Source organism: Puma concolor, chromosome D3 (assembly GCF_028749965.1).
Source record: "Puma concolor isolate L17-30 chromosome D3, mPumCon1.1.hap2, whole genome shotgun sequence".
Lineage (NCBI taxonomy): Eukaryota > Metazoa > Chordata > Mammalia > Carnivora > Felidae > Puma > Puma concolor.
Window position 1 is genome coordinate 32130556 of NC_141678.1, and position 472326 is coordinate 32602881.

The window sequence follows — 472326 nt, forward strand, 5'->3', positions numbered from 1 at the left end:
GAAAAAGTACTCAGAGGAACCTGTACAGAATTTGGTCAAGGTGTGAGTCTTTGTCATTTCATTTAATTTTAATTAAAATTTAAACTTCAATATTAGACAGCATAGCTAAAATTTTTCTAACCCTTCACATTTTTTATGATGATATAACAAGATACTATAAGCATTTAGAATTTACCAACAATGAATTACCTTAACCTGAAAAGAGATGATTTCCATAACCAGCATGTTTGGGCTGTAATAGATGACTTGTCCTTTTTATAGGTAACATTAATTTTTAATAGTGTCACGTTTACTTAACCACCTGTATTCTTCCTAACTCCGGGAGAGGCTGCCTCTCCTTTTGCTATAGTGGCTTATTTGGCACAAACCCCTCAGGTATACAAGAGCTGGCATCAGGGCTGGTTTATACTCTCTTGTGAGAGCTGAGAAATTTGTTTCAAAATTGGACACAGGCTGCTAAACTGACCTAGATGACGTTTAAAATAAAATGACAATCTCGCATTAAAAAAAAATTAGGAGTAAAGAGAAAAAGAGAAATGGGACAGCAATAAGGAGGTCTTCCCAAGGGATTTTGTTGGTCCGCTCCATTCCTGGGAAATTCGCGGTACTGCTTCACCTCCCCCGGGCCGGTGAGCACAAGTTCTGAGAGCGGGTCACCTTCCGCCCAACAGCCTCAGGGTGGTCCCCTTGGCCCCGCCCCCTCCACCTGGGCGCCCTATGGGCCACGCCTCCCCAGGGCGCCCCGCCCCGCCGCCGTCCGATTCCGGGAGGCGCGAGTCGGCGCGCTGACGTCCGACGCTCCAGGTACTTTCCCCGCGGCCGGCCGGGCCCGGCGTGGGGGCGGGGCGGTGTGCGGAGCGCGCATGCGCCGCAGCGCCAGCGTTCTCCCCGGATCGTGCGGGGCCTGAGCCTCTCCGCCGGCGCAGGCTCCGCTCGCGCCAGCTTGCTCCCGCCGCCATGTCTGCCACCGTCGAGCGGGAGTTTGAGGAGTTGGATGCTGAGAATCGCTGGCAGCAGCTGTACTTGGTGAGTCACGGGCTCGCGCAGCAGCCGCAGTCCTCCGCCGAGGACCCAGGCTCGCGCTCGCCGGCTCCCTCCCGCCTCCCCCGCCTTCTGCTCCGGGCGGAAGTGGCGGAGCGCGGGCCGCGTCAGGGGCGCGCGTGCGCCGACCGAGTCTCTGATCCCTTTGGAAAAAAAATGACTTTAGATTGTGGGGGGGGGGGGGTGTTCTTCGTGAGCGCAAGCGCAAAGTCGGTTCTCGAAGGCGGCTCCACAGCGGCACCTGGTGGCGGGCTAGGACGGGCTCCGCGGCCGGGGGAGGGGAGACCCCGGGAGGCTGGGGAGTACCGGTGAGACCCGTGGGCAATCCGAGAAGCTGCTGGGGGCCGTGAGGAGCCTGGCGAGGTTTGGGCGGGGGGCGCGGGCGGGCGGCGGGGAGCCGGCGGCAGCCTCGCGGTCGCTCGCACGCTCCGGTGCCAGGTTCTGCCCATGGACACCTTTTTCGCTGGCCAGGTGTTCTGTGGCCGCGCGGGCGGAGGCGGACCGCGGCACCCATTTCCAAAGGCGCGGCCGGCTCTTGCCCCGGTTGTTGTGGGTGACTCCGGGGCCTCTCGAAATGGCAGTGCCTAACCGTAGTGGTGGCGGAAGCTCCCGGCGAATCAGCAGTCATCGTGTTTTCAGAGAGCGCAGTGTCTTCAGCGCGTGGGTCGTCCTCCACAAACAGCTTCCAGACACGAGAATAGGGTTTGGTTGTGTTAGTTAAAAGAAAGAATAAGGATGTTCTCTTTTAAATTTTCTTTACTGAGGAATAGTTAACGTACAGTAAAATACACAGATTTTATACATGGGATTAAGCGAGTTTTCTAAATGTATATACCTGTGCAAGCCCCAAGTCAAAATAAAGAGCTTTTCCATTACCTCGAAGGTGCTGTCATGCCCTTCTTCCATCCCAGAGACCACTGTTCTGATTTCTTACCACCATACAGTAATCTTGCTTGTTGTTAAATTCATCTGAATGGAATCATGTAGTTGAATTCTTTTGTGACTCGCTAGATCAACTTGAGAACCCTTTAATTCAAATAGGATTTTATGCCTTTTGAAATGATTTAGATGCTTGTTCTGTACTGTTTAATTATTACCATATTATTCCCAAGATTGAATTGAGTGGTTGGTGAGTTAAATGCTGCTGCTCCTGCTACTCGGTTCACTCTTTTTACATTAAAAAAAAAAAAAGTTTTCCTGTAAATTTGGATGATCCTGGGTTTTTCCCCATTTCATTTAGTTAAATGACAGTAAAAAGTGTTTCCTTGGTCATTATGATTAGAATGTAACATTTTCTTGAACACATTATCAGGAAGTGTAATAAATACCCTGATTCACAGGAGTACAGAGTATGTTAGAATAGAGTACTAACTTTTAAGAATGTTGGTAAGGGCTTTACCATTTATAGAACATTTTAAATGCAAATTCTAGTAGGAATCTTTATGTGAGAGCCTGCCAGCTGTCTCTTCTCCAGTTACATTTGTTTAAATAGAAGCTTCTGTTTCCAAGTTGCTAGCAGTATATCAAAATACAGCTTTGAGAAGAGAAAGGTGAATGCTGCAGCTTAATTCAGCTTAACATTTTGGTTAGACAGTTTGATTTTTGGGGGGGGATGGGGGTATCATTAATATCTTTGAAAATTTAATGAAAACTGTAATGCCTCTCACCAGAAAAATGTACTTTCTTACATCCACTGAAAATTCACATTTAGTTTCAAGGAGTTCAGGAAACCCTTCCATGGACTCATGCCAAGGAATCCTTTAGTGGGTTGTTCATTGCTCTTATTATTTTTTCCTAATGGAAGAGAAGAGCACTCGTTTGGTCAGTAGAAATCATGCAATAAATATACCCTCTCTCTCTGACCCTCCCCCTGTTCATGCTCTGTCTGTCTCTGTCTCAAAAATAAATAAACATTAAAAAAATTAAAAAAAAAAAAAGGGGGGGCGCCTGGGTGGCTCAGTCGGTTAAGCGTCCGACTTCAGCCAGGTCACGATCTCGCGGTCCGTGAGTTCGAGCCCCGCGTCAGGCTCTGGGCTGATGGCTCGGAGCCTGGAGCCTGTTTCCGATTCTGTGTCTCCCTCTCTCTCTGACCCTCCCCCTGTTCATGCTCTGTCTGTCTCTATCTCCAAAATAAATAAACATTTTAAAAAATTAAAAAAAAAAAAGAAATCATGCAATATACATGCTATTACAGTAAACGTAGATCACGAACCAAGAAAGTTAGTAATGGAAAGCAAGTATAGGAAGAGATTTTCCTTTGACTCTAGAATATCCATTCAGCCACACTACAAATGTATTGAGCATCAGTGGTGTGCCAGTCCCTAGCTTTGGGCCTTGGAGATTCAACAGAGAATGCAACGGAGTTCCTTCTCTTGAGTTCACATTCTAGGACTTGTTCTTTTGAGGGTCTCATTGCAATTCCCCATTTTCACTCATTTACTTGTAACACATCTATTATGTGTCAGCATTAGACTGCGTCCCAGCCTCAAGGATCCACCCTGCCATAGAGTAGTAAATAGGTAAGAAGATGAAAACATAAAGTAAGAAATGCAAAAGCTAGTGTTAAGCACAGGGTGCTGCCTAGTCACCCAGAGGGGTGCACCTGGGAATTCTGGTGATGCTTCCTGGAGAAGGGATGACCTTACCAAAGTCTTGAAGGACAAGTTGGCCAGGTGTAGAGAATAAAGGAGGGGAAAAGAATTAGTACTCCAGAGAAGGAAGGAATGTGTACAAAGGCACAGATCATAAAATCCCATGAGGACTACCAACAAATTAGTAAGATCATTCTACTAGTGTGATGGATGGGGCTAACTGTAGGCAAGTAGCACAGAGAAGTAGTCTCTTGAAATAAACCTGAGGAGAAATGTTGACCTCCTGAACTAAGGCAGTGGCAGGAGGAATGAAGGAAGGGGGGATACACATTTGAAGTGGGAGGGGGATAGATGTATTTGGTCTTGAAATTGTTCAATTCAGTTTGAGATACCTGTGAGACATCAAAATGGAAGGAAATAGTTTAATATATCAATTTGGAGTTCAGGAGAGGCCTGAGCTGTAAATAGCATTTTGGAAATCATGAGCACATAGGTGGTCTTTGAGGTCCTAGATGTGGATGAGATCCTCCAGGGAAAATAGGGAGAGTTTGGAAATGCTGAAGGCCAACAACAGAAATCTTGACCACCAACAACAATTAAGGGCATAGGTAAAGAAAGAGGAGCTTGCTAAAAAGAGTGGAGAGGAATAGCCATGGAAGTGGGGAGACAACCAATGGTGGGTGTGAAGGGAGTTGATGGTCAGGAGGGCCACATGCAGCAGATGGCACAAAGTCAAAACTGAAAGGGCCTTTTGACTTAAGGACTGATGATCAATAGATACCTTTTTTTTTTTTAATTAAAAAAGTTTAATGTTTATTCATTTTTGAGAGAGAGACAGAGTGTGAGCAGGGGATGGACAGAGAGAGAGGGAGACACAGAATCTGAAGCAGGCTCCAGTCTCTGAGCTGTCAGCACAGAGCCCGGCCCAAGGCTTGAACCCATGAACCGTGAGATCATGATCTGAGCCAAAGTGGGACGCTTAACTGACTGAGCCACCCAGGAGCCCCAACATATCTTTAAAGAGAGCAATTTCAGTGGAGTACAAAGTCAGATGCTGAGCATTGAGAAGAGAAGGTGGGAAGAAGTACAACCAAGCAAGTGTAGACTGTTTTTTTAAATAAGCTCAGCTTGACCAATGGAGTGGGGAAGGTAGCTAAAATGAAGCACATTTATGTCCCTTCACTACTGAAAACCTTCAGTGGTTTCCCATTGCTCATAATGTAAAATTCAGATCCTTCTGTGGCTTGCAAGACCACATGGCCTGCCTGCCCATATGACTTTCTTCCCTCTTTTCCCCTGGGTTCTGTTCCTTGAAAAGTGCATGACCATTCTCCCCTGAGGGCCTTCATAATTGTAGCTGTCTTTGCCTTAGCACAACTTCTCCCCTTTTTCCCGCACTTTTGCTTAACTGCCTCCTACTCATCCCTGAAGTCTCACTTCCTTAGGGGGTGCTTTCCTGACCCTCCCATGCAGGATATAATCCCCTGTTACATGCTCCATAGCATCACATGACTTCCCCTTTCATAGCAGTGTGTTGGATGCAATGCAGCAGTGATTATTTAGGGAACACAAATTTGCATTAAGCAAACCACTGTTAACTTGAGTAGGGAAAAGTGTTTAAGTGGGCTCTCTGCTTTGATGATCACAAGACAGGGTGGTATTTGTGTTAGGTTTTTTGTTGTTTTTGTGTGTGTGGTGGTTTTTGTTTTTTGTTTCGGCAGTGCTAACTGGATTAGGAAAAGAAAAGCTTTGTGTTTTTTTTTTTGTTTTTAACTTTTTAAATGTTTATTTGTTTTGAGAGAGATGGAGAGCACAAGCAGGGGAGAGGCAGAGAGAAGGAGAAAAAGAATCCCAAGCAGGCTCTGCACCATCAGCACAGAGCCTGGTGTGGAGCTTGAACTCATGAACTACAAGATCATGAACTGAGCTGAGATCAAGTCAGCTGCTTAACCAACCGAGCCATGCAGGTGCCCCAAGAAAAGCTTTTGCCAAGAGCAAAAAGTAGATGTAACTAGAAATTGGACTTGCTTAGTGGTATGAGAATTTTTACTTTACACCTTCTTGAAAGTCTTGCAGGAACAGTGAATTTATTATTTGAGTCTGAAACTCTTCGGGCCCCTTACTTTTTTTCACCCAGTTTGAAAAGTTGGTTTTATAACACAGCTTTTGATAATAGGAGATTTTGTGTCAGAGCCAAACAGACTATGAATTTATCTTTTTCACTACCTCATCAGAGCTTCATGCAGGCAGTGCCAGTGCCTTGCACAGCATCAGGCACCTAGTAGGTACATGGTAAATATTGTTGAATAATGACTTCTTGCCAGAAAAGGGTGACTTGATATGTTTACATGTTGGGGTGGGGGTGGGGGGAAGGATAAGCCTAAAGAGAGAGGTTGGAGGTTGAAAAATAGAAGGAATTACTGTTGGAGCCAGAAACCTTGGAAAGCAGGTGCTGATGGGAGTAAGAGCACACAGGTTGAAGAACTGGCCTTGAAAGGGCACAACTAGCAGTAGTGAGATTGCTAGAAAAATCTAATTTGGTCTGACTGACTAACTAATGACATTAATGTAGTCTGAGGTTAACTCTCGCTTTTTGAGAAATGTTCATGATTGCTTTTTTGCCTTTAGTCACTGCTGATTGCTGTCTGAATCAGGCTGGGGCATGAGAGGGGCAGAGAAAGAATGGAGTTTTGTGAGCTTTCAGGGAAGGGAGTACAACTGTAGGGAAATAGCAAAAAAACAAAAAATGTAAGCCATGGAATAATGTTTCTAGTAAATGGTGGCTCAGAAAGAATTTGGTTGACTAATCAGAGTTTAGGAACCATGGAACTCTTAACTGGTCATTTTTCTTTATTAGAAGTTTGTAGTTCAGGATGCCTGGGTGGCTCAGTTAAGCGTCCAACTTCAGTTCAGGTCATGATCTGACGGTTGGTGAGTTCGAGGCCTGCATCTGGCTTTCAGCTGTTGAGCGCACAACCAGCTTTGGATCCTCTGTCTCCCTCTCTTTCTGCCTCTTCCCCGCTTGCGTGTGTGCACATACTCTCCCCCCAACCTTACTCCCCCCCTGCCCTAATAAATAAACATTAAAAAAAAGAAATTTGTAGTTCAAATATTGTCAGTAAGAGCAGGTTGTGGGTTTTTTTTGTTTTTGTTTTTAATGTATTTATTGTTTGAGAGAGCGAGAGCATGCACGCTAGCAAGTGGGGAAGGGGCGGAGAGAGGGTCAACAGAAGATCCAAAGCAGGCTCTGCGCTGACAGCGGCTAGCTCTATGCGGAGCTCAAACCCCATGAGTTACGAGATCATGACCTGAGCCTGATGCTGAGTCTACTGAGCCACCCAGGCGCCCCAAGAGCAGTTTTTTACTACTTGGGCGTCAACTACGTTTTGGAAGTAAGGTATCAAGGGAAGTCTTCTAGTATTTATAGTAGGTAGTCATAGGGTAAAAAGCAAAGCCTGCTTACTCTAAAACACTTCCCTTTGCATTGTGTACTACACATTGCCCTGCAGTTGTTTAATCTTAGGGTTTGGGGTTTCACATCGTTGCATGTGCTCTTGCTGTATCAGATTCCTTGAATTTCCTTGAAAATAGCCTGTTTTCTCACACCTTGGAGTCTGCACATGTTGGATATGTTCTGTGCCTACCTTATCTATCTAGGAAACCTCTTTAAGACTAGACTGTGGTCTCTTTAGGCAAAGCTATATGTTCCTTCTCTGATTCCTGAACCCTCTGTGTTCTTTTATTGGAGTATAAATCACATCGTTTTAGAATTGTCTGTTAGCTCCTTAAGGAATGCTTTGTTTTTGTTTCCCCACCATTAGCCTGTAGTTCTGAGATGTTAGATGCCCAGTAGTCACTAAACAAAATAATACTGTTTCCTTTTAAAATGTCAGCACCTTGGGGCACTTGGCTGGCTCAGTCAGTGGAGCATATGACTCTTGATCTCAGGGCTGTGAGTTGGAGCCCCACATTGTGTGTAGAGATTACTTAAAAATAAAATCTTAAAAAAAAAAATGTCAGCACCTTGGTTTATTCCAGCCCCCTCATTCACAGCTGAGGAGACACCCGTCCAACATGAGGTTATGATTTATGTAAGGTTACCATATCCAATGGTGGTACAGATGGGATCCAAATCCTGTCCTTATTTTTTTTTTTATTTAAAAAAATTTCTTTTTTTACATTTATTTATTTTTGATAGAAAGAGACAGAGCATAAGTGGGGGAAGGGCACAGAGAGAAGGAGACACAGAATCCAAAGCAGGCTTCAGGCTCCGAGCTGTCAGCACAGAGACTGACGCGGGGCTCGAACCCACAAACCGTGAGATCATGACCTGAGCCGAAGTCAGATGCTCAACTGACTGAGCCACCCAGGCGACCCTGAATCCTGTCCTTATAATTCTCATTTCTGTGTTACCCCAATTTGTCAGTGTGACTGTTTACATTGCTTTCTCCTTAAGATCTACTTGAGATTAATGGAACAGAGGGAGTCATTTAAATTTTTCATAGCAAGGAGGGAGTGGAATGTGTTATAATAGGTGGGGTCATTTTGGGGATTGGAGGCCTCTAACACAGTATCTAGGATCCATCGATTAGACTGGAAAGTGATTTCCAAGTCCCCTGAAACTGTATGTGTGAGTGTACCTGAGTATTTCATTTCTAGGTGATTCCATAGCTTTTGTCACATTCTCACATGGATCTCTATGACAATAGGTAAGGACCACTGCTTTAAGAGAGAGCAGCCTTGGGAATGGTGCCCCAATAGAGAATATATAACTGGAAGTTATAAGTAGGTTTGCCTCTGATATATGTTCTGTAGTACTGATGCCTGTCTGCAATTGTGGAAATTCAGACAGTCACAGTTGTCCCCTAGCCTTTTTAGCTTGCCTCTTTTTCAATTTTTTGATTTTAATGTTTATTTGTTTTTGAGAGACAGAGACAGAGCACAAGCAGGGGAGGGGCAGAGAGAGAGGGAGACAGAATCCACGAAGCAGGCTCCGGGCTCCGAGCTGTCAACACAGAACCCAACGTGGGGCCCAACGTGGGGCTTGAAACCATGAACCATGAGATCATGATCTGAGCCAAAGTTAGACTCTTAACCCACCAACTGAGACACCCAGGCGCCCCTAAAAATTTTTTTTTAATGTTTATTTATTTTTGAGAGAGTGTGAGCAGAGGGGCAGAAAGAGAAGGAGACACAGGATCTGAAGCAGGCTCCAGGCTCTGAGCTGTCAGCACAGAGCCCAATGCAGGGCTTGAACTCACAAGCTGTGAGACAGATCATGAGTTGAGCTGAATGAAGTTGGATGCTTAACTGACTGAGCCACCCAGGTGCCCCACTTTTCTTTCTTTCTTTCTTTCTTTCTTTCTTTCTTTCTTTCTTTCTTTCTTTCTTCCTTCCTTCCTTCCTTCCTTCCTTCCTTCCTTCCTTCCTTTCTTTCTTTCTTTCTTCTTTCTTTTTAAGCCACTTGTATTTCCTTTCTTTTTTTGATATGTTGGAGATCTTTACACATTGAAGAAGTTAAGCTTTTGTCATATATTGCAAATACTTTTCAACCTATCAATTACCTTTGACTTTGTTTATGGTATTTTTTCATGTAGAAAACTTACGTGTTTGCAAAATCAGATTTATGAGCCTTTCTAGGTTTTTGTGCCATGACTTAGAAAGACCTTGTCTATCTAAGGTAGCCATCCAATTAAATTTTTTTTGTGTGGGAAAATATATAATAAAATGTGCCATTTTAGCCATTTTTAAGTGTACAATTCAATGTCATCGATTCCATTTATATTGTTGTGCAACCATCACCGCTGTTTCCAAAACCCTTTCAGCACCCCAAATAGAAACTCTGTACCCATTAAGCAATAACTCCCTATTTCCCCCTCCTCCTGTTAACTTCTGCTCTACTTTCTATCTGTGAATTTGCCTAGAGACCTCATGCAAGTGAAATCACACAATGTTTTTCCTTTGTGTCTGGCATTTCACTTAGCATAATATTGTCAAGGTGGAACTATGCTATAGCCTGTTATCAACTTCATTCCTTTTTATGGCTGACTAATATTTTTTTGTATGTATATACCACATTTTGTTTCTCCATTCATCTGTTAATGGACATTTAGGGTGTTTCCACCTTTTGACTATGAATAATGCTGCTGTTAACATGGCTGTGCAGATATCCATTGGAGTCCTTATTTTTAATTGTTTTGGATTTGGACCTAGAAGTGGAGTTGCTGGATAATATGGTAATTCTGTGCTTAGCTTTTTGAGTAACTGTGAACTGTTTTCCTTAGTGGCTGCAACATTTTACATTCCCTCTAGCAGTGTTTGAGGATTCTGATTTCTTCATATCCTCACAAACACTTGTTATTTTCCATTTTTAAAATTATAGTCATGCTAGTAGGTATGAAATGGTTTAGATTGCATTTCTGTAATGACTAAGCATGTTGACTGTCTTTTAAATGTGTTTATTGACTGATTGTAAAACTTTGGAAAAATGTCTATTCAAGTCCTTCACTTTTTTTTCCCCCAAGACTTCATTTTTTAAGAGCAATTCTAGGTTCACAGGAAAATTGAGGGGAAGATACAGAAATGTCTCACATACTTCCTGCTCCCACACATGTATATCCTTCCCTTTATCAAAATCCCTCGCCAAAGTGGTATGTTTATTATAATTGATGAGCCTACATTGATATATCATAATCATCCAAAGTCCATAGTTTACCTTGGGGTTCAGTTTTGATGGTGTACATTCTGTGGGCTTAAACAAATGTATTTGAATCCAGCATTATGGCATCATACATAAAAACCCTGTGCTCTCCCTATTCATTCCTACCTCCCTTTCCCAACCCCAGCAACCACATTGATTTCTTTTACTGTCTGCATAGTTTTGCCTTTTCCAAAATGTCATATGGTTGGAATCCTGTAGTAAGTAGCTTTTTCAGATTGGCTTCTTTCACTTAGTAATATGCGTTTAAGGTTCCTATGTGTCTTCATGGCTTGATAGTTCATTTCTTTTTTTTTTTAATTTTTAAAAAATGTTTATTTATTTTTGAGAGAGAAAGCATAAGCAGGGGAGGCACAGAGAGAGAGGGAGACACAGAATCTAAAACAGGCTCCAGGCTCTGAGCTGTCAGCACAGAGCCTGATGCAGGGCTCGAACTCACAAACTGTGAGATGATGACCTGAGCCGAAGTTGGACGCTTAACCAGTTGAGCCACTCAGGCGCGCCCTGATAGTTCATTTCTTTTGAACACTGAATAATATTCATTTGTCTGGATGTACCATAGTTTGTTTATCCCTCACCTGCTGAGGGGCATCTTGGTTGCTTCCAGGTTTTGGCAGTTATGAATAAAGCTGCTATAAACATCAGGTTTTTGTGTATATGTAAATTTTTTACTTCTTTGGGTAAATACCAAGGAGTGCAGTTGCTGGATCATATGGTAAGAGTCTGTTTAGTTTTGTAGGCCAAAACAGCCAAACTTTTTTAGAACTATACCCTATTGGTGGGAATGCAAACTGGTGTAGCCACTCTGGAAAACAGTGTGGAGGTTCCTCAAAAAGTTAAAAACAGAACTAGCCTATGGCCCAGCAATTGCACTACTAGGTATTAATTCAAAGTATAAAAAAAATACTGATTTTAAGGGGCACATGTACCCCAGTGTTTATAGCAGCACTATCAACAATAGCCAAATTATGGAAAGAGCCCAAATGTCCATTGACTCATGAATGGATAAAGAAGGTGTGTGTGTGTGTGTGTGTGTGTGTGTGTACACATATACACAATGGAATATTACTCAGCCATCAAAAGAATGAAATTTTGCCATTTGCAATGACATGGTTGGAACTAGAGTGTATTATGCTAAGTGAAATAAGTCTGAGAAAAATACCATATGATTTCACTCATAATGTGGTATTTAAGAGACAAAACATGAACATAGGGGAAAGGAAGGAAAAGTAAGATAAAAACAGAGGGAAATAAATCATAAGAGACTCTTAACTATAGAGAACAAACTGAGGGTCACTGGAGGGGAGGTAGATGGGGGTGGAAGGATGAGTTAGATGGGTGATGGGTGTTAAAGAGGGTGCTTGTTGTGATGAGCACTGGGTGTTATATGTAAGTGATGTATCAATGAATTCTATCCCTGAAGCCAATACTGCACTATATGTTAACTAACTTGAATTTAAATGAAATCTTGGAAGAAGAAAAAAAAAAAAAAATGGCTGTACCATTTTGTATTATCACCAACAATGAATGAGTTACTGTGTTTTATGTCCTTGTCAGCATTTGGTGGTGTCAGTGTTCCAGATTTTGGCGATTCCAATAAGCATCTGCCTATTTTTATGTTGTTTGTCCTCTTGTTCAATGGTAGGAGTTCTTTGTATATTGTGGTTATTAATCCCTTATCAGATATATGATATGCAAATATTTTCTCCCAATATGTGTTTCCTTTTAAGTGTATATTGTTACTTGATGTTCAAAAGCCTTTAATTTTGATGAAGTCCTATGTATTTTTTTGTCACCGTGTGCTTTTGGTATCATGATTTAAGAAACTATTACCATATCCATGATTATGAAGATTTTCAATCCCTGTGTTTTCTTCTAAGAGTTTTGTAGAGTTAGCTCTTACATTAGGTCTTTGATCTGTTTTAGTTAACTTTTGCATATGGTAATGGTCCAGTTTCATTGTTTTGCTTGTGGATATCCATTTTTCCCAGAACCATTTATTGAGAGATTTTCCTTTCCACACTGAATGATTTTGGCCTGCTTGTTGAAAATCAAGATCTGAGGGTTTATTTCTGAATTCTATATCCTGTTCCATTGATCTCTGTGACTGACTTTATGTTATACCACATTGATTTGATTACTATAGCTTTGCAGTAAGTTTTGTAATTGGGAAGTGTGTGTCCTCCAACTTTGTTACTCTTTTTCAAGATTGTTTCAACTCTTCAGGGTCTTGTGAAATTCCATATGAATATTGGGATGACTTTTTTCATTTGTGCAAAAATTGTTGCTGGTATTTTGATAGCGATTACATTAAATTAGTGTATCACTTTGGGTCATTTTGTCATCTTAGTATTTAAATCTTCCAATCCATGAATCTAAGATGTTTTTGTATTTATTTAGGTTGCCTTTAATTTCAGCTGTGTTTTGTATTTTTTAGTATACAAGTCTTTCATCTTTCTGGTTACGTTTATTGCTAAGTATTTTGATTTTATTGTAAATGGGATTATTTTAATTTCCTCTTTGAATTCATTGCTACTGTATAGAAATACAACTGATTTTTGTGTGTTGATTTTGTGTTTTGCAGCTTTGCTGAATTTGTTTATTAGCTCTAACAGGCTTTTTTGTGTGGGCTCTTTAGGATTTTCTACATAAAACATCATGTCATTTGTGAATAAAGATAGTTTAACAGCTTTCTTTCCAATTTGGATGCCTATTTATTTTATTATTGCCCAGTTGCTCTGGCTAGAACTTCAGTACTGTGTTGAATAGAAGTGGTGAAAATGGGGGGTGGGGGTGGGAGAGCACCTGGCTGGCTCAGTTGATAGAGTATGCAACTCTTGATCTGGGGGTTTATTAGTTTGAGCCCCGTGTTGGGTGTCAAAGATTACTTAAAAATAAAATATTTGAAAAATAAATTAAAAAAAAAAAAAAAAAGTAATGAAAGCGGGAATCCGTGTCTTGTCTCTGACCATTTTTCCTCCTAAATAACTGCCTGCTTTTATGATACTGTTTGTTGAGTATCCTATACCTCTCTCCTTCCTCTTCCCCCCATTTGCCATCTTTGTAATTTGCGAAATTCCTATATGTGTGTATTGGGTGAATGAAGCATGAGCAAATGCCTGTATAATCTGATCTCTCTGCACTTGTTCATCCCCATTTCTTGTATTTTCCTCTCTTAAGCACCACAGGTTTTGTGTTGCTTATACTTCTTGTAAGATACCAGTTATTCATGCTTTCATTTATGTTTTATGTACCTTCACATCTTTGTGACTTTGCACAAGCTGTTTTTTCTACTTAGACATGTCATTCCCTACTTGTTTACGTGGCATACTCCTGGTCATTGTTCAGGTTTATTCATGCACTGTGATCTTCACTCCCCCAGGTGAAAATAAATCCACTTTCTGTGTTTATTTTATTTATTTGTGTATTCTTTTTTTAGTTTATTTTTGAGAGAGACAGAATGCAAGTGGGGGAGGGGCAGAGAGAGAGGGAGATACAGAATCTGACACGGGGCTTGAACTCATGAACCAGGAGATCATGACCTGAGCCGAAGTTGGATGCTTAATCGACTGAGCCACCCACACAACCCTCTGTTTATTTTATTTTATTATTTTTTTTTTAATTTTTTTTTTTCAACATTTATTTATTTTTGGGACAGAGAGAGACAGAGCATGAACGGGGGAGGGGCAGAGAGAGAGGGAGACACAGAATCGGAAACAGGCTCCAGGCTCCGAGCCATCAGCCCAGAGCCCGACGCGGGGCTCGAACTCACGGACCGCGAGATCGTGACCTGGCTGAAGTCGGACGCTCAACCGCCTGCGCCACCCAGGCGCCCCAACCCTCTGTTTATTTTAAATGTGGGCATACTTTTCTTATGGTACTTATTAGACTGGCTCCTTGATAGTCTCATGAAAATTCTCAAGTTTGATTATAAAAAAAAGAGAAAGTCATTAGATACAGTTGTACAAATAGCAGTAAACATTGACAGCAAGAATAGTGATAGATAATGGTAAGTGGACATAATTTTCCAGGTTCTTCATCTCATTCAGTAGAGGCTTTTTGTTGTTGTTGTTCTTATTTATCATTGAAATGACCAAAATACAGTGATAAGAAAAAAATCTACATTATTATTTGACATGAGAAGGGCCCTACCCATTTATTTGAGACTTAGAGGATTTTTTTTTCATTTTTATTGAGAAATCACTATACATTTAAGGTGTACAGCATGATGGTTTGATTTCCATGTATTGGAAAATGATTACAGTAGGTTCAACTAACATCCATCTTCTTGTATAAATCCAATCAAAAGAAAAGAAAGGAAGGAGAAAATTTTCTTGTGATGAGAACTTTTAGGATTTACTGTCAACATTTCTCTGTATCACACAGCAGTGTTAGCAATAGTTACCATGTTGTATTACCTCCCTGGTACTTATTTATCTTGTTAACTGGAAGTTTGTATCTTTTGACCACCTTCCTCCAATTCCGAAACTGAGGGGATTTTGATAGTAAACAGTGTAAGCATCCACAAAAACTTGGGTAAGAGCTGATGCCTACGTTTTCTGTGAAGATGAACAAATGTTAGGCATGTGAAAAATTCAGCTCCTCAGAGACTCAACGGGGTGCCTGTGTGGCCCTGATTGGTTCCTCGACTCTTGGTCAGAGGTCATGATCTCAGTTTGTGAGATTGAGCCCTGTGTCAGGCTCTGCACTGAGAAGCCTGCTTGGGATTCTCTCTCCATCTCTCTCTCTCTCTCTCTCTCTCTCTCTTTCTGTCTCTCTCTCTGCCCCTCCCCTGCTTATGTGCACGAGCTCTCTTTCTCAAAATAAATTAATAGACTTAAAAAATTTAAGACTCACTAGCAAAATAGTGCAAAATACCAAGTTAGCTTGACAAAAATCTCTGCATTTGGGAAAAAGATTTTTAAACTGAATATTCTGAGAAAGCATTTAAAACACATAAAGGTCTCAAATCTTTGTGATAGGCAGTTCTGAAAGAAAAGACCCTGAGGCGATACAATGACCAAAGAAATAATGTAAGAATACCTCTGAGCTGAAGAAAGCCTTGAATTTCAAGATCAAAGGGGACCGGAAAGTCTTCACCAGGAATATATTTAAAAAGCAGGAAAACCTGCATGAATTTCTGCATGCATCCTGATGACTTTTCTGAGTATTCAGGATAAAGAAAAAGCCCCTGCAAGGTAGAAAAACAAGTAATCTTTAGAGAAGAACCAATGACATTTGCATCAGACAAATGCACTCTGACATTGGATGCCAGAAGATAATGGAGAAATGTCACCCAAGAGCTGAGAGAAATGGAATAGGTGTAGAAAGTAGGTTTGGGCAGTGAAGCCAAATACAATCTAGAGTTAACGCTAAATAGTTATAATTATACTTGTAAACCTTACTTAAATGATAAATATTTTTGAAATAATTGCACATGTTAAAAAATATGGATGCAAAGTTCTAGCTTATTTCAAGAAGATTTGGGGGATTGAGCTGTAGGAAGAGAGAAGTGAAACCTATAGTAATTGTACTATATATTTACCAGTAGGGATTTATTAATAGATATTTTCACATTAATAGAAATATATAAGTCCAAACATGCTTTTGCAAAATTTTAAGACTAATTCCTGGTAAAATAGGAATGGTGCTTTTACTTCTAAATTACTGGAAGTAAAGAGGAACAAAGAAAATGTGATTAATACAGAAAAAAACGGGGAAAAGGAAATAAGGAAGCATAACATAGAAAACAGCTAATCGTTTCTGGGTGAAAGAATAAATCAAGATTGCCATTAAAGACTAGAAAATAATGAGATGACACTATTCTAAACTTAGAGGATTTGAAGTTTAGAAGTTTGGACAGTCTTTAAAGTAAGAAAAACAAAAAAGAATATTAATGAGCTAAGTATTGTATTCAAGCTAGAAGAATGATAAAATGAAACAAAGCTTTAGAAGGGCAGATTGAATACACAGGAAAGGTAGAAATGAATGAGTAAGCATTTCCTCTCCCCTTCCAAATAGGTAGTTCAATTTTACCTATGATTATAGCCCTAAAACTAATGTGTCATCGACAGATATTATCTAGAGATAAAGTATAAAACACCATTCCCAAATTTATTCTGGGAATATAAAGACTTAGTAACACTATATATAGTGTTGTATAGTGTTACATAGTTATATAGTGTTACCATAGTAACACTATATAGTAACACTATAGAATTCATCCTCATTGATTAAAGGACAAAAAAAAAAGTGTAGTCATATTGAGATCAGTTAAAATTAAGCAACAAAAATTTTTTGAATACTTAAGAATATACTTAGGAAATGTGTGGGTTTTACAGTTGCACCAAAAACCTTAAAATACCTAGGAATAAACCTAACCAAAGAGGTGAAGGTCTATACACTGAAAACTATAGAAAGCTTATAAAAGAAATTGAAGAAGACACACACACAAAAAAGAAAAGTATTCCATGCTCTTGGATTGGAGGAACATACACTGTTAAAATGTCAATACTACCTGAAGCAATCTACGTATTCAGTGCAATCCCTATCAAAATAACACCAGCATTCTTCACAGAGCTAGAACAAACAATCCTAAAATTTGTATGGAACCAGAAAAGACCCCTAATAGCCAAAGCAATCCTGAAAAAGAAAACCAAAGCTGGAGGCATCACAATCCCAGACTTCAAGATGTATTACAAAACTGTAATCATCAAGATAATATGGTACTGGCACAAAAACAGACACTCAGATCAATGGGACAGAATAGAGAACCCAGAAATGGGCCCACAAACGTATGGCCAACTAATCTTTGACAAAGCAGGAAAGAATATCCAATGGAATAAAGACAGTCACTTCAGCAAGTGGTGCTGGGAACACTGGACAGCGACATGCAGAAGAATGAACCTGGACCACTTTCTTACACCATACACAAAAATAAACTCAAAATGGATGAAAGACCTAAACATAAGACAGGAAGCCATCAAAATCCATGAGGAGAAAGCAGGCAGAAACCTCTTTGATCTTGGCCACAGCAACTTCTTACTCAACACATCTCTGGAGGCAAGGGAAACAAAAGCAAAAATGAACTATGAAAAGCTGCACAGCGAAGGAAACAGCGAAACTAAAAGGCAACCGATGGAATGGGAGAAGATATTTGCAAATGACATATCAGATAAAGGGTTAGTATCCAAAATCTGTAAAGAACTTATCAAACTCAACACCCAAAAAACAAATAATCCAGTGAAGAAATGGGCAAAAGACATGAATAGATACTTCTCCAAAGAAGACATCCAGATGGCCAACCAACACATGAAAAAATGCTCAACATCATTCATCACCAGGGAAATACAAATCAAAACCACAATGAGACACCACCTTACACGTGTGAGAATGGCTTACATTAACAACTCAGGCAACAACAAATGTTGGCAGGATGTGGAGAAAGGATCTCTTTTGCACTGATGGTGGGAATGCAAACTGGTGCAGCCACTCTGGAAAACATTATGGAGGTTCTTCAAAAGATTAAAAATAGAACTACTCTATGAACCAGCAATTGTACTCCTAGGTATTTATCCAAGGGATACAGGTGTGCTGTTTCGAAGGGACATATGCACCCTGTTTATAGTAGCACTGTCAACAATAGCCAAAGTATGGAAAGAGCCTAAATGTCCATCGATGGATGAATGGATGAAGAAGATGTGGGATATATATACAATGAAGTATTACTCAGAATCTGAAAGAATGAAATCTTGACATTTGCAACTGCGTGGATGGAACTGGCGGGTATTATGCTAAGCGAAATAAGTCGGTCAGAGAAAGACAAATATCATATGACTTCACACATATGAGGACTTTAAGACAGAGAACAGATCAACATAAGGGAAGGGAAACAAAAACAGGGAGGGGGACAAAACATAAGAGACTCTTAAATATGGAGAACAGAGGGTTACTAGAGGGGTTGTGGGTGGGGGGATGGGCTAAATGGGTAAGGGGCATTAAGGAATCTACTCCTGAAATCATTGTTGTACTATATGCTAACTAATTTGGATGTAAATTTAAAAAAAGTAAAATTTAAAAAATTGTATTAAAGAAAAAAAAATGGATTCTACCAGAGCAGTAGGTAGTGTTCGCATTTAAGCTGCTGAACAGTTATTTAGTGCTATAAATAGTCCCAAATACTATGCTAAAGATTTTTCTCTTAAAAGAATAAAGTTATTATAAGAATTGAAAAAAAAAAAAAAAAAGAATGTGCTTTTTACCTTGTTGGCACAGGATATCTCCTGCCCATTTCCACCCCTGACCCCTAGTGGCAAAACCAGTACCCAGGGCAGGCAGACGTGAGAAGGACACAGGTCAGCAGAGCCCTTTTTATCTGCAACCCAGCCCAGCGATTTCTGCTTGTTCTCTGGCTGGAACTGTGTCGCATGACTATTCTTACCTGTATTGGAGACTGGGAAATACAGGTTTTTAGTTGGGCTAACTGTAAGTTGGAAAGTAAAATTAGGAACTTTGAGTAAAGAAGAATGGGTATTGGGATAGGCGACTAGTATGTACCTCTGGAGCTGCTTTTTTAAGTATTGGATAGGTTCTGTGTTGAGTCGACTCTAGCATGGTGAAGAAAAAGAAGTATTAGGGGTTCTAGTCTTCCTAAATGCACTGAAATTAAAGAAAGGTAAAGAAGAACAAATAATAACTTTGGAAATGAGAGAATGGACCCTGTAAGAGTTATGTGGTTTTTTATTTTAATTAACTGAGAAAATAGAATGTATTTGTTATGAATATATTTCTTAACCCAAGAACTTGGCTGTTTTATGGTGTTTTGTAAATTAAAATTTCTTCCCTACCTCTATACTTGGGGCTCCATCTATTTAATTTTTTTTTTTTTTTTTTTTTTTTGGTAACATCAGTAATGATTTGTCACAGTGTACACAAATAAGTGTGTTTCTTTAGGCTAAAAATTGGAATCAAACTGACAGATAAACTTAACTGTGGCAAATAGGTTTAAATTTTTTTTAAGGTTTTATTTTTGAGAGAGCGCAAGTGGGAGCAAGTAGGGGAGGGGCAGAGAGAGCAAGACACAGAATCTGAAGCAGGCTCCAGGCTCTGAGCTGTCATCACAGAGCCCAGCATGGGACTTGAGCCCACGAACCTAAAGATCATGACCTGAGCGAGATCATAACTGACTGAGCCACCCAGGTGCCCCCGGAAAATAGGCTTATATGTATAACACAAGCATTGAAGAAGGGCTCATATAATGGAGGGACCCTCTGTGCCCAATAAAAAAATTTTTTTTCTTAATTGAAGAAGTTCTTGATATAATCCGGATAGCAATCCCTTACCAGATACATGATTTGCAATGATTTTTCTCCCATTCTGTGGATTGCAGCAACTTTTCAATCTGATTTTAAAATTATATAGCATTAGAACTGATATTATACTTGTATTTATTAGAATTTTAGTTTATTTTAAAGTAATATATGAACTCAAGAATATATAAATATATGGTTTAAAACCCAAATGGCACAAAAAGTGCCCAATAAAAAGGAGTTAAAAGGACAGGTTACTTTGGAAAGAAAGAGGGGCAGGGTAGGGGGAAAGCCTTTAGCTATATCTGATTTATGGGGTTTTCTTTTTTTAATTATGTAAGTTTCAGGTGTACAACTTTACTGTTTGACATCTGCGTACATGACAAAGTGATTACCACCACAAGACTAGTTACCATCCATCACCATGCAGTTGGCCTCATTCATCCATTTCACCCACCCTTAAACCCCCTTCCACATAGGTAACCTCTAGTTTGCTCTCTGTATCTGTGAGGTTTTTATTTTGTTTTGTTTTTTTATTTTTTAAAAAAAAAATTTTTTTTAACGTTTATTTATTTTTGAGACAGAGAGAGACAGAGCATGAAGGGGGGAGGGGCAGAGAGAGAAGGAGACACAGAATCGGAAGCAGGCTCCAGGCTCTGAGCCATCAGCCCAGAGCCTGACGTGGGGCTTGAACTCACGGACCGCGAGATGGTGACCTTAGCTGAAGTCGGACGCTTAACCGACTGCGCCACCCAGGCGCCCCTATTTTGTTTTGTTTTGTTTTTAGATTTTACATGTGAGTGACTCATACAGTATTTGTCTTTCTCCTGTGACTTATTTCATTTAGCATACCTCAAGGTCTATCTATGCTGTAACAAATGGCAAGGTTTCATTCTTGTTTATGGCTGAGTAGTAGTCCATTGTTTTATTTACATATATTTCACATCTTTATCCTTTCATCTATCAATGGACGTTTAAGTTCTTTCCACATCTTGGCTGTTGTAAATAATGCTGCAATGATGTGTTTTATTCCTTTTCTAAAAAGATTTGAGGGGCGCCTGGGTGGCGCAGTCGGTTGAGCGTCCAGCTTCAGCCAGGTCAGGATCTTGCGGTCCGTGAGTTCAAGCCCCGCGTCGGGCTCTGGGCTGATGGCTCAGAGCCTGGAGCCTGTTTCCGATTCTGTGTCTCCCTCTCTCTCTGCCCCTCCCCCGTTCATGCTCTGTCTCTCTCTGTCCCAAAAATAAATGTTGAAAAAAAAAAAAATTTAAAAAGATTTGAATGAGATACTCAAAGTGGCAATAAATGTTTAATTTCACTGATGGTAACATGAATGTGATATATATTTTTATTTGATAGCTTTCATTATTAAAACAACTCTTTAGTTACATAAATCTGTACCCTTCCCTAGATGTTCACTTTTCCTCCCTGGAAGTTACTAACTTCTCATCTTCTTCTAGAAGTATTCACTGTATTCTCAGGCATATATATGTTTGAGTGGAGTGCTGCCTCCCCCCATGAGAGCCTATTCTTTTGTACTTTTCTTTCACTACACAGTGTATCTTTGAAATCCTGTCATATCACTGTAGCACTTAGTGTCCTTTTTCCTGATTCCCATGTATTCTGCTGCGTTGGTGCATTGTGATTTATCTCCCCAGTTCACTCCTGAAGGACACTTAACATTCTTGCTAATTTTTCACTGTTATGTACAGTGCACATCCTTGTGTGTACATCTTCACACATACCTGTGTGGCTGTGTGATACAAAACCCTCCTAGAGCGTAAGGAGGGTGAATCAAATTTATGATCTTATTAAATCATTCTCAAACATTGTATCTGTGTACGTTCTGTCAGTCATGTATGAGAATGCTTCTTCACTCTTACCTGCATAGTGTTTCAGAATTTTTTATTCTCACCAATTTGTGTCTCTACGTTGATACAGAAGAGCTATTAACAGAAAACCGTATGTTTTAGTATTATTTCATATTAATATTTTTTATATGTTACTAACTTGCAATATGAAATTATTTGTACTTTGTAGTGTTTCAGCTCTATAAAGTGTTTCAGATTATGCAAATAAATATAAGCTGAGACCTGTTTAATTTTACATATAAAATTTATTACTTAATGTTTAAGAATGTTTATAATTAATGTGTAGAAATAGTTGACACTTTTTCATCTTTTCAGCTAATTACAATTATTTGTTAATGCGTTCATGGAAAAGTATTTGAAACTGAAAGGTAGTATTTCTTTTTATTTTTTTTGAAAGGTAGTATTTCTAGCCAACTTTTTTTTTTTTAATGTTTATTTTTTAGAGAGAGACAGAGTGCAAGTGGGGAGGGGTAGATAGAGAGGGAGACACAGAATCCTAAGCGGGCTCCAGGCTCCAAGCTGTCAGCACAGAGCCTGATGCAGGACCTGGACCCACAGACTGCAAGATCATGACCTGAGCTGAAGGCGGATGCTCAACCAGCTGAGCCACCCAGGCACCCCTCTATCCAACTTCTTATATGAGATTGTGTAACTTTGGTACTAAAACTGAATAAATAACATGCAAGTAGAAAATTAGAGGTCAGTTTAACTTAAAAACATAGGTGCTTACATTTTAAATTAAATAATGATGGTACATCCAGACAGTGGAATATTATTCTGCACTAAAGAGAAGTGAGCTATCAAGCCATGAAAAGACATAGAGGAAACTTGAGGTCATATTACTAAGTGAAAATCTGTTAATTGTAATTTAGCACATTACCAGAGTAAAGGAGAAAAGCTATATGATCACTTCCATAAATGTAGGGAACACATTGAATACAATTCAACACCCATTCATGATAAAAAAACGTTTAGTCAACTAGAAGTTGAAGAGAAACCATCTTAATTTGAAAAGGGTATATCGATCAGAAACCCAAAGCAAATGTTATGTTTAGTGGTTAAACCTTAGAGGCAGTTGTTTACAAATCAGGGGAAAAAGTATGTCTATTTGATATTGATTAGGCAGTCCCAGCCAATGAAATTAGATAAGTAAGGGAAATAAGAGGTGTGAATAAATAAGAAATATGAAATATAGGGAAGAGACAGAATGATCACTATTTGGTTATATTGAGAAATTCAGAGTCACTACAAAATAATAGAGAGCTCAGCTAGATTGCTGGATGAGAGAGAAGCATTAAAAATCCGTAGAAACAATTGTGTGTGTGTGTGTGTGTGTGTGTGTGTGTGTGTGTGTGTGGCAGATTGCATTTTCCAAAGTAGCCAAACCAACATACATTCTCTGCACACACAGTGTGACTGAGATTTCCTCCCACTGAGAGGTGGTCTGTGTTTCACTACTCTTTGCATCTTAGAAGGCTCAGTGGGTGAAAATACGAACTATAAAGTTACCTGTTCTGGGGCTGGTGGCATATAAGAGGGTGTGGAACCCACAGTAAGGTCATTTGCTAAGTGACTTCAATAATTTATTTATGCTTAATTTATAAAATTATCTGGTGCCTAACTTAAAATGCTTTTTCTCACATGTGATAGTGTGACCAAAGACCCAGTTAATTTTTGCTGTTAATGCACACTTTAAAACAATTTTTTAATGTTTATTTTTGAGAGAGAGAGAGAGAGAGAGAGAGAGTGTGAGTGGGAGAGGGACAGGGAGGGAGGCACAGAATCTGAGGCAGGATCCAGGCTCTGAGCTGTCAGCATACTTAACCGACTGAACCACCCAGCTGCCCCTCACTTTTTACCAGAATTCTCAGAAAAAACGTATTCTATTTGGGTGAAAAAACAAATTGGGTGATACACCAAATAGCTGAGTGCCTAGTGCAGCTGTATCCTCACAGAATTTCTTCCATTGTAGAACACAGAAAACTGTAAGGGTCCTAAAATGAGCTTCTGGCCTAGTGGTGGTTGCTAAGCACTTATGGCTCTAGAAATAAAATTTGAGGATATTTCTGGACTCAAAGTAACAGTAAAGTGGCATAAAGATGAAGAAATAGATTAAAGGTTTTTTTTTTTTTTTTTAATTTTTAATGTTTATTTATTTTTGAGAGAGAGAGTGTGAGCAGGGGAGGGGCAAGACAGAGGGAGACACAAAATCTGAAGCAGGGTCCAGCCTCTGAACTGTCAGCAGAGCCTGACACGGGGCTCAAACCCACAAACCATAAGATCATGACCTGAGCCAAAGTCAGCTGCTTAACTGAGCCACCCAGGTGCCCAAGATGAAGAAACAGATTAAAGTTTTAAGGTAGAAACTCCAAAATAGAGATGGGTATTATTGAGAGTTTAGTCAGAAATCTGAGTGTGATGTGTTTAGCCTAGATAACCTCCATTGCATTAGTTCTGTATTACATAACGTGTTTAAGGTTACTTGTAGGGGTTGAATATTGCATGGCAATATATAAATTCATCAAGAGCAGAGACTTTGGTGCCTGAACGACCTTTGTTGTCCTGCCACTTACTGGTTTTGTGACCTTTGACAGATTGTTTTATCTCTCAGAGTCTGTCATCCCTCACAGGGATAACTGTTCCTACCAGTGTTGTCAGAATTGAAATAGATAACGTAGGCAACGTGCTTTGTGTTGTACTTGGCATATCATAAATGTTCAATAAATGTTACTTTATACTGGCTGGGAAGGTATCTGTTTTGCTATATACAATTTAAGAGGAATATTAAAATATATTTTTGTTATTTTAAGGAAATTCGCAATGAGTCCCATGACTATCCTCATAGAGTGGCCAAGTTTCCAGAAAACAGAAATCGAAACAGATACAGAGATGTAAGCCCATGTAAGTATTTGTGGTTTTGTGTGCATGTGTATGTTGGTTTGTTTTAGGCAGGTTACGGTGAAAAAGTTTGGGATAGGGTTGATAAATACAGTGGTTTTTTTGCATATTAACATAATAAACGTTCTTTAAGGAAAAATTTCAAGGTCTAGAATAGAAGGAAGGAAAACTGCTCATAATTCATCCTTCAAACACAGCCACCGTTACTTTGGTGTACTTTCTACTAATCTGTTTTTCTTATGCATAATTTCCTTTCTTTAAAATAATTGTAGTCATATATGTGTGTATGTGTATTCATAAACATACTTCCTTTTCCTATTATTCCATAGGCTTTGTAAGTTTTACTTAAAATATTTATCAGTATAGTTTGCTTTTTTCCCCAAATTATAAAAGTTGTATGTACTCACTGCAGAAAACTTTTAAAACAGAAATATGTAAAGGAAAAAAACCTATACTTTAAAAACAAATAAAAACTTTTGGGTTTATATTCTTTTTGTATTTTTTCTGAACAAACATATATACACATTCTTTTAAATTTAAAATTAGAATCCTTCACATATTGATTATAGTTCTTTTCCCACATAGCAATACATTATAAACATTTTCCTATATTAAGTCTTTTAGTGGCTTTAATAGTGGCTTTGGATGTGCCATTCTTTTGTGTAACGGTTCCCTTGTGGTTGACCATTTGGATTCTGATGTATCCACTCATGTACATGCAATGATGGTTCGGTGTTAGTGTGCTGAGTCCTCCTGTATAGACTGAATAATCTCACTCTATTCAAGGTCGCAGATTATATACCCTTATGTATGTTGTATTCCTTGTTAGAAGGGTATGGACATTCCATTGAAAATCTAATTACTGGGGGGAAAGTCCATACTTTATTTCTTCCATGAACAATGTTTTTCCTTCTGTCAACCAAGTACATTTCCATGAAAAGTATGTTGGCTAATTTTGGATAAATCAGATGGACTAATCTGTTAAAATATTTCATGTCTGTTATCGATTACTTATTAAATACTAGGTTTCTCTTTCCATATGGTGTGGGTGTGTGTGCAGGGAATGGGGTTGTGGGCAGTGGTTGTAACATTTAGGTGCTCCTTCACCCTCTTCAAATTTCTGGTTGAATATCCTTGAGCTAGAGACACTAATCTCCAGTGTTTACCATGACTTTGAAGACCCTATGTTCCAGGTGTACATTTTGCTTTGTTGCCTTTAATTTAAAAAAAGAAAAAAACAAAAAACCAAACTTCTTGTTTTGATAATTGTAGATTTGCATGCAGTTGTGAGAAATAGCACAAGGGTATCTTGGCCTGGTTTTCCCCAGTGGTAACCTCTTACATAACTACAACCAGGAAATCCACGTGGATGCAACCCATTCAGATCTCCCCAGTTTTACCTGCACTTATTTGTGGCTGTGTTCAGTTCTTTGTGGCTCTGTTACACGGTAGAGTGTGGGATCACAGTCTGGGCACAGACCAGTGGACCAGCCCCACCACAAGATCCCTCCCTTTTGTGGCCCCAGCCACCTTGCTCCCTTCCTCCTATTCCAAGTCCCTAGTTGCCCTTGTTTTTTTACATAAATCTGTTGTAATTGCAATCACTGGATATGATAATTGATGTTTGAATTCCCTGATTAGTTTGATCAAATTGATCTAAATCGAGGAATTGGTAAAAATTGGAACGGAGATGCTTAAAAGTAAGACATTTGTAACTTAAATTCCTCTCAACTATACAAGTCAATGAAATGGTTGTGATTTGTCCCTTAAATGTTAGACTTATTTACCCAACTACCTGTTGGACAGGCTATGTTGAAGGCTGCAAGGAGAGCTTGGTTGTTACCAAGTGTACTTAGTAACCCTGCCTCCATCCTCACTGGCTTGGGCTCTTTTTTCTGTAAGTCTTCTCAGGAAGAGAGCCATTCGCCTTGTATGGGTACCTAGTATTAGGGACAGGCATTTCTTCCTCAGAGGAGGTGTGGCCCCATGCCCCCTGCTGTCTTTCTGGCCACTCTCTATACATGGTGGTCTCCAAAGCTGCACTCTGCTATGGGCATGCCACTCAGTGAACCCTGTCCCTGCATCTTCTCCTTGTAGAAGCCTGGCTCTCCCCTGAGTAAACTACCTTTCTGTCTTTCTCAGGTAGGGGCTACTTGTTCTTGCTTCCCCTGTAACCACAGAACTTCCTAGTCCAAGCCATTACTCTCCAACTTGCATATTAAAATGATCTCCTCTGAGACTCATGCCATCCAGACACATCACACTGCTGCCCTTGGATCTGTCCCGACTTCACAGTCCCCATGTCGCAGCCTCCTCTCACATATTTGCTAAAGGCTTGAATGCTGAGGACGCCGTTCACTGTCTTCCTCTTTGCCCTCTCCTCTCAGTACCTCTTTCTTTGTGCCTGGATGGCGTCGTGTCCCTGGGAAGGAACCATGTAATGCCGTAGACTTACAGTTCTGGACCTCTCCGTTCACAACCTGAAATCTTAAACGCCACTATCTTGACGGCTACTTTCTGTCTTCTTAGCCCTTGACTTCACCAGGATCTTTAGTTCCTTGATTTTTTCACCTATTGTAGTACATTACTTCCTTCCCCACCTTACTTATTACTTAATGACTTTCTTATTGTTCTAATATATTGGAAAAATAATCCCTGTGGGTCTGTAATTCTCCCTAACCCCATGAAACTTTGCCTCAAGTAGTTTGTTGTTCAGCTTCTGTAAGCTGTCGTTGGGTTCATGTGTGCACTTGGGTAAGCTTGGGCACTGATTGGACCTGGGGTGCCTCACTGTCTGTCCTCCTACACACCGTTGTCATTCCCACTGCTCCTCCGCTCTGGCTTGTCCCAGAGGAAGCCAGCTCTCAACCCACCTTCATGCCCACTACTCTCAATGTGATCTGCCTTCAGTCCTGCAGAGAAACATTTTAAAAATCAGGAAATAACTCTTCAGCTTCCACCACCTGGAAAGTTAATATCTCTCTGCACTCATCTTAAGTCCCAGGAGAAGAACCTCCCTGCTCTGATCCTAGGTTTGTATCCCAATGCCTCATTCCTCCTCAGGGACCTCATTCTCTGTCATTACCACTCTTAATCGTGTCTTCAACCTTTTTCTCACATCTCCTCTTCCTTATTCTATAAATGTGCTTCAGCCTCTTGTCATCTCAACCCTCTTCTCTCATCTCGGCCCCACTTGTCCTATTACCTGTGTGGACATAAGCACGTGCACACCTGTATGCACAGAGTCTCAAAAGAAGACATCATACTATTTGCCTCTCCATCCTCATCACCTATGCATTCTTCAGCCCATGGTTCTGCCCCAACCTCCCCACTGAAACCTTTATTCTAAAGTACCATTTTCAAGCTTTCTAGTTTTGAAATGCAGTAAGGGACTTTCCATTGGTTTCTTTTCTTATCCCTCTGTGACTTTTGATAATGTTGACTCTGCCTTCCTTCCCTAAAACCATATTTTTTCTAATTTTGCTGTTACTTCTCTGGCTAGTCACCCATTTCAGAGCTTACCTTCCTCAGTTGACTTTGTCTTCTTCAGGGTTCTGTCTCTGTCTCTCCTCCTTCTCACTCTTAACAATTGTATGTATGAGTGGTCTCATTCTGTGGGTTTGTTACCATCTTTCTGCTTATCACCCTAAATCTCATCTTCAGCCTAGGTCTCTCTTCTCAGCCATAAACCCATTTATGCAAGGCACTCATCTCTGTGTGGATGTCCTGTAGCTGCCTCAGACTCAATATGTCTAGATACTGAGCTAGCATTCCTCCCACACAGTCCATTGGTCCCAGCCCTGAGACCTGCTTTTTTCCCCATCCATAAATGGTGCCACTGTTGGCACATTTACTGCAGCTAGAAACTCAGACTCCTTTCCCATTCAGGTCGCATATCTACTTGATAACTAAGTAATTATAATTCCATTTTCACAATGTGTGGGGTTTTGTTTTGTTTTGTTTTGTTTTTAGATTTTTAAGTAATCTCTGTACCCATTGTGGAGCTTGAACTCACAACCCCAAGATCAGGCATCACATTCTCCACCAACTGAACCAGCCAGGCATCCCCCAGTGTGACCAGTTTCTGGTATCATTACTTTTTTGGAACATCCTCCTCTTTCTGACCCAGAACAGTCAAAATCTTCTTCTAATTATCTACAACCACTTCCCCCTGGATGTTATTCTCACACCGTGGAGGAGGTCATGAAGGTGGTGACTCTCACTAAATCTAGACAGCCCCAGGAATGTGTATTTTTTAAACACTCTCAAGATGATGTGGATGTACCTTACCTGATTGATAGTCACTTTATCATTTAAAAATATATTTCCATACATAATACTTGACAGTTGTTGATTTGGTTCAGAAAACATGTATTGAAAACCAGCTACTGACAATATGCTTGCGTTGAGAATACCGTGAATATGTGTACCATGCCCTCTGATAATTCATAGTCTAGTGGGAGATACAGACCTGTTGTGCTTTATGTATCATGAGCTAGTACTGTGTATTGGTGGAGCTGTGTCTGAGGAGTTAGGGGTGGCTTTTAAGAGAATACATGGGGGGCGCCTGGGTGGCGCAGTCGGTTAAGCGTCCGACTTCAGCCAGGTCACGATCTCGCGGTCCGTGAGTTTGAGCCCTGCGTCGGGCTCTGGGCTGATGGCTCAGAGCCTGGAGCCTGTTTCCGATTCTGTGTCTCCCTCTCTCTCTCTGCCCCTCCCCTGTTCATGCTCTGTCTCTCTCTGTCCCAAAAATAAATAAACGTTGAAAAAAAAAAAAATTAAAAAAAAAAAAAAAGAGAATACATGGTGGAGTGCCTGGGTGGTTTAGTCGGCTAAGTGTCTGACTTCAGCTCAGGTCAGTGATCTCATGGTTTGTGACTTTGAACCCCGCATCGGGCTTTGTGCTAACAGCTCAGAGCCTGGAGCCTGCTTCAGATTTTGTGTCTCCCTCTCTCTCTGCCCTTTCCCCACTTGCACTGTCTTTCTCTCTCTCTCTCTCAAAAATAAACATTAAAAAAAAAATACATAGTAACCAGCCAAATAAAGGGGAACTGAACATAAATTATTTTTTTATGAGTCCCAGATTTTTCTAGGTTTTGATTCAGTAGGTCTGGAAATCTGTGTTTTTAAACAGTCTCTTCCTTATGTGATTCTTATATACCCAGCTTGGCACCAGTCCTCAGACTGACATATAGAAACTACATTTGGAGGTGTGAATATGAAAACTGTATTCAAACAGGGATATTTTGAAATAGAATTTGAAGAAGTCCACAATCTTCCTATAATTGCCACAACCAAAAGATGCCTCTATTGTCTCCATTAACTGTGAGACAGTTGTGAAAGAGGCAAGAACTTGGTTGGTTTAGAAGAGAGTAAAAGATTGTAATAATCACTTGAAGAATTATATTTATACTTTTAGAGACTACTGCTAATTTTTCTTACTCTCTGCTTTACAGGTAGAAATTCTGTAAATCCTGTATTTGGTCTAACTCACCTGTTTTCACTGGCTCTGAAGCAGTTTTTTTTTTTTTTTAATTGTGGTAAAAAAACCATATAACATAAATTGACCCTCTTAACAATTTTTAGGTGTATGCTACAGTACTGTTAACCATATGCACATTGTACAACCCATCTTTTCATCTTGCATGACTGAAACTCTGTACCCGTTGAACAACATCAGTTTTCCCTCCCTTCAGCCCCTGGCAACCACCATTCTACTTTTTGTTTATAACCGTTTGATTACTTTAAATTCCTCATATAAATAGAATCATGCAATATTTGTCTTTTTGTGACCAGCTTATTTCACTTAGCATAATATCCTCAAGGTCCATCCATGTGAAACTGTCAGTTTTTAAAGGAAAGTAACACAAAGACTTATGATTCTGGTAGTGTGACAGGTTATATAGTCCATAGTCCTTTAGTGCTACAAAACAAGAAGATTCTCAATAAACTTTTAAAAAAGTTACTAGGTGGGGAGGAAGTAAGGAAAACTTGCAGAATTCCTGTGCCCCTCCACCTCCAAAAAAAAAAACAAAAAACAAAAAACTCACCAAATGGCATAGCTACTCTGAATGCAAATGCCAGTATTAGCTCTGAGATTTGTATTCACTTAATAAAATAACCTCAAGATCGATTAAGCAAAAAAGAATAGAATTATAGGAAGAAACTGACAAGTCCATATTCATGGGCTTCTTAATAAGATGAAATATAAGTAAAGAAAAAGAAGATTTAACCACACAATTAAGCTTAATTTAATAAGAAAAATATGTAAAACCTTATGTCCATTTTCTTTTAGGACTTTGGAATATTTATAAAAAATGGACCATTGACTAGGCTGTAAAGTAAATCTTAACAGTTTAAAAATTGCTGTCTTACAGGCCATGTTCTTTGACCAGAATGCAATTAAATTATAGATTATTAATAAAAGGATAAAAAATCACATAAATTTGAAGATTTAAAGATTTCCAAGTAATTCATGTGTCTTGGAAACTTTAAAATGCTTAAAAGTGAATAATATGTAAAATATGTAAATAAAAAGTGAACAATATATACAATGTTTATATAAAATAATATATAAAACCTAAAACTTTAATAAAGCAGCAAAATAGTAATACAAAGAAAATATGTTGTCTTAAATGTATTACAACAGGGGCGCCTGGGTGGCGCAGTCGGTTAAGCGTCCGACTTCAGCCAGGTCACGATCTCGCGGTCCGTGAGTTCGAGCCCCGCGTCAGGCTCTGGGCTGATGGCTCAGAGCCTGGAGCCTGTTTCCGATTCTGTGTCTCCCTCTCTCTCTGCCCCTCCCCCATTCATGCTCTGTCTCTCTCTGTCCCAAAAATAAATAAACGTTGAAAAAAAAATTAAAAAAAATTAAATGTATTACAACAGAAGGATAAAAATTAATGTGCAAAGAATGTGCCCCAGTTCTTTCTGTGAGCTCATTATAGAACTTTGATATCCAAACCAGAAAAGTTAGTAAGAAGACTAAAAGTTACAGGCATATCTCCCTCATGAATATAGATGTAAAGATTAGCAAACTGAATACAGCAGAGTCTGTAAGTTTATTTTAGGAAGATAGGGGTGGCTTAACATTAGAAAATCTTTAAAATGTTGGTTCACCACAGTAACTAGGTAAGGGAGAAAAAGTCATATGAACATTTCAGTAGGTGCAGAAAGATTTTTTAAAGTCAGTTCTTGCTCATGATTAAAAACAAAACACATAGCAAATTAGAACGGGAGGGGGAACTTCTGTAACTTAATATAACATAAGTCTAAATGATAACACATTAGAAACATTTTTTTAAAAATGAAGAAGAAGACAAGGATGCCCACTATTACCACTTATGCTTAACATTGTGCTTTAGTCCTAGTCACTACAGAAAGAAGAATAAGAAATGAAAGGCATACAGATTGGGGAAAAAAAAAATTAAGACAGAAACAAAGCTGTCATTTTATCTGGTGCCATAACAAACCACCCCAAAACAGTGGCTTAAAACAATAGCAATCAGTTATCATATATACAAATATATGGACTCAGGAGATTCTTGCTCAGGGTCTTTCATGCTGATGGTAGCTGGGGCTGGAGTCCCCTTGAGGCCTTCCTCGCTCAGTTGTGGGCTGTTAGCCGGCACACCTACAGGTGGCATGTCCATGTGACCTGGACTTCCTGGCAAACAGTAGCCAGGTTTCAGGAGTGAGTGTTCAGAGAGAGCCAGCTAGAAACTGCATTGCCTTGTGCCACCTAGACTTAGAAGTCACTCCAGTTCCATCACATTGTGTTCATTAGTGGCCATTCAGGTTCAAGGGGAGAGGACTGAAGCTCCGCCATTAGGTGGAAGAATTAACCAAAGAATTGTGGACATGTTTCAAAACCATCAAAATTATAGATGATACTGTTTTCTTGGTAATCCAAAAGCACAGATATATCAAAGAATTACAAGGAACCATTTTGATAGTCTCAGAATTATAAGACAGCAGATATTTGAGTTATTAAAATAGGTCTTTATACCTGACAGGGATATGCTTATCATCTTCCTTAGCAGATTTAAATAAAAGCTGTTGTATAATAGTAATCAGAGCGAGTATAGATATACTTAAGTTTTATAGTAACTCTTATGTAAATATTTGTCAGTATTCTTCCTTATCCCATCTGAAGTTCAAAAATAAAGACCTAATGCGCTTCGCATTCTCAAAATCCATTCTGTTGTCAGCTTCTGTTCATTCTTTTCTCATTCTTTGTTAGGACTTTGGCCTTTGGTTCTGTCTTTAATTTTGTTCTGTTGTTGTTGTTTTTAATCTTTGATCTTAATCAAGGCAAAATCAAAGCTATTTTGGACTTTTAATAATTTATTTCTACAGGTCACTGCACTGGAGGGGATCCAAGGTATAAGAATTAGAACTCTTGGTGAAGAAGCTAGAATTGATTAGGTGGGGAAAGAAAACTTGAACTGAACAACATGATAGCTGACTTCAGATACTTGAACTTCAAATGACAAAAGGAATTCATTATCCTGTATTAAGCTCAAACAATAGAACTGAGGTTCACAAGTGAATAGCACAGTTGGTGAATTTCAGGTCAGAATATGCAGGATCTTTCTTGCCCTGAAAAGCTACTATTTAAACATACAAATGAACCATATGAACTAGTGCACTCTCATTATTGTAGGTCTTTATTCAGAGTGTGGACTTCTCATTAGAGACATTCTAAAGAGCATTTGTGAATAAATTGTAGAGGGTTGGTTAGATAATTTTGAAATATCTCTTGTATGCTTCACTTCCTGCCCCATTCCTCATCCCTTCCTCACTTTCTTCCCCCATTTGCCATTCTCTCCTCTTACACTGTTGATTCCTTAACAGGTGCAGCCTGGTTTTTTTTTTGTTTTTTTGTTTTTTTAATTGGACTACCTATCCCCCAGTAAAGTTTTGTTCAGTCTTCAAGACATAGGTATCACTCCTCTGAGAGGTACCTACTGAAAGTTACTAGTTTGCTTCTATAGCACTTTATTTCTGTATTCTGGTTCTAATCTTACTGCCTTATAATTTTATTTATTGCGTTTACTCTGTAGAGCAGTGACATTTAACAAGGATGCTTGCCATCTCCTAGGAGACATTATGGAAATTTGTGGGGGCTTTTTTCTTCTGGTGTATTTCTATTCAACTATCTACATATGTTAACATATAAATTACTTTGCATTTATTTTTATTTCAATTAGGGCATTATTGATATTTAAAAAATTATAGTTTCTGTTATCTCTAATAGGGAAGCTACAAAAGGTATTAAAGACATCATTAAGCCTCCCCTCTGTCCTCTGAATAATTCAGTCTAAAAGCCCTTGGGGTTGGGGACCCACATGTGGAAGGCATGTAGGTAAGGGAGGGCATCTTGGGGGGGCATATTTGAAGAGTTGAGGGAAGGTGAAGTGAGCCCTATGATGTTAGATTAGAATTAGTGTTTCAGTGGCATGGCTCAGTCGGTTAAGCTCCTGATTCTTGATATTGGCTCAGGTCATGATCTCATGGTTTGGGAGATCGAGCCCTGTGATGAGGCTGTGCTTTTGGCACAGAGCCGGCTTGGGATTCTCTCTCTCCCTCTCTTTCTGCCTCTCCCCCACTTATGCTCGTACACTCTCTTGTTCTCTCAAAATAAATAAATAAACATTAAAAAAAAAAAGTATCCTGGAATGTCTTATAGTCCCAGAAGGTTAAGGATGCTGAAGAAATGATGAGGCTGTGTCAAACGGATATCGAAGCCAGCTTGAAGCCCATGGGCCAAACTTGGGTGTGATTTGAGCATTGAAATAAATAATGATTATAACCTACTGAATAAAGTAGGAATCCATGAGTTTGTACTTCTATCAGTAATATGAATAAATGGGGAGAAAGGAAAGATCTACCTTAGTGTAGGATGTCAAGTAATGTTGAAATAAATGCTAAACTTGGTGGGTAAAACTTTGATGAGGAACAAAATATTTACATAGTCTTAAAGTGTCCTTATACAAAATACTTATTAATACAGGAGGAGAATAGTAAGTGTGCGGTGGAGAAATCTGGCAGACACCAACCTTAAACAGGTGATCATGACCAATTATGGGACACATCACATTGAAATCCTGAACTTCCCCTATGGAATGCAGTGAGTACAGAACATTACTCTGTGCTGAACTTGCCAAATGTGTATTATCTAAACTCATCCATGGGGAAATACCAGACAACTCCAATGGATTGACACTCTGTAGTCTTCAAAGGGTTATAAAATAAAACCCTTCCCAGGGAAGACTGAGGAATGGTTCCAGTTTAGAGACTAAAGAAATATGACATCTAAATGTAACATGTGATCATGTATTGGATCCTTTTGTTTAAAAGGTATTATGGGGGAGTGGGAAACGGTGCCTGGGTGGCTCAGTCAGTTATGTGTCCGACTCTTGATTTTGGCTTAGGTCATGATCTCAAGGTTGTGGGATTGAGCCCTGCCTTGGGCTCTGTGCTGGGCATGGAGCCTGCTTAAGATTCTCGCCCCCTCCCTACCCTTCAGCCCCTTCCCTGCTTGCATGTGTGGGCGCATGCACGTGCTCTCTCTCTCTCAAAAAAAAATGTATATTCCCTTAAGTACCACATGATCATTGGAAGATTCCAATAAAGAAGTTTAAAAAAAGAAAAGATATTAGGACATTTGGTGAAACTTGAATGGGGTCTGAATTAGTAAAGTATCATTGTTAATTCTATGATTTTGATGGTTGTACTGTGGTTAAGTAGAATTGAGTCCTTCTTTGTAGAAAATACACACAGAAATGTTCAGGGATAATCAGGTATCATGCTTGCACTTGCTGTCATGATTTAGGGAAAAAATTCTTTGTATTTTTCTTGGCATTTTTCTGTAAGTTTTGAAGTCATTTCAACTGAAAAATTTTTTAAAGATTATTTAAAGGGGAGGATACTGAATCCAAGTCAACATGTGAAGGCAAGAAAAGGAAATAAAAGGCATACACATTTGAAAGAAAGAAATAAAACTGTCTCTATTTGCAGATAGTCTAGACATGATAGTCTACATAGAAAATCCCAAGAACCTCCTAGAACTAATAAGTGAGTTAAACCAGGTTGCTGTGTATAAGAGCAGCATATAAAATTATCTTTCTGAGGCACCCAGGTGGCTCAGTCAGTTAAGCGTCCGACTCGCATGATCTCGTGTCATGATCTTGTGGTTGTGTTGCGTCCACACGACTCCTGAAACAGAATGCTATGGGCACCAGTGACAGTCACAACAAAGTTTATTGCAACGAGAGGCAAGGCCGACCGATCGGCACCGACACTCTTCATCAACAGCCGGGGTACAGAGTTTTTATAGCCGACCACATCGTCTTATCATCACCCGGGAACAGAACAAAGAAAGAGTTCCCAGATGGGGGTGGAAACAGTTCAGACCTTCTGCCGTTAAGCCACAACCAGTTGACATCCTTGTCCCTGCCTCTGGCACCACCTTTTCAAAGTTCTCAACATGCCCTTGCCCCAGTCCAGTCAATCACCAATCCAGTTGATTTTCCTTGAACTTTTTGTTCCCTTGATTGATAGGACAAGGCTGTTATCTCTTAACCTACAGTGTCAAAACAAAGCTGTTACTTCTCAAGGCTACAGGTTAGCCCTACACTAACCCTTACAGTTGGTGGGTTCGAGCCCCGCATTGGGCTCTGTGCTGACAGCTCAGAGCCTGGAGCCTGCTTCAGATTCTGTGTCTCCCTGTCTCTCTGCCCCTCCCCCACTTGTGCTCTGTCTCTCTCTCAAAAATAAGTAAACATTAAATTTTTTTAAAATTAACTTTCTACATACTAACAGTGGACACAAGGAAAACAGGATTAAAAATATAAGGTCATTTGTAGTTGCTCTTAAAAAATGAAATATCTTGGAATAAATCTAACAAAACATGTATAGGGCCTGTCTGTTGAAAACAACAAAACACTGAAATCAAAGATGATCTGAATAGAGAAACATACCATGTTCACAGATTGGAACTCTCAATGTAGTAAAGATGTCAGTTCTCCCCAGATTTTTCTGTAGGTTTGACAAAATTCCTATCAAAGTCTCAGAAAGATTTCTTGTAGATACAAACAAGCTTACTCTTAATGTGTGTGAAAAGGCAAAGGAACTAAAATAACTAAAACAATTTCAGAAAGGGAGAAGAAGGTGAGGAAGAATCATTCTGCCTGATTTTAAGACTTACTGTAGGGGCGCCTGGGTGGCGCAGTCGGTTAGGCGTCCTGCTTCAGCCAGGTCACGATCTCGCAGTCCGGGAGTTCGAGCCCCGCGTCAGGCTCTGGGCTGATGGCTCAGAGCCTGGAGCCTGTTTCCGATTCTGTGTCTCCCTCTCTCTCTGCCCCTCCCCCGTTCATGCTCTGTCTCTCTCTGTCCCCAAAAAAACGTTGAAAAAAAAAATTAAAAAAAAAAAAAAAGACTTACTGTATTAACTGTGGTATCAAGATGATGTAATATTGGCAGAGGAATAGAAACATAGACTGGAAAACAGAACAGGGAACCTAGAAATGGACTCGTGCAAGTATAGTGAATTGATTTTTGACAGAGGTGCAAAGAAATTTAATGGAAGAAGGATGATCTTTTCTACAGTCAGGACTAGAGCAGTTGGACATCCACAGCAGCCCCCCCCCCCATCTCAACCTAATATTCCTTATACAAAAATTAAAGTGGATCATAGACTTCAGTGTAAAGTATAAAACTTTTAGAAGAAACAGGAGAGAATTCAGGACCTAAGGCTAGAGGAAGAGTTCTTAATGTGACACCAAAAGCACTGTCCATGAAAGAAAAAAATCAGGAAATTGGACTAAACCAGAATTAAAAGCTTTTGCTCTGCTAAAGACCCTGTTAGGGAATTGAGGATGAAAAGACAAGGACAGACTGGGAGAAAATACTTACAAGCCACAAAGAACTCAGACCTAGAAAATAAAAAGATCTCTCATAATTCAATAGTAAAAGACTAAAGCATAAAACAAAAAAAGTCCAATTAGGAAATGGGCAAAAGATTATGAACACAGATGTCAGGTAAGCATATAAGCATATTAAAAACATCATTAACCATTAGGGAAATGAAAATTAAAACAATGGTGGTGAGAGTGAGAGATCACCACACACCCACTGAACAGATAAAATAATGAAGCCACAATACTCTAAGAATGTAGAGAAACTGGATCTCATATAAAGCTAGTGAGAATGTAAAATGTGTAGCCACTTTGGAAAATAGGTTGGCAGTTTCTTTTTTTTTTTTTTTTTTTTTTTAATTTTTTTTTTTTTCAATGTTTATTTATTTTTTTGGGACAGAGAGAGACAGAGCATGAACGGGGGAGGGGCAGAGAGAGAGGGAGACACAGAATCGGAAACAGGCTCCAGGCTCCGAGCCATCAGCCCAGAGCCTGATGCGGGGCTCGAACTCACGGACCGCGAGATCGTGACCTGGCTGAAGTCGGACGCTTAACCGACTGCGCCACCCAGGCGCCCCTAGGTTGGCAGTTTCTTAAACTAAACATACCTTATACAACCCAGCCATTGCACTCCTGGACATTTATCCTAGAGAATTGCAACATTATGTCCATACAGAAATGTGTGTGTGAAGGTGCATAGCAGTTTTTTTTTTTTGTTTTTTTTTTTAAAGGCAAAGTTTCAAATTTTTTTTTTTTTCAACGTTTATTTTATTTTTGGGACAGAGAGAGACAGAGCATGAACGGGGGAGGGGCAGAGAGAGAGGGAGACACAGAATCGGAAACAGGCTCCAGGCTCTGAGCCATCAGCCCAGAGCCCGACGCGGGGCTCGAACTCCCGGACCGCGAGATCGTGACCTGGCTGAAGTCAGACGCTTAACCGACTGCGCCACCCAGGCGCCCCAAGGTGCATAGCAGTTTTATTTGTAATAGCTCCAAATTGGAAACAGCCAAAATGTCCTTCCAACAGGTGAGTGGTTAACAAACTAGTATATTCATACCATGGCATACTACTCAGCAATAAAAAGAAATGACCTATTGATAACATGCAACAAATTGGATAGATCTCAGAAGACTCATGCTGAGTCAAAAAATCCAATCTCAAAGGTTACATATTATTCCATTTTTACAGCATTCTTGAAATGATAAAATTATAAAGAACAGATTAATGCGTTAGGGATGGGGTTGGTGGGGAGTATGACTGTAAAGGGATTGCACAGAGGATCTTTGTGGTAATGGAACAGGACTGTCTGTATCTTGATTGTGGTAGTGGTTACACAATCTCCACGTGTGATAAAATAGCATAGAACTGTACACACCCACACAAATCTGTGCCCATAAAACGAGAAATTGGAGTACAGTCTGGATTATACCAGTATCTTTCCAGGTTTCTGAATTTGATGGCTTCTTGATTTGGGTACTGAGTAAGGGTACTGTGCTAGGCAGTGGGAATACGTAATGAACATGACAGGGTCCCTGGCTACACAGAGGTTAACCCTAACAGAAGGCCACAGATGGCTGGAGGTCTGGGCACTGCTGCTGCCCCAATTTCTGAGTGTATCAAAATCTTATCATAATGGTAGCCTTCTAAGAGAGGACCCCCACTGTAGCCATGGCTCATCACTTGGGCAGCTCACCTATAGAGTACTTACACTGGAAGAAGGAGCAAAAATGTACAGGGAGGGAACTTAATGTCCTGGGGAAATGTGGCACATCTTCTAGTACCATCGGTTATACTTGGAACGTGGGAAGGGAAGGTGTGATTGCTTATATATTAAAATACAGATGCATAATGAAGTAGAAATTTTAAGTTCCTATATATTTTTAAAATAGGACTTTCCAAGGAGTTTTGTAATGGATATTTGGAGTATAGTAGGGTCAGTCAGTAAAAATAATCAAGAAGGATTTGTCTAGTCCAGCCATTTCATCTTACAAGAAAACTGAGACTAGTGATGTGGCTGTTATCACAGGGTGTAGTAACTAAGTTGGATGCTGATAATGTTTCTGAAGTAGCAGGTTATTTTCACAACTGTGAAATCACAGCTGTGTCTGTGGTCATGTAGGTTGGTAGAGCCAGGACACACATCAGAATCTACATCTTTAGGCCCCGTAGATGGTCTTTCATCTGCGCCACAGAGTTCCAGATGCCTATGCTAGAAAGTTCTGGAGGTGTCTGAGCTCTAACCTTTTTACTGAATTAGGTTACTCTCCAAGTCAATTAACATAACCTCATCTCCCGCATAGGTTTCACAATGGTTTAATAGTGATTTGTCATTCTAACAAAATTCTATCGTAGTTTAACAATTTAAATATGAAAATTTTCTGGAATTCAGTGTATAAACAATGCTTGAACACTTGCCAACCTAAATTGTTATGGCTAAATTCTTAGACGCTAAGAAGATGGAAGTAGAAACTTTTTCTCTGAGTTGAATTTAGGAGGTGTGACTAATCAGTACAGATTTTCTTAACTTTCTGAACCTAACTTGCAGGCTGTTTCTCTACCCTTTGTTCATTGGGCTCAAGCTCCATTATTTGTGTCCCTCAGACATGTTGGGCACATACCCACCTTAAGGTATTAACTTTACTCTGTGCTTGGAACACTCTTAACCAAAATATCCATATGATTGACCTCCTCCACTCCTCCAGGTCTTTGCTAAAATGTCACTGTCTTAATGAGGCCAACCTTCCCCCCTATTTAGAATTGTAACCTATCCTGCTCCTCCTCCCCAGCATGATGTTCCCCTTCACTCTGCATTTTCCCCCCATAGCATTTGTGCTGTATAACATATCATTTACTTAGTTGTTTTGGCTGTTGTTTCCTTTTCTGAGAAGGTGAGCTCCACAAGAGTATGGATGGGTCCTGAGTGCCGAGAGCAGTGCCTGGAATGTGGAAGGATTTACTAAATATTTGGTCTGTATTGTTTCTATGATGTCCCATGGACTTTTGGATGTAAGGAAGGTACTTTCTGCCAACTCCCTCTACTCTCCATGCTCTCTCTCTTCTTGAAGAGGCAATTACGAGTTTCAAGGAGACGGTTGAGGTGTTGACTGATAATATTAAACTAAAGTTTTGTATGTCTTATTTTATATGCACTATTAAAGAGGAAGGATATCCGTGTTCCAGAGTATATTAATGTATTTTACACATTTTTAAAGGATACTTCTCAGGCGTTCTTTCCATTGCAGAGACGTTTAGGGGTAGATTAAAGACCTGTTTTTAGATTTGGAGATGTGTGGAAGTCAAATTTAATCAATGACCTTGCCCTATCAAGCGTAGAAACTTGAAATCTTGATAGTTTGAATGAGTTGGGAGTCTCAGACAGTTACCCTGTTGTTTCAAAAAGATGGGACCTACTGGAACAACATGTATTTATTTACTTGGTTAGCAAGTTGGTGGTGGTGTGCACTGGGATGTGTTTCATTGTAACTCTCTCTGCTCCTGCTGCTGTTTGGCTCTGTACTCATCATCTCTTGATTAAATTGTTAGTGCATCAGTGTATTAACTTGTCTTCTTGTTCCAGTCTATCCTCTAGAGTGCACGCGGTTATTTTCTTGAAATCAAATGTGCTTGTGTCAGTCCTTTAAAGAGCTTTATTAAGGTAACCTGTGCCTGGAGTGCAGCACACAAGACCCTTCAGAGTCTGGCCTTAACATGTTTTGGGATCTCTTTTGGCTACCCAGTTCTTGAGCCTTTTTGAATTTGCCAGTCCATGATAACACCATTCCTTTTTCCTTTTGTGTGTGTTGTGTGTGCTCCTTCTTCCTCTAGGTAGCGAAGCCTGCTCATCTCACTTGGCTTCCTTAGGGATCAGTTGGTCAGCTTTCTTCACACAACGCAGTGCAATTAAGATAGTGGTAGGGGGGCGCCTGGGTGGCGCAGTCGGTTAAGCGTCCGACTTCAGCCAGGTCACGATCTCGCGGTCCGTGAGTTCGAGCCCCGCGTCGGGCTCTGGGCTGATGGCTCAGAGCCTGGAGCCTGTTTCTGATTCTGTGTCTCCCTCTCTCTCTGCCCCTCCCCCGTTCATGCTCTGTCTCTCTCTGTCCCAAAAAAATAAATAAACGTTAAAAAAAAAAAAAAATTAAAAAAAAAAGATAGTGGTAGGAATTACTACTTAATAGAATTTTTTTCTTTTAAAAAGCTTTAAACAAATTATTGTTATCTTTATGTTGCTGTTGCCTGGCTCCTAAAATATATTTGTTGAATGAAAATTGCATAAAAGTTGTTGAGGGTATTAAATGTGAAGAACAGAACTTCATGGTGAGGGTTCCCTTAAACGGGCTATTTAGAGAAGGTCATTCATAGGCTGGATCTTCACGGAAGTGAGATTTGTGTGACAGAGATGAGACAGAAATCGTACCTGATGTGAAGAACAGTGAAAGGCGATGGAGGAAGAACTTAGGGTGTGTGAAAAGGGTGGTAAAGGAGCCACCTTGGACGTGTCAGAGATAATGTAGTGTGGGAATTGTGTAGTCCCTCAAGTTACAGACCTAGTTTGAATCTCCTCTTGTGCTCCTCTAGTGTGTGTATGGTTATGACTTGACTCCCTGAGTGTCAGTAAAATGAGCATGATAATGTCAACTTCATAGGGTTGTGAGGACTGAGAGAAGTAATGCGGTAAGATGTGTCATACAATAACTGACACATATAGGCACTAAATCCTATATAGCGGTCCTAGTTGGTTATGTTGTCAGTAAAGGAACTATTCATCAAATTGAGTTTTATTTTCAGAGGAAACAATTGAAATGTTAAACTCTTGTATGTGTTTCTTCATTAGTGCTTATGATGACTTGGATTTTAGTTCTAGCTTTTTTTGGCTCATTGCTTGATTCATGAGAGAAAATTATATTTTTGTCTCAAGTATTTAACTTACAGAGTTGAAGATGGTTGACATGTCTATAAAATGTTTATTAATTTTTGAGAGGGAGAGAGACAGAGTGCAAGCAGGGGAGGGACAGAGAGAGAGGGAGACAGAGAATCCAAAGAAGCTCAAGGCTCTGAGCTGTCAGCACAGAGCCCAGTTCAGCACTCGAACATACAAATGGTGAGATCATGACCTGAGCCAAAGTCAGACACTTAACGGCTCAGCTACCCAGGTGCCCTGAAGTGCTTTGCATTCTTGCAGGGAGGTAACATATGAATATAGACATCAGTATTTGAAAACTTAACAGTTTCCTCCTGGTTGAGAACAGGAGAATCAATGGGGAACATCTTTCAATGCTGTACTTACTAATGGAGACATGGTCTTCTTGCCCAGTTGATGATAGTGATTGTTTATCTCTACCTTGGTGTAACCTAGGGAGGATAGTTATGATAGATGTAAATCCATTTTCCTGTTTGACCTGGAAGACTTTCCAACTTTCCAAAAGAAGATCTTTTTACAATTATGATAAAAGGTGAACCAGTGAAGCGGTGTTAAAAAAAAAAGGCTTATTATGACATTAGTGAAAGAGGAAGCTAATCTGTATTGTCAGCTCAGGCCACAGCTAGAGTGTCATTTCTTGACAGATGAAACCATTTCTCGGAAAACATACTGTTTGAGGGTGGGAGGTGAAGGGAATCTTCATCAGATGTTTGCTTAATTTTTATCCAGTTTACAAGCTGCAATTCTATTGGATATTGCATTTCTTTATTCTCTTGGTGACAAGAATTAAGAGCAGATGATGCCCCCATTAAAAAAAAAAAAAAAAGCATATGTTCTTGCTAGTTCGGCTTTTGGTGTTATTAGATGTTGAGAAATAAGATTTCCTGTGAAGCATGGTTTGATTGCTTGTTGGTATCTCTTGCAATGTAATTTGAACTGTCTTCATTTTTCTCCCTTTGCTGAATTTTTTTAAAAAATAAAAAAGAGGGAGATAACCATATACTTACCTAGAATGATGATAATAATACTGTGGGCTTTAGGGCTTATTACTTAGAGCCCAGGTGTTAGAGGACTCTGTCTCTTTGATAATCGCATTTCAGAGGTTTCTGGGCAGAATAAACTCTAGGAGAGGAGAAAGCACTTAACTTTCTGTTGTTTTTGTTTTTGCATTTTTGTACTAATTCAGAAGTCCGAAGTTTGGTTTGGAATGAACACTTCACAGATTTGGGGCTGCCTGATAATAACAGGGCAGAGAAAGGGGACATTTGACTCCCAGGTTGTGAGGGGACCTGTGTCCACTCTCACAGATATTTTAAACCATACATGAAGTGATTCTGAGATGGGGAAGAGGCATTGCCTGTTATAATTGTTACAGAAATCATAAAGTCACAATTTCTCATAAAAAGGCTGTGATAGTTTCACTTCCTGAAATGTTCTGTATAGTTACTATCTTTGTAGATAGTTATAACATGATGTTTTATTTAACACTAGAAACTGTCTTGCTTTTGTTTCCTTTGAAATCAAAAAGTTAAATACACTTTAAAGTTTTATTAATCTCCTTAATAGAAAAGAAGAATTAAAATAAATTTCTATGGCACAAAAACAGACACATAGACCAATGGAATAGAATAGAAACCCCAGAACTAGACCCACAAACGTATGGCCAACTAACCTTTGACAAAGCAGGAAAGAACATCCAATGGAAAAAAGTCTCTTTAACAAATGGTGCTGGGAGAACTGGACAGCAACATGCAGAAGATTGAAACTAGACCACTTTCTCACACCATTCACAAAAATAAACTCAAAATGGATAAAGGACCTGAATGTGAGACAGGAAACCATCAAAACCCTAGAGGAGAAAGCAGGAAATACCTCTCTGACCTCAGCCGTAGCAATTTCTTACTTGACACATCCCCAAAGGCAAGGGAATTAAAAGCAAAAATGAACTACTGGGACCTTATGAAGATAAAAAGCTTCTGCACAGCAAAGGAAACAACCAACAAAACTAAAAGGCAACCAACGGAATGGGAAAAGATATTTGCAAATGACATATCAGACAAAGGGCTAGTATCCAAAATCTATAAAGAGCTCACCAAACTCCACACCTGAAAAACAAATAACCCAGTGAAGAAATGGGCAGAAAACATGAATAGACACTTCTCTAAAGAAGACATCCGGATGGCCAACAGGCACATGAAAAGATGCTCAACGTCGCTCCTCATCAGGGAAATACAAATCAAAACCACACTCAGATATCACCTCACGCCAGTCAGAGTGGCCAAAATGAACAAATCAGGAGACTATAGATGCTGGAGAGGATGTGGAGAAACGGGAACCCTCTTGCACTATTGGTGGGAATGCAAATTGGTGCAACCACTCTGGAAAACAGTGTGGAGATTCCTCAGAAAATTAAAAATAGACCTACCCTATGACCCAGCAATAGCACTGCTAGGAATTTACCCAAGGGATACAGCAGTGCTGATGCATAGGGGCACTTGTACCCCAATGTTTATAGCAGCACTCTCAGCAATAGCCAAATTATGGAAAGAGCCTAAATGTCCATCAGCTGATGAATGGATAAAGAAATTGTGGTTTATATACACAATGGAGTACTACGTGGCAATGAGAAAGAATGAAATATGGCCCTTTGTAGCAACGTGGATGGAACTGGAGAGTGTTATGCTAAGTGAAATAAGCCATACAGAGAAAGACAGATACCATATGTTTTCACTCTTAGGTGGATCCTGAGAAATTTAACAGAAACCCATGGGGGAGGAGAAGGAAAAAAAAAAAAAAAAAAAGAGGTTAGAGTGGAAGAGAGCCAAAGCATAAGAGACTCTTAAAAACTGAGAACAGGGGCGCCTGGGTGGCGCAGTCGGTTAAGCGTCCGACTTCAGCCAGGTCGCGATCTCGCGGTCCGTGAGTTCGAGCCCCGCATCGGGCTCTGGGCTGATGGCTCAGAGCCTGGAGCCTGTTTCTGATTCTGTGTCTCCCTCTCTCTCTGCCCCTCGCCCGTTCATGCTCTGTCTCTCTCTGTCCCCAAAATAAATAAACGTTGAAAAAAAAAAAAATTTAAAAAAAACTGAGAACAAACTGAGGGTTGATGGGGGGTGGGAGGGAGGGGAGGGTGGGTGATGGGTATTGAGGAGGGCACCTTTTGGGATGATCACTGGGTGTTGTATGGAAACCAATTTGACAGTAAACTTCATATACTGAAATAAATAAATAATAAATAAATAAATTTCTAATAATGTAGGTGAATTTGAGAGTTTTGTTTGTAATTAGTCCTGAGGAGAAAATATAGGTTCAGGGAACATTTGTAGCCACTTCTAAATAGCTATAGAGTTTTCCTTAAGGATTACCTTTCTTTTTTAGTCTTAATCTAGAAAAATTAAAAACTTTTTTTCCTGAGAAAATTCAGTGTTCTTTTGCTTTTGTTGATTATATAAATAAATGTTAGAGGAAGTAGGGCCACTGTTTGGGGCCAGATTGTGCAGGACACTGGGTGTCCTTCAGGTAACACCTATTGGCTAGACCTCAGGGCTCCAGGGAATGTATCTGTGTTTTTACCCTTGTGTGATTCAGTGTTTTCCATGTATTGGAATGACAGCTGGTATAGATTTTGAAGCTGAAGGGAAAATAACTGAATTCTAGTTCAAGGTTCTGAGGGGAGGATAGCAGAACTCTTAAAAACAATCTGCCAGAGGTCTTTCTCTGGGCTTATTTCCTCCATAACTGTGGAAGGGTCCCAGAAGGCAACCTGCAAGATAACTGAATTCCTGGAGGTTCCTGGGAAGGAATCTTCCCGGTTTTTATGGATTCTTGCTTCTGTTGGCCAAATTGCTTTTTTCACTTGTGCAATAGATATGATTAACCTTTGGGGTTTGTGTTTTCTGTGATTACAACATGAGGAAATACATTCCTTTTGTATAATATTTTAGTGGAATGTGAATTTTAGGGATTGTGTAGCATTCTAAAAGCATACATCTCCTGATACATGTTATACAGGAGATGTATGGTCTTTATTTTGCTAATTAGGTAGCTGACCTTTTTACCATCTCACATAATTTAACAGTTAAAGGGTGATTAAGCTGTTAAAAAAAAAAGTGTTTTAAAAAAAAAAAGTGCTTGCTGACATCATCTTTCCGAGAACACTAGTATAAGTGATTTACTATAACAAGATCTTAGTTTTTCCTGTTGGCAAATGACATGTAATATTTACAGAGGTCTTGGGTTCAGTCCAGGAGAAACAGTTCAGATAAATTGATGTGTGAAACTGTAGCTATTTAACATTTTCTTTCGTATGGAGATCATGTGAACAGTTTTTTTAGTTTAAAAGTGGGGAGAAAAAGGACATTTAGTATAGATTTCCTTCAGGGGAGCAGCTTAAATTGAATGTATTCTCCAGAGTTAAACATCAAACATCTGTTCAGTTTATAATTCAGTTATATTCTTCTAACAGTTGTATGTTTAGGATACTAAGCCAGTGTTAATTCTGTTGTATGTACATGCCTTCTGTCCCTGAGAAACCTTCTCCTCCGTTTCCATCAAAATGCTACAAGGTTGGGGTGCCTGGGTGACTCTGTCCATGAAGCGTCCAACGTTTAATGTTAAGCGTCCGACTTCATTGGCTCAGGTCATGATCTCACTGTTGGTGATTTCAAGCCCCGCTTTGGGCTCTCTGCTGTCAGCACAGAGCCCGCTTAGGATCTTTGTCTCCCTCTCTCTCTGCCCCATTCTGCCTCCTCTCAAAAATAAATAAACATTAAAGAAATGATACAAGGTAAAGTTTTGTAGTCCACATTTTTAAATCAGCATAATTTCTAAATCTGTGAGATTTTTACTCCCCCCCACCAAAGCATGATTTTTAAGGGCTCCATTAAAGTAGTGCATCTTTCATATATACTGTAATTTGCCTGTTATTAGGCATTTTGGAAATTTGTTATTTCCCCTTTTGTGTGTGTGTGTTACTGTTAGACTGTGCTTATCTCTGGGTATATCCATTGGTTTCATTCACAGAAACGGAAACCTTGGATTTGTAAGAGTTTATGCCTATAAACCAGACATCTGAAAGTTCTCTTATAGTCTCATCTAGTGCTAACTAAGGGGCTAGCCATGGCCTGGACAGCACTTCAAAAAGGTTTTGGAAAAATAAACTTTACAAAAATTTTTAATTAAAAAAGAAATTATCTCTTCAATTTAATTTTTATATTTTGATTAATAGTGAGATTAAATTTTTTTTTCATATTTATTAGTCTCTTGTGTATTGTCCTTGTTCATCTTTTAAAATGGGGTCTCTGTCATTTTCTTATTGATTTGTAAGTACTCTTCGTATCTTAATCCTTCTTTGGTTGTATATGTTGTAAATACATTTTCTTAATTTTGAGGCCTGCTTTTTCTTTTTTTAATTGAAGTATAGTGGACATACGATATTATACTAGCTTCAGGTGTACAATATAGTGATTCAGCATTTATATGTTTATATATAAATTTCATATGCATTGTAAAATGCTCACCACAATCAGTGTAATTACCATTTGTCACCAGAGAAAGTTTTTACAATATTATTGGCTGTATTCCCTATGCTGTACCTTTCATCCCTGTGACATTTACTTTATAACTGGAAGTTTGTAACTCTTAATCCCCGTCATCTGTTTCACTCATCTTCCCACCCTCCTTTCTCTGACAACCACCAGTTTGTTCTCAATATTTATTCATTTTATTTATTTTATTATTTTGAATTTTTGAATTTTGAATTTTTTTAATTTTTTTAATTAATTTTTTTAATTTTTTTTTTTTTTTTTTTTTTTTTTTTTTTTTTTTTAGAGAGGGAGGGAGAGAAGGGGGAGAGGGAAGGAGAAAATCTTAAGCAGGCTCCATACGCAGGGTGGAGCCCGACACAGGGCTTGATCCCATGACCTGAGCTGAAATCAAGAGTCAGATGATCAACCAACTGAGCCACCTGTGTGCCCCTGTTCTCTGTATTTATGAGTCTGTTTCTATTTTTTTTAATTTGTTAATTTTTTAGATTCCATGTATAAGTGACGTCATACAGTCTTCCTTTTTTTTTTTTTTTTTTTTTGCCTGACTTATTTCAATTAGTGTAATACCCTCTAGGTCATCCATATTGTTGTAGATGGTGAAATTTTTACTTTTAAAAGCTAGAAATATGTCTAAACTAGATATGTTTATCTATTGTGCTATAACACAGTCTAAGTAATGAGGCGTCTTTAGTTGTCTTGTAAAGAATTAGAATATTCTGGAGCGCCTGACTGGCTCAGTCAGTACAGCATGTGTCTCAATCTCAGGGTCATGAGTTTGAGCCCCATGTTGGGCATGGGGCCTACTGAAGAAAAATTAGAATATTCTCTCTGTATTTAAATATTTTTAGCACTTAATTTAAATATAGTTAAATACTAAAAATTATTTAAATATAGTTGAATGTTCGGGCTCTGGGCGGATGGCTCAGAGCCTGGAGCCTGTTTCCGATTCTGTGTCTCCCTCTCTCTCTCTGCCCCTCCCCCGTTCATACTCCGTCTCTCTCTGTCCCAAAAATAAATAAAAACGTTGAAAAAAAAAAAATTAAAAAAAAAAAAAAAAAGGGGGCGCCTGGGTGGCGCAGTCGGTTAAGCGTCCTACTTCAGCCAGGTCACGATCTCGCGGTCCGTGAGTTCGAGCCCCGCATCGGGCTCTGGGCGGATGGCTCAGAGCCTGGAGCCTGTTTCTGATTCTGTGTCTCCCTCTCTCTCTCTGCCCCTCCCCCGTTCATACTCCGTCTCTCTCTGTCCCAAAAATAAATAAAAACGTTGAAAAAAAAAATTAAAAAAAAATAAATATAGTTGAATGCAGATCTATTGAGGAATGAAACAAATGTAGTTACCATGGAAATCAAGTCTCCTCTATTTGAGGCCAGTTGTGGTTTTTTTGGTATTTTTGTTGTTTTTTTATTTTTGTTTTTTTTGTAGGTAGACCTATCAATTCTTAGACCCCAAGACTCTAAATGATCCTTTTACTTTTAGGAAGGTAGGTGCTTTATTCCTTTCACCATATTTTACTCTTTGGTCAGTTTTTCTAGTTACAGTAGCTAATCAAGTACAAACAAAAGCATTTCCAATACCACAGTAACAAACAAAAAGATTTCATTTTTATACTTCCAAAAAAAGGAATAATTTAGGACTTGATTCAACTCGTTTGTGGTGCTGTTATTTTTCTTTGCTTTGTTTCTTCTATCATTTTATTAATACCTAGAACATTAATATCAATAAAAATGAGAAGTTTGAAATGACAATTATGGTTTGTCATTCTCTATTTCAGATGATCACAGTCGTGTTAAACTGCAAAATGCTGAAAATGATTATATTAATGCCAGTTTAGTTGACATAGAAGAGGCGAAAAGGAGTTACATCTTAACACAGGCAAGTGATGTGGTGTCGAGCAGATGCCTGGCAATGCAGTTATTGTGGTTGGTATGCTTTGAAACATAGCTAAAAGTATGTCTTTACTTCTTTTGGAAATGAGATGCTGTTTGTTTTTTCTGTTGTTACATAGTAGAGTGTAGACATTTTAATGTTTTGCAGGTTTGTATGTGAACATGAAAGTAATTTTTAATGTTGCACATTCCAAGAAGGAAAATGTTTTAATGAAATGGTTTAGGCCAATTCTTTTCAGGCAAATTATCTTCCTTGCTTTATATTGATACAAAGCGTTTGTTAATGCTTTGTTAAGTTCTCTTTACATAACTTGTATCATAACCAGAGGCCCTTTGAAAGCCCTTCTTGACCCACTTCTCTGACATACAGTTTCAGAGAGTTTGAACATGCCTTTGATGGGTATCTGCCCTTTGTTTGGAGTGAGGGTGGTAAGACCAGGTGCCCAGAATACTGGCTAGGAAGCCAGAGACCGTAACAGTTCCCTTTGGCATTCTGCCTGATTGCTTCTTGGCACATTGGCCACACCCATATTCTAGCACTACTACTCTTCCATTCTTAGATAATAAAAATTATTTTGGTTTATCCACACCAGCTTCCCTTTATCAAATGACAGAGACTTAGTGAACAGTACTGCTATATCCCCCAGTTACTGATTTTTAAATTTTAAGTATAAGCTGTATGTTCATAATATTTGAGGTTTTTAAAAATGTAGATCAGAATAACCTATTATTGAAAGAGAAAATGGGTGGCTCGGTGGCTCATTCAGTTAAGTGTCTGACTCTTGATTTCGGCTTAGGTCATGATCTCATGGTTTATGAGAGCAAGCCCTGCATTGGGCTCTGTGCTGACAGTGCAGAGCCTGCTTGGGATTCTCTCGTCTTTTCTCTCTGTCACTCCTCTGCTTACCCCTCCTAAAAGTAAATAAACATTAAAAACAAAACAGAGAAAACAGTTTCATATAGTAAAAAGATTAGACTATTTCTAGTTGGCAGGAAATGAAAATAATTTTACTTAAAGTAAAATGCTCCTGTATGTCAAAAAAGAAAAAGAGAAACAATCTAAGTTAAAAAAAAAAAAAAACTGGCAAAGAACATAAATTCATAGTTCAAAGAAAAATATAAAGGTAGACAATATACATATGAAAAGATACTCAATTTTTCTAGTCATGAGGGAATATACATTTAATAACCACTTTTCACCAGTCAGAACAGCAGAGATTTAAAAGTTTATAATACTCAGTGGTTACATATGTATAGACATAAAGATACATGTGAGGGTGTTTATTGAAACTTAATTTTAATAGTACCGGACCAGAAAGAATAGGACAGAAATAATTTGTGAGGGACTGGCTAAATAAATTATACATATACCATTAATATGGTTATTTCTAAGAATTAGGAATACATAGAGTTTAATTTGTCATTTCCTGCCCTTTTGTAATATTTGGCATTTTTTATGAGCATTCGTGACATTTTTAATTAATTTTTTTTAACATTTATTATTGATAGACAGAGAGACACAGAGCGTGAGCAGGGGAGGGGCAGAGAGAGGGGGAGACACAGAATCTGAAGCAGGCTCCAGGCTCTGAGCTGTCAGCACAGAGCCCAACGTGGGGCTTGAACTCACAAACCACAAGATCATGACCGGAGCCGAAGTTGGATGCCCAACCGACTGAGCCACCCAGGCACACCCCGCATTCATGACATTTTTGATAAACTCATTTTTAGAATTTCAGTTTATATTCTATTTGAAAAAGCTATAATGTTCAAAAATAGAAAAGAATAATTACTCTAGATCCCTTATCACAACCCTCTCTTTCTCTTTCTCTTTCTCCCTTTCTCCCATTTTCCCAGTCTCATTTATTGGTTCTTCTTATTGTAGTCCAAATTCTGTAGGTGTTTCTCAGGATTCTGATTTAGGAGTTTTTTCCCCTTTTCAGTTTACACTCAAGGCTTTAGACTCTCTGGAACCATATGTTCAACCTTCGTATCTTAAGAGAATGTAGACTCTGGATTCATAGTATCTATGCCCAAATCCTGGTCCCACTGCTTCACTGGGTATTCATCCATCTAACAAAGATTTATTGAGTACCTACTGTGTGTTAGGCATTAAATAAAATAGACATTAAGTAAAAATGCCATTATGAACTTTACATTGTAGTGGGAGATAAGATTAATAAGAGCTAGGAATTTTGTAACATTGTTCTGTACTTTATGTTTTGTATGATTTAAGGCTCAGGCTAACTCTCTCTGGTAAATACTGTCATCACCCTGATTTTATGCATGAGGAATCATCTAAAGAGACCAGGAACATTAAACAACTTTACCAAGGTCATACGGGAAGTGAGCTGAAGCCAGAATTTGAAGCCCCATTGACACTATGGGTCAAGCTCTTAATCATTCAGCTCTACTAGCATAATAAAATTGCTGTGTGACCTTGGACAAGCTACCTAACTCTCCAAGCTTGTATATATATCTATATTATTGATATATAAATATATCTATATTATCTATGGAACGATGTTGAGCAAAATTCTTATGGTGCCTGGTACTATGGTAAGCCCTCCAGTGATTATTTGTTATGGCATTTGTTATTACTTTTTTATTTGTAGCAGTAACAATGATGATAATTATAAAATATTAGAATATAAATATATTTATTAAAATATTAGAATATAAACATTTATATAAATATAAAATATTATAAAGTCCATAACAATAAAGAAAATACCTGATTAACGCACTCCTAATTGTGTTTAAGCATCCTGTCCCTGTTGGACTGCTCTGCATGTCCTGACAGAATCAGAAGGCTGTTTTCAGTTTTTTATTCTTTTCTGAATTTCCACCCTATATTTTCTAGGTCTTTACTGGATATTTTTTTAAGTTTATTTATTTTTGAGAGAGAGAGAGACAGAGCATGAGTTGGGGAGGGGCAGAGAGAGAGGAAGACATAGAATCTGAAGCAGACTCCAGGCTCTGAGCTGTCAGCACAGAGCCTGATGTGGGACTCAAACTCAAAGACAGCAAGATCGTGATCTGAGTCGAAGTCGGATGCTCAGCTGACTGAGCCACCCAGATGCCCCTCTCTTTTTTAATCAAGCCATCTCCCTTCCTGTTTTTCTCACCTGGGCTAAAGCTGTCCTCATCATGTACTGAATCCTAATGCAATAGCTTTTTAACTTGTTTCCTTGCCACCAGTCCCTCCCATCCTAATCCATCTTTAACAATACCACCAGAATTATTTTTGTAACATACAAATCTGATCATACCACTTCTTAAAAACTTTGGTGACTGTTTCCTGTATTCACTCTGGTTTCGTACACACTTCCATACTTCCACTTCATCCTCATTGATTGCTTTGTCTCTCCCACATTTGCCCTGAACTTGCATGTGCCTTGCCTTCTGCTTGGAATGCACCCTTACTCCCCATCCTTCCATGACGCCTCCCTCTATCAGTGCCCTTGTCATTTTTAAGGCCCTGCTGTAGCATCCTTCCTACTCCTGAAGATCTGATGGTTCACCCCTTACTCATATGGCACTTGATATTTTTCAGTTAGTAGGACAAGGACTTCTTGCCTTTTTACTTAGTAAGCTCTTTGAAGGCTGGGAATATTTTAAAGAACAGAGAAAACTAGAGATGCTATATGTTTAATAAAACCTCAGCTGTTCTGATTGTCCTTTGTAGCTTATTAATATCATCTTTTTCCTCTGAGTTTTTGCAATTAAAAAAAAAAAAATATATATATATATATATATATATATATATATATATATATATATATATATATCAGTCCTTGGTTTAAATCTCCATTTTGCAGGAAAAAATTGATAGTATTGGGGCACCTGGGTGGCTCAGTTTCTTAAGTGTCTGACTCTTGGTTTTGGCTCAGGTCATGATCTCATGGTTTTGTGAGTTCAGGCCCTGCAGACGCTGTCTCTGTCTCTCAAATAAATAAACTTTAAAAAAAAAAAGGCTTTAAAAAAATTGATAGTATTGCTTGTAGATGGGAAAACTGAGCAATAAACCCACCCCCCTCCCTTTTGAGCCACCAGTGGAGTGTGTTTTGTTTTTTTGTGTGTGTATACACTAAGGAGTGACTTCTGGTGAATTGATAGATCCATTTATTTAGATGAAAGAAAGGGCATTAATTTTACTGGGGATTTTCTCATTGCTCTTTTTTATTTTTACACTTTGTTTTAGAAGTAGATCAAGTAATAGATAATGTACATTGAGGACAACAGTATCTTCAAATATTTGGTTGTAGTTTCTCAGTATTCTGAGATTTCCAACCTTTTTATAATTTAGAAGCTTAGAGTTTATTAATTCAAATATTTCAGAGCATCTGCTATATACTAGGAAATACAACTGCCTAAAAGATGCTTTCAGCCTTGAACCACTTGAATCGTCTTGTTTGACATGGGAAGCTGATGTTCCAGAACACCTGGCCTCCAGCCACTGATGCTGCCTGTCACTCTGCCCTGTGAAAGGGACGCATGCTGCCTTATTAGCTGCAGTAGAACCTCATTCACTTTCACCTTTAAAATTAGTTCCAATTTGGCCGTGGCCTTTTCATCTCTTATTTGCCCTTTCTTCTGCCCTATGCTACCATTAAGCAAAATGTGAAGATAATTGGAAGTGCATAATATGATTTGATTTTTTTCCCCCATGACAATATTGTAATATGAACCATTGCCCCTTTTAAGTCGGTTATTGAGGTTGTACATGCTGTGGTTTTTGTAGATTAGCAGCTTTGTAGTGGTTCAGGTACTTTGAGATTTCTGCTTTTTCTGGAAATCTTTTGCCAGTTAACTCGGGGTGGTTGGTTGGCTAGTGATGGCATAGATTTCTTCTTTTGTAAGACTGCCATGATCCATGACAGTCAGGGCCTCTTTTCCTAATATGAAAGCTGAAGGGGACAGAAATTTCCTTTGCAACTAGAACTGGACTAGTCAGATACTCCTGCCTGTGATCTTGACTTTGGTTTATTTATAGGTTATGCATAAATGCTACAGCCACCTTAGTATGGCGATGCCAGCAAAGCAAGGTGATAAGGAGTGCCAGTGTCAGGAGCACTGTACCAAGCTGACTGGTTTGAGCAGAGTCTTGCCTGGACGTTGGTTCCCACCAAAGCCTGGCTCTCCAGCCCTCAACACCGAAAGTCATCTGATAGCCTAAAAAATTCCTTTTCTGCCTAAGTAAATGAAAGTCAGTTTTGATCACTTATAAACAACTAGTACAGACCTATTTTTTAAATCAAGTAGATTTAAAGTTATGATTTACTTACTATGATCCAATAAACTGTTTCAAACCAGAAACATACTTGAAGGAATTTTCTTTGAGCCTTGTTCCATCTCCTTTCTCTTACCTACTTTTTCTTGCCTGTTCTTACAGGGTCCACTTCCTAATACAGGTTGCCATTTCTGGCTCATGGTTTGGCAGCAAAAGACCAAGGCAGTTGTCATGCTAAACCGAGTTGTGGAGAAGGAATCGGTAAGTAATACTTAATATTTACAACTTGGCGTACTCCCTGTTATCATTAGCTTATAAATGTTTTCATATTTGTTTTGGGATATTGATTCATTCATTAGTTTGGCTTTGAATTGCTGAAGCCTAGAGGTCAGTCTGTTTCTGACCAGAAGAACTCTAGTATAACCTTTTCCTTTCTTGCTGTAAGCGTTTAGGTAACGATTGCACACCACTACCCTCCAAGATGTAAATGTCATGAAACAAATATTGACCAGTAGTGATACATAGATCTTTGGAATCCCTAGGCTTTATTAGAATTTTTATAGTTTATTGGGGCTCCTGGGTAGCTCACTCATTCAGTTAAGTGTCTGACTCTTAATTTCAGCTCAGGTCATGATCTTACAGTTTGTGGGTTCAGGCCCCACAGCCTGCTTGGAATATTCTCTCTCTCTCTCTCTCTCTCTCTCTCTCTCTCTCTCCTTCTCTCTCTCCTTCTCTCTCTCCTTCTCTCTCTGCCCCTCACTCCCCTGTTCACACACTTTCTCAAAATAAGTAAATTTTTAAAAATTTATAATTTACTATTATCAAAATCGTGAAAATTTTATAAAAGATTAAAGTCACAGGGTTGGTTTTTTTTAATCTTGATAAATTTTAATTGGCTCTTAGGCCATGAGACGTGTAAATTTACATGTATCAGTATGGAAATGTATAAATTTATTAAAACTTTAGGTGCAGTCTAAACAAGTATTAATAATTATTTAAGTCTTTAACTTTTGTAGCTTTAGGTTCCTTTTCTGTCAAAGAAGCAAATTGGAAAGTATTGTCTGTAAGATCTCTTCCAGCCTTAAGATCTTGGACTGTTCTACTTCTTCAGATGCCTGATTCTTACTTTCTTCTAAATTCATAGTTGGTGGCTTTTAATGGTGATACAAATTATTCTACTCTCTTTCTAATCTGAAATGGCACTGACATACCAGAATGTCCAGCAATGTCAGCATAGTTTTTTATGGTGGCTTTTTCATGGTTTTCAGTGTGACTCAAAAATTAAGTGATGATGACATTGTTTGAACAGTTTGAGCAGCATTGCAAACTAGATGATTTATAAGTCTCATCTCTCTTTTTGGAGTATAATTACTAATTAATAAAAGAAGACTGCCCATGGAAATTAGAAATCATATTTATAGTGCTTGGATCTAGATACTTAATAAGATTCAAATTTAATTATTTTGGGGAAGATTATTTCATGGGTGGTATTACTTTGTGAAGAGTCCCATAATGTCTTTTTATGGTGTTAGTGGTCATTGCTGGTCAGGGCTTACTTAGTTCCTTAATTAATTAGGGGTTATGAAATAGTGGTATTTCAATTTTATCATTCCTTCTTGAATTTTTGTTGGAATACTTCTATAAAGAGAAACTTCCATTCTTGTTAGTTGACCACTTTTATATAGGAAAAGCAGTTTTCAAAATAGAGTTCATTTCCTAGTGTCCTCAACAGGTGACCAGGTAGGTTTTTTTTGGTGTGGGGCAGGCACTGGAGGGGATCAATTATTATGAACTCATAGATTCAAACATACTTGATTCATTTCACTCCATTGCAGTTATTGTTCTTATTAGTATTCTAATATTATTATCCTTAATATCCTTAATAATAATAAGGATAATAATAGTATTATCCTTATTAGTATTCTAATTAACCCTCCACTGGTTGGCAGAAATCTCTTCAAGTTGGGCTCTGAGTCAGAAACCTAAGAGTCAAAACCAAAGAGTCTTTAATAATTTTCTTAATATCTGGAATGACTACTTGTTGAAGCTTATGTTAACCTCTTCTTCATAGAGTCAACCATGTCTCTAAGGAGCCTTGGTTTCCTTTTAATGGGCAATGGTATTTCAAGATGGCAGTAAAAATAGGGATGTTTGATGTTGGACTGGTCATTGTTTTTAGAGCTTTTCAGTGAAGAGAGCTAAGAAAAAAATATGTTTGTGTGTTAGATAACATACTTCAAGGGTTCATACTGATCTTCTGATTCAAATTTAGAACTGTAGGGGTTGGCTTAACCCTTTCTACCTTGTATCTGTTATCTCCTTTTTCCATACTATGAATCCTGCTCCTCAAAGACACTACGGATAAAGAATATCTTATAATGACTCTTTACCTTTGTTCCATATTACACACCAAAAATACTCATAATTAGGGTATCAACTCCAATACCAAAGTAATTACTAAAAAAGTTTAAAATTTTTTCCATCTTCTTCTGTTTTTTAAGTTGTATTTTACCTACCTTTTCAGAGTATATAACATACTATAATCTCTTTCATATCCCTTTTAAGCTCTTAGTTCTACGTGTAAATATATATTTGATATTCATTGCCAGTGTTGTTGATGTCTCTCCAGTTGTCCTGTCGATAGCTTATTCTCTAGTGGATCCTAAGGAAGGACTCATGGGCATTAGAGTTCCTGATTTCTTACCTGTCAATGACAGTTTATCTGCTGTCTTAATGCTTAAAAGTCACTTTGGCAGGATATAAAATCTTGGCTCACATTTGCTTTTCTTTGAGCAACTTAAATACATTATTACTCCATTTCCTCCTGGAATAGCAAATTACTGCCAAAGTAAATTGAACATCGTATTTTATTTCCTTTATAAGTCACATGGTTTTTTTTTGTTTTTGTTATTTTTATCTAGGTTACTCAAAGTAATTTTTTTTTCTTCAAATTCCATTAATTTTACCAAAATATGTCTTTGGGTTGGTCATTCTGGTTCAGATTTTTCTAAGTGTGTAGTGTGGTCTTTCAGTATATGATTTTTAAAGAAAAATGTATTGATTATACTTGTAAGTATTTTCTGTTTGCTTGCTTTGATGTTCTTCTTTGGGTCCTCCAATTACGCATGTTAGGTTTTCTTTGCTTATTTTTATATTTGTCACTTTCTCTCAAATCCTATGTCTCTTTCTTCATTTCTTTTTTATTTCAGAAATGTCCTCCTTTCCTCATCTTTTTCTCCAGAGACAATATCTGCAGCATTTATTCACACCTCTTTGCCTTTCAATTTAGTCTTCATTTCAGAATTGATATGTTCTTTGATTCCTAATTTTTTTTTTATGTCTCCTGTCACATCATTTCTGAGTTGTTCTCATTCTCATTTACTCTCTTTTCACTTCTTGTATCATATTTAAAATGTCTTTTAGCACCTTTGGAAGTACCAGCTCATAGTATTCATTTGTTTGGAGGTATTGTTACTGTTTGTGATTTGTAGTCATTTCTGATTTGGACAGGGAGAAGTGGCCCTATTTTATAACGTTGTTTTTCTGGTGCATTCTTCCTGATGAAGTGGCTCTTTATCTCACCTTGCCTCAGTCTGGTGCCCTCATAATTTGGCTTTGGGGGAGATGCTTTTATTGTCACAAATAGGAATTCCTTATCAGTAGTTCTGCCACAATGTAACAACTCTAGGTAGAGGGAGCTTATCTTCTGATTTGCTTCTCTGACTTAATTTTAGTAAGTAAATATACAATGTTATTTTCAGAATAAGTAGTATTTAGTAGCAGATTCATGGATATTTTTAGAAAATACTTGTAAAATAAAGCCTTTTCAATACTGTTTAAAAAAAGATTCTTACAAGAGGTTGATACTTTTAGAAATGTGAAGTGAATACCAATATGATGTTAAACTGTAGGTTACCATGCTTTAGAAGTGACAGATTCATTTTTATTTTATGAACATACCTACCTGTTTATGGCTTTTTTAGTATAAGTTACAGGAACATTGTGCAAACCTGCTTTTATAAAAATGTCAATCTTCTTAAAATACATTAAGCATCAAACATAGTGTAATTGTTCATAGATTTGGGTACTTGAAAAAAATACAGCATGAATGTGTGTGGTTTGTCTTCCTTTCCCAGCTTTTTATGATTTCATCATGTCTATGAACTAATATATACATATTCTTAAATTTAGGTTAAATGTGCACAGTACTGGCCAACAAAAGATGACCGAGAGATGCTATTTAAAGAAACAGGATTCAGTGTGAAGTTCTTGTCAGAAGATGTGAAGTCATATTATACAGTACATCTACTGCAGTTAGAAAATATCAATGTAAGACTTTTCATCCCAAAAGATTGGACCTTATGTGTTGATTTTCTGAATTATTCTTTGTCATTAGATTTGAAGCTTGGGGCTGCACATACATTTCGATATTGTCTATAATACTATATAATCATAATCATTATGTTTCATATTTATGGTAGCTCTCTGAGGACTCCTGAGAAAACCTAGAAGTTAAGAATTTTAAAGTTCAGCTTGATATATGAGGATTGAAGATAATTTATTAAAATTTCTTGGGGATTGAGAGGGAGAGAGCTTTAGAATCAGGCCACCCTGGATTCAAATCCCAGCTCTGCTGTTGAGTTTAAATGTCCTTGGGACCTGTTTCTCAACTTCCCTCATCTGTAAAGTGGAGATTGTAATAGCTCCCTTTCAGGGCTGTTTTGGCAATCAAATGAAGCGGTGTATGCAAAGCACCTGATGCAGAATAGGTGCCCAGTAAACACCATGGCACTTGGTATTTACAAGAGTAGCAGGCTATTCAAGAAAATAACTTACTGGAATGTTGTTCATTCGAATGATTCACCACAGAGAAATTTGAGGGAAATGGTGAAATAAGTTTAGCATATGGTCTCAAGAACATTTATTTGGATCTTTTCCAGAAATATAAGAATTGTTCCTTATTTTTTGGTTGAGATATGTGTTCATGGTGGATTGTGAACCTGCTGCTGTTAAGCTGGGGATCAGGACGTTTCTCCCCCCTTTTACCATCTACCTGTCTTGTGTTGTAATTGGGATAACTGGAAAATATGAAATGAGAGTGATTCTGAGATGCTCTTAGGAGCTAGGGAAACTAGAAAATAGGAAAATGTTTGCCAAAAAATAATTTCAGGAATACATCTGTTTCAGTTAACCATTAACTGAATTAAGTGATTAATATGTGATCATTGTCCAAAAAAAGCTTTATAGAGAAGGGATATATAAAGTGTGCACGTGCATGCACACACACACGCACGCACACACATGCACACACACACCACAAATACACGCACTTTTAGTTATGTAGAAATACTTTGTATAGTTGATCTCTTGGAACCCCTCTGTTTTTTGCTGCCCACTCTAAGCACAGGTGCACATAGTGTGCTTAGGGCCCACTCCCAACTGCCCATGACATCCATAACTAAGCTTTTCATGTGATCTCTTAGGTTATCTAAGAAGTCTCAGGGTTGGGAATTACAAGGCTTAGATTTATTTATAAATTTTCCTTACTGTAGTTATTTTGCACCAGCTATTCCATTTACGTATGTCTTAAGTTGCCCTGAGATACATCAATAACTGTTTGTGCAGTGCTTATTCCCAGAAACAGAACTGCTTTTCCATAAACTTCTCATAGTTCTCTGAATCATCTTCTCTTGGTATTTATCCCAAGTACCTCATCTGCTTTGGCATTAAAATTAATTTGGGGCGCCTGGGTGGCGCAGTCGGTTAAGCGTCCGACTTCAGCCAGGTCACGATCTCGCAGTCCGTGAGTTCGAGCCCCGCGTCAGGCTCTGGGCTGATGGCTCAGAGCCTGGAGCCAGTTTCCGATTCTGTGTCTCCCTCTCTCTCTGCCCCTCCCCCATTCATGCTCTGTCTCTCTCTGTCCTAAAAATAAATAAACGTTGAAAAAAAAAATTTTTTTTTTTTTAATTAATTTGGATGGAGAGGGTCATAGATATTTTTCCCTGTTTCTGAAACCTATCCTAATTAAGAGTTGATTAACATGATAAAATAGAATGACTTTTGTATTTTATCATTTTGCAAAGCACTTTTACGTATATATCACTTGACCCATATTCTTCCTATGATTTGATAGAGTAAATATTCTTAATATCTCTGTATTTCATGTATTTTTTAAAAACCTAAAATCCATTAGGTTATAAGATTTTTTCCATAAATAGATTACTCAGCTAATAAGTGACAGGCTCTAGAACTCAAATCCAAATCTCCTGACTTGTAATGATATGGGGCTAAGTCTTTTGAAAAAAGTATGAATTGTCAAAGTAAAGGAAAACCCTTGGTTTTGAAGCATCTTTCTGGATTTGAGGCCCACATGTGAACTGGCCGGCCATCCATTGGCCAAAACTGTGTTTTAGTTGCTAGCAACTGTGAGATTTCTTATTGGCCTGGTTCAGAGTCCACCATAATTAATAGCAATATTATGTTTACATTCTACTTTACAATCTTTAGTAAGAGCTAGGAATGTTAGAAGAATAAAGTAGCATTTCAGTGTGAGAAGCAGAATTGCATTTAACTAGGTATTTCAGTTCTGGAACCAGATGGTCTGAGTTTAAATTCCAACTCTGCCAATCCTGGCTGTATGATTGGTCCCACTATTTACCCTCTATGCCTCAGTTTCTCATCTACAGAATGAGTATAAGGACACACGTACCTCAGAGGGTTGCTGTAAGGGTCAAGTGAATTAATGCTGTTAATAGGCCTAAGACTCCATGCAAGAGTTATAATTATTAGCTTTAGTTGTGTGTATCTGTTTCCTCTGTAATATTATTGAGTTGGGAAGGACTGCAGGAGCAAGGGCAGTTGACCAGAACAAGTTGAGGGAGAAAAATACCAAAAGAGAGAGAAAGGTGATAGTGCAGTAGGTGAGTGGTCACCCACCTCACCCTGAGCTGCAGAGAACCAGTTTGCTTCTAAAGGAGTCTGACTTGTATGTATTAACAGGTCTGAGGCCAGGGCTATTGTCTGTGCAGACCCTGCTTTTTTAGAGGCCTCTGGTCTAAGAGAGCAGTAAAGCTGCACACCAGTGACACTTCCCAGTGTCTTCATCAGAGCTAAGAGTCTGAACTTTTGCCCCTGAATGAAGAGATTCCATCTTTGCTTTTAAAGTGGCCCCGTGGCTTAAGCTACGAAGGAGCTTTTGCAGGGCTTTTAAAATATAAGGTCATCTAGAGTGCTTTTTTGTCTTTCAGGATTTTCTTTTCAGTAGCTCTTCATTATTTTCCATAATATTTTTGGCCAGCTTTATGTTTATCAAGTTCCAGGAATACTATTGTAATGCTGGCTGCCTTCTATTTCTCTGTCCCTGTAGAGTTGCCCAAAACAGGATGAGTGCCTAATTATTGTGATGCTCAGCTGGGATTTGATTCAGAATAGTTTAAACAGTTTATCCCACCTGGAATGTTATCTTCTCTTCTCTGCCTATTTATATCCTGCACATCCTTCAGTACCACCTTGTGGCCCATTCCTTACTTAGGTCTTTCTCAGCTTATCTCTGACACATTCATTCTTGACAGCTATGATCGTCTTACACTTCTCTCCATAATTTAAATTTTACCATCTTATAGGTATTTACTTTGACTCCATAACAAGGTTCTCAGCTCCCTGTGGATAGTCCTTACCTGTTAACTTTGTGCTCCCCTCTGCCATTGCACTGAGTATGTGGTATTCTAAAACACAGTCATGATCCTTCCACCTTGCTCTTAAAAAATCCTTCTGTTGCAGGGGCGTGTAGGTGGCTTAATCGGTTATGCGTCCAACTTCGTCTCAGGTCAGAATCTCCTAGTTCGTGGGTTCAAGCCCTGCATTGGGCTCTGTGCTGATAATTCAGAGCCTGGAGCCTGCTTCATATTCTGTGTCTCCCTCCCTCTCTCTGTCCCTCCCCTGTTCACACCCTGTCTCTCAGAAATGAATAAACGTTAAAAAAAAAAAAAAAATTTAAAAATCCTTCTGTGGACAAAGCAGAAGTCCAGGGCCCAGCACAGACTGGTCCTTCCTACTTGTCCACCTCCATCTCTTTCAGGCACTCAGGGTTTGTTCTCAAACAGGTTGTTGGTTGGGGGCCCGCACCTCTGTGTATTGCTTTTCTCTCTGCTTAGAATGCAAGCCCCATGCCTACCTGTTTCTGTCACTCTCCTCCTGATCTAGTGAGTTCTGTTCATCTTTCAAAATGAATTGCAGTAACTAAATCTTTAATACAGATTGTACAATGATCGTGGCAAAAATTGATGAGGGACTGAACTAAGGCACTTACAGTGAGATACAGATTTGATTTAAAAAAAAATCTGCATTTAGGAGATAAGGTTCCCAAACTTCGCTACTCCTTCATGTAGAGGAAGTATTAAGTACGTATTTCCAAAACATTGGAAATGTGGAGAGGCTTACAATTGATAGGAGCTTTTTAGGAGCTACAATGGAAGCAATTGGTATAATTATTTCAGAAAAGGTATCTGTTAAGCATTTACCATGTGCAGGCATAAGTTGGGTACTTTACATTTAATGTTTCATTTATTCCTCACAATAGCCTTATAAGGTAAGTACTGTTTGTAACCATTTACAGATGACAGTATTGGGCTAATGAAAGTCTTCTGGGAATATTATCTTGGTACTTCTGTAAATACCTGAAGTGTGAAAATAATTGGGCCTAGGACCAAAGAACTATATAGATTTCTTTATAATAGAAATATAAATAGAAAATTCATAATCTTATTTATCTGTATAAAATAATAGTTAAACTTGAATTTGAATCACTTTAGGTAGCATACACTTAAATTGCCATAGCTGACTCAATTCATAGATTATCTTCCTGGCTTCCATATATAATGAATTAGATATCCTTTAAGGATAGAATTCTCCTTCAACAACTGTAAATAAGATTTTGTCTTAAAAAGAGCAGTGAACCACTGACATTTTTGCAGTGTGGTATACATAACACAGCATTTTACAAAGAAGGTTTGGCAGGCATGTGCACATGGGGATGGAGACGGGGGCAGCCACCTAATTGCGGTTGCAACCAGGTGTGCATGGGGTGTGAGGTCAACAGTGGGAGGGAATGGAAGACGCCAACTGGGCAGCACAGGAGGACTGATGTGATTTGGTAACCCGGGAGAAGAAAAGGCTGCTTCCACTAGTTTTGAAATAAGGAGTTTGTCAAAAATTGTTAAGTCTACGTGTAGAGCTTGTTTGGAATAAAGATGAATTTTGTTTTAGCTCTCTAGTCTTTGGCTACCCTTTTTTCCCTCCTCTCATTTTTTTTCTAGCATGAAGAGGAGGGAAAAGAGATCTAATCAAGCATATAAACATTCCTTTTTTTATCTCAGTACTAAACATATGGATCTTATTGCTTCATGAAGTGGTCCGTTGGGAACTGTATGATTTTTGTGAGCTGTGATTTTGAATCTTGTTTCAGTAGGGGCACATTAATAAAACTAAACTTCTCAAGAAGTTCTTTAATTTGGTCCTGTTAGGGGAAAGAAAAAGACTGATTCTCAAAAATCTATTAGTGGGGAAGACTGCATCATACAAACAGTCGTGAACATTTCTGGAAACCGACTTTGAGTATCCCAGACAGCATGACCTGAATTTGAAAAAAATCAAGAGACTGCTAGTCTTGAGCCAAAATCATACAAGCAGAGAAAAAGGAAGCAGTTGCTCAGGATTGTGGGTTAACTATAGGTTTTGAGCCAGGAGGTGATGCAATAAGTGAGCATACAACCACTTGGGAACAGTGAGTCACACCCTGCAGAGCACGGCTCGCAGGAGAGTGGGGTTCTGGTGCCACCCCTCTGAGACCTGGGCGCTGCAGCAGGTCCATACAGGACCTGCTTGGAGCTCATGTGGATCAAGTCTGGCCCCGCTGTGTATTGTCAGCACTGCATAGTGGCAGATGACCACAGCAGGGCAGTTGTCAGGGGAGAAAAGGGGTTAAACACTCCCACTGAAGTCTTAGACCCCATTTAAAGTAAAATGTGACTGAGTTCTCTATGGCTCTGAGCCAGCCAGAGACCAGCCACTTTAGCCCATTCCTCTGTTGGTGTTGTGTTGTTACGTGTCCATTTATGGCTTTGTAAGAGGAAACTAAAGTTTAGCCTTCTTAATTTGGAATGTTTTAAATATCATTTTTAATAAAGTACTTTTAATTCCCTTTTTTTAAATATATAGTAAGATACAGTCTTTTCAGTGTACAGTTCTGAGTTTTGACAATGCATTCAATTGTATAACACCCCTCCCCCATCAAAGTACAGAGCAGCTCCATCACCTTCCCCCTGTGAGTCTTACAAATTTTCCCAGGTTGCCTGTGTACAGTCATCCTTACCCCACTCCCAGCTGCTGGCAACCACTGAGCTGGTTTCTATCCCTATAATTTTGCTTTTTCCATACTGTCATATCAATAGGATTATATAGTATATAGCCTTTAGAGTTTGGCTTCTTTCACTTACCATGCTTACTTTGGAATTTAAAAGGAAATGATTTGAAATCTAGTAATCCCAATGGTCACTTTAATTAATAATAGAGAAATCATCTAGTACCTTCAGTATATTGAGAACCTATGGATCAGAGTATCTTTGGAATTGTGAAAGCCAAATGTTAAGAAAAATCAATCACTAGAAGTATATAATTTGACATTAAAAAGTTTCTGCAGTGTATTTTATCAGTGTTATACCTCATATAACCAAATCTGGGATTTGGGAGTCTTAATCTCTACTTAAAAAAAAAAAAAAAAAAAAAAATTTATTTTCTAAAAAATGAAAGTTAACCTTAATTTTGAGAACTGGTACCAAAAGCACAATGCTCTAATAATAATCTTTAGCTCTTAACCATTAAAAATAACTTTTTAAAATGTTGCTTATATGGCTTCTCCCTCCAAAAACGTCCTATAATGAAACTGAGAAATTGTGCAGAGACATGCTTGAGGGTTACTGCTTCATTTACAGAAATGAAGACGAGAAGGCACCGAAGTGCTCCTTGGGGCAAAAGCAGCTGGCAGAAGCTTAGGAACATTTTCATAATGAGTTAGTCAGAAATAAAGCTCATCAGGAATATCCAGGAAGTGATAGTGAATGCCAGGCAGGCTTTAAGAGACAGGAAGCATTTAGCATATTGGTAAAACATTTTAGCACATCACAAAGTCATATAAACAGTTTTAGGATTGGAAATTATTGCCATGGGGAAAAGCAGCAATTAGAAGAGCAATTTCAATAAAAAATGTGAAGATTGTTTCTTTAAATTAATTCTTGAGTTGCTTCTCTGAGCCTGGGTAGCACAATCTACAAGATGACTCGTATAACGAGAAAAATTATATCTGAAAAATCTTGGGAGTGCTTAAAAAGGAAACCACGAAAGAATGTAAAATTATACTGGTAGAATTTTTTTTTAATGGAAGAAAAAAAACCCACGATATATGAATTAAAATCCTGGCAACATGTATGGTTCAGGTTAGTGGCTAAGAACCCAGACTACTGCTTCTGATTCTGGTCTGCTGTTTTCTAAATCTGTAACCTTGGGTAAATTGCTTAACCTTTGGCCTCGGTTTTCTCATCTAGAAAATGAATTTTAATAGGATTGTTGTATGAGTTGAATACATAAAAAGCTTAGAACATGCCTGCGAAATAATGTTTTAGAAATGTTAGCTATTATTAATAAATTCCAGATTCTCCTAAAGAACTCCAAACTTGTGTGAGTGATTATCAGAAACCAAATGAAAAATCATGGTACAAAAGTCCATAAGGATTAAAAGCATTAGACAAAATACATAATCTCTCTGAAATAATTTTTTTTTTTTTAAGAAATTAGAACTAACTTTTCCCCCCTTGATTTTCACTTTGTAGAGTGGTGAAACCAGAACAATATCTCACTTTCATTATACTACCTGGCCAGATTTTGGAGTCCCTGAATCACCAGCTTCATTTCTCAATTTCTTATTTAAAGTGAGAGAATCTGGTTCCCTGAATCCTGAACATGGGCCTGCAGTGATCCACTGTAGTGCAGGCATTGGGCGGTCAGGCACCTTTTCTCTAGTAGATACCTGTCTTGTTCTGGTAAGTGCTTCTTATGATCTAATTTTAGTCTTGTTTAATTTTTACTGTTTCCACTGGCAGAAGTAAGCTCTAATACCACTATCCCAGAACTGTGATTTTCAAACTTCTGCCTTCTTTCAGAAAAACCTAAACAAACCTCATTCATACCCTTTGAACTGCCTCTTATTTGTGAGAGTGCTGGTCCTGTGTCCAAGGTGATTCTAGAGATCTCCCAAAAGACTTTTTTTTTGTTTTTTCCTGGTAGCTTTATATTACAAAAACAATAAGCCTCCTCCCTCTTTGTTTCTCAAATATAAATTGATACGTAATATTGAATTCCTGCCTCCTCAGACAAGCACTTCATTTCTCTTGCCTGAGTTTCCTTATTTACAAATAAGGATAATGGCACTTTTCCTCACGGGGGTGTTGTGAGAATTAAATGAATTAATACATTTAGAGTAATCTGAAGAGTCTCTGGTATTTTGTGAGATACAAATAGATGTTAGTACTGTTAGTCCCCTGAGACTCCGATATGTGTCCCCAAGGGCTGTATTCTTTCTCACCACCCCATTCCCAGCCCCAGCCTGGATACAGGACATTTTTTAAATGTCCATTTTTCCTTACTTGGGTACAGAGCACCTCTAGAGTATAAGAATAGTTGAGTCTTAATACACCTACCGTATTACTTTACCACTCTGCCTATATGTAATATACCTCAATCAGAAACTGAATTGTTATATGGCAATTCATGTAACAATTGTTACATGTAGCCAATTGTTACTGGCTAGCTCAGTCAATAGAGCATGCAACTCTTAATCTTGAGGGTCATGAGTTCAAGCCCCATGTTGGGCATAGAGCATACTTGATTTAAAAATAAAATAGGGGCTCCTGGGTGGCGCAGTCGGTTAAGCGTCCGACTTCAGTCAGGTCACGATCTCGCGGTCCGTGAGTTCGAGCCCCGCGTCAGGCTCTGGGCTGATGGCTCAGAGTCTGGAGCCTGTTTCCGATTCTGTGTCTCCCTCTCTCTCTGCCCCTCCCCCATTCATGCTCTGTCTCTCTCTGTCCCAAAAATAAATAAACGTTGAAAAAAAAATTAAAAAAAAAATAAATAAAATAAAATAAAATTTTTTTAAAAAGATGTTTAAAAAAAAGCCAGAGTGTTACATTAAAGTGAACTTTGACATGTCTAAAAACTCTGGTGTCTATGCAGTTAATGGTGAATATTAAAAACTGGATTGTGTGTTTGTGCCTATTCCCTGCCAAACATAACTTCCACTTTTTGTTTTTCATTTGTGGTGAGGAGTACGGTGGTTATAATACCAGATCTATAGTCCAGGGCTGGTGGGGCGACTCAACAGTGTCATAGTGCATCTAGGCTCTTTCTGTCTTCTCCACCATCTCTAGGTGGCTACTGGACACAGACATGAAGGCAGAAGGGCACTGGGCAAAAAAAAATTATTTCTGCCAAGACCTTTAAGAAAAAAAGAAGAGCACTAATCTCAGTGGGTTTATCTTTACATCAAGCCAGAACTGGCCATAAATCCTTCCTTAGGCAAACACTGGCCAAACTGAATGAGATTACTGTGATTGGTTTGGAATCAGTTGTATATCAGCTAAAGGCTTCCACCTACTGCTTGAACAGTTGAGTTGTGGGGGTGATGGTGGATTGGGGTGCCTGTTTTGTACAGAAAGAGTTACAGCTGCAGTGGTAACTTCTTGTTCTTGGGGGAAACACACTGCTCATTGTAAAGCGCTTAGCAGCTATCCTGTATTGCTTCTTTTCCCTAGACCCTAACAACAGAAGGCTTGAATAATTTTTACCTTTCTTGCAGATGGAAAAAGGAGATGATATTAACATTAAACAACTGTTACTGAATATGAGAAAATATCGAATGGGACTTATTCAGACACCAGACCAACTCAGATTCTCATATATGACTATAATAGAAGGAGCAAAATTTATAAAGGGAGATTCAAATATACAGGTAAATTTTTTTAGGGGCAAAAATACCTGTGTATTATATATGATTAGCATCAAATAACTGCACTTCATTTAAGCACATATTTTCTCCCTTCCTTCCAAAAAGCATATTTACATTCACGTGGTAAATCCAGCTGGCTGTCTTAAAACTAAAGTTTAAGCTTATTGCCTCATACATACCTCAGCCTCATGTTAAATCCTTCCTGTTACTCAAAAGCCCCAGTGGGAATAAGATTTCATTAAAGAAAGCGAAATGTTTATGTAAGGAGGGTATAAGCATTTAAGTATTAAAATAAACCAGAAATTGTTTGTACTTTCAGCTCATTAAAAACCTGACCTGTGATTATAGAATAATTCATGTAATAAATACTTAATTTTATAACAGTGAGCAACTTGAGTACTTATGACAGACATAATGAAATTCCAGTACAAAGTTATGTTTCTCTGGGTTGCTGGCTGTACTCTCATGAAGATATTTTTATTCCACATTTGCAAAGACTACGTTCAAAGACTGATATCAGAAATCTGTGTAATGTACTAACATAAAATGTAAAATAGAAACAGAAATAACAACAGACCCACATTTCTTGTCTGATCTGATCACATAGTATTGAACATAAGTCGATAAAATCTCTTTATGTTTCTCTTATGAACACATATACTGACTCTTTCATATCTGTGATTACTAGCCAAGACAGGAATATTCTGAATAAACCGCCTTTTATAACTCAGATCAGACCATCTGTCATAATGGAATTAAATATAAGTTAGGTGTCGTGTAGATTTCAGAGACATTAAAATATTCTTAAGCAGTTCTGTTCCTCAGCTAACTCTTCTCATCATTAGTATAATTGTAACTATTCAAGACAAACTATTACCGGTGAGATTTTAAAGTTTTATTAAAATCATGGGGCGCCTGAGTGGCTCAGTCGGTTAAGCGTCCGACTTCGGCTCAGGTCATGATCTCACGGTTCATGAGTTCAAGCCCCACGTCGGGCTCTGTGCTGACAGCTCAGAGCCTGGAGCCTGTTTCAGATTCTGTGCCTCCCTCTCTCTCTGTGACCCTCCCCCGTTCATGCTGTGTCTCTCTCTGTCTCAAAAATAAATAAACGTTAAAAAAAAATTTAAAGTTTTATTAAAATCTTGCCATTGACAACATCATGAATGGAGCTAGAGAGTATAATACTAAGCGAAATCAGAGACAAAGATAATTACCATATGATTTCGTTCATATGTGGAATTTAAGAAACAAAACAAGCAAAGGGAAATAAAGTAAGAGAGAGGCAAACCAAGAGACTTAACTGTAGAAAACAAACTGATGGTTACCAGAAGGGAAGTGGGTGGGGAGGTGGGTTAAATAGGTGATGGGGATTAGGAAGTGCACTTGTGTTGATGAGCGCAGAGTGATGTATGAAATTGTTGAATTACTAAATGATATACGTGAAACTAATATAACAATGTATGTTAACTGGAATGAAAATAAAACCTTTAAAATGAAGAAAGAAAAAAATAAAGTTCATTTAAAATGTTTTTTTCAAATATTTATATAGCATTAAAGAATACTCTTTAGTAAAGAAAAATATTGCATCAGTCCACAAGGTAGTATGTAGCTTAGCTTAGCCCACAAAGCGTGAGACCCTTCTTCCATTAGGAAAATGTCTTTTTTATCCCAGTGAACTCTCCAGTTTAAATCTGGAGTTTAAAAAAGTTAAGTAGTTATACCAGACTTTTTTCACACACTTGTATGTTCCCTAGTTGTTTCACTGCTCATCTCCTGGATGTTCTTAACACACTAATTGTAGGGAAAGTGTGCCATCCTTTGGATAGTATCTCTCCCTCCACTTTAAAATTTTTTCAAGTTTCTTTAGTTTCAGAATATATACACACTTACTTTGAGAATCTTTTTCACTACAGAGATGAATTTTATGAACATACTTCTTGTGGTCTTTATTATTATGACAGTGTAGTTTGTGACTTGGGAGAGTTTTTTCTGTCTCAATTTATCTGGTACGGTGTAGCCATCAGAATCTCCTTTTGGCTTCATTAGCACTTCATACAAACCCAAGGCATTCTCTGCCCCTTCTTCAGGAAGACATTGGAAATGTCTCTGTATTTTTCAGGTATTAAGGATCAGAAAAGCCTATTACCCATTTGGAGGGGTCAGTTTCCACAGAAATGATCTTAAGGCTCCTATAATTTATATGTGCTGTAATTTTATTAATTATAATGGTAATTAATGAGTATCTGTATTTTAATGAGTAAATATATATGGGTTTATCTTACATAGATATTTTTCTCCTCCTGGAACTTTGCTATAATACTGTAGCCATTAACCACATGTGTTACTGAGTACTTGAATTATGGCTAGTTGGAATCAAGATCTGCTTAAAGTGTAAAATACATACCAGATTTTGAAGATTAAATACAGGGAGAAAAAGTATAAAATGTCTCAATAATTTAAAACATATTGATTATATATCTAGGGCACCTGGATGACTCAGTTGGTTGTCTGACTCTAGATTTTGGCTATGGTCATGAACTCACGGTTCATGAGTTTGAGCCCTGTATTGGGCTCTGCACTGACAGTGTGGAGCCTGATTGGGATTCTCTCTGTCTCCCTCTCTGTGTCCCTCCCTTCCTCTCTGTCTCTCAAAGTAAATTAAAAAAAAAACACTTTAAAATATTGATTGTATGTTCAAATGACAGTGTTTTTTATATTGGGTTAAATAAAACATAGCTAAAATTCATCTTTTTTTAACACAGCTGCTAGACATTTGAAAGTTGTAAATGTCACTATATTATATTTCACTGGACAGTGCTGTTCTAGAACCTTAGCTTAGAATAAAAATCTAAGAAAAGGAAAGTTCTCCGAGATCCTAAATTATAAGATCTAAAGTTAATGTAGAAACCCCAAACTGCATGAATATAACTGTAGCCCATGAAATTGTCTCTTTTGACATACAAGGATATGATAGCCAATTTATAAAAAGACTCTTCTTTCTCTCCATATGCCTACCTCCTCCTCTTTACCTCTGAATTTTAGGGAAAGTTAATATTTGTAAGAAGAAGGAAGCTTCTTTCTTTGTGAGCATGGTGGCCAGGGGTGTGGGAGGGTGATACTTCCTGAACCGGTGTCCCCCCAGAGAACTGTCTGTTCAGCAGCACCCAAACCATATTTCTTAGTCTCTGTTATTTGTTCCTAAAGGGGATATCTGTCTTCACCTTCAGTCTTAATTTAGATTTGTATTGTGTGAGTGGTATTTTCATTATTGGATACAGTTTTATGTTAGTCTTCCTATGAAGGTTTTTGACATATGTGGATAGAAAGTGATTTAGAATCTGTCAGGAGAAAGGAGAGCTGTTAATATACACATCAAAGGTGATTGTTTCTGAAATCAATAAATACATGCTACATAATTGTAATCATTGGGAATTTCCAATGACCTTGACCTACGTAGATAAATACAGGTAAGTTCTAGTTGTCTCTAAAAACATATCATTTACCGTACATCTTTCTTGGCACATGGCTGGGCATAAAAACACATTGTAGTTACTGGTATTACCACATATTAGCACACTCCCAGTATCCATGATGACAGCAAACTTCACAGAGTAAAATATCCAGATTGGCAATTCAGAATTAATCTTGTAAGATCTCTAGTTGGTAATTTGATACTACTACTAAAGCAAATGATTTATTTTTAACAAATTATAGTGGGTTTCAAGTTTAACTGCTCCTTCGAGTGACTTTCTTCAGTGAAAGATGGGTAGGGTGGGGTTGCAGGCACTGTGCAGGGTGATGTGCAGGCAGCACGTGATGTGTAGGGTTTCGTTCAGTGTGAGTGTAGAATTAGAAAGGGAGATGAGAAACTCTCAGTCCAGATAAGCTGTCCTCCAGGCCTTCAGATGAGAGCTTGAATGAAGTAGCTGAATGCAGTATTGATTCCTTGGCTTCACCAGTCAGCAGTGACAAGCCTAGGCAGATGATTCTGGAGTGCCTGCTTGCTTGTGGGTCACAGGGAAGGCAAAGTTGAGTGAGTTTGCTGCCCAGAGACATGGCAAAATGACATTTTCTTTAAAAAATGGGGCGCCTGGGTGGCGCAGTCGGTTAAGCGTCCGACTTCAGCCAGGTCACGATCTCCCGGTCCGTGAGTTCGAGCCCCGCGTCGGGCTCTGGGCTGATGGCTCGGAGCCTGGAGCCTGCTTCCTATTCTGTGTCTCCCTCTCTCTCTGCCCCTCCCCCGTTCATGCTCTGTCTCTCTCTGTCCAAAAATAAAATAAACGTTGAAAAAAAAAAAATTTAAAAATTCACTAGCATTAAATATCTCCTTTCCTCCACTCCCATCCCTCTTGCTGAATCCTTTTCATGTTGACAGATTCTGAAATTTGTTGCATATTCTGGGAAATGGTCCAGTAAGACTTGATTTTTGTCATTGTTTTGTTTATTGACATTGTTGAGTTTTGTCCAAGTATAAGGCCAAGTTGTTATAACTAGGACCCCAGTGAAGAATTGAAATTTAAAAAAAAATTTTTTTTGAACAGCCTAAATTCTGGAGACAATTTCACATTTTTATTGGGTACTTTCTTAAACTATGTGGTATCTGAAATTGATGAGCTTTTCACAGGTACAGTTAATCAGGGATTATAGCATTAAAATCTGGGCCTGCTGTTCATTAGCTGCATAACCTGGGCAAATTACTTCTGTTCTTTCAGCCCATCTCATCTGTAAAAGGGGATAATCATAGCAGAGGTAGCACCTCCCTCCTGAGGTTCTTCTGAGGATTAAGAGCTGGTGCAGTGTGGGTATAGTAAGTGCTTGAAAAGTTTCCCCACATGCATCTTCAATATACAAAATGCTGTCTGGACTGAGTAACAAAAATGTAAAACAGGGGAAGAAAGAAACCTGACATAGTCATCTGAAGTGAAAACATCTTACTCTTGGAGCACCTGGGTGGCTCAGCCAGTTAAGCATCCCACTCTTGGTTTTGGCTCAGGCCATGATCTCATGGCTTTGTGGGTTCGAGCCTCGCATTGGGCTCTACACTGGCAGTGCGGACGGAGCCTGCTTGGCATTCTCTCTCTCTCTCTCTCTCTCTCTCTCTCTCTCTCTCTCTCTCTCCCTCTCTCTCCCCCCTCCCCCTCTCTCCCCCTCCCTCCCTCCCTCCCCTACTCATGCTGTTTCTGTCTCTCTCAAAATAAATAAATAAATAAATAAACTTTAAAAAACACCTCTTACTCTTACGTTTCATTACAACTGTTTCTCAAATACTGGCAGAATGTTCTTTCTGGATGTGGTTTACATCACATCCTATGAGGTCCTTGCTTAGGAGAGGTTGGTTCCGTTCCATTATTTCTCACATAAGTTCAGAGACTTCTTTCATTGATGTCTTTCTTTCTGGCCTCATCTCTCAGGGCCAAGCTCCACATGTTCTTCATCTGCTTAGTCAGATTGTACCATACTGTATTACACCCTGTCCTCCAAATGTAGCAAATTACAAAATTTTACATTCTCTAAGTGTTTTGTAAATTACTTTTAAAAAGAGACACATTAATTATGCATCGCAATAAAATAGCTATATATGGGAAAGGTGGAATGTAGTAAAATGCCTTTTTCCTTTTTAAGTCCTCTGTTGTAGGGTAGTGAAACAAGTTCGAAACTAATTTATCAGTGTATCAGTGAATTTTCCGGGGATTTTTTTTTAATCTGAATATATAAGCATTGTTTTTAACCATGCAGTTTTTTAACCAAAGCAACTCCAGGGAAAGATTGTTTCACTACGTTCCAGACTAGTATAAATTACAGTGTTACATCTCTGTTCAAGAACATTAAAATCCTCAGGCAGTAAGTTACAGAGTCTCTTATTCATTAGATTCCAGACTCCATGCTTCTGTGATAGGATCTTCTAAGAGGGCCACCCCTGTCCATACCAGGTCATTTTGACCAGTTTCAGAGTCACAGATCATCCAAACCATTGGCTCTTGCTGCCACCTTTTCTAGTCTTGTCATTGTCAGAGAGATGGATTGTTGTGTTCCCAGCCCTTGAAGGACTTGAGGTGTTCCCATGCCGAGGTTACGCTTGTCTTCTCCCTCTCTGGCTGGCACTTTGTCACTGCCTTCATCTTCCAGGTGCCCAGGTACACTTTGTACCTCTTCCTCTCTTACAAGGGATGGTGACATTGAGGGCAAAGGAATCTAACATTTGCCAGACATGGTGCTAGGCATGTTATGTCTCAATCACAACAGGTGATGACAGCCTGTTTGACAGATGAAGGAAATGGAATTTCTCTTCATCTTGGTCTAAATCCTGCCTCCTCTATAAAGTCCAAGCATGCTAGCAGAGTTTTCTCTAGCCTAGTGATGGGCTTGCTACCTGAATCTGCTAGCATATGTGGTAGGAAAAAACCAAATTAAAGTCCTCTGGCATCAGAGAGACCTGCCTGGAGATCTCACTGTTGTTTCTCCACCAGACCAGACTGTGGCAAGGAACTAGGACATGCTAGATCACATTCAACTGCCATCTTGGTCACTGTTTCCAGTGATAACATACCTGTGGGTTAGGAGTCCAGCAGAATCCGGCTTTGGCTAAAATCTTCCTATGACTCATAGTTTGGTGAGGTCCTGGTATAGTTTATCTTAAATAGGTTAAAGTCCACTAAATTTCATTAAGATTCAACTATATAGTGATGTATATAAATATTAAATGCTATATTATTTTTTAATTTTGAACTTACCCATCTACAAGAGGTTTTGGTAAAATGCCTTTTTTTGTTGTTTGTTTGTCAGCATCACAGGGTTTTCTTAAGTTGAATCTAGAATTTCAATTCATATATCCTTCTTATTTAAAGAAAACCACAATTTTAGTATTTGCATTTGTTTTTCATTTCTCTTCCCTACCTAGAAACGGTGGAAAGAACTCTCTAAGGAAGACTTATGTCCTGCTTTTGATCATTCACCAACCAAAATAATGACTGAAAAATACAATGGGAATAGGATAGGCCTAGAAGAAGAAAAACTGACAGGTGACAGATACACAGGACTATCCTCTAAAATGCAGGATACCATGGAGGAGAACAGCGAGAGGTAAGCTGATGGCAATAGCATGCTTAAAAAGATGAGACTTTTTTATTTTAATAAATTCAGTGGATATGAACTAATATAGGACTTTTGTTTATTGAATTAATGTAGCTATTCACTTACTTATTACCTAAGGGTATTTGAGTAGTATATGATGACATTGTTGATCTCAAAAGCGCTTTGGCCCTATTATGAGTCCAGTACTGATAGAAACCAGTTGGAAAATGGCTTAACTCAATACTAACTTGAGTGCTATAAAGTTAATATAATTAGATGCTAAAACGTACAGTATATAGAAAATAAGTTGTACGAATACCTAACATTTGTACAAGTATTCGTGTTCATATTTATGGTTGTAATGGAATTGATAATATGCCTTTAATGAAATGATAAAATAGTTAAATGAATATTTAAGCATCGTTCCATTATTGGAAGGGGAAGAGTCTTTTTAAAAAAAAAAAAAATTACACAAAATGCCCTTTTATACTTTTTGAGTTTTGAAGCCATAGGAATCTGTAAACGATTTCAGTTTTTAAATTAAACATTTCCATTTCTAAGGCTCTGATTATCTCTCACCAGTTAGGAAGCTGGCATCCTCAGGTATGAGTGAAAGAGCTCATTCATTTCCTCTCTTCATCTGTCAGTGATGTTCTCTCTCTTCTTTTTGTCAAATAGCTTTTTGTGGAAAATTGCATGTTGTAGTCCTGTTTGTTAACATTGGGATGTTGGGGCACCATGAAAATTATTGAGTTCTCCTAAACATTACAGTAGCTTCACTTCTGTGTTTCACCAGTATAAAAATTACCTGAAATCCGGGGCGCCTGGGTGGCGCAGTCGGTTAAGCGTCCGACTTCAGCCAGGTCACGATCTCGCGGTCCGTGAGTTCAAGCCCTGCGTCGGGCTCTGGGCTGATGGCTCAGAGCCTGGAGCCTGTTTCCGATTCTGTGTCTCCCTCTCTCTCTGCCCCTCCCCCGTTCATGCTCTGTCTCTCTCTGTCCCAAAAGTAAATAAAAAACGTTGAAAAAAAAAAGAAAAAAAAATTACCTGAAATCCTATCACAGGTAACATGACAATAAATACATATGTGTTATTATGTATTGTACTGAAGAGTTTAGTGACTTAGCAGTGTTACTCCTTATTTATGGCTCTAGTGGTTTTAAACTAAAGTTAAAGCATGAAGTTGCTTATTTATTCCTTCTTTCACTTTAATTAGAATACTTTTAAACCAAGAGATCAAAATTGTTTTAAATTGTCTTTATCGGTAATAAGATTCTCAGGTTCCTAATGTTGTTGTTTTGGCTAGTACCATGTGCAGAATTAAATGGAACACAGGCTTGATGATTGAATTGGTATCCTTAGTATTTCAAAAGTGTTGATTTTTAATCTTTCCTAAAGAGGAAAACCACTCAGGAGTTACAGAATGATTGCGGAGGTGGTTTTATTGGGGGCAGGGGAAGTGGTGTGTGCATACATAGGTTGTTTGCTTCCCCCACCCCCAGGATAGAGCAGACCAGGTCGGGCTTGAAAGCAGAGGCAGGGCCCCAGTAGGAAAGTAAGGATTGTGAGCAGAGAAGACTGAGAGCAAAGTTGTAGAAAAGTGAAAGGGCATAAAAGAAAGATTGCCATGAAAAATTGTATTGTTCAATCCCAATAAATTTTAATACTGATCTTATAGCTTTGCATTAGGGAGGCTAATAAAATAAATCAAGATCTTATTGAAGGAATTTCAGTTTCAAGGGAATAGAACACAATACGTTTTCTTTCATTTTCATTATTAAATATCCTTCAAGTCAGTTTTTTCATAATGAAGGTCACATTCCTATAGTCATGAAATAACTTAGTGAGTTATAAAAAAGCATTTTTTAAATAATAGAATACAATAAAATAGAAATTAGAGTTTAAATTAGAGGATAAAATAGATCAGAGTATCACAGATAATAGCTAAGTACTTTAACATCTTTACATAATATAGTAATTCTATACATTGGCATATATATTGTGTACATGTATAAGTGTATTTATGTGTGAGGCTACTTTTGTGTGATGACCGTAAGATATTTCTTGCTGTTAAAGTTTAAAAGCCAGTGTTCTCAATTATAGTGTAACCCATAAACCCAGGTCACTGAGTGGAGAACAGTTTGGATAAATGAAAAGTCAGGTTACTTGGATCCTTCTCCTTTGTGTTTGCATAGCATGAAGTATGCCTGTCAGGACATGTATTGGTAGTAGCCTGCTGTTGGTGCCACTGTAAGGAATTCCATGTGGCCTTCCGAAGGCAAGGGCCCACAGGAATCGTTCCCTACCGATTTGTGGCTTTTGAATCATAGAATTGTTTAGACCTGGGAAGGTTATTACATGGGCATAATTTCCTTAGGCCCAACTAAGTAAATAAAGATTAACAAATAGAGAATAGTTCTTACTTCTCTCAAATTGCATTCTTAAATTAAGTAATGTCATCTCTTGGTACTTGTTTTCGTTCCATTCCTGAAAACATATAGTACATTTTTGGAAAGCAAGAGCCTCTATTCCATTATTCTACATGGGAAAGAATTCTGTTTTCAACCCAATCAAAACCACAACCAGTTTCTCTAAATATCATAAAAATCCTCTTTAAAAAATCCTCATGGGGTGCCTGGGTGGCTCAGTTGATTAAGCATCCGACTTCCAGCCCAGGTCATGATCTCATGGTTCGTGGGTTCGAGCCCTGTGTTGGGCTCTGACCCTATTGGGGTTCTCTCTCTCCCCCTCACTCTGCCCCTCCCCGACTTGCTATCTCCCTCCCTCTCTCTCTCTCAAAAAAAAAAAAAAAAAAAAGAAAACCTCTTAAACTCTTACATAATATTTAAAGCACTAATTACATAATCATGTAACAGTGAACTCATATTGGAGTTATATGGTAAATATCAACACTGGATAAAAATTATAATTATCTTCTATATTGCAATGAAATTTTTAAATGAAATAATCTATTAAAGATTCTATCTGAATTGCAACCTGGTTGTTTGGCCTCAGGCTTCTGTCAGGAGAAAGTACATGTAATCTTTTACATATTTTATATATGTTTCACCTGCACTTGGATACAACTTAATTTCTTTTCACTGGCAGGTACACACATATTTGTTAATAATGAATTTTAAATTCAGGTAATAATTTCTGCAAGTCATTACAGCAGAGTTCAGACTGCCAAAGATACCCAGGTGTATGAGAGGTAAAGTGAGGAAGACATTAAAATTCAAAGGGCACACAGAGATAAGCAAAATAGAGCCTCAAGTTGCCAACATATTTAGGGAGTAAAACAAGATCCCAAATTAGCAACATGACTTATTTACTGTAAATTAAATGCTGTAAGGTAAGAATAGAGGGATTCTAGGGGTCGAGTGGAGGGAGAAATGGAAGAACAGAATTGAAAAGACATTGTTAAAATAATCTAATATATAGCGTATATTCAAATTTCTCTAGTTGTCTAAAAGATCCACCTTATAGCTTTTTAAAAAAAAATAATTTTATTGAGCATAAGTTCAGTGGATTTAGTACATTTATAGAGTTGTGAAGCCATCACTATAATCTAATTTTGGAATATTTTCATGATCCCAGTCTCTGTAGCTATTTAAAGAAATAATTCAAGATTTAATCAGGGATCATGGATTGTATTTGATTGATGTTAGTCTTTAGTCTCCATTAATCTGGAACTTTTCACCACCACTTTTTTTCCCCTTGCCTGACCTTGACATCTTTGCAGCTGCTATACCAGTTGCCTTCTAGAACACCCCACAATCTTGATTCCTCTGATTGTTTCTCATTATTAGATTCAGGGTAAACATTTCAGCTGGGGGGGGGAAGTTGGCTCTTAATGTAGTAGACTGACAAGGCATTCAAAATTTGTAATCAAGCTACACAACTAGAGAGCTGGACTTAAGAACACTTACTGTGGCAATAATGTTTAATTCAGAGGCAAGGAAACTGGTTAGGTTTTTGCTGTATTATAGGAAATAAGTGAAAAGAGGAGATGGAGTTTGTGAAATTTTTTTAAAGGCAAGATATAGTAATGTACATGTTGCCATTAGCCATTCTTCTTTACAGTGCCCTAGGACTGTGTGTCTTGGGAGTCAGAGAGCTTCCATTGGAACAGACATTCTGTATTGAATAGGAAGATGGATGCTAGAAATAAGTGTGAAGTAAGTGAAATAAGCAACGTATTCTCACAAACAGATAGGTAGGCATCCCATGGTAGCATCTTCATGGAAGTATGAAGCAGATAGCTTTTATGAGTGGCCTTTGTGGAAAATCACGTAAAGACAAAAGAGGCTTAGATGCCAGGGACTCTTATCCCTCACCTCTTCCAGCTGCTTAGGAAGAAAACAAGCTGACAGCCTCCAGCTCACATTTCAACAAAAGAAAGCACCATACTTATTTTCAGGTCCTGCCAAAAGTATTTATTAATAGAAAATTTTACCAGAAATTGTTGAATTATTAGAGTACATCTCTGGACCACTTAGAATAATTGAAAATCCTCCCCTTTTTCATTCTAGTGTTTTAACGAGTTTAAAAATGTGGGGCTTGGGAGGTGGGTATTTGGGCTTAGGTCCTCTGCATTAGAGTAACTAAGTCTTACCATGCACTTCCTTTCATTTGTTTTTATGTATTCTAGCATTCTACGGAAACGTATTCGAGAGGACAGAAAAGCTAACACGGCTCAGAAGGTGCAGCAGATGAAACAGAGGCTAAATGAGACTGAACGAAAAAGGAAAAGGTGGTTATATTGGCAACCTATTCTCACTAAGATGGGGTTTGTGTCAGTCATTTTGGTGGGTGCTTTTGTTGGCTGGACACTGTTGTTTCAGCAGAATGTCCTATAAATAACAGTTCTGCCCCGCAAGCTCCCGCACTAATAGCTGACAGTGTTGCGTTAGTCACAAGGGTTTGTCTGTTAGCAAACTCCTCACACCCCAGAAATGGTGCGGTAGAATAGACACCAACCAGACAAGTGATATATTCAGTCCCCAGCCCAACATCTCAGGACACTGTCCCCAAACTGTAAACAGCTATCTGAAATAAAGACTTGAATGCTTGTTGAAAACTGGTACATTTTGCAACTGTATTCGTACATGTTCAGTGTAATATTTCACCTGACCAGATTGAGAAATCCTCAAAACAAAGATTTGTTTTTGGAGGCTATCTGGATTTTAACCTGCACTTGATAACAAGCAATAAATATTGTGGTTTTATCTACATTATTACTGGAAAGAAAATGACCTTTAAATAATGCGTGTAATGTATAATGTACTGTTGACATGGGCATCAACATTTTATATTCTTAATCATTTCAGGGTAAATATATTTTATAAGTATTTAATCTTACTTTTGTAGTTAAATGTACTTTTTAAAAGCTCAATATGCAAAATCTGTTACCATAAAAAAAATAAATTGTATGTTGATTCAATTGTACTGGATACATTTTCCTAAAGAGAAGTTTGATATGAGCAGTTAGAACTAACTTTAAATAAGCACTTTTTACTATATATTTGCATTTCTTTTATGTTTTACAGTTTTCCCAAATTTAAAAAGAAAAACAAACAAAGAAACAAAAATTTTCCCTAAAAATATCTTTGAAGGAAAATTCTCCTTACTGGCATAGTCAGGTAACATTTGGTCTCAAGACTCTGTAAAGAAATTGGTTTCTGTAAAGCCCATGATGGATACTGTTTATTTTTCATGAACATTTCAATGTAATTACCCTAATTTACAGTTGGGATAAACCATGCTTTAGGAAATAAAAATAAGGAGCAGCATTTTACTATCCACAGTTTCAGTTTACTATTACTGAAGTTTTGAAGTAAAATTTTTTCAAGTTCTTTCTACTTCAATAAATAGTATGATGATGTACAAACCTGACCTTGTCCCTTTAACTTCTTAATGGGTATTTTTAAAGCATATTGTCTGGTGAATTTAACTGCTCATTTGAGTGCTAGCCTTCTTCATATCCCAACATTCCATTCAGTGTTTAACTTGTTTAGCTTAAACTTTAAATAGTTGTTATAAATTTAATTACTGATATAATAAAATCACATTATTTCACTGGTTTTCGAACTACGCTTATTGGATTTTTGAAGGGTCGCCCCGAGGTGGTTGGAAGGACTCCAAGCTACCAGCCTTTACTTTCAACCAGAGCATCTCTGCTTTATCTATTTTATATACTACATAAGATCGCTGCATGAAGTTTAATTATTTTAAGGGGACAGTTAAAATCTTAAAAACAGTTTGAAAACCATTGGTATAGATAGGTATTTTGAATTGATTTGAGTAGCCTTCTTGAATGTGTTAAATTATGCTGAAAGTCTGAAAGCAGGATGTAGGTGGTACTACATATTAAATAAGATTTACGTAACTTGTGCCTGTGTCCTAATTCAGTATTACTGTGCCCTGTAACCTTTAAATGGAGAGGAGGTAAGAGGGACTTTTTTTTTTTTTATGTCTGTCTGCATTAAACCTGTGTTCAGGTACCGGGACCCGTCATTATTGGTTTAAAACCTTTCTAATTTGCCTTGGTTTATATTTGCTAAAATGCAGTATATTACTCTGCAAGTAAGATACGGGTAGATCATACTGAGTGTCCAATTGAAAGTAGCCTTGCCTTAAACAAAAAGGTAAAAACTTCTTACAAAAAACAAATGCTGATAATGATGCCCCTTTGCAGGGTAAATGTGTTTCCCTGGATTCTGGATTTTAGCTTTGCTTTTTGTCTGCTTTCTTTCCTTCTGAGTGGTGTTTTTTGTCATATATCTTAACAATCATGTTCAGTGTAGTAAACATTTGTTGATAAACTTCTGCAGGGGTTAGTCATCTTTCCTCTCAAGCAGATCCTGAAGGATAGTGTGTTAAGTTTTTACCAGTAATAATATTTTTGGTGGGTTCCATGTACTAATTATTAAAAATACATGTGCTGTGGTGCCCAGGGTCATCATCCTGGCCCCTTTATTGAAAGCGGTGTGCTAGTCAGAGGGAAGGACACAGACCGGGCTCCTGCCTTCTCGGGTAACAGCCAGACGACAAAGTTAGCAATCCGCGGTAGGTTTTACATTTTACAAAATTTGTGTGTCCTAATATTTTCTAATTATAACAGATTTTAAAAGTCAGTTGTGTAGTTTGACTTTAATGAGGTAGTATTATTTTTGGAATAGGTTAAGGACGAAAAAAAGGTTTTTTAAAAAGCCAGAGGCTTTATCATTTTTAAGAAAGGATATCTACATTAATATATAGTGCATTTGTGTTCATATCTGTCCCTGCTGATAAACTGACAGCTGTCTTTGATTTAATGCTGTCTTCTCTGGCTATACCAACTGGTCACGTATTTGTTTCCAAGTGTAGCTAAATATTTTATGCTGGCCTATTAGCAATTTTTATCTATGCTTGCTTATATATAACATGTAAAAACAGTTCTCCATTTTTAGTTTATCTGTATATAAAATAAAAATAATACCTTTTCCTGAATCCTTAGAGGATTAAAAAAAAAGTAACATGTGAAAGTGTATAGAGAACTTTAGATCAATATAAAGACCATTCTTCATGTTTAGGATATATTTTATATATGTGCTCTGTCCTTTTCCTCTTCTATCTTCAAATTAATACTGACTCTGCATTGATATATTTCTACCAAAAGGAATGAACAAAAAAGAGGAAGTAAAGCATTGATTTTTTTGTTGTTGTTGTTGTTGTTTTAATATCTCTGCTTAACAGGTATGTTACGAGAAGTAATTATAACTCTTAAGTTAATTTTATGTACATTTGTGCTTTTGTCCCTTTCATTTTAAATACACAAGAATTGATGGTATGAATCAAAAAATACATATTGGTTTAAAAAGTAGTTTATGGAATGGAGCAGCCTCCACTTTTTATATCAAGTCCTTTGTTTTCAGTGTCAGTTCAAAGTATTGGTACCATTTATTGATTGGTACCAATAAACTGCTACCATTTATTGATCATTTACTATGTACCAGGCACTGTGCTAATATGCACTTTTATAGATTATCCTATTAAATCCTTACAATACGCTTTTGAAGTAGGTGTTGTTATTAAGCCATAATCAACCTGAGACTTAACATTGCTAGGTTCTTTTATGCTGCAGTCATTGCAAAGGCTCTGTAGATTAGAATCGATCATTCTCAAAGAAAGACTTACCTCCTACAAGTCCTTTCCCTCTTAGAAAAATATCTGACTAGATTCTATGTAAATAGACACAGGCCAGAACCTGATTATATTAGAAATACTGTCATTAACCTTTGTATATTCTATTTCAGCAAGTACCTACATCCCCAGGGTGCCTGCCTGGTTATTGTACAGATTTTAAAATTTGGTCTGCCGTGGTTTTTACTTTCAGACACAAAACCTAACAGAGGTTTTTCTTAATATAGTCTCTTATAAGCCTAATGCCATTATGTATGTCATCCACTTCTTCCTATGTTCAGGCAGGAGTTGAGGAATCACACCTTCTGTAAACATCTATTTGGTTTTTTTTTTTTTTTTTTTTTTTGTCCATCAGTCCATGTGGGTTTGGCAGGGGAGTGGGGAATAAGGATTAAGGGCTTAGATGTCCGAAATCTGTTGCACCCCAATGGTGGGGGGGAGCTGAGGTCAGACCTTGGTGCAGTGATCTGGTCTGAAACTAAGTGCAGAAGTGTCTGTTCTGTGTTCTCCTTTCTACATCAATAGCTAATAATAAAGTCTCTCTTAAGAAACCTTTCATTTGACTTTGACTATTTAGAGGATAGGGGCACAAAATCTTACAAATAATGTTTTGAAGGTAATATTCTTCCACATAACCAAACTAAGTTCTACTGACTTAATATGTGGGTCTTGGTCATTCCTTGAATGATTTATCCTGGAGTTGACCTGTTTCTTTCATCTCTTTCCCTAGTTCATTTGTTTAGATTTGATTCCATTTTTTTAATACTTATCTTCAAAGCACTATTTCAGGATGACGTCATCCATAGCTCCTACAAGAGTGAATATGTTAGAACTTCAGCTCTCTCTTGTTCCATCAGGTCTGTGATGCATAAGTGCTGACTTGCTTCGGTGGGAAGAGACTCGGGTTGTGTGAGCTGCACAGTGCCTGCTCTGCCTGGGCCTCCCCAGTCCAGATACTGCATGCTTTCAGCTACTTCCATGTCCTCGCCATGAGATGGCCATTTCATTGTCCCTCCAGACCTGAGAATTTAAGCTTTTAATTTGGGAATTTTAAGCCACTCACTTCCATGGGTAGTGTTCTAAAGAACAAACTTCTAGGAAAATGGTTATGAGTTTAGCCATCTCATTTTTCCCTCATCAGCAAGCATTTTCTCAATATTTACCACATTCAGATTGCTCCAGCAACAGCAATTCTGCATAAGTGCTTTTCCTCAACATTCTTCAGAGAAATAGCCATTAAATTTTGGAAACTTCTTTGGGGAAAATGTTTTCCTCACTGTCATTTATTCCATCACAGGGCATTGCCAAGTGGAAGCAGTGACTCAGATGAGAAGCTTTTACTTGGTATGAAAGGCTTCGTCTTTATCAGTAACAACCTGACAGTGAAAAATTTTAAAGAGCTCTGACCATCTCTGGGTAGTCCACTGGGAGACTGCAAAGTTCAATCTTTTGAACTCCTTCTATTTTGGTTTCATAATGTAGAGCGGAATATAGGAATTACAGGATATAGTGGCGATATTACAGAGTCTACTTTAGTACTGTGGTTTTTCATTAGGTAGTATTAATATATGTGTGTGTATATGTATATATATATGTGTATATATACATATATATACATATATAGTACCTATTATATACATAGCGTATTATATATAGTATATATTATATACATAGTATTTATAGTATATAAGAATTGCATGGACGGTTTTTTTCTTTATAGAGACCATTTTTTAAAGAAAAGCTTCAATTCTTTATTGTTGCTCTAATTTGACATAGATTTTTGTAGATGTGATGGTGTCGGTATTTCAGATTACTACTATAAAAAAACGGAAGTTATTTTGAGTTTGGTGAATTCAGGAAAGGGAGACTAGATATGTTTGTTTTCTCTACAAGGCAATGCTTTCTTTGCTCACCTTTACAAAAGGTTTTGTGATTCTTTTCAGTAAAAAATAGTGTGAATATCTGGTGGCAAAAAATACTTCGGATGCAGCTTGACTTTCTATTACTTCAGGTATGGAGCCAGCTTGGGAAGATCATGCTCAGTCTGTAAATCTGGCCCTGTTCCAGAATGACAGTGGGCAGTGTGCACAGGCGCTTTCTCCACAGAAAGCTTGCAGTACGCATGGCTAATTCCACTTGATTTGTTTGAACCCATTTTACCTTTGACTTGTTAAATCAGCAAAAAGTGATTCAAGTGAACATGTTTTTTCCTAAAATAAAGCCTGTCTTCTCAGTCCTGCAAACAAATACATTCTTTTAAAATAGTTAACACTGCCAGTGATTCCATCTGACTTTTCTTATCCCCCAGAATAATATTTACAAAGAAAAAAATGAATTTTTAAAAATGCTGTCAAATTCTTTTAGTCGTTACAAGTAATAGTTTGCCATTGGTAAGTGAATCTTTAACACTGCTGGGGGAGACGGCAATGTGTTATTGGACACCTGCAGTTCTGCCAGTCAGCTTAACTGCATAATCTAAATTTAACCTGCCTAACACCTCTTCTACATACATTACCCTATTTTAAGATAACAAAAGTAAGTCAGAGGAGAATAAGTACCTTGCCCACAGTTGCACAGCTAGTACATGACAGCTGAAATTCAGACTCCTGTCTGTGAAATTCCAGTAGCTCCATACCTCACTCTGCTTCTATTATGACTTTGTTTTTTATGGAATATTCAAATACTTAAGTGGAAAAAATTAGACAACCACTTGTTAAAAACCAAAGTAACCCTCTTCTTGTTTTTTAAGTGAAACAAATCAAAGTTTTTTCCTCCAAAAATTTTTGTGAAAACAGGTTGAACTGCCACTGAACAACACCAGAATATTCTCTAAAGCAAACCATTATTTGATTCACTTTGATTGAGTGGATTAAATTGCTTTGTTTTGATGGGCAGATTTTCTCAATGCATGGGAAATAAATATGTTTTTTACAGCAATCAGAGTCAGTAAGAAGCACTTTTCCTTACTATGTCTGCTTTGGTTGAGGGCTCAGCAGAACCCAGCAGTAAGCATCCGTAGTAGGTTTTGTGACTCACAGACAACTAATGAGAATGTTTCTTGGTGACTTGACATTTCTCTGTGCTGGACAATCAAGAGAAATGGGGTATTCAGAAGACCAGGTGCTTGGTATTGTTATTCTTCAGTAGGAAGAGCCGGTCATTAGGAAAAAGCCCAGTTTGTAGTATTTGAAAGTTTTTGACTAAACGTTACGGGAGAATGTGTGGGTATGGTTTATATTCCTATTTATACATATGGAGACAATAATAAGTATTTATTTAGATTTGGGGGTTTTTTGTGTGTGTCATAGCGAAGGAAGTCAGGGGAAGAATGGAAATAACATTTACCTCCAGAGTTCAGTTACTTGCAAATATTGTGAAATACCATCAAAAACTGCCCTTAAAATAGTTATATCATCTGTCTGTTGCTTGTTTAAACTCTCATTAATCTTTACTTTTTGACATTAAAATACAATATGTCAATTATTTTATGTCTGTGTTTTCTTTTATATTGGTAGTAACCTAAATGATGTCACTTCGGTTCTGTATTGCTATAATCATTAGTGTTATCCTTCAGGACAAAAAAGCATGCTGCTAACAGTCCGTGACTTAAAGATATAAGCCAACTTTATGTTCAGACCTTACGTTCATAATATTTTTAGCAGTATGATACAGTGGAGGTCCAAATTGGATTAGACTTTTGCATTGAATTCCAAAGTATTGGTAAGTCTAGCACATACCATATAATCTTGCTAAACTGTTGTGGGTACATTTTTTTTAAACCCGTCTGTCTGTCAGTATTTCACATGGAGGTCATTTCTTGAGTAATGCAGGATGACCTGAGAAATTCATAGTTAGTAATTCTTGATAAAGCCGTATGAGTTACGGTGCTTTAACATGAGTCTCCCTCACACCACCAATTCTGTTTGAAAATCGAGCACATAAGCAGATTTACCAAGATAACAGTGAAGCACTTAGTGTGGTTGAATGTGATACGTTGGAATGTTTTTTAGTTGCTTTTTTAGTTCGTTGTTAGTCCTTTTATGTTTGTGTGTGTCTATGTATGTCTGTGTGTTTGGTAAATCTGAATTGAATAGATGACTTCTTATTTTATGTTTTAGGCCAAGATTGACAGACACCTAAATATTCATGACTTGAGAATATTCTGCAGCTATAAATTTTGAACCATTGATGTGCAAAGCAAGACCTGAAGCCCACTCCGGAAACTAAAGTGAGGCTTGATAAACCTGTAGATTGCCTCACATTTGTCTGTTTACAGAGTAAACTTTACATCCAGGGAAAGAAGAGCACCACCAGCAGAAGACTTTGCAGAACCCTCTAATTTGATGTATTGTTAAGTTTTTTTAATGTGTGTATGAAATGTAGAAAGATGTAAAAGAAATAAATTAGGAGAGACTACTTTGTATTGTACTGCCATTCCTACTGTATTTTTATACTTTTTGGCAGCATTAAATATTTTTATTAAATAGACTATGTTGGTTTGTGTGCCTTATCTTAGGACAGCACTGCTTTAGATAATGAATGTTTCCTTAAGAGTTTACTCTCACTTTTTTATAACTCATAATCGACGTTTAAATTGAAATCGGTTCAAAACGTTGGTCACTTACTTTTAAAAATTTTCTTTAGTTACCTCTCAAGTAGTCTTCCTGTCAGAATAGGTTAGATGAAAGCACAGAAGAAAAGTTATAATACTCCTTTTGTTACTTGGAAAAAATATTAATATGGATTATGGTATTAAATTATTTTTAAGTAAGTGTAGCAACTCAATGCAGTTTTTAAAATCATAGTGTTACTCTTGTGTTGGATGTTGTGTGTTCCTCAAACACTTCCTGTTATAAAAAGACCAAGGGTTCCCTCTTGAGTGAGAAGCTTTTGGCTTCTTTACCATCGAATTTCCCAACCAAGCGATATGTTTGGGCTGTGTATGCAGTCAGTTGTCAGGTTACTGGTGATCTTCTTCTTGTCTAGACACACAAAAGCCTGTGTGTCATGTGAGTATCACCTTAACAGTGTAACAAACTCATAATTGGTTTTGTTTTGCCAACTGTGAAATTTTTATAATACTGTTTATTGAATACATCTGTTTCATCTTTTAAAAATGTAATGACTCTCCTTATGTTCATTTTGCCTTGCTTTCCAGTGTTTCTGGTTTATTTTGGGAGTAAGCAAATTCTTGATCCCTAGTAAATCTTTCATAAAGAATGCATGAAAAATTCATTATACCATAAAGTAGTGCAGGAGGATAATCCTCCTTTTTAAAAAAATACTTATTTTGAGAGAGAGCACGCACGCCTGTGTGCGAGCTGGGGAGGGGATGAGAGGGAGAGAGAGAATCCCAAGCAGGCTCTGCACTGACATCGAGGAGTCAGATGCTTAGCCGGCTGAGCCACCCAGGATAATCCATCTTTTGTGTCAACAAAGTTCTTGAAGGTCATCCACACTCAACTAACTACTTCTATTTCCTCATTACCCATATACTCTTTACCCCAAGAGTGTCTGACTTTGTCTTGTATCACTACAGAAATGCCCCAGAAAAGTCATCTTAGCTCGTATTGTAGCCAAATATAGTTAACTCTTCAATTCTTACCTTATATGACTTCTTGACAGCAACATTAAGAACTCCTTCTTTGAAACTTTCTCCTTAGACTCAGTGAGACCTCTCTGCTTTCTTTACCTGTCTTTCTGCCTGACTCTTGTTTTATTGTGGTAAGAACACTTAACATGAGATCTACCCTCTTAACAAATTTCTAAGTGTAAATTATGTTGACTGTAGTTACAATGTTTGATAGATCTCTAGAGCTTTTTCATTTTGCTTAACTGAAGTTTTATGCTTGTTGAATATAATTCCCACTTCCTCCTGGTCCCCAACCCCCACCACTGGCAATCACCATTCCACTCTTTGATACTATGAATTAGACTATTTTAGGTACTTTATGTAGTGGAATCATGCAGTATTTGGTTTTCTGTGACTAGCTTGTTTTACTTAGCATAATGCTTTCAAGGTTTATCCATGTTTTTGCATAGTGCAGAATTTCCCTTTATAAGGCTGAATAGTATTCCATTGTATATATACAGTTCACCCTTGAACAACATGGATTAGGAGTGCTAATAACCCCCACAGGAAAATCTGTTTATAACTTTTGACTCCCCCAGAACCTAATTACTAAAAGCCTACTGTTGACTGGAAGGTTTACCAATAACATAAACAGTTAACACATATCTCGCACTTATATTATGTACTACTCATACAATAAAGTAAGCTAGAGAAAAGAAAATGTTAGAATCATAAGGAAAATACATTTCAAGTACTATACTATATTGTTACCCTAAGTTTATGTTCTGTGTGTGTAAGATGAAATTGTCTGTCAGAACCTGTATCAGTATTGTCTTACATGATTCAAAAAACTGTAGATGTGATACATATTACTAACACTAGATCAAAAATGAAAAGATAATGTGGAAAAGAAATTAATGTTTCTTTATAGGAATAATGATTTCATGCGTTGATAACAAGCAGCAATATGATTGCGTTATGGTAACCTAATGTGATCAGTACGGTTATTTCACAGTGGCTTGGTGTAATCAATATGATTGTTGCAAGATAGCCTAACATTACAGAAATGAATGAACTGTTATAAAATTTTTATGGCATATTGCATTAGAGTCATATTCATAATACAGTATTAGAAACATTAACATTTGATGTATCTCGGCAACACAGTTCATTTGTGAGTTTTTTCAAATTGTTGCAAATCTCCAAAAAATACTTGTAATATATTTTGAAGAATATCCACTAATATGTGGATCCACACAGTTCAAACCTGTGTTGTTCAAGAGTCAACTGTATATGCCACATTTTCTTTATCCATTCATCTGTTGATGGACTATTGGGTTGTTTCCACATCTTGACTGTCATGAATAGTGAGTGCTGCAGTGAACATAGGAGGGCTAATATTTCCTCAAAACCTTGATTTCAGTTCTTTTGGATAGATACCCAGGAGTGGGATTGCTGGATCACATGGTAGTTGGATTTTTAATTTTTTTTTTTTTTTTTTTACAAAGTTTATTTATTTTTGGGACAGAGAGAGACAGAGCATGAACGGGGGAGGGGCAGAGAGAGAGGGAGACACAGAATCGGAAACAGGCTCCAGGCTCTGAGCCATCAGCCCAGAGCCTGACGCGGGGCTCGAACTCACGGACCGCGAGATCGTGACCTGGTTGAAGTCGGACGCTTAACCGACTGCGCCACCCAGGCGCCCCTGGATTTTTAATTTTTGAAGGAACCTCCATTCTCCATAGCAGCTGCACCATTTTGCATTCTCACTGTCAGAGCACAGGGGTTCTAATTTCTCCACATTTTCAACACATTTTGTCTTGTTTTTGATAATACCATTCTGACAGGTATAAGGTGATATCGTGTGTGTGTGTGTGTGTGTGTGTGTGTGTGTGTGTGTGTGTGTGTGTGTTTGCATTTCCCTGATGATTAGTGGAGTTGAGCATTTTTTCTTACACCTGCGGGTCATGCATATGTCTTCTGTGGAGAAATGTCTATTCTTTGCCTTTCAACTGGTTTGTTAGTTTTTTCTGATATTGTAGGAGTTCCTTATATATTTTGGAGACTAACCTTTATCAGGTACATGGTTTGCAAATATTTTCTCTCATTTAGTAGGTTGTCTTTTCATTCTGTTTCTCTTCTGATTCTAGGACTCCATCTTTGGGCCTTGGATTTTAATTTTAACACACTTAACCTTGAATGATCTCATCTTTGCCCAAGTCTTTATCTGATTCTTCTGTGCTGATTATATGCAACTTCTTCCACTCCTGCTCCAATGTCAGCTCTGAGTTATAAGCTATGTACCCAATTCCATAAATGGTAATGGCATAAATTTCTTAAACTCCAATACTGAATGCTACCTTCCTCCTGTATTTTCTAGTTCATTTGGTGCCACCCACCAGAAACTGGAGATTCATTGTAAGTTCCTCTACTTAGGCTCTACATCCAGTCGGTCACAAAGTTCTGTTAATTTTTCTTTAAACTTTCATTACAGATGGGGAACACAGCAGTAGACTCTCGTGCCTCCTGTGGCATGCCTGTTTGTGCCAATCCAGTCTGCACAGCCTCCCCAAGTGACTTAAAGATCTGAGTGTCACCCTTCTTAAGATGATCTAATGGCACCTTAGAAAAATTTGCCTTCATTTTAAATCCCAAAGCCCCAGCATGCTGCGTACACCACTTCATCTTTTGGCTGTTTCCTGACTATCCTCCTTTTTTTGTTGTTTTTTGTTTTTCCCCAGTTTTACTGAAAAATAATTGACACGCATCACTCTGTAAGTGTAAGGTGTACCGCATGATGGTTTGATTTGCATATATTGTGAAATGATCCCTAAGTAGGTTTAGTTAATATCCACCTTCTCATATAGATACAATAAACAAATTTTCCTTGTGCTGAAAACTCAGGATCTACTCTCTCAACAACTTTCATACGTATCACACAACAGTGTTAAGTCTAGTCATCATGTTGCACATTACATCCCTAATACATGTGACTGGAAGTTTGTACCTTTTCTCACTTCTCCCTCCCCACACCATCCACCTCTAGTAGCCACAAGTTGGATCTCTTTTTCTCTGAGTTTGCTGTTTGGTTTACACATATAAGTGGACTCCACATACTAAGTGACATTATACAGTATTTGGGTTTTCTCTACTTCTTTCACTTAGCAAAATGCCTTCAAGGTCCATCCATGCCACGAACGGTAGAATTTCCTGTTACTGTTTTTTTGTTTTGTTTTTTTTATGAATGAATAATATTCCACACATATCACATCATTCTTATCCATTCTCCCATTGATGAACACTTAGGTTGTTTCCATGTTTTAGTTATTGTAAATAATGCTGCTATGAATATGGGAGTGCAGATGCCTTTTTGAGTTAGTGTTTATTTTTGGATATATCCCCCCAGCAGTGAAATTGCTAGATGACAAGTAGTTCTATTCTTAATTTTTTGAGGAGCCTCCATAATGTTTTCCATAGTGGCTGCACCAATTTACATTCCCACCAAGAGTGCACCAGGGTTCCCTTTCTCCACGTCCATCCTCTTGTCTTTTTGGTCATGGCCATTCTAACAAGCATGAGGTGATATCGCAGTGGTTTTAATTTGCATTTCCTTAGTGACTGGCGATGAGTATCTTTTCATGTACCTGTTGGTCATTTGTATATCTTCTTTGGAAAAATGTTCAGGTCCTTTGTCCATTTTTTAATTGGATTATTTGGATTCTTTTGCTGTTGAGGTGTGTGAGTGCTTTATACAGTTTGGATATTAACCCTTTATCAGATACATAGTTTGCAAATCTTTTTCCCACTTTGTAGATGGTCTTTTCAGTTGGCTGATGATTTCTTTTGCTGTGCAGAAGCTTTTTAGTTTGATGCAGTCCCACCTGTTAATTTTTGCTTTTGTTGCTTATGCTTTAGGCGTGCCTGCCTGTTCTTAATGGGCACCCTAAGCGGCTGCTATGCCAAACTATTTGGAATTAGTGGAATATTCCTTGCTCATTCATTTGTTGAATGAATATTTATTGAACGCTTATGTGGTAAGCACTGTACTAGGGCTTTCGTATTCAGTGATCAGGGGAGAACATGGTTGTGGTCGACTACAGTTTTGTGGGAGAGCTAAACAGTAAGCATGTAAATAAGCAAATATGCAATTAAAACTAGTGTTAAAGTGCCATGATGAACAGAGGTACCTACTTAGATGTGGAGAAGAGGGCTTTTCAGACTTGGGAAATCAGAAGCAGAGTTATTATTCAGGGATGCTGGCACATTCTGTTACTCTCCTTGAATAAGGATAGGGCCTCACAAGAAGTTTGGCTCAAGAACAGGAGAGACCAATTTGTGATGGCATTAGGTTAAAGAAAAGTGCTTAGATTGCTCCTGTCTGTTCTTTGGAATGGCAGTAGAAGCCCCCAGTTTGGAAAGAGCAGTGTCAAGGCAACAATCAAAGCTGTCAGACCTGGTGAGACACTGCCCTGTGGTCTTTGAGACTCACAGGCACATAACTCCTGAGGGTTCTGGCGTTTAAGGGAAGCTCCTCTAAAATAAACTATATCTGCCACGGCCCTGTGGTGATCACCTTACTTTTGATAACAGTTTATCTTAATTGAATCGGAAATTTAATGTAACCTGCTGGGTCTTTGGATGGATCTCTGCCCAGCAGTTCTTAACCCACTTGAAATGCTGCAGCTACTGTCAAAATGAGATTGATGTGAAAACCCCACCACCACGATTGTACTTTGGATGGCATTTTCAGAAACCCAAGAAGTGAGCAGTGACCTGACTTCCCAGGTGGAGACCTGATGGTATGTGGCATGAGACATCTGGGTGGTTGAGGGACTCATTAAGAGCAAACCATACAGCAAAATTCACCCACTGATCAGTACTTCAGATTGCCTGGCCCAGTGAACAGCTTAAGGAAACCGAGATAACAGCAAGGCAGCCCAGCGCACAGCACAATTCCAAGCTTCTCCTGATCGAGGCTGTAGGAATACTTAAGGTCCCCCCGCCAAAAGTTGATCAGTCAGTGGGATCAGAGAGGTCCCAGGAACACCCCCTCTGACTGCCATGCAGTGGCATTCCAAGCAGAAATTGAATAACTACCATTTTAGGTGTGGAGGAGAGAATGAAGCTGAGGAATGTGGTAACTTTTCATGTCTTGTGGGGAGAAATGTGCCGTGGGGTACAGAAGGAAATTGCAAGGAGGGGAAAAGAAATCAGATTCCTTTATATAGTAATTACATTGACCTGTGTGAATCAGTCTTGCTGTTGTTACAGGTAAGATTGGAAAGATCTGTGCTAAAGCTCTGTAAGTTGTGCATGTTAAAAGAGCGAGACAAAAAAAAAAAAAAAAAAAGTTGATATTAAAACAAGGAATAAAAACTAATATTATGCCTGAAAAATAACAGCTTCTAAGTAGAAAACTAAAAATTCTTTAAAAAATTTTTGTTTAATGTTTATTTTTGAAAGAGTGAGAGAGAGAGAGTGCACAAGCAAGGGAGGGGCAGAGAGAGAGGGGGGAACAGAGGATCCAAAGTGGCTGAGCTCTGACAACAGTGAGCTGGATCCGGGGCTTGAACTCATTAACCATGAGATTAGGACCTGAGCTGAAGTCAGACGCTTAACTGACTGAGCCATCCATGAGTCCCTGAAAATTAAATATTCTTAATTCAAATGACTGTAAGATGATTCCATTTAAGTGTTAAATCTGATTTCAGTCTAGTTCTATGTAGAACTTATGGCAGGGATGGGGACCTTTACTCCTTACCAAATACTCTGTTTACTCTTCGAATTTCCATTCCCCGGCCCCACCCCTGCAGCTGCATTGGGCATGTGACTAGTTCTGACTGTGAGATATGAAAAAGAAGTGATGTGGGGAAAGCCCACGCGCAATTCTCCCAGCCCTTCCCCTGCCCAGGCAACTGAGGCCAGGTGTTCTGATAGTTTAGTTAAAAGATGGCAGAGTCTGCAAGCCTGAGTCCCTAAAAGTGATAATATCAAACGGAATTCCTTGCCTTCAGGGGACGTGTAATGAGAGTGCGAAATGAACTGTAGTGTTAAGCCACTGATACTTTGAGATTGCTTTTTATCCATAACATAGACAACTTAGATAGAAAAGGATGGTAATAAACTAGAAGTGTTGGGGTTGGAAGGCAAGGTGCATATTTTGCGTTTTATGGAAACTTTGCTTGAGTCCAGGGCTTTTAATCTGAGGAAGAGATGAATAAAACATTGTTGTAATGCAGTCCAGAGATTCTACTTTATTTTAACTTAGATTTTAGTTAACATACTGTGCAACATTTGTTTCAGAAGTAGAATTCAGTGATTCATCACTACAACACCCAGTGCTCATCACAGCAAGTGCCCTCTTTAGTACCCATCACCCATCTACCCCATCACCCCCCCACCTTCCTCTGTCAACCCTCAGTTTGTTCTCTGTCATTAAGAGTCTCTTGTGGTTTGCTTCCCTCTCCCCTTTCCCCCCGCCCAATTCTACTACTTTCTACCAAACATTTATATTGATCTATTCAAACTGAGTGAATTCTACAATTAAGTTTTTATCTGTCACCTAGATTTAAAATGCAGAGCTGGACTTCTTTCTACAGAGAGATAGAAATTTTAAAAGATATATTACATGTGGCTATATACAGACTATTACAGATATGGAAGAATGTTATGGACCCTGTGGAGAAAAGAGGAAATCATTTGTCTTGGAGGAGGACAAATTATTGGTGTTCATTGGTAAGAATGTGTAAAGTTGGGGTAAAGGAAAAACGAGTACCTGGTGAAGGGAACAAACCAAAGCACTGGAGGAAATGGAACTAGAGGGGCCATGGCACCTCTTAGAGGTTAGGAGAGAGGAGCAGGTGCAGAGAGAGCCCTTGTGACCAGGGAGGCTCACTGAGCCTTGGGAGACCATCATCCCAGAGCACCCAGCCAAGCCATGCTGCCATTTCTAGCCTTGGAAGCAGCTTACAGTGCCTGTCTAGGCACTGACAGTGGGCTGAAAGAGCCATGACAGCAGGAAGTAAAATGAGATGCGGGGGGATAATGCAATCCCCTGCTGCCAAGTGAGGAGAAATGGAATCAGGTTTGGATGTGTTACTTCTCAGAATATTGAGCTTCCAGATGGAGTTGTCAGCTGCTCCCTGAGAGGAGATCAAATTCTCATAACCTTCTCACCCCTTCTCACCCCAAATGGCCAGTGGCCATTTGTGGAGGTGACAGTAGAATGGGTTTGGCCTGTCCCATTATCCATAACAGCCCCAATGCAGTTAGTTCACCTGGAACATGGAAATCCCTTAGGGCCACAAAGTATACCAGTTAAGAAATATTGTGGCTAGTATGCACAGATTGGATAAAAGAATGGCCTTTACAGGATAGAAATTCAGGCACATGTAGTTCAGGACTGGTTGGGCAACTCAGGGAGCCACATGCCATCTGTTTCTCTACTCCACCATGCATGAGTCTTATTGTCAATGTTATCTGAAGTCCAAGATAGCTGCTGGAACTCCAGTTATCACATTCACATTCCAGGAGAGCAATAGCCCCCCTGGCTCAGCTTGTGTTAAGCAGGCTCTCCTGAAGTTGGCATTCCACTCTCACCTCCTTTGCCAGAATTTGTCCACATGCACGCACTTAGTTGCAAGGAAGTCTAAATATTTCAGCTGGGTATATTGCTGCTCTGTATAAATGGAGTTCAGCCACCCACACACAACCTAGTATAGGCATTAAAAATAAATCCATTGCCCTTTTCTGCTGACATCCAAGCAGGAAGCTGAATGCCTGGTAAATGTGTTTGGTTTGGGGAACAATCACTCAGTGCATTTCTGGGTCCATGTAGCACAGGACACAGTGTCTTTACATTTCACCTGTGGTGCTCAAGTAATAATTCTAGAATGCAACATTGGAAGAATGGACATGACACAATTTTGTCCATGTAAGGCTTCATGTTTCTGTATTGAGTTTTCTATGACCTGTACTTTCTCTAATAGAAACTTCAAGGATACCACTACTCCAGCCAGGATTGGGTGCAGGGTATGGTATGTATGGAAGAATGGATGATAAACATAACAATGCAATATTATTATCAAAATGTGCCAGTGTCTTTTATGAATTGATACTTGTAGGACCCAGACATCATTTTTGTAAGCTATATGAGTCAAAAGAAATTATTCCCACTGAATAAAGTATCTTGAGCAATTCTTAATATTAATTTGCTTGTGTTTGGAATATTCACTTCCACACTCACAACTTTGTGGATGTTTCTGTCCTTGGCAACCTCCAAACTGGAGCTGTACAGAGAGGGAGATTCTAGGAAATGTTGTTCTTTGTCTGATGCAGTAGACCTGCCATATGGCCCCATTCCAATTGTCTGCATCCTTTCTAGTCAGTTAACTTGTGTTAACACAAGAGACCCTGGGAGGCAATTCAATCCATGTTGTAATTCAGCCATGCTTAGGTTAGACTTGGGGTGTGCTTTTCAGAAATCTTAGCCTTCCCTAGGGGACCTGGGTGGCTCATTTTGTTAAGTGTCTGACTCTCAATATCGGCTCAAGTCATGATCTTACAGTTCATGATATCGAGCACCACATCTGCTCTATCAGCGCAGAGCCTTCTTGGGATTCTCTCTCTCTCTCTCTCTCTCTCTCTCTCTCTCTCTCTCTCTCTCTCTGTCTCAAATAAGTAAGCATTAAAAAAGAAGAAGAAGAAAAGAAAAAGAAACCTTAGCCTTCCCTGTGATTAGGGTTTTGTTTTGAGCAGCCATAGAAATGTTCAGATTCCTTATGTGGACTTTGAGTTGGGAATTTAAAGCCTTAAGATTCTTATTCTCTTTCTTCCCAAGTTCTCCAGCACACTTAGAAACAAACCAATAGCTTTATTATAGTCTTTATTTTTACTAATGTCATCTGTGGCAGCAAGTGCTTGGTCATCTAGAGCCTTGCCTTTTCTAGGTATCTATCTGATTACATGTATCTACAAATGATAATTTGAGTAAACTGTTTTGCCAGAGCATGCCACAGACTGTCAGTGTCCCTGTTACACTGGATATAGAGTCATTAATATCCTTAAATCTAATTAGACCAGACAACCAAATTCAGAAAGCCTAGAATCAATTGAGAGAATTCAGCTTTAAGATTCCATTCTTTGGGGCACCTGGGTGACTCAGTCGGTTAAGCAACTGACTGGCTCAGGTCATGATCTCAGTTTGTGAGTCGAGCCCAGCATCGGGGCTCTGTGCTGACAGCTCGGAGCCTGGAGCCTGCTTCAGATTCTGTGTCTCCCTTTCTCTCTGTCCCTCCCCTGCTCACACTCTGTCTCTCTCTCTCAAAAGTAAATAAACATTTAAAAAATTTTTAAAAACAAGATTCTGTTCCTCTGGAAGCACCCCACTTCCAGTACCAGATTCTGTTATCAGTCAGGGATCAATTCAAGAAGCAGAACCACTGGGAGGTATGGGTGTATGTAGGCATAAATGAAACTATCAAGGGATTTGGCCTCTTGTACTTTGGGGAAGCCAGTTAAACAGGCTCTTTAAAGCTGTTGTCTCAGCACCTGCAGCTAAAACCTGAGGTTCACGGGTGGGCCATGGTTATAAAATGTTATAAAGTGGGGAAAGCAAGGACAAGTGGGAACTCAGAAGCATAAGCTGGACCCGTGAGGGTGGGCTGGAAGCTGTAACAGCTCTGTCAGCCTCTAGTGGTATGGGTGTCCTGCAGGAGAAGCTGGTGCCATTTGTCACAAAGCTGACGTCCAACCATGACCCAGAGCTTGGTTCAGGGAAGGTGAACAGTGCAGCCCACTGCTTTCCCATACCTGCAAGTTGAGCCCACTGGTAGGTGGCAATGTGTACAAGCCACATAATGTCTACTGCTTCAAGTCTACCCTCCAAATCTCCCGTAAGTCTCTTATGGCCACCTTAACTGGAAATGTACAGGGAGGTGAATTCTGGGAAATGTAGTTCAGCCTAACAAAATTGGACATATTCCAAAGCCACCACATCGCTAATATTTGTATACTAGGATTAGATATCACAAAGGATTTCTGGAACCAGATCAGCAAAACTGCTGAAATAGACCACTCTCTAGAGAGAATGGAAAGAACTTATCCTGAATCCTTCCTTGCAATGGTATTTACCATCAAGTGCTTCCCCAAACTGCTAACACTGGCATTATGAATTTGCAAGTCGTGCTGCCTTCAATTAAAGCTAATCCAATTCTTGGGGGAAGGAATAGTATTCTGGTGTGTGGTACAGTTTCTTAGTGACTCTCCTGTTAAATAGTCCTTGCCCTAATGGTCCTGGAATCTGCAGGGAAAGAAGATATTCAGCTTTTAATGGTCTAGTAACCGGCCCCTATCTTGGGTTTCCCAGAAACCAAATCTAAAAGACTTGTAAACTAGAAAAACGGCAGATAGGTAGGTCAGGGATATATAAAGGTGTATGCACACACACACACACACACACACACACACACACACACACACACACAAGCATGCACATATACATGCATAAACCACATCCACATAATTGGTTTTGTTGTTAGGACACATTTCACAGGTCACAGCTTAGGTTTAGAGAACTGTTAATATTTTCCTATAACTGAACCTAATTTTTCCTTGAGTGTTCGATCTGCTTAATAAGCAGAAGAGCAAAGTACTCTCTTTCAGGTAAATGTGGTCAGTGGAGGCAGGTGAAGGTGCAAACCCGAGGTTCTATCCCTCCTTCTCTCTGCAGAGGCATCCAAGTTCTCACCTGCATCTTGGCACAGAGGGTGGGGAAGGGTGGGACTGTGGTCCTGGCACATCTCCTGCATGGGCTTCGGTTTGTGCAGCCTGGGGCGCATTGGCTGGAACCACAGTCCTCAGGCCCCTGCAGCCCTCTTTCAGCCTTTCAGGAAGCTTGAGGATGGGGAGGGAGGCTCAGGGGGCCACCTCCTACTGCTGCCTGTTACATCTGCTCTGCTGCCATGTCCTGTGATACCAGGGACATCTGGGGGGCTGGCAGTCCCCCAGGATGTACCCTGAAAAGAGGGCCCAGGCCTCTTATCTCTCAGACTCTCTCTGGGGTTTCTATTGTCCCTTGCCCATAGTATTGCAAAACAAGCCACAGATGGTTGGCAGAAAAGCCAACAGACATTTATTTTCTCACAGTTCTGGAGGATAGAAGGTCGTCATCAAGGTGGCCACAAATTCACTTTCTGGCTAGAGCTCTCTTGGTGACTTGGAGACTTCTGCCTTCTATCTGTGTCCTCACATGACCTTTTCTTGGGCGCCCGTGCATAGACAGAGCAAGCTGTCCGGAATCTCCCTCTTTTTGCAAAGACACCAGCCCTGTTGGATTAGAGCCCCACTCTAATGACCTCCTCTAACCTTAAGTACCTCCTTAAAGGCCCTGTATCCAAAAACAGTCACATTGGAGTTAGGGCTTCAACATGTGAATTTGGGGAGGGGGGCACAATTCAGTCCTCAACACCCCATTCTTGGCTCTAATGGGATGCAGGTGTCTCCTGGGAGACAAATGTTTTCTCCTAGAACATTTTATCTCTTTTTGAAGACATTTGAATGTATAAACTCTGCTTTAATCCCTTTGGGTTCTTAGCATTTTGGCACTCAAACCTCTATTCCTTTCTCAAAAGCCTGACTCCTTTCTAGATGTCTGGGAATGTTTCCTATCTTAACTTTGGAGAAGGTTACACAGAAGTTGACATATTTAAAACTTAACCAAACTGTAAAGTTCAGATTTGTGTACTTCACTATCGGTAGGTTACTACTCAAATTTATTTTTAATTTTTTTAAAGAAGCCCAACTCTTATTAGCAAAACATTTGCTTTCATGTTGACTCTGTGGGTTTCAGGAGCCTACATAACCTAGATTTTAAGTCCAACATTAAGCACAGGCCCTCTCTTGTTGTATTCCTCTCAGGACAATCCTTCCTGAGACTGAAGTTGGGTTTGGATATGTCTGACTGAAAGGGGAGAAGGTCACCTTGTGACTTGCAGAAGGATGGGAAGGGCGGGAGGGGGGGTGTCAGTTCATATCTACATAGCAGTAGCAGTGTCTTTGGTTGGATCCACCAAGAAGAAAAACTCAAATAGCACGACGGGAGAACTAGCAGTCTGAGAAGGTAGGGGTGAAATACAGCTTTTGGTACTGTTACATATATATGTTTATGTTTTAAGCATATTAATATTTATATTTTAAATATATACTTATATTTCTATTTTACCATGGCCATGTATTACATAAAAAGTAACATCTGCACCATTAAATAATACTTCAAAAGATCTGCTAAAAATGATATGGAAGATGTCCATGACATATTGTGAATTCAAAAGAGAAAATTCAATAACAGTGGGTGTAGTAAGAGTATCACGTTGCTTGCTCGCACACACACAGCTGGAAAGAATCACTCCAAAATGTAAGCCTGGGGACTAAGATAGAACTGGGCTTTATCCCTTTTGTTTCTACACATCTTTTCTGTTTGAAATTTTTGCAGCTAGCCTGTGTTACTTTTATAATGACGACTTCTTCCTGACCAAAATATTTTGCTGGTGGGAGTAATTCTGGGTTTGACCTTTTCCTATTAAATATGTGAAATTTCATGAAGAATTTTAAGCTACATTTTAGTGGCTGATTCAGACCCTTTACACTGAGGGGAACTCCAGTTGGGAAGTAATGCATGGGAGGTGATACCAAAAAGCTAAAGCATGCATTCACAGAGAACATGCCTTGTAGTCACTGAGGTTGCAACTGGAGCCAAACTGGGAATTCAGTTCAGATTTCCCTTCTTTAAGGAAGTCTGTAGGGTCCTTCCCCCTGACCCCACCCATTTTCAAGAAATTTGAAGCAGTAGAAGTTTTAGACCAGATTATTTTAAAGACTTGGCTAGGGTGTAAAGATAATGAGAGGAAAGGGACAGCAGTGGTAACTCTGATAAAATACCATTTCACAGAAATATTTTTATACCAGATATAGGCTGTGGTGGCAGACACACGCATTTTAAAGGAAAACTAATAAAATCTTTGTAGGATGTCAAGCAGATTTTCAAAGGAAAGATATTATCTATCCTGATGCCTTGCCTCAGAATTATTGACACTGAGGCTGTTTCTTAACATTTCATGGTGTTTTATTTTTTCATTATTCTTTCTCATTGCTATCAATCTATATTTGTGCATTTGGAGGCCTGGTCTTTCTATACTGCACTAATAGGTCTCTGACATCTTTTATTGTTTTGGTGATGTGACATTGGGATAGAGGTTTATATGCTGCAACCAAGGTGATGCTTCTTCCCATCTTCAGGGAGAGCACAGAGGACAGAGAAGGGCAGCCACATGCTATTACCAGCTGCATCTGCACAGGGTGGTTCTGGGGGGACACAAAAGGACAATGTGCAATTCGTTTTACCAACACACATTCTTGAGTACAGTGCTATCAGAAAGAAGAATGATCTGGTATCTTCTGTTCTTTTGTAATTTAATATAATTTTTGTAGCTTGTTAAAAAGACCAATAATAACATCTCTAGCTCCATCTAAATTTGAGGAGGAAATTAGCATACCCCCCCAAAAAAGAGTTATAAACTATTTTTTAGCTTAGATGAAGTTGCGAGACAGTTTTGCAGAGCTTCAAAGCACAGAAGAAAACGTTTTCCTTGATGGAAAGATGACAGTCCTAATCTTCTATGAATATCAACTGCGTATCATCTCCTGACTTCTCCTGACTTCAAATATCATTTTCATTAAAAAAATGTTTTTTAATGTTTATTTTTGAGAGAGAGAGAGCATGCAAGCAGTGGGGGAGAAGAGAGAGAGGAAGACATAGAATCTGAAGCAGGCTTCAGGCTCCGAGCTGTCTGCACAGAGCCTGACATGGGGCTTGAACCCACAAATCATAAGTGAGATCATGACCTGAACCAAAGTCTGACACTTAACCGACTGAGCCACCCAGAAGCCCCTCATTTCTTTTTCTTAACTAATTGCTCTGGCTAGAATGTCCACTACTTTATTAAATAGAAGTGGTGAAAGTTAATGTGCTTGCCTTGTGCCTGCTCTTAGAGAAAAAGGTTTTAGTCTTTTATTATTGAGTATGATGTTTGCTGTGGGTTTTTCATATATGGCTTTTATTAATTGAGGTATTTTCCTTCTATTCTTTGTTGAGTATTTTAGTCATGAGAGGGTGTTGAATTTTGTTAAATGCTTTTACTGTATCAATCGAGATGATCGTGTGGTTTTTGTTCTTTGTTCTGTTAATATGATGTATTACATCGATTGATTTTCTTATGTTGAACCATCCTTACATTCCAAGAAAGAAAATCCTATTTTTCATGGTATATAATCCTTTTAATATGTTGCTGAATTCTGTTTGCTATTTTGTATTTTGTTAAGGATTTTCATAACATTTTCATCAATGTTCATAAGGGATATTGGTCTTTAGGTTTTTTTGGAGTGTGTTTTCTGGCTTTAGTGCAGGATAATGCTTACTTCATAGAATGAATTAGGAAGTTGTTCCCTTCTGTTTAATTTTTTGTAAAAGTTAGAGAAAGACTGAAGTTAGTTCTTCTTTAATGTTTGGTAAAATTCACCAGTGAAGCCATTAAATCCAGGGTTTGTTTTTGTTTGTTTGTTTTCATGTGTTTTTTTCTAATTAAGAGATTCGTAATTACTGATTCTATCTCCTTACTAGTTACACATCTATTTCTATTAAGATTTTCTATCTCCTCGGATTTAGTCTGACAGGTTTTGTCATTTCACCTAGGTTAAACAATTTGACGGCATACAATTGTACATAGTACTCTCTTATAATCCTTTTTATTTTTTAGGATTGGCATTAATGTCCCCACTTTCTTTTCTTACTTCAGTGATTTGAGTCTTCTTTTCTTAGTCCATCTAGCTAAAGGTTTGTCAATTTTGTTGATTTTTTGGAAGAACCAATGTGCAGTTTCACTGATTTCTCAGTTGTTTTTATTCTCAACTTTATCTCTGCTCGAATCTTTATTATTTCCTTCTTTCTTCTGGTAGCTTTTGGTTTAATTTTCTTTGTCTATTACCTGAATACATTTGCTCATTTGAGATCTTTCTTCTTTTTTAATGCAAGCATTCAGAGCAATAAATTTCCCCCTTGGCACTGCTTTCATTGTGTCCCATTAGTTGTGACATATTATGTTATGTTTTCATTTATTTCTATTTACTTTCTAAATTCTCTTGTGATGTATTCTTTGATCTATTGGTTGTTTAAAATGTGTTGTTTAAATTCCACAATTTGTGAACTTTCCAATTTCCTTCCTGTAATTGATTTCTAACTTTATCCCACTGTGATCAGACAAGATACTATGTATATTATCTGTCTTTTTAAATCCATTGAGACTTAATTTGTGACACAACAAATGATCTATCCTGGAAAATGTCTGATGTGCCCTTGAGGTGAATATGTATTCTGTTGTTCTTGTTGGGTAGAGTGTTCTGCATCTGTCTGTTAGACCTAGTTGTGTTATTGTGTTAAGTCCTCTGTTTTTTAATTTCATGTCTGGTTGTTCTATCCATTGAGAATGGAATATTGAAGTCTACAACAATTATTTTAGAACTGTGTATTTTTGCCTTCAAATATTAATTTTTGTTTCACCTATTTTGATGGTCTGTCATTAAGTCTGTAATTGTTTATAACTGTTTTATCTTCTTGCTGTATTGAAGCTTTAATCAATGCATAATGTCCTTTGTCTCTTGTAAGCTTTTAAAATTTAAAGTCTATGCTGTCTGATATTAGTATAGCCACCCCTGCTATCTTTTAATTACTTACTTGGAATATCTTTTTCCATTCTTTCACCTACAACTTATTTGTGTTTTTGGATCTAAAGTATCTCTTGTAGGGGCACCTGGGTGGCTCAGTCGGTTAAGCATCTGACTTTGCCTCAGGTCATGATTTGATTGTGAGTTTGAGTCCCACATCAGGTGAGCTCAAGCTCTGCTTTGGGTGAGCACAAGCCCCACTTCGGGTAAACACGAGCCCTGCTTCAGGTGAACCCCACTTCTCTTGCTCTGTCTCTCTGTCTCTCTGTCTCTCTGTCTCTCTCTGACTCTTGTAGTATTCTCTCTCCTCTCTCTGCCCTTTGCTCACTTGCACCTTCTCTCTCTCACTCAAGAAAAAATTAAAATAAAGTATATCTTGTAGACAGCCTATATTTAGATCATTCTGCCAATCTGTGTCTTTTGATTGGAGCATTTAACCCATTTATATTTAAAATATTTTTTTAAGTTTATTTATTTATTGAGAGAGAGAGAGAGAGAGCAGGGGAGGGACAGAGAGAGAGGGAGAGAGAGAGTCCTAAACAGGCTCCATGCTCTCAGCACAGAGTCTGATGCAGGGTTCAATCTCATGACTGCAAGATCACAACCTGAGTTGAAATCAAGAGTCCAATGCTCAACTGACTAAGCCACCCAGGCACCCCTAAATTAATTCTTGTGAAGAAGGTACTTACTTCTGTCATTGTGTCATTTGTTTTCTATATGTCATATAGGTTTCATTGCTCATTTTCTGCATGACTGTCTTCTTTCATGTTTATTGATTTTTTAGTAGTAGAATGTTTTAATTTCCTTCTCTTGTGTGTGTGTGTGTGTGTGTGTGTGTGTGTGTGTGTGTGTGTTCTGTAGCTTTTTTTTTGTGGTCAACATTTCTTCCAAGGAATATCTGGTGGTAATGAATTCCCTCAGCTTGGTTTATCTAGGAATGTCTTCATTTCTCCCTCACTTTTGAAGGATAGTTTTACAAGACATAAGATTCTTTGTTGACTTTTTTTTTCTTTTTAGTGCCTTATATATATCAGTCCACTGCCTTCTGGCATCCAAAGTTTCTGATAAAAAAAATCTACTGAAAATCTTATTAAGGGCCCTTTGTATGTGACAATTTGCTTCTCTCTTGCCACTTTCAAATTTGTTTTTTGCCTTTCAGCGCTTTAATTATAATGTGTCTTGTGCGTCCCTTTGAGTTCATCTTACTTGGAGTTTGTTGAGCTTCATGGATGTTTATATTCATGTCTTTCATCCAATTTAGGAAATTTTTGACAATTATTTCTTCAAATATTCCCACTGCCCTTTTCTCTCTCTTCTTCTGAGACTCCTGTAATGTGTGTGCTGTCCCACTTGATGGCATCCCACAAGTCCTTTAGGCTCTATTCACTTTTCATCAATTTTTTTCTTTCTGTTACTCAGACCCAGTAATTTTAATTTTCCAATCTTCAAATTCACTGATTGTTTCTTCTGCCTGCTCAAATATGCCTTTGAATCCCTCTAGTGAATTCTTCATTTCAGTTACTGTGCTTTTCAGCTCCAGAATTTATTTTGTTTATTTTCTAGGCTTTCTATTTCTTCATTGATTATTTCCATTTTGTCCATATGTCATTTCCTTGATTTTCTCCACAACTTCCTGTAGTTCCTTGGCTTCTTTAGGATAATTTTTTTAAGTTTATTTTTCTAAGTAATCTCTACCCCAATGTGGAGCTTGAACCCACAACCCTGAGATCAAGAATTCCACACTTTTCTGACTGAACCAACCAGATGCTCCTAAGATAATTGTTTTAAAGTCTTTGTATAGTAGATCTGCCATCAGCTCTTTCTAAGGGACAGTTTTGTCTGTTTGTTTATTTGTTTGTTTGTTTGTTTGTTTGTTTTGGCCATACTTTCTATATGCCTTGTCATTTTTTGTTGAACACTTGGACATTTGAATCTAGTAATGATAATTCTGGATATCAGATTTTCCCCCTTTCCCCAGGGTTTTAATTTTTTTTCCATTATTTCCTTTCCTCTTCCCCCTCTTCCTCCTCTTTCTTTTTTTCTCTCACTTTCTCCTTCCTCTTCTTCCTCCTCCTCCCCTTCTTCTTCTTCTTCTTCTCCTTCTCCTTCTCCTCCTCCCCCCTTCCCCCCTCCTCCTCCTTCTCTTCCTCCTTCTTCTTCCTCTTTGTTTATTATTGTGAGCTCTCTATACATCAAGGACAAGACTGAAGTGTAAATTAGTGTCTTTTCAGGTCTTTTCTGAGCCTGCATTTTCTCTTGGCACATAGTGACTTTCCAACTCCCCCCATATATGAAATTGCTTCTGATTGTCCTAGTCTTTAATGTCTGGCTCCCAAAAGTGAGAAAAGAATAAAACTGAAGCAGGGAAAATCCACTGGCCTATTAAATCACCTGAGTTTCACTTACAACAATAATGTTGTTGAGTGTACATCAGAAAAAGCAATCATGGGGGCACCTGGGTGGCTCAGTCGGTTAAGCATCTGACTTTGGTTCAGGTCATGATTTCATCGTTTGTGAGTTCAAGCCCCTCATAGGACTCTCTGATCACTCATAAGTCAGAGCACAGATCATTGATATTTGGATTTTTTTCACCACCTTGGTTCCCACACACTCTGAAAGCTGCTCCTGGAACATGTGCAAGGCTGCCTGCTACATGTTGGGGCACGAGTAGCTGTTATTGTGCTAAGAGCTGAAATTGACTGAAATTAAACACAATTTACCATCCAAGTCTTCCAGTGGAAGTTTCAAGCCTTCAATACAATCTAGAGTTCCAGAACAGTTACATCAGACATATTTTACCAGTGCAATTGCTGTCTGCATAGGGAGAAAGATTCCTGGTGCTTCCTACTCCACCATCTTTCCAGAATCCTTTTCCCCTTCACTTAAAAAATGTTTATTTAGAGAGAGAGGGAGAAAGAGAGAGAGAGAGAGAGAGAGAGCAAAGGAGGGGCAGAGAGAGAGGGAGAGAATCCCAAGCAGGCTGCTTGCTATCAGTGCAGAGCCTGATGCAGGGCTCAATCTGATGAATTGTGAGATCATGACCCAAGCCAAAATCAAGAGTTGGACACTTAACCTACTGAGCCACCCAGGCACCCCTCCCCTTCACTTTTGAAGGATAATTTAACAGGTCACAGAATTCTAATAGGTAGATTTTTTTCTCTCAATACTTTAAATATTTCATTCCACCCTCTTCATGTTTGTGTGCTTTCTAAGGCAACATCATATGTAATTCTTATATTTGCTTCTTTATAAGTAAGGTGTTTTTCCTCCTCTGGGTTCTTTAAGGATTTTCTTTTTCTTTTTAAAGTTTATTTATTTATTTAGAGAGAGAGAGAGAGAGAAGAAGAGAGAGAGAAAGAGAGTGAGTAGGGGAGGGGCAGAGAGAGAGGGAGAGAGAGAATCCCAAGCAGGCTCTGCACGGACAGTGTGCAGACCGATGTGGGGCTTGATCCCACAAACTGTGAGATCATGACCTGAGCCGTAATCAAGAGTAGGACACTTAACTGACTGAGCCAACCGGGTGCCCCAGGGATCTTCTCTTTATCTTTGATTTTTTTCTAGTTTGAAAATGATATGCCTAGGTATAATGGGGGGGTTTGTTCTTTTGTTTATTTGTTTGGGCATTTGTCATACTTGGTGTTTTCTGAGCTTCCTGGATCTATATTTTGGTATCTAACATTAATTTGGGGGAGATTCTCATGTATTATTGCTTAAATTGTATTTTTCTGGTCCCTTCTCTATTTTTTTCCTTCTGGTATTCCCATTATGCCTATGTTACACCATTTCTAGTCATCCCACAGTTATTGGAAATTCTGTTCTGTTTTGTTGGGCTTTTTTTTTTTCCAGTCATTTTTTTTCTTTGCTTTTCAGTTTGGGAGGTTTCTATTGACATATTCATGAGCTTGGAGATTCTTCCCTCAGCAGTTTCTAGTCTACTAATGAGCTCATGAAAACCATTCTTCATTTTGCTTACAGTATTGTTGGTCTTTAGTTTCTTTTGGGGTTTTTCTTAGAATTTTCAACACTACTTATATTGCCCATCTGTTCTTGGATGCATTCTACTTTTTCCATTAGGGCCCTTATTATATTAATTAGAGTTGGGTTTTTTTATTACTATTTTAGAGAGTGTGGAAGAAGGGGCAGAGGGAGAGTGAGAGTGAGAGAATCTTAAGAATGGAGCCCAGCACAGGACTCCATCCTACGATTCTTCATGACCTGAGCCAAAATCAAGAGCCAGACGTTCAACCAACCGGGCTACTCAGGTACCCCTAGAGTTGTTTTAAATTCCTAGTCAGATAATTCAAATATACTTGCCATATCTGCTTCTAATGCTTTCTTTGTCTCTTCAAATTGTTTTTTTAAATAATTTATTAAAAAGTTAGCTAACATACAGTGTATACAATGTAGGCTTGGCTTTGGGAGTAGATTCCTGTGATTCATCACTTTACATACAACACCCAGTGCTCATCCCAACAAGTGCCCTCCTCAGTGCTTATTACACCTTTTCCCTGCCTCCCCACCCCCATCAACCCTCTTTGTTCTCTGCATTTAAGAGTCTCTTATGATTTGCCTCTCTCTGTTTGTAACTTATTTTTCCTTCCCTTCCTCTATGGTCTTCTGTTATGTTTCTCAAATTCCACATATGAGTGAAAACATATGATATCTGTATTTTTCTGACTGACTTATTTCATTTAGCCTAATACCCTCCAGTTCCATCCACATTGTTGCAAATGGCAACATTTCATCCTTTTTCATCACTGAGTAGTATTCCACATCTTCTTTATCCAGTCATCAGTCAATAGACCTTTAGGCTCTTTCCATAATTTGACTATTGTTGACAATGCTGCTATAAACTTCAAATTGTGTTTTTTGCCATCAATATGTCTTCTAATTTTTTCTTTATAGCAATATATGTGTACCAAGTAAAAAGAACTGCTACCAGTACGTCTTTAGTAATGTGGTGGTAAGGTGTGGGGAGAGGGAAAGCATTCTGTAGACTTATAATTGTTTCTCAGTCTTTTTTTTTTTTAACGTTTAGTTTTGAAGGAGAAAGAGAGCATGAGTGGGGAAGGGGCAGGGAGAGACGGAGACACAGAATCAGAAGCAGGCTCCAGGCTCTGAGCTGTTAGCACAGAGCCTGACGTGGGGCTCGAACTCACGAGATCACGCATGACCTGAGCCGACGTCTGATGCTTAACAGACTGAGCCACCCAGGCGCCCCTGTGTCTCAGTCTTTAAATGAACTTATGTCCCTGGATTGATCTTCCCAAGTACTTCTCATTCCCCCACCTCCACCTCTACCACTTTACCCAGAACTGGGTGGCTAGAGTGGACTGAAATTGGAGATTTCCTTTCTCCCAGGTAGTTTAAGCTCTGATAAAACCCCAGCAGCTTTGGCTCTGGCAAATAGTTTCTCCTGAGAACAGACTTTGTTAAGAAGAATAGAGTGCTCTGGTGAATTTAAAAATGATTACTTTTCCCTTCCCTCTGTTAGAAACAAGAGGATATTTTTCTCCACTATTCACTGTGAGCAACTGGTAGAACTTCTGGAGGTAAAGCTAACAAAAGGCCCCTCCCTATGACTCCCCCTGAAGTGTTTAACTCTCAGACTAGCCCACAGTGAGCCTCCAGCAGGTTTTCAGTTATAATTGAAGTTTTCCTACCTTGGCATTTGTTCCGCCAGGGGTTTCTGCACTTGGGATTCTGTTCTGGTAACTTGTGATTCTCTTTTTCTGCCTATTTTTGAGAGCAGAGGTTTGCAGTGTGACCCTACTTCTCTGACGTATCTAAGAAGAGTTACTTTCTCAGTTTGTTCAACTTTTTACTTGTTAGAACACAGTGACAACTTTCAAGCTCCTTACATGCTGGGCCAGAAATCATAAGTCCCTTTTGCTTTTTCCTCTTGAATGTTTTGTTAATTTTAGTGTCAATGATAAAATTGAGGAGGGAAAAACAAAGTTTTAAACGTTCCTTTAACTAAGTCCTTGACTGCTCCATGCCAATCTTATTTTTCCAGATTCCTTTAAAGAGATTGAACTACAGCTACTGCTAATGAAAAGTCATTGTCAGTTGAGAACTCTCGGCTAAAAGGAGGCTTTCAAAATTGGAGACAACTTAAGTGTGCATCAAAAGGGGCTTGGATTAAATAAACTGTTATATATGAATAATGGAATACTATATATTGACACGGGACAGTGTTCATGACATATTGCTTAGTTACGAAGAATAACAAATTGTCCCAAAATACATATGATATAATTCAATTTTTGTATAAACAAATAAGCACACACATTCACTCATACTGAGAAACATAGAAGTCATTTTATATATTCCTGTTAAAGGTTTTCAAGGACAGACCTCAAAATGTTAGCAATGGTTTCCTGTATCGAGAGGAACTCATCAGGAGGGTGAGGTGAGGAGAGGTGGGAACATTGCTAATAAATATATACACTTCTGATAGTGTATCCATGTTATTATTCAATTTTGTTTGACTTAAATGGAACCAGAGATAATCCTTTGCATTAAGTAGGATTCCTGGACCTTATAAATCTGATATAAAATAAATAACTGAGAAACTCAGTGACAAACACAAATTCCAGGGAAAGAATCTTCTAATTATAATGACCTAAGAATAGACTCATGCAGTCTTATTTCACGGAGTACATTTGTGTATTTGAGAACAAACCATTTCATATTTAGTTCACAACTGGACACATTTTCCCTCATCCTAAAACCAAATATCTGTGTAATTTGTACTCTACTCTCTCTTACCAGGTTCCGGAGGTGACACAATATTAACTTCTTTACAAGCAGTTAAGCAAATAAATTGTAAAACCAAAATACTTTGTATTTTAAAAGTTATAAAAATCTCTAAACTTTCTTGTTTTTTTAATGTTAATTCATTTTTGAGAGACAGAGGGAGAGAGCAAGAAAGCATGAATGGTGGAGGGGCAGAGAGAGAAGGACAGAGGATCCATAGCAGGCTCTGTGCTGACAGTAGAGAGCTTGATGTGGGGCTTCAAGTCATGAACCCTGAGATCATGACCCGAGCTGAAGTCAGACGTTTATGACTGAGCCACCCAGGCTCCCCAGAACTTTCTTGTTTTAAAACACTGATATGGTGATGTCTGGGTGGCTTAGTCAGTTAAGCGTGTGACTTGGGCTCAGGTCATGATCTCATGGCTCATGAGTTTGAGCCCCACATCAGGCTCTCTGGTGTCAGCACAGAGCCTGCTTTGGATCCTCTGAACCTGCCCCCCTACCCCGTGCCTCTCCCCCACTCATGCTTGCTCTTTTTTTCTCTCTCTCTCAAAAAAATAAACATTAAAAACATTGTTAAAAAATAAAACACCGAGAACCCAGAAATGGACCCACAAACGTATGGCCAACTAATCTTTGACAAAGTAAGAAAGATCCAATGGAATAAAGACAGTCTCTTCAGCAAGTGGTGTTGGGAAAACTGGACAGTGACATGCAGAAGAATGAACCTGGACCACTTTCTTACACCATACACAAAAATAAACTCAAAATGGATGAAAGACCTCAATGTAAGACAGGAAGCCATCAAAATCCTTGAGGAGAAAGCAGGCAAAAACCTCTTTGATCTTGGCCGCAGCAACTTTTTACTCAACACGTCTGCAGAGGCAAGGGAAACAAAAGCAAAAATGAACTACTGGGACCTCATCAAAATAGCCTCTGCACAGTGAAGGAAACAATCAACAAAACTAAAAGGCAACTGACAGAATGATATTTGCAAATGACATATCAGATAAAGGGTTAGTATCCAAAATCTATAAAGAACTTAAAACTCAACATCCAAAAAACAATCCAGTGAATAAATGGGCAAAAGACATGAATAGACACTTCTCCAAAGAAGATATCCAGATAGATGGCCAACTGACACATGAAAAAATGCTCAACATCGCTCATCATCAGGGAAATACAAATCAAAACCACAATGAGATACCACCTTACACCTGTCAGAATGGCTAACATTATAAACAACTCAGGCAACAACAGATGCTGGCGAGGATGCAGAGAAAAAGGATCTCTTTTGCATTGTTGGTGGGAATGCAAGCTGGTACAGCCACTTGCACCAGCATGGAGCTTCCTCAAAAAACTAAAAATAGAACTACCCTATAACCCAGTAATTGCACTACTAGGCATTTATCCACAGGATGCAGGTGTGCTGTTTCGAAGGGACACATGCACCCCCATGTTTATAGCAGCACTATCAACAATAGCCAAAGTATGGAAAGAGCCCGAATGTCCATCGATGGATGAACGGATAAAGAAGATGTGGTGTGTATGTATATATATTATATATATATATATACATACACACAATGGAGTATTACTCGGAATCAAAAAGAATGAAATCTTGCCATTTGCGATTACGTGGACGGAACCAGAGAGTATTATGCTAAGTGAAATTAGTCAGTCAGAGAAAGACAAAAATCATATGACTTCACTCATAGGAGGGCTTTAAGAGAAAAAACAGATGAACATAAGGGAAGGGAAACAAAAATAATATAAAAACAGGGAGGGGGACAAAACAGAAGAGACTCATAAATATGGAGAACAAACTGAGGGTTACGGGAGGGGTTGTGGGAGGGGGGATGGGCTAAATGGGCAAGGGGCACTAAGGAATCTACTCCTGAAATCATTGTTGCACTATATGCTAATTTGGATGTAAATTTAAAAAAAATAAAAAATAAAATTAAATAAATAAATAAAAACAAAGGAAAACCAAAAAAAAAAATTAAATACAAATAAGAATAAAATACTGACATGAAGAGGTAAAGAAGGGTATTCAGAGATTATCCTCATGGTACCCCTGATGCAAATAGGGAACCTATTATCTCTGGTCCTATATTAAGCCATCAGGTTACATCTTATTTCAATACTTCTGGGGAACAACTTTAAAGTTCCTTCAGGAATTTTAAATACATCCGGGAATAGCCTACTGGGATAACCTGGCCAAATATGTCCAGGTGGATTTGCAGAACCTCTGAGTAATGAGTACTGGGGGTTGAATAGTGTCCACCCAAAATCATGTTCTTGCCAGAACCTTAATTAGACGTAGGGTCACTGGGGATGTTATTAGTTGAGGTGAAGTCATACTGGAATAGGTGGGCCCTTAATCCAGTGTGACTGGTGTCCTTATAAAAAAGAGGAGAAAAGACACAGAGACACAGACACACAGGGTAAGGGCCATGTGATGACAGAGACAGAGATTGGAGTGATGACGCTATACACTGAGGAACACCAAGGACTGCAGGCCACCACCACAGACTGGAAAAGGCAGGGGAAGAGCCTCCTCTAGAGCCTTAAGAGAGAGCATGACCTCACTCTCACCTTGATTTTGAACTTCTGCCCCCAGAGCTATGAGGGAATACATTTCAGTTATTTTAAGTCATCTAGTTTGCGGTAATGTGTTTCAGCAGCTCTAGAAAACAAATGTGTAATGTCTGTTTTATAATTGTAAAAGTATTAATAGAACTATATAAGGCACCTTTTAATTTTAGCAGAATTTCATATAGAAATGATACAGTAGCATCTTATAAGGACATTATTTTTGAAAATAATTGTGTGCATTTTTTTAACTTATGAAAATTTTGAATACAGAGAAAATAGAGAGAATTATATAAATATATGCCCATCAACTAGATTTAAGAATAATGTTTCCTGGGGCAATCAACTGAGTGTCCTACTCTTGATTTTGGGTCAGGTCATGATCCCAGGGTCCCAGGGTCATGGGATTGAGTCCCTCACCAGACTCCATGCTGGGTGTGGAGCCTGCTTAAGATTCTCTTTTTCTCCCTCTGTCCTTTCCTCTACTTGCACGTGCTCTCTCTCTCCAAAAAAAAAAAAAAAAAATTAAATGTTTTAAAAATAAAAAAAGATATTTTCCCCATATTTGCTGTGTCTGTTGTTTGTAAAGTATTGTGAAATAAATTACATAAATCATTCATGTCCTTTTAAATGCTTTATTATACAATTCTGAAAAAATGCAGAAAACATCCTACATAACCACACACCATTATAATATCTAACAAGATTAAGAATTCCTTAATGCCATCTAACATCCCATCCATATTAACATTTCTTCAACTTTAGTGGAGGCACCTAGGTGGCTTAGTCTGTTAAGTGTCAGACTTCGGCTCAGGTCAGGTCATGATCTCAACATTTCGTGAGTTCAAGCTCTGCATTGGGCTCTCCACTGACAGTGCAGAGCCTGCTTGGGATTCTTGCTCTCTTGTCTCTCCCTGTCCCCTCCCCCACTCATGCTTTTAGTCTCTCCCTCAAATAAACAAACTTAAAAATTAAAAAAAAAAAATTAAAAATTTAAATTTCTTCAATTTTGTCCCCAAAGTATCTTTTATAACTGATTTGTTTAATCTAGGATCCAATCAAGGACCACACATTGCATTTGGCTGTCATATCTCTAGGTGTTTTTCCTAGGTAAGGCCCCCTTACCTTTTTTGTTAATGTTATTGACTTGTTGGAGAGCCTGAACAACGAATGTTGAATGGACTGAATTGTGTCTCCGCCAAAGTTATATGTTGAATCCCTAGTTATATCTGGAGGTAGGTAGGGGCTTTAGGGGCTAATTAAGGTAAAATGAAGTCATGAATGTGGGGCCCTGATTTGATAGGACTGGTGTTCTTATAAGAAGAGGAAGAAGCATGAAACCTCTCTCTTTCTCTCCCCACACACACACACACACACACACACAGGAAAGGCCATATGAGGACACAGCAAGAAGGTACCTGTCTTTGAGTCAGGAAGAGAGACCTCACCAGAAACCTACACTGCTGGCACTTTGACCTTGGACCTCCAGCCTCCAGAGCTGGGAGAAAATAAATGTCTGTTAAAGCCCTCAGTCTGTGGTATCTTGTTATGGCACCTGAACTAATACAACTATTGTCCTGTAAAATATCCCACCTTTTAGATTCATCTATTTCCTCATGGTGGTGTTTAACTTACTCCTCTATCCCCTATGTTTCCCATATATTAGATTCCATATTAGATCTAAAAGGTTACTTAAATTCAGGTTAAATACTTTTGACAAGTCTTCATGAGTAATGCTGTATACTTCATATTGCATTCTAATTACTACACACGATACCTGTTTTTTCCACAGTTGATGATGCTAAATTGTTCATTTCAGGTGGTATGAGCTGATCGCCCCATTGAAAAAATGTCCATATGGCTTTTGACTTTTAACATTTATGTATTTTTGAGAGAGAGAGAGCACAAGGGTGGGGTGGGGCAGAGAGAGAGGGAGACACAGAATCCAAAGCAGGCTCCAGGCTTAAGGCTATCAGCACAGGCCTGATGTGGGACTCGAACTCACGGATTGCTAGATCATGACCTGAGCCAAAGTCGTATGCTTAACCGACTGAGCCACCCAGGCGCCCCAATATGGCTTTTAACTTTTGATTGAATTATTTCAGATATTCATAAAGTTGTTTTCAGAGTCCCAGATTGCTCTAAATGTTTTCCGTTAATGAGCTGAGGTAAAGCAGGAGAATTTACAAAGTATACCAAAACAAACTGTCACGTAGGAGACACAGCTCAGTATTCAGGTTCAGAAAACTTGTGATATAACAAAGATATCACTTCTTAATTTCTTTTTCTTTTTCTTTTTTTATTAAGTTTATTTACTTATTTTGAGAGAGAGAGAAACAGAGCACATAAGCTGGGGAGGGGCAGAGAGAGAGGGAGAGAGAAAGAATCCCAAGCAGGCGCTGCACTTCCAGCGCAGTGCCCGGCATGGGGCTTGAACTCACAAATCGTGAGATCATGACCTGAGCCGAAGTCAAGAGCCAGACGTTTGGGTCAAAAGATATCGTTTTTTAAAAATCAATGTGCCTTTTGTCTTTCATCTTTTAGATTATAGATCTATCGGTTAGGATGTTTTTGACTGTGAGCAACAAACTTGACACAGACTTGCTTAAATAATAAGAGAACTATATCTCACAGAAGGGTCCAGAAATAGGGCAGGATCCAAGTTAATTATAACCGTGTCTTAATACATGGCGCCCTACTTGCCCCAGTGTTCTCTGTTGATGGGGGGGGGGGTTGGAGGGAGGGAAGGGTGGGTGATGGACATTGAGGAGGGCACCTGTTGGGATGAGCACTGGGTGTTGTATGGAAACCAATGTGACAATAAATTTCATATTAAAAAAAAAAAAAGGAATGAGAGAACCAGATTGCAGAGCCACAGATTAGAGGTTGGTTAATTCTAGATTTATGTTATATTTATTTTCAAAATCTAGGAAATACAAAAGGCAGTAGAATACATTTCTAGAAATTAAATAAGACAAAACTTAAGAGTGAAGACTGAACACATGCTATTGAATTTACCTGCTATGATCCATCATGAACTTTTACTTCCCAATTTTTAATGTATCTTCTGTGGCATCATGAGAAATCCTAGAAGACTAGTAAAGGCATCAAGAAACTAAGCAAAAAAAAAAAAAAAAAAAAAAAAGTTCCTGGGGCCCTAGATTGGTCCTGTGTCCCTGTCCGCAGCTTTGACTCACCCTGAGGCCAAGGCCCGCTGAAGTTACCAGGTGGCCAATGCTGCATGTGTCCTCATCCAGGAGAGGCAGAAATCCCAGGAACGGATCTAGAATGCCTGTTAGTGGGGCCCTGCTATCTTTGCCGATTCAGCATCTTACCACTTCTCTCTGGTATGACTCCTTTATCGTCCTTATGCACACTCAGTGCATGCATTTTGGTGGGGTTGATTGCCACCACTTCCTATCACTCAAGTGGACTTCCTGGCCTATCCCAGATGTGGTCACTGGTGCAGGATATGGCCTGAATTCCCAGGTTGAGCAGGCCCCTTGGAGAACAGAAGCATGTGCCCTGGTCCTAAGACTGGAGGGTGTAAGCCTGGAGTTGCTGGGACGTTCCCCGGAGAGGATCTGACCAAGAGTGAGTCCAACACAGCAGGGTTAAGAAATGGACAGGCACCAAGCCCAGGTGACAGTGTGTTTGAAGCAACAGACTCTGCTTCTCTCTACTATTACTAAGTTTTAAAAAATGCTCCTTTTATGCTCTTTACACCATTTTGAGGCTTTGTCATTCACAAGCAAAAAGTCACATTTATACTACACTCTACCTTATTGTACTATACCATGCTACACTACACACACACACACACACACACACACACACGTTCTAAAATGAAGATACAGGAAACTACATGCAATGTCGTTCTTGAATTTGGAGTCACCCATTCTTAACAAATCTCCTTGTTCTATGTATTCATTCCCAAGTTAAAGAATCCCTCTGTGTGGATTTGACATGTGGTCTCTATTTTCCTGTGGTTCTGGAACACAAGGTGGGTAAGCAAAACTAGGCAATTGTTCCTCTTACAGAGCCCCATCTTGGACTTGTTTTAGTCTGGGAATACCACATGTCCCTAGCAGTGGGCCAAATACATTTTTTTTAAGTGAAACTCAGGGCAGAATTATGGGGCTTCACCTTTTTAAAGTGTAAGCTATTACATGGTTGGCTAACCATTTTCAAATATTTGTCTTAATTCGCGATTGATGGTCAATTCCATTAGGCTCTTGTTCTTCCAAACACCTATACGTGAGTATGGGCTCTGATTCTCTGTTCTGTCAGACCCCACTGTGACTGGGAGCACCCCAGTGGAAGGAAGCATTTGGAAGAGTTCAGACAGTGAGAAGCATCTCTTATGGCTTGAGGCCCAAATCCAGTGCTCTGAGGGTAAAGGGGAAGAAAAACCCAAAGCCCAACCAGGGAAGCACTCGCTGACACAGTGCAGCTGTACAGTTCACCTTCCACACGTGAAGTGTGAGGCCATTCTCATGAGGCCTTTCCCTGAGCTCCCAAGGTCAAGGTTTCATGTTTTACCCCAAAGACCTGTCTCCAACTTCTCTTGCAAAAACCAATAACTCTATGTAAAACCATAGTCTATATCTTGCATTTTCCTGAGAGCTAGAAGGTGAAGAAGTTAAGAGGTTCCAGGAAAAAAGGGTGACAGATCAGACATGGAAATAGAGGCCTCCGAGGACAGCTCTGTCTCTTCATGATTTCACTGGACATGGCTTCGTTTGCAGATTTTATCCAAAGTCTCAAAGATTCCATGCATCATTTGCAACAGCCCTGAGTTTGTCTGTACTTAGAGTATTGAGCTGACCACTGTACTCCTCTTTGACATTTGACACCACTCTTTGTCCCAGGGGTTTCCAAATGATCGTTTTTAACAAATTTTTTAAAAGTTCATCAATTGGTGCTTTAATTATTTTCTGCCTGTGTGTTTAAATTCAGAGCAGTTTCTTTTTTTTTTTTAATTTTTTTTTCAACGTTTATTCATTTTTGGGACAGAGAGAGACAGAGCATGAACGGGGGAGGGGCAGAGAGAGAGGGAGACACAGAATCGGAAACAGGCTCCAGGCTCTGAGCCATCAGCCCAGAGCCTGACGCGGGGCTCGAACTCACGGACCGCGAGATCGTGACCTGGCTGATGTCGGACGCTTAACCGACCGCGCCACCCAGGCGCCCCGAAATTCAGAGCAGTTTCAAGAGGGTACTGTTAATAAAACCTATGGTGTGGCTGGGTTTTCCTCATGCAAACCCCACATCTCCCGGAGCAGGCTGCTGACTTTGCCAAGACACGGACCACCTTTTGTGGTCTCGCCTCTTCATCCTTTGCGTGCACAGTCACTGAAAAACAATTCCTGGAAGAAATGTCCTCAAAGATGTTGACATTTACTGCCTCTTGAAAAAAAGCTTCTCAAGTTCTGAATTGTAATGACAGCATTCAGAGTTTCTTTTTTTTTTTTTTTAATTTTGTTAATGTTTATTTATTATTCTTGAGAGAGAGAGACAGAGCATGTTCGGGAAGGGGCAGAGAGAGAGACACACACAGAATCCAAAGCAGAATCCAAATTTGGAATCCAAATTCCAAACTCTAAGCTGTCAACACAGAGCCCGACGGGGGGCTTGAACCCATGAACAGGGAGATCATGACCTTAGCAGAAGTCAAATGCTCAACCGACTGAGCCATCCCGGTGCCCCCAGAGTTTCTTATTATGGCACTGGGTATGGCTGTGCAAGGTGAACTGAATTCAGTGAGACTTGTTTGCAGCCAAGACAACTGAATTCAGTGAGACTTGTTTGCAGCCAAGACAAGGACTTGACTGAATGAGACTCTAATTACTTAACAACCAAGCAAGCCATACGTTAGCTGGAATTTTAGAAGCAAGCAACCAAAAATCCTTTACAGAATACTTTCAGAGAGTAATCCTAGAAAATATAAGTGGCTTGGAAATACCATGTCTTATGTCAAATCAGTTTTATAAGCAATTGCGCAAAGACTGAAAACTGGTGTTTGGCAGACAGAATGACAAAATCAGCAATTGTTTTTCCTTGTTTTCATCCTCGGGGAGTACGGAAGGAGGTCTGGTCCATCAACTCAGAAGTTGTATACAAATGTCTCCACTTACATGGTTTATCCTTCATTTATTCACCAACAGGAATTTTTCTGAGGACCTATTATATACATAGAAAGCAGTTGAGTTAAATCCGAAGGATGATTCCTGCCCCCCAGGAGTGGATAATCTACACAGGGAGATAATCTGTACACACGGTTCAGTAATCATTAAGTAGCAATTCAAGGAAGCACTTGTTTAGGGGCATGAATGTCAGGGACAGACAAGAAACACCAGGAAGTTCAAAGGTCAATGGGCTAAGCGTGTGTGCTCCAGCGGTTCCAAACACTTTAGGGAGTGGACCACCATTTTTTATAGACCACATCCATACACATTCCAAGACTCAAGAGACAATCCAAACAAATGCTTGGAGTTGGGAGGGCAGTGGGAGACAGTGAGGGCCCAAGCGTGAGTTTTTATAGATGGCCCAGGACCAAATGAGGTGGGAGAGTAGGCTGGGAACAGACAGAAAGGCTTGGGTGACACACTGAAGGAAGCATTAGATATTTCTGAGACAGGAACATAAAAAAGTGATCTGGCAATGGTGACTGTTTCCAGACGAATCTACTTTTTTTCATAGCACTTAACCACCTTTCAACATGTTACACAGGGTACATTTTTCCTATGCTTCTTACTTATGGCCAATCTAGAATGTTAGTTTCCCAAGGGGGCCTAGAAAAGTGCCTGGCACATGGTGGGTGCTCAATAAATATTTACTGAGTAATTACTATTATCAAATTTGTCTCAAGACCAAAAATGTTCAAAATGTCAAATACTGAAAAGTGAGATATTAAAAAGTAAGAATGAATTTCTATGAAACTCAACTGTCTGACTTAAAAAAAAAAAAAAAAGCCATGACAGAGAAAACAGTGGTTAGGTTGGGAAAATGCTGGTCACAGCAATGTTGGGAGGAATCATTTTACACTGGAAGGGAAGTGGGAAACCATGCTGTGGGTGGGAAGGAGTAGGAGTTGGAAGAGATCACAGTGTTGGCTTCTATTCAGAAGCCACTAATTATCTTCCTCCAAATAAATATTCAGTGAATTGTCACTCAGCATGTGGAATTTAGTTGGGAAAACTGATCATTCAGCACTGTATAAAAAAGCCTTAAAACATGCCTAAATGCTAGGGGCACTTGGGTGGCTCAGTTAATTAAGTGCCTAACTATTCATCTCAGCTCAGATCATGATCTCACGGTTGCTGCCCCACATCGGGCTCTGCACTGATAGCACAGACGGAACCTGCTTGGGATTTTCTCTCTCTCCTTCTCTCTCTGCCCCTCACCTGTGCTCTCTGTCTCTGTCTCTCTTAAAGAAATTTTTAAAAATGCTTAAATGCTAAATTCCAAGAAACATATGACCTACCAAAACTGAAGAAGAAGAAACAGAAAATTTGAACAGACCAATTGCCAACAATGAAATTTAATCAGTAATAAAAAAAAAACACAAAACTCCCAACATGGAGCACCTGGGTGGCTCAGATGGTTGAGTGTCTGACTCTTGGTTTCAGCTCAGGTCATGATTTCACACTTTGTGCAATTGAGCCCTGCAACCAACCCTGTGCTATCAGCACAGAGCCCACTTGGAATTCTCTCTCTCCCTTTCTCTCTGAAACCCGCCCCCACCCAATAAATAAATAAATAAATAAACATTAAAAAAAACCCAAAACTCCCAACAAACAAAAGTCCAGAACCATAGTCTTCCCCGGAAAATTCTGTCAAATATTTAAAGAAGAGTTAAGCTATTCCAAAAAATAGAAGAGGAAAGAAAACTTCAAATTAATTCTATGAGGCCACCATTACTCTGTACCGAAACCAGATAAAGACACCACAAAAAAGGAGAGCTACAGGCCAATATCTCTGATAAACACAGATGCAAAAATCCTTAACAAAACACTAACAAACAGAATCCAACAATATATTAAAAAATCATTCACCATGATCTAGTGGGATTTATCCCTGGGATGCAAGTGTAGTGTAATATTCACAAATCGGTCGACATGATACATCACATCAACAAGAAAAAAAAATTAAAACCACATGATCATTTCAATAGATGCAGAAAAAACATTTGACAAAGTACAACATCCATTCATGATAAAAAAAAATCCTCAACAAAGTAGGTTTAGAGGGGACATACCTCAACACAATAAAAGCCATATATGAAAAACCCACAGTGAACATCACACTCAGTGGGGAAAAACTGAGAGCTTTTCCCCTAAGGTCAAGAACAAGGCAAGGATGTCCACTCTCATTACTTTTATTCAACATAGTTCTGGAAGTCCCAGCCACAGCAGTCAGACAACAAAAAGAAATAAAACGCATCCAAATTGGTAAAGAAGAAAAACTTCCACTATATGCAGATGACAAGATATTATATAAAGAAAACCCTAAAAATTCCACCAAAAAAACTACTAGAATTGATACAAGAATTCAGTAAAGTGGCAGGATATAAAATCAACAGACAGAAATCTGTTGCATTTTTCTCTTTCTCTTTTAATGTTTATTTATCTTTGAGAGAGACACACAGAGTGTGAGCAGAGGAGGGGCAGAGAGGGAGGGAGACACAGAATGTGAAGCAGGCTCCAGGCTCTGAGCTGTCAGCAGAGCCCAACATGGAGCTCGAACTCGTGAACGGCTGAGATCATGACCTGAGCTGAAGTCATACGTTTAACTGACTGAGCCACCCAGGTGTCCCAAATCTGTTGCATTTCTATACACTAATAGTGGAGCAGCAGAAAAGGAATTAAGAAAACAATCCCATTCACAATTGCACAACAAATAATAAAATACCTAGGAATAAACCTAACCAAAGAGGTAAAAGACTGTACTCTGAACATTATAAAACACTGATGAAGGAAATTGAGGAAGACACAAATAAATGGAAAGACATTCCATGCTTATGGATTGGAAGAATAAATGTTATTAAAATGTCTATACTCCCCAAAGAAATCTACTGATTTAATACAGCCCTATCAAAATACCAACAGCATTTTTCACAGAATTGGAACAAACAATCCTAAAATGTGTATGGAATCCCAAAAGATCCCAAATAGTCAAAACAATCTTGGAAACAAACAAACAAACAAACAAAAAAACCTCAAAGTTGGAGTTCTCACAATTCCAGACTTCAAGTTATACTAGAAAGTTATTGTGATCAAACAGTATGGTACTGGCACAAAAATAGACACAAAGATCAATGAACCAGAATAGAAAACCCAGAAATAAACCCATGATTATATGGTCAATTAATCTTTGACAGGGTGCCTGAGTGACTCAGTTGGTTGAGCGTCCAGCTTTGGCTCAGGTCATAATCTCATGGTTTGTGAGCTTGAGCCATCAGGTTTGCTGGCTCACTGCTATCAGCACAGAGCCTGCTTTGGATCCTCTGTGCCCCTCTCTCTCTGCCTCTCCACTGCTCATGCTGTCTCCCCCCTCTTAAAAATAAATAAACATTTAAAAAGCTTTTTGACAAAGGAGGAAAGAATATACAATGGGAAAAAGACAATCTCTTCAACAAATGGTGTTGGAAAAATTGGTCAGCTACATGCAAAAGAATGAAACTGGACCATTTCTTTCACCATACACAAAAATAAATTCAAAATGGATTAAAGACCTAAATGTGAAACCTGAAGCCATAAAAATTCTAGAAGAGGCAGTACACAGGCAGTAATTTTTCTGACATCAGCTATAACAACATTTATATGTCTCCTGAGACAAGAGAAATAAAAACAAAACTAAACTATTGGGACTACATCAAAGTTAAAATTTTCTGTACAACAAAAGAAACAATCATAAAAACTAAAAAGCAACCTACCAAATGGGAGAAGAGATTTGCAAATGACGTATCCTTAATAAAGGGTGACTACCCAAAATATATAAAGAACTGATACAAGTCAACACCTCCAAAACAAATAATCCAACTTAAAAAATGAGAAGAAGACATGTTGAACAGACATTTCTCCAAAGAAGGCATCCAGATGGCTAACAGACACGTGGAAAGATGTTCAACACCATTCAGCATCAGGGAAATGCAAATGAAAACTACAATTAGATATCACTTCATACCTGTCAGAATGGCTAAAATCAAAACCACAAGAAACAACAGGTGTTAACAAGGATGTGGAGAAATAGGAATCCTTGTGCACTGTTGGTGGGAATGCAAACTGTGCAGCTACTGTGGAAAACAACATGGAGGTTTCTCAAAAAGTTAAAAACAGAACTACCCTCCCACCTAGTAATTGCACTACTGGGCATTTAACAAAAAATACAAAAATACTAATTCAAAGTGATATATGCATACTTATGTTTATAGCAGCATTATATACAATAGTCAAATTATGGAAGAAGTCCCAACTATCCATCAATAGATGAATGGATAAAGAAGATGTGGTATATATATATATATATATGATGGAATGTTATTCAGTCCTATAAGTCCTGAAATCTTGCCATTTGCAATGACATGGATGGAGCTAGAGAGTATTATGCTAAGCTAAATAAGTCAGAGAAAGAAAAATACCATATGATTTTAGTTTTATTTGGAATTTAAGAAACAAAACAAATGAGCAGAGGGAAAGAGAGAGAGAGAGAGAGAGAAACCAAGAAACAGACTCTTAGCTATAGAGAACAAACTGATGGTTACCAAAAGGAAGGTGGGGGGGGGGGTTGGGTGAAATAGGTGATGGGGATTAAGGACTGCATTTGTCATGATGAGCACTGGGTGATGTGTGGAAGTGTTGAATCATTATATTGTACACCTGAAACTAACATAACACTGTTTGTTAAAATACATAACTGAAATTAAAAACTTTAAAAAAAAGAAAAGAAAACATGCCTGAATACTAAACGTTAAGTGTATCATCTTAAGTGTGTGCACACACATGCTCACGTGAAAGCATACGTGACTTTATTTATTTATTTATTTATTTATTTATTTATTTATTTAGAGAGTGAGTAGGAGAGGAGCAGAGGAGAATCTTAAACAGGCTTCACGCTCAGCACAGAGCCCAATGTGAGGCTTGATCTCACAACAATCCTGGGATCAAGACATGGGCCAAAATCAAGAGTCAGATGCTCAACCAACTGAGCCACTCAGGTGCAAAGACATCACTTATTTTAACTTAAAAAAAATGTTTATTTATTTTTGAGAGAGAGAGAGAGAGAGAGAGGCAGTGTTGAGCGGGGAAGGAGCAGAGAGAGAGGGAGACACAGAATCTGAAGTAGCTCCAGGCTCTGAGCTGTCAGCACAGAGCCTGATGCAGGGCTCAAACTCTGGAACTGTGAGATCATGACCTGAGCTGAAGTTGGACACTCAACCAACTGAGCCACCCAGGTGCCTAGATATGACTTATTTTAAATAAGAACAATCTGCCTACACAGATGCAGTCTGCTCATTGCCATCCATGGGATGTACATTTGTTATTCCAGTCCTGGAAATGGAGGTCATGAATGTGAACCATGTTTCCTTCCTTGGCAGGTCCCTTTGCCACCCTGGTATGAATTTGTGAGAAAGCTGCCTCCACTCATTCCCTTATCATCACTGGGTACTGAGCCCACCTCTCTCCACCAACTTCTCTCCCCTTTCCCTGGTGCCACAGTATATTTAAATGCCTCAAATGTGACCAGTAATGTTACTAGCTACCCAACATAATTTTAAATGGAAAATTATGTTGTACCCCTCAAATGTATAGCACTGTTTAAGTTTTAGAAATAACTAATGTGATAAGAGATTGACCAACAATGATACTGTAGAGGTTCAGAATGTCATTTCAAAATATTGGCATATGGTATATGTAACTTTGGCATGTGGATTATTTTGAAATAAACAAACTTAAGAAACAGCTGGTGCACAAAGGATACTCTGATCCTCCTTTGCCCCCCTGAAAGCAGAAGATAAATCTTTTTTGTGAAAGATAATCTTCCTGTACCAGGAGGGTAGAAGCCCTCCTTATCACCAGAGACAGAGAGTTTAAGGCAAAAGAAGACTGTATACAGAAAACCTGTGACATCGTCATCATATTAATACTCCTAGCCCAAACTCTTTTGGGTTGTCAATTCTTCACAAATTTATTATTTCTTTGTCTTAAAGGTATACAAGGTGGTGCTCCTGTATGCACATATGTTCATACAGAATTTAAATTGTTTATTTTTGTCTTGTTAATCCATATTTTATTATTGGGAGGAGCATTCCTCAGCCAAGAACCTAGAAGGGTAGAGGGAAAATTGTTTTTCCTCTCCTACACTACTTTGTAAGTTGAAAATTCCACACGATGGGTCAAGTTATGCTCTTCAAGTATGAAGTCACCAGCCCCCTGTGTCTGTTAGTGCCTGGGGTCCTCTGTCCACCCTTCTCTGTCCTGTCTCCCTCCCGTAGGACCACTCTGACAGGACCACATCTGCAGGCTCCATTGCCCACTCCTTTCCAGGGGTTTAGCCTTTGGGGATCCCCAACAAGAGTTTGCAGGACAGACTGGTGAGGTGAGACAAAGACAATTCTTCTAGAGATGATGGTGGCTCTCAGCAGGTGATGGTGAAGATGGTGAAACATGGTCAGTTGTAGATATGGTGAAAGGGGAGCCTACAGGGATTGCTGACAGATTGTGCATTTGTGAAATGCAACAGACAGGAAGGGTGCCTGGGATTTTTGCCTGAGCAACTGAAGGAAGTGAAAAACCTTAGTGGGGGTAGGAAAGAATGATAAGGAATTGGCTTGACCAGGATGGCAGCAGTTTGGTTTTAAACATAGTGAAGTACAGATATCTCCTACATGCCCATGAATTTGGCATGCTAAGTAGGCAGTTAGATGTTTACATCTTGAGTTCAAGGGAGAAGCTGAGCTGGAAATATAAATTTAAGAACCAGCAGCATGATGGAATTTTAAGCCATGGTACTGAAGATATTAAATATTGAAGTTTAAAAAAATCTCTATCATTTCAAATATATATTGATAAACATCAGCTGTTCTAAACCCTATTCACAATGCAAATTATCTGACATGATTTATTCATAAGTAAAAACACGCACAAAGCATGTTCTAGTTACTGTACCCTCTGGCTTTATACTTTCTTCTTGGAGTCATTTTACCAAAGATAGTAAGTAAATTTATGATTACATCACAACCTGTTTCCTGGGCAACCTCTTTAACTCCAGATTTTTCTCCTAAATTATTATCACTTTAATTGGAATTGGCCTGTTTTGTTCCCATGAAATATCAATCCCTTTAGACTGAATTTGGAAAATGTTGCCTTCTTCTGAATATGAGGACACTATAGTCTGGCTCAAAAGGAAGTAAGGAAAGCACAAGTAACTCCTGCCATTTAGTGGCAATATTGAAACAACGAGAACATCAAGTTGATTTCAGCAACCTGTTACCTTTAAGAACCTGGTTCCTTTGTGGGTGGTGGTTGGACTTGTGTGTCTGCTGTTGAGGGCACCCCCTATGGCTCAGGCACTAAAGTTCTCCAAAGCAAAGTATTCTGGGATATAACATTTCTCCCCTTTACTTCAAAAAACAGTATGTTAACCCTAGAAAATTTAAGTTTTGTGGGTAAACAAATAGAAAAATATGAAACATCAGCCATAAATAACTGCTGCTAACATTTTGGTAAATAGCTACCCCAACTTTTTGCCATAGTGTACATATTTTTCCTCCCCCTAAATTGAGATTATATGATAGAGTGTTTTGTAATCCATTTGATTTAACCATATGGTTAAATGAACATTTTTTTCAAGTCATTATTCTTCCATAACATGTTTTTGTGGTTAAAGAAATGTATATGGATGCATCAAAATTCAAGGTAAATGAGGGGCACCTGGGTGGTGCAGTGGGTTAAGCGGCCGCCTTCGGCTCAGGTCATGATTTTGCAGTTGATGGATTTGAGCCCCGTATTGGGCTCTGTGCTGACAGCTCAGAGCCTGCTTCAGATTCTCTGTCTCCGTCTCTCTCTCTCTCTCTCTTTCTCTGCCTCTCCCTGCTTACACTTTGTCTCTCTGCCTCTCAAAAACTGAATAAAAATGTTAAACAAAATTTTAAAAATTCAAGATAAATGAGGGCCTGGGTAGCTCAGTCTGTTAAGTGTTTGACTTCAGCCCAGTTCATGATCTCATGGTTAGTGGGTTGGAGCCCCATGTTGGGTTCTGTGCTAACAGCTCAGAGCTTGGAGCCTGCTTTGGATTCTGTGTCTCCTTCTCTCTCTGCCCCTCCCTCACTCATGCTCTGTCTCTCTCTCTCAAAAATAAACATTAAATTTTTTTAATTTCAAGGTAAATGATAAAATAGACACTCATTTCATACATACATCATTTCCAACAGATTTCCATTGATTTCTACATGTTGGTCACTGTGAACTATTGTCTAAGACCATTTTTAAAGATGTTATAGATGTCCCAACTTTACGTTTAACAAATCTCCAATTTCATTTGTTTTTAAGTTTTCATTGTTCCAAAGACATCTTGTTTATAACACGTCTGTAGATAAATTACATATGGATTTCACAAAATGCTTCAGTCTTGGGCCACCTACTTCAGAAGGATGAATCAGTGTTTTAGAGAGGGTAGTGGCTGACACACAGCTCCAAACCAGGTCCCTCAGGCTTTCATTCTGAGCTCCACTGGCTGTTAATTCACTGTTACGTACTACAGTTTTAAGAAATAGGCTTGCCTATTTTATTTTTGTACACAGCAGATTAGATGTGCAAGGGTCAGGGAGGGGTGAAAGAATCATGGTGGGGGACACAGTATGAATGGCTGAGGCAGGGACTGTTAATTACACACAAAATGACAGTAGAAGGACACTCCTATCATTCTTTTTTTCTTTCCATCAAACATTTATTAAGCATATGGTATGTACCAGCACTAGGAAGATACGCCTAGCTGTCTAGGAGAGAAAAACAAATCAAGGTTCACAGAGACAACTGCACAGGGTTTAAAAATATAACATAGTCAACAATAACAACACTTAGGTTCACTATCCTTTATTTAGAAAGCTGGGTGAACCATAGAATACTCATTGGAAACGTTTCCTTCCAATGGTTAAACATTAAAAGTGTTGGCATTTGAAGGAGAGTCTGTTACTTGGAGAGTTCTTACAACTAGGACACCTCATTGCCTAACCACCATTTTCAGGGTAGTTTAGTTAAAATGCAAATCAACAAAGGCTATGAGAACAAAACCACCACAGCATCAGCACAATAGACCGAATATACTCACAGGTTTTATCTGGTTCTCTTGAGAACTGCTGTGGAATTAAAAATATGAATATTATTTACATAAAGTATTACTGAAATACATACACAGAATTTATCATTTTGGAATAAACCATTTTCAGAGTATCTAAATGAAGAGACTATTCAATTATTCTAATCTATTTAGGATTTTGAATGGAATTACTTACTGTCACATTAAGTTTCATCTTCACCTATTTTTTTTATTGTATCTGACTTATCTTCTTCTCAAAGGGGAAAAAAAAAGACAACTACATTTCTACCAACAGCAAGGATTTTTTTCCCTCATAAATTTACCCAGTAGAAGTATCCTCAAAAAACTACATAATTTCAAGGTCCAAGGAAGCAAAAACAAACCAACAAGATAGTTGAAGGGAGAAAATAAGATTTAAATTTTTTATTTAAGTTAGAAACTAGTCAGTAGAAATAACATTTTTAAATTGATGTACCATTCTGCATTGTGTAAATGACATCCAAGATGCTTAGGTTTTTGTAAATCAAAAGGAGGTATAATTTACATGTCAAAGGAGAAAACAGTCTAATGGTTCCCTCTACTGGATGTTTTAATAGAAAGCTAGACCTACTGAATTCCTGCATAATGGGAATACACAGGAAGTCTGAGAGGATACAGAACAAACCTGCATGGTGGTCTTTCTGGAGAGGAGGGGGCTTGACAGGAAGGTTGAACTGAGGAAGCATTTTCCTTCCATCTGTATTCTTTATATTTTTTATAGTGAGAGTGTATTCATCACTTATATAATTAGAGAATTGTTTTTAAAAGATACAAAATTCTGCATACAATACAATCTCAATTTAAAAACGTATTTTATTTTGAGAGAGGGAGAAAGAGCAGAGGGGGAGGGGGCAGAGAGAGGGAGAGAAAGAGAGAATCTCAAGCAGACTCCACGTCCAGTGCAGAACCCGACATGGGACTTGATCTCACACCCTGGGATCATGACCAGAGCCGAAATCAAGAGTCAGATGCTCATCACTTCTCGGCCTTTTGGCTAATATCAAGTGAAGAGTCAGATGCTCAATTGACTGAGCTACCCAGGCGCCCTCCCATTTTAGAATTTCATACATTTATGTATATACATATATGGGTAGAATTACACCAGAAGGTCAACAGCTTTTCATTTTGGCTATAAGGATTATAGATGATACCTATTTTCTTCTTTATGCTCTTTTGTATTTTCTAAATGTTTTGCAATAAGCATGCATTGATTTTATAATTAGGAAAATATTCTATTTATCAGTAAGAAGTTTTAAAAGCTGGTAAATATTAAGTACATAAAAATGTCTTCTTTCAATGAAAAAGATCTTGTTTCAACAATTTTTGTCTATTTATTCAATCTCTGCTTTTAGGTAAGAGTTTATTCCCTAAGAATAAATACATATTGCAAGAGATGGAAATTTAGTACTCAAAATCTACCAAGTTGTAAGACTGAAATAAGTCATGAAATCATATGCAGGTAGTTCCCAACTTGTTTGTGGATTGTGTGTTTCTACCATGTGGTTGTTTAGAACTCAAAAAAACACTTCACCATAGGAATAGTGCTGTAAATATAGTCTCAAGTTGAACCACAAAAGTCTATTTTACCCAAAGTATTGCTAACCTAGTGTGTTAAGTGAAATAAAAGTAGTAACCAATATTTGCAATAAAGCATAGTAACCAAGATGTCCTTAATAGTGGTATAACCCAAATGAGAGCTGGGGCCCTTGGTCCATAAGCTGATTTAAACTTCCTCCAACTCCGGTACTGTGGTGTGGGGAAGCCCAAGCCTCTAGATTTCTGTGAATTCAAAGAAACTTATTTTCTTATGATGTAAAGATTAAAAAAAATGTACTCATATTAATGCAATGTGGATATGACTCAAGATTCTGTAGGAGAGAGGAGGAGGGAGCTTATATTGCTCAATTTAAAGATCCATTTTCTTTCTTTCTTTCTTTCTTTCTTTCTTTCTTTCTTTCTTTCTTTCTTTCTTTTTACATTTATTCATTTTTGAGAGACAGAGAGAAACAGAGCACAAGCAGAGGAGAGGCAGAGACAGAGAGGGAGACACAGAATCCGAAGCAGGCTCCAGGCTCCGAGCTAGAGCCCGACGCAAGGCTTGAACTCACAAACCATGAGATCATGACCTGAGCCGAAGTCAGATGCTCAATCGAATGAGCCACCCAGGCACCCCTTAAAGATCCATTTTAGATTAAAAACTTTAGTGCATCAAAGGACTCTATCAAGAAAGTAAAGTCCATCAACTGATGAATGGATAAAGAAATTGTGGTTTATATACACAATGGAATACTACGTGGCAATGAGAAAGAATGAAATATGGCCTTTTGTAGCAACGTGGATGGAACTGGAGAGTGTGATGCTAAGTGAAATAAGGCATACAGAGAAAGACAGATACCATATGGTTTCACTCTTATGTGGATCCTGAGAAACTTAACAGAAACCCATGGGGGAGGGGAAGGAAAAAAAAAAAAAAAAGAGGTTAGAGTGGGAGAGAGCCAAAGCAGAAGAGACTGTTAAAAACTGAGAACAAACTGAGGATTGATGGGGGGTGGGAGGGGGAGGGTGGGTGATGGGTATTGAGGAGGGCACCTTTTGGGATGAGCACTGGGTGTTGTATGGAAACCAATTTGACAATAAATTTCATATATTGAAAAAAAATAAATAAAATAAAAGGGTTAATATAAAAAAAAAAGAAAGTAAAAAAGACAACCCATAGAATGGGAGCAAATACTTGCAAATCAAATATCTGATAAAGGTCTATTACCCAGAATTTTAAAGTTTACTAATATAAAGATAAATACCTGAATTAAAAAATGGGCATAGGATCTGAATAGACATTTCTCCAAAGATATACTAATGGCTAATAAGCACATGCATAGATGCTCAACATTATTGGTCATTAATGAAGTGCAAATGAACCACAATGAGGTACCAATTCACATCCACCAGGGTGGCCATGGAAAGGATGTGAAGAAAGTGGAACCCTCATACCTTGCTGGAGATCACGTAAAACAGTGCAGCCACTATGGAAAACAGTTTGACAGTTTTTCAAAAAAGTTAAAAGAGTTACCCTCCGACCCTGTGATGGAACAATCCCAATCCTAAAGTGTATATCTGTGATAGTTAATTTTATGTGTCAATTTCACTGGGCCACGAGGTGCCCAGATACTAGCTTCAGCAGCATTCTGGGTGTGTCTGCGAAGGAGTATCTGGGTGAAATTAATATTCAAATTGGTAGTCTGAGTAAAGCAAATCGCCCTTCCCAATGTGGATGGGCCTCCATCCAGTCAGTTGAAGGCCCAAATAGAAGAGAAAAACTTAGTAAGGGAGACTTCACTCTGCCAGACTGTCTTTGAGCTGGAACATCAATCTTCATCTATCTTCTCCTGCCTTCAGACCTGACTATCTTGGGCTTCTTAGAGACTCTCTATGTGAGTCAATTGCCAATTCCTTATAGTATATCAGATATACATATATACTTATGTATGTATCAGATTAATACATATATATTTACATATCAAACTAATACATATATATTTACATATGTATTCTGTTTTTCTAGAGAAATCAGACAAATACAGTATGTAAAACAAATGAAAGCATATGTCCATGTAAGATTTTGTACACAGATGTTCATAGCAGCATTATTTGTAATTGTCAAAAAGTAGAACAACTTGAATGTCCATCAACTAATGAATGGATAAAGAAATCATGGTATAATCCATAAATAGAATATTATTTGGCAGTAAAAAGGAATGATGTACTAATATGTGCTAAAACATGGATGAACCTTGAAGACATTATGCTAAGTGAAAGAAACCAGACACAAAAAGCCACATATTCTATGACTCCATTTATATGAAATGTTCAGAAGAGGCAAATCCATAGAAACAGAGAGTAGATTAGTTGTTGCCAGGGGTTGGGGAAGGGGAGAGATCTTTTCTAACTGCTAAAAAAAATTCATTAACATGAGTAAGGAGATTCTTTGGGGGATAAAAAAAAAAGGTCGTGAAATTGAGGGCTAAACAACTCTTTAAATATACTGAAAGAATGGCTAACATTAACCACTCAGGCAGCAACAGATGTTGGCGAGGATGCGGAGAAAGAGTATCACTTTTGCACTGCTGGTGGGAATGCAAACTGGTGCAGCCACTCTGGAAAACAGTATGGAGGTTCCTCAAAAAACTAAAAATAGAACTACCCTACAACCCAGCAATTGCACTACTAGGTATTTATCCAAGGGATACAGGTATGCTGTTTCGAAGGGGCACATGCACCCCAATGTTTATAGCAGCACTATCACAATAGCCAAAGTATGAAAAGAGCCCAAATGTCCATCGATGGATGAATGGATAAAGAAGATGTGATTTATATATACAATGGAATACTACATGGCAATGAGGAAGAATGAAATCATGCCATTTGCAGCAACATGGATGGAACTAGAGGGTATTATGTGAAGCGAAATTAGTGAGAGAAAGACAAATATCATATGACTTCACTCCTATGAGGACTTTAAGATACAAAAGAGTTGAACATAAGGGAAGGGAAGCAAAAATAATATAAAAACAGGAGGGGGACAAAACATAAAAGACTCTTAAATATGGAGAACAAACAGAGGGTTACTAGAGGGGTTGTGGGAGGGAGGATGGGCCAAATGGGTAAGGGGCATTAAGGAATCTACTCCTGAAATCATTGTTGCACTAAATGCTAACTAACTTGGATACAAATTTTAAAAATAAACTAAATTAAAAAAAATTATGCCAGGACAAAAAATAAATAAAAATTAAAAATGTTCTCTAATAAAAGAAATTTGAAAATTTGAAAAAAATAAGTCAGTAAATATACTGAAAAACACTGAATTATATATTTTAAATGGTAAATTTTATGACATGTAAATTATAAAATTAAAGAGACAGACTAGATAGTTTAGAGCCCCTGATGATCCCTTTCTCTTTCGGGGGTGGGGGGTGGGTAGAAGGAAATTGATGGAGGAATTGATGGTGCAATAAAAGGCCAAATAGATGATCTATTTGATGAATAAGCTATTTTGGTTAGTGTTTTTATTCCTAAGTCTTATTCCTGAGATTGCTCTGGTTTTTAAGAAATTTCTAAAACCTTTCTTGTGTAATTAAATAGAATATACTGAATGTAATGAGATTTTGTTAGTAAGAATGCAGTCCTCTCCTAGGAGAGAGAGCCATCTGTGCAATCTTCAGTTCTCTTCACAGGGAAACTGAGCAAATGTGGAAGGTCTGGACCTTGAGCCATTCCTATACAAACTCCAGGACAGATCCTGGGAGTTTTTGTTTAACTAAATCTCTGATAGCTGTTTCTTTTGTCTTTCTCCTAAAATTGAAGTGTAGATATTCTGGTTATTTGAAACCAGGTTTAGAAAACTGAAGTTTCATGTGATAGTGATATCTAAGAAACTGTGTCCTCTTTAACCTAATCCTTGTGTCTATCTATTGGACAGCTAGGTGCTTTTATTCTCTAGGTTATACACTCAGGACAACTGAAATTAGTGTATATTTTTATTTTTATTATTTTTTCAAGGTTTATTTTTGAGAGAGAGAGAGAGAGAGAGAGAGAGAGAGAGAGAGATGGAGTGTGAGAGGAGGAGGGGCAGAGAGAGAGGGAGACACAGAAACTGAAGCAGGCTCCAGGCTCTGAGCTGTCAGCACAGAGCCTGATGCAGGGCTTGAAGTCACAAACTATGAGATCATGAGCTGAACTGAAGTCGGACGCTTAACTGACTGAGCCACCCAGGAGCCCCAAAATGAATGTATTTTTAGTAAGCCTGGACCAAGGACGTAAATTTAGTTCTCCTTACTTTGCTTCTGTCACGTCTGTTTTGGTGTGTGCACAAGACTTCTCTCTCGAGGTGGAGAGGCTCAGAATGGATTTTTCCTCTGTTGTGTTTCCATTGTGTGCATCTGGCACCAGTGGCCTGGCACAGGTGGAATTTCATCATGGCCAGAAAGCATCGTCTGCTGAGCCTTCCAGTCAAGCAGGGCAAATCCCTCCTGCACTGGGGCTGTCGCTACATGACCAGCAGTGACCCCAGAGTAGAAGTGGGGTGGGGGGTATTGCTGGGGCCCCAATTCATTTCTAATAGCATCATCTCCACATATCTACTCTTTACTTTCAAAATCCTGCGAGCATCAGTAGCATCAGTACCAAATCTAGACGTTTCAGAATTATTTGGATTGTTTGACAACGAAAGGTCTGTGTCAAGTGAAGCTACAATTTGGAACTGGAAAACCAAAGACTACTGAAGTTTGTTAGCACAGCCACACAGTGGCCAGGGGAAAGAAGAGTTAATGAATGTACCTGTGTACAAGGTACTAAGCCTGGAAAAAAAGGTCTAATTCAGATATTTCTGTTCTACCCACTGTCTCAGCCTGATCTCCGCTGCAGTACCACAAAGCTTTTCATCTGTCCCTCCCAGAATCCTCTCCTCATCCTTCACCACCAGCTTCTTGTTTCTCCTCTAACATACAGAGCAATTTAGCTGCTTTGGTTTCTAATCCAATTACCGCAGTATTGAAAGAGCACACATGTGTGATGACAATGAGTCCCCAGTACACCCAGTACATTCTGCTTAGTGCGAATTTTCACTGAGCTCTCCCAGATAAAAAATCCTGCATATACAATTGTTTATTCACTCAACAAACATTGGCTGAGTGGCCACTAGGTGTTAGGCGCTGGCACACAAAGATAAAGCACAGAGTGGAGAGTAGGTGGTGAGAGACTCAGGCCACTGACACTACCCGCTGCCCGGATGTCTGTTTCCTGCCTCACTGCCTTTGTGCGAGCTCTTCTCTCTGCGGGTGTGGCCTCCCCTTCCCTCTGTCTGTAGGATTAACTTCCACTCAACTTGGACATCACTTCCTCAGTGCAGCCCAGCCAGGCTGTTTTCGGGTCATCTCCTCCCTGTTTCTATAATATATGCGTATTTTTACCTTTACACCTGCCACAGGGACCTGAAAATAACTCCCCAAAAAGGGGAGGAGGGGAGAAAGCTCAATGTCCACCACATTATTTTCAGTATAGTTTTGAGTTTCAAGGATTTTATTTCTCCTGATTTACTTTCTGAAAAGGAATAAAGATGAATTTTGGCATAAGCACAGAGAATTGCCCTAGGAGCTGAAGGCCCCATGGGCCTGCCAGTATCCTGCCTCCCTGGTCACCATTTGTACACTTGTCACTACACAGCTGATGGCTTGTGAGGTGGCACATAGGCCAAAGGCCTGGGAGAGGCTTCCAGGCTTGTGCCGGACTGGACAGGAGGGGCCTGGTCACCGTTGCTTCTCTTGGGGAGCCGGCATGTGGGTCACCGGAATTGGAGGAGTGTGAAGCAGAAACAGGGCCCGCAGCAAGGCAGGTAGTCAGCTGGAGGAGCGGAGGCCAGCGGGCTGAGCTCTGCCAGGCTGAGTTTGCATGCGGTGGGCTCTCCATGGTGAACAGCAGAGGGTTGCTTCAGGTTGTCACTGGGTCTAAGGGGACAGTGCAGATCTCAGCTTGCGGTCCCCATGAAGCCTGGTAGCACATCTTCTGAGCTTTCCTCTGCCTCTCAACTTCTTTAGACCGCATAAAAACTCATCACCAGAGATGTCATCTAAATATCTCTCTGATACAGGTGAGAAGAAAGATAAGAAAATTAATACACTAGAAGTGGAAAACCTTAGGTTAAAAAGAAGCATTTTGGGGGCGCCTGGGTGGCTCAGTCGGTTAACCGCCCGACTTCGGCTCAGGGCATGATCTCACAGTTTGTGAGTTCGAGCCCTGCATCGGGCTCTGTGCTGACAGCTCAGAGCCTGGAGCCTGCTTCTGATTCTGTGTCTCATTCTCTCTCTGCTCTTCCCCCACTTGTGCTCTGTCTCTCAAAAATAAAAAAAAAAAAAAATGTAAAAAAAAATCATTAAAAAAAAAGAAGCATTTTTAATTAGAGTTGCAAAGCTTCTGTGGCTCTCCACCTTTTTTGGGGGGGGATTAGTCTTAATATTTTATTTTAAAAAGTTGGCTGGGGTGCCTGGGTGGCGCAGTCGGTTAAGCGTCCGACTTCAGCCAGGTCACGATCTCGCGGTCCGTGAGTTCCAGCCCCGCATCGGGTTCTGGGCTGATGGCTCAGAGCCTGGAGCCTGTTTCCGATTCTGTGTCTCCCTCTCTCTCTGCCCCTCGCCCGTTCATGCTCTGTCTCTCTCTCTGTCCCAAAAATAAATAAACGTTGAAAAAAAAATTAAAAAAAAAAAAAAAAAGTTGGGTGTGTGGGGCGCCTGGGTGGCACAGTCGGTTAAGCGTCCAACTTCAGCCAGGTCACGATCTCGCGGTCCGTGAGTTCGAGCCCCGCGTTAGGCTCTGGGCTGATGGCTCAGAGCCTGGAGCCTGTTTCCGATTCTGTGTCTCCCTCTCTCTCTGCCCCTCCCCCGTTCATGCTCTGTCTCTCTCTGTCCCAAATATAAATAAACGTTGAAAATAAAATAAAATAAAAAGTTGGGTGTGTATGTACACTTGTTATACTCTATACCTTTTTTGGTAATTATTATTTTTAATTTTCCCTAAAAACTCTGTTCTTCTTCCTATAAACTTTATTGTGGCAAAAAACACATAACACAAATTTACCTTGTTAACGATATCTAAGTAGACAGTATAGGCTTGTTACCTATATGACCATTGTTGTACAGCAGATCTTTAAACTTTTTCATCTGGCAGGACTGCAACTCTACACTGAGTGGACAACTCCTTGATTTTCCCTTTCCCCAGGCCCTGGAAACCCCCATTCTGCTTTCTGTTTGTATGAGTTTGGTTACTTTAGATACCTCATATAAGTGGAATCATGCAGTATTTGTCTTCGTGTGATTGGCTTATTTCACTTAGCATCATGTGCTCAAGATTCATCCATGTTATAGCGTATGATGGAAGTCCCTTCTTTTTAAAGGTTGAGTAATATTCCATTGTATGTGTAGACCACATTTTCTTTATCCATTCTTCCATCCATGGACATTTAGGTTGCTTCCACATCTTGGATATTGTGAATAATGCTGCAGTGAACATGCGTAAGCAAATATCTCTTCGAGATCCTGTTTTCAACTTTTTTTTAGATATGTACCCAGAAGTGAAATTAATGAATCATATAGTAATTCTATTTTTAATATTTTTAGGAACTTCCATACTGTTTTCCATAGTGGCTGCACCATTTAGAATCCCACCAATAGTGCACACCCTCACCAAAACATGTTATTTTCTGGTGTGTAGGATTTTTTTTTTTTTTAATGTGGCCATCCTAATGGATGTGAGGTAATATCTCATTGTGGTTTTGATATGCATTTCCCTGATATTTAGAGACATTGAGTATCTTTTCATAAACTTGTTAGCTATTTGTATATCTTCTTTGGAAACATGCCTATTGAAGTCCTTTGGTCACAAACCTTGATCTCACAATGACCTGAGCTGAAATCAAGAGTCACTTAACTGAGCCACACAGGCACCTCTGTTGCACAGTAGTTTTTAAGCTTGATATAGTCACATTTGTCTATTTTTGCTTTTGCTGCTTGTGTTTTTGAGTCGTATCCAAGAAATCATTTCCCATTACAATGTCATAAACGTTTTCCCCAACGTTTTTTTTCTCTAAGAATGTTATAGTTTCAGGTCTTAGGTTTAGTTCTTTCATCCATTTTAAGTTAATTTTTGCATATGGTACTAGGTAAGGGTCCATCCTTGTCCTTATGCATGTGGATAGCCAGTTTTTCCAACACCGTTTGTTGGAGAGACTATTGTTTCCCCAGTATGTAGTCCTGGCACCCTCACTGACGATCATTTGGTCATAAATGTGTGTCTTTATTTCTGGGCTCTTTGTGACAGTACCATTCTGTTTTGATTATCATAGCTTTGCAAGATGGTTTGAAATCATGAAGTGTGAGATTGCCTACTTTGTTCTTCTTTCTCAAGATTGTTTTGGTTATTTGAGGTCCCTTGAGATCCAATATAAATTTTGGGATTTTTTCCCCCCCAAGAAATCCACTGGGATTTTTATACAGATTGCACTGAATCTGAAGATTGGTTTGGATATTATGGACATTTTGATAGTTGAGTGTCTGACTCTTGATCTCAGCTCAGGTATTGATCTCAAGGTTGTGAGTTCAAGACCTATGTTGGGCTGCAAACTGGGCATGGAACCTACTTTTAAAAAAGTTTATTAGGGGCACCTGGGTGGCTCAGTTGATTAAAGCCCAACTCAGTTCAGCTTGGGTCATCATCTCATGGTTTGTGAGTTTGAGCCCCACATTAGGCTCTGTGCTGACAGTGCAGAGCTTAATTGGGATTCTCTTCCTCCCCCATTCCCACACTCTCTGACAACAACAACAACAAAAGTTCATTAGTAAGTATTTTATTCTTTTTGATACTATTGTAAATAGGATTGTTTTCCTAATTTCCTTTTCAGATTGTTCATTGTTAGTGTATAGAAGTGCAGCTGATTTTTGACAGTTGGTTTTATAATCTGAAAATTTGCTGAATTCATTGCACAGTTCTAACAGTTTTTGTGTATAATCTTTTGGGTTTTCTACATGTAAAATCATGTCATCTGCTAACAAATATCTTTACTTCCCTCTTTACAATTGGATATCTTTTCCTTTCTTTCCCTTGGATTGATGCTCAACCCACTGAGCCACCCAGGCCCCCCTAATGTTACATTTATTTTGTTATGTTGAATTGTTCTTGCATTCCAGGGATAAATCTTACTTGTTCGTGTTGTATAGTCCTTTTAAAGTGCTGTTGATTTGTTTTACTAGCATTCTGTTGAAGAGTTTTGCATTGATATTCATCAGGAATATTGATCTGCATGTTGTTGGATCTTTGGTTTTGGTAGCCAAGTAAATGTTGGACTCATAAAATGTGTTAGAAAGTTTTCCCTCCTCTTCAATTTTTGGGTGGGGTTCGAGAAGGATTGGTGTCAATTCTTTAAATATTTGGTAAAATACTCTAATGAAGCCATCTGGTCCTGGACTTTTCTTTGTTGGGGGGGGAGGTGGTTTGAGTGAATTGGTAATTGATTATTGATTAGTAACTGATCATTAATTAAACCTTACTAGTTATAGGTCTGTTTGGATTTCTCTTTCATGATTGAGTCTTACTAGATTGTTTCTAGCAATTTATCCATTTCTTTTAGGTTATCCAATCTGTTGGCATATAATTGTTCATAGTAGTCTTTTATAACATATTTTCTGTGGCATCAGTTGTAATTTCTCTTTCATCTCTGATTTTGGTTGAGTCTTCTCTTTTTTCTTTGTCTAGCTAAAGGTCTGTAATTTTGTTGGTCTTTTCAAAAAACCCAATTCTTTAAGTAGCTAGCTGGCTGAGTAGGTAGAGCATGTGACTCTTTATCTCAGGGTCATGAGTTTGAACTCCATGTTGGGTGCAGAGTTTACTTTAAAAAAGTAACCAATTCAGGGCACCTGGGTGGTTCAGTCAGTTAAGTGTCTGACTTCAGCTCCGGTCACCATCTCATAGTTTGTGAGTTCGAGCCGAGTCAGGCTTTGTGCTGACAGCTCAGAGCCTAGAGCCTGCTTCGGATTCTGTGTCCCTTCTCTCTCTGCCTCTCCCCCATTCATGCTCTCTCTCTCAAAAATAAACAGTAAATAATTTTTAAAAAGTGACCAATTCTTAGTTTCACTGATTTTTTTCCTATTTTTTCTACTTTACTTATTTCTTCTCTAATATATATATATATATATATATATTTTTTTTTTTTTTTTTGCTAACTTTGGATTTAAATTGTTCTTCTTTTCCTAGTTCCTTAATGTATAAAGTTAGGTTGTTGATTTGAAAAGTTTCTTCTATTTTAATGTATTTACTGCTATAAACCTCTCTTAGTACTGCTTTTGCTGCATCCCATAAGTTTTCGGTATGTTGTGCTTTCATTTTCATTTGTCTTAAGATATTTTCTAGCTTCACTTGTGAGTTATTCTTTGACCCATTGGTTGTTCAAGAGTGTGTTAATTTCCACTTATTTATAAATTTTCTGGTTTTCCTACAGTTACTGATTTCTAGTTTCATTCCGTATTAGTCAGAAAAAATACTTAATATGATTTCAATATTCTTAAATTTGTTGACTTTTTGTGGCCTAACATGTGCTCTGTCCTGGAGAATGTTCTATGTTGGCTTGAGAAGAATGTGTATTCTGCTGCTGGTGGGTGGAGTGTTCAGTCTTTTCGGTCCAACTGGTCTATAGTGTGTTCCTGTTTCCTTATTTATCTTCTATCTGGTTGTCTGGTTGTTCTATTCATTATTGAAAGTGAAGGTTTGGGGGCGCCTGGGTGGCGCAGTGGGTTAAGCGTCCGACTTCAGCCAGGTCACGATCTCGCGGTCCGTGAGTTCCAGCCCCGCGTCAGGCTCTGGGCTGATGGCTCAGAGCCTGGAGCCTGTTTCCGATTCTGTGTCTCCCTCTCTCTCTGCCCCTCCCCTGTTCATGCTCTGTCTCTCTCTGTCCCAAAAATAAATAAATGTTGAAAAAAAAAAAAAAAGAAAGTGAAGGTTTGAAATCACCTATTGTTGGGGCCCCTTGGTGGCTCAGTCAGTTAAGCATCTGTTGGTTTTGGGTCAGGTCATGATCTCACAGTTCGTGAATTCGAGCCCTGTCTTCTTTGCTGCCAGCGCAGAGCCTGTTTGGGATTCTCTCTCTGCACCTCCCTGCTCATATGCTCTCCCAAAATAAATGAACATTAAAAAAAAAAAAAGAAATCGCCTATTGTTACTGTATCCTTATTTCTCCAATTCTGTCAATGCTTCATATATTTGGATGCTTTAACGTTAGGTGCATATATAATTGTATCTTCCTGGTGTATCAACCCTTTTATCTTAGAAAGTCTTTATCTCTAGTGACAGTTTTGACTTAAAGTCTATTTCGTCTGGTATTAGTATAGCCACGCTACTCTCTTTTGGTTACCCTTTGCACTGAACACCTTTTTCCATCTTCGTATTTTTAGCCTACATGTGTCTCTACATCTAAGGTGTCTTATAGACAGCACGTAAATGCATGTTGGGGCTTTTTGCTTTTTCCATTCAGCCAGTCTAGCTGAAAGGATAAACAAAACAAAAGCTGGGGACTTAAATCTGTTTAAAGTAACTACTAATAGGAGAGGACTTAGTTTAGGCTGCTATACAACACCATAAACTAAGTGGCTTGTAAACAATATTTACTTCTCATACATAGTTCTAGAAAGTGGGAACTCCAAGATCATGGCATTGGCAGCTTTGGTGTCTCGTGAGATTCAGCTTCCTCATTGTGCCTTCTCACTGTGTCTTCACATGGTGTAAGGGGCTAGCTAGTTCTCTGCGGTCTCTTTTATAAGGGCACTAATCCCATTCATGAGGGCTCTACTCTATCACCTAAGTACCTCCCAAAGGCCACCTATTTAATGACCCGCATTTGGGCATTAGAATTTCAACATATGAATTTTGGGGGACACAAACATTTGGAACATCCATAGCACTTACTATTGCCATTTTGGTTTTTCTTCTTGTCCCTCTTTTCCTCTTAACTTTGTGTTTCATTTATGTTTTTGTGTTGACATGCTTTGATTCCTCCTGCCCCTCCTTGTTTTCTTTTGTGTATCTTCTATGGGTGTTCTTGTAAGAGTAGTCCAGCCAGTCTTAAGGGTTAACTTGCTTCAAGTTAACACACTCCTTACTTGCTAGCCTAAGGCCCTTGATCTGTAACAGAACTAATTTACTTTGAGATTTACAGACCACTGGCCTTGGGGAGTGAAGAACAAGTATGTTTCCAAGCTGCAGAGGCCAGCAAGTCCATTTGAAGCCATCTCAGCTAATTAGCCTACCATTTTTTTTTTACCAAGATGTTTTTCTTTTAGGTCACACAAATGATTTTACTGACTTCCTTTGTGTATCTGTAGGCTTTGCCCTCCTTTGCAAAAAGAACAGAGCACTCTCACACATCACAAAACAACATCCCCTCGCACAACCCCCTTGCACTGAGATGTTGTAGTTGGCATTGAGTCTGCATACAATCAAGACATGTTGCAGGATGCTGAGGTCTCTGCTGATTACCCTAAACCCCTTTTAATCTCCCTGGGCCAGGCAGAAACTCCAGAGTTGGCTTTTGAATAAGAGTCCACCGGGGCGCCTGGGTGGCGCAGTCGGTTGAGCGTCCGACTTCAGCCAGGTCACGATCTCGCGGTCCGGGAGTTCGAGCCCCGCGTCAGGCCTTGGGCTGATGGCTCAGAGCCTGGAGCCTGTTTCCCATTCTGTGTCTCCCTCTCTCTCTGCCCCTCCCCCGTTCATGCTCTGTCTCTCTCTGTCCTAAAAATAAATAAACGTTGGAAAAAATTAAAAAAAAAAAAAGAGTCCACCTTCTCCCCAGGTTGCCAGCCTCCTGAATAAAGCTCAAATTCCTTTCTAATAAAAACTCCTCTGTTGGGTGATCTTTCAGGCAATGGGCAGATGAAATTGGGTTTGTAACATTTTCTTTGTGGTTACTGAAGGACTTACATAAGACATTTTACAGTTGTAACAATCCATTTTATGCGGGTAACCTAACTTTAATCATACACAAAAACTCTATTCTTTTACATCTTTCCACCCCCTTTTTGATTCACCAGTTATATCTTTATATATTTATCTATTAATATAGTTTTAGATATAGTAATTTTTTTTAATTTATTTTTTTAATGTTTATTTTTGAGAGAGACAGAGACAGAATGTGAGTGGGCTAGGGGCAGAGAGAGAGGGAGACACAGAATCCAAAGCAGGCTCCAGGCTCTAAGCTGTCAGCACAGAGCCCGACGTGGGGCTCAAACTCACAAACCATGGAGATTGTGACCTGAGCCAAAGTTGGACACTCAACCAACTGAGCCACCCAGGCACCCCTTTTTAAAATTTTTTTTAACATTTAGAGAGACAGAAAGAGACAGAGTGCAAGCAGGGGAGGGGCAGAGAAGAGAGAGGGAGACACAGAATCCAAAGCAAGCTCCAGGCTCCGAGCTGTCAACACAGAGCCCAACGCAGGGCTTGAACTCACAAACCATGGAGGTTGTGACCTGAGCCAAAGTTGGACACTCAGCTGAGCCACCCAGGTGCCCCTAGTTATAGTAATTTTTAATGCTTTTGTCTTCTAAAGTCTATACCAGAACTGAAAGTACTTTACAGACCACCATCACAGCAATATAGGATTCTGTATTTGGTCATTTACTTTTACCAGAGTTTTATATTTCTGTACGTTTTCACGTTGCTAACATCTCTCAGCCACTCCCTTCTGGTGTCTAAGTTTTCTGCGGAGATACCCACTCATTATCTTGTGGGGGCTCACTTACATGTGATGAGTCATTTTTCTCCTGCAACTTTCAAGATTCTTTTGTCTTTGACTTTTGACAGTTTTATTTTTCCCCATAAAGTGTCTTGGGAGTGGGGCTATTTAGGTTCATTCTATCTGGAGTTCTTTGAGCTTCTCAAATGTGGATGTCCATTTCCTTCCTCAGATTAGGGAAGTTTTCAGTCTTTACTTCTTCTAATTTTTGTCCCTTTCTCTTTTCTCCTTCTGGAACTCTCATAATGCATATATTTGTCCATTTTATGCTATTTTATAGGTCCCTTAGGCTTGCTCCACTTTTGTTTTTATTCTTCTGATCTGATAATTTCAATGGTCAGAATTGCTGATTCTTTTCTCTGCTTGATCAAATCTGCTGTTGAACTCCTGTGAAAAATTTTTTAGAACTCCATATGGTTGTTTTCAGTTTCTCTTCGATATTCTTTTTGTTCACGCATTGTTGTCTTGATTCATTTAGTTATCTGTGCTCTTTTGTAGATCATTGTGCTTCCTTAAGACAATTAATTTCAATTCTTTGTCATGTAATTAATAGATTCCCATTTTCTTGGTATTGGTTCCTGGAGATTTGATTTTAGCCCAGTGAGGACTAATTTTGGATTCCTCTGACTTCTAGAATTACCAGATAATAAATTGTATTGTTTTAAGCCACTAGGTTTGTGGTAATTTATTATAGCAGAAATGGGAAACTAATACAGAAGTCTGAGTTAATAAAAAACAAAAGAGGGGCCCTTAGGTGGCTCAGTTGGTTAAGTGTCCAGCTCCAGATTCTGGCTTAGGTCGAGATCTCATGGGTTCATAAGTTCAAGCCCCCACATCAGGTTCTGTGCTGGCAGGAGAGCCTGCTTGGGATTCTCTTTCTCCTTCTCTCTCTGCCCCTCCCCTATTTGTGCTTGCTTGCTTTCTCTCTCTCAAAATAAACTTAAAAAAAAAAAAAGGACACATTTCAAATAAAGTTACTTAGGAAATACTTTATTGTACAAAATTTACATTTGTTGTAAATACTGAAATGCATGGCAAAACAACTTTTTGTTAATCCATTTTTTTTGAGATTTTCTGTGAAAAGATTTATTTCCTAATACATTCTCAGATAATATTTGTTTAACAGTTGTGTTGGTAATAAGTACCTTGAGACATAAGTTATAAAACTGAAAACAGATCAAAAAAGCGCAGGAGGAAGACCACTGCCAAAGAGTAATCTCCATGAACTTGGCATTTTCCACTGCAAGGCAGATGCTGTGGGGTCATCACACTGTAACTGAAAAAAAAAAAAAAAAAAAAGTTTAATCCTTCAACTTTACCACCAAATCCCCTTTTCACATTTAAGTAGCATAAGACCCCTTCTCTAGTTTCTTTTGTTTCTGCTCTTTTTGACTTTGACACTTTTAGTTGTGTTTCACTGTAAGTAAAAACAAAGCAATAAATTTCCATGTCTCTATATTAACTGAAGATAGATTTCCTTAAGTTCCAAATCATAAAGATATGCCAGAAAGGCTATGGGTGAAGTCCATCCAGTAAAATCAAATTTGAAGGGAACTGAGGTAAAAAAATAAAAAAAAAATCAGTGCTGTGTGATTTTTATCAATTTGTTCCTAGCAAAAGCATGAATTAAAAAACAGTACCTATCATATAAAGCAGCCTTACGGTGCTTCTATTATGCCTAAAGGCTAACTGATTTTCCTGGGTGTAATGCTCTTGTAACAGAGAAAAGTATTTTAATTATAATATGTGTTTAATAGTTACAGTATTGCTTACATAAATATCTTTTGCTTTCCTGAAAAAAAAAATCCTGAATTTGAAAGAAATTTGTTTATTCTTTTTTTTTTAAAAAATTTTTTTTTTCAACGTTTATTTATTTTTGGGACAGAGAGAGACAGAGCATGAACGGGGGAGGGGCAGAGAGAGAGGGAGACACAGAATCGGAAACAGGCTCCAGGCTCTGAGCCATCAGCCCAGAGCCCGACGTGGGGCTCGAACTCACGGACCGCGAGATCGTGACCTGGCTGAAGTCGGACGCTTAACCGACTGCGCCACCCAGGCGCCCCAGAAATTTGTTTATTCTTGTAAAAATATGTCTGGTATGATTAATGCAATGTGACCAATTAATACCATGAAGTACTTGAAAGTTTTCCTTTTTTGGAAAATCAGCTTTAATGAAACAACTGTAGATAATTGGTTGGTTAAATGCTCTCTTATCTTTTCAAAAGCTGAGCTAAACTAAATTTTACATAAAGATGTATCAAATTTTCACTTATTTGGCCTACTTCTATAGAATATAAAATACAAGTTTACAAATACATAACTGGAGAAATCAGAGGCTTAAATGTAGTAAAACTTACACATGGTTTGATTATCTGAAGCCATTCATTAAGATATTCAACAAGACCTAGAGCATCTGGGATATTGTCTCCTTCTGACACAAATTTCAGCAGAACCACCATTGGAATTTCTTTAGAACAGCTATAATAAATACAGAGAAAAATTAAATATTCTTCTACTGATATAAGACCCGGATTCCAGTGTGTCTGTTTTTATAGCTAAGACGATCTGCCAGGTTTTAGGCAAGGAGAAGATGCCACCTAATAAGATCACTTATTTATCCCCCTTGCCCCAGATGTATGGTATTTGTGGGGATAGAACTAGAAGCCATGTAATTAATGCCCACCATGGGCATATGTAAATTTGCGTATCACACAGGGCTGCATGAAAAAACATCCCCACTGAAAAATGTTCTGATCTACTCTCCAGATCTGCTGTAGAGACAGTGATTTTCAGAAGCACCATAGCAAAGGGACTGAAAGAAAATAATACCCTTGTTATTAATAATCTAAAGCAGTGAAGGAAAAGTGTGGAATAGAATAAAGGGAAAAAAACTTATTGCTATTTCTTACAGATTCTATCTACTGAGTGATTTATTATGTGCTAAGGACTGTCTGCATATTTTATAATTCAATCCCTCAGCAATCCTTGAGGAAGTTGTAATTATCTCCATTTTATAAATGAATCAGTTTGGAATAATGGGAACACAGACAGAATGCCTGGATTCAAATTCTAGCTCTGCTACTTACCAGACATGTCAGGCAAGTTACTTAATCAGAGCTTCAGTGTGTCTCATATGTAAAAGAGGGAACACAACAGAACTTACCTCACAGGTTGTTGGGACATATAAAGGAGGCAGTAGAGGAAAATGGTTAACACAATGCTCAATACATAGTCAATACTATGAATGTGTTAGCCAGTATGATGAAGTAACTGAAGTTTAAAGGGCTTGAAGCATATTTAACATGCTCAAAGTTCTGTATCTGGGAAGTAGCAGAGGTGGGACTTGAACCTGAGTCTTTCTGACTCCAAAACAGTCTCCTATTTGCTATAAATGTCTCAAGCTAGTGATGAGATGGAGGTAAATCAATGCAAAAAGCTTCCTGTTTGCCAACAAAAGCAAAAATATTTTCTAATACACTAAAATCAAAAACTAGGAGAAAAATACGATGCTAAAACTTGAGAGCACATGACTGATAGAGAGGTTCAGAAATAAAGTGAGTTGGGTTCCTAAGCAGGGGATATCAGACGTGGAGAAGACTCTGATAGGGAGGTTCAGAAGTCTCAGATGTACTAGGAGAGGCTAACATAGCATCTCAGTCTCTAAATATTAGAAATTGGAAGTTGTTAGCAAATTACATCATCTCCGTATGTAGTAGAGGCTTCAAGCTTTGTATGGAAGCACTGTGAGCTGTGATGACTCAGAAGATTCCAGATCCTACACATTCCTTAGAAATGGATCCTGCCTAGAGGAGGCTAGCTAGCCTCCCTGGCTGTGCCTTCATTTTCAAAGCTCGACCTTAAAAAATGAAGAAGTATGGTCTTGAATTTACAGTGCCTCCACTACTAGTTTGTAACACAAGGAGTAGCATAATAGTTTTAATACCATCCTCTGGACCTCTCTAAAAATGAAAAGTGGAGAATGACTAATTTTATTACTTTGTGACATTAAAAACCTAGACACATCCATTATTAAATTATAAATGCACTTCTATTCCCATTAAATATATGGGATTTCAGGTCAGCCACACCACTGCCACCCCTTATTATTAGAGTAACTAATATTATTTTTTCCAGAGATCAGAATATATATTTGTTCTCATAATGGGAAGGCAAAATATATATGTTACAAAAAATTTAGCAAATATTCATGATGTGCACTGAGGAAGAAAAAAAAAAGGATTCAAAATTATATAAGCTCTATGATGAGTTTTTTTTCAATTTCAAAAATTCTTTATTGCAGTGAATGTATAATTACACTGAACATTGAACAAGGGTTTGATTATAAGAGAATAAAAGATGTGTGTTAGAAAATTAAAAGAAAATTGATTTTGTGAGAAACATTTTTAAACAGGATGAACTCTAAAGTTATAAAGGTAGACATGGTATATCTTGCAGATATGTACATTTAATTCAGATATATTTTTAAAGGAGTTGGGAAGAGAACAAGTGAAAAATTAGTAATGGTAGTTACTTCTGATACGTTATATATACACACACACACACATATATATACGTATATATATGTGTATATATATATATATATATATACATATATATGGGGGGGTGGGGAGAGACAGGGAGAGAAAGAGCATGTGCGCACGCAAGGGGAGAGGGGCGAGGGGGGGGTGCGGAGGGAGAGAGAGAGAGAGAGAGAGAGAAAGAGAGAAAGAGAGAGAAAGAAAATCTTAAGCAGGCTCCATGCCCAGCACGAAGCCTGATACAGGGTTCAATCTCATCACAACTGTGAGATTATGACCTGAGCCTGAAATCAAGAGCTGGACACTTAACCAACTGAGCCACCCAGGCACCCCAGAACTGAGTATTATAAATATAGTTTCTTTGGACTATTTTATATTTTCCAAATATTCTATGTTGACTATGTCTAACTTTTATAATATTTTGCTACCATTGCTAACTCTGTGGGCAAGTTTACAACTACCCAGAAGTTATTCTTTGGTCTCACAGAATTTTACCCTACACATGTGTGGCTTAGACTTCAAAGACTCAGAGAGACCCCTACAGCTCTTCTGAATAGTCCTTCTGTGGTTCTCTGCCTTGTACTTTCCGAGTGTCCTAGCATTCCCCAATGCTGATATCTGTCTCCTCAACTCAGCAAGACTGGTCTGCTCAGGTTCCCTCCCCCTCCCTGTTTTGTAGTCCAGAAAATATCTCCAAGCAGAAAGTTGGGGGCAATTGTAGGACTTTATTTGCCTTCTCTCAGGGATCACAACTATGTGCTGCCTGGTGTCCAAGTCTGAAAAACAGTTGTTTCCTTAATTTTGTCCAATTTCCAGTTGCTTATGGCAAGATGGCAAGTCTGAGATCATTACTCTAACACTGAGTGGAGCAAAAGGAGGAGGCTAATTTGTAAAGAACTAAGCAGTCAGGGTGAAGGTGCAGAGAGCTGTGGGAATACAAAGAGAGTAGTAACTTCCTTGTGCAGAAGGGAGAAGCATGTAAGGACACAGAGGAGTGCTGTACGAGGTGACTCTTAGAAACTGGGTTGGTTTTTGCAAGGGAGACAACAGGAGAAAGTACATGGGACAAGGCAAGGAAGAATGAGACAGCTTTTAGGAAACCGTGACTGCTAGTAGTTTAGCTGGAGTCCAGGGCACCAAGGAATGAGCCAGGCAAGGAGATCCTGCAGGGCCTTATATGACACATTAAGAAATATGAACCAGATTCTGCACAAAGCAAGTAAAACTGCTGATGGATTTAAAAAAAAAATTTTTTTTTGATGTTTATTTTTGAGACAGAGAAAGAGCATGAATGGGGGAGGGTCAGAGAGAGGGAGACACAGAATCTGAAGCAGGCTCCAGGCTCCGAACTGTCAGCACAGAGCCCAACACAAAGCCCGAACTCACAAACTGTGAGATTATGACCTGAGCTGAAGTCAGATGCTTAACCGACTAAACCACCCCGGCGCCCCACTGCTGATGGATTTTACTCTGGGAATGTTGTGATCAGTTCTGAATTTAATTTTATTTTTCAATTTTTTTTTAATGTTTATTTTTGAGAGAGAGACAGAGTGTGAGCCCGGGGGGGGGGGGGGTCAGAGAAAGTGGGAGACACAAAATCTGAAGCAGTCTCCAGGCTCTGAGCTGTCAGCACAGAGCCTGATGCAGGGCTCGAACTCACGAACTGTGTTATCATCACCTGAGCCAAAGCTGGACACTTAACTGACTGAACCACCCAGGTGCCCCAGTTCTGAATTTCAGAAGGTTGATTTTAGCAATACTGAAGATGGATTAAACGGAGTCATAATGAAGGAGGCAGGGGAATCAATCAAGAGATCTTGATGGCAGCAGCTACAGACTAAACTCACACCCCTCCAAAACTCATATGCTGAAGCCCTAACCCCCAATGCAATTCCATCTGGAGATGGGACCTGCACAGGTAACTGAGAATAAACCAAGTCATAAGGGTAGGGCCCTAATCTGACAGCACTGTGGCTCTGTAAGGAGAGAAGGAATCAGAGGTCTCTGCTATCTGAAGATACGGCCAGAAGGCAGCCATTTGCAAGCTAGGAAGAGGGCCTTCACCAGAACTCAACCATGCTGGCTCCCCAATCTCAGACTTCTAGCCTCTAGAACTGTGAGCAAATTAATTTTTGTGGTTTAAGCCACCCTGCTGATTTTATTTTGCTATGACACCCCAATCAGACTAACAGCAGTCTAGGCTACAAATGATGTGGCCTGAATGAAGCAAAAGAAGGACTGAAAGCTGGTGGTTTGCAGGGCAGGCCAGAGAATGATTACGTAGCCATGGCTTCCAGGCTGTGGTAAAAGAATAGCTGAAGTGATATTTTATATGATGAGCAATAAGCTAGACAGGAAAAGAAGTAAAAACACAAATGGGTGAGACTGGAAAAAAAGAAAAGTGAAAAGAAATGAGCAGGTTTTAAGGGAAAAAGAGAAAGCTGGAATGGTACACAAGTATGGCCAGAAATGGACAAAACAAGGTGTATTGAGAAAACAAGCTGAAATGCCTGTATCCTTTCTGACAGAAGTCTTAGATATTTCAGAAAGAAGCAGGGGCATATATAATTACAAATAACAAGGAATAGGTTCAACTTTTAGACAAAGAATAAAGCTCACTATGATCCTGGACCATGAGTGCTAGCTCTAGAGTGAAGTGGTTAAAAGTGCAGAATTTGGGGCTGGATGCCTACGTTTGAATCTTGGCTCTGCCACATGTTACTCATGTGGCTTTTAGCAGTTATTTAACCTTGCAGCCCTTCAATTTTTTTGCTTATAACATGTAGTTAATAGCACATATCTATAAGGTCAGTATGAGAATTAAATAATTTAATACATGTAAGGTGCACAGAAAGTACCAGGGCACATAATTTGCTAACACCATGACTACTACTTATGTTACTATTATGACTTCTTCAGGTCATATAGAAATCACAATGCAGATTTCAGAGCAAGCAAACCAGTCATTCTACTTTGCAAGGCTAGGATTATACTCTTGAAATTTATTATGTTAAGTAAGGAGGCAGATTTTTGGTGGACTTTCAGCAATGGTAACGGGGACATAATTTTTTTCTAAGGTTAGCTCTGCCCACTTCTCTAGAGCCACCACTGACAGCACAAGTGGTGCTCCTTATTCATGTCTCCTCATGGGAGAGCAGAGAGTAGACTAGCAGTAGAAGCCACCTTCTAAACACCGTTGGCTCTGTTTTCTATGATCCCACCAGGCAAATCAACTCCTAGCAAGGAGGAAAAGTCAGAGGGAGTTGAAGCATACAGCAAGGCCTACTGGTTAGCCCTAAATTTAGCCTCGGGTCATATGAAACAGGAAGCTAAGGGATAAGGCAGGCAAAAATGGGGATAGTGTAAGTGTCTACAAATCTGATGGCAGATTGGGCCATCATATAAGTCATAAAAGTCAATTTACAAAAAGGGGCTTAAAGAAAAAAATATCTCTTTCTAGTTTCCTCCTTTACTTTCACTTGCCTGCTGTTAGTGATTCTCAAAGATCAATCAAGAGCAACTGCAGAGAATTTAAAAGAAAAATGCACAAAAATAACTATAAATCTGTTATTGGGCATATAATATATAAAGATGTAATTTGTGACAATATCATAATGGGTTGGGGGGAGATAGTGTGACCAGTAGTAGTTTTTGTATGCAACTGAAGTTAGTATCAACTCAGACTGTTATAACTTAAGAATGTTACATGCACTCACCATGGAAACCATAAAGCAAGTATCTTTAGAATATACACAAAAGGAAATGTGAAGAGAATCAAAAGATGTCCCTATAAAAAATGTGGCAGTAAAGCAGTAAATGAAGAACAAAAAAGGTATAAGACATACAGAAAACAAATAGCAGAATAACAAGTCCTTCATTAGTAATTACTTTTAATGCAAACGGATTAAACTTTCTAATCAAACGACATAGACTAGCAGAATGGATTAAAAAAATGATCTATTTACTGTCTATAAGAGACTCACTTTGAATATAAGGACACACATAGTTTGAAAATGAAAAGATGGAAAAAGATATTCCACACAAATAGTAACCAAAAGAGAGCAGGGTGGCTGTAAAAATATCAGACAAAATATCAAAAACTGTTATAAGAGATGGAGAAAGCCATTATATATTGAATAAAAAGGCCAATTCACCAAGAAGATGTGATAAATACAAAGATATATTCACAAAACAAGAGCCCCAAAATATATAAGCAGACATAGAATTGAAGGGAGAATTAGACACAGGGCTACAATAACAGTTGGGAGACTTCAACACCCCACATTCAATAATGGAACAAACGGACTGATTCATAATGAAATAGAGGGACTTACACAACACCATACACCCATTAAACCTAACAGATGTATACAGAACATCCCACTCAACACAAGCAGAATACACATTTTTCTTGGGTGCACATGAAACATTCTCCAGGACAGACCTTTGGTAGGGCACAAAATAAGACTTGATAAATTAAAAAGATGAAAATCATACAAAGTGTCTTTTTCAATCATAGTAGAATGACACTAGGACTCAACAACAGAAGGAAAACCAGAAAATTCACAAATATATGGAAATTAATACAGTCAAGGAAGAAATAGGTCAAAGAAGAAATCACATGGGAAATCAGAAAAATACAGGAGAAAGAAAATGAAAACAACATGCTGAATTTAAGAGTTGCAGCTAAAGTAGAGTATGAGGAAAAGTTTCAGCTGTAAACGCATGTATTTAAAAAGAAGAAATTTCTCAGATTGATGACCTAAGTTTACATCTTAGGAACTATAATAAGAAAGGGAAACTAAACCTGGAGTTACCAGAAGAAAGGGAATAATGAAGATTAGAGTGGAGATAAATAGAAAACAGAAAAACAATAGAGAAAATCAATAAAACCAAAAGTAGTTATTTGAAAAGATCAACAAAATTTACTAAGAATAAAAGAAAACTCAAATTACTAAAATCAGAAATGAAAGTGAGGATATTAGTATGGGCTCTGCAGAAATAAGTAGGAGTTATTATTTAATGAGTACAGATTCTCTGTTTAGAACGATAACAAAGTTCTGAAAGTGGACAGATGGTGATGGATATACAACACCGTAAATGCATTAATGCCACTTAATTGTACACTTAAAAATGGTTAAATTTAATGTTACGTATATTTTACCACACTTAAATTATGTGATGTGTAAATATATAAACATATTCTCAAAGTTCTGATAAGTAATCCAACACACTCTCCCACTTATCTTACTTTCATTGTTTTTAAGTAGGCTCCACACCCAATGTGAGCCTTGAACTGGTGACCCCAGAGATCAAAGAGTCACACATTCTACGGCCTGAGCCAGCCCTTCCTACTTTCATTTTTAAATAAGGTGGGGGAACAAATGAACAAACAGACAAACTCACCCTTCATCATAGAGTGTTTTTGTGATACCTCCTCCAGGAATACGGATACAAAACTCAGAATCATCTATTTCAGGAATGCATGGGCTTTTTTCCATTTCTTCCCAGTTCAGGCTCTTTATTTTATTTTGAACAGTTTTTTGCAAGAAAGGTGTAAGCAGGTATCTGAAGGGAGTACTAGAAGCAATCATATAATTCAGTTTTTAAAAACATAATAAATTTGAACATTAAGGCAAGTATCAGTTCTTTTAGGAAATACTATTTGTTCTATGTGTATATTTTGTTGCAAAAGCAAAGCACAAGTTTCAGCAGTCTACGGAAGAATAGCATATAAAAATATTGCTCTGGCTTGCTATTTACACACTTAGGAGAGAGCATAAGGACCCAGGCCAACTTAAACTAAGGCAAGGTCAGCATGAAGATAATCAATTTCCCACAAGCTATGCTCCCTTCTGGCCAAGAGGACTTTTGTGAGATTCCTAGAATTGTATGTTTATTGTGAGATTCCTAGAAATTAGCTCCAGTTTTGAAAGGTTAGTCTTGGCTAATGCTTTTCATCATGATTTTATAGGTGCGGAAATGATAATGAAATAGTTTATATTTCTATCTCTTGGATACTTTGCCTTATATTTAGGAATTCAGTGTGACATACCTGATTTATACTTAGAGGCAACTGGATTTCTGCAATGACTGAATAAATAGAAATACGAATTCAATTTTCCAAAAATCATCCAATGAATCTCTCCTCTTTCTCTTTATCAGCTCAGCTCTGTAATGTCACCACACACCATACCAAACAACCGAAGCACAGTTCCAGAACAATCTATATCTTTACACCAAAGCCTTCCTTCTGCCTCAACCATAACACTACTAACCATACTCCCTCCTATCTCCTGACTTTATCATCTTTCTAAATTCCAGAGAGGGGAGGTAAAAATATACCTAACTTTTAAAACTTATTTTAGCTTTTTAATAGAGACACCATCATAATATTGCATAAATCAAAACAAAACTTTTCAAAGGCAAAAACATACCTGCGAAGCTGTAGGTCATTACGGTGATATGAATGACTGCTTGAAAGAACAATAACTTTGGCACAGTTACTACTTTTCACCCAGGAAAGCAGTTTTTCACAGAATGGCTTTGATTTATACTTCATATACCATTGAAAGAATAAAAAGAAAGTCTAAAAGTTAGATCTTAGCATATAATAAGAGTATTATATAAAATATTTTATTAGCTTTATGTGATAATTTATGTATTAAAATTGTAATTATTTTTACTTCCACTTTTCTGTCCTTAAACTGAAGGTGAGAGACGAAGAGCAATGAATTGTTTATTATAGCTTTACAATTAAGAAATAAATCACAAGAAATCTAGTTTCAAAAAAATTCTATGCTGATGGACAAAGGAAAATTTCCCAGTTCTCTACTTAATCTATCGTTACTTAAAAACTATCACATGGTCATCTATGAGATCTTCTTGCTAGAAATTTCTGACCTGAATCTGATCAGGAAATGATTAGGTGAATCTAGGATGCTGAACATCTGGCATGAATCCTCGAAGAGTGAATATACTATGAAGAACAGAAAAAGGAGGCCACTTCTACGTCAAAGGCTAACAACTAAAAAGATGTTACAGCCAAATGTAACATGTGAACCTTGATTGAAGGTTCCAAAACTGAAGAATATTTTGGGGACAATTGGGGAAATTTGAATATGTCTTATGATACTACTGAATAATTCATTAAGAGCTGATTTTCTTAGGTGTGATAATGCTGCTATGGTTGTGAAGGAGAATGTCATGAAGGAGAGATACATGCTGAACTATTTATGGGTAAAATATCATAACATCACCAGCCTACTTTTGGATTATTTGGCAGAAGGAAACTGCATGCACATGCAGAGAGAGAGAATCAAGCAGGTATGGCAAGATATTAACAGTTGGTTAATCTGGGAAGTGGGTTATACAATTTTGGGGGGAAAATTACTTTATGGAAATTCTTCTCACAGACCGCTATTAAATAATTATTCAATAAAATTTAAAATGCAGATAAGAAATAGCTAGTTCTTCAACTAGGGAGATGGTACAGCCTGATTAAATTAAAAAACTGTGTTTCAGTTTTCTGAAATCTCATTTTACAAATGAGGATAATGTTAATACCTGCTTTGTCACACTGTCGAGATGCTTATGTAGAGTAATATATATATATAAAGTACTCACAGCCATATTGGTGTGAAGAAATCAATGCTCAATAAATGTTAGCTATTTTGAAATCACTATTCCCATCTACCAAAAATTTCATTCAGACATGTTTGTCTTTCTTAATTCTTGAACTTACACTGGTATTAGGAAGAGAACAGAAAAAGCCACATAGCATAATGGAAAAATATTAGCAACTCTCACTGCAAAACTGTGGGTATGGTATTGTTAACTAAAGAAAGAGTGGATCTAATATGAATATTAAAATAATCATAGCACTATTCACAGTTGTCTCAAACTAGAAAAAAATCTAACATTCCATTAACAGTACAATGGATAAATTATGGCTTATTTATACAACAGAATCCCACATAGAGGTGAGAATGAACAAACTACCTCTCCTTCGAACTACATGGATGGACCTCACTAACAGAATGTTGAGTAAATGAAGCTAGACATAAAGTACATGCCATGAGATTCCATTTACATAATAATATAACTAAGATGGAGTATGCGGGAGAGGCAACAGAAAGCTGATAATTTTCTGACCTTCTTAACAGATGGTACCTTAATCGACTCAACCAACATTTACTAAGAGCTCCTCTACATGCTACATACTTTTCTAGAAGCTGGGGATATGAGAGTGAGTGATACACTGTCACTTCTCTCAGAATACTTACTTTATATTAGAGGTAGATAATAAACAAATATATGATACTCTAAGTAGTGATGAATTGTGAAGAAAACCACCCCAGGATAAGACAATAGGGTAGTCAGGGGAGGCCTTTCTGATGAGGCAGCATTTAGGCAAGGACTGAAGGAAGTAAACCATTTAGGTATCTAGAAGAAAAGTATTCCAGGCAGAGAAAATAATGTAAAGACTCTGAGATGGGAGTGAGCTTAATCTGTCTGAACAACACAGGGAGACCAGTGTGGCTAAAGCAGGGTTAATGAAAGAGGGAAACCAGTAATGAGCAAACAGGAATGGCTCTAAGTTCGATTAAGTAAAGCAGTTGTCCAAGAGAACTCTCTGTGATAATGGAAGTGCTCTTTATGGCAGCTGCTTGCCACACATGGCTATGGAGAACTTCAAATGTGGCTAGTGTGAAGGAGGAACTGAATTTTTAATTTTATTTTAGTTTATGAATCAAAATTTAAATAGCTACATGTGGATAGTGGCTACCACACCAGCACAGAGGTAGAGCCTAATAAGTCACAATAAGGGCTGGGAGTTCACTGGGATGAAAACAGGAAACCACCAGAGGGTCTAAAAGAGAAGTGATGGATTTGATTTAGGTTTAAAGGATAACTGGTGGTGCTATCTGCAGACAATTAGGTATTTATGGAAGTGGGCAGAGCAAGAATAGAATTAGGGGTAGGAGAGAAGGCAGTGATTTGGACAAGAGTGGTAGTGGTGGAAGAGGAAAGAAGTTAGATTCAGAATTTATTTTGACATGTACATAATTTATATGTAGATGTCACTGGTTGAAATGTAATACAAATGGACTAAATCCAAAATATTCATTTGTTTAAATGTTTTCACCCATGTTACCTAAATTGGGAATATATAAGATCCAAACAGTATGCCTCATTTCCTTTCAATATAATCAATCAGTAAATGATGGTAACACCTATTCTAAGATTGGTTCTCTAAAGAATCAGACTTTTCTTAACTGTACATACAGTAAAAAGAGCAGAACTGAGTTTTGAATCTTAATTCTTAATAATACTTAGTATTTTCTCATTATATTTCACTTCAATCAACTTAAAAAGACAAATATACTAACCTTAATAAAAATGGATCTTAACTGAAGAGCCACTAGCTTCTTTGAAGGCAATGAATATACTACAAAGACAAAAAGAAAATGAAATCATGAGAGTTAAAATGATGGAGTTATACAAGTGAAATTACTAACATAAAAACTAAAATTGAATTGTAAGAACTTTTATACCTAGTATTTTCAATAATTAAATATAAAACATATGAACTATATCATTCAGTTAAAATAGAACATTTTAGAAATACCTTAAAATGCACCTGTGGGCTTTATTCTATATAACAGATTCATTTCTGAAAGGTTAACTATTAAGAAAATATAAAATTATATTTCTTCTGACTGTGATTGTAGAATCAGGGAAGAATTCCCCGGAAACTTCTGGTGTTATGACACATGAAATCATTCTTAAGAATGTTTTTATTTAAGGGGTGCCTGGGTGGCTCAGTCAGTTGAGTGTCTTACTTTGGCTCAGGTCATGATCTCACAGTTTGTGAGTTCGAGCCCCACATTGGGCTCTCTGCTGTCAGCCTGTCAGCCCAGAGCCTGCTTCGGATCCTCTATCCTTCTCTCTCTCTCTGCCCGCCCCCCCCCCCCACCTGCACAATCTCTCAAAAAAATAAATAAAACATAAAAAAAAAAAGAATGTTCTTAGCTAAAAACAAACAAAAAACAAAAAGGGGCACTTGGGTGGCTTAGTTTGTTGAGTATCCAACTCTTGATTTTGGCTCTGGTCATGATCCCAGGGTTGTAAGATCGAACCCCATGTCAGGCTCTGTGCTGAGTGGGAGCCTGCTTAGGATTCTCTCTCTCCCTCTGCCCCTATCCCTCACACATGCTTTTTTTTTTTTTTTAATGTTTATTTATTTTTGAGAAAAAGAGAGAGAGAGAGAGACAGAGTAAGAACAGGGGAAAGGCAAAGAGAAAGGGAGACAAAGAATCTGAAGCAGGCTCCAGGCTCTCAGCTATCAGGAGAGCCTGACACAGGGCTCAAACTCACAGACCGTAAGACCACGACCTGAGCCTAAGTCGGACGCTTAACCGACTGAGCCACCCAGGCACCCCTGCTCTCTCTCTCTCTCTTTAAAAAAAAAAAGTTATTCTCCCCTCTTCTCTCTGGAGAAGAGCAACACTCATTGGGATTTAGAGAAGGAATAAAGTGCAAGAGAATGTTAGCCATATAATAAAATCCCTGGAATAGGTACATTTGTGTTCTTTAGAAGTTTTTGAAAGATAACATGCAAGATAATATGTAAAATTTTCTGAGTCAAGGTGTGTGCTCTTCTTCAAGGAAAAGGATCCACAACCTTCACTCACATTCTACAAGGGGGCCTGCTGTACTGACGCTTAACATGTCCCTGCCCAACCTCACCTCTGAGAATGAGAACCAAGGACAAAATATGGAGTTTCTTAGAGGCATGATTAGGCCACTGTGCTAAAGAGTAAAATTTTAGTTACTGTAAAATAATTTACAAATAACCCAGACTCCAGTAAATCCTTTGGCAGATCATGTCTCTCCAGCTATAGCTCTTTTGGGGAGTGTTGGACTGGGGTAGTGACTAGGGGCTATGCTGCAGCACCAAGCCTAATGACCTCCAGGTATTTTCAGGACAAAGGAGGTAAGAGCAGAAATTTAGGAATTAGGGAAAAGAGCATAAATTTAGGGGAAAGGGACTAAAACATGAGCCACTTAGGCCTGTAATCTATCTGTGATGTGCACATTTAGTGCACTTCAACAGACTTAATGGGAAGAGGATACATCTGTAGGGAGTGAGCAAAATGTAAGACATACCACCTCCTACAATATTAGCACTCATATTCATCATCAGTGTATCAGGAAAATCTTTTTTAAGATCCTGCTTCCCATTACTTTTCTCTTCTGAGGTGATACAATACAAAAGCAACATCACCTTTCATGTTTTCTGGTATAAAATATGTAGCTTTTATCTAATCAAGGCTTTAGATCTAAGAAGTTACAGAAAATACAGACACTAGGAGACCAAGATAAATGACACTACAAGGAAGTTATAAGACATATGCAGAAGATAGGACATTCAATAGGACAATGGATCTAGTTGTTTCCTCAATAAATTAGTTTCATGAAGGGATTAAAAAAAAAAAGAGACTGCTGCTCTACAGTAAAAAATTTCGGAGGCATAACAATCAGAAGTACTATGGTGGGTCTTAGTTTATTTTTTCATTATTATTTTTTAATGTTTATTTATTTTTGAAAGAGAGACAGTGTGTGAGAGGAGGGCAGTAGGGAGACACAGAATTCAAAACAGGCTCCAGGCTCTGTGCTTAACCAACAGAGCCACCCAGGTGCCCCTAGTGGGTCTTGGTTTAGACAAACTAACTTTGAAGGACATTTTGGGGTAAACTGGAACAGTCTGAATATGGATAGGGTATAGTTAAGATAGTAAGAAATTACTAATTTTGTTAAATGTGATAGTATTTTAGCTATAAAGAAAACGTTCTTTAAAACGACAAATACATATTTAGAGGTGGAATGTCATGATATCTATAATTTATTTCAAAATACCTCATCTTAAAAATAGATAAAGTAGATTAAAGGACATAGCCAATTGACTTGTTGTGAGTTTGTGTCAGAGAAAAGCCAGTGGGTCTTCCACTAGTGTGAAGGTCCATCAGGGTGGTGTGGTGCTGAAGAAACAGGTCTCAGGGGCCAGAGCCTTGATTAGAAACTCAGGTACACCAATTATTAGTCATGTGACCTTAACTTCTTTGTACAATGGTTTCCTCATCTATAAGACTACCTATAGAGTAGTTGTGAGGATTAAATGGATTAATACATGTAAAGAGTATTAATGCACACAGTGCTCAGCTCATATAAAATGATAGTTGTTATCATTAGTGGAAGTATATAAATTCTAGTTCTACTATTTCTAGTACTTTATCCTTTAAGGCAATAGCTGAATTCAGTCTTATGGTAGACAGAACACTGAGAAGCCAACAGAGCACCTTGTCATCAAACGAAGCAAGTGGGTGCTCCTGTGCTTCATGATCAATAGCTTTCCCCCACTCACTCAGAGCAGTTCTGTATTATAAACACAGTGGTCACGGCAATGTCAACTGTGTTCCCCAATTAAAACAAACATGACAGTGCAATGAGGAATTATGGAGATTTATGGCATGGTAAAAGCCTATGTCTACTAGTAGTATTAGGCAACTCAATTCTCTGAGCCTTATCAATATTATATTATTATGGATTCTATAATAACATGAGAGGATAACTATCAGGCCTACGTAAGGTAGCACATGTTAAACATACAGGACTGAGCTCGGTGGAATTCTCTTTACCCCTTTCTCTAGTATTAGTGGTGCTTATACTTGCCAGAAAGATCAGAAATTAAAACTGAGGATAAAAGAAGGACAAAAAACCTTTATGTTAAAAAAAAAAAAAAAAAAGGAAATCTCAAATTCTAGTAAAAAATATAAGTACAGTCATCTTAGGAGCTGCCATTTAGAAAAGACTAAGAACTAAAACCATGATGTACAATAGGACAATATGACCATGTCATAAATACTGCACAAAACTGGCACTAAATAAATATATGCTATAAAACAATATCCATTGAATCTATTTCTGATTTAAAACAACTCTTCCTTGTAAGAGAATAAAACATGCAAAACCTTACATACCTTCAGCATTTATACTGAGTTCTGTTGAATTTTCTTCTGCAGTTGCATATGGATTGTTTCCAACCATTGGCACAAGACAATCAGTATAGAAGTAACCAATTTTACACATATTCAGTGTAGAAATAATCAAATCTATTGCAAGCTGGCCAACATTTCCAACAGATACTGCTGGCTGAAATAAAAAATGTTCATTAAGTAATCAAAATTAGCAGCACTTTTAAAAGCTTAGACAGAAGACAATAATCACAGGACTACATCTGAATGGTTATGCTCAGGTGCATCAGAACTAAATATGGACTCTCTGCATTAGCTTCAACAAAGTGTCAGCAGGGGCTTCCTCTACTTTGGAGACTATTGGTTTAACACCTTATTGAAAACCGACTATGTGCCAATCATTGCTCTAAGCACTAGGAATGCAGGAAGACAAACGGATAAAAATTCCTGCCTTGTGGAACTCTCATTCTAGTAAGGGAGTAGTTAAATATAATAAAATAGTGAAATACAGGCGTACTTTATTTTATGGCACTTGAATGTCTGTGGCAACCCAGCCTCAAGCAGGTCTTTTGGCACCATTTTTCCAACAGCATTTGTTCACTTTGCGTTTGTCACATTTTGGTAATTCTCTCAATATTTCAAACTTTTTCATTATTATTATATTTGTTATCATTTGATTTATGGTGATTATGACTCACCAAAAGCTCAGATGATGGCCAGCATTGTTTAGCAATAACATATTTTAAAATTAAGGTATGTACATTGTCTTTTTAGACATAATGCAAACTTAATACATTATAATATAAACATAATTTTCACATCCACTGGGAAACCAAAAAATTCATCTGACTGGCTTTATTGTGATATTCACTTTATTGCTGTGATCTGAAACCAAACCCACAATATCTTTGAGATGCCTATATACAGAGGTAAGTGCTGTGGAGAAAAATTAAGTGAGAGTGTATATGTGTTTGGTTGCAATTTTAAACAGGGTGATCAAGGAAAGACTTTAGATGACCAGTCAACTATAGACCTGGGAGACTTAAGGAAGACAGCCATACGAAGACCAGGGAAAAAAACACTTCACGCAGTGGGAAAGCAAGTATAAAGGCTTCTTGGGTCATCTTTCCCTTTGCTTTGTTAGTGCATAAAGGTTAGAGTCAGCTTTTTACGTTGAACACACACACATATTTACCCCCATGACTTCAAACAGTCCAACTGCCAAACCTCTACCTATCGCCCAGAACATTTATCTCAACTCCAGAGACTAATGGATATCTCCCCATGATTCTCTCATAGGCAATGCACATTCAACATGTACAAAACTAAACTGTTGCCCAAACTTGTCCTCATGTTTTGTATTTCAAAAGTGAAACAATTACTCAATTACCTAAACTAAAAAACTTCTTCCTTTTCTCCTACCAACTACTTAGAATACATGGCTAATTTTTATTGATTCTACTTATCTCTTTAATATAGCCCTTCCTTTGCATTCTTCTAGCAATTGCTTCCCCCATCTCCATTTCCTCTTATTTTTCTGGGTCCCTCAGAGTGGTCTCCCACTTCTCATTGCTCTCATCTACTACTCTCCTGGTTATCTTCTGTAATTCCCTTACCCTTCCCAAGGATTCTGCTACTTAGTTTAGACTGTTTCTCTCTTTCCTACATCTACACTTTCCTCACTATTGTATTCTTCTCATCACTATGTGTATGTATGTATGTATGTATGTGTGTGTATATATATATATATATATATATATACACGCTATAATCTTTCCTTCTAAAATACCCTCCCTTGATCCTACATACTCCCCTAGCTACCACCTCACTTCTTGGTGTCTCTCCATAACCAAAATTCCCAACAGCTGTCCACTAAAGCACAAGCATTCAGGCACTTTATCTCTGAATTAATGAACAAATACATACATATATTCTCTATCTCTTCTTCCACTTATTCAGCCCACTCCAATATGGCTTCCCTCCCTTTGCTACTTTACTGATAACGGTCAAGGTTACCGCCAATAATCTCTTAGACATTACTTTCCCCACGAATCTTTTTTTTTTTCTTCTGCCAGATATCTCCTGGAAGGATGCTTTTCTCTTTTGTGATTAATAAATATTTTTCAGAGAGATACTATGAAATACTACAAAATTTCCTTCAACAGTACATCATCACAAATTTTAGCATTCACTGATATTTCTTGCATGCATTAAGGTGAGAATTGCCCAAAAGTGATTATCATCATTTAAAAAATTAAGATATAACTGACATATAACAGTGTATCAGTTTCAGGTATAAACATATATCAGCTGATATATATATATATACATATTGTGAAATGATTACCACAATGTTTACTTAACATCAATCAGATACAAATTTTTCTTGTAATGAGAACTTTTTAAAAGAATGTTTTAATGTTTTATTTATTTTTAAGACAGAGAGAGACACACACAGAATCCAAAGCAGGCTCCAGGCTCTGAGCTGTCAGCACAGAGCCAGATGTGGGGCTTGAACTCACAAACTGTGAGATCATGACCTAAGCCGAAGTCAGAGTTAACTGAGCTGCCCAGGCACCCCTTGTAATGAGAACTTTTAAGATCTACTCTCTTAGCAAATTTCAAATATACACTACAGTACTATTAATTACAGTCACCATGCTGTACATTACATCCCCAGGACTTATTTATAACTGTAGAGTTGTACCTTTTGACTACCTTCATCTATTTCATCCAAGCAGCTCTCATTCTCATCTGCCTCTAGCAACCACCAACCTGTTCTCTTTATCTATAAAGTTGGGTTTTTTTTCCCAGATTCCACATATGAAGCTTTTTTTTTTTTAAACGGGTCCCTGTGTCCCTCCCCCTCCCAACAAATCCTAGGGTTCTTCTGTGCCCTTTACAAAGTGCTATCCTAGCATTTATTGCCCTTATTGATTTACGTGTGTTTGCAACTAAACTGGACACTCCTTGAGAACAAGGACCTAGTCTTATTCTAATAGACTCTTTATTGAAACAGTGACTGAATATGGGCAATTTTAGGAGCAATAAAACCGTGTGTTAGGTACTGGCAAGGTTTCCTTTTCTGTAGTTATCTGGTTAATGACAAAGCCCTGCCAGCTTAAGAAAGCCTCTGCTACTAGCTGGAAAAAAAGATTTTCTAGGATACAACGAAAAGAAAATGGCCCGCACAACCTACGTACAACGTTACCAATAATAATCAAACACATTACGTTTTACAGTTAAGACTACAAACTCTAGTCTCAGAAACGTCTGGTGATAGCGCCAACAAAGATTCTTTCTGCAGCCCGGACTCTAGCGACAACCTCCCCGTTTTAAGCAAGCACCGACTTCTGTCCCAGGGCGAGTGAAAGACCTCGAGGCGCGGTGGCGGCCCCCCAGGCGCCTCCCGACAGACAGCACCCCAAGCCAAGCAGGCGGAGCTCGAGAAAGCGGGACTCACCATTAGGAAGGTGAAGCCAGCGAGGTCGGGGACAGAATCTCCGCAGGGAACAAACATGGTCGCACCGAAATGGAAGGACTGGGCGAGCACTGACCTAGAGGAAACGCAGGCGACGCGAGCGCGAAACCGCGAGCGCCTCGCTCCGTCCGCGCGCTGGAGTCCCCAGAGCCCCTAGCGACGGGGGCGGGGCGGGGCCGTGGAGTCGCGCGGCGTGGGGTCCTGAAGGGCCCGTCCAGCTACCTGCCGGTCCGCAGTGCGGAAGGGGCCCGCGAGTGGGGAAGAGATGGGGGTCGGCAGCGCCTGCGGAGACCCCGGCGACCCCGGCAGGGCAGGGCGATGGGGAGCGCTGAGGTTGCTGGGTGGCGACCCCGAGGGAGGGGAGCGGCAGGTGGAGGTGGTCAGGCAGGGCTGGGGGCAGCCCGAGGCTTGGTAGTCCGCGCCGTTTGAAAGCAACAGTTGAGAGCCGCAGCCGCAGCCGCCGCCGCAGCCGCCGCTTCGGCTCCCGCCCAGCCCGGCCTGACGCGGCGTCGCGCCCCCCGGGAGCTGCGCGAGGCCGACGGTCGCGCCGGCTCTGCTCTGCCGCGTCTGGCACTCCGGGGCTGGCCGGGGAGCGCCCGAGGCGGGGAGAAGCGCGGTGAGGCGCTGGCCCCAGCATGTCGCTGCCGCCGGAGAAAGCCTCGGAGCTGAAGCAGCTCATCCACCAGCAGCTGAGCAAGGTGAGGGCCGCGGGCGCCGGGCGAGACCGGGCCTCTCCGCCCGCCTTTGGTCCTGAGCGCCCGACCTGGCATCCCGAGGCCCGACCGACGGCGGCGCCTGTTTGCCGGGGACACGAGCGCAGGCTCTGGGGCGCAGAGCACGGCTGGGCCGTCTCCGGGTGTCCAGCCGGGGCCGCTCTCTAGCCTCGCTGAAAGACAACAATGCCGGCAAGTGCTAGTGAGAGTTTGAGGTGACGGAACGTGGGAGAGTGATAGCACAGCTGTGAGAACGAAGCATTCATCCCGCGGTTTTTGGAGATCAGATCGAGTACAAGTTGTGTTTGGAGCAGGTGTATATTCAGAGGTCTGAAATTGGAGTTACTTTAAGGGTGAAACTTGTGTCTTTCAAGTTGAACCAAATCAGCAATTCTTAAAGAAGTCATGAAAGGGAAGTTACTGAAGGACTTGCAACGAAAAGCGTTTGTGATGTTTCGAAGCTCAAGGAGAACATTGTTGAGGTGCTCAACTGAATGCAGTAATCGGAAATAATAAAAGCTACGGTTTATTGTACACTTGCCAGGCTTTCTGCTCAGTGTTCAGCATTTTTTGGCTAAGCCTCACAATATGGTCTTGGCAGGGCATTATTTTTTTTCCATAAAGGGTGAATAAGTTAACTCAGGGTCACATCTAATAAGCAGACTTTGAGGTTCTCCAGGTTTGTATTCTTTTGATTATACAACAATTCTCTTTCAAAAGGTCTGCTTTGGTTGAATGTTATTTGTGGGGAACTGATAACAAAGGTAGCAGATAACCAGCTGAAATTATTCCTAGAATTTGTACTAAAAAAAAAAAAAAAATCATCCTAAATTTTTTTTTGGTTTTCTTCCTTTTAAAAATCTTAACCTTTATTCTTATTGAATTCTGGTAACAATTTTACATTTACTATTATCTTGAGAAGCCTTCCTGAATTTTATCTATCTACTCTCCCATCATATTTTTTTTCCTTTGGGTGTTTTAGAAAGAAATTAGCTGATTGGCAATGTTTGATGGCTTTGTAATGTAAATGGTAATTCGAGTTTTCTACGTAGATGGATGTCCATGGCAGAATAAGAGAAATCCTTGCTGAGACAATACGGGAAGAATTGGCACCTGATCAACAACAGTTATCAACTGAAGATTTGATCAAAGCCCTTAGACGTCGGGGAATCATTGATGATGTGATGAAAGAACTTAATTTTGTTACTGTGAGTAATCTTTTAGGGGAAAGATTTTGAGAGTATGTTCTCATGCTTAATGCCACTTATAGGGTCCATATTTGGGGCCTCTTTTTAGGAAAACCACTTTAAAATGAGACAATTTGGGGTAGAGCATGCAACTCTTGTGGTTTGGAGGCTCACATTGGGTATAAAGATTTCTTAAAAAGTAAAATCTTTAAATAAACTTTAAAATATTAAATAAATGAAATAAAATGTTAAAAAAATGAATAAGATCATTTTACCTAATACTATCTTTACTTCAAATATAAGCTAACTCTACCCTTGAAAAATAGAAAGTAGGATTATGTATCAGTGAGATTGGAGTTACATACCATATTGCTCTCTCTACAGAATTTTCTGTTGTTATTCTCTGGTTCTGTAACTTTAAGTATACATATTTTAGTTAAATTAGGTCTTTTTCACTAGTTCTTTTTCACTAGTATTGTTCTATAACGTTTTTGATTAGGCCTATTTTTTTAATACATTCTTTTGGAACTCCATTGTCTGTGATTAACAAATTATCAATTTCTTTAAAAAAATGATTGCATAAGAACCTTCAAATCTCTTCATACAAATAGGTCAGTAATGGGATGATAGTCTCTCAGTGGACAAATTAGTAAGTAGGTCTTTTGAAAATGAGGCAATAATGAGAAACTGTGACCTCAATATCTGGGTATTATAATGTAAAAATTGGATGGACTGCATAATACATCAGGGAATAAGTTTTTTAATACAGCCTCTTTTTTTTGGTTTTTGAGGTTTATTAACCCATTTGTTTAAAAATTGACCCAGTAACAGCTTCTGCTATGGGAATGTCATTTCCTTGTTAAAATTAGTTCATGGTAGAATCATAAGGCAAATGTTAGGTTTAGAAAAAGTTTACCCTTAAGACATTAAGAATTTGTTTTTAGCATTCTGTGGACATTGGTTGAAGGCTGTTTAATTACTTATCAAACTTTAGGAGTGACCAGTAACACCACCTTTTTTGCAGACTTTTCATTATTTTAATTATGTAATTATTTAATTAGGCTGGGAAAAGTTTCCTTGAGGGGGGGCTTTATACTATTTACTTAGTTCCATTGTTGCCATTCCCTTGCTTAGTTATATTTTTTGTTTTCTAATTTGTTTTCTTTTTTTTCTGCCTTTCTAGGACAGTGTTGATCAAGAACTCCCTTCCTCTCCAAAACAAACTGTTTGTTTCACTGATAGACAATCAACCTTGTTAAAAAAAAGTATGTGTATTTCTTTTTAACATTGATTTCATTTTGGATAGTACTACATATTGATGTGCTATAGTGTTTGGTATTTGATAGAAAACATTTTTTCTTTCTGGAATGAGATACTAATATTTTTATGATTAATCATCCAAAAAAACTTAGATTCTGTTTTGCATGAAGTGTGTATTATGTCAGAAGATTTAACATGTAGCAGAGTGGAAGCAAAAACAGGATCACCTGTTGCTCATGTTTTAATAATGTATTTTATAAACACTGTACAGTCTTTTAATGGTAATTACTTAACAAGTATACTTGCTGAGCTGATATTTGTCTGAGTTTGTGGAGGTGAAGGAGTGTTGGATAAGCAACTAAAAAGTAGATTTCTTAAGCATTGGCTCTGACTCCTTTCTAGCTGGGAGAGAGTAGCCAGCATATAAACTCAGATAAAAATATTTTATTATGTATCTATTCTTCCCTGGTTGCAAATGGTCCTGGTATACAGTAAATGTGTTACTTTTTCTTTATTTAGTCTTTGATTTTATTTCTGTCAAGTTATTATTTCCTATTGTCTTGATCACATTCCTTAAGTTATTTGGCAGTTTCCTCATATATATTGCTACACTTTACAGCTAATATTGATCCAACACGGAGGTATCTTTACCTTCAGGTTTTGGGTGGAAAAGCTTTCTTGGAACATCTACAAGAACCTGAGCCTTTACCGGGACAAGTTTGTTCAACCTTTACTTTATGTTTACATTTTCGAAACCAACGTTTTCGTTCTAAACCTGTTCCATGTGCCTGTGAACCAGATTTTCATGATGGCTTTTTACTTGAAGTACACAGAGAAAGCTTGGGTAAGAAGCAATAATAAATTGTCATTTAATTGAGTAAATCTTTGTTAGGTTTTATTGCAGAACAACCATAAGACTTTTGCTGTAATGAGAGATTTAAAATGAGTAAATCTCCCTAGGTGTTTTTTTCTCCCCTCTTTTTTATAAAATCTACTTCCACCCACCTTCTTACTTTATTTTCTGCTACTTAGTTTTCCTTGAAGATTATTTTTTTACTGCTTTAATGGTTGCTTCTTTTGTAATAAACACTTAAATGCGTATTCGGTGCATTATACAATACTAGGCTAGTGCTGAGGATATATTGGAGGATGAGTCATGATTCTACTCATTTATAAAAGATGGCTAGATTTATGATGTTACATAACTTTCAAAAATAAAAAAAATTTAGATGGGAATCTATAATTCTCATAATTTTAAAGTTGTGATAGTTGATTCCTATATTTTACATAGCTTCTGTAAATGTATTTTATGTTTTGGTTAGCAAATTTAGCAAAGTTACAGAATTATGCCTTTAGAATTTTAGATTACCTAAGATGGTTAATACACTATGAAAAAAATTTTTTTCCCCTTGTGAAAAATGTTGCCTTAATTAGGCTGTTAATGGCTTCACATGCTGGCTCCAAGGTGCCAATCTTTCAGTTTTGTGTAGATAATACAGTGATTATTTCTGGAGGCTTAGGGATAAAGGTAGTTTAGGGGTTAATGTTGACATATTTGAAGGCTTTTTATTATGGTAGATTTTAGTTAAGTGCTTTTGTTTATTTTGTTTTAAGTTTATCTTATTTATTTTTGAGAGAGAGTGTGTGTGTGCATACAGGGGTGGGGCAGAGAGAAAGGGAGACAGAATCCCAAGCAGGCTCTGTGCTGTGAATGCAGAGCTTGATGTGGGCTGCAAATTCATGTACTGAAAGATCATGACCCAAACTGATATCAAGAATTGGATGCTCAACTAACTGAGCCACCCAGGCGTCCCTAGTTAAGTACTTTTAAAGAACAGACTTATCTCTTAGGGATGAAAAACCCTGATATGCATTGAGTAACTAGATGACTCATCACAATTATTCTAGTTTTCTCAAAAGTTAGTGACAAATTTGGGATAGTACTTTTTTAATAATTTGTTGCATACTTTCTGAGGCATTACTGAATTATTTCATTTGGTTTTATGTAAGTTTATTATTAGTATTCTTTGCAATAGAACTGTTCTATGTTGGCCATAATGGAATATGTAATGTGGTGCATTTGTTTGGTTTATGTTGCCAGGTGATGGAACTAGAATGGCTGATTCAACAACAATGTTATCAATAAGCGATCCAGTTCATATGGTGCTAATCAAAACAGACATATTTGGTGAGACTACTTTAGTAGCATCCTATTTTCTTGAATGGCGATCAGTTTTGGGCTCAGAAAATGGAGTGACCAGTCTTACTGTGGAACTTATGGGTGTAGGTATGATAACTAATCACTGTTACCTTTTTGTAACCAGTTTGTTTGTAAATACATTTTATGTTTTCCGAATGCCTTTATAACCCAAGAAGGAAACATGTAAAAATTTCATTAGAATTACAGTTGGACTCCAGTATTATAGTCTTAGGAAATGTCTTGAAGTGTGCTATGACTATAGAACTTCACAGTCAATCTGACCTTGTCTTAAGGAAAAAAAAATTTTATGGGAAATGAATAGAGAAATTTTGATAGCTTTTTTTCTCCTCTCCATATCGATCTGATAATATGTAAGGCTGTAAAGAAAATTAAGATTTTTCACACACATGCATGTATGCATATGCAAAAATCTTATAGTTTAGCACACTCCAATGTTCGGTGCATCCCCATTAGTACTAGTGTCTTCCTACAGCAGTAATTCAGATGTGGAGTTGATATTCTTCCATCCTGTTACATGTGGGAATGTGGGACTCAAAGAGGTGTTAACTTGCTCATTGACAGGATCAGTGAGTGAATAGTACTCTTTGAGGACAGAGGTGGTGCCTGTCTTACCATTGTCTCCTTGGACTCTTTCGTACTTCTTGATGTGTAATACATACTGTATTTGCTAATAACAGTGAAAAACAAAATGAAACCTGCCAGTATTTTATGCATAACCTGTAAGGGAATTAGTTTGGTATTGAAACTAAGTCACAGAATCAAACCTGGCTTGTGGACAGTATAGCTTTAGTACTTTAGATTTTGGTAAGTCAGACCCAGAATGTGTTTTTCCTTAAATAGAAAGTAGGGGAAAAAATTTATGTGGGATATTTATTTTCAAAAGAGATACCCATTATTTGTCTTCAAATATAGGCCTAACATGATTATCATAATAATGACCAAGAAACAAGTGATTCACCAGTGAAATAGTAAATAGTTCTGGTATAAAGTGTATTTGTTTTCTGATTCCTTAAATCCAAGCAAGGATTGAAAATTTGTACTCACAGGTGATGTGAAAAATGGGAAGAAATAAATGGGAATTACTTTGGATGACAAAGAGTATAAATATTTTCTGAGAGTGAGATTTTAACAGTTGTTTTGACTTTGTTTTTAATGTAAATGTGGTTGGCGTACATTTAATGAGATTAAAAATTAAGAATCCCAAATCAATTAGATCCCAAAAGTCCCTTAAAATGTGATTAGGAAGGTCAGAAAATAGGTAATCTTATAATTAGATAAAAGCCTTTGTACAAAATAAAAACTAATTTGATCTGGCTCAAATAATATGAATATTAAAGGTGATGTTGAATATTACCTATTTCATGTAAGTGGAAACACAAAATTCTTAAATTATTTTGGTTGGACTTTGGTTGACTAAGTATACATAGTTTTGAAACCTCTGAAGTTCTAAATATTTATATTTATAGGCACAGAATCAAAAGTCTCTGTGGGAATTTTAAATATAAAACTTGAGATGTACCCACCACTCAATCAAACATTATCTCAAGAAGTAGTGAACACACAGGTAAATAATTCTGAATTTCTTTTCTTTGTGTATTTGTTTTCGTAGTTGTATATTTACCTGTTGATCCTAGACAGTGTTTTCTTAGAAAATTATCATTTATTAGTTTTAAGCAAGAGAATGACAATATGATTATTAAATTTTTGTCTTGGGAGAATAAAGATCACTGACTAATATATGTAGACCAGATTGTAGAGAGGGTATGCAGAAACAGGGAAGTCAGGGGCTTCTGGGTGGCTCAGTTGAGTGCCAACTCTTGGTTTTGGCTCAGGTCATCTCACACTTGAGATGGAGCCCCGCGTCGGGCTCTGCACTGACAGCGTAGAGCCTACTTGGAATTCTCTCTCCTTCTCTCTCTACCCCCCCCAGCTGGTACACACACGTGTGTGTATGTGCACATGCACATGCTCTTTCTCAAAGAAAAATTAAACTGGGAAGTCAGGGGCTCTTACAAATGATGACGATGATGGTGGTTTAGATTAGGGTAGTGGTAGAGATGGGGAGCAGTATGTAGAATTGTTACGGTATTTAATTAAGGAGAAAAAATAGAAATTGAAAAAATATATTTTTTAAATTTGAAGCTTGCTTTGGAACGTCAGAAAACTGCAGAGAAAGAACGATTATTTCTTGTATATGCTAAGCAGTGGTGGAGAGAATATTTGCAGATTCGACCCTCACACAACTCCCGGCTGGTTAAGATTTTTGCACAGGTTTGTAAATTGCATTGGGAAAGGTTCATATCTGTATTTGAGATTTACTGTTGTATATGTAAATTTCATATATATGTAAATTTCATGTATGTAAATTTCATATATGTATAAAGTTGAATTTGTAAAATGTATTTATTCCAGACAAATGGAAGTTTATTTGTAAAAATAGAATGCTGATTTTGTGATACTCTCTTTTACTAAGTAGGTGAGTAACATAACATAATCTTTGTTTTAATTTGGTTTTCATTTTCAATTCCTTTTTAAAACCTTTTTTAATGTATTTGATTTAAAACAGATGAAAACCCATTTTGTTTAACTTGGAGTGTGTCCCTGACTGATACTTAGTACTAAATGATTAACTACTAGGATACTTTGTGGTATTAGTTTTCATGTGCAGAATTGGGGCTTTGGGCATATATGCTTAGACATATATGTTGTTAGGGTATTTTTTTAAAGACAGTGTTACATGTAATAATTCTGTTTAGCCAATACATCTGAGCCAGTGACTAGTCATATTTAACTGCATCATTTCAATTATATATCTCTGCCTCTGTTTTTTCTTGTATCCCATGCCCATTTTCTCTCATTAACAAATCAGCATAAAATATATGATCAGATCCTTAATTTGTGTAATTCTGAGGAACCATTCAAATATTTTATATGTATTCAGTGTTTTATAGATGCTTTTATATGAGTATAGTATGGTGTTATTTTGAGTAACATATCTCAAATCCTGTGCATTTGTCTAGCTTTACCCTGGGATGGGCTAAGAGTGGTTCAATTTCTAAATGAGGAGCTTAGGAATGGGAGAGCCTACTTGATGAGTGGTGGAAATGAGGGAAAAGGTTTCTCACTTTCTGATCGCATTGTCTGTACATTGTTTGGGCAGGTGAGGTGGCAGTGATGTCAGGATGGGGTGGAAAGAAACCAGTCAAAATATAACTGGCTCTTTACTGTCTATTTAGTCTGAGGTGAGATTCATTGCCATGTGGAATCTGGGACCAGAAGAAGACTGGGTGGGTGAGGAAGTGGATCAAAGAAATGACAAATGAAAGAGGAGGAGGAAGAGGTTGAGATATGCAGTTAAGCAAATCAGGGAATGGGGATTTTCATGCAGAAAATATTACTTAAACAAGTTCTCGTCTCTTAAAATTCATTGTAAGAATATTTGAACCACATAGGTCATTAGTTTCATGGTAACCATATGAGATTGTCAATTTGTCAGGCATTGACACTTTTGTAAAAATAAGCAGTATAAGGGATAAAGGAATGAAGAATCTTTCCTAAGATCAAACAGCAACTCAGTCTTGGAGACTTTATTAAGTTGCACTTTTGCCTAGTGCTTTTTTAGCTTGATGGGACCACCTCTCTCTATATAGAGAGAGTAAATAAACTGTTTATCTTACTGCTATTCCCCAGAAGTGTTTTTTGCTGCTGCTTTCTATATTTGATTCGATAGGAAATTAAGGAGCACCAGTTACTTAAGGCAGTCAATCCAATCACAAAAACTATAGTTTTAAACAAAAGAATATTATTATATAATATAATTAAATTATGTTTATATATAACATAATATATAATATTAAATTATACATGGTCTGAAAATGAATTTCCATTGCTTTCAGACACAAGAAATAGTTTACAACAGTACTATCCTTCTGGAGTGATGGAAATGTTCTCTGCTGTCCAGTATGGTAGCCATTGTGCTATTGAGCATGCAGAATATGGTCGATGCAATAAAGAACTGAATTTTAAATCTTACTGAATTTTAATTAAAATTTAAATAGCCACATAGGGTTGGTGGCATTCTTAGTGGAAATTCTTAATTCTTAGTGGACATTGCAGGTTTAGAAGCTGAAATATTGAAATTTTCAAGACATTTAGTTTATGGGGACATTTATAGGAAATATTGCTGTAATGAAACATAGGATATATTTGTATTCTAAGCTGCTACTACTGAGGATTGATTTAGGGCAAATGCATCCACCTTTTAGGTGCTCATGCCTTCCCTATTAGTGGAGTTGTAAGAATAGGACTAAATGGCTTACTCAGGAACTCAGTTAATTACCTTTATCCTAACCAAACATCTGTGGAATCCTCAGAGTCATTACATTTAATAATCATTGTACTTTTTCTCCCTCCCTTGCTTGTTTTGCTACAGTACAATAGTAATTCACTTAATCATAGCTTTTAAATTTTCTAGTGCAAGAAATTTTTAAAAAGTTATAGAAGTTGATCTTTGAGGCCATTAAATTTTAGGAAAATGTTATAAATCACTTGAGGATTGAGATTATCTTTTTAATGTTGAGATTGTGATTTCAGGACTTAATATTCTCATACTACACTAGATTAACAATAATACTGAGTTAATGAGTTAACGTAAAAGAAATCCAAGTAGTAGTTTTCTACTTGTCTCTAAAATTAGAATCATGATTTTCCGTTTTAAAAATGAGTACCTTGTGGGGTGCCTGGGTGGCTCATTTAGTTGAGAGTCAGACTCTTAGTTTTGGCTCAGGTCATGATCTCAGGGTTTGTGGGATTGAGTCCCATGTGGGGCTCTGTGCTGACAGTACAGAGCCTGCTTAGGATTCTCTGTCTCTCTGTCTCCACTCTCTGTGCCCCCCACCCCCACCCCCACGTGCACGCTTGTTCTCTCTCTCAAAATAAATAAATAAACATTAAAAAAAAAAAATGAGTACCTTGAAATACCCTATGCTTAAATCTCCTTCCTTTTCCTGTCTCTCTTCCTTATTTTCTTTATCTGTCTTTGGTTCTTCATTCTATTTGAGGTTTTGTTTTGTTTTGTTTCAACTGATCCCTTCATTCTGTCTCTTTCTGATTCCTAAGATAGCATGGGGGAGATGGAGACTTAGAGACTACCATGGATGTGTTTGAGCCAGGAGGTACAGTGGGGTGGGAGAGGACAGGGGAAAAAATCAGTGCCTTTTAGAGTTGAGGACCATACTTATGAGTGAAATCATAACATTTTGCTCTGCATCATATAAGAATTCATGGACTTTCTCATTATAATTAAATGAAAATGATAGGATTTTTTTTTTATTGCTAAAGTATGAGATTATATTGGAGAAGTGATGTTTTTGTGGTGTAGAAAAGACATCTATAGTTCCGATAATTCGAACAGATGATGTTTCTGTTGGCTGAGTTAGGTCTTATTTCTGAGGAGCCTTGCCATAATAGAGAGTGTTGTCTTTGAATTTTGAATAGAAAGTAGACCTTTGACTTTGTCATCTCAGTAATCAAGAAGTTAAGGGAAATGTGGGCTTTTATAATATTAACTCTAAAAGCATAGTGGTAGACAGTCATCAGAGACTTTTGTATGCACTGTAGCTCTTTAGCTCAACTCCTAGGATATATTCTGTATTTGAAATGTAAGATGTTTTTCTAAAATGATTTTCAAAACTCTGCTTTCAGTTGACTTGGTTAACAAATCGTTAACAACAAAATCGTTGTTTCCTGTGGATCTCCAAGTGTAACGGAAACAAACAAAATGAGCTATGATAATTTGTTGTTGTGTCAGTAAATCAGAAAAGCTATTGTTTGAATACATAGTGTTAAATTCTGTATGATAATATGAAAGAATAGTTTGGCTTAGAGCCCCTCTCCATCCCCTACCCACTTGCCTATTCTGTTTTCAGAGGAGTTCTTTTTTTTTTTTTTTTTTTCAGTTTTATTGAAGGATACTTGACGCATATAATTGTATATATTTAAAGTGCATGACATAATGACTTGATATACATATATGTTGTGGAATTACTACCAAAATTAAGATAATGAACACATCCATCACCTCACATAGTTAACTCTTCTTTTGTGCGGTGAGGATGCTCAAGGTCTATTCTCAGCAACGTTCAAGTTTATTAACTACTCATCATGCTGTACGTTAGATCGTCAGAACTTACTCTTCTTGTAACTAAAAATTTGTACCCTTTAGCCTACATCTCCCCTATTCCTCCCTCTTCCCAACCATTCTATTCTCTATTTCTTGAAATGAACCTTTGATTTGTTTTGTTTTGTTTTGTTTTGTTTTAAGGTTCTACATGTAAGTGACAACCACCATACAAGATTTGTCTTTCTCTGTTTGGCTTATTTCATTTGGCATAATACTCTTCAGATATGTCCATGTTGTCATAAATAGCAGGATCTCCTTTTTTATAGCTGAATGATACTCTGTTGTATATGTAATACCACATTTTCTTTACTGATTCATCCATTAAAGGAAATTTCAGTTGTTTCCATACCTTGGATATTGTGAGTGATGCTGCAATGAACATGGATATGCAGATATCTCTTTGACATACTGATTTCAGTTGCTTCAGATATATATCCAGTAGTGAGATTGCTGAATCACGAGAATTCAAGTTCTTATTGTCACAAGCTTTGGAGTCAGACAGCTCAGGGTTTAAATCCCAGCTCTATTCCATAACACCTGTAGCTTCAGTTTCTTCATTTATAAAATGAAAACAGTAAGAGATGTTAAGAGGACTAAAAGAAAAATTACATGCACAGCCCTCAGCTTCCTGGTGCTGGATGCAGGGTAAGCATTCAATAAGTGGTGGTGTCCAGAATTCTTTTATCCCACATTAATATGTTCTAAGAAAGTGTTAAAATTGGGGATGATTAATCTGTCATTACAGTGTTTTCCCCTCTTCCCCCAGGATGAAAATGGGATAAATAGACCAGTCTGTTCCTATATTAAACCACTTCGAGCTGGGAGGCTTTTGGATACTCCAAGGCAAGCAGCAAGATTTGTTAATGTCCTTGGTTATGAAAGAGCCCCGGTTATTGGAGGAGGAGGTAAACAGGAACAGTGGTGCACTCTGCTGGCCTTTCTCTGTAGAAACAAGGTATCCTACATATGTAATAGAATGGAAAACCAGTACATCTTCATTATTGTGAATTTATTGCATTTGAAAATAATTAACTTAGAAAAATGGATATATTGTCCGTTTGAACTAGTCAGAATCTTTTGTTTTCAATACATAAAGAAAAACCTTGGCATCTTTGTTTTCTTGTATAGCTTCTTATTTAGTGTAATATGATTTTTGTGAGGTAGAGACAAGTAGTATAGTGTCAGAAATTAAGATATAGAGGTAAATTAAACAGTGAATTAGAGATGGCGCTGGGACCAGAACAGCAGTCTTTCTAGTACTATTCATGTGTTAAAATCTACTTAGATGATACATTTTTTTAAAAGAGAAAATGGCAGTACAAAGTGAATATGGAAAAAAGTCTTGGATTGCATGGTATTGTGTTTAGTTTCAAATATAAGTATATATTTAAGAATTTGTGTAGGGGTTTCTGGGTGGCTTAGTCAGTTGAGTGTCTGAGTTGATCTCAGGTCATGATCTCGCAGTTCATGGGTTCAAATCTGACGTGGGGCTCTGTTCTGACAGCATGGAGCCTGGAGCTTGCTTCTGATTCTGTGTCTTCCTCTCTCTCTGCCCCTCCCCCACTCATGCTGTGTGTCTCTCTCTTTGTCTCTCTTTCTTTTTTAAAAAAAATTTTTTTTCAACGTTTTTTTATTTATTTTTGGGACAGAGAGAGACAGAGCATGAACGGGGGAGGGGCAGAGAGAGAGGGAGACACAGAATCGGAAACAGGCTCCAGGCTCCGAGCCATCAGCCCAGAGCCTGACGCGGGGCTCGAACTCACGGACCACAAGATCGTGACCTGAGCCGAAGTCGGACGCTTAACCTGCTGAGCCACCCAGGCAGGCACTCCTGAAAGCCCTCTCTTAAAGTTTACATGTTATGACTATCAGGTTTGTGAGCACTGACTGTGTAAAATAATTTAGGGTCTTCTAAAATTAGTGTATTTTGTCCCCCCACCATTGTTTCAGCTTAACACTAGACTTATGATTAAAAGTGAAAAAATTAATATTCCCTTTTATTATAATTTTGTATTTGAATATTTGATGAGGAAACAATGTGAAGGAATAAATACTTAAATTCATTTCATTTTCTAGGGTGACTGTGAAGATCATGCTAATCTTCTGTGCAGCCTTCTTCTTGGATATGGATTAGAAGCCTTTGTGTGTGTTGGGACTAAGGCAAAAGGAATACCTCATGCATGGGTTATGACCTGTGGAACTGATGGAACTGTCACTTTTTGGGAGAGTTTAACGGGACACAGGTTTGTCAATTCAGCTTACAAGGATATTAAAATGAAGATGCATATGTTTTAAATTATAAGTTCTTTGTTTATATTGGTACCCAAAGGCACATACCGATAATTTTTATTATTGGATCCTTTTTGATGACTATGTAAAAAATTACTATAGTTAAAAAGCTGTTAAATTTGAAGAAAATTCATATACCTAGAATATTCTTTACCAACATGATTTTGGTGGAAAAAAAAATTACATTTTACTTTTAATTGTGTAATTGGGATACTCTTTTTCTGATGTTTTTCCCCAAGCCTAAAAATAAGCTCAGGTTGTAAATCATGATTTCTTTTGAAAATTTGATGTCACCAACTCCACATTGGTAAATCCACTGTATACTTTTTTTTTAGTTTTTCTGTCATCATATTTTTTAGAGTTCAGTGCTCCCTCCTTGCTAGGATCATTTCTTTCCTTAACTTCTCCCATAGCACTTTCAGTTTTCATTATTCCTGTCTGGCTATTCTCAATTTTCCTTTATCTTGTCTTTAAATGTTGGAGTTCTTAAAGGCTCAGTCCTGGGCCATCTTCTTCTTTTTCTGAATTTTTCCCTGGTTGATAATCATTTTGGTTAGTTATGCCTAATAATATGTAGCTAAATTATTTTAATTGTATTATCTGAGATGAATGTTTTTGATCTTAATGATTATACATAGAATATATTCTCATGTTAAAGTAGAGTTGATTAAAAAAAATTTTTTTAATGTTTATTATTTATTTTTGAGAGAGAGAGACAGAGCAGGAGTGGGGAAGGGGCAGAGAGAGAGGGACACACAGAATCTGAAGCAAGCTCCAGGCTCTGAGCTGTCAGCACAGAGCCTGATGCGAGGCTGGAACCTACGAACCGTGAAATCATGACCTGAGCCGAAGTCGAATGCTTAGCCAACTGAGCCACCCAAGTGCCCCCCGAATAGAGTTGATTTTTATATCATACTATGTGCCATACAATTACTGTAGATAGAGTAATTGTAGAAATATAAGAAGGAAAAACAAATATTAAACTCTAGTTTTGGGAAGTAGTTATGGCCTTAAGTGTTCAAATAATTTTCTTTCTCAATAAGATGCTGCCTTCTTAATTTTTAAGTTCTTATATAAAATTATGATTTACTTCTTTTAGGTATATCCACAAACCTGTCAATCCTGATGAATCTCCAGTTGCTGAACAGCCCAAGCCATTGTACCCATATCGAACAATTGGTTGTGTTTTCAATCATCAGATGTTCCTGGGAAATTGTCAGCCCTCTGACTCAGTAGAAATATGTGTGTTTGATTTGAATGATGAATCCAAATGGAAACCCATGAGTGAAGAAGCAATCAAATCTGTGTGTGCCCCAGGAGCTACAACATCCCTTCCTCCCTTTCCCCCTCTATGTGCATCTACAATTGATGCTTCAGTAACAAGTAATGAAATAGAAATGCAGCTAAGGCTACTAGTGTCAGAACACAGAAAGGTAATTAATACTGAACTTAGTAGTTTCATGCATTTTTTGTCAGTTGTCTATGTATTTAACAATTTTGGGAGGGGTGCAGGTGGGATAGTACAGTCACTTTTATACCTGAACAAAGCAAATTTAACAAAGCAAAGGGCAGCAGAGTTCCTGCCCTTAAGAAGCTTATAGTTTTGAGAGTCAAGAGAGTTAAGTTCTGAGACTCAGAAATTTCCAAATATACCAATACTTGTACTGTTTTTTCTTTTTAAGTTTATTTTGAGAGAGATGGAATCCCAAGCAGGCTCCATGCTGTCAGTGCACAGCCCCGATGCTGGACTGTATCTCAGGAACCGTGAGACCGAAAGTTCTTGACCTGAGCTGAAATCAAGTCACTTAACCGACTGAGCCACCTAGCACCCCACCAATACTTTTAAAATTTATTACTTCCTTCTAGAAATAAAGAGTGGTGAACTAGTTCAGATTTTGTTAAATACTACTGTTTTTATTTCTTTTTTGTGAAGTACTTATTCGTATTATTCCCTATTGAAAATATTGGGTTATAATTTTTTATATCCATTTTTTCCAGGTTAGTTTTGTTTGTTTTTTTCTTCCTATTACACTAACTTAGGTAGATGTAAAATTACATCCTTCTAGCTTTAATTTGCATTTTCCTGATTACTTATGAAGTCAAACCTCTTTATTAGCCATTTTGATTTCTTTTGTAAAGTACATTAACGAAGACATAAAAAGCATTAATCATAAAAGATTAGTTTATTTTAAGAATTTTTGTTCATTAAAATAAACCAGTCAGAGGCTGAAAAGAGCAGTGCTGGAATGGGGAAAGTTATTTGCAACACATATAACCGATAAAGGACTAGAATCTCAGAAAATTTATTTCTAATTCACCTTTTGATGAATCCTGTTTTCTGTGTTTCTTGAGGCCATCAAAGGCAAACTGATAGATATGTTTTCTGGGCTCCAGTTACTATTAGCTTTGGCCTCTAAAATCTGCCATACTTACTTGCTAATTCATCAAAGCATCTAAAAGTATTTTGGAAAATATTTAGTCTGGCATTTGTAGTTCTCAGCAATAGGTTGCTCAAGGATCTAGTTCACTACACTGCTGGGAATGAAAGCCCCTCATTACTGCCCCTTTCCCTCCATCACTCATACTGCATTTTAATTTTCTTAGGTTTTGTTTATAAACAAAACCAGTATTTTATTACATTATAAGAATTTGAATAGAGAAAGAAAACAGGGGTGCCTGAGTGGCTTGGTTGGTTAAGCGTCTGACTCTTGATCTCAGCTCAGGTCACGACCTCACAGTTCACCACCCACCTCGGGCTCTGTACTGACAGTGCAGAGCCTGCTTGGGATTCTGTCTGTTCCCCTCTCAGTCCTTTCCCTGCTTGCATGGTCTCTGTCTCAAAATAAGTAAGCTTAAAAAAATTATTCTTTGTTATTATTTTCTTTAAGTTTATTTGATTTATTTTGAGAGAGAGCGCATGCATATGAGCAGGGGAGAGGCAGAGAGAGGGAGAGAGAGAATCCCAAGCAGTCTCTGCACAGACAGCCCTGACCCAGGGCTCGATCCCACAACTTTGGGATCACGACCTGAGCCGAAACCAAGAATCAGACACTTAACCAACTGAGCCATCCAGGCACCCCCTCCAAAAAAATTTAAAAAATTAAAAAACAAAACCAAAACTGAGCTAGATACCAGTGTTGATCACTAAGTTAGTAGTGCCTGTAAATCAGCAAGTGAGATTTGCTTTTGCTGCTGGAAATAGATGGATGATACTGGACCTTTGAGGTCACTTGGAACCAGTAAAAACCTTGAATGCAAAATCAAGAAATGCTAGAGATTTATTATATCAAAATATTTAGAATTTTGAGAAGTTTTTTATGTTTATAACTGTTTTTAAAATGTCATGTGTCTGAATATCTGTAGTTTCTCTGATGTATATAAATGAAATCATAATTGCCTTCAGCATTCCATAGAAACATGTTTTAAACTCCCTGAGGGCCTATAGCATGTCTTTTTCATCTTTTTATCTCTTTACAGTATAAAAGTTAGTGTTTTTTTAAGAGTTAATGCTCAATAAATACTTGAGTTTAATTATACGTGCAATTCATTTGTTGACTTTTCTCCCCTACTACAGTTAAATTTATGTTGGAGCTCTCAAATTAAGCAGATTCAATCGTATTATTTAAAGTCAAATAAAATGTGATCTCAAAATTCAGTGATACCATGTTTTTCATAGTAGGACTACTCCACATGGTCTTTTCTAGTGGATATTAAGGAAGTATAGGATTTTGGAGCCTTTACTAACATCATTGTATTGAAAATTTTTTGTTGGGGGTACCTGGGGAGCTCAGTCAGTTAAGCGTATCTGACTCTTGATTTCAGCTCAGGTCATGATCTCGTGGTTGTGAGATTGAGCCCCTTGTCAGGCTCTGCGCTGACAGCATGGATCCTGTTTGAGATTCTCTCTCTGCCCTGTCTCTCTCTCTCTCTCTCTCTCTCTCTCTCTCTCTCTCTCTCTCTCTCTCTCTCTCAAAATAAATAAATAAATAAACTTAAAAAAAAAGAAAAAACATTTTTTTCCTCTAAGAAGTAAAACCAGATACCTATAGTTCCTTTTATTTTTTATTTGCATGTGTCTTTATAATAGTTACTAGAAAGTTTAAAAAATTATGACAGGTTTTAAGAATTTTCTCTTGGCATATGTTAAAATAGTCAACACTTAACAATTGGTTTCTAAAATATTAGTGTATTTCACCTTTTCTTTTTTTCTTTTGTCTTTTGATTGCTATAGGATCTTGGTCTCACCACTGTTTGGGAAGACCAGCTTTCCTATCTCTTATCACCAGCTTTGGCTTCTTATGAATTTGAGCGTACAACAAGTATATCTGCAGGCAATGAAGAATTTCAAGATGCCATAAGGAGGGCTGTACCTGATGGTCACACATTTAAAGGGTTCCCAATACATTTTGTATATAGAAATGCAAGGCGTGCATTTGCCACATGTCTTCGGTGAATGACTTTTCGAATTCATAAATGTTATTATTGGCTTAACAGTTTTAGCAATCTGTTAGTCTGGTTTTTTAGGAATGATTTTAGAATCACATAATGAAATTTTATAATGATTTATTTTCCTTGCCACAGATTGTGAGTCTGAAATGTAGCTCTAGGTAGTTGGATAATTTTCCCATTGATTTTGGTGCAATATTAGTTGAAGATTTCTGATCTTTTCTAGTGTAATTTTTTAAATTTATACACTGTGAGGAAATGTTCTATATTTCGGATAGCTTAACCAAAATTACAGGGCTGTTGGTAGCAGAGACAGGATTTTTAAAAATTATTTTAAATGCTGACTTACTTGGAAAAAAGTAAAACCTATGTTCACTTCTTAATTGAATAAATCTTCTTTCTTCTGTAGGTCTCCTTTCTGTGAAGAAATAATCTGTTGCCGTGGAGACCAGGTGCGACTGGCAGTTCGTGTCCGAGTGTTTACTTACCCTGAATCTGCATGTGCTGTTTGGATCATGTTTGCTTGTAAATATCGCTCAGTATTATAGAACTAACATTTCTGTAAGAATATACCTGTGTTTTATTGGAATTTTACACATTGTACATTACTAGCTGTTTAGAGGTTCATTATTTTAAAAATCATATTCTGGCTTGGATGTCACATTTTACTATTGTATATACCTGACTGAAAATGTTTGAAAAAAATCATGTATGTATTTAAAAATTAAGAATGAAAAACTTGTATAAATCTGAGTGGAATTTAGTATAAATTAAGTGTTTATTTTATTTTAATAAATGCTACTTTGTTTACAGGTATTCAGTAGTTTAAATATGAATATAAAATTTACCCAGTTTTCTTTGCATTAACAGGCAATCAGCGAGATACTTATTTGTCTGAGGGTTTGAGCCATAGTAAAGTCAATATGGAACATTATTTTTCATAGCTTAAATGGGATTATTTTATATAAATAGAAATTAACCTCACAACAGATTTATTTATTAGGTAAAAATACATCTTGATGAATTATCACTTTAGTGGTTTACCCATGGCTATAGGGATATTTATGACTTTCCAGGGATTTATGGGAGGACTTCGATGCAAGAGCAGGAAAAACTAATACCCGAAAACATAAATATTAATAATAAAAAAAACTCACAGAAAAGTACATGAATAATTTATAAGTATTTGATTGAATTATCATAAAAATGAATTGAGTATTTTAGAAAAAATTTATCATACTCTTTTTTTATGATACTGATAAAGTGTTTTCTATAATTAATTTTTTTTAATTTATTTTTTTAAGAGAGACAGAGTGCAAGCAGGGGAGGGGCAGAGAGAGAGGGCAGAGAACAAGCAGGCTCCAGGCTCTGAGTTGTCAGCACAGAGCCCGACGCAGGGCTCAAACTCATGATCTCTGAGATCATGACCTGAGCCAAAGTTGGACACTTAACCAACTGAGCCACCCAGGTGCCCTTGTTTTCTATAATTAATATTTGCAGTCTGTTGCTGATTTTCTGTAGTCAAAGGATCCATTATTAGCCTCTTCATGGATTCCATCTTATGAACCCACATTTGTTTTTCTTTCTTCCCTTTTTTCATTGTGATAAAAACATCAGTGTATATGTAACTACTCTAAATGGGAGAATCATTATGTGAGGCCACTGAAAAATAAGCATATGTAAGGGACTTCCTTCTGATACTTGTTTTAAAATCGAGCAAGCCTTTTTTTTATATATAAATTTTTTTTAATGTTTATTTATTTTTGAGAGATAGAGACAGTGCAAGCAGGGGAGGGGCAGAGAGAGAGGGAGACACAGAATCCAAAGCAGGCTCTAGCCTCTGAGCTGTCAGCACAGAGCCCAACGTGGGGCTTGAACTCATCAACTGCAAGATCATGATCTGAACCGAAGTTAGATGCTTAACTGACTGAGCCACCCAGGTGCCCCTAAAATTGAGCAAGGTTTTAAGAGAGCAACAGTGAACATTAAAAAAGCTATAGCAGTTTCACTTTTTGTAACAAACTGCATGATGTGGTAGCTATGACTGTCCATTCAGCACCTCTGTGCACAGTTCTTGATTCAGTTGCTTTATCCATTGGTCTTCTTAAGAAAGCACCTGTGCAAGTTTTTCTTTTCATCACTTTACCTCACCATTGCAAATAAAATGATTTAATGTTTTTTAAAAAAATTAAAATCTAGAGGTAGCCTAAAATTTACCTTTTATTTTTATATATGGTATTTATGATTTAGCTTGCTTAAAAAGTCTGAAAATATCCCTCTTCTCAATTTTCTTTGAAAACAATAATCAGATATTTCTTGTGAGACTGACATGACTTTAGATAATTAGAAAAATAAGAATTAAGACTTTTTTATTCTGTTGTCAAAATTACTCATAAAGCTATCAATAGAGAAAATCGCTTGTAATTTTCACCTTTTGGAACAAACTATTTATGAGGCACATACTAAGAGGCAGACTATGTTAGGATGAAGGCTATATTATCATTGAGGCTGGGCTTCCTGCCTTACTGTACCAGAGTAACACATGTATCCATAATGCACCTTTGGTATAAATTCTGAAATAAATTTCCTTTTTATTCACTTTAATAGAGTCTGGCATTAATAATTTTCTGTAAAGGTGGTTTATTTCAAAAGATTATTTCAGTGCATTTATCACTAGAATTCTACTCTTATTACTAACAATTTTTCTTTTTAAAAATTAAATATATCTTGTCTATTTAGCTGTCATAAAGGTTGTTTTCCTATTAAAAATGTAAAATTTTTTATATAATGTCTTTAATATGTTCTTTTAGTCAATATGTATGCTAGTACAGTTCCCTATACATATATATGTGTGTGTGTGTATAATACATAGGTGTATTTATTTAGTAGAAGATTATCAGAACCCTAGAAAGTTCATTACTCTAGCATGAACCTGTTGAATAAAAGTTATTAAATTTAGTTCCAACCAAGTGAACACTCCAAGTGCTGTTAAATTTTTTTCTTGTATTGAGGTATACATTTTTTGATATCTGCAAAAACACATTGACAACCTGGCAGTTCTGGAAAGTACACGTATTTGAAACCCAGTTTTCTACTTTTTAACAAGGACAAGGTTTGAACCAAAAAAAGTAGCCTTTATATTTGAAAAGACTGTTGCTATTAAAGTACTATTCTATACCATATAGCTGACCATCAGAATACATTAGTTACAAACCATCGATTGTTTAACCCATTTATACTTCTGATTTCATGCTGTACTAAACAGGAACATAGTTAAGGTTAGACTACAGTTCAGATAATAATTTCATACTTTCTATTTAATGGAGATAAGTACAGGAATTAGATTATCTGTTTTTTTAACATGCTTTTTTTTTTTAATATTTATTTATTTTTTGAGGGACACAGAGTGTGAGTGGGGGAGGGGCAGAGAGAGAGAGAGGGAGCCACAGAATCTGAAGCAGGCTCCAGGCTCCGAGCTGTCAGCACAGAGCCTGATGCGGGGCTCGAACTCACAAGCAGTGAGATCATGGCCTGAGCTGAAGTCAGACGCTTAACTGACTGAGCCACCCAGGCGCCCCTTTTTTAACGTGCTCTTAACTTTTAAACCAATGAAAAAGTAGCATTGTTTTCAAGCTGTTGGCAGTTGAAAAATAATTTGGGATTAGCCAAAGCCTTTATAAAATATTAAAAACAAAATAGTCAAACATATAAACTGGAAGCCATCTAATTTTGAAGAACCTATTGTTTATTGTTTATAGCATATTCTATATTTTTATAGCATATTCTACATTTATTTATTTATTTATTTTATTTATTTTTTTTATTTATATATGAAATTTATTGTCAAATTGGTTTCCATACAACACCCAGTGCTCATCCCAAAAGGTGCCCTCCTCAATACCCATCACCAACCCTCTCCTCCCTCCCACCCCCCCATCAACCCTTAGTTTGTTCTCAGTTCTCAACAGTCTCTTATGCTTTGGCTCTCTCCCACTCTAACCTCTTTTTTTTTTTTCCTTCCCCTCCCCCATGGGTTCCTGTTAAGTTTCTCAGGATCCACATAAGAGTGAAACCATATGGTATCTGTCTTTCTCTGTATGGCTTATTTCACTTAGCATCACACTCTCCAGTTCCATCCACGTTGCTACAAAAGGCCATATTTCATTTTTTCTCATTGCCACGTAGTATTCCATTGTGTATATAAACCACAATTTCTTTATCCATTCATCAGTTGATGGACATTTAGGCTCTTTCCATAATTTGGCTATTGTTGAGAGTGCTGCTATGAACATTGGGGTACAAGTGCCCCTATGCATCAGTACTCCTGTGTCCCTTGGATAAATTCCTAGCAGTGCTATTGCTGGGTCATAGGGTTATTCTACATTTAAAACACAAGTTCACTTACAGTCATCAATGCATTTAAGTGTGGGTATTAAATGTTTACTATTTTCTTCTGAGATTTGGTTGGCATAGGCCTTGTAATTACATTGGACCTTTATTTGGTTTGTGAATTCACTACATGCACCAGTGTTGAAATAGTCATGGATACTAGAAGGGAAGGTAGGGGAGGTTATTAGCTGGTTGTTAGTTCACATATACTCTCAGGAAAGATTTCTTTCTCTGATTCTATGGAATTTAGACTTGTACTAATACTCCAAAAACAGATGTTTCCTAGTGTTTTTGAAGGTAGCTATTTTTTTTTTTTTTTTGGTTTTGCATCTATACAGTTTTAACTACCATTATACTTATGCTATTTTTACATGTGATTTAATATTTCACGGTTTTGAATTACAGGATTTTGGACTTGAACAGAATCTTAGGTCTTCTAGTCCACTTAATTTATATAGTAATGAAATGGAGATCTAGAGAAGTGAAGTTCCCTGTCTAAAGATAATATTTCTAATAGATCAGTTCTAGAGCCAAGTTCTGACTGAGTTTGCTTCTTTTTTGCTGTATCTCTGTACAATGTGAGTTTTTTTTTTCCTCTGGGGATGGCATTTCAGGATATGACCAAGTAACCCACATAGTATGGAAAATTTTCATTTTAGTGGTTCTACCCAAGACAGGGACATGGAAGGCACCAGTCTTTATGATACTTATCACATAACCTATAAAAAATTGCGGTGATATTTGGGGTATCAGGTCAATGACAGATGAGGCCAGAATTACCTTTCAGGGAGTCTGGCCTAGGGAAGCTGAAGCCCTTAGAGGGGTAGTGAGCTCCTTGAGATTCCTTGTGGTGTAGAATTCAACTATTTGTATACTTAAGAGATTCAGTAAACTGACATATAAGAGTAGTGCCCACTAACATGCATCTAGAAAATAGTTCAGTCCTATTCAGTCTGTTTTAATTCTGAAATCTACATTTATTTACAAATTAGTTGTTTAACTGGCTACTTGTTACTGAACTTTTACAAAATCTTTTCCTTGTACAAAGTGTCCAGTGAGGGAATGGGAGCAATGGTAGTACTAAACTGTAAGATGATTGTCAGAAGTTAAATCTATTTGATTTGAGCATAAGCAAACAGATTTTATCACTAATTTTTAACAGCTTTATTAATATAATTTGCCTACTATACAATTAACCATTTTAAAGTATATAATTCAAAAAAAGTATATAGTTCAGTGGTTTGCATACAGTCAGAGAGATGTGCAACCATCATCAATCAATTTTAGAACATTTTACCACCTCAAAAAGAAACACTGTACCCTTCAACTATTACTCTATCTCCCCTCTTTGCCTCCTAGCCCTAAGCAACCAGTAATCTACTTTCTATGTAGATTTCCCTATTCTGGATTTTCTTATGAATGGAATCATATATGGTCTTTTGTGACTGGCTTCTTTCACTTAGCATAATGTATAAGATTTATCCATGTTGTAGCATGTATCATTATGTCATTCCTTTTTTGGGCAAATTTTCCCTTGCATAGTTACATCGTATTTGTGTATCTATTTGTCAATCAATAGACATTTTGGTTGTTTCCATCTTTTGGCTAAATAATGCTGCTATAAACATTCACGTCCAAGGTTTTGTGTGGGCATGAGTCTTCATTTCTTTTGAGTATATACCTATGAGAGGAATTGCTGGGTTAATATAATAATTAACATTTTAGTGAAATGCCAAATAGATTTCCAAAGCAACTGCACCACTTTCCAATCCCACCAGCAGTGGATGAAGGTTCTGATTTCTTCACATTCTTGCCAACACCTTGTTATTACCTGACTTTCTGATTCTAGTCATCCTAGGGTGTGTGAAGTGGTATCTCCCTGTGGTTTTTATTTGCATTTCCCTGATCTCTAATGATGCTGAGCATTTTTTTTCACGTGTTTGTTGGCCATTTGTATATCTTCCTTGAAGAAATGTCTATTTAGATCCATTGCCCATTTTTAAGTTGGGTTGTCTTTTTATTACTGAGTTGTAAGAGTCTTTTATATATTTTAAATACAAGTCTCCTATCAGATAGTATGATTTGTCTATGTTTTCTTCCATTCTATGGGTTGTCTTCTTGATTGTGTCTTTGAAATACTAAAGTTATTAATTTGACAAAGGACAATTTATCTGTTTTGTTGTTGTTGCTCTTGCTTTTATTGTCATATCTAAGAATCCATTGCCAAATCTAAGATGATGAAGATTTACCCCTGTTTTCTTCTAAGAGTTTTATGGTGTTAGCTCTTAGGTCTTTGATCCCTTTTCAGTTAAGTTTTATGTATGTTGTCAGGTAACATTCTTCATTCTTTTGCATATAAATATTGAGGTATTTCATCACCATTTGTTGAAAAGACTATTTTATCCCCATTGAATGATCTTGACAACCTTGTTAGTTGAGAAAAGATGTAGGAATAGAGAGTCATGATTCTCTATTGTTATTGTGCCACTCTTTTTATTGTTCCTCTACCACATTTTGATCATCTATAATTGCTTTGTTGTATGTTTTGAAATTGGGAAGTATGAGGGGTGCCTGGCTGGCTCAGTTGGTGGAGCATGTGACTCTTGATCTTGGGGTTGTGACTTCAAGCCCCATGTTGGGTGTAGCGCTTAATTCAAAAGAAAATGAGTCGGTTAAGCGTCCGACTTTGGCTCAGGGCATGATCTGACGGTTCACGTGTTTGAGCCCTGTGTCGGGCTCTGTGCTGACAGCTCAGAGCCTGGATCCTACTTCAGATTCTGTGTCTCTCTCTCTCTCTCTCTTGCCCCTCTCCCACTCACACTCTGTCTCTCAAAAATAAAAACATAAAAAAAAATTTTTTTTTAAAGAAAATGAATTTGGAAAGTGTGAGAGTCCTCCACTTTGTTCTTTTTCAAGATTGTTTTGGCTATTCTGAGTCCTTTGCAATTCCATATGAATTTTGGAATCAGCTTGTCAGTTTCTATAAAACAACCAGAAGTTTGTTTGTTTCAGGAGTAGAATTCAGTGATTCATCCATCACTTACATACAACACCCAATGCTTATCACAAGTGCCCTCCTTAGTGCTCATCACTCATCTAGCCCATCTCCCTACCTCCCTCCCTCTGTCATCCCCTTAGTTTGTTCTCTGTCATTAAGTCTTTTGTGGTTTGTTTCCCTCTCTTCTCTTCCCACCCTCTTCCCATATGTTACTCTGTTTTGATTCTTAAATTCCACATATGAATGAAATCATGGTATTTGTCTTTCTCTGATTGACTTATTTCACTTAGCATAATATATTCTAGCTCCATCTACATCATTGAAAATGGCAAGATCAGACACCAGAATTATAAGAGGGATTGCCTTGAATTTGTGGATCGCTTTGGGCAGTATTGGCATTTTTTTCTCCCCTAAAAGCACCAACATGGGACTTTAACTCACAATCCTGAGATCAAGAGTTGGATGTTTTACGAAGTGAGCCAGCCAGGTGCCCCTTGAGGAGTATAGCCATCTTAACAATGTTAAGTCTTTTGATTTATGAGCATGGCTTGTTTTCCCATTTATTTTAAATCTTTAATTTTTCTCAACAATGTTTTGTAGTTTTCAGAGTATAAGTTTTGTACTTTTGTTAAATTTATTCCCATTTTATCTTTTTGATGGCTATTGTAAATGTTTTCTTAGTTTCATGTTTGATTGTTCATTGCAAGTGATTAAAAATATAATTGATTTTTGTAGATTCATCTTGTATCATGCAAGCTTGCTGACCTCATTTAATAATTCCAATAGTTTTTTTAGTGGATTCCCTAGGATTTTCTTTATACACGATTATGACACCTGCAAATAGAAGTAGTTTTACTTCTACATTTCCAACCTAGATGACATTTATTCATTCATTCGTTCATTCATTCATTTACCTAATTGCTCTGGCTAGTACCTCCAACACAGTGTTGAAGAGACGTGATGAGAGCAGATATTCTTGTCTTGTTCATGATGTTAGGGAGAAATAACTCACCATTAACTATGATGTTAACTTATCATAGATACCCTTCATCAGGTTGAGGAAGTTCCCATCTCACTCCTAGTTGTTTTTATTTTTATTATGAAAGGGTGTTGGATTTTTGTCAGATGCTCTTTCTACATCTAATGAGATGATCGTGTGATTTTTGTTTCTTATTTATTGATATAATGTAGTACATGACTTGATTTTCAAATGTTAAACCAACTTTGAAATTCTAGGATAAATTGTACTTGGTCATGGTGTATAATTCTTTTTAAATGCTGCTATGTGTTCAGTTTGCTAGTATTTTGATGAGGATTTTTTTGATCTGTATTCATAAGAGATACTGGTTTGTAATTTACTTTTCTTGTAATATCTTTTGTCTGATTTTGATATCAGGATAATCCTGGTCTCATAAAATGAATTGGGAAGTGTTCCTCACTTCTGTTTTTTGGAAGAGTTTGTGCAAAGTTGATTCAGTTTTCACTTTAATTGGTATAATTCAGAAACCATCTGGTCCTGGGCTTTGTGAGTAGTTTTTTGATTGCAAACTCAATTGCTTCACTTGTTATAGGTCTATCCAGATTGTCTGTTTCTTCTTGAGGCAGTTTTGATAGTTTGTGTCTTTATAGGAATTTATCCATTTCATCTAAGTTATCTAATTTTGGTGTACAGTTGTTCATGGTATTTCTTCATAATCCTTTTTATATTTATAAGGCCAGTGATGATGATTCTCTTTCATTTCTTTAAAAAAAAATTTTTTTTTAATGTTTATTTATTTTTGAGAGAGACAGAGACAGAGCTTGAGCGGGGGAGGGGCAGAGAGAGAGGGAGACACAGAATCCAAAGCAGGCTCCAGGCTCCGAGCTATCAGCACAGAGTCTGATGCGGGGCTTGAACCTATGGACGGTGAGATCATGACCTGAGCTGAAATCGGATGCCCAACCTACTGAGCCACCCAGGCGGCCCCCTCTTTCATTTCTGATCCTACTAATGGGAGTCTTCTCTCTCTCTTTTTTTTTTTTTTCCAATTTTGTTGATCATAACAAAGAACTAGGGTTTGGTGTCACTGATTTTTCTTTGTTGTTTTTCTATTCCTTTTTCATTCATTTCTACCCTGATCTTTATTATTTCTGTCCTTCTTGCTTTAGGTTTAGTTGTACTTCTTTTTCTGGTATCTTAATGTGGAAGGTTAGGTTATTGATTTGAGATCTTTCTTCTTAATATAGTCATTTACAGCTATAAATTTTCCTGTAAGCACTCCTTCATATGCATCTCATTAATTTTGGTATTTTTTTTTTCATTTTCATCCATATCAAAGTATTTTCTGATGTCTCTTTTGATTTCTTCTTTGACCCATTGGCTATTTAGGAGAGTGTTAATTTCCATATGTTTGTGAGTTAACCAATTTTTTCTCCTGCTATTGATTTCTAATTTCATTCTATTGTGGCCAGGGGACATACTTTGTATTATTTCTATCCTCTTACATTTATTGAGGTTTGTTTTGTGGCTTAACATATTTATCCTGGAGAATGTTCACATGTGCATTAAGAAAAAAAGTATATTCTGTTGCTGGGTGGAGTGTTCTATAGATGTCTGTTAGGTCTGGTTGTTTATAGTGTTCAAATATATCCTTGTTTATGTATCCATTAATGGTTTATTCTAGTTGTTCAGTCATTAATGAAAGAAGAGTATTGAAATCTTCCAACTATTTTTTTTTTTATCTATTTATTTTGAGAGAGAGGGAGAGAGAGAATCCCAAGCAGGCTCAGCATTAACAGTTTGATGTGGCGCTCGAACTCACAAACCATGAGATCATGACTTGTGGTGAAATTAAGAGTTGGATGCTTAACCAACTGAGCCACCCAAGTGTCCCTAAAGTCCTCCAACTATTGCTGCTGAGTTTTTATTTCTCCCTACATTCCTTTCGGGTTTTGTTTGATATATTTTGGCACTTTGATATATATGATTGTAATTGTCATGTGCATATGTCCTTTTTAAAATGTCCCTTTTTGTCTCTAATAATATTTTTGTTTTAAAGTCTACTTTTTCTGATATTAGTATAACTTTCTTGTGGTTGCTGTTTACATGATTATATCTTCTTCTATCCTTTAACTTTTAATCAATTCATATCTTTCAGTTTAAAGTGTATCCCTTGTATATGGTGTATAGTCAAATCTTATTTTTTTTTCCCCAATCTGACAGTCTCTGCCTTTTGTCTGGATTGTTAAATCCATTCACATTTAATGTTCTTATTGGTATAGCTGGGTTTAGGGGCGCCTGGGTGGCGCAGTCGGTTAAGCGTCCGACTTCAGCCAGGTCACAATCTCGCGGTCCGTGAGTTCGAGCCCCGCGTCGGGCTCTGGGCTGATGGCTCAGAGCCTGGAGCCTGTTTCCGATTCTGTGTCTCCCTCTCTCTCTGCCCCTCCCCCGTTCATGCTCTGTCTCTCTCTGTCCCAAAAATAAATAAACGTTGGTATAGCTGGGTTTAATGTCTGCCATTTAACTTTTTGTTTTGTGTTTCATGCCTTTTTTATTCCTTTATTTCCCCTTTACTGCTTGTTTTTGCATTAAGTGAATATTTTCTAATGTAGCATTTAAAGGTCTTTAACCGTTTTGTCATTGTATTTTTATTTATTTTTTGATAGTTGCTCTAGGGTTTCTCATATACATCTTAACTTATGAGAATCAATTTTAGTTTTATACTACCTTAATTCCAGTGATATATGGAATTTTTTAAACTAAAGTTATAAATAATGTTTTGAATGAAACTTGATTAATTTTTTCTGGCAATATATTACTAAAACTAGTGTCTTTGGATTAGTTCAAAGATGTTAGGTTGGAATCTTCAGTTCTTAATAAACCTGATAGTAAGAATCGGTTAAATAGCTTATACATTACCAGTAGCAGTTGTTTTAAATATAGTAGAAGAAATTAATTCAAAGGTTACTTCTTTGCAAATTTCCATGGCAATATTATGTTCTTTTTCAAAGACATTTTCAGAATTACCCGAAGTCTTTTTGAAATATGTCTTTATATAGTATATTTTTTCTTAAATATATGTAAAAGAGGCTCTTGTCATTTGGTCAATCACTGAAAAGTGCTACTTTTTGTGTCGTGAACTGCACAGGTAAACTTAATGGCAAGGTTACTTACAGCTTTGCATTAGATAATCTCTTGTGATCTTTTAATAGACTTCTATATGTTACTTCATAAACTCTTCTTAGTTATTTTACACATTTTTAGGTGCTTTGAAAGAGTTTTAAGTATTAATGTATTAATTTACTTTACAAGACAAATTCAAGGGGTTAACACTACACCATTGGGCTTTTAATGATGTCATGTTCATTTTCGCATAATGATAAGCTTTCCTCTGTGGGAGAGAAATAAGTGGAGGTATATAGCTAGGTGGCTGAGAATGTGAAATATCCCTGGATATGCTTGTAGGAATGTTGTATAAACAAATGTCCTCTATCTTATGTGTTAGGTCAGAATAAAAGTTGTGAACAGTTGGCCTAAATTATCTTGGTGCTTGCTCTAGTGCTCTGTTTTAGCTGAGGAAAGTTGGCCCAATATTTATAATCCTACAACATAAAAATTGCTTCTGCTACAAAGAAAAAAATGAATACTATATAATTTAGTTAAAACTGAAAATGTCAAATGGCATTATGACAGTATTGCACTTGAAAAATGATAATTACTTAGCAAAGTGTTAGGAAGTTTGTTTAAAATATTGTCATAGTTTTAGGTTGAGATCTAGGAGTCATGTCTTTATGAATTTTAATGTCAATGATGTTTTTCTAACATCTCTTAAAAAGGATTATGATTACTAGACAAAAAGGAGGAACCAGGTTTATACTTCCAATTCTCATGGGGAATGAACATGCATAGCAAATAAGAGAAAGAAAGACATTGTACTCCATTAATGGCTATTAAGAAAGGATCAAGAGGACACAAGAATTCAGGTTAAGAAAAGAGTTTGGGGAAAAACCTGAGGGAAAAGCACTGCTAAAATGTAAGGAGTCCTGCCCTACCTATACCTGTCCGCAAAAATTACCAAAGCAAGGCTTAATTCATTGCTTATTTAATTGAATTAAAGGTAAGCCATATTTTGTGCTAGTTACATATTAACCTTGGAAGAGAAATGAACCTTTCACAGAGTCATATAGAATATGCTAGGGCCAAGAGCAGCTCCAGACTTCTACCTGCACACTAGGGAAAAAAGACAATCTTTTGAACAATAAGAAAGGGACTTTTTTTTTTTTTTTTGTATAAAGTTCAGCAAAAATTAAATATAGAGGTTTGAAAAAATATTTTAGCTTTACCTCATCAGTATGACTTCATTATCACAATGAAAAAAACAACAACAGAGTATGACTTCAGTCTGAAAATGGATTATTTCTCTTTAACTTACACAACCTAAAACTCTGGTTTCTTAAAAGTTTTATTGAGAACTCTACAATTTTCAAGCAAGTGTTGTCGAACATCAAAATTTTGCTATCAAATAAAGATATTTTTGTGCCTTGTGTTCTTTTCAATTTTCCATTGGAATTGAGAAATAAGCTACTGCTTATCCTAACTTGAAATCTGATGAAAGGTAAGGTAATATGGGTAAAAAACAGGATCTAAAAACCTTATGTTAAAGGAAGTATATTTGAAGTATATTTACTTTTGGCAACTGTCAGTAATTTGCGGTAAGTCACTTAACCTCTGCAGACTCAAATTTTTATAAGTAAAATAATGGGTTGTGCTAAGATTTAGATCTATGAGGTCTTTTCCAAATCGAATCTTCTTTACTAATTGAAGCTAATGATTCCACTTAACTATCAGAATCAGAAGACCATCTTTCCTTGTTGGTTTAAAAGTAATTGTTTCAAAGGAGAATCACGTTAATAAGGTGAAACATGACTATTGTTTGACAGAGTATTTCCCCAAATCCTTCATGAACATACTGATATGCTACTGTTGAGATATTTTACCTCATTCCTCTACTTCTCCTCAGTTTTTATCAGTGGGTATGTAACTTGATCTCATCAAAGTAGGATAGGTAAATTTATGAATACATTAGATGCTATGGAATGAATATGTTGTGGCAAACAACTGGTTTAGAATACAACTTCGGAAAAGGGTATTCATGGGAATTTTCTAAATGTTTCTCAATGAACATTTATCTTCGGCATTGGGGAAAAAAGTTAATTCTTTTACAAGTACAGACCAGAAGAAACCAATTTTGTTGTATTCTTATCTGGTCTATATACTTTTGGTTCTCTGTATAAGGTAACATGCTAGTTTTCATGACTAATTTTAAAGATTTTGGGTTGATTCAGTTTAATTACCAAAATTACAAGACGCACATTTCAAACTGCACTTAGGATTGTTGATGGAATTAGCCTCCTTAGAGGAGTGATAATCTGCAATTCTCTGATGGGGATGGAGTCATTATAGATCACCTTGAAGATAATTACTATCAGGAGATGACCGCTATGGTGAAACTTAATGCCAGGACAAATGGAGGGAGATGGGGTATCACATTATTCTTTGAAAGTGTTTGAAATAGCAAAAGTTTAGTTGATCATAGTGGGATGTACAAATTCAAAACATCTGCTTTTTATTTACTACTCATGCTTGGTGGAGTGAGGAATGAAGTGTGAGGACTTTTTTCTTGCTCTGTGCCAATGTAGAGAGACAATGTAAGTAGCAGAAAGAGCTGAGCCGGTCAGGAGGCCTGGATTCCAGTCCCATCTCTTTCATTTACTAGTCCTATATTTTATCTTCTGTAAGATAGGGATAATAATATCTGACCTTCAAGTTGTGTAACTGAAGAAAGCACTTTGAAAGTATAAAATGTTCACTTTTAAAATTATAAAGTAGTATAATTGTGGGCAATGAAAATTTAGGTTATAAACACTGAAAAAAATATGCTGTTCTATTTTTTCCTTTTTGGTGCACTTTTCTAGGTGAATGTGCCTCTTAGGAGCAGTTGTCTGGGAGTGACTGGATTAAGCTTGGGCTGCACAGGCAGATTGTGCTCCCTGAAAGACTCATAGCAGCTCACCCAGCATGTCCAGAGTGTGAAGCATGAAGTACATTTATCCTGCAAAAATGATAAGTAAATATAAGATTAAAAATTTCAAGAATTCCATTTTTAGTAAATGCAGCAACAAAATCAATGAAAACTAAAATCATATTCAGAGTAATACTTGCCACTATTTTTCACAGATCTCACAGCACTTTGAAAGAGACATTTACATGTTGATTTGAATTGTTCAGACATTTTAACTACATAGAGCAATTTTTTTAAAGTGGTGAAGCCAAGAAAAAAAAAATAAAATCAGTGACAGAAATTGGAACAAAATATACTCTACAAGAAGGTATCTGAATCTTTGAATTTGAATTGAAAATGAGAAAATGGGAAGGTGCCAAATCATTCCACAGTACTGCCTCAGCCCTGAGAATATATGGACCTCTGATAGTCTTTGAGTTGTCAGCTGTCACCTTCTCAGAATGTTGTGATGATGGACGTGGGGCTTATCAAAATTTCAAAGGGTTCTGAAAATCATATAAAAAGTAGAAGTATACTGTCTTTGTATAAAAATGTGTCAAGTGTTCAGGTTATATAATGAAGAGATTTATAATAGAAGATAGCTAACATTTTGGAGATGTATCCTTTTTTCCTGCATACATCAAACAACATTCTACTTGTCATCTTGCCTCAACTTAATTCCATATAAACTCACAAAGGCCAGAAAGTTACTTGAAATACAGTATATCAGTCATGATTTTGTATCTGGAAAAAGAAAACACACACACAACACCTATTTTATGTAATCTTCCTGTGACCAAAATGTATTTGTATGCTTAAAAATTATCACTTAGGAAAGGACAAAAAATCCTGTTGTGGAGTCATTTTAAAGAACACATCTTTTAATATTAACATTTGAGGTAAAATTTTGATTTTTCTCTCACTTCCACTCCCTTCTTCCCTTCACTGTTAACCTTTACTTGGAGATTTATTTATTGCCCTATGCCAGGAGTAGCAAGTGACTGGCTCAAGGATTCATCAATTCATTAACTCACTTAAATTGTCTCTTGCGGGGGGAGTAAAGATAAGAACAAAAATGTAATTGATCTTGGTTGGCTGTAGCTATCAGAGTGAAACAAGACAGCAATATCTTATACAGCCAGGAGATGGTGGTGGTGTCCATAAAAGTAGACCATTTAGTTTTCTGCACTGTCGGGACTGTTTTAAAGCCCTCTATTTTCAAGATTCACACAGGATCTAAACGTTTTAAATGTCAAATTTTGGGAATGTTCTCCCATTTTTAAATCAAGGGGTTTTGTTTCCACATCTATATAAGGAATTAGACCTTTCTTCTCAGGGCATTGGCACACATAGCACATTTTTGCAAATGGAATTATGAACCTATGATTAAGTGATGTTACTTAAGGGGGGTTTTGTTATCTCTTGTAGTGAAATTATCATAAGGTGACTAGGGTGAAGCTTTTTTCTCCCCTCTCTTTTAATTCCTTACTCTTTTTTAAAATATCCTTTTGATTTTCTCTCTTCTCCCCACTACTACTCTATGTGGTATCTTAAGCATAAATAATAGACCTCTGTAATTTCTACTGCAAGATGCAGTTAAGAGTGTGAGATCTAATATCACAAACTGCCTTAAAAGTTTTATTGGTAGTTAGTATACATTTCTTACTTGGTTGATGCTTTCAACTCTGTCAAGTTCTGACACAGGACTAGCCTCAGAGTGGAATGTTACCAAGTAAACTCATTTACCAATGAGTGATTGTTTTATCTAAGAATTATGTTTTATTGCATAACTTAATGAATTCAGCAAGGCCCTCGGGAGTACAGTATTTCTTTAATTCTATGGCTAATTGCCCTCAGTTCAATTTTGCTACTGTGATATCAATTCCACATTGTCTGAATCTACTGGGTTAATTGCACTATATGGGTGTGATCATTGGAGACTTAGTGAGGAGTTTTAGAAATGTTACAAAATGAATCCGGAAGGATGCCGAAATTAATGTCTACAAATTATTTACAAAATGTTTACATCCCAGGCCCTGATCTACGCGCTTGGGGAAGTCAGTGAGCAAAACCCATAAAAGGCCTCCATCCTCATGGGACTTACAATGAACATGGGAGGACCTAGTCAATAAACAATACATCTAAATAAATTATACGGTATATTGATGGCGACAGCTACTCCAGAAAGAGCAAGGGCGGGTCCGGGACATGACGAAGGAGCGAGGCCGGGCTCAGTACGAAGTCGGCTGGTCAAGAGAAACCGCGTGCAGGCTTGAAGGAGGCGCGGGATCAGCGCCCTGCGGGAGGGGTCCTGCGGTGGATGGGGGCAGGCGGGGAGGCCTGGGAGCCGGTGCCGGAGCAGTTCAACAGACCTTTATTAGGAATTCGCTCCAGGCTGGGTTCGAGTTCCTAATGAGACTTCCGGCGAGCCAATTTCAGGGGGATCCAGCGCCAGCGGCCTCTCCGCTTGGCGGGGGATGGCTGCGGTCGGAATGATCAGCGCGGCGGCGGAGCGCACACCAGCGCTCCCAGCCGTGCGGACCCCTAGAGGGGCGGCTCCGCAGCCCGGGCACTGAGCGCGCGACGGGCGCGGGGCGGGGCCGGCGGACGCCATCGCGTCGCTACGGGCTGCCGGCGGCAGCGGCGGCCTGGTCAGGACGGCCGCGGCGTCCTCACCGCGCTCCGCTCGCCCACGGCCGCCGGGCCCTCGCCCCGTTCCCTGCCTGGTCCCCCGCGGCGGCGCGCGCGGCCAGGTTGGGCGGGGCGGTTCCGGGGATGAGGAGGCGGCGGCGCGCCGAGACGATGCTCCGGACCTGAAGAGACGCCGGCACAAGGCGCGGCGGCCGAGTGCAGCGCCGACCCGCGGGATGGCTCAGCCGGCGGGCCCGGCGGGCGGCGGGGAGCCCCGGGCGGAGCCGGCGGGTGGCGAGGGGCCGCCGGACCCCGAGGCGGCGGGCGGCCCGCCGGACGCGCTGAGCTTGGAGGAGATACTGAGGCTCTACAACCAGCCCATCAACGAGGAGCAGGCGTGGGCCGTGTGCTACCAGTGCTGCGGCTCCCTGCGTGCCGCGGACGCCGGCCGCCGCCAGCCCCGCCACCGCGTGCGCTCAGCCGCGCAGATCCGTGTCTGGAGGGACGGCGCCGTCACCCTGGCGCCCGGCGACGCGGGAGAGCCGCCCCCCGCTGCGGGTGAGGCAGCCGACCTGCGTCCCCGCGGAGAAACCCCGCCGCGACCCCCTTTCCCTCGCAGTCCCCGGCCCGGTCCTTCCGCCCCGCGACCCCCCTCCGCCCCCCCCACCCCACCCCCCGCCACGAGAGGACCCCCTCCTCGGCCCCTCTTTTCCCTCGCAGTCCCTGGGCCCTGCCCCCTCTCCGCGACCCTTACCTCCCACAGGAGGATCCCCGCTGTGCACCCCCCCCCCTTTTCCCTCGCAGTCCCTGGGCCTGGCTCTTCCGCCCCGCGACCCCCCACCTCCCAAGGGAGACCGGGAGGAGCCGGGCCTGGGGCCGGCGGGGGAGGGTGGTGCTGGCGCTGTGGTGGAGCGGCGCCCCACGTAGGTCAGAGCAGGGGGTGGGGGGCGGGTAGCGGCACAAAGAGGGGCTGTGAAGAGGGTGTCTGGGCGGGCCTGCGCCGCCCTCCTCACTCCGGCTGGGCCATCCGACCTGCCCAGGGCGCTGGTAATTGTACACACTGTCATAGGACAGCTGCCCGCGTCTTGTTTGGGAAATGGAATGGGTTGGGTCCTTTTAGTGATAAGCTATGTATACATACTTACATGCCAGGGCTATTTACTGGGGTTGCATTTATGATGTGATAGGTGCTATGAAAGGTTCACGTGAGATCTCACCAAGGATACTTAATTCTGGTGTCACGAAAATTACACCTTTCAGAATGAATAGTCCGCTAATAGTATTTTTTTTTTTTTTAATTTGGCAACAAATTCCTTTGGTTAGGAAATATAAAAAGCCCCGAGGAGAATTTTGTTATATTGGGAGAGATGGAAGGAGATTAAATAATGATTTCTATCTAGCTCTTGAAAATTATAAAACAACTGCTATTTACCTGCGTATTAGAATTTGTGGTGATGAAAAAACAGGTTTGTCGAGTCAAACGTTGACAGGATTTCAGATAAACAAAATGGATTTTGGTTAGGTCATTGTCTGGTGTAAATTCGTCAAGATTATCACCTACACGTTAATATGTAGCTAGGGCTTACTCAGATTTAGTGATGGTGATGAAGGGATTGATAATAGGTTTTTCATGTCAGTTTTAATGTAATTCAGTCTTTTGAGAGGCAAGTATGTTAAGAACATAGAGAAATAATCTGCCCTCACTTTTAGAAAGTTGATGAAAGTATCAAAATGCTAACGGTGAAAGATGTAATTCATAAGTAGTTAGTAAAATGACATTTAATACAAATCCTTATTTAAAATAAAAAACGTTCAAGGTTATAGATAACAATTCTTTCAATTCCACCAGAACATTAATTTGTGTGTGTGTGTGTGTGTGTGTGTGTGTGTGTGTGTGTGGTAAACACATTTTAGAACTTTTATTTATTTAAATTGAGTCTTTATAATTCTTTAGAAATTATTTTATTTCAAATAGTTTTTAGTTTATTTGATGTGTTTATTGTTTTTAAGTTTTGACTTAACATTAGTGGAAAATACTCGGGATTATAATTTACTTACAGTGTATTAATGTGATATTAAAAGATAAATTTATTATAAAATACAGCAAAGCCATGCCTTGGAATCTGGCATTTCTAAGGAAAATAATGTTGGGTGCAACCCCGTTTTATTTTATTATTATTTTTTTAATGTTTATTTATTTTTGAGAGAGAGCGCAAGCAGGGAAGGGGCAGAGAGAGAGGGAGACACAGAATCTGAAGCAGGCTCCAGGCTCTGAGCTGTCTGCACAGAGCCTGACAAGGGGCTCGAACCCATAAGCCACTAGATCATGACCTTTGAGCTGGAGTCAGACATCACACCCTTAACTGAGCCATCCAGGTGCCCTGCACCCCCCTTTTAGAAGTAGCATTTGGTACTGGTGACTTCTGGAAGGAACAAACAGCAGTCAAGATTAAGTGCTCAGTTGTACCTTCCGTAGCCATGCAACTACTCTTAAAGCCTAGGAGTAAATAAATTAATATAAACAACATTTTGGTATGAACTTCCTAAAGATTTTTAATCGGTCAACCCTAAAATGCTCAAGACTGTATCAACAACTTTGGTTGGGCTCTCTCCACAACTGGTAGCAGAAATCATGAGCAGAACTAAGGAAGAAGACATTATCTTTCTCTGAACTTGATCCCAGAAGAGTGTGGTTTATGTTATGTTTATGGACCTACAGTAGTTTACTTGTCAAAGACAAGGGTGTATTCTGGTGGTAGTTAAAATGAATTATCGTTATTATTTTGCATCATTCCTATGAGTGATAACATCTTGACCTCAATGTAATACTCTTTTCATGGAGAGAATAGTAGTTTCCCTGCAGTAGTGGCAATGGATTTATAAACAACATTTTCTGTTGTTCCTTAGTTCTTTTTTTTTTTTTTTTAATTTTTAAAGTTTATTTTGAGAGAGAGAGAGAGAGGGAATGGGGGGGAGGGACATGGGGAGAGAGAGAGAGAGAGAAAGAGAGAGAGAGAGAATCCTAAGCAGGCTCCAAGCCATCAGCGCAGAACCTGATGCAGGGCTTGAACCCACAAACAGCAAATCATGACTTGAACTGAGATCAGTCAATAGTCAGATGCTTAACTGCGCTACACAGGCACCCCATCTTCTTCCTTAGTTCTGCTCATGATTTCTGCTACCAGTTGTGGAGAGAGCCCAACCAAAGTTGTTGATACAGTCTTGAGCATTTTAGGGTTGACCGATTAAAAATCTTTAGGAAGTTCATACCAAAATGTTGTTTATATTAATTTATTTACTCCTAGGCTTTAAGAGTAGTTGCATGGCTACGGAAGGTACAACTGAGCACTTAATCTTGATTCTTAAAAATTAATGATAACTTCTGTGCACATGTATAAATTGTTTTTAAGGAAAAATGGTAATCATGACACTTCAATTCTAAGAAGTACTTTTTCATTGTAGGGCATTTACCATGTATGTTGTTGGCAACCAACAGCATTTATATTTTCATACATTTACGCATTGATTTATTTCCAAATGGAGGTTTAGGGAAATAAGGGACTTGCTTAAATTCATACTGGTAACTTTGAATAAAATCCAGGTCTTTCAACCTCTAGGCTTAGAAACAGATTTGGTTTGAATTTGGGTCATGATTCCTCCCCTTCCTAGCTGAGTAACCTTGAGTAACTTCCTTAACCTCCCTTAATTAATGAGTTAAAGACACTCAAGTTCTGCATAGACAGTCACCCTGAGTCCAGCCTTGTCATCTGTAAAATGAGAATAGATGACTTTTTCACGAGAGAGTGTTTAAGTGAGATGATGCGTGTAAAATGACAACAGCAAGGCTTAGTATGTAGCAGATACTCAGTAAGTTTTAGTTTCCTTTTTCCCCTAATTCTGTGTCCTTTCACACCACCATGGTGCCTCTGGTCCTGCAATTCTGCATTTTTACTCAGAATTGGGACAAATGTTTGGGTCAGGGTTTCTCAGTCTCAGCACCGTTGACAATTTTGGATGAGTAATTCGGTATGGGGCTTCCCTGTGCCTGTATAGGATGTACAGCAGCATCCGTGATCTCTACCCACTGGATGCCACTAACTACCCATCCCCTCCCCCAAGTCATAACAATGAAAAATGTCTCTGGACATGTCTAAATGTCCCCTGGGAGGGCAAAGTGATCTGTTGAGAACTATTGGTCTAGCAGATGATGAGTGGTACGCAGGGTTGTGTTCAGAGTGGAGAATCGGATCCTGGCGGTTATCCTCCAGTGAGTGAGTCTTTCAGCTGGCCACTGTTCCCTCTGCTGTTGAATGAATGAACAAGTGGTATTGGTTCCCTATCAGTAGTATTGCTCCTCTTAATCCCATAGATGCGTGGGATGCATGTTGCTCACATGCTTTCTGAACTTGTTTTGGGGTTGAATATATAGTAGTAATTGATTTTAGTTCTTGTTTACTTTTAACAGTGTTGATACATCCAGAATTTTCACAATCAGTTTGAATTAAATTAGAAATACTTTATAAAAGAAATCGGAAAATGATGAAAGATGTGGGAGACACGGAAATGAGACCAATACGGAAAAAAAAAAAGGAATAGGCAATTTTATTTAGCATTCAGATATAATCTAGTGCCATATACTAACATGGCTATGAAAGCAGTGTGATAAAGGACTGAAGGAGATAAATTAAAGAAGAAAATATTAGTTCTTTAAAGGATGTCTTAAGAGTAAAAATGATTAAATCATGAATTAGTATATTTTGTGAAGTTATTTCTGTGATGATAGAAGGAAACTTGCTTAGAATCAAGAGGGCTTATGATTCTTCTTAGCTGGATAACTTAACATTTTTATTTTACCCAATGTTTATGTACTTGTAGCCATAGTAAGACCTTATTGTCTGGTAACAGTTTGATGAAGTTTTTGCTTTCACACCTCTGTCAAATGAGTTAAAGACACTTAGGGTCTACATATAGAGCCTGCTCTTTGTCACCAGTGTACCTAACTGGCATTTGGAACACATTTTACTATACACATTATTTAGTAAGAGTCATTGATGGAATTTAGGTTATACAGATCTTTGAAAGATTAAAACTTTTTTTCCCCCCTGGGATGCCACAAAGAATTATTAATAACAGCAGTTTTAGAGCTTAGATCCATTGCATGGTCTCTCAGCAGCCTCTTAGTCCTTAAATACTCATCTGACCAAAAAAAAAACTTATTTCAGATTTTGGTTTCAAAATCTTTGATGTATCTATAATGGTAGATGTATAAAGAACATTTAAAATGACCACATCTTGATTTAAAATAATCTTAGATTGGTAATAGGTTTTCCTTTGAGGAACAATGAAAGCCTGCGTGCATACTAATAACGGCATCCCTTGGTATAGGAAACATTCAGGCTTTGTTTGGACTTTGAAAAGAGGACATGATCTGTCAACTTCTCAGCAAGTTTCATGCTAATTTGGTGGGAGAATTGGTCCTGGAATAGTATACTATTTGATTTTATTTTATTTTTTTTTTTAATTTTTTAACGTTTATTCATTTTTTTGGGACAGAGAGAGACAGAGCATGAACGGGGGAGGGGCAGAGAGAGAGGGAGACACAGAATCGGAAACAGGCTCCAGGCTCTGAGCCATCAGCCCAGAGCCCGACGCGGGGCTCGAACTCACGGACCGCGAGATCGTGACCTGGCTGAAGTCGGACGCTCAACCGACTGCGCCACCCAGGCGCCCCATACTATTTGATTTTAAAGAGAGACCGAATAGTTGTGGAGAAGGTTAAAATAGTGAAAACATATTTTAAAAGATTAATTCTTGTTCATTCTTGGTATAATTCTTGAGTGTTCACATCCTGATCATTAAATGGAAGGAACTTTTGAGATTTATGTGTATGTGTCCAGGGTAGAGTTTGGGGGTGAATGATGGTATTAGGGGTTGGTGAAATGTCTTATCAGGCACAGTAATAGGTAAGGATTATTCCATTTGAACAGTATGTCCAAATATGTTGGGTAATTAAATTTTAAAAACATGAATTGAGTTCCTGCTATTGTGTAAGCAGTGAGTGATATAAAAATAAATTGTTTTAGACATTGAAGAAGAGAAGATAAAACATAAACACAGTGGAAAGTTTACCACAAAGCTAGTGCAGCTTCAACCCTGAGCCTACTTATTTACACAAGCCTCTTCTAGGCCCCTGGGTGGGGCTTCAGTGATATGTTCAGGTAGTCATTTACAAAATTAAGATATTTTAGCCATAATCAGTAACATTGCTGTCACTTTTGACTCCAGTTTACCCTCCAACATACTTCTAGTTGTGTTGCATTATGTGAGAGTAGCCACAGACATTTTTGGCAGAAATTGTGCAATAGTGCGTTTGTGCTTTGTATCTGTGTTTCTGCCTTCTGCAGAGGAAAACAGTGGAAAGAGTTTGGTTATATACAGATATGGGTACTTAAGTAAGTTGGGGTTCTTTTGGAAAGCCATTAGCCTCACCAAGAATTATGACTCATCTTTAGAAGAAAACAACCATTGATCTACCAAGGACTAAATGTTGGTGAGAGATGACGAGTCACGCTCTGCCTGTTTTATTTCTAAGGTCAGAATCACTTTCCCGCATCACAAATTCTGTAAAATGGCAACATTTCCCATCCTGCTTTCATAATAGTGTCATCTGAGCCATATTATGTTTCCTGCTTGCTTCCTGTTGGCTAAGTAGAAAAAAGAGAAACAATCTTCTTCTAGATATTTGTTTAAAACTCTGAGGAAAACATTGCCTATTACCAAAAATAGTGGGTTTTTTATAAACATTTTTTTAAATGTTTATTTATTTTTGAGAGAGAGAGAGAGAGAGAGAGAGAGCGCAGGGGAGGGGCAGAGAGAGAAGGAGACACAGAATCTGAAGCAGGCTCTAGGCTCTGAGCTGTCAGCACTGAGCCTGATGTGGGGCTTGAACTTGTAAATTGCAAGATCATGACCCGAGCTGAAGTCGGAGGCTTAACTGACTGAGCCACCCAGGTGTCCCAATAAGCATTTTATTTTGAGATAATTTTAGATATACAGAAAAGTTTGAAAGATAGCACAGAGAATTCCTGTGTACTTCTTACCCAGTTCTCTTAATGTTACCATCTTCTACTGTGCTGTTTGTCAAAACTAAGAAGCCAGCGCTGGCACATTGCTATTAATTAAACTCCATACTTCGCTTGGATTTCCCTAGTTTTTCTGTTAATGGCCTTTTTCCTGTATAATATGGAATACTGTATTATTCCATAATACAGTATGGAATACTTCTGGTCTGTTGTGGTTTCTTAGACTTTCCTGGTTTCCCCTTAGTTGACAGTCTTGAGGAGTACTGGTCAGGGGTTTTGCAGGCTATCCTTCCATTTATGTTTGCCTAATGTTTTCCTGACTAGACTGGGATTATGTGTTTGGGCAGAGAATTATTACCACATAGGGAAAGGGGTTCCTCTCATCACGTAGGATGGAGGCATACGATATTGACACGACACCACTGGGGATATGCACTTATTTGCTGGGTTTCTCCAGTAAAGAGTTACCTTTTCTACAATCTGTTCTTTGGAAAGGAGTCACTAAGTCTAGCCTGCATTCGAGAAGGGGGCCTTTTCCTGGAGGGGTGAATTAATATTGTTATTACTACTTAATTTTATATTACTTAATTTTAATATAATTTTATATTTTGTTACTACTTAATATTATTTGGACTTCTTCTGTAAGGAAGATTTGTCCCTTCCCCCCCATTTATGTATTTATATCATTCTGGAATCATGTATATTTTATACTTCGTTATTCATGACCATGTTATTTTGTTGCTCAAATTGTTCCAGCTGTAGCCATTGGAAGCTCCTTCATGTTGGCTCCTGTGTCCCTTTGACATGCAGCCATCCTTTTGTGTTTTTGAGCACATCTTTACTTTCTGGTGCTACAACTTTAAGGTTTATGATGTGTATGTATTTTGTCCTGGCCCTACAATCAGACATACCTCTAAGGAGCCCAGCACGGGGTATGATTGTTGATGCTGGTGTTGTTTTGTTTTCAATATAGAAGAAGAATTCAAATAGCATAAGGCATAGTTCTTTTTGGTGTTCAAACTTTGTTAGATTTGGGAGGTATCTCTTTCTGGTATTTCGCTTTTACTGGCATGCCTACCACATCTTTTCCGCAGTTATGTAATGAATACCATAGAGCCAAGTTGAATACAGAGGTTGAGAGAGAGCAGTCTGTACATGCTGTTTACCCAAAGGGAGAGATACCTGGGGGCTAAAGCCAGGGGAGCCTGATTGGGATTCAACTTGGATATACTGGAGCTGAGGGGAGGTCAGTGAAATGTGGCCTGGGGTCCAGTATGGAGTGACTGGAGTATGTGGGTGGTCAAGAACTGGTTTGGGACAAATCTTGTCATCATTGGCCTTCCTGTTATAAGTAGTTATGGATACTCAGGGCTAGCTGTCCCTGAGGCTGCAGTAGAACCATGCAGAATGTTGGTGATTGATCACATTTGAAGTAGTTGTCCATTTTGTAAACATGCATTTGCATTACTGCTCTGGAGTATAGGGTGTGGATAAAATATATTCTTGTGATATGCTCATAAAATATCTTAACCAAACATGCATTATTGAATTTTTATTAAAATCTCATATAAACTACTTACTGTATTATTCTCCGGACAGTGCAGAGATCTTAGAACATCCTAACTTCGTTGATCTCCTTTTGTTGTTTTATGATTGTTGACATGTATTTTAGTTTATCATAGATTTAAAATATGACATCATTTTTGTACAATTTAATATTCATTTGGATTTTTTCACATATTTGCCATTCCCATGCTCTGTAGTTCTTCCTGCATTACTATACTTTCTTCTGGGATCATTTCCCTTCTGTTTGAAGAATTTCTTTAGTATTTACTTTAGTGCAAGTCTGTTACTATTAAAGTCACTCAGTTTTTGTTATTTGTAAATGTCTCTATCTTGTCTTTATTTTAAAAGCGAATTTTCATTAAGGTATAACTCACAGAAAAGTGCATAAATTATAAATGATGAATTTTCTTTTTTTTTTATTAAAAAATTTTTTTTTCAACGTTTATTTATTTTTGGGACAGAGAGGGACAGAGCATGAATGGGGGAGGGGCAGAGAGAGAGGGAGACACAGAATCGGAAACAGGCTCCAGGCTCTGAGCCATCAGCCCAGAGCCCGACGCGGGGCTCGAACTCACGGACCGCGAGATCGTGACCTGGCTGAAGTCGGACGCCTAACCGACTGCGCCACCCAGGCGCCCCAGTAAATGATGAATTTTCACAATGTGAATACACTGTGTAATCAGCCTACAGGTCAAGGAACAGGACGTTATTAACATCCCAGCAGACCTGTCTGTATACCCTTTCAGTCAGCAACCACCCCAAGAGTCACCACTGTCATGAATTATAACACCATTAGTTTTGCATATATTTGAACCTATGTGTACAGAATCAACTAGTATTATACAGCCTAATGCGTGAGTTTTTTCTCTGAGCTTTCTGAGATTGATCTATATTGTTGCATATAGTTGTAGTTCATTCACATTTTAGTATCATACCCCCTTGTATTAATATACTATAATTTATCCATGGTTGTTTGATTTTTTGGATCCTACATTTGGATATTGAGCTATTGGAAATTATGGAAAATGCTGTTGTGAACATTATTAAGCAGATCTTTGGGTGAACGAATATAGCATTTGTGTTGAGTATATACCTAAAGGTAGAATTGCTAGTTCATAGTAGTTGGGTATTTTCAGTGTTAATAAGTACTGCCAAAAGTTTTTTTCCAAAATGATTGCATCTCACAAACATTTTGTTTTTTAATTTTATTAAAAGATTGTTTTAATGTTCTTATTTATTTTTGAGAGAGAGAGAGAGAAAGAGCACAAGTGGGGTAGGGGCAGAGAGAGAGGGGGACAGAGGATCTGAAGCGGGCTCTGTGCTGACTTCAGAGAACCCGATGCGGGGCTTGAGCTCATGAATTGTGAGATCATGACCTGAGAGCCAAAGTTGGACACTTAATCGACCAAGCCGCTCACATGCACCTTTAATTTTAATTTTTTATTTAAAAAATGTTTAACGTTTACTTATTTTTGAGAAAGAGAGACAGAACACAAATGGGAGAGGGTCAGATAGAGGGAGACACAGAATCTGAAGCAGGCTTCAGGCTCTGAGCTGTCAGCACAGAGCCCAACACGGGGCTCGAACCCATGAACCATGAGATCATGACCTGAGCAACCAAAGTTGGATGCTTAACTGACTGAGCCACCCAGGCATCCCTAATTTTAATTTTTTAAAAAGTTCTTGTTTTAATTCCAGTTAGTTGACATACAGTGTTATATTAGTTTCAGGTGTACAATATAGTGATTCAGTAATTCCATATATTACCCAGTGCTCATCACAAGTGTACTCCTTAATTCCTATCACCTATTTAATGCATACCCCCAAGCACCTGCCCTCTGGAACCATCCATTTGTTCTCTGTAATTAAGTTTGTTTCTTTGTTTATGTGTCTCTGTTTCTCCCTCTTTTTCCCCCCTTTCCTCATTTGCTTTGTTTCTTAAGTTCCACACATGAGTAAAGTCATATGGTATTTGTCTTTCTCTGATTGACTTATTTCACTTAGCATAATATTCTCTCTCCATCCATGTCATTGCAGATGGCAAGATTTCATTCTTTTTTATGGCTGAATAATATTTCGTTGTGTGTTTGTAACACTTTTTCCTTATTCATCAATTTTTTTTTTTTATATATGAAATTTATTGTCAAATTGGTTTCCATACAACACCCAGTGCTCATCCCAAAAGGTGCCCCACTCAGTACCCATCACCCACCCTCTCCTCCCTCCCACCCCCCATCAACCCTTAGTTTGTTCTCAGTTCTCAACAGTCTCTTATGCTTTGGCTCTCTCCCACTCTAACCTCTTTTTTTTTTTTTTTTTTTGTTCCCCTCCCCCATGGGTTTCTCTTAAGTTTCTCAGGATCCACATAAGAGTGAAACCATATGGTATCTGTCTTTCTCTGTATGGCTTATTTCACTTAGCATCACACTCTCCAGTTCCATCCACGTTGCTACAAAAGGCCATATTTCATTTTTTCTCATTGCCACGTAGTACTCCATTGTGTATATAAACCACAATTTCTTTATCCATTCATCAGTTGATGGACATTTAGGCTCTTTCCATAATTTGGCTATTGTTGAGAGTGCTGCTATGAACATTGGGGTACAAGTGCCCCTATGCATCAGTACTCCTGTGTCCCTTGGATAAATTCCTAGCAGTGCTATTGCTGGGTCATAGGGTAGGTCTATTTTTAATTTTCTGAGGAACCTCCACACTGCTTTCCAGAGCGGCTGCACCAATTTGCATTCCCACCAACAGTGCAAGAGGGTTCCCGTTTCTCCACATCCTCTCCAGCATCTATAGTCTCCTGATTTGTTCATTTTGGCCACTCTGACTGGCGTGAGGTGATATCTGAGTGTGGTTTTGATTTGTATTTCCCTGATAAGGAGCGACGCTGAACATCTTTTCATGTGCCTGTTGGCCATCCGGATGTCTTCTTTAGAGAAGTGTCTATTCATGTTTTCTGCCCATTTCTTCACTGGGTTATTTGCTTTTCGGGTGTGGAGTTTGGTGAGCTCTTTATAGATTTTGGATACTAGCCCTTTGTCCGATATGTCATTTGCAAATATCTTTTCCCATTCCGTTGGTTGCCTTTTAGTTTTGTTGGTTGTTTCCTTTGCTGTGCAGAAGCTTTTTATCTTCATAAGGTCCCAGCAATTCACTTTTGCTTTTAATTCCCTTGCCTTTGGGGATGTGTCGAGTAAGAGATTGCTACGGCTGAGGTCAGAGAGGTCTTTTCCTGCTTTCTCCTCTAAGGTTTTGATGGTTTCCTGTCTCACATTCAGGTCCTTTATCCATTTTGAGTTTATTTTTGTGAATGGTGTGAGAAAGTGGTCTAGTTTCAACCTTCTGCATGTTGCTGTCCAGTTCTCCCAGCACCATTTGTTAAAGAGACTGTCTTTTTTCCATTGGATGTTCTTTCCTGCTTTGTCAAAGATGAGTTGGCCATACGTTTGTGGGTCTAGTTCTGGGGTTTCTATTCTATTCCATTGGTCTATGTGTCTGTTTTTGTGCCAATACCATGCTGTCTTGATGATGACAGCTTTGTAGTAGAGGCTAAAGTCTGGGATTGTGATGCCTCCTGCTTTGGTCTTCTTCTTCAAAATTACTTTGGCTATTCGGGGCCTTTTGTGGTTCCATATGAATTTTAGGATTGCTTGTTCTAGTTTCGAGAAGAATGCTGGTGCAATTTTGATTGGGATTGCATTGAATGTGTAGATAGCTTTGGGTAGTATTGACATTTTGATAATATTTATTCTTCCAATCCATGAGCAGGGAATGTCTTTCCATTTCTTTAAATCTTCTTCAATTACCTTCATAAGCTTTCTATAGTTTTCAGCATACAGATCCTTTACATCTTTGGTTAGATTTATTCCTAGGTATTTTATGCTTCTTGGTGCAATTGTGAATGGGATCAGTTTCTTTATTTGTCTTTCTGTTGCTTCATTGTTAGTGTATAAGAATGCAACTGATTTCTGTACATTGATTTTGTATCCTGCAACTTTGCTGAATTCATGTATCAGTTCTAGCAGACTTTTGGTGGAGTCTATCGGATTTTCCATGTATAATATCATGTCATCTGCAAAGAGCGAAAGCTTGACTTCATCTTTGCCAATTTTGACGCCTTTGATTTCCTTTTGTTGTCTGATTGCTGTTGCTAGAACTTCCAGCACTATGTTAAATAACAGCGGTGAGAGTGGGCATCCCTGTCGTGTTCCTGATCTCAGGGAAAAAGCTCTCAGTTTTTCCCCGTTGAGGATGATGTTAGCTGTGGGCTTTTCATAAATGGCTTTTATGATCTTTAAGTATGTTCCTTCTATCCTGACTTTCTCAAGGGTTTTTATTAAGAAAGGGTGCTGGATTTTGTCGAGGGCCTTTTCTGCATCGATTGACAGGATCATATGGTTTTTCTCCTTTTTTTTGTTAATGTGATGTATCACGTTGATTGATTTGCGAATGTTGAACCAGCCCTGCATCCCAGGAATGAATCCCACTTGATCATGGTGAATAATTCTTTTTATATGCCATTGAATTCGATTTGCTAGTATCTTATTGAGAATTTTTGCATCCATGTTCATCAGGGATATTGGCCTGTAGTTCTCTTTTTTTACTGGGTCTCTGTCTGGTTTAGGAATCAAAGTAATACTGGCTTCATAGAATGAGTCTGGAAGTTTTCCTTCCCTTTCTATTTCTTGGAATAGCTTGAGAAGGATAGGTATTATCTCTGCTTTAAACGTCTGGTAGAACTCCCCTGGGAAGCCATCTGGTCCTGGACTCTTATTTGTTGGGAGATTTTTGATAACCGATTCAATTTCTTCGCTGGTGATGGGTCTGTTCAAGCTTTCTATTTCCTCCTGATTGAGTTTTGGAAGAGTGTGGGTGTTCAGGAATTTGTCCATTTCTTCCAGGTTGTCCAATTTGTTGGCATATAATTTTTCATAGTATTCCCTGATAATTGTTTGTATCTCTGAGGGATTGGTTGTAATAATTCCATTTTCATTCATGATTTTATCTATTTGGGTCATCTCCCTTTTCTTTTTGAGAAGCCTGGCTAGAGGTTTGTCAATTTTGTTTATTTTTTCAAAAAACCAACTCTTGGTTTCGTTGATCTGCTCTACAGTTTTTTTAGATTCTATATTGTTTATTTCTGCTCTGATCTTTATTATTTCTCTTCTTCTGCTGGGTTTAGGCTGCCTTTGCTGTTCTGCTTCTATTTCCTTTAGGTGTGCTGTTAGATTTTGTATTTGGGATTTTTCTTGTTTCTTGAGATAGGCCTGGATTGCAATGTATTTTCCTCTCAGGACTGCCTTCGCTGCGTCCCAAAGCGTTTGGATTGTTGTATTTTCATTTTCGTTTGTTTCCATATATTTTTTAATTTCTTCTCTAATTGCCTGGTTGACCCACTCATTCGTTTGTAGGGTGTTCTTTAACCTCCATGCTTTTGGAGGTTTTCCAGACTTTTTTCTGTGGTTGATTTCAAGCTTCATAGCATTGTGGTCTGAAAGTATGCATGGTATGATTTCAATTCTTGTAAACTTATGAAGGGCTGTTTTGTGACCCAGTATATGATCTATCTTGGAGAATGTTCCATGTGCACTCGAGAAGAAAGTATATTCTGTTGCTTTGGGATGCAGAGTTCTAAATATATCTGTCAAGTCCATCTGATCCAATGTCTCATTCAGGGCCCTTGTTTCTTTATTGACCGTGTGTCTAGTTGATCTATCCATTTCTGTAAGTGGGGTGTTAAAGTCCCCTGCAATTACCACATTCTTATCAATAAGGTTGCTTATGTTTATGAGTAATTGTTTTATATATTTGGGCGCTCCGGTATTCGGTGCATAGACATTTATAATTGTTAGCTCTTCCTGATGGATAGACCCTGTCACTATTATATAATGTCCTTCTTCATCTCTTGTTACAGCCTTTAATTTAAAGTCTAGTTTGTCTGATATAAGGATGGCTACTCCAGCTTTCTTTTGGCTTCCAGTAGCATGATAAATAGATCTCCATCCCCTCACTCTCAATCTAAAGGTGTCCTCAGGTCTAAAATGAGTCTCTTGTAGACAGCAAATAGATGGGTCTTGTTTTTTTATCCATTCTGATACCCTAAGTCTTTTGGTTGGTGCATTTAATCCATTTACATTCAGTGTTATTATAGAAAGGTATGGGTTTAGAGTCATTGTGATGTCTGTATGTTTTATGCTTGTAGTGATGTCTCTGGTACTTTGTCTCACAGGGTCCCCCTTAGGATCTCTTGTAGGGCTGGCTTAGTGGTGACAAATTCCTTCAGTTTTTGTTTGTTTGGGAAGACCTTTATCTCTCCTTCTATTCTAAATGACAGACTTGCTGGATAAAGGATTCTCGGCTGCATATTTTTTCTGTCTAGCACACTGAAAATCTCGTGCCAATTCTTTCTGGCCTGCCAAGTTTCAAAAGAGAGATCAGTCACGAGTCTTATAGGTCTCCCTTTATATGTGAGGGCACGTTTACCCCTTGCTGCTTTCAGAATTTTCTCTTTATCCTTGTATTTTGCCAGTTTCACTATGACATGTCGTGCAGAAGATCGATTCAAGTTACGTCTGAAGGGAGTTCTCTGTGCCTCTTGGATTTCAATGCCTTTTTCCTTCCCCAGTTCAGGGAAGTTCTCAGCTATTATTTCTTCAAGTACCCCTTCAGCACCTTTCCCTCTCTCTTCCTCCTCTGGGATACCAATAATGCGTAGATTATTTCTTTTTAGTGTATCACTTAGTTCTCTAATTTTCCCCTCGTACTCCTGGATTTTTTTATCTCTCTTTTTCTCAGCTTCCTCTTTTTCCATAACTTTATCTTCTAGTTCACCTATTCTCTCCTCTGCCTCTTCAATCCGAGCTGTGGTGGTTTCCATTTTGTTATGCATTTCGTTTAAAGCGTTTTTCAGCTCCTCGTGACTGTTCCTTAGTCCCTTGATCTCTTTAGCAAGAGATTCTCTGCTGTCCGCTATACTGTTTTCAAGCCCAGCGATTAATTTTATGACTATTATTCTAAATTCACTTTCTGTTATATTATTTAAATCCTTTTTGATCAGCTCATTAGCTGTTGTTATTTCCTGGAGATTCTTCTGAGGGGAATTCTTCCGCTTGGTCATTTTGGATAGTCCCTGGTGTGGTGAGGACCTGCAGGGCACTTCCCCTGTGCTGTGGTGTATAACTGGAGTTCGTGGGCGGAGCCGCAGTCAGACCTGATGTCTGCCCCCAGCCCACCGCTGTGTCCACAGTCAGACTGGTGCGTGCCTTCTCTTCCCCTCTCCTAGGGGCGGGATTCACTGTGGGGTGGAGTGGCCTGTCTGGGCTACTTGCAGACTGCCAGGCTTGTGATGCTGGGGATCTGGCGTCTTAGCTGGGGTGGGTAGGCAAGGTGCACAGGGGCAGGAGGGGCAGGCTTAGCTTGCTTCTCCTTAGGTGATCCTCTTCAGGAGGGGCCCTGTGGCAGCAGGAGGGAGTCAGATCCGCTGCCGGAGGTTTGGCTCCGCAGAAGCGCAGAGTTGGGTGTTTGCGCGCGGAGCGAGCAAGTTCCCTGGCAGGAACTGGTTCTCTTTGGGATTTTGGCTGGGGGATGGGCGGGGGAGATGGCGCTGGCGAGCGCCTTTGTTCCCCACCAAACTGAGCTCTGTCGTCCGGGGGCTCAGCAGCTCTCCTTCCCTTTGTCCTCCAGCCTTCCCGCTTTCTGAGCAGAGCTGTTAACTTATGACCTCCCAGACGCTAAGTCGCGCTTGCTGTCGGAACACAGTCCGTCAGGCCCCTCCGCTTTTTGCAAGCCAGACTCGGGGGCTCTGCTTGGCCGGCGTGCCGCCCCTCCGCCCCGGCTCCCTCCCGCCAGTCCGTGGAGCGCGCACCGCCTCGCCTCCCTTCCTACCCTCTTCCGTGGGCCTCTCGTCTGCGCTTGGCTCCGGCGACTCCGTTCTGCTAATCCTCTGGCGGTTTTCTGGGTTATTTAGGCAGGTGTAGGTGGAATCTAAGTGATCAGCAGGACGCGCGGTGAGCCCAGCGTCCTCCTATGCCGCCATCTTCCCTCTCCTCCTTATTCATCAATTGATGGGACACTGGGCTGCTTCCATATCTTGTCTATCGTAAATAATGCTGCTATAAACATAGGGGGTACATGTATCCTTTTCAATTAGTGTTTTTGTAGTAGTAGGGTAGTTCTATATTTACCTTTTTGAGGTGTTTTCCATAGTGGCTGTACCAGTTTGCATCCCACCAACAGTGCACAATTGTCCCTTTTTCTCTACATCTTCACCAACACCTGCTGTTTCTTGTGTTGTTGATTTTAGCCATTTTCTATGAGGTGACACCTCCTTGTAGTTTTGATTTACATTTCCCTGATGCCACTCCCAAATTTTAAGAATTAAAACCAATCTGGGACATTAGTATGAATTTCATCAGGATTTGATTAGTGTCATGTATATGGAAAGGCTGTATCACTAATAATAGCAGGATTTGCTGGTCCATATGTAACTTCTGAAAACTGACTCTCAGATCTTTTTATGCTACTTGGGCTAATGTATTTTTAAAAATTTGGGTCTGTTGTCTTTTTTCCTCATATTTCCCATTCATGGCCCAGTCTAATTGGAAGCCAAATTTCTACCCAGTATACTTCTCTCATATCTTGTATTTTTCAGAGATAAAGATATATAGAGAGATAGGTGATGAATAGTGGTAGAATGCCACTGTCAGTCACCACAGGTTGTCTGGTTCTGGGCTTGGCCATATCTTCCTGGATTTTAGCGATAATATCATGTTAGAGGAATCGCCCATCCCACGATTTCATTTATTCATTTCACCAGTGTTTGAGTGCCTTCTAAGTGTACTGTACCAGGTTTAAAGATACAAAGAAGAATGAAGTGCACCCATACCTTCAAGAAGATCACAGGTACATAAACTAACACTTACAGTACAGTTACAGTAATTCTAAAGTGATAGAGACATGTACAGAAAACCGTGTGAGCCTAAGGGAGAGGGTGACTGTGCTGTTGTGATGTAAGGCAGACTTCATAGAGGAGACCAATTTTCTGGAGGCCTTGAAGGATGAGCAGTGGGATAAAGGGAGGACACTTAGGCAGAAGCAACAACAAGTACAAGGTTTAGAAATGTGGAAGAACTATTCAAAGAACAGTAGTACGTAAATTGTAGAATGGCATTTGTGCTGACACCCACTTCCCCATACCAAAAGCAGACACTGTTTCATCAGTCATTGCATTTTTGCTGCTAAATTTATAAGCAGCTTCAGAGTTCTCAGCTTTGCTTCAGGCAGCCACTACCACTTATTTGGAGTTGGCACGTGAAGTTGAACCTGTTTGTCTTCCTTGCAGTGGGCGTCCGCTGTGCCTGGAGCATGGGATGTGTGGGGGTGTGGTGGAGAATGAGACAGACTAGAAAGGTATGTTGGCTGGGATCAGGTTATGAAGGATGTTTTTGTGCTGCACTGTTGAGTTTGTATGTTAGCCTGTATAGGCAATAGAGAGCCATATAAGGATTTTAAGCAGGAAAATGATGTAAGCAGATTACTCTTTTTGGATAGGTAACGATGGGAGTTTTGTAGAAGATGGATTGAATTGGCTAAAAACAAGGGCAGAGACACCAGCAGACATTTCATACTATCATTAGATCTTAGTAACCTTTAAGTTGCCTAACCAGTTGGGAGTATTTATGGTATGATGGAGGTCTGAACAAGGGCAGACCTCGGGGAGAAAGAGTCCGATTGAGAGCAATCTAGGAAATAGTACAGGATGTTGCTCTTTAGTTTTTTTTTTTTTTTTTTTTGGTTTTTTTAAGTTTATTTATTTTTGAGAGAGCATACAAGCAGGGGAGGGCCAGAGAGAGAGGGAGACCAAGAATCCCAAGCAGATTCCATGCAGTCAACGCAGAGCCCCATGTGGGACTCACCAACTGAGAGATCATGACCTGAGCCCAAATCAAGAGTGGGAGGCTTAACCAACTGAGCTACCCAGGCACCCCGGCAGGCCCTTTAGTGTTTGATGTGGGGGTGAGAAAGAGGAAGGAATCTTGGAAGGCTCTCAGACTTCCCACCTGGGTACTTGGCTGTTGGGAAGGCAGGAGAGGCAGCATAGGGTGGGAAGATAATGACTTGTTAGAAACTAAATTGGCCTGGAAAAAATATTTTTCCTGTGGAGTCATATTTATTCCTACCAAGTTCCTTTGCAGATCAACTCTTTAATGTTGCATGGTAACACGGAAGATACAGGAGTAGGCAGTAGAAGGTGTGGTTTTAATTCTCAGCTCTGAAGCTTGTATCATAACATGTTTGGGTAAGTGAACATGGGTGGTAGTTATGGCAGTATAACTAAAGGAGCTTGCGTTTGCGAATAGAAGTACTTGAGATACCTCTTTGACAAGGTTTCTGTCATGTATGGTCTCATACATGATGCCAGGGTGGGAGAGGAGATTCTAAGCGGAATGCACTTATGAAATGCTTATGAAATGCATGAAAACCAGAATTATTCACTTGACAGGAAATACAGGAATGTTTGGAACTGGCACTTGGTAGCCCTTTTTTTATAATTTAGCTTGGGGAGGTTCCCCTCCAAGTCTTCTTTATTCTTGAATAAGGTGATAGTATGCTGTGATCTCAGTGGATTTCTTCTGAAGCCTCATGAAATTTAAGCAATTAATTTTTTTTTTAAAACATGCTTTATTTTTTTTTAAGTTTATTTTGAGAGAGAGAGAGAGAGGGCACGCACTTGAGTTGGGGATGGGCAGAGGGAAAGGGAGAGAGGAAGAGAATTCCAAGCAGGTTCCACCTTGTCAGTGAACCATGAGATCATGACCTGACCTGAGATCGAGAGTTGGACACTTTACCAACTGAGTGAGCCACTCAGGCACCCCTAATGCTTGAATTAATATCGGCAGGGAAAATTTTAATCCAAATCCACACTGTTTACAAAAAGAAACACAACTTCCATCATCCTGTCCTCTAACACAGGAGTGTCAGGAATGTGGCTTCTGTATTGTCACTCCTGTCTGTTCCCCTGGCAAACCTTGCTAATGGCAATGGACACCTTCCACCCTGTACTTGCCCTCACAACTCTTCTGAAGATGGTAAGACTGTCATTACCATCCAGTTTGAATTGGCACAAAAGATTAAACCTTTTTGCTATATAAATTTTGTATACGTAAAATACACAAAGATAATACTTGAGTTTTGGTGGAACATGCTGAAATTATTTTTTAGTGGAAAATACTTGACCTTTAATGATTTTTGTTCAATGAGATGATATAAAGTTTAGTTAATTAAGGTTGCTGAATAGAAAGAAAAATCACACTCTAATAATTAAAACATTTTTAAAACTTTCTTTTTAGAACAAGATCAATTTTGGTCACTCTAGAACAGGTTGGGAGGGTGTGGGGTCTGGACCAAACTTACTCCTAGATTGGAGGGTGGCCATGATGATGGTGAAGCCTGCCTTCATGGGTGGACGACAATCAGGGGTGTTCGTTCCACCAGCCAGGCCCCACGAAATCCATTTGCAGGACTTGCTCATCTCATGAGCAAGCAGAGCCAGAAAAGGTAGACAGTGATACAGATAAGAGCCAGTAAGTGGTCTATGCTGGGAAAGTCTGGTAGTTGGTTTTAGTCACTGATGTGAGGTCCAAGGGCTAGACTATAATCCCTAGGAAAGTGACTGGCAATAATAAGCCAAGGTTTTTTGTTTTTGTTTTTGTTTTTTTTTAAAGATAAGGGGTTTTATTATGGGATCTAGGATACAAAGTAAAGAGTGGGCCTCAAAAATAAAGCAGAAGCCCATATTTCAGAATTAAGATAAAGTTGAGATTTATGGCAAAGATAGCTGACATGAAAGGTCACAGAGCCTGGCTTAGGGCAGAGTCTACAGATAGGAGTTAGAAGTTCTCAAGAAAGGAGAGTCAGGTTCTGGAAGGGCCTGTCACATAGACACTGTCTATGAATGAAGAGATGGGTGACATTTTTTCCATAAGTGGTATTAAGATTAGAGGTTTTATTCCTGACCAGGATCAAAGTCAGTTACCTCTAAGAGCAACATCATGTTACAGAAGCAAACATGTGATGCCTTTATGCTTCTACACTTCTTTAAAATAGTAAGATTATGCTTTAAGTTCTACAAAGTGTGATTAAATGTATTGTTCATATTGATTAGTCAAGGGATTCTTTGTCCTATTAAGAGGGCATAAGGCTCACATTACCAGCATATTTTTTTCTCTGTCTGCATTTATTAGTCATGATCAGTGAACAAATAAACCAAAGTGATACTTAGAAATTTTGTTTTTAGTATTTCCCACTAGTGTGGACTCTGTGCTTCACCTTTAGGCATCCATTGCTTCCCAGCCTCTCCCTTACTGAGCCAGGGGAGACCGTAGGACGACTAGTGGGTCAGCAGCCTGGGTAACTGGTCACAGTTCCTTGACCTTCAATGAATCATTTATCTCTAGAGCTTGAGCCTCCTCAGCTGTAAAAATGAAGGTTTTACACTGGCATTTACAATGTGTTTCAACTACATAAAGCGAATGCTTTGGATTAATTTTAAGTATTAATGAGATATTTCATTAAAAATAATTTATTTTCTTGGAGTTTAAAAGAGCATTGCAGGGGTTGGTTTGAATGGCATGTATTTCTATTTTTTTTTTTTTTTTTTTTTTTTTTTTTAATTTTTTTTCAACGTTTATTTATTTTTGTGACAGAGAGAGACAGAGCATGAACGGGGGAGGGGCAGAGAGAGAGGGAGACACAGAATCGGAAACAGGCTCCAGGCTCTGAGCCATCAGCCCAGAGCCCGATGCGGGGCTCGAACTCACGGACCGCGAGATCGTGACCTGGCTGAAGTCGGACGCCCAACCGACTGCGCCACCCAGGCGCCCCATGGCATGTATTTCTAGAAACGTTCCGGGTAGTTTGGATGGATGCCTTTGGCTTTAGTGCATTTCTGGTAGAGGTGTTCAGAGTAGTTCCACTGGTCAAAGCATTTCCCTTGAGGTTGATGTCTTATAAAAGTAGAATATCTAAGTGAAGTTTTCAACCAGAGATGTTCAGTGTAGGGAGATGAAAAATTATAGTAACTAGAATCATTCATAGAGTGCTGCCAGTCTTGGAAGGAGCACTTGAGAGGCAAGATAAGACTGCCAAGGGCATGCACTGGCAGTAAAAGGCAACCGTGTACGCTACCCTGAGGAGACAGGGAGGAGAGAGTTGGTGAGAGGGCGAGGACTGAACTCCTTCCTGTGAGTCACATTTCAGAAAAGTTTAATACATTTATGAAAGCTCAGCTGCATTCTCTTTGGGCCAACACAGTGTGTAGACACACGGGAGACCCCTCGAACTTACAGGCCAAGGCACAGGAGAGGGCCCGTTAAATTATACCTAGGGATCTGAGGGACCCAGTGGTCTGTTGACTTACAGTTTTTTGGGTTTGGAAGACAAGAGTCTTTCAGCTTATTTCCTCCTTGGAGAGAAGGTCAAAGACTTAAATGGCTCATATTAAGCTCATATTAAGTGTTTACTATGAGACCTTCAGTCGGCTAAGCAGTTTAGTTGGATTATTACTTTTGATCTTGACAACAACTCCAGGAGATAGGTACTCTTCTTAGCCTCTGCCTTCTAAATGGGAGACTAAAGTATAGAGGCCTTAAACTTAGCCAGCAGCCCACCTGGGATTCAAGCCCCAAGAGTCTGGCCTGGAGCCCTTGCTCTTAACCACTGTACTCCATTACCTTGTGTTCAGTGGGCGAGTTCTGACTCTGGAACATTCTGCATGGGATTCTCCTGTACACAGGGTAGCCTGGGGTCGGGTTTGAGATGGTGAGAGCATGTAATATTGCTTTGACTTTTTCATGGTCTGTGTATTCATTTCCTGTAAGAAGTCATCGCTAATTTCGTAGCTTAAAACTACACAAAATTAGCTTACAGTTCTGGAGGTCAGAAGTCTGAAAATGGGTCTTGTGTGCTAAAATCAAGGTATTTTCAGGGCTATATTTCTTCTGGAGGCTGCAACGGAGAATCTGGTCCTTGCCTCTTCCAACTTCTAGAGACTTTCCATATTCCTTTTCCTGTGTCCCCCTTCCTGCATTCACATGGCTTCAGTCTTTGCTTCTGTCATCACAGCTCCTTCTTGGACTCTCCTGTCTCTCATAAAGCTCTTTGTTACATTGGTCCTGCCTGGATGGTCCAGCATAATCTCGCCATCTCTAGAGCCTTAACTTAATCACAGCTTCAGAATCACCTTGCCATGTAAAGTAGTAAGTTCTGGGGACTTTACAGTATTTTTATTTATGGGTTGATTATAGAGATTGCCATTTCAGGCAATCTTTATTTATTTTTGAGAGAGAGAGAGAGAGGGAGACAGAGCGTGACCGGGGGAGGGTCAGAGAGAGAGGGAGACACAGAATCTGAAGCAGGCTCCAGGCTCTGAGCTGTCAGCACAGAGCTTGACACGGGGCTTGAACCCACAGACCGTGAGATCATGACCTGAGCCGAAATCAGATGCTTAACCAACTGAGCCACCCAGGCGCCCCCAGTTTTGAGTAATACCTAATGACAATTCACTCCCCACCACCTCCTCCTGAGCCATTGCTGAGCTCCAGCTGTTGTTGGCCATTTGAGTGTCATCATCCTGGACACCACCACATAAGGAATTGGGGGGAAGCTATGTGTTAGGAACCTCTGCAGAGAGGTATGGAGTGAAAGGCAGTAGCTTTTAAAGATCTATACAAGAAGTATAAAAATGAGTTGAATTTTATAGTATTTTTTCCTTTTGATTTAGCTACTTTTTTATTTCAAAATCGATAACCTCTTTTACATGGTTGTAATCCTAGTAAGCATTTTGCTCTGTTTTTCTTAGGACTCTATTTTAATGTATTTACATTTCTCATCTCTCCACAGGGTTAATAGTGGTAAGCTTAGCTACCAGTTGCTGAGCTCCTGCAGTAGGCATTGTGCAGAGCCCCTCAAAACATTTTTTTTCCATTTAATTTTCATGTAAGCCCGTGAGGTAGATACTATTCCTTCTTTTTTTTTTTTTTTTTTAAATAGATGAGAAGGTGGAAAACCCTGGAAATATTTTACTTTAAAGTTACATCACAGGGGCACCTGGGTGGCTCAGTTGGTTAACCATCCAACTCTTGATTTTGGGTCAGGTCATGAACTCAAGGTTTATGGGTCCGAGCCCTGTGTCAGGCTCTACGTTGACAGTGTGAAGCCTGCTTGGGCTTCTTTTTGTCTCCCTCTCTCTCTGTCCTTCCTCCATGCATTCCCTCTCTGTCTTTCAATATTTCAATATTGTCTTTCACAAATATTTTAAAATTACATCACACTATTAATAAGTATGGAAGTGAGATTTGAACCTAGGACTGTCCAAGTCTAAAGGCTTGCTCTTGTTATTCTGCCACACTGCCTTCCCAAGGCAGCTAAGAGAAAGGGTAATTATCAACAGGTGTGAAGAAGAAAAGGCTATAGCACTGGGCTTTTGTGGTAGTGGAACATCAGATTTTATTTCATTCTTCCTGACAGCCAGGCCAAGAAGAGGAGCTTGATGAACACACAATCTTTGTTTGGTTAGCAAGTATACCAATTTTCCACCATATCTAAATTCTAAATTCCTGTTAATCTTTCAGTAGCTATACTAGTGAGATTGTATGGCATAGTGGATAATGATTTGATCATTTAACAAATAAAAGATCCTTTATATGACTGTTTCTTGTGTCAAGTGTATAGATCTTTTTTCACTATAAATGTTACTTGGCAAAAAATTTTTGTTGGGGGACATAGGTATAAGCTAACGATTGTACAGTTTCAGTGTCATAACTTTTGACACTGAAACATCTGGTCGTGGATTCTGAGCCTTTAATGGCCATGATGTTTAAGAAACTCAGGTGTGGTTAGGCTGTAGGGATTATTTTATTATTAAACTTTGGTCTAACTGTTCAAAGTTGTACTTTCTCTCTAGTTTTCATATAAAAATTGTCCCAAAAGTGTACCTAATATATTTGTCTCTTACAGAGTATGAGTTCTGGTTTTTTTTCTACGTTTATTTTTATTTATTGACGTAATTTCTACACCCAACATGGGGCTGAAACTCATGACTCCGGGATCAAAAGTTGCATGCTCTTCTGACTGAACCAGCTACGTGCCCTCAGGGTATTTGAGTCTTGAACTTAAGCTTGATGTTGATTGGTTTGAATCAAGTCTTTGAGAATGCTGTTCCTGAAAACATGGCTTGTCCAGGGTATCATTCTTCCCTTCTCACCCTGCTCCATTCCCAGTACAATCCATTAGCAAATCCTGTTAATTCTGCTTCTAAATTATATCTTAATTTTCTGCTTCCTGGTCACTGCCACCACCTGGGCTCATTGCTTTTCCCCAACTCCACCCCTGTTTGCCACCCCCCCTCCTTCATGCTTTCACCTTGACCCTCCACAGAGCAGGACCAACCGGGAAACCCACCTTGAATCAGCTCATGCCCTTGCTTAATCTCCTCCAGTAGCTTCCCATTGTCCTTAAAATCAAATCTAAACTCCTTACACTGTCCTGAAAGGCCTGTGTGATCTACCCCTGCCTGTCTTCCTGAATGCATTTTATGCTCCCCCCCCCCCAAACACTTCCAGGGATCTAGAACAGGTTTTTCTGTCAACCCTGTAGTTAGACGCTACCCAACATCATGATCTCTATTTAAATATCTTGTCTGACCACTGTAAATTGGATCATTTCTGTTATTTTCTCTCTCTCCCTTTTCTGTCCTTAATAGCATTTATTACCAGTTGTAGTTATTTTATTTGTTTCTTTGGGTCTGTGTTCACTGAACGTAAGCCCTATCCCTCCCTAATGCATTCCCTCTCTTTCAAAAAGGGAGCAAGGACTATGTGTGGCTTGGTTGCTGCTATATCATCAGTATTTTAGTACTTAGTAGGTGTTAGCAAATATTTATTCAATGAATGAGGGGGCAGAGGCAAGCTGACAGGAAGACAGGGTTTATCTATTGATACTGATGCTCAGTTTCAGCATGAAAAAAAGAACATACTTTCACAGATGGACCCAAACATTGCCCACATTTGGTCCTATGGGAAAATTTGGAGAATAATTCTGAGAGCTATTTATTTATCATAAAGATTATAGGGGCCCTGTGTCTTTTTGGTGGGCATTGTGTGCCGCCTTCTTATTCAGCTAATTTGAATCATATTCATAACGTGGCTGTGTGACAGACAATTCAGCTGCACACTGAGGTTTCTACTAGCTTACAAGTATTATTCATCTACATGAACATCTTGAATTTTTTCTGAAACTGTACCTTAATTTCCACCATGTAGTTGTGTGGTTCATCAAATTTTGTGATTCCACTGAGGTGAGGCCATTTCAGAGAGTGTGCTATGTTAGGCCTAAATCCGAACAGCCAAGACTATGAGTGGTCTTTTTTTTTTTCTAATATTTATTTATTTATTTTGATAGGGTATGCATGTGTGTGGGGGCGGGGGACAGGCAGAGAGAGAGGAAAAGAAAGAATCCCAAGCAGGCTCCAAGCTGTCAGCACAGGGCCCGATGCTGGGCTTGATCTCCCAAACCATGAAATAGTGACCTGAGCTGAAATTAAGAGTAGGATGCTTAACCAACTGAGCCACCCAGGCGTGGTCTTCTAAGACCAGAGTGGTCTTCTAAGGTTTGTTCACCAAAATGCTCTTTCTGGTAACATTGAGTAGACTTGTTGAATGGAAGTGTCTGATTACTAACATTTAGGATTTAAAATGTTTGCATTGTATTAGTTGAGGATTTCTTTATGACAGACATTTTACATTAGGGCTGGTTTGTTTCTTAAAGCCATTTTATGTCAGTTTATAGGAAGGTTGATTTTTCCATTTCCTAGGACATGAAGGAACTTGTCTAGTAAATCTTAAGAGCAGATCAGATATTTCAGAATCAGTTAAAAAGAAGGACCTAAAAAAATTCAGCCTTGATTCTTCCAGCATTATTAAAATGCTCATTCCTTTTGGGAAACAGTGAGCTGAAGTTTTGGCTTGCTATGCATATCATCCCTCTTCTTAGAGTATAAGTACAATGATAATGTTGGAAAATTTTGAAACCTAATGTTTAAGTATCATTTCAGATATTTCCTTTTATTTTACATCATCAGATAGTTAATCTAGCCTTTTAATTAACCTAATGATAATAAAATTGTTAGAACTTTAATTGTTGAAAGAAAGAATTCACTGCATTTAATAATCTGAAACCTTGGTTAGGCCTACCATCAGCTTAGTTTACTGTACTTGTAGAAAGTGAAGTTATATGATTCTAGGTTTTAGAGGGATTCCTTAGGTTTAGTTTTGGAAAACAGGTGGTTGACCTTTGACAGAGGACTCAAAAGTTGTCAAATGAAAATTTCTTAGTTGCTACTCTAGCAGTTTCCAACTGTTAAATTGAGGAATACGTTTTCCCATTTCCCCAGATACAGTATTATAATTGGTAGGTAGCTGGGATAGCACCTCTGCAATCCCCTATCCTAACCCCAGTGGCCACTGCAAGTGGGAATGGAGGACAGGTCATGACAAAGGTCAGGAGCCTTAGAGTCTACTCTAGCTCTGTCATTTTGTGCAAGTCATTTGACTCCTCAGGCTCAGATTACTCATTGGTAAAATGAATGGATTGGGCAAGATCGTTTCCAAGGTTCCTTTTAGCTCTGCTGTCATGTAATTAGGATTTTTCTGATTCCTGGGTCACTGTCTGGGCAGGGATTTGGATGGCAGAATAGTGTAGGTGGTCAAGCATTTCGTAGTTAACCACATTTCTGTAGTTGCATGATTTAGTCACTGGGTCATATTGAATAAACAGAAGTGGTTGTGCACTCTCACAAAAATAGGAAATAATTTTCAGTTTTATAATAGAGGTCATTGAAAAAAATCTTATTTCATAGGACTCACAAGTCCTTTTGACATCACTCTGTCATTCTTTGAGTACTTCATTACTTTCTGGTGGAAAAAGATGTTCCAGCTTATCTTGTAATTTCTCTGTCCCATCTGTGGAGTCAGCCAATCCCAAGTCCTGGTTCCTTTGAGGGAGAATGGGCTAGGTGTGCTCTTGCAAAATGGGGTACTATTGCTTCTCCCTCTTTTGGAAGAGAAGGTAAGGAGTATGTTTTTTTTGAAGTTAGATAATACCTCTAATTCCAGTTTACCACCACAGGCTCTTCCTCTCCTTCCCACATGTTAGGATTGTATGCTCCTTCTCCCTCAGTTCATAATTCCCAGCAATATCACTGTATTTATTTGCTCAGTGCTACAACACATACAAAATAGTTTCAAAAATTTTTACCAACTATACTACCAACAACAAACCTTCTACGTAAAATTGTAGATTTCTTTGCAATTCTCTTTACCTTAAGAATCTGTCATACTGAAGATGTACTTCCATGTACTTTCAAACAGTTTGTTCTCTGTTATAGTTGTCTTAACACTGTATTTCCCCCTCCTTCCTTCCCTCCCCTCCCCTCCCCTCCCCTTCCCTTCCCTAGACACTCTAAATGTTTGTTGAGAGGTAGTCTGTGCCTTTCTTTGAGCTGCTCCTGTTCACAATACTTTGCTAGGTTAAGTTAATCACCCTTTCTGTAGGAGTCAAGGATAATTAATCTACCAAAAGCACTGATGTTCTGAGCAGTCATATACACATACATAAAACTGTATAATATATATAAAATTCTATATTATACAGTTTCATGTAACAATATATGAATATATAAATAACAGTTATGTATTTATCAAACCATAGTATATAAAACCTTTATATATATATTTTTTCAATATATGAAGTTTGTTGTCAAATTGGTAAAACCTTTATATATTAAACCCATTTGATCTGTATGTTCATGTAATCTTTATTTATTGCTCGTAAATCATTTTTATTTATTTTTTTTTTAATTTTTTTTTCAACGTTTATTTATTTATTTTTGGGACAGAGAGAGACAGAGCATGAATGGGGGAGGGGCAGAGAGAGAGGGAGACACAGAATCGGAAACAGGGTCCAGGCTCCGAGCCATCAGCCCAGAGCCTGATGCGGGGCTCGAACTCACGGACCGCGAGATCGTGACCTGGCTGAAGTCGGACGCTTAACCGACTGCGCCACCCAGGCGCCCCTCGTAAATCATTTTTAATTCACAGAACCTGTGGTCACTTATCTTCTGGTCTCAATTTCAGCCAATATTTCACATTAGGATTATTAGGTCATCAGAAATTGTGGGTTTCAGTTTTTTCATTTTAAGAGTCAGGAGGCACATAAAAAACATTATGTTTTGTGTGTGTGTGTGTGTGTGTGTGTGTGTGTGTGTGTGTGTGTGTGATATCATAAACTCTAAGGTGTATAAATTCTCATTAAGAATTAAAGAAAAAACACAGACTGATGGAACAACCACTGTGGGTTAGGGCTAGGTGTGGGGGTCATAGCCTGGAGAGAGGAAGCAGTTAGGGGGAAGGATAATGTTATTGGAGGAAAGAAGGTAGAGATTAATGTATGTTTGAAGTGAGGACAATGAGATTTAAGATGTGTGGACTGGGGAAATTACATTTTTTAGTACCCAATATAAATGTGTAACCTGTTCTTTTTGTTAAAACTACTTAATAAGTGATCTTTAAGATAGGTGTTTTTTATTGAAAAAGTATGTTTTATTCATCCAAAGTGAAAGAAATATATAATTTTACATGTTCCTTGGTGTTCAGTCTCAGTGATGAAGAGAAAATGTTGCTGCAGCCAAATATTGTTCAATTCTAGTTATTGATTAGGTGATCCTCTATTGGAAAAATTACTAAGTTAATTATGTGGTTTTGTCTAATCATTAATCAAAGAAAAACAACCATCATGTATTAAAGAAACTATTAGTTTAAGACATTTATGCTTTCATTGAAATGATCACTGTACCTTTAAACTGGAATATATGTTTGGAAAGAAGCCCAAGAGTCTTTAAAGATTTTTTGAAGGTATTTTAGAGGATTTTAAAAGGTACCTTTTAAATACCTTTAACGTATTTTAAGATATTTTTAAAATAAATTAAGATTTTGATAAAAATATTTTTATTTTACTTTCATTAACTTGTATATATGCATATTAAATATGTGTGTGTGTTTTAGATCTTATTATAATTGAATATATTCTTCCCATCTTTCTATTACTTTGTTTTGGTCCTATTTAAACAAATTCTACAATGTTTGGTCATTCTAGCATCTTTTATTTGCATAGCTTTTCATAGATATAATGAAGCCATGCCAGAGTAACTGAGATATTTTTATCAGTATGAAAAAGCTAAAATCCTTTGAAAGTAACTTTTTGTATTTTTATTACAGGTAAATTGGAATACTCACATTGTACAGAGACAGAGGTAAGAGAAACACTCAAAAATTTGTTAGTAAAGCAGGTTTGCAGTTCTTTAGACTAACTTAAGTATTGAAGTATCACTATGGATTTTTGGCCTTCTGACAAGGATATGTTGAGAGCAGGTGTATATCTTTTACATTTAAGAAGAGTAAAATGTGGAGAAAAATCAGTTATATTGTTTCTTTATATATTTTTAAAAGATTTTATTTTTAAATAATCTCCACACTCAATGTGGGGCTAAATGCTCCACTGACTAAGCCAGCCAGGCGCCCCACTCCTTGCCCATATTTTTAAAAGTCTAGGGTGTGTTAAAAAGATTAGTTTAATCATGGTTTTAAAATTTTCCCATGTTATTATTTGCAAAATTGAGATACTAAGATTCAGAGCCCTTAATAAGAAATAGTTTAAGTTCAGTTTTTTTCATAATCCAATCTGATGTGTCATAATCATTTAAATGTGTTGGAATCCTCTGGACCTGTCTTGGTGTAGGAAAAAAACAGGGGCTTGGAAACAGTATTCTAGTAAGATTAATAATGAATTAAGTGCTTTGTTATTTGTATAAACAGATTTAGTACTTTTTAATAATTTAGTTCAAAATTCTGACTGTGAATTTTAAGGAATTTCCATGTGACTCCCTGTGTTCCTTGCAGGAATTTCAAGGGTAACACTGAAATATAAGGGTAGCATCCATGAAGTATGTATATGTACATCTTTACATTAGGAATCTTGGGTATTTATTAATGGCAATGACTAAATAAAGGATTTAAGAAGTTATTTTTTTTTTTTAATTTTTTTTTTTTCAACGTTTATTTATTTTTGGGACAGAGAGAGACAGAGCATGAACGGGGGAGGGGCAGAGAGAGAGGGAGACACAGAATCGGAAACAGGCTCCAGGCTCCGAGCCACCAGCCCAGAGCCCGACGCGGGGCTCGAACTCCCGGACCGCGAGATCGTGACCTGGCTGAAGTCGGACGCTTAACCGACTGCGCCACCCAGGCGCCCCAAGAAGTTATTTTTTTTAATTTGATAACCTGTCTACTGTTGTAGGTTTTAGTAAATTTCAACTGTTATTTTAAGTAAAATGCAAGCTTTCTAAGGGATTGTATTGTATAATAAAGAAGCAAAAATAATTTTTTTTTGCATTCAGAAGTTACTATTTTTTAAAATGTTTATTTTGAGAGAGAGTGTGAGCGGAGGAGGGGCAGAGAAAGAGGGAGAGACAGAATCCCAAGCAGGCTCTGCACCATGAGTAGAGAGCCCAGTTCGGGGCTCAAACTCACCAACTGTGAGATCATGACCTGAGCTTAAATCAAGAGTCAGACGCTTAACTGACTGACTCAGATGCCCCTATGGTTTATTTTTGTGTCTTCAGCTCTGGGAGTAGAGATAATTTTTTTCCAAATTAGCTCAAAAAATAGGCAAGAACGTAATAAAAAAAAATTTTTTTATTGTGAGAATTTTTGAGTAATACAAAGAAGTGGGGCTTGATTGGAGTCAGAAGATAAAATTTCTCTCTGTGGTTTCTGGTGTGCGTCTTTCTAGGTATGTAATTTTGAGCAGTAATTTTTTTCTCCCAGAACTTTGGCTATCTTATCTGTAAAATGTTAATCATAATTCCTATTAACTTCATGGGTTGTGAAATTTTAAAGAGCAAATATATGTGAAAATGTTATACAAACCCTGAAGACACTATATATGTCAAGATGTCAAAGTCTCATTATTCTGTCTTATTATGTTGTATTGCCATAAAATCTGAATGGTTATAGCATTTTGTTTAATACTTGTTTTGTATAGGAACATCACTCATTTTATCTCCATTGTCTCCTAATTAGTAGCACTTATTCTTTGACCTACACCTTGGGTAACCAGAAACATTGGAATCTAAACAGAACTCTCATTCAGGATTTTTAATAATCATTTAAAGAGGAAAAAAATCACAAGAAGATAAGATCAATCTGATTAATTTAGTTTACAAAATAGACTTGGGGTATTTTCTAGAGGTAACAGTGGTTGCTTCCTCTGGCAAAGAGACTGGAATTGTGGGTGGGGATTTATCTATAGTGTTTGAATTTTTTAAAATTAGAATGTCTTAACGTATTACTTTATTTATTAAAATCATAAAATGAAGGAACAGTAGAGGCAATGGGAACTTTTCAAGAAGTTTGGTGGCTTGAGAGAAAGAGGGTACAGCTTAAGTAGGAAGTTTTGTTTTTTAGGAACGATGGTACTTGGGGAGGTGGGGGGTTGCGGTGGTAAGGAAGCAGGAGGGAATAGGCTGGAATCCAAGTTAGAGAGTGGATATATGCTGTAACTAGATGTAGGACTACATTTGGCTTGACTAGAATGATGGTTCTCCAAGTGTGGTGGGAGGACTCGGGGGTGGGGGTGTGTGTTCCTGACACCCTTTCAAGATCCAGCTATTTTTGAAGTAATACTAAGACATTACCAGCCCTTTTATTTACTTTGATTCTCTTGAGGATACAGTGGTATTTTCCTTGGCCACCTATGACATACCACACCTCAGAAGCAGAGGCAAGATCTAGCCAGCTTTTATTAAGCATGACCTTCAATAGTTTTAGAAAAATGTGAAACAGTATCACTCTTCTCATTATTTTTTTTTTGAAAATAGAGTTTTTCCCCCATAAAAATGTTACTTATATTAACATATTTAATATTTTTCAGTGATTTAAGTGATTAAAAAATTTCTCAGTTTTAATTTCTGATACAGGAGATATTGGTAGATTATGGCTCACATACACAAAAGCTCCTTGGATTCCTCAGTAGTTTTTCGAGTGTAAAAGGGTCACAGTCTGAGAGCTGCTGGGCTCTGCAGTGTGGTTATAGTGGGTATCTTTTCCTGAGAAACAGAATTGAAGGCTGAGAGCAGTAAAACCACAGTCTTGAGGAAGACCATGGGAAATGAGGGAATCCTTGATAATAAGGATTTAAGCCAGTCTTTTCTGTCCATGAGATGACAGGGTCATTTCTGAGAATGAGTTTATCCTGGATCAGAACGGTGATTGCTAGAGCCTCTTTTGCCCTTTCATTGGTCTTCTGTTGAGAGGAAATGCTCATCACGCTCTGGCATTAAGTGTAGACCAAAGTAAGGGCTGCTAACAAGTTGTAGGTGAGTGGAACTGTGAAGGGCCCTGGATAAGGTGGCGTAGCACATTGCTTGCTCCACATTGCAGTGCAGGTTCACGCCCCAGGAGCCCATATGTTGGGTGTTTGTGCTTGGGCCCAGCTCTGGCTCCACCCTTTCCCTTCACTTCTCGGCCTCAAGATTCCTCATCTGAGAGATGGGTGAATACAGAGTTTAGCATAAAGCCTGGCTTAATGAATGTAGCTTGGGAGGTGTATAGTTTCCTGGGACAGAGAAAGTCATCTTCCTGAGCAAGGCTCATGGACTACTAGGACCCTCAGGTGACTGCTAGGGAAAGCAGAATCCCTTTACATCATCAGGACGTATAACTCAAAGTGTTCAACTATGTTATTTTAATAGGTTTTATAGTATATAGAAATCATATTATGAATTGTTTTCTAGTTTTACTTACAATTCTCTTTTTAATACTTTTCCTGTATTCAGAAAAACCAAACAAAAGTATGAGTTTAGAGAAAGCAAGGAGGCCATAAGTAGGCGTTCAGTCAACTTTCATGTGATCTTGTACCTCAGTATAGTATAATGTTTCTAAAATATCAAGTATTGTACCTTATTTCTCACTGTTTGGAAAATTTCTTTAGTGTACTTGATTATACTAGTGTTTTCCAGTATTTGAACTCATTAAGGGAAATCTTTCATATAGTTTGTTTTATTTTTTTTAATGTTTTATTTATTTTTGAGAGAGAGAGAGAGAGTGTGCATGAGTGGGGGAGGGGGCAGAGAGAAGGGGACAGGGGATCTGAAACAGGCTCTGTACTGACAGCAGAGAGCCCGATGTGAGGCTCAAACTTACAAACCATGAGATCATGATCTGAGCTGAAGTCAGACACTTAACCAACTGAGCCACTCAAATGCTTTCATATAGTTTGTTTTAAAAGACGTTGCAAAGTTTTTTACTTTAATAGGCAATTTAATTTTTTCCTGTATCTCTTTTCCATTTTTTGAAGGTATAATTTGCATACAGTAAAACTTACCCTTTTCAGTTATAGTTCTTTGAGTTTTGAGAAACATTAAGTTGTGCTAACCAACTCCACGATCAAGTTCTGTCATTCCCCAAACTCCTCCAGTGGCTCTTGGTGGTCATTCCCTCACCTCCCCCACTCCCTGCCTCTGTCAACCACTGATCTGTATTTTGTCCTTTCATTTTGAGAAGGGCATATAATTTCAACAGTACATTACCCCTGCTTCTCCCTCTCTAGAAGTGCTCATAGCTTAGCCTGGTCATTTATAAACTCTTGATGACTGACCTGTTCCTGTGGGTACTAAGAGGCAGTTATGTTCCACAGTTTGAGGGAGCTTTTACCCATTTTACAAGTTTTTCCTACTGCCATTATTTAAATAATTTTGTGGGTTGTACTTTTATATTTGAAGAAAATTGCTAAGCACTTAATGCTAAAACATAAAGGATTTGAATTTTTCAAGTATTTTAATTGAGGCATTTTTATTGTTGTTTTCAGCTTTCCAAATTTTATCACATCCCTGTTTGCTATTAACCACCACTAACTATGAAGCACTGAGGCCCTTTCCCTTTAGCAGGGAAGAAGGTTAAATGAATAACTAGAACAATCCTCTTGTTCCCTTGGTAGATTAGCTGCTTTAAGTGGAATAGGTTAAAACATTATATAAAGTTTTGCCAGTACTTTAATCTTGATAAAGCTAGTTTATAAAAATCGTAGTGGAGCAGGAAAATGTAATCCTTACTGTGGGAAACTATAAAAGATTCATGTTCACATCTTAGGAATAGAGTTGATATATACTTTACTTATTCTGTCTCATTCCCACATTGAATCTTAAAAAAAAAATACTTTAGAGCTAACTGTATGCTAAGTACTGCTGTAGACATTAATTTTATCCTCTTAACTAACTTAAAAACAAATTTTAGAAATGAGAGCTGAGGTATAAAGAGGTTAAGTAACTTGCCCAAGGCCATATAGCCAGTGTGTTGCAGAACCACTTCCCTTCGCCTTAAATTTGTTTGTCTTTATCCAGCCTTTATTTATCTGCAGTGTAAGGCATCTACATAATGCTGGCAATTAGTTTAGAGCCCCATTCGGGACAGTGAAATGGCTGTGTCTCCTTATTCTGTATGTGTCTTTTACCTGTGACTACAATTCCTGGCATTGTGTAGCCAGGGACTGTGTTCCTGCCCCACGTAAACTGGGACTGTGTTCTTGCTCGATGTAAACTGGGCAAAGGAATGGTTGCAGTCCCTGAACCTTCAACCCTGTTGGTTAGACGAACATAGAGTTCTGTAGTGTAGTAATTTGTGAAGTAGTCTGATTCTAACTTACTCAGAATGACTCAAGAATTGTTCTATATATTTGAACCTCCTGGGAAACCAGACTAACTAGAATTAGTCTGCTTTGTGGGGGAGCCCAAATATATCAGAGCTAGTGCCTTGGACTTACTCCATTTTGATTACATACAGTTTTTGACACAAACAGGATTATATGAAAATTTTTTATGTTTCATGAGCAGCCTAAAATAAACTGCCAAAGGTAGTATGTGGGAGTTTGCTGCTTTAACACAGAGTATAACATTTAAAAGTTGCCCATTTTGTGTTTAGCTAAATCAGCCCACTGCCCTTTGATTTCATCTCTGGTTCATGCAGACCCATGGTGACCGTGGGATGAGTAATGCCTCTTTTAATTGACATTTGATAGCCCTTAGTTAACTTCAAAAGTAACTTAAAAATGTAAGTTGAAGAAGTATGTTCAGTTAACCCTTGAGCAACTTTGACTCCCCAAAAAGTTAACTACTAATAACCTTACCAACAGATCCTTTTTACGTTGTATGCTGTCTTATTACAATAAAGTAAGTTACATAAAATGTTAAGAAAATCATAAGGAGGAGAAAATACATTTACAGTATTGTACTGTATTTAACTGAAAAATCACAGTATAAGTGGACCCATGCAGTTCAAACCCATGTTATTCAAGGATCAGCTGTAATATTTTTATGAAAATATTTGCATTTGTGCATAACTACAGCTGCATAATGAGCTTGTTTAAATGATTGTGAGGTTAGTATTTGATACCAAACTAATTAAATCTTAAAGCAGAAGCAAAAAGATAATTACTGTCAGATCTGTTCTTTCAGTGGATTTTAAACCTTACTTTAAGGTTTTATAAATGGAATTGCATGACAAGAAGTTAAAATAATGATATATGTTCTATAAAAAGATTGGAAGAATAAGCTCCATTAACTGCAGGTAACAATAGCATTTTCTCCTTGGTCAGTAGACCAAAAGAAATGGGAAGGCTGCTCACACTCTACTTGCTGTGCTTTTGGATTAAAAACCCCAAACATGCCTGAATTTACATGGCCTTTTGGCTGACTTCAACTTAAATGGTTTGGAAATTAGCTTGTGTGTCTGCAGAGTAAATTGTGTCTACCTTTGAGTTGCTGCTTCTGAGTATGAATATTAGTAGAGGTTAGTAGTGAGGTTTAATGGTGTGATAAATAGATAATCTCATTTGGATTACATGTATCATCAGATAGAGACTGACATATTATATTAGTTACTTGTTATATTTGAAATTCATTTCACCCTCCTTCCTTGCCTTTCTTTCTTCCTGCCTCTCTTTCCCCTCTACCCTCCCTCTTCTCATAACATTTATTACCAAAATGTCTTTCTGTGTTGTAGTCATAGATGTCTTAAATACGTGGTTTGACCATAGGATACAAAATTTATACAGGTAGTATTCCTTTGTATAGTTTTTACTATATTTGAAGACCAATAACAATTATATATGTATGTCTGGCAGAGGATTTCAGAATAGCTCAGATTATCTGAGAGTAAACATAGTATTCTTGACTGAGTAGAAAGTTTACACTATAGGAATCTGAAGCACCTGTAAGTACTTTGATAATAGAGTAGAAGGTTTTCATTATAATTTGCCTTATCAGGGAGCCATATCAATCTGCCTTAATGAAAAGTTTAAATTTTTAATAAAATAAAACAGTATTTTTCAGCACAGAGACTACAATGCTGATAGATCAAGGTGGGAAGGGGCTAGATTTTTTTATTGGTTTTTTTTCTTTTATTTAATGTTTGCTTTTTTGAGAGAGAGAGAGAGAGAGAGTGAGAGAGAGAATATGAATGAGCAGGGGAGGGGCAGAGAAAGAAGGAGACAGAGTCCAAAGCAGGCTCTAGGCTCTGAGCTGTTAGCACAGAGCCTGATGCAGGGCTCGAACCCACGAACTGTGAGATCATGACCTAAGCCAAAGTCAGATGCTCAACTGACTGAGCCACACAGGCTCCCCTTTATTGCCTTTTTCAAAGTACCTTTATTCTTTGTAGAAATGTTATATATTCACTTTAAAAATTAGAACATTGCAGAAAGATATGAAGACGAAAGTAACAAACACTTCATACCCTACCATCTACTGGTAATGGCTGTTTATTCTTTTAGACGTCTTCCCATATTTATATAACAAAGTTGACTTAATCATTGAGCATATATTGTGTACTGCTTTCAGAGATACATGTATCTTTGCATAAAAGACAAACTTGGCTTTAAGGAGTTAGCCAGACAGAGGGAAAGTTTTAGATATATGGGTAGAACTTTCCACGCAGAAGGGAATCACAGTGAGAACTCTTAAGAGATCAAACTGTTTTTAAAACTGACAGAACACCAGGCTTTCTGAAGCATAGAGAATGTTAGGGAGAGTTGTAGGAAATGTAGGGAAGACAATGTGGTGCTGGGTCTTATAGACCATATTGAAGATTAGACATAGGTCCAGTTTCTCTTCAAGAGAAGAAACATTTTTGTCTGAAATTTTCTTCTATTTCTTAGGGTTATTCTTTTGATGTGTATTCTTTATTTGCTGTTTGCTTATATTTTTTGCATATTTATATATTTGTATTTCATCGGTTTATGTATCATTTCATTAAATTGTTACTGTAATCACATAAGAGCTGTTGCATACATGGGTTTGGGAACAAACCTTGCAGACAAAATTTAAGCATAAGCATGTTTAAGGTAGACATATGGCTCACCTGGTAGGGGGCAAAAATGCACTGATGACCTAAAGAGTAGCTTGTCCATTCATGGCTAGTAGTAGTCATGGAGCCCAGTCAGTGTAATCTAGAATGACTGGGGAATGTGAGATGGACAGTCAGAGAGCGGCTGATTAGGAGAGGTTCCATTGTTCAGGATGGTGTCTCTTTTAACATTTATTTATTTTTGAGAGAGAGAGAGACAGAGCATGAACGGGGGAGGGGCAGAGAGAGAGAGGGAGACACAGAATCGGAAGCAGGCTCCAGGCTCTGGGCCATCAGCCCAGAGCCTGACGCGGGGCTCGAACTCACGGACCACAAGATCGTGACCTGAGCCAAAGTCGGACGCTCAACCGACTGAGCCACCCAGGCGCCCCCAGGATGGTGTCTCTTGACATCATCCCTCCATTTGGTAGAGATTTTTACTGTATTTGGCAGATACTATAAAACACAGTGTAAAGGGGCGCCTGGGTGGCTCAGTCGGTTGGGCGGCCGACTTCGGCTCCGGTCATGATCTCGCGGTCGGTCTGTGGGTTCGAGCCCCGCGTCGGGCTCTGTGCTGACAGCTCAGAGCCTGAGGCCTGTTTCAGATTTTGTGTCTCCCTCTTTCTCTGACCCTCCCCTGTTCATGCTCTCTCTCTCTCTCTGTCTCAAAAATAAATAAAAATGTTAAAAAAAAAAACAGTGTAAAAAAACCCATTATCGGTAAAATTAGGTACTTTACTTGGTGTTGTGACAGTTCCCTAATGTCTTTTGATGATGGGCTTTATCAAGTGAGAGCTTTATCAAGATATAATTCACAGATATAAGTCACCCGTTTATAGTGTGTATTCATTGGTTTTTGGTATATTCACGGAGTTATGCAGCCATCACAACACTCACTTTTAAAACATTTTTGTCACCTCTGAAAATCCAGTACCTTTAGCTATCATCCACCATTCCCTAGTACCCTTACACTACCCCAAACAACAACTAATTTACTTCCCATCTCTATGGATTTGCCTATTCTGGATATTCCATATAAGTGAATTATATGATATGTGGTCTTTTGTGCCTGACTTTCACTTAGCACAATGTTTTCAAGATTTATCTGTGTTATAGCATGTATCAGTACTTCATTCCTTTTTACTGCTAAATGTTCAACTATATGGATATGCCATATTTTGTTTACCCATTCATTAGTGGATGGACATTTGAATCACTTCTACCTTTTGGCCATTATGAATAATGCTCTTATAAAGGTTCCTGTGTAAGGTTTTGTGTGGATGTAAGTTTTTATTTCTCTTGGTTGTATACCTAAGGGTAGAATTGTTGGGTCAACTGGTAGCCCCATGTTTTAAACCTTTGAGGAATTGCCAAACTGTTTACCAAAGTAGCTCCATCATTTGACATTCCTACCAGCAGTATCTGAGGGTTTGGGTTTCTCCACATCCTCACTGGTACCTGTTGTTATCTGCCTTTTTGATTCTAGCCATCCTGGTAGGTGTAAAATGGCATCTGTTTTGGTTCTGATTTGCGTGTTTCCCTGATGATTAATGATGTTGAGCATGTTTTCATGGTTATTGGCTATTTGTACATTTTTCTGTTCATCTTTGCCTCTTTTTAAATTGGGCTATCTCTTTATTCTTGAGTTGTGGTAGTTCTTTATATATTCTACATACAAGTCCGTTATCAGACACGTGATTTACAAATATTTTCCCCCATTCTTTGGGCTTTCTTTTCATTTCTTTTTTTTTTTTTTTAATTTTTTTTTTCAACGTTTATTTATTTTTGGGACAGAGAGAGACAGAGCATGAACGGGGGAGGGGCAGAGAGAGAGGGAGACACAGAATCGGAAACAGGCTCCAGGCTCTGAGCCATCAGCCCAGAGCCCGACGCGGGGCTCGAACTCACGGACCGTGAGATCGTGACCTGGTTGAAGTCGGACGCTTAACCGACTGCGCCACCCAGGCGCCCCTCTTTTCATTTCTTGATGGTATACTTTTAAGCACAAAAGTTTTAAATTTTGATGCAGTTTTAACGTGTCTGTTTTTTCTTTTGTTGCTTGTTTTGGTATCTTAGGAGTCTGTTGCCAAAAGCAAGATCATGAGCATTTACCTCTATGTTTTCTTCTAAGAGTTTCATAGTTTTGCCTCTTATACTTTGATGGTCTTTGATCCATTTTCCAATTATTTTTTTAATATGAAGTGAATAAGGGACCAACATCATTCTTTTATGTGTCGATATCCAGTTGTCCTGACACCATTTCTTGAAGAGACTATTCTTTTCCTCATTGAATAGTCTTGGCACCCTTGTCAAAAATCAGTTGACCATAGATCTGTGGGTTTATTTCTGGATTCTCAGTTCTATATTGTCCTGCCAGCACCATGCTGTCTTAATCAATTTCCACTTCTTGGTAGTAAGATTTGAGATCCAGAAGTGTGAGTCCCCCAGACTTGTTCTTTTTCAAGATTATTTTGATTCTTTTGGGTGCCTTGCATATTTATATGAGCTTTAGAATCAGCTTGTAAATTCTACAAGGAAGCTAGCTGGGATTCTGATATGGATAGTGTTGCATCTTTAGATGGCTTTGGGTAGTATTGCCTCTTAATGGTGCTAAACCTTCCAATCCATGAATACAGGGTGTCTTTCCATTTATTTAGATGTTCTTCAGTTTTTTTCAATGATATTTTGTAGTTTTCAGAGCATAAGTTTTACATTTACACTGTTAAATATATTCATAAGTATTTTATTCTTTTTGATGCTAAAGAATTATATTATATATATATTATATATTATATAAATATATTATATATATTTATATATATTATATATATATTATATATTATATAAAGAATTATATTCATATTATAAATGAATAAACTTTAAAAATAAAAGTACAGTTGATTTTTGTATAATGATCTTGTGTCTACAACCTTGCTGAACTCATTTATTAGTTTTAGTAGTTTTTTTAGTATATGCCCTTGGATTTTCTATGTGCAAGATCATGTCATCTTGTGAATAGAGATCGCTTTTTTTCTTCATTTCTAATTTGGATACCTTTTACTTCATCTTTTTTGCTCTTTCCTTTTTAAAAATTGTTTTTATGGAACTCAGTGTTGGAGGGTATTTAAAAATTTATTTCAAATCAGTTTTATGAGAGAATACTTAAATGTTTGAATGTTAAATCAGAGACTTTTGGGACAATATTTATATAATTTATATTTCAAGTAGATATGTAAATTTTATGTGTGTTGAAACAGACTTCAGTTTGGCCCATTGTAACTGAAATTGGGGCTGTGTTTGGTTTCCCCTGAGGATCATTTTATATGTAGAATATCAACTTTATTGCAAGAGTACTTTCTAGAATCTAAAGTTAAAAGGCGTAGATGGCTTTCTTTTTTTTTTTTTTTTTTTTTTTTTTTAATTTTTTTCAACGTTTTTTATTTATTTTTGGGACAGAGAGAGACAGAGCATGAACGGGGGAGGGGCAGAGAGAGAGGGAGACACAGAATGGGAAACAGGCTCCAGGCTCTGAGCCATCAGCCCAGAGCCTGACGCGGGGCTCGAACTCACGGACCGCGAGATCGTGACCTGGCTGAAGTCGGACGCTTAACCGACTGCGCCACCCAGGCGCCCCAAAAGGCGTAGATGGCTTTCAAACTAGGAGTTGTGACTGACTTGTTGAACGCTCATGTTTTTAATCATAGAGGTTTTATCTGACATGACTGCTTATTTTTCTTCAACAGAAAAGTTCTTTGACAGTTTTGCAGATTGTGGCTGTTGCAACTGTGGGTAATTAATAAGCCCCTTGCTCTTTCATTTGAATTTATTATCTGGGGTAAATTCTCATGGATAAATAGAGATCTTAGGTAAATGAAAAGAGTTGTGAAAGGGAGGAGGAATTATGGGTACAAATAGTAAAACTTGACTTAATTCGGACATCATTTGTCAAGCACTTACCATTTACAGACTCTGTGCTAAGCATAGGGAATGCAGTGCTGTCCTCAAGAATTGATATGTTGCTAGAGTACTGCTTTTATAAAATATTTTTTAAAAAGAATTGTTGATTTATTAGTAATCTTAACAAAAAGTAGCACATGATACAACATAACAGAATAAGAGATCAGAACATGAGCTTGTTTGATCAAGCCATAGTTTCACTTGCTTCTTGCCAGTTTCACTCGCTTCTTCCCATAGTTTTTGAATTCAAACACTTGCCCACTAGCTACAACAGAGTAGCAAAGAAACACAGTTGTAGCAGTCAGAAGTATTTAAAACGTATCTCTCAAAGGATCTTGTAGTGGATTTATCTTATAGGTTACAACACCACAAAATTATCAAAATTTCCTTAAATTTCTTTTTTTTTTTTTTCCAGGGGGCCTGGGTGGCTCAGTCAGTGAAGCATCCAACTCTTGATTTTGGTTCAGGTCATGATCTCACTATACATGAGATCAAGCCCCATGTCATGCTCTGTGCTGACAGTGTTGAGCCTCCTTGGGATTCTGTCTCTGCCCCTTCCCACTTGCATGCATGTGCTCTCTCTCTCTCTCAAAATAAATAAACATTAAAAAAAAATTTTTTTTTTTAATTTCCTCATCCCATGTAGCTACTTTGGAACTCTCCTCTTACTCCTACCCTCAAACAAAGCCACCCAACCCACCCCACTTTTCCTGGAGTTCTGTCATTTTCTCTTCTCTCTGCCCTTTGTTCTTTCCACATCAGCTAATACCAAGATTCTCCACTCCAAATGAAGAGTCCAGAATCACAGAGGGGATGTCCTTTTCCTTGCCCCATTCCTGTCTTCTTTTCCTTGACATTGATCCTGTGTCTTCTTGCTAGTCTCCATTCTATACTGTGGACAGCTTAGAATCTGGGCTGGCAAAAGTAAAACTCTCCTTGGGTAGTGAGTGGGTATGGGACAGAAGCTGGTAGTGGGTGAGAGTAGATGATTGGGAATAGGATAATGTGTCTCCTTCCATTATATCTTATAAGTAATTGAAGTCATATTAGAAAGACCATGATGTACAGCCTCTTCATTTTGCATTGGTGATCATGTTGATTATATGAATGTGAATCTCAATTCTTTTTTTTTTTTTTTTTTTTTGATGTGAGATGAGCTCCTTCCTTGTACTTCCATGGCTGCCTCCGTTTTTCACTGTCTATTCCAGGAAAAAGAGGAGAAAAAGATACCTTTTTGAGTAGGGCATAAAACGGAAGACTCTGGGCACTGGCTCTAATTTGGCATATGTTTTGGACACAAATATTCCCTTTTTTTTAATTTTTTTTTTTATTTTTGGGACAGAGACAGACAGAGCATGAACGGGGGAGGGGCAGAGAGACAGGGAGACACAGAATCGGAAACAGGCTCCAGGCTCTGAGCCATCAGCCCAGAGCCTGACGCGGGGCTCGAACTCACGGACCGCGAGATCGTGACCTGGCTGAAGTCGGACGCTTAACCGACTGCGCCACCCAGGCGCCCCACAAATATTCCCTTTTTACTCTAGAGGCAATAATACCAATTTCCTTAAACTGTTATTTATATACATTTTGGTTTATTAAACTTGGAATTTTATTTTTTCCTTATGCATAGTTAATAAAATTAGGTGGTTAATACCAAGCTAATAAAAAAGAGCAAGACAATCATTTATATGATTTGATGCTTTTTTATTTTCAAATATACTGATCTATTACTGCTCTGTAGCTTACACAAGAAAGAAATTGAAGGGATACCTGAGTGGCTGAGTTGGTTGAGCGTCCGACCTTGATTTTGGCTCAGGTCGTGATTCCAGGGTCATTGGGCTGTGCGCTAAGTGTGAAGCCTACTTAAGATTTTCTGTCTCTTACTCTGTCCCTCTCCCCTGCTCACACAATCTGTCTCTAAAATTAAAAGAAAAGTTAAAGAATGAAATGGAATAATTAAAAACAGATCAACAATCTGTATTTGTGACATGGGCTTGGGGTTTCATGGTTTGGGCCAGTATGTATGGCCTTGAATAAGGGCTACCAGGTAGCATTAGAGGAGAGGCCATCTTACCAGACTTGACTTGACTTTGGGCAGGAAAGGGATGGGAGGAGAACAGAATGCTTAGGGAGAAGGAGCTGGCAAAAGAATTGAGGGAGATTGCGAAACTTTAAAATATCTACTCAAAGAGCTAGTTATGTTTCCTGTTTTAAATTTCTTTGTTCTGGAAGGGAGACAGGCCTGGTTAAGAAAAGAAAAGAATGGGAGATGGACAGAGTTCTGTAACCCATGACAAGCTGTAAAATGTTGCTAAGGAGATTCCTTTGGGAAGGAGCAGTATTTAAATGATCTGTTACTGAACTCTGACTTCTTTTTTTTTTTTTTTTTTAATTTTTTTTTTTTTTCAACGTTTATTTATTTTTGGGACAGAGAGAGACAGAGCATGAACGGGGGAGGGGCAGAGAGAGAGGGAGACACAGAATCGGAAACAGGCTCCAGGCTCTGAGCCATCTGCCCAGAGCCCGACGCGGGGCTCGAACTCATGGACCGCGAGATCGTGACCTGGCTGAAGTCGGACGCTTAACCGACTGCGCCACCCAGGCGGCCCTGAACTCTGACTTCTTAAGGCAGGAGATGAAAGGAAGAGGGTACTTTATTTCACTCTGTTAACATTTTAGGAAGCAAGCAAAGCAAGATTACTTAAACATATATCATTTGGTGTGCGTACAGTTATGTGGTGTTAACATTATGGGTGTAAATACTTTATTGAAGTATAGGGCACTGAGAAAAGGCACGAATCATTAAGTTACAGCTTGCTGAACTTTTACAGATTGTGGTAAAGTTGTATTTTTTTTAAGTTTATTTATTTTGAGAGAATGAGAGAGAATGCCCACTCAGGAAGGGCAGAGAGAGAGGGAGAGACAGAATCCCAAGCTGAGAGCACAGAGCCCAACACAGAGCTCGAACTCATGAACTGTGAGATCATGACCTGAGCCGAAATCAAGAGTCAGACACTTAACCAACTGAGCCACCCAAGTGCCCTGATAATGTTGTGTTTTAATGCCACTTAAGTGTACTTTATTATTATATATATGTCTGTGAAAAATGTCATCTTAAAAATTTCAATTTCATGTGAAGATCAAAGTAGTAATTTCAAAGCATTACAGAAATTTTGTTTAGTTTCTGCTTTTAATTGCATGTAGTATCCCCCCATCTTCTTTCCCAGCCTCCTGTTATTAAAACAAAAACCAAGGAAAGAAATTCTTTCAGGGAGAAAGGAATTAATTTTGACAATATATTTTATTTAAACTAGTATAGCTAAAACATTATATCAACGTGTGATCAATGTATAAATTATTGGGGCACCTGGGTTGCTCTGTTGGTTGAGCAACAGACTTTTGATTTCGGCCCAGGTCATGATCCTGGGATCATGGTCATGGGATCCAGCCCTGTGATGGGCTCTGTGCTGACAGCATGGAGCCTGCTTAGGATTCTCTCCCTCTGTCTCTGCCCCTCCCCTGCACTCTATCTCTCTCAAAATAAATAAACTTAAAAAAAATGAAAATTATTAATGAACTATTTTATTTTAGTTCATGCTGAAGTATTTCTGGTGTGTATTTTACTTCACTTCTCTGTTTGGGCTAGTCACTCTTGAAGTGCTCCTAGTCACATGTAAGTAAAAGGAGTAGGGAGAAGAAGGAAAAGACATGCTTGAAAAATGAGAAACTTGAAGGGATCAAAAAAGTGTTGGTCTTGAATTATCTTTAACAAAAATCCAGGAGGCTTAGTGGGGAGTAAGGACATCATGGTGAGGGTCTTAGCTAGCTGACAGTAAAGAATAGATGTATATTCTCAAGTATACTGCATAGATTCTAGGAAGGCAAGGAACAGAAAGATTTATCATTATAACGATGGACCTTGGAATTTAACCTTCTTAAGGAGAAGTTGGAATATGAGGGTAATGGTGAGGGAGAGTAGAAAGAACATAGGATCAATGGATTGTAGGTCCTGGTGGGGTTGAAAGAGTATTGGAGTCAGATACTAGAAGGATTGAGCCAGAAAGCTAGGGGAGGTTGTCAAAGAGAGGGATCCTTGAAATTGAAGTGATGGAAACGTTTCGGTTACTGCTGGTGAGGGAGTGTGGGATATTACTGTGACAGGGAGTGCCTAAGGTCAGGTGGAGGAAACATTACAGGAGTGGAGTTCACAGAAGTGAGAGGCTCTGGTGTCGGGAGGGTCATTTAACATCACCCAAGAATTAAGAGAAGAGACTGACAGGAAACTGGAAGCTAAAATCGAGCTATGATGGGATAATTGGAGGCTTTATAAATGACAGCAACAGGGAGGGAGAGTAGGTATATGTATATGGACTGGTGATGTAAGGGGCAAACCTGGAGAGCTTTGAGGAGGAGGGAGGGAGAGAGGGAGAATGTGTGAGGAAACATCTGGGGGAAGCAAGAACATCTTCCCCATTTCAGTCCCAGGGTTGAGAATTATCAAAGAAAGAACAGCCAGGACCAATGTTGCCCTCTGGGGAGACTTAGATTTAGGTGAGAGCAAGAAGGTGAAGGGATCATTCAGAGAAGATGAAGATACAGGGGACCATTAGTTTTGGAGGGCACAATGGAATGGATTCAGGAGGTACCAAATGCTCCAATATTTATTAAAAAATACGCACAGGACAAATACAGTAAACTGTTAACAGTGACTGTCCCTGGGATTTATGTTCTTTTACATTGCTTGTATTTTCTAGGATTTATAATGAGTACGTTTTGCTTTTGTAATATGAAAACAATAAAAGAGACATCATGGGCGTATTTGTCGGGGGGTGGGGGGTGGAGGGTGCAGTGAGGTGAAAAACTCTAAAACGGGAAACACACATTTTGCTTTGTTACTGGTCACGAGTGACTCTGTAGCAGTCTGTTCCATTCGGCCATCCAGACCCAAGTCCAGTCCCATGACTAGCTAGATGAGGGGTGGGGGAGCCAGAGCTGTGCTCATTGCCTTAGGGCCTGGCCACAATTCAAGAACCACCGGTAGCTGATTCTCGTAACATTTAGTCTCTTTAGGGATCTCAGTTTTCAGCTAGGAGAGAAAAGTGAAATCAGGTTGAGCTGAGAAACATCTATTGAAGGTGACTTGAAAGAAATATAGGATGTAAGGGAAAGTTAGCTGTTACAGCCTGTTCTAAAAAGATGAACTGCTATTGCTTTTAAAGCCTTTCCATGAATATTGTTGAATTAGCACAATCCATTTTCAAGAAACAGGACCTTGTGATTGTCACAAGTTACTCAGGCAATTAGAAACTCGGAAATTTACTCTTGTGGAAGCCACTTCATGAGTCACAGTTACAGTATGGTAGTGGAGCTGTCAGATCCAGTGCTGTTCTTATATCAGGTGACTGCTAAGATAATTGAAATAGTTTCTGAAATTTGTTTACCTTGAGCTAAGTAAAAAGCAAGTTGCATGTCCTAACAAAATCATGTTTTATTCTATTGTTCAGCAGGTGTGAGGGTAAGTCAGCCTTTTAATTATGTGTATAGTACTAATAAAAGGGAACATTAGATTGTTAATTATAAAAATCAGGTAATTAAAGGGAGAAAATAATTTTCTTGTTTTAGTAAGGCGAGCAGCCCTGGAAACAAGCTAGACCAGGAGAGTAGCCCTGAGCTAGGTAGGCATATAAATGCCCCTTTCTTTCCCCCTACCCCCTCCCTAAACATAAAATTTATCATCTTAACCATTTTCAAGTGTATAGCTCAGTAGTGTTAAATATTACTATTCATGTTGTTGTACAGCAGATCTCTAGAACCTTTTCATCTTGCAAAACTGAGCCCTATTCCCGTTAAACAACTCCCCACCCACCCTCCCCCAGCTCCTGGCATCCACCATTCTGTTTTCTGTCTCTGTGAATTTGACTACTCTAGGTCCCACATATAAGTGGGATCCTATTTATCTTTTTGTGACTGGCTTGTTCCACTTAGCATGATGACCTCCAGATTAATTTACAGTGTGTATCAGAATTTCCTTCCTTGTTAAGGTTGAATAATATTACACTGCGCGTGTATACTATATTTTGTTTATCCATTCATGTGTTAGTAGTCACATGAGTTACTTCCCCCTTTTGGCTCTTGTGCATAGTACTGCTATGAACATGGGTGTGCAGCTACGGGAGACCTGAGCAGTGACGTGATCTGCTCTGGCTTTGTTCAGAAAATACTTTACTCTGGCTCAGCCCTTTCCCCGCTGATAGGTGAGCAGAGACTTAGTTTCTACTGTGTTCCTAAATGCTCACAAACTGTTTGACAGTCAAACATTTGAAGAAGTAACTGACGGAACTAAACATACTATCTGGAGGCTATCATGTGGTTTACAATGTGTTAACCTCACACGTGTACTGCGCAGTGGTCCTTTACTGTATAGGGGTCTATGATGAAAAACAAAAACAGCAAAAGAAAATCTGATGAAGAGTATGGAATATTCCCCAAAAGAAAACACACAAATATAGTAACATATTTACCTACAATGTCAATGGGTTTTTGAACTCCCGATGCCCATGGAAAGACTTTATGCATAACTAGGGCATTGATGTTCTTCTATTCCTGGCTTATACTGGTGGCTTGGAGCGCTTATCCTACAGTGATGTTTGAGATACCATAGATTCAGTCGCTGAGCAGTGCCCTTACTACAAATTGTAGGCTACATGGTACTTGCCGTTTTCATCAGCCTTATTTCATGGCAGGACAGATTTCCCCCAGCCTTACCTGATTCTGTGTCTCCAGCTGTGCACAAGACCCTAACTCCTGGCTGCTTCTGGATACAGAAATCAGGAGACCATAGATGCAGACCTTTATTGTTTTCTGTTCTGTTCCAGGTCCATGGAAATGCTCATCTTCTTTTGAGCATGGCTATGTCTCAAAAATGTTTAAAAATTTTCCATTTACTTGGAGTGCATTTGTGGAATGACAGTCTCAAAGAGTGAAGTCACAGTAAAACATGACTGAGAAGTTACCCTTTACTAACTATTCACTAAGAATGAATTGATAGGGATTATATGAATTGATAGGAGTTAGGGTGGGGTATGGCGTATTTTAATAGAAACAGTTTTGTACCTAGTATGCAAAATTCTAGAGAGAGAAGTAAAAAAATAAAAATTTAACATCAAGCATTTGGGGTCATTGCTTGGAAAAGATTTCTCTGCCAAAAGGCTCAAGAAAGCCTTTTCAGGGATATGTATCAAGAGTTATGAAACAGAATGAAACTAAACGTCTAATCTGTTTTTCACTGCTGTTTCCTTCCTAACCAGAGAAAGGAAGGGATTATTATCTCATCTTTGATGTTGCTGTCTGTATCATTTAGGATGTTTTCAACTGCAAGCAGCAAAAAGTAGCTCAGCTTTTCTTGTCTATATGTATGTATATCCGTGTGTGTGTTTATAGAAACATACGTACACGTTGCTCAAGGGTCTGGAGGCAGCAGGGCCACCCCTGTAGCATCAAGCACACCTAGCTATCCAGATCTTGGTTTCTAAATAGCCTTCCCCAATACAAGTAGCCATGTTCCTTGGAGAAATGGCTGATTCTAGGACTGGAGCAGGAAGTACAGGATGAGCCCAGGGCATCTTGGTAGGCCAGGAACCAAGGAAGTACACAGAAAATTGAGTACACATTCTCATTCATACAGTGGGTAACTATTTGCCAGTAAAAAGGAACAAAGTACTTAACATATGCCACAACATGGATGAGCCTTAAAAACATGCTAGGTAAACAAGATCCAGACTGCAAAGACCACATTTTATGTGATTTTATCTGCAGGAAATGTCCAGAAAAGGAAATCTATAGAAACAGAAAATAGATGGGTGGTTTCTTGGAGCTGGGAGTTGGAAGGGGAATGACTGCAAATGGACATGAAGTTTGTTTTTGGAGTGGTAACAAAATCAGCATTTGAAAGTTTGTGGTGATGGTTGTGCAGTTTTGTAAATTTACAGAAAAAATGACTAAATTGTACACTTTAATTAGGTGAATTTTATGGTAAGTAAATTATACCTCAATATGTTAAAAAACAACAACAACACAGGATTTGTCACAAGGACTCAGGAGTTAGTTTGAAGAAGCTACCACTGGCCAAATCTAGGAATACTTGAGCATAAGAATAAATATTGACAATGGATTAATTCTGTACAGAATAAAATAATTCATGAGTTTAAAAAATGGAGATGGGAAAATTCTTCTTTATACTAGATTGCTAACTAATAAATGTGGAAGAAATGATGGGTAGAAGGCATCATTTTCTAAATATCATAGTAATAATTGGTTTAGGCAAAAATCATCAGTGGTTATTAAGACTAGCTGATGAAAATTTGATGAGGACTATGATGTTGACATAGTTTCAGAGGAGCTCCCCAGAACTTACATATTGATTTCAAAGGGAAAAATAATACACTGGACTAATCTGGCAGAACCTTCTTAAGTTCAGCCACTTAAAACAGTCACACATTGATTATATCACAGTTTCTGTGAGTCAGAAGTTTGGGCATAGCTTTGCTGGTCCTCTGCTCAGGGTCCAGTAAGACTTTAATCCAGGTGTCAGTGAGGACCGGGTTACCTGGAGGCTCCACTTGGCAGAAGGCCTACTTCCTACTCATGTGCTTGTTGGTCTCATTTAGGTCCTTGCCATTATAGGACTGACAGCCTAATTTTCCTGCTGGCTGTTGGCTAGAGGATGCCCTCAATTCCTTGAGGCTGTCTGCGGTTCCTTGCCATGTGGGTTCCCCAGCATAGCCACTGGCATCCTCATAGTCAGCAAGGGAGAGGAAGCTCCAGCAGGGCAGAATCTACATCTTAGGTAACATAACCCCATACTTGTAAAACACCCTGTCACCTTTACTGTATTCTGGTGGTTAGAAGCAAGTCACAGGTTCTGTCCCCACTCAGGGAGGGGTCACACAGGGCATGAACATCAGGAGGGGGGCAATCACAGGGCACCTTAGAATCTGTCTGCTATGATGATCAAAGTTAACATCGCTAGTATTAGGACAAACCAACATCATGTGCCTCCTATTGCACTGAAAGGGACACAGTATCACTTCTGATACAATTCAGAAGGAATTCACAATTCAGGATTCAGAAGGAATATGCAGATATTCCTGTCAAGTATGTAGAACCCAGGGAAGCATGAAGCAGTCCAAAAACCTGGCCTGTACTCTTCAAAAGTGTCAGTGTCATGGAAGACAAAGGCCAAGGAATTTACTAGATTAAAGGAGACTAAAGAGATACGACAACACATGCAGTGAGTGACCCTGGGTTAGGAAAAATAGCCACAAAGGACATATTTTGGGGACAGTTTGTGAAATTTGACTATAAACTGTGGATTAGATTGATCAATGTTAAATTTTCTGATTTTGATAATTGTACTATGGTCGTCTAAGCCATGTCCTTATTATTTTTTTTTTTTAATTTTTTTTCAACATTTATTTATTTTTGGGACAGAGAGAGACAGAGCATGAACGGGGGAGGGGCAGAGAGAGAGGGAGACACAGAATTGGAAACAGGCTCCAGGCTCTGAGCCATCAGCCCAGAGCCTGACGTGGGGCTCGAACTCATGGACCGCAAGATCGTGACCTGGCTGAAGTTGGACGCTTAACCAACTGCGCCACCCAGGCGCCCCGCCATGTCCTTATTTTTAAAAAAACAAACACTAATATTTGGAGAAGAGATGAGCATGATGTATGTAATTTTCTCTCAGGTGGTTTCCAAACATAGTGTGTGTGTGTGTGTGTGTGTGTGTGTGTGTGTGTGTGTGTGTGTGACACAGAGAGAGAGAGAGAGAGAGAGAGAGAGAGAGAGAGCGCAAGCGCACAAGAGAGCGCTAGCATGTGAGGGGGGATGTAAAACAAATGAGGTAGAATGTTAATTATATTGAAATGAAAAGTTCCAGAAAATTTAAGCTGACTTAAATTTCAAGGATGTTTATTGACTCCAAAGCTAGAAGTCCAGAGGGGTGGGCTTTTTAGGATGGGCTTTATGTAGCAGCTCAGCAATCTTATGAAATGCCTAGGTTCTGTCTGTCTTTCTGCTCAACAGCCCACAGTGTGAGCTTCATCCTAATGCTGGTTCCTCCTGAGGTTGTAGGTGCTTGCCTATAACGATCAGGGTGGCATGCTTTCTCATTGAGCCCATAAATACCCTTGCTATTTAAGTCACTTTAAACTTTTTAGAAGGTTTCATTTTGACATACTTTTAAACATACGATAAAGTCTCAGGAACAGTTTAAAGAAGTCCTGTATATCCTTTACTCAGATTTATCCATTCAAGACCATCACTTCCAGAAGTCTTCCAAGCAAATCTTTTTTTGTCTCTAATTGACTCAAATACCATAACTTGCCTGTTTTTGGACCAATCCCTGATAATGGATATGGAATTATGGTGTATACTATTCCAGTGATGTGTGTTTGTGTAAAATATATTACATGTCCTTTTCACTTAATTCCTTATGAATATTTTGTATGACATTAAGTATTTGACAATATAGTAATTATATGGCATTGTATTGTAAGGCTGTATAGTTTACCAGTCCTATGGAGTAAAAGGTTAGGATTTCAGAGTTTTTAAATATTATAAGTAACTCTTGGGTAAACAGAATAAATCTTTTAAAAAAAATTTTTTTAATGTTTTATTTATTCTTGAGAGAGAGAGAAAGAGCATGAGCGAGGGAGGGGCAGAGCGAGAGAGGGACACAGAATCTGAAGCAGGCTCCAGGCTCTGAACTGTCAGCAGAGAGCCCGACGCGGGACTCAAACTCAAAACCACAAGATCATGACCTGAGCCAAAGTTGAACGCTCAACCAACTGAGCCACCCAGGTGCCCCAACAGAGTAAATCTTATATCTAGAAATTTATCACAAGGAAATATTCAGAGAAGTAGATAACTAGATCAAAGGGTATACACATTTTTAAAGACTTGACATATTTCCAAATTGTCTACCCAAAAGATTGTGCCAATTTATGGTCATACCAGTGACAGGAAAGAATGTTCATTTTCCTGAACATTCGGTGATAATTGAGTGTTAACATTAAAAACTATTTTTCTAAATGGATAGGCAAGAGATGACGTCTCATTTAAAAAAAATACACTGATCTGTTAATGCAGTTGAACCTTTTTTTTTAAAGTTTATTTATTTGAGAGAGGGAGGAGGGGTGGTAGAGAGAGAGAGAGAATCCCAAGTAGGCTCCGTGGTAAGCATAGAGCCTAATTTGGGGCTTGAATCCACAAACCATGAGATCATGACCTGAGCTGAAATCAAGAGTCAGACGCTTAACCAGTTGAGGTACCCAGGCACCCTAGGCAATTGAACCTTTTAACAACGACAAAAACCATATTTTTGGTTATTTATATTTTTTGTGTGAGTTGTCTATTACTATCCTTTTCTTGTTTTTCTGTTGTGATATTCCTCTTCATATTGGTTAAGAGTCCATTATTTAATATGTCTTATCTCTTTGTTCTGTTGAGTATATTAGCGATGTTTGTAATCAGTTCCTTGGCCTTTTTACATTATATATGGTATTTTTGGTCCTACAGAATTTTAAAAAATGGATTCTTCTTTGCTTTTAAACATGAGAGAAATTGTTCCCGTAATATTAGCAGATAAATTTTCACATTTTCACCTAGTACTTTAAAAAATAGGTATAGGGGCGCCTGGGGGCTCAGTCAGTTGAGCATCTGACTTCAGCTCAGGTCATGATCTCGCGGTTCATGAGTTCGAGCCCTGCGTTGGGCTCTGTGCTGACAGCTCAGAGCCTGGAGCCTGCTTCAGATTCTGTGTCCCCCTCTCTCTCTGCCCCACCCCTGCTTGTGCTCTGTCTCTCTCTGTCTTTCACAAATGAATAAACATAAAAAAAAATTTTTAAATAGTTATATTTTAGTCTTTACCTGAAAATTTGGAGATGGTTTAATGTGAAGGATGTTATTTTATTGTTTTCTTTAAAAAAAATTTTTTTTTTTTAACATTTATTCATTTTTGAAAGAGAGCGCAAATGGGAGAGGGCTAGAGAGACAGGGAGACACAGAATCCGAAGCAGGCTCTAGGCTCCAAGCTGTCAGCACAGAGCCTGACATGGGGCTTGAACTCACAGACCGCGAGATCATGATTTGAGCCCAAGTCGGCCGCTCAACCGACTGAGCCACCCAGACACCCCTGTTTTATTGTTTTCTAAGACATTAATGATTCTTCTACTTTTCTTCACTGATTTGAAATGGAAAGTTTATTTACTCTATCTTTGTATATACCAAGGTTAATTTATGGGCTTATTTTTGTTATTACCCTGTTGATCATAAAGTAGTAACCTTACTTTGGTGGCATCTATTTACATATAAATTATGATAATTTAAAACTATTTTTTCACTAAAACGGATTTTAATTGATAACATTATAATTAATTGCATTTAAAAAGCTTATTCTATTTAAACTTTTGTTAAATTGCTAGTTAATTTGCTTGATGGAGTTTTGTTATTTGAGGTAAAAAAAAAAAAAAAAACCCACGTAAAAAGTGATTTGTGTTACAGATATGTCAGGACAAATACAGCCTGGAATCAAATGGTGAAAGAAGTACACTTTTTCCTCTGTGTGGTCATTAAAATATAATGTGTATTTTATATGCTGTCTAAAGGATATCTTAATAGAATTCACAGTACTGCTTTTATTAAAGAACCCAAAATTTGAGCAGTGTTCTTGAAGGAATTATTGCTTCCAACATAATTTGAAAGGAATTTTAGATTTGAGGTATCTTCTAATCATTGTACAATTCTAATTTAAAAAATAACTGTATATTTAGGGATACACAATTATACCAAATGAATATAAGAAAAATATGTTAGGAGTAAATAATATAGATAATTCTTTGTTTTCTTATTTTATACTGTATATTTCATAATTTTTAAATGTCAAAGATAATATACCCTTTAGTTTGGTGATTCAAGCTAGTCTCTTGTGTAAAAATCCAAAGTATGTGAAATCTCTGCTGCCTCTGCACACGCGCCGCGGGCCAGCGCTGTCCTGGCTAGCTCCTCACCCACGACTCCCCTCAAGTGTTATTCAGGCTTGTCTGGATACGAGTGAATGGCACTGAGCTGGGGGCAGAGAAGGGACCTACACATTGAGCTATGCGGTCATGTGGTCATCTGTGCCATTTGAGTCCACTCTTCTCTTCTTCCTCCAGCCTGCATATTTAATTATGCCCACTAGAAAGTAGAGCAAAGAAATTAAGTGGCTGTTTTGGGCAACTGGACAGATCTTAAAAAAAAAAAATAGTGGAGACCATATCTGCTCTGCTTTTTGAATACTTCTAGTGCAAGAGAAGCCAGCTGTTGAGGTTGTTACTATTTAATTCTCAGCAAATTATTATTATGCAGAGTTTCTTTTCTTCTTTCCAAACACTCCTTTGGCAGTTGAACTATTTTGGAGGCCCTGGGATGAAACCATTCATTTGGCAAATGTTCAGAAGTGCCAGGCTCAGAGATATGGAGACAATAATACAGTTTGCCCTTAGTTTTTGGCACTGGGTTAGCATAAGAAAGCTGTTCTGACTCCTACCTGTTTGTCTGAGTCTTCAAGGTCTATCCACAGGGCTACAGCAGTCCCCAGTCACCACTCACCACTCTCCCACTATAGACTCCTTGTGTCTGTGGGTGACAGCTGGCCCACTGGTATTTCAGACCTGTCAGCTTTAGCCCTCTTTCATGCTTGCTCTGGTACACAGGCCCAGACGGGGGCATGGCTGTAGTGGGTGGGCTCTCTTTCAACTTGGGAGTTGTAAATAAGCCAGTGGTTGAGAGTAACTGTGTGTGTGTGTGTGTGTGTGTGTGTGTGTGTGTGAGACTAGAGAAAAGTTGCAAAAGTGAAATGGTGAATAGAGGTTTTGAGGTAGGAGATGAACAAAATGGGATACTTTGGTTTTGTAGGGAAGCAAAGAAAGAAAGGAAGGTAAGCATTTCTTAAGAGCTGTTATTGGCCAGAATAAAGTAATGGGGTGGTGAGGATTGGGGCAGACTTTTGAGTGGGTTGCTCATTCTTACAGGTGGAGGGGAAATAGGAAGAGTGTTAACAAGGCAGTGCATTATTGGTGCAACTGTACTATTAGGTTCTCATATCTACATTCATCTTCTTAAGGAACGTGTAATGTATTGTTATAAAGTAAATGACAAAGGTCCTATCTCCCAAGTGTTTATTTTGTGAGTTATTTGACACAGTTATTTTAATTATTAAGGTTAACCATGTGTGAACTAAACAGTGTTGTGATGTTAGGTCCAGTGCCACAGTAATTACAGTATATGGATTTTATGTGAGCCATGGATTTCTCTTTCTCATGAAATTTCACAGTGAATATCTGACATGGGTAATAACTCAAATGACAGGTGCTTATATGATTTACACTGTCTGGATGTTTCCTATTCTTTTAACTCTATAGGAAAAATACTTTTTCCTAAGTTTATGTTAATAAAGGTTTAAATACTCAGAGTAGCCAGGCTGATATTTTATATTTAATGTTCCACTGTATTTGATAGTAAACTGGAAGTAGTACAGTGAAAGAGAAAAATGAAATCTCTGTGAAATGAAAAAGTCAAAATAAATGTAGGAGTTAAACCAACTGTTTTAGGGGTTGGTGATGAGTTTTAAAGAAGAAAGCAGACTCTAGCTTTCTTTCCTGGTTTTTATTTTGCCCTTCATTTATGTTTCCTTTCTCTACAAGATTGCTAATCCAGGGCTTCCTCTTTTCTAGCTATTTGGCTTTCCTTGAGAGCTCCCTGTTCGTGTACAAACCTGACTGTGTGTCTGCCCTTGACAAGTCAGCGTGCTAAAGTACAGGAGAGGACTATCTGATAACACATCATGGCAGGTCATTGTGTAGTTGCAGCACTTGGCTCCTCGTCGAGCAGGTTTAGTACATCAGCCCTGCATTGTGAGCCCAGTTTGTATAATTGGTGTAGTGTCTCCTCCAACCCCTCCCCACTTTTTTTCCTTGTGGCAGATAGGTCAAAGTGATGTGGGATAAATGTGATTCACTGGAGTACATACGGCAGGTATTAAAGAGCAGCTTCTGTAATGCCTGCAATGGTACTCTTGTCACACATATCTGACATTTGCGCACAAGCCTCTGTCCTCAGTACTTCCATGGTGCTTTCTCATATTTCTATTGGCATTTCCCGCACTCGTACTTTCTGCTTGCATATCTGTTTACTCCTCTTGATTGTGAGCTTTTTCAGAGCAAGGACTATGTCTTATTTATCTTTGCGTCCATATTTCAGTGCCTGGTGCAAAGCAGGTATTCAGTAAAGGTTAGTCAGATAATTGATTAAAAAACACAGACATAAGGGGTGCCTAGGTTGGTCAGTCGGTTAAGCGTCTATCTTCAGCTCAGGTCATGATCTCACAGCTAGTGAGTTCGAGCCCCGCGTGTCTGTGCTCACAGCTGAGGACCTGGAGCCTGCTTTGGATTCTGTGTCTCCCTCTCTCTGCCCCTCCCCCGCTCACACTCTGTCTGTCTGTCTCTCTCTCAAAAATAAATAAACATTAAAAAAAGAAAACACCACAGAGAGAACTCTAGATGTTTACCCTTTGCCAGACCCTGTGATGAATGAGTCACATGGATAGTTTTCTTTTAATAAAACTTGGCCTTATGGAAAAGGTTCTCATCTACTTTGGGTTATTTATCCCAACTTTCACAATAAAGAGATTAAGTTAGGAAATCAAGATAAAAAAGGAAGGAAGATCCCCTGCAAACTCCTTTCCCTAGCAATAATAGCTGTTGGCATTTTATTTTTACTTTATGGACATGTGTGTTTTCCTTAAGAGTTATATTACATGTCAACATACTGGCTTGTAAATATATACTATATATATATATATATAGTTTTGGTTGTACAACATACTGGTATGACAGTTCTGTACAATGGTCAATGCTCACCGTGATAAGTATAGTCACCATACAATGTTGTTATAATATTATTGATCATATTCCTTATGCTGTGCTTTTCATCTCTGTGACTTATAATTTTGTAAGTAGAAGTTTGTACCTCTTAATCCCCTTTATCTATTTCACCCATCCTCCCACCTCTCTCCCCTCTGGCAACCACCAGTTTTATTCTTTGTATTTAAGAGTCTTTTGTTTGTTTGTTTTGTTCATTTGTTTTTTTAGACTTCACATATAAGTGAAATCATATGGTATTTGTCTTTACTTGATTTATTTCACTTAGCATAATACCCTCTAGATCCATCCATGTTGTCCCAAATGGCAAGATTTCATTCTTTTTTTTTTAATGGTTGAGTAATATTACATTATACACACACACACCCCCATACATACATACATACATATGCATAAACATATATATATATATATATATACACATACCACATCTTTATCCATTCGTCTGTTTTTTTATTTTTTTGTTTTTGTTTTTGTTTTTTACATACTTGTTTATTTTTGAGAGAGAGAGAGAGAGAGAGAGAGCGAGCAGGGGAGGGACAAAGAGAGAAACAGTCCTAAGCAGTCTCTGCACTGTCAGCAGAGAGCCTGACATGGAGCTTGATCTCACAAATCATGACATCATGACCTGAGCTGACATCAAGAGTTGGACACTTAACTGACTGAGCCACCCAGGTGCCCCCCATCCGTTTATCTCTTGATGGACACTGGGGAGTTTGTAACCTAATTTTATCACCTAATTAGCTCAGTGCAATAATGATGCTCAATAGATAACTGTTTTAATGAACATTTTCCATGTTACCAGATATTTAAGCATCATTTTTTATGGTTTCATAGTATTTTTATTGTATGGATATACTATAATTTAACTGATCCTTCATTGCTCAGTATTAAAGCTATATATTGATTCATTTAATAGAGTACATTTGATCATACTTCTCTGGCATCATCTGTTTTCCCCTCCTATTCTTTATTATTGATTCACTGTTAAGGCTTTGAAAACTTCATCATCTCTTTAAGTTCCACACATTTGCCATCGCATTCCTCCTGCTTATAACATACTTCCCTCTTTGTCTAGCTAATACACACTTTTTCAGACCTAAGGTTAGCCATTCCTTCTTCTTGGATGTTTTCCAAAACTGGATTAGTTGCCCCTCCAGTGTGCTTCATAGGTAGTAGTTTGTCCTTATTCCTAGAAGCACTCAGTCTTCTGTGTTTTAATTGCATGCTTTCTTAAGTGTGCATCTCTCAGTAGACTATAAACTTCTTCAGGAAAGAAACTATGTCTTATTTCCCGTTGTATTTTCCAGCTCTAAGTGTAGTGCTGGTGTATAACAGGAACTTAGTAAATATTTTTTTGAATGAATGAATGCATGAAGCATCTCCCACTTTCCAGTGTGTATCATTAAGTGGTGATCTTTAACAATCTCATGTTTTTTATTTATTAGATAAGCATAATAAATAATCTTTTATTTGTAAGGTGCTTTATAGTATGCAAAATACTTTCAAAGCTATTATTTCATATTGTTGAATCACTATGTTTTACACCTGAAACTAATACAGCACTGTTTGTTAACTATACTGGAATAAAAAGAAAAAAGAAAGAAAAAAACTATTATTTCATATTGTTAAACTTTGACTAATTTTTAGTATTTTGCATTATCAAATGAATTGATCTTTTATTTACTATATTAGTCTTTATTGATAGTTAAGTGATAATAATTCTCATTATGTGGTCTTAACTTTTCTAAGTAGAGAATTTGCTTTCTAAGCAGATTTTAGTTAAAAGATGATATTTTCTGTTTATATTTTAAGCCCATTTTAAGTAATAATTATTAACGCTTTTTTTTTTTTTTTTACTCTCCTTCCCAGTCCCTAGTCATTAACTCTTACGAGAGTTTTGTAATTATGGTTTAAATTGATTTAAAACTATACATGAAGCTAATGTCTTTCTTTTTTTGTTTTTTTGGGTTTTTTTTGTTGTTTGTTTTGTTTTGTTTTTGGTAGCTGATGGCTCATAGTGATTGGGCTTTGACCAGGTAAAGAGAAGAGTAACCATTCCACAAATCCTTAGATAGGAAATCAGAGAACCTAATAGTGACAGAAAAATAAGATAGTGGAAATGAAATCTCCATAGCTGTCTGTATAGTCATTAAGTGACAATTCCTTTTTTTTTTTTTTTTTTTCCTTTTCCTTCTTTGTTGGTCTTGATAACGCCTTACAGCAGCGATTCCCTCTTGGACACACTTCGGGGTGAGAGTAGGTGTGGTAGAATCTCCTGAGGCGCTTTTTCAGCTGCTTAGCCCTCTCCCTGCATTAGCAGTTATCTCCACCTGTGGTGAGAGTGGATGAGGACCAGGTGTGTGAAGGTAGAGACAGGCTGGGGACCACTGTTTTGTAGGAAGACCAGCTGGAACTTCTCCATCAGAAAAAGCCATGGCAGTAGAGTGGAAGGGAGGCTGGGTTTGGAGACCAGTATTGTGGTCTGCTATGGATGAGTTGTGTGGATTTAGGCAGGTGGTTTAACCTCTCTTTGCCTTCATCTTCCTTTCTGTACAACAAAACGATTGGATCAGATGATCTTTAAACTCACTTTCAGAATGAAAGAAATGATCGGATTTTTCTGATGACCAGACATCAAAAAGAATGTTTTTCCTGAAAGAAGACATACGTGAATGAAAAATGGGATTATTCATTTTTCTAAAATGTTATGGTTAGTTTAACAGATTGTTCCTATCATACATTTAAAGAGCCCTTCAAGTGTATCTTCAGTAAGTAACTTCAAATTGCTGGCAGTTCTTCATTATCTTAGAAAAAGGAAATCCTGGTGAATTCTTTTCTCTACTGAAGCTCTTGAATCTAGGACAGTGATCTCATCTGTCCTCATTGTTTTAAATATCATCTCTGTGCTGACGACTTACAGCTTGATATCTGTAACCTGTACTGCTCCCCTGAAGTTGCCTGCCAATTTACTGGTCCTCTGAGATACCTAATGGGCATTTCAAACTGAATCTGCCTAAAACTGAATTCCTGATGCACCCCGCCCCACAAACTGCTATTCTTTTTTTTTTATTTTTATTTTTTTAACTTTTTTTATTGGTTTTTGGATGGAGAGAGACAGAGCATGAGAGACAGAGGGTCAGAGAGAGGGAGACACAGAATCCGAAACAAGCTCCATGCTCTGAGCTGTCAGCACAGAGCCCGACGCGGGGCTCGAACTCACGGACCGCGAGATCATGACCTGAGCCGAAGTCGGCCGCTTAACCGACTGAGCCACCCAGGCGCCCCAAAACTGCTATTCTTAAAGTCTTCCATGTCTAATCAAGACAGAAACCTCGGAGCCCTCTTTGATTTCTAATACTTAACCATCAGTCTGTTAGCAAAGATGGGTTTGCTAACAGAGAGTTAGCAAATGTGGGTTCACATTTGCTAATCAAACTATAATTAGGAACTGGCCAGTCCTCACCAGCACTCCTTCCTGCTGCTCTTACTTCACCAGAGTCTGTGCTCAGTCAAGAGACAGAGCGTTCATGTTTAGCCATAAGACATGTCATTGTTACCCCTCTATTCACAACCTTCAGTGGCTACCATCTCCCTCAGAGTAAAGTCAGAGTCCTTACAATAGTCAGCAAAGTCCTGTGTGATCTGGTGCTCCAGTACTTCTCATTTCATGCTGTCTCTCTTACTTTTCTTCAGACACTTTGGCCACCTTACTGTTGACAGAACATTCCAGGCACACTCCTTCCTTAGGGCCTTTGCACTGGCTGTCCCACCTACTTCAAACACTGTCCCCAGATATTTACACACCTGCCCTCTCACCTCCTTCCAGTTACTCCTGTGCAACTATCTGATGTAAGTATCTACTTTGATTTAAAATTGCACACTGCTGCCACTGCTACCCCCAGCACTTCACACTTTATTTTCCTCCATGGTACATAGCACCTTCTGATATATTGTAATTTATTTATTAATCTTGTTTATTGTCTGTCTCCCTCTTCTAGGACAGGGGCTTTTGTGGTAGACAGGGACTTTTGTCTGTTTGGTTCACTGCTGTATCACTGTTACGTATGTTTATAGATATTATTTTGGCTAAGTATTTTCCAGTGAATTTATATTTAGGTGGAAGAAATCATGAGAGTTACAAAACCCATTTCACAAACTACAAACAATAACTTACACATATCAGAGGTCCTTCACCCAAGAAAGGGTGCCCCGCTACCCTGTTTGGCCAAGGAAACTGCAGTGCTCCTGCCTGCCCCTGCCTGCCTGTGTTGAGAATGGCTTCCTCAGGAGTCCTCACGTCTTTCTTTTCTCATTGCTGCTTTTCATAGCTAGCTCAAGACCTCTATGTTGCTGGTGCGCCCTTCTCCCCTCTTGGGGCTCAGAGGGTTATAGGGTGAGCGTGGGACTCAAAACCACTTTTGTACTGTATTTACAATGTAAATAGTCTATTGTGGCCTACAATTGGAACATTTTATAGCTTTTTTACGAAAAAAATCATTTCCAGTTGTCAGACCACCCTGAAAGGGAACTTCAGAATGTAACCTGTTCAGAAATTAGGAGATAACTTTTAGAATGGCATTTCAGTTGCTATGTAGGAAAGATGTTACTGAAAGAGGCAAGATTAAAATATCCTCATAGCCCAGATAGTCCTGAGAGTGTATTTATTATGTATTTAAACCTTTAAAAAGTATAAATCTGTGTTATTTATCAACATGTATTTGCTTTATGAAGACAAATTGTATATGGACAGTGGGAAAGTACTTATTTTGATAAATTAATATCATTGTTGCATTATATTACTCTCTGTAATTTAACGCTTAAAAACTTGTTCTCTGCTTCCCTGTTTTGACATAGATAAAAATGAGCACTGAGATGGTGGCTGTGACTGGATTAGAACCAGAAGGAACTGGCAGTTGGTTAGTGACTGTCCTTGGCCTGACTCTTCTCAGGTTGTGCTTTTCTGCTTGTTTTTTCAGTTTAGCACAGAAGCTTTTTACTTCAGAAATAATGGGGTGTGGACCATTCAGAATGAGCTAGTTTTACATAAGAGCAACTTTGCTAGCAACAGGGTGGGAGGGGAGGAGCCGAGGGGAACATTTTATGTGTACTGGCAGTTTGGGTGCCTTTTACGCTGTGCCTTTGTGTGTGTTTGGAGGAAGGTTGTAGATAGAGGGTGCCTGCCTTCTTTACTGGAAACCCCAGAGGGTTAAGCTGCTTTTGGACCTCTTCCCTTGGCCTGCCGTCCTAGTGGTGTGGTCTGTGGTCACAAGTGTCCCTGCTTCCAAACTTTCTGTTTCCGGCTTTCCCTCTGTTGCCTTTGACTCAGTGTGAATAGAGCTGTTCATTTGGTTATGTCCATAGGCTTTGAGGCAGACCAGAGTTTGAGCTCTGTCTCCCTTGCTAATTAATCTTTAATCATTTTACTTAATCTCAGTTTCTTCTTCTTTAGAATGGAGAGAGGGTAATATGCATAATGTCTATTTAATAGTACTGTGACAAGGGGTGCCTGGGTGGCTCAGTTAGTTGGGCATCCAACTCTTGATTTCAGCTCAGGTCATGGTACCTGGGTTGTGGGATTGAGCCCCGCATCAGGCTCTGTGCTGAGTGTGGAGCCTGCTTAGAATTCATTCTCTCTCTCTCTCTGTCTCTCTCTCCAACCCCACCCCCAATTCGTGCTTACTCTCACACTCTCAAATTAAAAAAATAGTACTGTGATGAGAAGTAGATAATGTGTGAAGATATTTATTGGCACAAGCCCTGCCCACATAAGTAAGCTCAACAGATCTTAGCTATTACTGTAAAAATCTACTTTAAGCTGTATTTTCCTTTATTCAGTCTTTTTTTAAAAATATTTATTTATTTATTTATTTATTAGAGAGAGGGAGAGACAGAGTCCTAGCAGGGGAAGGGGCAGAGAGAGAAGGAGAAACAATGGGAAGCAGGCTCAGGCTCTAAGCTGTCAGCACAGAGTCCAACGAATCGTGAGATCATGACTTGAGCTGAAGTCGCTGCTTAACTGACTGAGCCACCCAAGTGCCTCTTTTTATTCAGTCTTTCAACAGGAATATGAATAGCATGTGAATAAGTACCCATGCTCTCTGCTGGGTTTTGGGAATACAACAGTGACCAAAATACGTGTGGTCCAGACCACACTGAGTCCAGGGGAAAGGTGTTTGTGCCTTGGAACTTGTCAAGTATTAAAAGAAAACTTTGACCCAGTCTAAGGTGGGAAAAGAAATTTAAATTGAAACAGGGATTAAGTATTAAATTGAGAGCTTAGTAAAGGAACTCTGAAGTTTAAAAAAAAAAAAAGAATACTCAGGAAAATCAGTGTAGTTTTCCAGAGTTTTGAATAGAAGTGCTTTCACAAGCTGACAGATTTGCCTATAAAGACAATTAGTAGGTCAGCACTAGACAAGTAAGAAAGGGAGTAGAAAGAAATAAGGTCTGTGAAGTAGATTGGAGCAAGTCCACAGAGGTTAAAAAAAAGTGAAACAAGGAGAGCAATTGTGAACTGGAAAGTGATGTCGGTAATTTTCCAGTACAGAAGCCATAACCTTCTGGGGGCAGAGTCACGATTTAACAACTGGTTTTGAAAGAAACAGGATTTGGTTTAGAAATAAAAGTCTCCACTGTTAAACATGTGATGATCATATTCACGTTTTGGTAGCCTATTTGTTTTAATATCAGTAAATAATGTAAAAGTATGCTGTTAACCGTAAGTAGTACATTTCTTACGTTGTAGTAAGATTTACTGTAGTGAGCAGGTTGTGTATGTGCAAATATTTACCTGGAAAAATCTTTTTTTTTTAGGTTTGTTTATGTATGTATGTATATATGTAAGTAAGTAATCTCTACACCCAATGTGGGGCTTGAACTCATGACATCGAGATCAAATGCCACACGCTCCTCTGACTGAGCCAGCCAGGCACCCCTACCTGGCAAAAATCTTAATGCAAAAAATTTTAATCTAATCTTCTATTTTCTCTGTTAAAATTAGGCAATTTTAGAAACAAATATCCATCAAGTAATGAATAAATGAATAAAATGTACATTCCCACTATGTAACATTATTTGGCAATAAGAAGAAATGATGTACTGATATATGCTGTAGCATAGATGCAGCATGTAATAAGGCTTGCTAAGTGATAGAAGCCAGTCACAAAAGATCACATCTTGTATGATTCCATTTATTTGAAACATCCAGAATAGGTAAATCTATAGAGACAGAAAGTAGATTAATGGTTGTCTACAAGAGGGAGAAAGGATAGGATTGGGGAAAAATGGAGAGAGACTGCAGATGGGTATGGGATTTCTTTTGGGGTGATGAAAATGTTCTACAGCTGTGGTCATGGTTGCATAACACCCTGAGCATACTAAAACCCACCAAATTGTATACTTTAAGCGGGTGAATTATATGGTATGTGATTAGATCTTAAGAAAGCTGTTAATTTTTTTAAATTAAGCAATTTAAAGAATTCCTGACTTCAATACACTGAGCTGGATTCTCCCTAAGTCAGTGGACTCCAATCTAGCGCATGTTAGAGCAGCACTTCTCAAATGCAAAGTGTATAGGGTCACTTAAGGATTTGTTACCATATGCAGTCCCAGATCCTTCCCTATAAATTCCCAGTCAGCATCAGGCCTGGGAATAGCTTGGGACTTTGACTTTTAACCGGCATCACAGTGAAGCAGCTGTTCTTTGAATCAGATGTTGAGAACTGCTCTGATAGAGGATTCTATTAGAATAATTTCCTGGGCCTGTTGATCCAATTTTATTATTTTTTTAATGTTTATTTATTTTTGAGAGAGAGAGAAAGACAGCGTGTGAGCAGGAGAGAAGGACAGAGAGAGAGGGAGACACAGAATCTGAAGTAGGCTCTACGCTCTGAGCTGTCAGTATAGAGCCTGAAGCGAGGTTTGAACCCACGAGCTGTGAGATCATGACCCGAGCTGAAGTTGGATGCCCAACCAACTGAGCCACCCAGGAACCCCTATCCAACTTTATTTTTATTCAGTTGCCTTGGCTGCCTTATCAGCACTAAAATTTAGAATTTGAAATTATGGGGTGTCTTGCTTGCTCAGTTGGTTGAGTGTCTGACTCTTGATTTTGGCTCAGGTCATAATCCCAGGATTGTGGGATCGAGCTCCATGTCAAGCTCCATGCTGAGTGTGGATTCTGCTTAAGATTCTCTCTCTCTACTTCTGCCCCTCTGCCCTGCTCACACTCATTCTCTCTCTTAAAAACAACAACAACAACAACAAAAACAATGTTGGAACCACTGTAGCATTGCCTTATTATAGACTGGGTACCTGAAGCCAGAGAGATTAAGTTTTTTCTTGAGAGCTCAAAGCTACTAAGTGGGAGAATTGGAATCAAGATTTAGGTCTGCTTGTGCCAATCCATACGCTTCCCACTTTGTCACATCATCTCTTGGAATCTTATTTTATACGTGATAATCCTTACCACTCCATGACTGCCACAGGCTTAGGTGGTACTTTCTTTTTAGTGGCTCTGCCTGTTCATGTGACTTTCAGGCTGTGTGACTTGGAGCAAATTACTTAACCTCTCTGTGCTTCAGTTTCTTTATCAGAAGCAAGTAGGGTAAGAATAATACCTAATGATAAAATTATCATGAGAATTTAATGATACCCATACATGTGAAATGCTTGATATGGTCACTGACAAATAGTTCATGCTCAGTAAATGTTAGCTGTCATTTCTAATAAATTTTAATGTACAACTGGAAGTAATGTGATGTCTCTGCATAGGGGAAAGGCAATATCATATTGGGTTAAAGAAGTAGTCTTTGAAGTCTGTTTCCTGAATTCACATCCTGACTCCATTAATTATACGATGTGTAATCTTGGAAAGGTTGCCTCACATATGTCTGTGTCTCATCTATAAAATGGGGACAATAATTGTACCTTCTTCATAAGGTTCTTGTGAACCTTATGGGCAAAGGCATGAATGTGGAGATGAGTCTAATCAAATTATTTGTGGGAATAACAGTTTATGCTTTAGGGCTTAATGTTTTTGTTTTTGTTTTTTGTTTTCACATTTATTTATTTTTGAGAGACAGAGAGAGACAGTGTGAACAGGGGAGGGGCAGAGAGAGAGGGAGACACAGAATCCGAAGCAGGATCCAGGCTCTGAGCTGTCAGCACAGAGCCCATGTGGGGCTCGAACCCATGAACCATGAGATCATGACCTTAGCTGAAGTCGGATGCTTAACCAACTGAGCCACCCAGGTGCCCCTAGGGCTTAATGTTTTAAGATTATGGTGGCAAAATAACTGAGTTGTGAAGAAGGATTTTTATGTTTTTGGTAATTTAAGTGCTTTATTAAATTTCTAGTCTTTCCCGTATTTTTAAATGTGTAGAAGAGATGAATAACTTTCAGCAAAGGAACCAGTTGTTTGAATTATTTCCCTATGACAATTGAATTGCTGCCATCACTCAAAGCCAACTGTCTGATGGAACCCTAGCTGTTCATTTCTCTGCTGTTCCTCTCTTGAAGTTTCTTGGTTACTTAGTTTCTCTAACTTTTCTTTTTCTAATGAAAAATTATACATATTCTTTGCAGGGTGAAATGTTTTACTATTCCAGTGTGTCATATGCAGGCATGTGTGTGTGTATATGTATGTTTTCCATTTGGCTTGTTCATCATATTCATCATAATTTTATTTTTTATCTGTTTAATAAGTTTCTGAAGGAGATTTTAAAAATTTCCTATTGTGACTAAGGATTTATCATTTTCACTTTGTCTTAATTACAAAGTGAAATCTAAAATTAAAATATTTGAGGTTATGTTTTGAAGTGGTATTGTTTGGTGGCAGGCAAGTTCATAATTATTTTTTTGAAATGTCCCTTTTTACCATTTTAAATACTGCTTTCCTTAAATTCTCTTTTCTTTGGATATTAATTTACTTCTTTCTGGCTTTTTTCTGACGTGCGTTTTCCGGCATGTATATTTCCATTCTTTTTGTTTTAGATGTTGTTTTAGGTGTATTTATGGTGAACAGTATGTTGCTAGATTATCTCTCTTTTTTAAATCTCATTTAAGAGTTTGTCTTCTAATAGACATGCATTTCCTGTTTACATTTATTATAATTTCTGGTATATTTGGAGACATTTCTTTTTTTGTGTGTTATCTATATGTCATATTTTGTTTTAGGTCCTACCCCTCTTTTTCTTGCCTTTTTGAAAAATCACGTATGGCAATATTATGATGCATTCCTTTTTTTCCCTAACTTTATTTATTTATTTATTTATTTATTTATTTATTTATTTATTTATTGAGAGAGAGAGAGAGAGAGAGAGAACGAACATGAGCAAGGGAAGGGCAGAGAAAAGGGAGAGAGAGAATCCCAAGCAGGCTCTGCGTTGTCGGTGGAGAGCCCAATGTGGGGCTGGATCACACAAACTGTGAGATCTTGAGCCAAAATCAAGAACTGGGCGCTCAGCTGACTGAGCCACCCAGCTGCCCCTCATCATGCATTTCTACATGGAAACATTCAACTGGAAAAGTAAAGCTGCCATCCCTTTATTAGGAGCTGCACTCTCCAGTTGCAGTCCCCACCTGGATATTCATTCTCTCTCTCTGATTCTTGTACTAAGTTCCATGAGGGCAGGGTCCAGACCATGCCTGTTTACCTCACCACTGCACCCCTAGATGTGGTACCTGGTACATAGGTGCTCAGTGAAGATTTAATGAATGAATCAATGAATGGATAGGTGATCCTAATAATTACCTACGTAGCTTTCAAATACACTGATACCTGGGACATACTTCAGAGATTTTTATTTGATAGGTTTGATTTGGAGCCTGGGTACATACATTAAGAAACAGACAATCCCCCAGATAATATGATTATCAGCTAGATTTGCAATAATTTGGACTGAGACTTTTCCTCTTTGAGACAGCTTTTCTACTTCAAGACAATTTGTGACTCTTGATACAGTTAACTGTGAAGAGAAAAATTGATCATTGGGTAATCTGTCGATCTGCTTCATTGAGGTGGGCCACAGTTTCCCTAAAACAAGGAAACAAACCAAGTTAAGCTGGAGGATAGCTGGTCATCACCATTTGAGTAACACCAAAGAGCAGTGGTAAAATTTTCCTTTTTCTTAAATAGTTCTTTAAGCTTTTCTACATCCTTTTCATGTGCTCTATAGGAAATCATTTGGCTGAACATGCCTCTGTGCCCTTACATCAATAAAATCAATCATTGGAAACATATAGCCAAAGGGGACTAATGCATAGATTGAGTGGTTGGACTGGAGATCTTAGGCTTTTTCCTATTTGTAAGATACTGATTCTCTTAGTCAACATTTATCATGATTTATGGTGTATAAAGTTGACTGGGACACAAAGGACCCAATTTTGATTTTGGTTTGTTGTATTGTACTCATGATGCTGTTTTATTTGAGTTGATTCATCTGTGGAGTTAGGATATTCATTTACCTTCAAGGAGCAAACTTCATGGGAATGTGAACCTTTTGGGGTTGCAGACAACTATTAATGAAACCTATGATTGAAAAAGTAGTTCAGGGGCGCCTGGGTGGCGCAGTCGGTTAAGCGTCGGACTTCAGCCAGGTCACGATCTCGCGGTCCGTGAGTTCGAGCCCCGCGTCGGGCTCTGGGCTGATGGCTCAGAGCCTGGAGCCTGTTTCCGATTCTGTGTCTCCCTCTCTCTCTCTGCCCCTCGCCCGTTCATGCTCTGTCTCTCTCTGTCCCAAAAATAAATAAACGTTGAAAAAAAAAAAAAAAAAAGAAAAAGTAGTTCATCAAGTTCCTTGTCTGTATTTGAAACTAAGCATTTAGAGCATTAGTCTCTCATAATGAATTTTGATTCACTATATAGAGTTAAGGAAAAATATCAGTGGGGATGGTATTTTCAGATTTAATCAGGATAGAGTAAAAAAAAAAAAAAGCATGGCTGTTTAATTTTTTATTTTCACCTTTTAATCTTGGTTGTTTATCTTCAGTGCTTTGGTTTTCCTGTTTTCAAAATGGAAATTATACTTTGTGCAGTATGGAAACTTAATTAGTGGTTGCTAATCAAGTGCATTAAGCAACTTAGATAAAAGTTACTGTAGTTCAAAGTACTATATTAATAATATTTTAAATAAGTAGTTTGACAACTTTCTGTGGAAATGACTAACATAGGATCGTCGACTTAAATGTCATGATTGTTTTGTGCTTTTTGATGACATGGGACATCTTCCTCGATTCTCAGGGATTCCTGGTCACACTTGTGGGTTATTCTCAAATCCTTTTCTTTCATTACTTAGCTGGGAAACTCAGTGAAGTGTTAGTAGTTCAGCAGGCATTTACAGATTACCTGCCATGTGCAAGGTGGTGTGCTAGGCACAGCAGAGAGACCTAATGAAACAAACTTTATCTTTCAGGATAAATGGAAGAATTATCTGGAAATAAGAAAAGTGAAGTTTTTTCTCTCAGAAAAGTCTCCATTTTCTTTATTCTGTGTCTTTTCCAGACTATTTATTTTTAAGTAACCTCTGCACCCAACATGGGGCTTGAACTCACAACCCTGAGATCAAAAGTGGCATGCTCCACCGACTGAGCCAGCCAGGTGCCCCTGGATCTATCTTGATAATAGCAGTTATAGCATCTTACATTTATATAGTACTTTCACATAAACTATATCAGCTGATGCTTATAATAGGACTTGGTCCCTTTGTTGTGCAACATACATGAAACAGTTAAAATTTTTAAGTGTTCAACAGTGTCTTTTAGGCACTCCCAAATACCACGTTTAACTGAATATAAATAGAAGATGTGTGTGTGTGTGTGTGTGTGTGTGTGTGTGTGTGTGTGTATTGTTAAGTTGCGCAGTGGTCTGCATAGAAGGAATGACATCAGCAAAGACACAGAGGCATGAACACTGTAAAATAGTTAGATCATGTCTGGGACACAGAATGGTGGGGGATGAAGCTGGAGTGGCACGCAGAGCCCAGGTCATAAGGGGCCTTGTGTGCACCGAGGAGTTTGCAGTTCTTCCTGTGGCTCACCATGTCTCAGATTTTAGTGTGCCTCAGAACACATATAAAGTACACTAGCATATTCCTGTCAGTTTATTCAGATCTGATTAAATCCCCGATCATACAATGTTGCTGCTTTTCAAGACAAAGATTTGCATATAATATTCTTTAGTGTGTGCGTGTGTGTGTGTGTGTGTGTGTGTGTGTGTGTGTGTGTATTAAATGTTTGTTTATTTTGAGAGAAACAGAGGGTGCAAGCAGGGGAGGGGCAAAGGGAGAGAGAGAGAGAGAGAAAGAGAGAGCCCTAGGCAAGCTCCACACTCTCAGTGCAGAGCTTGATGCCAGGCTCCATCCCACGAACTGTGAGATCATGACCTGAGACGAAACTAAGAGCTGGATGCTTAACTGAGCCACCAATATGTATATTTGTTATAGCTTTATTAAGATACAATTCACATAGCATATAATTTGTCTATTTAAAGTGGTTTTAGTTTATTCACAGAGTTGTGCAGTCATCACCACAATCAATTTTAGAATATTTTCTTCACTCTAGAAAGAATTTTTATACCCATTAGCAGTTATACCTCATTTCCTTCAATGTCTCTGCCCTTGGTGACAAGTAATATACTCCTCTATAAGATTTGCCAGTTCTGGACATTTCATAGAGATAGAACTATATAGTATATTCCTACTGTGGCTGGTGGTATAATGCTTTCAAGGTTCATTTATGGAGCATGTATCAGTACTAAATTTCTTTTAATGGCTGAATAAGCTTCTGTATGGCTATATCACGTTTTGTTTTCCCATTCATCAGTTGATGCTCATTTGGGCCATTAACTCCATTTTATAATCTTGTTTTTAATAAAATTAGTTATGTAAATGGCTTAGGAAATTACCCTGTTACAGGGAAAAATGGTTTTCTAATTTTTTAAAGCTTATTTATTTTGAGAGAGACAGAGACCGTGCAAGCAGGAGAGGGGCAGAGAGAGAGAATCACAGGCAGTCTCCATGCTGCCAGCATAGAACAACACACAGGGCTTGAACTCACAAAACTGTAAATGAGATATGACCCGAACTGAAACCAAGAGTTGGATGCTCAACTGACTGAGTCACCCAAGAGCTCATGTTCTAATTTTTAATTGAAAAAATAAAGACTTGATTTGTTTTGTAGACCTTCACTTCCAATTTAATGTAAGTGAAGCAATCAACATATGCTATCAGGAAATAAGCATAAATAAGCCTTATTCTATGATAATCAGGATGCTTTTATTAATATGAATATCATTATTACAGATTTCACTTGCATACCCTTGTTTTTTTTATGTTTGTTTTTGAGAGAGATAGAGCATGAGCAGGGGAGGAGCAGAGAGAAAGGGAGACACAGAATGGGAAGCAGGCTCCAGGCTCTGAGCTGTCAGTACAGAACCTCCTGACATGGGGCTTGAACTCACAAACCACAAGATCATGACCAGAGCTGAGGTCAGACACTTAACCAACTGAGCCACCCAGGTGAACCCCTCCCTTTTTTTTTTGCATCCCCTTGTTTTTTATTTGGTAATTGACAAATATTTGTAGCATCTCACATGTGGTATAGTTGTGGATTGACGCTGTCCTCATTGCTTTTTGTCCAGTTTTAATTAAAAATGAGGCTGTGCATGAAATGAAATTACAGCTCACAGTCATTACACTAATTTGTGATAGATACCTGTCCCTTCCATAACAGTAGCAGTCACTGTGGTCTGCCACTTAGGCCTAGGGGCTTGGCTGGGATCGTGTGAACACCCTGTCAAACCAGGTGTAACTTTCTCTCCAACTGAAGAAAGCATTTCTATATGTGCCAGGAGTTATGGGAAAATTCTTTAATGTAGTGTACTTCGTTTTTAAAAGACATAGTGAAGGGTTTTAGTAAGAGAGGAACATGATAAATTTGGGGTTTTAAATGGGCCAGTGTTTCTTGATGGCTGGGAAACTGTTTCAAACCTTTCTGTTTCTTCGTGCCTCCAACACCCTCTTCTCCTTTCTCTCGCCTCACTCTCAGTTGCAGCTGTACTTTTTTTACTCAAGAAACGCAACCTGAAGAGAACTTTCACATTCTCCCACTACCCAATCTGCTTCCCTGCATCTGTACCAAACATCTATTCAAGGATATTATTTCAGAAATAAGCAGAAAGAGACATTTCTATCAGTTACCACCGCCTCCATGTCCTCTTCTCATGTTTCCACCAAGACTTACTCCATCAAAGCTTCTCTTGTCAAGGTCATGAGTCAAAGAGGAAGAAAATTAGAGGAGTGTGGAATCAGAAGAAGATTAAAAAAAAGATAAGGTCAGCTGTGTCAAATGCTGGTGACAGGCGGATTCAAAGCCTTGATGATTCAAGCAAACTACAGGCGCACTCAGCACTCTAAACAGAGTGGTAGTGTGAAGCAGAGCTGTGTGTGGTTCTAACAGAGAAATGCTTCCAGTAGAAACGTAGATAAATCAGTCCCTTTATTTCTTTTTGGAAACCCGAGTAACCCCTGCAGATATGAGGAATCAGGCCTTTCTGAATATTGCTGAGTCATAGCACTTCCTAAGAAACTGAGCAGCCCCAATCAGACTTTTTATTGTGATAAAATACACATAGCGTAAAATTTTAACCATGTTAAGTGTACAGTTCAGTTGCACTGTCTTCACAGTGTTTTGCAGCCATCACCACTGTTTCTCAAACTTTTTCCTCATCTCACATGGAAACTCTGTACTCATTAAGCAATGGCTCCCATTCCACCTTCTCCAACACCCTGCTGACCTCTAATCTACTTTCTGTTTTTAGGAATTTACCTATTATAGGTATTCCATATAAGTGGAATTACCATATTTGTATTTGTGTGTTGGGTTTATTTTATTAGCATGTTTTTAGGGTTTATCCATGTTGCAGCATACAGCAGAATATCATTCCTTTTTAAGTCTGAACAGTATTTCATTGTATGTATAGTCCCAGTCATTTAAAAATAAGCTTTATTCAGTATGTGTATGTGTGTGCGTGCGTGTGTGTGTGTGTGTGTGTGTGTGTGTGTGTGTGTGTAAAGCTTTTCCTTCTTAGTGGTGGAAAATTCCTGTCTTGTTCTTAGCTGTTCAGATTGTCCTTGTCTTTTTGTATGTATGCATGTATGGTTTTTTCCTCTCCTAAACGTCCTTAAGATCTGAAGTTTTTTGTTGTTTAAGTTGGGAACCAGTTCCAAAATTGAATGTTCCAACAAAACAGGGCAAGCAAGTTCCCTTTATTATGTTTAGGGTTTTCAGAGATAGCTCTTGCTGTAATTTGTCTTTACTCCTCTTAAAGTGCAATTTACTCAAAAACCTACTTACAGAAAAAAAGTCAAGTTAACCTCTGTAGTTCTTCAACCATGGCATTTCCATAAGCAAAACTTCATATATTTATAGCCTATGTATTTTCTTTTAGTATTCAAATTCTTCAATTTTCTAATTCTTGTAGCTGTTGGGATTGGAAAGCACTTTAATTGGTTTTTCTTTAAATTTACTCTTGAAGAGTCTTAGATCTGTGGAGAATAAGTGACCCTCCCAAGGTCACACATCGCATAATGAGCAGATTCCATCTCATGACTGCTGGTCCACTATTCTCTTCACAGTGTAAATACTGTATTCAGTTCTTTTTAAAAACCACCTTTGTGGTGTAACCTAAATATAACAAAAGCAGATCTTTTAAGTGTTTAGTTCAATGGCTTTTAACAAATTTGTACACTCACATAAGTTCCACCCGAATCATTTCATCACCCTAGAGAGTTCCCTCTGTAGTCAGTTCCCCCTGAGCTCCAACTTCATGTAAAAGTAATCATACAGAATGTACTTCTGTGTTCACGGTTTTGCTCCGCAGAATGTTTTTGAGATTCATTTGTGTTGCTATGAGAAGTAGTGTGCTCCTTTTTATTGCTGGTTAGTAGTTCACTGGGTAGATCTGTTGCAGTGTATATCCATTCATCTGTTGCTTGACAGTTGGGTGGTTTCCAGTTTTTGGCTATTGCAAGTAAAGGTGCTGCGAGTATTTATGTATGAAGCCTTTTTTGGATGTATATTTTCATTTCTTTTGGGTAAATAACTAGCAGTAGAATTGATGGGTCACATGGTAAAAGTATATTTAACTTTTATGAGAAACTGCCAAACTGTACTTACAGTATGGTTGTATCATTTCACATTCACACCAGCAATGTATGAGAGTTCTAGTTGTACATCCTCACCAGTCCTTATTATTGTCAGTTTTTTAAATTTTAGCCATTCTAGAGGATGTAAAATATCTGGTCATTTTGATGTGCATTTCCCTAATGACACAGAGCCTTATTCACGTGCTTTCCGCCATTTGTATATCTTCTTTTGTGAAATTTATGTTCAGATCTTTTGTCCATTATTTATTGGATTCTTTACCTTAGTATTGAGTTTTAAAAATTTAAATGTATTCTAGATTGAAATCTTTTGTCATATATATATGTCATGTATATACATACACACACACGTGTATATTATAGATACTTTTACCCAGTGTGTGACTTGCCCTTTCATTTTGTTATCATTGTCTTTTAAATAGCAAAGTTTTTAATTTTGATGAAATCTAATTTATTTTTTCTTCTTGTGATTAGTGTTTTTTATGTCCTGTATAACAAATATTTGCCTCTTTCACTGACAACGTGAAAACGTATATAGAAAATATTTAAAATCTGTGAGAAGCTACCAGTGTTATGTAGATTTTCCCTATGTTTTTTTGCTAGAGTGTAATAGATTTAACTTTTATACTTATATTTACATTTAAAAATAATTTTTGTGTATGTTGTAGAGATCTAGGCATATTACTTTTTTCTGTAGTCATCTGGTGGTTCCAGCACCATTTGTTGAAATATCCTTCCTCCATTGAACTACTTTGGCACTTTTGTTTAAAATCAATTGCTCATATAGGGTAGGATTAATTAAGGACACTTTGTTCCACGTGTCTACCTTTATACCAGTACTAGACAGTCTTTTAAAAAAAAATTTTTTTTTTAACGTTTATTTATTTTTAAGAGACAGAGGCAGAGAATAAGTGGGGGAGGAGCAGAGAGAGAAGGAAACACAGAATCCAAAGCAGGCTCCTGTCAGCACAGAGCCCAATGCGGGGGCTCGAACCCACGAACTGTAAGATCATGACCTGAGCCGAACCAGCCAACCAATCCACCCAGGCGCCCCCTAGACAGTCTTTTTTTTTTTTTTTTTCAACGTTTATTTATTTTTGGGACAGAGAGAGACAGAGCATGAACGGGCGAGGGGCAGAGAGAGAGGGAGACACAGAATTGGAAACAGGCTCCAGGCTCTGAGCCATCAGCCCAGAGCCCGAAGCGGGGCTCAAACTCACGGACCGTGAGATCGTGACCTGGTTGAAGTCGTACGCTTAACCGACTGCGCCACCCAGGCGCCCCTAGACAGTCTTGATTACTGCATCTTTATTGTAAGTCTCGAAATCAGGTAGTGTCAGTCATCCAACTGTGCTGTTCTTTTCCAAAATTTGTGTTGCTATCCCATATACATTTTTAAATTAGGTTGTCAGTTTCTCTGAAAGTTCTGCTGGGTTTTTGATTGGGATTGCATTGACCAATTTGGAGAGAACTGATATTCTAACAATATTTAGTCCTTCAGTCTATGAACTTAGTGTATTTTGTCACTTACCCAGATCTTTAATTTCTTTCAGCAATGTATTATAGTTTTCAGTGTTGGGATCTTCCAACTTTTTGTAAGTTGTGCCTTTCAGGGAGTTTGCCTGTTCATCTGAAGCAATAAATTTTTTTCTAAGTATTGCTTTAGTTGTGTCCCACAGATTTGGGTATATATTTTCATTATCATAAAATATTCTTGAATTTCCCTTGAGATTTCTTCTCTGACCTAAGGGTTATTTAGAAGTGTATTTAGTTTTCATCTACATTTGAAAAGGATGATTATTCTGCTGTTTTTGGTGCAGTTAATAGTCACCTGTACTATGCTAAAAGTCAGTTAAACAGCAAGAAAGTTGACGAGGGCAGAAATGATCAATTCTGGAGTGAATAGGAATACTTCGTACAGGAGGTAACACTGAGCTGGGATTTGAAGGATAGGTAGGATTTGTCAGAGAGAAATGCCATCGGCAGAGTGGTGTGGATAAAGAAAGGCACAGCAATATGAAAATGATTGAAATAATATGCACAGTGTGGAGCTGTGCATGAAAAAGTTCACTGGGCTTAGAAGGTAAAAGACTTAGAATGGCATGTTAAAGAATTTATTATATATCCACATTAAAAGTGCTCAGGAAATAATAGTGAATAATTCTGATATGTGTGCAAATGGACTTTTTTGCCATGTAATAAAAGCAAAGAAAAAAAAGCATGTCTGAATTTTAGGGAAATATATATTTTTTGGAGGTCAGATTTGCCCAAGGAAGGTCATATAATAATTATTCTGTCACTGTCAGTAACTCTGATCTCTTCATTATTTTCAACTTTCCCCCTTCTTCTTCCTTTTCATCACCATTGAAACATACTTAAGGCTCTGTAGTCTTGAAAAGTAATAAAAAAAATAAATAAAATAAATAAAATCTTACCTCTGCGCTGCTTCATGTCTGGCTGCTGTCACATTTCCCTTTGTCTTCATAAAAAATTCTTTTTTTCTTTAAATTTTATTTATTTAAGCAATTTCTGCACCCAGTGTGGGGCTTGAGCTCATGACCCCAAGATCAAGAGCCACATGCTCCTCCAGGTAAGCCAGCCAGGCATCCCTATTTTCATAACAATTTCTGATCATACTATGTACACATACTACTGTTTACTTACCCAGAGTGCCCTTGCTAAAGCTACCAGTAACCTCTGCTTCACTAAATCCAAGGTATGTGTCCTAGACCTTTCCTCACCCACGTCCAATACATATGACTGTGTCTTCCTTCTTAAAGTCCTAGATTTTTGTGATATCATCATTTGATTCATTCATCCTTCTGTCCCTTCCCCATTACTAGTGCTCCTTTACAGTCTTATATCTTGATTTCACATTCTCTGACCATTCATTAAGTGTTTGATTCTTCTTCCCTTGTGTGTTTTCACTCCTTCAGCTCTCTCATATATTCTCATGACTCTGTTGACCAATGATTTGCCAAGGAATCCCAGTTTATGACCCCAGTTCATGACTTCTGCAGTCCACATAGCTGCAGATCTAACATCTGTGATTATGTTTCCCACAGGTATCTGAACTTACCATCTCTCTCTCTGAATCTCTTTTTCCTCCAATTTTCTATATCAGTAAATGGTACCATTTTCTCTACTAGTCCAAGCTAGAAACCCTAAGGATCACTTTGATTCCTTTTCCCTACATTTAATGCATTGCCAAGTCCTCTCTCCTATCCATTTACCTGTGAAGTTGTTTCAGATCCTCTGCATTTTCTGTCTAAACACTATTATCACCCTGGCCCAAGAAACCATCATTCCTAAGTTGGCCACTACTGCAGTAGCCTCCTAATTGGTCTTCCCATATCTACTCTGGCCCATTTTTCATCCATTTTCCAACATTGTATTTTTAAGTACACTCTCCCTCTTTTTTAGTTAATAGAATATTTCTTTCAGAGCAGTTTTAGGTTTATAGAAAAATTGGTTGGCAAGTATAGAGTTCCTACATACCCCTTTCCTCCTCCAGGGAGCGGGGGGGGGGGGGAGAGAGAGAGAGAGAACGAGAATGAGCAGGGGAGGGGCAGAAAGTGAGGGAGACATAGGATCCAAAATGGGTTCTGCGTTGACTGCAGAGAGTCCATTGTGGGGCTTGAACTCATGAACCATGAGCTCTTGACTTGAACTGAAGTTGGATGCCCAACTGACTGAGTCACTCAGGTGCCCTCCCCAGTTATTTAGAACTCACGTTAGTGTGGTACATTTGTTACAATTGATGAGCCAATATTGATACCTTATTATTATTATTTTAACAACTGAATTCCATAGTTTACATTAGGGTTCACTCTTTGTGTTGTACATTCTATGGATTTTGACAAATATGTGTGACATGTATCCACATTACTGTATCATGTAGAATAGTTTCACTGCTTTAAAAATCCCCCATGCTTCACCTTTTCATCTCCTTTCTAGCTCCCCAAATCCTGGCAACCTTTGTACTTTCTCCATATTTTGTCTTTTCTAGAATGTCCTGTAATAACTTATCTTTTTCAGATTGGCTTCTTTTACTTAACAATATACTTTTAAGGTTCCTCCATATCTTTTCATAGTTTGATAGCTAATTTCTTTTTATTATCTCTGAATAATATCCCATTGTATGGATGTATCACAGTCTGTTACCCATTGATCTACTGAAGAACATCCTGGTTGTTTTCAAGTTTTGTCAGTTATGAATAAAGTCACTGTAAACATTTATGTGCAGATTTTCATGTGGACATAAGTTTTCAACTTATTTGGATAAATACCAAGGAGCACAATTGCTTGATTTTATGGTAAGAGTATATCCTCAGTTGTGTGAGAAATTATCAGATGTCTTCCACAGTGGCTGGATCATTTTGCATTCCCACCAACCAATTAATGAGAATTCCTGTTGCTCCACATCTTCACCAGTGTTTGATGATGTCAGTGTTTTGGATTTTACCAATTCTAATAGGTGCATAGTGGGATCTCATTGTTTTAACTTGGAGTTCCCTAGTCCATATAATGTTGAGTGTCTTTTCATATGTTATTTGCCATCCACATATCTTCTTTGGTGAGTTGTCTGTTCCAATCACTTGCTCCTTATGTAATAGAATTCATTTTTTTTCTTTCTTTTTTTAATTATTGAAGTAATCTCTACACCCAACATGGGGCTCAAACTCATGACCAAGAGTAGCATGCTCTTCCAACTGAGTCAGCCAGGTGCCCCATGGGTTCATTTTCTTACTGATTTTTAGAGTTCTTTGTGTATTTTAGATACCAGTCCTTTATCAGTATGTGTTCAGCAAACATTTTCTCCAGTCTTGGGGCTTGTTTCATTCTCTGAACAGGGCCTTTCATGGAGCAGAACTTTAATTATATTGAAGTTCATGTTATCATTTTTTTTCTTTCATGATTGTGCTTTTGGCATTGTATTTAAAAAATTGCCAAGCCCAAGGTCACCTAGATTTTCTCCATGTTGTCTTTTAGTTTTATAATTTTGCATTTTCCTTTCAGGTTTATGATCTCTTTTGAGTTAATTTTTGGGAAAGTTACAAGGTCTGTGTCTAGATTTGTATTTTTGCATGTAGATATCCTGTAGTTCAGTACCATTTGTAATAAAGACTGTCCTCTCTCCATTGAATTGCCTTTGTTCCTTTGTCAAAGTTTAGTTGTGTATATTTTTGTGAGTCTCTTTTCTAGGCTTTATTCTGTTTAGTTCATCTATTAGTCTATTATTTTTCCAGTACCACATTGTCTTGATTACTGTGGCATGATATCTTTTATTTTATTTTTTTATTTTTAGAGAGACAGAGAGAATGTGTGCATGAGGGGGGGAGAATGTGTTCATGGGGCGGGGGGTGGGGAGGAGAGAGAGAGAGAGAGAGGGCACGAGAACCCAAGCAGGCTCCACAATCAGCGCAAAGCCCAATGCAGACCTCTGTCCCACTACCCTGGGACCGTGACCTGAGCCAAAATCAAGAGTCTGACATTCAAATGACTGAGCCACCCAGGTGCCCTGGCATGATATCTTTTAAAAATGAAATATGATCAGGGGCACCTGGGTGACCCCATCAGTTGAACATCCGACTTCAGCTCAGTTCATGATCTCTCAGTTTGTGAGTTCAAGTCTCACTCTGTACTGACAGCTTGGAGCCTATTCAGATTGTGTCTCCCTCTCTCTCTGCCTTTTCCCCACTTGTGCTCTCTTTCAAAAATAAACATTAAAAAAACTTTTTTAAGGGGCGCCTGGGTGGCTCAGTTGGTTGAGTGTCCCACTTCAGCTCAGGTCATGATCTAATGGTTTATGAGTTTGAACCCTCGTCAGGCTCTGTGCTAACAGCTCAGAGCCTGGAGCCTGCTTCGGAATCTGTGACTCCCCCTCTCTCTCTGTCCCCTCCCCAGCTCATGCTCTGTCTCTGTCTCTCAAAAAATAAATAAATGTTAAAAAAAATTAAAATAAAATTTTATAATAAAACAAAATTAAATATCAGTTCATCCCACTCCCAAAACATGTCAGTTGCCTGCCATTGATTTTACGTGATGAAGGTTCAGGTCCTTCAGATAGCTCATATGAGGCCTTATGTTCTGTGCGAAGGACCCACTCTCCACTTCTCTAGCCTCTTCTTAGCCCTTCCTCTTGTCATTAGGATTTTTGTTTTCAATCACTCCTTGTTCTTCTTGACCTCCAGGCCTTTATACTCACTGTTTCTCTCTGGAATTCTACTCTAATTCCCTCTTCTCTGGTTAGCTCTAGTTGGTTTTCATGTCTCCATTTAAGATTTATTTCCTGAAGAAGGGTTTCCTGAATTTCTAAACTAGATTAGGGCTCCCTGTTATATAGTCTCATAACACTCTTTCTTCTTTATTATAATGTTTAGCACAATTACATGACTTATTTATTATCTGTTTTCTCTAAGACAGAACTTCTGTGAAAGCCAGAGAGCTCACAGAGTTGTTTCATCATTGCTCTATCTCCATTGCTATATATACTGCTCTTGGTAAATACCTGTTGACTGAATGAATGAGTGAAGGGAAGGGAACTGTGTACACTGGACATTAGCTAGATTAATTAATGGAAAAATATACTTTCTTTGGATAGATTTTACTAGTTGTGAGTTACCACCATATTTAGAGATTGTAGCAGGAAATTTTATTAAATCTTTTATATTTTTGTGAGCAAGGTAGAAGAGTGTCAGATCAGTATTATAGAGTTACATTGTAGTTAGAGTCAGCATGGAAAAAATGCCTCTGGTGTTCTGAAGGCTTCTTAGATGCAACTATCTTATTTAACATTTAAATCAGTTTTATGAAGATTCAGAAGGCATACCCAAATTGGCAGATTTTAGAAGTTTAGAAATGATAGTAAATGAATTAGATGGCAGACTCTAGATTTTAAATGATGTTCCTAAGAAAAGCAAAAAATTTTTTAAATTTTTAAATGTTTATTTTGAGAGAGAGCACGCGCGCGCGCACACACACACACACACACACACACACACACACACACATATAAGCGAGTGGGGGAGGGGCAGAGAGAGAGGGAGGCCCAGAATCCAAAGCAGGCTCCAGGCTCTGAGTTGTCATCACAGAGCCCAACATGGGGCTCAAACTCATGAACTGTGAGATCATGACCTGAGGCAAAGTCAGACGCTTAACTGACTGAGCCACCCAAGTGCCCCAAAACAAAAACAAAAAATTTTATTTATCAAAATACAAAGATAAAATAGATTAGAGATAATGTAAAACCCTTTACCAGGATTACATAACATCTTTACAAAGACTAGGTACAATTATGTTTCAGTTGTTTTATTAATAGAAAAAGTTGGTTAACTATTATGTTGTCTGAATTACTTGTCACTGTGGTTGAATGTAAACCTAAAGTGTCAGCAATTTAATGAGTTTAACAGAAATCTGAATATAAAACTAGGTATATTTATAGAACTATGTGATGTAGAACAAAGAAGATGCCCATTTGTTGTTTCTTTGATGATTGTACTACACACGGAATGGAATTTAGTACTGAATAACATATTTTGGGCAAGTATTGGCAGACTAGGAGATGTTCAGATGTGCAGCTTGGTTATAGTAAAATTCTGGCTATGGAATATTATAAGTGACAATGTCAGGTTGGAGTCCTGGCTCTGTTACTTGTTAATCGACAGTAAACAGTTTATTGACCCTCTTTTAAGTTCAATTTTCTCATCTTTAAAATGGAGATGTTTCCTTCACAGGATTGTGATAAATAAAGGAAAACATGTTCTAATAAAATGTTACACAAATATAAGGACATCTCATTCATCTCATTGGCAAAGGGACCTGAAGAGTTGAAGAAACTGTTTTTAATTTTTAGGCTGGAGAATAGGGGATTTTGGCAATGAGGCACAATGGTGAAGGCAATAGCAACTACTGTTTGTTTGATGTCACTAAAGTGCTAGGCACCTTGCTTGACAACCTTGATATAAGTTGTCCCCATTTTATCAGATTTGGCATTAAAGATTTCTGTGCTATTGTAACTCTCATGTGTTTAACCAAGATTTTAAAGCACATACTCTGTGTAAAGCAAAGTGCTAGGCATTGTAGCAAATAACAGGAAGAATCATACTTGATCCCTGTCCTAAATAACAGGAAGAATCATACTTGATCCCTGTCCTAAATAACAGGAAGAATCATACTTGATCCCTGTCCTAAATAACAGGAAGAATCATACTTGATCCCTGTCCTAAAGGAGTTTCTTTCTTTTTTTTTTTTTTTTAAGATTTATTTGTTTTTGAGAGAGAATACAAGTGGGGAACGGGCAGAGAGAGAGGGGAACAAAAGATGGGAAGCGAGCTCTGTGCTGACAGCAGCGACCTTGATACAGGGCTCAAACTCATGAGCTGTGAGATCATGGCTTGAGCCGAAGTTGGATGCTCAACTGACTTGGCCACCCAGGTGCCCTGAAGTTTATATTTTAGTAAAGGAAACAAATATGGACTCAAATATTTTTAGGAAATGCAAGTCAAGTTGAAGAGGGGCCAGATGAAGTGAGTTAGCATGGTAAGAGGAAGACTGTATGTGGGCTCAGTGGGCTTACGCCAACCTGCGTGCTTTCCATGAAACATTGACGTTAGTGGGTATGCTGTTGTTCTATAGTGAGGCTACTCTCAGTGATGGCGTGGCTGGGTCTGGAGTCCAGAGAACACTCAGTTCCATTCATGTGTCTCTTTACCCCTGAGCTGTAGGGTTTTATAGCCAGCTATCACTAGCTGAGAGGTAATTAGTCATAATGTTGTAGCAGCCTTAAATTTTGGAATACGTGGTTTTATTTGATGCCTTCTTTCCTTCACCCTTTATCAGTTGATTAGGCTTAAAAACCACAGATTTCAATTGTGCTTCAATTGTTCCATTTAACTTTAAGGTTTTATGCTGTAATTCCCTGCTCATTTTAGAGCCTCTGGAAGCGTCTGGGGTTGGGGTGTGGTGCCAATGGGACAGGACATGAAGGATGATTTTCCAGCTGCCTGGAGACTGGTCATTCAAAGGAATGACATTGTTGTTTCCCTTGGGTTTCTTAACATTTCCAAAGGTTTTGGCAAAGGAACTTCTAAAATTAGTACAAGTAAGTATATATCTAGGCAAGCTAGTATGTCTAGGTACAGTTATGCTTTGATTATTGTTCTTGTGGTCACCCTTATTCCATAGCTGCAGACTATCTGAAGAACTGGGTGTATATTTTAGCAAAAGGTTAAAAGTTACCTCAGTCCAGAAGTAGTAGTAGTGAGTCATCTGGTGTACATGTCAGACTACTCATGCCCAGCCATATATGCTATGTTTCCAAGAGATTAGGTTAAATATAGAATTACTTTGTGGTTCAGATTTAAATCAGGAAAGATGAATAGATTTAGGACATTTAAACCAGGTTAGACATAATTTATGCTTTAGCTAGAAAGTTTCAGAGGCTGTTCAGGGTTGGATCACCACTGTAGTGGTCTGTTGAAATGAGAGAGATTAAAGTGACAGGTATTTTTGCCTATGTCCATAAATTCCATATCCAACTTTCAACCATACAGATATGAGTTGAAGGAATTTATATTTTGGTTTATTCACTCATTAACTGTTAAGTCTTTGCTGTTTATAAAATAATGTAAAGACATAAAGATGAATCATAGAGGACTTTACCTTCAAGGAGGTTAATCTTTTTGGGGAATTAAGATATGTACATAATTAACTATTATCCAAGTTAAAAAGTGAAATGTACTGCATAAAGGTACAAGTCAATGTCATGGTGATTTTGAAGGGAAAAATGATTGTTTTCATCAAGGAAGAACAGTGGATAGAGACTGTGATGTGATATAACAGCTGATAGTTATTAATCAGGGTTAGCAAGTCATTATGGAAGGGTTCCTTTGAGCAGGGAGATGGAAAAATGAATAGGATTTGGACATACAAAAGTACAGGAGAAAGTCCATGTAGAAGGTAGGAACAATACTGAAAAATGTCATAGAGACAAAGTATAAAAAGCATACAAAGGAAAGAATAAGAAATCAGTACAGTTGGACAACAGTGTACATGAGTGATAATAAAAAAAAAACTACATTGAAGAGATGAATTATAGTAAGATGAGAAACTGTGTTTGTTATTTAAAGCCTACTCTTCACCCTGGGAATGTCTGCCTAGAAGACACACCTTTTACCATGACTGTGGTAAATAAAATTGCTAGTTTTGAGTAGGACCCAGAACAAGAGAAGGCTCTGAAACAAGTCCTGTTGCTATGCAAACTGCTCTGTCACTTGGGCCATATGGTCCAGCAAATCCAATGGTGCTTGAATTGGCAAGTAGATAGATGCTGTTTGGAGCTTTTGGCAAGCTCCAGTAGGTAAATGGCCGTGTAGATCCTTAGGATTTTGGAGTAAAGCCCTGTTACTCTTTGTGCATAACTATTCTCCATTTGAGAAACAGCTCTTGGTCTGCTACTAGGCCATACTACAGACTGAACACTTAACCATGGGCCACCAAGTTACTATGTGACCTGAGTTTCCCGTCATGAACTGGGTATTATCAGACCCTTCAAGTCATGAGGAGTGTGTATAGCAGCACTCCATCATCATTTGGAATGGTGTATATGTGATGGGGCACAAGTAGGCCCTGAAAGCACTGCCTGAATGTACTTCTGCTACACTCCCTTGTCTTCCTAGCCTATACCTGTCTGCCTTCTGGGGAGTTCTATAGTCAGTTGACAGAAGAAAAGAAGACTGGCGCCTGGTTTACAGATGGTTCTGCATAATATGCAGGTGCCACCTGGAAGTGGACAGCTGTAGCAATATATGTCCTTTCAGGGATATCCCTGAAGGATAGTGTCGAAGGGAAATCCTCCCAGTGGGCAGAACTTTGAACAGTATACTTGGTTGTGTACTTTTTTTTTTAATTTTTTTTAACGTTTTATTTATTTTTGAGACAGGGAGAGACAGAGCATGAACAGGGGAGGGTCAGAGAGAGGGAGACACAGAATCTGAAACAGGCTCCAGGCTCTGAGCTGTCAGCACAGAGCCCGACGCGGGGCTCAAACTCACGGACCGCGAGATCATGACCCGAGCCGAAGTCAGCTGCTTAACCGACTGAGCCACCCAGGCGCCCCAAGTTGTGTACTTTTACTTGGAAGGGACATGATTGGAATATTGGTGACAAGGAAATCTGGGGAAGAGATATGTGGTTAGATTCTCTGGACAAAAAATGGGAAGATATTTGTGTCCCATGTGAATGCTTACCTCAGCAGAGAAGGATATTAATATTCAAATCGATGGGATGACCTTTTCTGTGGATACCAGTCAACCTCTTTTCCCAGCCACTCTGTCATCTTGCAGTAGTCTTGTGAACATGGCTAGGGATGGGGATTATGCCATCCACATGGATTTCCACTCACCAGGGTTCACCTAGCTATAGCCACTGCCTAGGGCCCAATCTAACAGCAAGGAGAGACCAATACTAAATTCCCAATATGGTTCTGTTACCCTGGGCAAGAGCTGTTACCCAGCTCCCTGGTGGCAGGTTGATTACATTGGATCTCTTCCATCATAGAAGGGGCAGCATTTTGTTCTTACTGGAAGAGTGACTTACTCTTTTTTTTTTTTTTTTTTTTTTCAGAGAGTGTACAACAGAGAGCTTTTATTGAATAGTAATAAAACAGGAACCTTATGTTTACCCTAATTTCTTTTTTTTTAATATGAAATTTATTGTCAAATTGGTTTCCATACAACACCCAGTGCTCATCCCAACAGGTGCCCTCCTCAATGCCCATCACCCACTTTCCCCTCCCTCCCACCCCCCATCAACCCTCAGTTATTCTCAGTTGTCAAGAGTCTCTTATGGTTTGGCTCCCTCCCTCTAATTTTTTTTCCTTCCCTTCCCCCATGGTCTTCTGTTAAGTTTCGTAGGATCCACATAAGAGTGAAAACGTATGGTATCTGTCTTTCTCTGTATGACTTATTTCACTTAGCATAACACTCTCCAGTTCCATCCACGTTGCTACAAAAGGCCAGATTTCATTCTTTCTCCTTGCCACGTAGTACTCCATTGTGTATATAAACCACAATTTCTTTATCCATTCATCAGTTGATGGACATTTAGGCTCTTTCCATAATTTGGCTATTGTTGAGAGTGCTGCTATAAACATTGGGGTACAAGTTCCCCTATGCATCAGCACTCCTGTATCCCTTGGGTAAATTCCTAGCAGTGCTATTGCTGGGTCATAAAGTAGATCTATTTTTAATTTTTTGAGGAACCTCCAGACTGTTTTCCAGAGTGGCTGCACCATTTTGCATTCCCACCAATAGTGCAAGAGGGTTCCCGTTTCTCCACATCCTCTCCAGCATCTATAGTCTCCTGATTTGTTCATTTTAGCCAAGGAGTGACTTACTCTTGATGTAGATTTGCCTTCCCTAGGCATACAGTGCTTCTGCCAAAACTATCATCCTTGGATCTACAGAATGCCTTACTCACCATCATGGTAATTCACACAGCATTACTTCTGATCAAGGAATGAAATAGGAAATTAGGTGTAGCAGTGGACCTGCTCACAGAATCCACTGGTCTTACTATGTTTCCCACTATCCTGAAGCAGTGGACTTGATAGAATAGCAGAATGGACTTTAAGGAGACTTAAAGAGATGTATATGTGTGCCAGATTCACAAGAGGTACACTTGTGATGGTTAATTTTATGTGTCTTTTATTATTAATTTTTTTATTTGAGGGTAGTTGACACACAATGTTACATTAGTTTCAGGTGTACAACAGTAGTGATTGGACAGGTATATACATTATGCTGTGCTCACCACAACACTGTTACAATATCAATGACTATATTCCTTATGCTGTACCTTTTATGTGACTTATTCATTCCTTAATTAGAAGCCTTTATGTCCCATTCCCCTTCACCTATTTTGCCCACCACCAGCTCCCTCCCCTCTGGCAGCCACGAATTTGTTCTTTGTATATATAGGTCTGATTCTGCTTTTTGTGTGTTTATTCATTTGTTTTGTTTTGTTTTGTTTTTAGATTGCACATATAAGTGAAATCATACGGCATTTGTCTTTCTCAGTCTGATTTATTTCACATAGCATAATAACCCTCTAGGTCCATCCATGTAGTTGCAGTGGCAAGATTGCTTCCTTTTTTATGGCTTTGTAATATTCTGTTTATATGTGTGTGTGTGTGTGTGTGTGTGTGTGTGTGTGTGTGTGTGTATGTATGTATGTGTGTGTATGTATGTGTATATACATACCACATCTTCCTTATCCATTTGTCAGTGGTTGCTTCCATATCTTGGCTATTGTAAATAACTCTGCAATAAACATAAGGATACATATATCTTTTCAAATAAGTGTTTTTGTTTTCTTTGGGAAAATATGCAGTAGTGGAATGACTAGATTGTGTAATAATTCTATTTTTAATTTTTTGATGAACTCTCATACTGTTTTCTATAGTGGGTATACTAATTTACATTCTACCAATTGTGTGTATGAGGGTTCCTTTTTCTCCATATCCTTGCCAACACTTGTTATTGTCTTTTTTATTTTAGTCAGTCTGACAGGTGTGAGATGGTATCTCATTGTGGGTTTGATTTGAATTTCCCTGATGATTAGTGATATTGAGCATATTTTCATGTTTCTATTGGCCATCTCTGTGTCTTCTTTGGGAAAATGTCTATTTAGGTCGTCTGTTCATTTTTTGATTGGATTGGGGTTTTTGTTGTTGTTGCTGTTGTTCTGATGTTGAGTTGTATAAGCTCTTTACATGTTTTGGATTAACCCCTTACTGGATATGTCATTTACAAGTATCTTCTCCTATTTAGTGGGTTGTCTTTTTGTTTCGTTGATTGTTTCCTTTAGGCTGCAAAATCTTTATTTTGATGTGGTCCTGATTATTTTTGCTTTTGTTTCCCTTCAACTTTGAAAACAGGGAGTAAAGTTCCAAGTCACACAATACAAATGGATGAAAATATTCTGTATTTTCAGTGGGAAATAGTAAAAAAAAAAAAAAAGTATTGGTTAAAAACTAGAAGTTGAGAAATTAAGCCTTATATACATTTTGAAACTTGTGTTGAGAAAATATTATTTCAGTTGATAAGGTAGATTTCAAATTTCGTAGAGATTTTTTTGAGTGAATGCCTCAATGCTTTTAAGGGCTGGAGAGTATATGATGACGATGGCTCTATTGTGCTTAACTTATCTTTAAAACTTCTGACTTTTCTTTTTCTTTGATACCACATAAATAAATTTAAAGAAAAAAAACCAGCATTGTGGTGCTCCTGGGTGGCTCAGGAGGGCTCAGTTGGGCGACTGACTTCGGCTCAGGTCATGATCTCATGGTTTGTGAGTTCGAGCCCCGTGTTGAGCTCTGTGCTGACGGCTCAGAGCCTGGGGCCTGCTTCAGATTCTGTGTCTCCCTCGCTCTCTGCCCCTCCCCCACTCATGCTCTGTCTCTCTCTGTCTCAGAAATAAGCATTTAAAAAAATATATTTAAAAAAACGGCATTGTATAGATTTTTCACCTCTTTGGCTAGATTTATCCCTAGGTATTTTATGGTTTTTTGGTGCAATTGTAATTGGGATCGATTCCTTGATTTCTCTGTCTGTTGCTTCATTATTGGTGTATATGAGTGCAACCGATTTCTGTGCATTGATTTTATATCCTGCAACTTTGTTGAACTCATGGATCAGTTCTAGCTGTTTTTTGGTGGAATCTTTTGGATTTTCCATATAGAGTATCGTGTCATCTGTGAAGAGTGAAAGTTTGACCTCCTCCTTGCTGATTCGGATGCCTTTTATTTCTTTGTGTTGTCTGATTGCTGAGGCTAAGACTTCCAATACTATGTTGAATAACAATGGTGAGAGTGGACACCCCTGTCTTGTTCCTGACCTTAGGGGGAAAGCTCTCAGTTTTTCCACATTGAGGATATTAGGGGTAGGTCTTTCATATAGGGCTTTTATGGGTCTTGAGGTATGATCTTTCCATCCCCTACTTTCTTGAGGGTTTTTATCAAGAAAGGATGCTATGTTTTGTCAAATGCTGTCTCTGCATCTATGGAGAGGATCATGTGGTCTTGTCCTTTGTTTTATTGATGTGATATGTCACATTTATTGTTTTGCAGTTATTGAACCAGCCCTGCATCCCAGGTATAAATCCCACCTGCTTGTGGTGAATAAGTTTTTAATGTATTGTTGGATCCAGTTGGCTAGTATCTTGTTGTTTTGCATCCATGTTCATCAGGGAAATTGGTCTGTAGTTCTCCTTTTTAGTGGAGTCTCTGCCTGGTTTTGGAATCTAGGTAATGCTGGCTTCATAGAAACAGTTTGGAGGTTTTCCTTCCATTTCTATTTTGGAAGAGCTTCAAGAGAATAGGTGTTAACTCTTCTTTAAATGTTTGGTAGAATTCCCCTGGGAAGCCATCTGGCCCTGGACTCTTGTTTTTTGGGAGATTTTTGATTACTAATTTGATTTCTTTACTGGTTATGGGTCTGTTCAAATTTCCTATTTCTTCCTGTTTCAGTTTTGGTAGTTTATATGTTTTTAGGAATTTGTCCATTTCTTCCAGATTGCCCATTTTATTGGCATATAATTGCTCATAATATTCTCTTATTATTGTTTGTATTTCTGCTGTGTTGGTTGTGGTCTCTCCTCTTTCATTCTTGATGTTATTTATTTGGGTTCTTTCCTTTTTCTTTTTAATCAAACTGGCCTAGGGGTTTATCCATTTTGTTAATTTTTTCAGAGAACCAGCTCCTGGTTTCATTGGTCTGTTCTGTTTGTTTGGTTTCAATAGCATTGATTTCTGCTCTAATCTTTATTATTTCCTGTCTTCTGCTGGTTTTGGGTTTTACTTACTGTTCTTTTTCCAGCTCTTTAAAGTGTAAGGTTGGGTTGTGTATCTGTGACCTTTCTTCCTTCTTTAGGAAGGCCTGGATTGCTATATTACTTCCCTCTTATGACTGCCTTTGCTGGGTGCCAAAGGTTTTAGATAGAGAAGAATTGTTTATATGTGATCTTTCTAAGCAGAAAAGAAAGGCTCTATTGAGGAATAACGTAGAATTCCCTATATTAACACAAGTCTGGAGCATTTATCAGGGTTATATTAGGCAGTGATACATACCCAGTGTTCCTAAATTCATATTTATATTTTCAGAGGTAATATTGGTGGAGGTGACAGGATAGGGAGGATTATCTATGCATTACATTGAAATCAGAGTTTGAAAAAGTCTCTCACTTATTTGTATCATATGAGAGCTGTGTGTTTTCAATAATTAAATGTAACTCACTGGACAGTGTTTATATGGTTATGAGTAGATTTGTTTGTTTAAACTTAAGTTAGCTGCTACTAATAATTGAGTTTGCAGTCTCTCACATTCCTGGGGTGTCTGTGAAATAGACATTGATAAACACCAGTGTAAAAGTTCTGAAAGAATATGTGCTTTGATAGCTCTGTCTGTTCTCAGAAATATCTTTTGGAAATGTGGATAATCCACCTGGTTAGTATTTTATATGAATGGATAATACAGATTTTAGTTTATAGTATAAATCTAAGAAAACAAAAAGAGTTCATGTATTGTATATACTGGATTGAAGAAGTCACACAAAAATTTCCATCTGGGATTTTTTTTTTAATGTATAGGTGAGACTTTCCTATCTCCTCAAATCTAATTTATTACCTGTTTCTGCAGTGGAATAGATTATACTTAGCTTAAGTGTCATACTAAATATTTTATGCCTTACAGTTAGTTCTATAAAGCTATTTAGTCATCTTTATTAATCACCTTTCTTTAATGTCCCTAGGTTATTGAATCTTTGGGAATTGTTATTTATAAAGCACTGGACTATGGTTTGAAGGAGAATGAAGAAAGGGAGTTAAGCCCACCCCTAGAGCAGCTCATTGATCACATGGCCAACACGGTCGAAGCTGATGGCAGCAATGATGAGGGCTATGAGGCTGCGGATGAAGGCCTGGAAGATGAAGAAGATGAAAAGAGAAAAGTCTCAGCCATCCGGTCATATAGAGATGTCATGAAGGTAAAGAGGCAGTTTACATAGTACTTGTTTTTAAGAGTTATTTCATTTTAGATTCTTAACTGTAGAGCACAAATTGATGGTTTACCAGAGGGGAGGTGGACAGGGGGATGGGTGAAACAGGTGATGGAGATTAAGGAGTGCACGTGTTGTGATGACAACAGGTGTATGTAAGTGTTGGATCACTGTATTATACACCTGAAAGTAACATTAACAACGTGTATAACTAACTGGAATTTAAATGAAAACTTTTTTTAAAAAAGCATTTGGGGAAAAAATAAGTTATGAACTATAAAAAGTAAATGGGAATTCAGCATTTGATCATAGTTTGTAGATCTTTAGCTATAAGTGAAATGAATAAGGAACTAAAATACTCCTGGTTTTGTGATTTGTTCATAGCTTCAACATGGCCTTTTGTGATTAAATGATAACTCTCAAAAATCCACTTTTAGATATTATATGCTCCTAATATTACATATTATACACCAGCTTAACTGCACATTATGTCTTGAGTTGACTTCTGCATTTTCTTTTATGGACTAAATAACAACTGTGATCTAATTTATATGAAGATTCTGAATCTGAAGTATCACAGCTGATTGTGTAACTTGTTTTCTTGACCTACTCAGTGCTATGTATATGTAATGAAACAAGTTCTGTAGCTTGAATTGAAAATTTCTTCTTAGTTAAATTTTTGTGTGTACTTGAAGAACATAATTTCTATAATGCTAAATGTACAGAGATTAAAATTAAGATTTGTCAGTTTAGTCTTAAAAGAGAATTCTGTTTAGAGCTATTTGTATATGGTGTTTACTAGATTTTGTAAGCAATACTGGTTATATATCACTTATTTTACAACTTTTTAAAAAACATCCCAGAGAAGGGGCGCCTGGGTGGCACAGTCGGTTAAGCGTCCGACTTCAGCCAGGTCACGATCTCGCGGTCCGTGAGTTCGAGCCCCGCGTCAGGCTCTGGGCTGATGGCTCGGAGCCTGGAGCCTGTTTCCGATTCTGTGTCTCCCTCTCTCTCTGCCCCTCCCCCGTTCATGCTCTGTCTCTCTCTGTCCCAAAAATAAATAAAAAACGTTGGAAAAAAAAATTAAAAAAAAAAAAAAAAAAAAAAAAAAAAAACATCCCAGAGAAAAGAATAGAGAGAAACCGTGAAGATAGTAGTTTCCAGATGTACTGAAGCATACCCTGCTTCTTGTTCCTTCTTAGATGATAAATCTCCCAGAAACTCTGGAATAGGGCTCTACATTTATGATACTTATGAAATTCAGATATTCTTTAGCTCTTTTATTTTGTTTCTTTTTTTTAAGTTTATTTATTTTTTTAGAGATAGACATGAGCAGGGAACGGGGTGGGCGGGGGGGGGGGGGGGGAGAGAGGGAGGGAGGGAAGGAGGAAGGGAGGGAGGGAGGGAGGGAGGGGGAGAGAGAGAGAGAGAGAGAGAGAGAGAGAGAGAGAGAGATCATCCCAAGCAGGCTCCATGCTGTCAGTATAGAGCCAGACATGGGGCTCAAATTTACAAACTGAGATCATGATCTGAGCCAAAATCCACAGTTAGATGCTTTACCAACCAAGCCACCCCCGTGCCTCTAGCTCTTTTAATACTTGCAATACTTCTCGTTTTAAATCAACAGTGTCTGTAGGTAAAATCCTCATAATGTGTAGAAATTAAAATTTCACACAGTTTATTCATTTTGTATTTTCTAGGGGTCAAGGTATATATTTTTTTTGTTTTATTTATTTATATCTGAGCCCATATCAAGAGTTGGATGCTCAACCAACTGAGCCACCCAGGCACCCCTTCGAGTATATTTTAAAATATATATACACTTAAAGGCCAGATAAAACTTTCTGCAGCCCACAGATGACCTACTTGTTCCACTGCAGACCAGTGATAATGATTAAAAATGAAGAGTAAAAGGTTTTCCATTAAGACATAAACCTATTTATGCCTCTAAAATTGAGTCTGCAGTTTTTTGGTGGGGGCTATGTAGGGGGCAGTGAACAGGGAATGGTGAATGAGGAAGAGAACACTCACTTAACCAGCTACAGCAATTAAGTTAACCCTGGCACCAGTAGAATGATAGATGTCATAGCCAGATTGCTCTCATACTGCAGATTTGGAAGATGAGGGCTAGGGATTTATTGGATTGTTATAATTATTATTCAAGACATTGAATATTTTAACTTATAAAATAAAAATTCTCAGACATTCAGCCATTTGAACTGAACTTGTTTTATTTTTTTAATTTGGGCTATTGCATCTGGACTCCTGCCTATCTTACTGCTACCTTAATATGAAAAATAAATAGTTAAAAGGGTGCTTATGTATCATAAAAATCCATTATTCATGGCCACATAGTGATACATAGAGTTTGTGGTTTAATTAATGAGTTGAAATCTTCAGTTAGTAAACTAACTTCTTGTTTATTTTGTTGGAAGAGAAGAAGTAATTGAAGGAATATAACTACTTTCTCCTTGTTGGAAGTGGAAATATGAAACTAAGTTTGGATAATATAAATAATAGAATAGGAACTTGGAGACAGCTTTTTTTTAATTCTTAGTGAGCAAGACCTCTTTAATGTGTAATGTGTAATGTTTCCCCTGAATAGTTATTTGTTCTTATTCTACTAATATTTTGTTATATTTTCATATATTTGTTGTTCTCTGAGCCTTATGATAACACTGTGAGGTAGATTGAGAAGACATTTTTATACCCATTTTACACATGGAAGAACTAAGGCTCAGAGAGGTATAGGACTTCTCCAGCTTCATAGAACTGAGTAAGTAAGAAGGGTACATGATGATTATATTCAGAGCTTATACTCTGGTAGGCCTCGTTTTACCATTTTCATACCAACTGTTGTTGCCCTGGATTATCGAATCCTATGATCCTTTTTTTTTTTTTTAATTTTTAATTATTTATTTATTTATTTATTTATTTATTTATTTATTTTTGAGAGCGACAGAGAGAGTGAGCAGGGGAGGGGCAGAGAGAGAGCGAGAGGGAATCCCAAGCAGGCTCTGCACTGTCAGCACGGAGCTGATGCTGGGCTGAACCCACAAACCATGAGATCATGACCTGATCCAAAACCAAGAGCTTAACTTAACTGACTGAGCCACCCAGGTGTCCTATATTCTTTTTTTTTTTTTAAATATTTATTTATTTATTTTGAAAGAGAGAGAACGTGAGTGGGAGGAGGGGCAGAGAGAGGAGAGAGAGAACATAATATAAAGTATCTAGTATAGTTCTTGTCATGAATAACAATTTAATAGCATTTACTATATGCCAGGCATTTTCCTAGGTGCTAGGCACATAGCAATACGCAACATACAAATGGTCCCTACCTTTATGGCTCTTAATTTTAATGTAGAAAAATAGAATATAAACAAGTAAACCATAAACACCCACATGTAATTTTTTCTGACTCATTGCAGTCACAGATTTATGTCAGAGATAGAACATGTTCTTCCCTTAAATTAAGAATATAACACCTAAAGCATTTTCCTTTCAGTTGAAGTATTTCTTGAGAAATATATGAATATATATATATGTATATATATATATATATGTATATGTATATACATATATATGTATATACATATATATATGTATATGTATATACATATACATATTTATATATATGTATAACCTGTAACCAAGTACTTAACACCTTCAAGAAGCATTAACAAAAGATAACCTTCTTATCTGTAAGGGGCATCTGGGTGGCTCAGTCAGTTAAGTGTCTAACTTTTGATCTCAGCTCAGGTCTTGATCTTAGCATTGTGGGTTCAAGCCCTGCATTGGGCTCCACACTGGGTGTGAAGCCCACTTTTAAAAAAATTATTTTTGTATCTGTAAATACATTCTGGAAAATATTCACCCCATTAACATTAATCAAAAAGAAGAGATTGTAGACATGAAGAAAAATTGGAGATTGATGGAGCACAAAGTGTGCAGGAAAGGAGATTGAAGAGTCAGGGTTAGAGATGATGGAAGAGTAAGACTTAAGACAGTGGATAGAAAGAATGAGTAAAAAAAAGTGGTGTGGAATCTAGGAAAAGTGTCTGAGAAATGACTGAAATTAATATGAGAATAGTACATGAACAAAGTTCTTCATTTGAAATGAATGTAAAATTCTCAGTTTATTCATATATTCATTTACCTTTTGAAATGTAAAGTAAGCGTTTAGTGTGCCTTCTTTGTGCTGAGTGCTCTATCAGCACTTAGGTTGCTGAGATTAAATAGGGCTAGGTGAAACCCTGTGAAATAAGTATTATAGACCAGGTGCGTAGGACCATACTAGCTCATACACTACCTTTGGGCAAATTAGCAATAGGCGTTCCTTCTTCAAGATACTTGGCTTCCATCTGTAAGAAAATTGTCATAATAAATAGAAATTTGCAATGTCTGTGCTGTGGAGGATGTCCTTCTAGATATAGTACCCTCGTGAACAGTCTGAACATACAGAAGTGGTGGTTCAACACATGTACCTGAAATGCTCAGGGAGCACAGAAAGAGGCACTGAACTCAGCCTGGGGGATTCTGATTCTCTTGTACAATCCAGTCTCCCTAATAATCAGGGAATGCGTATACAGCAATGCCATTTGTAACTCTTTTGCAAGCAAGAAGTTACTTTTGTTGATATTTGAAATTATGGTAAATTATTTCATGTAGTAATTGATAGCTACAGTGTAAATTTTCATAGCCCTTATATAAAATAACTTGACAATATATTTAAAAGTCTTCACTGTGTATGATAGCAAAAGGCTAGGAACATCCCAGCTGTTCATTAACAGGGGAATGGTTGAATTAACTATGGGTATAGCTAGTGAAGTACTATATAACTATCTGAAAGGATTGAGGAAATCTCTCTCCAGGGTATATTGTTTAGGTGAAAAAACAAGGTGGGGCGCCTGGGTGGCTCAGTTGGTTAAGTGTCTGACTTTGGCTGAGGTTATGATCTCACAGCCTCATGGGTTCGAGCCCCGCGTCCAGCTCTGTGCTGACAGCTCAGAGCCTGGAGCCTGCTTCGGATTCTGTTTCTCCTTCTCTCTCTGCCCCTCCCCCTCTCACGCTCTGTGTCTCTCCTTCAAAAATAAACAAACATTAAAAAAAAATTTAAGGGGCGCCTGGGTGGCGCAGTCGGTTAAGCGTCCGACTTCAGCCAGGTCACGATCTCGCAGTCCGTGAGTTCGAGCCCCGCGTCAGGCTCTGGGCTGATGGCTCAGAGCCTGGAGCCTGTTTCCGATTCTGTGTCTCCCTCTCTCTCTGCCCCTCCCCCGTTCATGCTCTGTCTCTCTCTGTCCCAAAAATAAATAAAAACGTTGAAAAGAAAAAAAAATTAAAAAAAAAAATTTAAGAATATGTATAAAGGTATTTGTTTATATTGTTTTAAAAAAGAGGAACGATAAATCAAACCTAAAGAAATTAGCTATAGATGAAGGAACAGAGCAGAAACAAGGACAGGCATTAAAGCGAAGCATCTCTGAGTATACTTAATTCTGTAGATTTGATTTAGAAATCATATAAATGTTTTACATAATTATAAAACAAAGTTAAATATGGAAATATAATTCCCCCTGCATTCAAGGCAAATTGAACATAACTGTTCTCACACTGGAGACATAACTACATAGGAAGACCTACAAAGCTATAACCACATAGTGGCAGTGAGCACAGCTACCACCAGGTTGTGGTCTCTAAATATCACTCCCCATTAAAAGAATTCCAGGATTCCTTAGAGAAATGGCTAATTCGAGATCTGGGAAGGAAACGTATAAAATAGCCTGGAGCATCTTGTTATACCAGAATGCAAACAGACTATCCAAGATTACTGAATTATATAAAAAGGACTGGAAAGCCAACTCAAAGAAGTTCTGATTGGTCAAAGATGGAAAAATTTGATCATCGATAAGAACAATAGCTGTGATGAATTAAAAATCACATCAAATATTCTGAATTCCATGAACACATAAGTGAAAATAAAACCCTCATCGGTCACCTTTAGAGGCTGTTAGGGAATCAACTTATTTCAAAAATTGGCAAATAAGCAAATTCATCCTGCCTTTTCCCCGTGAAGAGGTTACCTTAGGTAACCAATTAGTTCTGTATAAGTTTCTTTTTATAAAAGTCCCAGCTAATATGTGAAAACAGAATAATAGGGATTGCAAAATGGTAATAATCTAATAAAGAAGAATAATGATAATAGCGGTAATCATTGTGGCATCACAAGAGACCAGCAGACTTAGTTCACAGCACCACTTGGGAGGTACTCTTGCCAAGCAAGCAAACAAAAAACCCATCAATCTTCAATCTAATCAAGCCTCTAGATCTAACTACCAATTTGTAGGAAACAGGGGATATAGAAACATTTTATTTTATTTTATTTTATTTTTTTTTTAATTTTTTTTCAATGTTTATTTATTTTTGGGACAGAGAGAGACAGAGCATGAACGGGGGAGGGGCAGAGAGAGAGGGAGACACAGAATCGGAAACAGGCTCCAGGCTCTGAGCCATCAGCCCAGAGCCTGACGCGGGGCTCGAACTCACGGACCGCGAGATCGTGACCTGGCTGAAGTCGGACGCTTAACCGACTGCGCCACCCAGGCGCCCCTATAGAAACATTTTAAAACCACCATAAAGATGCAATCATCAAAATCCAGATTATGGGAAACTCTATAGGACAAATCATGTAATTTCTTTGATAAATACATAGAAGATAAATGGAGAGGGAGAGAGGAAAAACTTACATTAAATCAAACTTGATACATAGCACCCAGTTGCAATATATGGACCTTATATGGGTTCTAATGAAAATGAATAAATTGTAAAAATGTGTGTGACTATTTGAGATAATCAAGAAAATTTTACCTTATGCTATATTTGATATTAGAAATTACTCATATTTTAAATATGATAATAGTATTGTGTTTATTTTTTTTAAAGAACTCTTATCTTTAGAGATATATGCTGAAATATTTATGAAACTCAGATATATGGGATTTGCTATAAAATAATTCTAGAGGGTGGAGCTGAGCAGGTAAGGAAGTAGATAAAATAGGATTGACCATGAATTGATCATTGTTAACGTTGGATGATGAGTACATGCTGATTCATATACTATTCACCTAGTTTTATTTTGACATTTTTTCTTATAAAAAATTAAAATATGTAAAAATATCCAGAATAATCCTTTGTGATAGCAATACTACTGTTAGAAATTTTTCAAAGAGGTAAGTGTTTTTCAATTAGATATGATTGACATATAACATGTTAGTTTTAGGTGTACAACTTAATGATTTGATATATGCATATATTGTGAAATGATTATCATAATAAGTCTAGTTAACATCCATCACCACACATAGTTACACATTTTTTCCCCCTCTGATGAGAACTTTTAAAATTTACTCTCTCAGCAACTTGCAAATATACAATGCAGAATTATTAACTATGGTCACCATGCTGTACATTACATCCTCAGGACTTATTTTATAACTGTAAGTTTGTGCCTTTTGACTTCCTTCACCCATTTTGCCCACCCCCCTCCCTCTACCTTTGCCAACTACCCATCTCTTCTCTGTACAAAGAGGTTATTCTTTTTAAGTTTTTATTTAAATTCTATTTAGTTAACATATAGTGTAATATTAGTTCCAAGTGTACAATATAGTGAATGATTCAACACTTCCATACATCACCTGGTACTCATTACAACAGGTGCACTCCTTAATCCCCCTCACCTATTTTCCATCCCCCACCCACCTCCCCTCTGGTAACCATGTTTGTTCTCTATAGTTAAGAGTCTGTTCAAAGAGATAATTTTTAAAAGGTGAAAATGTTACATGGATACATTGAAGATATGTTTTGTTTTTGTTTTGAGAGAGAGAGAATGAGCAAGGGAGGGAGCAGAGGGAGAAAGAATTTTTTTAATGCATTTTTTTCAGTTTTTATTTATTTATTTTTTGAGAAAGAGAGGAAGAGCAGGGGTGGGCAGAGAGAGAGAGAGGGAGAGAGAGAGAGAACCTCAAGCAGGCTCCACACCGTCAACACAGAGCCTGACGTGCGGCTCAAACTCACGAACTATGAAATCATGACCGGAACTAAAATCGAGAGTTGGATGCTTAACCAACTGAAACAGCTAGGCACCCTGAGAGAGAGAGACAGAGAGAGAACATTTTAAGCAGGCTCCATGCTCAGTGTGGAGCCTGACGTGGGGCTCAATCCCTGATCCTGGAATCATGACCTGAGCTGAAATCAAGAGTCAGACTCTCACCAACTGAACTATCCAGACACCCCTTGAAGATGTGTTTTGTAGCATTATTTATTTATACTATTCTATAATGAAATAAAGGGCTCATCATAAAGAAATGATGTATCAACTATATGGAATATTAGATAATCTCTAAAATTATAATTCTGTGAGTTGTTTAGCAATATGGAAAATTTCTGTATTAATAAATGGAAAAGAGACCACAAAGTTCTGCATATACTGGTATATGGGTAAAGAATGAAGGAAAATGTGGTAATTTGAAATAGTGTATTAGTGGTGGTGTGATTCAGAGTGAACCATTTAGCATCAAAAATTCTGTTCCTCTTATTTTTTACCATTTATATAATAAAAGATTGTAAAATTCTAGTATATTAAGTATATTATTGGCCTTGAATAGTCTTACAGGTTATGCTTTCAGTGTTAATTTATAATTTAAAACAAAATGCAGCATGTTTCTGCAAATATAAAGTTTATACATAATAACCCCTGCTTATAAAAAGTTAGCAGGTTTTTGGTAATGTCAGATTTTGCAAACTATTTTGAAAACTCCTCAGGGGAGAAAAGAATGGTACTGTAGAATGTGATTTAAAATAGAAACAAGCTTTTTGTATTTAATTTTATTATGCCAGACTAGATTAACCCGGTGCAGAATTTGTCTTCATTTTCAAAATGCACATGTATTATAAATAGCCGATACAGGATAAATGTATTATTTTCATCTATGTATGAATGTGGCCTTGATTTAATGGAACATATGCAAGGGAGGGCAAGATGTTTGTTTGAGCTTGTCATTACTGAATTAGGATTTCTGTGAATATAGGTTAGTTGAGTGAATAAGATTCATAAGTCAAACTAGAGATACTCCAAAGAAATTGCAGTTCTCTGTATTTCAGAACGTTGTGTTGTCTAAGTTTTGAAATTTGCTGGGAACATACTAATTTGTTGTTACTGATTTAAGCAAAAATTTAGTAATTTATACTAACTATATGATTCTAAATTTAGAGAAGATAGTCTTTGTACTTTTTGTTTTGTTATTAATTTCTTATGATAAATACGTGATTATACTCACTAGGCAAAACATTTTAGTTATATTAAGATAATATTCTACTTAGGTTTTGCAAATAAAATTCTGAACTTTGTGAACTGAACATTTTTAAAAACATTTGAATTTCAATAATCAAGAATAAATTGTGAGAAAATATTGGAGTCCGATGTTATCAACAGAGGACTATTATATGATAAATTCTAAAGCTCTCAGAAGATACCATTTTGGTTATGCCATTTTCTTTTCTGGGATAATAGAATTTACACACATCGCAATTATGTGTTTCTAAAACAAAGGGTGACTTGGATTGCTAAATGCTTTGGAATTTGGAGTTTAAGCAAAAACTATTCTCAATGTGCCAAGGTTTTAAGAAAAACTTGATGGTATGTATAGTATTTTGACACCAATTAGGATAAAAAACATCAGTAGATAATATATAAAATTTCTGAGTTACTGGCATACATCTTTGATGTGATATCAAATAAATTTTTTTCTTGTAGTTGGTGCATTGCTTCAAAAATACAGATATTAACTTATTTGACAAAAAAATGAAAATGTTTCAAAATGTTAGACAGTATTTATAAGGGGGCACCTGGGTGGCTCAGTAGGTTAACCGTCCGACTTTGGCTCAGGTCATGATATTACGGTTCGTGGGTTTGAGCCCTGCCTCGGGCTCTGTGCTGACAGCTCAGAGCCTGGAGCCTGCTTCAGATTCTGTGTCTCCCTCTGCCTCTCCCCTGCTCACACACTGTCTGTCTCTCTCTCAAAAATAAATAAACATTAAAAAAATTTTTTAAAAAGAAAGTATTTGTAGGTTGTCTTTTTTTTTTTTTTTTTTTTTTTAATCACATCTACCTAGTCAAGGTTTTCAGGTCTTTTCAAGTTTTGTTGAAAATATGTAACAGGGTCCTATATGTTTAATGAAAACTTCAGAAAATTTATTTGGAGTCTAGCAATTGTATTAATGATTCTATATAGGGAATCCAGATAATGGAGTTCTCAGATTGACTTTGAATTTTAATTTTATTTTAAATCACATATTTTAAATCATTCTTGAAACTCAGGGTTCCAAGAGTCAGGGTTGAAACCTTGACTAGAAAACTAGAAAAGAGCCAGCTGGAAATTTTGAACCAAAAAATAAAATAACTGAAATAAAACTTGAGTGAATGGGTTTAATAGACTAGACAGTGCTGAAGAGAGAAAGAATGAAATGAAATATTGTCAGTATAAAATACTCAGAATTGGGATGCTGGGGTGCCTTAGTGGGTTAACAGTGGGACTTCGGCTCAGGTCACGATATCACAGTTCATGAGTTCAAGCCCCACTTCAGGCTCTGTGCTGACAGCTCAGAGCCTGGGGCCTGCTTCAGATTCTGTGTCTCCTCCTCTCTCTGTCCCACCTCCACTTGTGCTCTGTCTCTCAAAAATGAATAAACATTAGAAAATACTCAGAATGAAGCACAAGGACACAAAAAGAATAAAAATATAGAAGAGAGGGTCAGTTACAAAGGCAGTACATCTAATTAAAGTCCTAAAAGGAGAGCAAGTAAAAGGGAGGATGGAAGAAATATTTGAATACTAAAAATTAATACATACTAAGGTAACAACATAATTAATACATAATAATTAATAAAAATTAGGAATTTTCCAAAACCATGGAAAACACTATGCCACAGATTCAAGAAACTCCACAAATCAAGAGAAAAAAAAAATGAAAATAACATTGTTTCTTTATAGTTAAACTGCTAAAACTTACAAACAAAATCTTAGAGGGAAAATGAGACTGCACCTTTACTTACTTCTCAATAAAAAGAGTGGAAACCAGAAGACGATTTGAATGATTTTTTAAAGCTCTAGAATAGAACCTAAATACCTTTCAAGAATAAAGGTAAAATAGATCTCTTTCTGACAAACACACACCAGGAGTGGCCTAGAGTAGGAGTTGGGGAGTCATCAGCCTTTAGGTGGCATTTAAAGCTGTTCTTAAAAATTTATTCATAGAACAAAGGCAGGTAGGTTAAGTAAGACATAACATAGTCCAGTCCTCTCCTTTTAGAAATAAACTGAAACCCAGCAATGTCAAATAAACTGTCCAAGGTCATATAATATCATGTTGATAGAACCTACTCTTTTTCTCATTATGTTCCTCCATCCCCATATTGTCTCTTTTTTTGTAACTGTAAAAGATGGTTTTGTTGCATGCCTGCTGTGTACCATGTTGTATGCTAAAACACTTTAAAAACATGATTTTCTTGGGGCTCCTGGGTGGCTCAGTCGGTTAAGAGTCTGACTCTTGGTTTCTGCTCAGGTTGTGATCTCGCAGTTTCGCAGGTTCAAGCCCCGTGTCAGGCTCTGTGCCGACAGTGTGGAGCCTGGTTGAGATTCTCTATCCTTCTCTCTCTCTCTCTCTCTCTCTTTCTGACCCTCCCCAACTTGCACTGTCTCTGTCAAAATAAATAAACTTTAAAAAATACGATTTTCTATAATACAAAAGTAATCCACATTCATTTAGAGTGTGTAAGAGCTTGGCTTTTGGAGGTTGACTACATGGGTTCGATTCCACTTCTCTTGCCTACCTGTGTGATTTGAGTAAATTGCTTAGTTGTTCTAAATCTCAGTTTCCATATCCATAAATTGGCTTCTTGCGAGGATTAAATGAAATGCATTTAGGAACAAAGAACCAAATAAAAATCAAGCAGTTCATGGGCAGTGAAATAACCACTTGGATTATTTCTCCTCTGTGGGATTATTTCTCCTCTGTGTCAATGGTGACTTTGTGGAATTTTGTTGGTTTTTGTTGTTTTTAACACATATTTTTTAAAGTTTATTTGTTTTGAGAGAGAGGGAAAGCGTGTGTGGGGGAAGGGCAGAGAGCAAGAGAGAGAGAGAGAGAGAGAATCCCAAGCAGGCGCTGTGCTGTCAGTGTTGAGTTCTACATGGGGCTTGATCCCACAAACTGTGAGATCAAGACCTGAGTCGAAATCGAGTCCAGATACTTAACTGACTGAGCCACCCAGGTGGCCTTAATACATATTTTAAATTGTGGTAAAATACACATAACATACAATTTATCTTTTAAATTATTTATTTTATTATAGGTTTTTAAAATTTTATTTATTTATTTTGAGAGAGAGGAGGGGAGGAGCAGAGAGAGAGAGAGAAAGAATCTCAAGCAGGCTCTGTGCTGTCAGCACAGAGCCTGGCGTGGGGCTCAAACGCAGAAACCATGAGATCATGACCTGAGCTGAAATTAAAAGTCGGATGCTTAACTGACTGAGCCACCCAGGCGCCCCTAAATTATTTTAAAGTGTACAGTTTAATGGCATTAAGTGTGTTCACAATATTGTCCAGCCATCACCATTATCTAGTTCTAGAGATTTTTTATCACCTCACATGGAAAACCCTACTCATCACTTCTTATCCCTCGTCTTTCAGCCCCTGGCAACCACTAATCAGCTTTCTGACTTTGTGGATTTGTGTATTCTGGGAATTACATATAAATGGAATCATACAATATGTGACCTTTTGTTGTCTGGCTTCTTTCACTTAGCATAATGTTTTTAAGGTTCATCCATGTTGTAGTGTGTATCAGTACTTTATTCCTTTTTATGAATGAATAAGATTCCACTATTTATACTACCTTTGTTTTTCCATGTATCAGTTCAGAACATTTGAATTTTTTCCACCTTTGGCTACTATGAAGAGTTGCTGGTATAAACATTGGTATCCAAGTTTTCGTTTGAAAATTTGCTTTTTAAAGGAAACAACCAACAAAACTAAAAGGCAACCAACGGAATGGGAAAAGATATTTGCAAATGACATATCGGACAAAGGGCTAGTATCCAAAATCTATAAAGAGCTCACCAAACTCCACACCCGAAAAGCAAATAACCCAGTGAAGAAATGGGCAGAAAACATGAATAGACACTTCTCTAAAGAAGACATCCGGATGGCCAACAGGCACATGAAAAGATGTTCAGCGTCGCTCCTTATCAGGGAAATACAAATCAAAACCACACTCAGGTATCACCTCACGCCAGTCAGAGTGGCCAAAATGAACAAATCAGGAGACTATAGATGCTGGAGAGGATGTGGAGAAACGGGAACCCTCTTGCACTGTTGGTGGGAATGCAAATTGGTGCAGCCGCTCTGGAAAGCAGTGTGGAGGTTCCTCAGAAAATTAAAAATAGACCTACCCTATGACCCAGCAATAGCACTGCTAGGAATTTATCCAAGGGACACAGGAGTACTGATGCATAGGGGCACTTGTACCCCAATGTTCATACCAGCACTCTCAACAATAGCCAAATTATGGAAAGAGCCTAAATGTCCATCAACTGATGAATGGATAAAGAAATTGTGGTTTATATACACAATGGAATGCTACGTGGCAATGAGAAAAAATGAAATTTGGCCTTTTGTAGCAACGTGGATGGAACTGGAGAGTGTGATGCTAAGTGAAATAAGCCATACAGAGAAAGACAGATACCATATGGTTTCACTCTTATGTGGATCCTGAGAAACTTAACAGGAACCCATGGGGGAGGGGAAGGAAAAAAAAAAAAAAAAGAGGTTAGAGTGGGAGAGAGCCAAAGCATAAGAGACTGTTGAGAACTGAGAGCAAACTAAGGGTTGATGGGGGGTGGGAGGGAGGAGAGGGTGGGTGATGGGTATTGAGGAGGGCACCTTTTGGGATGAGCACTGGGTGTTGTATGGAAACCAATTTGACAATAAACTTCATATATAAATTAAAAAAAAATAAATAAAAGAAAAAAGCATTTAAAAAAAAAAAAGAAAATTTGCTTTTTATTCTTTTTGATTTATAGTTGACTCTTGAACCAGTGCAGAGGTTAGAGACATCAACACCCTGCACAACTGAAAATTCACATATAATTTTTGATTCCCCAAAAATTTAACTAAGCAAACCAACTGTTGACCAGAAGCCTTACAGGTAACATGAATAGTCAATTAACACATATTTTGTATGTTAAATGTATTATATACTGTATTCTTAACAATAAAGTAAGGTAGAGAATGTTATTAAGAAAATCATGAGAAATTACATTTTATACTAAATGTATTTATATTTTAAAAATCTGCATGTAAATGCACCTGAACAGTTCAAACCCATGTTGTTCAAGGTCAACTGTATACTGAGGGGTTGGATTGCTGATCACATGGTAACTTTTTGATGAACCACCAAACTGTTTTTCACTGTGGCTGTACCTTTTACATTTCTACCAGCAATACATAAGGGTTCCAATTTTATCACATTCTCATCAACAATTATTTTCCATTTTTGGTTTGTTTGCTTTTATAGCTATCCTACTGGGTCTGAGTAGTATCTCATTGTGGTTTTGATTTACATTTCCCTAATAACTAATGATGTTGAGCATCCTTTTCTGTGCTTTTTGGTCAGTTGTATATTTTCTTTGGAAAAATGTCTGTTCAAGTCAGTTTTTACATTGGGTTGTCTTTTTCATTGTGTTTAAGAGTTCTTTATATATTCTGCAGAGCAGGCCCTTATCAGATATGTGATTTGCAAATATTTTCTTCTGTGCTGTGGGTCTCTTGAAAGTGTTCTTCGATGTACAAAATCTTTTAACTTTGATAAAGTCTAATTTATCCATATTGTTGTTGCTTATGCCTTTGGTGTCATATCTAAAAAATCATTACCAAATCTATGAATGTGAAGGTTTATCCCTTCCTGTGTTGTCTTCTAAGAGTTTTATATTTTGGGGCTGCCTGGGTGGCTCAGTCGGTTAAGCATCTGACTTCAGCTCAGGTCGTGATCTCACAGTTCATGAGTTCGAGCCCTGCATTGGGCTCTGTGCTGACAGCTCAGAGCCTGGAGCCTGCTTCAGATTCTGTGTCTCCCTCTCTCTCTGCCCCTCCCTAGCTTGCACTCTGTCTGTCTCTGTCTCTCTCTCTCAAAAATAAATAAACATTAAGAGTTTTACATTTATTTACTTTTGAGAGACAGAAAGAGATAGAGCACAAGTGGGGGAGGGGCAGAGAGAGAAGGAGACACAGAGTCCTAAGCAGGCTCCAGGCTCTGAGCTGTCAGCACAGAGCTCAACACGGGGCTCAAACCCACAAACCACGAGATCGTGACCTGAGCTGAAGTCGGACGGTCAACCGACTGAGCCACCCAGGCGCCCCAAAACATTAAGAGTTTTATATTTTGGGGTGTTAAATTTAAGTGTCTGATCCACTTTGAGTTAATTTTTATAAATGGTATAAGATAGGGGTACAACTTCATTATTTTTTTTGTTGTTTTGTTTTTGTGTTTTTGCATGTGACTATCCAGTTTTCTCAGCATCATTTGTTGAAGAGACTGTTCTTTCCTAATTTAATGGTCTGGGCACTTTTGTCAAAAATTAATCAACCAAAGATATATGGGTTTATTTCTGGACTCTTAGTTGTATTCCACTAATCTATAGGTCTTTCCCTATATACCACACTGATTTGATTACAGTAATTTTGTAGTTTTGAAATAAGAAGTATGAGCCTTTCAATTTTGTTGTTTTGAAGATTGTCTTTGCTATTTGGGGCCCCTTGCAATTCCATATGAATTTTAGGATCAGCTTTTCTGTTTCTTCAAAAAAAGCCATGAGGATTTAGTTAGGGATTGCATTCAGTCTCTAGATCACTTTGTGTAATTATTGCCATATTAACAATATTGTCTTCAAACCCATGAAATGTAGGATGTCTTTCCATATATTTGAGTCTTTCAGCAATATTTTTAGTTTTCAGTGTGTAAGTCTTGTACCTCCTTAGTTAAATTTATTCCTTAGCATTTGTTAATACTTTTATAAATGGAATTGCTTTCTTAACTTCATTTTCTTTTTTTAACATTTAGATGAGTAGTTTGTGCATTTTTCTATTTTTAATATAATTTGTTGTCAGGTCAGGTAACATATGTTGTATACAGTGTGCTCTTGGTTTCGGGAGTAGATTCCTGTGATTATCGCTTATATACAACACCCAGTGCTCATCCCAAGTGCCCTCCTCAATGCCCATCACCCATTTTCCTCTCTCCCCCACATTCCCTCCCCCATCAACTCTCAACTACCCTATGACTCAGCAACAACACTACTAGGAATTTATCCAAAAGATACAGGAGTGCTGATTCATAGGGGCACTTGTACCCCAATGTTTATAACAGTGCTTTCAATAATAGCCAAATCATGGAAAGAGCCCAAATGTCTATCAATTGATAAATGGATAAAGAAGATGTGCTTTATATATACAATGGAATACTACTTAGCAATGAGAAAGAATGAAATCCTGCCATTTGCAACAATGTGGATGGAACTAGAGGGTATTATGCTAAGTGAAATAAGTCAGTCAGAGAAAGATATCATGTTTTCACCCATAGGTGGATCTTGAGAAACTTAACAGAAGACCATGGGAGAAGGGAAGTGGAAAAATAGTTTCAAACAGAGAGGGAGGCAAACCATTTTTTGTTTGTTCATTGATATAGACATATACCTTTGTATGTGTGTGTTGATCGTGTATCCCACAACTTTGCTGAAATTGCTTATTAGCTCCAATAGTTATTTGTGAATTCCTTTGGATCATATATATATATGATTATATGTCATATATCATATATATATGATTATCTCATATGCATTAAAAAACATTTTTAGACCTAGTTATTACTTTTATACTGGTGTTTTTTCAAGTTGCTGGTCACAGCCTATTAGTGGAGCATGAAATCGATTTAGTGTGTAAGTTTTGTTTTGTGAAATTTTCGTGTATAAAACATAGATGTATGCATGTATTTGAGTCCTTGTATAAAATATATTTCTTACTGGGAATTATAGTCGAAAATATTATGCCGTATTTCACACCATGTAATTAGAATGTAAAATTATGGGATTGGTTAGATGAACATGAAACTCTTAGCAGTTGCTTTTCATTACCTTGGATATAAAATTGTATATTGGAAGCTGTCTTCTGTGTATAAAAGTAAGTATGCAGAAAAATACTCTGTTCATTGGTAGCTCTGTGAAAAACAAGCTTGTGAGTTTTTTTAAAGTTTTAATTTAAATTCCCGTTAGTTAATGTGCAATGCAACGTTAGTTTTGGGTGTACAGCATAGTGATTGAACACTTCCATATATCACCTGCTGCTCATTAGAGGTACACTCCTTAATCCCCATCACGTATTTCATCCATCCTTCCCCCTACCTTCCCTCTGGTAACCATCAGTTTGTTCTATAGTTAAGAGTCTGTTCCATGGTTTATCTCCCCCCGCCTTTGCTCATCTGTTTGTTTTTAAATTCCACATATGAGTGAAATCTTATGGTATTTGTCTTTGACTGACTTATTTCATTTAGCATAATACTCTCTAGAACCATCCATGTTGTTACAAATGGCAAGATTTCATTCTTTTTTATGACTAATATTCCATTGTATAGCTTGTGAGATTTTTGTTTTTTGTGCTTTCTGATAAATCAATTCTTAGCCTCCTTTTGGGTACTGTGGGGAAAATTTCTTACTGAAACCCAAGGTATTTTTCTTGAGAAGAATATACTTTATTAAAGATAGTAATCTAATAAATGACATGTGATACTTACTACAAATGAAAATAACAGAAGGCACATTATGAAGGATAGTATAATCTACAAAACCATCTTTTATTCTCCAATGGATAGAAATTATTAAAATACAATAAAATGTGGGGGCGCCTGGGTGGCGCAGTCGGTTAAGCATCCGACTTCAGCCAGGTCACAATCTCATGGTCCGTGGGTTCGAGCCCCGCGTCAGGCTCTGGGCTCATGGCTCAGAGCCTGGAGCCTGTTTCCGATTCTGTGTCTCCCTCTCTCTCTGTCCCTCCCCCGTTCATGCTCTGTCTCTCTCTGTCCCAAAAATAAATAAACGTTGAAAAAAAAATTTAAAAAAAAATACAATAAAATGTATATTTTCAGTAATTGTATTAATGTCAAATTTACTGAATATAGTAAAGAATTAAGGGAGAACCTACATCTTTTTGAAGAAAATGAAGTCCTTTAAAACATAACTATAGTACATGGTTACAAAATTATTACTTTACAAAAAAGCAAAATTATTCCCATGCACTAGACCCTTGATAGGATATCTTTCCAATCTAATATATTAAATGGCGTTTGAGTTTTCTAAATTGTTGTGCATCTTTTACCCACTGGTAGTTTTGGGGGGATTATGGACTATGTATGGTAAAAGACATCGAGACTGGAGATACGACCAGCAGACTTATTCTGCCCTCTGCTCTCTTTGCACTCTCCATTTACTGATGGAGCATCTTCCCTGTGGTCCACATGTCATCCCAACAGTCTTTTTATTGCATTACACAATTCAGCATGTATTGGGATGAGCCTGGGCTTCAGAAACCCATAAAACTATGTTTAATTCTTCTCCATCATGTCAACTTCTGACTGTGGACAAGTCACTTGAGTCCTCTTAGCTTTAGTTTCCTTTGCTGTAAAATGGAGATAATTCCGGGCTACACTGAAGAGTAAATGATATTATGCTGTGTATATGACATGTCAAATATAGTGCCTGGCATGGTAAAAAATAAATGACAGCTATTAAAATACCTGCATTATGATTAGCACTCAGTAAATGGTAGTTCCCTTTCTACTTCCAACCAAAACTTTTATATATGTTCTATCATTTTCAAATAGAAGCTAACTAATTTTACTAAGCTCATCTGTACTATTGGCCGTTTGTTAGTGGACCACTTTTTCCATATAATTTTACTGATGATTTGGTGATGCATTAGGCTTTGGATGATGGGGATTGCCTTACTGTCTGATATAAAAATAGGAATATACTGGGTATGTCTGTCTTTTAGGTACCAAAAACCCAAAATAATAAATGAGCCCTATTGTTTTATTTTCTTCTTCTGTAGTTATGTGCTGCTCATCTGCCAACTGAATCAGAGGCACCAAATCATTATCAGGCAGTATGTCGTGCACTGTTTGCAGAAACAATGGAGCTGCATACATTTCTGACTAAAATTAAGAGTGCAAAGGAGGTGAGTACTACTGCTTTCATATTTATTGGTATTGTGGAAAATTAACTTGACTTTTCAACACTGTCTGTCATATTATTTTTTTTTTTTTTAATTTTTTTTTCAACGTTTTTTATTTATTTTTGGGACAGAGAGAGACAGAGCATGAACGGGGGAGGGGCAGAGAGAGAGGGAGACACAGAATCGGAAACAGGCTCCAGGCTCTGAGCCATCAGCCCAGAGCCCGACGTGGGGCTCGAACTCACGGACCGCGAGATCGTGACCTGGCTGAAGTCGGACGCTTAACCGACTGCGCCACCCAGGCGCCCCATGTCTGTCATATTATTTAAAATATTTCTTACCATCCTTATGATGGTAATATGATGTTTATTCCTAGGTATTTTATTATTTTTGTTGCAATTGTAAGTGGGGTTATTTTCTTAATTTCTCTTTCTGATGCTTATTAGTGTATAGAAGTGCATTGATTTTATATTCTGTGACCTTACTGAATTCATTTTCAGTTCTGGTAGTTTTGGGGTGTAATCTTTAGGGTTTTCTAGAAATAGTATCATGCTATGTGCAAATAGTGAGTTTTACTTCTTCCTTGCTCATTTGGATGCCTTTTATTTCTTTTTCTTGTCAGATTGCTGTGGCTAGGACTTACAGTACTATGTTGAATAAAAGTGGTGAAAGTGGACATCCTTGTGTTGTTCCTGCTCTTAGGGGAAAGCTATTAGTTTTTCAGTATTGAGTATGATATTATCTGTGGGTTTTTCATGTATGGCCTTTATTATGTTGAGGTGTATTCCCTCTGAATGTAGTTTGTTGAGGATTTTTATCATGAAAGGATGTTGTGTTGGTCAGATGCTTTTTATGCATCTATTAAAATGATCATATGTTTTTTTATCGTTTTTCTTATTGATGTGATTTATTATGTTGATTGATTTGTGAATATTGAACTACTTTTTTGCATCCCAGGAATAAATCCCACTTCATCGTGGTGAATGACTTTTTAAATGTAGTGTTGGATTCAGTTTGCTAGTATTTGTTAAGGAGTTTTGCATCTATGTTCATCAGAGATACTGGCCTGTGGTTCTTTTTTTTTTTTTTTGTGCTGTCTTTATCTGGTTTTGGTATCAGGGTAATGCTGACCTCATAGAATGAATCTGGAAGTTTTCTTTTATTTTTTGGAATAGTTTGAGAAGAATAGGTATTAATTCTTCTTTACATTTTTGGTAGAATTTACTTATGAAGCTCTCTGGTCCTGGATTTTTGTTTGTTGGGAGTTTTTTGATAACTTATTCAATTTCATTAGTGATAATTCATCTGTTCACAGATGTCTTCCTAATTCAGTTTTGGAAGGTTGTATATTTCTAGGAATTTATCCATTTCTTCTAGGTTGTCCAATTTGTTGGCATATAATTTTTGATAATATTCTTTTATCCTTTGTATTTCTGTGGTATCAAGTTGTTATTTCTTCTCTTTCATATCTGATTTTGTTTAAAATTAAATCTGTTCTAGGGGCACCTGGGTGGCTCAGTTGGTTGAACGTCCAACTTCAGCTCAGGTCATGATCTCACAGTTTGTGGGTTCGAGCCCCACATCAGACTCTGTGCTGACAGCTCAGAGCCTAGAGCCTGCCTTGGGTTCTCTGTCTCCCTCTCTCTCTACCCGCCCCCCCCCCCCCCCACTCACGCTCTGTCTCTGTCTCAAAAAAATGAATAAACCTTAAAGAAAATTTTTTTTAAATAAAATTAAATCTGTTCTTTCTTTTTAAAAGAATCTGTTTTTTTAAATGCAAGTGTATGAATCCATTTTATTAAGCAAAAATTTTTTTAAATTATTTTTTTTAAGTTTATTTATTTTGAGAAAGAGAGGGAGAGCACAAGTGGGAGAGGGTCAGAGAGAAGTAGAGACAGACCCCAAGCAGGCTCTACAACATCAGTGCAGAGCCCTATGCGGGACTCGAACTCACAAACTGTGAGACCATGACCTGAGCCAAGATCAAGAGTTAGATGCTTAACCAACTGCTCCACCCAGGTGTCCCTAAGCAAAGATTTTCATAAAGCTTCCTTACAAATGAGAAATGTTCAATCAATTTCCCATATGACTTGCTTTTCACTATCTTTCTGCCACTCTTTTTCCATTTTAAAAGATGCGGTACCTGTTTCAGGAAGGGATAAGGACTCAGGAAGTAGGCTACACATTTGATAATTGAACTATTTTATAGTGGATTTGGATAAATATCTAATGGAGGTAGTTGGAATTAATATTCATATAATTGATGATCTCATTTTAGCTATTTTCTTACATTATTATTCATCACTGTGACTTAAAATGTTATGTGTAGAGTCCAAATGAACCATTTTAATTTATTTATGAGCTGAATCACCATAGTGTACATCACACAGATGGTTGTGAAGATTCATGAGCTCTATATAAAGCAGTGCAGCATCTGGCACACAGTAAAAGCTCAGTACATGATAGGTGGGTATCATTTCTTTTATGACTAAAGTACAGAGTTTATGTGAAGCACTAGTTTAAAACTTATGATGACACACAGTTTGGGGAGGGATACAAATGGCATATGTAAGAGTGGAAGGAAAATTTTAACCTATACTAGACTTATAAGACTAATTAGTTCTGGTAATAAGTGACAGATGTGTCATCCTTAATAAACCACCTTAAATAAATCCATTGTTTATGTCTGAATAAGAGCTCTAAGCATTCCTCTTCTGTCCTAGCCAGGATACTGCTTACAGTCTGTCTTTTTGTTACAGGCCAGTGAAAACCTGTTTATTTTTTTTAGGATTTTATAGAGTTAGACCAAGAAGAAAGTCTTCAGTGGGGTGGAAAAGGTAGAAAAATAACTATGTGTTATTTGAAGAATAATTAAAAATGCATCATGGGCTAGCATTTCCTCCTGGATAGAACCAGAGGATGTAAGATCCGTTTAAAAGTTTCAGAGTAAACATCCGAAAGTACATTCTCAATTAAGGTTTATTACGTAGTAGAAAAGATTACTTTTTAAGCTTGTAATTATCTTCCCCAGTTTGTTAAGTTTGAGATTACCTTCTCCAGAGAACAAGTATTACTTTTAGGGTGTAAGTATAGTCCTGTGGGTTTAGCATAAATTAAATGTACTGTTGAAGTTCTTCCAACCCACACATTCTCAGGAACCGTTTCTGAGCTTAAAGAAATGTATTAATAAGTTTTTCTTATCCTTACATTATTTTTTCTACTCCATTACAATGTGAGCTAAAAAAAAAAAGATATTTTTTGCTCTTCATTAGAACTTTGCTTTGTCAAACACACTCCAGGAAATTTAAACATTATCAAAATTTATTTTAAAAAAATCTCACAAGCAGAGTAAAATACAAGTGGTTAGTCGCTGTGTGGCAGTGCCCCCGAGACCAGCCAGACCAAGGCCAGGGACCCTGAAGTTCCAGCCCCACCTCACCACGTCACCGTCTGGCACCACCCCAGATATAGGTCTTTGTAAATATCAGTTCTGGCCTGTTTTCTCATCTCTTACTCTGTTTCCCCTCTTTGTTGATCTCTCTTGCCCCTTTCCATTTTTCTCTGAAAACTGCTCCATTTTTAGAGAGAACTCCTCAGAGCCCTCAGGCTCTTCTCAGGCTTGCTCATCTGAGGGTAGTCCTTTCTGCTACTTCCCCCTTTGTGAAAGCTGTTCTTTCCTGCATAACTTTGTATATCTGTGCCTTGTGAGTTAGTAATACTCCGTCTCTGCTCTGCTGTTTCCAAACAACTGCTGTTCTTAACTTGCACAGAAAGCTCATGCCATCTACTTCTGTTCTTCTTTTCTTTTTAAGTTTATTTATTTATTTTGAAGGAGAAAGAGAGAATGTGTGAGCAGGAGAGGAACAGAGAGAGAGAGAGAAGGAGAATCCTAAGCAGGCTCCGCGCTGACTGTATGGAGCCCATTGCAGGGCTCAAACTCACGCTCCCCAAGATCACGACCTGAGCCGAAGTTAAGAGTCCAGTGCTCAACTGACTGAGCCACCCAGATACCCCAGGTTCTGTTATTCTTAAACCCATTGTCACTGTCATCTGCCACCATCTTGTGTGCGTTCTTTGATAAAAAGAAACTCTAGCTCTGTGTCCTTGACTTCCCCTCTACTTCACTACTCTGCTTACCTGAACACACTTCTGGCCTCAGAACCACCTATAATCATTCCACCTTAGAAATCATGGACTCTTATCCCCCACTTCCTAACTGTAACTTCTGCTTTTCGAGCTCTTTCCCTCATTGCCACCTGAGCTCATCTTCCAATCTCTCGACTCCTCCATTTTTCTTCCAGTTTATTAGCCCTTCCTGGATGTATGTCCTTTCCTGCGTGAACTAGGTTCAGTCACTTTAACAGGAGTTCAGGTCACATGTCCAAACCGGATTGTTGCACTAACCTCCCACCAGTCCCCTTGTCACTGTGAATCCTCTTCGTCAAGTTCATCTTTCACATTGTCTGTGAATGATTTTTGTAGATCACAGATCTGACCTGAGGAGTCCAGTCCACAGGTATGTGATCTTTCAGGCCTGACCCTAGGCTGGTTTTCCCTGGCAAATCCCAATAGGGGAAGGTGCCCTCCCACACATGACTTGGTGCATAGCCAGGGTTCTGCACACTGGTTTTCTGGAGGGAGTGGCAAGAACAGTGAGCATCCCCACTGGGTCAGCCATGTTCATTCACACATCTGCATCCCTAGCCCAGGCACCTTCACCAGGGCCTTGGCTGACATGCTTTCCTCCACTCTGGCTCATAACTTTCCATTTCTGCCCTTCCTTCTTTACCTCCCACCAGCCCCTGGTCCATAAAATGGCTGGAGCCTTTTGTCCAGTACTCCTCAGCAGTGAGGGGATTTTTCCCCACTTGCCTGAACGTCACCTAACTTTTGCCCAGTGTCATTCTGTGGGGGGAAATATGGAACAAGAGGAGCAAAACATCCTTTTTGGCCTCTTGTTTGCACTGTTGCATCCAGTGAATTAAGGCTTGATTGGTACTTTCAGTTCAGTTCATTCTACCTGACCTTAAGACCCCTGGTAGCTGAAAAGAACCATGTTGCTTCCCTGATTAACATGGTTCCCCATCAACTATAGAGTAAAATTAAAACTTTTCTATTGCACACAGGGCCCTTCATGGTGTTTCCCCTCCTTATGTTTTTATTGTCCTTTTTAACAGTATCCAATCAAAATTACTTATAGTTTCTGAATATGTCATGCTATTGTAGGTCTGTGTCCTTTGCACATTCTGTTCTTTCTGCCTGGAATTCTCTTCTCCCATTGTCTGCCTGGTGAACTCCTATTTATCCATCTAAACCTTGCTTCCATATTGCCTTCTTTGTGAAATATTCATGACCTCCCTCCAGCCCAACAGAGTTTTATGCCCTCCACTATCTCTGTATCTTATTCATCTTTCAGTCATGCACTTCTCATACTCTATAGTAGTTATTTGCTTACGTCTTTGTGGTTTTTTTCTCCACAGCTGGACCAGATCCTTCTTGAGATAAATGACTGTGTTTCAAATCATCTTTATGCCAATGACTCTTAATGTAGTATATGCACATAGGAAACAGTCCAGAAATACTTGTTGAAGTGAAACAATTTATACATTATATCTGTGTTTCCTAGAACTGCAGAGGTTTTCAACTTGTTGAAAGAAGTCAGTTTTGAAAGCATTTGTGATGATTAGAAACCTTTTGGCCAAAGTATTTCTAGTAAAAGGAGAACTTTTATGGGAATATAGATGAGGTCTTAGAGTGCTCTTGCTGTTCTTTAAATTTATACATAAAATTTCATTTAATAATGAATCTTGATAGGACAAGCTATAGAATATGTGGAAATCCTGAACTTAAGAACATTCTGTACCATTTAATTACAGATTTTATGTTACATAAATTGCTTGTCAACACTGAGGTTTTAGAAGTAAAGTCTTGACATGGTCCAAGTGGATTTGTTTTTCCTCTGCAATGTGTGCTGCTTTCTTGAAATTATGAATATTTTCATATATGTTCATGTATGTATGATAGTCATTTTAACCTTTTCTCAAGAGTACTAAATTCACACTAGTAATAAAATAGTCTGCTAATTTGAATATTTTTTCTAAAGATCTTAAAGTACTTTATACAGACAGGCATACCTCATTGTGTTTCAGAGATACTGTGTTTTTTTGTTTTTTGTTGTTGTTGTTTTTCTTTTAACAAATTAAATGTTTGTGGCAACCCAGTGTAGAGCAAGTCTATCCGTGATATTTTTCCAACAGTATTTGCTCACTTCATGTCTCTATGTCACATTTTGGTAATTATTGCAATATTTCAGACTTTTTCATTCCTGTCATGTTTGTTAATGGTAATCTATGATCAATGGTCTTTAATGCTATTATTGTAATCGCAGGTACCACAAACTGTGCCCATATAAGGCAGCAAACTTAATTGATAAATGTCTGTTCTGACTACTCCACTGACTGCCTGTTTCCCCATCTCTCTCCCTCTCCTTGGGCATCCCTATTCCCTGAGACACAAAAATGTTGAAATTAGGCCAATTAATAACTGTACAGGGGCCGTTAAGTAAGCCATACAGATAAAGACAGATACCATATGTGTTCACTCCTATGTGGATCCTGAGAAACTTAACAGGAACCCATGGGGGAGGGGAAGAAAAAAAAAAGAGAGAGAGGTTAGAGTGGGAGAGAGCCAAAGCATAAGAGACTCTTAAAAACTGAGAACAAACTGAGGGCTGATGGGGGGTGGGAGGGAGGGGAGAGTGGGTGATGGGTATTGAGGAGGGCACCTGTTGGGATGAGCGCTGGGTGTTGTATGGAAACCAATTTGACAATAAATTTCATATATTTAAAAAAAAAATGTTCAAGTGAAGGGAAGAGTTGCACGTCTCTCACTTTAAATCAAAAGCTAGAAATCATTAAACTCAGTGAGGAAAGTATGTCGAAAGCCAAGATGGGCTAAAAGCTGGGCCTTTTGTGCCAAACAGTTAGCCATGCTGTGAATGCAAAGGGAAAGTTCTTAAAGGAAATCAAAAGTACTGCTCCAGTGAATACATGAACAATAAGAAAGCAAAACAGCCTTATTGCTGATATGGATAAAGTTTGAGTGGTCTCGATAGAACAGTCATAACGTTCCCTTAGGCCAAAGCCTCATCCGGAGACCCTAAATCTTTCCAGTTCTTTGAAGCTGAGAGAGGTGAGGAAGATGCAGAAGAAAAGTTTGAAACAAGCAGAGGTTAGTTCATGAAGTTTAAGGAAAGAAGCTGTCTTCATAACGTAAAAGTACAAGTTGAAGCAAGTGTTGATATAATAGCTGTAGCAGGTTATCCAGAAGGTCTAACTAAGGTAATTCTCATCTATTAGAAGAAGATGCCAGATAGCTAGAGAGGAGAAGTCAGTGCCTGGCTTCAGAGCTTCAAAGGACAGCTGACTCTTTTGTTTGTGGCTATGCAGCTGGTGACTTTAAATTGAAGCCGGTGCTAATTGACCATTCTGAAAATGCTAGGGCTCTTAAGAACTATGCTGACTCTACTTTGATGTGTTCTATAAATGGCATAACAAAGCCTGGATGACATAACGTCTGTTTACAACATGGTTGGTGAAATATTTTAAGTCCATTGTTGAGACCTAGAAAAAAAGAAAGAGATTCCTTTCAAAATATTACTGTTGACTGACAATGCACCTGGCCACCCAAGAGCTCTGATGATATCCAGTGAGATTAGTGTTGTTTTCGTGCCTGCTAACACAACATCTATTCCGCAGCTCATGGATCAACGAGCAATTTCAGCTTACAAGTTTTGTTATTTGAGAAATACATTTCGTAAGGCTATAGCTGCAATAGATAGTGATGCCTCTGATGGATCTGGACATCAGTTGAAAACCTTCTGGGGGTGCCTGGGTGGCTCAGTCATTTTGAGCATCCGACTTTGGCTCAGGTCATGATCTGATAGTATATGGATTTGAGCCCTGTGTCAGGCTCTGTTCTGACAGCTAAGAGCCTGGAGCCTGCTTTGGATTCTGTGTCTCCCTCTCTCTCTGCATCTCCCCCACTCATGCTCTGTCTCTCTCACTCTGAAAAATAAACATGTAAAAAAATTAAAAGAAAACATTCTGGAAAGTATTCACCATTCTAGATGACATTAAAAACATTTGTGATTTATGGGAAGAGGTAAAAATATTGACATTAACAGGAAATGGGATGAAGTGGATTCCAACCCTCATGGATGGATGACTTTAAGGTGTTCAGGACTTCAGTGGAGGAAGTAACTACAGATGTTACTCTGTAACAAGAGAGAACTAGAATTGGAAGTGGAGCCTGAAAATGTGACTGAATTGCTATAATCCCACAATAAAACTTTAATGGGGGAGGAGGTGCTTCTTATGGATGAGCAAAGGAAGTGGTTTTTGAAAAACTGTTTTATTTCCATATAGTTGGCACACAGTGGTCCATTAGTTTCAGGTGTACAACATAGTGATTCAACATTTCTATACATTATGCTGTGCTTACCACAAGTGTAGTTACTACCTGTCAGCATACAACACTATTAAAATATCAGAAAGTAGTTTTTTTGGAGATGGAATCTACTCCTGGTGAAGATGCTGTGAATATTGTTGAAATGACAAAAAGAATTTAGACTTTGACATAACTTAGTTGATAAAGCAGTGGCTGGGTTTGAGACGACTGACTCCAATTTGGGAGGAAGTTCTGTGGGTAAAATACTATCAAACAGCGTCACATACTGCAGAGAAATTCTGAAAGGAAGAGTCAGTTGATGCAGCAAACTTCATTGTTGTTTTATATTAGAGACACTGCCACAGCCACCCCAACCTTCAGCAGCCACCACCCTGATCAGTCAGCAGCCATCAACATTGAGGGCAGGATCCTCCACCAGCAAAAAGATTACAACTTGCTGAAACTTCAGATGATGGTTAGCATTTTTTTAGCAATAAAAATATTTTTTTATTTTTTTAAATGTTTGTTTATTTTTGAAAGAGAGAGACAGAGCATGAGTGGGGGGTGGGGCAGAGAGAGAGGGAGACACAGAATCCAAAGGCAGGCTTCAGGCTCTGAGCTGTCAGCACACAGCCCGACACAGGGCTCAGACTCATGGACCGTGAGATCATGACCTGAGCTGAAGTTGGACTCTTCACCGATGGAACCACCTAGGCACACCAGCAATAAAATATTTTTAAATTATATACATTGTTTTTATAGACCTACTACTATTGCACATTTAATAGACTGAAATATAGTGTAAACATAGCTTTTATATATACTATGAAAACAAAAATATTCACGTGACTCACATTATTGTGGTATTTGCTTTATTGTGGTGGCTTGGAACCAAACCCGCAATATCTATGAGGTATGCTTATACATTTAAGAATCAGACAGTATTTCAGGGGTGCCTGGGTGGCTCACTTGGTTAAGTGTTTGACTTCGGCTCAGGTCAGGATCTCCCAGTTCATGGGTTTGAGCCCCACATCAGGCTCTGTGCTGACAGCTCAAAGCCTGGAACCTGCTTTGGATTCTGTGTCTCCCTCTCTCTCTGCCCCTCCCTGACCCGCTTCTGTCTCTCTGTTTCAAAAATGAATAAACATTAAAAAATATCAGGATGTATAAAGAATCAGATAATATTTCTTCTGTACCTGTGAGTTAGTATGTATCAAGTGGAATTTTCAAAGTGATGACCTCTGATTTAATAAGTTGATTATCTGATCATCAGTGATGTTTCACATTACATGTTATCTGTGTGTGTGGGCACGCATGTGTGTGTAAAATTAGGGTAAATTCGTAGTATCAAAACATTGGGGAAAAAATATTTGAGCTTAGTTGCTGATAATGTTCCTGATTTCACAGACCAAAAATACTTCATGTTAAATTTCTTATATGCTCAACTGACAATGTATTAAAATATAAGTAAAACCCCTAACCTGTTCCCAAGTGTTAACTAGTTGTTCTATGACATAATTATGCTTATTAGACCTGGCTTACTTTAGAAAGCTCAGAGCTTTGTAGTTCATCATCTATATGGAATACAAACTCACTTTTATTCTAATCTTTTTATGATGTGATGATTTCCTTCTTAATGAATGAGATCCATTAAGGTTATTCTCTGAATGATAGAGAAGTTTTGGATAGACCTGCTGTTACTGTGTCTCAAAAGCAATTTGATATTCTTGAAAGTAGGCACATATTACTGTGTCTCATAAGCAATTTGATATCCTTGTATGTAATTATAGATGAAGGGACAGGCTAAACAATCCATTTAGTGCATCAGGTTGTATGAAAGAAGAGACAGCCCAGGTCCTATTGCCAGTAACCCACCACCACCCAAACTCTACCAGCAAGTGTGGCCAGTGAGCATGTGTGCTGGAGAGTAGAGAATTTAGCTTGGCAGTTTCAAATGTAAATTTTTTGTTGTAGAAAAGGAAGTTATATTAATGGTAGTGTCCTTTACTCCATTGCTGTCTAGGTAGTGTTTGATCATCAGTCCCTGTGTTGTTATTGTTAAATGAAATTATTTATCGGTTCCTCAAACTGTGATCCCTACTGCTTTCCTGTATTATTCCTACAGCTATAAAATGCCCTCTGTCGCTTACTCCATTTAATCCTAATGAACAGTCCTGTGACTCTTACTTTGCAAATTGGCAAACTAAGGCTTACAGAGATTGGGGGCTAACACAGAAGCTGTCAGCACTTCTGACACCAGCGTTTCCATCTTCATCCTCATCTTCATCCCCGTAAAGATGCTCAAAGGTTTCCTCTAAGAATAGTCACATACGATAGACTATATTGGAACAAAGTTGAAGAGAGTTCCTAAAATGGAGATGTATGCTTTGATATAGGCTTCTGAGCAGGATTGGAAAGAAATTTATGGGAGCCAGAGAGAATAAAATTTGGAGCTGGGGAGAAGAGGGTAAATGAGAGAACATTGTGTGTGTGTGTGTGTGTGTGTGTGTGTGTGTGTGTGTGTGTGTGTGTGTGTCTGTCTCACACACGCACACAAATGGGATGGAAGGAAGGAAGGTATCATGTTAAGTTTAGGTATGAAATAATATGGAGGTGTGAAATGGGAAGAGACACAAGTGTGATAGAAATGTCGAAGACTGAAATAAAATCATTTTAAGATTAGAAGTCAGTTGATTTTATTCCAGTATGTTCCTAGCATGGTCTAACCATCATTGCCTCCTTGTTGAGAGTGTGTAGTGTGCTTGCCCCCAACCCCAAATCTACAGTAAATATGTTGCTTCACAATAGAATATTTACTATATTTCTTTAATTACTATATTTAGTATAAAAAGAAAAACCTGAGGTATCAGAGAAGTATAGTGTATAAAAGCAACCTTTCTTTTGAAAGAAGAATGCTTTTTTCAAGCAAATAAGTCATTTTAAAATTTATATTTATAATATATTAACACTAGTCATTTTTATTTTTTTTAACTTTAGAGTGAGAGAGAGAGTGCGCAAGTGGGGGAGAGGGGCAGAAGGAGAGAGAGAGAGAGAGAGAGAGAGAGAGAGAGAGAGAGAGAATGTGCAGCAGGCTCTGTGCTCAGCACAGAGCCCAATCCCACGACCCTGAGAGCATGACCTGAGCGGAAATCAAGAGATGCTCAGCCAACTGAGCCACCCAAGCACCCTGACGCTGATCATTTTTAAAAGCCCCTTTGTTGTTGGTGAATCATTTTCTTTCACTCATTATTCATGGGACATCAGTTATATAGCTTTTGCTAGATTTCTGTTCATTTATCTTTAGAAAGGGAGGAGAGGGCAATTAGGTATGCTAAGGCCCCTGTAATCGTTAACTTCGCTGCAGAAAGTACAATTCATTGGGCTAAATCTTTGTTTTATTCATTCTCATTTTTTTTAAGTCTTATTGTATAGGCAAAATGTATACTGATAAACATTTTAAGTGCATGCCTAGTAAAATTTGCTATGAAGTTATTATATACTATTTTACATCATATTTTAAACTTGAGATGGATTTTATAGGAAGACAATTCACTGTTGAAGATTTTAGAGGAAAGCTCAATATTGTAAATATTGAGCTATAACACTCAACATTACTATTAATTGATGTCAGTATCCACTAAAAATTCTGTATTTTAAAATCTAATGATAAAGAAATCCCTATAAAGAAGAAATTCCTAATGCAGTAATATTAGGCATAAATTAATGAACAGTAAAAATAATTGAGATTTATGAAACATTATATGTTCATATTATTATAAGAAGGCATGTAAAATAGATTTTAAAGTCAGTGTCTGTTTTCTAGGAGATTGTGTACTCAAAGTGATGAAAATTTTCTCTCCCCTTGCACTTTCTTGCATCATACACATAAACAATCCTAGAACTAAAGTGGAATATTACAAACATTTTGATCTCTAAGGGATAAGATGTCTCATATAGTTAAGCCATCTTGGATTTCTTCAGAAGCAGCCTCTACAGGTGTGGATTGTCACTTCTGATTATCTGATTATAATGATCTTTGATCTCTTCTCAAGTGTGGTGCTTAATTAGTTTTTTATTGATATCTTAAACTCATAAATTCTATCTTCATCCACTGTTTTAATTATGGTTTTCCATTTGCATCTTTCAGGCCTGCGCTTAATGGACATCTCCTTAGACCGCCCCTAAACACTCATGTGTGTGTGTGTATACATAAATAGATATAGATATATATTTATATCTTACACTCAGTCTTTTACTTTAAAATCAGTTGCCCTGTTTATTTCCTTCCTCACAGTTATCACAGTTGTCTTGATGACCTCTTTTCTTACTCATTGGTATCTACCACAAGAAAATAATCTCATGAAGGGCAAAGACCTTTTCTCTCTGATACACTGCTATATCCCAGTGTAATAGGGCCTCTAAATATTTGATCAGTGTTGAATGAATTAGAGAATCTGTGGTTCAGCTACTGTAGATCTTCTTTCTTACCATCTATCTTGAATCTTGGTCCCTGACACTCTTGACTTGTCTCCAGAATGTACAGCCTCCTTCATGTTCTCACTGCCTTGTGCCTTCTTCATGCAGTGGTCTGACATCTCTTGCCTGGGCCATGGGAAAGCCTTCTGATGTAATTTCCCTTTTCATCTACAGTCTACCACCCAGTGTTATGTCGCTGTGTAGAGATCTTGTTGGCTACTTGGTACTTGTAGGTGGAAAGTTTAGACTCCTTGGCATGACATAGGGCACTATTCAGAATCAGGCTTCAATCTTAACCTCTCCAGGCTCTTCATTCACTGTATGCAACCTCCCCTGTAGTCTCTGAGCATCCAGGGACTCTGTACCTACCTGAAGTTCCTGTTCCCCCTCTTCTCTCACCTAGAAAATGCTTACTTATGGGACGCCTGGGTGGCTCAGTTGGTTAAGCATCTGACTTCGGCTCGGGTCATTATCTCTTGGTTTGTGTATTCAAGCTCCACATTGGTCTCTGTGCTGACAGCCCAGAGCCTACAGCTTGCTTCAGATTCTCTGTCTCCATCTCTCTGACCCCTCCTCTGCTCGTGCTCTCTATCTCTCTCAAAAATAAATAAACATTAAAAAATTTTTAAATAATAAATAAATAAAAACTACTGGCAGTAATAAATTCAGGTGGCAAGATACTTAATATTCACAAATCAGTAGTGTTTCTATACACTAATAATGAAGTAGTAGAGAGAAACTTAAAAAGCACCAAATACAGTTGCACCAAAAAGAACAAAATACCAAGGAATAAACTTAGCCAAAGGGGTGAAAGACCTGTACTGCAAGAACTACAATGTACTGATGAAAAAAATTAAAGATGACACAAACAATTGGAAAGATATTCCATGCTCATGGATTGGAAGAATTAATATTGTTAAGATACTCATATTACCCAAGGCAACCTATAGATTCAATGCAATCACTATGAAAATGCTGTTGGGTATTTAATTTTAGAAGAAATAATCCTAAAATTTGTGTGAAATGACAAAAGACCCAAAGTAGCCAAAGCAATTCTGAGAAAGAGCAAAGCTAGAGGTTTCACAATCCCAGACTTCAAGATGTAGTACACAGTAGTAATCAAAACACTATGGTACTGGCACCAAAAACATAGATCAGTGGAACAGAATAGAGAGCTCAAAAATAAACTCAGCATTATATGGTCAATTAATCTATGACAAAGGAAGCAAAAATATACAATGGGGAAAAGAGTCTTTTCACTAAATGTTGCTGGGAAAACTGGAGAGCTATATGTAAAAGAATGAAACTGGATGGCTTTCTTACACCATATACAAAAATAAACTCAAAATGGATTAAAGACTTAAATGTGAGACTTCAAACCATAAAATCTTAGACGAGAATATAGGCAGTAATTTCTCAGACATCAGCCATAGCCACATTTTTCTAGATACGTCTCCTAAGGAAAGGGAAACAAAAGCAAAAATAAATTGTTGGAACTACATCAAAATAAAACGTTTTTGCACAGCAAACAAAACCATCAGCAAAACAAAAAGACAACATACTATAAGTGGGAGAAGAGATTTGCAAATGATATATCCAATAAAAGGTTAATATCCAAAATATACAAAGAACTTACACAACTCAACATCAGAAAAATAAATAACTCAAAAAATGGACAGAGGCCCTGAATAAACATTTTCCCAAAGAAGACACAGATAGGTGACCAGAAGACACATAAGATGCTCAGCATCACTCATCATGAAGGAAATGCAGATCAAAACCACAATGAGATACCACCCCACACCTATCAGAATGGCTAAAATTAAAAAGACCAAAGAAATAACAAGTGTTGGCTAGGATGTGGAGAAAAAGGAACCCCTGTGCATGGTTGCTGGAATGCAAACTGGTACAGCCACTCTGGAAAACGGTATGGAGGTTCCTCAAAATAAAAATAGAATTGCAAAAAAAAAAAAAAAAAAAGGGTTACCATATGATCCAGTAATTCCATTATTGGGTATTTAATGAAAACACTAATTCAAAAAGATATATGCACCCAAGTTTATTATTTATAGTAGTCAAGGTACAGAGTATTACACAGCCATAAGAAAAAATGAGATCTTGCCATTTGGGACAACATGGATGGACATAGAAGGCATTATGTTAAATGAAATAATTCAGACTAAGAAAGACAAATACGGTATGATTCCACTCATAAGTGGAAGCTTAAAAAAAAAAAGACAAATGAGTAAATAAAAAGCAGAATCAGACCTATAAATACAGAAAACAAACTGGTGGTTGCCAGAGGAGAGGGAGGTGAGAGGTTGGACAAAATTGTTTGAAGGGGTGTGGGAGACACGAGCTTCCAGTTATGGAATGAATAAGTCATGGGAATAAAAAGCACAACACAAGGAATACAGTCAATGATATTGTAATAGTGGTATAGTAGGACAGATGGTAGCTACACTTGTGATGAGCATAGTGGAATATATAAACTTGTCAAATCGCTACATTGTGCACCTAAAACTAGTAGAACATTGTGTGGCAACTATATTCAAATGAAAGTAAAAATTTTTAGAAAAATAAAAATACAAGTAGCATTATGCTAGTGTCTTGATTTTTTGAATGTTTTAGTGATCCATAGTTACATGTGACTTTATTTTAAACCTCATCATTCAAATTCTTTTGAATAGTTAAATCTTACCCTAAATTTAATGATGGAAGGATGATCTCTAGATGCGTAGATTAGAACCAGTTTACCTTTATCTGCTAATATTTGACCAGATATTGGAATTATGGGGTAAGAAGATGAACTGGAAATAAGCATGAATAAGCATGAATCTCAGTATGAATCTTCACAATATTAACATGAGTGTTTTTATACTGTACAATCGTAACTACTGCTGTGACACTTCATTAAGTATTGTTACTATTAGTGCTATAAGAAATCAAAGTTTCATGATGAAATCTTTGAGCTGTTTATCTTAGATAAGATTATTACCAGTGGAATATTATGTGTGTGTGTATATGTGTGTGTGTATAAATGTGTGTATATAAAGTATCTTTTGTTGCGAGGGGAAAAGCGATGTTTTTGGAATTGACTAAGCTGTTATTATTTTTTGTCTTTTTAAAAAGTCAAATAGCCACATTTAATTACCTACAGTTTATTGGAAAAAATCAAATGTAGGTATTTAGCATCCACCATCTCTTATCAGCCCATAACCAAATCCACCTGTGTTACATAATACCATTGCCAGTGACCACATTCAGTCATACTAAGGCATCTGCATGTGATATGACTTCTGACATATTCTGCTTGACTACACTTACAAAGATAAAGTCACAAGACCGCTATCTCATTAACATATTAAGATGTATTTTAGGGGTCCCTTGGTTGCTCAGTCAGTTGAGCATCCGACTTGACCTCAGTTCAGGTCTTGATCTCAGTGTTGTGAGTTCAAACCCTGCTTCCGGCTCTGCGCAGGGCAGGAAGCCTACTTAAAAAAAATAAGTTAAAAAAAAAAGTGTATTTTAGTCAGCTTTCTCATATTCCCTGCCTATCATTCTCCTCATGCCTGCTCACAACACTTCCAATAATAAAACTGGCATTTAGGTTAGCTGGAAATTTCTCCCTACAGCTAAAATGGATTTATATTCTGCCAAGACATGAGCATATCATTTTTTGAAAGAAAGAACTGCCACCAGATGTCTGTTTGTAAGATTGCCATTTGTTCATTTTAATTAGATCGTCCATCATTTGTAACTTTTCATGGCCCTTGTCAATGTCTTTTTTCTATTGATTTATTATTTTGTGAATGTTAGTAAATGTGCAGACATTTACCTCATCAGAAGTAATTAAATTACTCTCTCTGCCCTGGGTATCTTGCTTGTATCACTATTCTCCCTGCTAAAATAATTGCAGAAGAATCTTTATTTAAGATCATGTAAGGGTACCTGGGTGGCTCAGTCGTTAAGCATCTGACTTTGGCTCAGGTCATGATCTCATGGTTTGTGAATTCAAGTCCCACATCAGGTGTGCTCTAGCCCCACTTCCAGTGAACATGAGCCCCAAGCCCCTCTTCAGGTAAAACATGAGCCCTGCTTTGGGTGAGTCTCAGTTCTGTCTCTCTCTTTCTCTCTTCTCTGCTCCTCCTGGGATTATCCCTCTCTCTGCTCTTCATCTCTCTCTCGCTGTCTCTAAATAAATAAATAAATAAATAAATAGCATGTAAGAAGTCTTCTACTTGCAGGTTCTGTAACTTCTTCAATTTAATTAACTTTATTTTAAGAAAATTCATATGATTCAAACATTCAAATTATACTAAGCTATACCCTTATGCTGGCTGCTGTCCCACAGACAATAAATGCTATTAATTTGTTTTTTGTTCTTATGGAGACATTTTATCCATAACTAACAAAAACATCATGTTTTTTTCTTCCTTTTTTATGCTGTTCTGAACTTTCCTTTTTTCATTTAATAATATATCTTGGAGATCATTTCATATCAGTCCATAGTGTTTACATCTAGTATGAGTTTGTAATATTTTCTTGTGTGGATATACTGTGATTGATTTAATCAGCTCTCTATTAGAAAGATTACTTCTAATCTTTTGATGTTTCATACAATGCTACAGTGGATAGTTTTAAAGCTACTTTTCATGGGTGTAATCATATATGTAGGATAAATTCCTAAAATTTGAACTACTGGTTCAAATGGCATGTGCATTTACAATTTTCATAAAATATGAAATTGTCTTCAATAGAGGTTTACCAATGATCTTATCCTTTGCATTGTGTAAGAGTGTGTCTTTTCCTACGCAATGTGTTTTTTAAGTGATAGGTGAAAATTTGTATTCCTTAGTTTTAGTTTACATTCTCCTTTGAATGAGATTGGGCAACTTTTCATATGCTTAAGGGCATATTTGTATTTATCAATTGCCTATTCATATCCTTTGCCCATTTTTCTAATGTAGTATTGGTCTTTACTTACCCATTTGTATGTCTTAAGAAAATACTTGTTGTGATATAGATTGCAAATATTGTCCATGATATTTTAATGATCATTTTATGATTATCACTGCCTTTCTTTATGTGTGAAGACTTGATGAGTCTATAGGGGTGGATAAATATGAAAACTGGAAGGGTGGTTGTATTAGGGAGATACTGTGAGTCCAGCTACTTGAGGCAGAGACATTCATTAAACCCTCAGAGAGAGAGAGAGAGAGAGAGAGAGAGAGAGAGAGTGTGTGTGTGTGTGTGTGTGTGTGTGTGTGTACACAAAAGTATTGGAAGAATTTAGAATGAATTTCCTTCATTGTGATGACTTCATCTATAGTTTTTTGTAATTTCTTTAATGAACCATATAAATTCAAATTAAATTTTACAGAAATTATCAACTTATAGTTTAGTATCTTAACATTTTACATTTTTTAATTAAATAAAATGCTGACTTTCTTTCATCTTTGTTGTAGTTACCTTTTCCCAATCGTATCCCTTGAGGAGAAGACTATATTACATCTTTAAGAAAGTGTTATAAAACTTGATGAAAATATAAATCATATTCTTTTGTAATTATCCACTAACTCTTTAATGTATATGGGAGACTTCCAGTTATCAGATGAACTGCTATAATTCCATGGGAGTTTTTTATACCCTAATTTTTGGAACACTAATTTTGGGCTGGTAAATATGATAAAATCCCTTTTTCTTGCTTTTCTCTATGGTAAAAATATCTCAGCTAGGACAGCATGGCTGTTAATCTCTGTGGCTGATATATGTGTTCTTTTTATTACAGGCGACATTTATATAAGTGATTTTGTCACTCGGGAAATATAATTAATAGTAATTTCTTTGAAAGCATATTAGCATATATTGAGTAAAAAAAAGGTTTAAGGAGTTACTAAAACATATTCATTTTTACACATTGAAAAGTTTCTAACTGGGGCGCCTGGGTGGTGCAGTCGGTTAAGCGTCCGACTTCAGCCAGGTCACGATCTCGCGGTCCGGGAGTTCGAGCCCCCCGTCAGGCTCTGGGCTGATGGCTCAGAGCCTGGAGCCTGTTTCCGATTCTGTGTCTCCCTCTCTCTCTGCCCCTCCCCCGTTCATGCTCTGTCTCTCTCTGTCCCAAAAATAAATAAACGTTGAAAAAAAAATTTTTTTAAAGAAAAGTTTCTAACTGAAACATGTACTCAGTATATAGAGGAATATCAATAAATGATAAATGGCGTGAAGTGGTTAACAGTATGCAGGAAAATGATCATCATTGAAATGCTGTTATTAAAGTATTCTTTTAATACATGAATATATCTGTAAGGGTGGTTTAATCTAAAAAGAGGCATTTATATGTGAGCTGGTGTTGAACCTATACAAATGAATTAAAATTATTCTGTGAGCATTTGATATCTTGTGATTCACAGAGTAGATTTTATTTGTTTGTTTTTTAAGGTGCCAAGAACTGAAAGTGTTGGCTTGGAGCAGTGCTAATTGCTAGCTTGAGAATGGTTATGTCAGACATGCAGAGAGTTAATTGCCATGCGGGTACTCAATTATAACTTTCTCACCATATTCCAAGCTCAGGTTGGCATCTGTTATTACATTTGTGCATACAAAATAATTTATTCAGAAGCCAGAATATAATTGACAGAAGCTTGTCACTAACACTAGAAAAATATGTAATTTACTTTCAAATAACTCATTTGTTTTTGCTAACTAGAAACCTGAGATTTCTAGTTGCACATTTCTTCAGGCCTGTTCAATTACAGTATTCACAGATTCTCAGCTACTGTATTTGACTTATTTGTGAGTCAGGATTTTGATTTCATGAAGAGGCCAGAGAGAGGTCTTATTTGGTGAAAGAATAAAATGTTATTGTGATGGAATAAAAAGTATTCACAGTGAAATCTCACAGATATTTGTTGGTTTTTAATAACTAGTACTTACTAAATGCTTAACATGAGCCAGGCACCATGCTGTATTCTTTCTGTATTATTTTATGTAATATTAACAAAATCTAGAAAGTAGTTCTTTGTCTGCATTTTACAGATGGGAAAACAAACTGAGGATTAGAGCAGTTAGGTGACCCGTATAAAGACACACAGCTAGGAAGTGTCTGAACTACAGTTTATGGTAGAAATTCAGAAAAATTAAAAAACATGAAATTCTTGGACTATTAATTTAAACTGTCTTTAGTATTATAAAGAGCAGATCGTTTTTCTTAGTAGCAGGGAGTTAGGGATTTTATCACGGCACAAGTAAAGGCGGAGATGTGTAAAGGTGTAAAACAGTAAGACCATCTGGATGGGATGTGTTGGAGAACAGTAAAATTTAAGGTTGGGTGGAAAAGGGACCATGTGCTTCTCATATTACTCAACCAGACTACCCCTAAGACATAGAAGCATGAACTCGTACTTCTAGACTAAAGGAACATATTAAATCATAACTCTTTCAGTTGCAAGTAACAGAAATCCATTCCAATTAGCATGAGTGAAGTAGGGGAATATTTACTGGCTCACATAAATGGAAAGTCTAAGGGTACAGCTAACTTTAGGCGCAGCTGGATCCAGTGTCTCAAACTCTATAATCAGGGCTGGCCTTCTCTGTCTCACTCCCCGGGATGGGCTTTTACTAAAAAGCAGGTAAGATGGCAGTCTGTAGCTTAAACCTCACATTTCCTCAGTTTAGTAACTCCAGCAGAAAGTCTTTCTCTTAATTAGAGCAAAAATATCTTGGAGGAAAGTTCAGAAACATATGCCTGCTCAAGAACTAGTTGCGTGGCTGCACTGGCTGGTGGAGGCTGTGTCCTGACCCTTGTGAGTAGGTGATAAGGTGTGCCAGCCATGGGATTAGCCCTACTCAAACTGTAGGGGCTGAATTCCCCAAATGAAAGAAGGAAGGGGGGAGATGTATCTAGACAAAAGCAACAGATACCCACTGAGAGATGTATTGCAAGTCAAAGTGTCCTTGAAATCATACATTTTACCTTTAAAATCCATGTAAACTTTATTTTATATGTCTACATCTAATTGTAATATTTTTTTATTTTTTTATTATGTTTCTTTATTTTTGAGAGGCAGAGAGAGACAGAGCATGAGTGGGGGAGGGGCAGAGAGAGAGAGGGAGACACAGAATCCAAAGCAGGCTCCAGGCTCTGGGCTGTCAGTTCAGAGCCTGATGCGGGGCCCGAACTCACGAACTGTAAGATCACGACCCAAGCCAAAGTCGGATGTTCAACTGACTGAGCCACCCAGGCATCCCTAATTGTAATATTTTTTAAATGTTCCATGTGTGGATTGAGTTCCCCCATGAAAAGGATTCTGAGGGGTAAAATTTGAATTCAGGAGGTTTTATTGGGAACTGCTTTGGGGAACACCTGTGAGCGGTGAAGGAAAAGTTGAACTATGATGCACGTGCAGCAGGTTGCAGCCGATCCCACAGGGAGCTCAGAAGTTGGGATGGCCTTTCAGAGATGTCCCAAGAGAGGCAAGGGGGCCTGACCTGTGTACCTCCACACAGACCAGTGATTGGGTGTGGGCTACCCCAGAGATGGGGCATACCCATGACAAGGCAGCTCCTTGCTCTGAGCCCTGAGTGCAGCTCCTAGGGCAGGAGTAGGTTATGAGCCACAGCAGACAAAACCTCCAGCAGCAGTGGAAGAGTACTTCATTCCTGAAGTGGGTGCAGGGTGTGGACCTAGGCAACTTACCACAGCATGATAATCCATCACATCTGTGAGTAAAATTTGCTCCAGGAAAATGTGTCCTGTTTATGTCATTGTAAATGCTCCCTGGCATATCACTATACTGTTTGACCAGAGGTCCCTGGAAATATGGGTACCCCAGTTTGAAGGTGACAGCAGAAACACTGGGAACCCATCATAGGGGAGTAAAAAGATAAACCAAATGAGGAAGATACCGAGGCAGAAAGAACAGTTGAAAGACTTGCCATCATCAGCTTTGGTAGTAGCAGTGGGAATCTAGAAAAAAAGATACATATCTTCATCTTGCCAAAGACCATCCATCTTCTCCTGTACCTGTACTGTTTATCTTGCTTTCTCTTGTTTGGAGCCTAGAAGGACCTAGAGACCATCAGAAATTTTAAAAAACAACATAGGCTTGCAAAAATGGGTTTCTCCATCATGTTTTCAGCTTTTTTCATTATCTTTTGGCTTATAGATCATTGGGTAAACAATATAGTGCTTGCTGTGGGACCAGCCTGTAGGTGACAAAGAGCCCATATTGCACTCTTGGTTATGGATGGGGAAAGTGTGTTGTTAGGGTGTTGGCCCATGTGTACATACTAGATCTTCTTAGGCACTAAGGTCTCAAGCCAATTTATTTTGATGTTGACTGAATCTTGTTGACGTGTTTAGTATTATAATTACTTCAGTGTGCATTTTTTTCTTTTTATTTACTCTGATTATTATTTATTTTAATCTGTTGACTGAATGAGACACTTAAATGTAATGTGAGCTTGGATTACATGTTTATTTCCCTGAACTGGAAAGCACATGTTTCCGTGTGGCATAGATAAGAGTTTTCTTCCCCACCCCTTCAGTAGATTCTGAATTTAGAGAAGAAAATTCAGAATTTCCTCTGAATAATTTTCCCTTTCATAGGGCTTCTTATTAAAGTTGACTTGAGGGGCGCCTGGGTGGCGCAGTCGGTTAAAGCGTCCGACTTCAGCCAGGTCACGATCTCGCGGTCCGGGAGTTCGAGCCCCGCGTCGGGCTCTGGGCTGATGGCTCAGAGCCTGGAGCCTGTTTCCGATTCTGTGTCTCCCTCTCTCTCTGCCCCTCCCCCGTTCATGCTCTGTCTCTCTCTGTCCCAAAAAAAAAAAAAAAAAAAATTAATGTTTATTTAAAAAAATAAATAAATAAAATAAATAAATAAAGTTGACTTGATAAGAGCTGTTGAGATTGAAGGGCTTGGTTGAAAGATCTTAATTCACTTATTCAACAAATACTTGCTAAGCACCTACCAAGAGCAAGGCATGCTTCTAGAGATTTCAGGAGCCCAGCAGTGAACAAAATACACAAAAATCTAGTAACGAAAGGCAGGCAGTAAACACATTGAGTAAATCATATAGACTATTAGAAGGCAGGATGATTTTTGGAAAAAGACATAGACTAGGGGAATTGGTAGTGCAGGGAGTGGAGCTTGGGGTTTGTATAGGATTGTATAGGATGGTCAAGGTAGGCCCCGTTGAGAAGGTGACATTTGAGCAAAAATGAGATATGTATGGGAATTAGCTATGTGGAGATGGGCGGTAAAGCATTGTGGAGAGAGGAACAGCCAGTGCAAATGCCCCAAGGCTGGAGTTGGAAGAAATAGGAAGAGATGAGGTACTTATTCTAAGCTTTTGGTATTTGGGTAAGGGAGGGAAGAGCACTGCTGCTGAGAGAGTCCCAAGGTGCCCAAAGGCATTTCACCTCCCTAAATCTCTTTCTTTTCTTTTACGCTTTTAATTATAAAAAGCTAGAAAGAACACTATTCTAGTCAATAGAATAATATATACCTTAAGGCATTAATTCTTTTTGGGATAGAGCTTGGATTAAAGTCCTCAGAGGAACAAAATAAATGTGCCTGTCCTTTTGATCTCTTCCCTGTTCAGCTCTGATTTCAAGATATCACTACTTGATGAAGATTGTGGACTTGGGTTGAAAACCATGGCTTTAAATCATCAGAGATTTTTAAAAAGACAACTAATTATCTGTAGCAAAAAAAGGGGGGGTATTTTAAATATCAGAAAAAATGCATGTACCAGGACATCTGTTGTGTCATTAAACACAAAAAATGGAGGGTCCTAATTTAGTAATGATTATTACTCAGATTTTGACACAATGTCACACTAGATATTAAGTACCCAATTATCTGCAAAGCCCAGTTACAAGTCGTAAAGTCTTCTTTTTCCTTGTGTGTTAGCAGTTCATAAATACTAATTTTAGCAAAAGTAATGTAGAACTTTATCCAGCTTTTTTCTAAGGCTTATCTAAGTCATTGGGAAGCAGTATCAGGACACTTAGATTCCCAACAGGGCCATTCTTCTCATTATCTGGTGTCCCTTCCACACATCTTATCTCCTGTCTGAGACCCTGATGCCACTTCTACCTACTTAACTCTCTGTCCTGCCTGTGGGGAGACCCCAGCCATGTCATTTAGCTTTTGTGAGCCTCAGTTGTGAGCCCAGCCATAACAGGGGTTGTGCTTGGGGTTAAGTGATGGTTGCCTGAAGCCTTAGCACTTGTTAGCTGATATTATTATTTCCCCATACCCTGTTGCAGCCAAGAAGTACTTCCCTCATCCCCCAAGTGTCTTTCCTAGCAAAAGAATACGTTATTTATACCACATTTTCTTCAAGTGTTCAGAGTAATTTTATTCTTTTTATATTAATACTCCTATACATTATTAAGTACAAAAAAAGCAGGTGATGTTATTCTCATTTTGCAGATGGTCAATCTGAGATGTTGAGAAGCAAAAAATAAATGGTTTAGAAATGTTTTCTATTAAGTATTTTCATATAAAATAAACTAGGTTTCATAAGGTACATTTAAACTCAGTCCACAAGCATTCAGGCAAATAAACTCAACAAATTATAAAATATACAAGAATTGATTTGTTGTAAGTAGGAATGGTATAACACAGATTAGTAATTAATAGCCGAGTAGATGTTTTAGTTATCATGATTTTCTTAAAATTGCAAATGTTGGATTCATGCAGTTTCAAAGGGTGGGGCATTGTGTGTCAACAGCATTCAAATAAATTAAAAATTGAAAAGTGTACAAACTTGCAGTTTTAAGATGAATAAGTTCTGGAGATCTAATATACAGCATGTTGATGGTAGTTAACAATATTGCCTTACATGCTTGAAAGTTTCAAGAGTAGATCTGAAGTGTTCTCACCACGTACACAAAAAGGTAATTATAGGAGGCGGTGGAGGTGGTAACTACCCTTATTGCAGTAATCGTTTTTGCAATATATACATTACCAAATAATAAATAAATAAAAAGCATTTTATATATTGAAATTTACTCATGAAATTATTTGACAAATATATATTGAGTATAAAAAGTGCCAATGCTATATATATTAGCCCCTGAGAATGGAATTTTGCCTCATGAAACCTAGAGGGAAGGTACAAACAAATGTAAAACTACAGTGTAAAAAGGGCTACAGAGGAAAGGTGGATGGTGCTATATGCCACTGTATAGTAGGAAGATTTGACTTAATTGAGGGGAAGGGAAGGCTTTCCTGAAGAATTGATGGTTCTGTTGAGCCTGATATCTGAAAGAAGAGCAGAAATAGAGAATAAATGAGACCAGGCATGGGGGTGAGGAGAGGAGAACATCTGGGGCCAGACCACATCAGAAGTCAGCAAAAATTAGATAGTGTTTGGATTAAGGGATCTGCAGTGGAGATAAAAAGAAGAGGGCTTAGGTTATATGGAGGAAATAATATCTGTGAGATTTGATGGTGGATTGAATAAGGGCATTGGGGGAAAAGGCAATGTCAATACATTTTAGTGGTGTGAGTTAATATTGTGACAAAGGTTTAGCTGCAAGGCCTAGAAGGAAATTAGAAGGAACAATCTCAGCCCATCTGTCTGTAGTACTGTATCTATTGTAGTTTACCATTGACTGAAATGTATAGGGGAGTAGATTCTGTACTATCTGCTTCAATAATGCTTCTATATAGACTTTATCTGAAGATATGTTAGAAATTTTCATTTGAGAAGGTAGCATAATGAAATTTTTATACCTAAATGTTTTCTTTTTATTTTAATTGATAGAATCTTAAGAAGATTCAAGAAATGGAAAAGAGTGATGAATCTAACACAGACCTGGAAGACCTGAAAAATGCTGACTGGGTAAGGTAGTTGGATATTCACTGTTTTGCTTAGTGTTGAAGACAGAGTGTGATGATTTCTAAAATGCTTGTTACTAAGGACTGTAATACGAATTGATATTATATGAATTTGAATGTGCTTAGTCTTACATTTGAGGAAATATCTTCCCCATTTTACAAAACTAACTGATTTTATTAGAACTACCCCAATGTCCCTTCTGATAAAATTGATGTTTTAAAATACTGACCTTCCTGATTATGTTAATGCCTTAGCATACTCTTGTAAGTCAGAGTTTAACCTCTGTTTCAGGATAAGGTGTGAAACTACAGTGTTGTGCATTCATTTATCCGATGAATAGTTACTGTATTAGGGTTCTGAGATGCAGAATTATTCATTCCTGTATTATTATAGGATCTCTGCCTGCATAAAACAGAAGACAGATTTCTAGCACAGATGATTACAGTGTATTTATGCAATACAGTTTGAGTAGTCACTGTTTTTCTGGCATGGTACTAGACCCTAGTAAAACCAAGAGTCCCTGCCCTCATGTATGACTTAGAGTTGGGTAGGCATGACAGCCTTGGGGCTGAGTCATTGTCATGAAATTAGACTGAGGTATGTTCAGGCATCAGTGGGAAGGCACATTTTAGGATTCTGAATTTTCAGGTTAAGGATATTGGTTAAAAAATGATATCATTAGGGGCGCCTGGGTGGCTCAGTCGGTTAAGCGGCTGACTTCAGCTCAGGTCACGATCTCACGGTCTGTGAGTTCAAGCCCCGCGTCGGGCTCTGGGCTGATGGCTCAGAGCCTGGAGCCTGCTTCCGATTCTGTGTCTCCCTCTCTCTCTGCCCCTCCCCCATTCATGCTCTGTCTCTCTGTCTCAAAAATAAATAAAACATTAAAAAAAAATGATATCATTAAATGAGGGACTAGGAATATTTGGGGGATATGAACAAATTGCTTTTGACCATATTAGACTTTGTTTGCCATATTCTTTTTTAACACCTTTATTAAAGTATAATCAGCATGCAGTAAGTTACACATATTTAAAAGGCATAATTTGATAAGTTTTGACATATACACACATACATACATACCCATGAAAGCATCATCATAATCAAAATAGTGAGCCCATCCATTAACCCCCATAGTTTCCTCATACCCCTTTGTAATCCTGCTTCCTTTCTCCTCATGATCTGGGAGGAACTCATGGGAAAGGAATCCATGATCTGCTTTCTCTCACTATAGATTAGTTTGCATTTTCTAAAATTTTGCAAAAATGTAATCATATAGTATGTACTGTTTTTTGCTTGGCTTCTTCCATTCAGCATAATTCTTTTGAGATTTCATCCATGTTGTTGCCTCTATCAATAGTTTGTTGTTGTTTTTTCATTTTTTTAATGTTTATTTTTGAGAGAGAGACAGACCATGAGTGAGGGAGGGGTAGAGAGAGGGAGACACAGAATCTGAAGTAGGCTTTAGGCTCCGTGTTGTCAGCACAGAGCCCGATGCGGGGCTCGAACTCACGAACCACGAGATCATGACTTGAGCCTAAGTCGGACGCTTAACCGACTGAGCCACCCAGATGCCCCGATAGTTTGTTGTTTTTATTACTAGTAGTATTCCAATCCATTGTATGGATCCACATGTATTGATGTATGGATATAAATATTCATAATTTATTGATATCTTCACTGAGATATTTGGAATGATATTAATCTAGAACATTTAAGATTAAGGTTAAAAAATACGTAGCCTGTAATGTCTTATAAATGGGTATTATCATTTTAGAATAGTATTGTTTATTAAGTTTCCTTTGTGTAGAATACTCTAATAGCCTTATTTCAGGTGTATTTTATCTTGACTAATACATTTTAAAATTTGTTTTTTTAGACGTGGAAGCCAGATAAATAACTCCAGGTGGTCAGAATTTAGCAAACAGCTAGTTTAAACTTGAACTAAAAACTTAATTTATTGCCGTAGGGTAGCCTCATTTAAAAACTGGTAGGATCACTGACGAGAGATGCACTAACTCCAAAGGGAGCTCCATTTGCCTAGATCACCGGCTGCTCTCCTATAAGACCATTAAAATGAATTATTTAGAAAGATTAGAATGAAATGAAAGAATGAAGGAGAATTAGAGTATCTTTGATGGTAGCATCTCAGGATCTCTCTGATGGAATATGTGAATGACTGAATCTCTGGGAGTACATACAGTGACAGTCGTGCATTATTTTACTGTGACTTTTATCTCTGAATTAAATTAAATTTCTGAAAATTTTTGCCAAACAATAATATATAAAGAACTGGCTATATAAAAAGTCTGTTTGAATCCTTTCATAAATTATAGCAAAATCTTCTAATATGAGTAATCATCCCCTAATTTATCTGTTTTAAGTACTCAAAATTTCACATATGTCAAGTTTTCTTAAAGCCCTGGGCAGTCAAGAGAAGAGATAGCATTTTAAAAGATGAGATGATATTTGAACTGGATCTTAAAGGAATGCGTATAAGAAAAACAGAGAAATTGGGACAAGAACATTCTCAAAAGAGCTATCTGAATATTTTAGGGATATTGTATTAGAATATCTTTAATGGCAGAATCTAAGGATCTGTGTTTTTTTTTTTAATTTTTTTTTTCAACGTTTATTTATTTTTGGGACAGAGAGAGACAGAGCATGAACGGGGGAGGGGCAGAGAGAGAGGGAGACACAGAATCGGAAACAGGCTCCAGGCTCTGAGCCATCAGCCCAGAGCCTGACGCGGGGCTCGAACTCACGGACCGCGAGATCGTGACCTGGCTGAAGTCGGACGCTTAACCGACTGTGCCACCCAGGCGCCCCTCTAAGGATCTGTTTAAAATAGGAATATTTTAGAAGGTGTTCTAATGGATATACCACAATATTAAGTACCTCAAATCTTATTTGGAATAAGAAATGGTATACATTTTTTAAAAAATCATAAATTCCATTTTTGAGAAATTTAATCAGTTATTTTATACAGATAATTCTTATGAAATATTTCACATGGTTTTTAATAAATATGTTTAAGTAATAAATATGAACTACTTATTAATTTTAACAAACCACAGTGTTTCAGTTAAATATCATATTGATTTACTTTTCACTGAAGTAGAGACTATGACACCTTAGCTTATAGGCAGGAAAATAAAAGGATTAACTTATAATAATAATATACATATTAAGTATGTCTTATATTATTGTAAGTACTTCATTTATATCTCATTTTCTTGAAGGGCTAGCAAATCAGTTTACCATTATTTGTTGATAAGAAGGCCAATATTATGTAATTTGTGCAAAGATAGTAAGAACATAAAAATTATGGCCATTTTCCACATAATATATGACCATCTCAGCAAGTTATGAAGTACCATTATCTTTTATTGGTGAGGAAGCCAGGGGTCAGAGAGGTGAAACAACTTGCTGGATGTCAGATAGCTAATAGGTGATTGTATCATTTAGCTGTGGTCACAGTAATGCCGCCTAACCAGCCACTACAGAATCACAGTCGCATAAAGTAGTACATTTATTTAGCTCATGAGCGTACAGATCAGTTATGTGTGTGTCATTCTTCTCCTGGACAATCATGCTAGTCCAGGCATAATGTTCTCATGGCAATAGAAGCACAAACCCATTATGCATTTGCTTTTGCAGACTTTGGTTACATCACATCCACTACTATTCCTTCCAGTGGCCAAGCAAATCATAAAGCCAAAACCAATGTTAGAGTGTGGGAAATATACTCTTCAGTGAGCAAAATCACATAACAGGGTGTAGACACAGGAGGCGTGAAGAACTGAGGCCATTAATACAGCCTTTCACAGTGAATGAGTTAGGGTTTATACCCAGGTGCCTCAGAACTTAGAGCTCGTTTCTCTACTGGCTTTTTACTTAGTATTATAAAATCTAGTTTTAAAAATCAGTTTTGTTTGGTCTACTCAATGTTTTGCAAGCCAAGCTCTTCATTTTTTCTGTATGACTGTAGCTACTTAGAGGGAACTAGTAAATTTATTCATGGACATCTCTCTACCCTTGATTCTTTTAGGCTCGATTCTGGGTACAGGTGATGAGGGATTTGCGGAATGGAGTAAAACTTAAGAAGGTCCAAGAGCGGCAGTACAACCCTTTGCCCATTGAATATCAGCTCACCCCGTATGAGATGCTAATGGATGACATTCGATCTAAAAGATACACTTTGCGAAAAGTAATGGTAAGTAACAAAGAAAACCATTAATAAACTCAAATGGTTATTCTGTAGTAATCTTATTTGTTGAAAATGTTCTCAGTGTTTTTTTTTTTTTAATTTTTTTTTTTTTAACGTTTATTTATTTTTGATACGGAGACAGAGTGCGAGCGGGGGAAGGGCAGAGAGAGAGGGAGACAGAATCTGAAGCAGGCTTCAGGCTCCGAGCTGGCAGCACAGAGCCCGATGCGGGGCTCAAACTCATGAACCGTGAGATCATGACCTGAGCTGAAGTCGGACGCTTAATTGTCTGAGCCACCCAGGTGCCCCTGTTCTCAGTATTTTAAAAATCATTTCTTCCCATAGAAGTAATACATAATTATTACAGAAAATTTGAAAAATACAGTAAGCTCAAAGAAGAAAAGTTGCAAATGTGTGATTTCACAGCCCCGAGAGGTGTTTTGCTAACATGCTTGTATTATAACCTTCTTTTTTCTATCCATTTTATTTAGACAAAATGGATTAATATTGAATACTTTGTTTTGTAACCAGTTATTTTCACTTAACATACATAGTATGAACATTTTTCCATGTCATTATGTGTTCAACATCATCACATCTAAATGACTACCTCCCTTCTAGCTTTATGGCTATACCAGAGTTTATTAAGTCGATCAACTTGTATTAAGTTGTGGCAGCCTATGTTGTGTATCCTTGCATATATAAATGTTTTTGAATAGCAATAGTGAAATCTTTGCGTTAGGTTCTTAGAATTGGAATCCTGACAGTACTACCTCTGAAATATGTCCTGAATATGACTGCCACTGTCTCTCAATCATACATTACAGTGACCTCTAAGTAGCCTTCCTATTTTCACTCTTGCCCCTCTTAGTCAATTTTTCCCAAAAACAGCCAGAGTAAGCCTCTTCAGGTAAAAATATGATGATACCATTTTCCTGCTCAGAACTTTCCATGGTTCTCCATCACACTTGGAACAAACGCCACATCCTTACCTTGGCCTGCAAAGCTCTACAGAGTCTGGTACAGCTTACCTTTCAGACGTCACCTCCTACCACCTTTCCTGGTTGATTTCTCCTCCTTAGCCATGCTGGTCTCTGCTGTCAAGTGCTCCTGCAGCAGAACCTTTGCTGCCCCTTTCCCTGGCACTCTCTTTTCCCACACATCTATGTAGCTTTCCTTAGCACATTTTAGGTCTCTGCTCAAATGTCCCCTGATTAGAGAAGCGTTTGCCCCCCTACCCACATGTGTCAGTAGCTCACAGTGTCATGTATTTTCAGATTCGCTATCTCTCTTACCACAGGAACTTAGTTCTTTCGCTGTTATATCCCCTAACTAGAGCATGTGCCTGACACACAGCCAGGTGCTAAATACTGTGCCCAACAAATAGTTGTGGAATGAATTAATGAATTGTAGATAGGAGATGAATTAAAAAATTATATCCCCATTTTTTAGAAAATTTAATCAGAGTTATTTTATGTGGAAGATTCTTACGAAGCACACCACTTAGTTTTAAAATAGATTTAAGTTGGGGTGCCTGGGTGGCGCAGTCGGTTAAGCGTCCGACTTCAGCCAGGTCACGATCTCGCGCTCCGTGAGTTCGAGCCCCGCGTCGGGCTCTGGGCTGATGGCTCAGAGCCTGGAGCCTGTTTCCAATTCTGTGTCTCCCTCTCTCTCTGCCCCTCCCCCGTTCATGCTCTGTCTCTCTCTGTCCCAAAAATAAATAAATGTTGAAAAAAAAAATAATAAAAATAAAATAAAATAAAATAGATTTAAGTAAGGGCACCTGGCTGGCTCAGTCGAAAGAGCATGCAACTTTTTTTTTAATTTATTTATTACTTATTTTGAGAATGAGGGGGAGGGCAAAGAGAGGAAAGAGAGAATCCCAAGCAGGTTCTGCACTGCCATTGTGGAGCCCAATGCGGAGCTTGAACCCACGAACCCATGAGATCATGACCTGAGCCAAAGTCAAGATTCAGATGCTCAGCTGTGTGAGCCAACCAGGCGCCCCCAAGAGCATGCGACTCTTGATCTCTGGGTTCAAGCCCCACATTGGGTGTAGAGATTACATAGATAGATAGATAGATAGATAGATAGATAGATAGATAGACTCTAAAAAAAACATTTAGGTAGCTGTTTGAGCTCTTTGTTAATTAATTTTAATAAGCTGCAATATTGCAGCTATATTATGTTGATTTACTTCTTAGTAAATCTGATTTCTTTTAGGAATGAGGCAACTGAAGTTTAAAGGTGCTCTTCAGACAACTAGTTATAAGGCAAAGCCTATCTTCGTCCCCATTCTGTCAGAACCTGTGCTGTGTGCTACACACGTGTGGCCAAATTGCCCTTTAGTTATATCATGATGATTACTATTTACAACACAGTAGTTTTGCCCATTTCTTCATATCCTTGACTAAAGTGGGTATCATTTGGGGTTGACAAATTTGACTGGGAGAAAATACTTTTATTTTTAAAATCTATATTTCTCTGAGGGCGCCTGTGTGGCTCAGTCAGTTAAGCATCCGACTTCAGCTCAAGTCATGATCTCATGGTTTGCTCAAGTCATGAGCTCATGGTTCGTGAGCTCGAGGCCAATGTCGGGCTTTGCGCTCAGAGCCTGGAGCCTGCTACGGATTCTGTTTATCTGTCTCTCTCTGCCCCTCCCTCACTTGTACTCTGTCTTTCTCACAAAAATAAATGAACATAAAAAATTTTTTTAAATCTATATTTCTTTGGTTACAAGTACATTTAAACATTTTAAAATATATACCAGTTGTCTATTTCTTAATTTTATTTTAATTTAACAATTATTTACTAGGCACTTCTCATGTTCCAGGCACTATTTTAGAATCTGGAAAAAGGATGTAATATAGTCCTTGTTCTCAGGAAGTTTAAAGTATGGTGGGAGCCACAGGTAATTAGGCAATACAGTGTGATAAGCTCAATATAAGAGGCTATATGCCAAAAAAAAAAAAAAAAAATGTACAAAGACCAAGAAGTGATGGGATTTGACATAAGAAAACTACAAAAATTCTCCATAATTGGAGTATAGAATGGAATGTAGAATCGTGAGGGCTAGAGTTGGCAAGGAGGGTGGGGAACAGCGGACATACTGGAGTTCTCAGGGACAGGGCAGAGGTAAGAGGAGAGATCAGCTTTGGGACGGATCCCAGGGAGCCTCAGCATGTAAGAGATTAGAACAGAGGAAGGTGGTAAACAGATTGAAAAGGTGTAGCTAGAGAAGAAACATAGGAAAAATGGGGTCACAGCTGCAAAAGGGAGGTAGCATTTCTGGAGGCAGAATGCTGCTGGCAGGTCAGACCATTTAAGCTTTGAGAAATATTTAACAAATTTAGCAACATGGACATGATTTGTAAACTTTATTAAGTAAAGGAATAGAAAGAAACCAGATTGTAGGTTGGAAATGAGGAAGCAGAAACAGTCTGAGTGTGCCTTTTTAAAGAAGTTTTTAAAAAGAGATCTAAGGGTAGCTAGCATCTGGAAGGCACATTGGGGCTAAAGAAAGTTTTGTTTGGTAATAATGCTTGGGAAAGGCTGTAGGTTGTAGGGAAGGGGAAAGTAGAGCATTAGAAGCTAGGGGTGGAGTTTGTCGGGTTGCAGGGTCTGAAAGAAGGTGGGGAGAGTCAGAGGAGGAGTCTGCTTTGTTTCCTTCCTTGTGTGTGGGACCTCCCATCTCCCCATCCCCAACCCTGTCTTGGGGACAACCACTGCACTCTCTTCTTTGCCTTCTGTCATGCCCTAAACACAAACATTCCTCAAGATTTGGCTCCTATAGAGTTCTTTCATGGTCCACATTTTCTCCCTTAAAACTTAAAATTTTCGTTATCACCTATACTTCAGTATCTGTGTGACTGCAGTTCTCAACTGTCTTAAATAGTCTCTGCTGCCTTGAGTACTTTATATATTTCACACTTTCTTGGGCACCTCTTCCAGGATTTCTTAAACCAAGTATATCCAAGACTGGTCTCAATATTCTGTGTCCCCACATTTGCTCTTCTTTTTGTGTTCATGTAAGATCATCATTCTTCAGCTCACCTGGGCTAACATCTTTTACTATCAGTTTGAGATCTTTTCTTTGTTGCTGTCTTTTAAAAAGACTTTTACGTACAGAGAAAGACATATACCATATGTTTTCACTCTTATGTGGATCCTGAGAAACTTAACAGAAGACCATGGGGGAGGGGAAGGAAGAAAAAAAAAGTTAGAGAGGGAGGGAGCCAAACCATAAGAGACTTTTAAAAACTGAGAATAAACTGAGGGTTGATGGGAGATGGGAGGGAGGTGAAAGTGGGTGATGGGCATTGAGGAGGGCACCTGTTGGGATGAGCACTGGGCGTTGTATGGAAACCAATTTGACAATAAATTTCATATTAAAAAATAATAATAAAATGACTTTTAGTCAGTCAAATGCTTTACAATAACTAAAATGATTTACTTCACATTTTTTAGGAAAATAGACTTTTCCTGAATATAAAAGTAATTATCACAATTTTTAAAACTTCATCAGTGCAAATACAAAAAAATTATAAACTGGAAATCTCTGCAGTCGTAAAATGCAGAGATGACCACTGTTAATACCTTTTTCTATAAATTTACACACCTTTTTCTCTCCTTACATCCAGTTAATTGTTAGAATTCTTAATTGTAAGAATTAGAATTCTTAATTCTTTCTATAGTATCTTTTGCATCACCTTCCTGCCTCTGTTCCAGTCCCCTCCGACCCTCCAGTACTTGATACTGCTACTGGATTAACCTTTCTAAGGCCTAGCTTTGGTAGTATTATTCTATTTCTTGTCAACTTTTTGTGTCCTTCCACTGTCACATCATAACCCTAAACTCCACGTGCGTGTGTGTGTGTCTGTGAAATTTTGTCACATTTGTAGATTTATGTAACTACCATCACCAGATACAGAACTGTTCCAACACCACAGGACTCCTGTGTGGAGTCCTTAAGTTTGTTGCTTCAATTATATTATATAAATGGAATAGTACAGACTATAACCTTTTGAGATTGGCTTTTTTTACTCAGCACTCATTCCTTGAGATCTGTCCCAGTTGTCATGCCTATCAATCATTCACTCTTTTTTATTGCTGAGTGGTATCCCATCATATGAACATACCATAGTTTGCTTAACCATTCACCTATTAAAAGGTATATGGGCTGTGTCTGATTTGGAGATACTAAGAATAAAGCTGCTATCATCAATTGTGTACAGGTTTTTATATAGGCACAAGTTTCCATTTTTCTGGGATAAATGTCCATGGTGTAACTGTTTGGGTCATATTGTAAGGGCATATTTAGTTCTATGAAAAATAGTCAAACAGTTTTCCAGAATGGGTGTATTTCCATACATTTTACAAAGAATTAATTTTATTTAAAATTTAATTAATTAAAGTTTTATTTAGGGTTTTATGCCACATACTGGTGATTTAAAGATGAATGTATGGTTCCATTCTCACAGTATGGTAAGAGAGACCAATATACAATAAGTGAAAGGTTGAGGGTAAGATATAGAAGAGACAGCCAGCTCTTTCTGAACATGTTAAGGGAGGCTCCAAGGAAAGGTTATTCTGGGCTTGGAATTGGAAGAATGAATAATATTTGACCAAATAGACATTGATGTTACCCTAACGGGACAGCTGAGTTTTCAAAAGGTCATGGAATCACACAAGTAGACATGATAGGACGCTGGAAAATATGTTCAGGTCCAGGTGATGAGCAAAAAGCAGCTGTGTTGTTCCTGAAGAGAAGCCTGGGTTCTTCGCTAATGCTGTAAAACTGAGAAAGGTACATCTGCCCATCTCTGGCAATGTTGTGCACATTCTCCTTGAAGGGTTATGTGTGACTGCTGGGTGTGCTCCTTCCATAGCCAGCTGCACCTGCAGGAGTCTGACTCATCACAGCCGAGCACTTGCACTGCTGTGAAAACACAGCAGAACTTATAGCTTAGCAGACAAATCAAATGCCATTAAATACACTGCAGAAAGCATCTCAGGGACATCACTGCCTCATGAAGATAGAGTTCCAATTTATGGGCAGCAACAAGGAGCATTCTGTGAGATGAAATGGTTGGAACAGGTACGGTATGCTTTAGAAGGATAAGAGGCCATCAGTAAGTGTGTATGCATCAGTCAGGTCTTCAGTATTTAACAGATTATAATTAAACCCAGCTGCAATACACCATGCTTTCGCATACATTTTCCACAAAACACATTTGTCTTTTTTCTATGTACATGGTCATTGTAGAAAAAATTTTTAGGAGACATAAATAAAAGCAAAAATTTCCTGAAAATCTTCCATCTGTACCGTTCAGCATCTTGAAGAACCTCTCCTTCCAAACTCTTCTATATTCATGGATGGATGATTGTTTATACAAAGAGAATCATGTACTGTTTTTTAGCCCTTTTCATTCTGTAATTCCTGTGAGGAATGAATGTCCGACAGTCTCTCTTTTTTAAATGACTTCACAGTATTTTCTAGTATATGTGCACTGTGAATTATTTACCCAAGCCTCCATTAATAGACCTTTAGATTGTTTCCAGTTTTCGTTGTTTTAATTAGTACTATGATGAATATCCTCAAACATCTCATCTAATTATCTCCTTGGTTTAAATTTCTGTTGGTGAGATGGATAGGTCAAGGATTGTGCACATTTAAAATTTTAATACATTTTGCCAAACTTACACCAGTTTACACTTTTACAAACATTGCAAGATAATTTTTGTTGCTAATATTGGACAATGCTGTCTTTTTCAAAAATTTCTACTTATTTGAACTATATCCTCTCTGAGTGGGAGTACTCAACATTAATCTCAGGTGATTTTCAAAATCTCTTATCCTGAAGGAATTATTTAGAAATTCATATTATTGATTAAAATAAGTAAATGTTGATACTGCTTAATAAATTATTAACATTTCTATTTGATCTATAACTAATGTCTTACCTGTCACCCACAATATAACTAAATCAATCTATTTTTATCAGAGAAAATAATTGTGCTAAATAGTAGTTAAACTTGTCTGATACTAAGAATTACATAGGATAGATTCCTCTTGTAAATGCTGATTTCACAGGTTTCAGCTGGGTTATAATATGTTTTAAGACATATAACATTGGGTAAGGCTCAAGATCATGTATTTGGGAAATAATGGGATGTAATAGACATAACTGTGCATCCAGGTTTGGAAGGTATTATTCTTTTGTGGTAAATGAAAGGCTTTTAAAGAGTCTGGTTGTTTGTTTTTGGTTTTTTTTCTCCTCTCTTTCACTCACTCATTCATTCATTTAAGGTATTTAAAGTGGATATATAGCTCAGTGGCATTTAGTACATCCACAGTTTTGTGCATCCTCCACCTCTGTCTCATTCGAAAATAATTTCACCTCAGAGGAAACCCTGTACCCATGAAGCAGTCACTCCTAATCTCCCCTGCCCTGATTCTGGATATTTCATATATTCTGGATATTTCATATAAATGGAATCAAATAATATGTGACCTTTTGTGTCTGGCTTCTTTCATTTAGAATAATGCTTTCTAGGTTCATCCACATTGTAGCATGTAAGAGTACTTTATTCTTTTTTATGGTAGAATAACATTCCATTGTGTGCATATACCATATTTTGTTTATCCATTCATCATGTGATGGACATTTGGGTTCTTTCCACCTTTTCACTATTGTGAATAGTGCTGCTGTGATCAGTCATGTACAAGTTTTGTTTGAATACTTGTTTTCAGTCCTTTTGGGTAAATGCCTAAGAGTGAAATGGCTGGATCATGATAATTCTAAGCTTAACTTACTGTGGAGCCACCAAACTGCTTTCTGTACCACTTGCACCATTTTATGTTCCCACCAGCAGTGTATGAGAGTTTCAGTTTCTCCACATTCTTGCCAACATTTGTTACTGTCCATTTTTGTTTTTAATTATGCCTACCATAGTAAGTATGAGGTGAAATCTCACTGTCATTTTGATTTGCATTTCCCTAATGACTAATGATGTTTTATGTTTTCATGTGCTTGTGGGCCTTTTGTATATCTTCTTTGGAGAAAAGTCAATGCAGATCCTGTGCCTAATTTTTAATTGTGTTGTTTGTATTTTTATTGTTGAATGATAAAAATTCTTTATATACTCTGGATACTAGACTCTTGACAGACGATTTGCAAATATTTTCTCCCATTCTGTAGTTTGTCTTTTTACTCTCTTAATAGTGTATTTTGAAGCAGAAAAGGTTTTAATTTTGCCAAAATTCAATTTATCTATTCTTTCTCTCCTATTGCTCAGGCTTTTGGTGTCATTTCTAAAAATATATTGTCAAATCTAAGGCTATAAAGATTTAACCCTGTTTTCTTCTAAGACTTTTATACTTTTAGCTCTTATATGTAGGTCTTCAGTCTATTTTAAGTTAATTTTTTGCATATAGTGTGAAGTAAAGGTCAGACATCATTCTTTTGCATTTTGATACCCATTTGTCTTAGCATCATTTGTTGAGACTTTTCTTACCTCCATTTAATGGTCTTGGGACTTTTGTCATAAATCAGTTGAATGTATGAGTTTATTTCTGAACTCTGAATTCTGTTTCATTGATGTATGATGACTGTCCTATGTTTATCCCACACTGTGGGATGATTACAGTACATATAGTTAATTATTATAGCTCTGTGATAAGCTTGGAAATCTGAAAGTGAGTCCTTCAACTTTGTTTTTCTTTTTCAAGATTGTTTTGGTAATTCAGAATTCTTTGAGATTCCATGTGAATTTTAAAATAGGCTTTTCTATTTCTGCAAAAAAATACATTGAGAATTTGATAGAGATTATATTGAATCTCTAGATCACTTTTGGTTATATTGTCATCTTAACAATATTAAGTCTTCCAATCCATAAACATGGGATGTCTTTCCATTTATTTAGGTCTTCTTTTATTTCTTTCAGCAGTGTTTGATGGTTTTCAGGATATAAGCCTTACACCTCATTGGTTAAATTTGTTCCTAAATATTTTATTGTTTTCAATGTCATTGTGAATGGGATTGTTTTCTTAATTTTTTCTGGATCATTCATTGCTAATGTATATGCATTATACATACATATACATATTATATGTACGTACACAACTGATTTTTATATGTTTCTCTTATATTCTGCAATTTTGCCAAGTTTATTAACACTAATAATTTTTCGATGGATTTTTAGGATATTTTATTTTATATACATGATCATGTAATCTGTGAAGAGAGATACTTTCACTTGTTCCTTACCCCTCTGGATGCCTTTTAATTATCCTGGCTAGAAACATCAGTTGTTGAATGGAATTAGCAAAAGCAGGCATCCATATCTTCTTTCTGATGTTAAGGGGAAGGCATTCAGTTTTTCATCATTGAGTATAATATTAGCTATGGATTTTCACAAATGACTTAAAAAAATTTTTTTAAATGTTTACTTAAACAATTTTTTTTAAATGTTATGAGAGACAGAGGCAGAGCATGAGTGGGGGAGGGGCAGAGAGAGAGAGACGGGGAGACACAGAATCTGAAACAGGCTACAGGCTTTGAGCTGTCACCACAGAGCCTGATACAGGGCTCGAAATCTGGAACAGCAAGATCATAACCTGAGCTAAAGTCAGACACTCAGCCACCTGAGCCACCCAGGCTCCCCTTCACAAATGACTTTTATCATGCTGAGGAAGTTTCCTTCCATTCCAAGTTTGTTGAGTATTTTTATCATGTGTTGTTGGTATTAGGCTAAATCATTTTTCTGTATTAATTAAGACAATCATGTGGGTTCTTTTGATTCATTCCATTAACATGGGTGGTGTATTACCTGGTGTATTTTTATGCATTGAACCATCCTTGCATTTATGGGACAAATCCCAGTTGGTCATGATGTACAATACTTTTAGTATGCTGCTAGAGTCAGCTTACTATTTGGTTGGGAGTTTTGCATCCGTATTTAGAAGGGATTTAATACATAGTATTCTTGTGATGCCCATGTCTGGCTTGGTATCAGGGTAGTGTTGGCCTCAGAATAACTAAGGAAGTGTTACCTCCTTTTCTAATGTTTGGAACAATTTGAGAAGGATTGGGGTTAATTCTTTTTTAAATGTTTGAGTAGACTTCACCAGTGGAGTCTTCTGGTCGTGGGCTCTTCTTTCTTGGGAGATTTTTCATTCCTTACTCAATCTCTTTACCTGTTAGAAGTCTGTTCAGATTTTCTTTCTCTTTCTCTCTTCCTCCCTCCCTCACATTCTTCCTTTTTAATCAGTTTTGTTAGTTTGTGTCTTTCTAGATATTTGTCCATCTCATCTAGATTATCTTATTTGTTAATGTAAAATTATCATACTATTCTTTTGTAATGCTTTGTATTTCTGTAACATCTGTAGTAATGTCCCTACTTTGATTTCATTTCTGATATTTGTATTTTGAATCCTGTCTCTTTTTTTATTGGTCAGTCTGTTGATTAATTTTGTTGATCTTTGAATGAATGAAACAACTTTTGGCTTTGTTAATTTTGTCTGTTTTTCTTTCTTGGTTTATTTCTTCTCTAATCTTTATCATTTCTTTCCTTATGCAAGCTTGTTTGTTTCTTAGACCCTTAAAATGTAAAGTCAGGTTATTGATTTGAATTATTTCTTCTTCCTTCTTTCTTAATATAGGTCTTTACAACTATGAATTTCCCTCTGAGCACTGTATTTCATAAATTTTTGTATATTGTGTTTTCATTTTCATTAATTTCAAGGTATTTTATTATTCTACTGATAATTTCTTCTTTGACTCATAATTTCTCCTGGTTGTTAGCAGTGTGTTTTTTAAATTTCACATATTTGTGCTCGCTTCGGCAGCACATATATTAAATTTCACATATTTGTGAATGTTTTCAGCTTTCCTTCTGCCAGTGGTTTCTTTCATTTCTTTGTGATTAGAAAAGATGCTTTTATAATTTCAGTCTTTTTAAATGTGTTGAGAGTTGTTTTGAGGTCTAACATGGAGAATGTTCTTTGTGCATTTAAGAAAAAGCAGACTGTTGGGTAGAATGTTCTATATTATTAGTTGGTTTGTTTAGTTGGAAATTAGTGTTGTTCAGGTTCTCTCTTTCCTTACTGACCTCTCTAGTTCTACCCATTATTGAAGTCTCCAGCTATTATTATAGAACTATTTCTATTTTTAATTCATATATTTAGGTGCGTTTATATTTATAATATATTTTCTTGATTTATTGGCCCTTTTATCAATATATGATGTCTCTCTTTGTCTTTTGTGACAGTTTTTGTCTGAAAGTCTATTTTGTCTGATATTAATAAAACCACCCAATCTCTCCCTTGATTACTATTTGCATGGAATATCTTTTTTCATGCTTTCACTTTCAACTTATACATGTCTTTGGATCTTATTTGAGTCTTGTAGACAGCACAAAATTAGATCATGTTTTCTTTGTCCACTCTGTTGATTTCTTCAGTTGGAGAATTGATTCATTTTATACTGCAGATAATTATTGATAAGGAAGAAATTATTTGTCTTTTGACATTTATTTTCTTTATGTTTTAAATCTCATTTGTCCTATAATTTCTTCATTGCCACCTTTTTTTGTGATTATTTTTTTCCTATATACCATTTTGATTCTCTTCTCATTTTTTTCTGTGTTTTTTCTTTTTTTCTTGGTAGTTCCCTAGAGATTGTAATTGATATCTTACCTTTATAGCAATCAAGTTTGAGGTAATACCAGCTTAGTTTTAATAATGTATAAAAACTCTTCTCCTTTATAGCTCATTCCCCCCCTTATGTTGTTATTGTCATAAATTATGTCTAATTTATACATTTTGTGTCTATTGACATAGATTTATGATTGTTGTTTTATATTTGTCTTTAAATTTTTTTTAATGTTTATTTTTGAGAGAGAGAGAGACACACACAGAGTGTGAGTGGAGCAGGGTCAGAAAGAGAGGGAGACACAGAATCCAAAGCAGGCTCCAGGCTCTGAGCTGTCAGCACAGAGCCCAACACAGGGCTCAAACCCACAAACTGTGAGATCATGACCTGAGCCAAAGTCAGATGCTTAACCAACTGAACCACTCAAGTGCCCCATTTGCTTTATCCATTCATCTGTCAGTGGACACTTAGGTTGTTTCCATGTCTTGGTATTATAAACAATGCTGCAGTGAACACAGAGTATAGATACCTTTTCAAGTTAGTGTTTCATTTCCTTCAGATAAATACCCAGAAATGGAATTTCTAGATCATATGATATTTCTATTTTTAATTTTTTTGAGGAACCTCCACACTGTTTTCCATAGTGTCTGCACCAATTTATATTCCCACCAACAGTGCATAAGTGTTCCCTTTTCTCCACATTCTTACCAACAGTTATGTCTTATCTTTTTGATAATCGCCATTCTGACAAATATGAGGTGATAATATAGATTTACCATTTTTTAGTATTATATAAAAAGCTATATTAATTTCCTCAGTGTAAATTCTAGCCATGGAATTATTGGATCAGTGAATATACACATCTTTAAGGCCTTTGGTGAATACTGTCAACTTGTCTAAAACCCTCATAAACCTCTTTGTGATTAGAAATTTGGAGATATATTTGAAATCCTAATGATGAAATTGTAGCTTCTCATGTTTCTGAGGAAAACTATCTTACCCTTTCTTTCAAGTATGTGTGTTAGAGGTGCAGGGAGTATGTGGCAGGCCACATGTTTTATGAAACTCTAGTAATATTATGTAACTGTTAAAACATAAACTGGATTTCTGCTGCTTTAAATAAATATTGATACACAAATATAATTGATTTATAAGAATATTTTGCATTTCCAAAACATTGCTAAAGAGGAGGTTGTAGTGGGTGACAACAGAAACAATTTTTAGTACGATTTAATATAATTTTTTAAGTTTACTTACTGTATTTATTTTGAAAGAGAGGGAATGCAAATGCACATGGTGGGAGGAAGGGCAGAGAGAAGGGGAGACAGAGAATTCCAAGCAGGCTCCGCACACTGTCAGCACAGAGCCCAGTATGGGGCTCAACCACACAAACGATGAGATCGTGACCTGAGCTGAAATCAAGAGTCAGACACCTAACTGGCTGAGCCACCTAGGTGCTGCTAGTCTTTCTTACTGATTTCTAACTGCTCTTTATATATAGGGGGATTTGCATCAGTGTTGAAGATACTTGTTTTTCTTTTTTTTATTTTATTTTAATGTTTATTTTTTTTAGAGAGAGAAAGAGCACAAGCAAGGGAGTACAAGAGAGGGAGGGAGACACAGAATCTGAAGCAGGCTCCAGGCTGTGAGCTGTCAGCACAGACCCCTGTGTGGGGCTCAAACCCATAAATCACGAGATCATGACCTGAGCTGAGGTCAGATGCTTAACTGACTGAGCCACCCAGGCGCCCCAATACTTTTTTACAATGTTTTTCTTTAATAAAAGGAAATATTTTTGAAATTGCTAAAAGGCCAATATCCAAAACATATGAGGAACTCATACAACTCAATAGCAATAGAATAAATAATATAAATAAAAAAATTTTAAGTGCAAATGACCTAAATAAACATTTTTCTGAAGAAGATATATAAATTACTAACAGGTTTATGAAAAGATACTCAAAACCACTAGTCATCGGGGAAATGAAAGTCAAAACCATGGTGATATGTCACTTCATACCTGTTAGGATAGCTGTTATTAAAAAGCAAAACATACCAAGTGTTGGTGAGGATATGGAGAAAAGGGAACTTTGTGCACTGGTGGTAGAATGTAAATTGGTAAAGCCATATGGAAAAAAGTATGGCAGTTCCTGAAAGAATTAAAAATAGAACTACCACATGGCACAAAACAGACACTCAGATCAGTGGAACAGAATAGAGAACCCAGAAATGGACCCATAAACATATGGCCAACTAATCTTTGACAAAGCAGGAAAGAATATCCAGTGGAATAAAGACTGTCCCTTCAGCAAGTGGTGCTGGGAAAATTGGACAGCAACATGCAGAAGAATGAACCTGGACCACTTTCTTACACCATACACAAAAATAAACTCAAATGGACGAAAGACCTAAATGTAAGACAGGAAGCCATCAAAATCTTCGAGTAGAAAGCAGGCAAAAATCTCTTTGACCTTGGCCACAGCAACTTCTTAACTCAACACGTCTCCAGAGGCAAGGGAAACAAAAGCAAAAATGAACTATTGGGACCTCATCAAAATTAAAAGCTTCTGCGCAACGAAGGAAACAGTCAGCAAACCTAAAAGGCAACCGACAGAATGGGAGACGATATTTGCAAATGACATCAGATAAAGGGTTAGTATCCAAAATCTATAAAGAACTTATCAAACTCAACACCCAAAAAACAAATAATCCAGTGAAGAAATGGGCAAAAGACATGAATAGACACTTCTCCAAAGAAGACATCCAGATAGATGGCAACCGACACATGAAAAAATGCTCATCACTCATCATCAGGGAAATACGAATTAAAAACCACAATGAGATACCACCTCATACTAGTCAGAATGGCTAACACTAACAACTCAGGCAACAACAGGTGTTGGCTAGGATGCAGAGGAAGAGAGGATCTCTTTTGCACTGCTGGTGGGAATGCAAACTGGTGCAGCCACTCTAGAAAGCAGTGTGGAGCTTCCTCAAAAAATTAAAAACAGAACTACCCTATGACTCAGCAATTGCACTACTAGATATTTATCCAAGGGATACAGGTATGCTGTTTCAAAGGGACACATGCATGCCAATGTTTATAGCAGCACTGTCAACAATAGCCAAAGTATGGAAAGAGCCCAAATGTCCATTGATGGATGAACGGATAAAGAAGATGTGGTATATATATATACAATGGAGTAGTACTCGGCAATCAAAAAGAATGATATCTTGCCATTTGCAACTACGTGGATGGAGGTAGAGGGTATTATGCCAAGTGAAATTAGTCAGAGAAAGACAAATATCATATCAAAGACATCAGGCTCTGTGCTGACTTCACTCATATAAGGACTTTAAGACACAGAATAGATGAACAAAGGGAAGGGAAGCAAAAGTAATATAAAAACAGGGAGGCGGACAAAACAGACTCTTAAATATAGAGAACAGACAGAGGGTTACTGGAGGGGTTGTGGGAGAGCAGGGATGGGCTAAATGGATAAGGGGCATTAAGGAATCTACTCCTGAAATCATTGTTGCACTATATGCTAACTAACTTGGATGTAAATTAAATAAATAAATAAATAAATAAATAAACAAACAAACAAACAAATATAGTACAAAAAAAATAGAACTACCACATCATCCAGCAATCCCACTTCTGCATATATTTCCAAAGGAAATCAAATCAGGATCTCAAGATATCTGCACTCCCATGTTTATTGCAGCATTATTCATAATAGCCAAGTTATGGAAACAGCCTAAATGTCTGTCAACAGATGAATGGATAGTGTATACATATACAATGGAATAGTAATTCAGTCGCAATACAGAAGGAAATCCTGCCATTTGCAAAAAAAAATTGATGACCTTGGAGGACATTATGCTAGGTGAAATAACCTGGGCACAGAAAGACAAATACTGTATATGATCTCATTTGTATGATGAAGCTGAGAGTAGAAGAGTAGGTTGCCAGGGCTCAGTGATGGGGGAACTGGAGAGATGTTGGTTAAATGTTGGTCATAGGTCATATGTTTCAGTCATTAGATGAGTAAGTTTTGGGGACTCAGCACTGTGGCTATCATTACTAATACTCTATTGTGTGCTGAAATATGCTGAGACTACGCATCTTACATGTTCTCATCACACAAAAAATCAGTAACTATGGGAGGTGGTGGATGTGTTAATTAGCTTGGTTGTGGTCATCAGTCACAATGTATACACACATATCAGATAATCACACTGTTTACTTTAGATATGTATAATTTTTACTTGTCCGTTCAACCTCCAAGCTGAGGGGAAAAAGCAGTTTGGTTGGGGGCCCAAAATTAATCCATAAACTATAGATTGGCTTTGTACATTTTTAGTTGGAATCTTACGTCATTGTTAGTGGTTCTGTTTGCTTAAGACAGAAATAGAAAATAATGTTTTTTCAAAGACCAAGTTATTTAAGCTTTTTGTTTGTTGAGGGCTCTGTGAGCTTCGTAATGACAGGTAGTTTTATGTGTTTTTTATGATAATTATCAGTGATGCCTCTGTTTGCCATTCAGTGTATCTGGGTATAAATGATACATTTTTTGGACTTGTAGATTGTGGGTAGGAAGTGAAGAGAAATGGATAGATGTTTCTACTTCATGGTAGCCATTGTTGTTTTCCTTTCCGTGTCTTTCTCTGTCTGGTTGAATCTGTGCAAATTGCTTAAGTAAGTATATACTGAGTCCCTATGCAAGGAACTGGGCAGATGGAGGTTCCAGTATGATTAAGTTCATGTGGGGAGCTTTCAAGTTTTCATTCTAAAAGACTAAAATTTGGGGTGCCAGTGTGGCTAACTTAAACATCCAACTTCAGCTCAGGTCATGATCTCACAGTTTGCAAGTTTGAGCCCTTTGTGGGGCTCTAGGCTGACAGCTTGGAGCCTGGAGCCTGCTTCAGATTCTGTCTCCCTCTCTCTGCCCCTTCCCTGCTCATACTCTGTCTCTCTCAAAAATAAAATAAAAATAAACATTAAAAAAATAAATAAAAGACTAAAAGTGTGAATAGTTCCTTATTTTATATAAATGTACCTGGTAAATGAGAGTAGAAATTCAACTACTCATACTTAATCTTCAAAAACTCGATCTTAAAAATTTTTATTCTAATGAGTAGATGCCAGTTTCTAATTTCTTTAAGAAATATTTTTGGGTTTTTTTGTTGTTTTTTTTTATTTTTTTTAATGTTTTATTTATTTTGGAGAGAGAGAGAGAGAGACAGAGCATGAGCAGAGGAGGGTCAGAGAGAGAGGGAGACACAGAATCCGAAGCAGGCTCCAGGCTCTGAGCGGTCAGCACAGAGCCCGACGTGGGGCTCGAACTCACAGACCGCGAGATCATGACCTGAGCCAAAGTCGGACGCTCAACTGACTGAGCCACCGAGGCGCCCCATTAAGAAATATTTTTGTACAGGCACCTGGGTGGCTTAGTCAGTTAAGCATCTGACTTCGGCTCAGGTCATGATCTTACGGTTGTGGGTTCTAGCCATATCAGGCTCTGTGCTGACAACTCAGACCCCGAAGCCTGCTTCATATTCTGTGTCTCCTTCGCTTTCTGCCCCTCCCCCGCTTGTGCTCTGCCTCTCTCTCTAAAAAATAAAAAAAAAAATTTTTTTTGTAAAGAGCAAACAGTTTTCAAACATGGTCCATCTTACATGAGGCACTGTGCTGAGATGTTTTTAATTTAATCCTCAGGTATAGGGGCGCCTAGGGGGCTCAGTCAGGTAAGTATCCGACTCTTGATTTTAGCTCAGGTTATGATCTCACAGTTTGTGAGTTTGAGCCCCAAGTGGGGCTCTGTGCTGACAGCTCAGAGCCTGGAGCCTGCCTCAGATTCTGTGTTTCCTTCTCTCTTTGCCCCTCCCCCACTCTCACTCGTTCGCTTGCTCTCAAAAAGTAACATTAAGCATTTTTTTTAATAAAATTAATTTTAAAAATATTTAATCCTCAGGTTTAAACTATACAAACATACCACAGTAATCCACTGTTTTTAGTACATTTGTAGTGATGTTGGGAATTGGTGGCTTAGCCATATTGGATATTATCCAGAATATTAAGTTATAGAAGTGTAAAACATCTCAGTTGGCTTTTTTCAGAATGTTTGAGTAAAATGCTTTAATTCTAACAAATAGCTTCAAATAACTCACCTTTTTAAAATGAAGATGTAGAGGGATGCCTGGGTGGCTCAGTTGGTTAAGCATCTAACTTGGACTCAGGTCATGATCTCACACTCCTGGGTTCAAGCCCCACGTTGGGCTCTGTGCTGACAGCTGAGAGCCTGAAGCCTTGCTTCAGATTCTGTCTCTCCCTCTCTCTCTGCCCCTCCCCCACTTGCACTCTGTCTCTCTCTCTCTTAAAAATAAATAAAAAAAATTTAAAAAAATTTAATGAAGATATAGAAAGAACACCTTTTATTTAGAAGTTCTTTGTTTAAGGCATCATGGCTCAAAAATGAGATCAAGTTGTAGAAGTGTCTTATTTACTTGTGGCTCTACTATTTGTGTTCATCCAGGAATCATTTATCATTGCAGCTCAGACAACTTGTTTCAGTATGTGTTCTGTATGCGTAGGGGTATAATTTCACTGAGCCAGCTGCAGAATGGTATTAGCACAAAGTTGCTTTTTCTCCTCCTGGTAAGGATTTTCACTCACTCACATCCATAAAGTTCTGCCACCTACCTCATGAGCACTGACACACACTTTGTAATTGGGATCCAGGATACAGTTTCTGACTAGTGAGGAAACTGCACTTTTTTAGGGAATGGAATTCACAACCCTGGCCTTATTTAAACCATTCCCTAAGCCCTGCTGTTGTGATGGAAAGTATACATTAAAGTAAAAGCATGAAAAATGGCTAGAAAGATATGTATTACCCTGTTCAGGAGTATAGTTGGAAGTTAATAGGAAAGTCTCATTAGGTTATTCTATACAATAAGGATTTTAAAAAATGTCTTATGTAACATGAAATCCATAGATGGGGGTTGTGCTACATTAGGCCTATAGCTCTGCTGCTACGGGACATGCCCTCCTTGAACCAAGTACTAGCAGTCTCAAGCTTGACTTGGTTCAAGCAGCTTTTACTCCTAAATCTTTCCATGGGCCATCCTGGCCTCATTCAGGGCTAGGAGGTATGGCCCAGGGAAGGAGAGAGTGGATGCTATGTGGGCCACAACAGGCTTGTCATCCTCCCTGAACTCAGGTAGAAGGGTTGCATTTGGGGATCCAACCGTGCTTGGGAGTGGCAGTTCAGGTCCTTTTTTTAAAAAAATATATTTAACATTATTTTTCAGTGGACACAAAATAACAACATTGACCAAAAAAAAAAAAAAAAAAAAATCACAACTCATAAAATACAGCTGCAGTGAAGAAAAACCAACTAATTAATGACTTGTGAGCAATTAAAATAGTATTTATAAAGTTGGTGAGTACACGAGAAAACTGTTCATGCCTAAAATGTTGTAGTCTTACAAAAAATACTTGAAAAAGGTCGGGCCAAATTTTACAGTAATTCTAAAATTTAAGTGACATTTCCAGTAACAAGTTGTGAAGCATCAAAATGAAAAAACGAACCATTGATGCAAGAGGAATAACGAAATTACCTTTTCCTTCTCTCGAACAAAATTGATATTATAAAGTTGTTAGAATATTATGGTGTAATCAAACAGTAGGTCTCCAAAGTAGAGGGGAAAAGTATTATAGAGATTTTTCAAGCAGTGCATTAGTAAAAAGTATGCTAATTTTTTGGATTATTGAGAAGTTTAAGATGTTTCTCATTTTTTAAATTTATAATTTGTTAACATATCTTTTTCATCCATCTTTCATGAGGAGCATGACTGAAAAATGCCTAGCATATTCTATTTTTTTCATATAAGACTGGGAAAAAATATGACAAAATGGTCACAACTGTACCTTTTGGGTGGTCATAATGTGAGTTTAGATCATTTTTTGTGGGTTTATTAAATTGCTTTAAAAAATTATTTTGTAACACATTGACATAAAAAGTGAACATTAGGGGTACCTGGGTGGCTCAGTTGGCTAAGCATCCAGCTTCTGCTCAGGTCAAGATCTAACAGTCCATGAGTTCAAGTCCCACATCAGGCTCTCTGCTGTCAGGGCAGAGCCCTCTTCAGACCCCCCCCCCCACTCCCCGTTCCTCCCTGGCTTGCACTCGCTCTCTCTCTCTCTCTCTCTCTCTCTCAAAAATAAACATTTAAAAAAGAAAAAGGACATTAGAGCAGGAGTCTGAAACAGGTGAGGGCTCTACCAGAACTCTTATACTTACTAATTGTGTGAATGTAGCAGATGCCCTCCTTGATGTGAGTTTTATCTACAGAATGTGAATCAGGTCACCAGTCTCTTTTCTGTTACCTGGGTTTGTACAAGGATGAAAATAAGACGTAAAAGGCTTTGTAGTTTATAAAATAGTTAATAACCATAGTATTATTTATTCCATTCACATTTATAATTTTAGAAACTTTTTGTTGGAAGGGATGAATCTAATATACATTTTCCCAAAGTGGTAGAACCAATGATTCATTTTATGAACTTTTATTTTCTTCAATTCTACATAGTTATTTTTGCTCTAGATCACTCAGCCATTTACTCTGTATTTTATTGATTTGAAATGCATCCTTGGTAGAGCCAGAATACGCTTCAGTGATATTATGACATATGTTGAGATAACCACTGTACCCAGAAATTTATAATGATAATCCCATAGTCACATGAATCTTATACTTTATGTCTCCTTTCAGGTGAATGGTGATATTCCCCCTCGGTTAAAAAAAAGTGCTCATGAAATCATCCTGGACTTCATCAGATCAAGACCCCCTTTAAATCCGGTATGTAATCTGAGGCATTCCCCTTGGCTGGAAGAAGGTAGCAACATGCTCTTGTCTAGGATGTGATCTCTGGAACTCAGCTCTCAAAGTAGTTTTTACACCTAACTTTTATTCTCAAAATGGTGAAGCCTAACTGTAAGTTACATTCTTGTCACAGAAAAATACTTAACAATTATGCAGTACAAGGTTGTCTTAGGATATTTTAACTCAAAACAACCTGAGTCGTGGTGCAGTTTAGTAGCTACATGTCCCTGAGTAAATTAATCAGCCTCCGTGAGCCCTTATTACAGCCCTTACAGTAGAAAGACGATAATAATAATCTAAGAAGGTTGTGATGACTTACTCAAAATGTTACTTTTAGGGGCACGTGGGTGGCTCAGTCGGTTAAGCATCCAGCTCTTCATTTTGGCTCAGTTCATAATCTTACAGTTCATGAGATCGAGCCCTGAGTTGGGCTCTGCACTGTCAGCACGGAGCCTGCTTGGGCTTCTCTCTCCCTCCCTCCCTCTCTGTCCCTCCCCAGCTTGCACTCGTGCATGCCCCCCCTCCAAATAAATAAATGAACATTTAAGAATGTTACTTTTAAAAACAATAATAGTAATAGATAAAGTATAGTTTACATTTCAGTTGATTGCCTATCATGGTAGCATATTGTGAACATAATTATAACCTTAGCAAAACTGACTCCTTAAAATTGATTGAGCACATGTGATAAATTACTGTGAAATCCAATTATCGCCCTATTGCTTAAAATAGTCTTATCAGGCAATGTTTCAATCAGTGAAATACTATCTATACTGTAGGAATGGACTTCATTAAAAATTGTTTAAGAACAACTATTCAAGTCTGTAGCCATTACTTTTTTTCTTCCAAGGTCTCAGCCAGAAAACTGAAACCCACTCCACCACGGCCACGGAGCCTCCATGAAAGAATATTAGAAGAAATCAAAGCAGAAAGAAAGCTGCGGCCTGTCTCCCCAGAGGAAATTAGACGGAGCAGATTAGGTGAGTCAGCTGCTTACTACACTGCTGGTCCAGCCTCATCCACTTGAAGCAATGTCTTTATACAACCAGCCCAGTGAAAAATAGCGGTATAGTGCAAAGTAAAAGTAGTGTTTGTTCCTCTTTCCTTTTCTCTCTCTCACACACACACACACACACTACACACTCACACTCACACACCTTCACACTTACTTGAAGTTTATACTTGAAATTCATGGAAGAAGAGATTCTCTCCCCATATGATACTGAACTACATACATGAGGGCATCATAGCTTAGTGGGAGTTGCTCTGCCATTCTCTAGACTGTTTTTAGGAGAGTCCCTTTACCTCTCTGAGTGTTGATTTCTTCATTGGCAGAAGGGAGATAAAAATTCCTCTACATTTTCATTATGGCTTTTATGTAAGAATTAAATAGGGTTGTGGTCAAAATACTTCATAAATTATAATACACATACAAAGTTGTCATGTTTTAGAAATATAAGTGATACATAGTTTTATTGCACATTACTGTTGTCTTATTATTGGTTTAAAGATATAGTATTATGTAATGCAAGCATCAATTGTTATCTTACATCACTTATTCCCAACGTTCCTTTATATTTACTATATTTAATATTGTTTAATGTGTACTATAAACACACATTAATTTTGATTTATAGCAAGACCATATTATAAAATGTTTGTAAACACTTTTGTTCATACAACTTTCCTTCTATTTGTAAGATTAAAGATGCCCAAAGAATTCAGAGAAATTTCCTTTAGGAAAATAGATTATAATGGCCTCTGAACAGGAAAGGAACCACACTCTCCTAGTTTTCTCCTCTGATCGCTTTTTCCTGCCTCTTTCAGACTCTGCTTGGTCCTTCAGATTTCTGTCCTGGGCTCACTTCTCCCTGAGCAACCACACCCTTTTTTCCATGGTTTTTATTCCAGCTATTTCAGCTCCTATCTGCCCACTGATCCCTCTGAGTTCATATCCATTCATCCAGCTGTCTGCTAGCTGGGGCCTGCAGCAGGATGAGTGAAATCATCTGTTTTCTCCTCAAACCTCCTCCATTTCAGTGTGCCCAAGGCAGAACCTCAGCATCATCTCTGACTCCTACTTAACAGCCAACTCCTGTTGATGTTTCTTATTCTGGATCTTTCTAACCTCCCCCTTTTTTAGCCCAACACTATCCTAACTCAGCCCGTCATCTTTGAAGATTCTTGTCTAGTTTATCACATCAGCTTTGACTATCCTCTCTGCTTCCAGCCTCGAACTCTTCAGTCACTTAAACTCTTGGCTCTTCTGTTACCTTGTGACCTCCATGCCAGCAGGACCCATTTCTTTCTTGTTCATTGTTGTAGAAGGGCTTCCATAGGTGTTGAAATAATTGAATGTACCTTCCAGTTACAAAGCTACAGAGTATGGATTGTATCAATTTATTGCTAATTTTTATGGCAGCAAGTATTATCTCTTAAAAATAATGTTTAGGGGCGCCTGGGTGGCGCAGTCGGTTAAGCGTCCGACTTCAGCCAGGTCACGATCTCGCGGTCCGGGAGTTCGAGCCCCGCGTCAGGCCCTGGGCTGATGGCTCAGAGCCTGGAGCCTGTTTCCGATTCTGTGTCTCCCTCTCTCTCTGCCCCTCCCCCGTTCATGCTCTGTCTCTCTCTGTCCCAAAAATAAATAAACGTTGGAAAAAAAAAATTTTTTTTTAAAATAATGTTTAAAGCATGGTAAGTGACAAATCCATATGAGCATTTGTATAATAATGAACTAAAGCATATAAACCATGTGTACCAAGAGTCCTGAGAGTCCTCAGATGGGCCTGAGGAGAGTCTGTGAATCCCCTGAAATATAAAAAATGTGTGCTTAGTTCACAAAGTGTATGTATGTGCATTTTTCTGGACAGAGGGTCCATGGCTTTCCTAAGATTCCTAATGAGTCCACTGCTTCAAAAGAGTAAGAACCACTGTGGAAGAATAAGGAAGTGATATTATATGATGTTAGCTTAAGACTGGAGTTTTTAAAAATTACTATACCTTGAAAAAGAATAGTGGGGGTAATAGAAAGATTTCAGCAAAACTGTGAGGCAAAACAAATATATTACCATGATAAAAGTAAGCTTTGTGATTTATAGGAGTACAGAGTAATTAGGCTGAGGGGTTGTAAACTTCATTGGAAGTGCAATAGAAAAGACAGGAGCAAGATAGGCATAATGTGCATGAACAATGCATATGATATTTGACATATAGTTACTTCGCTTTTCTAATATTTTTTTGAACCTTTATTTTCTATTAAACAACCATGTCATCTCCCGGGGAACAGAGATGAAAAAGGCATAGTGTTTGCCCACAAATGCTTACAGAAGAATGACTCTGGAGTGTTGTGCATATTCATGTTGCAAGACCATTAACAGCAGCCAATCACAAGGCATTAGTGAGGCCAGAGAGACTAGGGAGACTAGGGAGAGACTAGAAGTCCTCGTAAGTGTCACGGGGACACTCTCATTGCCCGGAAGGGTCATCATAAGCCTTTGTCTACATATATATTCTTCTATTTCATTTTAAACAAATTAGATGCTCAATAACAGAAAACCTACTTTAGAATAAATACCAATTTTATATTGTGAGAATATCTTATTATTTTTTATTTTAACCTTATGCATTGGGTATTTCACAACAACCAGAATTGAGCTGTTATAGAAAGTGATTATTCGTTTTGTGAGAGTCTCATTTCTATGATTCTGCATTCAAACTGATCTTGAATTTTATTTGAAAGCAAGGGAATTAGGCTCATTTTTTCTGTAGATCTACATTGGTTCTTACTATACAATTTTGCTTTGGGGAGTTTGGTTTGGTAAGGATGGCAGAATGAACTTGAAGAGCAGTTTCCCTAAATATTTTTATAACCTTTCCCCTCCACGTAATTGCAAGCAGAATCCTACTATAGAAATTGGGGAAATGTGTAAATGTTATAGAAGAAACGTTACCCATAATTTCAACAGCCAGAGGCATCCACTGTGAATCTACTTGTGCATTATGAAATGGAGACAAGAAAGTATTCTGCTCTCTTCATTTAACGGTGTATGTGACATGAACATCTTCCCATGTCATTAAATACAACTCCTAAGGACCTTATATCTTGATATATGGCTATATTGTGTTTTATTTACCTATTTCCCTATTGTTTGACAGACTCTCCATTTTTTCCCCCGTCAGGTCTGAAAATACTGTTCTTGTGCATCAGTCTTTGTTCATGTCTGATCATTTTCTTTTTTCTAACATCTCATACTGTATTGAGACTTTGGGTTTTAAATATAAATTGTTCCTTTAAAAGCATCTTTTCCCTGGGGCTCCTGGGTGGCTCAGCCAGTTGAGCATCTAACTTCAGCTTAGGTCATGATCTCACGGTTTGTGGGTTTGAGCCCCGCATCGGGATCTCTGCTGTCAGCACAGAGCCTGCTTCAGATCCTCAGTCTTCCTCTCTCTACCCCTCCCCCACTTGTGCACAATTCTCTCTCTCCCAAAAATAAACAAACATTAAAAAATTTTTTAAACATCTTTTCCCTAAACTTCTTAATTGTTATTATGCTTGATTTCTCTCCTCTTTGTAATACATAGAACTTGGAATAGATCCAAACTTCATCTTCCAAGAAATAATAGCATCCTTTTCTTATGCAATAGTCAGTCTTATTTCAAAAGATAGGTTCCTATACCAGAGAAGAGTAGAATGAGAAGATATTAGAGAAGGGTGATGAGTGCTCTGAGACCATGTTGTATTTTATTTGCTATGCATAATTAGGGAAATCTAGAGTCAATAGTATTTTAATTCAGAAATGCAGGGTTTTTTTAGATAGGTGGGCTTTTTTTTTTTTTTTACTCAAGTATAATTAACATACAGTGTTATTTTAGTTTCAGGTGTACAATGTAATGATTCAACAATTCTATACATTTCTCAGTGCTCTTCAGGATAAATGTACTCTTAGTCCCCTTCACCTATTTCACCCATCCCCGCAACTACGTGCCCTCTGGTAACCACCAACATCTTTTTTTTTGTTTGTGTCTTTTTCCTTTGTTCATTTGTTTTGTTTCTTAAATTCAGAGTATGAGTGAAACCATAGGGTATTTGTGTTTCTCTGACTTCTTTCACTTAGAATCATATCCTTTTGATTCATCCATGCTGTTGGAAATGGCAAGATTTCATTCTTTTTTATGGTTAAACAATGTTCCATTGTATATACCACATCTTCTTTATCCATTCATCAGTTGATGTACACTTGAGCTGCTTCCATATCTTGGCTATTATAAATAATGCTGCAATAAACGTAGAGGTGCCTGTGTCTTTTCAAATTGGTGTTTTCATTTTCTTTGGATAAATACCCAGTAGTGGAATTACTGGATCATACGGTGATTGTATTTCTGGTTTTTTGAGGAACATCCATACTGTTTTCCACAGTAGTTGACATTCCCACCAACACTACACTAGGGTTGCGTTCTCTCCACATCCTTGCCAACACTTGCTGTTTCTTGTGTTTTTGTTTTTAGCCATTCTGACAGGTGTGAGATGATATCTCATCGTGGTTTTGATGTGCATTTCCCTGATGATGAGTGATGTTGAACTTTTTTTCATGTATCTGTTGGCCATCTGGATGTCTTTGCAGAAATATTCATGTCCTCTGCCCATTTTTAATTGCTTTTTTTTTTTTTTTGGTGTTGAATTACATAAGTTCTTTATATATTTTGGATATTAACCCTTATCAGTCATATCATTTGCAAATATCTTCTCCCATTCAGTAGGCTGCCTTTTAGTTTTGTTGATGGTTTCCTTCTCTGTGCAAAAGCTTTTTATTTTGATGTAGTACCAGGAGTTTAATTTTGCTTGTTTCCCTTGCCTGAAGAGACCTATCTAGAAAAGTGTTTCTACAAGAAATATAGGGTTTTTTAATGGTGAGTAGAAGATTATTCTCCTCAACATAAAATTCCTAACTACTTTTCTCTGAGATAACTAAAATACAGTAAAATGCTTGTTTAAAAATTACATCCTAATTTATATATTAGGATGAAATACTTAAAATATTTCCTCATCATCAACCAATAAGTATGATTGTCAACAAAGAGTTGCATTATTTGCCCCATTGAAGATACACATCTCCTTTGTTGACATAAGTGCTTTTTAAAACCATCTACATATGATTCTGACATCTTACCTAGTTGCGTTTGGGATGTCACTCAATGCTTTACCTTCACATCATTTGTAAAAAATACTGTATTGAGATTTTGGATTGTAAATATAAATTATTCCTTTAAAAACATCTACCAAAAAAAAATTGAGAGCTACTTTCTATTAAATTTAGATGTTGGAACTCTACAGGCATTCCACTTTGGAAAACACTAATGGGGAGACATTCTTCCCATTATGCCTATAGATCCATCCCCGCTATAGATCTGAGCTGCTGTCCTACCTGACCCTAGGTTATAGAATCGATGATACTGCTAAGAATTTGGGGCTGCAGTGAAAATTGTTAATTCTCACTGTCATGAATACCTAAATCAATCAAGTCTTTGTAGTAAGCTTAAAAAAAAAAAGTTGACTGAGGCATAATTTATCTACCATAAAATTCACCTGTATAATGTATACAATTCAGTGGGCTTTAGCATATGTAATACAAAATTTAAGACAAATTATTTCAACAGGAAATAAATAAGTTTATTCTTAAGAAATTGGGGCACCTGGCTGGCTTGGTCAGTGTAATGGCAGCTCTTGATCTCAGAGTCATGAGTTCAAGCCCCACATTGGATGTAGAGATTACTTAAAAATAAAAAATCTTTTTAAAAAATGAAATTATATTTATTGAGCCTTTACTACATGCAAAGCACTGTTTACTACTATGTGCGAGCACCTTTTTTTGGTAGGGTCATTTAACCTTTCTAACAATCTCATAAGATAACCATTCTTCCCATTTTATAGATTAAGTAACTGAAACACAGAGAGGTTAAGTAACTTTCCCAGAATCACACTGCTAGCAAGTGGCAGAGCTGAGATTCAAACTCAGACATTCTGGCTCCTGAGGCCTCTCTTTAACTGCTATGTTATACTGCCTGCAATGGGCAGTATAGTGATACAGTGTGATGATAGTTCCTAAAGGAGGTATTTCATAAAATATTTCACCTTTGGCAGAGATTTTGGCCAGATTTTCGTCCTGAAATAAATTATGTAAGAATGCATTTATTCTTTAAAAATTTTGTACCCTAAAATCATATTTAAGCCAAAATCCTATACTAAGTTTATTTAAAATGTTTGTATCTTTATCATGTTTTCATTTTTAACGTGTTCTTTAAAAAGTTATTTTTTTTCTTTTATTGTTACTCCATTTCAAGTCTTAGTGATATATGTAATTGAAACTAAGACTCATGGTTTTACTGTATTTCAGATTTTTATTCTCTGCCTTCAAGTCTGAAATATGCCATTACAGGTCTTCTTGAATCCTCCCCCCCCCCTTTTTTGTCCTCTCTGTGTATTCCTAACAGCTGAATTATTTTCTTTTTATTGTTTTCTTTTTTCAGCAATGCGGCCACTTAGCATGTCTTACAGTTTTGACTTGTCAGGTAAAAAACAAAACAAAACAAAACACTTTCACACCTGATGTGGGTTTTGTGGTTTCTGTGAAATACATTTCATTCATCTGCTTGTCCATACATGTCAAAGAAGAAAATTGAAAGGCTTCTTCTAAGCTGTGGTCAGTAAGATAAAAAATTCTGCTTATTTGAAAACAATATACTTAAAAAAATTAAAACTATAATAATAAATCTGTTGCCTACCAAGGGATTATAGAAGAACCATTACACAATCCTTGTGGTTATGAAATCTGGCTGACCATCCTTAGGGTTACTGTCTTTCACCCATACTCTTCTGAAGCAATGACGTCAAAATCTAAAACAGAACTTTGCCTTAAGAGAATAGAAAAGATTTTCAAGAAATGAAGTTTTGACACTAACTACTCTAAAGCACATTCAGTTATGTAAGTAATTAGACTCAAAGCTGTCAGCTATTTCAGAAGACCACTGATAGGCAAGAACTGTCCTTTGTGTCCCTGTGCTCCCTGTGGATAGAGCCTAATCATGAATCACTCTGAGTGCTGATTGAGAGCATAAAAATGCAGATGTGTTTAATGGCTTCAGTTGTAAAATACAGTTGACCCTGAACAACATGAGTTTGAACTGCTCAGGTCCACTTGTGGGAAGATTTTTTTATGCAAGAGGTGACAGGAGAAGATACAGGGATTTATTTACAGGTGCCTCCCACCCCTACTCTCCCCTCCCCTCCTGCTTCATAGGACCCAACGGACTGAGGCAATGAGCAGAGCTGCAGGGTAGTCAGGGTCTGCACCCAGAGCTGGGGGTCAGGATGCTGAGTTGAAGCAAGGAAATGTACCCAGAGGGCGGGATGGTGCTCCTCCACCTACCCATCACCCCTGGCCCCCGAGGCTCAGGCTATGCTGGCCGGCTGCTGCAAAGCCTGGGGCCACCCCCTCCCTTCCCACTCATGACTGGCCACAGCTGCCAATGGCCGTCGGTTGGTGGGGCACTTATAGGCAGATGGGACAGCTCTACTGTAGGCCAGGCCACTGTGTCTGCCCACCCACCAGGCGGCTGCCTCTGCTAAGGCTCTGGAATATGTCTTCATGGGACCAGGCTCACTGCCACCTCCAGCCTGGCTTGACCTGCCTATACACAGATTTTCTTCACCAAATATGCATATAGTACTGTAAATGCATTTTCTCATCCTTATGATTTTCTTAATATTTTCTTTTCTCTAAAAAAATTTGTTTCTTTTCTCTAGCTTTAAGAATACTCTGTGTGTGTGTGTGTGTGTGTTACATATAACATATAAAATATGTTAATTGACTGTTTATATTATCAGTAAAGTTTCCAGTCAACAGTACACTTAATTAGCAGTTTAGTTTTGGTGCAGGGGGGATCGCAGATTTTCAACTGGGGTGGAGCTCTGCACCCCTAATCCCTGCCTTGTTCAAGAGTCAACTGTATAATTAATGTATTCTGGGTTTGTAGTACAAGTTTAGTTCCCTGCTGTTAAATAGACAGGGATTAAGAGTGAAACAAGTAACCATTAATGACTAAATTTGATGCCTTAAAACCAGCCCCTTTTTAAGGTGGGTTTTTAAAAATATATGTGAGTGACTATTCAAAGCCAACTTAATCCCAATAAAATATTTTGCAAGTTAGAATTTTTCATTTTGGATGCTGCTGTTTTGAGTATAAAATGAGATAGTGGCATTAATATTTTCTTCCAGAGTTTTCTTAGATTTGCTCTAGAATTGTTGGCATACCTTATATACAAATTCATATTTAAAGAGCCAGAGAGTTCTAGTATCATATTCTGTTTATTAATATTTACGGAGTATCTTCCAACTGCTAAGCTAGTTCCCAGCTGTTTTTTAAATTTCTAATTATATTTGTAGGTCTCAGGCATCACTATTATTTATGCTTTTAAAAAACTCAGATAAATATTTTATAATCTTCATTTACTACTTTTGACTGACCACTGAAGAGCTTTTTCTATTTTCTTTATTCATTTGAAATTTTTTATTTTATCAACCATTTGCAGAATGCAGAGTAAATGTTGTAAAAGAGAAAAAGAAAAACCTTGTAAAAATTTTGATCTGGAAAAGAAACCCAGAAATGTTTTGGTACATAACTTGTTATTGATAATCTCCAAAAGTTAGCAGTATATATTATAGAGACTATGTCTCTTTTTCTGGAGATGTTTCTATCAGTTGGACTCTGAGGGAATGGCTGGCTACCTAAACATATTTACTATTAGCTAACATAAATTAGGCTGATCTGGAAAGTATGCATGCCCACACACATATATATTGTTATAGGTAATATGGTGGCTTCTGATTTGGGAAGAAAGCTCTTAACCTCTATAATGTAAAAGAGTAGCAAAAAATTTTATTTGCTTTCAACTGCTTATCATTTTGCCGCTTTAGTGTGCTTCATGATTTCTACATGCTTCATTCTTGATTTCTTGTGCTAGCTACTTTTGTTTGCATTGTTGCATTTTGACTAATCAATTAAGATGTCCCTAGTTACAAATGGAAAAAGATCAATCCATTCTTTTAACCTAAATGCAAAGATTGGACTATAATTCTTCTCTAAGTTGGAAAATTAACACACTAAGGAGTAAATATTTAAGTATGTAGTATAGATAATGCCCCTGAACTTAAGTATAAAATAAGACATAATGAAGTATATTCTGCTGCTTATGTATGTCTTAGAAATATTAATACTTAGTGGAAAATCATAACAATCCATTCAACATTAATTAAGGTAAGTGTAATTTATTTTTGCAATGCAAACATGTATAATCTGTATCACAGTCCTATTTCCTCCCACTAAATAAGTCAGCAGTTGGGTGTATCTGACACACATGAATTTATTACATAAAGTATTTAATATCGTGGTTATGCATTTTAGATTCTAAACATGAGGTATGTGACTTCTAAAACCATAATCAAACTACTTACAAGTTTCTCTTAAAAATATGTTCAACTGGGTCTTTTACAAATATGTAGTAGTATGAGATAAAATCACACACAGTATTTGTCTTCTATGTGGAGATCATCTTGAAACTTGTTACATATTTTTTTTATCAATCCCATTTATCTCAAAGCTTTGAATTCAATACAGGTGTTTATTTCAGTAGGTTAGTGAATGAGCTCAAATATAGTTATCAATCTCATGGTAGTGTTTAGGCAAGTAGAGAACTATTGAGGTAATTTCTCAAGTGTCCTGCATTGAGAATGAAATGAACTCATGGCAGCCACTGTCACTTAGCAGTATTCCCTAAACTTCAGATCAGATGCCACCCTCACTATTTTTGCCAGGCTTTAAGTACCACCAGTATTATTTAAATTGCTTTAATCTATCATCAATGACTTATTAAAAATTCTTAAGCAAAAACACCCATAAAGCCACATATTCGATTTATTTTTCCTGAAGCATTAACATAAATACATAACCATTAAAACTTTCAGTGTTCCTCCATGCACTACTAGTGGTCTCACCCTTGGGGAAGCTCTGACTTGAAGGACTGGAAATGTGAGACCCACCTCAGAAAGCTGAATATCTCTCTTCTCACGGTACCTGCAGTGGGGGCGCCTCAGTTGGAATCTGAGCAGCTAGGAGGGGACAAAGATGTGTGCGTTTTAACTCCATACTTTCTATTGAAAGCCTCACTACTATAACAACTTGAGAAATTCTATAGGTAGTGTATAAAATAAGATACACTATAGAATAAGATCTTTTAAAATATGTTCAAGACCATATTTGAACACTACCTTTTTTCTTAAAGAATAGGATTTATCAGTTAGCCTGATCATTTCCTCTTTTGCTTTCTGGAAAACTTTTAATTATACTCTTAAGTGTGGCAGCCTACTGCTCTCTGCAACTCCGTAGGAAAGATTTATTTAAAGATTTCAACCTTTAAATTTGTATAAAAACTTGCTGCTTTTGCCCTTTTGTCCCCTTCACTGCAGCCCCTTACCTAGTTATGTTTTTGCTCCAGCTGCCTAACATCTGGAAAGATAACACGAAGATGAACACATGTGTTGTCAAGTTTTCCATTAAGAATTTAATGTAAAATAAACAATTGACGGACAGATCTGTCTTCCTTTTCTTCCTTCCCTCCCTCCTTCCTTGCTTACTCATTACCCTTTCTTCTCATTCACAAGGACATGTGCTCTGACCTTCATCTCTAAAAGTAAGCAGAAATTGTAAATATTAAACTAGAAACATATTATTGATAATAATTTATGACTTGTAAATACTGTTAAGGAAGGCTGTACTAGAACACACTTATTCACTGAATGTATCCTGGAAATCCACCACTTATACTTAAAGCATGTAAATATTGTATGTTGGGAGGGAAACTACTATATTTTATAATAACTGCAGTTACAGTGCTTTCCCTCTTAAAGGAGCTTTAATCATTCGTGTCTTCTTCACTTTCATGCTTAGTGTACCCTTACCTTCAACCACAGGAGTTTCACAGACTGTCCATGTGCAGAGATCAGTTTCATGTTGTTTGTCTGTAAAATAGATGTGCAGTGACTGCTTTTTTTCATTTTTTAAGTGCTTTAATTTAATAGTTATTAAACTCAGTCTGTGTTTAACACTTCATTTGAAATACTAAAGAAAATTAGTTCCACTTGCATTAGTCCCACAGGATACCAGGAGAAAAAGGCAGCCTTGAGAATTAATAATACTAACAAGGAATCAGCTGTGCAGAAGGTCAGAGCACATGTCCTTGTGACTGAGAAGAAAAGGGATGAGTAAGCAAGGAAGGAGGGAGGAAAGGAAGAAAAGGAAGATCTGTCCATCAATTGTTTATTTTACATTAAATTATTAATGGAAAACTTGACAACACAATAGCTGTGTGACTGGCTAAGTCACTCTGAGCCTTAACTTCCCTGCTAATGGAGATAAAAATCAGTGTTAATAATTCCCAACATTTACTGTGTGTTACCATTATTACAAACAGTAGTATTTTATATGCAATTGTTAATCTTCAAAATGAGTTCATGTCTGTTGTTAGTTAGGCCCATTTTACAGATGATGAAACAAGAGGTTAAGTAACTTGCTCACAGCTTTGAACCTACAACTAGCAGCAGAAATAGAAAATCATCTGCATCTTACTATATTATATACTCTGTACTCTATATTCTGTACTCTGTATACTGTATAACCTGTCCTCTATACTATGCACTCAGTACTCTTATTCTGTACTTGTACTCTATGCTTTGTGCTCTCTAGGCTGTACTTGGTAATATATATTCTGTACTCTGCTCTATACTATATACTTAACTATATATACTATATTCTCTGTATATATTCTATAGTCTCTATGCTCTGTAGTGTGTACTCTGTGCTCTATACTCTATATGCTCTGTGCTCTATACTATATGCTCTATGCTCTTTACTCTCTATACTATATATACTGCTATATATACTCTATACTATATACTCTATATACTCTATGCCCTGTACTCTATACTATATATTTCTGTGCCCTGTACTCTATACTGTATACTCTATATACTCTGTGCTCTATACTCTACACTATATTCTCTCTATATTCTGTGCCCTCTACTCCATACTGTATATGCTATGTGCTCTATGCTCTGTACTCTTTATATTCTGTAGTCTGTACTCTGTATTCTATATAATATATACTCTGTACTCTATGGACTCTCTGTACTACTCTAGACTCTTCTCTGTACTACATACTATACTCGCTGTACTCTCCTCTGTACTAAATACTCTATATACTGTGGCCTTTAATATTTTATTGTCACATGTGGCATCCACACTTGTTACTTACATTAGATGATTTTTGACTTGGACATAAAAGCCAAGCCATTTATTTATATTATGTTTTCAATCCAAAGAACATGTATACTTTTGTACTATATAAGAAACTGTAACTTGTACTGATTGCACTTGCCTGCCATGGTTTGGATAGATTTTTTGCATGGCTTTTTTTGTTTTCTAATGGATGCTGTCCTGTGATGCTTCTAAGCCTGTTCATGGGTATGTATCAGATGTCTTCTTTGCCTGTAAGCTTCCATCCTTAGGTATTTCTAATGTTTGTTTTTCTCTGTATACTTCCATACATAGCTGTGCACTATGAAAAATTGAGTGAATGATATGTATATTCAAAATAAAGCCTATTTCACTTTTAAAAAATGTACTCTAAACCCTGTACTGTATACTATATACTCTATGCTCTGTAGTCTCTATACTCTACTCTGTAGTCTATACTGTGTACTGCATACTCTATATACACCCTGCTCTGTACTCTCTATACTACTCTGTGCTCCATAGTCTGTACTTTATACTATATACCCCATGCTCTGTACTCTGTACTATATACTCTATGCTCTGTACTCTGTATACTGTATACTCTGTGCTGCCACATGTCTTTAATCTGTTGTATCATCTTCCCACCCAGATTCGAGCTCTAAATAATCTAAATCATAAATCAGCTTTATCAGAAGGAATGTATCCTAGATTCTTTGTGATCATGTTTATATGAATATAGATTATTCACTATTTTGATTTTTAAATTAAACCATTTTCAAATAGTTGAGCCATATGGCTGCTTTGGCTTTGTGTATGCCACCACTGTGGCCCATCTATCACTAGCTTTTTGGACTATGAAGTAAAACTAACATCTCTTGAGGATACAGAAGTTAAAGTCAGTTATCTATAGGATTCCTTCTGGCTCTAAATTCTAATGTATAAATGTGAATATAATTAATTCATTTAAAGGTTTTCTTTAATTGAATCTGACAGATAATATCTAACAAAAATGTTTTATATACGCAGGCATTATTGTATCAAGCCTCTGTGTTGTATTTGTGTGACATGGAAATGCCATTGTCACCTAATGTGTGCTACCAAGTGCAGGCAGGTACTTAGAAAAGTGCATTCAGCCTACTAATTACCTTTCTTAGCTTGAGAAAAGAAAGGTAAGCTTTCGCCTTTCTTTCACCAGATGTAACTACTCCCGGATCTCCAAAGAACGTTGTGGAATCATCAATGGTGAATGGAGGTTTAACATCACAAACAAAAGAAAATGGGTTGCGCGCTGCACAGCAGGTGCCTCTGCAGCGGAAGAAGCTCCTCAAAGCCCCAACTCTGGCTGAACTGGACAGCTCAGACTCTGAGGTGAGTCCCATTAGGTCCTGGCTCTCAAATCTTGATTCCATGTTCAGAATGCCAGCCCTCTCTGACCTAGTTTACTAATCACGTTGCCTTAGTTGTTGCTTGATCTCTTCCTATTTTTCAATCAATAAAGTTGGGACTGAAATTCATTTGTTTGGCAGGAAGTGAAACAGTGGATTACTTACTGTTTTTCGGTAAAGACCAGTATAGTGGCCATAGTTTATAGAATAAGTTCTGAAATATTCACATGGTCTTAGATTATAGTGCTATTAAAATAAGAAAAAAAAAAGATGCAAACATAGTATCTTCATTATGTTTCCATGGATTCTTCTCTTTCTTCCTCTCTCTCTCTCTCTCTCTCTCTCTCTCTCTCTCACACACACACACACACACACACACACACACACACACACACCTACCCATAGTGAAGCTCGTTCTTTCTGTAATAATACTAATAGACAGGTCTGCAAAAGAAAACTCTGCTAAGGTTATCCAGATTTCATCTTTCTCCTGCTGCCCTTTGGAGGAAGATCTCATGTCCTCCCTGTTTTCCAGAAAAAAATCAGGATGCTTCCCAGTTCTCTCTCAAGCCTTTGTCTGCAGCATCAATGTTGTGTATCTCCACTGTATAAAATGAAATTACATGCTTGCCTCCCTCTTCCCTCAGGCCCTGCCAGACAAACAACTCACACACACAGCCAGCTTCTCATCTTCTGTTTGCTGTTGTGGTTGCTGGCTCCATCCACTCCATGTTCATCCAAGTTAGAATTAAGGAATTATTCTTTAATTGCCCAGACCTGTCTCTGAGACAGTTCTGGCAGCGTTCAGTGACAGTGCCACCCTTGAGCAAAGCAGCAGTAAAGGAGCAGCAGGAATTCTAGAAGTGACGTTGTTCCAACCAGCACGTATGATTAAGAGCCTACTGGTCAGGATGTAGAACTAGAAAAGGCCTAGTTTAGTGAGTGACTAGTAACTGCATCGGACAATACAAGCAAGCAAGTTTTAGAAAGCAGGCCTGGCAATAGAAAAGACTGGTGTTTCAAAGAATAGAGGCCATCAGGATCCCCCAGCCAGGTACAAAGTGCTTAGTTGGGGGAATGGGCACCACAGGGCAAGCTGAGCCGGATTCTACACCCACATCTTGTTCAGATCCGACCTCCAAGTCCCCTGGCCTCTTCTGGGCATCTTTGTGATTCCTCTGGGCTGGGAACTAATCTTAATGAAGATTAGTTTTTAAATAGTGAGAGATTGGGTCCAGCTGCATGTGGTCGGCAAGCAGGGGCAGAGGACCATCAACAGCTTTTGAGAGAAAATCCTAAAAGGACTTGAACCATGCCATTGCCCCCACCACTTCTCTCTCTCCTGCTGACTGACTTACAGTCACCTGACTGCCCCAGAACAGGTTCTTGGTTCTTCCCAGTAGAAGCAAGTGGAATCAGTAAAGAGTGGTGTAGAAGGGGTGGACATGCTCAGTTCTGTAAAACTGAACTCTAAAAATGTTTCTGGGGGGCTCCAGGGTGGCTCAGTTGGTTGAGCATCCGACTTCAGTTCAGGTCATGATCTCACAGTTCGTGATTTCGAGCCCCGCATCGGGCTCTGTGCTGACAGCTCAGAGCCTGGAGCCTGCTTCAGATTCTGTGTCTCCCTCTTTGCCCCTTCCCTGCTCATGCTCTGTCTCTCAAAAATGAATAAATGTTAAGAAACAAAATGTTTCTGGGGAAGGTGGGCTAACATATGTGAGGCTCGCGGATGGTTTCTGCTATTTAAATCTAGGTAGCACCCACTTCATAATTTTTTGGGAGTACTGTGTATATGGCCCCTTTTTTCTTTTCCTAAGAGATACTCTTGGCATTTATTTCCTTTTGACCCTCCATAAGCAGAAGGAGGTCGTTCTAGTTGCTTGCTAGCTTTTCTGGAGATTTGTGTGACCTTTACACCATGTCTGGGGTTGAAACTTTGGTTACATTGCTTGATTTGTTCTTCATGGTATGTACCAAGAGTGTGGAAATCACTGTTCAAACCTTCTTTGTTTGAACTGTGTGATTTATATAGCCTTTTTTCATCCCATGTTCTTTGACCAGATCCTTTGTATTGTAGCTTGTTTGAAACCATAGCTTTCAACATTAGGTTTTAGGTGAGGCCATTTTTTATGAATGGCTAATTCTTAAAATCACCTTAACTAAGTAGGTCAGAGAGAATTTTCACTACTTGTCACACATAATCATAGGTTAATATTTTAACCTAATTTTCTTTCTTCTACATTTAAAACTATTTAGCAGTTTTCTATAGATATTATGGAAATAAGTTGTCTTTTAGTTCATGTATATCCTGTCACATAGTAGATAGTAAGTTTTTCATGAATAAATATTGTACTTAATCTTGGTATTATTATTAAAAACAAATTAAGGATGTCTCTTCTCACAGGTTACAGGAATTTAAATTTTGTTTTGCACAATGTAGATATTTTTCTAGATTCATATGAAATGTTTATTTTCATCTTTATTCAACAAATATTAATATTTATTCATTACTTAGTAACAGTGGGTTTGTTACAACAACGAATGAGACACATAGCTTCTACCTTCATGCAGATCCCAATCTATTACTTTTATAAATGTATTAAATATTTCCCTAATAATAATGTTAACCACTATTTACTGTGTGCCTGGTAATGTGTTAAGCATTTTGAGTTTTGAGTGCATTATCTTATCCAATAACACAGTGTAAAGATGGTTAAATACCAGGTGTTAAAACCTAGATGAGAAACTAGTTCCGTGTCCCATCACACTAATGAGGGATACAAACCCAGACTTGTCTTATGTTAGATCCCTTCTAGTTTGTCTTCTGCTTGCCTTGAACCTTTGGCATTTTAATTTGGTGCCTCACATTAAAATAAATCTCTAATAGTAAAATGTGATTAGCATGAGAGCACTAATGTCTAAGAATCTCTCTGTTTCTCTGCCCCCACCTTTCTCAGGAGGAAACTCTGCACAGATCAGCCAGTAGCAGCAGTGTGTCTCCCTCTTTCCTTGAAGATCCCTCAGTAGAGGCTGTGTCCACGAGGAAGCGTGAGTATTTGTGATGAAACGAGCTAGTGTCAGATACCTTCAAAAACACACTGGACCTAGAATAGGGAATCCCAGAGTGCCTTGTGATCATTTAAGATAGAAAGAATTAACCCTGTAATTTCACTAGTCAGGAGCAGAAATATTGTTATAGTCCTAGAGTGACTTGTTAAGATAGGGCTTAACTGATAACTGGGCCTCAGGTTCTTATAACAGATCAGTCACCTTTGGGTTGTAAGGAATAAGTCAAGTGTATGTGTGTGTGTGTGTGTGTCTGTGTGTGTGTTTTAGATTAATTACCTCCTTGTCTGAATTTAAGCTCAGAGCCCTAAGTAATCACACTTGTTATCATTCCCACCCACACACACATATACACATATCTATACCCCCTTACATATATAGATAGTAAAAATGCCTTTGTAGCTCTTCATAGGTTCTGAACACAGAATCTGAAGTTAAGTGATTTCTAAATGTTTTTAATAATATTTTTCATGTACAAGATCCTTATGAAAGATTAAAAATTACACATTTAGGGAGAGGATTCTGGGAAGATGCTGGAACAAGAAGCACCAAGAATCCGTCTCCCACCTAGACAACAATTGCACTGGCAGAATCTGTCTGATGTAACTACTTTGGAACTCTGAAGTCTGTTGAAGGCTTGCAACTTCCAGGGGAAGATTTAGATGAAAACTTGTGGTAATTTCAGTCACTTTCAGCTCTTAGTACAGTAGCAGCTATTCATGCCCCACCCCCAGCCACAAGGCAGTTTAGTGTTCCTGAAGCAGCTTACACACAGTTTACAGGAACTAGGGTGGGCAAAAAGGACGCTGTCCTCCAAATATTGGGAATCTTTCCTTTGATTGCTGATTGTTCCATCTGATTCCAAAGGTGTAGACAAAGAGGCCTGTAGTCATTGTTGTTCCTTGTTGCCAGCTCCCTGCATGCTAAAGTGTCTTCCAGGGAATTTAAAGGGCTGGCTCCTTCCCCCTACCCCCTTCATTTTTAGCTTTTTCCCTTTCTGGAGCCAGACATTAAAGACTAAGATATTCAGAAAAAACTACATATATAGGAAAAATTATAAAGTTACTATGCATGCCCAGGGAATGGCTTATGAAAGACCTGAGATCTTAAGTTTATATCTCAGGCTGATCCTCAGCACAAAGAGAGCCTACAACAGTCAAGAAAACAGTGAACAAAAACAATAACAAAAAACAGCAGCACCTGGGAAAGGGGCAGAATATGATTTCCAGAGTTACCACATTATTAGATTCAAATGTCCAGTGTTTAACAAAACAAAACAAAATCACAAGGCATACAAAAAAACATGAAGGTATGGCCCATTCAGAGTAAAGAAACAATCAAAAGAAACTGCCCCAGAAAAAGAGGGTGATATGCCCATCAAAGACTTTAAAAAAAACTGTTTTAAAATGCTCAAAGAACTAAAAGAAGATGTGGAGAAAGTCAGGAACACTGTGTGTGAACAATATGGAAAGATAATAAAGAGCCAGAAAACCTAAAATGAAACCAAAAAAATTCTGGAGCTGAAAATTCCATTAACTGAAAAGAAAAATTCACTAGAAGATTAAAGGACAGATTTGAGCAAGCAGAAAAAATAATCTACAAATTCAGGCCAGGGCAATAGAAAACATCATGCCTGAGGAATAGAAAGACAAAAGACCAAAGACAAGCAAACAGAGACGGAGAGATCTGTCGGACACCATCAACCAGACCAACAAATGGATGGTGGGAGTCCCCGAAGGAGAGGAGAGAGAGGGGCAGAAAGAATAATTGCAGAAATAATTTCTGAGACTTCCCAAATTTGATGAAAGACATGAATATAAACATCCAAGAAGCTCCACTAAAATGAACTCAAAGAGACCATTATAACTCAGCAGGACACATTATAACCCAACTTTCAAAAGCCAAAGACAGAGCAACAAGAGAGAAGTGCGTCACTAGAGACAAGGGATCCTCAATGAAATTTTCAGCATATTTCTCATCAGAAACTTTGGAGGCCTGAAGACAGTGGACCAATAACAGCTTTTTCACCCACTGTCACCCACAGTCTGAAAGTTTGCTTTACACCACTTCACTTTTTTTGAAAGATCAACATTAATATTTGTTTTAGCTAACTGAGAGAAATCCAAAGAGGATTTTCACTTCTACAAGATGTTTCAGTTGCTTCTTTGGTTTTTGCCATTTCAGCTTACAAAAGGTTTCATAGGAATGCTCTCCTTCCAGATAGTTGGGGAACTCTGTATATTCAGAGTGCTTAAAGAAAAAAAAAAGTCAAGCAACAATCTTCTATTCAGCAAAACTATAGTTCAAAGTGAGAGAGTAATAAAGATATTCCCAGATAAACAAAAGCTGAGGGAGTCCATAACCACTAGACCCTCCCTACATTAAAGGCTCAGAGGTCTTACAGGCTGAAATAGAAGGACACTAGGTAATAATTCGAAGCCATAGGAGAAATAAAGGTCTTGGTCAAATACATAGGCAATTATAAAAGCTAGTATTATTGTAACACTGGTTTATAACTGCACTTTTTGTTTTCTATGTAATTTGAGAGACTAATGCATTTAAAAAGAATTATTAGTCTCTATTTGGGGGAAGGCAGTGTATACAAATGTAATTTTGTGACATCAACAGCCAAGAGGGATGGAGGACAGAGCTGTATGGGAGCAGAGTTTTGTGTGGTATAGAAATTAAGCTGCTATACATCCAAATCAGAATGTTATAATTTTAGACTGTTAAATGTAGTTTCCATGGTAACCACAAAGAAAATAGCTACAGAATATATACAAAAGAAAATGGGAAAGGAATTTAAATGTTTCGTTATAAAAAAAACAATTTCACATGAAAAACAAGAATGAAGGAAATGAGCTGGAAGGCATATAGAAAACAAATGACAGAAGTCCATCCTGATCAGTAATTAGTTTAAATGTAAATGAATTAAACTCTCTAATCAAAAGCTAGAGATTGGCAGAATGGATAAAAACACATGATTCAACTATATGCAGACTAGAAAAGACTCCTTTGAGATTCAAAGACATAAACAGATTGAAAGTGACAGTATAGAAAAGATATTCCACGCAAATGGTAACCAAAAGGAAGCTGGAGTAACTATACTGACATTAGACAATATAGACTTTAAATTAAAAATAAGTTACAAGAGACAAGGAAGGAGACTGTGTAGTAATAAAAGGCTCAATGCAGTAAGAGGAAAGAACAGTTATTAACATTTATGCACCTAATGACAGACCATCAAAATATATAAAGTAAAAACTGACAGAAGTGAAAGAGAAATAGACAGTTCTCAATAATAGTTGGAGACCCCTCTCACAATAATGGATAGAATAACTAGACAGAAGATAGGGAAATAGAGGACTTGAGCAGCCCTATAAACCAACTAGATCTGAAAGACATATACAGAATACTCCACCCAACAATAAACACACATTCTTCTTCAGGGCACATGGAACGTTTTCAAGAATAGACCATATGTGAAACTACAAGTGAAGTCTCAATAGATTTTAAAAGATAGGTATCATATACAAAGGATCTTCTCTGGCCATAATGGGATAAAGTTAGAAATCAGTAACAGAAAGAAAACTGAAAAATTCACAAAATTATAGAAATTAAACAATACACTTTTTAAAAATCAGTGGGACAAAGAAGAGGTCACCAGAGAGATAAGAAAATACTTACAAATGAAAATAAAAATACAACATATAGGACACAGTAAAAACACTGCTAAGGTGAAACTTATTGTGATAAACACATTTCAATGATTAGTTTGTGGTTTTAAAAAGAAAGGAAGGAACAAATGAATGAGTGAACCAACAACCTAACTTTACAACTTAAGGAACTAGAAAAAGAAGAACAAACTAAACACAAAGTTAGCAGAAGAAAGGAAATAATAAAGATTAGAGCAGAAATAAATGAAATAGAGAATAGAAAAACAATGGAGAAAATCCGTGAAACCAAAAATTGATTCTTCAAAAATATCAACACAGTTGACAAACCATTAACAAGATGGCCTAAGAAAAAAGACTCAAAATACTAACATGAGAAATGAAAAGAGGAACCATTGCTTCTGATTCTACAGAAATAAAAAGAGTTATGAGAGAGTATCATGAACACTTACCATCAAATTGTATAGTCTTGGGGCGCCTGGGTGGCTCAGTCAGTTAAGCGGCCGACTTCGTCTCAGGTCATGATCTCGCGGTCAGTGAGTTCAAGCCCTGCGTCGGGCTCTGTGCTGACAGCTCAGAGCCTGGAGCCTGTTTCAGATTCTGTGTCTCCCTCTCTCTGACCCTCCCCCATTCATGCTCTGTCTCTCTCTGTCTCAAAAATAAATAAAGGTTAAAAAAAATTTTTTTTAATTGTATAGTCTTGATGAAATGGACAAATTCCTAGAAATGCCAAATCTAGCAAGACTAAATCAGAAAGAAACAAAATCATTCAGATTACTAGTAAGGATAGTGAGTTAGCAATCAGAAACTCTCCCAACAAAGAAGAGGCTGGAATTTGATGCCTTAAAAAACAAAACAAAAACCCAAAACTACCAATTCTTCTCAAACATTTCCAAAAAATTGAAGAGAAGGGAACGTTTCCTAAAAGTCACTCTGTGAGACCGCATTACCCTGATACTGAAGCCAAACAAAGACACTATAAGGACAGAAAACTATAGATCAGTACCCTTTACAAATACTGACTTTTTTTTTAAAGATCTTTTACTAACAAATGGGTGCCTGGGTGGTTCAGTTGGTTGAGATCTGGTCATGAGATCTGGTCATGATCTCGCAGTCCATGATTTCAAGCCCCACGTCAGGCTCTGTGCTGATGGCTCAAAGCTTGGAGCCTGCTTCAATTCTGTGTGTCTCTCTCTCTCTCTGCCCCTCCCCCACTCACACTGTGTCTCCCTCTCTCTCTCAAAAATAAATAATTCCCTGGGGAATTCTACCAGATATTTAAAGCAGAGTTAATACCTATCCTTCTCAAGCTCTTCCAAAAAATAGAAATGGATGGAAAACTTCTGGACTCATTCTATGAAACCAGCATTACCTTGATTCCCAAACCAGACAGAGACCCCACAAAAAAGGAGAACTATAGGCCAGTATCCCTGATGAACATGGATGCAAAAATTCCCAACAAGATACTAGCAAATCAAATTCAACAGCATGTAAAAAGAATTATTCACCATGATCAAGTGGGATTCATTCCTGGACTGCAGGCCTGGTTGAATATTTGCAAATCAATCAGTGTGATACATCACATTAATAAAAGAAAGGATAAGAACCAGATGATCCTGTCAACAGATGCAGAGAAAGCATATGTCACAATACAACATCCTTTCTTAATAAAAACCCTCGAGAAAGTCGGGATAGAAAAACATACTTAAACATCATAAAGCCATATATAAAAAGCCCACAGCTAATATCATCCTTAATGGGGAAAAACTGAGAGCTTTCCTGAGATCAGGAACATGACAGGGATGTCCACTCTCACCGCTGTTGTTTAACATAGTGTTGGAAGTCATAGCATCAGCAGTCAGACAACAAAAGGAAATCAAAGGCATCAAAATTGGCAAAGAAGTCAGACTTTCACTTTTCACAGTCGACATACTCTGCATGGAAAACCCATAAGACTCCACCGAAAGACTCCTAGAACTGATACATGAATTTAGCAAAGTTGCAGGGTACAAAATCAATGTACAGAAATTGGTTGCATTTTTATACACCAGTAATGGAGCAACAGAAAGAGAAATAAAGAAACTGATTCCATTTACGATTGCACCAAGAACCATAAAATACCTAGGAATAAACCTAACCAAAGATGTAAAAGATCTGTATGCTGAAAACTATGGAAAGCTTATGAGGGAAACTGAAGAAGACACAAAGAAATGGCAAAACATCCCATGCTCATGGATTGGAAGAATAAATATTGTTAAAATGTCAATACTACCCAAAGCAATCTACACATTCAATGCAATCCCAGTGAAAATTGCACCGGCATTCTTCTCAAAACTAGAACAAACAATCCTAAAATTTGTATGGAACTAGAAAAGACCCCAAATGACCAAAGTGATATTGAAGAAGAAAACCAAAGCGGGAAGCATCACAATCCCAGACTTTAGCCTCTACTACAAAGCTGTAATCAACACAGTAGCACAAAAACAGACACATAGACCAATGGAATAGAATAGAGACCCCAAAATTGGACCCACAAATGTATGGCCAACTAATCTTTGACAAAGCAAGAAAAAGTATCCAATGGAAAAGACAGTCTCTTTAGCAAATGGTGCTGGGAGAACTGGACAGGAACATGCAGAAGAATGAATCTAGACCACTTTCTTACACAATACACAAAAATAAACTCAAAATGGTGAAAGACCTGAATGTGAGACAGGAAACCATCAGAACCCTAGAGGAGAAAGCAGGCTCTTTGACCTCAGCCACAGCAATTTCTTACTCAACACATCTCCAAAGGCAAGGGAATTAAAAGTAAAAATGAACTATTGGGACCTCATCAAGATAAAAGGCTTCTGCACTGCAAAGGAAACAACAAAACTAAAGGCAGCCAATGGAATGGGAAAAGATATTTGCAAATGACCTATCAGATAAAGGGCTGGTATCCAAAATCTATAAAGAACTTACCAAACCCCACACCCAAAAAACAAATAATCCAGTGAAGAAATGGGCAGAAGACATGAATAGACACTTTTCCAAAGAAAACATCCAGATGGGCAGCAGACACATGAAACGATGCTCATCATGAAACGTCACTCATCATCAGGGAAATACAAATCAAAGCCACACTGAGATACCACCTCACACCGATCAGAGTGGCTAAAATGAACAAATCAGGAAACTATAGATGCTGGCGAGGATATGGAGAAATGGGAACCCTCTTGCACTGTTGGTGGGAATGCAGACTGGTACAGCCACTTTGGAAAACAGTGTGGAAGTTCCTCAAAAATTAAAAATAGAACTACTCTATGACCCAGCAATAGCACTACTAGGAGTGCTAATGCATAGGGGCACGTGTACCCCAATGTTTATAGCAGCACTTTCAACAATAGCCAAATTATGGAAAGAGCCTAAATGTCCATCAACTGATGAATGGATAAAGAAGATGTGGTTTATATATACAATGGAATACTACTTGGCAATGAGAAAGAATGAAATCATGCCCTTTGCAGCAATGTGGATGGAACTGCAAGGTATTATGCTGAGTGAAATAGGTTAGTCAGAGAAGGACAGATATCATGTGTTTTCACTCATGTGTGGATCTTGAGAAACCTAACAGAAGTCTATGGGGGAAGGGAAGGGGAAAAAATAATTATAAACAGGGAGAGAGGCAAACCACAAGAGATTCTTAAATACGGAGAACTAACTGAGGGTGGATGTGGAGGGAGAGGGGAAAATGGTTGATGGGCATTGAGGAGGACACTTGCTGGGATGAGCACTGTGTGTTGTATGTAAGCCAATTTGACAATAAATTGTATATTTTTAAATTTTTAAAAATAAATAAATAAAAATACTAACAAACAGAATTCAGCATTATACTAAAAGGATTACATACCCTGACCAAGCAGGATTTATTCCTGACTGCAAGGATGGTTCAACATATAAAAATTGAGTAGCGTAATATGCCACATTAACAGGAAAACAACCACAGGATTATTTCAATCAATGCAGAAAAAGCATTTGACAAAATTGAACACACTTTCAGGGTAAAAACACTTTACACAAACTAGGAATAGAAAGAAACTACCTTGAGGCACCTGGATGGCTGTCGGTTGAGTGTCCAACTCTTGATTTTGGTTCAGGTCACGATCCTAGGGTTGTGGGATTGAGCTCTGTGTTGGACTCCATGCTGAATGTGGAGCCTTCTTGGGATTTTCTCTCTCTCTCTCTCTCTCTCTCTCTCTCTCTCTGTGCCCTCTGCCCTTCTCCCCTGCTTGCACTCTCTTTCTAAACTTAAAATAAAAATTTTTTAATTGAAAAAAAGGAAACTTGATGTAATAAAAGCCATATATGAAAAATTCACTTTAAACATCATACTCAGTGGTGAAAGACTGAAAAAATTACCTCTAATAAATAGAAACAAGGCAAGGATGCCAGCTTTCATCACTTCTGTTCAACATAGTCCTGGAAGTGTTAGTGAGCACAGTTTGGCTAGGAAATAAAGGAAAGGAAATAAGGAAAAAAAGTAAACTTACCTCTTTGCAGATGATACGATCTCACATGTAAAAAAACTCTAAAAGATTCCAAACACAAAAATATTGTTAGAATAAATAATTCAGTAAAGTAGCAAAATATAAAGTCAGAACACAAAAATCAGTTTTTTTGGGCACCTGGGTGGCTCAGTTCCTGATCTCACAGTTCATGAGTTTGAGCCCTGTGTTGGGCTCTCTGCTAACAGCTCAGAGCCTAGAGTCTGCTTCAGATTCTGTGTCTCCCTCACTATCTGCCCCTCCCCTGATCACACTGTCTCTCTGTCTCAAAAATAAGTAAACATTTTAAAAAATCAGTTCCATTTCTATACACAAGCAATAAATAATCTGAAAAGGAAATGACAAAAGCAATTCCATTTATAAAAGAATATCAAACAAGGAAGTGAAAGACTTGCTCACTAAAAACATTGCTGAATGAAATTAAAGAAGACATAAATAAATGGAAACATATCCTGTGTTCATGGATTGGAAGACTTAATATTCTTAAAATGTTTATACTGACCAAAGTTATCTACAGATTCAGTGCAATCTCTATCAAAATGCCAATGACATTTTTGCAGAAATAGAAGACCACCCATTCTAATATTCATATGGAATCTCAGAGGACCCAAATAGCCAAAAACTTTGAAAAAGAACTCATACTTCCTGATTTCAAAACTTACTACAAACTAGATCCAGGGAAGATGGCGGCGTAGGAGGATGCTGGGCTCACCGCACATCCTGCTGATCACTTAGATTCCACGTACACCTGCCTAAATAACCCAGAAAACCGCCAGAAGACTAGCAGAACGGAGTCTCCGGAGCCAAGTGCAGACGAGAGGCCCACGGAAGAGGGTAGGAAGGGCGGGGAGGCGGTGTGTGCTACATGGACTGGCGGGAGGGAGCCGGGTTGGAGGGGCGGCCCGCCGGCCAAGCAGAGCCCCCGAGTCTGACTGGCAAAAGTGGAGGGGCCGGAGGGAGTGTGTTCGGGCAGCAAGCGGGACTTGACATCTGCTCTGCTCAGAGAACAGGAGGGCTGGAGGACAATGGGAAGGAGAGTTGTTGAGCCCCGGATGACAGAGCTCAGCTTGGCGGGGAACAAAGGCGCTCGCCAGTGCCATCTCCCTGGCCCCTCCCCCAGCCCAAATCCCAAAGGGAACCAGTTCCTGCCAGGGAACTTGCTTGCACCGCGCAAACACCCAACGCTGTGCTTCTGCGGATCCATGCCTCCCATGGGTCTGACTCCCTCCCGGGGCTGCAGGGCCCCTCCCGAGGCAGATCTCCGAAGGAAAAGTGAGCTGAGCCTGCCCCTCCCGCCCCCGTGCACCTTGCCAATCCACCCCAGCTAATATGCCAGATCCCCAGCACCACAAGTCTGGCAGTGTGCAAGTAGCCCAGATAGGCCACGCCACTCCACAGGGAATCCTGCCCCTAAGAGAGGGGAAGTGAAGGCACACACCAGTCTGACTGTGGCCCCAGCGGTGGGCTGGGGGCAGACATCAGGTCGGACTGCGGCCCCGCCCACCAACTCCAGTTAGACACCACAGCACAGGGGAAGTGCCCCGCAGTTCTGAACCACTCCAGGTACTATCCAAAATGACAAACAGAAGAATTCCCCTCAAAAAAATGTCCAGGAAATAACAACAGCTAACAAACTGATCAAAAACGATTTAAACAATATAAAAGAAAGTGAATTTAGAATAATAGTCATAAAATTAATCGCTGGGCTTGAAAGCAGTATAAAGGACAGCAGAGAATCTATTGCTACAGAGATCAAGGGACTAAGGAACAACCAGGAGGGGCTGAAAAATGCTATCAATGAGCTGCAAAATAAAATGGAGACAACCACGGCTCAGATTGAAGAGGCAGAGGAGAGAATAGGTGAACTAGAAGATAAAATTATGGAAAAAGAAGAAGCTGAGAAAAAGAGAGATAAAAAAATCCAGGAGTATGAGGGGAAAATTAGAGAACTAAGTGATCCACTGAAGAGAAATAATATACCCATAATTGGTATTCCAGAGGAGGAAGAGAGAGGGAAAGGTGCTGAAGGTGTACTTGAAGAAATAATAGCTGAGGACTTCCCTGATCTGGGGAAGGAAAAAGGCATTGAAATCCAAGAGGCACAGAGAACTCCCTTCAGACGTAACTTGAATCGATCGTCTGCATGACATATCATAGTGAAACTGGCAAAATACAAGGATAAAGAGAAAATTCTGACAGCAGTTAGAGATAAACGTGCTCTAACATATGAAGGGAGACTTATAAGACTCGTGACCGATCTCTCTTCTGAAACTTGGCAGGCCAGAAAGGAATGGCAGGAGATCTTCAATGTGATGAACAGAAACAAATATGCAGCCGAGAATCCTTTATCCAGCAAGTCTGTCATTTAGAATAGAAGGAGAGATAAAGGTCTTCCCAAACAAACAAAAACTGAAGGAATTTGTCACCACTAAACCAGCCCTACAAGAGATCCTACGGGGGATCCTGTGAGACAAAGTACCAGAGACATCGCTACAAGCATGAAACCTACGGACATCACAATGACTCTAAACCCATATCTTTCTATGATAACATTGAATGTAAATGGACTAAATGCGCCAACCAAAGGCATAGGGTATCAGAATGGATAAGAAAATAAGACCCATCTATTTGCTGTCTACAAGAGACTCATTTTAGACCTGAGGACACCTTCAGATTGAGAGTGAGGGGATGGAGAACTATTTATCATGCCACTAGAAGTCAAAAGAAAGGTGGAGTAGCCATACTTAACATTAGACAAATGAGATTTTAAATTAAAGGCTGTAACAAGAGATGAAGAAGGGCATTATATAATAATTACAGGGTCTATCCATCAGGAAGAGCTAACAATTATAAATGTCTATGCGCCGAATACCGGAGCCCCCAAATATATAAAACAATTACTCACAAACATAAGCAACCTTATTGATAAGAATGTGGTAATTGCAGGGGACTTTAACACTCCACTTACAGAAATGGATAGATCATCTAGACACACGGTCAATAAAGAAACAAGGGCCCTGAATGATACATTGGATCAGATGGACTTGACAGATACATTTAGAACTCTGCATCCCAAAGCAACAGAATATACTTTCTTCTCGAGTGCACATGGAACATTCTCCAAGATAGATCACATAATGGGTCATAAAACAGCCCTTCATAAGTATACAAGAATTGAAATCATACCATGCATACTTTCAGACCACAATGCTATGAAGCTTGAAATCAACCACAGGAAAAAGTCTGGAAAACCTCCAAAAGCATGGAGGTTAAAGAACACCCTACTGAAGAATGAGTGGGTCAACCAGGCAATTAGAGAAGAAATTAAAAAATATATGGAAACAAACGAAAATGAAAATACAACAATCCAAACGCTTTGGGATGCAGCGAAGGCAGTCCTGAGAGGAAAATACATTGCAATCCAGGCCTATCTCAAGAAACAAGAAAAATCCCAAATACAAAATCTAACAGCACACCTAAAGGAAATAGAAGCAGAACAGCAAAGACAGCCTAAACCCAGCAGAAGAAGAGAAATAATAAAGATCAGAGCAGAAATAAACAATATAGAATCTAAAAACACTGTAGAGCAGATCAATGAAACCAAGAGTTGGTTTTTTGAAAAAATAAACAAAATTGATAAACCTCTAGCCAAGCTTCTCAAAAATAAAAGGGAGATGACCCAAATAGATAAAATCATGAATGAAAATGGAATTATTACAACCAGTCCCTCAGAGTACGAGCAATTATCAGGGAATACTATGAAAAATTATATGCCAACAAACTGGACAACCTGGAAGAAATGGACAAATTCCTAAACACCCACATGCTTCCAAAACTCAATCAGGAGGAAATAGAAAGCTTGAACAGACCCATAACTAGTGAAGAAATTGAATCAGTCATCAAAAATCTCCCAACAAATAAGAGTCCAGGACCAGATGGCTTCCCAGGGGAGTTCTACCAGACGTTTAAAGCAGAGATAATACCTATCCTTCTCAAGCTATTCCAAAAAATAGAAAGGGAAGGAAAACTTCCAGACTCATTCTATGAAGCCAGTATTACTTTGATTTCTAAACCAGACAGAGACCCAGTAAAAAAAGAGAACTCCAGGCCAATATCCCTGATGAATATGGATGCAGAAATTCTCAATAAGATACTAACAAATCAAATTCAACAGCATATAAAAAGAATTATTCACCATGATCAGGTGGGATTCCATTCCCTGGGATGCAGGGCTGGTTCAACATTCGCAAAACAATCAACGTGATACATCACATTAAAGAAAAGATAAGAACCATATGATCCTGTCAGTCAATGCAGAAAAGGTCTTTGACAAAATTCAGCAACCTTTCTTAATAAAAACCCTTCAGAAAGTTGGGATAGAAGGAACATACTTAAACATCATAAAAGCCGTTTATGAAAAGCCCACAGCTAACCTCATCCTCAACGGGGAAAAATTCAGACCTTTTTCCCTGAGATCAGGAACACGACAGGGATGTCCGCTCTCACCGCTGTTGTTTAACATAGTGTTGGAAATTCTAGCATCAGCAATCAGACAACAAAAGGAAATCAAAGGCATCAAAATTGGCAAAGATGAAGTTAAGCTTTCACTTTTTGCAGATGACATGATATTATACATGGAAAATCCAATAGACTCCACCAAAAGTCTGCTAGAATTGATACATGAATTCAGCAAAGTTGCAGGATACAAAATCAATGTACAGAAATCAGTTACATTCTTATACACTAGTAATGAAGCAACAGAAAGACAAAGAAACTGATCCCATTCACAATTGCACCAAGAAGCATAAAATACCTAGGAATAAACTTAACCAAAGATGTAAAAGATCTGTATGCTGAAAACTATAGAAAGCTTATGAAGGAAATTGAAGAAGATATAAGGAAATGGAAAAACATTCCGTGCTCATGGATTGGAAGAATAAATATTGTCAAAATGTCAATACTACCCAAAGCTATCTACACATTCAATGCAATCCCAATCAAAATTGCACCAGCATTCTTCTCGAAACTAGAACAAGCAATCCTAAAATTCATATGGAACCACAAAGGCCCCGAATAGCCAAAGTAATTTTGAAGAAGAAGACCAAAGCAGGAGGCATCACAATCCCAGACGTTAGCCTCTACTACAAAGCTGTAATCATCAAGACAACATGGTATTGGCACAAAAACAGACACATAGACCAATGGAATAGAATAGAAACCCCAGAACTAGACCCACAAATGTATGGCCAACTAGTCTTTGACAAAGCAGGAAAGGTCATCCAATGGAAAAAAGACAGTCTCTTTAACAAATGGTGCTGGGAGAACTGGACAGCAACATGCAGAAGATTGAAACTAGACCACTTTCTCACACCATTCACAAAAATAAACTCAAAATGATAAAGGACCTGAATGTGAGACAGGAAACCATCAAAACCCTAGAGGAGAAAGCAGGAAAAGACCTCTCTGACCTCAGCCGTAGCAATTTCTTACTTGACACATCCCCAAAGGCAAGGGAATTAAAAGCAAAAATGAACTACTGGGACCTTATGAAGATGAATATCTTCTGCACAGCAAAGGCAACAACCAACAAAACTAAAAGGCAACCAATGGAATGGGAAAAGATATTTGCAAATGACATATCGGACAAAGGGCTAGTATCCAAAATCTATAAAGAGCTCACCAAACTCCACACCCGAAAAACAAATAACCCAGTGAAGAAATGGGCAGAAGACATGAATAGACACTTTTCCAAAGAAAACATCCAGATGGCCAACAGGCACATGAAAAGATGCTCAAGGTCGCTCCTCATCAGGGAAATACAAATCAAAACCACACTCAGATATCACCTCACGCCAGTCAGAGTGGCCAAAATGAACAAATCAGGAGACTATAGATGCTGGCGAGGATGTGGAGAAACGGGAACCCTCTTGCACTGTTGGTGGGAATGCAAATTGGTGCAGCCACTCTGGAAAACAGTGTGGAGGTTCCTCAAAAAATTAAAAATAGACCTACCCTATGACCCAGCAATAGCACTGTTAGGAATTTACTCAAGGGATACAGGAGTACTGATGCATAAGGGCACTTGTACCCCAATGTTTATAGCAGCACTCTCAACAATAGCCAAATTATGAAAAGACCCTAAATGTCCATCAACTGATGAATGGATAAAGAAATTGTGGTTTCTGTACACAATGGAGTACTATGTGGCAATGAGAAAGAATGAAATATGGCCCTTTGTAGCAACATGGATGGAACTGGAGAGTGTTATGCTAAGTGAAATAAGCCATACAGAGAAAGACAGATACCATATGTTTTCACTCTTAGGTGGATCCTGAGAAACTTAACAGGAACCCATGGGGGAGGGGAAGGAAAAAAAAAAAAAAGAGGTTAGAGTGGGAGAGAGCCAAAGCATAAGAGACTCTTAAAAACTGAGAACAAATTAAGGGTTGATGGGGGGTGGGAGGGAGGGGAGGGTGGGTGATGGGTATTGAGGAGGGCACCTTTTGGGATGATCACTGGGTGTTGTATGGAAACCAATTTGACAATAAATTTCATATATTGAAGAAAAAAAAACCTAGAAACTATAGTAATCAACGCAATGAGGTATTAGCATAAAGGCAGACATATAAATCAACAAAATAGAATAGAGAGCCCAGAATAAAGCCTCACCTATATGGTCAAAAGATTTTTGACAAGTGTGCCAAGACAATTCAATGGGAAGTCTTTCAGCAAATGGTCCTGGGAGAACTGTATATCCACATGCAAAAAGGAAGTTATACCCTCACCTAACACCATATACAAAAATTAACTCAAAATGGATTAAGAACCTAAATGTAAGACCTAAAATAATAAAACTCTTAGAAGAAAACATATGACAAAAACTTCATGACATTGGATTTGGCAATGGTTTCTTGGCTATGACCCCAAGGATAGACAAAAAATTGTCTATTTGTAAATATAGACAAAAAATTGTCTATTTGTAAAAATAGACAAACTGGAATTTATGAAATTTAAAAAACTTTTATGCATAAAAAGACATTATCAATGAAATAAAAGGGCAGCATGCAGGATAGGAGAAAATATTTGCAGATCATATCTCTAATAAAGGATTAATATTCAGAATATATAGAGAAAGTCTTGAAACTCAACAACAGAAAAGAGAACCTAATTAAAAAATAGGCAAAGGACTCAAATGGACGTTTCTCCGAAGAAGATACACTAATGACCAACAAGTGCATGAAAAGATTCTCAGCATCATTAATCATTAGGGAAATACAAATCAAAACTATAGTGAGATGCCACCTCCCACCCATTAAAATGGCTGCTATCAAAACAAAAACCAGAAGACAAGTGTTGGCAAGAATGTAGAGAAATTGGAACCATGTGCACTGTTGGGAATGTGAAATGGTACAGGTGTTGTGGAAAACAGTATGGTGACTCCTCAGAAACTTAAAAATAGAATTACATATGATCCAGCAATTCTGCTTCTGACTATATAAGCAAAAGAATCGAAACAGAAAAAAAAAATTGAAAGCAGAATCTCAAAGAGATATTTGTACATCCATGTTCATAGCAGTATTCACAATAGCTAAAATGTGAAAGCAACCCCAGTGTCCGTCAGTGGATGAATGGCTAGGCAAAATGTGGAATATCCACACAATGATATATTACTCAGCCTTAAAATTGAGGAAAATTCTGGGGCACCTGGGTGGCTCAGTCGGTTAAATATCCGACTTCAGCTCAGGTCATGATCTCGCGGTTTGTGAGTTTGAGCCCTACATTGGACTCTGTGCTGACAGCTCAGAACCTGGAGCCTGCTTCAAATTGTGTGTCTCCCTCTCTCTCTCAGCCCCTCCCCCACTCAGACGCTTGCTTGCTCGCTCTCTCTCAAAAATAAATAAAACATTTTTAAAAATGGGGGAAATTCTGCAATAGGCTACAATACTGACAAACTTTTAGGACATAATACTGTATAATTCCATTTATATGAGATTTTTAGAGCGGTCAAAATCATAGAGATGGAAAGTAGGATGGTAGTTGTGAGGGGCTGTAGGTAGTGGAGAATAGGAAGTTGTAGAGTTTCAGTTTACAAGATGAAGAGTTATGGTCTTAACCGTTACAAGATGGAACATAACGGTTGCACAACAGTGTAAATATTTAATACCACTGAACTGTGCAGTTAAAAATAGTTAAGACACACTAAATATAATTTACGTATGGTTTACTGCAATTTAAAAAAACAACTTACTGATTTCCTGTACACGTGGAATTTTTAGTGATTAAAATTCTTTGATTAGTATTTTGATTTACTTAGATTGTATCAAGAATAGTAGGAGCTGACCTTGGTCATTATCTATACTTGGTGTTTGTCCAGGCCCATTAAATATTATAGAGATTCAATTAAATCACACAATGGATTTCTGTATCTTTCTTGATTATGGAAATCGTGTTATTTTTATTTAGTGATTTCTGTTGGTGGGGTAGTCCAAATAGATGGATCACGTTTAACTTGGTGTTGACTTTCACTTTCCTCACCTGCTACATTGAATGAAGCAGGCTTACTTTTCAGAGAGAGTAGGAGGAAGTATTAAATAAAACTTTAAGTAATATAATTTATTTCTAATGTTCTCCTTATGTTTTCAGAATGTAAATCCAGAACCATTCAAACCATAAAATATTCTCCTTTTATAAACTTTTTTTTTAGAAAATTTTATTTTTTAAGTAATCTTTACACCCAACATGGGGCCCGAACTCACAACCCTGAGATCAAGAGTTGTGTGCTCTACATACTAAGGCACCCCTCAAACCTTCTCCTTTTAAACTCTGTCCCAAAATATTACTAGATGAAGGAGAGCAGTGGCACAATATTATCAAAACTGGAATTTATTTTTTCAAATTTAAATAGAGCTTGATTTAAATCTAAGGACAGAATGTCTTGATAAATATTTAAAAAGGAAGAGTTTTTATATTTTACCTTTAAAAAGAAGAATATAAAAGGTCACTACACTTGAGAATTTTGGTATGATTTGGTAGCCTTTTTTGGACACACGGAGAATACATGTTTTTACGTATTTTACATGCCTGAGACTGTAAAATTTTGTTGTATATAATGTGAAGGCATTTGTATGTACAAATCTAAGACTATAATTGTGTTTTTATGATATATTTGAATGAATATTAAAAATACAAATATTTTTCTTTTTTCTTTCTATATCTGTAGGAAAGTTCATCTTGCAAAGATTTTTCTATAACAGTCCTCATAGTATCCCCATAAGAACTTCTAATCTTACTAAAACCCTCTAACAAATATTTCATCTTTGAATGCAATGTTTGTGACAAATGACAAAGGGTGTTCTGTCAGAAATTGAAAATCTAAGACTTTTTACTTGTAACAAAGTTCATTTCAGTTTGGTTAATTTCATTTCTTTAGAGCCTCCGAAATTCTTGCCCATATCATCAACACCCCAGCCAGAGAGACGGCAGCCACCCCAGAGACGACATTCCATTGAAAAGGAAACACCCACTAATGTAAGACAGTTTTTGCCACCCTCCAAGCAGAGCTCCCGATCTCTTGTAAGTAACTGGAAAACTGCGTAGTAACTTAAGGATCAGTTAGAGACCTGGAATAAATAGCTTTCTTAAGACAACGATTAGGAGAAAAAAATCTTCCAAATGTTAAAATGATCTTTAAATAGCTTTATTTGTTTCTAATATCTAAAGAAAACCAATTCTGACAGTAACCTAAATGAAATTTGACCACTCCTTGTTCATTTAAAGTAGTTTTTTTTCCCCAGAAGACTTATCAATGGTTGAAAGCATGTATTATTATTAAAGAAATGCCTTCTTCTTTTCAAAGGGTATTAGTCCACTTAAAAATTGTTAAGACTCATCAAAAAGTTAGCAAAGTCAGACTAAAGTACACTATTTTATTGAGGCAGAAGTATAAGGGGAGAATTTTGATCCATTACAAGCCATTGTACATTGTTTTCAAGTATGTTTTATGATCTTGGAGCCAAAGCTGCTATTTGCACTGGATGATGATTTTGCTATTTTCCTGAGACTTCCAGGTTGGTGTAGTGGCTTTGATTCCCAGGACAATGGAAGTAATACATAGGGCACTGCCAGAAAGAAGTAACAGACCCTGTAACTAAAAGAGGTCTGCAAAGATTCTTTTGTAGTCCACTTGACTTAAGAAATATTTGCAGGTGAGGTGAAGGCTTCAATCAATAATTCTACCAGCAACCTAATATCTAATGTTTTCTCAGAAATTCATGAATAAAAAGCACTGGAATATGCCTTGTCTATATTTCAGTCCATATTTTTAGGCTGTCTTGAATTATCAAGGGTTCAAATAAAGCAATAACTGATTTCCCTCCCTCAAAGTAGAGGAAGATAGTATGGTTCTTATGAAGGTACCAAGTTTGAACAGAGCTTTCAAGCGCTGAAATTTGATCAGTCATCTCTGTTCCTAAAAAGTTCAATTAAGGAACTAATGATTGTGTGTCAGTTCTTGATAGAATTCCTCTAACTCTTAAATAATCACTGAAACATTGATTAAGTGTAGTCTTACCAGTAGTTTATCAGCAGAAAAACAGAACTCTTAACCAGACAGGTTGAAACTTTAAAGTACAAAGACTTTTGTTTATGTGAACAACTTAAATGTATATAAGAGATCACAAGTCCAATAATCAAGAGGTTCTTCTCTTCAGCCAACTTTTCTCTTAGAAGCCAGTTTATCATTCAGCTGTGTACCTGGCCTTGTGATCATATGACACCATTGTTGGTGTTAAATTTTAAAATTATCACTGTGGAAGAACTATCAGATCAGTTAAAAGGAATTTCAGCTAGTAAGAGAAATTTTGAATGGAATAGAAGAAATACCATAGAATTAATAGAAGAAAGACCATCAGCCCAAATCAAGGACCCAGAAGTGTATTTCCTGACAAAGGGGAACTCTTAGTGTGTGGTAGGTCAGGCTGGGAGTTGTTTTTTATGGACAAGGAGAGCAAGACAAAATTTATCTGCAGTCACAGAGAAGAGTCTCAGTGAAAGGCAGTGGGAAAGCACTTCGGTCAGCGCTGGATGGCTCAGGTTCTATAGGGAACCACAGCTCACGGGAAGGGCCTCTGGGTGTGAGCTGAGACAAAGTAACCTCCAGTCAGAGTAGTGACTGGTCTCATTAATAGCTTATCTTGAGAAATCCATAATCACACTTGTCTTGTGGTAGTGCTGTCTAGCTTGGTAAGTACTTTAAAAGTATGACCATTAATTTAAACTTTAGCTATATTAAAACAAGGAATCCTTTTGTATTTATAATCCTTACACTGAAAATGGCAGAAATGTCTTTGTTGGTATTCATTTTTATTTTTATTGTATCTCCCTCTGTTTCCTTAGGATGTTTAAAATGTAATTTTCTTTTCATCACTTGGTCAAATGATTGAGGACGATGGCCCATCTAAGTAAAAGGAGACTTGTCTTTCAGTACCTTCCCCAGTGTGCTGCATGCTCCCCACTGCCCCCAGAGGTGGTTGCCTCTGTCCTGCCTCCTGGTGAGCCCTGTTCAGGGGGCCACTAAGTTAGAAACATCTTAAGTCTCTGGTTTGTGAATTCTGAGACTCCCTAGGAATGACTTCATGGTATGATTACTAATTTGCACATATGGAAGCAGATGTTGGTGTGGACACACACATGTGGAATCTACTGTTAACATCCTCTGTGGTGTTTTTGTTTTGTTTTGTTTTTCTTTCATGCTCTGTAACCACTATTTTTAGGTCACTCATGTTCAGCATTATTTTCTCCTTTTCTTTCCCCCTGCCATTTTCTTTTTCCCTTATCTGTTGTTCAGGTTCCTAGGATAACCAGTGTATGGCCAAGGACGCCTTTCCGACCACTTTTTTCTACCATACAAACAGCTTCTCTGCTCAGCTCTCATCCTTTTGAAGCAGCCATGTTTGGGGTAGCAGGGGCTATGTATTATCTATGTGAGAGAGCTTTTACCAGCAGGTGGAAATCCTCAAAGGTTGGCCTCTTTCTGCTGGTTCTGGGGATTATTTTACTCTATCTCTTTGACAGTGATACCTCAGCTACTGCACTCTGAACAATTAACAGCTTAGATGGGCACTTTGCTTCTGATCGTTGATTCCAGTCTTTTGTAGGATGCATAGATTACACCATGATCTCAGTTGAGAGGAAAATGACCTTGAAAGGACAACAAACTCAAAATGCAGCATCGGATTAGAGGGACCTGTGAGTGACCCAGTTATATGGCAGGAAGAATGCCGTCTCCTCTCCATGTGCAGGGGCACTCAGATAGCCTGTGGGTGCTTGCCTCCCAGGGCCTTCCTGCCATCGGATCGGCATTTGCTCCCTCATTCAGCTGGCAGAGCAACCGCCTGCCAGGCCATATAGCCACAGGGGACTCCCCCACAACCCATGAAACCATGTCATTTCTCGTTTCCCACACACCCCGCCATGAGCTCAGAGGGGCTGTGCACCTGTAGCCCATGCCTGCCCTGGGCTCCAAGAACCTTCTTCCCCACACCTTTCATACAGCTGCATTGTGTTCGTCAGAGTGTGGCATGGTGTTTAGGACAACCCACTTCTCCTAGAAGTTTTAAGTTTTCCTTTTATTGATGCGGTTATTTTAAATATTTTAAATAAGTATGCATTTTATTATTTTTTAGATTTTCATACAGAATTATTTTTTAAAGAAAATCCAATACTTTCCAGACTCCAGTGAAATAAAAAGCCCTCAAACTATGCCCAAGCTTCCCCTGCCCCCAGAGTAGCATGTGCTGCTGACTAGTGTTCGCAGCTGCCTGGTCTGTTCTGCTTCATATAGGGTCCTGGCTCTGTGAGGTCCTTTATTTACTAAACATATCCTTGACAAATGAACCAGCAGCTGGTTTCTTTGTTATTCTTTATTACTCATCTTGGTTTGGAAAAGAGACTCTGAATGTAAATGAAATACAACAAATTCCTTTCTCTTCTTATTTGTCATGAAATAGAGGCTAGATCTCTATTCTTTTTCCATTTTAGATCTTGGCCCTTTGGGCAGTACATGGTCAGGTGCAGGGATGGCATTTTAACTCCTGTCACTCTTACTGCTGCTATTACTGGAGATCTGCTGACATTTTTATACATTTTTTTAACTTGTTTTATTTTTTGTTTTTTTTTAATTTACATCCAAATTAGTTAGCATATAGTGCAACAATGATTTCAGGAGTAGATCCTTAATGCCCCTTACCCATTTAGCCCATCCCCCTTCCCACAACCTCTCCTATAACCCTCAGTTTGTTCTCCATATTTATGAGTCTCTTCTGTTTTGTCCCCCTCCCTGTTTTTATATTATTTTTGTTTGACATTTTTATTTTTATTATCAATACTCCCCAGACAGAGATATCTGTATACTATGTCTACATATCACTGTAGGCAAACAGTTCACTTTGACTTTTAAAATTGAACCTGAAAAAAGAGAAGAGTAATTAAACTTAATAGGTGCTATTTTAATTTAAATCTGCCTTTGATTTATTAAAAACTCAAAACAGCAATGGTCATTTTGGATAATTTTCAAATATCTGCTACTTACAAAGTTTTTGCTAATTAAGAATACTATATAAAATATAACTATTCCCATTCTTTCTGTGGCTCAGTAACCAGAGTATACATTATGTTCTCTAATTTCTGTGCTCCCTAACTCTGACCCTTCTGGATGGTAAATGTAATCAGAATATTCAACACAAACTCAGCAATTTTAGTGACATACATCAAAAGTAAGTTCTAAAAGCTCATCTCCCCCTATAGCATATTGTAATCTTTATTAAAACTCTTTCAGATTTAGCTACCCTTTCCTAAATTTAGGAGTGAGATTGAGGCACAGGGAAGCAAGAGGATTTTAGAGTCCCATGTCTGGCTGTGACAATGAGCTCTGGGCATGTGGAGGAATGACCGAGGGCTCTCAGTCACTGTTAAAGCCCCAAATGCTCCTCACATTTTGGAGCTTTAATATCTCCGCAAGATCTGTTAAGGTTAAGGCTTAATTTGGCATTGGGGATGTTTAATTTTTTTGCCAATTGAAAAAAAATAATGAAAACTATTCTAGTAACTGTTTATTATTTTCTTTCATGTTGCATTAAAGTTTTGTTGTCCTTGGGAAAGCACCAGAATTAAAACATTAGCATTTGACCTGATGGAAATTATTTTACTAAACAGTAATCTGCCTGAAAGTTAGAGAAAGAACAAGAACACCCACAAAATACAGTTTCTTATTATGTCTTACGAAGTACTGGATTTGCATATGGTTCAAAGCAGTAAGTTGAAAGTATGCTTGACTAAGCCCTTTTGTGATTTAAGACTGAGAAGAGGGAAGTAGAGCCTGTCAGGTCTATTATGTGTGTTAGGATCTCCCTGCAAATAAAAAGGATTCCCATCTACCGGAAATGTTTACCGTCCCAGGCATCCCAGTTGTTAAGTTAATTAAATTGGCACTATTTGCCATCTTCCCATAGCAACAAATCTCAGGTATTGATTCTCTGATTAGTTACTAGATTCATACATTATTTTGTTCCACCTCAGCAGTTTTGTTACATGGTTAACTATCAGAAAATGCACAAAAATCATACTCAGCAAATGAATAAAAAAGACCATAGGAAACTTCTTATGAAATATGTTAAAAGCTGAGAAAAGCCATCATTCAGACATGTGCAGCCGACAATACCTATCTCCTGCAGAATTGTAGTGGCCTAACCTTCACACAGGCAGTGCATTGTTCCTACTTGACACTAAGCTGTTTTCTCAGGGTGGAAGAAAACTGAGTGGATATTGGACACCAATTTAATCCTGTTATGTTTGAAAACTTTTCCCATCGAAAGAGAAAATTATGTGATGGTGATTTTTTAAAAAATATTTTAGACTAGCAAATGATACAGTCTTCCTGAACAGACTACCTTCCCACCCTCTGGATACAGCTTAGTATCCTCTTAAACATTCCTCTTAAAAATTCAATTGCAGGATTTTTTTCCAAAACATTTTTAAGCAAATTTAAAGTTAGCCTGACCAGACGTGATTTTGTATTGATTGTTAGTAAGAAGCAGTTCTTCAAACTACTTTTTTTTTAGTAAATGCTAATGTTTATCAAGTTTGCAACCTAGATTTGTTTTTGTTTTTTCTGATTGAAAGACAGAACTGAATGTTAAAACTCCATAAACTGACTGCATTCATAGTCATGTGCTTTCTCATTTGGCTTGTTTGATTCCAGAATGCCTGTGAGCAATGCTATTGTGTGTGTGTGGGAGTGAATTATAATGTGTTTGCACTGAGAACATTAAGTCTCAGTGTCCCTACACCACAATGGCCCCTGTGAAGCCTGGCAGGGTGAGAATGCACAAGACCGTTCTGTCTTTCTATTAGATCCACCAATCAAACACAGGGCCGGATGGGGAGCAGATGGGGGTGAGGCTCTTTATTCAGTGGGATCAGTTACATCAACATCTTCCTCAGCTGTTTTTAGGGAAGCCATTACCATAAGACAGCCGGCATAAATATTTATTGTGAAATTCTTAAGATTTTCTCCACATCTTTCCAGTGCTGATTGTACATTCAGCAGTTGTTTAAAAGTAATAACAGAAATCTAGAGAACCGTGGTGCAGCCTGTAGAGGTTGCTTTTTGGCTGGAAACTGCACCAGTAGTTACATGTTTCAGTTCTGCTCCTACCATTAGGATTTTTCTCAATGTGCTGATGTAACTTACCACTAAATAATGCTTCTCAGTATAAATTACTAACCACCTCCTTTTGGCTATTCTGGGTACCACAAACCAGTTTTCTAAATAGTACCAATGTTGTAGATTTGTTATGTAAGTATTAGCATATAGTATACAAATAACAGGAAGCAATGTCTTTGCAGAATTGTAGGAGAAAACAGATGTCAATTTGTTTTAGAACAAGAAAATGTTCTTTCAAGATTTCATTACACAGATACATAGCTCTGCTTAATGAAATAGAAACTTGAGGCAAAATATGTACTCAAATGTGAGGAACTTTCCTTTCCTGGAAATTTCTATAGGTTATAATGTTTGACATGGTCCCCAGAAGTTTTCTGCCATCTGTTGTCTTAGTGTAATTAGAAATTATGTGGTCCCCAGAGTGAGCCAGCTCTGTTCCAGTGTTCATTGGGAAACCTCTTTTCTTCTCTGGAGCTACTAACCAGGTGTCTGATCTGAAGGGAAACTGTGCAGTGCCAGAAAAGGGGGTGGGAGTTTCTTATTCATGTGGAATTTTGAATTTCAGGAGGAATTCTGCTATCCAGTGGAATGCCTAGCTCTTACTGTGGAGGAAGTGATGCATATTCGTCAGGTCCTGGTGAAGGCAGAGCTGGAAAAATACCAACAGTATAAAGATGTCTACACCGCCCTGAAAAAAGGAAAGGTAGAGCTGTTTAAAGTTGGTTGATAAGTAGGGTTAGAGGAATGGTGAGTCCCAGGCCTGGTCTCCTGAGGGAGCGGTCTGCTGGCAGCCAGATGGTACAGGACTTTTAGGGGATTTCAGGAGGTAAGAGGCTTACCCTATACTACACAGTTCCTATTCTGCTTTGCTTACAAAAGAGAGTATTTTTGTTTCTCTCTGAGAAATCAAAAACTTTGGAAGACTTAAAACAACCATAATAAATAGTGGCATGCCTTCATAAAATCATGTCTGCATTTAGTTGTTATACTTTTAAAGGATTTATAAAGAAAATACATCTGAAAAATGGAAGAGACTGTTTCAGAACCTTCTTCAGATTGATTCCATGATGATGAGCCTCTGAGAGCTATAGCCTTTTATTACCTTTTAAAAGTGGAATTATAAGTAAATAGCCAAATTATAATTCTTACAGAGCCAAACTTGAAAACAGGGTTTCTGAATTCTCTTTTTCCTTCTGTCTGCTAAAGGTCCCTAATATGTAAAAGTATATTTAGACATGTAAATTAGGAAATTAACTGTTGGCAATGCTCTTCTCTCCCTTTAAATTTGTATTTTTAGCTCTGCTTTTGTTGCCGAACCAGGAGATTTTCCTTCTTCACCTGGTCTTATACCTGTCAGTTCTGTAAGAGGTAAGGTTTTTTGTAATTGATGTAAATAAATACTACTTACATTCACTGTTTAGTCATTTTTCCACACAGGAACAGTATTAGAAATTACCCCAATTTGTTATCACATCGTATTGTGCTTGTGGGTTAGTAATACTGATTTCTTCAAAGAGTAGAGCAAACAGTTACTTAGCGTTATAGCTGGAAAATGTTTCTCCGCATGTACTTCTTTTACATAACTAAGGTGATCCTAATAATCATATGTCTTGTTTAAACACAAAAAGTAGATGTGATTGTCACGTGATCCTTTCCTAGATAGACAAGTAAGAAAATCCCAGACAGATGAGAGTTGATCCTTTTCCAGGAAACAGTGTAAGAGTTCACTTTCACAGATTGTCTCCTTGGCAATCCACGGTTGTATCAGTCCGTTACCTTCTGGTGGAAGAACAAGAGAGTTTTTGCAGTTTGTTATAGAAATTCACAACCGCACAGCCATTGACTTCTCTCACTCTCCGGTCTCATCACGTCAATGCTGAGTAACACTTCTGATTTTGTGTACAGGCCCGTGTGTTCACAGTGTTGCAAAAAGGTAAGCTAAGCTTGGCAAAATTATAACTTGTGTTAATTTTAAGGAGTCTACTTCTTTAACAGTACTGCTCACTCTGGTTTCATTTGGGATAATAGATGCGGCTGCCCTCTAAACCATACTCCACTCTTCCCATCTTTTCATTGGGACCTTCTACCTTGCAAAGAGGGGAAAGTTGCATGAGGCCAGAAAAAACCCCCACTGGCCACCATCGCCCACTCCGGAGCATTGCCAGGTGAGTAAGACACCTGAGACTTTACTCTGTAAAGGAAGAACGTTCCTTTTGAGAACCAGTGACAAAGTAGGGTTTGGGCTCAGGGTGCTTTAGGTTGGGTGGTTGGTTATAATATAGTCTTGACTTGCGCACAAATCTTCAAAATTTCCCAAAGGTAACTTGTCAAGGGATAATAGCTAGCTACTTGAAGCATCTTGAAGCTAGCTACTTGAATGTCATCATTTTTTTTCTATTTTAGAGGTAATTACTTTTGTGTGTTCTCTAAAAGTCATCTTTAAAACTGACCTTGAGGGGCGCCTGGGTGGCGCAGTCGGTTAAGCGTCCGACTTCAGCCAGGTCACGATCTCGCGGTCTGTGAGTTCGAGCCCCGCGTCGGGCTCTGGGCTGATGGCTCAGAGCCTGGAGCCTGTTTCCGATTCTGTGTCTCCCTCTCTCTCTGCCCCTCCTCCGTTCATGCTCTGTCTCTCTCTGTCCCAAAAATAAATAAACGTTGGAAAGTAAAACTGACCTTGTTTTCAGTGCAGTTGAAAACCTGCACCTGAAGTTGTCTTCTTTCCTCCTTAGTTTTGAAAGCAAATCTGTTTAGGTCTTGGTTTCCAGTGGTCTGCAAGAACTTTGGTTTATCTTCCTATTGTAAATAAGGCAGAAATAAAGCTTTATGCCAAGAGCTTTATGGCAATTAAAAAAAAAACCTGAATATCAGTCCCTTTGCGTTTAATGCAGGGTAAGGTTAGTGTTGGTCCTTGAGAAAGGATGGAGATCAGGCCAGCTCCGCTCACGTACTCACATACTCACAGGCCAAAAAGGTTGGGGTTTTATGCACCAGCTGCCCCCCGTCAGGGAGGTGCTGAGCGCTGGGCAGCCCCACTCCTGCACACCACAGATGTGGGCGGCAAGGCAAGGAAGCTGTGAGCCCAGCAGATAACTTGTGCCCGGCACTGCTGCCCCTGTGCTGCCCACTCTGCCCTGAGACACTGCTGCTCTGTGGTGGCCTCCAACTGTGGATCATCACCTGTGAGCTCAAGGCGACGGGACACGTTGTTGTTCCTTTCTGTACATACTCCACACCTAGGTTCCTGTTTGGTTTAACTAAAGTAGTAAACGAGTAGATGATTCCTAGTTATTTCAAAAAATTGCCCAGAACAATTACTGTGATGAGGTCTGGTGAACTCCAGCTCTCTGGAATCCAAATAATTAGTCATCCAAATGTAGAGAATTAGAGAATTATTAGGGAGGGGAAGGTGTATTTGAGAAACGCAAAAATGTTGAGAAAGCTGGTCCCTAGATAACTTTTCAGGGTAAGACATATTTACCTCAGCTTACTGTAATCTGCCCCACCATCTACAGTTAACTAATGTTCATCAACCCTGACACAGGGCCACTGGAGAAAGAACTTGAAGTTCCTTCTGAATCACCCAGAGGACGTTAGCAACATGTACTTTGTTTCATTTTCATTGTTAAAGTCCACTAGACGTCATGTATGTTAATCAGGTGAATACTCTGAATGTCTTTTTTTTCCAAAAATTCTAGAAGGGACACTAAGAGTTTTCAGTATTATTATTTCTTAATAAAGCATGTTTCCTGGTTTCTTTTTTTAAAAAATATTTTGAATTTTATCCCCAATTAGAAATTCTTCCTTTGGAAGGACATGAGGTGACTCACCCATTCAGTAAAATGTTTTGGCAGCAAATTTACCTTTTTTGCACCTAGTTGCTCAGTATTGCAAGAGAACTGTGAGTAATGATACTGGATTCAGAACATTTTGTTTTGTTCCAGGTTCTCCTCAAAATCTAAGTCTGTGGACAAATCAGATGAAGAACTACAGTTTCCCAAAGAGTTGATGGAGGACTGGAGTACTATGGAGGTGTGCGTAGACTGCAAAAAGTTCATTTCGGAAATCATCAGTTCGAGCCGGCGCAGCCTGGTGTTGGCCAACAAAAGAGCACGATTAAAAAGGAAAACACAGTCTTTCTATATGTCCTCACCGGGCCCCTCGGAATACTGCCCTTCAGAGAGGACTATCAATGAAATCTGAGCCTGTGCCTTTCGGTTGCTTTGTGTTCAGAGTCGGCACTAGCGCGGGAGAAACACTGAGCTGCACTGTCTCCTTGCCGCGGTCTTAGTTAATAGGCTTGAATTTGCATTAGATCAGGTTTTTGCTGCGTCACGTTGTTCCACAGACTGAATGCTGTGTTCATATCGATTGATGGTATGTGACAGGTCAGCCGATTGCTCCTTTGCACTGAGAGATAACAATAGTTTGAAACTTGCTTGTGTGTGTGTGTGTGTGTGTGTGTGTGTGTGTGTGTGTGTGTGTGTGGATTTGGAGGCCAGAAACTTTTTCCTTAGTTCAGTTCCTTACTGTTCCCTCAGATAATTTCCTGACTAAGGCAAAAAGCTTCTCACGTGGGAAATCAGCCTCACAAAAGCATCGATGTCAGCACAGTCCTAAGCAGTAAGTCATATTGGCATTTCCACCTGACAGTGTTCCTATCTAATGTACATAGTGGCCAGGCCCCGCCACACACCAGGTACCTGGAGTCGGGGCCAGGCTGCTCATCATCTCATGGCACAAAACCTGGAAGGGTTTGTTCATACTGTCAAACTGACTTTAAATTATTGTTGCTCTGAGATAAAGACTCCGAGGGACTTCACGCCTGCATTCTAGTGCAAAACATCTGGATAAGCCGTACACCCAAGTGGGTGACCGTTTTCCTCCAAGCTGCTGTGTTTGCCCCAGTGCAATGGATCAGTGTCTCCTGAGTGGGTGACAGGTTTTCATTCCCTTTCTTGAATGTATTATGGTTACTTGTAGTTTTGCAACAGAGGTCTAAAAATTAAAGTTTTGTGGGAGTTTCAGGAGAAAGGAACGCCAAAAGTCTGTCAAGAAGTTGAGTGTGTTTTGGGTAACTATGGGGAGGGCTGTGACCGCACAGGGTGCCAGCTATTGCCACGCCACGGGGACTGAGCTGGAGCTCTTCCGTTTTCAGCTACATTTTTCATAACTTTATAGTCTTAGCCATCACGACTAAATTAAGCCACAATTTGGTATCTAAGGTCTCAAACTGAAATTAATTTATTTTTATAAATGAATTTTAAGGGAAAAAACATTGTCTAGTTCTTTTAAAATTACAAGAAAATTAACCCACCAATAGGCTTTTTGGATGCTTTTTGCACAAGTTTTCCTTGTAAGTGACTGGAGTGAGTAGGGTGGGTTTTTGATGAAGTAGGTTGGAGGATGGCATCATATACCTGAAATTTCTCCGCTTGTTTGTCCCATTCCAGGAGCTGTACTTTATTATTTTAGTATGCTTAGAAATGACCAAATTGCCGTTGATGTTTGGAAAATCAGTGAATGCACATACGCAATAATTTCCTGAAAGCTATAGGACACGCCTGTAGTCAGCACTGCAACAGCACCATTACATAAGAGGCATGGCAGTCACATTTCATACCACAGCAGAGTAGAGTAACATTTCTATATTAGATTAACAGTAATACCTCAGAACTGCTCTGGTAGTAGTTTTTAATGGATTGAAATTTACAATTTAGTAAATGGCTTAAAATTACTTATACTTAACGAAATAAACTTTACCAATTGACTAAAATAATGCATGTTAACAGTTCGTCTGTGTTTGCATGTGAAAGTGGGCCACCAGAGAACCCTTATTGAGTTTGCAAGTGTTTAAATTATTTTAAAGACTCTTGTGTAAGAGATTTAAACATTCTATTGGGCAAATCTAATTTATAACATTTTCCAAGGGACTATTTGGACTCTGTACCCCAGAAGGTTTGGTGGAAGCCATGCCCTTTGAGGGCCCCAGGCTTGGACCTCTAAATGACTACCAGGAAAAGGAACGGTATGTGTATACATATATAGACATGACCCAAGATAGTGTGCTTTTTAAAATAATGACTAGTTTACTGCTGTTACTAAAACATAAGAAACTAAGCCCCCCAAATGAGAATTTCGTTTACATTCACAAGGCAGATATCTAGCCTCTCTCAATCTTTGGCTTCACCTCTTCAGGCTTATGATACTGTATGGGCTGATTTAGGCATGATCACTCTTACCAGAGCATTAGAATGTAAATCCTTCAGCAGCATTAACGAGGTTTGTCAAATGGATGGTATGTCTGCTTGAGACAGTTTGCAGAAAGTAGTGTAAGAAGAGGGCATGTGGCACAGTTAAACTTGCAGACGTTGAATTAACATCACTTTTCATTGCCAAAACAATTTCTTACATTTACCCTTTCCTTACCCATGACATGTACCCATCACCTCGACTAAGTTAGGTAATCTGCCGAGGGTGATTCACCAACAGCTTGTGGAGCATGGTTGCAACATCCTTAGCCTAGTCTGACATTAGGACTGCCTCCCTCTTCTTAACTACTAAAATAACATACCGTCACAGTGTTCCTTTTTTTTCCTGGTTTCCGGCCACTGGGCATTTATACCTGATCCAGCAACAACAAATTATTGGCTAGCTGGTCTCAAAAGGAGCCTGGTGTGTCTGAGAGCTCGCACGCACACTGAAGCAGCCCTTGGTGCATCCTCCAGCACCGTCCTTTTGTCCCAGACCTCACGAGCTTGCCCTGCTGGGAGGTGGTTCCTTCCCCACGGCCTAACTTTCTACCCATGTCAGAGTGGTTAAGAATGCTTGTAAATAGTGTAATATATTTATTAATATTTGAAAGGCAGTCATTCAGTGGACAATGGGAATTAACTCTCCCAGGGCAAGTAAAAATTAAGTCAAATAATTGATATGTACATTGACTTAACAGTCTTACTAGATTTCAAGTCTTAAGCCTTTCAAATTAAACCAGAAGGTTGTTATGTAGGAGTTTTAAAAATGATCTTACTTTTGAGGAGACTGTGTGATTAGCACCGTGAACTCATACCATGAATTTTTTAAGGCTTTTATTTTTCTAACTGTATTAATAAATATAGGACTGGATTTTAGGTGCCACAGAGGAGACATGAGCGTTTTAAATTATGTTGCTATTTGCTAAAGCAAAATGGCAGAAAATTTTGTTCATGCAAAACTGTACACTGACTGGACTTTGACCTGGCTTCCTGTGTGTATAAAAGTCAAGGTATTGCTGGCATTCAGGGTGACATATCGGTACTAAACATTTTCCATTCAAGTCTTTTATTTTAAATAAGTTTAGGGAAAAATAAAATGGCTTTCCATCATAACTTCTGTGTTGAGTTCCTGTTGTAAAATGGTGATGTCTTTCGGTAACTAGCTGTCAGAAGTCACCTAGGTTAGAAAGGGAAGACACCTGTATCATCCACAAGTTATGATCGGTTTGAGACATACAATCTGACAAGGACCACACTAGAAAAATTTTTTTTTAAATTGAGCCACTGCCATAACTCTGCTGTGGAACCAAGAAGCTGTGACTTCTTTTTAACCCTCAACAGTACAAGAAATTAAAATTCTGTAAATAGTGTATAACGTTTTGTCATAGAAGTCACATACATGGAGACAAATTATGTATAGAAAGATAAAGCTCTTCTGTTATTTTTTCCAAATAGAATTCCCCAAGGGATACATTCCTAAAATGTCCTGTGATAAGAAAATTTCCTGTTGTAGTATGTAAATTGCTTGAGAAAATTAGGAAGATTAAACCCACAATGAACTTAGGGAAGTTATATTTTTATTAACTAAAGAGAGAGCATCATTTAAGATATTTACATATCTCAAATATTACCTGATACTGAGTTTGATACTCACTTACACACACTATCCTTTTATTTGTCAGGCATATTTTAGGATCTTCCACTGAAGCTTCTCTGTGAGGTATGTGTAACAAAACACTTGTGTGGGTCCAGCTCTCTCTCCAGTGTTCACAAACTTTCTCAGTCCAAGTCAGATTCCTAGTGTTGTACCTCCTGGACCCCAGAGATACAGAAAACTTGGATACCACAAAGAGGAAAGCTTTGTGTAACCCTTAATAACTGTATCTGTCTTTTCCCTTCTCAGCTCCAGTGAAGGAAGATAGTTGCAAAGCATCATAGTCTAGCATTTTGTAATGAGAACTATTTTTAGGAAAGGGCTTGATTGCACATATGATGTGTTTAAAGACTCTAGTTCTTGTCCCTCTGCAGAATGTGCAGGTACACACACACACACACACACACACACACACACACACACAGATTCATTATAATGTTCATATAGGGTATGCTCCTTCTTCCCCCATGTTAGCCAAAGGCCCATGTCTAGAAACTTCCTTTTGTCCACCCAAAAAGTTCAGGAGGTAACCTACTTAATATAAAACTCTGCCTACACTAATTAAATGTTCAGACGCATGGCATGGCAGACTGGATTTGCACTATTATTCTGGCTCATTCCACTAAAATGTCTATGATGTATAATTTATGTATTTAATTTTTTTTTTAAGTTTATTTATTTTGAGAGCACACACATGTGTGTGCACATGGGGGAGGGGCACAGAGAGAGGGAGAGAGAGAATCCCAGGCAGGCTCTGTGCTGTCATCCCAGAGCCCAACTCGGGGCTCAATCTCACAACTGTTAGATCATGACCTGAGCAGAAATCAAGAGTCAGGCGCTTAGTTGAGCCACCCAGGCACCCCAATGTATAATTTACGTACGTAGAATAGATGTTAACTGTGGGAAAAAAAAATCTGCAATTCTCTTTCTACTGTTGGATTTTGATGCTGGCAGCAAAACCCAAGCCACTTCAGCATTATTGAAGCAATGTAAATAAAAGAGCTTCAGAACTGACAAGACATGGCTCTTGAAAAGTGGGGCATCAAAAGTTCCTTTTAAAGATCCTCTGGATATTTAAACTTATGCCATGTTCGACACAACTCCGTGCTCAGATTTCTTTTGCTGCCCAGAGGCCCTGGCCCCATGCGTCCTGCACTGGGAGCATTCTCACAAGCTGCACTAAGGAATCTCATTGTCTGTGGACTGAAATAAGGCGGGGAACTCCCTCACCTTGGGTGTGGCTGGCAAGGAGGGACCACCTTGAGCAAGCTTGCTCACTTCAAGTTTGCCCTCCCATATATTCTTTGCTTTGGCGTTCCCTTGTGGCTGCAGGAATTGTCTGTCAGTCCCTTCCCCTAGGGTGACACAGCAGAGGACATCACATCCCAGTTCCTCCCAGGAGCAGCAGTATTCAGACTAGTGGAAATGCCAAAGATGAATTGAGAATTTCTGTAGAGCCACACTGAATATCAACTTCCTAAGCAAACATGGTGTAAAAGCTGCAGGGAAGCATGTGGGAGAAATGGAAGGAACAGCAAGGCTCTGCACAGGTATATCTGAACAACGTAGCCACTGCTGTGTAGAGCCAACGGCGTAAACAAAACCCAGAATAACTTCTACTTTTAAAAGGAAGAAATTTTTGGGGCGCCTGGGTGGCGCAGTCGTTAAGCGTCCGACTTCAGCTAGGTCACGATCTCGCGGTCCGTGAGTTCGAGCCCCGAGTCAGGCTCTGGGCTGATGGCTCAGAGCCTGGAGCCTGTTTCCGATTCTGTGTCTCCCTCTCTCTCTGCCCCTCCCCCATTCATGCTCTGTCTCTCTCTGTCCCAAAAATAAATAAATGTTGAAAAAAAAAAAAAAGGAAGAAATTTTTATCTTAGACATCCCAAAGAGAGAAGGAAGCCTAAGAAGATTCCAGCTTACCCACCAAGGAAAGGGAACATGATGAGAGAAAAAGCCTCGAGTCTTCCTAGCACAGTATCAAGGTCATTTCAGAAGTCAGATTCACAGAATATAAATTTGGACTGGCACTGTGGGCATAACACAGCAGGCATCCTGCCTCCATGTGACTCCCAGGACAGCCTAAAATATTCCTCCAGGTGTAGCCAATGGTAGACACACTTCCTTCTCAGTAAGAACAGGACCTTACTCTGTTCCAAAATGGGATTTGCTAGGGAAAAGGATTTTTCAGGATGAGCTTTCGTCCCGATAATGGAAAAAAACTAGTCTGTAGTCAGCAAAGCAGGTTCTTTCAGCGGTACCTGGTTTCAAGTATTTGAAATGGCTCTAACTTCACTGTGCTCCGGCCTGACAGCAGAACAGCCATCTGACATGGTGAAAGTTCCTTAACATTTCTGGATTTTATTTTCTTACAATTTAAAGCAAGGGTGTTGGATGAGGTGATCTCTAAGGTCAGTTTTATCCAGGAGAGGCATTCAACACACTGGATCAAACAACCAGTACCACATAGGTACCAACCAGTAAACAGCAGAGGGCCTGAGCCAACCGTAACAAGAAATTGAGAAAAGCCTTTGTGCATCCAAGCCAGCCCTTTCACTAAAGTGAAGGCTGAAATGATGATACTTTCCAGGCAATATTTCTGTGTTTATGACAAACCTAATGATGTATAATACACAAATGCAAGAAAAAGCACAAAGTATGCTGCATTTATTTGAAACTTGGGGAGGCAAAGACAAAAAAAATCAACTTTACCAATTACTATAAAGAATCTGAGTCCTTGTGTGTGTCAGTTGTAATTCAATCTAAAAAAATTCCTCAGTAGATCTCCCAAAATGTAGAAGAAAAATTTCGGAAAGACAAGTTGATATATATTTAAAACACACACACACAAAAACAGTGTTTTACATCTAACAACATCTGGTTACTGAAGGTTCATCTCCCAACCCTATGCAACAGGAAGACCTTGTCAGACCTGACAAGTCTTTGTTCCCACAATGTGGTGTGTTTTCCTGTCAGAGATGTAAAGAGAGAGAACCAGGCAGCTATATGGGCAACTAACTACATATAACAGACTATCTTCATTGCTTTGAGAGGCAGTAAACAAACAGACAACTCTTGTTATCCAGCTTGGTCAAAGAGCCAGTTACCACAACTACAGGGAGTCCCCCAATATATATACTTCCCAGTGTAGTAATGGGATCCCCAGCCAAGAACCTTGTCTCTTTGGCCCTCTCAGTGCTGTAGACCCCACCCCTGCCTGGCTCTCTTCTCCACCAAATTTGAACTCTACTAGTGACTTTCAGAGCTCAAAGTGATCCAAGAAGGCATTCGATCCTCACTCACTCCAGCCAATGGCAAGCTCTTGGTTCTGTTTAAACATGTTCAGGATCAGGGAGACACTTATTTCTGTAAAGTTCTATCTTTGAACAGCTCTAATAGTTGGGAAGTTCAGCCATGTAATTTAGTCCCATTGTTTACTCCTTGGTTCTGTCTTGTGTGGCTCTACAGAATGTGCCTGCTCTCCCAAGTGGCTGCCTTAAATAGCCTCTTAATTTTCCTGTCTCCCTGCTACAGTTCCTACTTCTCCCTCCTCTCTTCTGCATTTTTTCTCCATTGCACTTAGCAGCTAACACCCTACTAAACTGTTCCATGAAGACAAGGATCTCTGTCAGATTTCTTCACTGCCATATCCCCAGTTTCTGGAAAAATGCCTGGCATGTAACAGATGCTGAATAAATATTTGCGGAGTGGATTAACTAACGAATTAGCAGGTTCAGTATGGAAATGAGAAAAAGAAATACAAAGGTGGAACCATCAACATGTCTTCAAAACAATCGATGCAGTTCTAATCTGTGCTCTTTTTTTTTCTTAAAGGTTTTTTTTTTTTAACGTTTATTTATTATTTTGGGACAGAGAGAGACAGAGCATGAACGGGGGAGGGGCAGAGAGAGGGAGACACAGAATCGGAAACAGGCTCCAGGCTCCGAGCCATCAGCCCAGAGCCCGACGCGGGGCTCGAACTCACGGACCGCGAGATCGTGACCTGGCTGAAGTCGGACGCTTAACCAACTGCGCCACCCAGGCGCCCCTAATCTGTGCTCTTTAACAGACAACTGCCACGTACAGCCCCTTTGTCTTTCCTCAAAGTCAACAAATCACTGCAGCCCTAAAGTAACTAATTAGAATAGAGAAGCTTGAGGCGGTAGCTCACACCATTGACATGGTTGACTTGGAGCTCCAGAAACCCTACTTGCCAATCTGGGTTTTCTACCTGACTCCTACATGGCACTCACTACACATTCCTCTCTGGGCTCTCTTCTAGATCTCCTGGGTGGAGCCACCAAGCACAGCCCTGCCTCCCTGACCCAGCTTTTTCCCACTAACAGGTGGATGTACAGATGTATAGAGACCCTAGAGACCTATAATTGAAGCTACTACTTAAATGCAAGGGGTATATTTATCAGTACTGAGTTTGTACTCATTAACTTTTTTACCACTTGCCTCTTTTACATTATGGGAGTTAACTCTTACTAGTAATCATTACATTTTGATAAAAGTGTATGTGCCAACTAGACTGAAATTTTAAAAATATTAAACTGTAGTTGCCCCTTGAACAATATGGGTTTGAACTGTGTGGGGCCTCTTAACGTGGATTTTTTTTTTCTTCTTCATAAATACAGTAAAGTACTGTAAGTGTATTTTCTCTTGATTTTAATATTTTCTTTAGCTTACTATATTGTGAGAATACAGTATAGAATATATATATTTATATGTTTAATATGTGTTAATTGACTGTTGATCAATAGTAGACGATTAGTAGTTAAGTTTGGGGGGAGTCAAAAGTTATATGGGGATTTTTGACTGGGGGGCGTTAGTGACTCTTAACTCCTGCATTGTTCAAGGGTCAACTGTATTTCAAATTTCTCGTATTAAAACAATTTGGTCAATAAAAGAGAATAAGGAAAGCTATGAAGATAAGCATTATGATATTAGATATTCTGTGCTATGTTACTATTAACACATAATTTAAAAAACATTTTGCTGATTTTCAGTAGCTACCAGTTATTCAGCACATACCCTATATCAGATACTGTGCTAAACACCCTCAGCCACATTATCTCCCTGAATACTCAACTGTGAAGTAGGTACCATAAATACCTTCTCTCACAGATGAGAAACAGGAATAACAAGGTTGTCATATGCCTGAGGTCAAACCACTAGCCCAGCATCCAGCCTGAGGTCTAACTCCTAAGCCCTGCTACATTTCCAGCATTTCTTATTAGCTGCTAGGATTCTAACTTCAGTCCTCACATCACCAAAGCACTTATGAATGCCGGAACTGTGTGTGCAAAGCAGAACATCTGATCTTGGCTCCTGAGGAACTGTAAACTGGTCAAATATGTGAACAGTTTAAAAAAGTGATCCAAGGCAGCATAAATGTCTAGGAATCTATAGTAAGCTGTAAACTGGTATTAGTCAAGGACACATTCATGGAAGCTGATTTTATCTAAAAATTTTTTTATGTTTATTTTTGAGAGACACAAAGGGTGAGTGGGGGAGGGGGCAGAGAGAGAGGGAGACACAGAATCTGAAGCAGGCCCCAGGCTCTGAGATGTCAGCACAGAGCCCAACGCGGGGCTCAAACTCACAGATTGTGAGATCGTGACCTGAGCTAAAGTCAGACGCTTAACCAACTGACAAACACCCAGGAGTCCTGGAAGCTGATTTTAAAGTGGGTTCAGGGGGGAGAGAGGATCTAATATTGCCCACAGTGCAACCTGATGCCCACCTGCATCAGAGTCATCTGGGCCAATGCCTAGGCCTTGGGTTGGACTTTTTCCAAAAAGGAATGAGACACCTCTGTAGCTCTTTAAGTGAAGGAAAATTATGATGAGATTATTTTGGAATAATCTGACAAGAAGTGAAACTGAAGGAAAGGGGGACGAGTTAGAAAGTGATTGTACAAATTTAATATAAAGTGAAGATTAGCTTCCTGTTGCTACATAACAAATTAACCCCAAGACACTGTAGCTTGAAACAGAAAACATTTATTATCTCACAAGTTTCCGTGGTCAGAAAATCCGGAGCAGCTTTAGCTGGGTGATTCTGGCCAGGCATCTCAGAGGTTGCAGTCAAGACATCAGCTAGGCCTGTAGTTAGCTCAAGGCTTCCCTGGGGCTAGAAGATCTGCTTCCAAGATGGCTCCCTCTCACAGCTCCCAACCACACGGACCTCCCTGTTGGGCTCCTCCAGCATCTCATGACATGGCAGCTGGCTTGCCCCAGAGCAGGCGATGCACGAACAAGCAAGGTACAAGTCACAGCGTCTCTTATGACCTGGCCTGGGAAGTCACAGAGCATCGTGGAGTATTCTGCAGTATCCCACTGGTCACACACAACTCAGTGTGGGAAGAGACCACCCATAGACATGGCCACTAGGAGGCAGCCTCCTTGGGGGCTGTCTTGGAAGCTGGCCACACCGCATAAGACCTAAAGCAGACTTCGACAGGGAAATGAGAAGACACAGAATAGATCTGAGACCTTTTAAAGGAATGTTTGGTTTGCATATGGCTACAGAAAGGGCCAGAGAAATAAGTCTTAAATAACTCAGGTTTTGTACTTGGCAAATGGAAGCAGCACTACTTAGAAATGAGGGAGCAGAAAGTTTGGTGAAAGGGAACAAATTTAGTTTGATTTATGTTGATTAAGAGATGCAGTGGAATTTCTAAGAAAGGGGTTGGCTTTAAGGGCCAGATAGTAAGTCTTAGGTCTGGTGGGCTTCATATGGTCTCTGCTGCATACTCTTCTATGTGAGGGGGTTTTATTTGCAACTCTTTAAAAAATGCAAAAACCATGCTTAGCTCATAGACTATAGTCTGCCAACCCTGCCCTAAGCAGACTGTCCTATAATAGGTGAAGAGAAGCCTAGAACATGATGAGCAGTGAAGGACAGAAATCTAAATCAGTCCTTAGTTGTACTCATTAATGTCTTACCAATTGCCTCATGGACAGTTACTTCTTTATGAGTGAAGATAAAAGTTAAAATATGCCCTCGCTTCAAAAAGTGTTCCATCTGGGGCACCTGGGTGGCGCAGTCGGTTGAGCGCCCGACTTCAGCCAGGTCACGATCTCGCGGTCCGTGAGTTCGAGCCCCGCGTGGGGCTCTGGGCTGATGGCTCAGAGCCTGGAGCCTGTTTCCAATTCTGTGTCTCCCTCTCTCTCTGCCCCTCCCCCGTTCATGCTCTGTCTCTCTCTGTCCCAAAAATAAATAAACGTTGAAAAAAAAAAATTAAAAAAAAAAAAAAACCAAAAAGTGTTCCATCAGCGAAGCCCAGTGTTCCCAATTCTAGCCTTGCCCAGTGGCGCCCCCCCCCAGGGGACTCTTTGGCCCAATGGCGGGCCAGCGCCAGTGGTACCAGCACCGTGGACCAAGGTGCCACGAGGCTGCACTGAGGTGCTTCACGTCTGCTCCCTGGTTCCATCCTGGAGCTGGGTTCAGTGTCTGCGTTTTATGAGGAGGAAACTGAAGCGGTATGAAGCGGTCACACGCTGCCCAGATTTACTCCTACATACCTATAATCCAACAGCTGCCTCACAAAGGGTAATCTCCTCAGCCACCAAAGTCACCCAAATAAATAACCCTACTTCCTCTTTGGATACTGAAGTTGTAACAGAACCTATGAACACCTGTTCTGAATATATTGGGCATTCACTAAGGCTCAACCATAAGGAGAGATCTGCTAGGGAAGACTATTCAGGGGGTGAGGGAAATGAAGCTCCTAACAGAGACACCCAGCAATTAACTCCTATATCAAAGCATGCCTAACCCTTAATGTGAGGACAAAAATGCTGGAGGCAAATAGTCATCTACTCTTTAGAAGCCAAAAAGCCACTGGTGCAAATCAGATACAGTTTTAATAGTTGGTTCTAATGCCACATAGGTGGAACAGTCTTCAAAGAATATTGAGTACCACCAATTTTCCTACAAAAAGGGAAACCTATTTCCAGAGAGCTCCTGGCTCTGCTTCTAGAAAGCTTGTATGGAAGTAGCTACCTAACCAGAAGACAGGTACCAATACACAGACCACAGGATCGCCTAGAGCGCTCACAGAGCTCTGGGAAGCCCAGCTTCCAACAGGAAGCTTCTTGTTTAGCTGTAGTGCCTTCTAGTTTAGGTGAAGAGTTGACACAGTAACTGGTGTATTCAACTTTTATTCCTACCAAACTCAAAAGGCCACACTAACAGGGAGGTAACACTGCAAATTAAGGAAAGGCGGCAGGATTCTGGATTTATTTCTTGCTTTGGGCAATAAAATAAAGCATTAGGCAAGTAATAGGACATTACCAAAATAGTTTCTCCTGATAACTCATTTCTCTTCTAAAAAAAAACTAAACTGATTGGTTTGGTTAAAACGAAAAAAGTACCCTATTTCTTGTTCAGAAACTAAAATGAAATGGGGATGCTTTGTTATTCGCTGTATGCATATAATTAAAAACCCATCTCCTAAATTAAATCTAGGGTCTGTCTTCAAGACAGACTGATCTTCAAGATCAGTCAGTAAATTAAGTGTGCGTCGTGCAGAACAGCTATCACATCTGTGGAATGGCCCCAAACTTGAGCGGGGGCAGGCACGGAGGCCCCACACACAGCGTGCGTTGAAAGGACGGTGTTCCACCGCCTGGAGCACTGACGCTGGATCCGAGAGCCACAGCCAGACCTGGAATATCCATGGTCTGTGATCACAACCGACTCAGGACAAAAACCCAGAGAAACTTCTATTTGAAAATGATGGGAGAAAGCCATTCCCTTTTACACTCTGATACCTTGGCTTCTGGGGAAGGGATATCAGAAATCTAACGTGTTTAGTAAACAAAACTTTCCATCAAATAATAATAATAAAAGATAAAAGTAAAGGTAAGCTAGGGGCACCTGGCTGGCTCAGTCAGTAGAACATGCAACCCTTGATCTCAGCGCGCGGGAGTTCAAGTCCCACCCGGGGGGGGGGGGGGGGGGGGGAAGGCATGGAGCCTACTTAAAAAAATAAAGAAAGAAGGTAAATGTAAGCCGTAAACCAAGATCTGCCAAATTCACTCTCTTTCCAGAGTAGCCATGCACTGATCACACATGCTCGCTCCAACAGACCAAGTGTGGAGCGAATTCGCAGCCCCACTGCCGGGGGCGGAGCGGGGAGTTGGGGGGGTGGGGGTGAACGTCTGCCACTTGCTGCTGCACCTGCGTCTCGGGGTCCTGGGCTCCGCTGGTGCTTCACGCTCTGGCGCAGGTGGGGGCTGCCAGGCCCTCCAGCTCCGTGTTAAGTCGGCCAATCACCCACTCCAAGGCCTCGCGACCCTGCCGAGAGAACAGCACTGAGGAACCCTCCCCCCCCCCCCGGCCAGGGATGTGCCCACCTCTAAACTGGTGAGATGAAGACAGTGGCTGTTCAGGTCCCATCACGCTTATCTTCTCATACTTCTGCCAGAGGGCATCTCAGGAAATGAGGCCCCTCCAGGTGCTGGGGGTACCTACTGAACATCAGTGCAACAGCAGTGATCACAGGTATTCATTGTGATGCAATACTCTGTAATTAAAGTTGAGAACATGTTCTCAAACTAAAAATCAAGGTTTAATTTCACCTGGCTTTGCCACCCAGCTTCCATGATATTTTATCATACAGAATTTGTTTTTGTGCTTATAATGAATTCCAAATAGAAAGCATTGCACAGATCAATATTGAATCCATTCCCAGACCAAAACGAAAGTTACAAAACCAAACTATTTTATACTAAACAAATTTTGAAAATAATCACTACCACTTTCTTAATGACTCTCTTAAAATTTTTTTATTTATAATTGAAAGCCTAGGAGAATAAAAAAAACCAACACATGAATATGCTTATTTTTATCACACTTCAATCCACCAAAAATTTGAAGTGGCTGGGTAACTGTTTACATGCACTTGCCCTAAAAATGCTATCTTCCTCTGAAACTACGCTGGGCATCCCTGCACATTGTAGAGGAATCAAGATAATCTACATTTTCTGATGCTCATCCCTGCTTCCAAATGTGGTTTCCCAACTCACAAATTTCCATGTTCCCTTTTAAAAGGACTCTATACATGACAGTTTTTACACCATTACCTCTACAAGGTTATACAGTTACACTAGGTGGAACAGAGTTACCTACAAGTGGAACAAGAGGCTGTCACTAGAGAAAGGGTTCAGTGTCTAGGCTGATACATGGGACAGAATGCAGTTTTGCAGCAGAGTGACAGATGTTCTGCCCTGCACCCACTGCCTTTGCAAATCCAGGGTTTATCTGCAAGGAACCTGCAAATCCTTGAGGAATTAAGACATCAGTGCTATACAGCTAAACTTCAAGAAGGAACTTTTTAAGACAATGTTGCTTAAAAATAGAAAAAAAGGCACAAAACAGTATACACAGTATGGTTCCATCTGTGTTTAATAAAAGAAAAGGAAAACAAACCCATATATCCTTGGCATTTGCTTAAAACATTTCTGGAAACCTTCGTAAAAATCAGGAGTTAACTGGCAGAGCCCAGGAACTCTTCCTCTAAAGGGGAGGCTTTCACTCTTCAACAGAGACTCGTGTGTGTGTGTGTGTGTGTGTGTGTGTGTGTGTGTGTTTTAACTATAAACATGGATTGCTTTTATGTGTTTTTTGAGGGAATACTTTTTATAAAAGCGAGCAAAACTCTGATTTCAAGATGGTGGGGAAAAAAAACCTTTGGCCCTTTGTCTGCTGAAATGTCCATTAAACTATCAGGAATAAAACTGAAACAAAACTTCAGAACCCACGGAGTCAGCACCCTCACTGCCCATAAGAAGTTGGAAGGCAGAGGCATGGGCTGTGATGCGGTAGAGGGGGTCCAACACAAGCCATTCAGAGCCCAAGGGTTGTCCAGAGAGAGGGGACACACAGGGGACAGCAAGGGACAGGCTGAAAACCATTTAACAGCCTGACTCTTAGACCCCTGGGTTCCACCCCAAAAAATAAAGGTTGAGGAGTCTTGTTGGGAGAAACTGAACCACTTCAGAGAGAAGGGAATGGGGGGGGGGGGCGGTGGAAAAGGCCACAGGACACCCTCGATGACCTGCAGTGAGCCCAACAGCCAGCAAGCCTCACTCCTCGCCCCCACTTCAGCTTGTGTCAGGTACGTCAGCATGAAAGACACCCGAGGAAGCCTCCCATGCAAAGGGGCACAGAGGAGACACCCAGATGCAGAAGAAAGCTTCACTTAGTGTTAACCTGCAGAGAGACGAGGGAGGACACTACATCTATGAAGCAAGAACAGAATCCCATAAGAAAAAGGAAAGAGAAATTAAAACTACAATTTGCCAAAATAAAAACTCATGAAATTCTTGGAAGATAAAGTCCAGGAAACCTCCCAAAAGGTAGAACAAAGATGAGAAAAAAACAGAACAAAATTATGAGATCAATCCAATATGACCAAGAGGACTTCCAGAAAAGAAGAGAGAATGGTGGGGAAATCGTCAAAGAAATCATTACCAGAACCAAAGGGACCACCAAGTTCCCAACACAATGAATTGTTTGTTTCTTTGTTTTTGATGTCTTGCTGACATACAAAAGCTTTATGTATGCATGTGTACTTGTAGGTATGTGTTTACAGCTATATATTTTCCTCTTTTTTACTGAAATGAAATTCACATAAGTTAACCATTTTCAAGTATACAATTCAGTGGTATTTAGTACATTCACACTGTTGTGCAACCACCACCTCTGTCTAGTTCCAAAGCATTTTCATCACCCCAAAAGGAAATCTCAAATGCATAAAGCAGATTCTTCCCCATTTATACCTCCCCTCTCCCCTTGGCAACAACCAATCTACTTTCAGTCTGTATGGATTATCCATGATAGATATTGCATACAAATGGAATCATATAGTATGTGGCCTTTTGCATTTGACTTCTTTTATTTAGCATAATGTTCTAGAGATTCATCCGTATTGTACTGTGGATCAGTACTTCATTCCTTTTTATAGCTGAATAATATTCCAGCATATGTATGGACCACCTTTTATGTAACCATTTATCGGTTGAAGGACATTTGAGTTTCTACTTTTTGACTATTGTGAGTAGCGCTACTGTGAACATTCATGTATAAATATTCGTGTACTTGTTTTCAGTACTTTGGGGTATACAACCAGGGGTGGAGTGGCTGTACCATTTTACATTTGCAACACTATGAACAAAGCTTCCAATTTCTCCACATCTTTGCTAATGCTTATTTTCCATTTAGTTTATTACAGCCATCCTAGTGGTTGTGAGTGGTTTCTGTGGGTTTGATTTGCATTTCCGTAATGAATAATGATGTTGAACATTTTTTCTTGTGCTCATTGGCCATTTGTATATCTTCTTAGGAGAAATGTCTATTCATATTATTTGCCCATTTTTAAATTGAGTTGTCTTTTTGTTGTTGAGTTGTAAAGAGTTTTTTTATACATTCTGGATAACAGATCCTTTTTGGATATGTGATTTGCAATTTTTTCTTCCATTATGTAGCTTGTCTTTCCACTTTCTTGATAGTGTCTTTTGATGCACAAAACTTTAATTTTGATGAAGTCAAATTTATCTACTTTTTCTTTTGTTGTTCATGCTTTTGTAGTCATATCTAAGAATCCATTGCCAAATCCAAGATCATGAATATATACCCTTATGTTTTCTTCTAAGAGTTGTATAGTTTTTATTCTTTTTTTTTAAGTTCATTTATTTATTTGGGGGGGGGGGTGGCAGAGAGAGAGAATCCCAAGCAGGCTCAGTGCTGTCAGCACAGAGCTGGACACAGGACTCCATCTCATGAACCATGAGATCATGACCTGAGCCAAAATCAAGAATAGGATGTTTAACCTACTGAGCCACCCAGGCACCATAGTTTTTATTCTTATTTGTAGGTTTTTGATCCATTTTGAGTTAGTCTTCGGATATGGTGTGAAGTAATGGTCCAACTCCATTCTCTTATATGTAGATATCCAGTTATCCCAGAACCATTTGTTGAAGAGACTATTCTTTCCTCATTGAATTGTTTTGGCACCCTTGTTGAATATCAATTGGCCATAGATACATGGGTTTACTTCTAGACTCTCAATTTAATTCCACCGACCTATTTGTCTATCTTTATGCTGGTCCCAAATTGCTTTCATTACTGTAGCTTTGTAAAAAGTTTTGAAATTGGTGGGGCACCTGGGTAGCTCAGTCAGTTAAGCGTCTGACTTAAGCTCTGGTCATGATCTCGCAGTTCATGGGCTCAAGCCCCATGTCAGGCTCTGTGCTAACAGCTCAGTGCCTGGAGCCTACTTCATTCAGATTCTGTGTCTCTGTCTCCCTATGCCCCTTCCCTGCTCATGCTCTCTCTCTCTCTCTCTCTCTCTCTCTCTCTCTCTCTCTCGTGCGTGCACACTCTCAAAAGTAAAACAAAACAAAAAGAAGTTTTGAAATTGGGAAGTGTGAGTCCTCCAAATTTGTTCTATTTCAATATTGTTTTGGCTATGCAGGATCCCTCGCAATTCCGTATGAATCTGAGGATGGGCTTTTCCATTTCTGAAAAAAAAAAAAGCTATAGAAATTTTTATATAAGAACTGTCTTGATTTTTCAGAATGTTTTGGGTAGTACTACCATCTTAACAATTATTAGTCTTCCCATCCACGAACAAGGGATGTCTTTCCATTAATTTATGGAGTTTTTTTTTTTTCATCTCTTTCTGCAATGTTTTGTAATTTTCATGTACAGTCCTTCACCTTGTTTTATTTCCATGTATTTTATTCTTTTGGATGCCACTGTAAATTCCATAGTTTCCTTAATTTTCTTATGAGGTTGCTCATTGCTATTGTAAAGAAACACAATTGATTTTTATGTGTTGATCTTGTACCTTGTAATTTAGCTAAATACCCTTTATTAGCTTTCTGGTGGCTTAAGGTTTTCTACATATAGGATCTGCCATCTATGACTATGGATAGTTTTATTTCTTCCTTTCTAGTTTGGATGCCTAATACTTCTTTTTCTTATCTAACTGCTCTGGCTAGAATTCTAGTACAATGTTCAACATCAGTGACAACAGTGGACATCTTTGTCGTGTTCTTGATCTTAGGGGGAGATTGCAGTCTTTCATCATTGAATAGGATGTTGGCTGTGGGTTTTTCATAAATGCCCTTTATCATGGAGAGGAAGTTCTTTTCTATTCCTATACCTAAACTATTTCTAGAATTATTATTTCTATTCCCAGAATAGTGTTTTCATCATGAAAGGGTGTTTTTTTCAAATGCTTTTTCTGCATCAACTGAGATAATCATGTGGGGCTTTTTCCATTTGTTCTATTAATGAGATTAATAGAGATTAATGAGATTAATGAGATTAACAAAATTAATGAGATTAATATTGTTAATATTAATCAATAGAACATTGATTTTTGTATTTGAACCACCCTCCTGCTTCTGAGATACATCCCAGTTAGTCATGGTGTGTATCCTTTTAATATGCTGTTAGATCCAGCTTGATTTTTGCATCAATATTTATAATATAAATCTTTTGTTGAAGATTTTTGCATCAATATTTATAAAGGATATTAGTCTAGATTTATTCTCTGGGGGTCTTTACCTAACTTTGGTATCAAAGTAATATTGGGTCTCACAGAATGAGTTAGAAAGTATTCTCTCCTCTTTTTTGGAAGGGTTTGCAAAGGATTTGCATTAATTCTTTAATGTTTGGTAGAATTCACCAGTAAAACCATCTGGCCCTTGTCTTTTTTCTGTTGGCAGATTATTTTTAGTTTTGTTTTGTTTTGTTTTTTTCCTTCATTCATGATTTTATTTATTTTTTCTTGATAAGTCTGGCTAAAGGTTTGTCATTTTTACTTATCTTTCCAAAGAACCAACTCCTGGTTTCATTGATCTGTTCTATTGTATTTTTAGTCTCTGCTTCATTTATTTCTGCTTTAATCTTTATTATTTCCTTCCTTCTACTGAATTTGGGCTTTGTTCTTTTTCTCACTCCTTTAGCTGTAAGGTTAGGTTGTTTATTTGAGCTTTTTCTTGTTTCTTGAGGTAGACCTGTATTGCTATACAATTCCTTCTTAGAACAGCTTTGCTGCGTCCCTAAGATTTTGGACCACAAAATCTTCATTGTTTTCATTTTTTTGTCTTCATGTTTTCATTTTCATTGGTCTCCATGTATTTTTTTAATTTTCTCTTTGATTTCTTGGTTGACCCATTCATTGTTTAGTAGAATGTTATTTATTCTTCATGTATTTGTGTTCTTTCAAATTTTTTGTGATTGATTTCTAGTTTCATACCATTATGGCTGGAAAAGATGCATGATATTTTTTAATTTATTGAATTTTTAAATTTATTGAGATTCATTTTGTGGCCTAACAGGTCATCTATTCTGGAGAATATTCCATGTATACTTGAAAAGAATGTGTATTCTACTGTTTTCAGATGGAATGTTCTGAATACATCTGTTACCTCCATCTTATCTAATGTGTCATTCAAAGCCACTCTTTCCTAGTTGATTTTCTTCTCTCTAGGTGATATATCCATTGATGTAAGTGGGGTGTCAAAGTCCCTTACTATGACTATATAACTGTCAATTTCTTCCCCTATGTCTGTTAATAGTTGCCTTATGTATTTAGGTGCTCCTATGTTGGATGTATATTTACAATTGTTATATCCTCTTGTTGGATTGTTCCCTTTATCATTATGTAATGTTCTTCTTTGTCATTACAGTCTTTCTCTTAAAGTCTATTTTATCCAATGTAAGTATTGCTACTCCAGCCTTCTTTTCACTTCCATTTGCATAGTAAATGTCTTTCTGTCCCTTCACTTTCAATTTGCAGGTGTCTTTAAGTCTGAAGTAAGTCTTTTATTGGCAGCATATATATGGGTCTTGCTTTTTTATCCATTCACTCACACTATGTCTTGATTGGAGCGTTAGACCATTACACTTAAATTTGATTGTTGCCATTTTGTTTTACAGTTGTTTTTGTAGTTCTTCTCTGTTCCTTTCTTCTTTTGCTCTCTTCCCTTGTGGTTTGAAGACTTTCTTTAATGTTATACCTTGGATTCCTTTCTCTATTTTTTTGTATATCTATTATAGGTTTTTGATTTATGTTTACCATTAGGCTCATCTATAACATCTTACACGTACAGTAGTGTATGTTATTAAGTTGATTGTTGCTTAAGTTCTAAAAGCACTAGATTTTTACTCCTCCACCCCCATTTTATGTACATGATGTCATATTTTATATCCTTTTATTTTGTGAATCTCTTGACTGATTTTTGTAGATATTCTTGATTTTACTGCTTTTGTGCTTTAAACTCCATACTGGTTTTATAAGTGTTTAATCTACTACTTTTATTATATGTTTGCACTTACCTGTGAAATTTTTTCCTTTCATAATTTTCTTACTCCTGATTATGACTTTTGTTTTTTCAGTCAAAGAATTCCCTTTAACATTTCTTATAAGTCTGCTTTAGTGGTGAACACTTTTAACTTTTGTCTGGGAAACCCTTTATTACTAATTCTATTCTGAATGATAACCCTGTTGGGTATAGTATTTTTGGTTGTAGGGTTTTTCTTGTCAATACTTTGAATATATCATGCCACTATTCTGGCCTGAAAAGTTTCTGCTGAAAAATCAGCTGATAGCCTTCTGGGGTTTCCTTTGTATGTGACTGTTTTCTTACTGCTCTTAAAAATTCTCTATCACTATTTTTTGCTATTTTAATTATTATGTGTTTTGGTGTGGACCTCCTTGGTTTGGGTTGACTTTGTTGGGGGACTCACTGCACCTCCTGGATCTGGATGTCTGTCTCCTTCCCCAGATTAGGGAAGTTTTCAGATATTATTTCTTCAAATAAATTTTCTGTTCCCCTCCCTCTCTCTCCTCCTTCTGGGATCCTTTTATGAATGTTATTACAGTTATGTCATTGAGTTCCCTTAACCTATTCTCATTTTTTACTATCCTTTTTCCTTTTTGCTATTCAGTTTGGTTGCTTTCCATTACCCTGTCTTCAGATCACTGACTCATTCTTCTGCCTCCTCTAATCTACCATTTCTCTCTAGTGTATTTGTTATTTCAGTTATGTTCTTATCTCTGGCTGGTTCTTTCTTTTTTTTTTTTTTTTTTCTTCATATTTTCAATCTCTTTGTTGGAGGTCTCACTGAGATCCTCTACTCTTTTTCTCAAGTCCAGTGGGTATCTTTATGACCATTACTTTGAATTCTTTATCAGGAATATTGCTTTGCTCCACTTCATTTAGCTCTTGTGCTGTGATTTTGTCCTGTTCTTGCATTTGGGACATATTCCTGTCTTCTCATTTTGTCTAACTCTCTGTGTTTGTTTCTATGGGTTAGGAAAGTCTGCCACGTCTCCTGATCTTGAAAGTAGTGGCCTTATGAAGAAGAGGTCCCACAGTGCCCTGCAGTATAATGCTTCCTGTTCACCAGAACCAGGCAGTTCAGGGAAGTCTCCTATGTGGGCCACGTGTGTCCTACTGTTATGCCTGGGATGCATTTGTCTTCAGATCAGTCATCTGTAATGACTCTCTTTGTCTGCTGTGGGCTCACTGGGCAGGGTTTGATCCCTGCATTGTTAGAATGTACCAGTCTGGAGCCAATGCAGGCTTCTTCTTGGGCAGTGTCAGCAGTCAGATCAGATGCCTACCTTTAGCCCATCTACCTAGGTTGCAGTTACACCAAACATCAGGGCTTTCTTCCTATGCTGCCCCCTGAGAAGCTTTGGTTGGAAGGTTTTTAATTACTGATTCAATGTCTTTGTCATAGGTCTATTGAGATTCTATTTCTTCTTAAATTAGTTCTGGGAATTTGTGTGTTTTTAGTAGTTTCTCCATCACATATAGATGATCTAATTTGTTGGTATACAACTGTTCACAGTATTCTCTTATATCCTTTTATTTCTGTAAGATGTGTAGTAATGCCTCACTTTCTTTTCTGATATTTTTATTCTGAATCCTTTTTATTCTTGGTCAGTCTAACTAAAGTCTTCTCAACTTTGTTGATCTTTTCAACTAAACAACTTTTGATTTCAATGATTCTATTTTTCTATTCTCTAGTTTAGTTTTCTATTCTGAGTTTAGTTTGTCCTTCATTTTCTAGTTCCTTCAAGTCACGTTAATGATTTGAGATCTTTCAAACTTAGGTGTTTGCAGCTATGAATTTCCCTTTGATCACTGCTCTCATAGCATATGTTGTATTTTCATTTCCATTCATCTCAAAATGTTATAATTTCATTTGTAATTTATTATTTGATTCTCTAGTTGTTAGAATATACATTAAAAATTCAACATATTTCTGAATTTTCCATTTACCTTATACTGTTGATTTCTTTTTGTTTTTTTTTAATGTTTATTTATTTTTGAGAGAGAGAGAGAGGGAGGGAGGAACAGAGAGAGAGGAAGACACAGAATCCAAAGCAGGCTCCAGGCTCTGAGCTGTCAGCACAGAGGCTGATGCGGGGCTCAAACTCACAAACCATGAGATCATGACCTGAGCCTAAGTCGGATGCTTAACCAACTGAGCCACCCGGGTGCCCCTATGGTTGATTTCTAATTTCACTTCATTGGGATCACAAAAGATATTTTGTGATTTCAGTCCTCTTAAATTTATTGAGACTTGGTGTTTGGCCTAACACATGGTTTATCCTGGAGAATAATCCATGTGTTCTTGAGAAAAATGTGTACTCTGCTGTTGAGTGAAGTGTGCTATGGATAGGTTAGGTCAAGTTGGTTTATAGTGTTGTTCTAGTCCTCCGTTTCCTTATTGATCTTCTGTCTAGGTGTCTTGCCCATTGTTGAAAGTGGGTTATTGAAGTGTCCAGCTATAATTGTAGAACTATTTCTCCTTTTAGTTCAGCTAATGTTTCCTTCATATATTTGGGGGTTCTGTAGCTTGGTGTGTAAATGGCTATAACGTTTATCTTCTTGATGAATTGACCCTCTCATTGATATATAATGTCCTTATTTGTCTCTTATAATGACCAAAAGTAGATTGTGTCTGATACGAGCATGGCCACTCCAGCTCTCTTGGTTCTTATTTACATGGAATATCTTGTTCCATCTTTCACATTGAACCCATTTGTGTCTTTGGATCTGAAGTGAGTCTCTTGTAGACGGCATATATAGTAGGATCATGTTTTTTCATCTATTCTGCCAATCTCTGTCCTTTAACTGGTGAATTTAATCTATTTACTTTTAAAGTAATTACTGTTAAAGAAGCACTAACTTTTTACACTGTTAGTTGTTTTTTGGTTTTTTTTTTTACACGGTTAGTTGTTTTCTATTGAGTTCCAAAACTTTCTGTTCCTGAATTATTTCCATCTTCGTCTGTTGTGTTGGGTTTTTTTTTTTTTTTTTTTTTTAGTGTACCATTTTCATTCCCCTTTTATTTTCTGGATATTTTTTAGTTATTTTCTTATTAGTTACCCTGGTGATTATAATTAACATCTTAAACTCAGAAAAATATAATTTGAATCAATACCAATTTAGCTCTAATAATGTATTAGTTAGGGTTTCCAGAGAACCAGAAAGAACCAATAGAATGTGTAAATATAGACAGAGATTTATTTTAAGCAATTAGCGGTCATAATTATGGAGGCTGGCAAGTCCAAAATCTGCAGGGTAGATTAATCAGGATTCATTAAATGCTCCCCTGGTTGAAGTATTCTATTAGAATCCACAGTTCTACAAAAGTTGATTCTGTTATTTTTTGCCAGCTTATTGGTTGTTTCAGTGGAGGGACAGATTCTTGGAGCACCCACCTCTACCATTTTCCATGATGTTACTATTTATATATTTTTTTAGTTTTAATTTTGAAATTATTATAGATTCACAGGAAGCTGCAAGGATAATACAGGAATGTCCCATGTACCCTTGACCCTCTTCCCCCTAATAACATCATGCATAATTACAATATCAAAACCAGGAATTTAACATGCACAGTGCAGCACAATGAATTTTAAAAGATCACTTCAAATGGGGCACCTGGGTGGCTTAGTCAGTTAAGCGTCCGACTTTGGCTCAGGTCATGATCTCACAGTTCATGAGTTTGAGCCCTGCATCGGGCTCTGTGTTGACAGTTCAGATTTGGAGCCTCCTTCAGATCCTGTGTCTCCCTCTCTCTCTGCCCCTCTCCCACTCGTGCTCTCTCTCTCAAAAATAAAATAAACATAATAATAATAATATTAAAAGATCACTTCAAATAAGGCTTAACCTCATGAAATTTCAGAACATCAAGGATAAAAAGACCCTTAAAAGCTTCCAGAGAGAGAAATAATTCGTATACAGAAGTTGATAATCTGAGTGGAAAAAAATAGAAAAATGCCTTCAAAATTCTGAGTGAAAATATTTTTTTAAAGAACTGTATGTCAAGCTATGCTGTGAACAAAGTATGAGAACAGAAAAGACATTTTCAGATGTACCAAGTCTTAGAAACCACAAAGAGATATCCTTCCCCATCTTGTAACAGTAAACAGAAAGAGGAAGGCAGGGAAGCAGGGAAACAAGGGCTCCAGGAGAGAAGGCCAAGGAAATGCCCAGGAATGCCCAGAAAAGGGGATGACAGCCACGTGGCTGTTTGGTCAGAGAGCGAGGCCTGGCTTCCAGAATGGATGGCACCATGGAAACTGGGAATGGGCGTGCTGCCCAAAAAGACTGACCCGTGGAAAATGACGTTATGACGTACTGGTAACAGTGGGTAAGAGTATGGAAGGACTCAGCCAGAGACTTTTAAAAAATAAAATTAAACAGATGAAAAGAATTATTATCCCCTAGGTGGGGGGAAATTGCATAAGAAGGAAAATGCAATTATGGCTTAGTAATAAACAACAGTTAGGCATTTGTATTTTTGAAATTATGGAAACTCTGTGCTTTCAACCATAAACGATATAGCTATTTTGGGGGAAAGGGAGAGAGAAGGAAGATATAAGAGAGAGAAAATAATAATCTACCAAAGAGGTAAATAATTCCTAGACAGCGTCTAAATTTGGCAAATCAAGAAATAACAGGGTATGTTTATTTACTTATAAATCTAGCAGCAAAAGCCAAAAGCTGCCAAAAGAGTTGAGCGTTCCCTCAGCAGGACAGAAAAACGCTTTGCCAAAGGGGTGAGGGGGGTTTGTTCTTACCGTAAATCTTTTAATTCTGTGTTGCCGTAAGCTTTATGCATAAAACACTCTGATACAAATATAAATGAATGTCATTTCCTTTTGGATTAGAAGTACTGTTATCAAACAAAAAACACGACCTAAAAAACAGAAGAACACAGTGCTACTCATTGTTTACGGAGGAGGCCTTCTCTCAAGTTTTTAGAATTTGAAGCATACTGAAAGATTTTACATTCGACTTTTGAAAACAGGAAAGTTAAAATTCCCACCTGGAAGTACCCTAAAGCTAACAGGACAGCTTAGGCTCATAAGCACTTTTACTACTTCATCACAGCCACTCTGTGTGAGCATCCCCACAGACAGGTCTGAACAATGACAAGTAACACAGGCCTTCAGCCCCTGGGGCCTCTGGTCCCAGAGCGCAGGACAAGCCAGCTGCAGCATGGGGCACAGTGCTTGGCTCCCCTGACCAATTCCAACCGTGAGACAGGAGAACTCACGGTACTGTCCCCACACACGCAGCTGTGGGGATGGACGCCCCTACTCCAGTGTGGGCAGATCTGCACTAATGGTGAGAAGCGGCATCTGAAGTGACAGCGCCCAGATATGTGTGAGGAGGCTGGCGGTGCAGACAGGTGATCAAGGGGCACGGGTGGGATACGGGGAGTCACCAGGAAAAGAGTGGTTTAGTAAGATCCCAAGAGTCAGCAGAAAACTGCCGGGAGCCGCTACCTAGGGGAGAACAGACAAGGCACAAGAGCAGTCTGACAACACTGGCCCAGGGGCGGTGGGGCCGTGGGCAGCGGCAGGGTGACAGCTTTGCAGCCCTTGCCCTTCTCCTGCTATAGGGGTCTTCTCTTCTGTGGGTCTCATTCTGCAACAGACAGGCCTCCTGTCTTGAGATGTCGCAGCCGAAGAGCCCGGTGGAGGCTGTGACCAGGCAAGTGGCAGATTCCAGAAGTTTCCACACCTCTCCCAGACTGGGCGAACCATATTCAAGGCTCGCTTAGTTCTTCCTTTTTTCTTCCTTGCCTTCTTCCTTCCTTTTTTTTCTTTTGTTCTTTCTTCTTTGATTTTTTGGGTGAGGCATCTGATCAAAGATTGAGGCAATTTAGCTCTAGTTTATGAGGAAACAGAATGTGACAGAGTCCACAACTCAGAGTGACACATCACACACACCACACTGCCCACACACACTATGCTCACCAGGCGGGCAGGCTCTCTATGCGTGGCCACCTTAGTGGTGCGTCCATGGAAGAAGAGAGACCCAGCGGCAGATCACAACCTTGGGTTCAAGGTGAAGGGCTCTGGCAAACTTAGGCTCCAGTAGGAAGCTTTTAAAGGAGGCTGAACCACACTATCCCCATTTGCTGACACACACATGCTGCAGACACACAGACAGACCAACCGTGGGAAGCGGGGCCCAGAGCAGCACAGTATGGAAAGTCAATAGGGTGAGGGGTTTCAAGGCAGGAGTATAAGGATTCCCTAAACAGAGGGAAGCAGGAAACCCTGACTTTCCTACGAAGTATGAAGATGACTGCCGACCAATTAAGTGTCAAATCCCTTCCTGACGGTCCAGTCACTGGTGGCCTAGGAAATCAAGGAATGTTTGTGAAGCTCAAGAAGATGCTAGAAATGGCTTCTGCCACTAAAAGAAAAAAGCCAGCGGCAGTCACGTGGCTGGGTGCTGGCTGGCAGCAGGCGAGGAGCAGGATTCCCCCCGAGCCCGCAGCGCTGACACAAAGGCACATAGCATTCTTTATAAGAACATGTACAAATATTCAGACCCTGCCCAAAATGAAAAAATTCTCCCATTTGATCAGCCTTTGACACCGTCTGGAACTACTAGTGAAAGCCTCCTTCTGATAACGCACTAACGACAGGAAATGTTTAAGCAAGCAGGTCCTGAGAATGGCTTGGGAAAATCTGAACTGTCTCTGTCTGAGACCAGATAACAAATGATCAAGTCTTCCTGGGAAATAAATCCTGCCATGAAACAAGATAATTTAGGAAGAGGATGAACTAATGACTGCTTCCATTACAGAAGACACTAAGGAGCGCCGGGCTGGAGACACATGCAGCTGCACCTGTAAACACCCCCCACTGCACACCATGCACACGGTTAGCAAGATGCTAGGTTCTCTACCGGGTTAAAGAATACCATAGTTACCACTGTTCATCACAAGGTGCAGGTGCAGACCCCGTTAGCTCACAGCGTGCTCAGAATTTTCAATTATCCACTCAATAGCAGCCCACCCCTGGAGCAACAAAGAAAGAGGTCAACACGGTGTAAGAAATCCTGCTTCTCGAACTGCAGACGGCCAGCCACAACCTGGATTTTAAATGGCACAAGGAAAGCGCTGCGGCTTTAAAGGAGACACAGTAACCATTTGTGAATAACCTTTCACCGTAAGCAGGCAGTTTTTCAAGCTCAGAAATAAGGTGGTAGGTGTTCTGCCTGAAATTCTCGCACAGGCTCAACACGGGCACCTACCATCTACGCTATCACCTCCTGAGTACAGGACGAGGGGGCAGCCTCACCGCCTTCTCAATGACTCATCCCACCCAAATCCCAGGATGACCTGCTCCCCTTCTCCTGTCTTCTGTTCCGGCATCGTCCTAGCTGCTGGGATGCACTGAAGTGGTAACACAGCTGGAGCGGGGGTGGGGGGGGGGGGGGAGCGATTCAACACAGCAGTCACTAACGTAAAGTGAAATAAAATCATTTGGCCTCACTGAGTTTCCCCTGACTTTTCTCATAAGAGTTCTCAGGTGGCTTTGGACTCACCAAGTAGTCCCTTCCTCCTATAATTTATTTTCCTCAGCAAACATTTAGGGCGCCTGCCCTAGGCCAGACACTGGCCACACAAAGGTAAGTAAGGTTCTGTCTCCTCCCAAGAGGGCTTGCAGTGAGGACACGAGGCATGCGGCTCTGGGCACTGCATACCCCCTTCCCCGCCCGCCCCCCCCCCCCGCCCTCCCCTGAACTGAGTCGAGCTAATGCCAACATTTCTCAAATCGGGGTTTTTCTTAAAAACAGGGAAGACTTGCTCTTCTATCAGTGCCTAGGCTAAATGCGAGCCAGAAGTGAGTGGCTTTCCAGTTAAATTATGCCAAGCACGGTAGGCATCCCACAGATCCCCAAAATGAAGAATTGCTTCTGACCAAAACAAACCAGGAGAGAGCAGGGGAAGGGAGGACAGCCAGGAAGACGTCAGCCAGTGAGGTAAGCTAAATAGCAAAGGCCCTGCTCTGGCGAGTGACATTACCTTGAATTCGAGTGACATTACCTTGAACTCGTATAACGGCTTCCACACATCCAAGCTCTTTCCATCAGCTGTGCTGGAGAGGAGGGGCAACCTGGACTCCGTGAGCAGTGTCCGCCTCACTAAGGCAGCCCTCCACCTAGGGACCTGGGGAGGACGGCCTCCTGCGATCCAACCTTTCTCCTGCCACCTCCACAAAGCTTATTCCCAAATCCTGCCAGGGGGGAGGCGCAAAGACGGCAGCTGACTCCAGGGAACTTCGCAGAGGAGAGGTTCAGCCAAAGCCGCTAGGTGCCTATTCAGTAGGCTGTACTACAACAATTCCCGAATAACCTGCCTGAAGATGTTAACGTGTGGGGTTTGTTCTGTTCACTGAGCCTGTGCTATTTTGGCTCTTGGAAGCGGTGGTTGCTTCCGCTGAGTTTACGTTCCAGATTCACCGGGCACTTCCCCTCAGGCCTGGGCCAGCCCTCCCTGCAGCCAGGTTTGAATGTCCCAGTGGAAAATGCTGTGACATCCATCATGAGCTCAGCTGGTAATGGAGGGCCGCAGCACTCAGTAGGATTTCCGGACCTATATCTTTCACCCCCTAAATCTGGCACTTAACACCTGGGGTGCACACAGGGCCCAGGACTGAGATCCATACCTTCTTTGCATTGGATGATATTGTGTTGGCCATCAGACTTTCCAGGTAGCTGCCGAGGCTGATCCCCTTCACGGTGATGATGGCTTCTTGTGTGAGCACAGTCCTACAGAAAAGCAGGAAGTAAAGGGGCTGAGCAGCCTGAGGAAGGGGAGGCTCCAGCCCACCCTGACCTTGGAATTCAACGTGTCAATCCCAGGACGCGATGGCTTACATTTCAGGGTCCTCCGGATGGGGTGTGTATACCAGCCTCTCGTTCACTGACACCAAGTTTGTGAGTGTGATCTTGAAGCAAACAAAAAATGGTTTTAGGTTTTATTTCTCTTGCATTTCTTCCCAAACCACCTGCTCATACTCTTCCATCCTCAAATCACCACTTACTGAAGCCAGAACAGAAGAAACACGAAGTCCCAGGGAAACCCAGCCCTGGCCGCTCCTTCTGGCATCCTTTGCATGTCCTCCACACCCAAAACTAAGTCTGGCCTGGCCTCAAGGCACTTTCAAACTGCCAACCCATCAACAGTCCTACAAAAGCATTCAGGGTTACCATCCAGGTAAATGAGCACAAAGTTGCTTGTATAGAATACGATTTTATAAAATAAACCGTGTTTCTAGCTTCTGCATTTTCCCCAAATTTTTTGAATGTGCAGTAGGCCAATATAAATTTTTCTGAGAAGAGTGAAGGGAAAAAGGTGCTTGTAAAATTAGTGCTAAAGGGGCGCCTGGATGGTTCAGTCAGTTAAGCATCCAACTTTGGGTCAGGTCATGATCTCGTAGTCTGTGGGTTCAAGCCCTGTATCAGGCTCTGTGCTGATAGCTCAGAGCCTGGAGCCTGCTTTGGATTCTGTGCCTTCCCCTCTCTCTGCCCCTCCCCTACTCATGCTCTATCTCTCTCTCAAAAAGAAATAAACAAAACAAAAAAGAAATAAAAAACTTAGTGCTAAAAGTCATGTGGGCTGTTGGAAGTCAGGATAGTGGTTATCTTGGGGGTGGGGTGGGGGTGCCCCCCAGAAAGAAGCATAAAGGGGGATCCTGGGGTCTGGTCACATTCTGTTCCTGATCTGCCTGGTTACAAAGGTGTGTTCACTTTGTGACAATTCATTACAGGCATTTTTCTATGCGCTTATTATACCGGAATAAAAAGATAAATAAAATACTGCTAAGTAAAATTAGCCTTTCTATTAAAAATAAAAGATCACTTAGACCAAAGGTGGGCTGGAAATAAAATTAAATGAAGATATTACCCACCATCACCAGGAAATACCAAGCACCTTTCTCATCTTAGGCCATTGCTTACATTGGTGGAACAAAGTTCCATTTTCTTTTCTACTGGATCCACAACGGAATGTTCTTTGATGTATGTCAAAGTCCTACTGGTTCCCAAAATCTAAAAAACAAAGCAAAACTAGCATAGTAATGTGTCAAAAATTTCATTTTGTAGCATCAACCACAAAATGCCATCTCATTTACTAATTAATTCCTTTATCTATTCAACAAACGACCCAAGGGGGTACGCAGCCATGGACGGCCCTGCCCAGCTCCTTCGGTGGGTCTCTGTACCAGCAGTGGAGGCAGACATTGAACAAATGAATGGATTCAGATAGAGTTGAGCGTATGACAGTAATAAATGCCCTGACGAAGAAAAGAACAGTGAGAGGCCGGGAGCATGGGGAAGGCCCCTCTGCCAGGTGGCAAAGCCAGGGAAGGAGGGCACCATGTAGAGTTCTGGGTTTAGCAGGTCGGCTGCAGTCACCTCCTAGGGCCAGACCTGTGCGCTGAGCTCCTGGCACAGTGACAGGCCAACATGGCAGGAGAGGGAGAATGTGGGCCCACTGGCATGCTGGGTCCACGCCAGGGCTTAAACTCTGTGCTGAGAGGAGGACGGGGGTCCATATGAGCAGGAGAAAGCCATGCTCAGATTTACATTGTCAATGACCTCCCCGATGGCTCTGTGGAAGAGACCTGTCAGGACCGAATGTGTCCCCAAAGTTCATATGTTGATGCCCTGACCCCCAACACCTCAGAATGTGACTGTATTTGGAAACAGGGTCTTTTGAAAGGTAATTAATTAAGTTTAAAAGGGGGTCATCAGGGTGGGCCCTAACCCAGCCTGAGCAGTATCCTTATAAGGAGAGATAAGAACACACAGAGGGAGACGCCAGAGCTGCGTGAGGGCAAGGGACCACCACCTGCAGAGGAAGCAGGGCAGCTGCCTGCCAGCCAAGGACAGAGGCTGGGACAGACCCTTCCCTCGCGGTCCTCAGAAGAACTAAGCTTGCCCCTGCCTTGATCTCGGACCTCCAGCTTCCAGAGCTGTGAGGAAACAACCCTGTCGGAGCCCCCAGTCTGCGTATCTGGTTAGGACACAGGACCGTGGAGTGACGCAGGAGTCTATGGGGGTAGGGCCAGGGCTGAGGGTGGGGGAGCCACGCCACACGTCAGGAGACCTCAGGACCCACAGAGATAGAAAATTAAATGAAGTTTACAGAGAAACAAACCACCTCTCGGGTTTCTCTGAAGTCCTGAGCAGGTGTTCTCAGGGAAGGCTGTCACCTTCTGCAGATGGGCACCAGCCGGGCACGTGCAGATGCAGCAGAAACAAGGAGGGTGCAACTGGGTGATTGTGGGTATGGCCCGGGCAGGACGATGCGGGCACAGGGAGCCAACGGGGGTGCAGCCCGAGCAGGGCTGTGGGCGCAGCAGGGGCGATGCGGGTGCGGTGGGGATGACGCAGGTATAGCCTGGGCATGTGGGTGAGCGGGCCAACGTGGGTGCAGCCGGGCGATGCGGGTGTAGCCGGCATGTGCGGGTTGGTGTGGCAGGGCTATGTGCGTGTGGCGGGGCGGTACTGGCGCGGCGGGGTACGCAGTTGCAGCCTCACCGCTTTCACGAAGCCGGGCAGCCCCCACTCGGTGCTGAGGAGGCGGTGGCTGTGAAGCCGGCCCCGGCCATCCACACTGCGCTCCAGCACGTCAACTCCCACGACACAGGGGTTCATCGGATTCGGGTACTTCCTCATGGCAGCTTTGATGACAGTGTCCCATGGGTGGCTGGTGGGAAAAATAAAACCACCCAGCATAAGCAAGCAATCCCTACATTTGTAAAGTGTGCCACAGAGGCACAGGGCGGGGGCGGGGCAGAGCTGCTGTGGCCTGCAGAGTGAAATGAAAATCAGTGTTAATGTTCTCGTTAAAAGCTTTTTTTCCTTTGGCTTTAATTAAAGGTATATGCAAACAAATCTGTCTGAGGCATCCGGCCCCACACCCAAATCCTGGATCTTGTGATCCTTCTGGGCTGACCAGGGGCAACTGGAAGGCTTTGCCTGGGAGGACTCGCAGGACACTGGGGACACAGAGGTCTCAGGCTGCTGGCAGCCGTGTTCAGTGTGTCTGCATTCTTGGCCCAGGTGCTGCCCTCACAGGCCACCCCGACATTGGGGCCTTGGCCGAACGAACCACTTCCCACCCCCACTCAGCACCTTCCCGTCCTCCACTTCCTCCACCGCTCCACCCCTGAACAACACTAGTTTCAACTGCGTGGGTCCCCTTACATGTGGATTTTTTTCAATAAATACAGAAAAGTACTATAAATGTGTTTTCTCTTCCTTATGATTTTCTTCATACCATTTTTTCTCTCGCTTATTGTAAGAATACAGTATATAATACATAAAATACGTGTTAAGCAACTCTTCATGTTGTCAGTAAGGCTTCCAGTCCATAGCAGGCAGTAAGTTAATTTCTGGGGGAAGCAAAAGTTGTACATAATTTTTAATCTACAGGTTCAGTACCACCCCTATTAAAATGACAATAACATTTTTCACAGAACTAGAACAAATAATACTAAAATTTGTATGGAACCCCAAAAGACCCTGAATAGCCAAAGCAGTCTTCAGAAAGAAGAACAAAGCTGAAGTTGTCATAATCCCAGATTTCAAGGTAAGCTACAAAGCTGTAGTAATCAAAACAGTATGGTACTGGCACAAAAATAGACACACAGATCAAAAGAACAGAACAGAGGGCCAGAAATAGACCAACACTTACATGGCCAATTAATCTACCAAAAAGGTGACAAGAATATACAATCGGGAAAAGACAGTCTCTTCAGTAAATGATGCTAGGAAAACTGAACAGCTACATTCAGAAGAGTGAAACTGGAAGGACGCCTGGGTGGTTCAGTCGGTTAAACTTCTGACTCTTAATTTAAGCTCAGGTCATGATCTCATGGTTCCTGAGATTGAGCCCTGCGTCAGGCTCTGTGCTAACAGTGCGGAGCCTGCTTGGGATTCTCTCTCTCCTCTCTCTCTGCCCCTCCCCCTGCTCGTGCATGTGCTGCTCTCTCTCAAAATAAATAAATAAACTTAAAAAAAATGAAACTGGACCACTTTCTTACACCATATACAAAAATAAATTCAAAGTGGATTAAAGTCCTAAATGTGGGACGTAAAACTATAAAACTCCTAGAGAAAAACATAGGTAGTAAGTTCTTTGACAACAATTTCCTAGCTATGTTTCCTAAGGCAGAGAAACAAAAGCAAAGATAAATTTATTGGGACTACACCTCCCCCCAAATAAATTTTTTTTGCACAGTGCAGGAAACCATCAACTGAACAAAAAGTCAACCCAGTGAAAGGGAGAAGATATTTGCAAATGGTATATCTGATAAGGGGTTAAAATCCAAAATACATAAAGAATTTATTCAGCTCAATACCAAAAAAACCCAAATGATCTAATTAAAAATGGGCAGAGGACCTGAGTAGACATTTTTCCAAATAAGACATATAGTTGGCCAACATACACACAAAAAGATGCTCCAGATCACTAATCATCAGGAAAATGAAAATCAAAACCACAAGGAGCTATCACCTTATGTCTATAAAAATGGCTAAAATAAAAAAGACAAGCTGGTGAGAATATGGAGAAAAAAAGAACCCTCATGATAGGAATGCAAATTGGCAGGCCATTGTGGAAAACAGTGTGAAGTTCTTCAAAAAATTAAAACTAGGATTACCATACAATCCAGTCATTCCACTACTGAGTATTTACCCAAAGAAAATGAAAATACTAATTCAAGAAGATATTTGCATCCCTATGTTTATTGTAGCATAATTTATAATAGCCAAGATATGGAAACAACCCAAGTGTCTACTGATAAAATGAATGCATAAAGAAGATGTGGTATACATGTACAATGGAATATTACTTAGCCATTAAAAAGGAGCCATTGTGGATCTAGATGGTATTATGCTAAATGAAGTAAGTCAGACACAGAAAAATATCATAGAATTTCACTTATATGTGGAATCTAAAAGACAAAACAAAGGAATAAATAATGCAGAAACAGATGCATAAATATAGAGACCAAACTGGTGGTTGTCAGAGGGGAGGGGGCTATGGGGGATGGGCAGCATGGGTGAAGGGGACTGAGAGATACAGGCTTCCAGTTGCAGAATGAATTAAGTCATGGGGATAAAAGGTACAGCACAGGGGGACCTGGGTGGGTCAGTCAGTTAAACGTCCCACTCTTGATCTCAGCTCAGGTTATGATTTCATGGTTTGTGAGTTCAAGTCCTACATTGAACTCTGCATTGACAGCATGGAGCCTACTTGGGATTTTGTCTCTCCTTCTTTCTGCCCCTCACCTGCTTGTGTCCTCTCTCTCAAAATAAATCAGCAAACTTGAAAGAAAGAAGAGAAGAGAAAAGAAAGGAAGAAAGAAAGGTACAGCATAGGGAATGTAGTCAATGGTACTGTAATAGCATTCGGTAGCTACATCTGTAGTGAACCTAGCAGGACATATAGAGATGTTGAATCACTATGTGGTACACCTGAAACTAACATAATATTGTGTGTTAACTATACTTCAATTAAGAAAAAAAAAAGATATTTAGGAAGTAGTAGTACTTTGTAACAAATTGTGAGAGAAAGAAAAGTGACCATACATTACAGTTTGCCCAGGACAGTTCCAGTTTTTGCCTTTTGTCTTACAGCACATACTAAGAGTGTCCCCTTTTACTTTCAAAGACATCCTAATTTGGATGATAAATTATGTGCTAATCCTGGAAATAAGGAAAGAGGAGGATTCGAGAATGAGCCCCAAGTTTTGGGCTCGAACAATTGTGTGGATAGTTGGGCCATTTACTGAAAGAGTTGTTGTTTTTTTTAAGTTATACACAATTTTCAGCCGTGCAGGGGGTCAGCACCCCCTAAGCACCCGCATTATTCAAGGGTCAACTATACTTTGTTCCAACTTCTAAGTGGGATGTGATGTGAGGTGGCCAACCTATTTTTTCTGATTATAAAAAATAAGTGTCCAAAATACTGAAAAGTAAAGAAAACTATGAAAATAAAACCATCCACAATTCCACTACCCAAAGATGACCACAGCGTGTGCAGGAGTCCCCGAGGGCGTCCTTCTCCTACAAGATGCTACCTCTCCTTCTCTTGCCCTGAGCCTTTGAGGTGGGGGGTGGATATCTTTGTCCTTATTTTGTTTCCTGCTATCAGGTCACAAGCCACGTCCACAGCTGCCCCACTGCTGGGACAATGCTTGTTCAGTGCTAGTTGAGGCTCGAAACTCCTATGGTGGTCCACAGGATGTCAGGCACCACCTTCAAGTATTCAGAGTGGACCCTTCCCCTGAGTGCTTATTCCCCTAATTCTTCCTTCCTCCAATGTGTGTGCCCCCAGAGGGCATCCGAGCCCCCTGCCCCCAAGCCCCCCTGGGTATGTCAACAACACCATCGTTCTTCAGACACACCCAGACAAGTTTAAACAGCACGTGTAGACACAGCCCAGACTCAAAACTAAGACACTAAGACACACCCACACACACACACACGCACGCACGCACCTTAAACAGATTAAACTGGCATCAGGCTCAAACCATAGGCAGATTTATCATATCATCAGCTTTTTATATTTAACTAATGATGAACATCTTCCTAGATCATGAACCTATTTTCAGAAAGGCGATTATAAACAGCTGCACAACAGGTTACCCTGCAGACATTTATATTCAACCAGTTCCCTATGGTGGGTTATTTTTTTTTTTAAGTTTATTTATTTATTTTGAGAAAGAGAGACAGAGAGAGCCAGCAGGGGAGGGGGAGAGAGAGAGGGAGAGAATCCCAAGCAGGCTCCACACCGTCAGCACAGAGCCCGACATGGAACTCGAACTCACACACCACGAGTTCATGACCTGAGCCAAAACCAAGAGTCAGACGCTCAACCAACGGAGCCATCCAGGTGCCCCCTGTGGTGGGTTATTTAGTTTACTCGGCAAAATACAGACAGTAGTGAGCGCTGGTTACACTCATCTTTCATTCATCTAATTCTTCCTTAAGATAAATTCCTGGAAATGGATTTACTAAACCAAGTATCAAATATTATGACAAAATTGAATGTTTTTGGTCCATATTTGACATCCTTTTAAAATATCAGTTACTGACCATTCATTTCCTTTATCCTCATAAAAGTCTGTCCCAGCTCTGAAAGTTTGCAGCAGAGCCCAGACTAGAACTGGGTCTTCCAGCCCCCTACCCTATGTTCTTTCCATTGAGTTCCATGACCTCTAGATTGGCAGGAACTGGTCTAAAATTCCCTCTCTTAAACAAAGAAATGCTTTTTCAAACTGTGGAATCATGTCACCGAGTTAATGCATCTACTAGCTGTAACACAAAGGGATGAAAAAGCAGAGATGTGGCTGCACCGATCACTCTGTAGGACCCAGACGCCGAGCCTCCCTCTCTGAGGAAGAAAGGTCAGGGGTATGGTCATCCAAGATCTAGGGAAGGAGGGAGAACCGGACACACATGAAAGCTGCAAGGGACCTAGTTACATGGGGCCCTTCTCAACGAAATACTCTGCGGGCGCTGCAGGCTAAGGTCCTAAGAGGTGTTCCCATACAAATCCCTGCTTTAAGCAGAATAGGCTTTGCCTCTTAAAATTACTTAAAACTATCAAAAAGTTGAAGAAATATTGGTATTAAGCAAATCTTACACAATAATCTTTCTTTTATATAGAAACCTTATATCTTTCTCACTGATTTAAACTAAATACAAGCCACTTATGACACTCACATAATAAATAATCCTACTGATTATAGGAGAATGACCACATCCGTTTAACAGAGACATCAACAGATGCAGGAAATAACATTTTTTAAAATAACAAGTGTTAAGTACAGCAAGTCAGTATCACACACTTCCTGGTTGAAGGCAATAGCCTGACACTTGTTTGGCAAAAATGGCGAAGTCTGGCCATATGGAGTGTTGGAGAGGACAGGAGAAAGGGGGGAGTTGGAGCTGCCAGTGACACACTGGCCCAGGCCCTGAGAGACGCTGAGCAGGCAGGTGCCCTGGTGTCAGGGCTCAGGCACAGGGTCTGGGTTAGGCAGGACAGGAATCGGCTGGAATTCATCCTCCGGGGTGCGTGGTCCTGGCTATGGCTTCAGGTCACTCCTGGTGACCTTCAGGTCACACCTGGCTATCACTTCAGGTGATCGGGGTGCAGTGGGAACCTGGTCCCAGGGTGGGAGGCCCCCACCACAGAGTGGCTGCCTCAGAGCACAGTGCCACCACTGAAGGGCCAGGCAGCACTCTTGCAGCGCCTGGAAGGTGGCAGCACTAGGCCCACCTGGCACACTGGGGAGCAGAAAGGAGTAACAGAGACATCTGTCTACGCACAGCCAGGGTGGCAGAAAGATGAGTGGGATGAGATTATAGGATGCCTGGGGTGTGCCTGAAATAACCCGGCAGTGGGGGGTTTGGGGGGTGGGGAGCAGTGGGTGGGGACACGTGAAGCCAAGCCTGGCTGCAAGAGGGTGACTGTCAATGTGGGAGATGGCAGTGGGCACTCACTATTCTCAGCTCTCCGCTTTTGCATACTTTTAAAATTTCCATAATAACAAGCTTTTAAAAATATATATATAACTTGCCATAACCAAGGCAACACGTCCCTGCACCCACCCAAAGCAACTCTAGGCCCAGACCAGCGGTTCTCAGAGAGTGGTCCACACCCAGGAGGCTCCCGGGCCCTTTGGGGAGTTCTGCCAGGCCCAAAGTGTCTCAATGCTACTAAGACATGATTGGCCTTTTTCACCATACTGACATTTACCCTGATGCTGCAAAAGTAAGAGAGTAAAGCTTGCTGGCCTCCCACCGTGAATTAAGGCCCTGAACCCAAACCTGGGGTCAGCGCCCACTGCTATACATGCACTCAGGAAAACAATGCCAGTGTCTTCTTAAGAATACCCATTATGGGGGCGCCTGGGTGGCGCAGTCGGTTAAGCGTCCGACTTCAGCCAGGTCACGATCTCGTGGTCCGTGAGTTCGAGCCCCGCGTCGGGCTCTGGGCTGATGGCTCAGAGCCTGGAGCCTGTTTCCGATTCTGTGTCTCCCTCTCTCTCTGCCCCTCCCCCGTTCATGCTCTGTCTCTCTCTGTCCCAAAAATAAATAAACGTTGGAAAAAAAAAAAAAAAAAGAATACCCATTATGGGGCGCCTGGATGGCTCAGTCAGTTGAGTGTCTGACTTCGGCTCAGGTCATGATCTCGTGGTCTCTGAGTTCGAGCCCAGAGTGTTGGGCTCTGTGCTGACAGCTCAGAGCCTGGAGCCTGCTTCGGATTCTGTGTCTCCCTCTCTCTCTGCCCTTCCCCAATGTTCTCTCTCTCTCTGTCAAAAATAAGTAAACATTAAAAAAATTCAAAAAAAAAGAATATCCATTATGAAATAGTAAGACTATTAATTTTACATTAGACCCTTAAGTCCCCCCTCTACTGATATTCTGAGCGAGAGAACATGATGCAGGCAGGACATGCTCCAGCCGCACGTGTGGGTGCATGGTGACTGGGGAAGCATGGGGCAGCTATTGGGTGGGGGGGCCCTCGTGGCTGCTTCTTTCCGGCCCACCACTCCAAGTAAAACAACAGATGGATGACCTCTGGTTATTCAGACGTAGGCACTTGGCAGACATTTTCTCAAAAATTAATAAAGTGAACTTATCAGTTCAACAACTGATTGTATTTGCTGCCAAAGAAAATTTGAGCTTCTGAGTGCAGAATGGAATTTTAGAAAACTTGTATCCTCTACCATGAGCCTGATGACTGTGCCATATTGCAAACCTGACGAACCCATATATGCCAAGTGACTGGTGCATAATGTCATAAAATCATACAGGACTGAAAGACCCGGGCCGATTACTCTGGTAATTATGGCTTTGGAGTTGACATTGCAACAAACTTCAGAAACTACCACTTGTCTCGCTATAGCAGCAAATAGCCCCAATTACTTTAAAAGACTATTAAAATATTGCTGCCTTTTCCAAATGGGTTTTATTCATATACTGAGTGAGGCTGGGTTTTATTTGTATATTTGAACCAAAATAACAGACTGCAAAACACTGAATACAGAAGCAGACATGAGTATCAAGCTATCTTCTATTAAGCCAGAAATTAACAACAACAAAAATATCAAACAGCGTCAATCTTCTTACAACTTCTTGTGCTTTTGGAAAATATAGGTTTGTTATTTAATACAAATGTTATTTACATTAATACAGTGGGTCTATTGTTATTAATTTTAATAAATTGGTAGATATTTTTAAGTTTATTGGTTTTAATTTCTAATACGGTAAATATCGATAGATATAACACAGATTAAAACTGTTTGGGGTATCTCACATTTTCTAAGAGTGTAAAGGGGTCCTGAGGCCGAAAAGTTTGAGAATCACTAACCCAATGGGCCCTTGATTAAATGGATCAGAAATATGCACAGGGGTGGATGATATGGAATGATATGGTGGAATAAAGGGGGAATGTCATGTTCTTTCAATAAGAGACAGGATAAACTGTGACATATTCATACAATGGAATATCATGCAGCTAGGAGACACACACACCTCCTTAACACACTGTTGTGAAGAAAGGGAAATGGTCAAAAGACCTGTACCAGGTGATCTTGATTCCTATTTTAAAACAACAAACGGCATCACATGGACATCACGTGAACACACACACATAAACGTAGTCAAATGGACCTTTGCAACATAGACCTTCAGAAGGATACCCACCAAATTCATAATTTTGTCTGCCTGTGGGGAGAGAGAAAGGGAAGAGCACTGGAAGGCATTCAACTTTTGTCTGCAATGTTCAACTTCTCTCATTTAAAAGAAAAGGAGGGGGCAGGGAGCAGAGGACCAGCACTTAGCCCACAGCTTGGGGGCTCACTGAATTCTTTTGGTGGATTGCCAGCTGCCCTCATTTTGCAAGGGCACCTGGTTTCCCGGAGATTCCTCAGCCCCTCAATGAGCACCTACTCTGTGCCAGGCACTGGCAGAGTGCCAAGGACACAAAATGAATGAGGTAAAAGAATGAAGGACTGATAGAGGCTACTACACCAATGAAGCTCAAAAAAATACGTGCCAGACATAAAAGAAGCCAGACACAAATGACTACGTACTGTATGATGAGATTTATACGAAATGTCTAGAAAAGGCAAATCAATAGAAACAGAGTGGTGGTTGCCTGGGGCTGGAGATGAGAGTGGCGGGGGACTGTGAATGGGCATGAGGGGTCTTTGTAGGATGATGGAAATGTTCTAAAGCTGGACTACAGTGATGGTTGTGTAACTCTGCAAATGCATTAAGAATCACTGAACTGTACACTTTAAATGGGTGTTTATCAATAGTGACTTTCCACAGCTGACCATTCACTTCTGCCTGTCAACCAACATTTCATGAACTTCTAGGATAATCCTTCCCAGGTGTTCAATGACAAAACTGAGCCCCAATGCCTGGGCATACAGTTTGCAATGACTTAACTTATCCCCTCTGCATCTGGATGGTGTCAGTTATGTCCCAACCTTGGAAGGACTGAGAAAAGAATCTCTGGAGTCTCTCTCAAGGGGTTTTCTCTGGATCTTTCAAGGAACCCCAGTCGAGAAAGGCTGCAGGCCGTACAAAAATCAACACTATAACTAGATCCCATAAAGTCTCAAGATCTCATTAAAAATAACTTCAGAGGTTTTAAACCACTTGATAAATTTTTATTTTACATAATAATTTATATAAAAAGGTCAAAGAATGACAATTCCATTTCATGCAATATTTTCTTTTTCAGAAATGAAATGCTTCTCTTAAGTGGGGTCAAGGAATCTTTAAAATCTTTGTTCCTTTAAAAAATATTAAAAGATGGTTTCATAGTGTCACAGATCAAGCGACTTATTTGGAGGTATCATTTAGGTCACCAAAGTACTCTGAAACAGTTCGCAGTTTTCCATGCCGGCTTTGGAGGCCTTCCATGCCCACAAGTGCATGCAGGCTGAAAGACCCCCACAAGCCTTCTCCACATTTGGCTTCCTCCCGAGCTCACTTAGCGTCGGTGTTCAATTGCCCTACACAATCTCAGCAACGGACCAGGCCAGCTCTCCAGGCCTCTGTTCTCCCCGGGTCGCCGCGCGCCCTGCCCAAAGAGCGCATTGTGCAGGCGGAGATACGGCCTGCTCCCGGGTGGTCTGCGGAGTGCGCACCATCACTTTGCCGGGTCCTCTCCCGGCCACGTCCACTCGGGCCTCCCGGCACACCGGTGCACCCTGCCGCGGAAAGCACTGCCCCGCTCCCCACCGTTCGGCCCCCGACGGCTAGCGGAGAACCGTCCCCGCGGCTCGGCCCTCCGCCAGCCCCCAAAGGAAAGGCCGCCCCCCGCCCCCTGGATTTAGCAATCCCACCACGGGCCTCCGTCAGTCAGGCGGCCCCTCCATCGAACAGACTGCACCACTCGGCGGGATCTCTACCTAACGTCGTCCTAGCTGGGACAAGGCCTGCTCCTCTTTTTAGGATGCCGGGGCCGCGGTCTGGGAACCGCCAGCGCGGGGCCGGGCGGGCTCTGCGAGGGCTGGGTCTGGGGTCTAGCCTTCCTCGACCACCCCCAGAGGTTTGGGGGGAGGAGCAGGTGCCGGTCCGGACCCCACCGTGGCCCGCAGCCCGACCTCACCCGAACACGTGCTCCGAGCTCCAGATCTTCATCGCCGCCGGCCGCCGGCCGCAAGGCGCGGGTTCCCGACTCGGACTCCGCGCGCCCGACTCAGCGCGTCCGGCTCCTCCCTCGCGGCGCGTGGGGGCGGGGCGGGGGCGGGGCGCGCGCGCGGTGGGCGGGACCCGGACCCGCGCTCTCCTGCACCTCTCGCTTGCCTGTTATTTGGCCACGAGGGTTGTGGCGGCTAAAAATAGGGATGCGGGACTCAGCTGTCCCCGCGGATGGGGCATCTGCGCTGCGGCAAGGAGATGCGCGGAGAGCACTAGCTGCAAATGCAGGAATGGAGGTGAGGGACTAATTCTCATCGTTCAGGTTGTCCAAATTCTCCCACAGCTCTTTCCAGTTGGGCTGTTTTCTACTGTTGGGAAGTATAAAGAAAAACAAAATCTCCTGTCAGCCCCCAGAAACTCTCCACGGAATAGAAGAGAAAGAAACAGTTTTACTACTGAGTAAACATTAAGCCAGAATGTAATGCGTGTCACAGGAGGTAAAGAGATTGCAAACACAGCAAGAAATCTCACCCTTTAATATAATAGCCAGGCAGGTGCAACACCTTCCACCCGTGTTCTCAAGTGAGAGGACTTGACAGCACCATTTGTCACGCAGAGTTCATCCTAAATTTACCTGGCAATTAGAGTGGCTGTTTTGTTTGCTAATAGTCTTTATCTAAAGGAGCAATAAAATTCTCATGTCGTCACCATAGAAGGTAGGTTTGAAGCCAGGTGCTCCTGAAAATTAAGCTAACATTTCAAAGAGATGGCTCCCAGGACTTTGACAAAAAATATTTCTGGGTTGTAAAACTGGCCGAAGGCCCACTTAGCTTTTGAAAACATTTACACACATCTCAAAAGGACAAAGAATTTACAAGTTTTCTAGAGTAAATGCTCTTTAAGAAGGGAAAGGAGCGGTTCTTTTCCTTTTGCACCAGGGAAAATCGATTTTGTTTCTTTTTAGATTTGTATTTACCCTGCACGACCACAACCAAAGTTCAAGTGCAAAGAAGCAGATGCTTGTTTTGTGAAGAAGGTGACCTGTGCAGAATGAGATGTGGCATGAGGGCAGGGACCTCGTCCGGTTCACTACTGAATCCCAGGACTTAGCACAGCACCTGGCATTGAGTGGGCATCCAGGGCCTTGTTTGTGCGATGAGCCAGTGGAAAGAGAACACAGAAACAACCAGAAACAACCTAACTAGGTTAGGATCCTGGCTCCACCATCTACTTATGCTGGCCTTTACCACCTATGGCTTTAACCTTACAGTAACCTTCCAAAGCTGGTGCTACTATACCTGTTTCATAGATGAGCAAACTGGGGTTTGAAGAAATGTAAAAGCTCTCTCAGTGTTCACACACTAAGGGATGGAGCTGAAAACTGGCACTAGCCATTCGCAGACTGCGACCTTGGCATCCTGAAAAGAAGAGCCAGCTCTGTCCTTTCTAGGGGCAGTTAGGTAGAGAACTCACAGAGCAATGCAGCCTATCTGATACAGGGGCCACCTGACTGATGAGGCCCATGATGGAACTGCTGAAGCAGGGGGCTGGGGGGCAGCCTTTCCTTTGGGGGCTGGCAGAGGGCTGAGCTGCTGACAGACCGCAGCTACCCATACAGGGCTGGACAGTGGGGTTTGCACGACTCCCCCTCACACCTGTGCTACAGTGGCTCACAATTATGATCGGACCTGTTGTCAAACATTTCCTATATGCTCAGCACTAGGAAGCTAGGTGCTGTTATTTTGATTTTTAAAAAGCATCATCATTTAAAATCAGCATCTTCCACAAACGTGTACTGAGCATGAGACTCGAAGAATGGGGCTGCTTGGTGAGTTAGAACACACTGTAGGTGAGACAGCTCCTGTAAGTACCTCCAGGTCTGAGGGATGACTGCTGAGTTTTGCATCTCACCGAGTGGGGAAACTAAGACCCTAAAGAGGTAGCGCTTTGGTACAGAGACACGCTATTCAGTGGTGGAGTTGGGCGACCAAGAAAGGGAGAGAAATGAGACCACCTTTGATCCCTGGGTGATTGCTGCTCAGTCTCACTGTCACCTGCCCTTGCCCCACCTTCAAATCCATCTTACCCAGGGCCGTGGGTTCTCAGGCAGCCATGCCTGGCTTGTGCATCCGGGTGTCATCCGGCCTGTGCAGCACCCTCCCTGCAATTACGTCACAGCCCGTGCACACCTCCCTCTGACGCTCACCACAATGGCTTATGATCATCCGTGGTTTTCTGCCTCCCCACCAGGCTAAAAACCTTTTGCGATCAGGAACTGGATTATCATTATTCTTGGTATGTCCAGAGTCAGAAGCATAGTAGGTACACAATCAATGAAGAATTCTTGAAGAATAAACAAAAGTCCCATCCCTGCTTGAAGTCCTATCCTGATACCTCCATTTGGGGCAGCGTCCACACTTGCATTCGCTCCGTTACACCGAGTCGGCTCTGGGAACAGGGGTGGCTGCATCACCTGGAATGGAAACCCTAGGTCCCACCTCAGCCCCACCATGCAGTGGGAGGCCGGTGGGGGGACAGGCGTTTGTGGTTTAACAAGTTCTGCCCCGGGACTCTGATGCCGACGGGCAGCAACTGTCTCAGATCCGCCTGTCCACCAGCTGGATTAGGCAAGGAGCTTCCTTGTCATCACCGGACCCTCACTCATACTATTTCTTCTAGCCAGAACATGCTCCTCCATGCTTGTCCTAGAGGAGAGCACTATATGCAAAAATCCAGAAGCATCTGGGGGAGAGGCAACCACATGCTTTTCATCTTCCTATTCCCAGCCCCTGGAACGTAGGGGCTCAACAAATTCATTCCACTGAGCGAATGGGAGGGATCTGCATCAACTGCCTTTTTTTTTTTTTAAAGTTTATTTATTTTTGAAAGAGAGAGAGAGACTGAGGCAGAGTGTGAGCAGGGGAGAGGCAGAGAGAAGAGGGAGACAAAGAATCCGGAACAGGCTCTAGGCTCTGAGCTGACAGCACAGAGCCAGATGCAGGGCTTGAACTCACAAACTGAACCGTGAGATCATGACCTGAGGGGAAGTCAGATGCTTAACCGACTGAACCACCCAGGCGCCCCTCCAACTGCCTTCTGAGACGATAAGGGGCCACAGCATGAGAGGTAGAACGGTGGTCCCAACCTAGGCTGTGTGCTGGAGTAATCTGAGGAGCTTTGAAAAGTATCAGTGCCTGGAACCCACCCTACATTATTTCATTGGACTATCTCGTGGCCTAAGCTGCACAAGCTTGAAAAGCTCCCCCACCCCTTCCCCCGCCCTGGCCACCTGATGATTCTAATGGGCAACTGAGGTGGAAAGGGCAGAAGCAGAGGGGATGAAGGCAAGTCCAGAGGCCCAGTCTAGAAGCTGCTGCACCAGCACAGGGGAGAAATGGGTGCTTGGCCAGTGTAGTGGGGATAAGACTTGGAAACAGTTGAAGGACCTTATAATCAACTGGGCTTAGGGGAGAGGAAAGGAAGGACTGGCCACCCTCTTTCCTTCTCATCCCTCATTCCTGTCATTTACTGAGGAGTTGGCAATTTGGCTCATGGGGTCTCTCTTTCTCCACTCCCCACTGCCCCCCCCCCCCACCATCCGTTGCCTTAATTCTTGCCAGTGTCAACATCTTTGTGGAGGATCCATCCAGAAGCCCAGGAGTCTGATTCCTGGACCTCCCTAACTTTAGATACTTCAGTCCTCACTTGACTTCAGTCATCCACCCCCACCAAGCCTGCTGCCTGGATCTTGCTTATATTTTGAATTTCAGCCCAGACGTCTCAAGCTCCAACATCTTACTACAGGGGACTCTGCTTCCCTAACAGGACAATGACTGTGTTTAGCTGGCAACTCTCTCACATCAGAGAGTGCTCAGGGAAGGCAGACCCCACCCCACTTGTTTCGGGGCTGGGCTGAGGTCTAAGGGTCAGAGGATGGGCTAGGGAACCCGCTTGTGATGCAATGCTGGCCAGTGAGCATGTGGGAGCCTGCTACAAGGTTGTGGGGAGAAAGTTCCTCACTCAGGAGCAAATCATCAGAAACCACCACTTCCACTGCTTAACTCCTGGGGCTGGTGTGACGACTCCTTGTTACCAGCAGGAAGAGGAAATCAGCACCACTGATAGAAGTTTATTGGGAAAAGGGCAGTATCCAACCCTTCTCAGCCAGCCTGGGGCTCACAGCTATGCCATAATAAATGTTCTCATTGTTTTTCATTGTCTCATGTCATTTGAATTCACATTTTAGCCTAAAGCCGCTTCCTGTCCCTTAGGCACCTGCTCCACTAGTCTTCCCTTCTATAGCTTCCATTTCTTCCACACACAGGCCATTTCACTCCACACTATAATTATAAATTGGCCAACTTTTGACTTAAAAACAGACCACAACCCCTCCCCCCCCTCCAAATCTCTCCCTTGACTCTGCACCTGTCTGTGGGTCCTTACAGGAGCCCAGGACCTCAGCTCTTTCACTCACCTTCCCCCCCTGCTCGTCCCAAACAAACCAGGTGAGTTAATTTTTCCTTGCTTGGGGTGCAGAAGACAGAGGAGCGATCCCTAATCACCCTCCAGTTAAATAGGCAAAGATGTGTTATTTTTAATTAAACGTTAGATGCAACCACGTTCTTGTGCCACAGGAATAGTCGAAGAAGTCAGAGGCTAGCTTATGGGGTGCTGAGCAGACCCACCGCTCCCCTGGGCAGTTCCTGGACACTTAGTGGGAGGTGCCACGCGCCCTGTGAAGCAGCCAAGACAGATGCTGGCGGGTGAGGCGGGTATGCTCACGGCCAGGTGACACATGAGTCTGATTCAGTGCCACCCAACAGCTTCTTTGTTGTTGTTTGAGTTTTATGGTTTCTGTAGAACTGGAAAGGTGCCAGGGAACAGAGCAACATTAAGCCAAGCACAGGATATGGTTGTTTCTCCAATAGTTATCAGGCAAAGATGGGATGATGGGATGATGGCTGTTGACTGAACCTCTCACGGCAGCACACATCTGGGTTGGTTGTTGTCACGGCCGCTGTGGGAACCGAGGAAAGTGTCCCGAGGAATGGAGCATTTAGGAGCAAAAGTCACCCTTCACTTTTATCTTTGGCTGAAATGCCTCTTCCACATTTTCTTTGGCTTGAAGACCAAGGTCACCATGATTACAGAAGTGCTGAGGGAAAGGATGAAGTACACACACTGCCCTAGAAGTTTATGGTGGTAAATGCCAAAGCTGCGTGAACGTGAAGCATTTGAAACCTGACCTCCTGCTACTACATTCCCCTATAAGTATTATGAAATTGTTCTCCCCACTTCTCATCTCAATCTTGGAGTCCACATTTGCTCTTCCCCTTTGGTTGCTGCTTATTTATTCCACATGCTGTGATGGGCTCCTGAGACTCTTCTCGTTAGGGCCCCCAGACACCATCATGTTTTCCAATCCAGTGGGCATTGTTCAGCCCCACTCCTTGCAGACCTCGCTGGTGCACTTGAACTACTGAGCACTCTCTCCCTGAAACTCTGCTACCTTGGCTTTGCTCCAATGACATCTCATTGTTGCGTCATATTCCTTCCGGGTCTCCTTTGAAGATTCTTCTCCCCACTCTTCATTCTTCTGCTCTTCTCAGGCTACACCTTCCGCCTGAGTGAACTCACCGAGTTTTGTGGGTTCTACTAACTCCCAAACCTATATCTCGATCTCATTTTTACCCCAGGCTTCACACCCATCTCTGTGGTTACCCACAGGATATTCCCTGGGTCTGTACCTCAAACTCTCTGTGGCCCAAGCATCTTCCACCCTAAGCAAATTCCTTTCCAGAATTCACTCTCCAGGTTCATGGTATCACCCGGGTGCCCCAAGCTAGAGTTAATCCCTTAGCCTCTACATCCAACCAATCTTATCAAGTCCTTTAGAATTCACCTCTTGGGGCACCTGGGTGGCTCACTTGATTAAGCATTCGACTTCGGCTCAGGTCATGATCTCACAGAGCTGTTCAAGCCCTACATTGGGCTCTGTACCGACAGCTCAGAGCCTGGAGCCTGCTTCAGATTCTGTGTCTCCGTGTCTCTCTCTCTCTCTCTCTCTCTCTGCCCCTCCCCTGCTTGCGCTCTCTCTCTCTCTCTCTCTCTCAAAAATAAACATTTTAAAAAATTTTAGAATTTATCTCTTACAGATTGCTTTAATCCATTCATTCTTCTATAAACTTTAAAAGCCAACGTGATTTAGTATCCATAGTCGAAGGCATAGGTTTGCGGATGAACAAACCTGGGTGCCAGCCCTGTCTCCCTTTTCACAAACATCCATGTCAAGATCTATGAAATGGGGATACCAGCAGTAGCTCCCCTATAGGACTTGGGAGAATTAAATGAGAATATAGGGAAAGTCCTTTAGCACAGTGACTGGTAGGCAGGAACAACAAGTGTCAGCCGCTCTCATTGTTAGGATTGGATTACCACCTGCTACTGCTGACTTAGCCCAGCCCTCCACCACCCCCCTTCTGGATTACTCTAGCGGCCTGGAACTGGTCTCACTGCCACTCAGCCAGCCCCTCAGAATGGTGCCATTCCCATGCCCAACCGTCACTCCTGTGTTGTCAGCCTATGTCGCGCCCACTCCAAAGCTATGTTTCACCGCCCCTGGGCCCTCCTCACTCCTGGGCCATCCTGTGATTGCCTGTACATGCCTCCACCATGACTCTCAGTGTGCTGTTCTATGATGACTGTCCTTGTTTGTGTTTCTGCCTCTCCCACTAGATTGATGCTTATTAAGGAGGCAGATTTCTGGTCTCCACCTCTTACCTTTTTTTTTTTTTTAATGTTTATTTATGTTTTGAGAAAGAAAGAGAGCACAGGGGAGGGGCAGAGAGAGGGGGAGACAGAGGATCTGAAGTGGGCTCTGAGCTGTCAGCACAGATGTGGGGCTCGAACTCACAAACCGGGAGATCATGATCTGAGCCCAAGGCAGACGCTTAACCAACTGAGCAACCCAGGTGCCCCATCCACCTCCTACCTTTTAAATTGGCATCTCTGGAGGGGGGAGACCCAGAAACAGGCATTTTTTAATGAACAGCTTCGGCAAGTATAAGGCTCCCTGAAGTGTGGAAAGGAGTCATCCACATGACTGTGAGATCTTCAAGGATGGGGACTGAGCTTTACTCATTTTTGTGTAGCCAAGATATGTCCCAGGACCTGGCAAACAGTAAGCACTTGATAATTGCTTGTTCAGTGAGTCAAGGCTGATTCCAAGGCAGTCATGAACCAGGGAGTGGTCTGGCCGCAGGGTGGGTGGAACTCCACCTGCAGTAACTATCCAGGGAAGTTCCTGGAAGCCCTATGGCTTCTTTACGAGAGGCTTTCAACTGATAATCCTACTTTTCATTGTATCAGTTAGGATTCTATATATTGCTATCTTGTGTCAAAATTTCATTTTTACAGGAGTCTGATGCTAAAAATAAATTAGTTTGAAAACTGCTGTAGCAGAATAGTTTTTTTTTAATGTTTGTTTATTTTTGAGACAGAGACAGTGTGAGAGGGGGAGGGGCAGAGAGAGAGGGAGACACAGAATCTGAAGCAGGCTCCAGGCTCTGAGCTGTCATCACAGAGCCCAACGAGGGGCTCAAATTCACAAACCATGAGATCATGACCTGAGCTGAAGTCAGACGCTTAACAGACTGAACCACCCAGGTGCCCCAATAGTTTTTTAATTTAGAGGGAAAATCAATCTCCCAGCAGGTAAGACATTTTGAAGAACTTCTGGAGCTATTTCTTTCCCATTTGCCTCGGATATTGCTTCAAAATCCCAGGATTATAACAAAGATTAGGCTCTGATAGGTTTTTAAGTTTTTATTTCAAGTCCAGTTAGTTAACATACAATGTTGTATTAGTTTCAGGCATACACTATAGTGGTTCCACAGTTCCATATATCACCCAGTACTCATTAGGCTCTGATACTTAACTGATCCTCAAATACAGTGATAGTAAAGACTGGATTTACAGAGACTTCACGTGGTCATGCTGTCCGAATAAGATGGCAAAAGGCCATTAGTATCTAGATCTTCAAAAATCCTACATTTAGAATATTACTGGAATCCAAAGACATGTTCTCTAACAAAAGTCAATCTCAACACAGCCAAGATATTCTAGCGTATTACTAAAATAGAGTATATCTCTGTGACTTTTTACTTCCTATGGTATACGTTTCTATTCCTTTTTTACAATTTTTGTACAATTCTTTTTGTACAATTTCTTTTTTTTTTAATTTTTAAACATTTTTATTCATATTTTGAGAGATAAAGCACAAGCAGGGAAGGGGCAGAGACACACACACATACACACACACACACACACACACACACACACACACACACAGAATCCAAAGCAGGTTCCAGGCTGTGAGCTGTCAGCACAGAACCTGATGTGCAGCTCGATCCCATGAACCACGAGATCATGACCTGAGCTAAAGTTGGCCACTTAACCAACTGAGCCACCCAGGCGCCCCTCAACTCCTACATACAATTTCTGAAGTAAGTGCCTCCAACACATAGCTTAAATTTTGTTCCTTATTTCTGCTTCTGAACACTTTATCCCATATAGCTCACATGGTTTTTCATTAGAAACCTAAGACACAATTTCCTTCCCAGCTTGCAAACTCCTTCTCATTTTGCCTGCTGGCATTGCAAAAGATGGCTTATGACTAGAGGGGCTGGAATCCAAAACAATTATCAGTTTTCTCACAAGAAGATATGACTGGGAACAATCTAGGAACTTTAGATTTGCTACAGTATTGTGGCCAATACTTTTAGAAAAATATTTGATCATTATCAAGTAAAGTAGTGATGAGGAATATTCTAAATGTTCTGCTATTGTCATTCATGAAACTTGTGTCAATGTCATGATTCCTTCTATTATTCATTATCATGTAGGAGATGCTAATATTTTGTCACTAGGTTCCTTTAGCAAGTTTCTTGAAATGCACAAAGCGCAGTTGTCTTGGAGATTGATAGACCTCCCCTGCCACCTAGTGGGGAATATGCAGCACAGCTCTTGCATGAACTGTTGAGGTCCTACTCCCCAACACTTGTGAATAATTTTTTTAAAACAGTGTTTACCAAGCAATTTCTCTGCTAGGAAATCATCCTCTGAATAGATACTGGTATATGGATATGGATATGGATATAGATACATCAATAAGAATGTTCATTGTAGCATCTGAAATACAAATAACTTGGGAACAGTCTAACCCCTACTTAAAACCTGTTACACCTTTACCATAGGATACAATAGAGCTAATTAAAGAATGGGGTGGAACTATATGTTATTAACGTACAAAAATATATGTTAAAAAAGCAAGGTGAATAAGGTATAATTTTATTCACATAAAGTATGTTTTATATGCTTGTAAATACATATAAAATACATAGACAGATACACAAAGAGTTAGCTTTAAACAGTGAGAATAAGAGATTGAGAGACTTTTACCCTCAACCTTGTAACTTTATACTGATGGAAAAAAATTTGTCCTGAACTTTTTATAATTACAAGTTTTGTTTGTTCTTAATTATAAAACTAATATGTATTTATTGCAGAATATCTGGAAAATAGAAATAAGCATTATTTTTAAAAAATTACTTGTAACCTCAGCACACAGAGAAAAACCTCCTTTAACATTCTTTAAGTTTTCTTATATTTTATTTGAAAACTTTATGGTTCAAAAATGGGAAACAGTATGAAAAAGCACACACTAAGAAGTCTCAGGGGATGCCTGGCTGATTTAGTCAGTAGAGTGTCTGAGTCTTGACCTCAGGGTCATGATTTCAAGCCCCTTGTTGAGCATAGAGCCTACTTTAAAAAAACGTCTCAGAATATCCATGCCATCCTGCCATCTATAAGAGAGCACTTTAGTTTCTTAGATTTGTATTCTATCAACCAGCCCTCAGCCCTTGGCAATCATTAATCCACCTTTACATCTCTATGGATTTGCCATTTCAGACATTCTACCTAAATAGATTCATACAATCTGTGGTTTTTGTAACTGGATTTTTTTCAGTAAACATAATGTTTTCAAGATTCATCCATGTTGAAGCATGTATTAGTATTTTGTTCCTTTTTATGGCTGAATAATAATTGTAAGGATATGCCACAGCTGATTATCCATTCATCAGTTGATGGACATTTAGGTTGTTTTCACGTTTTGTCTCTTATAAATCATGCTACTGTGAACAATTGTGTATAAGTTTCTGTGTGGACATATGCTTTCATTTCTCTTGAGTATGTACCTAAGAGTGGACATGCTGGGTTATATGGTAATTAATTGCATGTTTAACCTTTTGAGGAAATGCCAGGCAATTTCCAAAGCAGTTGCACCCTTTCCCTATCCCACCAGTATGAGGGTTCTAATTTCTCCAACCCCTCATCAACACTCACTGTCTCTTTATTCCAACCATCCTACATTGTGAATCGGAAATTCACTGCGGTTCTGATTTGTCTTTCCCTGATGGCTAATGATGAGCATCTTTTACTGTACTCTTTGGCCATTTGTATGTGTGCTTTGGAGGAAGGTCTATTTAACTCTTTTGCCCATCAAAAAGCTTTAATGAGATGTAATTCACGTAACATACAATTAATCTATTTAAAATGTATAAGTTGGGATACCTTGGTGGCTCAGTCAGTTAAACATCCGACTCTTGACTTCAGCTCAGGTCTTGATCTCGGGATCATGGGTTCAAGCCCCACACTGGGGTCCACGCTGGGCATGGAGCTTACTTAAAATAAAATAAAGTAAAATTAAATTAAAAAGCATATAAATCAATGGTTTCAGTTTGTTTGCAGGGTGGTAGCCAATCATCACCATAACCAATTTTAGGACATTTTCATCACCCCAAAATGAAACACATACCCTTTAGCCATCGCCCCCTAATCTCTCTCCCTTCCCCCAGCAGCCTTAGGCAACCACTAATCTACTTCCATTTTTATAGATTTGCCTATTCTGAACATTTCATATACATCGGTTCATAACTATGTGGTCTTTTGTGTCTGGCTTCTTTCACTTAGTGTAATGTTTTCAAAGTTCATCCATGTTGGGGCATGTATCAGAATTTTGTTACTTTTTATGGCTGAATAGTATTCCATCATTTTGTTTGCCCATCCATCTATTGATGGACACTTGGTTTATTTCCACTTTTGGCTATTGTGATAATGCTACAATAAACATTGCCGTACAGGTATGTTTACATTCCTGTTTCAATTCTTTCAGGTATATACCTCGGAAGGGAACTATGGCACTGTGTGGTAGTTCAGTGTTTAGCTTTTTGAGCAAATGCCAAACTTCTCCACAATAGCTGCACCAATTAACATTCCCACCAGCAATAAATGAGGGTTCTAATTTCTCCACATTCTCACTTAAAAAAAAATATTATAGCCATTTTAGTAGGAGTGAAATAATATTTCATTGTGCTTTTAATTTTTTTAAAGTTTATTCATTTGTTTTTGAGAGAGAGAGAGAGAGAGCGAGTGAGCAGGGGAGAGGCAGAGACAGAGGAAGAGAGAATTCTAAGCAGGCTTTATGCTGTCAACGAGCAACCCGACACAGGTCTCAATGTCACTAACCATGAAATCATGACTTGAGCTGAAATCTAGATGCAGATGCTTAACCAACTGAGCCAAACAAATGCCTTCCATTGTGATTTTAATTTGCATTTTCCTAAGGACTAAGGATGTTGAGCATCTTTTCATGTGCTTATTGGCCATCTGTATATCTTCATTTGAGGAGTATCTATCCAAATCCTTTGCCATTTTTAAAAAATGTTTATTGGGGCGCCTGGGTGGCGCAGTCGGTTAAGCGTCCGACTTCAGCCAGGTCACGATCTCGCGGTCCGTGAGTTCGAGCCCCGCGTCGGGCTCTGGGCTGATGGCTCAGAGCCTGGAGCCTGTTTCCGATTCTGTGTCTCCCTCTCTCTCTGCCCCTCCCCTGTTCATGCTCTGTCTCTCTCTGTCCCAAAAATAAATAAACTTTGAAAAAAAAAAAAAAAAAAAAAAAAAAAATGTTTATTGGGGCGCCTGAGTGGCTCAGTTGGTTAAGCCCAACTTCAGCTCGGGTCATGATCCCATGGTCCGTGAGTTCGAGCCCTACGTCGGGCTCTGTGCTGATCGCTCAGAGCCTGGAGCCTAGAGCCTGCTCCAGATTCTGTGTCTCCCTCTCTCTCTGCCCCTCCCCTGCTCGTGCTCTCTCTCTCTCTCGTTCTCTCAAAAATAAATAAAACATTAAAAAAAATAAAATATTTATGTTTGAAAGAGAGCTAGAGAGAGACAGCAGAGAGATCATGAGTTGGGGAGGGGCAGAGAGAGAAAGAATCCTAAATAGGCTCCATGCTGTCAATGTGCAGCTGGCCGTAAGGCCTTATGTCATGAACCGTGAGGTCATGACCTGAGCTGAAATCAAGAGTCAGAGCCTTAACCAACTGAGCCACCCAGGCGCCCCGGGTTAATTTTTCTTTAAATGTTTTGTAGAATTCACCAGCAAAGCCACCTGATTCTGGTCTTTTGTTGTTGCAAGGTTTTTGATTTCTGGTTCAATCCCTTAACTTGCATAGGTTTGTTCACATTTTCTGTTTTTTCTCTTGAATCAATATTGGTAATTTTTGTTTCTAGATATTTTTCCTAGGTTATCTATTTTATTGGCATACAATTGCTCATACTATTATATCCTTTTTACCTGTAAATTTGATAGTAATGACTCATTTTCATCTCTGATTTTAGATATTTGTGTCTCTTTTTTTTATCAGTCTAGCTAAAGTTTCATCACTTCTATTGATCTTTTCAAAGAACCAACCCTTTGTTTCATTGATTTTCTTTGCTGTTTTTCTATTCTATATTTTATTTATCTCTGTTCTAATCTTTATTATTCTTCCAACCTTGGGTTTAGTTTGATCATCTTTTTCAAGTTCCTTGGGGTATAAAGTTATGTTATTGATCTGATGTTTTTCTTCTTTTTAAAATATAGGCATTTGCAGCCTAATGAAAATGCAGCATACCAAAACTTGGAATGTAATGAAGACATTGCTGAGACAGAATTATGTAGCTATAAATTCTATATAAATATATCATCCTCCTGTCTTCTAGCCTCTATAGTTTCTGATGACAAATTGGCTATTTATCTTATTGCTCATTTCTTATATGTGATGAGTTCCTTCTCTCTTGCTGCTTTCAAGATTATTTCTTTGTCTTTGTCTTCCATGGTTTGATTATAATATATCTCGGTGTCAAGTCTCGTAGAGAGTTTGGTGAGCTTCTTGGATTTGTAGATTCATGACTTTCACCATATTTGGAAGTTTGGGGCCATTATTTCTTCAAATATCCTTTCTGTCCTTTTCTCTTTTCTCCCTCTGTGACTCCCATAATTCATAATTTTATCCACTTATGGTATCCCACAGGTCCATTAGGCACTATTCATTTTTCTCCATTCTTTTTTCCTTTTGGCTTTTCAAATTGCAGAATTTCAATTTTTCTATCTTCAAGTTCACAGATTTCTCCCTGCTCGAATGTGATATTGAACTGCCCTAGTGAAAATTTCATTTCAGTTATCGTATTTTTTGGCTCCAGAATTTCTCTACGGTTCCTGTTTATAATTTGTCTCTTTACTAATATACCCTATTTGTTCATACATTGTTTTCTTAATTTTTGTTTAGTTCTTTGTACATGTTTTCCTTTAGCTCTTTGAGTGTACTCAAGGCAGTTGGTTTAAAGTCTTTGTCTAGTAAGGCCAATATCTGGGCTAACTAAGGAAAGGTTTCTGTCAGTGGTTTCTCTTAGGTGATTTGCTAATATTTTCTCCTGGACGTGCCTTGTCTTCTCATTCTTGTAACGATCCATTCATTCTTTCAAAGATATGAAGTTCTCAATTTTGATGAAGACCGATTAAAAAAAATTTTTTTAATGTTTATTTATTTTTTTTGAGAGAGAGAGAGAGACAGACAGACAGAGACAGAGCATGAGTAGGGGAGGGGCATAAAGAGAGGGAGACACAGAATCCGAAGCAGGCTTCAGGCTCTGAGCTGTCATCACAGAGCCCGATGCAGGGCTCGAACTCATGGACGGTGAGATCACAACCTGAGCCAAACCTCAGTTGGATGCCCAACCTACTGAGCTACCCAGGCACCCCTTGATGAAGACCAATTTATCAAATTTTCTTTTACAGGCCATATTTTTGGTGTTGTACCAAGAAATCTTTGCCTAACCCAATATTACAAAGATTTGAAAATATATTTTATGCTAGAAGTTTTAAAATTTGAGGCTTTAGATCTATGATCCATTTTGAGTCAAGGTTTGATTATGTTGTGAGTTATTATTCAAATTCCATTCATTTTGCATGTGGATATCCCAAATTTCCAGGACCTTTATTGAAAAGTCTGTTCTTTTTCCACTAACTTACCATTATGACTTTATTGAAAATCAATTTACCATTTATGTGTGGGTCTATTTCTGAACTCTATTTCATTCTGTTTATCTGTTTGTCTATATTGACATCAATACATTGCCATGTTGATTACTCTGCTTTTAATATAAATCTTGAAGTTAGGTAGTATTAGTCCTCCAACTTTGTTCTCTTACAAAGTCATTCTATTTTAGGCCTTTTGCACTTCTAATTAATTTCAGAATCAGCTTGTCAATTTCTAATCCTGCTAGGAATTTCTAATTCTGCATGGATTTGATTGGGTATGCATTGAATATATACATTAATTTGGGGGAGAATTGACATCTTAACAATATTGAGTTTCCCAATCTATGAATGGTATATATTGCCATTTGTTTAGGTCTTTAATGTTTCTTAGCAGTATTTTTAGTTTTCAGGATTCAGGTTTTAGTCAACTTGGACTGCCATAACAAAATACCACAGACTGTGGTGGCTTAATTGGATGTAATTTCTCAATGTTCTGGAGGCTGGGAAGTCTAAGATCAAGGATCTGGAAGATTTAATTCGTGATAAGAATTCTCTTCCAGGTTTGCAAATGACCACCTTCTTGCTGTGTCTTCATATAGTGGAGAGAGAGTACTATGGTATCTCTTTCTCTTCTTATAAAGGCACCAGCCCTTTTAGATTAGGGGATCACCCTTATGACCTAATATAACTTTTATCATCATCTCACAGGCCCTGTCCTCAAATAAGCCACATTGGAATTTGGAGCTTCAAACAGGTGTTGGGGGAACACAATTGAGTCCATACTAAAGTCTTTTACATATCTTGCTAGATTTATACCTATTTCACATGTTTTTATGATATTTTCAGTGAAATTGTCTTTGAATTTCAATTTTCAAGTGTTTGCTGGTAGTGTATAGAAGTACCATTGATTTTTGCAGGTTGATATTACATCCTGCACCCTTGCTAACCTCGTTATTCTAGTAGATTCTGTGAAGATTCCATCAGATTTTCTACATAGAAGATCATGTTGGCACATATAAAGATAGTTTTTTGCCTTCCTTTCCAATTTAATGGAAAGAAATCTGCCTTACTTCCTTTTTTATCCCTCAGTGCACTGGCTAAAGCTGCCATACAACATTGAACACAAGTGTTAGGAACGGATATCCTTTTTTGTCCCTAATCTTAGGGGGAAAAACATTCAGTTTTTCTCTATTAATTATGATGATAGCTGTAAATTTTTCATAGTTTTTTTTTTTAAATCAGTGTAGGAGTGGGGCGCCTGGGTGGCGCAGTCGGTTAAGCGTCCGACTTCAGCCAGGTCACGATCTCGCGGTCCGTGAGTTCGAGCCCCGCGTCCGGCTCTGGGCTGATGGCTCAGAGCCTGGAGCCTGTTTCCGATTCTGTGTCTCCCTCTCTCTCTGACCCTCCCCCGTTCATGCTCTGTCTCTCTCTGTCCCAAAAAAAATAAATAAAAAAAAAAAAAAAAAAAAAAAAAAACGTTGAATAAATCAGTGTAGGAGTTTCCTTCTGCTTTGAATATGCTGAGAGGTTTGTTTTGTTTGTTTTTATTATTTACTTATATCAGTTTTAAATTTTCTATTTAAATTCTAGTTAGTTAGCATACAGTACAATATTGGTTCCAGGAGTACAATTCAGTGATTCATCATTTACATACAACACCCAGTGTTCATCATAACAAGTGCCATCCTTAATATCCATCACTTATCTAGCCCATCCCCCACCCACATCCCTCCATCAACCCTCAGTTTGTTCTCTATCATTAAGTCTTTTATGGTTTGTTTCCCTATCTCTCTCTTTATATGTTTTTTCCCTTTCCCATATGTTCATGTGTCTTGTTTCTTAAATTCCACATATGAGTGAAATCATATGGTATTTGTCTTTCTCTGACTTATTTTGCTTAGCATAATACACTCTAGCTTCATCCACGTCATTGCAAAATGCAAGATTTCATTCTTTTTGATGACTGAGTATTATGCCATTGTGTATATGTACGTATATATATATATATATATATATACATATATATATATGTATATATATGTATGTGTGTATATATATATATACCACCTCTTTACCCATTTATCAGTCAACGGACACTTGGGCTCTTTCCATAGTTTGGCTATTGTTGATAATGCTGCTATAAACATTAGGGTGCATGTACCCCTTTGAATCTGTATTTTTGTATCCCTGTGAATACCTAGTAGTGCAATTGCTGGATCATAGGATAATTCTATTTTTAACTTTTTGAGGAACCTCCATACCATTTTCCAGAGTGGCTGTACCAGTTTGCATTCCCACAGTGCAAGAGGGTTCCCCTTTCTCTGCATCCTTCTCATCTGTTGTTTCTTGTGTTGTTAATTTTAGCCCTTCTGACAGGTGTGAGGTGGTATCTCATCCTGGTTTTGATTTGTATTTCCCTGATGATGAGTGATGTTGAGCATCTTTTTGTGTGTCTGTCAGCCATCTGGATGTCTTCTTTGGAAAAATGTCTGTTCATGTCTTCTGCCCATTTCTTCACTAGATTATTTGTTTTTGGAAGTTGGGTTTGATAATTTCTTTATAGATTTTGGATATTAACCCCTTATCAGATATGTCATTTGCAAATATCTTCTCCCATTCTGTAGGCTGCCTTTTAGTTTGTTGATTGTTTCCTTTGCTGTGCAGAGGCTTTTTATCTTGACGAAATCCCAATAGTTCATTTTGCTTTTGTTTCTCTTGCCTCTGGCAATGTGTCTAGTAAGAAGTTGCTGCGGCCAAGGTCAAAGAGGCAACCTTTGCCTATTTTCTCCTGTAGGATTTTGATGGTTTTCTGTCTTTATATTCAGATCTTTCACCCGTTTTGAGTTCATTTTTGTGTATGGTGTAAGAAAATGGTCCAGTTTCATTCTTCTGCATGCTGCTGTCCAGTTTTCCTAACACCATTTGTTGAAGAGACTGTCTTTTTTCCACTGAATATTCTTTCCTGCTTTGTTGAAATGAGTTGATCATATAGTTGTGGGTCCATTTCTGAGTCTTCTATTCTGTTAGTTGGCCATACATTTGTGGGCCCAATTCTGGGTTCTCTGTTCTATTCTATGTGTCTGTGTCTATTCTATTCAGTCTATGTGTCTGTTTTTGGAACAGTACCATACTGTCTTGATGACTACAGTTTTGTCATATAGCTTGAAGTCTGGAATCGTGATGCCTCCAGCTTTGCTTTTCTTTTTCAATATTACTTGGGCTATTTGGGGTCTTTTGTGGTTCCATACAAATTTTAAGATTGTTTGTTCTAGTTCTGTGAAGAATGCTGGTGCCATTTTGATAGGGATCACATTGAACGTGTAGATTGCTTTTAACAATATCTGTTCTTCCAGTCCATGAGCATGAAATGTTTTTCCATTTCTTTGTGTCCTCTTCAATTTCTTTCATAAGTGTTCTATAGTTTTCAGAGTATAGATCTTTTACCTCTTTGGTTAGGTTTATTCCTAGGTGTAGTAATGGTTTTTGGTGCAATTGTAAATGGAATTGATTCCTTGATTCCTTTTTCTGCTGCTGTTCATTATTGGTGTATAGAAATGCAACAGATTTCTGTACGTTGATTTTATATCCTGTGACTTTGCTGAATTTAAGTCTTAGTTCTAGCAATTTTTTGGTGGAGCCTTTCAGGTTTTCTGCATAGAGCATCATGTCCTCTGCAAATAGTGAAAGTTTGACTTCTTCTTTGCTGATTTGGATGCTTTTCCTTCTTTGTGTTGTCTGATTGCTGAGACTAAGACTCCCAGTACTATGTTAAATAGTAATGGTGAGAGTGGACATCCTTTTCTTGTTCTTGATTCTAGAGGAAAAGATCTTAGTTTTTCCCTATTGAGGGTGCTTTTAGCTGTGGGTGTTTCATATGTGGCCTTTATGATGTTGAGGTACGTTCCATCTATACATACTTTTTGAGGGTTTTTATCAAGAATGGGGATGCCTGGGTGGCTCAGTTGGTTGAGTGTACGACTTCAGCTCAGGTCATGATCTCACTGTTTGTGAGTTCAAGCCCTACGATGGGGTCTGTGCTGACAGCTCAGAACCTGGAGCCTGCTTTGGATTCTGTGTCTCCTCTCTCTGCCCCTCCCCTGCTTCCGCTCTGTCTGTCTCTCTCTCTTTTTCTCTCAAAAGTGAATTAATATTTAAACAACAACAACAAAAAGCATGGATGCTGTATTTTGTCAAATGCTTTTTCTGCATCAATTGAGAGGATCATATGGTTCTTATCCTTTCTTTTATTAATGTGGTGTATCATGTTGATTGATTTGCGACGTTAGTCTTTAATCAGGAATAGATGTTGGGCTTTGTCAAATATTTTTGTTCTGCATCTATTGGGGTTTTTTTGAAATTTTTTTGTAAATTTTTTTAATGTTTATTTTGGAGAGAGAGAGCGAGAGACAGAGAGGGAGCAGGGGAGGAGCAGAGAGAGAGAAAGACACAGAATCCAAAGCAGACTCCAAACTCTGAATTGTCAGCACAGAGCCTGACGCAGGGTTGGAACCCACAAACTGTGATATCATGACCTGAGCTGAAGCTGGACACTCAACCAACTGAGCCACCCAGGTGCCCCTATCATTCTTATATATTAGTCTTTACTACGGTGAATTACACTGATGACATTTGAATGTTAAAACAAACTTTCATTCCTAGGATAAACCCCACTTGGTCATAATGTATTATGATTTTTCTATATTGTTTGACTCAATTTTTTAATGTTTGGGTAGGAATTTTTGCATCTATGTTCATTAAGGATATTAGTATGTAGTTTTCTTTTCCTTTCAGTAATGTCTTCCTTTCAGTAATTTTGATATCAGGGTAATGTTGGCTTCATAGAAAGAATTGAGAAGCATTTCCTCATTTCCTGTATTTTCTGTAGAACTGGTATTATTTCCTCCTTAAATGTCTGGTATATTCCCCAATCAAGCTATCTAAGCATGGACTGTTCTTTGTGGAAGGTTTTTAACTAAAAAATCACTTCTTTTAATAAATATATGGCTTGTTAGGTTATCTGAAAAGTGAGCTTTGGTAACTTGTATCTTGTAAAGAATTTGTCCAGTTCATCTAATTTGTCAAGTTTATTGGCCTAAAGTTGTTCATAATATTCAATTATTATCATTTTAATATATGTAGAATCTGAAGTGATGTCAACTCTCTCCTTCTTGATATTGGTAATTTGTGTCTTTTTTTCCCCCCCTGGTCAGTCAGGCTATTGATTTTCTCAAAGAAAGAGCTTTTACTTTCATTCATTCATTCTCTCCATGCTCTCCCACCCTATTTTCAATTTCATTGATTTTCACTCTGTTCTTGTCCTTTCTGTTTTCTTCTCGGGTCTCATTTCCTCTCCTTTGTCTTGTTTCCTAAGGTAGAAGCTAAAATCATTGATCTGATAATTTTTTCTTTTCTAATACAAGTTTAGGGCAATAAAAATTCATCCAACTCCTGTTTTGGTTTGTCCCACAGGTTTTGATGTACTTTAATTTTTATTCAGTTTTTAAAACTTTGTATCTTCCCTTTCCGTTTCTTCTGTGACCTATGGATTATTAAAGTATGCTATTAAGTTTCCAAGTATTTTGATGATCTTTTTCCAGATATATTTCCTGATATTGATTCCCAACTTAATTCCATTGTGGTCAGAGAACACACTTTGTATAGTTTGATTCCTCTTTTTTTTTTTTTTTTTTGGCTCAGAATAAGTTTTAACTTAAATGCTCCATGTGCAATTCACAATAATGTTTATTCTGCCGTTGATGGGGGTTGTTTTCTATAAATGCCAAATAGGTCAAATTGGTTGATCATGCTGTTCAAATCTTCAGTATACTTGCTGATTTTCTAATTTTCTGTCAATTATTGAAAGAAGGATTTGAAAGCGCCAAATATAACTGTTAAGTTGTGGTTCTGTCAGTCTGTGCTCCACACATCCTAAAGCTCTCTAGATGAGTGCAACGATGTTAGGATTATTATGTCCTCTTGATGAATTCACCTCTTTATCATGAAAAATTACACTTTTTCTAAGTCC

General features: G+C 38.7%; 5 protein-coding genes and 2 long non-coding RNA genes across 25 annotated transcripts; 5 read left to right on the forward strand and 2 right to left on the reverse strand.

The window, feature by feature from the left end:
• The first annotated feature begins 841 nt into the window (after positions 1-841).
• On the forward strand, positions 842-88718 carry PTPN2 (protein tyrosine phosphatase non-receptor type 2). 5 transcript variants are annotated; one of them, XM_086682403.1, is made up of 11 exons: positions 842-1026; positions 24337-24427; positions 49578-49678; positions 55085-55183; positions 59114-59251; positions 66805-67014; positions 68826-68978; positions 75874-76055; positions 80698-80799; positions 81596-81688; positions 88349-88718. In XM_086682403.1, the coding sequence occupies exons 1-10, from the start codon at positions 958-960 to the stop codon at positions 81645-81647; spliced, it is 1197 nt and encodes a 398-aa protein (XP_086538529.1). In that variant the 5' UTR covers positions 842-957; the 3' UTR covers positions 81648-81688; positions 88349-88718. The 5 variants fall into 5 exon arrangements, with proteins under 5 accessions (XP_086538529.1, XP_025786840.1, XP_025786841.1 ...); XM_025931056.2 differs by lacking the exon at positions 81596-81688 and having other exon boundaries at positions 844-1026; XM_025931055.2 differs by lacking the exons at positions 81596-81688; positions 88349-88718 and having other exon boundaries at positions 80698-81130.
• Positions 36869-41255, forward strand: LOC147575480 (uncharacterized). The gene is made up of 3 exons (XR_015242423.1): positions 36869-37667; positions 37926-38036; positions 38309-41255. It is a non-coding gene; the product is annotated as an uncharacterized LOC147575480 (long non-coding RNA).
• A 57860-nt stretch (positions 88719-146578) lies between the features above and the next one.
• On the reverse strand, positions 146579-166836 carry PSMG2 (proteasome assembly chaperone 2). Its single transcript, XM_025931234.2, has 7 exons — positions 166648-166836; positions 163191-163362; positions 159540-159598; positions 156585-156703; positions 155554-155727; positions 147967-148087; positions 146579-146885 (listed from the first exon to the last, which is right to left on the reverse strand). The coding sequence occupies exons 1-7, from the start codon at positions 166702-166704 to the stop codon at positions 146787-146789; spliced, it is 801 nt and encodes a 266-aa protein (XP_025787019.1). The 5' UTR covers positions 166705-166836; the 3' UTR covers positions 146579-146786.
• A 54-nt stretch (positions 166837-166890) lies between these two features.
• On the forward strand, positions 166891-199488 carry CEP76 (centrosomal protein 76). Of its 4 annotated transcripts, XM_086682412.1 has the most exons (13): positions 166891-167363; positions 168431-168586; positions 169749-169830; positions 170445-170669; positions 171927-172112; positions 173513-173610; positions 174189-174317; positions 178994-179182; positions 180304-180470; positions 181616-181949; positions 184748-184965; positions 185372-185487; positions 199304-199488. In XM_086682412.1, exons 1-13 carry the CDS (start codon positions 167301-167303, stop codon positions 199318-199320), a joined length of 1980 nt encoding a protein of 659 aa, XP_086538538.1. In that variant the 5' UTR covers positions 166891-167300; the 3' UTR covers positions 199321-199488. The 4 variants fall into 4 exon arrangements, with proteins under 4 accessions (XP_086538538.1, XP_025787112.1, XP_086538540.1 ...); XM_025931327.2 differs by lacking the exon at positions 199304-199488 and having other exon boundaries at positions 166892-167363; positions 185372-187566; XM_086682413.1 differs by lacking the exons at positions 166891-167363; positions 199304-199488 and adding an exon at positions 167406-167860 and having other exon boundaries at positions 185372-187566.
• Positions 199489-202013: 2525 nt separating this feature from the next.
• Positions 202014-413305, forward strand: SPIRE1 (spire type actin nucleation factor 1). Of its 5 annotated transcripts, XM_086682407.1 has the most exons (18): positions 202014-202578; positions 232004-232038; positions 294094-294327; positions 313550-313675; positions 339377-339454; positions 343500-343664; positions 364094-364180; positions 365055-365184; positions 371729-371770; positions 378744-378916; positions 381891-381981; positions 399651-399793; positions 402066-402239; positions 406507-406644; positions 407239-407309; positions 407847-407874; positions 407970-408106; positions 409883-413305. In XM_086682407.1, the coding sequence occupies exons 1-18, from the start codon at positions 202257-202259 to the stop codon at positions 410139-410141; spliced, it is 2433 nt and encodes an 810-aa protein (XP_086538533.1). In that variant the 5' UTR covers positions 202014-202256; the 3' UTR covers positions 410142-413305. The 5 variants fall into 5 exon arrangements, with proteins under 5 accessions (XP_086538533.1, XP_086538537.1, XP_086538535.1 ...); XM_086682409.1 differs by lacking the exon at positions 402066-402239 and having other exon boundaries at positions 202016-202578; XM_086682408.1 differs by lacking the exon at positions 371729-371770 and having other exon boundaries at positions 202016-202578.
• LOC147575481 (uncharacterized) lies at positions 232051-233362 on the forward strand. Its single transcript, XR_015242426.1, has 2 exons — positions 232051-232804; positions 233044-233362. It is a non-coding gene; the product is annotated as an uncharacterized LOC147575481 (long non-coding RNA).
• On the reverse strand, positions 410298-451978 carry PRELID3A (PRELI domain containing 3A). Of its 8 annotated transcripts, none has more exons than XM_086682417.1 (7): positions 451854-451978; positions 441749-441917; positions 440165-440254; positions 439082-439152; positions 438871-438973; positions 423036-423152; positions 410298-413369 (listed from the first exon to the last, which is right to left on the reverse strand). In XM_086682417.1, the coding sequence occupies exons 1-6, from the start codon at positions 451883-451885 to the stop codon at positions 423069-423071; spliced, it is 549 nt and encodes a 182-aa protein (XP_086538543.1). In that variant the 5' UTR covers positions 451886-451978; the 3' UTR covers positions 410298-413369; positions 423036-423068. The 8 variants fall into 8 exon arrangements, 6 of the variants coding, with proteins under 6 accessions (XP_086538543.1, XP_086538542.1, XP_086538541.1 ...); XM_086682416.1 differs by lacking the exon at positions 410298-413369 and adding an exon at positions 421699-422520; XR_015242425.1 differs by lacking the exons at positions 410298-413369; positions 423036-423152 and adding exons at positions 432829-436045; positions 438249-438438.
• Between the last annotated feature and the right edge of the window lie 20348 nt (positions 451979-472326).

Coding starts and splice junctions, on each gene's coding strand:
- PTPN2 (XM_025931055.2), top strand. CDS start 958: ATGTCTGCCACCGTCGAGCGGGAGTTTGAGGAGTTGGATGCTGAGAAT. Junction 55,184..59,113: donor GAGTTGTGGAGAAGGAATCG/GTAAGTAATACT, acceptor TCTTAAATTTAG/GTTAAATGTGCACAGTACTG. Junction 67,015..68,825: donor TAGATACCTGTCTTGTTCTG/GTAAGTGCTTCT, acceptor CCTTTCTTGCAG/ATGGAAAAAGGAGATGATAT.
- CEP76 (XM_025931327.2), top strand. CDS start 167,301: ATGTCGCTGCCGCCGGAGAAAGCCTCGGAGCTGAAGCAGCTCATCCAC. Junction 172,113..173,512: donor TGTGGAACTTATGGGTGTAG/GTATGATAACTA, acceptor TTATATTTATAG/GCACAGAATCAAAAGTCTCT. Junction 184,966..185,371: donor GCATTTGCCACATGTCTTCG/GTGAATGACTTT, acceptor TTTCTTCTGTAG/GTCTCCTTTCTGTGAAGAAA.
- SPIRE1 (XM_086682407.1), top strand. CDS start 202,257: ATGGCTCAGCCGGCGGGCCCGGCGGGCGGCGGGGAGCCCCGGGCGGAG. Junction 294,328..313,549: donor CATATAGAGATGTCATGAAG/GTAAAGAGGCAG, acceptor CTTCTTCTGTAG/TTATGTGCTGCTCATCTGCC. Junction 339,455..343,499: donor ACCTGAAAAATGCTGACTGG/GTAAGGTAGTTG, acceptor TGATTCTTTTAG/GCTCGATTCTGGGTACAGGT.
- PRELID3A (XM_086682417.1), bottom strand. CDS start 451,885: ATGAAGATCTGGAGCTCGGAGCACGTGTTCGG. Junction 441,918..451,853: donor AGCTCGGAGCACGTGTTCGG/GTGAGGTCGGGC, acceptor TTTTCCCACCAG/CCACCCATGGGACACTGTCA. Junction 423,153..438,870: donor TATCATCCAATGCAAAGAAG/GTATGGATCTCA, acceptor TTCTCTCGGCAG/GGTCGCGAGGCCTTGGAGTG.
- PSMG2 (XM_025931234.2), bottom strand. CDS start 166,704: ATGTTTGTTCCCTGCGGAGATTCTGTCCCCGACCTCGCTGGCTTCACC. Junction 156,704..159,539: donor TAAGATCCATTTTTATTAAG/GTTAGTATATTT, acceptor TGGTATATGAAG/TATAAATCAAAGCCATTCTG. Junction 148,088..155,553: donor AAAACACTCTATGATGAAGG/GTGAGTTTGTCT, acceptor TATTTATTATAG/CTGTTCTAAAGAAATTCCAA.